Source organism: Poeciliopsis prolifica, unplaced genomic scaffold, assembly GCF_027474105.1.
Source record: "Poeciliopsis prolifica strain line A6 unplaced genomic scaffold, Auburn_PproV2 SCAFFOLD006, whole genome shotgun sequence".
Lineage (NCBI taxonomy): Eukaryota > Metazoa > Chordata > Actinopteri > Cyprinodontiformes > Poeciliidae > Poeciliopsis > Poeciliopsis prolifica.
In genome coordinates, this window is record NW_026562381.1 from 9,334,242 (window position 1) to 9,910,957 (window position 576,716).

Below are 576,716 nucleotides of genomic sequence, written 5' to 3' on the forward strand. Positions count from 1 at the left end.
AGAATTGTATTAAATTGCAAATATATCAAAGTATCAAAAATGTACAACATTTTTTGCCTGTACTTTGTTGAATGTGCTCACAGTGAGCAAGATTTGAATTACATTCACATTTTGAAATTAATGTAAAGAAATCTCTTTAGGTACATTTTCTGTACACACAGCAAACTCGTGTCATGACATACACACTGATAGATGAACAAAAAGTAAGTTAAGTCAGTAAGTAAATCATGTGGATAAGCACACCTGACACTCAACGCTCATTGTGCTGACGATCTGTAGAAGTGAAGTACAGTCACATTTATGTGTTAATTGACTGGTTCTGGATGTTAAGTGAAAGTGTGTTTGGAGTACACTGTGCAACCTAAACAAGTAGGCAAGTATGCTGGGGTAAAATAGGCTTTTTGCACATAAATGCAAAGTAAATTGAAGGGTTAATGGTGGAATATGATTACAGGTAAGTTTTGCTTTGTGTTTTAGTTCTGCCTCCCAGAACCAAAACGCAAAGCGATGTTTGTTTTACTACTTTGTAGGAAAACCCCAGTATGCCAAAGCTGCTTAGATGTTGCAGTGTTTGTTGAAAGATGGACTCAATAAAACTATTCTATAGTGTTGTGATGCAACCCGTTTAGGTATTGAAACATGGAATTCTGTTACAGGACACACACACAACATAGAAAGAATATGTTAGCTAATGTCAGAGTATTCCTGCCCTTTGTGTTTTGAACTGAGTCAAAGATGAAATAAGTCAAAGATACAGAGACATTTCAGGACAGAAGCTAATAAAAATCTGTGTTTTGGTGTCACACAATGAGAAGAAAAACTTGTTTCACACAGAATACAATTTCTTCAAATGTAAGCAAAATGACCAATTCAGCCTTCTCCTATTGAAGTTAATTGGAATTGAAGTTCAGCTATTGTTAAGCTATTGCACTAAGAAAATAACGGAACCATAATACTTTCAAACCTAGTGTATTCATTTTATGCAGAATACCCATGAGGGAAATATGAACAGAGACTGATTTACATTGCAATGGAGAACTACATTCAGCCTGGTCTGGTCAGATAATGAATAAAAAGATCCCATTAGAATAAAGGTATACATGTGTACTTTTTCCTGTTAGTCAATTAATTATAAATGTACTGCTATAAAAAGGAGGGATCAATGAAAGAAACCCCCAGAGAAACCAGAGTTTCACAGTGGAATATAAATGCTCTTTTTAACATTGAAGCCAAAATATTATGGGCTGTAAATGTTTGTCCTCAGTGGAAGTTTAAGAAGGCAACATACTTAAACAGCTTTGAAGAAGTATTTATTAAATTTGAGCTGTTTCATATATTGGCATGTTTTAACCATGAATCTTTAAACCAACAAAATGTAGTGCATTGTAAGAAAAAACTAGAAAGAAAAAACTAGTGTGGCATGTGGTCACATTCAGAATTACTTGAAAACAGAAGCTGCAACCAGACCAAGACATTTTGGTCCACCTTCACTGAAAAGTCAGACAAAGACAGTTACAATTAGAGAATGAAGCAGTGGGGAGCATTAGTTTTCTGGAGGTCAAGAGAAAATAGACTATACAGTCTGGTTTATCAGCAGAGAGGCAGGAAGCAAGAAGCTGTTGAAGTAAAGCTGGAGGAAGTCCCATTTGCAGCCTGCCACAAATCATGAATGATTCATCAAACATGTAAAACTAGTTGCATTAGCTACATGTTTTTTAGATCCTCATGGAAAATGTTATGTTGGCAGAAAACTATTATTACACATCACCCTGAACGCACTTCTTCCAAGGTTGAACATGGTGAATCCTAGACACCAACTACTTAGAGGTTACAAAAGATTTGTGACCTTCCAGCAGGACAACAGTGATAAAAAAAAACACACACAAAAAAAAAAAACGTCTGATAAAAAAGTTTGGATCAAAGGCTACACTAGTCAAACTATAAGTCTAAATCCAACTCAAAATGTGTTTCAAAATCCAGTCGATGTTCACAGAGATTCTCTATTTGTTTGCACATAAATAAATGGAAGAACTTTCAGTTGCCAGATGTTCAGAGCTAGTAACGACGTTATCAACTCAAGAAAGATGAATTTTGCTGATTTGTTATTGTCAAACAGGTAAATTTAGCATGGATTTATATATTTGGGGTAAAAGCTGGGTGAAGGTACTATTCAAGTTCTATTGTTAACTTCAAAATGATATTTTTCACTGTGCTTTAAAATTAATATTCTAATTCATAAGCTGCTTTTTCACTCATCCACAAATAGTCAACCTAGGATGATTAGTGGTTCCTTTATTTATGACATAAATGCTTCTCTTAATTAAAAAGCGGAAAAAAAATGCCACTTTTGTTTTTTTGCTTAAACAATATGTTTTGCAGTTGTTTGACAAATGTTTAAATTTTCCCTTTTGCTCCGAGACTGAAGGCAGAAATGACAACATTATAATGGAAACCGCACTGATTTTGTGATCAACAAAACAGCAAGAGTTTATTATTTCATCTCATTTTTGCTTCCTGAGCAACAAGAATTTTTCATTAATTTCAACAACACATCAATTGTTTTTACTTCCAAACAATCAGTGTGAAGTTCAGGGACTTTCCATCTGTCTCTGTGCCCTACATCCATTTATCCACGCTGACGTGAGTGAGTATGTGATGCTGTAGAATGGTAGAGCCGAGTGATATATATCAGCCCTTTCATTTCCATCAGACTAAAGGTTAACAGCTCATCATTCTTCCTCTACCTGAGGGAAAGGAGAGCTCAGGCACACAGACAGAGGGCTGGGCATGCTGATAGTAGTGGACCGACAATACAATTGGCCTCTGCAGATTCAATACTGTCAAGTGCAGAAGACAGACAACTATTATTTGTCTGACCTAAAGTCAACAACTGTAACCCATTACACACAAACAAGAGGAAAATGTGATCAGCAACATCAGTGATTTTGGCTACAAAAAGAAAGTCCAGAATAGGTGTTTTATTCAACTTTATGATTGTAGCGCTTAATTTTATCTAAACACGCGAGAAGGCTGAATTGAAAAAAAAAATGAAAGAAGACTGGATTGAGTTTCACTGCTTTCTCAAAGAGGTAGAGAAATAAAAATGACAAAATATAATATTTTTGATGGCAAAAAACAACTGCATTAAATGTGTCGTTTTAATGCAGCGCACACAGAACAATTAAATTACTCTAAACAATAACCATTACTAAAACATTGCTTAATCAAGAAATAGTATGTGCAAATTGTTTTGAATATTAGTGATACATGTTCTCTAATCTATTCAAGTATTCCTAAAAAACAAATAAATATTATTATTGTTACATTAATACAAATAAGCATATTATATTGCAAATGACATTCAGCTTCAAGAGTAAAAAAAAAAACTGAGACAAACCAACACTTTTTTATGCATCTTTCTTTAGATTTTCTTTTCTCTGTTTATGTAAAAAAAAAATTATCACACCATTTTTTTCTTTAAGTTTATTATGTCCCTGTTGATTACTATATTTTTGTTTGTTTACTTGTGTATTACTCTGGTGTCCAAAATAAATAAATGGAATTACTGTAGTGATATGTTATCCCAAAAACAATTTTTAAAAAATCAGACAGATAGCACTAATAAAATGTGTTGCATATTAAAAATAATTTAACTTTACTATGTTACATGTGTATTGCGCACACAAAAATGCATGTTTTTTTTTTTTATGAATTTGTATATCATGTGATGGGTTAGATATTCTGGGACCAGACAGTTATGAAGGTCAGGATCAACTTGATGATTGCTCTGTATTTCTGATCCAACAGGGACTGAAGCGGGAAAGACGACTCTCCTGTGGCTTTTTGACAATTCCTTCATATGATGGTGGCCAGGAACTTGACAGTTCCCATGATGGAAGCAGCAGAGGTACTGATGCTGTTCTGGGTGGAAGCAAGAATGTGCGTTGCACATAAAGTCAAATGCACATTGACTTTATGTGCATTTTGCAGTGGGTAGTTGTTTAAGCTCATGCTACAGGTGTCCACTTTTTATTTGTAAAAAGAGTTTTCAGTTGTGAAATCGGCCAGTAATGTGATCTGCCTAGAGATGCATCTGTTATGATGGAGACTTGGGGACATAAAAATGTGTATATAATTAGAAATCTGTATAATCAATAAAATGCTTTCTTAGTTGAACATTATGCTTTATTGAGTTGAGAAAGTGTCTTGATTATTTTTCTGCTGTAACCTTTCATGAAGCTTCGAGTTTCTTTTCAGCCTTATTTAATATTTATCAAAAAACAATCAGGTAATTTATTGCTATAAGGTCATACAGTCATCTTATAAAATATATGTCACTATGTCGACCCAGTTGTTATGTACAAAGTACTTCAAGCTTGGCTGACCTATTCATGCACATTCTGAACAGTTGAATTTGCTTTCCCATGGCCATAAAGCTCTGCTCTAAGCCTCCCATCAATCATCTGTCAAAATGAGAAAAAAAATACTGTATATTTTTTATTTAGGACAGAAAGGACTGGAAATGAAATTTTAAATAATGTGCCCAAGAGGACCTATCTTTTGGTTTTGTAGTTTTAGTGCTGAAGAGCCTGTAGCAAAGTTATTGTAAAACACATCAAATATTTTCATGTCTCTGTCCTACCCCATGTCATGGCTGTCTCTGGCAGGTGGCCCAAAAGCCCTCCTCTTCTGACCTTGGAAATGATGAAGGCATTAAAACTGGAACATGCTCATCGCCAACGCCTGCTCTCAGTCAGAGCCAGAGCACACACACAAATTCATGCACACCAATAAACACACGCAAAAAATGGAGGGCAGCAGCAAGGTTATACCTTGTCTGACTTTGCCTTGCAGTCAGCTAAAACAAGCTACTGTTTATTACATAATTTAGTATTAAATGACTGTGTCTAAGATAGATACTTAATGTGTTTTAAGAAAAATACGAGGAAAACAAGGTTAAATGTGGCTGGTGTCTTTATTTCCCAAATTGCTTTATACGGCTTTTAAAGATATACCTCATGAACCTTAGTGGAACGTTTTTTTCTCGTTTTAGATATGGACATGTAGACAGGATGGCTCTGCACTAAATGCATTAAATGGATGCAGATACATAAATGGTCATCAAGTGCAGCAGATAGGAAATACTTGTACTCATCAAGTTTCAAAGTTTTGCATTTTCACCCACAAACACAACAGATGCAGAAGTGATCAAACAGAAGAAGAAAATATTCACATTTTACATTTTGTATGATTATTTTATTTCACAGAATATCTGAGGTTGTTTAATGATTCATTCTTCAAAACTTTAATTACACCAACTGTCTGTGGATACTCGGTTTTGGAATGTTTCTCATGCACTCCTGACTGCAACATACAGAATAACAGACGGATGAATGATTTCTTCCTCCACATGTCACATTTGGAGATGGACTTTGTTGATTAAAATTCAAAATTTATCACAACAGTCATCCAGTAATAGACTGTACCAACTTTTAATTGCATCAGAATGAAGAGGAAACACTTCACAGTTACTCCCTGTAAATGTTTATGAACAAATGAAAATGGTTTTCAAATTCACCTCATTTGTCAAATAAAACCAGCCAAACTGAATAACCACAGACATGCTATTTGCTAGTGGTATCTCATATTTTATGACTTTGTCAGACTGATTGCCCAAAGCAGTAAAAATGGAAAGAAGCTGTGGAATATGACTTACAAATACAGGCATCTTTCCTCATCTGGAAATCATGGACAGCAGTTTTGAGGAATCATTGATATTTAAAAAGAATGGCTTTGTCTTCATACATTTTATTTGACACACCTGCATTTTGATTTGGTGTGCAGATCTACTCATTGTTGTACACGTCTGACATTTTGTAAAACAAACAATCCAGCTGATTTAAAAAAAAAAAAATTGGTTGTATTTTTTTTTTTTTTTGGATTGGCCACTGAAATTCACATTTTAAAAAAGTGGTTTGGAGAAGCTACTCATCTAAACAGTCAGAAAATAGTGAAAACAACTGGAACTGTGAGAAAGAAGGCTGGTTGAGGACCTGTGTTCATCTTGGCACAGCAAGTTATTTCTTAAGATTTTCTAAAAAACTTTTTCAGAGACGCCAGAACTTTTGGAGAGTGCTTTGCAATTAAATTCAGACTGGCTTCCTTTACACTAAAAAACGTAGAAATTGAAGACTATTAAATCTGAGTCATTGCAATTCTAAAGTTTGTATTTTGGTTTGATATGGGAACACCTGTTTTATGCTTCTAAGTTGAAAGACTGAAAGAATGTAATCCAGTTCATCAAACTTTCTTAATTACTTCTTCATTTCTAGTGTCAGGTAATTGAGATTTCTTACAGCTGTAATTTGGTGAAGGTCAACACTGTGGAGCCAATGATCGTCATCAAAGACGGGTCTTTCCACATGTTTCTGTGCGTTTGCCTCTATTGCATGCTAGATTTTGATCTTTAGGTTCTCTGGATTCTTCCCACTGTCCAGAAACTTTAATCTGTTTGCCGGAAACAACAGAATACATCATTGACTAACAAAACTGCTAATTTACTGTGATATTTTTGGCAGATTTTAAATATATTCTGATGCATTTGTGTTGCAAGTGAATAAATAAAATAGGATCTGAATTTACTAAGCAAGAAAGAAAGATTTTTATATGCCCTGATATAAAAATGTGTAAATAAACTATAAATGTACATGACATCTTTAGTGATACTGTGGTGGGGAATTATCTTTGGTTGAGACTTTGAGTCAAATGATAGACGTCAATTATCAGGCCGTGCTTTTTTTGTTAAATTTCTATCCTAAAACCGGCTATATATTTTTTGATTGAATTTTTTTTCTTTTTAGATGTCCGCCACTGTGAAATGTCTTTTTACTGGTTTCAAAGGACATTTTTGACAGCCTTGCGGTCTATAGTACAATGCAACAGCAGCATCACTCAGAGGAAAATAAAAGTGCTACTCTTTCATGTTTGGAGTAAATTGGCTTCCTTTGAAGTTAACTTTTCGACCCACTCTCATCAGTGTTACACACTTCCTTTAAAGGTGACATAAAGAGAGGGAAGAAGGAGGTAGGAGGAGATAGATGGCAATGCAAGAAAAGGTGAGAAGGAAGGAAATTGTGACAGGAAATATAGCAGAAGAGGAAATTGAGGGAGGAGAAAAACCCAGAGAATTCATCTCAGAACCTCTGAGATGTGTCGTAATAGATGCTTTCATGCAAGGTGCCTTACAACTGACACTGAATATATCTTTATCTATATATATATTTCAAAATGCATATTTTATACGAGGGTAAATACTGGAGTATAATCTTAAGGAGGTGAATCTGAATTGATGGAGTACACTCAAAACTCGTAGGCTCAGTTTTGTTTGAAGACAAAAAGGTTGAGAGTCTGGGAAATTTCAGTAACAGTCATACACTGTTCTTTATAAATCTGCAAAAGTGGAAGTCTAAAAAGTCTGAAGTTGCGTTTATAAAGCTTGTTTTCTGAATGTCGGAAGTAAACTTTAAGATGGTCATTTCAAAACCTTTTCAAACTCTGTGTGTCAATCAACCTGTAAACAAGTTTGTTTGAAAAATTTGTTAAAATAGGGGAAAACTAAACTAAAATAAAAATAAAAACTCTGGTGAAGCACATTGCATTTTACAACAAAAAAATTCAAACTAGAAAATGTGACAGACCGCTTCAGGTCTTTACCGTCTCTTCAATGGCTGTTTGAAGAATCCTGATGAACATTTAATTTTCTTTGTGATCAATAGAGTATTTTAAAACTGAAACAGGACATTTAATTACAATTGGTAAATGCGTTTTACCAGTTGAAATTAAATTCAAAGCCAAGCACTCAATGATTGGGATGATGTTCCCGATACATAAGTAAGTCCACAGACAGAAAATAGAAAAAATTAGCCTAAAATAAACTTTTATATATTTTTCTTAACCATGTTTAATGTAGTCTGAATGTAGGAAGTCGATGTAAGACAACATTTTAATGATTCTCCTGAAACTGAATCCGCCTGAACTCACACGGGTTTTAGCGAAATGGAAAAAAAAAAAATACTTTTCAATACATCCTCCAAGCTGCATTTTCTCCCCCATGCCAAAGTCACAGCCTTCAAAAGGTGAACATAAACCAGCTTAAAAAAAGAGCTGACGATATGTAAATTTTGCAATTAGTGCTGCAAGTTATAAAGAGCATAGTGTGGAGTTCCAGTTGAGATAATTACCACATTAGAGTGCTTGCTCTTTAATGAGCTGAAATAACAATAAATAAAGCAAATATATCAAAAGGATTCTCGATAGTATTAACCCTAACTTGTACATGTAACCTTGTCACTTGTAAAATATTTGCCATGTTTTGTTTTTAGGAAACAATTAAGCACAGAAATTGAAGCTTATTAAGTGCAGTTTGTACAGCATTAACCTCATAAGCATCAAGGCTTTTTAAATTTAATGAAAATAATTCAAATTTAGCAAGATGGAATTCTATTAAAGCTCTTGCTTAGAGCATATTGAGATATAGGCAAGTCATCTTTTAATGCTGTTTAGCCTTCCTAAAAAAAATACACCAGCATATGGCATTACCTCGTGCCTATTTAGGATTCATTTTGCCGCATGTAATTTAGGGCAATTTAATCAATTCAAGATCGATTTTACACACTTGAAATACAATTTTATTTTTTTCACTGGCACTGCTTTGCAGAACAAATAATGACAGCAACACGCAAGTAAACAAGCCCTAAAATAAAAATGTTTTCAAACATACAGCAGAATTACAGCGTTACCAGAACTTTTCCAAAGGGTGTTTCCTTGAATTTTTCATATGCTGGTTATGAAAAAAAAAAAAAGACTGATAACTTTTCAGCCTTCCAGGGTCTAAAACACAAGCCAAGGTTCTTGTGAATGACAGTCATGGTTTGAAACAGTTTTATATCCTGTATTGCAAAATTAGAAGATGGAAATCAAACACCAAATTTAGCAAATGTAAATTAATATCTTTTTACAAGGTGTATGCTACAAAAATTTGTTTGGAGCACAAATGACAAATATCTGAAAAGGAAATTGTTCCATGTTTGAGACCCACATCCCCAGTGCAACTGGCAGGAGATGCAGCTAATTTACCAGCCAGTCAACTTTATAACATAACTTCATATTGGGGAAAGCTTCTTCTTTCTCTTCATCAGCATTTCTTTAGCTGGAAAGATGACCCACAACCTTTTTTCTAAATGTGTAAAGAGATGCTGCATTCATGTCGATGAATCATAAATTCTTCAAAATCCAATGAGTGTTGCTTTTGCTTCTAATTTTTTTTAAAATGCCCTGAAAAAAATGTATCCAGAGTATTCTTGCATGTAACATTGATCCTTTTGACTTTTGGTTGAGACAAATGTATTAGTGTGTGATGTATTTTTATTGTATAATTTACAACTTGTTGTGGTGTCCTTTAGACAAGCTCTAGGTGTTGCAAAGCGAGTATAGCTCCTCGGGAGATATCACAGTCACTGTACTTAGTCCCATATTTATGCTTCTAGTTGTCATTTTCATGTAAAATGACTCATTAAGTTTATGTAAAACTCAATGAATGCCTTTCTGGTTTTGCAAGTTTGTTGCCCTTTAATTGTGAATCACCTGATTCATCCATTGTTTGCTGAAAGATGTGAAGAGTGTCTCTAAATTTTATATCTTCAGCAAAATAAGCAAACAAACAAAATAAACACACTTTCTAAAAATGGCAGCCAAGTTTTTTGCAGACAAAGCCAGTGAAAGGCCTTTAAAGGAGACAGAGCCTGGAAGACAGAGCTGCACGTTTGGTAATTATCTTAATTTGACCCTCAAAACACAAGGTGAAAGAAGACCATATGAAGTATGCAAAAGGAGATAAGCTAAAGGAGGTATTATTGTATAATAGAGCAGAGGGAGCAGGTGGAGCGAGATTAAGCAAAGATACCGAAATAAGAGAGTTTTAAGAGGATGGAATCTATCACCTCTATAGACTGACACGTTGAAGACAGCAGATCTGTTTTATGCGTTCACAGAGGTCATTCTTCCAATTAAGCATTCAGAGACATCACATAAGTGAATCTGCTCCTGCATGCATATACACTCCCTAACACTTCCTTTAATTTCCACCCCTCCCTTCTCTTCTTCCGTAAATGAGAATGCAAATCAGCTCCGCTCCGCTGGGCAGAGGTACCAAGAAGTATTAGAGGTGACATTAAGAAAGAATACTTACTTCCTCTTCATTGTTTCACAACATCAGGCTGAGTGGAGCATATGTGTCTCGCTCAAGCAAGTAGACAAGGACAGTGATAAACTATAGATGATATCTTCTATTGCTTTGATAAATAAAACATGTTCCAGGCTTACAGGAGGAGGGTCAGACAGCAGATTTTCTCAGATGCTTCTTTCTGCTCCTATAACTTTCAGGGATACTTATTCTGGTCGGGAGGAAAAGAGCGCAGCTCCTGCTTTGGATTACTTCCCTGATGCCTATCAGATCCTGTGAGTGGGTTGTGGACACCATGCCAAAACAGCATGCCGGGGGATTTATGGGGCCAATGCCAGTCATCAGCCGAAGATGGAGGTCAAAATGTGGGTGAGAATGCATAAGGAGTGAGGCAGCAGCTGGTTGAAAACCCATTACAGACACATTAAATCTTGAAGCATTCATTGCTAACCTTTACTGTGGCATCATCCTCAGACATGCTGGATGTTTTACGTTGCATTTTACATTAGGCTTCCCCTTCATGAATGCAGAACAACGTTTCTGTCAACAATGGTGATGCTCAGGCAGTTTATAAATAACGGGAAATATCAGACACTCATAAATAAATCATCAAGAAAAACATGAATATTTAAACTATTTTTATTTTGTGTCTTTTCAGCTTCTGATTTTCTCCCTCCTGCTGTTCATCTTTGTCTTTTGAAATGTCTCATTTTCTTTCGCACACACATGCAGACAAATAACTCTTCTACTCTTTGTCTTTCTCCCCCTCCTATCCTCTTTAGTCTGGTGACCTGTAGGATCACAAAGCAATTTCAGGAAACACAGACTGTGTATTCACAGGAACTGATTTAGACCGCACCTGGATCTGCACACACATGATCACACACACCCTCACAGCTTTTTTTTTACTTTCCCTTTTTTGAAATGGAAATAATTTCCCTCTCCCCTGGATCTCCTCTGCACCTGCAAACGACAGACAAAAAAGATTGTGATTTGTTGCATGCATCGCTGTGATTAACCATTTACCCTCTTAAAGATTTATTTTCTTTTTGCATAGGTGTTAAAACTAAGTCAGTCGGTTCCAAAAAACTTTTGATATTATCCAAAGATAACTTGAGAAACTAAATTGTGAAGATTTTATTTAGTTACTAAAGTTGTTCAAATATACCTGGCCCTATGTGAAAACATCTATTTATTCATAAGTAAGTGGATGCTTCTGAATAAAACGGCAAAAATGTCTCTTGTCTCCTCGTCATGACCCAAACATCGGTCTTGAGCCAGGTAAGACCGATGTTAGAGAAAGGTGATAATGAAAATTGCTCGGATGCCAGAACAATGAATGACTTTGTCTGGTGAGACAGAGGAGAGGAAGATGGATAATGCAAAGGAAGAGAAGCTCACGTTGCCAGAATGAAGCAGGAACAGGACGATAAAACTCATACAAAATGCCACCAGCTCTATTTTTTCACAAAAAAATCTATTTAAAAAAACTACAAATTATTGTCAAAACATATAGTAATTTTCTCATATTCTGTATCTTAGAGAACTACTTTAATATGAGAGTCCCGGTAAGAAAATACATAAATTTAAATAAATGAACAGTGTTAATTGAGTATTTCACTTTTTTATTCAGTTCCTTCTTCTCCTAAAGAATAGGACCATTCATCAATCCATGTTCCACTCCATTCAACCATCAAGAAAAAACTCGACACTTAAATCATTACATTTTCTGCACAGCAATGAGCATTTTGTTCATCTGACGTTAGTCGTTTTGTGTAAATAAGAGGTATAGTTAATTACATTAAAGGCTCTCTCCCAAAAGACAATTTGGTTAGTCCTATATTAAATATGAAATGTATTTATTTGGCAGGGAAAATGTACATTTATAGACATTATTGTAAATGCAACACAATTAGAAAATTCTAGTACATTTACACAATCAAAAGGTAGCCAATACAATAAGGACTCTTGAATACAGTCATCAGTTTAACATTACACAACATTTATCTATTGTTAGTTATATCTTCAGAATCTGAGTTAATTTTACAACACTTATGAGAATATATTCATATTTCTAATGAATTTTGTTTAACAGTCATGCAGAAGTATATTGAGGCGCTGAGAGGAACAGCAAAAAATGTACTTCAGGATATTGTTTTTACTGTCTTTCCTCCAAGGGATTCTGTGCTGCTCTGACTCTCTCAGAACTACACTAACAATTGCACTTCAGTCCAGAAGCCATGTTTTGTGTTTCTTCACTAACAGGGCGATGACCCAGTGTTGGAGTGGTTTCAGAGCAAAACGGGGTTTGTTGTGAGAAACTCCTTGGAGGCACCAAGATCACGAAAAGCGCCCTCAAACAAAAACATCAAGAGAAACCTTCTAGTTCCTCGTCCGCCCACACAAGTCCGCCAGTCTCTGCGCTGGCTCATCTCTGATCTCGTTCTCCCTCACTCACTGCTCGACTTTGGCTTTTAGTTAAAATACATCTCTCTGTGTGCTCTCTCCTTCCTAATTACCGTATGTGGTGTGGCTTGAAAGCATTTATGCATACAGTACCCTATGTTCAATGCTTGAATCTTTCCTGGAGGTTTGTTTATTTCAAGTGTGGTTCAACCAGGCTTCATTTGTAGAGCATAGAAATTAAAGCAGATTTCAAAAATTGTGGATTTGACTACAGCAAGCATCTAGTGATGACTGTATCCCTCCCTTTCCCTGTCTAGGCACAGCCTCTCCTCTTTCTTATTCATCAAATTGTGACTTTTACAGTAAATGTTCCCTTATGGCACAGTAAATGATGGCTGGAAGTTGCTGAGACAGGAGCAGTCACTGTGAGGGATGCTGGGTAATAGGGGTAGTATTTTCAGATCAGCAGAAAGACAGCACAAGCCTCAGAGATTTTGGTGTTTTTGCTTCTTTTGCCAAATGTGCCCCCATCTGCAACTGGGTTTTTATGTTAATCTCATTTGGATTCTGTCAGAAATTTATCAGTCGATATCAAGCCTTTCATTTTAATCCTTATTTTAATTAGAGAACTGGAAAACACATAGATCAATCTCTAAATTTCTAGATTACATGCCAATGTATATTTGTGTCCATCTATGTTTGTTACATGCATTCTGTAGCAAAAATCGTTTGAGTCAAGTGAGCCCAGAAAGACCACACAAGTCTGTCCTATCAAACCTTTTGGCCTTTAAAAGCCTTAGAAATACAAAAAGTACATACAAAAAAATAGGCAAAACACCACATTTCAAATGTATGTACTGTGTTTCTTAAATCAGTTAACATCACAAAATGTGGGACAGTTTGTGACACTTCATTTCTATGAAAAATGTAGAAAAAGTAAAGTAGACAGAGTTGGAAGAAAAATAAGTCATGAGAATTGTCTTTTCATATTTTTTTCCATCCAAATTTACATCAGTATTTGACAAATGAGAGGTAGTTGATCTTTACCTCAGCAACTGAAGCTTTTTTACTCACCTCGTCTTTAGATTTTCCTATTAACTTTAACATCAGTAATGCATTTTCATCCTCAACTCCTGCTCATTCAACACTTTTACTATTTCAAACCATAGACAATAAAGATTGCTGTGCATGGAAATACCAGTTGATTAGAAGATTGAGAAATTCTCTGACTAAACGTTTGACACAATCAACCAGGACATGTTTGAATTCACTTAAATCTCCTTTAATCTCTATTCTAATTTTCAGTTTGTACTTCAGTAAATTGTCTGAATGTTACACATTTAGCAACGTAAATTGCGAATAAAAAATTGTAAAGGTGACATATAATGTAAAATTATCCTTGTAGGTCTTTATAGCTTGTTATACTGTTATCCCCTCATCAAAAACATTCATGAAGTGTTGCTTTTATTCTTTCATGCATGTTGGATAAATTCTTAAATCTCTCATCGCAGCTATTGGGGGCCATTAAACTTGATTTCACAAAGCGCTGCCTATTTCCACAAAGCTCCTCCCTAGAGCTTCAGTCTTCATCTAAGTTTCGGCCTCACAGAGCACTGTTCATTCTCTTTGCTTCCTTACACGGCTCCACTAGACTAGCGGTAGCAGCAACTAGCAAACACCTGATAGAACTGCGAGTCTGACGAGTTTATAATACAAGCTACTTCTCAGTCCAACACTCCTAACAATAGTAATAAACAGAATAATGGAGAAACACTGAATCATTCTCTAAATGTCTGGATTACATACCAATGTGATCAAGACAGTAATGTAATCAGTCTTATAACAACTGCAGATATCAGTGGTTATAATGGCTCTATGTACCTGGAAAATACATAATACTTTTTCAAAATCATATGTTAAACAGAGTAAGAGACATAACACTGCCTGGAGAAACTATATAATGAGAATTTTGTAAGCCTGCAGATATCACAATGTTCCTTCAGTTATCTGTGATTTACATTCACACCGCTCTCTCATGAAAAATCCTATTTTCATTTACAGCATCATAGGCAGCAACACTTTCTTCTTCAAGAATAATTACTGTCTTTCCTTGTGACAAAAACGACTGTTTTTAAGACCTAACCATCCTTTATTAAGTGTGAAGTCAGCTTTTGTGTTTAAGTAACATTAAAACAAATAAGAAACACACTGACTAAATAAAGAAATAAAACACTTTACAATAAAACCATAAAACCAGAGTACAAAGCTTCAATTTTAAAGGGCTCCCACATATTTAATATAAAATATATCACTTTCATCACACAGTCACTGTTTAAGAGATTTCTCAGCAGCTGGTAGAGTGGCAACACCCCATGTGTAAAAGTTATAGAAGTGGTCTATGTTTTATGAAGGTAATGATTTATTAAAACCATCCTGTTTCATGACCTCATACTTATTAAGCTAAATATTTGAGTTCTATCGTCACTTGTCTTGAGGTGGAGTATTATGCAGAATGCAAGTCGTCAGGTTGTCAACATTCCTACCAGATTGTTAGTCCTGGCACAGCTGAATAGATGAAAACAAAAAACGAGGAATATATTGAGAGATAGTTTACCATTAGCCTTGGCTGAGAGAGAAAGATGCAGGAAAAGTCTTTCCAGCTTTTCCACAGTATTCTGCTGTGAACGCGGTGATATAACAGCTGCAACTCAATATTCCAATTACAATTGCAAAACAACAATCCACTATTACATCATCTCCATTCTCCAAGAACAACCATAATTTGTAAATATGTTCATGTATTGAAGAACTCAAATGTCATCCAGATTTTGTTGCCTGAATTCAGTGTAATTTTCAACTAACTAATAAAACAGCACAAAGGTCAAATAAGCCCCAAAGTATTTCTTTAAAAAGAAAAACTTTTGCTTAAATTTAGAAATGTCAAAAGATAAACAATAATATGCGTTTTTCAGGTCAAAGAAGGGAGACGTATGCCAAGTTTATCTCTCTTTCAAATAAAAAAAAAAACAAGACACCAGTTTCATAAGCCATGGTGGAGAGTCAATGGATAGCTGGATAGATGTTTAAACCATCTAGATTAGTTCAGAGACGATGAACCATAAATATCTGAGGGTGTGTGCATATTTTATAGCATGAGTAAAACATGATTTCTGCAGTGTGCCAGGGTGGAAGGTTCAGGAGGGAATACATGGCTGTGTGTGAATGTTTAGAATGGCTTGAGAGGGTTGTGAGATGCAGAGCAAACAGAGAAAATATGACCATGCATACCCAGCCAGTCTTCTGAAGCCGCGGGCGAAGTTCACTGAAGGTTGGGATTTCTGTTTCAGTACAAGGAGAGCAGCATCTGTGAATGTAAAGTCATAAATCAATACGTCAGCTTTAATTTGAATTATTTCTTCTCATAAATAATTAAAAGGGGATGCACAAAAACTGAATTTAAGAAAATTATGTGACAGGAGAAATTAAAATGTTACTTTCTGACACACAAAATACTAGGCTTTCCATCTAGTACTGGGAAAAGTACCACTTTATTTCCTCCAAGTAAAAAGATTATGTAACAATTTTGCTCTAATCCAAGACTTCATGTGAACAGCTTCTGAGAAAATGAGAACAGAAAAGATAAAAGCAGTATCTTTGTATCAAACTAAATCTTCTTAAATAATAACATTAATGAGGCCTTTGATTTGATTTACATAGATTACATATTCAGTACAATTTGTGTCAGGAAAAAAAAACATTACTGCTACTTCAACCAATTATCTGCAATATTTCAACTTTATTATTTTTTTTTTATCTCTCCAACATCTTCTCTTTAAATGATATTGAGGTTAGAAGGAGTACAGTCATTATTCTTTTGAGCTGTCAAAAAATAAAATTAAATGTTCTGGCAGAATAAACAAAAGCTGCTTTATAAATACAATTTCTAGCACTGCCAGCTATGACAATTGTATGCTATGTTGATCAGTTTAACCTGGGTTCATTGCTTGGGAATAGTTTGAGCACACCTTCTAATTAGCATATTATGTTTTAAGATTGTATTTTTGAGCATTTCAGGGAACATTTGGCATCATCTTAAGGAAAACTGAGGCAGGAAGCACAGGGTAAGGAAAGGATTAGGTTTCTGGGAAAGATTAAAAACACTGTTTCTTTTCATTACTTCAATGATTGTCTCACTATTTTCCCAAACAGGATTAAAGCTCCTTGTGGGGGAATAAGTGTGGACATCTTCTAATTGTGTTGGGAAACTAAGGAGAGGTAGAATTTTGGGGGGGTCAGAAGTCCAAGCGTGAAATGCACTTGCTAAACTTTCAGGAAGATGAAAAATAAAACGACGTGACTGGTCCAAACTTTAACAATGCCTTCTGTCTTTCTACTGCTGTATTAAGGAGAACAGTGGCAAGATGTGGGTTGAACTTATTTTATTTTGTCTGACAGATATCAAAAAGAAACAGCAGTGAGCTCCTGCTGGCCCAGAGCAGCATTGTTTTAATGTGTTTGGTCATATGCAAAAATGCAACATATTCACATTTAACAATGACATTCAGTCACCTTTGTTATAATGGAACAGTAAAAACAAAACAAACCAAGTCAATTGACAACATTCACAACATTATATACAACTGATACGTGTTTGGGATAAACAACACAAACAAACTGGTCCAAGACAACTCTCTTTGAAAAAACAGCATATAAAATTTAAAGAAAACATGGTGAAACCCCGGCACAACTGCTGAATTTCAGTGAACTAGCATTAGCTTCCTGAATAAAATCTAAATTGGACTCATATAGACCATATAATATTCCATGGCTAAACAAAATACATGTCCCTTCAAACACAAGTACAAATATAAAACTTATGAAATGTGAATTAACTAAGAAAAATGCTCAACTACTTAATCTGGACCGACAGCGTAGCACGTCTTACCTCCTGCTAGCCCAGCGCAGCATTTAGCCTCCACCTGCAGGCATCTGACGACGTCACGACGCTGCTTGAGGTGCGTTCAAGTGCAGTGGGAAATACTCGCTGCTCATTTCAAACAAGTGCAAACAAAAAGAAATAACTAATTTACAAAACAAATAATGACTGGTATTTTTAAAAAGTAATACAAACAGCCTTGACATTGACACTGTGTTCATAAGAAGCTAAGCCCAATACAAACTCTGAAACAGAAGTAAAAAAAAATAAAAATACTGAGGTTAAATGAGAAGCGTGTTGTCTTTTTGTCATGTTGGAAATTAATCTTTGCAATGTATTCAAAGTTGTGACTCAGAGTGCAAGTCGAACCCATGAAATCTGCTTACAAAACAACAGCTTAATTTGGCAGTGGTTTACAGTGGCTGACTCAGCTGTAATGAAACATTAATGAAGATGTTGGGTAATTTGGACTGGCAATACAGGAGGGAAGAGAGGGGGGCAGGCAAGAATAAGAGGAGGAAGAGGCAAAGGTAGTGAGACACCAGCTGCTCTTCCAGATGATCCATGAGGGGAGACACAGCTGTCCTCCTTACAACTCTCCTCCCTCTCCCTCTCCTCCCCCTCCCTTTTATGCAGCTCTACTCCAGCTCTCAGAAACATCTTCGGGAAAATGACTTTAATGAAGATTTATTGCCACAACTGACTTAATCCATTGTTGCCACACAGATCAAATCCCTTCACCTCCCCCACCTTGGTTTGGGTGGGAGTGTTTACCACCACCTCCATCATGCTGAGCAGCTCCCCACTTTGTCAGTAAATGTTTATGATAATTTTGAAAGGAAAGCTGGCAGAGTGTAGCACTAAATGCCATACACGAAGAGCAATAGGTGAAAACAGTCAACAACATTTGGCAATGTCTACACTCGTATATCGCACTAAGACATTTGCAGTATCAAGCAGTATAATGTTTGAAGTTCAAATAGAAAATGGCTTTTGAATCTTGAAAAAAAAAAAAAAACCTAGTTTGTGAGTCCATTTACCTTACAATTGTGGAAGCACAGGCAGTTTTGGATACTCTTTTCAAACTGTTTAAAATGAACTGCTCAGTCATTTCTTTTTAGACAACACTCTCTAGTTGACAGTGTCTTCTAATGTTGAAAGAAAAATCGTCTTCAAGTAAAAGGTTGTCTGTATTATTATATATTAATATATAATGTTCCAACCAAAACTTTTATGTAATGTTTAACCTTAGCTAACCTAAAGTATCTTCGTCATCCCCATTGGGGCTTAATTCAACGACTGTGACTCAAGGAATGCCTGGAAAAGGTCACCACTTGTACTGTAAACATTCTGAGCACCAGCTGCTCTTTGTGCACTCAGATGAGGATCACTTGTCCTGCCTTCAGGCCCACACAGGTATGAAGACTCATATTTTCTCATACAATATCATCCCCGAGGCATGCTTGGCATTTTCAAACCTTTATTTTGCCATAAAATAATTCAAAGTCCAACATTAATTATGACTGCTGAGGGGAGTCAGTAAAGAGGGATAGAGATTTCATACATTTGAACATATGTCAGAAAATTAAGTGAGTACAGCAGTCTAACGCTTATCGTCTTGCTCAAGGCATTTTGAGGGCAGTTGTCAGTCACTTGTTCATTTACATGCAATTTTTTTGGTTGATTTATTTTTCAGGTCAAAAATAAAACTGGTTCTGTAACCTTTGCTAGTTACCACGCCTTCCTTTAAACTTATAAAAACATGCAAGTTTCCCATATTTTTGTTATATCTGAAAAGAGCAGGGTCCTTTGGCCTGTTCCTTCCTAATGGGTGACAAAAAAGGGACAGTGTTATCAGCTAAAAATGAGAAACAAGTATTATTTGACCTCTTTAAAAATATATATTCAAAGATTAGCCACATATAAAAATGGCACGTCTCTCAATTCATTTAAATATTCCACCCTCCACACCCTCATTTTAAAGTGTTCCTGATACCATCCATGAAATTGCTGTTTTATTTTATATTTCAAAAGTCAAAAACTTTTATTGTTCCTTGAGATTATACACAATCTTAAGGAGAAACATAAGATTGTGTTCCAGCCACATGTGTAATACTCTTTGGAGGTATTATTAAACCCATCACAGGTAGACAACCACAATCTGGCTCGAATCATCCCCCCTTAATATGAGTAATACAACAACAACAACACACAAGCACCCTGCAGTCTTCAACAATGAGTCAAAGTGTTCAGAACATTCAGCCCAAAACACTTCAGCTGTAAAAGGGAACCAGTTTTTATCACTTTCCACAGAGTACTTGAATGTGAATCTGAAGATCCTGCAGCCTGCAGAGGTCTAAAGATAACCATGACATGGATTGTGAGCGTAATTGTACCACATGGGAGGGAAACTACAGTTGTTTTTACAAAGTATTGCAAACGTTTTAATACTCCTTCAACTTTTGTACATTTTCACAATTCTTTAGCATTACTTATAAAAAGTATTCTTAAGTATCTTTAATTTCAAATTATCAAATCAATGCCCCACCAAATCCTCTGGCCAATGGTTCTCTGTCAAGCATTTACTTCAGAAAAGTACACATATTCACCTCCTTAGAGAAATACACCCTGCAGTAAAGTCAACAGGCATGCATCATTCATCCACAAGGAGCTTATTCAAGCATTTAATTTCATACCTCTAAATACTCCTGCAACTCCCATTTGAGCTTGCACTCAGACCTGTAAATCACTGAGGTGAATGTTTTTATCTTCTTGAAAGACTGTAGCTGTAACTGTGGTAAAATAAATAAACAAATAAATAAATAAACTATCTTGCAAAGTACATCTGTGTGGTGGGAACAATTACAAAAGTTCCCTTCCAAACAAAGTGTGCCGGATATTTTTGAACAAACTTGTGAAAGCACTAAAAGTGTGGCTGAACTGAACTTTTGCATTTATTTTTCAGATTAAATATTTGTGTTAACATTACATTGTAACCATGACCACAGCATAAATAAAGTAATACATATTTTTACTTTCCTGTAACAAAAATAAATATATTTCCTGCTTATAGTATAAGCAGAAATCCAGTTCACATTTTTTATGCTTGTAACTTCTCTTCAAAAAGGGTAGCTGCAGATTTTCCATACAGTGACTAATAACATATACCTGCTTTTAGTGTTGTTTTTGTGATGTGCCTGCCAAAAGCTGCTTGCTGCTGCATTAGCTGTTCTGAATTTATAGCAGTGTGCTCGGAAGAGGTAAAAAATGTGAGCCGGGGAACAACAAAAAAATATAGTCTGTAACGTTAGCGCTGAAAATGTCAGTGTTGCTCTGAGCAACTACATCTCTATTAACAGCTGAAATATCCTGGTAAATTTCCCCATTCTGCCTTCTTTTACTTATAAATTCTACCGTGGCGTACGCTGCTTGACTGCTGAGAGTCTGACATTTTGGGGTTGATACACAAAGCTACTTCGCATCCAAACATTATGTAAGGAGTTACATTTAATCAAATGACCAGATCCTGTTGCTATAGTATTTTAATGGCTTAATCTTCAGCGTTTAATTGTCCTGCAGGAAGCTTTAAACTAGTGTCAGTATGGTTTTCCTTCATAAGTGGAGTCTTATGCAGATGATGGTGCAGGAAGTAAATTAATCACTGGTTCTTTGAAAAATAACCTGATTTATGGACAAATATGTTTTGATTTGTGTGTATTAAATATTTGGGTTGTTATTAACATCTGGTGTAGATTTCATATCAATAGCCCTATTAGAAATACATTTAATAAGAAAATGTGCAATGTTCTGTATTATCCCACTCCATATTGCTTTAGGGCAGATTTACAACAAGAGGGAAATTAAAAGTGTGTGAAAAAAATTAAATAACAATGTATATAATGATTGAGATAATGATTGGCAATGAAGCAGTGGCCAGAAACCAAGTTGGATCAGTGCCACGTAATAGTTTCTGCACTATTATTTCTTACATACAGTGATGGTATTATTATTTTTTCCCTGTAGTAGGCTACACGCTTCACTTTCCCACATGTTTTGAACACATCAGATTGTGGGCCAGCTCAGTGTGAGTCAGAGCAAGTGTGGTGTATTTGTGGGGGCTAGTACTACTTTGAATTACAAAAGAATGAAAAACATCGTTTTTTCATGAGGTGAAAATTAGTTGTTTCAAAAAAGGACCAGATTTTAAATGCAACAGTACTCTTGCACCTCTAAACCTTGATTTTTCCCCCCTCCCACTAACAGAATCAGTTGTTGACTAATGAGTCCAAAAAACTTTTTTAATGTCAACATTAATGTGTTAATTCATGCAATGAATCAAAACTGTTTAATATATATTTTTCCTTATTCAGTATTCAGGATAAGGAGCATCTTGAATGTATAGTCAAGACAACGTTCTTAAAAGGGACAGAGAATGCCCCTTATCAAAGACAAAGAGGGAGCCTTTGTCTTTGGTGTGTCTCCATAACACCTGCAGATAATGTTTAAGAGCTGGTCCAATAGTCCACTGCCAAACCCTTGAATGGGCTCCAATAATGCTCTCTAAGAAGTGTCTTATCTTTTTTGTACAAGATGTCAATGACTGCAAAACTGTTAAGATGGCAGGGTTTTCATTATTATTTAGGCTATATGACCAACATAACATTCTTATATTACACATCCATCATTATTGGTTTGGTAGTTTATCTAGACCTGAACATGTGTGGTATTTGCATGTGGAACATCTCGATGTTAATCCACAATGTGCAGTCACAGGAACTTATGCAAATGAAACAAGCTGGTCTGAAAAAAAAAAAAAAAAAAACAACAACAACAAAAAAAACATCAGAGGAACAGCAGGAACATTAGGAGCAACTGACATGTTTGACACCTCCAAAAAAAAAAAAAAAAAACTGAAGCGTAAAAGGCTTTCACATCTAAGGATGACAAGAGTGGTTTTGTTTCGTTCCTTATGGTGCTGCTTGTCACACTAGGGGTATTTTAGATTCAGAGTGCATCATCTGTCTATCTTTTTGTCTGTGATGTTAAAAGAAACACATGTATATTGTCATAAAAAAGCCTCTCTATTTCACTTCCTGAACATCCCATTACCTGTTCTAATTATATAAATAGTTTGAAGTTTGAAGAGGGTGATTAATCCTTAACATTGAATGGATTTTATGTAAGGTTGTCTTGAGCACCTGTCAGACATATTACTAATTTCCACTGTGTAGAGATGTGCCTACATCAGATTTGTAAGTCTGAGTATCAAACTTGAAAATTTGGTATTGTGACAACCCCAGGACAAATAGAATACCGGTGTCCTAAATGTAAACTCTTTTGTGAGCATAATAGATCAATGTACATTCAAGACAACATAAACAAGAAAGAAAAAGTTTTCACTAGTGATCAAATGTCAGAATGGTTGAATAAATAAATATTTTAACCTTCAAAATTTTTCCATCTTTCAGAAGGAACTTGCATCAGTAACATGCAAAACCTAGTCAAACAAATAAAACATAATATTAAACAATCCAGAATTAAACTTTGGGATTACGTCAGCGTTTCTATACACTTGGTCTATTTGAATCTGCTGGTTGTAATTTGATCTGTCATCTCTTGGCTTTTTATTTCATCATGCTTAAATCCTGCTCGCATCATCTTTCAGAAAACAAAGACAGCCACAATGAAATGCAAAAGCAGTTCACCCAAAGGGACACTTTTGGACTGTGAATCATTGAGTCTCATTAACATAGTCACAGTTAAAAGCCCTTTTTTTAGGGTGGTGATTCAAAAGGAAATTGCAACAACAAGTTCAAGGTTAAACAAAGTCTGGTGACTGCTGATCAAGAGTCAAACTCAATCTAAAAGAGACAACCAAGGCAACGTACATATGATGGGTCTCAGCTGGTTGCTACAGAGTTTGTTCAGTAGCTAATTCTACATATGGCACCATGCTGTTCCATTTGTGTGAGATATGAATGACTGATTCTATACTGAGCTATGAGTCAAAGTCTGAGCTGGGGAATCATTCTTCTCCAGAGATACAGTATGCATAAACAAAGAACTCACCATTTTAAAGTAAAACTTAGCTCTGCTTAGCCATAGCTTCTTCTGAGCAAAATGAGCTAACAGAAAATGTCAGTAGTAATAAAACATTATCTGTCTTAAACATAATCAGACTGTAATTTACCAGTCTTATGGACGCACACTTTCATAAAAAAAAACAAAAAAAACAACAAAAACTCATAAACTACCTACAAACAACTTTTGCCGATTTGCACTACTTCCTGAACAGTATCTTTACATATGAACAAAACAATGCTCACTTAAGTGCCGCAGCTAAAAACTGCAATACAGTCCCTTTAGAACAACTGTAGTTTGGACAACTTTATTTTTTTAAAGAAGGTGGCTAGCATCATCTGCAGTTATGCAGGCATTGCTTTATTCTGCAACACCTGTAATCAGCATGTGGTTTCAGTTTTAAGATATTTTATCAGACATAATGATAATTATTATAATTCTGTTTAGTAGGTTTGTCTGAACCGAAACAAGACTCTGAAAACTCTTTTGTAAAACATTGACTCGGCACCACTAACAGGCAGCTATGGCTTTGCCTACCCAAGATCAAAGAGCTTAATTCAATTCTGATTTTTATTTGTCAGGAAGTCACTACAAAGGCGCTTCACAAAACAATTGAATGTAACTTGAATTAGGTAAAAGAAAATAACTCTTCAAATAAAATGATGCAGTATCAATTGAAAACAGACAGTATTAATGACATTCTGGTGATGACGATAAACCAAAATGTAAGCTGCCATTTCTCAACTGCCACACCAGTGCAACACTTGGCCAAATAATACCAAGCTGAACAAATAGGGGTAAACATAGATAGTACAGAAAGCCCTCACACAAAATTAGAACATTTGGAAGTATTTGTAACTTATCAGCATTCATAACTTTGATTATGATAGCTACCTAGCTAGCTAGATGGACATATAGATAAATAATTTTATTCTAGTTTATTTGTATAATCTCATTTGAGGCTGTATCTCACCCGATGTCTCTATATTGCTGGATTTAAAGAAATAATGAAAATAATGACACAAACAATGAAATAATGTCATGCATTTTTTCAGATAACTATGAAGACTGAAGTGGAACAAGAACTGCTAGATGTTTTTCAAAACCATCAACAATAGAAGACCTTTAGTTGTGACTGTAGTGCGAAATCACTTCACGAAATTAGGCAGCGACAGTTCTTCATTGCCTCTTGTTTTAGTTTTTGTGATAATCTACATTTTCTTCTGTCAAAAATTGTAAAATGTCAACAGATGAACTGAGTTTGATTGTTTAGAGAGATCTTGAAGAGTCAGGTACTTCTAAAAGCTGCAGAAAAACAGAAAGCCATGACTGTGATTTTCTCTAAATTAACTACCCTTTTTTATTTATAAGCTCTTATTGACATTTGTAAACTTAAAGGAAATGAATTAGATTTAAAGAATAAGGTGTCTCAATAGATTTTCCATACAGTACATCTCAGAGTTATTTATACATAAGGGTAGTCTAGTTTCTGACAAAAGAGCAAAATGAATGTGTGAATGGAAACCTTTTTTAGCCTTCTGCAACACTCATGAGCTGGTGATCTGTAACGATTGATTTCTGACAAACCATTTCCTGCTCTTTTGGATTCCTGATTGGCCTTTGGCTTCACTAAATAGTTCCTCAGTGTGCTGGGCAAGTAGGAAATGGAGACATTTGAAGATTCTTTGCTATTTAAAAACCTCTAAGCTGAGACTGAACTATTTGTTAGACCATTTAAAAAGCAAGAGTAGTCAGACATGAAAATGGAAATGGATGTAAAGAAATGACCTTGAAGTAGAGGGTGGGATAACATGCAACATCACTTACTTTTAGTATCATGTATATGTTCATTCTTTATGAGTTGGCATGTATTTTTTTCTCAAAACAGAATCATTATGTGTCCTTATTCACTTGTAGCAAGCAAAAATGTCCTGCATCAGAGAATGACTTCTTAACCTGGTTTGTGCATGCATGTATATATTTCTGCTTAAGCACTCATCACAAAAATAGTGACCACATCAGCAGAAAAATTGCTTAATGTCACTGAAATTTGACAAGAGAGACTAAATTGTGGCCGTTTGATATTAGTTGTAGTGAGCAAGCAAACATGTCTCTGAAAGCCTTTGGATATGCTGCTTCTTTGTTTTAGGCAACAACGTTTGAATAATTTATGGTCTTTAAAGAAAAAAAATCTCAAATTGTGACTGAATATGTATTCTTTGTAATACATTTTGAGGAGGCTTAAGATTACCATGAGCGCAGTCAAAATATATGGCTCTTTAAAACCAATATTTATTTATTAAGTCAACAAATCTAAATTCAGTTTGTGGTCTCTAAACATCAATCCTGAACATTTTATTGAAATTCAAAACAATAATATCATGGGGCAAAAAGGCTAAAGACTTTAAATCTGGTGTGAGGGATCACCTTGAAGCAAAAACGCTTTGTTGACTGAAATTACTTTTGGCATATCCTGAATGATTTATTTCTATCTCAAAGAGGGTTTGTTTTATAAATCAAACCTGGTTTAAAGGTTCAAAAAAACAAAACAAAAAATCTCAGTGTAAGCAAGCAAAAAAAAAAAAACTGCTTGTTTGAAATAAAAAAAAATGCAGAAATTCGATGAGACATATTACCAATGGCAGCATCCTATAACTGTTATCATATGTTGACAATCAAGCATGTGTGGAATTAGTAAATTGTTGGGTTTATATATTTAATGACCTGTTTAGGCCATGTTTTAATCCTCTATTATGCATAAACTATACAAGAGTTAAAGTTATACACTGCCTTTTAATTTCATGACAAAACATATGCAAGTAACTGTAATGATATGCTACAGCGTATAACTGTAGGAGTTACAGCATATTTTGTCATATTAGGAGATTGGGGCTTGGTATATTGATGCATGGTTAGCTTTGCTAGACTCCTGACAAAGTACGTCATGACACGTTTGGTACTCCTTTTATTCTATTAAACATCAGTAATTATAATGATCGCATTAATATGAATCAGCTACACCGTATCAAAATTTGTATCAAATTTCCAGAAATGTCAGAAGTAAATAGACCAGCTTATCAATGTCGTCAAGCCAGATTTATTTGTGTAGCAAAGTTTAAAGAGCTTTACATGATGAAAACATAATACATGACAGATCATTCTGCTCTGATTTGACTTGTTACTGTAGTAATTAAATGTGCTGACATTTCAGGCACAAACCCAGATTTATTTTTAATTTTCTGCATGTGTGTCTGAAAGAGAGATGAAAGAAATTTAACCTCTTGTATTTAAGAAAGCTACCTACATTGCACCCCAACCACTCACTTTGCATGATGAGGCCTGAGAAGAAAAGCATTGATCTCTTCTGATCCTAACCGTTTAGGGTTAGCTGCCAGCAAATACATCTTCATCCCCTACAATTAATCTCATCAGCCTTTTTAAAAGCATCTGTTACTGCAAATGCATGATCGACTGGCAAGAGCAGAACAGTCACTGATGAATAATCAGATACAAGATAATACTGATTGCCCAGCAGATCCAAATATCTCTTGAGTCTGTTGAACTTGGAACCATTTATTATGTAATTTTCTAATTTCTGTCAGTCAAAGGTTTTCATGAACTGGAGATTAGAGTAATTTTTGACATGTGCATTTTGAGAAACAAAAAAACAGGTCTGTGCATAGTCAATTCCTGCCAATTAACAGCTGTTCACAGACTGTGGCAATTTAATTTCTCTGTGGCAGAAGTGAATTATGGGTGGGGAATCACATGCCAATGGCTGTAATTAGCATTGGAATCGCACAACACCACATCACCAATGTAGAGGAAAAAGCTGTCATTGCCTGGTTCTTTAGCAGAGTGAAAATGTATATTCACAGCGATAAATGTGTCATGAATGGTCACTCTGGTTCATTATTATGCAGCTCTGTGTAAACCTCCACCCACTACATAGAATTGTTGGCATGTTATATTTTTTTGAATGGAATGCTGTCAGACTGAGAACAAATAGAACATGAGACACAGACTCAAAAACGGTTTAGCTTTGTTATGTCAATCCAGAGATATGTTTTCTCGAATGGTTTTGCACAGTATTCAGATTTAATATTTTTTCCTGTTTGCCTAAAATACTTTTTAGTTGCATTTGGTGAGCAGTGTTTTTTGCCTTGAAAACTCTCCCACGAAAGTCACTTTTGCCCAGTCTCCTTCCTGTAATTCGGGCCTGCACAGCTTTTGTGACTGTACCTAAAATCTAGAACAAACTTACAGAAAACTGCAAAACAGCTGAAACACCAAGATCCTATAAATCAAGACTAAAAACCCAACAGTTTAGAGTTGCTTTTGAACCATAATAAATGGAACATCTTTCAACATATTTGATGTGTATTGATGATTTCATAAAATGGCACTTAACAAAATGAATTGTCTGTTACTGACTTTCAGTTGACTTTATATGTTTGATGCCTTTATGTTTTATTGTTGAAATGTGCTATATAAACAAACTTTATATAGCACAATATTTGATGGCTTCAGTGAACACTTAGAATAATTTTAGTTGGCAAATACTCTCTGAAGGTGATAAAAGAACCATGGCCACCAAAACCTCTAAATATAGCAGATACAAATTTGTTTTAGGATTAATATGACATTCCTGTAAACATCTGTGTTTTTTAGGATTGTTGTACCCTCTGAATATTTACTGTTTAAACAGTTTTCACTAGAAGTATGTCTTCTACTTTCCAAGAATCTTGTGTTCTGGGTTGCCTAGCCATTTAATTTGACAATATACTCTCCTCAGTCTGCTGTGTAGATTTTATAAATACATGACTTCATGGAGACAGTTCTGTGGAAAGGGTGATAACATGCTATGAGAAGAAATTGGGCTCACAGAACACATAACTTCAAGCTTTTTCTGTGTAGAGATTAGAAAAATGGATCTCTGAAATGAATGCAATTTCAGACTAATAGGAATAAATGTGCAAGGAAAAGCAAAAAACTTTTTACTATGACAGAGTGCTGGGATTTTTTGTGGAACAAGGCAGCAGAAGTGGCGTCGTACTCATGACATGGAGTCTGTGCACACTGATATCACTTAGTCATCAGGGTTTAATGGAGTCTGGCCTCATGCCCAGTCTATAACCTTAGCATGCCCACATTATGCTGGAAGCACTCCAACTCCAAGACACTGCAGCGCTTTATGCTGCGTGGCTGCTTTGCACATCTTTCATTTCTCTCCCTTGACTTTAGCCAAAAACATCACACCACATTCTCACAACACTCACCAGTGATTGTAGAAACAAATCCTTGTTAGGGTCAGATGTCTTGCACAAAGGAATCTGTGAGCTGCACTTGCTCCTGGAGTTGGCCTTACAGATAGAGAAATGGACATACATGTTATAGCCTCAGGTTAGTAAGAAGTTCAAAGAGTTTCTAAGCCTGCAGCCAGGATGTGCCTGTACATACCACACTGTCAAAGAAAACTCCTAGCAATATGTTGACTGAAGAGGGGGATAAATGGCTTAAAGCAGTGGTCCCTTACCCTGCTCCTCAGTGCCCGGCTGTCCTGGATATTTTAGATGTTTCCCTGTTTCAGCACAGCTGTCCTTAGCATGGTCCAGATTTCTACAGATGTCTGCTAAAAACTCATTCATTTAACCATAACCTTTACTTAAATAGGTTGTCCTGTTGCAATCTAAGGTCTTATGAACAAAAACATTGTGTATTTTTATTTATTTTTTTTTGATTGGACCCACCAAGATTTCCTGAGATATTTTTACAGAAAGTTTTTTCTTCATGCTGAAAAACGTTGATGGTGTTACTTCCACCACACTTGGGCTGAGTGTGATGGAGGCACAAGAACATCCCAAATATCTAGTGAACTCCAGAAGATCATAAGAGGGTCATAGAAACAACCTAATGCAAGTTTGATATGTGCCTCAAAAAGGAAGCGTAATAACGGACCACAGAACTGAATTTTAATATTCCACTGCTTGGCTTTATGTGACCCAGAAATTGTTCTGCATGTAAAAGTGCAGGTTATATTTAATGACACCATGACAACGCTGGAGACACACACCAATTTGATTATAGACTTATTCAACACACAAATTTCCTGCATGCTGCAGCAGATGCTTCAAATGCTGTGCTCAGAAATGAGCGGCGGGATATAAAGAGACCGTCTGACCCTGTTTCACCCACACCACTGACAACTCATCTGTCTCTCCATCAATTCAGGTTAAGCGTTTGGGTACCTAATCTTTTCAGACCCACATCAACAATGTCACCTGGTCCGCCTACTTCCACCTACATGATATTATCCTCCTCCGCCTGTCTCTCTCCTACCACCACTGCAGTGACGTGTGGTGATGTTTTGACAGTGGTGAGGCAGCGACTCCCCCAGAGTCAGACACACAAATCCCAAATCCAACAGAGTTTATATATTAGGTTTGACCATAACTGAATAAAGCTTTTAGGTATGCTTTAAGAAAAAAATATTTAAGAATATTTAAGGTCAAATTACATTATTTAAAATGTTATTTTCTTTGACTGACCTCTCTTCTTTGATTACAAGTGCAAACTGACTATGATCTGAAGTCCATGCACCAAACCTACTCCATGTACATGAAGGCAATGCATCAATTCAGCAATTTTATTTTACCATAAAAATGTTTATTACCAAAAAAAATACCTCTCATTGAAAATTAATGAGGAATAAGTTGTTTTTTTTTCTCTTCGTAGTTAACATCTGTTTTACTTCTTATGTACTCATTTCACTTGTCAAGCTTATAGGTGAGGCAACGTCTCACTTGATTCTCCTTTTTGCACGTCTCTGCACCAGTGCAGTCCTGCTCACCTCACCTGGATTACTGCAATTCTTTCCCTTTGGTATCCCAATAAATCCATTTATACATTCCAGCTGGTCCAGATCGCTGCTGCCCATCTGATTTCCAAATGATCCACCAATCACCTGAACTTGAACAGCTCCACTGGCTCCCAATCAAATACTGCTGGGAATTCAAAATCCTTCTTTATATAGTCAAGACATTCTATCATCTTGCTCCTTCCTGTTTGTCTGACCTCTTCCGCATTAACATTCCCTCTTGCTCTAGTAGGTCAGCCTTTTCCATCAGCCTCATTGAGCCACCTGTCCCTTTTTTAAGTCTTGGATTTTGGCATTTTCACTCTGACAAAAAGAGAAGTGTAGTGGGACATGCTGATTAACCTGGGTTATAGCTGTTATATGTTATGTATATATAAAACTATGTTAAAGTTTTTCTTGCTTTTTTTTTTGACAGATGACTTTGGGTGCTCTGAAAGGCACCTTTTAAATAAAATGTATTAATGTTATCAGACATTTCTTAGATATACAAAGTAAATTTATATTCAGATTACCACAGTTTATTTAGCAAACATTGCCACACGGTGGAAAACGAAATGTTGGCTTATGGTTTCCACTAGAACTGCATTCATCACTTGGACCCTGCTTCTCCAGGCTGCTTGTGTCAGAGCAGGTAAGGAACAACTAGAGGAGAGGTGTAATGAGGTGTGAGCGGGGCTGAGACGGAGTGCCGGCCGGATGAGAAAGGGGGTCGAGAGTCGGGCTTTTGACCCGGGCGCACCAGCAACAGGTTTGCGTCCTCATGAGAGGCGAGTTTTATTGTAGACACCTGTGGCTGTGCAGACAGCGGAGCGCTCTTCTGCCAGAGACGACAAGTGTGTTAAAGTGTTCTGTCTCAGTTTCCAAAAGCAAAGAAAAGAAAAGTCAGCTCAGAATGAGAACTAATTTAACATTTAAACAACATCAGGTGATTATGATAACTACAAAGTGACAGGCCTTCTACTCCAACTCTTGTTTTTATAACCAGGGTTCACCACTGCAGTTACTTCAGGAGCAGAACAATAAATGTGACTCGATAACAGATGCATCAATAAAATGCATCTGAATTTACACAGTAAATGTAAAATGATTAAAGATGACAGTCTAAGTTGTCCCTTCTGTGTTTGCTTTGTTAGACTGAATCGGGATGTTACTTAAGGGTTTGACATTGTGTGACATGAAGCAGTCAAAGAGTTCAGTGTCATTCTCTCTCTCTCAAAGGTCCGTCAGTCACAAACACAGTTTCTTTTTGTCGAGGGGATGTAGAAAACCTCAACACCATACAAAAAAAATTTAGTTTTAAGGAGCTGAATCAAACTTCTAAAAGCAACAAAAAATATAAAGTTCAAATAATAATGGGGAACCATCAGGAGAATAAAATAAAACCTGTCATGGAGGGCTGTCAGTCAAGTCAGCGCCTGAGAGAAAAAATACTAAGCTGCCAGATTGTCACTCAGAAACACAGCTATAGTGAAACAAAAGGACAAAAACACCAGTTGTTTCTGTGCAATGATGGAATCATAACAACATTGAAGGAGGTATGAATATTGTTCAAAAGGAAAGCTGTTTCATGTATTCTGAACTCCAAAAATGAAAGGAAAAACAATTCAAATCACAAACATGTTTTATAAGTGTCGCTCATTCTTGAATTAAATGACTTGAACTCTTTCTTAGAAAGAGAATAGAAATTTGGCAGCATTTTAAATAATGAAACAGTTGGAGAAAGTGTTGCAGATTTTCAAAAGGCTCCTTGTTGTTGTGATGCAAAATGTCAATTTATTTTTATCAACTGTCCAACTGTCTGTCTTCTATACCTGGTTGGCCTTTGTAGGGTTGTTGTTGCCTATTCAATGGTCAGAACCCAATATACAGAGTATAGAAAACTCCAAGGACATTGTAGAGCAGCACTGAGACAGCAGGAAACATTTAAAGTTCAAACCAGAAGGTTAGATAGATTGACTAAAAAGAGCCAGTGACTCTTGAGAAGAGGGACAGAACAGGTCCTATGGATGAAGCACAACATTTTAGAGATGAAGACCATGAAGACACAAGCAGATCCTGTTCTGTTCATATTTTTTCAAAGTACTTAATTTATATTGATTTTTGATATAAAATTAACCTCAGCCTCATCACAAAACTCTCCCCAATTTAAAAACCAACTCAATGGAATAGTTTTTGTCAACTTTTTAGATGCGTATATATAATTGGAAGTTTTTTTGTTTGTTTTATTTTATTTTTTTATTTATTTCATATCTGATGCATGTGATCTGTATTATTCCTGTTGTACAAATGTGCCTCTGGTCTAAATGGGCTTATGGTCACATAATGGTCTGAATTAATCAAAATGCATCACACTGATCAGTTAATGTCTTCTCTTTCAGCTAAGTGGGTGTCTGGAGAGAGAGGTAGCCACTGTGATGTGGGCGTCAGACAGAGATACTAATCTATACTCTCTTTGTTTCCCTCCCACCTGCTCCATTCTTCCTCTGCTTTTTGTCTTTCCCTCCCTCAGTGGTGTCCCTTTGAAGAAATGAAAATGCTCTCTTCAAAGTCATATGTTATTAGAGTCGAAAAAGGCCAGTGCTTTTAAAGTCAGGCAGTTATGGACCTTTTGCTCTTTTATTCTAAGAATAGACTGCAAGAATTATGTGCATGTACTGCACAGAAAAAACCTATACTGCATACCAAGCCAGTGTGATGTGATTATACAGCTCTCAATACTGCAAAACTTTTAGCAAGTGTATCACTACGCTGTAAGGAAGAGCCAAATCTCTCTGTCAGCGATCATCAAGATAAATTACTGTTATTATCTAGCTCCAGAAAAAATGCAGATGCAGTGACTGAGCAGCATTCATTGCCTTTTTTAATTCCCTCCTACAAATTACCTTTATTTAAACAACACACCTTTAACACAAAACCGCGCAGACCAGTGGAGCACACTGACTTAATAGGTTGAGGTCTTATTCACACCACGTCTGTGGTAAAAAATACCCGACAATAATAAAGAAAGCAAAGAGCTTTATTCAGACAAATGATATGAGAAACTATCCAGTTAATGTGGGATATGCTGGAGATTTAAGAGGAAAACTGAAACACCTAATCTATTTTTTACATATGTTAGGATCTCTGAGAAAATTATAGGATGTCCTTTGGCATTTATACTAGTGGGAACTTCTCAATCAATTATGTATGTGCACAAACTCCTTTTTAATTAAATGTGGCCAGCTTTAGGGGACAATGAAGACAATTCTTTACACCCACTCACAAAACACTGTGTGAAACTTTAAATTATTTAAATGAACTTTTCAGGTTAAGATTCACACTTTGCTTTAATAGTACAATAATGCAAAGAAAAACATATTTTACTCTTGCTATTTTCACAACAAAAAACAAATTTCATTTTAAAAGTATTTAATTACTGGAAATAAAGAACACCACATATCATGGATTAACGCAGTTTGTGCTGACAGGAATATTTTATGTCCATCATGGACTTTGGTCTTGTGCTTTGTTATATTTAGGTCTCATCATTCTTTTTATATTCTATTCATTACTAAGATTTTGTTGCTAGTCACTTTTTCTTGATAATTAGTTACCAATATCCTGTTTTTTGTCATCTTTGTGTGTGTGTTCCCAGATCTACCCAGCAGCTTCCATCTGTCTCAGCTGCCTGATCTTCCAAGTTGTCTCCCATCAAGTTGAACTACTTACCAAAATCTGGCAATTTTATCCATTTCTTTCTCACTTTCTGCAGAAGATGTCTCTGAACAATTTCTCTCAATGAAACTCACTGATGAAATAGTTAGTAGTTGTGCACAGGATTGAGCACCCAGGGGGTGTTTGTTATGTTTTTATGTAAATAAATGCTGTGAAACAATTGGAATCACAAAGATCATAGGAAAAATGTGGAATATTCTTTTCGGTGTTTGGTGCTCATTTTCCTCACTTAGTGTAACAGCAGCTATTACCGTATGGTGCAGCTTGAGCATTTGGTTGCGCCACCAACATCTGACTTTTTTGCATCAGGAAATACTTCAAGTGAACTGCTATGACGACCCCGACTCATTCTGTTGACAGGAGTTCTGGCTTCTGAGAAATTAAATTTACATTCTGAACAGCTGGTGGATTTTGCACTAATTAAATGCACTAGCTGTTGTGCAAATGTTAATAGTGATGTCAGAAATGCACCAAAACAATTTCGCATATGCTTGCTCAATAGTGAGGAAACGTGATAGAGCAAGTGTTCAACTCTGACAACTCCTGCTCTGCCAGAAATGTGTCAAACTTTGAGGTGCTTTTTCGGCTGTGTGAGGGCGCTAAAACAACGTTCCTGCTCTGACCACTGAAGCTCGGTTCTGTTCAAATATGAGACTGACACATAATTGAAAAGACCACAGGGAGACTGGAGATTCATTTCTTCCCCTAAAGAAAAAAACTGACTTTTAGATTGAATCTATATACATGATTGATCGACTTTTATTTTAAATATATTGTTAGTATGATTACTATATTTATCAGGAGTTTTGACTTTTATCAAGCTTGACTTTTCTTTGTGACCCTCGTGAGAGCCGAGAAAAGTTTACTAAACCTTTAAAAAAAAAAAAGGTTGTTTTGATTTTATTGTCTTTTGACTCTAGTGCTAATGTTGAAATTTAGTTTAAAAAAATCTTGTTTTGAGACAAAAATCTTTAGTAGTTTAACAATTGATCAGGTTCATGTCCTGTGCTGCAGTCAAAGCAAACAGAAAAATGATGGATTTCACTGACTAAATTTATTAATTATCACCATCTTGGTTATCAGGACTCCTGTCTGTTTTAAACTCAGTTTCATTCCTCACTGAGTTTATCTGGTTCTACCTCTGTTTGAAGACCAATACAACAAAGACTGTTGAAAGCCATTTCTAACTTTCAACTACACTCTAAATTACTTAACACACTAAATATGGGTATATGTATGGTACAGTATAATACTTGTTCAAACTTTGTTGCCTGAACTTGATGTATTTCATTAATACAAGATTCCTACATATTTTGGATCCAGTGAACAGCTTGACTCTGTCGGATGATGATGATAAATGATTGATTTTATGCTCAAGTCAAAGTTTTTTTAAATTTATATTTTATTTGTGTTTTAAAGAAGTTTATGTTCAAAGTGCATTTTTGCGACGTCAAAAGCTACTGACATGCTTTGGAAAGAATTTTTTCTTATCTGACTTTTATGTAAAAGTGATTCAAATCATTGTGGTTTTAATCAGCAACACAGGCAAAAACAGTATCTGCATTCCCACCTACTAATAATTTGACATTAACTGTGATGAATTACCAGTCTGATATTCTTTTCAGTTCAGAGCAATGTTGGTTCTAACACAGAACTCCAGCTAATGGTTGGAAAAATAGATCATCCATAATTTTAAAGCACTGGCTTGGGGAAGGCTCCACATAATATAAAAACAAACAACACATTGAGGCCATGTTTGCATCAGGGACTTTTTATGTTTATAAGTTCTGCTCTAGAGCTTTGGATTTAATCACCTAACCAGTGTTTCTTTTATTTTTATTCAAACTTTTAGCAGCAAAAGCTATTGGATAGGCACTGTACTTCGAGTGACTCTGCATTCTATCAATCCTTTTTATGTACACTCTTGTCCCTAGTGGGGTTGGGAGGGGTGCTGGTGCCCAACGTTTCAGGTGAGGTGCGGGGTACAACCATGCACACACACACACACACCTAGAGAGGATTTTGAGAACAGTCATGTTTTTGGCCTGTGGGAGGAAGTCAGAGTACCTGGAGAGAACCCGCGCATGCACAGGGAGAAGATGAGTTAACCGTTTAGCTCAGTTTGAGCTTTTTTATTTGGGTTTTTCTGTCATTTTCTCAGTTCAATCTTATTGGAAAAGCCATAATAGCCAAAGCCAAAATTTGAGAATTTTCACAGCATCAAAGAGGTCACATTATAGGTGTCCTGATGGCAGTCTTTATTTAAAAATAAATAAATACATTCAGCAAAAATGTATTCAACATTTTCCGAAAGCATAAAGAAAATGTGTTTTTGAATGATGAAGCTAGAACTTTGTGAACGTATCTCTAAAAGGTATGTTTCGAATAAAAACAGCACAAAAAGGATTTACCTTAAAATAAATCCAGAGTCAAGCTTTTGTTTAAATTTTAACTATCTATTTTAAAGTCCATAAAGTTTTACATATAAATTTGCAGTTTTTATATATTTGATCTTCCTCAGTATGATACCACTTCATTTGGCTACAATGGAAACATATACAAAGTCAGACGAAGTGTCTATACTTCACAATCTCTGATCTTTTAAATAATTCTCAGCGAGATCTAAAAAAACAAAACTATTGCTAAAAACAATTGACAGCCAATTTATTTACAAGGTCAATGGAATAAGAACAGATTTTCTTGCAAAGGTGGGAAATCACTAAATAAGTATGTTTATTTATGGTTCAGTGCTTGCTAAAATCTTGCTGTAAAAGTTCCTGCAGAGCACCCTCCTCCTTGAGTTATACTGTAGATATAAATAACAAAGCAAAGTGACAGACTTTGGGAGTAGAAAAGTTCAGAGTTCAGTTAAACTTTTGTGCAACTGGCAATTTTCACTTTAACTTCAACTTCTCGTGTTCTACTGTTTTTTTAACAGGCTGTGTCATTGAGTACAAACATCATCCTTCAGTGCAGCAAGCATGATTCAAGTGTTCAAAGTGTCACTGAGTAGAAATTTTGTTTTAGATGGGACGGAGAAAGGCTTGGAGTTGATTATGATGGCTTTGTGCTGAACAGCTGCAATACGTAATTTTCCAGCAGTATCTCTGGGGAAACAATGATAAAGTAAGTAATCTTTTATGAGGGCTGGAATGTGCACAGTAGTAGAATTTACATTGTTTTATTCCAACTTTTGGCTTGAAAACTCAGCTGAAATTAATGTAACATTGCTTCATCCAAGTTGAGACCAAAGGCTAATGATCTTGTTTCAGGTTTCAGAGGAAAAAAGGACGATACCTTGGAGATGTTAAATCTTCTGGGGTATTCTTTATCTTTTATTGCCAAACTTAAAGGTAAAGTCAATGACTGATGGTGAAAATGCGTGCAAGACCTTGTGAAAAGTTTTCAGTCTGTTTCCAATGCTTCACTGTGCAGCTTTACAAGGAATATATGTCTATTTGATCATACAGAGTATGTTTCTCTGGGGTTTTGTTCTCAGGAGTTTGCAGGGAGAAACGAAAACAGGCAAGAAAAATTAGATCCTGCCTTAGATATCGATTTTCTTCAACATTAGTCTACTAAAAGAGGCCTCGTGCTAAGAGCCCTGCATTTGTGTCAACACACAATGGGAGGGGCTCGGTGAGTATTCAATGAACTGCATGTCTCTGTAGTCACGTAAAACAAGTGAAAGATAGAGCCACTCATTTTATGGACACCTCCATCCGTTAGCACAGTGGGCTGCAAAGGGTGCTGCGGTGTAATGGATCTCTTTTTCACCTAATGGGTTCTCTGCAATCCATCTACCTACAAATGAAATTGCAACTCTTTCACAGGAACAATTAACTCATTATTTGGTCATCTACTCCAACTAATGAGAGGTCACAAAGTAAACCTCTGATGCAACCAAACAAAACAGATGTTTGAAAGGAATTTAAAACATATTAGGGGGCTTTTGTGTGATATCTTGTGAGTACAAATCAAACTCATGTTGTCTATTGCATTCTTAATTAAAGCACAGGAAGCTACCAATTAGAAAGTTTCACAATCTACCAGATCAGAAATTTTTTCTAAGGGTCATCTTTGTGATTTCTTGGGACTGACTTATTACAAACTGGTGTCTATTTGGATGTCATTTATTATGCCATGCATCTAGTGGCTAGTCCTGCTGTGTATTTGGATGTGTTTGAATTTTATATCTGAATTAAAACTCATGGCAAATAGAGATCCACACACACCTGCATGATTTTAAAAAAGTTCAGGTGGGTTTTGCTGATGTGTTTTCAGTCCCATTATGCAGGCCATGTAAAGCTTCCCAAGCATCTGAGGCATTTCATTATTAACATGCACCAGTCAGGAGAACAGACGATTATAAAAATACGTGCATAATCTCAGTGTAATTCTAGTGACAAACTGGTTACATGCCTAACATTTAGCTAGCATTGTACTTGCTAAATATAAGTAGTTAGATGTTCCAATTCAAAGATGCTGCATCTTTTGATTCTGAAAATTATATGTTCAATAGTCACTCTTGGATTTCTGGGCATTTTAAAAAAATAAGCCAACAACACTTACAGCACAGAGAAAACAAAACAAGAATGCAAAATATAAAGTTGCGTTAATCTACTTTTTATAATCTGAACAGAGGAGCAGGTAGTTCAACCTGTTGAGGAAAAAAAAACAAAGTCAGATGCAGAAGTTAATTAGCACACCACACTGCACAACTAATCTCCCCTGCTCCACTTCTATCAATCACATATCCTACAAGATTTGCATTTGACTCACACTGTGGTAACAACAAGCAACAAAATGGAGCTGAAAGATGCTAAGCAAAAGCTAAAAACAGAAGATGTTGTACTAAGTCAGCAGAGACCAAACTCTGAGATCAGGAAGCATCTCAAACTGGCCGCAGTTTAAAATGATATGTGTATTATGGGGTCAGGCCTCGAATTAGTGTTAATTAGTCATGTTGTATCGGGCTTGGATATAATGTCTGTTGGCTTGAGTTGGGTTTGGGTGGATTTTTTGGCTGCATCTAAACTCTACATAAGGCTTCAGAGCATCAAATTAAACCCAACTGTCCACAATAACGCATAAAACAGCACATGCCAAAATTATATCCCCCACTTTCTTGGGCTTGTACAGCAAAGCTCCTCGACTGGAACAAAAGCAGGACTATCTCTTCTTCAGCACAATGAAGAACTCTCCCCCGGTACATAAAACCCCCGGTATAAAAACCACCTGCTCTGTTTTGGCTATGGAGAGACAGGACTAGAATCTAGTCATTCTATATTTTGGAAAAGCTATAAGAAAAGCCTTGGAAAAACAAAACTGCCAAATGTTCGAAGCAGTCATATCAAAGCTTGTGACCCATTGCCTAAAAATTTGCAGCTCTGTAGGTCTTTTTTAAAAACCAACTACTATTAACGGCATTTGCCCTTACGCAAAAAGTTTCTTTTGAAGCAGCTCCTGAAGATTTCCATCACTCTTGCACGCTACATTGACACACCAAGGTTGGACAAAGAATGAGTGGCACTTTATGTTCCCTGAAGGTAAACTGCACACATGATCAGACAAGTGTTTATCACCCGAGACAGACATATGAGTGACTGTCATGTGCCATAAAACTTGACGGGGAAATTCTGCGCACTGACCAAGCCACACAAAGGTACATCATCATCGTCGTCCAAGAAAATATACAACGCAGGCGTAACCTCCAGGAGGTCCATTCATCTCACCGTTCTGTCATCAACTGTCAGGGGTGAGTGATACACTAGCAAGATGCTCCATGAGCTATGCAGCTATGGTCAGCTGCTTTATCCATTAAACCTGCCAGAATGAAGGTCACTGTTTTTGCTTGAATACTTAACCTTTTTCAGGTGGTGCAATGATTGACTGGAGCTTTGACTAAATACTTGCAGAGGTGACATGAGGAGAAAGAAATAAAGATGAAGTAGCAGGCAAAATGTCACAAGAATAAAAGACAAAGGGACACTAAACAGAATAAGGCAATGACTGGAAAATTATAGCCCTTGTTTCTTGCTACTGAAGTAAGGTTAAATGCACATAAAAGATGAAAGTGGGCTTTCTAGATGTGAAATTTCTGACTAAAAGTTTCATAAGTATGATGTAATATAATGAGTGAAGGAATGCCATAAATTATGTGTAATCATGAGGTACTATCAGTTCCATGTTTAGAGGGGGATAAGGAAAAATATTCAGGAATCAAATATTTGACTGGTATATCTTCAGAAATGAGAACTTTCTGCGACAAAGTCTGTTTTATGTTCACATGACTTTGGATAATAATGTGGACAATGTATTGCACAATAGGCTCAAAAGGTGGTTTTCATTAGTGATTTTTTAATACTTTCAAAGACCTATAAATAAAACAGTGCTGTTTACATGGGGTACTACATTAAACAACATTTCTGGCATTCAAAGATCTGTCACTCCTTTGTGCCAACACAACGCACAACTTTTCTTTCTCCAATAACATTTCACAAGGTCGGGGCATAGAAAGGGAGATAGTTTTGTGTCATCTGAATGAATTACAAATTTATTGAATTCAAATTCATTATATAAGAATTACAAATTCTTGTTTACTATTGTGATGAATCCAGGACAAATGAGATGTTTGATTGACATGTGTTCCAGGGCTGACATGCAAATAGCATATAATTTGAAAATCTAGAATATAAATTAAAAAAAAAATTGATTTATCAAAATTTTATAGAAACTGTTCAGAGGGTCAAAGAAGTAACTAGAAAATAATTTCAATTACTTCTCAGTGTGTGATATTTGTCCTTAATACATAATTGCAAATTGGACAAATTCTGATATTATCCTACCGCAATCAACAGATACATCTGTGTAAATGCTGTTAGCACATCCTTATTTAAGATGTCAATAAGCATGGACGGTGTGTAAAGATCACACTGATGAATCATGTCGGTGTGTATATGGAGAGCATGCTAACGTCTGCATTACATCTTGACTAGATCATGTTAAATCACTAGAAACAGCAGAGCAGTTAACTTACGAAGTGTGTAAAAATATATGTAAGCCACTGGTAATGTCACAGCTTTTGTAGTTTATGCAGCAGAACAGCCATACGAGTCTTGAGTAAAATTTGAAAAACTGTCAAAATGGGATTAGTACCACTTAGAGGAGTGGCATGTCTGGCTCCCTGCAGCTCAGACTTTAAACTAAATGAGCTGGTTTAAAAATCACTGAATGCATCAAATTGTGCCAATGTTCCAGATCACTCTGGTCTTTTGGTTCAAAACATCTCTTCTTATCCAGAATAAACATGGACTAAACACAGAGGAGCACCATTCCATGCTAATGCTACTACAATCTGGAGCAAACATTTAAAAAACTGCAAAACTACTGAAGCACTGAGTTTCTTTAAATTAAGACTGAAAGCCATTTGTTAAAGAGTTGACTTCAATTAATACCAACTGGAACATTGTATTCCAAAATTTTATTATTTTTCTTTATTTTGCCACTGCAATATAATGTAATTTGTTTGTTGTTCTGCGTTCATCACGGAAAGCACTTTGCCTTGTTGATGATGAGCTGCACAATTAAACTTTCTTTGTGCAGATCTTTCCCCGTCAGCTTCACATCGCCTTGTGCCAGTGCACTTACTCTGCACACGTGCATAAATTACCCTCTATTAAGGTTGGGGGATTGAATTAATTTATCGATTGTTGATGATAGGTTGAGCCCTTCAACTGTTGTTTTTTTAAGAATTTTTATTTTTATTGTTTGGCCTATGAGTTAATTAGGGTAATAATGCTTGATTGAAGCCAAAAAGCAGTTCACAGAAAAATCAACAACTAATGGCATTTTTAATGGTGCACACAAACTCCTTCCAGCTGCAAGCAAAGCTTTTACTTTCCCCACAGTGCCTCCAAATGCAGTGGTGATTTATTTACTAAAACTTAGAATAGAAAACCAGTGTCCTATGTTCAGAAAATAGTTATTTAATTATGTTGGGATTGAGACTGGCTGTTTCCTAAGTATAATTGTGAATTTAGCAGTGTGCACAATTAAGAATTTTAACAACTTTCTCAACGGTGCTAACGACGAGTTCCAAAAGTGTGCAAGTTCTAAATATACATGCCAGTTTATGTCTTCCTACCATTTGTGACGCCAGTGGGAACCATTTTTCTAACATTTTTATTTGTAAGATATTTAAATTGTGCATCTGGAACTGTCCTTTTCATATTGAAACATATTTCTGCTGCTGGAAAGCTTTTTCAGAGCTTGTTGATGGAGCTGCAGCACCTGGTGATAGCATAGCGTAATCAGCTGGATGGTGAACATGCCATGCTCATAAATATTTATTACGTTTGAGTCCTTTTGCTGAAACTGCACAAAATAACTTTGGTTGTGTCCTGTGGTTTACTTCTTCCCCCAATTTAAAGTTAAAGTAATCCCAAATAGGTGACTTTGCAAGTTTTGACAACCAATTCTTACATTTTTTGACTCTACTATTCTAAATTTGCATCTCAGTGGTTCATGTTTACATTGTTCTGCCCCCCAAAAAGTTCAAATGTTACCTGGGTGATTATTTTGTCCATAATAATTTTTTGGACAGAGAAATATTGGATAGGAAAATGTTGCATTTCTACCAACCTTACCCCCACAACAGCATGAATATTGGGAAACCACATTTATTTAACATTATCCTCATCACTGGTGACTCAACGTGCCCTGAGCCCACTCATCCAGCACCTTTAAATTAGCAGATTAAAACCGTCATAGGCCTGAAACATTCCGACACACATTGAACCAATCTAATAATTCCTGGCAAATTCAGTGATATACATGTTAATGTGGAACTTTGGGGTATGCATCAATCATATTTACACTTTTTAACTACCACCAGCGAGGAATTTGAAACATAACAATTTGTTGTATACGTTTTCTGTAGAATTTTAAAATCTCAGATATTATTTTGAAGTAAGCCATTTTTAAAGGGTGAGGCAGAGATGAAGGCAGGTGCAAAAGAAATCAAAGAACAGATACAGTGCCTGAAAAATCCATCACATATCTAAATCATCAAAATGTAGCCCCAAGGAAGGTATTGGGGCTTCCTTTAATAGAGGCCATTTTAGAGCTGAAACAAACTATTTCAAGTCGAATCAGGATTACTAAACCTAAAAAGGGAACCCTACTCTCTACCTTAATTTTATTGTGAATAACATTTACCGAATTATGCTTTATCTCAACATCAGAGAACATAGGCTTTGAGGATTTAATATTGTGCATAATGCAACAAATGTACTGAAAAATGCAAATGCACTGGCATACTCCCAGCAGAGTGAGGCACACAGCGGTAATGAGGAGGATTGAGAGAAAAAGTAGAACCATGGGCCAAGAGCCAGCTGCTAAACAACAATAAAAAGCACTTGTGTTTGATAGATCAAGCTGTGAGAAGAAGATGAAGGGCACACGGGGGTCAGATGGATAGAAAATCCTCTCTGATCTGTCCCATCTTTCACAAGGACCATCAGACATTACAATAGACACTGAGGGGAGAGAATAGCAGACAAGCAGCAAAGACACAGGAACAAGAGAAGGAAGACGTAGAAAAAAAATGGGGAAAAAAGGGGAAATAACAGGCCCCTTGGTGCAGACATATAAAACTTCCACCATCCCTTTCCGACAGAAGCAAGACAGGATCACTTAGATTAAAAGAGAGAAAAGAAACAAATGAGACTCTTTCAGCTGTAGCTTTTACTTCCTCTACGAACATCTGGGAGATGGTGTGTTGACCTCCAGAGACTCTGTGGCACAGTGTTTTCAGAACACATAGCATCCAACCCTTAAAACCGCTGAGAAAGAAGGCAGTGATTGTGCAAAATGGGAAGTGGAGTTCAGGACATGGGGAATGTGGCTGAAGCTCGAACTGAATTTTTCTCCCATTTATCATGTTCTACACAGAATGAACATGAGCAAATGGCCCGATCTGCTCTCTGCTGCATCTCGAGGATGATGGAATACAACAAACAAATAGGACGTTGTGAAAAAAAAAAAAGTCAGTAGGACTGGATGGTAAAAACAAAAGAAGCTCTTCAGAGGGAGACATGAGGGATTGTATTTCACACAAACCAACCACATGCTTTGAACTGTTTCACTTGTTTGCTGAAGCTTGCAGGCATCTGCCTCCTTCTAGAAATCAATTAAAGTACAGCTCTACGAAACGTTGCGAATGTGATGGCTGATGAGTATTTAAAAATCTTTCCATTTCTGTGTGTCTCCTCCGTTATGGATCAATAACTCTTTTATGTTGTGTGTAATTGAAATGCAGCGAGCCTGGGGTGGTTTAGTTGGCTTTAATTTCCTTGTTCGCCATAAATACCGATAAAAGCCCAAGGACATCAGATCTTCATCCATCTACAACTGCACACACACTTATTTTCATTTTAACTGGTGTAGGCTTCAGGAATACATTTCTATAATTAACAATTTATAGACTGAAAGAAAAATAAACATTTTTCTTTACATTAAAGTTTCTATGCATTTCATCTTCCAAAATATTTGGATTATTATAGGTTTTCTTCATATATGGAGAAAGTGAACAATCCGACCATTTCTTTGTGCATGAAACTGTACAAGTTTAATTAGGTTTGACAATTATTTTTGACTGTACTCATTTCTGCAGTAGCTTTTTGAAGGTTTGCACTCTTTAATACCAAAAAGATTATTCTATGTGTCCAGAAGGGGGTGATCTTTTTAAACAAGATGCACCAGAGCACAGAATATTTTATCAAACAATTTCCTTAAAACATTTCTCTTTGAAAATATGGCTCTGGGCCTACTACTTGGTCCCTGGAAAGAAAAGTGATCCCGTGAAATAAGGACAATTTAAATTACCGGTATCCCAAAAAAATTCATAAACCAAACATGCAATGTAAAAGAAAAACACTTAAAGCAATGGAACAAATTGTTGTCTAATTTCAGAGTCCTTTCAAAAGGGCCAGAGAAGTCATGCCCCAAGCAGGAGCAGGTTTAGTTGAGAGCGGCCCAAACAACCACCGGCAAGACAAGGCAGCAGAGCCTCCGAAGCGCTGCAACTCCAAAACAATCTTGTGCCCAAAACAGAAAACATATTAACCGGATTCAGGTAAGTAAATTCAAATCTAAAGGAGGGAGTGGATCAGCAGGTGAGGACTAGACGGAAGCCTCAACAACCTCTAGCTGCAGCCACCAACACCAGCAGAGCAACACTGCAGAAACGCACAGCAAGTAGAGCACCAAAACCCAACCACAATCCCAGCCAGATGGTACAAGCACACAAGTCACTCAGGCAGCCAACATGTAGCAGAGGAAACAAAGACGCACCTGCTCAGCTATAAAGCTATCTGCCCCGCCCACCAATCAACGGTGTGCTTCTTGCTGCACCTGGTGCACAGAGTGAGGAGGGTGGAACACCATCCCACCACATCTATGTTATTATATTTGCAATGATCAGATAGAAATACATAACATCAGCACAATCAACCATTTATAAAATATCATGCGTTCAGAACTTCTCCCCCTGCATCTTTCTTCACTATATTTAAAACATGCCAGTTAAATGACTGCAGTTTCCCAGCTGCAGTCTTTAGTTCATGCCAACTACTTTCATAGATGCAAAAGATCGATCAAAGTATACACATCTGGTGGATCCTCGCTGACAGCAGAATTATCACTGACTGTCACATAGACATCTGGTTTGGTCTCTGTGTTTAAAAGTTGTTGCAAAACTTGTCAAAGCTAATTAAAACATTAAATACACTTTTTAAATCTATTCTAGCTGAGAGTTTTTCCTGACAGCAACTGCTAACTTGTGCCTTTTGTTTCCTATAATTTCCCCAGATGCCAAATTCAAGTTCAGCTTTCTAGCCTGTTTGATTTTGGATTATCAAATCCACTAAACTATTGGATATGCAAAATTCACTTTTGGGTCCAACACATAAACCTTTTCAACCAAAACTCTCTCTGGTTTCACATTGTGCTTTCAGCAGCACATTGTCCACATAAAAGACCAAGTTTGTAAAGCTAAATCATTATTTTTAGACTCTGATGATCAGCTGGTTAATAATGCCTCAACACCTTTTGAAAGCCACCTTTAGAGTAGGTGGCTCAGTGGATCGGGGTTCTTACTGCACAACAGTACACAGTTATATTTAATGTTCTGACTGATCGGGAGAAACATTCTCATTCAACACCTCACCTCTACTCCAAGCAAATTCACATCCAGAACAATTTGTCTCCACGAAGCCCTAAAGCTGTTTGAGAAGTGTGCAGGTTTCTATTTATTAAAAGGTAACCACTTCCCCTTTCTTTTCAGCTTGTGTGAGACACCTGCATATTTTACCCCCGGAGAAAGGCGAAATTACGAAAGAGAGAAAAGTGGTGGCAGAGTGGATAAAATAGGAGGGGAAAGAGCTGAAGGAGTGGAGGACCTTGTTAAAAGCCTCTCTGTGACAGGCAAGTAAAGGCTGCAGCTTGGAGCCATTAAAAGTGGCTGTAGCTGTAAAGTCTGATTGAAAAAAAGGTGTATGGGCAGAAAGAAAAGGGTTTTTTATAGACACATGTCACACAATGAGAAGCAGAGTGGTAGTTTTGAGAAGATGGATCATGTAGCAGCTCACAAAGGTAAGCTTTCTGGGAAAGGTGTGGAAGCAAAGAAATCAGAAAACTAGAAAACTGACCATTCAAGTAAGAAATTGAGGCTGCTCCTATCTTTTACCACACATTGAAACTCAAGCCTCCATTATGGCTTCTTTAAAAGTGTTTTTTTTTTTTTTTTTTCATTTGTACTACCACTTGTCCCAACAATGAGAAATGTGTTTGAATTAAAAAGTTGCATTTAATTATTTTATTACATTTTGCATGCGTATCCTTATTATTTAAACCTCACAAACTATAATTTTATCCACAATCCACTACTTAAAAACACATTCCAGTGTTTTAGAGCAATGTTACCATCAAGACACTCAAAAATGAAATTTAACCAAATAATAGAAGTCCCATTTTTAGTCAGAAAATCCATATCTTCACATATGTAATGGTAGGAGAGGAGAGATATTTTTGCCATCCTCTTCAAACAGCTACAAAGATTATGGAGACTGTGACCAAAAGATGTCACTCCTGGCTGCTCTTTCTTTTCTATCTGCCTCCCTCTGTGAAGTTGAAATGTAAACATATAGTTCCTTCTCTATATTTTAAATAATGGCCAAACTCATCAAAATTAAGATATTGAATGACAAGTTTTTTGTTTTTTTTCTATGTTGAATAGTGGCAAATAAGGGGATTGTGTGTCATGTCATACTTATTAAAAAAATCTAAAGCATACAAATTCTAAGTCAAAACTAATGTCTCCATTATTTAAAATACAAAAGCTTACTAAAAAGACATTTAAACACTCTTAATATAATACCATTGATTTAAAACAGCGATGCCCAAAGCTGGTCCTCAGGGTAAAGGAAATCACTTATTAAGAGTGAAGAAATGGAAAAATAGCAAAAAAGGTGAAATGAAGGTAAGAAAAAAAAAAGATTATATGAAGTACAAAGGTCAATATGAATTAGAAATATTAATGAGAGAAACAGAAGGGAAGAAATAATAATGATCAGATTACGAATAGGTCATAATGACATTTTTTTATTTAATAGGGAGGAAAAATAATGATAAATGTGAAGAATGTGGAGAGAAAGTAAATGTAGAACACGTACTGACAAAATGTAAAACATATGAACCTGAAAGGGAGAAATTGAGAAGAATGGTTGGTAGGACAGGTCATGAATGGAGTCTTAAAGCAATATTGGGAAATGAAGGAAACATAATGCATACTTACAGATTAAGGAAAGCATTATTTATTTATCTTCAGTATACAAAATTTTAAAAATAGAATTTGATTGATGTAAAGCTACTCACTCTTGTACAGTAGGTGCCTTAAAGTTGCTTGTGATCTGCCATAATAGAAGAAGCAGAAGAAGAAGTCGGTCCTCGAGGGCCGACATCCTGCACGTTTTAGTTCTCTCCCTGGTGGTACCAGGAACCTTTTCAGCATGTCAATGTTCTTCTTAGGCATCTAATAAGCCATCATTTGATCCAGATGCATTAAACAAGAGAGAGAACTAAAAGATGCAGGATTCTGGCTCTTAAGGACCAACTTTGGGCACCCCTGGTTTAAAACATTAATTAAACCCAAAGCAACAATTTGTATATCGATGTTGCTCATTTAATCTAGTTATTAATCACAGTAGACAAAAATCTTAATTGAATAATCACAACTCACTATCCAGCTTGTTGTAAATGTGGCCCTGCTGATTTAAATTGCTGGGTCATTAGCAGGCTTTTGCTGATCTTATTGACATGCTGGGAAAGTAATTCAGTAATTTGCATCAGGTGTGTTGGAGCAGTGGCATATCTAATACATTCCGGACAGCATGAAGTGAAGTTTAGGGCTGGTAACCCGTATCTAGTAGATTTATGGACAGCGGACCCTGGAGAGACATCAAAAACTACCTATGTGAATGAATCTGCAAACATTCAGTTGTCAAATTCTCAGTCACATATATTGAGGCTCACAAATGGGGGAAATGAATAATTCAACATTTGCAGCAGCCCAGAGAAACAATCTCTTGTGTTGTTTGAAGGCTATCTCAGAAAGTGGTGTAAATCCATTAGTCACTAGACTTTTAATGAATGAGAAGCAAGATAAAGTAGCCTGTAGCAGCCTTTACATTTGCAAAAAATCTGTCTGATCTTTTAGATCTCCAGGCATTACTTAAGGTTTTAGGAACTGTCTGGCTGGATATTAATTCTGGAGAGTTGCCTGGATGGAATCAAGAGCAATTTTCACAGTTTAACTTATTAAAACTATTCCCCAGACAATACATTTTTTTGTCCAGCTGGCTTTTCCTGCACAGCTGAGAATGTGAGAATTCAGTTTTCTATTGTGGTTCAAATGTCTCAGATTAATCGTTTCTCCCATGTGACTTTTTCCCTGACATGTTTTTTTTTAACTCAGCTGCAGCCTGCCAAGTTAAGAGGAAAATATTTCAGGTTGCAGGAAGCATAAGCTGACTCAAAGATGTAATTGACTTTCCGTGTTCCTACTTATTCTTGACAATGTTAATAAAAAAAACTATACAGTTTCCACAGAGCCTCTTTCTAATCCTAAAAGCCTTACTTTTAACAAACGCTCAAGAAATAAAGAACAACTTTTAATCGGAGTACCCTGACAGATATGGTTGTTCTTACAAGGTTTTCATTGTTGCACTGTAGTTTTATCAAGATGAAAAATCAGAAACAAAAAATTTTTGAAAAAGAAAAAAAAAAAAAGAAAGAAAACTCTCCTTTGGCTATGGCTTACACCTCACAACTCATCTTGGCAAATATGTTAAATCCCTTTGATTTAGTATTCTTCAAGAGAAGCCCAATTTTATTAATTTGTTATGTTCAAAAGAAACCATACTTATTTTTGTGTAATATTTAATCTAACTATTAATATTTAATACAAACAACTGAACAAAACACAGCAACCAAATCTACTGAACAGAACAACTAAACTAGAACCAAAGTTACCAAACTGTCTTCTCCTCTGCTATCATCAATACCTTGAAACTGCAGCCAGATGCTGTTTATCAACAGTTTTAAAGCCTTGCTGTGTGAACCAGACATGAAGTCAAAGGTAAATTCTGAAAAATAGGAAAGCAGAAATTACACAAACGTGTATGAGAGAAGCTTAGAAGGATGCTTTATTAATATGTTCAATTCTTGCCTGAGGGTTTGAATATCCCAGGTTAAATTTGGAAAGATTAACAAAAGACAATTCTAGACATCAGAATTCTGAGTGGGAACGCTACTCGAAAACCAATTTGGTCATCTTATAACACATAATGATATTATATAATTTCCTGATCCAAGAGTTTCCCATGAGTGTAACTATTATCATCAGCGTCTCAAATCTACATAAAATTGCGAGAAACAAATTCAACCCAAATAAAGGGTGTTCCAAATCCAAATCTTACTACTGTACTGGATTTGTACAGGTTAAACATGAGCAGCCATCTTGCAAGAGTCGTCAGTGATACAGCGCATTACCATGTCCTCAAGCATTAAGAACAGCTCAAATTTCTAATTCATGCATCCAAGGTTAGAGCTTCCTGAACAGGGATGGAGGGAACAAGAAAGCAGTGGTCGATGAGAGGTGGAGGGAGTCAGAAGAGAAAACATGGGAGGTGTGAGGTAGTGATTCCTTCTCATTTTTTGATGAGCCTTTCATTGGCTCATAAAGAGGAGAAGGAGTGGGTTGTGGGATTTGGGGGGCTTGGCAGTGGAATCCCTATCTCACCCAAATTTCTTTTAAATATTTCATTAGAGCCAAGACACTCCGGTGAGCAGGAGCAGACTGGGATTAAAACCCTGCCCCAGACTTTCTGCTGAATAGACCCACCTTGTTGGAGCCAAACAGAGCTGCCCTCATGTCTCACATATCCTGTGCAAGGAGATCCTTTGTGCTCCTTTTTTCTTTGACTGACAAGCTTTCTATCATCATTTCACTGACAGTGCCTTGCCAAAGAGAAAAACTCTGAACTTTTTCACATTTTCTCACTTGACAACCACATAAATCAAGGTGTTTTATTGGGATTTTGTGACAGACCAACACATATATGTGAAATGGAACATTTTTTGCCAATAAAGATCAAAAGGTGTTCAGGTTCTGTGAGTCATCATTACTTTGTAAAATCACCATTAGAAGATATTTGGAGTACTTTTGAAATGTTGGCACTACAACAAACATTGTTAACTTGTACCGAACAATAACATAAAATCTTATCAAAAAGTGATTGCAACATGAGTAAATAAGGAAAAGTTCAAGAGGGTATTAACTTTGACATCCCTAAATAAGACAATATTGTTCAAAGAGTATTCAGAAACTTCCTGCAAAGGGCTGCATCTATACCTGTAGGATTATTGCTCTTGAGGTCATAACATTTCTTTGCAAAAAAATGTTTTTTTTTTGTTTGGTTTTATGTATGGTTTTCAGGAATGTGGAAGAAATACAAGATATCATTGTGTCTGTAAAGGAGATTTGTATTTTGAATTGAATTAGCAAAATCACTTCCATTCAGAAACACAAAAATAGTTCAAACCTTTCTCCTCATAGACAGGAATATTAAAAGCCTTTGTTTCCCTATGGAACAAAAGGATGATGTTGACTGCATACCTGTGTGTGTCGATTCCCACAATTCACTTGTCATTTAAAAGTTGTGAATTTTTCATTTTTCTGTTTTACAACTTTGAATCCACTGGCAGGTGAAACTGTACATGAAAGGAGTTTCAGACAGAAATACACCAGCAACTGTCAAAGAGGAACATGAATTATGCACAACTAAATAAAAATCAGTGGGTATGCAGCCCTTTGATTTGCATTTTTTTCCCCTTTGTGACAGTTAAAGCCATGGAGCCTGTTAAGGGTTAAAGGTTTTCAGAGCGATGAGGAAGGGAGATCACATGACCAAAGTGGAACAGGAAGAAAGACTGGGACAAGTTAAAGCTTCTCTGACAAGTTTCACTGAAGTCTTTATACATCAGGTAATGTTTTTGTTCACAAGTTTAAAGTCTTGTTTTATACTTATTTGTGGAGTTTTATATATGAACTCAGATGAAAATAAAATGTTATAAAACTTAATTCTCTTGTTTTCCTTCTAGAAATGGCTTCGGCCACAAGTCTAATGACTGATGATAATTTTTCTTGCTCTATCTGCCTGGATGTGTTCACAAAACCTGTGTCAATTCCTTGTGGACACACTTTTTGTCAAGACTGCATCACAAAACACTGGGAAACAGTAAATCGTCTTTTTGAATGCCCGCTGTGCAAAGAGACATATGTCACAAAGCCAATGCTCCGGGTGAATATTTTCATTGCTGACATGGCGGAAAGATTCAAAAAAGCAGTGAGAAGGAAGTCGTCTTCAATCCTTCAAGAAGAACCAGTTGGGAAAGTGCTGTGCAATCTGTGCATAGACCCTAAATCAGCTGCTGTGAAGTCTTGTTTAGTATGTTTTATGTCATTCTGCACAATACACCCGCAGCCTCATCAAACATTACCCAACTTACAGAGACACAAACTCATCCAGCCAGTCAATGACCTCCAGAACAGGTTATGCAAGACACACGGCGAACCTTTTGAGTTTTTTTGCAGGGAAGATCAAATGTTTCTCTGTTTGTCCTGCAAAGTCAAAGAACATAAAACGCATACGGTGGTGACTTTAGAAGAAGAGGCAAAAATAAGAAAAACTAAGCTGAGGAAAGAAAAGGAATGCACTGATCAAATTATCGAGACACGTCAGCAGATAATTCTTGACATTCAATCCTCGTTGGACAGGATCAGGAAAAATGCAGATCAAGCACTGTCATACAAAGACCATGTGATGGCTGTTGTTGTGGATTATATTCAGAGAAGCCAAATTGAGCTGACTGAGGTAATCAATACAAAGCTGCAACAGACTGAAAAAGAGGGGGTAGATTTCACTATGGAACTGGATGCAGAAATTTTGCAAATAAAAGAGAAAAGAGAACAACTTGATAAAATTTCTCTCGCAGATGATGACTTCACATTTCTCGAGAATGCCCTTTCTTTTACAGTATCTTCACCCAAGGTAAAGGACTGGCCCAATCTAAAACTTAACACTGCCAAATTTGCAATACAAGACGCCATGGAGGAGCTGCAGAAATCAGTGAAAAGTAAAATAAATATACTGTGTGATCCTACCTTTAGAGAGAAGCAGCAGTATGCTGTAGATGTGACATTCGATCCTGACACAGCACACCCTTTATTGAATGTTTCAGCTGATGGGAAGCAAGTTGCCACTGGATACCAAAAAAAGAATGTCGACAACAAACCACAGAGGTTTCAAAAGGTCCTCAATATTCTGGCAAAAGAAGGTTTCTCCTCTGGAAAGTTTTACTACGAGGTTCAGGTGAAAGGCAAAACTCAGTGGGATTTGGGAGTGGTGAGTGAGTCCATCAACAGGAAGGGGGATATCAGACTGAGTCCAAAGAATGGATACTGGACCATCTGGTTTAGAAATGGAGATGAGCTCACAGCCAATGCTTGCCCTGCTGTAAACCTGCCAGTGAGGCAGATACCTGAAAAGGTTGGAGTTTTTGTAGACTATGAAGAAGGACAAGTTTCCTTTTACGATGTGGACGCAAGGGCAGCCATCTTCTCCTTTATGGGAAACAGCTTCACCACGAAGCTTTTCCCTTTCTTCAGTCCCTGCATCAATGAGGGAGGAAAAAATTCAGCTGCCTTGATCATCACTCCTGTAATAACCAACCACTGAGAGATTGTTGAAGTTTCTGGGCAAGCATTGTAACACTACAATAGCACAACCCAATTTTCGCCCCACTAATCCATCAGTGGCAGTCTGTATGGTTTGATGTGAGTTTATTTTTCATGATATGCACTCCACAGGGTGAAAAAGGGAAAAAAGTTAAACTTGTTCTGATGTAAAAAAAAAATTCTGGTTTACATGTTTAACTGTAATGTTCAGCAAAACGGTGTTAGCATGTTAGTTTTAACCATTTGTGCAAGATGTGACTGATATACATTCAATGAAAGTTTTACTGTAGCAATAGTAAGTACAGTCAAAGGAAAATAATATTTAATTCAATTCCTCCATTATGTTCAGATTTGCTTATGAGTAATACCTTCTGAAATCTATTTATCAGGTTTAAACATTCACTTTGTTTTTGTTGGTCTTTTGTTCAGTGTTTTAGTTTTTAAATTATGTTTTTAAAAAACGCCAACTGTATATGTGGTGGCTACTTTAAAAGGACGAACCTGGGAAATTAAAAGAATCACTTCTGGATGACAAACCACTGATGTGTCGGCACATTTTATTAAATGTTGTATTTCATGTTTTGTGTTACTTGTTTGCTTACAGGCTGAAAGTATCAGCATTCTGGGAGTCAAAGTTTAGATGATTTTTTAAGAGGTTGGAAAGCATAAAATTATAACTGCACTCCTGTGGTTTTCCACTATTAGATAACACTGGTCAACTGCCAAAAATTGTCTGGGGATCGTCAACTGTCTTTTGATGTGCTAAATCCAAAAATCCCATTGGTTTTGCTCAATCAGGTCAACTTTCTGAACTATGGATGTAACAGGAACAACAAAATGCATGACTTGTTCTCACATATGGATCAGTTTTCTGACAATCTGGGACAATGAGTGATGAGCAGGAGGAAAAATGCCATCAGGTCATAAAAAAGATGGAGAATTTTGCACACTAAACATGTAATGTTCAATGTAAATGTACTTACCATTAAAAGTCTTTATTATTCAACCTGACCTAATTGAGAAAAATGGATGTCTTTTTGGGATTTAGCAATGCAAATTGTCCTACTTCAGTTGAAAAAACCTGTACAACTTCCAAAAAATATTTTATTTGTTGAATAAAAATCTTAACACATTTTTTTTTTTCTGTTTTTTAATATATCCAAAGATTTTTTTTCAATCCAATGAGAAACATTTTAGTAGCAAATATTTCTAATTGATTCTAAAGTTAATGAGCAGTAGATCTTCAAATTAAGGTGATGAGTCAATCACTTTCAAACTATGTTCAAAAGTTGTTCCAAATCAAAGAACATAATATGAACATGGAGGAAGTTGCATGTTTGTCCTCAATATTCTTTTTTTTTTACATGAATATTGATATATTGGGGACATCTATATACATCTATATATCTATATATAGATATAGGCATATATATCTATATATATAGAGAGATATATATTTATATATTTCTAAATTATGAATAGTTAAAATCACCTCAATTTGTGTCTGAAAAAAAGTTTTCAACAGATTCTCCATTTCTCCCTAGAGTCTAAAAATTTACTTTCCAAACATCTATATTTACACAGATAAATTATCCCTCAATAGACAGGTGAAGAGTATAAAGTACAAAGAACATCTAATTTTAGGAATGAGAAATGATGTGTCAAATAGTTTACCCAGCCAACATGTTTCTAATGACTTTTTTTCCTTGTGCTTCTTGTGACAGATTTATCAGTGTTAATTAAACAATAACTCTTAGTGTTACTTTGTAATGCTGGGCTTCATAAACAAGTTTAACTATCATTCAGTCTTACCGTGAAAAGCTTATTCATAGGTACCCACTGTGGCTGCATTGATCTAGGTCATTACACTGTCTTGATGAATGGCATTGTGAGAAGCAGCGTATTGTGTGTGTAGATGTGTTTCTGCAGGTGTGCATACCTTTTGTCCAACAGTATGTGCACCTAATGAGATGCCAAATGTAATGAGACAAATCTATCCATTAGAATCCCTTAACAAGAATGAATCCGCATAGCTGCTAATGATTCCGGGCTCCATCAGATTTGCCGAGCCAACAGACCCGACTCAGGCTGAAGATGACCCGAGGCCTGACAGAATCCAACCTTCTCGACCAGTAAATCCTCCAGCTCCAGCTGTTTTCCTCCTGGGAATGACTTCAAATTAGTAACCACCAACAACTCCTACAGACTCTATTCATAGCCAATGAAAAAAAAAAAAAAACTAATCATCTCTAATCATTGATCTGCCATTACTGGGCCATAGTCATTAGCCTGATGGAACAATTCTCTGATGAATTCACTTGTTAGTGGAACTAATTTTAACCTCCAGGCTGGAGCTGTGTTAAACAAGTGCCTCACATTTATGCATTAAACACAGTGCAGGAACTTGGAACTAATACGAAAACACAGGGCTGATATGTTTCTCCAAGATACTGGAGTTAAGTAATGTTTGACCCCTGTAGCTATGATATTATTTATTAAAGAGGTTCTTCAACAGCAGTTTCTTTCATAAAAAATGTGCTTAGTATGCGAGTAAAAATAGACAAAAATAAAACAAGAAAAAAATCAGTAGTAAACATATTTAGCACCTTGTTTATTTTGAAAAAATAAAACAACAAAAAATCAACAATAATAAAATACGAGAGCTGAATTGCTTCATATGCATTGTTTTATCGTAACATAAAATAGCAATAAAACTAAACAAAAATAAATCAAATTTGTAATAAAACAATGTGAAAGTATAAAACTGAAAAGCTGTGTATTCATCTCTTTGGTCTCATGCCAAAAAATAACAGATGATGTTCACAGATCTTGGGGAAAAGTACAACTAACAACAATGGAGCAAGTGGTTTCTGAAAAATAAGTCAACAACAAACACTTGTCTTTTCCAGCAGCCATTATACAGCACATACAAAAGTAAAACCAACTGACCAAACAGGTGATGGGCTAGGGCTGGAATTGATGGGTGGCTGGACGTTTCCCATTGATTGCAACTTAACAATCGTACATTTTTGGAAACTACTCTTTTTTCTGACACCAGAAAACTTTAACTTATTGCCAAAAAAGGCCTGGTGTTTTCTTTCAGGTACTTGGGCTGATTTTGGAGGCAGTTGAGAGCCAAATGGAAGTGTAAAAACATGTAATATTGCCATAAACAAGTCATTTTAAAAATTAGATGGAAGCTAAATGCCAGTTCGAATTAATCTATGATTGATATATTGATTGACAGAAAAAAAAAAAACTGTTATATTCCGAAGCTTATCTTCAAGGTAAGAAGAGGTATCGACATGTCAGTGATGCACTGACATTAGTAGCACATTCACAGTTGAATCAGAGTGTTTTTAATTTTACAAACTGATATAGTGAAAAACAATGGCTGTGTGACTTTGCTCTCTATCTCTGAGATGGAAGAGACAAAACTGTGCGGCGTTACCAGTGTCAGATAAGATTTGGGCTCTACAAAAGCTTTGATCTTAAGGCTTTCTGACAGGCTTTAATCTGAGCAGACCACACAAACACATACACATGCACGTTTTTCTCCTGGCAAGCCATAATACACAAAACAGACTTATTTCCAGCTGTCTGCTTGTTTATAGAAAACCCAGAGAATAGGTGGTTCTGCAGAAAACTTCAGCATTTGTTCAACACAAATGTTTTCTGTGCCTCTGTATCCTATCTGGACAGCTGTTGACGCATGAAACTGTTTTCAAATAACTTGCAATCAATGTGGGGTCATTGTTCGTGGTATAAGCCTCCATTAAATAAAATATACAGCCTCTGATAGCAATGCCATAAGGTTTTAGTTTATTGTAGCCACCCATGTGCCAAAGCGCATTTGGTCCTCTGCAATTGTATTGACGTCTTCTCAACCGTCGTGCTCATCCCAGTTCCACACCTTCTGGGTCAAGCAATTTGATTAAATTTGGATTTGTTGTGTCTTGTAACACCACAAATCCATGTTAACTGCAGAAATATGTAGCCACCAATAATGTTGCATTTGCTCATTAGCCATTAGTTGTTGTTGGACAAAGGCCAGCACTTCTTCAAGGTCGGTCTGATTCTTTCTTCTAAACAGCCCCAGTCTTCTGCAAATTCTTTTTGGAGTTCGATTACTTCATATAGTATGATGACTGTGCGCTAAAATATGAAGGATTTCTTTGTTACTTAAAGCCAGTCTGAAGTAACGCCTAATGTTATCATCCAAATCTGACATTTTCTTGCTTCTTTCACTTTAAGAAGGGAACAGTCTTTAGCAGAAGACCTTTTTTCCTTTTTGTTTTTTTCCTTTTTGCTTTAGCAGAAGCTGAAAACAGCAATTCCTCCACAATTTCCACAGTCAAACAGATGAAAAAGGACAATTATTTACACTACAAATCAACTGTATAGTTACCTTTTACATTGTACCCTTAGATCACTGCTTAAAGGATCTACTGTTTTGGGGAGGATTAAAATTTATTCCTATAACAGCGTAAGCTAACAAACATGCTAACAACTAGCCATAACCGTTAGGCTTTAGACACGAAAGACACCTTTTCTTCTTCCATTAGTGTGACGGAAGCTTCAGTTTGGCAACGCAAAAAGTCACTTAGATCAGACATCTTTCTCCAGAACCTCAGCTGTCCGCCACAACTCTCATCTGAAGCTTCTGGAGCTGGTTGCTTGCTGGAGCCCATCAGCCACAATTGAGATTAAAGTCAGAATTACGAGATTAATGTTAGAATTCTGAGATTAAAGTCAGATTATTTATTTTTTATTTTTTTCGGTGGGCTTAATCCTCTTCCGTACGCTCGTTGCACAGACTGAATTTTAACGAAAACAAAACCTAACATAAATCCTGCCACAAGGGGGTAGTAAAGTAACAGAAAATAGGATACTAATAAATCTTTTTAGTATTACAATACAAGTGTGTGTGGGCGTGTGTGTGTATGTGTTGGGGACTGGGCACCGCTCACTTTTTTCTGTAAGCTGAGAACTAGAACTGCTGTGTCACTCTAATTCTACCACCATTCATTTACCAAATGACACTGCTGTGACTTTTTACAGTTCTTTCCTCAGTATTTTGCTTCCACAGATGGCATCTGATTCAACAAGCTTATATTTTTAGAAAAAAAAAAATCTTTGAGCCATGAAAAAGGCAACACTTAATGGCATTTAAACTACAAAGAGAAAAGGGGTAAAAGCTGGAAAGAATATGATGTTATCCATCTCAAAGTACCTCTTTGACTTATCAGTGTGTGACAAAATGAAAGCTGCACCTGAATCAGAAGATTACAAGATGTTCCTGTAATCTGGAAAACAGCGATTATAGAGGAACACTTTTCATTCTCTGTAATTTGCACTGCAGCAGAAGAAAAAAAAATGCTCCATAAAACAAAAACAGCAAAGTGTATGAGATTTCCCTCTTGTAAAAACACTGGCACAGAAGCCAGTTTTAAAAGTCTACCTCATGTCAGGGGTGTGCAAGTCTATTCAGCAAATTATTATATCTGTCTCAATGAGACTAATTTTCAGCAGGTATTAAACATTCCTTATATTAAACCCACATCTAAAAAATGTCTAAAACAAATGTTGACTTTGATGTTATGTGTTAAATTCTGTAAATTAAAAAAAATAAATTGTAATTGTTTTATGAAAAAGCAAGGAGTACACAGCAGATTTTGGCACAAACCAATCTGAACTAGTTCAAACAATTGACCTCATTTCCAGTTTCCTCCATTGTTTCTCAAAATTGACAAGTCAAACTGAACAGTGACATCATTGCGTCATTCATTGGTTCTATTTTTTTTCTATATTTTTACTGGGGTTGTTTTTTAGGAGTGTATCATTTTTAAAAAAAAATCTTTTTCTTAGTACTTACTGTTTCTCATTGTTTGTGGCATTAGACAATGTAATCTCCTTAAAATTGAAGGTAATTATCCAGATTGTCTCCTTGGTGTAATTCAGAGCTGTGTACTGTAAATCAGAACACCAGGAAATTTGAAAGAAAATAGCATCTCGTCTCCTCATCTGAAGGACTCCTGCTTAACTTGGAAAAATAGTCTATTGCTATTTAAAGACACTTCGCCAAGCTAGAACATCATATTTTTCATCATTAAGAGGGTCGAATAAGAATAATGCTAGGTTTTTTTTGGGGAGGGGGTTGTGCAAAACTTACTCTGAGCAATTAATCCCCCCAACTCTGAGCCGTAATGACCTTATGCGATACTTCATAAATAATATTGATTCTGTGAAAAATAAGATTAAATGTGGTTACTTATGCCCCAGTTAGTGAACTTCAGAACTTGATGTGTGCTTGGACTGTTTTGAGTCAGTCAGGCATCCTGAGTTATGAAAATTATTAGCTTCTTCCAAACCTTCGATTTGCATGTTGGATTCTCTCCCATCCAAATTAGTTAAGGAAGTGTTCCCTTTGATTGCTGCACCCATTTTAGATGATTAATCTGTTCTTTGTAAACAGACGCATAGCAGACTTGTATTTTAGCTGTAATAAAATCTTTGCTTAAAGCTGCAGTATGTAACATTGATAAGAAATTATATATATATATATTTATTTATTTATTTTAACATATTTGTTAAAACTGTTTTTATGTAGCCTAATGACAGTATTTTATGAGATCTGTGGGGGAAAAAATTATAATTTTCTGCTTTTATCCCAGTGCTCCTATTTCCATCTACAGAAATATTCAACTTGGTCAGAAAATCAGATCCAGCGCTGCCAATCCTGAGAAGTTCATCAGGTAAGGGGGGGATCTTTGATGTCTGTTTTCTTACTAATCTTGTAATGTAGTGCTAACATTCAAATGGTAATCTGTTGTTCATTTCTTTTTTTTTTTTCTTTTTTTATTCCTATGTGTTTGACATCGTTAGAAAACTTGGAATCACACTTTCAGAATCTGTGAATAACTCAAAACTCTCCAGGGGAGAATTGTTCTGGATTTTTGTTTAATCTGTGTTAACCAACACGTTTTTTGCTCATTCTCTTTGGAAGTTATTATTTGATCCAATTAGTATTTTAAAATCCTAATAATATTTCTCACCGTTTTCATTGCTTTGTTAACAAGTTTGTTTTCCCAAATTCTCCGATATAAAAAGCAGCTTTCAAGCAAGTTTTGCCCCGTAGCATAAAAATCAGGCAATCCAGCTGAAAGAAAAAGCAAACAAACTAACATGTTTGGCTCAATATACAATGAATTGCTCTTGAATACATTAAATATGAAAGCTGACATATCTTTCAAGACTTCAACCTTTTCTCAGGATTAAAAAGAATGACCTTGCTTTCTTTTTCAGCTATTGGGAGGTGGCAGATTGTGGCAGGTTGCACACATAGCAGTAAATATAACATTAGAGAGGAGAGTTAAAGTAGATTCTGTTTGGAAGACTCTTTATCTGTAGAGGTCAGGGTTGTAGAGCTGGAGAAATTTGCCGCACTCACAATGTGTGTTTTGAGCTCTTATCATTCAGAGTGACAATGGCTCTACTCAGAAAACAGACTCTCCATACAAAGAATAGAGCATCTCTTTAAACACAATGAAATAAATGACTGATCACACAGACCTATGATAGCCTTTGTTAAAGATGTTAGTGAATCAAGGTGATTCACTATGGAGAAAACATTGTTGTGATGATGTGCTGAAGGCAGTGTCAGAGAGAGACAGAGGCCCGATTTCAAAGCATTAAATCCCAAAGTCAATTTTTTAAGACTTGTTTGATATATACACTGCATTGTTGTTGAAAAGGGAATACATCCATTTAACGATTTCCTTGTCCAGTAAAGTTTATCCAGTAAATAATTTTTCTATTCATAATGTCATTTGGACATTTTGACTTTGACAGAAACTAATGTGTGCAAACTGTCACTTTGTTAAACACATAATAAGATTTTGACCAATATTTTATACCTTTTCCTCTCATCTCCAAAATTGATCATCACACTACTCGTACATGAAAACCTGAAGACTTTAACTAGTTGGCAATGAACAGTAATCAGTTACAGTTGTCTATCAACATCAACCTTTTAAATATACTCACAAGCTTAGTGGTTCACACAGGGTCAACACTGTCATTTTCTCACTAGAAAAGGAAATGAAAGAAAGATTATGTGAAGATTTTTCCCTGGGATCCCACCTCATTTCCACCCCACTGAATTTCATATTGCCTTTTATGTTTCTGTTGACAACAATCTTTGGGAGGGAAATTGAACTCCTTAGCCTTGTACATGGCTCTGTAAAGTTCAACAGACATCAACAGTCTCTTGGATGTGCCTTGAAAACCCAAATGTTTAAATCCAGTATTACTATTATTGCTGTCACCCCAGCTGATTGTAGCATCTCCCTGTCTCTGAAATAACCTATTTTCACTCCTTCTTTCTCAATCAGCTAAAAGTCCACATGTGTCCACATACTATAACTAACTCAAAAAGACATGAAAGGGGACAGAAGGGCAGAAACTGTATATTTATGTAGGATAGACAAAGCAGCCAAAGACGCCAGTGGCTTTGATTTGCAGGAATCAAGCAGCTTCTTCTGACTTCTAAAATGTCCAGACAAACATAGCCACAGGCTGCAGAAAGTTAATCAAAAACAGCAAAGAGTAAACAAGGCCACCTCTTTCAGACTCTCTCAGAATAACAGAATAAGAGATTATCTCCCAGTAGCAGTTATTCAAGCAAGCCTTTAAATTACATTCGATCAGGAGAGATCGAGCCAAAAGAAGGAGCAAGACGGCCTTAAAGAGCAAAAGACATGATGGTTTATCAACATTTTTATGCAATCAGAGGAAAGTTTTCTTTGGTGATTATTATTAATATTATAAGGTGAAATATCAGTTTAATGGATGTTGTACATTGACAGCAATAATAGGAGTATTTGTCCACTCTGTCGCAGCAAAGAAAGAGATAAACATAATAGCTGGGCTCTAGTCTGTCTCCTTTATGCTCTTAGGATGCAGATCATGGCTGAAATAAAGCTAAATGCTTGTTCTCACAAAGCACTACCCACTCAACCATCTCTCCTCTTTGGAGCTGCAGCATATGCTTTCACCTCACCAAAAACCCCTCCCCTGCACCTTCCCCACTCAACTCCACCAGACACGGGGGGATCAGTAATTAGCAAATACCTGATGGTGTTGAGCTTATTATACAAACTACGTCTCAGTCCAATGCTTCGAAGAACTGGCATGATGACATTCTGAAGGCAGGGAGTATCCGAGTAGGAGCTTCTTAAAGATACAGAGGCAAGTTTCAAAGCATAACATTCCAATATAACATTTATTTACAGTTATTTGTGATTTATGCCACATTTTTATAAGACAAAGTAACATAGCTATTAGATAGTGCAATTATATAGCAGAATGTGCTTAGAAATGCACAATTTTGCCCTTAAAAATGCTATTCAAACATGCTGTGAGAATCTCTCGGTAGCCCACACATTTTCCTGAAGCTTTCTCTGTCATTCGGCCTCTGCAAATTGATCCAGGGATGGATGGATGGATGGATGGATGGATGGATGGATGGATGGATGGATGGATGGATGGATGGATGGATGGATGGATGGAAACGTAAGGCTTTTTGTGCTTTATCTGTCTGCATAGCAGAGGGTACTTTTTGTCAGTACTGTGCTGCATTGCTAAAAAATGTAATTTTATATTTTGTGTAAAATGCATTGGGTTTTACCACAGTGAGTTAAAGCAAGCTGTGCATTTGTGTGATGAATTAAAAGTAATCAAAAATCTCAGTCTGAGAGTTTAATTGGATTTTACATTGTCAAGGTCATACATGGACCAGAGTGCAATTTCCTTGTTTTTTGACACTTTAGTTTGTAAGTAGCTATCTTGATTAAAAATAAAATATCTGAAAATTATCCAACAAAACTACATTAAACACATGACACAGATATCCTGCCGATCCTCCCGAGCAATAGATCCTTTAAAAAAGAATTTAAAACTACATATTCAAAAGATGAGAAATTATGAATAATAAAAACAAATGCAGCAGCTGCAAATTGGTGTCAGCATCCAAATTAAATTCTGTCAAGATGGGGAACAAAGTATCTCCAGCTAGAATACACTATTAATATTAATATCTGTACATTAACTAAATGTAATGTGAGTAAAAATATTTTTTCTGGATTTCAGGGTGAATCATCCAAAGCAGCCAAATGGTTTTGAAGTTATACTGAGCACCATGAATGCTTCTTTTTCACTTGCCATTCATCTTTTCTGCCCCTTAAACAGCCTGACACACTTCAGAGTCATAAATGAAGTCCCATCTCTGAGTAATAGCAGCAGCAGTAATGCTAGAGTCATTCCCAAATCCCAGGGAATGACAAGCAAATGTGCTGTAATGCATCATCGAATTTTTTTCCGACTACCACAAAGATTTAGTGAACTATGTGCTTGCTTTTTGCTGCAGTAATTCTCAATAGGAGGTAGGAGATTTGGATAATCTTTTCTTTATTTTTTAATTCTTTTGTTTCAAGTGAATAAAACTGGGTGTTTGGGGCTGTGAGTAACAGCTGCTTTATCGAATAGTCTCTTTGATCAAATAGTAACAGAGAGATCTGAACGAATTTGAGTCATGAAACTGATAATTGAATGTTTTTACTTGAAAAAGTGCATTGTTTGTTTACATTCTCACTTCCCTGGTTGTTTAATGTAAGTTTGATACTTTCAGCTCTCACAAAATGAGCTACACTCAGAGTCTGATGCTTTTTGAATTAATTATATAAGCCCTGAATTGTGCATCCAACTTTGATCTCTGCCTTCAGGGAACTATTGTTTTCACATGTTTGGTTTTTGTGTAATTCTTTTTAAAAGTAGCTTCAGCTAGGGATTCAAATAAAACCTACACATACTATCAATGCTCATTAACAATTTTGTTTTTAAAACCTAATTTTCCAGTGACATGCTTACATAAAGATATTGAAAGATCCCTCCCCTCCCCCTAAACTTCTAATAAAATGATTATGCAGCAGGGCTGTTGTTTCATCTATATGAAAATATGTTGCCACAGAAACCACCAAGTGCCTCATGTACAAAGACTGTGCATCAAAACCTCATGGCATAATGTTTTACACACAACTTGGCACGTAGTCATTCAGTAGTATTTTACACAAGGAGCATGAAAGTCAATTTCTTTCCATAATTTTAACATTTTGATTAAACTAAACCACATTTAGCTTCATGTAAGTCAGAAAAAGAAAAAACTTCTTCCATTTTTGGCACATGTAGATGTAAACACACATCTGTTTGTGTGCTGATGCTCAGGAAATGCATGCATCTTATCTGAGGGGCACATTCTTTCCCAAAGACAAAGAAAACAAGGTTGGATCAACAGATTAACTTCAAACAGGTCAAGTTTGATCATTCTTGATGTGGACAAGAATGATGTCCACATCAAGGTCACACAGGTACATAAATAGATCCATAACAGTGTGTGTAATTAGGGAACAATGGCAGCTTTGGCACTACTGGAGGACATTGCCAATAGAAAGATTCAGAAATCACATTGACCTGAGTGGTTTATTAGCCACTTCAGGCTATGTGTGGGACGTGTACTTGCAGCTGTAAGTAATTTATTTTATTTTACAAGGGTTCAACATAAGCAGGAAGAAGGCAGCATGGTATTGCCATTTTTATGAGTTTTCCATTGAAAGTCTAATTTCTGTTAGACACAAAAGTACTGAAATAACAGAAGAAAACACTTTGACTGCCCATATGCTTGATTGCTTGCTCAGCCCATTTCTCAAGACAAAAAGAAGCAGGAATGACCACTGCAAACTTGCAAACTTGCAAACTTTGGCAACGCAGCATATAGATCATGTCAATACAAACTGTGGTAATATTTTCTTCCTTTCTATCCATGAATCTGTGAAACTTACGTGTAAATCCCCACAAGTTTTATTGAAATACTGCTACATTAAGACTGTTGTGATTGCAAATATTTTTGTAGTTGTTTGATACTGGAAAAGCATCTCTTTCACACTACCAGAATTTTTTGTTTTGATTTCTAAAGCCAGCAGTTTTAAAATGTCTCAGTTGAGACTACCTATTTTCACAAAACAAACTCTAAACGCAGTTTTTGATGAAGGTGTTGATTGAAAAAAATCAAACCTACAGGCCCATGTGAGAAAATGAATTTGAAAAATTCTTTGGCTTTTATTCTACACTCTTGAAACATATTTTTTCTTACATTCTTAGCATTTGAAAATTTTTTTCCTCTAACAGTTGCATTACTGATCTGCATCTTCCCTCAGTTCTTTATCTATTTCTTTTCTTTATCCAGTGCACTTTCCACACATCAGGATGCATAGAAAGTTGCCAGCAGATGCTGACATGAGATTGGCCTCATGCATTTATGGATACATCTCAGCATCTCCATTGCTGTTATGTCCTGGCTCTTCATATTGGACAAGACCAGACCTTTAATGTGTTTACAAGGAATTTTGGAAGCTACCTTTTTTTCAGCTGAGTCTCTTTTCCATTTGTTATTAGACAAGGACAGATGGAGCCCTTCTCTGCATGGTCTTTCACAATCTGTCTTGTGTTTCATTGTGTTTAGCAGACTTTATGTCTTTGACTTGTTTGTTACGTAGGTTCTTTCACATGCCAGCCTATTAGTCACACTTTTATTATTTCTGCAGCAATGAACAGCTGGATATTTCTTCAAGTGCTTACTGGAAGAACTTGATCTGATGACAGACTTCCTTTTATACAGTACAGTAGATGTTGGCAACAAACAGAAAATAAAAACCAACATTGTTGTCACTTATAACAATAAAGTAAAGAGTTACTGTAGCAGTCTAAACTTGGAGGGAGAACAGAAAACTAATGAAAACTATAAAGTGAAGTCTGAATAGCACAATAGCAGAGCAGATAAACAAAACTGATTAAATTGATACAATAAACTAATCTTATTAATCTTTTAAATTCCCATGCCCAGGGAACTAGTGGCCCCTATCTCCAGTCATTAGGTGTCACCACAGACAAGGTGCCAGTCAGTTAAAAGAAAACACTGAAACATCCACAACAGACAGCTATGAAGCCACATGCTTACACTTACAGACAACTTAGAGTTGCTATTTATCCTATTTTTAGAGAAAAATTCATAGTACATCGAGAGAAGACGTTCACATTGTAATATTCGGCTTGATTAAAGCAGAACTCACAAAGAAACACACAAGGGGGATCTTTTTCCAGGTAAAGGCTAAAAGTGTTACCAGGTCAATTTGATAAAAAACAAATGTTCACCCACTCAGTATGAAATTAATAGGTTTGCACCAGAAATAATTTATTCAGAAACCCAAAATTTGAATAATTAATCAACCTAAATCAACATCAAAACCCACCCAAAATATCAAGAGTCTGATTTGCCTTGTCAGGCTGATTCACAAACCACACTTAAAAAATTGAAATCCCAAAAGTCCTGTTCCTTTTATATTTTTGTCCATAAAGGAGTCCCATACATCCAAATCTAACCACGACCTGGAAGCGTCGCTCCGTATTAATCCCCGTCTTCTTCCCGAAGAAAAATACAAAACGTCAAAAAAAAAAAAAAAAAAAAAAAAGAAGATGAGAAAAAAAGAAGAGTGGTACCACCCAAAAAAAACCCCAAAAGAAAATAAAGTCCAGATCTCACCGGGAGCGTCCCTTTCCCCCCCCCGCCGGTGGCTTCCTCCATGGACTGTCGTCGTCCTTCTGCACCGGGCGGCGTTGGGACGAACCTTAATCGATGTTTTATCTTTTTGTTACTTTTCTTTGGTTTAAACAGACACCAAGGATAAGGCCAGAACTCCCGCTGCACAGATCGACACATGAGCGTCTTTCTTACAGATTGCGCCGCGTCTTCTGGCGCACACGCCCCCTTTTTATTTCTAATTCCCACACACCTGGCCCCAAACATGATTTACCCAAAATCAGTTTAACAGTGGAACTTCGACATTTTTTTTTTTTTTTAATGTTTTTATTTCGAATGAAATCCACAACTGTTCCACTAGACAGCTTGGCATTTTTAACATTTATTATATTTGCTGAGGAAAACAAAACATAGTGGTTATGTTACAACATAAATGGAGAATAATCAAAGTCCACGCTGAAAGACCAGATTCATTCCCAGAGCTTTCTTATTTGATGGTGGTAAAAACTTTGTGCCATCAAAATTGAAAGAAAAATTTACCCCTTCGATACAAAGTGTTGCAGGGCAAAGTTGCTTAACTCATTTTTTGTTTGTTTGTTTTAAGGAAAATAAATTCAATACCTGAAACTTTACTCAACTCAGTTTTCAAAGCACACACATACTACCAGGATGAAATGTGTATTTTACCTTTGTTGTATAGCTGATGCTGCCTTAGTTTTAAAATAAAAATGTTGAAAAAAGAGGGTTGTGCAATGGTTCAGGTGGCAGCAGTGTTTTTCTTACAGGAACAAGTTGTTGGGTTTGGTCCTTAAAGAATCAAACCCGTAGGCGAATAAAATTTTCAATGGTTGAAATAGTAAAGGTCAAGACAAAGCTTTAAGGTTTTTTTTGTTTTTTAATTTACTTTTCAATTGGATCAGTGTTGAAATCAGTGATACATGCTCAAATCAAATAAGACTTTTTGACATCTACGCAGAGGAAGATTTAGGTGCAGCTGATTTCATACCAAATTAAAGGGTCAACTGATTGAGTCATTAAATTAGGATGTCTCCATCTCCAGTTAAATCCTTTGCAAGACTTTTGTACAATCTTAAGGAACTCTAGTAAAAACTGAGTTAACCATAAAACATTTAATTGTTTATTTTTTATTATCATGTGCTCTCAAGAAAGGAAAGCACACCCAAAATGTTTAAATCTATTTTTACTATATTCATACTTTAAATATATTTGCTACCTTTTGTCACTAAAATTAACTGAATGTGCCATTTAAAGTCTTGATCTAAACTGCAGTGATGGAACAAAACATAACAAAACACATAAATCATCAAAAAAATTAATTTGGCTAAAGTAATAACAGACCGTGCGCCTGCAGTTGCATTTAACTGTGTGAACATTTGCATAGCTTGTGACACTAAAAGCCAGTTTATTCTGAAATTGATTACAACAAACTTAAAAGTCCCTAAGTAGTCTATAATGTGTAAGGAAAACAGAGGTATTATGGAATCCTTCTCTGACAGCTTGAGTGAAAAACTGTACAAGCATTTCTGCACAAAAAGTCCTCTCATCAAACAGAACACTACAGTGACTAGATCTGTCTTTCCTTAGATGCTGCAGCCCATCAATATCCATCTGTCTGGGATTTCTCCCCCTCTCTGTCTTTTGTCACATGATAGACGGAGAACAGTTTTAGTGTGTCTTTGCTTCCTGATTGGATATTTTTGTTGTCAAGTTATGAGCTGATATCTGACTACTTTTATCTAGGGCCATAAAACGCACAGAAGGAGAAAAACCAAGAGATTAGATGGTTTTTAAAGAGAATATGTGGGCAAAGTAGACACCATGCACAATGGTTCTCTCATCAATTCTGGGCTTCAAAACAGCATGCTACAATATAAACCTTACCATAAATGTGTCTAACATTGCTCAGAAACCATTCTTTGCATTGGCAACTGAAAACAACCCTAAGAAGTTGTCTATTTAAGCTATTTTTGCCAGTGTTTACATCCACAGCAAAAGAGGAAAACATTTTAAAAAATGAGAACATCTAAGCTGAACCTTAATTTTAAAGTTCTGGTTAACCTTTTCACTGCATTACAGCAACAGGAATTTTAATAAATATTTAGAAATCAAAGTTAACGTCTGTGAAAACTAAGATAGCAATTCTTTACTTGTCGTACAGAATGTACTACAAGTGTGTAATGTGCTTGAAGTACCTGTTTGATAAAACAGTGTGAAATCTGACCACAATCATCTTGCAAATGTTAAAAACCTGTTCTGAATAAGGCATAACCCTGAGCATTTCTTTTCCTTTTTAGTTTCTGTACTTTGATTAGATCAGTCTTGCCTTGTTTCTGTTTCCCTTTTGTTCAGTCCTCTTATTTATTTGTGTTTAATTATGTTGTGTTTATTTATTCTTTGTTACAATTAAATTCATTTTCTCAGTCCTCATGTTTGACCTGTTAGTCAATCAGCCCCAGTCTATCGTTCCAGGATTCACCCTGATAGTTTTTGTCCACCTCTTCTGCTTCCACTTCTCGCTGGTTCCTGTTACATCCCTTCATGTGCCTCCTTGTATGTGCTTCCTTTTTTTATTCCTGCTTTTTGTGTCCTTCCTAGTAAGTTTTTGTTAATTATCTTTTTTATTTTGGTTAAAAGATCGCCATCCACTCGACACCCATGTTTCTTTCCATGTGGCTCCACTTTAGTCCTCAACAAATCGTGACACAGTTATTTGTGTCATCTGCCTTTTGCTCAAAATTGATTTGTTTTTTGACATCTTGTAGTGTTAGTTTCATTAAACTAAACTGCCCCAAAAAGAAAATTGCACAGCCAATACATTTCCGATAAACAAAAGAAGGATGTTTTTACTGAAGTAAATACAATGCTAATTCTCAGGTGAACATTTTCGAGTGTTTTGTCTCTCACAAGCGTAGGAAGGTGAAGGTTTGTGGCACTTTGTAAAAGAAGCTGGCACGAATGTTTTGTTTTTTTTCCTCGTTAAAACACTTTTACATCCTTCTTCTTTTACCATCTTTTAGGAAGCAATTTTGAAAAATGACAAGTTATATTAAAAGACACCTGAACAACATGCTGAACATTGACATCCAGCCATAAGATACAATACAATAAAATAAAATAAATAAATAATATAATTCACAGTTATGAAACAGTTTTCTGCTATTCATTGTAGCAGGAAACTGTTGATCACATCAGGAGGGGGTTGACTGGAGGATCATTCAGCAGATTTGACATTTTCTTCCGTCTTTAGTCATAAGACCTTAATGACAAGAGGTGAGAGGCACTCATGACAAAAGGAAATAAAGCACTTGACAGTCTAGAACATTCAGCTACAAATTAATGTATGAGTCATTAGCTTCTTCACTTTATACGTCTTCCGACAGACTGAATCCAACACATTTAACCATAATTTAGGTAAGAACAGGAATTTTCTTCGAGTCAGTTTCAGAAAGAATAAGAAATGTGAAAGAGTAGCAATTAGTAGTTTCTTATTGTGTTGACACATCTTTAGCCTTAATAAATATTTGAGAACTTTTTTTTACAGCTGAAGCAGAAGCTCTTGGCACAAAATACCCAACCAGTTTTAATGTTGCTTATGTCTTGTAATGTTCTGACCGACATGAGAAATCACTTAACTCTGAACAAGAAAGCATTCTTCTTTCCGTTGAAATATACAGTACAAATAATATGTTTTAATAAACCAGCAGCCTTTCCAACTTTAACCCTTTCCATTTATTCAAACTTCAATTTACTGATGTCTTTTTTTATTTAGTTTTGCTTTTACAAAAGACGATTTACACCAATTCTGGTATTAAGGTTTTCAAAAGTTGGTGCTTTAAGCTTCCTGCATTTTAAGGTTGAAAACTTTAGAAACAGATAAGAGACCAACAACATCAAACATAGAAAATAACTAAATAAATAAAACAAATAAAACTTTATTATTACACCCAGTCAAAAAAAAAGCATGCTAGTAAAATCAAAAGAAAAATTTGAGGCTAAATGTGCGAGGGGCATTAATGATTTTGGGCTTATCTGTCAACAAAATCAATTTTCTTACATTAATATTTTAACAAAAGTCTGTTTATCAGTGTAGATTCAAACCTGACAAGCCACTTTCAGATCTTAATGTGATGCCTTGCTTCTTAAAAGAAAGTAAAACCTTTTTAAGGTTTACTGGAAACGTAACCACGCTGTCATGGTTTAAATAAATTGGTAACGCAGAGGTGGATACCCACAGTGACACCATAACCCATGGTGACAGATATCTCTTGGCAGTTGTATCAGCTGCCGTTGTTCAATTTGACTGTTTCCATGGAGAGCCTCATGCAGGAGCGCTGAGGATCTCAGCTGTGCCAGCTGTCAGCTCCAAGGTATCCACACAATAAGGCTGCAAGAGACATCACATACATCACCTCCCTCAAACAAAGAGACACACGCTTGAGCACGCAACCACACATGGTGAGCCACATAAGGGCACACAGCAGGCATGCATAAACACAAACTCGAGTGTGCTCTCAATTCCAGTTCTTCACATGCTGCTCTGTCAGGACCCCTTGGTGTTATATTGTGCTGCACTGTGTACCCTATTGTCTTTTTTTTCATAATGCAAAGAGAGAGAAGGTATTTTAAACAAATGCATGACCTCTTCTTAACTCCAGATTAATTATATTCTATAGGAGTATCACCTTGTGAAAGTTTCCTGCCAAATTCAAACCACTTTTGTTGCAGAAGATGTTTGTACTGCAAAATCCGACAGGGAATGGATGTAACTAACTAAAAACTTAAAACTGTACCCTGAAAGGTGGAAATTTGAAACAAAACCATACTGGTACACTCTTCTACTGCAACTGTTTCTATATTTATTCAAATTGTGTGAATCCTCTTTAAAGGTAGTGTTTGCACACTGTCTCATAATGCAGCCGTTGGTACTACATAGCCCCAATCCCAAAGGATTCCTTGAGGGTACGTCAGACACACTATCTACTACGACTAAACAGTTGTATTTGATACCTTGAGAAAACAAGAACAGTTTGCAAACACACGCCTACATGGTCTCTTTGTTTTTCTGTATCATACACGGACTTTCATTGCCAACACCGAATGAGCTCTTTGCCAAAACTAACAAACAACTTACCAAAGCCTTAAATTTCTAAAAGAAAAATGAAAGGTTTAAAAATGATTCATTGCACCGTTCATCTTAAAGCTGCCTGTTCTGACTTCCACTTGCAGATTTTTTGGTAAAAAAACAAAAACAAAATAAAACGGTGACATGGATTCTCCATCTCCAAATCACAAAACATGAACTTTCCACTTGTTTCAAAGAATGTTAATGGATACATGTTTATATATTTTTAGATTTGCATGACAAATAAAATTGTCCATTAACCCTAGAGCCTGTTCATATGTTACATCTGCACATTCGAGTTACAAAAAATCTGTAAAAATTGTTCTTGCTACATTTTGTGGTATTTAGCAAAACGAAAAAAAAAACATTGGTGATACTAACTACCCCAAAGTAAGCAAAGTTTTGTCTGAATTAAATCTTAAGTTTTGTTTGAAGGGTAATAGATTCCCATCTGATGAAGTGACATTAATAAACAGGACTAATAAAATATAATCCAAATAAAATTGTTGCATCCTCATTGACATTTTAATGTTTTTCAGGACTGCATGTGTAAGATGTTTCACATTACTAGACAAAGATTTGTTGGATTTCTTAGCTTCTTCACATGATATTGGTTAACTATGGTATGTATTCAGCAAAACTAAATCTCATAAGATCTCTTCTTAATGTAACAACTTTTCTTATAGTTAATTTTAAAGGAATATCTACATACACAGGTAGTACATGTGATGCATTTGAAGACAAATCAATACCATCGTGACAATATTATTCAAGTTTATTTTGGTAATTCTCCATCTCTCCCTAATCACTACGCAAGCTTCGCCATTCGGACAAATTCCTGTTTACCTAAAGGTTAAACACGATCAGTGAGAATTCGGGCCACAATCGTGTCATCAGTATTCATTACATTGGTGACAAGGAGAAAATTCTCCCCCAGCCTCCCCCTGTCATTCCCCCAGGCCTCTGGGAATCCACTGAAGGTTAATTTATTTAAATCCCCCATCCACTCATCTCTATTCCATTAAACTCCACTAATAAATCTTTGCTTTGCCATGTAATCTGTTTTCAACTGTCAAAGGCTCAAGCCTCGGCTTCATTTCCCACGTATGCTTGTGGATGTGCTCTCAACGATAATATGGCAACCAATAAGGTCATGTTAAATTCATTCGATGTCATGTGTTTAACTGCGTGTCGACGTCTGCCCTTTGAACACAACCAAAACGTCTGGAATAATTAACCGAAGTGCAGCTCATGTTGGGGGGGCAAAAAAATCCTTTAAGAGCCTTGTGCTGCTACGGTGTCCCAAAGGTCCTGTAAAAGCCTGAGCTTATGGCCTGAAACACAATTTCCCATCTGCCCTCTGCGGGGCTTTTATCTGGTCATACCTCTCTGGTCATGATAGTGATGATTAGTCTGAGCAACAAGGGGACCTTGACTATATGGAAAAGTGGTGTATCATTATTACAGCATGTCAAGTCAGCATTACACAGATGCTCCTATGATAATGACTGTTAAAAAGCTCAGCTGTTGGTTTAATAGTGGGTGAAGCAATTCACAGTCTGTTGGGGAGGATGTCTCACTGATGCCAACATGTTTTCTGACGTGTTTCTTTTTCTTTTTTTTTTCTTTTTTTTAAATTAAAACAGTCTTGGAGAAGCAGAAGAGAAATGGGCTTAAGGCATGTTCTCTAAGATGTCAACACAAGTGACCATCTGGTGAATTATCACAGAATAAGTCAGCAGACTTTCCCAGCAGTTTGCAATACTGTCCCAGATGAAGTCATTATACATTTCAGGAGACCTATAAGTTTTTTGGAAAGTAGATATGCTTCCAGTAGATCTTTGGTCTTGTCAGCAACTCTGTTTTGTTTTGTCCTCAGTGGAGATTTCACTGGGAACATTCAGGAAGTACCAAATTCCTCTACCTGCTTTTAAACACCTCTGTATTGTTGTTTTAGGTCATTTTAATACTCCAATCCAACTACAGCCAATTATCTAGCATGTTAATAAGGTAGGAAGGCGAACAGATAAATAATTTTGCAGCATTGTTTTCCTTTACATTTCAAACTCTATATCAGGAGTGTCCAAGGCCTTTCTACCAAAACAGGTAGAAAGTCAATGTTAGCCAGAGTTGGTGGCCAGTTGTTAACTGGATGTTTACAAGAACCGGTTTGCTTTTTTTTTTCAACTGAGTCATGTCAGAGTCATGTCATTTTGTAATCAAGAACTCATCATTTATTTATTGTTTGACCATCCACCTGTTTTATTCGGTGTTTCTATGAAGGGTCGCAACATGCACAAACATTTTGATCACATAAATAATATTTACCTATATGTTCATGGAAGCAGATGTTTTAAACCACTAGTTTTATGTTTTATTGCAAAGTTGTATAAAGCCAAGGAAACAGTCGAATTCTGGTTTCTGGTCTCACACACACAACTCTTGACTGTGTCCTAAGGGAAAATAAAAATGAAAAAAATCTGCTTTTATCTAACCCACACAAATATAACAATGAATGTCTGATAAGCTGAAACAAGTAAATATGCAATATTTTTATGTGTCCGCTGCAAGTATGTCTGGACAACCAAAGTGCACTTAGCACACTCATACAAATTAAAAACTGCAATATAACATGTTGCAGTGAGAAAGTCTGACAACTGTGAGAACTGAAGCCACTTCTACTTTCTGCTTTCAAATGAACTCTTTACCTGGGTGCCATAATATTCAAGTGCCTTTTTACATTCAACTTTTGTTTACAACAGCATATGATGTCAGTCAGCATAATGCTTGTAAGTCAAACAACCTCTAGGAGGGCAGCAAGATTTGCAGCGTGTATCTTTGGTCAACAATGTCTGTCCACTAGCCTACGCTAAAAGTCTCCATGGAAATCAGCTGTGATTTGCTGAAGTTTGCACCAATCCCAACACGACTTTCAATGTGATCTCAAATCATTTTGTTTCTTTCTTAAACATTGTATTTTGTAATTTCTTGTTTGGATACATGTTCCTCCCAGCTGCAGCCCCTGTGTGCCGACCACCTCTGAAACACCACCCACTGCTGCTGCAGTAGGACCACCTTGCTAGCATTCCTGTATTATTTAGCTTCTGCTGTTTAAATTTGTCCTCAAGACAGTCATAATCCCCCTCTGTTGCGTTTCTCTAACAACAAAGTCTCAATGGACTTTTCCATTAATCAGGCAGAAAGCAAAAAGAGCTTAACTTTTTTTTCTTCTTTAAAAGAAGCATGATGATTACATATGATGAAATCTGAATCAAGATGAATAACCTCAAAGCATGGACACAGGGGAGAGCTTCAGTGCCAAAAGCTGTCTTTTAAAAGAAAAGGCTTTCTCTTTTAGAGCTTTTCCAGTTTGCAGCTATTAAATAAGCTTAGGGAGAAAGGTAGCCAGATGGCTGCTTGTCATTCACTGGGTTATATAGCTTTCAGCCCTTCAAAGTGAAACAAAATCCTTTGGCATTTTGAGTTAAAATCTGCCAGAACTTTCACAACCATGTTTTTCAGAAATAAAGTAAAGATAATATGATAAAATAAATAACTTAATCAAGGTTTCATCATGGCAAAAATATATTTTAAAATACCACAGAACAATTTATACCACCTTTGTTTGTTGCATACTTATCAATATGTTTTGTTCAGACAATAGTGGAATTATTTCTAAATATATTATCATATTCATAATATTATTGCTATAATGTCTTAAGGAGTGTCAGTGTGCCCCTTTCTGAAGAGAAGCTTAAGATGCATATGCCTTTCCATAAAAAGAAAAATAATCTTTAAAACGATTAATGTTTTAATTGTTAATCAGAGTTTACTGGAGATTTAGTATTGATATATGAGAACAAATTCAACGCTTAAGGTTGGCTAATTTTGGATTCATAACATTGGCCTCTAATCACATTTTTTGTAAAACATGAACAGATGTAATATTTGCAGTTGAGGAGGTGGTTAGGTGTTTTGTGGTTGCATTTCTGGTGACAGTGTTGCACCTGCTGCAATCAGTACACCACTGCAGTATCACCGGCAACATGGCATCCCATTTGGTTTGTGTTTATTAAATTTCTAATTAGTTACTCAGCACGACTGTGAACAGGACGAAACATGCTTTCATGACTTCCAAGCTACGTAGGGAGTCTTTTAGTAGTCATGTCTAAATTCATAATGTGGTAAATTAAATTTTATATACAGAATCACAAAGTGCTTTCTATCAAAAATGCAAATTGATAGAACAAGAATGAAAGAGATGCAAAAGTCAGTATCTGACATAAATAAAGATCTAATGAAATCAGACACTAAAATACTCAAAGGAAAATCATAGAAGTACTCTGAGTCTCCTGATTATAAGCTCTTTAAAAGAGGCTTCTGTTTTGATTATCATGCATGAATCAGAATAAAAGTGCGTTGAATAAGCACAAATAATACAAAGATTTCATAAATTACACTTTCTCCTTCTGTCTGTGCTCATTGGTCCATGAAACCTTTGACTCTTCTGGGATTTGGGGACATGGTTTAGATTTTATTTATGTGGACTTGAAATGATAATCACCTGCTCTGTTCTAAACAAAAAAGCAGCTTGTTACCATGACATAACATAACTGTCAGAAATTGAGAGCAAAAATCGCTCCAGCTGCACAGCTTCCAAAACCAAAGAGAATAATTAACATGCGATGCTTCACTAAAAAAATATAAACAAACGTCCATAAAAAAAACTAATTAGAACTAACTAACAGAGCTACTCTACACGCTGCCACCATTGAACCTTTTTTAGTCTGTTTCTCTGATTGCTTGATTTAAACCATTTGATATTTTCTACAATGCATAAAATAGTCAGTGTAGTGCACAAATTGCATTTAATTGCAGGCAATTTTGCAATCACAAATTCCTGAAAAGAAGAATACTCAGTGACTGCAACTAAAGAAACATCAGCTAATATTTCAGGAGCATTATTTTAAGCTTTGTCATAGAACCAGCTGTTGTGCTTCCACTTGGCATATTTACTTTATTAACTCCTACAGAAGAAGTCTAACAATAAACAGAAATGCCCTGCCAAACTGATCATCCAGTCATGTCTTATAATCATTTTTCATCTCTCTGACAGAGAGCGTAGTTCAAGTTAAATATTCTCTGCAGGCCACAGTGTGTATGTAAATAGTTGACTCAGAAGTTTAAAGCGTGATAAGAAGTCTTGAATGTGAGGGTAATTCAGCAGTTCATGTTTATAAATTGGATGATGACATAATGGTGTAACACAGTAGTGAAGGAGGTGCTGGTTTTCACATATGGACTAACACATACGGGCAGTTCTTCAGTGGATTTATGTGCATGGATTAGATTTTAAGGATACATTTTAAGCTGCACAGTGACTCATTTCAATATACGAACAGAAGGCAAATTGAATTACGTTTAAAGCCATCCTGCAACAAAGAGAAATAAACCATGCGGTGTGTGGTACAGTGATTCAGAATGGCTGCAGGACAAACAGATGGCTTCCTTTCTAAAGGGTTGTCCTTTTTTCATATTTACTATAAAAAATTAAAAAAACATTCATATTTCTAACAGTGAAAAGGAGGTGCAAAAAGATTTCATAGTGTGTGTCTGTTGGGAATTCGGACAGAGAAAAGGGAAAACTAGCGCTACACTCAGTGAGTGAGTGATAGTGTAGTTTGTGTCCATTCAGGTCGCCTGAGCTCCTGTCGTTGAACTTCTGCTAAGAAAAAAGGAGAATAAGCTTCCCACATGTTTCTTGTTTTAGTACTTACCAATGTCATGGACATACATGTGTTACCTTCGTCAATCAGTCATGTATTCCCTTTAAGGAGATGACCTATAAATAAACAAATAATAAACATCCATGGTAGAAGACATAAAGAACAACAAAAAAATGATAAAAATGTTATCAATGCATGGAAATTGTGCAAATCTTATTTAAACCAAAGGAGAAAGAAACAAGTTTACCTTGCTTTCCTACCTGGAAAGCAGATTAATGTATCATTCAATTAAAGTAACATTTTCACAAACAGCTATGGAAAAAATTAAGAGACCACTGCACTGAACCTCACTGAAAACCTCATGGTTATTGCACCAACTATTGATCTCTGAACTCTTCCTGAGTTAAAACATTGGTATTGTTGTTTCTAAATGAATAAGAACTTGATTTATTTACATTATTTCAGGTCTGAAAGCACTACTTCTTTTTCATTATTTTGACCATTTCTTATTTTCTGCAAATGAATACTAATTTTTAGATTGAATTTTTGGAGACACGTTGTCAGTCGTTCATAGAATACAAGAAAAATGTTCATTTTACCCAAACAACTGAATTTTTCCACATAATGTCACATTGCAGTTGCTTGCATATTTATTGTCTGAATTTTGTGATGGACAAACACAAAGTAGTGTGACATTTTAACTCAAAGGAAGGCAGGTATCAAAAAATTTTAAATCTGAAAATTGTGGTGAACCTATTCCCAACCTGTTTTATTCTGATTAAAATCTAGTGCAATTAACTGAATTAATAAAGAGTTAATTGGTGTGATGTTCAATACGGACTTCAGAAGTTTGCTTGACAAAATTGCAATCTTTCTATATCTTACAATTTGGAACATATCATCTGAAACAAAGCTGGACAAAAAGTACACATGGCAAAGTACACATGAATGCCACAGTTTTCAGACAACAGCATGTGTTTAAAAGTTCAAGTAGTCCAATAACTGTTTAAGCACCCAATAAAATTAATTTGCAAAAAAAGGCCATAGAAAAAAAGAAGGGAGTCAGTTCTTCATTAGTTTGTTTGTCTTCAAAGAAAAATAAGCTCACAGTACAAAATGCCAGCAGAAAGAACAATTGCGGTGCACCGTTTATTATCAAGTTCAGTTAGATTCTTCCGGAAAGCCAGACACTCAGATGAGAAAGACTTAATTAGAATAATTTATTGGAATGTAGTTGGAGGGCTGAATGAATGTAAACAATCAGTGTATTAGAGAAAATCATCAATCACATCTTGTTAGAGTAGAAGTACCATGCACTGAGAAAACAAGAGAATCTACAAGAGAATAACACAGAAAATTTGGTAAACTTTTATTTATGCAAAATTTTAATCATCAATAATTTTCCTTACACTGATATTGCTCGATGTTGTTGTGTTGTATTACTTAAAGTCCTGATGAAATATCTTCAAGTCTGTGATGAAATCTTAAAATTCTGAAGGAGTATGAATATTTTATAAAGAACTGTAAACCTAAACTTAGATCACTAACTTAAATGCAACCAAATACTAATCTGATGGGGTTGAACATAAGCACTGAAAATACTGATTTGAATCAAAGGATGCTGCTCACTAGGCTGTATATGTAGATGGGAAAGTCATGGGTGTAACTCTCTGCATTGTTGTAGTGGGTGCACTAACAGGAGTAGCTGACTAAGCTTGTGTGTGAGAGTGCGTTTCTCTTTTGTGTCCCCCCAGGTATTACCAGCTGGAGTGGGGTCTTGTGTTCACTTGTCTCGTCTCATTAATCAGAGGTGGGAGCTCTAAAACAGAGGAGCTGCAACCTGTGCCAGCTGGCCATTCGACAGCATTAATGCTGGACATTAGAGGTTAGGAATGGTGTGCAAACAAACTTTATATACATATTTTCTCCTGTTAAGATTTACTGCTTTTATTCTCTGCTCCACTGGTCTATTATTGGAGAAAAGGAGAGTTTTTATCACTTTGATTTAATGGAGTTCCTATTGTAGATCACAAATCCTGTTGCACGGTGACAGAAAGCAAAAGTAAGATACACAACAGCAGCTGTAGTAAACCATAGTCTGTTTTTTCTAGCTTTATAGTCTTATTATTTATGTGAAATTATTATTTTTCATAGGATGAAAAGAGATTAACACAGAACAACTGGTTACAAAGTTTATGCTCCTGATATTTGAACCTTCCTTTAATTACAGATTTAAAGAATTTGCAATTAAATCCATCTAAACACTTTCTTTGTGTTTAGATGGATTTGTTATTTATTTTATTTTGAGCGACAACATAAAATCTAATCAAATTTGATAAAAGGATGGATGGAGCAAACTAAGCAATCTTGACAGACCTCCTGTTAGGAGCTCTGCTTATAACCAACCTCATCAAAATGCATTGAAGTTTGCACCTGTAAAAAGACGAAATACAAAAAAGATCAAAGGATGAGAAAACGGGTGACAAACTACAAAAAAATGTTCTTACTGAATATCTGTCCAAAATTACACAAGCCTTTTATTTTACAAAAATGGTAATGCCATATAGTTTGTTTCAAACCACTTCTTCTTGCACAGTGAGTAAATTCTGATATATTGTTGAGAGGAAGTTGAGGAGAAAGAAATCATAGATAAAGATGAACTCAAACTGTAGGTTTGGGGGAAGATTTTAATTTGGGTGGCTGCAGTTGAGAAAATATCTTGGTATAGTTATGTCAACTTATGAGCCTTTGACTGCACAAATATAGCACATGAACTGCAATGTATTGACTTTTTTATGATTGAAAAGTCCAAGAGGACTACAAATAACTTGAAAGCTCTCACAGAGCCATTAAAATATGAAGATGGACAAAAATGTTCTGACATTACAGACTTTTTCAGCACATAGCTTATACACCTGCGAATACATGGGATGAATAGAAGGGATGTGAGCAACATTTATAAAAGAAGGATAATCCTGCAAAGTTGCCAACTACCATAATAATGAAGACGACAGGCTTTCAGTTGCCTTTTTTCCTTTTTTGCAGTATCAAACTACTAAATGTTGCAGAACTGGATTTAATAGAAGCACTGAAAACTAGAGAGCTTCAATAGCAGATCTGTCACAGAACGACCGAATCCCCATTTGCTGAATCACTTCTGTGTCATGTAAAGTCCAATCCAATAACTCACTGCTGTTGACAAATTTAGCAAAGTGTTTTAGCTCAAATTAATCATGACCTGGAACGGGGTCATATTTTCTGACATTGCAAACATAATGCAATGTCAGAAAATATGATATTGTTTTTATAAAATGTACTACGTTTAAAAGTCATGACAATTACATGTTAATAAGAAAATCTACCTGAAAGTCACGGTGTGTTGGCTAAGGACTCTGGGTTGTACAGTTTTAGTTGTTTGTGGGATTTATTAGAGTCTGTTGTTCATCTCATCCAAATGATTATTGATATAAGCAGCTTAGCGTCTTTTCACTCAGGAAAGATCAGCATAGGGCATGAACCATGCAGGAAGGGTATTTGCAAAATAATCAAAACTGTCTAAAACATTGGTTGACTGTAAGGAAAATATAACAGCTGGTGTAAATATTCCATGAAAAACCTAAGCTGTGGATTTATTTATTTTTGAAGTGTTTCACTAAGAACTCCTACCGGGAATTGATTATCTGAACTGCGTTATAAAGCACCTTCTAGCACATCCCCTGTCGCCACTCTTTGAAATGGCTTCACAGGAGTTATGGTGGTCAATGCAAATTAATGTACCAGTGATTCATGAGAAAGGGTCCCGTTGATGCCCCTTCTGTCATTTTATGGCCATTATAAAGCATAGTCTCCAGTACATCAGTACAGGTTTTATGCCACAAAACCAGATGTGAAGTAGGGAATACAAATGAGAGCAGAAGGGAAAAAAGGCAGTAAAAAAACCCGCCAAAACGTCTCAGATTTAGCTACCAATCTTGACTGAGTTCCCATTTGGTGTTCACATGACAGCTCTGCCACCTGATCCCCATGTTATGCATCAATGGACTGCTGAAAAAGTAGTTGGCCTCATCTTTTGGTCACACTGAAATGTTTCAAACAATCAAGCAAAGAGAACTTGAAAAAACACTTTTTACATCGCTGTGGTGGAGTTTTGACCTATTTTTCTTTCAGGATTTTCAAGCAAGAACAACCTGTATAAGGTCATCAGTCAAATGAAGGAATTTAAATTTAATTGGTGTAGAATACATCCCTCCAAAATAAGGACGATGTACTGGTTTGCTTTGGATCATTTTCTGGGTGTCCCAGTAGGATTTTCTGCTAACGACCTTTCAATGTCAAGTTCCTGAAGCTTCACAAACATCTCAAAATCATTACTCTTTTAAATTTTCACAAATGTCTTGGTATCTGTAAGTTTTTTAGAAATTATAAGATGTGCCTTTGTAAGGTCTTTTTTTCTCTCTGCAGCAGTTTTGACCTTGAATACCATTTTGTGTTTTTCTTATTGATGAATCGTGAACACCGGTGTTAACTGGGCTATTTGATCTCCACCGTGCTTTTTATGCTGTTTTAGTTTCCTTGATGACCTGAATGAGACATCTATGCCATCACTTGACTACTTTTAGACCATTTGTTGACCCTAAGCTCTCATTTGTAGCTTAGAGTTATTCATTTGAGTCCCAAAGCCTAACAAATGGCTTTATGAGTCGTTCTAGTCTGATGGAAGTCAATGACCTTGTTTCTTATATATTCTGGGATAACTTTTAAATCCAGGCATGATGTATAGACTTTCATTTTATCTTTTAAAGGTTGTTTCATGGAGCCAGCAGCCTTCATTCAATGGTAGATTGACAAGAACAAGAGAAGAAGAACGGGAAGATGTGCAGCAAAAGGCACAGGACACTTGCTCTACTACTGAGCAACATAAACCCAAATTGTGTTGATTGTTCTAGATTTTAACTTAGTATCAGACAGGTTCTATTTAGGTGGTTTCTTTATTCTACATTTCTGAGAGTAATCAGCCAACTTTCAAAAATGTGGTTAATCATAGCTAAGTAAAGATCCTACATGATAACTCATTTTCTTAAAGCTGCAGTGGGTGTCATTTATAAAACCTGTGTTTTGTTTTTACATATTTGCCACTATGTCTTGACAGTGTAACTTGAGACAGATGATTTATTATAAATATCAGACTACCTTTACCTCCTCTGTGTAATCCTACTGTCATCTGCAGAAACATAGCACTCCCAGTCAGAAGCAACAATCAGAGCCAGGATGAGGGTCTTGGTGCTGTCAATCTTCCTTGTGTATGCGCTACAGCTCCTCCCCGTCAGTGGAGCTTGCAGTGAATGCTCAAATTAGAAGCATGGGCACTGAAGACAATGGTTTTCCTGTACTATTAGATTGTTTTTTGTCAGTGTACTGCATCTCTGCTAATGGCAATCTTGAGTTTTTATGGAGAGTGTAAGCAGCAAGTACACAAGGTGATTGGCATTGCCCTCCTCCTGGCTCTAATTTTTTGCTTCTGACACAGAGTGTTGTGTTTGTGCAGATGGCAGTGAAACCACAAAGAGGAGGCAGATTATCTGTTTCATATTACACTGTGATATGCCACTATGTCTTGACAGCCTTAACAACTATGTAAAATATATTTTTAAAAGTTTTCCACTACAGATTTTAAAAACTGAAATCATCATCTGCAGTTTGAATTTATTTTGCTCTGATATTAAAATTTGTAGAGAAACTGTAGAAACAAGCAAAAGGGGAAATACCTTTTCATAGCACTGTAACAGAAACCATGTCTGTAATCCAAACCCTGTGCATGAATGATTCTGGATTTTTAAAATGTTCTGGAAAAAAATGGTACAACTCTGATGCAATAAAAGACTGCAAGGCTTGAACAGATTAGCAAAGAGTCGGACCAAACACAATTTAAAACAAATGAAATGAAGAAGCTGGGAGCCAAAAGATTCATTGCATAGGCTAATGAAACAGATTTCCTCGCTCCAACAGCTTGACTATTTATTTTCATGTATTTAAAATGGTCAAAATGAAAAGGAGCGAACAAGCAAAAGACGTCTGCCAACGCACATGGCAAAGAGTCTGAGAAAAAGAAAAAAATCCTTCATGTGTCTAAATTGGTAACTTCTGTTTGTTCAAAATGTGAGTGAGAGAGAGAGAAAACAGCATCTTGTTGTTTCAGCTCCTCAGAGAAAGTCACAGTACATTGACCTGATTTTCACTGAAACTGTTCATTTGTGTAACCGCAATAGGGAAACGGAGCACTTTGGGCCCTTCAGGCTTTCATGAGCAAAGAATGGGAAAGCAGCGGTTGGCATCAAGCTCTCTCTTCTTTATTTTAGTTTCACACAGCAGCAAAAAAGCAGGATAATTATTAGTGACAAAAAGCCATCTAAATAAGGAAATGGCACAGAGCTCTGTCAGGTTTTACTCGCCTTCAAGACTCTTCTCCTCTCCAATCACACTTCTTCTCTTGATAAGCCATTCAAATAAAGCCAATGCCAAAGGCAGCTCAGTGCAAGCTCCTCTGACTTGTATAAACATAACGTATTTAAACTGAGTGGGAAAAAGGCAAATGTCTTGCCAATTAAACAAAGGACCGATGAGACAATGCTGCTAGGCACAGGCCTGCAACAGTGCAGAAAAGCCAATAAAGTGTCTCACACCATATTTATACCAGATGTACTGTTCAGATCCTAAGAAATGAGCAAAAGGATTTTCACTGTAAAGTTTCCAGTTTATTTGAAAGTAAGCAGACTTATTGGCATTGAAATGCATGTGCTTTGTCTCTCCAACAGCTGAAGCCATTTTTAGGCAATGGATTGGAAACTGAAGAAAGAAAGACTTTTACACAGATACTGTGTACATCATTACCCATTACTGGATTCTCCTAATTAAAATCTAATTTAATTCCTACTACATTATGTAGATATTTTGAAAATAATCTGCCTGCAAATGTAGGCAATTATTTAGCATTTCTTAGAATTGACCAGCTGCACTCAAATAGAAAATAATCTTAAGGTTGATTTAACATATATCAATTCTCTTAATTCCTACCCAACTTTCTACTAAGTTTTGCATTGCTTAGGCCTAATTTTCAACACAACTGTGTTTGCTTTAGGGATCATTTGAATGAAGAAATAACAAAGATTAGTTGAGAAAACATCACCGTTCCAAAATGATCACGTATAAGACCGATTAATCCCTAAAACAATGTTGCAACACTATAACTAGTGTTAGTAACTGTACAGTTTTATGTTTCACTTAAACTTTCTTTTCACCACAATAGACAAGCATCCACTGTACTGAATATAAAGTGGAAGCTGCATATCTCTCTCTTAATTTCTCTGGTTGAGGAAATTTCTGTCTCTTGACCCGAACTCAAATGGAGGAGTTGAGTTTGATAGTAGCATCTTGATTTTCCAATAAACCCTGAAGGCTGTGGATTGAACATACCAACAGAACCACATCAACTTCAAGAAGGAAAAATTGCACTTGGTCACTCTCTCTGAGGGAATGTTCTGCAACTTTTTGATGCTTCAACACACCAGAATCAAATAATTAGGCCATTAGCAGGACTCTGGAGAACTTGACCTCTCACTTAGGAGGTGATTCAGCCATTTTATTCAGGTCTGTGAAACAAGGGACACATCTAAAAGTTGCCTTTGACAACTGGAATTAAATACCCCTGGCCTATGTGCTTGGGAATTTTTTGACAGGGGCAGTTAATCTGCGAGGGTAAATTTGAACAAAGTCTTCTTCAGGAAGAAATCTGTATTGAGCATCTCTCTTACCTCCTGTCATAAAAAGAAACTATTTTCAAGCACTGTTCAGGTAAAATCACTCAATCAGGTTTATTCATGCATTGCGCTCAATACAGAACGCTCGTAGGACAATCAATAATCAAACCAATCTGGATGTAAAGCTTGCAAAGCTCTGCCAGGCAGAGACAACATGTACGTTTTATACAAGGATAAGGAATGAAAAACAAGAATGAAAAACAAGGGGCGAGACGGTCTGGTTCTGATGCAGCTGTGGATAGCAAACTTCCAAACTTGTACATGTAACCCAAATAGTTCTTTTGGTGAGAGATCACAAACATTTCATATGACATGACTAGCAGATGTGACCTTATTTATTACTCCACACTGGTCTATTTCCCTTTGGGAAATACTGAAAGCATTATGAAAACAAACTTGTTACCTGTCATAAATTTACAAATATCTTTATGACACAGACTGAAAATAAAACATAATTCCTGAGGGGACTTTTGATGGTTTTGCTTTGAATGTGTTTATACTGCATGAAGGATCAAGGTTAAAACGAGTTCTTCAAATCTACTCTTTATTATCCTCTTTTTTAAGTCCCTTTTCTCCAAAATGCTAATCAAACAACCCAATAATAGGAATTAACATCTCATTATACCTCTGTGACACTGTTAATCCAAGTGGACAACGGTTCTGTCGTGATACTGCTGCCCCTGGCCCTTAGTTTGTGATCGTTATTCGTCTCTAGAGCCCCGCATTTGACTACAAGAAACTCCTGACTGATGCCGCAGCCCCAAATGTCTGATAACCATGGTGATGGCCTGCCCTCGCTCACATCCTCATTAGGAAAGTACAGGACAAGGAGTAAGTTGGGTAAACAAGCTCCATCCATTCCATTAATGGCTGTGGGCTCTCCTGTCACAGCACTGTTAATTATCTGGTCTTACACACAGATTAGACAAGGGAGAAAACACCAAGCAGAGAGTGCCAGCATCTGCTGCTTGGAGGTTTGCTGACTTTTTAATTAGATGTACATTCCGTCATCAGGGCGACTCTCGAATAAGTTTTTTCATTCTCATCTGAAACATGTCGAGCTCTGATGGTGTGAAACATTCATTCTAACCAACATAAAGCAAATATTGTGTTGATCAAAACCCAACTTGAACTCCTAGAGGTGAGGGCGTTAAAAAACCACAAGGAGGGAAGGAGCAAAGTCACAAATTAAAACTCCTCACAGCTATGATCCTTGAAGAGGCACGCTGCTCAAGAATTATACATAAATTTAACTAAACATGGTGTCAAAATGAAACTGTGAGATTTAATAGACATTTCTCTGAGTGGAGGCCCTAACAGAGAGAGACTGTTAGCACGCTGTTCAGTTTGAGGCTTTTCCTGTTTTCCTTTACTTCACAGTCCACATTTGACCGGCTCACCAAGGCAGCCTCATCAAAGAAGTACTTGAAAGTTGCAATATCTGATGGAGACATGCCATGAGTATCAATACCCGCCCACAACCACCAACCACGAATCGCCGTCTTCCACATCCTGTGCAGATGAATATTCCTTTTTTGAACAGTTTTCCACAAAAAACCCAAAGGAAAAACCTTACTCACTGACATTTGCTTTTCAAGGTATTTCTTTCTGTATTTCAAAGAGCTACCCACCTGCAGGCACAACTCAAAACCCCATCTGTTGAAATATTAATAAAACCCATCATGGAATGCAAATGTTTATTTAACAGAGCATGGCACATGGCAAGCTGATCATGCCTTACAAAAGTTTTAGCTTTAACAACTGGAAATAGTTATTACATCCCTTTGAGGAACTATTGGCCCCCTCCTCTTTCTTGAATTGTTTTATTTCAACTATATTAGAAATTTCACTATAGTTTGTTAAAGGTCATTTCATAGACATCTCCATTGCATTTAGGTTCAGACTTTGACAAAAACCACTTTAAATCCTTCATTTCTTCAGAATTGGGTTTGCTGGAGTACTTCAGACCTTTGTCCTGCTGCTTACCTCAAGAATACTTGAGCTTAAGGTTACAGATGACCTGACATTTAGCTTTAGGATTTTTTGGGGCAGAAAGCAGAATTTCTAATTCAGTTAATTGTGGTAAGAAGTCCACGTCAGCGCAATACCATCACACCGAGTCCATCCTGAGCTGTCTCTGTCGGTATGCTGCCATAAGTTTGGGCTGCTGTAGGAAACAAACTGACCACTTCCTCTCACTCAATTACATTCTCCTCTTTCTTGCCTATTTTTCTCCTCTTTCTCACTTTTTACCTCATGTTCTCTCTGTTTTTCCTCTTCATTGAAGCTGGATTTGCTGATGGCTAGCTACTGCTACCAACAGCTTAATGTGCTCCTTCTGTAGATGATGCACTTGGCCCTCTCTTTCAGAGTTTGACCCTGTCTTTTTCCTAAACAAACCCGTTGGCTGAGATTTTGCTGCCATCACTAGTCTTAAAAACTGTCTCAGAGCTCATCAATTTAACATAGTTTCCCTCTTAGTTGAAGCCACTGAAGGTGCTACTACTGTCACTAACTTCTTACTTATCTATAACATAGAAAGTACTCCTGAATCTGTCTTTTTTTGTGTCTCTATTCTGTCTACTCCAGCACCCACTCAGTTGTGGGAGATAGCCACTCACAGTGAGCCAGGTCCTGCTGAAGGTTTCTTCCTGTTGTGGCAGAAGGGCGCTGTTATTTTGGGGATGGAAAAAATGTCAGAAATAAAACCAAATTTTGTTGTTTCAATTCAGCAATGCGGCCTATAAAACTTTATTTTCAAGCCAGGCTAGTTATTGCAGGGGTGAGCAGTGTGGTAAAATAAAATAGAAGATAGAAAGTTTGACAATAAATTTAATACAATGAAAATATAGAAGATGTCATAAAATGTCACCGCTTGTCAGCATTGATTCATTTGTACTGGAATGTATTGAATTTAAATTATTCTTTTTGTAACGTACCTTGAAATAATCTTTTTATTGGTTCCATAAAACTGAACTGAATCAGACTGGACTACCAATATGCTGTTCTTTACCTTAAATGCAATTTTTTTTTATTATTATTTTTTTTACAAAACATGACACAGGATCCACACCTGGCTAAAGAGAGACAGCTGCTTGTGTTCTTCTTGGTCATTGGTGATTTTCATCCCTCTCCCACGGAGGTTGTTTTTGTGCTGGGTGACTCATTCCTACTGAGGCCTACTTATGCTTGGCAAAGTATTTAGGGTAAGAGTCACCACAATTCAATGTGTTCTCCATTTTTGTGGTGTTGTTGAGTGACCATGTTGTTTAATTTCTATAGTTCAGACCATGTTGTTGTTTTGGTCTCAGCAATAATAAGATTAAAACTATTACTCTTTTGTGTATCCACCTTAAGCAGTACAATATCCTGTGTGGTTCAGGTAGTTATGAGTTTGTTTTTCATTGTCTTGTGAAAATAGTGGAACTCTTTTGTTTTTGCTGGGCACTTTACAAACAACAAAACTGTTATTTTGCCAAAGTATGTGGTTCAATTGGGAGAGGAAGGAAAAACAAAAATATACGTACTGAAGAAATTCTAGTTTGATACAAAAAAACTTGGAAAACATTGGAAATGCTTTTTCAACTATAAACATCCTGGTCTGGAGTCAGAGATGACAAAAACAGCACAAAATACCACACCGAGATTTAAGAAGTCAATCATATGCAACAGTGACATTTAAATGCATGGAAAGTGAAACAAAGCAGAGCACAGGAGAGGTCCTACAAGCAACATGGGAGGTCGTGCAGCAGCCTGAACCGATGGCAGCATAACTAACTGATGGCTGAGAGGTAGTGTCTCATTATGCTAACTTATGCTTTTCTTTCCTTTGGACTTCCAAAATCTGGAAATATCTCCCCTTTGTCTTCCCTGAGGGCATTCTGATCACTTGAAAGAACATTAGGAAGACAAAAATAAACAAAACCACTGAGAAAGATGAGGGGAAAGAAAACAAAGGTGTCTCCAATGTTGAAATCTTTAATCCTGCTCCTTTACACATTTTGCCATCACTAAAGATACAAAGGCGGATATCTCTCCTTGCTCTTTACCACCTCTGCCTTTGTTCTGCCCATTGCTTGTTTCTTCCATGTCCAAACTGGCACCAAAGCAGTCAGCAGAAATATAAAAATGAAAGAAATGCCTTGACTGCATGACGGCAAAGGGTCGCGGCTCGCCTTCAGGCATATTGCCACAGCATTAAAGCACAGACAGTCTCCTATATGTTGGTATGAGGGTGTCATCACACAGAGGCTGTGAAAACTCTTCATAGTCATCTTTCTTTACTGTCAGACATTCTGTGAAATGTCAGCATTTTTAACAAGCAACACAGTGAAACCATCAGCAAGTTCTTTATTTCTGATGCCTATAATCAATGTAAGTTGTACTACTGTTTTAAAACATAAGTGGTCCTTTTGACTTAAAGTAGAGGGGAGATAAAAGCACATATAAATTGTGTCATACTATAGATTTGTTGCTGAACAAATCTATAGTATGTTCTTTAATAAAATGAGCATTTTCTACTTAATATTGAATAAATAATCCATCCATTCATTGTCTACACCCACTTATCTTTACAGGCTTGCAGGGGGTCCAAAGCCTTCAGCAGTCACTGGGTGAAAAATGGGGAACCAGAAATGTATAATATTTTCTATAACTGTAAAAACATTCAGACAGCAAAAGGGTTAAAACTTTGATATCACAGAATGCCAAAATCCAGGCCATGCCGATATATGGTGAAAATGTTTGTGCAGACTCTTAAATCAGCCATGAGTAAAGGAATCGTAAAGATAGACTTCTGCAGGAGATGTTTTCAGGTTGAAATGAGAGACGTTTCTCTAATGAGGGCTTTGATGTAAAGGCTAAAGATGGTGTTGAAAGATGAGCTGAAGCGAAACAATCTGCTGCTTTAAATATTTTATTTATTGAGCATATGTGATAAGGCAGTGACTTATTTTTCAACTCATCTGATTAGGATTTTAACATATATTAAGTCAATAACTAACTAAATGTATGATTCCAAAGCTTTGAATTTTAAATTAAGGAGCAGAATTACTTCTGGCAAGGATACAAAAATAGCGATTATAGGATTTAAGTTCGTTCTTAATGCTCTTGTGGTATGAAACTGATGAATAAAATGAGCATGCAGAGATAAGTACGGATGAGGAGACTATGTTTGACTCAGTTTATGGAAGTAAACCGATTTTGCTTGGAGTGCAAATCCCTCTAGAAGCAGCGATGTGTCTGCTCTTTGTGTCTTGGCCCTCCTTCAATCAAACAGTCCTATGCAAACTTAGAATGACATCACCCGCATCCAAATATGCCATCAGTAACAGCAGATATCCTTCATGACCCTCATGAGTAACAAAACTCCTGCACTCATATTCAGTTTCGTCTCTAATAAATCACCCCTACTACTCCCACGTACTGCTGTGGCCTTCAGAGTGGGGATTTATCACTCAACTGTTGACCAAATCTGGCAGAGTCATGCTTGGCTGGCAACAACGGCAGAGGTTATGTACATACTGTTGATTCATTGGCATAATATACTGGACATAGCAAAATAAAATATGCTCCAGAGACATAAGCCATTAATCTTGGAGCTGTCACAAACCAATCTTCAGTGCAAGGACAAGCAGAAATTGAAGAAGCAAAAGCAACAGAAGCAAGTTGGCCAAGTAAGCAAAAACTAGGGCCTTAATGTATTGCAGCTCTGAAGCACACAAGCTTGTAGGAAAGAAGCAGTAAATTTTCACCGAATTCATCTTCAGTTTAAACTCAAAGATTATGAAAGATAATTCTTAAAAATACCTCAAAAAGGTCTGACTGACATTCAAGCACCAAAGGCTTTAGCTTTCTTCTCTCCAGCAGCAATAATCTCACTGTACTCTAACTCTTTAATAAGATGTTTCATTTGTCCATTAGGATTGAAAAAGAAGTCTGCTTTTGAGATAGAATCAGCTGGAAGGCTTTCTACAGCATGTTCCTCCGGACCTCCGAGTGCAACAAACACAAGAGAACCAGTCTGAAGGGAGAAACTGAACAGATTTCATCCAGCATATGGAATCTCAGTGGGGGCTTGATAAAGCAGGCCTCTGGCGTTGCCCTCTGTACCCAGAGAAAACAATTAATCCTCCTTCCTTCCTGCTTCAGTGGCTCGTGTTGGACCCACTGACAATGGCAACAGCGAAGTCAGACAAAGAAATCGGAGAGAAAACGTGAAAAGATTCAGCTGGACTCTACCTGTCTGATCCCAGCGTTTTCTGCTCCTCTGACCCAGGAGAGCCGGCGCGAGTGTTTCTCTGACAGCGAGAACATACTGCTCATCCTGCAGTAATACAGAGGACAAGACAGAGATGGAGTGAGAAAAGGGATATCTCATACTGCGCCATGCCACACAATCTGACCTTTCCATTCAGCTTAGATGGCCCTGCAGTTTATGATGTACAAGAAGTCTAAGGGTGACATTGATTTAATGCGGTTCAAACTCTCTCACTTTCAGTGGCGCCTGTTGCTTCCTGCGAGATGCAAATGAAAGAGGAAGTTTTGCTGCTTGTTTTGCAATTTCAGCAAAACAAATTAATCAATGTAAATGTAGACTTCAGTGGCCTTTGACAAAGGGGTATATGTTCAAAAGCCAAAACACTTAGTACGGTCTTTGCTTCAGACAGAAAGTCAAAGGTTTAGCTGCCTTCAGGGGGACATATCATCCTATTCAATGATGCGGGGTTTATGGTTCTTTGGGGCTGAGTGGAATCACAGTGAGTCATTGCTCACAAGTGCATTTTCTTCAGTAAAACCCCACAAAAGGCAAAAGAAATGATGCTTCCCTGCTGCTTTCTCCTCTCCCATTTCCTCTCCACATACAAACTACCTCTGACAAACTGCCCAGCAGCCGCTGAAATATGGCCCATAAAGCCCAATGCCACTATAAACCTAAAGCTGTCAGCTGATTTGTGAATCCAATTACCTCCCTCTCCGTAATGGGTGTGTTCCCTACAATGATGTATGTCAGAACCTGTTGACATCTGTCAACAAAGATCCAACTTTCACCGAGAGCAATGAGCGAGATCAGCTAAGCGTATTTCAGTGTATTTCATGCAGTATGTCGGTCATCAGTACTTTCTGTTTAAATAATTCATAAATCTATAACATTTCCACACTAATACCCACAATTAATGGGTATTAGCTGGAAGTGAAGACTTGTTCTTCTCATTGGACATCACAAGACCCCCACATTTAGAGGTCATTAAAATATTCACATTTGCGCTCTTGAGAGTGAGGGCTGCTATCGGCAGTGACTTTGGCATGTGATAATGTGCTAAAATCAGCAGCTCAAAAAAGTGGTGAGATGAGTGTTTGCTGACAGCCCTGTGGGAGTGCAAACTAAAGGTACACAACTGTTGGCAGCAGTTGACATCTGAGAGAGAGACAGACTGCTGACAGGGAGATTATCTCCACCGGAGCTGCAGCACTGTGGGAGCTGTCCTCTGCTGCTGTGACGCTCCTTAGGGAGCATGGACAAGGTCTGCTTGAAGACACTTTTCACTACAAAATTAGGCAGGAAATTGTAGTCTTGTATTCCAGTCACTAAAAGACGTACAGAGAGATGGAGAGCACATCCGTCAGAGAGCTGGAGGAATGATCCTGTATGCATGAATGAAACAGTGATGACTTGGGTCTTGTGGGTATCTTTAGCATGCCAGGTGCTATGCTGACAGTTTGAAGTTCAGTCCTTAATGTTGCTGCGGAGGAGGGTTATTTTTGCCATTTTTATCGTTTGTGCTCACCTCGCTCAGGCTTCCTGCAATTCATTGAAGTGCAATAGGTTGTTAACTCTTACTCAGTATATTTTGTGTAATTAAATCGGCAACAACATGCAATATTTATCCTATTTGCTGTTAAATTTGTATCTTTGAAGCTGGGTTTTGATATTCTGTTTTATTTATTTCACGTATGCTTACCAACAAAAGTTTCTATGGCAATAGTAAAAAAAAAAAAGGAATTTCATTCTGTCAGACTGTTTTTGTACCTATAGGATCAGAACCTAATCAGGGGGGCATCTGAACTGTTTGAGATCTGAATCCAGCAGCTTATAGAGGGATTCGGACTGGCCTGGCCCAAGTGACATTTCTCCTGAGCTCACAGTCGAGGCAAAATCGATGAATGACGCAAACCTCACTGAGTCGGTGTGTGGTTGCAAAACTATAAGTAGAAATGTAATGGGAATGAAGATTAGAATTCATTTGGTGAATAGATTGCACCTCTCCTTGGGCTGAACATGCCTTTCATTGAGGAAGCTGAGCGTGGGGATTCCGGGTTGGCCTCTCTGATCTCTAGTGCTGCGGTCTCTGAGGTGGTTAAAAAGCTCTTCGGTGACAGGGCCCTGGCGGTGGATGAGATTCGCCCGGAGTTCCTTAACACGACACTCCAATATTGCATGGACATCGGGGACAGTTCCCCTGCATTGGCAGACTGGGGTGGTGGTCCCCCTGTTCAAAAAGGGGGACTGGAGAGCGTCTCCAATTAGAGGTGGGTCACACTCTTAAGCCTCCATGGCAAGGTCTATTCAGGGACAGCTGTTTTACAACAGCAAATACTTTATTCAAAGGGAACTTTTATATATTCAATAGCCCATAAAACAACACAAAAATGTGCATGCATCCATTTGTTGTTAGAATATGGTTTAAGATTCCTTTGCAGAAGGCCATTCTGCAAATTACTCAAGGTGGCTGAACATGCTGCACTTTTTATATTTGGAAAAGCTAATGGAGAATTTATTTGTTGTTACTCTGCCACATTAAATTGTAACACAGTTCATTAAAGTGGTTGTAAGAGGACAAAATGTGGAAAAGTTAAATGGCTCTGAATACTTTTGCAAAGCACAGCAGTTTCAAACATCAAGACTTTGAATCATTGCAGTCTCTGTGTGGTAAACACACAGGTAAAAGGGGTTTCTGTTGAGACCTTAGAGTGTTTATTTCATTGCCTAACTTTAGACAGAACATCATCTGTGTTTACCAAGGGGGCTTGTACAGTGAAGGTCTTTATTTACAGTAAACTCAGAGGAAAAACCAGATGTCAAATTCCCCGAAGGTGGATGGAAAGTTACCAAGGTCATGTGGGACACTTTTTGTAATTCTAAAATAAATTGGTTTCTAATCACAGGAATAGCACAAGGAACTCATAAGTTATTAAGGAATATTTCCCCCAAGTTAATGAAAATGTGTATGGATGTTTATTCTTCAGTCTGCTACCACTTATGTTGGGTCAAAACCCAGCAACACGTCCCTCACCATCTGCTCTGGCGTTCAGTGCAGCAGGTATTTGTGTGTCAAACAACTGTCAGTGTCCTTCAGCTGCCATCAGTGGCCCTCAGGGCATCTTGTGTCTAATTCTGGGTACATGGCTGCTTTTAGTCAGTCTCAATGAAAGCTGCTTTTACTGCAACTAAACTATTAAGTGAGAGCCTCCTGCTTTGAAAGGCCAGCTCTATTAAAGATGGCTTTGTACTTGATGTAATGTCAGTTTTGACATTAATTTGCCACTGTGCACATTTTTAATAAAAGCATAGCAATTTAAATTATTAGCTGTTTTTGTCCCAGTGCAATGCTGATGCAACCCAGTACTCAGCCTCTTTTGTCTTCTGGTACATTTTGCACATGACTGCTTCAGAGAGCGAGATCAAAATGGCACAGACAAACAACACAACAAACAGTCAAATGGACATCTATTGCGGGAATTGCAGTTATTATTTCACATCATTCAATGTAAAAAAAAAAAGAGTTTTAACAGAAGATTGAGGGACATCACACACATACTAATTCAGATTTTTTTTTTTTTTTTTACAATGTCCCTGTCCCTTCTATTTGCCTAAATTTTAATTTTTCTTTTCAGTCAATTGCAAAAGTGTTCATGTCCCTTAAGGAGTGTAGAGTTGTGAAGTGGTAGAAAAGATCGCCTTCCAGCAAGATGCTAAAAGCAGAGCAAGAGCTGCAATGGAATGGTTTAGATTACAGCAAATTCATCTTTCAGAACAGCAAGATGCAGGGTGTGTCCAGATTCAGAGGCTGCGTCCTTGGAAGAACCCTACATCAACCGTGAAGACCAGAAGTGGACGTCTGTGAGTCCAGCCTTCGGATTTATCCCCGCCCTTATCTCTGTGTATGTCCTGTTGTCTAGCAACAAAGATGCGCACGAGCTGGCAAAATTTGAGCTACTATTTCTATTATTCATTTAATTCCTTTTAATTGATTTTATATTTCAACAAAATGATTTTGGAAAAACATGTCAAAATCTACACGATAGATACAAACAGCCAAAGTCTAACAATAAAACCGCTTTGAGCTTTTAATTTTTTACCATCTGCTTGTAATGCAGTTCAAAACGGTTCTCCTCTCACTTTGTCTGCCATTGTTATAAGAACAAAAATCTCCTTTTCGGGCCGCAATGTGAAGAGTACATCAAATTTGTCCTTTGAATCAAAAGCACAGGGTGAATTTGTGGGCCGCATTTGGAGGACAATTTTAATTTAAACAGCCGTCGCTGTAACATAATTAGCCTGTAAAAGCAGCCTTCAAAGTGTGAAGTCCCTGAATTTGGACACACACAATACAAGGCTTGAAACCTAACAAGCCAGTCTGACTGAGCTCTAGGTAATCTATAAAAATTGGACCAACATTTCAGTATGCTGATGCGTGAAGCTGGTGGAGGAACATTTTAGTAAATGGACTAAATTTATATGCAGGCCATTCAAAGCATTTCACACTGCAGCCACATTCACACAGCCACACTTATTAAACACAAATTCATACATCAATATGCAGATCAGTGGAAAACTTGGTACTAAATGCCTTTCACAAAGGTACATTGATATGTAAGCTGGAATTACAACCAACAACTTTTGGCTTGCAAAATGACTATTGTTTCTGTTGTGTCAGTTACCCCAAACTTTAGAAAAAAATGTACACCTTTCCTTGTTGTTTTAAAACATTTACGTTGTGTGAATGCTTATATATATTCCCAGAGTGGACTACTCTGCAACTTCTGTTACTTCTGTCTTATTTTTCTTGTTTATGTTAATGTGAAGCTAATATTACCTTGACAAAAGATCATTTTTACATTCAGAGTAGCATGAAAAATTTACCCTAAAGAGTTTAAGGGAAGTAACAGCCTATCCTCACCCGTTTCCTGCTGCTGTCTCAGTCCACTGCGAAGCTGCAGCGGCGGACACATTCTGATGTACTGCGCCTCATCCCCACGGTAATTCATCACTGCCTGTGTTGTGCTATTTTCAATTGTTTATTCCGGTATTGCTGCAGAAAGAAATATGCAGGAATCACAGTAAAATCTCAACCTCACTTTGCCTCTTGAGAGGTGGCTATGCAGTGAGCGAAATACTACTTTCATTGTTTCTGCTTCACAGCCTTCGCTGGATTTTTGCCACATCTCTTCTATTCGGGAAATCAAGAAATAAATAAATAACAAAAATTAATCTTTCCTGTATTGTTACCCGGATCTTCACATTTTTAAAACGGTTCGACAAACTCTGGAACGTGCTGTCTTACAAAAATATGTATATGAATTTCCCTCAGACAGAGTGTCTTAATTGAAATGTAAAAATAGAAAAGCTAAAATGTAAACAGCTATGAGTACATAGTTTCTTAATCTGAAATCATTTTATTATCTTCTAATAAGTGAACTCTTCTCGTCAATCTTGCTTTATTGTTGTCTTTAATCTAATTAGCAGCTATCACTTGCTTTCACATTTACAGATGTGCAGTTACTTATCATTTTAATTCACTGCAGTAACTCTGTGACTGAACTGAGAGCAGCTTTGCTAAAAGAGAACTGATTTAGATAACTCACTGCATAATACAGATTGCTCAGCTTAGCAAAGCCCCAAAAGGTCAGAAAGTCGAACTATCAGATCATCCTGAATTGGGTCTTTGAGAAGCAAACTGGAAAAATACCAGTGAATCCAAGATGTACATGGTCTTTTACACCAGGTTACATACTTAACTTCAACACAGAAATGATACAATAATTTTTCTCCACAAATGTATTACTTACAATGTTTGTCAAAAAAAAATCAATTTAAAGTTAACAGTTACCTGTTTTATATACATTTCTAAGGGTAAAACACTTTAAAGTCAAACCTTGCAAAATTACTATATCACTTTTAGCCGTACCAAAAGCAAACATGCAATTTTTTTGTTTGTTTGTTTGTTTGTTTTTGCTTGTAAGAACATATTTACTTAGTAATTAGGTGCTATTGTTAAGTCGTGCATTGACATTGGATGGTAAAAGCTTAACCATGAGAAGTTATGAAGGTTCTCATTTAAAGATGAGGTGAGAATTTTGTTCCTCTGGGAAAAATTGAGAGTAGAGTCACTGGTCCTAAAACACTGAAAGGTGTTGGTTGAGGTTATTCAGAGGAAAACCCAGGACTGGAGTGATTTTATTCCTCCGAAGGCCTGGGAGCTGGCACAAGCAGCGGAGGAGAGGGAAAGACTGGGCTGCTCTGCTTAGTCTGCTGCTTCCATGACCCAATTCCAATTCAAGAAGATGGATGGGTCGACAGATGGATGAACAATGAAATGTTCTTTCTTGACATTCTTTTCTTGCTGTCTTTGCAGCTTGCTGCTGACACTTGCACCATTCTGTGGAGAACTTTTCTTTTTCTTGCGTGGCATCTGGAAAATATTGTGATTGTTCAGTTATTACACTGACTGAGGCCTGTTCAAGGCAGTCGAGGCCGAAATGTCCCATTTCCGTTCTTTTCACCCAAAGAAACTCTGTTTTGTGCCACTTTTGCATGTGGTACTTAAAGGGATACTTATCTAAAAGTTTTCCGTTTTACATTGTTGGACTAAGACATGCGCCATAATTCTGCACCAAAAGAAGCCAGATACATTAAACCTCGACATAAACAATAGTTGAAGCAAACAGTTTCTTTTGTCTTGGATTCCTTTGCCTTGTCGAGATCTTGTGAATGCGGCATCACTTCTGGTGTCAGATTGCTAAATGGTTCTGGTCTATAGGCATCGCAAGACCTGGAATATTAGCATCTATTTAGTGGGTAAACTTATAAGTCTGCAAAGTGGAAAGAGGAAGAACAAAGTCTTTTAGGAACACATGGTGCTGACAAAATAATTTGTCAAAATTGCAAAGTATTTGAGAAGGACGACCTGTTTTGACACAGTCAGACAAAACTTTTTCAGGACAACAGTGAACAAGGTAATGGTTTTATGTTTTTGAGACCTTCAGATACCAAGTTGTGAATAAGAAGTTATTTTAAGTGGTTTGGCCCTGATCTAAAGAAAACACAGTCACAGTTTCAAAGTCTACATCAATGGAAACCTTTCTCATTCACTACCATTATTATTAAGAAAACCAGGTTATTTGAAAATAAAAGGCTGAAAAATTTGTTTTACAAGCCAGAAAAACTATCATAATCTCATATACTTATTCTTACAAGTGATAGAATAAATTCATAAAATGTTTTTGAGTTTAACAGAGCCCAGTTCCAAGGTTCACAGACACTTTCTCTAGGTTTCCTTTTACAGCTCAGTTTTTTTTTAATTGTGTCCTATTAGTAAAAAAATATGACAATCTTAAAGAAGATAATGAATGTAGTGGCTGTATCTGAGCTCAATTCTTATAATAAAATAAGAGTGGGGCCTGATTGTATTAGAAATGAGAATAACCATACAGTGTTAAAAAGTAAAAAATAACAGTTTCCATGTTTTGCATAAATGCAACCAAAACAGGCCAAAAAAGGGTGGAACCTTGATGACAAAAAAAATCAAAAACTGTTGTCCACCCACTCTTGTAGTCTTCAGTTGTTCCTGTGTTCCTTGCATGATACTTTATCTCAGAAGTGATTGGAGACAAACAGCTCCATCAACCAGGCTGTGGAGCCCAAAGAAGCAGACCTGATGTAAAAACCTCGAGAGGGTGCCAACCTTTTGCTGACACTAACAGCAAAAGGTTAGCACCTTTTGCTGTTTGTCTGCACAATGATTCATCAAGAAAATCCATTTTGTCGAGTATAAAAATGTCAGTCCCAGCTCAACATTTGGCCATCCACCAACAGCAATCAGGCAGATGTTTAGTCAGATAAAAGTAGAGCTTAAAACAGTGTTTATTCACTAAAAATGTGGAGAAGAGGGGAAATCATTTTATCATGATCACCTCTTCATGTCACATTTCAGAGATGAATTGATCACTTGTTTGTTGATCATTTCCAAAATGTCTGCGACATAAAGTTTTAATTTTTTTCCATTATGTTTCTAATTGTGTCTGGCAAGTTGCTAATGAATTGTTTCCCAAAGTATTTCCTGTTCTATTTCATGGCAGCAATCCATCTGTTGCTGTCTTTGTGTTTGACAGTGTTCTCAGGAGGAGGGCTTGCAATCATGATTTGTTTTGCCATAAGTAAACAGCATAAAGTGATTGCTCATCAGCATGACTTTTTTTTAACCTAAAACAGGTGTTGCAGTACTATTTACATACTGCTGTTCTTAGCTTGCTTCATTTGTTTTTTACAACACATAGAAAGCTGCCTCAGTTTCATTCAACTGATCCAACACACAAATTGATTACTGTCAGTTTATGTTACACCATGAGAGACACTTCAAAACTTGTTAAACATGTCACTCTAATTCTGAATTGAACAATTCATCTTTGGAGGATTCAGATAAGACGTGACGTCTGAAAGCAACTGATAATAACTGGGTGGGGAAGCCATTTTTCATTTCATTAAATGGGATGCCTGGAAACAAAACTTTACTTTCAACAGAAAAGAGGACTTTGGGCTCCTGATCAACAGTCCAGTTATTGCTTGACAAATGTCTCAAGACTGTTGCAAAGTTATGTTTTTTGATTGAGCTGTGCTTTATTTTCTTTCCAGTTATGTAAAGCACTTTGAATTGCCTTGCTGCTGAAAATGTGCTATACAAATAAAACCGCCTTGACTTGCTGACTGCCTGTTGTTGGTGCACATTTTCTCAATTTTTCTCCAACTTTTTATAAATGCTAGGATGCAACACTCTGTTAACATCCAGCTTCTTTAGCAATTATCTTTTTTGACTTACACTCTGCGGACCAAAACCATTTCAAGGTTCATAAAAGCTGGTCAGGTTGTGGCACCATGAGTTTCAATATATTACAAGTCAAAAAACTAAAGACTGAAAAAATTTCTAATCTTAGTTCTCACACTGAGGAAGTGTTAGATCAGTGGAATGATTATGGGTTGATCAATCAAAGCAGGGAGAAAAGAAAGACGATGGCAGAAGAACTTATATTCTCTTGGGATCATGACCAGTTTTAGCTTCTTTATGTTTAAAAACATGTTGTTGTTGTTGTCTTTTAAAAGTATAAATAAACTTTGCTCAAATTTGCTTCCATTTCTGCTTTTTGGAGTGCAGATTATTTTATTTCACTATTTCTCGCAAGCGAAAAGCTTTAGAAAAGATTTTATTATTGGGCACAGACACTGTGAAACAGCAAAAATACAGGTGTAGAAAACAATGAGGAAAAAGAATGTGTCAGACTTCCTTTGCATAAATAAGTGTATTAGTCAGTACACATCAAGTTCTTTCAGAAACAAAAAATATACATTTCAGTGAAAAGCTATTGAAGTGTGGTGCAGCAAATTACCATAACTTGAAGTCAGAGCCTTTGAAGGAGATATATTACTTAGCATATGATGTTAGAAAGCTAAGCAAATTAAAACAGTTTCTTTAAAAATGTACAAGCAGCAAGCATGTTACATACCAAACAAAAGAGCATCAATGTTTAGCAGGCTGGTGGGCATAATGCTACGCCTTACAAAAATGCTAATATTAGTTGTTGATGAAACACCAGTGCATCATCCTAAGATGCTGAAATACAACTGCAACTGAATTAAAATGACAAAAAGTCCTTTAAAAAACCATTAACATGCCTCACTGCCTCACCAAACAAATATATTCTCCCATCTGTGTCAGGATAAAGGCTCAGAAACGAGAAGTCTAATGAGCTCTTTGGTCAAATGTCACGGGGATTAGGTTCCCATCATGGCTACTTTAAAACTGAGAATTAACAAGATCAGAATCACTGTTTAGAGATTGAATTAAGCTTCTTGTCAGGTTGCATGCTCAAAGGAGACAAATGTCATTAACCAGATGCAAAGAGATTCAAACTTCATTAATCAAAGCTTCTTTCACATGAATAAAATGCTTTATTAAAATTAATCCTTAGGAAAAAAAATAATGGTGGCTCTGCTTTCTTTCTGAGTCTTTTTCTTTATCTCTGCAAAATTCCTTAGATGTTGCTTTGAATATCTACCCACCGTCTCAAGGCTAGAACTTGCTAAGAGTTAAGGGGAGTGACACTCAGTAAAACAGTAAAAGAAAGGTCAAGCGAGTTGTTTTCATTTATTAAACTAATTCATAAAACTATAGGGAAAAGCCTTATCCTGACCTCGCATGTGACAATGGCTATCCAGGACCCATAAAAGGTGTAATGTTAATGGAAATATTCAGAAAATTGTTAGTTTCAATTATCTCCAGATGATGTTTAGATTTATGTGTGACTGATATTTGCAGCTTTAAAGACTCTCTAGCTGTAGATGCATGCCAGCTGAAGACTATAATGACTGGTGTAATTTTGTGAGACTAACCAGGTGCTAATTCCCAATTATAATACATTTATTTGCTGATTTACCCATATATGAAGGAGCAAAAGCAACATAACCATTGCAACCGAATGCATGTCTGTCTACAATAATAATTTTCAAACTCACTTACTCACTCAGCTGCTGTAGGAATTTCAGAAACCGTGAATCCACTGGACTTTCACCCAAAACTCTTTCTCGAGAAAATATCCAGTAAGTAGCAGCTGTGTGGATGAAATTGATGTCAGAGGTCAGATTGGAATGAATAAACTTGTTTGAGATGATAGAAAAAGCAAACGTATATCAAAATACATTCGTTACAATCAAGGTATCTGGTATATCAGCTGTGACAAACCACACACTGTGTGAAGCAGATGGGCTACACTAGCAGACAACCACACCTGGTGCCACTCTTGTCAGCAAAGAAATGGAAACAGACGCCATCATTCATACAGGTTCACCAAAATTTCAAAAACGACGATGTTTTGAAATTTTGTCTTGACTTCTGTTTTGACATCTTGATCGTAATTTCAGAATTGGGTGTCCACTATATGGAACTATCTATCTATGCTTTTTTTTATATTAAGATGGTGGTGATGTAATGTGGGGAATAGTTTCCAATTGCACATTGTTTATTTGCTGTAACCTACTTGACAATTTGAATCCCTTTAAAAACACTGGGTATATTACCTTTTGATGGCTTTTTCCATGCACACAAAAATGCAAGATGTTACAAATCTCAAATGATTTCAAACTGGATTCTTTAACCTGACAATGATCTCTTTCTCTTCACATGAAACAGTGTCACTTGAGTATAAAGTTGCTTTATCTGCTCATCTGACACACAATTCAGAGCATATTTATTTTGGTATATCTCTTGTGACAAGATATGTTGGCAGCAGATTCTTTTTTACATTGAGTTAAGCTCAATGTAAAATTTATTTATGAAATAAATTTTCTTTATTTCATAGTGTGACGTTGTATTTAACTGACTTATGTGTGATGGTTTGCTTTTTTCTGATGTGCTTAGATTGTCCCCTTGTGCATTTTGCAATCTGGCCTTGTAGCCTGGCAGAATACATGAAAGGAGATAAAAAAATAAAAAATAATTAAAAAAAACAACAAAGGAAAATTCAGCATTAGTTTCAAATAATACTGGGTTTCTAAAAAACTTTTTTCCAGCGTTACAATTTTTGTCTTCGCCAGAAAGTGTACTTTAATGAAACCCCTTATCGTCACTTGTGTAAAGAAATCTGTCTCATGCTAATTGATCCCCCACTGGCATTGTTACCATGGCGAACGCACGTAATTTCAGCACATTACAATTCAGCACCACATAAAGTGGGTTTTGAGAGGTTTGGTTTCTGTCCTCCGTCTTCATCAAGTCATCTGTCTTTGTCCTTCCAATCTGTGTGAGATCTTCAAAAACAATTTATTACTGTCTTTTTGCTTCTGACTAAGTCTGTTTTAAGAAACAAACTTCCTACTGACAAATGACCAATAATTTTGAACCATTTTAATGAGGAACTTATACTCACTAAGTTGAAATTCAATCAATGTAGAATTATTTTTGTGCAATGCTATTTGAAAGGGCTCAATCAGTGAATCCACTTGCGCCTGCATGCCTTCATGCTTATAAAACTGTCCATTGACAACAAAAAGTTGACATCAGTATTTTTTATTTAGTTAAATAGCTATGTCTTGATTTTATTACGACAGTTTGTGGTGTTTCTCAGAGTATAAGAATTAGATCTGAAATTTCTTAAGACAAGGCTATGCACTATTTGCAGAACCATTCGAAATCTACCAGTAAGTTACACATTATTGTATTTACCGGTAAATACAGTCATTTCACAGCATGGACTTGTGTCTCCATGCATTAATTTTTGCTGTGCTTTCCCTTCCAGTTAATCAAGGTGTTAAAAGTTCAGCTGCTTGCACTTTAACCAAAACTTGGAAATATGAGCGCATTACTCCAGTACTGACATCTCTTCACTGGTTGTCTTGTCAGGTTCGAGCAGATTTTAAGGTCTTGCTGTTCACCTACAAGGCTCTAAATGGTCTGGCGCCTTCATATCTCTCTGACCTTTTGCACCTGTATGTTCCACCCTGTGCTCTTCAATCTCAGGGCACTGGCCTTCTGAAAGTTCCCAGAGCTAGAAAAATAAATCTGTTGGGGAGAATGATTTTCTCTTTCTGCCACGCCTTTATAGAACTAGGAGGAGGAACCTACCGTAGATTTCAATCCTGGCCGTGGTTGTTTCTGCATGGGATTTGCCTGTTCCCTTTGTGCATGCAGGCATTCTCTTTAGATAGATCGGCCTTTTACGCTTGATAAAATGTTCTTCACTTCCGTAATAAGGAGTCAGCTCTGCACAATCCTTTTCCACCTGTGCAATCTGTGAAATGCAAACAGCTAATATCTTATAATATTCTAATAACTATAATTTGGAAAACTATGCATTAAAAATTCAATAGTGCTTAAAAAAAATCAGCCTTTGCATGTAGTTCAATAATTAGAACATGCAAATATGCCAATTGCAGAAATGAAGCCTGGAGTTTAACTTTGTCCAAAGAAAAAGCAATTCTCAGTCCTGTAATCGCTATCACACAGTCCAATATAAGTTGAGTTGTACTTTAATACAGCTGAAGCAGCACAAATATCCTGAAGCAAATGTACTCAACAGAAACCCATATCAGTTGTTTCTGTCTCCGGCTTTTTCAATCTCTGCTTTTTACTCACTGTATTTCTGTCAACCGTTGCTGACAGCCCCTCCCTCCTGAAGGCAATCCAACAATGACTTGCTCATTGATCAGAGAGGAACCCGGCACAGTGTGGAGGTAAATGGCTGTCACAGGGGATGATAGACCTTAACTCAAGCATGGTTGCTCCAGAGTCCACTCAACCTCCACTTAAAGTGATGGATGCAAGGATGCGGCCCATCACATTCTTGAGTATGGGAAAGAGTTTGTTGCATTTAAACAAGAGTCTTGAGACATTAAGATTCGAGAGCGTAATGAGAAACTGCTACATTTGCTTTGTCCTTAAGTCCACTGATGTCTTGGCTGAACCATAATAAGTTCTGGGCAGTAGGAGCGCAGACATGCTGACGAGTCCAAAATTGATTTTTAATTGTAATATTTATTTGTTCACACACTTCCTACCTGGTAAATGTTTTTCAAACAAGCTCAATTAACAGTAAATCAATGAAAGAGGAGAAAAATCACTGTATTTATTTTAAAAATGATCACCATCAATGAGCTATCACTGTTCCTGATGGTTCTTTCACTTAATCACTATTCATTCCCTGTTTAAAACTGTTCTTTGTGGCCATGATATTGTTCAGGCTTTTTGGAGGTTTTATTCTCAATGTCATTCCAAAATATAGTTTTAAAAATCGGAAAGCATCTTAGACATAAACAATGGTATTAAATATTTTGGGGGAAAGCAGTAATCATTTGAAATGCCTCAAGAAAACACCTTAGTACTTAAATAATGTTTTTTTATTTTGAGGATGTGTCTAATAACAACCTTTAATGTTAATTCAGTAATTATTTTCTTTATTTTCTATATTTAAACATTTTGAAGTATAATTAGAATTGGTCAAAGTAATTCTTTCAGGGAAATCTGGCCAATAAAAAACTAAAATAAAAAAGTTATGTGATAGCAAGATCTGCATTATTTGAAACTAATAATTTATAACAGCGTAATTAATACATTACATCAACTACAAATTGATTTGCAGAGTCTAATCAATGTCACATAAAAATTCTTCCTGTCACATCATCAAAATGGTTCCCTGAGAGGTATTAGCTTTGTTTTCATCTGTCAGTTTCACCCATCAGTTTTTTTTAATTCTGCCTCGGGGTTATGGTGATGTTGGTGAGAGTGATGTTACTTGTCAGAGTATCAATTCATCACCAGATTTGAAAATGTCAATCACATGACTGAGTGTGCTGTCTGTTATAAGTTTCCATCCAAGTCCAACTGATTTTTGTACGCTGGCTTCACACTTCGTCTTTGTTGAGTGGATTGAAAGAAGGATAAACAATATTTGAAAGTGAAATGAGAACGATGCATTTAATTAACAACAGAGATGAACTTCGTCTCTAAAGCTTAGAGGAACAGAATCTTTTTAAACACTTGTGTGTGTTGTTTTTTTTTTTAGATGTTTGATTAGTTCTGGGTGAGCTTAACATAATCTCTGTCAAAAACAGATTTTGTGTTGCAGACATTTTTGTTGGGTTTTGCATAGCGAGACTCAAATATGAGATAAACAGTAATGGAGTAAATATTTGGCAAACAAAAAAATACACTGCCAATTCTCTTCTGTTTATTCAATGCATATCCCATTTTTCAAATAAAGATAATTTCATGCATTAAAGTAAGAGCACTGTAAAAACATGTCTTCTAGCTAGCCTGGTAAAAACCAGCTCATTGTTCTACATATTCTGGATCCTCAGCTTTTGAGTTGCGAGCAACTCTACTGAAGTTTCAAATTTTACCTAAGCTCTAACATTTGGCTATGAACATATGCAATGCTCAATAAAGCATTACCAGAAATTGCGTGCCCTGTCAACAACCCTTAGGGAGTAGATTCACAACAGCAATAAAATGAAAAAAATAGCAGAGTATAAAAACATGGTTGGATGAATGCAACGATAAAATAAAAATGAACAGCTTGGATCAAACTAAAAGAAAACGCTTTACAAGTGAGAGGCGACAACAGGGACTGAAAATAAGCTGACAATTTGACAAAGTGAGTGAAAAAGGGGAATATTTATACTTTGGATGGTGATATTTGGATGGGAAACAGGTAAAAAAATTATTTCAAACTCTAAGAACCACTGAAAACTAAACCATTCAAAGAGTGACAAGGAATTGGGTTTAAAGTGCAAATATAGAACTCCTACCAACAAAACTAAGATTAAGTAAAATCTTCAACACAAAAACAACAAAACCTACATAACATGCAGTAAATTATACCTCTCTTTTCATTCCAAGAAAATTGTTTGCTCAGCATCTCCATGGTTTTGATTTCCACAGCCTCCATAGTCATCAGATGCTGCTCAAAGCCCCGACACAGCACCATCCAGTGTCTTGCTGGATCTTTGCCTATAAACCCAAAGCCGTTTTCTAAGATGGGAAACTGTTCTCCAGGCACCAGAGCAACACATGTAAACCAAACAGATTATTTCCTCCTGAGTTTGCTTTTTATTCTTTGGCATCTGAGGTTGATTTCATGGGATGCAAGTTTACTCAATCTGCACCGTTAGTAGTGGGAGGGAAATAAGAGAAGATTTCACAAAGACATTTGCTGTGATTCTTGTTTTAGCAAAGAACAATGGAAGAAGAGAAAAAGAAAACAGTCACAGCTGCATGCTTAGATGCTTTCAGTGTTAATATGCACTATTTGTCATATTTGTAGCTTGGAAACCTTGCCAAAGACGACAGGCAATTATCTTTGACAAGAACAATTCTTCAGACATTTTGACAGGGAAGATTGTTTTGCATCCTTCAATATTTCTGATCCAAGCAGAGAGGTTGCAGTGGCTGATTTTGCACTTTAACAAAAAAACTGAATTTTACTTCATGCAAAACCAATGCTTGTGGTATAGAAAAATTAACAGCCCTTCAATAGTCAGTCAATAGCTGGACAAATAGTTGTGCTGCAGTTACAAGTTGACTCAAACATCTCCTTAAACAATTATTTACAAATTCTCATTTCAGATTTTGAAATAGGCTCAATTGGGAATCGACTCCCATATTGCCACAAAGAGTGACCTTATAGCAGCTATAACAAATCTGGTTTAATTATAAAAAAATGACACAAAAAAGTTTTTGATGAAAGGCATTTTTGATTGGATTTCATTGTTTATAGATTGCATGCAGAGCTGATTATATCTAAAAGCAGCACAAGCCCGGATAAAAATAAAAATAAATTAAAATTCAGCATGCGATCCAACTATGTTCATTTAAAAAGCAAAAATTTTTCTTGGGGAAACAGCAGTTCAAAACATTTGCTTTCTAATGCAATGTGTAAAGGGCAAATTGCATAAAAGAAATCAAACTGAACTTTAAGCTGCTTTACCATGTCTCACTCAGTCTTTCAAATTTAAACTAATTAGCTGACCATATTAATTTGAGTCTCTTGTGGCATCATATAGCCAATCAAAGACACTTGAAAGTTGCTATTGTATTTATACACCTGAAGATAAGAAGCACTACTCAAGAAGCACACCTAATTAAATGTAGTCAGCAGTTAGCCCACAAGCTGATTAAGTATGTTTGCAGTCACTGCTTATGCTCTGCTTATTAACCAGAGCAACAGGATATTAAATGATTTGAAATAAATCAGACATCACATGCATTTTATGTCTATATAAGCATCAAGTATCCAGTTTGAGATATTCAGATCGCTGAAATGAAAGAGAATTCACCAGGAATATTTGCAGACAAAAGTCTGTGTTATACACACAATGCTCCATTTTATCATTGCAGGGAGTCCATGCATTGTACTCTGATGCTTTTCTTCATTCTAAGCACCATTAATTTCTATGGCCCAGGTGAGGATTATGTTGACATACATTAAAAAATATATTTTTTTTATTTCACAACTGTAAATTGCTGTCACAATGTTTCTAAAACTTTCTGGTCAACCCTAAATTTGTGTGTATCAATCATTTAGTGGGCTCTATTCCACTCATACTCCAGTTTAGGTTAGCTGAGGCAAAGCTTTCTCTGCATGGTCATTTAATTGGTCTGCAGTCATTTGACTCTTTCAGAAAAGCCATGTGTAGGTGGATTAAGGGTGATACCCCTGCTGTCTCCTCTCAAGCAAACCATCTGTGTTGTTCTTCTGCTTCTCTTCTGCCTGGATTTGTTTGTGTATGCGTGTTTCGGATGGATATCCAGGTGCACATATAGTCTGTTTGCAGAGCCCTGGTGGCAAAAACTTTTAGACAGCAAACATCTGGTGTTGAGCCACAAAAATAAAAAATAAAAAAACTTTGGTAGCACAGGTGTTGTATATGAACAAACGCTGCACTATGATTTCATCTTAAGGGATTCAGGTCGGGATTTTTTGTAGACAAGTCCAACATACTAATACTGTTTGCGCTTAAATTTTCTCCCAAACACTTTTGTGTTGTATTTTATTCTTCCATCTTGTTGAAATAGCATATACTGTCCAAGACATTCTTCATTCTAAACTGTAGACACTTTTAGGGTGTTTTTTCATCCTGAGACATTATTTATGAAATCATTTGTTATCTGTTTTGAATTAACTCAGAGGTGTAGTGTTTATTAGTTAAAGATTTTACTGTGATTTAATTGAACTTGGTACAAGTTTGTAATACTTAAGAGAAATACTAGCAAGTTTTATGTAAACGTAATATAGTATCTAATACTTATTTCTAACTTCAATTATTCTAGTTCAGTTATGGTTTATTATTATGCTTCCTTTTTATAGCTTTCAGCTTGTCCTTTAATCCATATCTTCAACACGTCGGTAAAACTCATTTAAAATATGAATGTTTGTGACAAAACACAACACTCTAGTATTCTGTGAATTGTGAGATTTTTATTTTACTACTTCAGAGGGAAAAACCTTTTTAAATGAGTGGTTTTGATCCAGCCTCAGTGGCTCCAGTGTTTACTCTAAAACATTTACTGCGCAGCTCCGTTTACAGAAGCTACACTGTTTCAGCAGTTTCAATATTTATTTGGGTAAAGATTGTTGAGTTGACAAGCAGGTAAAAAAAAATGTGTTTGCTTGGTCAGCAAAGCAAATAACAGAAGCCTCATTTAAGGATGGTCCTGTGTCTCAAATATGACTGCTTGCAGTTTTAGCTTGTTTTCTTTCTTAAAATTTTAACAAAATAATCCAAAGAAAGCTTTGAATGGCCTCAGCTCCCCAGCTACAGTAAATTAAAATAATAAATGCAAATATAATGTGAATATTCAACAATACACACCAGTTTTCAGCTGAACTAAAGCTCTTTCCTGTGATTTGAGAGCTTCTTTCAGATGCACAAAAAATGAAAACACTTAAAAAAAACCTAAAAAAAACAGCTTCTCATCCTTATATTCTTTTCTATTTTCTGTTTTGAATCCAAAAGGCTCTATTTTTATACAAAATGAGCAGGAAAGAAGATTTGAAATCCCCCACTGTGTCCCCAAGCTGTGCTCATGAGGTGGCTGTATTGGCCTATACTAGTTGTGCAGAAATATACTGGAAAGTGGGGTTTCTTTTTTCTCTGTTTATGTTTCCACCAAAGAAAGGAAGTCATAAATAATCTTAATGGTTTCCAGACTGAATTCAATTACTTCTGTCACCCAATAGAAATGAATAAAAGGCTGTGTGCTGCTATTCAGTATGCATGTCCCTGGGGGATGATGTTTACATTTCTTCAATTTCCAGAATGTGGCCCTGCTCTCTGTGGCTTGCTCAGTTAGAATAGTTTATAATCAATTGTTAATTTGGTATAATAACAAACAATTGCAGGAGACCTTCTGCGGCTTTCACAGATAGCATCGCATGACAAAACACAGCCAACTGAACTGGAGCTTTTGAAAGGGGAGTGTAATAAATCAGAGCACCCAGAACATTTTTACCTCCTTGAGAAAAAGGAAGAATTTGTAATGTCATCAAATGCAGAAAGGACAATTTCTTTTAGCTAACCAGTCTGATTGTTCATAAATTTCCAACAAAATTTTATGAGAGCACAAAAAACTTTGACAAAGCACCACCTACACCACTATTTCTCAAATAATGGGCCAAAGTGTCTGAGGGGGCCTGAGAGGCAGGAAGTCTTAATAGTATTAGTATTAATGTCTTTTATTTTTGCTTGAACAATAAACTAGCTGACCTCCAGTCACTAGTTGGTAGCACCATTGAAGCAGGATGCCTGTTCAACAAGAGAAGTAGCCTACTCAGGGCACAGAAAAGGTTCTGGGTACAGACTGCGTAATGGGGTGGGATTGCATAGTGGGCGAGATTAGATGCCTGACTCCACCCTCAAAACATAGTCATTGGATAATCTTTTTTCTTCTCCACACATGTCTGATTTTTCTCACATTGCAGGTAAAAGACAGGCGACCATGTCTCTAAAATCACTTCACTTCACTCAAGTCCATGGAGTTCAAAGTTCAAGGGCATAAATATTTTTGTACATAAATTTAAATACACTGTAAGAACACATGGAAAAAAATATTATCAGTGTTCACATCCTTTTCTAACAAAGTTGAAAAAGCATAGCTTATAGTAATTGGCCAATTATATGTATTCTGATATATCAAATATTACTGTTTAGGACTTAGCCTGGAGGATATTCAGAAACTTGCTAATGGAAGATGTTCTCCTGAGGAAGAACATGGTGCTGATCTAATATTACAAATCCACATCATTCTTAAGCTCAAGACAGAAATTAAAACATGTATAGGACCAAAGGATATATTGGTTTAAATGTTTTATTACTCTACGCCTTCTTTGTTCTCATCAAATCATGTCACGCACATGAATCACAACGTCACAACTGCAAACAGAGTAGGCAGAGATTTACGTATGCTAATATATTCTCAACCCTCACGCCTCAATTAGACAGAGATGGAACGAGGAGAAAGATACAGCTCCTCATGAATCCGCAACACTTTATAGCTGCAGATTTGAAGATATTATGCAGAACTGCACACCAGGAGCTTGAGATATAATTCAGTATGTAGAACTGGAACATATTTATATGTGGAAAATATCTTTTTCATCTGTTTCTGAGATTTAGATAAGAAGATTATTATTTCTGGGATCAGTCTTTAGTTTGGCGTACAAAGTAGTTACACAAACTTTCCCTAAGCAAGTACTGCAAATGAAAAGCTGCTGCTTTGTTGCAGAAAACCTTGAGGCAGCAACACGACTTCTCATCATCCAACAAAACTCACAGGCTATTAAATGTTGGACAACAGACCTGTTAGGAGTTTCTGTATGAAAATCAGCAATTTTCTCTCTTGTCCGATAAAGATGCACAGTGTCACAGTAATTAATGTGTTCAAACTGTTGCTCAAACTCCCAGCAATATAATGCAGGAACTTTCACAGAGTCACAACTAGATACTGTCGGTGCAAAGAAGACGGTCTGGTAGAATACAACAACTTCTAACAGAGAAGGCAAAAGCCACTAAAGCATGTGAAAGTTTTATAGTTAAAAGTTGTTGTGGATGGAGCAAGATTTGCATGAATAAAGTACTTGAGTTGCTTAATGGCTATATGTCCGCCCCTCTGAAATCTATCTGCCTATGGGAAAAATACAACCCTGTTGTTTTCCTTCAGTTATAAACCTGCAAAGAAAATTGTCAGACTAACCTTGAGGTTTGTTTTTGAGTCCAGTGCTGTGTACAAGGGTTTACACCGCTTGAATTTTTCATTTTGCAAATGCAAACATTTTGCTAACTTGCAAAGTGTGATGTGCATGTAGACATGTCTTTCCTCTTTCAGCAGGACATTAAAGACCTTTGATGAAATGGTGTGTTCTGTGCTCATATGAATTTGAGTGAAACCCGGAGTGTTTCGCAAAAATAAAATAAAAGCAACATTTATTTTAAAAAAAACCATTTTAAGCACTGTACTTCTGAATATGGTATTTTATTGTACTTTTGCAAAATGCATGTGCTAAAAGCAAGTTTTTTTTTTCTTTAGGAACAGAGGTGATGCACGTAACCAAAAAGCAAATCTTTTGTTTTGCATGACTTTTAAATGTGCAGATCGTATTTGTTAGAAGTGTAGACCAACAAATCAAACTTCGTCCATCCAAACTCGAGCCCCCAACTAATTCATCCATTTTCAAATCAATAAATCTTACTTTACATCTCAGCCAGGATACTGAAAATGCCAAATCTGAAAGCTGAAGACATCTCATTAATCCCAATGTCCTCTCTTCAGTGAAAGGAAGCTGAGCTGACAGATGCGAATTCTAGCCACTTGTGTCTTGCTTTCCCATGTTCTCCCTTCATATCTCCGTTTTCTCCTGTCTCACTTTCGTTTCGTTTCATTTTGTCCTTCACCACGTATCATTGTTAACTTTCATTACTTCCTGTCATCTGTTCTGATTTCCTTCCATACTCTTTTCTTGCTTGTGATTAGCGAATGATCATTTGTACCTGGGCAGATGAGGTGATTCTCTTGCCCATCAGCTCGATCTCATTAAATAGGCTTCCAGTGAACAACCTGGCATATCATTTTCTGAGTCATGTAATGCACTATGGAGAATATAATAAATGTCTTATCAATGTTTCATGGTCCAGAAACTGTGTGTTGAGGTTGCTTTATTAAAGAGTTAGAGAAAATAGATTGGTGTTTTGTCATGGTATGATTCTGTAAATTGGATTAAATCCACACAAAGGCTATTTAGTCTCTGGAGTCCTCTATCATCATGAATATTGATGTAAGTATTACACACAGCACAAACTAAGAGCCCTTAACCTCCCTTTATCTCACAGTCCTTATCAACAACAAGGGCATTAGACTATCACCGAGGTCAGTAACATAAATCCAGATCAATGTAGCAATGAGGGCAGGCAAATTCATTTGTTTACATCTCGAGGGAGACCCGGTTCCTGTTAAAATGCCTCAGGGATTCTGCTCTGCAACACAACAGGACCAAGACAGTGAGTGGGCACTCTAATGCATTTTGGCAGTTGTGTAATGCAGCTTGCTGGTCATGATATCCTGGCATCAAGTGTGCCATCTGTGCAGATAAGCATCACATGCATTGGCCCAGAGACAAAGTTAGCACAAGGCTGACAGACCCAGTGTGTACTGTGTTAAGGAGGAGGCTGATTACAACAATAACACCAGGAGAGTAGTAAAATGAGGAAATGATTATTGTGTTTATTGGGCCCAACTTTGCTGTTTTGGCAGTAACTCAATATATGATTCCAGATTTGTATGAAAGTGGATAATTACATTCCTTCTTGGGAATAAAGCTTCTAAAACCCTATATGAATAGCAGCTGGCTCTGACAGAACTGGTTAGGATAGTAAATTGTTCTTACTAAATGTATGGCTTCTTAGTTTTGTCCTTTTCCATATTTTTTATCCATTTTCATAAGTTTGACAGATTTGTTTTTTATTCCCAGCTCAAAATGTTCAACCCCAGCTCTCTCTGCTTTCACCAAAAATTAGTCAGATTGTTTTCAACACAGTCTGCCATTCGGATTTTTAGTATTGACCTCAGCTGAACCAATTAACCTGAATGACGACGGTGAAAAAGAGCAACTAACTATTAAATTCATAATCAATCCATTTTAGCAATTACAATTAATTTCTCTAAAAAAAGCTAAACTGAAACCTTTACAATACCTCTTTTTTAAAAATTATCCTGATTAGGATTAAGGTATTTTTAAAAGCTTGTTTCCAAAATTCAAACTTGAAACTGACTCTCGATCTCTACTGGTATTTTACTGCAGGAGCGCCCACATTTCAAGCAAAATGTAATAATACAAATAAAGAACAATCTTGATGAGTAAAAACATTTTCTAATAAAATTTCAGCTTGTAAATGAAATAAAATAAGTATCTATAAGGTTGTTTTGAGTCTTGGATTCTAGTTTCATTATTTTTCTGTGTTCCTTAGTTTCTTATTTTGATAAGATCACCTTTTGTTTCACCTAAGTTCATTATTTTTTGTTTATAATTTTGTTCTTTATGTCTAGTTATTTGTTCGTGTCTTATTCGCCTTCATAGTTTCCATGTTAATGTATTTTCTCTCGTCCTCTGCGCCATTTTCTCTCTCTCCTCAACCTGCTTCCTGTTCTCTCCCCTCACACCTGAAACCTTTTACCTAATCAGCCATGGTACTTCTTTCCAACATTCCCTCATAGTATTGAAATTGCAAAAGAACTATGTCAATAAATGTACAAAAATAAAACTTGAAACTTTTTTATTTTTGCTATGCATGCTCAGAAGGCACACTCCAGTTCACATTTTTTCCATCTTCAACATTTAACTTCTATCCACAACTGAGACAAAACCACAGAATTATCCAAAAATCACTGCAGCCCTTTGCACTGCCCTCCACCTCTCACTCTCACCAATTAAAAGGGTGTGGTTAGCAAACTCTGGACTTGACACATCCTGTCTTTCTGCATTAATTATGTGCGCCTCCCTGAAGGCCACAAAGAGGACAGAGTCCAATTAGTTCACAGAAGAAGAGGGCAGTGGATGACGTCATACGCTGACCTGAATGAATGTGTGAAAGAGGGTCCAAAAGAGCAGTGCTGCCCGTGAGCAAGTGAGGATTAAAGGAGGAAGGATGAATCACAAGAAAGAGCATGGAGGAATTTAGAGGTAAGAAAAAAAAGAGACTTCCCTGTTTGTTCAAATTAGTACCACGGAAAATTAATTGCATTAAGTTTAGTTTTCTATCTTTAGTGCAACGAAGTCTTTAAAATAGTTCTTTTTGTCCAGGTTTATCACACAAACTCCTTCCTAAAAGTAATTTAGAGAAGTCAAGTTATCTAGCCAGCATGTTTAGACTGTTGGAGGAGGGCAGAGTACCCAGAGAGAACACGCACAGAAATGGGGAGAACATTTATGCAAAATTTATCATGCAAAATGATACCAGACTGGGATTAAAACCCAGGACTTTCTTGCTGTAAGATGTGAGGCAACTGTCCTACCAACTAAGTCACCTTGGGTCAGTTTTCAGTGTAAATAAAACACTTCTACATGACGTATAATTTTGAAACCGTGTGTCAGCTTGTGTGGTTGCTTTTTGAACTCTGCCATGAATACCTTCAAACAAACTCCCCTTGTAATTGAATAGCTATCTTGACAGAAATAAAAACAGACATTACTTTGGTGAGATTTGAGACTCAGGGGAAGCGGAGGATAAACATTTAGCTATCTGATGCTGCATGCTGTTATGCTTTGATAGGCTCACATCTGCTGCTTCTTTCTGGTACAACAAAAGGCGAAAACAACAACGGGAACAAAAAAAGGTAGAATAGAAAGTACAGCAGGTGCTTGGGATGTGTGCACAGAAAACTGATTAAAGTCCTGGAAGATCCTGACAGGGAAGTGCAGCAGAACTAGGGAAAGATGGAGCTCTGGGTGTTGAGTCAGATGAGAGGGAGCCCTCCTTAGATCTAAGGTTAGGCGTTCTCTATGGGGGACCATGACACCGTTATCAGTTGTGAAGCAGAAACGCAGACTGCAAAATCCTCTTTATGTTGTAAAACCTGGACAATCCACCTGTCGACGGAGAAGTCCCTTCTGGTAAGGGGCTTTCTTCCCTTTTGAAGTGTTAAACACAAATAAAGACACACATATATCCGCACACAATCCTTCTTTTTGAATTTCTCCAGCTGCCTCTTAAATATAGAAAATCTATGAACTCAGGAGCACCAATTTATTTGCACTGGCACCAGTTCAAGGACATTGTGACAAGTGGTTAATGAGGATGGCGGTTTGGTCTTAAACACAAAGAAAGAAAAACTAAATATATATATATATATATATATATATATATATATATATATATATATGCTGCACCAAGAATAACCTTCCCTGCTGAATACAACAGAAACTCAGAGTCAGCTTCAAGGCTCAGAGGGGACAGAGCAGCTTTATCATTAACTCTAAAATGAAGAAGAAATTAAATGGAAGAAAAGCAAAAAGCTGCTGTACAGAGGCAGGCTGGGAGGAGAGAACAATTAGCCAAAAGAGCCCAAAAGGTCTTTTGATGAATTGTTGGATTTTCACAGTCATTATAATGGTGATCATTAATTCACTCTTAACATATTCTAGCACACAATCAAAAGGTCACAAAGCACCTTTTACTGTCATCATTACAGTTTAGTGTTTCCCTTTGTAAATCACACTGCAATCTCTCTCTCCCTCTCGTTTAACAGCTCAAGAAAGCTGAGACGACAGTTTCAAATACAATAGTTGATTTTTGTCTGTAGAAATAAAACGTATCCGTCCTGTGGCTTCATAACAAAAACCAAAACACACAAAAATGGAATTGTGAATGTTTCAACTCTGTATGAATAATTATATTAATTTTGGTGTTGGAAGATATATTTTGGTCAAGACTGAAAAATTAGTGAGTGATTATCAAAGCTCAAGTAACCATGAAAGGAGACAGTTGTGTTATCAATGATTTGACAGATTTCCAAATATCTTTTTGACAGAAACTGATCACAAGCATCTTCAAATAAGAAGATTTAAAGGGTGAGAATATTCTGGGATAAAAATGAACTCTTTAGGAAGTGAGCCTGAGGCATGAACATACTGGTCGTTCATGCTCAAAAACGCATAAATGGCCAGGATTCAATATTTCAGAACTGAAAGAAAAGAAAGTTGCTTTCCTTCACAGTGATGTAAAAGACTTTTAGCAGAATTTGTTAATTAAAACATGTAAACTGCTGAGAAGAAATCCCCAAAAAACTTGATACCCTCTCTAATTTAATTTTCCTTTGGGATTAATAAAATATCTTTGATTTTGAACATTTATGAATGCATATTTTAATAATTTAAAAAGAAAACGTACCTTAAAATTCCTTGGTGTATTGCCGCAGAAGCTAAACTTGTGGCCTTCTTTTCCATCGCTCTTGACGGTATAAATAATGTGAACACAAACTGAACCATTTTGTCACAAATGGCAGCAAATATTGTCATCATTCATTATAGCTAGGTATTTTAGCTTCTAAAGCTGCATTTGTTTTATGTTTTATACATGCTTTAAGAAGAGATCCACAAATTGGTAAAGATTCAAAGAATAATTTTTAGTTTTCCACTGAAAAATTCACAAATATGGAACTGAATAGATGAGGTTCAACTGTAAAGCTGGTGATCATATGTGCTGATCAGCATGAAAACAAGGACAAAATGTAAAGCTGTTTTGCTTTTTTTGTTTGTTTGTTTTTTGACGTCTTTTTCACGTCTGTCTTTTTAAATCATGTTTTGCATCTGCTGACTAATGCATCGTTCCTATCAATCTTATTATGTACTTCGGGTATCTATTGTCTCCATAGCATGCAATCCGTTACTTCAGGAAGAGATCTAAAAGTTGCAGGACAACAGCAAATGAGATCTGCAGCTTCAGTTTCTTTGTATCGTCTCCTTCAGCCTAAGAACCTCAGCAATCACAGCTGGTGCATAATAGAAATCCAGGTGAGGGGGTAATTGTTTAAGACCTTTGATCAATAACCTGTCTTTATCTTCAAATGGGACAGGCCTAAATTCTCTTTAGCACAGGACCAGAGTTGTTCATTACACACAGCTTACTTGTCACTGTGAATAATGACCCAACAGGACAGGAACACCAGCCGCGTTGTACTGCTGACTCCAAACAGCGTTCATTAATGTGAAGACTGCTCAGACAACCCAGGCATGATTTTTGCATAACCTCTCATCTATTCTGGGTTATGGAGAAACTGTTTAACTTTGACAGTAGCTCCGTGAGACATGTTGTAACAGAACTCATTTTAATTTAGGAAAGAATAAACTGAAACAAATACAATTGTGCTGAGCTATTGTTCCTAGAGCTTTCAATTAATATTTAAAAACGTAAAATTTTTATGATGATAAATGTTTAAAGATAGAGTAAGTACCATTTCAGTAGGAAAAGTTTTTTAAATTGTTTCAAAAAACAAATATTCCAAATTAACTTTATTACAAGCACCATTGATTCATTAATCTGTTATTTAGCCCACTTGTTGCTTTCAACTGAAATGTTAAATTGGAAAAGAAAATACTAATTCTATTAAGAAGTTTACATTAATTTATTTCACCCTTTTAAAGTTTTTGTCCATGTTTTCCAGGGTGAAATTAATATAAAGAATTACTAGAAAAAGAATTAAGCATTTAACTTTGAATTTTCTGCAGTTTAGTTTTCTTTAATCCATTCAAGGTAGAGACTACACATCCTGTACAGACTCAAATATACACATGCATATATTTGCACATATATTGCAAGCAGTAGTGAAACAATAATTGGTTTTGACTTCTGTTGTCAGATCTCATTTAATTCAACTTTATTACTCTACTGGCACACATAGGCTTTAAAGTATTGTCCATAGATTTTCCAATAGGGTATAGAGATCAAAGCTGCCCTTGAATCTTTGTTTCTAGTGAAATAACCACTTTAAATAATTTTACCATTTGAACCACCAACTGTGCATAAGTTTTGAACAGTTCATCATTTCTGTGAGATTGAACGGGAAATTTGTGGGTTTGGCTCCATCTTTATTATTTCTTTCAAATGTTAGAAACTGCTTTGTCTTCTACTTCATTTTGTAAAATATTGGCATTAAAATCCAGAGGTGGATAATGTTTGTTGTTGCAAAAAAAAAAATTAAAACATCATCAGTAGATGCAGCTGTCAGTTGATGGTTGAACTTTACACAAACTGATTACATAAACTTGTGAAAGCAAACGGCAATCAAAGTTTCTACATTATCAAATTGCAGCAATTAAACATCAGCATGTGGTTAGCAGAACATAAAAGTCTCACTACAAAATTTTGAATTTTTAGGTGAGGGCTGATGGAACTTCATGCAGTGTGTTTTTAACAAGTTGTCTTCTGTTTTCAGGTTTAATATTTGTGTTATTCACTTTTCTTTGAGGACACTTAATCAATTAATTGTACTTATAAAGCTACAACATACAGCTAACTTTCCCCCATTATTTAATGAAAACACTGTGCCTTGTTAAACAACACAGCTCACTTTTCTTTCACAGAAAATGTTCTGGGTTGATTGTCAAATGTTGCATTGCCTAATCTTGTCTGCACTGATGAAGATTCACTTTGCTGTGAAGTGTTTACAACAACAGAGTGGCCTGACCTATTTTCAGTTTCATTTAGTTTTCTTTGTTTTATTTGATTAGTTGGCATTGCTCACATTATGTAAAATGCATTGAATTTTGTTCCCCAAATGGTTAGGTGAGCAATCAACATGGAGAATAAAACAACAGTCCAAAAAGTCCTGATGAAGCAGCATACCAAACATCATAGACTCTTTATTCTGATAAACAAATACTTGACAAAACTCTATTTTTCTTATATTTTACAGGATTTTACATTTCTAAAACTACATTTTAAGTGTGTGCCCTAGTCTAGTGTCTTTCTATGTGTAATACAGTTCATGTAAAATCACTGGCAATGACATATCTGGTAATTAGCTGGTATACAAACAAACTTATTCCAGCATAGTGTCTTTAATATGCTGATGGAGAAATGGTTCTGGAAGTAGACAGCACTTCAGTTGCATGGTGATGGATTTTATTTCAAACTGGAACAATGATCAGAACAACTAATTCATGAGGAAACCTTAGCCTGATTGTTAAAAATCCCTGTTGATCTTTAGACACAGTCTCCTTTATGATCCTCTACACAACACAGTCGCACTGCCATATCTGCCATTCCCCATCTCGCAGGTCTAAAAGTTTGTTTCCACATGTACAGTTCCCATATTTGGCTCAGAATATTTTTCAAGTACACCAAGAGGCCTCATGCACTGGAGAATAGCTTGTCTTTTGTTCTCCTGGATTACCTCCTTTTACATATGTCAAGTGAAGTTTTTGTTTTTTCAATTTATTTTTGTTCTTCACCTGACATCTGTTAACATGTCTTTGTGTGGATCCTGCAACTATGCACCTGACAGGCATTCAAATGCGAATTATTGCTATCAAAGGCATCGGAAGAAATGAAAAAAGACCTGACATAATTTTTACTTGTCGTGTTTACAAATATAATGCTACTTATAGCTCATCGGATCTAAATTCGGACAACAGGAGTGCAGCGAATTTGCCTGAATAAACAAGCCTCTCACAAATGTCTATATTTTGACTCTACATAATTTAATAGTCAATTTTTCACAACAGCAAAAAAGGTTTTTTCTACTTGATAAAACTAACATTGTCAGATTTTTGGAACAGCAAAAAATTTTAAAAATAGATGTTTACCATTTATTTGAAAAAATTCCTCCACTAAGAAAGTATTAAATTTTTTTTTATTACAAAATCATAAATTCAAACAATTTCTGTAATTTTTTTTCTCCAATTCTGCTTAATTCGCCCAGTAAATAAAACCCCAAACATGCAGAATGTATACTGAACTTTTGCCACAAAACCTTGAATCTATGAAGTTCTATTGAAGAAAAGTTGTCCAGATGCTCTTTCACACGCACGCACACACACACACGCACGCACACACACACACACACACAGTTTAGTGAAAATGGAAAGAAATGTGTAGTTTTGGCAGATGACACGTCTTACTTCGTATTCATTTGCTTTTATTCTCATTTACACGTTTCAGACAACGACACGTTGTCACCGGAGGTGTAAACACATCTCAGAGGCAAATCATATGAGCCGTGACATCTGCTCTATTGCAGTAAAAGACTCTCTCACAAGGTGTTCTTTAGGAGTGTACATGCTGATTAATTTAAGACATACCTATTCACACCTAGCTTTATGTGGAGAAAAAAAGGAAATAGAGCTACATAAAAGTATTTCTCCAAACTAGACAAATGCAAGAGACAAAATTTCAAGACAGCATTTTCAACTCAAACTGAAAAGTTGAGGCGAAACGATCCTCTTATGTAGGATGTTTAATGTTACTTCTGTAAAAATTCTCATACCCATGTTGAGTCACACTGTACACAAAAAAAAAAACCTTGGCGTTTTTATTAGAATGTTCTTGCAGTAGATTAACAAAAAGTAGCATGAAGTTGTGACAGAAGGAAATGAAATGAGACATGGTTTTCAAAACATGATCAATAGATATTACATCTGACAGAAAGGTTAATCAATAATTTTTCTGAACTCAATCACAGAACTGCACAGCATTCTAGGATGTGGGTAAAGGAAAGACTTTAGTCTCTCAACCTCTCATCACTAAGAACCTAAGCCAGGTTGGCGTCATCAACTAACTCACTCACTCGTTGGTTGCCCAGCAATAATCTGTTACATAACTTGTGCAGCAGCAGATTGTTGCTTAAAACCAAAAAACGTTGTGGAGAGAAAGGACCAAATGAATACAGGAGCTCAAGAGGAAACTGTGAACATAACCAGAGGTGTAAACATAAGGTGAGATCATCAGTTTGGCAGGATTTCAAGTATTCAAGAAAAAATCTATCTATACTTAACAATATCGGCTGATATGAAACCTTTATGATATGTCAATATCCTATATGTGCTATAGTTATAAGTTTTTGCTCATTGTGTCCTTCCCTCCATTATTCTCTTGCGCAAATCTTTCCATTCTTTCTTTGTGTCGTTCTTTGTGTTGCTCCGTGATATATTATTTTCATGTGTCTTGAATTTACTTGCCTTTCTGTTCTGGTATCCTTCTCATTGTTCTTCTTTTATGCATCTCAGTTGTTCCTTTCACTTTTGCGTCCTTCCTTTCGTTCCTCAGTTTCCATAATCATTTCTCTAAACCCTTCAATCCTTCCCTTGTCCATGTGCCTCCTACGGTCTGTCCTTCTTTGTGTCCTCCTGCCCTCCATTTGTTCTGTTCTTGTTCACTTCCTTTCTTTCGCATGTCCTTCATTTGTTAAACTGAATGTGAATGAGACTTCTGAAAAGTCTCGTTGTGTTTAATGTCAACCAATAGATTACTCGCATATAAAGCATGAATGCCAAGCACATGGGTCACGCAGTTTGCAACTCCTATCTATCCAAGGACCCCCTTCATCGACAGAAAATTACCAATTAAAGGCAGAGTCTATTCATCTCTCTTGGATGCAGAGCAGCCAAGTTGTGGTCTTCTTTGCAGCTTGTATAAATCCTACCAGATTTATTACAACTAATCTATACCTCAAAATCAACTCACTCGGTTCCTGTCCATTGCTGACGATAAGCCTCAGTGGGTTTTCTTATCTGTCTGAGAAAGTACTTTATTCTTTGGAAACATTGAGCTTCTTATTTACTTCCAACAAATCTCAGAAGGCCTTTATATATTCGATAGTAAAAATCGTGATTGAACAAAATGTTCATTTCAGATTGCTTCCTTATATCCCTAAGTGTTTCTTCTAAAGAGAAATGAAACTCATGCAGAGAAGACTGCGGCTGGGTATGAGAGGGTCCAATCTAGAGGGGAAAAAAGCCATTTCTTGATTGAGCATTTTTGTACATTTTCAAACAATGTTAAAAGCTGAACAGAGAGCCAAGATGAGCAGCCTCCTGGGGGTGTAAGGGAGAGGCATGCTTGTTTTCTATAAATTACCACTGGGAGCTCAAAAATAAATTTTGTGAGATACTTACTAGGACTACACATTTAAACAGACCAGAATGCAGCATATGTGATTTGCAAAAGAGAAAGTCCTGATCAGGGACATTTTTATTTTCAATGAAATGTTATCAAAAAGGGAAAGTGTATCTCTTCCTAATTGCATTACTTTAGCTGAGGTCAATACATAATATCTATTCTTCCAGCAAAAAGTACCTTTATAAAGCAAAGATCATATTAACATAGAGTAGAAAGGCTCAATACAGGACTCCAAAAGTAACGTGTAGATTAGGACTAAACCATTGGTCTGCAATGCTGACTCTGCAATTTGGAGTCCTCCTGGGTCTTACTAAAAAACTTAATAAAGTATATGAATGAAGTATTCATTTCTGTTCTCATATGAACATCAATCAGGAATACAACCTGCACTAAAACAATTTTAAAAAAAGACAGACGTTTATTGTTAGTCATATCAGGCCAATTACCACTAGACTTTTCAGCAGTGGTGTGGTTCTTGTGACACAAACTCCACCATAAAAACATACATGTTTCCGGTTCATACTAAGGCAAATGGGGCCTAAATCTGGTTTTTTGGAGTCAAATGATGACGTCAGAGTTTGTAGAATAAGTGTGAACACTCAGATCTGCGTCATATTAGATTTTTTTGTTGTTGTTGTTGTCATGTTTGAGTCATTTCAATGTGTTTTCCTGACTTCACTTCACATCCAATCTTGTTGAATGTAATTCCGGTGGGATCCACCAAAGCGTTTGTGATCTGACTTTGACATTACAGATTGTGTTAGAGGTTTCATAGCAGTCATTAAACGTGGTGCTCTGTGCTACTTTGACCTAAGGAAACTTTTGATCTGCTTTCCTTGCATCATGTTTGAGTTATGTTACTAAAGAGGACATTGACTCTTCTCTATTTGATCTAATGTTTGGTCAACCTCTGCATGTCTCTGAACAGTTTTTGCCTGAGGTTCCCTCACCACATTTTACTCCACATGTCCAGCATATTGTACCTTAGGGGGGCTCTTTACATTCCCAGTACTGTACACCAGTGTTTGTCCAGTCATTTGTCCCAAAAAGCTCACAGACTTTTAAAATGTTTTGTTCAGGCAGCGCTAAAATATGCAGAACACATATCCTTTTTGGCACTTTACATTACTCTTATCTATTAATCTCAGTTGAAGTTGAGTCAAGGAGGTGATCAAACAATTTGTCTTTGTTCTTACTCGTCTACAATTTATTTAAGATATGGTATGTCATATCAGTCCATCTCATCATCCCATTTCAGGAACATACCATCTTTGATGTTACTGCACAACTGTTGCAGTTACAGCTGATTTACAGCTTGATGCAGCCTGCAGGCTCAAACGAAAAACAAGCAGCACTAAACATAGATCTGTTGTAAAATTTAATATTGCTATCGTAGTGTTATATTCTGCTAATATAAACAACTAAAAACATGTTGGTTCACCAACTAGCTTTTTAGCTGTTATCCTCTGAAGGCATATTTCCTTTCCAAAAGGTTCACAGAGATGTAGCATTTGCCTGGCACAGATAAGAGACCTATTAGAGAGGAAGTGATTCCTGAAAACCTTACTCCCAAAAATCCATCCTGTCTCTTTAATCTCGGATGCCTTTTGTCTTATAAATTAAGAGCAAACTATTTGTTATTGTGCTGACTCTTCTAATGGATATTTAAAGAGTCTTTTTGTCTGCACCTCTCTCTCTGTTTTTCTCGCTGTCTAATTAAAGGTAATATCTGAATAGTTTTTGTTTTTTTTCCAGATAATTATTGCTAACCAGATTATTATTATGAAATAGAACATTTTTTGGAAGTATGTTTTCTAGGATTCTGAAGCAGTTATCAAACAATTCAACACAATGAACAATTTTGCCTAAAAGTGACAGATTAAAGTTAAAAGAAAATATGAAATGTCCTTTCTTTTGTAATCTCTTCATTCTAGCAGTTGTTGTTCTGGGATTAAAATCTCTGCAAATCAGAGCAGCTTTGAGCCAGGACATACTCAGCTACTTCAGTACACGCAATGTAGCAACACAGACTTTGCTTTGGTCACAGAATAATGACAGCAGAGCATCCATCCTGCAATGTGTGTTTGATAATGTTTGCTTGAAGACATTTTGGGAAAAAATGGCAGACTGAAAAAAAAAAACAGCACAGAAAATCAACATCAAAACTCAAAATCAATTTTAATGAGAACAATTTTAGTTTGAGCACTGAAGGGACATGAGAACAGCATAAATTGCACAGGAGGGCAATGGCCAGGCTACATTTAAACACATTTCAAAGTGTTTTTAGTGACACTATTTTTCAGTTGTTTATCTTTTGTTTACTGAAGCTGGAACTCTAACTGGACTGTGGGTCGAAGGCACAGATTTGTTTTGTTAATGAGTCCCCGCTGATGCATTTAAGACATGACAGGCACTGTCATGCTTTCAGTCACACGAGGAGCCAACAGCTCGGTGCCAGAAGCAGACGACTGCCTGAAAGCTGGCAGAGGCTCCAGGTTGCAAAGCAGATGCCTGGAGATAACAAACGGATCCCATCAAAATCAGAATAACAAGACCTGAAATAGCTGGAGGAATAATTTCAGTGCAGTTTCTGCGATTAATGAGTTGAAATAACTGTGTAAGTATAAACACTTTGGTACACAGGTTTTGGTCATGTTTGTCCAGTTCTCTCATTACATTTGCTAATTAGTGTTTTTTTTTTCTTCTTCTTTTGCTGTGCTCCTGTCTTGCCTTTGGTTTTCTGTTTCATTCTGTTTTACTTAGATGTATCCACTTAAATTACATCAAACTACAAAACTAGTCATTTTTCACAGTAAAATACAGTTTATTGGCTGTCTTTGTCCTCACTTCTGGTGTTTCACACTACCAGATATGTCTGATCTCTGTCCACTGCTTTTAGGTTTTTTCCTCCCTTTTTTGTTGGATTTTTGTTTAACTCCTGCTCTTCTGAATTTACTTCTTTTCTGTGCCCTGTTCTGTGTATTGACATAAAGGTATTTCAGTGTATTGAGTTCTGACTTTCTCATGATAGAAAGCAAATATTTTGATTGCATTTTCAGTATTTGCTACCATTTCCTAGTTAGAATATTTCTTAAGTCTTTCTAGCTCCCCCCATAGTGTTTCTAGTTCTCTTATTTTGTCACTTAAGGTTTAGTTAGTCTGAATTTATGTCCATCTTTCTTTAGTGATTCTAGTTTAGTTATGTCTTTGTTTAGTTCTTCTAGTTACTCTAGCTCTATGTTCCTTAGTTCTGTCATGTTGAATGGGTTCTCTGAGTGAAATCAACTCTGCCACGTGATTGTTCAAGATTGATCCAGTGTGACTCCACACAGTCAGCTGGGTTTCCTTAGATAACTAGTTCCATAATAAACAACTTGATTGCATTGTATTATAGGATGAAATTAGAATGGATGAGGTTAAAGCTGCCTATTATCATGAGTTTAATTAAAGTTTCTGTATATAAATTGGACCTGTCTTTCTTGTAATATGACTTGAGATTGCATTTATTGTGAATTGCATTGTTCCTCTACATCGTTGTGTTACTTTACTCCCTTTTAAAGTTTCTGTGTCATGGTGCAGTGAATGTTTATTCTGCAGTTTTATTCCATGCATGTGCTGGTAAATTAGACCTAATTTCAGACAGCATTGTGTTGCTTCTCCTATCAGTTAGCGCCACTTTTGCTGTATTTAAAAACCTTTCAAAATTAGGGAACACAACAAGCCCTGCACAATGTAAGTCACTGAGGCTAACTGAAGCAAGCATAAGTCTGCATTAGCTCTCATGTAATCCATACATTTTTGCATTTGCATCATATTTCTGCATTTCTTCACTCTTGGTAAACATACCTCGTAAATAAAGATTTAACTGTTGCTTCTTCTTCCTCATTGTTGTCAGAGATCAACATTTGAGCACAAACAGAGGAATTAAGAGAAGTTCTTCTAAAGAAGAAATCATAATGACCTTAGGTGGGCCGTCCCAAAAGATTGGATTTCAGCTATATATTCAAATTTCAACTCAGTCAAACAACCATGTTACTGCGGGTGATTACATGTGCTGAGGCAGATGGTTGTATCAGTCTCACTCCACTGAGATAAGTCATTCTATTATTATTTCTTAAATAAAAGGATCAGAAATACATGATGGAAAAGGCTCTTTCTCAGGAGATAATATATCTTAAAGTCACAGAGGAATAACTGCTGGATAAAGAAAATGAGCAGAGCTGAAAAGGGACAATGTCTGTCCAAAGAAAGTATAATATACCAGGTGGTGAATATGTGATTAAACCATTCATTTTCAAGCACGTCTCCAAAGCTACTGCTGCCATGAGTCAAACTTTGAAAGAACATATCACAGTGGGGATGCTGCCAATTAAATGTGACTTTATCTCTTAAAAATTAGAGTTACTTACCCTCCTCTACTCTATTTATAATAATTTTATATTTCTATTCATCCAACTTCAGATTGACCCAATCAAAAGGTCAAGGGTAGGGAGTCTGACAAAGAGTGCTTTATGAAAACCATTAAAACTATTATTTGGCCTGTAATTTTGTATCACAGGCCAGAATGTGGGGCCAGATGACACAAACATCTGTAACTGTTAAAGGCATATCCAAAAAGAGCTGGAAACAGTGAAATGTGGTCCTACATATTATTCAATAGGCTTAAAAATGAACAAATGTACCCTATTTATTAGTGAAATAAATTTTTAAAGCTAGAGGTTTCTAATTTAGATTTGTTTTTATTTTTGTTTATTTGTAAAATAATAATTTTTCTTCCACTTCACAATTTTAATTCATATCACAAATTCTTTTGGAATATCACTTAATATCCATAATGAATCACATTAGCTACTATAAAGTTGTATGTTAAATTGGATATATTGATAACTTAAAAATAATGTCTGTAATCACATCAGTTTTCCAGCACACTGATGCAATTACTCCAGCTCAGTAGGCGGCAGTAATGCACCTGAAATGTGTTTGCCTTCTGCAAAGACGATGCACATGCAGAACTATTGTACTTTTACAATATTCTACAAATATTTTATCCCTTCACAGCAAATATGCACCTCCAAACATGGACGAGACATTACCTACTACAGTCTTGGCACAGTTTCACAGCCAAAACATGTAAGTCTACATCTAATGTGTGTGTGTTTACATCAACATCTGTTTATTCTGTGTTTCAGTTCCCTGCAAAAATTTATCTAAATTAAAAGAAAAAAACTATTTCTACTGCACCACCTATTGGTATTTGATAAAACTGAAATAAGAATGAACTATTTCATTACAAAATCTGTGAATAATTTTTGTTTTGTTTTTGCCATAATTGTTTTGCATGCCTTAAATCCACTCATGGATTTAAACCATGCAAAACTAAGTCATATTAGCTATTAGTCTTAAAAATATACATGTGAAACTTATTTGCTGTGTTTGCAGTAGACTGAGAGCTATTTAAGCAAACATCTTTGAAATATTGAGAGGACATGCATGCTTTATGTGGAAACCCAGTTCCAGTTAATATGAGTGAATGGGAAAAAAAAATCTAACATAATGTAAAGCTACTATTGTTACACAAAGAGTCTGTTCTGGATGCACAGCAAAGAGCCCAAGACTGAACAGTTTCCCGTAAGTCACACTTTGAAAGGAGCTTCCTGCCAGTAATACATGAGAGGGAGTGCAAAGAGCCACTTCAACTTGTTTAAAAGCCAGTGGCTACTTGTGATTTTCACATCCATTCTTTTCATATTTTTACCGCCATAAACATTCAGAGAATTGAAGTGAATTGAAGAAAGACTTCACCTGATGGAATTTTTCACACAAAAGAAGTACAAAAACACGTTTCATCAACTTAAAACGAAAAGCAAAAAGGTGAAAAGTTTAAGTCAATTCTGACAACAGGGCTAAAAAAAGAGGAAGATGGAAAAATCTTAAAAAGTGAAGGGATGTTAAAAAGCTTTACTTGACAGCTTTAGTTTCACAATTGTCTGTAAATCTGAAGGGAAACAATTTCAAATTCTCTAAAATTCAATCTACATTTCTTTGCAGTAAGTTTATCTATATATTGCATTATTTAAGTACTAGAGCAACATTTCTTACAGTAAGTGCTGAGAGTAATTTGTCCTGATACACATTACATTTTTTCTTCAGTCACTTCTGAACATGTTTTTTTATTTCAATTTGAGCTCTGGACTGAAAACCATTGTGTTAACTTGAGAAGCAATTAGCCTTCCTTGACACTTGTTATTCTTAACAATAAATCACTGCTTCTGTCGTTAAATGTAAAAAGCTTCCATGTAACTGCTGTTGCAGACCCATAATATTGTTGAAAGAAAGTGCATGAGGAGCTGCTACAACTTTAATGAATCAGAATGACAAGTGAGCAATTGCTTGCATGAATTCCAGGACAACAGATCCCACATCGGGTAGAGAAAGCTTGCTGGTGTATCCAGCTCACACCTGCGCATACCAATTATTCCACAGATTTTGGCACTGACTGAATAGCACAGCCCAGGACCAAAAAAGCAACAAGAAGATTTGGGACTATTCTAGAAAACAAAGGAGAAAAAAAAAAAAAATCTTTTTCCATTTGAACTGAGTATGCTCTGTGAGATCTTCATGAACAAATTAAGTTAAACTTTCACAAATTCCTACCAAAAATTTGTGGTACAGTTGATGACAAGGGACCAAAATGCAGCAAACGAATAAGACCAAAATTGAGGGTCTGCATCCTTTGAAGGCCACATTGGAGGGTGATTACGTCACAGCGTTGGTTTGAAAGCCAACTAAATTGGAAGGCTCCTCCAACTGCAACCCACAAATGTATCCTCCTTCTTTTCCCCAGATTTGTGGAGCTGGTTTGGTGCATCCTTTGCAGTCTGTCCTATGCAAAGATTTATTCCAGGCTGAATTGTAGGCTACAGCTAAAGTAAGTATATTAAAATCTGGGGGTTGTTAAAAGCTTAAAACGGTTACAGTGTTTGGCTCCTGTCTTTGTCTCAAGAGTAAACGTGAACCTTCAAAGGCAATCAAGCTTGACATTATGGGTATTAGGTTTTTGATGCTTCTCAATATTGTATTTTTGGTTTAGAGATGATCAAGAAAATCACTCACCGGCACGTCTTGTTGTCCTAATGTCCTAATCTGGTCTGTCTGAACAGTAACACAGCTGACTCATTCCCATTACTGATGGTAAAAATGCTGCCATGAGAAGAGGAGATAAAAAAGAGAAATCACCTCTAAAATTCTTGTTTTCCCTCTCACCACTCTCCCTGCAGCAGTCATTCTGTCCCACAGCCGCCCAGAAGCAGCTTTAAGCCAACCATAAATAATTAATCACCTAAAATGGACACAATGAATACCAATTCTTTCATATTGCCTCGCACCATCATCAAGGCTGCTCAACCTGAGGTCACTGCTGTTCTTGGGTGCGATATGCCTGCAATATTAAGCGGTCACTGTGGACACCAAGACTTGCAGGAAACTTCTTGAAAATGCTTTTTTCACATTAAGTGACCCCTGTTTGAGAATTCTGTAACAAGTCTGTAACAGGTCATTACTGGTACAAACGGAAAATCTGAATTATGCCACTGCAAAAATATACCCAACATGTGCAACTGGATGTCATTGTTAAGCCTATTAGGACTTTTGTGTGTGTTTGAACACTAGCAAACAGCATAAGGGACGCCCAAGGCAAAGAAAAATGCTGGAAATTCCCAAGAGCTGCTGGAGGGGTTTAACCAAACCTCTGTGTATTTGTTTGTGAGTTTCATCCACAAACTATTGTAGATTTTACACAAGACTGTTTAAACAAAACAACAGGGAACAAAGTGAAACATTGTCTTAATTATGTCTTTTTGCAACTCTGAAACAAGAACAACTTGATTCGTTTGAATAAAAACAAGAAAAACAATGATGAGAATGCTGCTTTCTCTAATTAGTAATGCCAATGGTTTGCATAATATGAAATAACCATGTCTCAGGCCGATAAGAAGTCAACAGACTCATGAAGCACCATATTACTTTGTTTTTCTAACACCTCTTCACATTATTTTAGTAATATTTCTTTTATTTCCACAAAGTCAGAATTCCCTGGTAATGTTTCATGCATGTTTTCTCAGATTGGAGAACCAGGGGAAACCCTCACTGATAGTTATATTATGAGGCTGACCTTGCTGCAGAGAGCACCACTGCTTGCTCTCTGAGAGAGGCGAGAGGAAACGCTGGGAGCACCATGGCAGCTTCCAATATAAAGCCTACTTTTTAAATAAAACATTGCTTTTTAAATATTTACAACAGTCAAATCCCTTTGCAATGCCAGATGCATTTTTCAATATGCAACTTGCCAGGGATAATTAGATAGCAGCTTTAGGGCTCCTTTTTGTATAGTGTGAACAGGAAAATATAAGAATTTATTTTAGCCAGATTGGATTTAGTTCATTCACAGGTGAATTATTTGCAAGACAAAATATGACTTTTGGCAAATTAAGTTCTGATGATTTAAAAGAAAATGATCAAGAAAAAAGTTTAGTGACCAATTTATGTCTGCTGTTGAGAATAAAATAGTTTGTCAACACATTCCCTTTCCTCCTGTAAACCCTTAACATCTCACATTAATGCTCTGGTTTTGACCAAGTGTAAATTTCTGACAAATTTATTTCAGGGTTTTTCTTTCCTACAAATAAGATATTGCTCATTTTCTTCACAGATGCTCTGATAATTTCTTTTGGAGACAATGTGTTCAATATCCAAGAGACTGAAAATCAATGCCTGTCAACCCTTGGTAACCAAAAATAAGTTTGGTGCAGTAGAACAAACACATAACAACAATATTATCCCCTGAGTCCCAAGTAGTGGACACTGTTGTCGTTTTTTTTTTTTTTGTTTTTTTTTACATTTTTACATTTTATACTCTACTCTGTGCAGATAAGTACAGAGTCTTGGCCCTGTATCAAGTTGCCTCACCGGGGAGAGGAGGAATGTGTCAACAAGGATACCTATAAAAACAAAAGTCATTTGGTCATTTGCTGTTTATATGGTTGCAGATTGTCCTCAGTGACAATATTTCTGTATGCAGTTCCTGATGTCTTTACACTAGTCAGTTTTTCATGACTCCACCACCTTCAAATTCTGTTTCACATTCAGATAGATTCAAAGCGTCCCCAGCCTCGCAGAGGGAAACTTTGTTTTTATAGTGGTAGTTTAATAAAACCAGAAAAGAAACAGAAATAAAAACCAGCACATTATCAGATGTATAAACCTTGACATGGAAAACCAAACTTCTGTGAAACAAAATAACTTGACCCTGATTGCTCCCTAAACTCATTAACTATTTTTGCCCCTGTTAGTGGCAACAACTGCCTTCAAATGTTTGTTGACTGGTAATGAGTCCTTTACTTCACTGTGGAGGAATTTTGGCCCACTTATTCTACGCAGAATCGTTTTATTTTATCTTCACTTGGGGGGCTTTTCAGCATGAAGACCCTGTTTAAAGTCATGCCACATCATTTTAATTGAATTTCACTCTGGACTACAATATGGCATTATACTGCTTTCAAACCGAGTTTGGTTTTATTAGTTATTTACAGACATGTTGCTTTTTATCTTCAGTATTACTAAGGAGATTTATTGAAGCAACACCACTCTTTCAATTACTGTGTTTATAGACCTTTATTGTCAGTACAAGCTGTTTTCACTGACATTAACTTGTTTCCATACTTAAATGCATACCTTTCTCTTGTTCTCCATTAATTCAAAAGGTCAACCTAATTATCACCATGACGAACAGTGAGGTATGCCTTCCCTGACTTATTTTGTTCCAGTAGTATTATTGGAAGTTGCAGGAAGTCAAAGCTGGGTTACAAATGGGTCTTCAAAACTGATAGTGACTCCCATCCCACCAAATTACTAGGAAAATGATTTAAGGAGAATAAAAAAATATCTCTGTTAGATTTTTGCTTTTATATTGCTTTGATATTGTATGTAAACAGATGTCAATAATGGCTGCTATTTGATTAATCTGTAAGAAGATGTGTTTTGAGCAGAACGTTCTTTTTTTTCTGACACTAGTATCTTTTTCTTCTCTGAGACTCACCTGTAAGCCGTTCTCACATTGTTTCTTATCCTCCCACCAGTAGTAAACCATGGCTCAGTTGCCAATACTCTCTGACCCTCTCCTCTTATATGCAAGCCCAAATATTCAAATGAAAAATAAAGCTGGCATTTCTGGGGGTATTCTTCTTGGATCGGGTGTGAGAAGTACCGGGTTCAAATTCTGAATGAGCCCACAATTTTTTTTTGGGACTGGTTTTAGGTCATGACAAAAACGGGAGCTCATGCTGTGATTAAAGTGCAGAAAAATTTATGTTGATTAACAAAAACTACAATGATTGTGGATATCAGTCACAGTGGCGGTTAAGAAATTGTAACCATTTCTAGTAAACTATTGCACTCAGGAACTATTGGTCTAACACATAGTGAAGCCAGGAACAGAATACAAAATATAGTACACAAAAAGAAATTGAACAAACAAGTCACAAACTTTGATTTTAAACAAACAGTGGCAGCTTGACTGAATATCAGAATATAAATGCTGTCTTTATATTCCACAAACATGTAAGATAGACAAGCTACTCATTCCTAAAATAGAAAATTTTCATTTAAGTTCACCTCGTTCCCATTATAAAACAAACTATCCTTTTGAACACACTGAAGTATAAAGAAAATGTATTTCTCTCTAAATTGCTTCTGTTTTATTCTCACTTTTTCCCGTGACCTTTAACATTCACCTATAGTGCTATAATCCTCTTTTTATCTTTCCCTTTCTGTCAGATTTCTTTCCACTAGGCTATATCAGTTATACATGCTCTTAGGTTTGTAGAAAATCTAAAAGTTGGGCCAAGGTAAATGGAAAGTCAGACAAACAGAACAACATCAATGTCCTTCAAAACTCTCTTTCTGGTATAAGATTTGCTTGCCTGAAAACAGTAACTCGCATAGGAACAGATTTTGCAACACTTGCAGGAAGAGTTACATTTCCTGCGACACTTTCCGCTCTGCTAACCATCAATACAACATATCATCTTCACTTGGTCAGCATATAAATGGCCCCTCTTTGATATTTGAATCCTAAATGAAGCATAAACCACAGAATCTAAGGAAAAAGTTTCAATTTGCAGCATCATACAATTGACCAAAGCCAAAGATTTGATTGATACCTTCACTTGGGAATGTCGACATTTGACACCTGATAAAAGAAGGGACAGAATTGTTTTTCTAATGCTTTTTAGAAAGCCTTTTATTCGTGAAGGCTTTAAAGTTCCTCTCCAATAATCTGTAAAATACTGGAAAAAATCTTTAGCCTGACAAGACTTGACAGGTGGTCCTGTTTCCTGCCAGTGCAGAGACACAAAGCTTGATTCAAACTGAATCTAATATTGACTTGGATTCTGAGCATCTTCTGTTGTTATTTTGACTTTGTTTTCCTGGAGACAATTTTTTGTTGCTTTTCTCTGAGTGCAATCCAAGTCATGAACAGCATTAACATCTGACTAATTGCAACAGACTATCTATGGAGAGTATTTTTCCTTGTAAAAGCAGAGAAAATGGCTCTGGCAGGAAAACGCCTTTAGTTTTCAGCTGCACAAGGTAATCACATTCCCCTTTAGTGACTAACTCAGTTTCCATGCTATACCTCTAGTTTACTTGTGTTCTCTGTGTGTCTTTTGGGTTTGTTGGACTTTATCCTGCTGCTGTTTCTCAACGTTTTGTGTGTATGTTGGACTTTTTGTTCTATTGTTCTCAATAAGGTTGAGTTCAGAGGAGGGAAGATGGTGACGACACCATGAGTTTCTCCCCTTTTCTGCCCATAGCAGCCAATGACAAAGTGATATTCCTTGCAGCATGAGATGGTGCATTGTCACGTATGAGGATGATTTTGCTACTGAAGGTGCAGCTCTTATTTTTGAATTATGAAAGAAAGTGTCCAGTCACCTTGAGGTTCCAGAGCCACCAGCAGCTTCAAATAACTGTTTGCTGCTTTGTAATTGCATTTTGACAGCTGCTCTCTTAATCCGATGAATTTGTCTAACAGAAACATTCCTCATTAAGCCTTTATCTGAACCCATCTTTGTTCTGAATCAGCCACAAATAGCTTCACAGTACAATGATAACACTTCGGTTTTTGTTAAATATCCAATGTTTTCTTATCTTGTCATACGGCACTACACTATCTGATGATTTTCGTCAGTGGGGATCCTTTCTATTTCCCATAGTGCTTGAAACCTGTGGCCTGCTTAATAATGTGGAACATCTTTCTTAAGTAAATGTCCTTTGATTGAGCTCACCAGACAAACTGATCAACCCAGCTCTCTGAAATTATAGTGATTCAAAGAGCCCTGTCACACAATACCATCTATAAATTTAATAACACAACAAAATAAATTATCTTTATGACACTTAAATCCAATTTAGATAATAATTTGGAACATGGTGTACAACCTTAACAATAGAAGAAATGTTCATCAATGCCTACATCCATCTATTTTTGTATGTGTTTACCAAGGCTGGGGTCGGGCAGTGGTCATTGTGCAGGAGGGGTTTAAACCCTGGTCAGGTGAACACAAGGTCCATCACAGGGCAACACAGACACGCAGGGCAAACTACAATGCAAAGGGCAATATATAGAGACTGAATAATATTGCACATTATTATTATTATAATTATTTGTACTGCTGGAAGAAACCCGAGTCAGAGGAAGCATATTGGTCAAATTAAAAAAAACACTTAACATGCCAGGAGTGTGAATAATTTCTCGCTTAACTGTGTGTTTACAACATACTGACATGACAGACATTACCCAGAACCAATACGATGCAGTAACACAGACCAGACTCTCCCTTGTGGGATACAAATTTTTTCGTGCATCAGCACAAAAGACTCAAAAAGACACACGCATATATCCAGAGTAACTGTATATAAACCAGTATTGGCAGTAGCTGTGTCAGCAGAAGAAACAACAGGTGAACATGAATGTCCCAGCTCTGCTGTGATTCCCAGAACCGCTGAGTTTAGTTGGTCAAAGTCAGCATTCTACATCATATTCTGTGTCGTACAGAGTACTTTTAAAATACTAAAAGTCTCAAAAAAGTTTTTCAGAATTATTCCTAGTAATCATTTAATAAATGCAAACTATAAGAAATGTATTACATGCCATGATGCTTCTCAACAAAACAAAAAATTTTTCACAAAGTGCTGTCCTGTTATTGTTTGCATGTGATTTTGTTAAGAAGCTATTAACCTAATAAAAAACATTGCAAATTCCTTAATTGATTAAAATCACTGATTCCCTAATTGTGTGAATGAAATACAAAAATACTCTCATTCCATAAAAAAATTTATGTTTATAAAGATAATACAGTGGTCCATAAATGTTTGTATCTATATTATTTACCTACCATTAAAATAATTTATATCAAGTAACTTCAGTCAATCATACTGATTATCCCAAAAGCAAATATATTGACATGTTGCAGAATTATATATGGCATCCATTTTTAATCCAATCACAGACCCAGTCAATAAATTAGGATATTATTTAAAAAACTAGTTATTTCAGGTACTTTGTTACTTATTGAAACGGGTTGTATAGTTAAGTTTGAAAGCCTTTATTTCTATGATTTTTTTACTTAGACTTAATTAAAATGTAAAATTTAAAGTTTGAGTATTGAATCAGATAAAGAAAAACTACTTTTAAAAGCAGAAATTCTGTATTATTGGAAAGTATGTTTTATATCACAACAAAGGTTGTTATTGTCAAAATGTAGCTTTGATCTGACAAATGAGAATCATTGCTTCATATTCACTAAATTGTATTCGCCTTGTGTTGGAAGGTTGCTGCATAAAGTTGCCTTTTCTTGCCTTGACAAGAGAGGAAGGGATTCTTTGGTATTTACAAGTTGTCTGGACTTTTGCTTTGGCCAGCAGGACCAGAACTCCCTGTGGACTGAAGAACATGTGCTACCTGCAATGCAGTTTGGTGAAAAGAGGATAAAAGATTCCTCCCTTGTCCTGTTCCACTGTTCAATCTTAGGAATCAAATTTTGGATGAGAGGTGGGAGACTGAAAGACCTGGACTTGTGATGAGGCCAAGACGATTGTTTCCTCCCAGCCATTGGTTCTGAGGATGAGCAGTCCGCTCATCTCCGTCTGGCCTTGTTGACTGATAGATTTCCAAACTCTGCATCAGCCAAAGCTATTAAGTGGTCTGCTGGAGCGAAATGGCTTTACCGTTGTTGAGGTGAAGCAATTGGCTCAGCGATTCCTGCTCGCTATTGTTTCAGACCTCTGTGACTAAGTTAATTTCTTGCCAGACAAGCGCAGCCACAAATATGCTGACACAACAAATAGCAGGCAAGGAATGCAGCAAATCTCATTCCCAGCAACCTCGTTTGTTCCGCTACATAATCAGCAGAGAATTATGAAAGAGGTGACCCAAATCAGATGAATTTCTCTCTGAAGACCTTTCTTCAGCCCTTCCCTCCCTGTGTAATGCATGCTCTAACAATAACTTTCCTCCTAAATCGTCCAACTGCCTCTAAAATGGGTATTTCCAAATTACTGTATTGATTAATTTTTTCTTATTGCTCTGGTTTAACAGCCATAAATCAGATCTGACAGTTCTGTGGCACAGAGTCTCTGACTTAATTTTACAGAGATATGAGACATATGAAACTGCTCTGATCTCCCATCAGTGCTTGTTTTACCTCCTTCTACATTATTCATGGTCATATTTAAGTCTGAAGAGATAAAGCCTGGTTTTACATTTATGGTGACGGGCTGGAAAGTGCCCGGTGGAATTCAGGTCCTGTGTGATTTAAGAGCCTGACATGGTTGGTCAGACACACAACTGGATTTCTGGATTTGCAGAACAAACTGGATGCAGTTATTTCCCATAAGGGTTTGTACACACGCAAGAGACCTGGAGCAACAGTGAGTCTAAAGAACAAATCAGGAAAGACAGGAAACGTCCCCTTTTTTTTGTTTAAAACTTAATGTTCAGCAAGATCATTTTCCGTCTCCAGAATAGCTATGCTAAAATATTGAACATGACTCTATTTGATGTATTAAAATGGTTTTTGCTCTTATCTCAAGACAATAACTCTGTAATTCTAAATACAGACAAGAAAAAGGGTTGAATGTGAAAGGATGCTTCTCATGGAAACAAGAAACTAAACTTAGCTATTGAGATATAGAGAGCAAAGTCTGTTTGGCACTTTTTCAAATATATCAAATATGACATTTAATCAAAAAAAGCAGTGCAAGGTGTCTTACATCATGAAAGTTTGAAACTGTCATTAACACAAAAACCTCCATATTCTATGATTATAGAGAATTCATAGTCATGCATAAAAAAAATGCAAATAGATCCCATTTTCATCAGGTTTGACCAAAAAAAAAAAGAAATAAAATCCACAGATCTATGTCTTAAACTGACTGCAACTATGTTTTCTTAGGAAAACAAAAGATTATTAAGCTCATTCTTCTAGATTTTTTGTGCTCTCTGTGGGTCCACCAGTCTTTGGGGGGAAAAAAAGTTTTAAAAAATATGAGCTGAAAATTTGTGTCCTCTTCTGCATTATTCAATAATAAGAAGCAGCTCTGCTATATAGCTCAGGTCTTTTGGGAAATTAAAACAGGTTTTGCAGTTAGTTGAGATGAAGGGGTAATAGTCAAAGCAGTTGATCATGTGCTGTCTTTGGTTTGCCTGATCCATTGTCGTAAGTGGGGTCGAGTCGGAAGTGTTGCTCAGACTGGAGGTCTTATCTAGCTGTAGAGCAATGAGCTCTGTGCTGCAGTCTCCATAGGTATGGTGAAAGAGGGTTAAGGCCTGTCTTCCCAGATAAACCCTCCCTCTGTTCTTCCACCAGCCTGTCAGGCATCCTGTTTTCTGCAGGCGTTGAGGGGAGAGAAATGCTCCCCAAACCATTAGACATCAACATGTCTGCTGGCGACAAGCTGGCCTCCAGGTATGGTGAAGATAAAGGATGTGGAAGGAGGAAAAATGGAAGGTAGCAGAACATAAACAGGAATACAGATGGCAGCATGGGAGGGAGCAATGATGAGGGAATGGGAAACTGATGAAACCAGGATGAAAACTATTAATTTTTCCAAGTAATTTAAAGATGCCATTAGCAGTAGCAAGTAAATCTTTCTTGACAATGTAAGAAAAAAAAACTTTTTCTACACTTCTCACTCTGACCATGTTATCAGATTGCTCTTGAACTTCAGTCACATTGAACTCAGTCACCTGAATTATGTAGGAATATGTCCCATCTGTTTCAGTAGCTTATTAAAGTCTTCACAAACTTTGAACTTTTCATGTTACTGTCATGTTACAGCCACAGACTCACGTGTGTTTAACTGGGATCATGTGAAAGACCAAACCAGGGTAACATACAATTTTGAAGTGGAAAGAAAGTGTTTTGCACATTTGCATTCATCAGTCTGATTTTCTGCTTTTTTCTGCCAGCAAAATTTTAAATATAAATATACCTTTCGCTGCAGTTGTGACTCGTTTTGGACAAGAGAGAGAAAACTTCAAAGTAACAACAGAAAGCCTTATTACCTTTATTTACAACTCTTATACAACTGAAAGTATTTTGGATCATGATAACTTTACACATTTAAAACTTTTTACCCATTCTTCTTTGCAAACATGTTAAACTCTGTCAAACTGGTGAGGAGATCATCAATTTTCAAGTCTTGTAAAGACTTGTTGTCCTGTAGGGGAAAAAAGCCTAAGAGATTTTCTTCCATTGTTGTCCTGCGTTCATCTCTCACTGACCAGCTTCCCTGGAGAAGAAAAGCATCAACACGTCATGATGCATTGATGCATCATGATATGATGCATCTCTGCATTAATGAATTGCATATTTTATGGTAATGTGCATTGTTTATTTTGCTCCACATACAGACTTTTCCAAAAGTTGACCTTTGGTTTCACCTGTTCACGTTGCCTTCAGTCACATGTTTGGTGTGACTCTGTTTGAAGAAAACTGCAAACAGGACTTCTTGTTAATAGCAGCAGTTTGGTTCTGGTCATTGTTCCATTTCAGAAGAAATGTCTCCTGATATTTCTTCTGACTTTGAAGAAATATTAGCATTATAATTTAATGTTACAATAACCTTTCACATCTCTGAGTTTGAGTTGTTTTTAAAGACAAAATCCTTCTCCTATCTGTCTATTTTCAAGTAAAACAGTGGAGAATCTGTGCTTGTGAAATCCCATTGCCTAACATGATTGACATGCAGACTTCCCTGGTTTAGAGGAATGCATCCCATGGGAATTGGCATAATGCAATCTCATCTCTAAAGAGGTCCCCCTGCCCACACTCCTGCATTGTAAATGTCCCTCCTAAACCCTGCTTGGTCCAAACCATCCAGGAATTAAAAATATAATTTAGCACACCTTTCAACTTTAAAGGCACAGCTGTGATGTGGGCATGACATCACCTACAACTTGGCTCTGTTTAGTTCGTCAGTGCTTAATAGGACAGTTTCCATCTACTTTAATGCTCTCGCAAGGCCTTGTGTCCTGACTCTGTCACTCCAGTCGTCAATAGATAATCGACTATTCACCCCTACGCCGCGCTCGGGACAATCCAGATTCTTTTATTCACTACCGAAGAGGAGCAATGCACTCTTTCTGCACTTCCCTCCATCCTGCACTCTATTTGTGCAGCACCCTTGTCACATCTGCCAGACCCTGACAAGAGGACTTCCCTCTAAGAAGCTTATTGTAAGCTTTGATTTTGACCAAATTGTTTTATCAAGATATGTAGCTGACTTTGGGTAAAAACATCTACCATATGCATAAATATAAACACATATTGTTCAGGATAATTTGACAACTTTAATATAATACAAACTTACATACTTTCAAATAAATAGTTGTTGCAGTTAACACCAAGGTTAATACTTGAATTTTCCCTGCATTGGTCAGAAGGGATTTTCTTTTCCAAATTAGGTGTTGGTTTGTCACTGTTAGGTTTGTAGCTTGCTCCACTTCCTTAAAGCGAATAAGAATGTCTTAACAGACCACCTAAATTTTGTTTACTGTATGAAATTCATATTTGACCCAATGCATGTGCACTGCAGGAATGAACTATTTGCAGAAAAGCATACAGAAAGGACAGATACTGAAATTATAACCTCGGGAAGTAAAAATAGATCTGCAGACCTGAGGAATCTAGGCCAAGAAGGAATCAAACTTTTCTGCCATAGTAACAATTTGTGTTGGTTTTTTCTGCACACTGAATGAATCTGAATCAGTTGCTCCTGCTTGTTCATTTGGCTGGCTCTAAAAGGCAAAGATTATGTAAAGTATAGGTGCTTTAGAGATGATGTTCCAAGCACAGCCCCAAACAAATACTGCTGTAAGTGAGTGTTTTTCAAGTGACCCTTGAACAATGGAATGGTTTTACTCCAACACTTCTCTCTCTGAAGAGTGATATCACTGGACGTGTCGAGCTGCAGTCAGTCAGCTAGAAATCATCTCTCATTTGTCACTCTAAAAATTTCTTCATTTTTGGATGTTGAGGTTTCACAGTGAGTTCAGTCAGGTCACCAGATGCAAGATGTATTTGATCACTCATACAATTATTGAAAGGTTCATTTGTTTCAGCAACAATTTAATAAGCTACATACAGATTGATGTTTTTTAGGCCTTTATTTGTTTTAATCATAATGATTTTACACTTACATCTAATGAATAGAATATTGCATTGGGCCAATAAAAAACATAATACAGATATGTGGGCTTAATAAATATGTTTAATACTTGCATAAAGGTTCTTTTTTTAAGGTACTTTTATTCTAACAAACATTCTAATTCATTGATTATTCTAATAAAAAACATTACAACAGAAAAGGTTTTGGCTGAATAGAGTCAGACAGTGACTATATATATATATATATATATATATATATATATATATATATATATATATATATATATATATATATATATATATATATATAGAAGAGTATATATATATATATACTCTTCTATATATTATATATATATATATATATATATATATATATATATATATATATATATATATATATATTACATTTGCTGGTTTCTTGTCATGTAATTTAGTGATTTAGTTACCAGCAGCTTCTTTGCATTTGTCTGACTTACTTCAATCATCAAAGACATGACTTGTGAAAATAGACACAACAATATGTCTGTAAATGCACTGTTTGATTTTACACTGGTAACTAACATCCTACAGGATGCAACAGACTCCTCATTGCACAACACCCCATTGTTTTCACCAACTAAGTACCATTATGCCCCCACACATTCTACTAGAGCAAAAAGCTGGGCATTGCAGGTAATTTCTCATCCCACATTCATGACCTTTTTAAATTTGGTTATGAGTATAATCATGAGGATAATCAATGAAAAGGTCAAGGTTGCAGAAACAATCATCTTTGACTTGAATGAGCCAAGTTGCTGTAGCTTAGCAACACACATGCACTTTAGTTTCATTATGCATTTAAATAAATACAGCCAGAGGGAACCATTGAATGTGGTAGCTATATGTTTTTAAAAGGAGATGTTTTTTGGAGATACTATAGTCAGTTATTTTTCAAAAGAGCAGTTTCGTTACAATTTGCCAGGGAAATGTGCCATCTGCGGACAAACTAAGGTCACTGTGAATGTGGGGTAAACATCCACTTCAGAGCCTCAGCACCATGCCAGGCAGCAAGCAGGACAGCGAACAGGCAGATTATACCACCTGGCCCTGCCAGGCTGTCAGCCTATTTATACCCTGGGTGGCAATTTGCACAGGACTCCTCACCACCACTGACAAGGAGATCCACAGAGGGGGAGACTCTTTGTGAAGTTATCATGGAGGAGAAACGAGTGATCTAATATAGATTCTGATGACCTTCTGCCATCTTGTCCCTATGATCCTTTCCCAGAGGAAAAAAAAGAAACAAAAACTGCCTTCCCCACTGCCAGCTGTCACCCCATTCACCAGAGGAGAGACATTAATGATCTGCAGAGAAATATTGGCTGAAAATTTACTCATACTCTTCTAAGACATCATTCACAGTGGAAAAAGAAACAGTACTTACTAATCACATAACTTTTTTTTTTAGAGTTATGCACTGAAGCTTTGGGTGGAATCAAGGGCCTAAAACAAAATAAATGTGTTTAGTATTCAATACTTATCTTTAAAAATATGAACTACTATGTATGTAGTAAAATTATTCCACTTTTTCTTCATGCGTCTGCTACTCTAAAAACCATAAGTCAAATGTAGTTTTTTATTTGAAGTTTTATGTAAATAAAATTTTATATTCAAAGTGAGGTTGCCCTTCTATTTATCAAATGTTTTTATTATGATTTTTTAATATCCAGTCACATATTTTATACCTGCATTGGATTACTAAAACTTTAACACTGGTCAAATTTTCATTGTGGAAAATCAAATTCTTCACATTTTGCTGAAAAGAAAAGGTGGGAAACTTTATTCTATGGATCCATCTGCACTGTTCATATTTCACTCTGGGGTTAATAAATACATGTTGATTTGCCAAAAGGAAATTATTGGTGTTAAAATACATTCAGTGAAACTGTTCCCTCAGTTATAAAAAGGACTGACTATAAAAATGTGGGTTAATTTATTCTCTGCCCTGGTAAAGATGTATAAAAAGTCTTGTAATGTATTCTTCTTTTGCATTTCTTAACCTATGATTTATTATTTTTTTAAGAGTATCATACTCTCTTGGAACTTTTCATTAATAATCCATCAATTCCTGTTCCCTTGAAATGACTATGAAATGAACCAGAGACCTATTTCTTTCAGCCACTGACCCTGAAACTGGATGATGATCCATGTTCATCCAGCAACCATTACTATTGTAAACATGTGAAGCTTGCTAAGCTCTATGGTATTTAAAATGGACCCATGCATGTTGATAAGAGAAATTAATCATCTTTTTTGTCATCAAATGCTTTTCATTGCGTCTTTCAGCAAGATCAACAAATCAACACCGTGGCAGATGGAAACTCAACCAAAGAAATCAAACTTTATTCTCATCTCTGAAACTGGTAGAAAACCTGTTAATTGAGCTGAAATGAAAGGACTACAATGGAGGATCTGGGCCTTTGGATGCTCTGTAGATACTGAGTAAAGGGGAATGGACAAAGATTCCTCTCTGTATCTTGAAGCATTGTCATACATTATAGAAAGTTGTCTTGTTTGCAAATTGGCTCTGTGACAAAAGCAAGTTAACCAACATTTATATTAATTTTGTTGAACCACACAAGTTTATTCCCCAAAAAACTAACGTACTTCAAAGTTTATATTTTTCACCAACACTCAGTGTGAGGATATTACCCTCCAATTAAAGATGGGTTAACATAAAGGCTTTTTTGGCATCTTAACCAGAATTAACAAAAAAAATTTGAAATAAGGACACAGATTTTTAGCTTTGGAGTCAATATAAGAATTAAATTGGGAATAATACAGAACAACCTTTTTAATTAGTTTACATCCTTTATTTTGGCTCCCCTTTGAACAGAGGTGACAAGGAGGCAGACAAGGCTGAAGATATTGTAATTAGTTATTGAGTGGGGTGGTTGAGTGCTGCAGCGGACAGTGTCAGCCAGCATAACATGAAAGATTCAGTAGATTGGTGACAGAAGTCTATTTGCTTTCTGTCACCTCCGCAGACGCATAATGGCAGCTTCAGATAGTGTCAAGCTGTCCAGATTCGCATGTCCATCAATCGCATGCTCAAGTCCAATACAACAATAGAGTCAGTATTAGAGTATTTGAATCCTTATGAGGAGGAAAATGTTCTGCTTGTAAAAGAAAAATCCCCAAAAGTCTGAAGTAGTTGATATAAAAGTGATCTAGATAATATAAAACATTTGTTCAGCTGAATTAATCTAGATGCATGTATTTAGTGAAGCAATAATCCAACAATTGGGACAATCTGACTAGCATGTCAGCTAGAGACAGGAAACGGCAGCTCTGGTGTAGAGCTGTGAAAACAGGTGGAGGGTTGTGTGCATTTGTGCATGGACACATAGACGCAGGATTACACTCCCAGATTGTGCATTTGTGCATGTAGATTCACTCACTTGTCTGTGGGCCCTGGAGACTCACAGTTGCGAATTGAAGAGTTATTCAGTGTTGGCAAACTGGATGTGAGCAAAGCCTGATATTTTGGAAACTCGTGCAATCTCTATTTTTCTGTTGGCTCCTTGCTGAGTAGTGATCACAAGAAGAAAACTGGAACGGATCCAAAGCAGATGAAAATAAAGACTCAAGAGGCAAGTCTGCAAGCATCCTCTGGTTATGACAAAAGATTTAAAGTTTTATATAAAAAGCTGATCTGATTCACAAATCTGGACACATCTTCATTCTTTAAATGAGACAAAGTATTATATGTGAGGCTTCACATATTAGGAGATAGGCTCACTCGGTTTCTGGCAGGTTGTTAAATGGGAACACTGATACATCTCTTATGTATTTGAATTAACCATGAAGCTGCAGCCAGCACCTTGTTAGCTTATGAAAACAAGCAAAGCAGCAGGTTTGGCTCCGTTGAGTGGTTTGAAACCCTCACAAACACTTGATACTGACTCTGTTTAGTTTTTAGTTTTAATAGTAATATCTGTTCTCAATGGTCTAATTTGCAGTCATTTACAATTACAATACCTGAGATCCCAAGGAGAAATTCATGTAGCATTGCAGTAGCAGCTTAGGCTTTTGTCCAAATCACTGGACGAATGACAATCAACACAGCATTCATTTGCTTTCTAAAATTAGACATATTTTCAGATTTTATGAAAATGGAGGAGAACTACTCCCTGGACATATCACCTATCCTTCACCGAACCGACGCAGACAAACAACCCTATAGGCGTTCCCTCAGCCTGAGGTCAATTTAGAATCACTAATTAGCGCCGCATGTATTGTGTTTGGCCTGTGGGAGGAAAATGGAGACTGTGGAGGAAAATCCACCCCAGCCCGAGGTGAGCTTGTGAACTTGCCATAGAAAAAGCTCCAGGCGGGGTTGAAACTAGACTTTTCTTTTTGTGAGGTGACAAGTTTAAATATCACTTACAGAAGCTATAAATACATCAGTCTGATCAGTAAACATGTTTGGACTGATTGTGTTGAGCATGTTTAATAATGCCACCCTCAGAATGCGGTAATTCAATGACATCAAAAGTTATGTCAAACATTTTGAAATCAAATAACAAAATGATAGTTGCAGGTACTTTCTTTAGGCAATGTTCCTGATATTGCTTTTACAGAGATAAATTTCTGTAAAAGTAAACATATGTTTGAAAGTAACTTGAATCTTATCCTCACCCTTATCCCAGAATTGTAAGGCATACAAAACAGTGCAGCAGTAATATACTCTTATATACAATGTTTTCTTTTTATGTTTTGTCTATTTTTTATGGCTGCAGCCATCAATAGTATTGATATTTTTTGAGATTCACGTCACATTACACCAGAATGCATAAAACAAATATTTATGCTATATTTTTGCAGTAGCAGCATTCAGAATCGGAATGCTTTTGTTATTGCACAGAAGCACAACACAATTTTGTTTTTGAATGTTTTAATTGCTATTTTTATGATTGTTACTGTCATGATTCCAGTTTTGATTTGCAATTTTGAGTCTTCATATTTCTATTAACTTTTTGTAGTTTTAGTGTCTTACTAATTTTCAGTGTTCCTTTGTACTAGTTTTTAATTTTTTTACTGCTTCTCTCATCCTGCTCTCCGTACAGTTACAGGAAATTTCACTTATCATCCTCCCAGTGATTTAAGCTCCTCTGTTCAGTCATTCCTTTGTCAGATCTCCCTGACATGTTTCTTGCCAGTTTGCTCCTGGTTATTTGTGGTTTGTGTTTTCCTCTTGCAATTTTTGTTATTTTACCTTTTCTGCCAATCCTCCATCATGATTCTGCCTTCCTGTTGGCTGTTTTTTATGTCCATCTGAGAGACTGAAGATTGATATTGGAGACAAACATTACATTTTGTAATCCAATAAATTGTTTCTGTGACTTTGGAATATTTAAAATATTAAAATATAGTCCTTCTTTGTAACAAAAGTAACTGGGGAAAAGGGTATTTTTTGCAGATTTTGTGTTAAATACAATTAAACAACATAATCAGAATAGATTCATATTAAACTATCTTTTACAAGGCAGCTAAAAATATCCATGAAGTTGTTTTGATCAAACATTACATTTAACAAAACATACAGGTTTCTTTAACAGCCTGGTCGTTAGAGCCTAATGGTAAAAATCAAGGTGAAATATTTTTCTGGTGATGAAATTTACAGAGAGATCTGCCTTTTTTTCCCAAGGAAATGAATTAGACAGTTGAGGGGAAAATCTGAAAATAATGTCACTTCTTAAATAATCCTTGGTTCAAAACTTTGAACCCTATCCTTGATCGAGTTGCAGTTCCTCCAAATCCCGATCACCAAACACCCCGGAAAGACTAGGGAGGATCTCTTTCAAATCTCAAGTCAATAAGAGGAACTCTAATTGAAAGGAATCGAAAGACTTGGCTGAGCGGAGAGGTGTTATTAACTGATCTGTTGATAGACTTGTTGGCTTCTAAATTGAGAGGGAAAAAGCAGCAGACCTGTTGCTGGGTAATCCCTCCTCCCACAACCAAACACAGAAAGTGTTTTTAGACACAGCTCTGACTGTTAGACACTACCTGCACACAGGATATAAACAGGATGAAAAAGATATCAGGTGAACAAAGTAGTGAAGACATGCTCTAAAGGACATGTCAAACATTAACACCCAGCTTCAATAGATCCAACAGATTCAAAACTCAAGGCAGGTTATGTACTAAAATAATTGTAGCTGGAGTGGCTGCTGATATATTGTTTATATCTGTTCTGTTAGTTTAAAGATTTTTAATCATCTTGAAGAATATGCATAAATATGCAATGTGACATAAGGACAAGAGACAGGAAGTGGGGCTTAGAGTCCCTTTCATGCTGAAGAAGGAAAAGAAAAAATAAACTCACAGACATCTACAGCTTGATCTTGTGCAACTTTAATTTCACTCCTTGCAACACAATAAGCAGAGGACATCACAATGTTGTCGATATATTTCTCAAATGTATCCAAGGTAGAATTAGGGGGCTGAATTAATCAGTAACAAGCCAATATGTAGGTCCCTGATTCTATTTTCTGTACATAAGGCAGCATAAATCATTGCGAACCTCATTAAATACCCAGCAAGCTTGAGGTAATTTCCCTGGGAGGATGCTTGGCTCAAAGCCCTCAAATCCACACGGCTGTCTCTGGCCTCAGCAGGACCTGGCAGTGCAGAGGAAATGAGAGAGAGGCCAAATCAGACAGAGAGGCAGATATAGACAGAATCTGATAGAGGACTGGCAGGAGAGAGAAATGGATGACTTGTCAAAGCCTTATGTGCGAAAGACTTGCAGTGCCAGAAATATGGGTGGAACAACAGAACCTCCAGTAATACAGATATTTGTACTTATTTTTTGGAAGACTTGCACATTTCTGAACTTATGCTGACAGAGATATTATTCCAAATTGTTATATTTTAATCCCTCCTCCAAACACGTTTGAAGTCCAAGTACAGAAGAAATAAAATACACATAAGGGGCAATTCATGAAGCACTTTGAAGGTGCTGATTGTTTGCAAACCTGAGTTTGGACGTCCTTCTAAAGCTGAGAGGCAAAGCAGATCTGCTCCTACATTGATGATACCAATCAAGTGACACCTTTTTGCACTTTGCTAATAGTAATATGAGGCATTGCGTATCAAAAGCCTGCTGATATATATATAATACTTCTCATTCTGAAAGATAAAATTTGTTTGCATTATGCAGATTGCAGAGATAAAATACCATATCCTAAAAGCGCATGGAGGTGAAACAACATAATCTGATAGACTGACAAAAAAGTATAGCTCATTCTCTCTTTTGCTAAAATGATTGCTTTTTCAAAGTATTTTCTAATAAAATAGATTGTCTGAATTGTGCTTAAATTTGTTTATCTAAGTTTTGTTTGTGAGCTAACAGGTTAAGGAAGGGAACGCAGGTCTTTCTTTCTCCAGATACGTTCTGGGGGAGTCCAAAGGGAAACCCCAGGCCAGAAGGGAAACATATTCCCTGCTGTGTCTTCTGGATCTGCCTAGGGTCTCATCCCAGTGAGTTATAGGGAAAAGGGGGGTGTCCAGCTGGTATCGTAATCAGATTAACATTTCAGAGCTTAAAACTGTAAAACCGAGGAAACAACACTCACAAGCACCATGTCTCGCTGACGCTCTGTATGAACCATGAGCTCGCGTTATGGGGAAGGTAAAGAGCAGAGTGACTGTGACACATAAAATGTAATCATTAGTGCAAAACCGAAAGTCCTGTTTAGGTTAAAACATGCAGCTGCCTAATTAAGCAGCTTTTAGCACAGCTTCCTGAAGCAATGAGGCTCTGGGTTTGAATTTCTGCAAGAAGTCCAAAGATTAACCAGGGACACAAAGTAAATAAACTGTTTAAAATTTAATTGTGAGATGCTTCTTGCAGGTTCTGTGACATTTTTTTTTTTTTTTTTTTTTTTGTAATATTTTTCTGGATGGTATTTCTGGCAAGGCCATATTTGTTCTTACATCATTGAACAGGGAACAAAAACAAAAATTCCTGCCTTCTGTACAACCTTCACCTGCCCAACTTCAGTACATTCCCTCAGTTTGTACTTCATTTTTCTAACTTTGAAAAAATACAAAGTGTTTCTTAACCAGTTTGATACAGGAAGAGGATCTGGGGAATTCCTCTCCAGGATAAGTTGATGTCTGGCCAACAAGGCAACAACCTTCCTCCGCGTGAAGCTTATGATTGACTCGACTGGGTCCAAAAAAATAGCACTTAATGGGCAGGACTCTCAATTAGTTATTGAGAGTGTGAAATTTTCTCGAAACGAGAGATACTAACACATAACTGCGTTACTAAAATTAGTCTTGAATAGTGTTATCATCAGGATTTCTTGTTAAAGCGCATGACTTTCTCAGTCTCAGCTGGTGAGAAGCCCATGGCCTGACACTTCTTGCCCGCTGAGTGTCCCTTTTCAGTCACTTTCTATGTGCAGAGCAGTGACCGCATAAAGTATGGTGCTTGTTGACAGTTGTCAACACACGCAACAGTTGGCATTTATAGTGGCTCTGAAGGAATTTAAACCTGAACTTTTTCCCAGGAGACTGGACTGTGAGTGAAATATTACAGCCTGAGGTGACATTTATCAAATTTTAGGAGCTATTTTTAAGCTTTGGTGGTTATTTTCTCTGTTTAGTAAATCACATAGCTATTATGTCAGAAAATGGATGTTGTTCTGCTAAAGATATAATACTTCATTACATAATATTTGATTGAAAACATTCTGCTTAGATTGAAATAAGGATAAATTTTATCATTAGGACAACATGAAAAAGGCACAATAAGAAAACATAGGAGAGACACTTGTACAGAAACTAGTGGAAGCTATTGACTTTTTGGAAAGTTGAGTGAAAAAATAAAAGTAGAACAGAAATAAAAAAAAAAAAGACCATTAAACATCACAAACTAATCCATGTTTCACCAGATACAGACTGTAGTGTTTACATCTGTGACAAATCCATAATCCTGTTTTTCATTACTGTGTAAATCTTGATTTTTTTTAATTTATTTATTTATTTTAGTGTTTTTAATCTGAAAATGTTTTTTACCCCCCTTGCTTAATCCTGTTTTGTTGCTCTGCAGCCCTGATGTGAAATTTGTCTTGAACAGCTGGATATCCCTCAGTGACATGTGTTCAGATGAACAAGTTTAACAATTTACAGTCTTTAATCAACCGTTTCTTATTATTACGCTTCAGTATAGCTATTACCCTGGTTTGCCAATGCTGTCAGAAACAACAAAAAAGGCTCTCAGGGTCTGGATATCTTACACTAATCACACAAATGTATGCCAGTGCCGAAACTAATTTGAAAAAAAAGATGTTTGTTTACAGTTTAGCTGATATCACACAATAATACAAGACAAACTGCCTCTGGGAATCATTTCAATTGGACTTTCAGTTTTGTAGTCAGCCAAGCGAGAACCTCAATCTGCTTTTTTGCGTGCGTGAGTGTGTGTGTGTGTGTGTTTTTAACTACAGTCTTTGTGATTTCTTAAGTAGTTAAAGCCAGACATGTTGGTGTTCACCCATAGGGAAACCCTTTAAGAGTTGATTATTACTTTAAAGCAAACTGAACTCTTTTTACATTTTTTTTTCTTTTTTATCTGTTTACCTTTCTTTATCAAAGCTTTATCAAAACAGCAGTAACAGAGGCATGAAATCAAATTTCCAGAGTTTAACAGCTGGTCATTAAAATAAGGAGCACATGCTTCTGTATGTAACATGAGAGTGGCTTTTTTGGTGTGGTTAGTGATGAGCTGCAGAGAAAAAATTAAATGTAATTTTAGGTTTTCATTAGTTTACTTCCTACTTTCTGCAGCAGAACCAAACTCTACTCAAACCTGAGAAATTTCAGAATCAGTTCAGTTACCAGTTAATAATTTCATCTTTGTTTAGGAAACTGAAGAAATGTGAGCGGTCCGAAGCCACACAGAATTTGAAAACTTTACTAGAACAGGTGTCCAATTTTCATATAAAGATAGAATTCGCTCCTTTTGCTGTTAGCTTGAATGCTTTGAGCTTCACACAGACTCAAAACGAGCTGTTGACTGGTGTGAAAGGTGACATTTGACTGTCCTAAATAATATACAAACAATGAAATTTCACCTCTTCCTGTTGAGCAATATTTTCTGTGAAAAATATCTTGAAATGTTCAACTTAATCCACCTACTTGGTGCAACTGAGAACAAACTACAGTTGCTGACTCAAGTCAATAACTCATCTCATCTAAAAAACATAAAGTACTTTGCCGATGATGGAGCACATTGTGTCACTTCCTAAACGAATAAACAAAAGCTCTACGCTGCTAAAGTGCTTTAATTTATTTCCACAAAGTGCCTGGATTGTCAGATGAAGTTTCTTAATTGATTTTCATGCAATAAATCATTTTTTAGGACTGTGTCACTTTCAATTTTCTGGCTGTGGATATTTGACACCGGAGTACACTTGTCAACTCTAAATTGGTTTGTTTTGACTGACAAGAGATATTGGCCAACAGCAGAGAACAGGAGGGTTGCTCAGAAATTGACCTCTGCTAGATTGCAGCCTGTCCAGCGAGGTAGCGATGGGAGTGGAGGGGGTGGGGGGGTGATGACAATGCATCATATACTCTGCTTTGGTAGCCACCAGCATCTCTTTCATCACCGAGACTCTTATTCGTCTTCGTCATCTCAGCTGCTGCAGTAAGCAGCTGAAATGGGAGATGGGCGGATGTTAAAAGAAAGATGAGTGGTGGGTTCATTTTGGAAAAAGTCCCAGCCTGCTTGTCTTCAGATCCTTCAGCACCACAAGCTCAAACATCACAAAGATATTTTATGCTGCAAAAATGTACTTTTGAGAGATAAACATGTTTTTGGAAATATACGTTTATGTACATGTTTGGACATGAAGAAGACAGACCATAGAATTCATCGATGTCTCTTAGACTTTTAGGTCAAATTCTGGCTTAGGTTGCTAAACAATGTCCCAAACTTTGATCGTTCAAAAATAAAAAGACTTTTGCAACACCTGCTTTTCTAAACTGGGTAAGAAGAGAATTATTTTAAGAAAAAGATATTGTTGACAAAAGAAAGCCGCAAGAAGTCCTATCTAAGTTTACCACAAGACATGGAAGGGGCAGCATGAAAGAAGTGAGTCAGAAACTAACACCAAAAGTGGATCTGAAGTTGAGAGCAAACCAAATTACCATTTGAAAGTCCAGTGAGTTAAAAATGTTAATTATATTTTGATTTTTCTTGTGTTTTCATAAAAGGCATAAATGAAATGACAGGCATAACAGTGGAAAAATCGTTTAATGAGATTACATGCATGGTTGTTACCAACACTCTTTCAAATGTAAAAATATTAACACATTTTGATTGGCAGAAAAAAGTCTAGTCTTTTTTCTGTCTCTGTATCATTTTCTTCTTATGTTTATTTTCAATTAACAAGACCTTAATGTAAAAGTACGAAACAGAATTGGGATTACTGAAACAGAAAAGAAATCTGATTTTAATTTCAGATTTCTGATTTCCTCTCATAAAAAAATCCCTGAAATGCAACATGTTCTTTCACGAAGGTTAGTTCTGTTTTTGTCTGTTGTCTGTTGTTGAAGCTGGCTGCAGGTACCCATCTGTAATAAAGTCAGAGGTTATTGAAAAAAGCCTAAATTCTGAGATTAAAGTATTATTTTTCAGTGGCCCTAATCTTCTGTACAAAACAGAGGTGGTTGAAAATCAAATTTTATTAAATCAGGAACGCTAAGACTCTGTTTCTTCTGTGTTCACCAAAATTACAGAGCCTCCTTACTCATTCTTTCGTTATGTACTCTGCTGACTTTTGCAACTCTCTCATGTCTTTTTTCACTGTCAAAATCTCTGATAGCCACCGACAACTTAGCCCTGTAGGAGCTACTAACTCTGAGGTTGACCTCCTGTCAGTTATTTTCAAGTTTCACTGTCCCTTCCATAATTGATGTATCACATATCGTTAAAAAAAAAAAAACTTCCACCTGCCAGCGAGATCCTCTCCTCACAATGTTGGTTGAAGCTTGTTTCCCCTCATTGGCTCCTCTCATAACCACTATCACCGACTAAGCACTGCAATTGTTCATTCACTTCATTTCTCTTGTTCAATAATCAATCTCCTCAGCCTATATGCAACTCATTCTCAGTTACTCCTTCCTGGTTCCTTCTGTTTAATGACACTTTCAGATCTTAATCATTTATGAAAATATTCAACCAATATCTAGTCTTCCTTTGATCTCAGTGCAGCTTAATATCTTTCTGCACAGCTTATCATCTATAGGCAAGTCATATTCATCTTGCCTGGTTTACCTCATATCTTTCAGGCCTTTCTCAGTTTCTCCAGCTTAAATCCCATTCTTCAATGTTGGTTCTCATTTCTGCAGGTGTGCCCCAAGGATGTGTATTAGGGGCCTTTTTATTCATTATTTAATGCTCCCCCTTGGCCACACATTTCACAAATAAATACATTTTTATTGATGACATTCATTCATTTACTTTTCCAATTCCACCTACGGTAGTGTCGGACTGTCTTATGGAGATTAGATCCTGGTTGTCCTCTAATTTCTTCAAGTAAACAGTTTTACTGATTACACAGCCTCCATTTTTACCAAGCCTCAGTTTTTCTTGATAATATTCAGAACTCCCATGTTCATCCTTCCCCTCAGGTAAAGAGTCTGGGTGTCATGCTTGACATTACCTTATTTCAGTCTCATTTTAATTATATTATACAGTTTGTATTCTTTCACTTACACAACAACAACCGACTCTATTCTTTCCTTCCTATGACGCTGCCACCCTATGACCTTATCACGTCTCAAATCGATTATCGCAGCTCTCTTCCTTTTAGTCTCCCAAACAAGTCCCTTCATAAACTTAAACTTCTTCAGGATTCTGCCAGTACACTATCCCAGGTCTGCAACAGCCTCACTGGCTCATCCTAGTAAAAACTAGGATGAAATTAAAAAATTGAATTCTCAAGTCCAAGTACATCCACAACCTTGTCCCTCTTTATTTGTTTGAGCTGCTTAACATCACTACTGCTTCCCACTGTCTAAGATCCTCTTGTGCACTCATCTTATTGTTCCTTCTGCCCCATCATGGGGAACAGAGCCTCCAGCTCTGCAACACTCTTCCTTCTGTCATCAGGACTTCTGACTCTCTTTCCTCTCACAACCGAAAACAGTCATTTTTTTTGTCAACTTTTTTGAGCTTTACATGATGGTGTAATGTTATTCCACATCAAAAACATACTTGGAGTGCTGCTGTGATTCTTTCATGCTTGTTTGAGAAATCCTGTACTCTCCCGTGGCAACCATTCAGCTGTGCAAAACATCAGAGTGGACCAACCTCCGCCTCAGCTCCCTCCGACTAGTCAGCGGCTATTAGCAAACACCTGGTGGAACTGTGCATCTGCTGAGGTCATTATGCGAGCTACTTCTCAGTGCAGTGCTGGTCAAAACATTGCAAAGGCGTTAATGAAGGAGCGAGTGGGTGGCGTTTTAGATAGAGCAGTTTTTAAAAAGACAGAGGCCCACTTTTATGGTGCTGAATTCCAAAGTCAAATTTCTTAAGTCATATTTGCTATACATTATTTTTATTGCAAGTGAAGGTACCAGAGCTAAAATGCCATCATGTGGCTGGAAAACATAATACTGTCCCTTAATCTGTTGTTGTACCTTGTTTACTGACTTTCCTTTTAGATAGTTTGATTTTTTTTCCATTCATTTGTTCCTTTTTGAAAGGTAACCTTGTACTTTAGAAAACCACCCTCAAATAAAATGTGCTATTGTTATTATTAACAACTAGGTGTTGGTTCCCACATTAATATATTTTGTCTTTATTTTGTGTAGGGTTGTTTTTTTTTCACTTCAGTCCCAATAAGATTTACATATAATTATACTCAAGAAGATGAACTTCACTGAAGAATGTTAGGTATCATTTAAGAGAGATTTTTATACACAACATATTCACAAGACCGAACACCAATCACTGAACAGACCCAACATGAAGTGAACCTGATATAATTGTGAAAAGATCATATTCAAGGTTGTACAAACTGCATTATTTGTATGGCCAAGTTAATGAATAAATTACTGATTTTCAATAGGCTCCATATCACGACAAAGGTCATTAGCCCACACATAAGCATCCATCAGTACTGAGTTGAATTATCAGCTTATTGATGTGGGGATAGCATAATGAGCACAAGTCCTTGTGGAAAACTGAGGAGCCAACATCTGCAGCTAATAATAGAGCACAAAGACAGCCACACAGTATCAGTGGAAATTTTAAAAAAGGACTTAGTTTTTAGCCAATAAAAATGCAGATTTCCAAAAACAATAGGGTTGGTGTGGGATCCATTAGTATTCAAAAATGGGTCCATGAAATGTTCCTGCAGATGATTTGAAAGATACAGCTGAATTTAAGGACACTACCATAGCTGGTGTGACTTGCTGGATGCTCCACAGACACAAGGGAAATTAGTGGAGACGGCGCTGCCCGAGTTTCATCTGAATCACAGTGAAAACACATCTCAATTACAGCAGCCCCACGGTCAATTGTGATGACTTATGTACTTAATGATACCCTGCGAGTAAAGCAATGGTAGCATTTGAAAAGTTATCAATGATGAGAAATATTTTGGGAGATGAAAAAAACATGTATTTAGCTATAACACTATTTTATTTTAAAACAGTATCATTAGCTTTTAAATCATAAAGCTAAAAAGACAACTTCAAACTTTATTTTGTCACTCCTGACTTAAAGTATTGTTTTGTACCTAAGAACAAGAGAAGAAAAAAATGTTTCTCTTGTTTTGCTTTGCTCTAAATTAAATGTATTCTTTCACTCCAGAGGAGTAGCCTTCTTTCCAACAGGGAGACTGGATTCAATGACTGTGAACGTCTGCATGTGGGAAATGCGTGACAGAGTCAAAGAGTAGGGAATGATAGCACCAGGATTATAAGAAGCTGGCAAAGGCGGCAGTGATTGGTCCAAAATCCAGCAGCATGCGATGATCTGCTGAGTCGCTGGCAAAGCCCTAAATGATTTCTCTTGAGGAGATGATCTCCAGCTGCAGAAGGCAGAGTGACTAAAAAAAGAAATTACACCCTGACTGTATTAATTAAACTCCTTTCCTCACCTTTTTTGCTCAGCTCAGCTGTCCTGCTTCCCTCAGATTACACTCACCTGATTTGAATCACCATGGTTTTTATGGTTCTTTGCTGGTTTCTTCTATTTTACTATCCAGCTCTCCTTGTGCCTCAACTGTAAGTGTTTCTTGTTTTATTATAATTAAACTCATTTCACTGTCTTGTCTGCTAGTAAAATCATCTCCAGAACAAACTGTGCAATGTTTAAAGAAATTGCAAAAAATACCAAGAGCTCTATCTGAGACTCTCTCCTCCTTCAGATTTTATGTTAAAAATTTAAGTTTATGACAGAAAAAGCTAAAGATGTTTCTCTTAAAATGCCAGGAGAATGTTGCCATTTCTTGAACCATAAAATGGCAACATGATAGAGGTTTTCAACGCTGCATTTAAATGTGCCATAAGGATTCAGGAGGAATGTCCTTTGGGCAGAGGAGAATAAAATTGTTTTCTACAATGGATAGGGCCAAATTTGAAAAATAAAAGCCATATCCATGTGTAAAGTTAAATTCAGTGGTGAAGGGTTGATGATTTGGGCTTGTTTTAATGCCATGAAACCTCAGCACATAGATCAAGTCAATTGCAGATCTTGCATAACTCAAGCTTGTGCAAAATTGACTTGTGCAAAAAGACAGTGATCCCAAACACAGCCGGAAATCTCAAACAGAATGACTGAAAAAGACAAGTGTCACTGTGTAAGAATGTCCACACATCAAAGTTTTACTTTGAACCCAGTTGTAGGACTTTAGAGGGTCAAAATGTATTTGTAACAATGTTCCGAACACTCCGTCAGATAAAAAAAAAATATCTACTTCAAGTTGTTGGTCCTATAAGCTTCTAAAAATGTACGTTAGATACTGAAGCTTTTCACTCAACTTTTTCACTTGTAGAAAAAAAATAAATCCCTGTAGATAGTATTAAATTTTCGGCTTAATCCCCAAACTGGATAAAAAAAAAACATTAACAGGAAGTTTGCTAGAAGAAAATTTAAGCTGGGTGACTATTTTCCTCAGCAATATGTATTTGAACAGTAAACAGAAAACCGGTTTAAACCAAAGCTTACTCTAAACATTTTCAAGTAGGACATTTTTGAGCTTCATCTTAAAAGCTGAAAAGATTTTGCATTTTGGACCATTGCAGGAAGGTGAGTCCACAACTGATAAATCTGAAAGCTGCTTAGCAATCTGCTATCAAATACTCTAGCAATTATAAGTAAACTTGCCAAGTGAATAGCAAAGAGTTCTGTTAAGATCTTTAAAATAATCTGAAACTTGATTATTAACAGCTTTACATGCAGACAAAAGAAGTGTTGATCAAATCCTACAATTTACAATGTGCCCATGAAAATAACATGAAGTGAAAGAAATATTTTATTTTTCTGATCATAACTCTTGCTGTCATATTTTAGATCAGGTAAAAAGAAATTATATATTTTAGATAACTTAATTATAGACTAGTACAATTTGGCATCTTCTCTGTAACCTATGTGGATTGTTTCACTCGCAGGATTGTGTAAAAAGGACGACTTCCTATGTTGGAAACGTGAAATGCTGATGTCACGGACTGAGAAAACTCCAGCAGTGAGGTAAGTCAATGTAAACACACTGACTTTTTCACAATCCAGAACTCAATGGCCACTGAAAGCAGATATGGCAGCACAGATGCAGAATCTGTACATGAAATGAGATTCAGAGCCAAAATCAAGGTAGCTCACAGTGTAGATGGGAAGCAGGCGATAGATAAGTCGCACAATTAAGGAGTTGGACCCTTATAACTCTGTGACAAGGACAATGAAACAATCTGCAGTGCATCAGAGCAGAGCAGGAGTTTGTGAAGGCAGCAACATAGGTGAGAGCAATCAGCAGCCAGCAGGAGAGGAAGGGGCAGAGCAGGGAAACACAGAAGTCATGCGAGAAAGAAAATAATGCAACAAAAAAAGTTTAAACTTGCTGTACATATACATTCAGTTCCTATTATTCTGATACGCTTAAATTTCATTATTTGTAAACAATTGCTTTCAGGACTCACATAATAGTGTTTAATTAAAATCTCAGCATAAAAACACCATTTCTGTGAAAGCCTCAAAGCTTTGTAGCAGAACATTAGTTAGTAAACAGCATCATAAAGACCAAGGAACAATAAAATGCATTAAAATGTTTGGTTGTTAGGCGACCAAACTTGGAACCACTTAAGGGGTTTTTAATACTTCTACCAGACTTTGTAAGTTAGAACATTCAACTGTTTCTGCCAGCATTACAAGCTGACTTTATTCATATACAACAAAAGTAAAATGTAACATTTAGGACAGAAAATCGCATCAAAGACAAGAAGAATGACAGACACATATCAGGACATGGTGGCAGACGGGTAAAGAGAGGGTTCTGCAACTTTGAAAAAGAGCATTTCCTCCCCACATGATCCTGTTACAAAGCAAAGAGCAGCATGACGTGCATCAATCAACCAAAGCCCTGCAGCAACAATGTCACTCATCTGCACTGTGCAACTGTTTCGTTGCCAAATGGTGCTGCAGCCTCCACACCAGGATGCCTTTGTAATCCCAGTTCTCAGCACTGATACATGCAAGTTTGAATTATTCTCTCTTAACAATAACAAAGTAGCTATGTGCCCAGAAAGTAACTGCACTCCACTCTGGTCACTAATTACAGCCAAAGGGGGAAATGGGACAGGAGGATGGAGAAGGTGACACTCAGTTTCCAAGATGAAAAATGCAGGCCTATTTATTACAATAAGTATAAGAAAGAACAGCAGCACATTACAAATCACTGCAGGGGAAATTTCTTTCAGTGGATTAAAAAGAGGGTGCAGCTCGTTTCATTTTCCTTTTAGTTACTGTATCATATTGGCCACATCTCTGTGGAGAAAGCTGAGGGATTTGTTTGGATAATGATACAAATATGCAAATCCAGTCAGCATGCTCATTATTCTGACCACGGTGACAGACGGCACACACTTGGCATCTTTTCTGTAACCTCTGTGGAAGTGTCCAGAGGCATGGTACGCTGCATTAATACATATTACTTTACACTAAGGAGTCATGCTGCTTTTAACACGGCGGTTTAGCTCACGACATCAGGATCTTCTGCACCCATCAGGCTTCACAGTCCTGCCAAGTGATTCTGCACCAAAACTGCAGTTTAACCTGGACACCTCGGACCACTATTTATGTGGATGTAAGAGGAATTTATAGTAAACCCATGAAGCATCTGCAGGTACTCCAGCTGTGAAGGAAAAGCACAGGTCTGCTGTCTGACAGCCCTAAGTGACATGCATTGATCAGAGAGTCACATCAGATGGGATTCAAGTGTGCAATTCACCATGCCACTCTGTGTTTTTACTTCAGCAGCTGTCAGTTATGCTGCAGGGGGTTTGACACAGGAGAAAACAGGGAGGTTTTCTCAGCAAATATTTATGTTGTTGTTGAAAAGGGGCCGGGTGAATGGAAAGACTACAGAGTTTCATATTGAAAGAGAACAACAGAAAAAGCTGAAACAACTCAAAAAATGTATTTTTCCTTTCCATCTTGTTGAATTCTGATTCATTAAGATTGTGGAGGTGAAAATCCAAGAAGGAAGCCTCAGCATGTCCAGCAACAATCTCTACAGTTTGTTTAGAGCAGTGAAAGGTGTAAGGTATTTTAAAGTAGTTTTTATTTATTTTTAATAAATAAATAAATAAATAAATAAAACATAATTGTGAAGTGAACAGAAACTGATGCAGGGTATATCTTTTTTTTTTTTTTTTTTTTTTTTTTTTTTACAAAATAATCTCTGAAAAGTGCACCATAGGTTTATGTTTATCTCTCCTGAGTCAATACTACAGGAGCCACTTTTTACTGTAATTACGTGAGCAAAACCTTTGGAGAAAGTGGCATATATAAATCCTTAAAACAATAAATATATACCATTTTAAGAGAATACTTTTAAATTGTTTTTCTGTTTATGCACATTATTAACCTCTCCTGGAGTTTCCCGATTAAATGCCTGAACTCTTTCAGCTGATTTCCTTCAATGCAGAGGAGCAGCAGCTCTCCTTGTAGCTCCCTCAAGATCCCAGACTAATTAGAAAGTAGATTATTTCACATAATCTCTTTTAATTTTTGTCCTCAAAACATACACTTTTGTATAATGCAACTTCATGCATTTTTCTGTTCAATAAACTCAAACCATGCAGCACATGTGGACACCCCCATTACAATAATGCTCTATATTCATGATGTTAATTTTTTTTGTTGAAATTAATAGAGCAATCCTGACTTCATTCCAACAAAAAAATTTAATCTTATCTGAACTTCTAGGAAAATCGTTTGCAACAACCCCACCCATCCCATTGATATTCTCTCTGCTGCCTTCAAGGTATATTTCTAGAATGCATAATTCTTATTTCTCATGTCTTGCAAATGTAATATCTTTTCTTGAACCAGGCCTGCATTAATGGGCTATTAAAATCTGAACAAAACACTTTTTTATATATATATATTTTTTTTTCATCCAATTTAGAAAATGGAGTCTGTTCATTAATTTGTTGATCGCTCTTGAACCTTCGCTCCATAAAAACGTGCTCCTGTCAGATGTCTGTGTGATGATCTCCATGACAGCTCTTTTAAGCTGTGGAAGTACAGCAGGAATGTTGTCAAGTTGAGTCTTTTCTAGCTGAGTGTGATTACCAAAATGAGATTCAAAGATGTGAGAGAAATTATTCGGGTTTTTTTTTTATCTTTTGACATTTAGAGGATGGAATCTTTCAACTGGCATGAAGAAGCATCTGCACATAACTCGGCCTTTCCATGTCGATTTCCAGATAAATTTGAAGATTTCACTGCTCACTTTTGAAGTGTTAAATTGATTGGTGACTTCTGACTTCACATGTTTTCCGTAGATTCACACTGCAGCAAAATCACTGATATTAACTAACCAGTTGCTTCTCTGTAAATCATGGAGGAGTTGAGGCATTTCTTCTGATGACATAAACAGGCTGTGATTTAAATATGAATGAAGAATGGAAGGGTGAGGCAGTGGAAAGTAAAGGTTTTATGAGAGGGGAAAAAAAGTCGCACAATTTTTATATATGCAAATATCTGTAAAAACCAACATTTCTGCTCACACTAATAAGGTTATCGGATAAGATTGAAAGTTCGGTTTTGAATTCACAGATGTATAAAACTAACAAGAAGCTCGAGATACATTCAGCACAAATGTGCTACAAACTCAAATGAAAACAAATACAGATATTTGTTACAATTAAGCTGCAAGGGACTGGCGATCTGTCTGCGGTATAACAGTCTTTTTGATGGCACTCTGAGTTGCTTGTTTCCAATCTTTTCACCCATTTGCGGCACTTCCATATGTGAGACTGAATCTGGAAGGTGAAACATTAATTAGATTCAGATCACAAAATCTGACTGTGAAAGAATATACATGTTCAATTATAATAAACAAAGAAATAACAACAAACAAATAAAACAATGAAAGCAGAAAACCAACAAAGAAATTATCAAAACAGAAACCCAAATGAAATTCAAATTTCTAACACCTATGGATCACAACAAATTCAGGTTTCTTAATCTCCAGCCACCATAAGAGCATATATCCCCATCCCACTGTCACTGCCACGGTGTGCGACTTAAGACTGAAAGAGCTGCTATGTTGTTCACCACTTGGGACTAAATATAAAGACCCATTTCAAGCAACAAAACTGCCACCCTAATCATTGTAAACAGCTTATGGGTCATGTTTAACAAAGGATTGTTGGCCCAAGCAGCAGCAGGGGGCACAGATTAGCAAGAAGACATTTCTATGAAGAAAATCACAGAGCAAATTAATCATGGCTCACTCACTCTGCTTGGTGAAGATCTGCTAAACAGAGCAAACAAGACATCTGTAGAGACTAATTTGAGTTTTTTTCTGATCCAAAGAATCCAAATGTTACTGAACATTAAAGTATGAGGGCATCCAGCTAAGCAGTCAGTGTCAAAGTGTTTACATGAACAGAAGAAAGCACCTGGAGTCACATTGGCTACACATTTCTCATTTTCTTCATTCTTAATTTCATCCCTTTTTAACTTCAACAACAAAATCAAATTCTTCCACACACTACTCTATCTCATTTTCATCCTTTGACATTCTTTTAACCCTTCTCTGTGTCATCAGAGTCCTGCTGAGTGAAACAAGGATAAAAAAGATTGAAAATTCAGATGCTTCACTGTATTGTCAGCATTCACAATACAAAACAAATACAAGATTTTTCAGATCTAATCATCATTTGCATATTTTAACATGCATGCTAAATTTTAGAGTTAGCAATAGAAATAAAAATATAATAAGAAACCCTATCAAAAGCTAAAAGAGACTTCAAACAATAGCAGAAGTTAGCCATTCATCAGGACAATCATTTTAAAATATGGATTCAGAGCTGCATGGAGTGCTTTTAAATTCTATTTACATGTATTAGATTGGCTTAGTCAAAGTCCAGCCTTAAATCCGATTTGAGCAGGAGCTAATTTGCAAAGAAGGAACAAAAATATCTGTGCAAATCCAGTGAAGATATGACCATAAAGACTGGTAACAAATAGTAATTGAGTTGTTCTACTAAATATCAATAGAGCAGGGCTGAAAATAAATACACACCAAACATTTGTAATTGGTATACCTTTTAATGTTTGCATTGTCACATAAGCTCCCAAAAAGCACATCAAAGTTGGTTGCTGAAATGTGAGAAAATGCAGAAAATGTCCCAAGATGTGAATACTTTTGCAAAAGCACTTTATAGACTTCACTAATCAATAAGTTATTACCATGCTATGTTTAAATAAACACTGGACATTCAGGTTCTACTTTAAGACAATTTAAAATGAATGTTGTACTGAATCGCCAGATATTTGTATTTATTTTTTTTTAATTTCATAATTAATGCCAGTCTGTGTTGTGTGACTGTAAGCAGATTACAGTGCCTGAGCCTTGGAGGAATTTCCGACTATATGATAAACGGTAACATGAGTTATAATGAACAGAAAATGGAAAGCAGTTGTGATGACTAATTAAATGTAGCCAGAGGCTTTTATGATGTTTATCAAACCCCTTCTCTCTTGAACAATTTAATTCTTAAGCTCATCTGATGAATAGCCAGGCATTCCTAAATAAACCATAACTTAATGATACAGTCACATCACAGTGATTACTGTTTGTTAATGGGATGCGCTTAAAAGCCAAACTGATTTCAAAAGTTTCTTGATATAATTCTGTAAGTAGGTTGATTAAAGTTATGCAACTTCATAATAGAAAACATATTAGGAGTATTCTGTGAAGTTATTGCATACAAATTATGAAAAACAATGAATGAAGTGAGTTTAATTTAATTCACAATCACACAAAAACAAAGAGAGCATAGGTGCAGATTTAACAGCTTTATTGGGATTTCACCTCTGGGACCTCCTCAGTTACTGGCTTCATGAAGCTGTTCTCTTAATGGATATGTTGAAAAGAAATAAATAAAAAAAATTGTATTATCCATTTTCCTAATTTATCATATAATTACAAAATAATCCAATTCAGGACTACAGGCAGGCCCCCAGAGTCATCCTTAACCTGTGCACACCTGATTGTCCAGTTAATTCTCTTTCATTTCATATCAGCTGATAACTCAGTCGACACTTTTCTAATCATCTCATTTCCAAATTATAAACAGGTCATCATGAATAAACTGCTGTGGCTTGGCTGCCTGCCCTGCTGTATCAGCCTTACTGCACTGCTATTATCCTGCTTTCCTTTATTAGGCTTTCTAGCTGGAAGGACACAGACGACCAGAACATAATAGTTGTATTACAATCCATAAATGTTTCCAGTTATTCATTTCTGTGTTGTTTGTTTTCTTAAATCTTGAAATTTTAGCTAGTTCCATTGCTCTTATTACTTGTCTCATTAGATTAGTATTTCGACTTGCTGTTTATTTTAGGTTCAGGTTCTTTCCCACTTCTTCTTCTCTTGGCTTTTTTTTTTTTCCTTCATTCTCAGGCGACCTGCACCTTTTCCCAGCTGTTAATCATTTCCTTATTTGCTGCTTCCTGCTGCTTTCCCCAGTTGCCCCCACTCACCTGTATTTATCTCTTTTGGTTTCTCTGTCATTTTCACTCGCTCTCCAGTAACATTGCTATCCACAGCCTCTTTCAGTCATTCCCATGGTTCCTTGTATTTTCCCTCCAGCTCCTCCAGAATCATCTTCTGTACGTTTCTCATTTTTATTAAAAAGATCTATTAGTCCACACTTTTCAGCACTTGGCTCTTCCATAAAGCGTTCAAACATGACAAGTTGAGTTTTTAACTATAGGATTCATGCCTGAGAACACAGCAGAGGTGTTTATCAATAAATATGCTAAAAATCATTCGGTTGATGGATTTAACTGAAGAAAAACAAAAGGTTGTGCCAAAATCATAAGGATTATGAAGAAGGTTTAGCATCCACCTTTGAATGCTTTAACATTTGCCTCCAAACAAACTTTGATGCAATGTCTTTGGATTTCTGTGATAGAAGAACTATTTGTGATTTCGATCATTTTCTTTAACAGATAAAAATGAAAAAGTGTATTCACTCCTTCGTGGAAGCTGATTTTATTACTATTATAGCTGTAAGTCTTTGAGGCACTTCCACAAACTTTGCACATGTATAAACTAAACCCTCTGCTTCTCAGCTCATGCTGAGTTTGATTGGATTGGGAATGTCTGTACATGATGCTTTAAGTCTTCAGAAGATCATCCTCTATGCTGTTAGTGAATATACTTTGATCTAAACATTGTAGCTCTGGCTGTATGTTCAAGGTTGTTGCTCTGCTGGAGGATGAACTTCTGCCCCAGTCTCAAGCCATTTTCAGCCTCTTCTTCCATTACTATGCTATATTCAGCTCTGTCTGTCTTCCCATCACCTCTGACCAGCTTCTCTGTCCCTGCTGAGAAAAGGCATCAACACAGCATGACACACTCATCACCGTACCTCCCCATGGGGATGGTGTGTTCAGAGTGATGTGCAGTATTAGTTTCCCATCACATATGGTGTTTTGCATGTAGGCCAAAAAGTTTCATTTTGGTCTCATCTGACCCAAACAGTTTCTGCCATATGTTTGCTGCGTCCTGTGGCGGGTGGTGCCCAACAAATAGGGCATTTTGTGGCTTTCTTTCTCCAAAGTCTAAAGTATGAATGAGATTGAAAATTAGTTTTCAAAAACTGAAATAGTAGAACAGACTTTTTGCTGAAAGAGTTCTTATAATTAATGACTAACAGTCAGACTTTTGCTTGCCTATAGATCTCAGAGCAGATCATAAGAGTGGACACCCGGTTTTGAGGGAGTTATGGATTCGAGCAAATAGCTAAAGTCTGCAAGTACATGAGACCACCTTTAAAAGTCCTTATTTCATTAAGTTCAAATATCAATATTAACTAGTTTTACCACAATATTTTGTGTCGCCATTGTGATAATAACAACTATTTATTACCCTTTTTTAGGTAACTGTGGCAGGACCTTCTGGCACAATAATCATAGCCCCACAAGCTGAAATAATGCACTTGACAAACACACCAATTTGTTGTATGCTTTTTTAGAACACCAGCCATATAAAAAAGTGTTATTTGTATCACTAAAGTGGACACACTATATCTGTTTAATCACATTTTCAAATATATTGATTTTTATTGATACACCTTTACTGAAGAATAGATAATCTCGACAGTACTGTCAGTTTTAAGGGTTTTTAAACATCATTTATTGGATTTTATCATGACATGGACAAATCATATTCTTATAATCATTAGAAAATTATCTTGATAAATAATAAACAATACAATAAATGCCCGCCAATACACCAAGTATATCTTAAATCCATTAATGCGCAGAGTGAAAACATGACCGCCAAAGTGAACATCTACAGCCTTCCTTATTTCCATCTTTGAGGGACAGCCAATCAGCAACAAGAAATATAAATGGTCCTCCTGGATTTTCTGCATTACAAATGTGTTTCAGCTTCCAAAGCTGCTTTTTCTTCAAGTACTTTAAATATGATATATGCAAAAATTATTCTGGAATTATATTACTCAAAAAAACTCTAACAATAAATTGTGAAGAGGCGGTGGTCCACTGCACATTATGTCAGCGTCAGTGTTGGCTAAATAAACGATTCAACAACCTTTCTAAAACAGAACAAGCAACACAAGTTTAATTTGGATGACTTGAAGACTCGGATTGTGATCAGGTCTGAAAACTGTGACAAATCCCCTCCTGTGTGACAAAAAATCTAACTCCCATTAGCCGGAACTCAGAGGATGCACTTCAGGTTATTTACGACCGGCACAGGTGACTGAGGTAAAACACGGTAATGATCTCTGTGTCACTTTTACTAGTTTATATCAAACAGCTCGTATTTCATCACTGCCGGCTACTGATGGCTCAATTCCAGCAGCAAAAAATACAATCAGAGCCAACATTGACCAGCTGTCTGAGTGAAAAATATGGTGTTTATGAGACGGAGGCCATGAGGTTCTAGGGCGATGCTGAGGAGTAACTCAGTCAAAGAATTTACAGAATTTCCATCAAGAGCAGAAAGTCGTTAAAGTGAAAAAGATAAACGCATAACGTTGCAGCTTGTGAACTTCCCCCAACCCCCTGAATGCAAACCTGCCTGGGGTTTTGTGTGACACCACAACACGCCTTTTTCTGCTGAACAGGATCTGCATGGCATAGTTGCCCGCCCGTCAACCCCAATCAGAGTGACTGTTCAGTCAGAACTGAGTTTTCAGGCTTACTGGTGTATAAAATTCATTTACTTCACACCTCTTTCCAGACTTCATCTTAAATCAGTGGCCATTCAGCACTGATCAGAGGACTCCTGACATGCAGTCGCCTGCAGCACGTTCAACATAAAACTCGGCGCTCAAGAGAAAAATATTGGCAGGATTAAATGTAGGTTTAGTAGAACGAGGTGTACCTCGACTGTTATCTTTGGAAGAGATCTGCACGATGGCACAAGTGTTTGTGTGTCTGTGCTGCAGCAGGGAGTTGTGAAAGAAAAGACTGTTTTTAGCTTGTGCACATAAAACCATACAATGATCTACTTATTCATTTCTGTTTAGGTTTACTTATTTGCATTTGGGCTGTACAGTGATTGAATCTGTAATGATCTGTGCAAACTATTTGGAGCTTTTTCTTGAAAATGTATTTTATGGTTCCCTCTTAGGTAAGCAATGCATGACAACTAGGCAGCATTAGAGACTGATTTCCAAAACTTGGAAAGACAGCACCTGTTGTGCTTCATACATAAAGCTTTTTCAGAGTGACAAGTCAGAGAAACAAGCTTCTTCCAGAAACAAATTGCCATCATTTTGTCCAGGCAGGATGTTAAAAAGATCCTCCATACCTTTCTTACTTCGCACTCTAATTATTGTAATTCGTTGTATTTCAGGAAGAGATAGGCTCCTATCTTTCACCTTCTGTTGGGCCAAAATGCAGCTGCTCATCTTCAAATTCACACAGACAAGAAAACATCACATCCGTACAGATTACTTTTCACCTGATCCTTGTGTGCTCCAGATTTGATTAGATTTTTTTTAAGTTTTAATTTGTTTTTAAACTTGCCTGTTTCGCCCTCTGCAGTTAAGTTGATTTGCCCAGACTCTCCTATGGTCTCTAAGATCAGCATCATATCTATCTTCTACTAAATCCTTTTTCGAAACATATTTGTTCCCCCTGATTTTAAAGAACAGTTTGCTGTTTTTATTTTTTTGTTCATTTGAATGAGGTGTTGTGTTGCCTAGTATTGTTTTATCTATTTCAGCTACTATTTTTGCTTCTTTTCTTGATGTGCTCAACTTTGATCAACCATTTGTTGTTTTAAAACACTGACAACAGTGGTATGATAACTTGAAGATATTTGAAGATATAGTTATAAAACAAAGAAAAAAGGCAAGTAAAAATCTACAAGGAAAGCAAAATAATTGTGAATGTGTTTTTGTCATTTCATATTTTAGTAATAAATATGCTTTGTAGAGGGCTTGATATGAGATAGTCTGAACTGTGGTGACTTTCAGAAATAAAAGAGACATTCTCAGGTGGACTTTTTTTTAAGTTTATACTGCCAAATATGTAAGATCTGGTGAATTCTGTCAGCAAACTGAAAACAGGTAATTAATGGGTTTTACAACAAAAGCCTATTCCATTCAGCTTAGTCCATTTGTATAAAATTCACCGCATGTCATACCAAGATACCAAGATACTTTACAAAAGAAAAAATCAATCCCGTTATGTATCCATTCAACTGATTGTAGAAATCAAACAACGTAGTCAAAATAGTTAACAAGACATAAAATCAGCCTGCTTCCCAGCAGTATTAGTCCTCAGACCTAAATCTTATTGTAAACCTGTGCAGTACGCTAAAGAGACGTGAGTAAAGGAGGCAATGTAGAACTTTTTTTCAATCTACAGAGATTTTGTGAAGAGGAATAATCAAATATTTGTCTCTCATTAGGGCTCAACCTTGTGAAATGTTACAAGACAAGAATCGGCGCTGTGCAATTAGCAAAAGAGAAGTTATATAAAGTATTGACAACAGTGTCATGATGAATGGGTCTTCGAGTTTATTTTGGTTGTGAGTTATTCCTTCCTTTTGTTATTTAGCTCTCTGGGTTTCTTTGATTAACAAGGAAACAAGAATACAATGAAGAATAGTTATTTTCCCTTTGTGGTGTCTTCCTGGTTTCTCAGTCAGCCTTACTCAGTTGCTCCAGTTCAGGCTCTCCCTCAGCTGCAGCACATTCAGTTAATTAGACTCAGTTTCTTGTTCCACTAATTACTCCTCCCAGTATATACCCTCTCTATGACTCTTCTTGGCTTTTTCCTTTTTTCATCATGGATTTTGTTGTCTCTCTCGCTCTAGATTTTTCTGTGAGTCGCCCCATTACCATTAGTTTGTTTTCCTGAGATACTTCCTGCTGGATTCTTCTGTTATTCACACAAACGTCCTTTTGTCTCCTTGTTATTTCTGCTTTCAATCAGTTTATCTCTTTAACAGTCATCTCATTATGATCATGCCTGCAATTGGGACCAATCCAACAACAAACCTTGGGGACTGAGTGGACCTGTTATTGCCAGCAGTTATTAGATTGGATTGTTTAACTCACACTGAATAAATGTTCATAAATGAAAGTTTTTTTCAAGATGTTCTAATGTGAGATCATACAACTGTTATAAAAGATAAATTCTCAATTTTCGAGCCTTTGCAACGATCCATAATGACAGTTGCCATCAAATTTTGATGACATTTAGTCTTGTTAAAGCCTGTTGCAGTGACAAAATTGATAAGACAGAAATTGAGTAGATGACATAGAGGAAAGTAAGTCTACTAATGTGCACAAGCAACGTCCTGCAGTCGATCTTAGCATACAGAGCTTGAATTTTGATGGTATCCCATCAAGCCTACCAGTCTTCCTCTCTCCTCTTCTCTCTTTTTAATACTTTACCTCTTACAAAGAGTCAGAAGTACACTTTTTTGTGTCAAATAGCTCAGCTTTGTTGATCATGATTCTATTTTTGCAAAAGCGAAGTGTAAAACATCCAAAGAGGTGAACACTTTTTATGGGCACTGTATTCATGCAATAAATTTATATATTTAATTGGGGTTGGGGAGCCAAATTTCACTTATCCATTCCTCAAAACTCTTCGTTAGACCATAAAAAAATTACAGCTGTGCCTGGGCATAAAACTTTATTTATAACACAATTAGACACCCACACATGTTCTGACAGACATGAATGATTCTCCGACCGCTTTTGTTTTAAAATGTTTCAAACAAAAGCCCAAAATGCCTTCATCAGTGTTTTTTTTTTCATTTCAATACTTATTTCACTGTTTCATCAAGGAATCGTTGATTTAGCCTAAGTTGCAATATGCAGTGATCCAGTATCAGCTAATATAAATGTTTGTTTTACATTATACAACATACTGTATAAGACTAGTCTTGCCAAATTGCCAGATGCAGGCTTTTGTAAAAATGTACCTGTCATTCTATTATCAAAAGGACAAAAAGCATTAAAACATTAGTGCTGTATAGTTGAACCCAAATTCAAACTCAATGGAAAAATACTGGTAAATATGCTGACACAGGGAAACGTGTCAGAAAAATTACAGAACCACATCTTTAGTAAAACAGGCTCAGATGTTTTTTAGTTTAGTTATGACAATTGTCTGTGAACACAACAACTCCTCAGCATCTTCAGAGTTATAGTCTAAGCCATAAAATACAGCCTCTGTCTTCAGCAAACATTTCTAATTAAAACACTATCAGAGGAGTTCTTTCCACCATCTGTCTGTGGGGTTATTTACTAGATTTGTTGCAGGTCAGATTGTCTCACTGGCTTTTGTAATGTGATTTGCTATCTTTTAGTTTCAGAATTGATGATATCTATTAATGGTCTTAATACTTCACTGCAGATAACGTAATCCCTTATAAAGCAGCTTAGTTATTTTACTTCAGCACGGCTGCTTTGTGCAGCTGCAAGGTCTGTTGAAGCAGTGACCAAGAATTTACATCTAAGAAGGTTTTCAACCAAAACCTAGTGGTTAAGTGCCTTTCCTCTGGCCATCTTTCATGTTTCTATTTCCAAATACAGCAAGGTCAAATAGATGTGAATCTATTTTTTCTTATTTGCTGAACAAAGTTTAAAAAAACAACAATATCTCAGAACAGAGATTGAAGGATTATGTCTTTATTGTTTTACATGTTTTGCACTGGAGATTAACTCTGCAGCTAAAAAAAAGTACATTTACTTATTTATAATCATCTAATAACAGGAATAGCAAGGGAGATTTTCAGACTCTTTCACTATAGTTACTGTAGACACTTTATTAATGATAGGTCAAAACACATATTTCTATTGGGCAACACAAATTTTGCAAGGTGGTGCCAGATTATTTTTGTCTTGTTTTTAATTGGAAATTTTGTTTGTTTTGTTTTTCAGATCAGAGATATATTTTTTTGCAATAAGAAACATCTGTCTGACCTTGAACTTGTATATTTCCAAAATGTTCGGAAAGTTTTGCCCCCTATTTAAGTCAAAAGCAGAAGGTGCTGATTGAGTCGGTCAGAGGAAAGTTGACTGACAGATGGCTCTCCTACAAGTGCAGCTTGTGCACATCCATGACTTCAAGGAGCAGTTGCAAAGCCCTATGGGATTTGCAGTGTGATAGACTGAGAGCGTTTCAACCAGGTGGTGGGGCTTTTCCCTTCCACAAAACCTTCCAATAATTTGTTTGGATAAACATCTATGTATAGATTGTCAGTGAATGGCTGTCGATTGAGGTTTTGTAAAACCATTTTCCTTTATTGTGTAGGTCAAAGCACAACATTTCTGGGGTGAGAATTATTTCTTGTGTTGATATTATGAAATATTTGTACTTTTTGTGAAACTAGACTTCTATTTTCAGTAGATGCAAGCTATAAACATCAAAATGATCAGAAAAAAATGACCAATATCACTGTATGAGTCTGTGTGGGATTTTGACTCTTTGTCAAAACCTATCAAGGTTTGATTTTCATTTCTTCCAAAAAATATTTGCTTACAAATCTTGACACACTTGGGTCTCTTGCTTTGCTCAAAAGGCTCAGAGCACTAACTCCCTGACAATTAGTCTGGCAACACTCCATAATCCAATCAAAAGGCATCCGTAATAACCTGTGGGATGCTAATTACGGTGACGCATATCACCAACACCAAAGTTTCCCTCTTGTCTACTCAGGTTCATTAATGGAGCACAGTGGTTGCCACAGACAAATATGTTTCAAACTGAAATGGGACACTGTTAAAAATGATCAAACAACTCCTTCAGGAACTGAAATGAAAACTCATGTTATGAACAGAAACAGAAAAAACTTCCTGAGCTCTGATCCACTTATAACACTCCATGATTCAGCCGCTAGTGTTGTGCAGAGGGGAAGGCCGCCTCTGTTGTTCCTCTGACAGAGACGTACGGTCTATAAAAAGCATATTGATTGAACAGAATAAAACCTCCTTACATCTGTATCACTCCTCATCATGCCACTGCCCTTGAGGGTCAGTGTCTTTGGTAATTGAAGGTGCCTGCCAAACACTTACTGTGAAGGACAAAACCTATTTGGCCAAGATGGCTGATAAATGCACCTAATGTCTTTGCTATTCAGATACGGTCTGCAGGACTGAGGTTTGTGTACAAAGCCTAAGGCAACGGAAATGTTGGTCTTCTCAGGTCAGCTCTGACAAATCTCTGAACCCAGGCGGGTTCAAACTTAGAGGAAAAATGAAATAGCGAGCAGCAAATGTGGAGAAAGGAACAATGAAAATAACCCATTTCAATAACTTTGACTGAGATGATGTCTCAGTCAAAGACATCATCTCAAATGAAAAGAAGCATTTGACAAAGGTTTTTTTTTACTCCTAAAGCATGGCCAGATATCTAAATAACTGCAGAGACACTTAATGTTCCCTTTTTTTTTTTTTTTTACTTGTTTTTCTTTTAGCTGGAGTAATAAATATAAAGAAGTGGGGAAAGCTGCTGGTGTAGCTATATACTATGTGATCTCTTGGGAATGTTTGAGTTATTACTGCTGTTTAAAAAGTCCAAAAGTACATCTGAAAGTAATGAAAACTTTCGCCATCAGCGGTACAATGCAAAATGACAGTGCCTTTCTTAAATATTAATACTCCTTTTGCCTTTCCTTCACATTTTGTCATATGACAACCATAAACTTTAATATTTTACTTTGGGATTTTGACCAGTAAATACAAAGTAAATTGTAGAACCACCCTTTTTCACAATAGGAGTTACAGGCATTTTGTGGTTTTGTGGTTACAGGCTGAATGCTGAAAGTTTTCTCCAAATTTTTTTGGCAATCTAGGGCAACCTCAGTCAGATTGGATCAGAAACATCTACTACCCAAAAAATGTTAAAGCCTTCTTTAAACTCTGTTAGGTTTTTAAGCTCATAAACTATATTACCTGAATATGGTTTGACCTAAACTCTCTGAGGTCCAAGAGCTCTTTGTGTGTGTGTGCTAAAGAAGGCTGTATGTGCGGAAAACAGAAGTGCAGTACTAGCAGATGATATTGCATAGATTTTTTTTTTTCACTGAAAACTTCTCGTTTACCCTAGTGGTCATTCTTTCTAATATCACTATTTTGCTACTTTGTGTTATCTATCACAGAAAGTCACCCTAAATATCTTAAAGTTTTTGGTTATGTGACAGAACGTGAAAAATATCAGTACTTTAGGAAAGCAGTGCACATCTATTTTATACAAACTGCTCAGAAAGTGCCTAACTGTGTCACATTGTTATCATTGTTCTGCACTTCAATATCTTCATGAAACCTGCTTGGCTGGACCTTCCAAATAAAGTTATCGTGTTCAATAATCAGTTCACTTGCTCCTCCATTTTTATCAGTATGTAGTATTATTTCAAGATCACAAGGCTTAATAAATGAGAGAGGGTTTTATCTGTAATCCAGAGGCAGTGATTGTAAGATTAGATTGTTTATTCGGTTTCACAGTGTAGGCTTAGAGCTGGTCTCGCAAGGGAAATGATCTTTGTAATATGAAATAAAAAGAGTTCTCAACTTTGAATGAAAATTTTCATCAATGCAAATGAAATAGGCCAAGCAACGGTAGGTTATTTCTACCACCGAGGCCTGCTATCAATATTTAATAAGCTGTTGAGTGAAGAGATTAAAGAGAAGGACATAATCAGATAATGATGGACTTGTGAAATTGAGAAATAATTTATTCGTTTCTGACAATTTCAGAATTCACACAGGAAAATATTATAAATGTCTTCTGAAAATTTGTTATTAACATACCTTTTAGATAATTGAAATTGTCAAAGGACTCGGGGACTGAAATGTTTGCTGAATGTTAGTGAAAAAGGGGGGATGAGGTGATGATATGACTGACTCACCTGCAGTGAGGTTCTAGAGCCAGCAGGATCAGTCAAGAAGGTTAATGATATGCAGAGATGCTGACATGACATAACTAGAAGTCTTGTGGAGCAGCTGGCATGAACCTACCCAATCTAAATTATTTAATGTATGAATTTGTGCATTTTCAGAACCTCTAAAACTTGAAAACATCTCTGACTTTGCCAGGTGTGTTCACATTTACGGTTCGAAAAACAAAAACAAACTTTTTGCTGCCTTATTTATGACCGCTGGGCTCAAAATGAAATGTTAATATTCCTTAGTTCTTTTTTGGCACAGCATGGATAATGGAGAAAGCACATTTCAGTTCACGTTTCAGGTCTTTGTAACCTAAGATGTTCAATAAGTCCAAGTTGAGCTTACAATGGATCCAAAAAGCATTTTCAGTGCTTCTCTTGGCCCACACTTTGCTATGTTACAGCCTATTTCCAAATTGTTTTAAATTAGTATCTTTCCTCAAAAATCTGCACAGAAATACTTCTCTATGACAATGTGGAAGAAAGTTTTTGAGAGTTTTGCAAATGTATTAAAAACAAAAAATTACATTTAAGTAAGTATTCTTTGATTAATATCCACCTTTGGCAGCAATTACACCCACAGGTCTTTCTGAATAGAATGCCATAAGCACAGTACACCTGTCTTTGGGTAGTTTCTCTCATTCTTCTTTGTACTATTTCTGAAGCTCCATCAGATTGAATGGGAGATTTAGATATTTCCAAATCAATCCCTAAAATCAGATGAGGTGAGATAAATAAGCAGTTTGCAGCAAGTTGGCCATGCCTTCCAGCACAGATCCTCTATTCAAGGAAAGATGTTTCACATGCAAAATTTCCTGGAGTGGGTGTTAAGTTTGTTTCACATACAAACAAACACCCACAGTGCAGATTGGAACAGGAACATGGAGGGTTTCAACTGTGCCAGTGATGTAGAAAACACCATATTGAGGTTCCTTCAGGAGTAGAAGACCTAAAACTGTGTGGAAACAGCAAGGCATATAGAATGAACAGCAAAGCTACGGACATCTAGCCTCTTACTGTCTATGTTTTATGCTAGCGGCGACAATTGTTGTCATACTTACATGCACTGTTCTTATGATCAGAAGATGAATGAAAGTTTATAGTTTTCTTTATATATCAGTAGAAGACACTCGGAAAAAAACATATGTTCGAAATATTTTATTTGTGTTTGTTTATTTATTTGTTTTACTGACTTCCTATTGTACAGGCTTATGACAGACATTTCTCTCCGGTGTTACATTCAAGAAGTAAAGAGGTCTGGTCATGTGACCTTTCACACTAGATACATAAAATTGATATTGCTTAGAGTAGACACATCGTTATTTTATTTTAAAACTTCAATTAGCTGCCAAAAGTCAAAACAATTCTTCTAGAGCTTCCAGAAGTTACAAAAAAATGTCTGGCAACAATTGTTGCCGGTGGGATTAAATAAGTTAATTTACAAAGTAATATGAAAGACTGAAATGCTTTTGCATTGAGATGCCTCAATAAAGACCAAGAAAACCAGAAAACAAGTTTACCAATATCTTTTGTTCTACAGTGATATCTAATACAGGGTGTGAGCAGGAAACTATAATCAGATTTCCTCTGTCTGTCAGGAATGAACATATTTCTCAAAGTGATTTGTGAGAGACACTTTTCAATTTCATTGCATTCTGTGCAGCAGCATCTCCCAGAGGCGGATTTTCCAGAGACAATTATTTGCTGCTATAGAGCTGTTTGCTCGCTTGCAAACGTGATGCGACCCGGTGGCGACGATTCTGCTCTACAGGAAAGTATTAAGTGTGAAATGTGATGTCTGGTACAGTAATATGGATTCACTGTCTTACTGCAAAATCTCATACCCTGAGATAAGCTGTGGTTGTTTGTTTTCATCAAGTTTCAAGTTGCTACAAGGATAACTATACATAAGAGAAGACCCTGCAAAGATTAATATTCTGTAATTAATATGGTAGTAAGACTCTCTGTTGTAGTATTGTACATGTCAACTTCCACCGAAGCTAATTATCACCAATGTGATGAAAAGGGGAAGTATCTGATAGATTATAGGGACATGTTAGTCCTCATTATAGGATAATCCATGTTCCTTTTTTTGTTATTTTATTGAACTGAGTCAAACCTGAGAACCAAAGCAAAGCCAGGAAGTATTTGTATACTTACACTAATGAATTAATTGTTTTTTCTTTTAGCGTTTTTACTGACTGAGAAAGCAATTAGCACACTTAGCTTCCAAAAAATAAATTTTTCCAGATATATTCTAAAGTGCTAATTTACTTTCTAAAGTGCTAATTTACTTGGTTGTTTCATAAACCTTTAGCTGAACAATGTTCGACATTTTTGTTGAAATTTCCGTTATCTACAATTGTTAAGAATTGTTCAACTTAGATGTTTATATTTGTGCTCTTATTTTGATAAGTGAGTGAAGTTTTGCTGTAGTTTTCTGTTTCTTCTCATATTCTTTCTCTCTCTTTTTGCCAAATACAAAGGAACAAAACAAAATATGAACAGTAGAGAACAAGATATAAACATAAATATTTACAGGACAAGAGAACAAGTAACTTATTACGTTAAAATTAAATTAAACAAAGACAAGAACTGTTGTCTTTCAAGGGCAAATATAATTTGAATAGAAGTTAGCATTTAGCATTAGCAGCACTGATGTTTATGATTAAGGCTTTAGGGTTTGTGCAACTAAGTGGTAAGCTGATACGTTGGTCAGTGTACATGTGCTTTATGGCTGTGAAAAGCACAGCCATAAAGCTTTGTTTTTTGTTGTTTTTTTTCTGGTATGGCAAAATCAAATGCTGTCGCCACAGAAAGTCATGTTGTTGTCTCTCCTCTAGTATGTCAAAGCTAAGATTAAAAGCAAAACTCTCAATTTCCTGATCTATGTCCTCCTCAAACCTCACCTGTGGTCATGAGATATGAATCGTGACTGAACGATTGATTTTCTGCAAACAACTGAAATGAGCTTCCTCCATAGCGTTGCTGAACCCTGCCTTGGAGAAACATGGAGGAGTGAAACCGCTGCGCTGCTGCATTGAAAGGAGCGAAATGTGGTGTGAATGTCTGATCCAAGGTGCCTTCTGGAAGCCTTCCTTTGGAGCTTTTCTGGGCCGTTTCCAAAACTTGCAGGGACTATGTACTTTCTCAACTGGAAATGTTTTAAAGCAGGAAGAGTGTAGCCAAGGCTTTCCTTTTCCAACTGACATTACAATGACCTAAATTCAAACAAATGAAAGATAAATGATGGGTAATTATGATATGGGACAGTGAAGTCATGTGGTGATAACTATGAGCTACTGAAATAATGAAACGATTCATTTTACCATTATTATAAAGGAAGAAATAACTTGTCAGATAGATATAGTAAATTCAGGGAGACTAATATAAATTCTGAGGTATTTAGCGAGTACAGGTGAAAAAAAAAACTGTATTTTATTTCAAAAAGTGAAGTTGTAATAAACCATCTGTACGCCAGATCTCATTTCTTCTGCTCTGGGGATGTGTCCTAGCCTTGAATTTAATATAACACTGTGATTTGTCATGTCTCCTGGCTTTGGTGTCCTTATCATCGGCTTATCTTTCAGCCATTTTAGGACTTCCATTGTAAGAACTTCTCTCTCCTCCAAGTCTCATGAGAACATGTGAAATAATCATGAAGCAGAAATCTGTGAATCTTCAGACAAACTGACCTTAAATTTGTTATGCTCACTGTTTAAAAGTATTTCTTTTAGCTGCATGGTTTGCTCATTTGTTCATTTCACCAAGATGTTCTGTGTCAGCAATCCAAACGGGAGATTTGATGCACTAAAGTGCATGTTCTAAGAGTGGCTATGATGTTTTTATAATCTTAGGCAAATGCTCGTGGTGCGCCAGCTGAATTGGGACATTCAGCGTTAAATGTTTAATTTCTAGATTCACCTTGCCTGGGTTCAAGTCAGAATCTATGGCATTTCTGCTGAACATTTTTCACTTCCAGCACATATAGATGATTATATAGGACTATTGTGAAACAATACCTTTAAAATATATAACAGATTATTTTTTAACTAAACTTTGGCCGTTTACTGGATTCTCATTTGTGTTTTTTAATTGCACAACCAATGTTTTTAACACTTGGATAATCAAACTTTTAGCCATATATAGCTCACACACAATCTGGTAAATTAGTGCAATTTCTCAGAATTTTGCCTTCTGAGGAAGACTTTAATTGCTGTGGAATCCTTTATTATTAGCCCTTATTTTTGTACAATAATTAAAATAAGAATAAAAGCTATTGTTTTTTTTACTGTTTAAAAAATTCTTGCAACTTCTAAATTCAGAATAAATCCTCATGTGGATCAGTTGTGACTATTTAAAGAATGTTGTGACAGCACCATATTTTTGATGAACATATAACAATAGACTTGTCTGCAGACAGAAACTTTTGGTTGGTTTTCAGTTTTCTTTTGACAGCCAATGTTATTTTTCCCCCTCTTTCTTTTCTCATCAGCAGTATGTTTACAATTGACTATAAAGCTTGTGGACCCAGATGAATTCAGAAATCTTTTGAGATTTCAGTGGAATATTCTTTGATACTATGAAACATCTGTTATATTGGTGCAAGTCATCCTTTTTGGAAAAAAAATAAAAAGACTGATTTATTGTTTTAGCACCACTGCTTTTTCAGTGTGCTGAGGATTTACATGACATTATATCATAAATTGTGGGCAAACACAATTTCTCTCCAGAAATTAAGTAAGTTTTCCCCAGAGGGAATTTTCAAATAGCAATGTTTGAAAAGGCATTCAGGCACCATTTCTAAGAAAGAAATTTAACTTTTTAGTGTGTACAAATATATGATTTCAGCTGTGAGTGGGTGGCAGAAAATTATTATAATTCTCAAAACCATAATTTGCAGTGTTTTCTATCTTCAATATATAGAAAACTGCAACAGTGCAAGGAAAGACAGAGGGATTGATGGGTGGATGGATGGTTGTAGCTTTTAGGGCCAATCTTTTTGAAATAAGGTTATTTTCTCTTACAATTGTTTCCTGGTGCATCTTTCAAATAGATTCTTGTCTTGCTGAGAGTTGTGTTCAGTATCAAATCAGGAATGTTAGTTGAGGGTTACTGATACTTGATTCAAATTAAAAATACTTAAAATGAGCTTTTAGTCTCACATTTTAATTTATTAACATAATTTGTAGACTGATAGATCATTAAAACCCTTTGTGAAGCATTGATAGAAACACAAATTTGGTTAAGTACTTGATTGCTCATTCTTTTTTTTTTCTTTAGTCTTCATGAACTAATTATTCCTTCACCTCATATTGTTTTCAGACAAGGTTGTGGAAAAGAACCTTAGAAAAAGGATGTTATATGGTCCTATATTTGTATCATATATTATTTTAGCACTTTTAATATACATTGACATGTTTTAATATCATAAACCAAATGGTAAAATTGCAGCTCTTTAAGTTCAATGTGTTGAAATTTAGTTTCACAATGATTGTGGCAAATGTATTTTTACAGAAAATATCACAGGAGCAAAGGGTACATTTTAATTACTAAGTCAAACCTGTAATTACTAAGTCAAACGTTAGATTCTGTTTCTTTTTGTATTTGTCTATTTCACCCTGCAGAAATTAAACAACGAAAATGGGGACTTTCATCTCGGCATCAAAAAAATATATATGTTCTTAGTTTTATTGCTTTGTTAGTAAAGGTGAGAAGCATTTTCTTTTAGCAGAAGAAAAACATCAAATATAGCTTCAAAGAAGGAAGCAGCAGAGCACGAGTGTGGAATGACTGAATAGCAAATTCAAAACCACTTTACTTTAAAAACACGTTACCTGTTGTTGCTGACACATGTCTATTTGAAGCTTTTTCCATAAAAGTAATTCTATAATCAAATAGGTAGCATTTATATAGAGGCACTAAACAAAGTCAATTTCCGACTTGGAGGGTGCATACAGACAAGGACTGAAGATATTGCCAAATGGTGGAAAAATAACACTTTAAGGATCTTCTCATTGTTCATCCTCCATGTATGAAGCAGAGTTTGGGGAAAGTTCAGGAAAAACAGTCTGAACTCCATTATACAGAGTTCAAGTGTCTTATTCTTGACAGATGGAGCAGGAAAATGGAGAGACAGATTGGGGCATCATCTGCACTAATAAGGATGGTGGTCCAGAGTGTAATGGTGAAGAAAATGCAATTCACTATCAGTTTACCATTATGTCTAGGCAGGGGGATACAAGCTACTTTACTTATAGGGTGGTGTAGGTCACCTGTAGAGGTAGGAGGAACTCAGAGTCAAAGTAGTTAAAACATCTGAAATGGATGGCTCATTGGCCCCTCCCTTTGGTCATTTTTCATTAATGTCAATCCAGCAAGCTATAACTTGCTGGATTTTCTATAAATCCTCTCCTTTGCCAAGAATGCCTTGGAATATAAAGTTTGTTGTAACTTCAGTAAACATGGCATTAGCTTCCTCTGCATTTTCTTGTCTGAAAGAGGTTCACGTCTCCACCAGAAAGCTTAGAGAGTGATAAATTCAGAGGACTCCCAAATGCCATGAAATCATTCTTCCTCCTCACACTGGTAATCAAGGCACAATCAGCTGCAGAGACACATGATGAAATCTATCCATGACTGTGACCCCTCAGTATGAAAGACAGGCAGATGGCTTAATTTAGCAATCACCACACGGCTCAGATATATGATTGGGTCCATTTTGTCCACGTTCGTGTACAAATGGTCAGTCTGTAAGAACGGGGCTACAAACACTTCAGCTTTCAATCAAGAGAAGAAAACCCGTTATTACTCTGGTTTGTGATAAACTGCTGTGACAGAGTACAACAAGTCTCTGATTTCTTATAAACACATACCAATTTGTTTATAAAAAGGCATGCCCAGGGGCTGTAGAGCACACTAGAGATGGCTCTTGGCAATGTCCAATCAAAGGCAGCTTTTATTGGATGTTGCTAGGATACAAAACTTTTTATACGCAAATCACCTCAAACATGATGAGAATTGTTCAGGCACGACACTTGAATGAGTTGCATCATTCAAGGTATTATGTACTTCAAAAACTACTTGGAATGCATAGAAGTGGGAAAACTAATGAGAAAAGCCGAGGAGAGATGTGAAGGGACTGCAGCCCGAAAGCAGATTGGGCAGCATGCTCAGGAGGTACTGATTACTGAATTCAGTTCAGACTGTGGAAATGATGTGACATGTTGTCTCTTCTCAAACGCAAAAGATGCTGCGATGATAATCCTTTTTTTTATGTCTGCTGGGATGTTTCGGATAAGCTCAGAAGAATGGCAGGAAAATCTTCTTGAATCAAGATCTGACAACTGGCTTCACATTTTCAACCGTATATCCATCACTGAAATAACCAGTCTAAATAAACAAGGAAATCTTCATAAAGTAATCTTAATTGCCTCGGTACTGAGGAGAACATAATTCCCTTGTACTTTTGCTATAAACCCTTTTGAATGAACATTTCCTATGTGTTTCAGAAAGTATTTCATTTAGACAAAATGAAAGACTGAGGTATGTTTGTTTTTCTTTTTGCCTTTAATTTCTTTACTGATCAAACAAGCGTATGCTTCTCAACATTCCCCAAAATATGAAAAGCTCTCAGAAATGTTGACCATGCACTCACAAAGCACATGATAGTATTACAAATTAACTAAAGAAATTGCTTTAACTGAAGAAGAATATCTGCAACAGTTCTATAAATAAATAAATGCTCTGGTCAGAAGTTTACATACACTGTCATTGGTCTCACTGTCAATTTAAGCTGGGGCTTTTATTATTTTTGTATTTTTTTTTAGCTTTCCCATTATTTATGTGAATTGATCAGAACACACACAACTGCAATAATTTTTAAGGCCAAGAATTTGTGATTAGTTTGAATTTATTATGGATTTTATGTCATCTGAAACTTTTTAAATTTGGGAATACAGGGTCAGGTACATTTAAACATCTTAACTAGTATCTCTTGACAAGTTTCAGAGAACCCACTTTTCATCTTTTTCCCAATGAGGTTTTGGTAAATTACCTGTCTGAAAGAGGACAGAGCTTTAATAATGTCTACAATGGTGCAAACTGCAATCTGCATTTAAGAAAATATGTTTGAGTTTGTATAAAGCAATCGGAACAGTTTCTGCCCAACTTTTAAAGAGAGTTTCAACTGCATGTTTAAAAAAAAAAAAAAAAAAAAAAAACAGAAGAAGAAGAAGAAAAAATAAAACAGCTTTGTGCTTGGAAGCTGAGAAGTCTGCATTTATGAAAGCTACATGCTGGGAACCAGCACATTTCTCCAGCTGAGAGTGACATCCTAACTGGGACTGCCACTCACTTGGGACTATTATTGGATCAGCAAACATTAATAGGAATCTCAGAGAAGGATTTGCACTTCACCAGATTCTCTCTTTCAAATCGACCACACGTGACACAGAGAAATTTAGTTATGTCTAGTCACACTACAGAAACAGAGCTGAGCTACAGAGTAAACACTGATTACTTGGCAGAGCACTCAAATGCAAACAAATCAAGTGAGATAAATGTGTGTAAACTGACAGAACATGTTAAATATCATTTTGAATGTGGGAAGAAGACAAGTGGCAAAACTAGAAATCACCATTGGAATATTTGATGCTGAACATTCAGTTAATGATGTTGGTGCGTGATACATATGATAATACTTACATTTCATTGACCTTTCACATGCATGTCCCCAGCCTGTCCCCCATCAACAATAACAATAAGAAAAGAATCGAGAGTCATGCAAACTAAAGCACAAAAAATAATTGAAACACTTCATTAAAATAAGAATTTGTCACATTAGATGGGCCTGAAAAGAAATGGAAACCATGTTTTCAGTGTAATGATGATTAAAATGTGACATTTATGGGTTAACACTTCACTTCTGCTTGAAAGAGCATTTTAAGTGGTGTGGAAGTATGACAAATCATCCTAATGAATTGTCGGTCTTGGTTGTTAAGCATTGGGAAAAAGTCAAAATACAACTCAGACCAATGCAAAACAAAGACAATATGAAGTGCACAAGTTGTATAACAAAGGAAAGGAAAAAACTTCTTTGAAGCAAAAATCACAGTTACCACAGTAATAAAAAAATCTTAGTAGTCTGTTCATTTAGATGAACAACAATTACTGGAACTGGAAATATAAAAAAAAAAAAAAAAAATCCAACATCCACAATCATAGAAACATGAAGATGAGTAGCAATATCCTGAAATCACTTCTTAGCCATGTTCAAGATATAAAGGAATGTTTGTCCATAGAGGTTACTGTTACTGAAATCCTTTTTATTTTATATCTGAAAGATGGTGATATAAATATAAATAAAAATGCAGGATTTTCATCAATACTTAAAGAAGTCTGTTTTTAATTTTGCATCATCTTGTACTTAAGAGTTTTTCACTGAACTAAAAATTGGAAAGTTGTTTAGTTTTGGTAACAGGTAAATGTAATTGCTACAAAAAACAAATGTATTGACCTTTTAGTTATTTTTTATGTTGTACATTTAGCTTCACCAAATTCACATAGAGTTACATTAACATATCTTTATTTCAAAACATGTGACTGACAGATTTCTTTTGAAGCTTTATTAAAATCTTCCCATCAGTTTCAATTTCATGTTCTATCATAGTCTATCTGTCTATTCATTTTGAATAAAATTTAGAGTTAATCTAACAAAGCACAGCACATAGTGGATGAAAGGCACTGACTCACACAAAGCATAAGCACAAATTAGAAAGCTATTTGAAAAAACACATATTTTGATTAAATAAATAAATAAATCAGTCTAAGAATTGTCCCAATGGACATAATATGGGAACGTCATCTGATTCCAACAATCTTAATCACTGAGATTTTATATGACCTGAGAAAGTAAAGCTCATCAAAAAGCTTAGTTCACCTTAAATGGAATCAAAGTACTATGATGCCTGTTATTATGTCAGAGTTCTCTGATTCATTTACAAAGAAACAAAACTATTTTTACACATTTTTAAGGCACCAATCACTTTTTCAATTGCTACTTACTTTGGTACATGACTGACAAACATAGGTCTCTAAAACGTTCTTCCCTTATTGTTAATGTGCATACAGATAAGTCTTAAGTATAAACAACGTTATAATGCATTAGCTAACCTGTAATGCATGGACCTTTGAAGATAAAAATGCTAAAATTAAACAAACAAACAAAATACTTCACTCATAGCATATTATATAATGAATAAAATTGTTATTCTCATAATATTGGCTCTGCATTTATTAGATAAAGGGTTTTTTGGTTATATTTACACAAAGCTTAATATTTAAAACTAGATATTTATTGAGCAACAAATTTGTTTTATTGAGCCGCTGAACTTTAATCTGACCAAGATGTTTGTTTCCTGTTTGAAGGAAGTTAGTTTTAAATGCTTTATATGTGTTAATGTGGCCCAATAAATCCATCCTAATTTTGAAAGTGCCTATTACTTCAAAGAACTAATCATAAATTAAAGCTGCAAGCAGCCTCGAACGGCCCTCGCAGCCAAGCGCGCTCCGGCCTATTGCCACCGCGGGGTACGAGCAACCGCCGCCTCACGCCAGCCACCACAGAAGCTCTCACGCAGTTTTCAGCGCCTCCGCCCGCGCGGAAGCTGTTGCTCAGTTTAAACTTCTCTCCAACTCCAGTCCAACAGAGCCTTCTTGCTCAAAAGCGTGGTTCGGATTAGCAACTCCAAAATCCAAGCAAAAATGTTGAGCGTAGTCCAGTTCTGTGGCTCCAAAAAGCAGGCAAAATGTTCAGGAAAACTTCGCAGCTCCAGCTGTCGCCGGCTGACTGTTATTACGTAGCGTCGATCTGTTTTCTCATTGATGGAGTACCACTGCCTCCTGCTGGGGCAATACTGGTATTGCACTAGCAGTACCAGTATATCGCCACAAGGTGCCAGTGGTACTCCATCAACACTGACCCCAGTGTGTTCTTACTTCGCTGTGTCATAAATTTTGCTGAATGACTTTGTTTGTATTATTTCTAGCAAAAATGAATGAATGTTTGTACTTTAACCCACAAAATAAAATATATATATATAAAAAGTTATAATAATGTATATTTAAATAATTAATAACAACATAACCTATGGGCTGCTGTTTTCTAGGGGGCGCTATAGAGAAATTAGGCCACGCCCTCCAAATATTGTGATGGATTCCTGTCGGGGACTTGATGGCGATCCATCCTTGTGAGTTTGGAGCAGCTGTGCCCAAAAATGTGGAATTGAGAGCCAAACGTATGGCGATGGCGTTACAGGTCACTTACCACGCCGCCACGCCCACCTGCTCCATCGTAGCTGGTCGGGATTAGAATCCTCAACACACCAACATGTCTTCTGTCTGGGCACAGTTTCATGTTGATGAGGTCAAAGGGGTCAGATAGCGACCATTGACAGTAAAACATTACACTTCCTGTTCTCAGGGGGCGTGGCCTAAGTGATGTCATCATTCGACCATAGGGTATTGTCGGGCAGCCGATGATGATCAATCACAGTAACTTTGGTGCCTCTGTGAATTTGTGTGTAGGAAATATAGCAGTTCATGTTTTTATGGCGTGTAGGTGAACTTTGACCCCTGCTAACCCCCCTTCAGCATTCTCAAAAAACTCACCGTTTTGATAACTTTAGATGGGACATGCCTTATGAAACAGACTGACCGAGTTTCAAGCCGATAAATCGAAATCCCTAGGAGGAGTTCGATCAAATACCAAGGCTGTAAATGGCAAAAATGGGGTCAAAATTTGAACTTCAATCTAAAATGGCCGACTCCTGTGGGTTTCGACCATGGCTCCAAGAGACTTTTTTGTAAGTCCTGACAAGGTACACATGTGTACAAAGTTTCGTAATTGTAGGTTAAAGCATGGCTTGGGGCTGATCATTTAAAGTTTCTAGGGGCGCTAGAGAAATTAGGCCACACCCACCAAATATTATGATGGATTCCTGTCGGGAGTTGATGGGGATCCATCCTTGTGAGTTTGGAGCAGCTGGGCCTCAAAATGTGGAATTGAGAGCCAAACGTATATGGCGATGGCGTTAGAGGTCACTTCGCCACGCCGCCACGCCCACCTGCTCCATCAAAGCAGGTCGGGGTTGGAATCCTCAACACCAACATGTCTTCTGTCTTGGGCACAGTTTCATGTTGATGAGGTCAAAGGGGTCAGATAGTGAAAGTTCACAGTAAAACAGTACACTCCTGTTCTCGGGGCGTGGCCCTAAGTGATCTCATCACATCGACCATAGGATATTGTAGGAGACCCGATGATGATCAATCACAGAAACTTTGGTGCCTCTGTGAGTTTCTGTGTAGGAGATATAGCAGTTTAATTTTTTTATGGCGAGTAGGGTGAACTTTGACCCCTGCTAACCCCCCTTCAGCATACTCAAAAACTCACGTTTTGATAACTTTAGATGGGACATGCCTTATGAACAGACTGACCGAGTTTGAAGCCGATCAATCGAAATCCTAGGAGGAGTTCGATCAAATACGGAGGCTGTAAATGGCAAAAATGGCCTCAAAATTGGACCTTCAATCCAAAATGGGCTGACTTCCTGTGATACTTGCACTATGACATTAATTGTAAATTTGAGTATCTTGGGGAGCTCTACAAGTGTACCAAATTTCATGTCTCTAGGATAAGTAAAGTGAATAGCAAAGGTCCTTTGAAAATTTCTAGGTGGCGCTATGAGCCATTTCTTGTGGGATTTTGTGATGACCTTAAAATCAAAATTTTAAACAGGCTTAAGGCCTCCGCCAAGTTGGTGAGTTTTCCAATATGATAAGGCCCCAAAAAGCCCCCAAAGAGGTGGGAAGAAAAATAATAATAATTAAAGCTGCAAGCAGCCTCGAACGGCCCTCGCAGCCAAGCGCCGCTCCGGCCTATTGCCCACCGCGGGGTACGAGCAACCGCCGCCTCACGCCAGCCACCACAGAAGCTCTCACGCAGTTTTCAGCGCCTCCGCCGCACCGCGGAAGCTGTTGCTCAGTTTTCCATCAACGCTGCCCACGTACTAAGACAGATGTTGTTGCGCAGTTTCCGCGACCGTCCACCAGGCGGTACGCATCTGTGCGTTCGGCGGCGATCCTTCACGAAATGTGAAGGATCGCAATGTGGTATAGATTCATTGGTTTAGCGAGGAAATATAGTTGGCGGATTAATGTAGGGGCGCAGTGGAGCCAAAATACATTTCAATGCTGTTTTGCTCTTTAGAGGTCAACAAAGTTCATACGTATTCAATTTGGCGCCAGTCCGATGATCCACGTGTCATTTAGAGCCGATCATATGCACATGGCGAAGTAATGCATTTCATCATTTCTACACCCCAATGCGGTTCGGTCAGCAGCCAGCATTCATAGAGTTCATCATGTTATCGTTTAGTCAGTATTCACATGATGAAACCCATATAAATTATAGAATAACAGTAAAACATACAGCAGAAAAAACATGTGACTGCCTCTTAAAAGTGGGCGGGGCTACAGTGAGGTCATCAAGTGACCATGGAAATGTGTTCAGGGCTTCTCTAGAAAGACAGAGGAAGTGTGATGATGCAGCTGTGATCTTGCATTTGGAAGTCATTTAATGTTGATGTTTCATGGTAAATAGTGAAAGTTTTACACTAAGCCACACCCACATGCTTGATGTGAACTACAACTGAGATCTAAATGCAGTGCAACTTTAACGTTATCGTGAAATGAGTCAGGAAAATGGTGAAGGTTAAGATGTATCAGTTTAATAAACCGCACTGTTCAGTAATAAACCAAGGGCAATGCACATTAAGAGAGCACAGTTAACTTTCAGCACATTAGAACAATAGCACAGGCTGAATCACATCCATTAATTAGGTATTAATCACAGGAAGTGCTGCAACTAAATATTACAACCCCAATGGATCGGTAAAAGATACTTAGCATTTTGTCAGAGCTCTTTGAAACGACATTTTAAACATCTTCTATACATAATAACAAACAACTCTGAATTTATGAAACTGGATGTATCACACACACACTATTCAGTTTATTGAATTAGTAAAGCGCTTCGTTAGCATTAAAAACGTTGCAGGCCTCAGGCATTGGGTTAGCATCCTCCTCAGAATAACTGTTCCAAACATGACGGCTTCCAGAACCAGCAGGAAGGAATAAATTACTCACCGCACCGCGAGTTACGACTGTTTAAACGAACAGCAATGGGCTCTTTGCACCTGCCGCGCTGACGTCACAACTGTATACCCGAATGCGGCTCTTTATTCCACTTTCAGAAACTATGACTGCTATAAAAGACAAAGTCGTACTTAAGACACAAATAAAACAATACTATGTACTTTGTTTAAGTTTTCATGGATTTCCAAGCCATCCTCAATTAAGACAGCTTGTAAATATTCGTTGCTACAAGTTAAAGCTACCACTTGAAGCTAACGCCGTACACACCGCTCTAAACACTGTCTTAATGAGCCATTCACAACAAGCATGCAAAAGTAATAAAACGAAATAACACAGAAATCTTAAGCAACACGGCCATATTTTTCTAAAAGTAATAACTCTGAATCTGAAGTCAGCTGAACTAGAACTCCGATACCAGAGTAAGCTCTGTGCTCGTTTTTGTTCTTCATACTTCAAGCAAAAACTCTGAACTGTAATCTGCCCCCCCCCTGCCCGCTGCTTTATTGTCGTTAACAATAAACACACGTAATATGCTTGAAAATAAGGCACAAACAGTGTCCGTTAGAATGGCTGAGAAATCTTTAGATAATTAAATAGCAGATTTTTACTAGAAAGCTAGCAGGCTTGTGCTAGCAGTTTAAAGAAAATAAAACTCACCTTCATATCTGTGAATGTATAACGAGGCGAACATCTTAAAACCTTTCTTTGCCTTACTTGTTGGGGTTTGGGATCGATGTACATTATTAATTGTTACCTTGGAAAAACATTTCAGCCGTTTTTTCCGAACGTGTAAGCTGAGGTGCAAATAGCCCATTAAACTTCTCCAACTCCGGTCCAACAGAGCCTTCTTGCTCCAAAGTGTGGTTCGTATTTGCAACTCCAAAATCCAAGCAAAATGACCAGTTCTGTGGCTCCAAAAAGCAAGCAAAATGTTCAGGAAAACTTTGCAGCTCCAGCTGTCGCCAGCTGACTGTTATTACGTAGCGTCGATCTGTTTTCTCATGGAGTACCACTGCCTCCTGCTGTCGCAATACTGGTATTGCACTAGCAGTACCAGTATTTCTCCACAAGGTGCCAGTAGTACTCCATCAACACTGACCAGTGTGTTCTTACTTCGCTGTGTCATAAGTTTTGCTGAATGACTTTGTTTGTATTATTTCTAGCAAAAATGAATGAATGTTTGTACTTTAACCCACAAAATAAACTTATATATATATAAAAAGTTATAATAATGTATATTTAAATAATTAATAACAACATAACCTATGGGCTGCTGTTTTCTAGGGGGCGCTATAGAGAAATTAGGCCACGCCCTACAAATATTGTGATGGATTCCAGTCGGGGAGTGGATAAATATTCATCCTTGTGAGTTTGCAGCAGCTGAGCCCGAAAATGTGGTATTGAGAGCCAAAACGTATGGCGATGGCGTTACAGGTAACTTCGCCACGCCGCCATGCCCACCTGCTCTATCGTAGCTGGTCGGGGTTGGAATCCTCAATACACCAACATGTGTTCTGTGTCTTGGCAGTTTCATGTTGATGAGGTCAAAGGGGTCGGATAGCGAACGTTCACAGTAAAACATTACACTTCCTGTTCTCAGGGGGCGTGGCCTAAGTGATGTCATCATTCGACCATAGGGTAATGTAGGAGACCCGATGATGATCAATCACAGAAACTTTGATGCTTCTGTGAGTTTCTGTGTAAGAGATATAGCAGTTTATTTTTTTATGGCGAGTAGGTGAACTTTGACCCCTGCTAACCCCCCTTCAGCATACTCAAAAACTCACCGTTTAGATAACTTTAGATGGGACATGCCTTATGAACAGACTGACCGAGTTTGAAGTCGATCAATCAAAATCCCTAGGAGGAGATAGATCAAATACAAAGGCTGTAAACGGCAAAAATCGGCAAAAATGGGGTCAAAATGGGAACTTCAATCAAAAATGGCTGACTTCCTGTGATACTTGCACTATGACATTAATTGTAAATTTTGAGCGTCTTGGGGAGTTCTACAAGTGTACCAAATTTCATGTGTCTATAAAGTAAGTGAATAGCAGAGGGTAAAAAAGGGTGTTTTTCCAATTTCTAGGTGGCGCCGTAGAGACATTTCTGTTGCAATTTTTGCTACGACTTTAAAATACGTAAATTTTAAACAGGTTTAAGGCCTCCGCCAAGTTTGGTGAGTTTTTGAATATGATAAAGCCCCAAAAAGCCAATTCATTTGGGTGGAAGAATAATAATAATAATAATTAAAGCTGCAAGCAGCCTCGAACGGCCCTCGCAGCCAAGCGCCGCTCCGGCCTATTGCCACCGCGGGGTACGAGCAACCGCCGCCTCACGCCAGCCACCACAGAACCTCTCACGCAGTTTTCAGCGCCTCCGCCCGCACCGCGGAAGCTGTTGCTCAGTTTAAACTTCTCCAACTCCGGTCCAACAGAGCCTTCTTGCTCAAAAGCGTGGTTCGTATTTGCAACTCCAAAATCCAAGCAAAATGTTGAGCGTAGTCCAGTTCTGTGGCTCCAAAAAGCAGGCAAAATGTTCAGGAAAACTTCGCAGCTCCAGCTGTCGCCGGCTGACTGTTATTACGTAGCGTCGATCTGTTTTCTCATTGATGGTGTACCACTGCCTCCTGCTGGGGCAATACTGGTATTGCACTAGCAGTACCAGTATATCGCCACAAGGTGCCAGTGGTACTCCATCAACACTGACCCCAGTGTGTTCTTACTTCGCTGTGTCATAAGTTTTGCTGAATGACTTTGTTTGTATTATTTCTAGCAAAAATGAATGAATGTTTGTACTTTAACCCACAAAATAAACTTATATATATATAAAAAGTTATAATAATGTATATTTAAATAATTAATAACAACATAACCTATGGACTGCTGTTTTCTAGGGGGCGCTATAGAGAAATTAGGCCACGCCCTACAAATATTGTGATGGATTCTAGTCGGGGAGTGGATAAATATTCATCCTTGTGAGTTTGCAGCAGCTGAGCCCGAAAATGTGGTATTGAGAGCCAAACGTATGGCGATGGCGTTACAGGTCACTTCGCCACGCCGCCATGCCCACCTGCTCTATCGAAGCTGGTCGGGGTTGGAATCCTCAATACACCAACATGTCTTCTGTGTCTGGGCACAGTTTCATGTTGATGAGGTCAAAGGGGTCAGATAGCGAACGTTCACAGTAAAACATTACACTTCCTGTTCTCAGGGGGCGTGGCCTAAGTGATGTCATCATTCGACCATAGGGTATTCTAGGAGACCGATGATGATCAATCACTCAAACTTTGGTTCCTCTGTGAGTTTCTGTGTAGGAGATATAGCAGTTTATTTTTTATGGGGAGTAGGTGAACTTTGACCCCTGCTAACCCCCCTTCAGCATACTCAAAAACTCACCGTTTTGATAACTTTAGATGGGACATGCCTTATGAACAGACTGACGGAGTTTGAAGCCGATCAATGAAAATCCCTAGGAGGAGTTCGATCAAATAGGAAGGCTGTAAACGGCAAAAATGGGTCAAAATCCAAACTTCAATCGAAAATGGCTGACTTCCTGTGGGGTTTAGACCATGGCTCCAAGAGACTTTTTTGTAAGTCCTGACAAGGTACACACGTGTACAAAGTTTCGTAATTGTAGGTTAAAGCATGGCTTGGGGCTGATCATTTAAAGTGTTCTAGGGGGCGCTAAAGAGAAATTAGGCCACACCCACCAAATATTGTGATGGATTCCTGTCGGGGAGAGAGAGGGTCCATCTTTGTGAAATTGGAGCAGCTGGGCCCAAAAATGTGGAATTGAGAGCCAAACGTATGGCGATGGCGTTACAGGTCACTTCGCCACGCCGCCACGCCCACCTGCTCCATCGAAGCTGGTCGGGGTTGGAATCCTCAATACACCAACATGTTTTCTGTGTCTGGGCACAGTTTCATGTTGATGAGGTCAAAGGGGTCAGATAGCGACAGTTCACAGTAAAACATTACACTTCCTGTTCTCAGGGGGCGTGGCCTAAGTGATGTCATCATTCGACCATAGGGTATTGTAGGGCAGCCGATGATGATCAATCACAGTAACTTTGGTGCCTCTGTGAGTTTCTGTGTAGGAGATATAGCAGTTTATTTTTTTAAGGCGAGTAGGTGAACTTTGACCCCTGCTAACCCCCCTTCAGCATACTCAAAAAACTCACCGTTTTGATAACTTTAGATGGGACATGCCTTATGAACAGACTGACCGAGTTTGAAGCCGATCAATCGAAATCCCTAGGAGGAGTTCGATCAAATACGAAGGCTGTAAACGGCAAAAATGGGGTGAAAATTTGACCTTCAATCCAAAATGGCTGACTTCCTGTGATACTTGCACTATGACATTAATTGTAAATTTTGAGCATCTTGGGGAGCTCTACAAGTGTACCAAATTTCATGTCTCTACGATGAAGTAAGTGAATAGCAAAGGGTCCTTTGAAAATTTCTAGGTGGCGCTATTGAGCCATTTCTTGTGGAATTTTTGCGACGACTTTAAAATACGTAAATTTGAAAACAGGCTTAAGGCCTCCGCCAAGTTTGGTGAGTTTTTGAATATGATAAAGCCCCCAAAAAGCCAATTCATTTGGAGGGAGAATCGTAATAATAATAAGAAACAGTACAAAACAATAGGCCTTCGCAGCGCTTAGCTGCTCGGGCCTAATAATAAACAATAGGAAAACAATAGGCCTTCGCAGCGCTTAGCTGCTCGGGCCTAATAATAAACAATAGGAAAACAATAGGCCTTCGCAGCGCTTAGCTGCTCGGGTAAAAAACGCGATTACCAGTTATTAATTACGCAAAGTGTAGGACTGGGACATATGCTTTTATTTTGAAAGTACCTTTTACTGATATGACGTATACAAAAACAAACCAACCAAAACACAACGTCATCGAAAAGCACGTGTGGACCTTCCGCTTCCCGTACTTCGCTCCTGTCACAGCTCCGCCATTGTTTGACGTTTCTCGTTGCTAACAGAGACGTTACCTAGTAACTCGGCGAATAAATGAAATAGAAACTTCACATTAAGACATGCGTTTGTAGGAAACCAAGCTCAGAGGGCATGAGAGAGGACACAAGCCTCGGAGAGGTACTTTTTTTTCTCTTCGCTTTCTTATGTCACTTCCTTGGCGTTACCGTTGAGTTTGAATACATAAATACATGCACAAATTTTCTCTTTTATGGAGTTTTGTGACCACAAATTGTCTTCAAACTTCTTTTATATAACTTTTAAGTTAACTAAGTGGAGTCGCTGTTATGCTTTTCTGTCGTAGGTCCTGTTTTAGAATAAATATCAGGGCATCTGCTAAGTTTTTAGAGTATACTTTTTGCATAATAAATGAATGCTGGGCGAGAAAGCTGTTTTTGAAGGCTAACAGCTAAATGCTGCAGGTGTTCAGAAAGTAGGAACATAGATGGCATAATAGTGATGGGAAACTAGATGGATGCAATTTTTTCCCATCGTTTTCAACTTTTACTTTTCACAATACATGGGAGATGCAACTTTTGAAATGATTGAAGGCAAGACATTTAGAACAGTTTCTTTTTTTCTGATTGTGAACAACTCGTGAATACAGCCCAAGATCTGTAAATTACAGCTGTGAGTTAGGAGTGCTTGTCAAAAGCTTTGGCTAAAATTGAAGAACCGCATTATGCTATGCGTCTGCTACCACAGAAACTAATATTTACATCTTCTTCATTTCCACTTTTGGAGTTACAGCCAATAAAAATAAAATGTTATTTTCCTTGACACTGATTGGAAAATACAATGCATTTACCCTTAATTGGCTGCTTTCCAAAGCCAATACCATGTTGAGTATTATTGGACCTAGGTATTTCAGCTTCCAAAACTCTGTATTCTTGCAAATATTTCAGATATGTGCTTTGAAAAAATCTATGAAAAAGCAGGTTTTCTGCGAATAATCGAGGTGGGTGTCTGCGTTATCTATCAGCAACATATTTCTGTTTGTGAAAGTGATGATTTTACCTCTAAGTGCAAAATTTTCTAAAATTACCTTGTGGAAGGATGGTGCTACACTTGCCCTATTTTGACTAATCCTGGAAGAAATGACATGAGAGTGGTATGCAGGTTAACATTCTAGCAGGAGAATAACCCTAAATATACCAGAAAAACTAGAATTTAAAGTATATTCATTTTGACACATTGGCACTACAAGAGCACAGACCTAAATTACATAGGTCTTCAAATCCAGACCTTGAGGTTTGGTGTCCTGCAACTTTTAGTTATTGCAGTTTTGACAGTAGAAGATGTCCAGGCCTAATTTTAGAGTCTGGATCAATGTCGGCATTCAGCCAAAATCACTAATAATAAACATACGGCCTAAGACGGAGCTCAGAGACTAATGCTCTCTTTCTCAGTTATGTCTTTTCTACAGCTATAGTGAATACCCTCCCTGACTGTAAAGGACTACACTGTGATCCAGCAATGAAAAATTGCTTGTTTGACGTATCCCTTCTGTGAGCTTTATTACTTTATAGGATCTTTTTCTGCCAGTAAAATAGAAATGTATTGGAATATTTTTATTATTTTCCAGAAAACAAACTGTTGTTTAGTGAAACAAAAAGTTTTTTGTTATATAAGTAGTATTAGAGCATAAATAGTTAGCTTAAAGAATTAATTATATATGTCGACAAGATTTATGCAACATGGTTTACTTCAGTCATGCCAAGACAAATGCAGAAAGAAAACTTTGCCTAATGGAAAAATGTTTTCAGTTACATTTTTTAACCAAATACCTAATCTTAGGAGATAGGAATGGCAGTCTTAGTGAAAAAAAATATATTTTAGTGCATTCAAATCCTCATTCCACTGTGGCTCTTTTCAGTGTCTGTTTCTATTGTTCAGTGAAAGGAAAATATATAAAATATATAAGTGCTGGCTTGAATTTGTGAGACACACATTATGTATTGAGGAAGTGTGATGAGTTCTTTAATGGCAATATGGAAATAATAACAACCATTATTGCACTTATCTCAGTGTTTAGAAGATCAGGCTGTGCACAGAAGAGTGACGAAGCTGTTTCTAAAAATATGGAGGATCATAATTGTAGACACCTCTTCAAAAACACTCATTCCCAGAAAGGCTCATGATGAGCTGCATTTCCTTGGGGAGATTTGAAGGATTACCGAGTCATTAATGGTAACTTAATGCCGCTGATTTATGGCGTGTCATCCAGGTCTGAAGATCTTAGCCCAGTAATGAGCTGAAACACATCTTCCCAGGTATAATCCTTGCTCTCAACTCCATGCTTAGGATAGAGAGGCATCGTTGATAGAAAAAGGTTAATCCTCACATTGATTAAAGGAGGATGCCAATTGTTCTGAGCCTGCTATCAGAAATGCAACCAGAATCTGAGGTAGAGGTGGGAAAATCCTTGCAATTTGCTCTAAATCTGAATAAACAGGTTTACTTGGGTAAAATCATGGACCTGCACAAGTTATTTTTATTTTACAGATTTGTCGCCATATATTTAAGACTTACATCTTGGATTACATCTTGGATGTAAGTCTTAAATATTTTACAATCCCGAACAATGCAGCAAAACTGCTTCTTGCAAACGGAAATCAGTTGTATTAGCACACTGTGCTGCACAAGCTTAAACACACATCAGTTTTGTTTAACTTGAAATCCAAGATGAAGTGAGGCTCTCTGGATTTGTGGAAGGATTCCCATCATTCCTGTCTGTTCCCTTTAGCAATCCTGTGTGTCAGTGTAAACCTAAAAACAAATATTTGGTGTAGAAAGACTCTTGAGTTCAGTTGTGGATAATTTTTTGCTGCCCTTTTGGGTTGCTTGGTTTACTTCCATTCTTTTCAGATGACCTAATGTTGGACCTTTGGTTCTAATTTATTTTATGTATTAAATAGAAAATGCATTTAGGTTCTAATGGATTAGATAAATCGGGTGGTAAATTCTAATGAAGGACACAGAAGTTGACCACTAAATTCAAATAAAGAATAAAGGTCAAGTACAGTGCTGTGCAATACTTTTTAGATCATTAAAATAAATTTCATTGTGATTCTAATATTTGGGAAATGTCACACACCACCCCCCTGTTAAACATAGTGATGGCAGCATCATACTGTGGGTATGTTTGTATGAGCTGTTTGATGGAATTATATAATCCTTGAAGAAAACTGCAAGTCTTGAAACTGAGACCAAGGTCAGGTATAGCATGACAAAATCCAGAAAGGTTTAGATCAGTTGATGGTTTAGAATGGAAACTCCAAAGCAAAATGCAACTTAAGAGTTTGTTGCAAGACTTCCAAAAAATGGATGTTCAGAGCTGTTCTCCATCCAATCTATCTGAATGTAAGGTACTTTGCCCTGAAGGAGTACATTTCTTGTTAGACTTTCAGCCAGGGTCATCGGAAGCATTTCTGATTTGGGGGACCTAATGCATGGAGCTTTTCTCTCTCCTATTTGGCTCTGACACAAGACCTCTGTTAGGTTCTCATTTTAATTTCTATTGTGGAGTATTTCATTTTGAAATTTCTCTTATTTTGAAAATTATCAACTTCGGCCTCTGTTTTTCCAGCAAAAACTTTTCACACACGTCAGTAGTTCAGTCCTAAATGGAATTTACTGTTTTCAACAGCCTGCACTAGTGATTCACTTTGTTTATGCTTTCAGCATTTAGTGAGTAGATATAGGTAATTAGGAAAACCTGTAGTGGAGTTTTAGTGGTATATTTTCTCTTATCAATCAAGTGTAATGGATTATTTTATGAAGCAATGGAAACAGCACTGGGGGAAATAATATTTTACTGCTAATTAGCATTTATAGATCAACTTTAATTAGAATTTATTTATTTTGTTAGTTTAGTGTGTGATAGACCTTAAATGAAGTATCTTTTATTTCTTTGATTCTTTTTTTATGGCTCATTTGAAGATAATCTATACATAAATAAAAACAGGGGCCATCAAGAAAAAATGAACAGAATCAAGTTGAGAATTAATAACCAAAACGATTGCAGTAGGTTTTTATTTTAGGAATACTGAATAAAAAAATCACAGAAAAAATATATCTCAAAGAAAAATGAGATTGAATGAGCTTCATGAACTGTCAGTTAAAAATAAGGGAACAGGTGAAAGACGAGATGTACAGCACTCTGGAAATGAAAGTAAAGAAGCTGTTTCCAAGGCACTGCTGAACATTTCAGTCTTTTAAGCAGATACAAAGCAATGCTTTTATTCTAAAATACTCACATAAGGTAAATTTAGTTTTTCTGATTAATGTTAAAAGCATAAGCTATTCTTTCCTTTTGCTTTTCTGCACATTATGTTTGATATTTTGACTAGATACACTTAGCAGACATAGATAATAAGCATTTATTCTTTAAATAGTAGGAGTCATCTACTTTATTGGGTTATAATGGGGAGAATGATTCCTAATTCTGCTAAGAAAGAGGTGTAATTTTGTCAGAAGTTACCATTTTTTTAAATCAAAATCCTAATTTTATTTGTTCCACATGTGCTTCATTTTTTTATCCTTTATAAAATGAAGAATGAGGTTCAGAAGTTTACCCGTCTACTCTCACGTTGGACTTATTTAAGCCCTGTTGAGGACAGAAGGACCCAGATGTAACAGGATTGTCAATATTCCTCATGTCAGCATGTAGTGCTTCATTAATCTGTCTGATTGATCCTGCATCAGTGTGTAGTTCAGTGACCTTGCTTTGCACCAAAAGGAGCTGCACCCAGGCCAGTGTTACCCAGTGTGTTGCTCTTCTGATGGATCTGGGCTTGACGTACTGAAAGCTTGGGACAGAGAAGAACGAGGGCACCTCACCTATGAGTTCTGAGTGGATTGTAATGAACATCAGAGGAGGTGGCTTATCCTTTCATGTCATGAACTGTTGCAGAGGCATGAAGTCATTAGCTGTCCACATCCATTTTCCAGGCCAGTTTAAAGTGAGAGTTTTGTCATGGAAATGGGGATAAAAACTGAACCAGTACCTGATAGACCTATTTTATTGGGCCTGGAATGTAACTAATGTTTGCATATTTCCACATCTGTTCTGAATCACTGTATAACTAACTTTAGTTATTTTTTATTAAAAACTTATTAAATGTATTTAATAAGTTCTTGATCAGTTTTATCTCCCTCTGAAATATACTTCACAAAAATGCCGCTGCTTTAAATGATTCATATTAATGACATTTTTCAACTTCAGATTTTCAGAACCACCAAAAGAAGCCATCTCTTTATTGATGTATTTGGTCACTGAAAATGCCATTTCTCTCTGTTGTATTTTTTAACTGCATGGGGCTGGTTTAACAAACCAGAAGGCAGTCATCTGATCTGCAACAGGTTCATTTCACATTTTCATTATTGTGGGTGAACATGCAGAGTTTAAAGCATCCTTCGTTTAGCAGCTGATGACATTTCGTGTTGCTAAACAAATTAACGGTACTGCTGCCTTTTGTGGCAAAGCTTTTACTTCATGTTTTTCAGATAAACACATTTGTTTCCCTTTGGGAAATCTGAACCACCACCTGATAGTAAATATGATAATGTTTTTAAGGCATATCATTATTCTCTTCTTCAGTTAGTGTCTCTGCAATGCTTAACTTGTTTAAGTGTTCACGCTTTCCTTTCTTTGTGTTTCTTCTCTCTCTTGTTGATACATAAATGCCAAAGGCAGCAAATGACTGAAGTATCTATTTTACAACTTTTTCTTAATGCCTGTGGCACACACATTGTTGTAATTTGACATGAAAAGAACTTGCAGTATGTTGAGAGAGGGACAATCTGATCAATATTAGGGATACGCTTTGCTTATGCTGTAAAAGTGCAGAGCTTTGTTTGGGAAACGTGCACACAAGTTGACAAATAGATGTTATTTTTCTGCTTTCTATCTTACCAGACCCATTATACCCGACATGTCGCAATAGCCCATATCTGCAACAATTTCTTAGCTGGAGAGCCAAGTGCCTTGAAAAACAGCTCAGTGAGCACAACAATTTAAATCACTAACCCCATAGTTAAATAGGTAAGAGAAAAAAGTGCAGGAAAAGCATCAAATTTGGCACTTATTTTTTATTATCAACAAATCCAATACATATAAAATGGATCCCAGCCTGTCTGTGGTTCTTTATTGACGGATTGACCTATTCACGGATTTTCAGTGAAATGTAACTCCAAAATATTTGCCAAAAATTTGCCTATTGTCAGCAGTGTTCAAAATAAAAGATAGCTTGTAAAGATGAAATATATAGGAGCTACATGAGATGCTACTAGCTTGTGTTTGCAAAGCAGCCAGACCATGAGTGCCATTATTTTCCCTTGGCACTGATTGGCTGCACCTTCAAGATTGTAGATGTTATCTCATATGGTAGCACTAATCCAGTTTCCACGGTGTGTATTAATGTATGTTAAGATGTATTTGTATTTGGTGTATGAAGTACAAAAATTTTCAGTTATAAGCATTTTTTGAGGGAAGATCAAATATTCACTGATCTTAGCTATAATTCAATATTCTTGTAATCAAATTGGATAAATTCAGTATTCATCACAAAGAATTATATTGGCAGTAAGCCAATGTTACTGCTTGCTTGTATAAATTTTTCCCAATACCTGTTAAGGCTGTCTTAACACTGGTAGGGAAACGTATTGTCTATTCTACAATATATTGTATTTTTAGTCTGTTTTACTCCCAACCAAAATAAAATATTCCGACCCATATCTTATTGTTGTTTTACTGGCTTACACAGTATTTCTTAAAAAAAAGAAAAAAGAGGTATCTCTATTTGCATTTAGTTCACTTGTAATATTACATTAGGAAACAAGAATAAAGTTAGATTCTAACACAGTTTTAGTCAAATATTTTTTGTCATAATCTGAGCCTGGGAAGAGTGTAAAGCTGAACAGCTACAGAATATATGGTAATGTCCAGCCAGTTGATAATTTTATATTGTTTTATTATCTTTTGTTAGATGTCTGTCTTCTTTTCTATCAGAAAAAATTAACAGTTTTAAATGTGAGGCCTATGGCTATTTTGCCCTCAATTTTAATTATAGTACAATTAAAGTAAATAGACATCTCATAGTAGATAAATGAACAAAAGTGAATAACACATTACTTTACCAGAGTTTCACTGTCAGTTTTCTGAATTATTAGATGAGTTGTATTGGCAGGATGTATATTTGCTCTATATGAGGTGTTTGTTGCAGTTATTCACACAATCAGTTAGAAATTACACATATAACTAGTACATCAACTGACAACAAATTGCTGCCAATAGAAACCACTGAAGAAAACCCAGTGAAGCTTAACATGTTCATCCTTGCTTAGAATATATATTTAGTTAGTTACTGATGTTTACCAGCTAAAGTTGGATTCACAGCAATTAAGGCTTATTAATGGATATCCACCTGTGTATGCAGAGAAGCAATTTATATATGTGAAATGATCGATGTTGACCATGTTTCATATGTGAAAAACAATTTCCTTCTGCATCTTAAAGCAGTTCATTAAAATGCATTAACATAACAGGACGCCCACATTTCACCATATGGTCAGTATTTCACCATTTGACAACGAGAGTGTGTGGACTGTGTTTTATGCTCAGAACCCATATCCAGGATATTGTGTCATTGTGCGTCACTGGGATGACTGAATTTTCTTCAAGAATAAATTAAGTGTACAGGTTTATATTATTCTGGGATACATTGTTGAAGCAGTTTGCAGAAAATATTAAGTACTAAAGTTTTACAGAAATTTTTCTATTGACTTCAAACATTATCAAAAACTATTCTTTTTTCAAATGAGATCAGACTTGGTTAATAGCATTTTCCTCATAATAACAGTTATTAATTTTATCTTGCATGAAGTTTATGTTTGTGATGGGTACTCATTGTGCTCTTTTTCTCCGCCCAACATAGATTAGCGATCATTACCATGTTTTTCAAGAGAAACATATTTTCTGCTTCTGTATCAGGTCTTTAATTGATACAATATTTCATTTTAGAGCAAATTAAGATGTTTTCCCCTCTTTTCCTTTTATTTAAGGCCTTCTGTCTCAAGGGCAATTGGCTATTTCTCCCTTTTCCACTTTGTACATTTATAGTTTTGTTCATTTTATACAGGACTTTTGGGAGTGTGAAATCTAGCCTTTTGCCACATGCATTTTGTATCAACCATAAGCTGATTTGTACCTGCTTTGATAATTCAATTCAGTTTATTTATGCAGCACTATTTCTCAATACTAAAGGTATTTTAGAAAAAAAAGTTGTTTCAATTCAGCATCACATCAAATTGTACATTATGTAAGCTCAACCCATTCTGTAAATTAGTTTTTAATGTTTTCTGTCCAAGCAAACTCAGCAGAATTCATCAAGTCACTGATTTGCAGCATTTACCCCTGGATGAGCATAAAGCGATAGTAGACAATCGCTTGTGTTGTCGTTGACTTCATAGCAGTTCCTCATTTCAAGGATGCATTTCACAAAACCTTCTCTTAAAGAAAGTTTCTTTCTTTAAGAGATAGAAACCTCCAGCATAACCTGGCTCAGTACAATGTCAGGAAAACTGTCATAGTGATACTTTTTATACATAACTACTCCCCTTTGATATCTTAGGTTCAGGAAACCATTATGCTGCCATGTTGATTACAGTGTTTTTTTCTCCCTAAGCTTCGATCAATGCACCTGCCTCTGTGACCTTAGGTGACTCTTCAGCTTTTTCTATTAGGAAGTTAGATTTTTATATCTTATATACCAGCATAGTGATGAGATGAGACCTTTAAGTCATAACAAGGAATTAAATAAAATTACCTTGATACTAGATAGGGATTTTAAAAATTGTAAAATAATTGTGTAGATTTAGCTTTATCCTTGGATTAAATTATTATAGTTGTGTAAATCACAAAATTTAGTTTGCATAGTAGCATAATTTATTGTGCTTCCTCATAGTGGTTTTTGTTTAACTTCTGTTTCCTTATTAATTAATTAAAATTCATCTGAAAGACTTAATTCTGTGAACCCTGCAGTTACAACAAAATCACAAAAACCGGCTTAGACAAAAGTCTAGAAGCATATTCTTCATTCTTGTCTGGAGACTTGGAAAAACAAAAAGCAACAAACTAACTACGTCTGCCACTTTGAAGATTAAAATGAGATATTAAATTTTCAAATGTCCTTGCAGTGCACTCACAGTAAATAGATGTAAATGTGCTTCATTGTTTTCACTATGAGGGCATAGCTGTGGGCTTTTTATGGGTTCCCTTTAATTTTAAACACTGACCTGAAGTACAGCACCAATTTTGGCCTCAGGCAATTTGAATTACTGTTGAAAATTGTCTGTACAATAGAATTCATCGCTCCCATTGGTCAGGCATTTTAGTCTAGTTCGATTGCTGCTTTAGGCTAAATCTCTTCATCAGATCTCAATGAACGCTGATTTTGTGTGAAGTCTGCAAAAGGTGTGAAGTAAATTAATTTCATACCTGAATGATTCTGGAGACTGCAATGACATTGATGGGTGGAGAGGTGCTGGATGCGTCTGAAGTTAATTCAGCGCTGGAAGTGGTGTTGTGTTGATAATGCCAAACAGATTTCAGACATGCTTGACCTTTTCAAATACATGAGCTGATCAACATTATGAACTGTTCCCTGGTTTTGTACAAAAGAACCAGTCATCTAAGGTTCCTAAATCCCTTTGGACAGGGCAGTTGTTTTACTAAAAGCCATATTTTTGAAAAAGATAAATGCTACAGTTATTTATAGGGCATCGATGGCAGGTTTTAATCCTATTAATTACGCTAAATACTTAGTTGTGATTAATTTTGCAAGGCTACTATGGCAAGAAGGTGCTTACTCCATTGTTGGATAATATTTCCATTTAAAATTTTTCTTTTATAAAAATATTTTTATCTTTGTTGTTCAGCTTGCGCGTCTATCTCTTTTACTCCCAGTGGTAAATCCCTTGCTGGCCGTCAGCCAGCTCTTCCCCAAACAATAAAAGTTTAAATCACTAGTTCAACAGAAATGCCATGTTATCCTCTTAGATTTCGTTGACAGACTCTCATCTGTCACTGCAGTTTTTTGATGAAAAATTGCTCCTTAGCGGCAAAAACAATCTGAAACGACATCAGCTGGAAAGCCAGGATACAATTCTGGCAGAGCTTTGTCTGACAAAGCCAAGCATTTAGAGCTAAAGGAGCTTACTTGTTTCTGCCCTTAAGAGCAGGTTTTTAAATCAAATATTTGAATTACACTGTAAATCAGTTGTTATCCCTTTCCATTTAGGCCTTTAAAAAAAAATAAAATAAAAAAATTATTTAAAACAAAAATATGTGTCATTTTTTCTATAATTGTGTTTTGATACTAAACACACTAATTAATACTGTAATTCAGTTAATTCTGAATCGTTGTGGTGAACCACTTTGAGATATCTCCTGGCATGTTTTTAATGCATCTACAGTACCTTCCCTTTTCACATTTTCCACAAACTGGATTGTATTTGTAGGGACTAACAGAGAGCAGCACATAATCCTTAGATGGAAGGGATCTGATTCTTGCTTTTCAGGGTTTATTTTACATTTGAACGTAATTTGCTTTGCAGTTGTATTCAACAATTGAATGAGTGAAAAATTCTTTTTGTATAATTTAGAGACATAATATTTTCCTCTATTTGACTTCATTCTGTTTGGATGAAGAGAATCTGTAAACGTCAGTTTTCAATTGTTGCTACAGATTCTCAATTTGATTGTTGTCCTTTTTGAAGGTGAACCTCAATCTCAAGCATTTTTTAGTCGATAGCAGCAGTCGTCTCCATTGAAGAGATTTGGTCTATCAGTGGAAAACCAACATGACTTTAATGAGAGTCTTAAAATTAGAGATACATGATATATTGGCATTAACGTTAGCATTGGCTGATGTTTATGTTTAACATTGGAGCTTAAGTAAAAGTGGACAGACCTGACCAACTTTATGTGTGTTTCAGTCTTCGTGAATGTGTTTCGGAAAGGTTGGCTGTGTAGTAATTATTCGGGCATGTGTTAACTGAAGCAAAGGATGTATTCTTTTCCTTTTTCGAAAAAAAAAGAGAAATATAGAGCCACATATAATATTGGTAATCATTATATGGCACCAGATTTTCATATTAGTGCATCCAAACATGAAATAACGTACAGAGTAAGGAGAGTACGCTGCTCTTGAACCTACTGTAGCAATAGAAGGAAAATAGTGGAGGATTATAGGTTATGCTTCATTTGCTTAGAGTGTGTTGTGCTTTTGCTCAATTCAGAGATTGACTTTTAATTTCTTCCTCTTATGATCCAGGCAGTTTTCCTTCTGAGTCTTAACCTTTAACACTTTGTGAAACAGGTGATGCTGACCTCAGTTTACCTGGAAGATAACTGACAGCTGTTGAGAACGAGGAATAACACAGACTATTAAGAGGTTGGACATTGCTTGGCCTGACCTTCTGATCAATGCACTGCCTTTTAGAGCAGGCAGAACGGAGAGCAGCACTCACTTTTTCCCTCACTAATAAAGATGGCTCAGAGAGTAGCTCCTGCGCTGGACTGCCAATACTTTTAACACCCCCATTGATTCTCATTACTGGTAATGGTTTCTTTGCTAGTCTGAGGCGGACTTTGAAGAGAGTGTGGGTGGAAAGGGGTGTAGTTAAGAGTTTTGGTCAGGAGTTGAGTTATTTTATGACCTCAGTCAGTTGAATTTGCTGAAAAGATCTCAGGTGTCAAAGTGTTGATTCTTCCTGTTATTTTAATATCCAAAGGATGTTTGGGACATTGTTTAGAATTTCATTAACTTAACAAGAAAATCAGTATTTCAGATTTGTCCAATCCTTCCAATGCATTTTTTACACTCCTGAACAGCAGTCATGCCTAATAACTTCACAAGTCTTGTGAAGCAGCTTCACAAGACAATGGACAGATCTACAGTAGCAGGTTGAGTGAATAAAGTGAAAAAGAATTGTTCTAGTTGGAATTCAGAAAAATAAAAATGAGAACACAACAAAAGTCTTATTAAAAAAGAAGAAAAAACATTCCTCTCTTGCTGTTGGTACTTGAGTAGTACATATGTATTTATCTTGAGAAACAGCTGAGTTGTGAGACTTTCTAGAAGAATCATTTTCTCAATTTTTTCTTCTTGCTACAGTATTTTTAATGCCATCTGCTGTGACTGCTTTAGGTCTGGCAGCAAGGGTTACACAAGGTTAGTGTAAGTCCTATTCCTTCAGCAATATAACAGCTGGACCATGTATTGTTATTTTAAGAAGAGTGAAGAACAGCATAGGGCTTTTCTTGGTGCAAAACATGTTTGTTTTTAAATGTTAATAGACATTGACCGCTCACTGGTACCAAGGTACCAAGTTTTTTTTTTAAACTTATAGTTTTAAAACTTGTAAAAAAAATTCCATCAGGGCATTCCAACTGCTTCAGGTTCTTCTAATGAGATGCCAGAGAAAGTACAGACTTTTTCTGTGAGTTTACACAGTAATGCAGAGCTGCCTCTTGACAATCTTTTGCTTTGAACTACTAGTTGGTTGAGCTAAAGAAGATGCTCACACTTTTTCTTAGGTTCATGAAATACAAATTGAACTGGTTGGAAATATTTATATTTGCCAGAAAGAAGAGTAATTGAGTGCCTCCAATCACTCTTCTTTAGGTAAAGCTGTTTAATGATACAATTTTACCCTAGTTGTGAAGCAGCTGACTGATGGCTGGCTACTGGAGCAGATAGTCTGACTAATTAGAAAGCTAAGAAAGGATATTAAATATGCAATGTACACTTTTACCTAAGAACTGACAACACATTTTGTGTTTATTAAAAAACACAAGCTAAGTCAAATTAATACTTTTATTATATTTCAGAGTCTTGTCCTGTAGATTACCTGGGTTTTGGGATTCTTGCATAAAAGCAACTAGGTCATGCTTTTTTCTAAAACAAAAAAGATCTAATCGAATCTAAGTACTTTGATTCTTCTGCGAATGCCTGAAAATTAGCTTTTTTACTGACATTTTTTGCAGAGTATATCTAAGCTATCTGTAAGAAAATGCAGATTTCAGCTGGTTGCATTTAACATTACATGTGTGCTATTACATCAAGCTTTATTAGGTTATTTGACTGAAAGGAATGACTCTTCATAAGGTTTTGTGATTCCTGTAAGCCAGTCTGTTGGTATCAAGGGAACATTGGCTCTAATCATGAAGAAAACTTGACAATATTGTTATTTTGAGAATTCATGATTTGCCTCATTTTGCCTCAGTGAATTTACTGTGCTGCAACACACTGCCTGTGGGATTTTTTTCTCTTCACTCAAATAATCAGGGATTAAGAAGACATCATATTGTCCTCATTTCTGTGGTGCATTAGAGGATTTATTAATGACAATAGCACATAAAAAATATTGCAAATCATTATGTAAGTGGTGGTGTGCTGATGATAAATGCATGTAAGGAAGATGTCCACAAACTGAGCATGTAATGTCCTTGTAACTCCAAGAAGATTCATTGTACTGCAGTTATTTATAGGAGAAATAATTGTTCCTGTGATAGCCTCTTTGACTTAGACTTAGACTTGACTTTATTGATCCCTTGGGAAAACTCCCTCAGGAAATTATAGTTACCAGCAGCTCACAGGCAAAAATGTGGCACATTTTTGCTGAGCAGGTGAGCCACAGGTTATTCTGACAGATCTCAACCTTCCTCAGTTTGCATGCTTGTTGCTCATTGAGCAAGGTGATTCATAACCAGTTTGGAAATGAAGATGACGTTTGTTGCCTTCTTTGGCTCAATAATCTATAGAAATGAGTCTCGAAGCTGATGAAGTACCATATGTGTGTGAAACTGTTTGTGCTGTGTGTTATTGTCTTCCAAAGCAAAATGTTCTTTGTCTAAATGTAGTTCTAACTGCTTTGGTCTCGTCACTCAAATGCTGGGTTGAAGATTTTTGAACTCACAGAAAAAGTCTGTACTTTCTCTGGCATCTCATTAGAAGAACTTCAAAAATCTTATATATTTTAAATATCATCTTTGAATTACAGGGTGAATTTGTTTTGCACATATGAGAAGCTTTTCTATGGCTATCATCTCCATGGCAAGCAAAATCTGTGCTCTTCAAAGCTGAATAATGTTATTTCTTATGGTTCATTAGAGTTGTGTGATATTTTTGCCTGCCATGACCCTGCCTTCTCCTTGTATCTTCCTTTTTTCGTAGTAAGCTGATTTGTTTGAGACATTTTTTTCTGCTGCTGCCCTTGGCCAATGGGTCTGTATTCATAATGAATGATGCAGCTCGTGTACAAGGACCATAAAAGCTCAAGCTAGTTCAAATTATGATGTTTTCCTTCTTCTCTGGTGTCTAAATGTACACTTTCTGCTGTTTTGGATTTCTTATTCTTGGTATAAAACTCTTATGTTGTCTGAGCCTACCTTGACACTACTCTGAGTCTTACTTGAAGCTTTAATCTGAGCTGTTCATGATGTTCTTGTGGTTTTGATTGTGTGGCTCTTATGTCATGCACATAATATGGTACTAAATAAACCTGACTGAGTGATTTTCACCTAATAGTGCCTGACAAGAATGTGCAATATTGCAAATGCTTTCTTTACGTGATGTTTCAGGAGTCTTACATTCAAAGTCTGCTTAAAGATATTCACTTTGGCTGGTTTTTATTACTCTTGATATAGAGCTAAGTGACCAAGATGCTAATGATATATAACAAAGATGTGGCTTTTGAGGAAACCCCAGATTTCTTAAATTATATCCATAAATCCAGTCTTCCAAATTTAATAGTTGATATTTTATTTTGGATTATTGTTTATATCTCATTTCAATTCTGTAAGCCAGAGTACTACTTTTGTTCCCTCTGGACATGGGCAGTCTCAGTAACTTTAAACATTTTCAGTTGAGTTTATTCTGCTTTGTGCTGCGTCTTCAGAAATGGTTCCTCTCATCACAGAGTATAAGGAAATCAGGATGCTTGAGATTAACTTAATGAGCAATTAATGTTGCATTTTATTCAGAACAAATTTCCATATGATTCTCTGTCGACAAAATTACATCCGACTTTAAGTTTGATTTAAGAGATAGGAAGACACACAAAATAAAACCCTTCCATATGTTATTTTCTTTTCAATACACACAGTAGCCATGAGCTATTTTGTGTCCTTGAGACTGAAAACTAACAATTCCTTTACTGCCAATTTCTTTCATAAGTAAATGTCAACAGTGAAAAGAAACTTTCTGAAAAGCACACATTGCTGTCGGGCTGTTTTCTCTTTTGTAGACCCTGATTTACCTCTGTCTTCATGCTGACAATTGTGTACACCTGTTTATTTGAGTTGCTTGACTTGGAAGCCTCCAACTACCTGTTAACCTCATGTGAGTGAGTGTTTCCAGCTTGTCATCTTGGCTAAAGCATGTTCAATAATTACATAAAAATGACAAAAGTCCATTCTATAAGTGTTTATATCTGCAAACTTGGTACTTTGAATATTACATACCACTACGGCTACATGATATCAGAAAAACATGCTTATTTGATCATATTCATGAAAGCAATATGACTCAACATTCATAGACCCCAGAAAATGAATAGTCCATCCAGCTACAGGAAGAAAAATGTAATGTTTTGTTACAGTTTGTACAGTTTTATCACAAAAAAAAGTACTTTATTTTAAAAAGTAACTTCTTATCATCTGCTGCTTTGCCTTTGAAGCAACATATTTGTAGTTACCTAGTGACTTGACAAGCTTATCATCTCCTTACCATTTGAAATCCTTAAAACAATTGCATATATATATATATAATATATATATATATGTGTGTGTGTGTGTGTGTGTGTGTGTGTGTGTGTGTGTGTGTGTGTGTGTGTGTGTGTGTGTGTATGTGTATATTTTATAATTTGGTGCTATATAAATAAAAGAATGAAGACTGTCCTTTTGTTTTCTATGGATTATTTTCTATTCCAGTCTGATCATGACATCCCTTTCATTTCAAATTTAATGAAGAAATGAATGCTGCAGAATTCAATGAAAGATCAAGCTTTCTCATGAGGGGCATATACCTGAGGTTTAAAACTTATTTCAAATTAGCAGTAACATACTTCACTGTTTTCTACCATTAAAGCAACTCCACAAAGCCTCTCTCTCCTGATGAGAGAAAAGGAGAAAAAGAAATCATGTTCAATAAAATGTGTGGGTGTTGGAAATAGAGCATTGAAGTATGTGTAGGTGCTTTAAAAGCTGTTCCAGCCTACCAGTAATTCAACCCCCAGACTTCTCTTTAAAAATACAAAAGGCTGGAGGCAGACATGAGTTCAAGATTTTATAATTACTAACAACTGTCAACAAACTGCTGCTCTGGAAATGGTTGGGGATAAAAAATGAGTGAGTCTAATGATTTGTTTATTGACCTTAGTAGTAACAATAATACTGCTCAGAATACATAACTTTAGAAAATAAGAAGCAGATGCACAAAGATGCTTACAGGTCCTAAATGTTTATAAACCCAAGTTTCCTAGTGCTTCTGAATCGGAAACAAGGCTCAAAGACAGGTCTGCTCCCAAATGAGAACTCAAGGAAGCAGTGTTACTATGTGATAACACGCTTTACCTACATGATATGTTTTATGCAAATTATGAAGAAAAAGGGGGTGTACAAAGCTGGAGGTAGTTCAGGCAGGTAAAAAGACAAAATGCTCCTGGTATTATTAGAAAAAAGAGGTCAAGAAGTCAATCCTGTCTGCAAATTATTTTTGCCTGATGTTTTTTACAAACAACTTTTTGATTAAATTAAATTAGAGGAATCTCTAATTTTGTTCAGGTAATTTTAAAATATTTTAAAATATTTATTATACAGAGTTATTATATAGTTGTTGAAGTGGCGAATAACAAAAAATCCCATTTACCATCATACATGAGCACAAATTTAAAGATTCCTTGCATACATATTTCTCTAATAGCACCACAAAATCAGTGGTTTGATTGCAAAGTTAATAATAATAAAACAATGAAATCACAAAAACAATTGTGCAATCCTCGAGGGAATGATTTATGATGTCCTTGGAACTGTCAAAACTTTGAGCTCTCATACAAGAGAAAAATATAATGTTAGTAAGTGAACAAAAACAGCCCAAAGTTTCAGGAATGTAACACTAATTTACATTACTCAGCAGAAAGAGACACTTATTTCTGACTGTCATGAAACAGAGAGGATAATACCAAACTTGCATGAAATTGAGCTTCCCTAATCTGTAGGCTTTACATTGACATGTCTTTAACTGGATTATTGCTTAATAATGTATTTCTGAGGTTACCAACTAAAAATATGAAATATTAACCAACAAATGGGTTACAAATACTTACAAATCATAGTAAGCTCAGTGCAATATTTATAACACACTAATAAGGCATGCTGTGGAAAAACTCTAAGGAGACGTTCTTGTCTTTTTATGTCATTATGAAAGAACGTTTGTTCTTCAAAGTGTTAAAAAGTATCAGTAGAAACTAAAGCAAGAAAAGGTAATAAAATAAATACAATTCTGAAAATAAAATCTGTGAGTTCAGGAGGCTGCACAAGGTCTAGGGACTTGGAAAGATGAAAAGGAGTTTACTCTTTATGGGTCAACAATAGCATCCCGTGAAGAGAACCAAATACTCAGGAGAAATGCTCACTGTTTTATGTTACAACTGGTTGCACATTCAGGTCACTTCTAATTCAAAATACATGTGATATATATATACATTCTTATGCTCATATAAAGAAACAAGTCAACATTATTTTTAAGAAGGAAATAGCAGTAACAGTCTATATAACTGGAAAAAAAAAATATTACAAAGAGGAAAGTGGTTAGTTGCATTTAGAACTTTGGAAGTACTCCAAAGAAGCCTGTAGATTGACCTTATTTCACGCAGATGCCATCTGATCCTGTCGTGGTGGCATCTAGTCACTCTGTACTCCAATTGAGCATCTTTGTTTTTTGTTTGCTTTTCCTCTGCCAATCACAGCAATCTTCGTGGCTTTACTGCTGCTGGAGGCAGCGACTGTCAAACAGTGCTGTTCCCATATGGGGAGTTTAAATGGTCCGTAAAATGTTTAGGTGGGTTGTTAAGTGTCAATGTGACATCCAAGTGAATGTCAGCACACAGGTGTTCCCTGAATAGCACATTTGTTGAAAGACAGGGCTGCCTATTTTCTCTTTCTGTCTTCACAATGCTAAGTATGGCTAATTAGAGTTGACTATATGTACATATGTTGCATTTTTCAATTTCAATAGATTTATCTCATAAAATGATACTTGAGCAGTGAAACATCAAGAAAAAATTATTGTTACAGAGGACACTGTCATTAATTGCCTTTCCATAGGAAACTTTGCACTGGCCCTTTTGATCCTCATCTCTCTGCCTCTGGGCACAGGGTGTAAATTATTGTCCTATAAATAGGTTTCCAGTCTGGTTACACCAGGTGGTCTAATCTGCTAGTTCCACGTCTTGCTCCTTGCTCAGGAAGGTGGTGAAGTGATTATTTGTCTACATTAACACTGGCTCCAGTTCCACAGATGGGCATGTTGTTTCACATTGACAAAGGTGACAACCTAGTTTATTTTTACATTTCACACCACCATAAAAGGAAAGGTGTCAAACAGGGCTCCCATTCATTCTTGAAAAGGCAAAGAAGTTCTGAAATTAGTTTTTTTGTTTTTTGTTCCAGCTCTGGATAGACTTATGGCCAAGGAAATGTATTTTTCTGAAATAAAAGTCTTAATCTTCAAATTAATTATTTTAATTATTTGCAGTCAAATGTCTTTTGACACATGCACTGCTTATTAATATAACCTTTTGTATGAACACAAAGTTTAGCTATCTTGCTTATTATTCATTAAATAGGATTGCATAATGTAACTGCCAATATAACAATATTTGCAAAATATAAACTTGTATTTTCCTTGCAAATATAATGTTTAGCCCATTGGACTGTATTTTCAGCAAATATTTACACTGGGGTGATGCTGTAAATTGCTTTACATTTTCAGAAAATGTATTGTTTGATGCCTGAAAATTTCTCCAAGATTTCAGGCATTGAAACAAAAGCTCATTTTGTTATATCTCCTTTGTTTATTTTTTTATTTTTATTTTTTTCAATAATTTAACAAAATAATTTAATGGTCCCTGTATATTTAGGTTTTGCAGTTTTATTATTGGGTTAGGATAATTGAAATATTCTTTTAGAGGAGGTTTTAACTATATATATAATCCTAAAAAAGCAAACTTTCATGCAGTTACTTTTTGTATATAAATAGTGTTTTTGCTAGTTTGCCATCACAGTCTAAATCATCCCACTCATTCTGTCGAGTTGTGTGTGTGGGGTCTGTCTACCTCGCAGCTACTCCCATCATCGCTTTTCTCCCTGTCTTCAGTTATTTCCTATCAGAGATGCCAACGTGTCACCAGGAGCACTAAAGTCTAATGGCTATGGAAACATTTTCTGGGACACCTGCAGCAGACCTGAAGCCTGCAAGTCTGCTGAGAGAACAGAGGGAGGTTTATCTGGGCTGGCAGGCCTCGCCTTCAATGCCTTGCCAATAGAAACAGTTGCACATAACTTGGTGCTTCACAGCCAGATAAGGCCTGCAGACAAAGAAGCACTGCTGCTAAGCTGTGCTCAATACGACTGAGGGAGAAAATAAGATATATGCCTAATAACTCATTTCACTTTGTTCTAGTTACATGTTTCACTTTCTGGCTTTAAGTTGAGAGCTTTTATCTTGTGTGAATGACAAGGGTCAAAGTGCAAGTAATTCAGGGCAAAAAATTTAAGTAAGTCAGGAAAGCTGGTTTGAATTGTCACTTTTTACTAAACTTGGACTGTGGAAAAATAGAGCAGAGAAGAAAACGTTGGACCTAGAACTAGATGACAGTGATATAGTATAATAGACAAAAATGAAATATGTCCTCAAACCCTCCAGTTTCAATGCATATGTTTTAGCTCTGTTGAACATTTTTCCAAGTTTTTCTGGTGCAGGTTTTAGTTTTCCTCCTAGAAAACTTGACTAACACTGAAATAATATATTTTACTTTTTTGTTTGTTACTTGTAAAGTGGTGTCTTGTTATAATTAGATAATACTATTTTTTTTCATGAGTGTTGTCATCCTTTGGCAGGCCAAAAGGTGGAGAATTGTTGTAGTCTACTCTGCAAAATATAAAAGCAAGTCTTAAAATTGTTATAAGTTGGATAATCACAGTCAATCTCTGACAATGTCTTTTATATGATTAAGTTAATTCTTGGTGACATTTTAATGTTTTTTGAAAAGTAAAAGTACATTTTCATTTATTTAACACTAAAGTCTTTATGTGTTTGGCATACTTATTTGACTCAGAATTAAGGCAGCTGTCTTTTGTTGCCCACAAAAAACATCCAAAGACAAAGGAAAACCTAACATACCCCCATGGAGACTTGGCCAAAACTGTTCGATAGATTGCCAATATGTACACAGAGTTGTTGTCTGGTACTAGTACCAAATTAAAATAGTAAGAACATGACAGTAGTGGGAACTAAAAAGTTAGAAGGCAGACTTTCAGTTCCTGTAATTGCCAATAAATTTTTAACATCTTTGCTTTGCATAGACTATGACACTTTCTTTTGATTGCTTTTTTTGGAGTTTATTAGGTTTTTCTTTGTGTTTTTGGCATTATGATTTTAGATTATAAAATCAGTGTTGTTTCATTACCTACATTGAATCACACTCTATCATAACATGCCCGGGCCACACAGTCTGTCACCAATACTAATAAAAATGGATGGCTACACTAACACCCATATTTGAGAATGATGAGAATAACCTGAGATAGAAGAGGTCCATCCTGTTTGTCAAAGTTTCTTATGTTTACATGTTTTGATCTTCTGCTTTTCTCTGTAGATTGTGTTCTATTTTTCATGGCTAATAAATTTAAGTAATGATTATAAATTGAGTGTTTTTACATCTGAGCATGATGTTTATCTAACCAAACACCTTCTGGATTATATTTAACTTTAATGGATAGAGACAGTGTTAATTATCTACCGTATATAGTAACACAGGAGCTTCAGCTTTATTAGACTGTGAGGTTTTTTAAAGCTTAAGCACACAAAGAGCCAGCAATTTACTCAGATACCTTAAAGGAAACTCATTTGGCACGCATCATCTAATGCGACTAAAGTATTTGCCTAGAGCAGTTGGAGGGAATAAAAGCATTCAGATGATTCAGTTTTTTTATTTGTTATTTATTGTGTGTGTTGGCATAAACGTTTCTGCTTGTTTGGCAAGAAATTAACTTTGTCACAGTGGCCCTACACACAAAAGGCAAGCAGGAACTGCTGAGCTTAATGTTACGCTGTAGGGACAGTGAAGTTATTTTGCTTCGTTAGAAAACTTGACAGTTTTGGCTGATCCAGAGTTCAGAAACCTATCAATCAATAGGGCCAAACAGAGATAAAGAGTCAAATAATATGTTACACTGCCTAGCAGTAAAAAAACTAATCATGCTCATTCATTTGAAGAACAATAATTATATAACTTTAGGATATTGATGTTGCTATTTCAGTTGCAGTAGTTCAGTAGACATACATGAGAGCGGGTGTAAAACTGATGCATCAATTTGCATGTGGAACACAGACGGTCTTACACTCCACTTGTCTGCAAAGTTAGTAGCCAACTTCTTCGGTCTGACTTCTGAACATATCTAATGGAAAATTTACAAATCTATTAAAGTATTCACACAATTATAGTTTTAAAGCGTTCACCTTCAATTACTTCTCCGTAGTCTACTTTTACTTGACTTTCTACATAACTAGCTGTAACAATTCACTATTTATTTTTATTTATAAGAATATCTGACTCTAAACAAAGTAAAACATTTAAAATTGCAGAGGAAAATCTCACACTGAAAAATTGTGTTTCTTGGCAGAAGTACTGCCTGACAAAGTCAGTTCCTTTTTGCCAATGACCATCAGGATGGATACGGACCTAAATTTAATTCACTTTCATACAGAGTGAGGATGTTTAGGGAATTATGTTCAATGGTCCTTTTCCACTAGCACCAGCGTGGCTCAATTTGCCTCGTCTCAAAATTGTTCAGCTGGTTTTCTATTTCATCTTAGTAACATCTCTAATGGGTGGAGTTGTAGTTACAGAGCTACACCAGAGTCCACAAAGTAGCAAAACATGGTCTGTGTTTGCATTCTAGAGAAGTGCAAGAGAGTCTAATGCAACCAGTGACACCTTTCTATCGCTAACTGCGACCGCAGATCTTACATCTCGTTTTTCAGTCGTACTTGACATTTTTTGAGATTCTGCAAAGTAAGTTCTGAAAAGGGGCCTGGTAGCATGTAAACTTTATAACAGGGTAATGCTGAGTCAAGTCGTGCTGAATAGGCACTAATGGAAAAAGGCCATTACTGGCGCAGGACTGCAGAAAGGGCCATCTTTGGGTCAACAAGTCTCTGTAACAACCATTCAATGATCTCTGCATGCCAACTGGCTGCTTGAAAGTGATGCCAGAGAACCGTAAAAAAGACGTAATTATGTCAAGTTTACTAATTGCTTTTATGGCCGTATCTTAGCTTTTCAGGCAATATACACACCCTGGTTAGGAGAAACAAAGACTCAATATGAGCAGAAGCATCTCGTCCCTGCTGCTAATTTAGTGGGCATAAATGGGGGATCTGTGTTTCTCTCCTCAAGGCCTTGTGAACCTTCTTGAAGTACTCAAGTATCACGCTTGAGCCTTTTAATCTGAGTTAATTTCCTCAAACAATCTGGTTCCTTTGGACTGAAAGCTCATCTACACTACTATGATCACAAAAACCCAACTCTGGTTCAGCTAAGCAGTTGTGTGTCTTTTCTCTTGGGCACTAACTGTCTTCTGTTCTGAGTGGGAAAGAAAACAGGCTTTCCAGCAATCCACAGAGAGGAACTGATGTCTCCTATATGTATGATTTATGGACATACAGTACATTTGATCTTTTCTCAGTGTCTATGTAACCTTCAGCAGTATGGTGGTCTCTTTCCCTGTATTTCTTTTTTTTCCTGTTATTCTGGATTTGGTTCATATATAATTAGCAACACACTGATGACTCACTGTGTATGTATATTCAATGTGTATGTAATATTTAATGTACAAAGAGTATATTTAAGCCATAAATTCATAATCAATTGTCTTGTAAAAAAAAAATCAACTAATTTAAGCATTCTTCCTAAGACTAATGTCATGTTTTATCCATTAATGTGTATTAGGTCTATTGCATTGATCCAGAAATATGTTTTTTTTTCTTACCTCGAGTATCTAGACTCGAGGTAAGAAAGGCAGTTCTTTGATTAAATATTAATAGGACTTGCCATATACCCTTGCTGCTCATTTACACCCTTTCTGCTGATTTTGGGCAGCTTGATTTGATAGTCCTCCAAATGAGCTGCTATTGTAACTGCACAATTATTTTCCAGCCAGTTTAGTTTGATTTTGAAAGAGCAGCGTAAAAGTGAGGGAAAGAAAATACAGTGAAATATTTCAGCATTCACTGGCCAATCAATCCTCGCCCCCCACGAATATAGCATAACCTGGTGGGAAATCAAATATGTCAGACGTACTCTCTAAAAATACAAATCAGTGAATTGGTGGGTTTTTCGCAAAAAATAATCAGCAAACAAGTGAATCTGAACTTTAAATAGAGTCCATTGTAATCCGAGGTCTTCCGTCATAAAATAAAATTTAATGAGATATTCTCACTGGCCTCTCTGGGTAATTTATTGTAATTTTTTACTAGAAGAGTATAGATAAACAGCTGAGTGATTTTGAAAATTAACTTATTGAAATGTTTGGGTTCTTAGCAACATTCAGAGACCTGGTAAAAGTAGAAGTCTCACCATATGATTAAGAGTGAAAACATTTAGCTGTTTAGTCTCTCTGCTGGCAAAAATACATGCAGGATTTACAAAAAGGATTTACAACTGGCAGCTACAACAAACCACCTTCAAATTTTTCAGCAACGACAGGTTCATTAATATCTTTGCTGTAGGGAAATATGGTACTCCATTATGAAACTCAGGTCTCTGTGGATCTATGAATACCTAAAAGAGACTCTTTGCTGCACTGGTTTTTACTAAATCTGCATAAGTCAACCTTATATATATGCATTTACTATTTTTAGAATTACAGCAGTCTAACTAACAAGGCAGTGCATTATTACTGACTTTAATGGTTTAAGATCAGTGGATAAGCTTTTGAACGTAACCTCATTTTCAACACAATTACCTGACTGGTCAAGATTGCAGACGCATTGCTTATAATGAAGTGCATAACCTTATGTAACTTAATCAACCATGATGATACTAAGTGGAATATGTGGGAATTAGTATTCACTGTGTGTCAATATGAATTATTTATACTTTCCTTTCAAGGTAAAGTAAGCATTAATGCATGACTACCTTCCTTTTCAAACACCTTTAGAATATTAATAAGCAAAAACTGGTAATTTTGATGTATTTAACGCCTAATGAGTGAGAGAGATCTGGTTTAGCCTCTATGGCAGAATATCAGATTAGTAAACAAAAAGAAAAACAAACTATAAAGCTCTGTTTTTATTAACAGAGTCCATTTTATTAACAGCTCTTCTTTCTATTAAAAACGCAGTTGGCTATTCCTTTTTTTTTAACTCACATCTGACCATAAACACTCTTCGTCCACAAAAACCAAATGACTTTAGAAAAGAAAAGTTCTCATTGTTTTATTGTTGTTTGAAGCTAACCGATACTTCCAGTTCAGGCAGGAATATATCAGTGCTCCAGCCTCGCAGTGCACTCAGTAGATGTGCCTCCTACATTTTGGCCCTGACTTAATACTTTGTGACAAGGAGAGCCGAGTCCCATCTTCCTTTCACATCATCCAGCTCTGCCTTTTTAAACCTGTATTTGCTATACTTCTTGTAACTCAGCACTCTGTTTTTTCTATTTTGTTTTGTTTTTTGCAGCTGTTGCCAGTGACCTAGGTTGCCTATGTTTAAACTGAGAAATTTTTATGTGTTTTTGATTAAAAACAAGTTTATGTAGTATTTATGAAGGGTGATTTTTGAAGCCACCAAAGATTTCACAGGATGTAAATTTGAGATAATTAGGAAGACCTTAAAAAATACACAATTATGCTCCTCCTCATATATTTCTAATGTTCAGTCATTTACTCTTATTATCATCAATATCCTAGTTTGGCAAACTTAATTAACATGATACCCTTGTATTATCTGCTTCTGGTTGCCCTTAAACTTTGTTCTCAAAGGAAAATGAGTCATGTGAAAGAAAGTTCAGTCCGAATTTAGCTAGCTAAACATTTTTCTCTGACTCTTGTCTTTAATATTAAATCTTGAGTAGTTTCCTTTTTTTCAACAAAATTCAGTCATTAACAAATGATATCCCAAACCAAAGCTCACAAGAACTGTGAACAAGTGGGAAAAATAATGTCCCCAACTTCCTCGGTTGGCCATGAATGCAAAGACGGCACGTGTCTACTGCTGCTGAACAGCACTCACTGGCTTCCAGCCCACTCATAAATTACAAAGCAAAGTCTCTTCCAAGACCGCCTTCAGTGAAACAGTTCATTGAGTAAGGCTGGTTCCTTTGTGCACACCAGCTGCCAGTTAATAAACTTTTTTGATCAAGACTTTGTTTTGAAAGTAAGATTTAAAAATTAGACTTTTTGGATAGACAGAGTAGGTGCAAAATGGATGAAAAGAAAATGAGTCAGAGATGGGGATCAAGTTTAACGATGCCTACAGCATTGCAAAAGAAGAACTTCCCTTCATTAAGTTCAAATCTGAAATAATTCTTTAAAAAATAGCTTGGGCATAGTGAAATGTTCAGTTTGGTATTTTCATGAGATGAAAAACCCTTAAAACATTTGCTCTTATAATTTGGTTTTCTTTTATCTCACCATTCCATTTGTTTATTTTATTTCAAGGATTTTTACATGTAAACAATTCATATATATATATATATATATATATATATATATATATATATATATATATATATATATATATATATATATATATATATATATATATATATATATATATATATATATACTTTCAAAAAAGTATGTATGTATCAAAATGAGAAAGAAGACAGTTTGATGAGGAACATTTAATAATCATTCTAAACCCATTTTTATCATAAGTTGTTTTTGAATCATTCTGAAAATTTAAGATACTAAAAATGCTTTTTAGTTGATCCATAATTGAGCCACCCTTAGAGTGAAGTGTAGTGGGATTCAGTTTGTCCTCCATGCGTTTGCCCGGTTCTTATTACAGCTGCTGAAGGTAAATGAGCCATTAACTCAGAAGTAAGTAAGCATACCCAAATCACTGGAAAAAGCTGCTATTGCCATCCTTGCATCTCCTTTACTGCTTGTGGTAAGAAATGCAGACTTTACTCGATTTGGAAGAGCGAAAAAATCGTATTGAAAAAAATTATAGAGACACAGTCAGGCCTTTTCAACAATTTCTTACACTTACAAACTGTAATAGGTGACCAAACATATCTGATATATTAGAAAAAAGTGGCAATAACACAGCAGTGGTTTTTTATTCCTTTTACTATCAGTGGGAAAGCTGTTAGGACCTGAATTACTTCCCTTGTGGCCTTTCCTCTGGAATGTGGCATTGCATCAATATTTTGTTTGCTACCAGCCAGAAAAAAGTTTTCACTATTGAATCAGTAACTTGCAGCACTGGCCTGTTTTACGTTATATACAATTCACTCTTTAGGACATTGTAAAGGAAAAGAAGAAAATAGAAATATATATATTTGTTTGGGAATTTAGGTGTGCCTGCATCAAAGTGAAAGGTACACAGAATAATTTATATTCATGCTGAAGTAGGAAGGATCTCTTTTCTCCACCATGGGTGCCATAGTCTGTCGCTGAAGGAGTGGTCTGCTCTGACCCTTCCTGGAAAGCACATCAGTATAGTGAGTCCAGTCAATTGAGAAAATGTTAGCATCCTTTTCAGACTTACCAAATATAAACAAGTAGCTGTCTGTACTTGTCTTACAAACTCTGTTGGAATGTTTTTAATTTGGACATTTCTACAAGCCAATCTCAAATTTAGAAATCTCACATTTTACAATTTTTTTATTTTATAATTGTTGTTTACAATATACACACACTGTTAGACATTTTTTGAAATATCCTATCATTATCTGTCCCTAATTCTACAGTTAGAACAGTTTTGTAAAATAAATGAAACTTTACACTGTACCTGCATGCTTAAACATATTAGTCAGTTCATCCTGCTTATTCATGTCAAATCAATGCATATCTTGCACAATAGCAAATTTTACACAGTAACAAATTTTGCTTGATGATAAATTGTTTGAGAAGTTAATGTGATAAACAATAATATTGTTGCTTTGAGTCTAGTTTTAAGTAATATAATGGCATAGGCAAAATAATAATGCAAGAACACATTCTAAAAGATCCCTAAACATTACATTTTAATGAACACTTAACACTGACATACTTTTTTAAATATCCAAAATAAATAAACAACACAACAAATAAAATTAATTTAGAAGTCTTTGTAAATAAAATTGTCCTTCAAAAAAGGGCTAGTTGAAACCAAAGCACCAAATCATCCAACTTTTGGTAGAAAGAGAGACACAAAAAGACATAAACGATACATCATTCCAGTGGAAATTATTGACTCTTTTAATTTATCATGCAATTAATTCATTTATTGATTATTGGGACAGATATTGAACATTAGTTCATTTTTCTTGGTTGTTTAGACTTTCTGATGTACTGCAGTGTTGAGTAATAAATGCAAAATCTCATGCAAATGTCATTATTACTGTGATTTCTAAAGACTCAAATTACACAATACTGTGCTTCCGTTGACTGGTTGTGATTAAAATTTTTAATAAGCATACTCTTATGAAATATAAAAGATTAAGTTATACTTATATTCTTGCACACACAAGCTTATATTTGCCAATTAAAAACAGTAAAATTGTTAATGGTTTTATTTCTGAATCCATAGTGCAACAATTGTTTCATGTTAGGCATTCATATCTTGGTTGTTCTGCACATAAATTTTTCTTTTTTCCTGTCTCTGGATGATAAAAATTGGGACTGTGTTGCTCCTCTGGCTATGTCTGTTAACATTGTGGAAAATTGTTTTCTTGCACAGCATCAGGGTTTTCAGTGTGAGACATGTCTAAGTGATGGGAGGGATGAATCCCACTTGTAACCAGCTATTTCTCTTTGATCATTATTTGCCAGAAAACTGTCTTCTTCGCTCTTTCTGCCCTCTCGTTGCCCTATCTTTGCCCTGTGGCTGTTTTGTATTGCTCAAGTTTTCTAACTCCTTATTTCTAACATTGTCAGTTGTGAAATTAGCTTTTATATAGAGTATATAATTTTAACACAATTGCTCAAGTGGCCAGTCTGAAGTCTGAAATGGTATAAAAATAATTCATAGACACTTGTTTTGTTGTTGTTTTAGTCAGCCAAAGAGGAATGGAGAGAACATCATCAGGTTCTAGTTGACATATAATAATTTGAGCATTTATGACAAAGAGAGCACTAACAGGACCGTGAGGAAGTGCAACCAGCAGCCACAGATGAACGCTTAATGACCGAAAACAAGTAATGTGTTTCTGTGCAATGATTTAAAAAAAAAAAGGGTTTAATTACTTCTACATAATATCCTCACACATTGATGCGCAGTGGTGCCGCCCTCTCTTCAGTATGTTGTTTCCCTGTGTGTAGGAAGATTTGACAGATTGTCATTTCTCCAACATGTCAGCAGAGGCTCATTAACGAACATATTGTGCCACGAGATAATGTGTTTGTGGCGTGGGAGCATATTTGCCTGCCTTTTTGTAAGGATACTGTGCGGTTTTAAGCAGTAAATGATTTAAATAGGCTGATCCAGCTTGCTGGTGTTGCAATAAGTTAAACAGAATATCCCAGATACAGACATGTAATGTTGTTTTTGTGCAGTAAAACGTGCAGAGGTTTCACCTCAGTCTAACTCAGTATAGCCTGTAGGACTTTGTAACCAATCAATGAGTTTTAACTACACAAATGTCTAAATCAAGCTTTTTTCCCCTTTCTATCCAAGTTAAGCTTGATATAAGTCATAATCTGATACTTAGAAGTAAGTTAATGTGAATAAAATTAATGTGTTTTTGTTGCCTTGAATATATGTACTTTGTACTTTGATGGTGTTGCTGCAAAAAAGACTTCCGGACCGTTTCTCAGTTGTGCAAAACGGTCTGCTCAGAACCCCGTGTCCTTCACTTTCCCTTCATATTCTTTGCATTATCACTCAGATTTACGTGGGCGAGCCTCTTGTCTGTTTCCCATACATTAAAGTCTGACTGATGTGCTTTGATGTGTTAAATCTACTGATCCTCTTCGAAAAGCACTGAACTCAGTATGCAGTGTGGCTAACCAATGATATCAACCAAAAATTACAATTCTAAGTGAAGTTAATTGTACTATCATATGAAATGGCTCACAAATTGCAGACAATTTTACTCTATAAAGGTAGAATATTTTCATTTTGATTGAAATGAGTTTTATAACACTTGCAATTTTTGTTCTTCCAGAAAAATTATTTTCTTTTCAGATGTTTTTCAATTCTAGCCAAGTGCTTAAACTGCAGAGACATATTTAAATTCACAGCCTAAGATGAAGCTGTCACAAAGGCTTTACAAATAGCTTGTATTGCAGATATTAAAACTATCTATGCATAAAACCTTTGTTCATATTAAAGCAGTACGGCAGCCAGTTGGAAAAGATTGAAGTTCTGCCTTTAATCAGTGACCCTGATACTGAGCAAAAAAAGGCCTTGGTCATAACTCTTGAGACTGGAAAACCTCACCAGGCTCTATTGTTTCATCATTTCCCTTATCACAGCTTTTTTAAGCAGACGTATCAGTAGGATTAACAATGCTGTAAAGGCTTCTTTCATGAATGCATGTTGACTGTGAGTTATACGTCATATGGTGTGTTTTACTGTATATATTAATATAATAAAAACATCTCAAGACTCATAAGTCTGCCTGTATGTTCAAATAAAATGCATATCTGGGCAGAAAATACCCATTAAAGACTGGATGGGGTCTTGAAACTGGTCTTGTGCTGTTTTTTCCTGGTCTTGACCTTTCCGGATCCAGCCGAATAAGAATTATTAATTTAATACCAAGAAGTAGTAGTAGTAGTTTTAGATCAAAAATTATTTTTTTCCATTAATTATTGCATTTTATGGCGTACAAAAGACCCAATGTGCTGAAATATTAGCCAAACTTTAAACATCCTGCCTTGGTCTTGGTCTTCATGCCTGGCAAAGACTTAAGAAGATTGAAAGATGTGAATCTTTGCTGATTCACAAATTAAGTATTGCTTCTGACAGGTCATGGTTGGTCAGTTAACTCACTCATTGATTTACTGGAGATAGCAACCTTGTACAATACAAAGATGGAGGTGTGCAGGTGATGGATGGATACCTGCACAAAGTGCCAGTTCCTAACACCATTCTTGGTCAAAATGCGCAGGACATTTCAGATGTTAACACTGTTATTGCCTTCATGGATAAAATTCTTCATTTGAAAATCTGAGTGCAAACAATCCACCCTCATTCTAATAGAGGGCTGCTTAATCTGAATCTCTGGGTGACACACTGCAGCCAGAGTCGTATCCCTTACCATAGGGCATCCACCTGGGAAACCTCCATCTTTTCCTTAATGAGACAAGAACGCAATAGGTAAGCCCTCTCTTACTTCTTTCCCCTAACTAAAGACTTCATCAGAGTGTGAAAAAGTCTAGTCGCTCTCTACAAAAATAGCTTCAGAGCCAATTAGGTGGATTGAATTGAATTCTTACAGAAAATTGCATTCCTGCTTTATGTGCAAGAAACAATGGTGCTGCAGGGCTTAATTTCTATGTATGGAATCTTGGATTTGATATACAGTTAAGCCACAACTATTCATATGCTTGGCATATTTAGATTTAAAGTAATATTTTAATTTACCAACAATAATCAAAACTTGAATCCAAGAGTCGGTGGGAAGAGCTGAAGATTATGGAGATGATAAAGAGGCCGTCCAGTGTCAAATAGTTGGAGCTCATAAACAATAATATATTGTCAAAACACCAGAAGGAATAAGCAAACTGGTCTTCAGTTGGGTTTGATTTCTGTAATACTAATAAAGATGTTAGAATTTTAATTAGAAAAAGGCTTCTTTTATATTTTATAATAATTTATAAGATGTTTGTCTCTTTTTTATCATAAATAATTTTTTTCTTGAATAAAAAACATCTTAATCGGAATCGTTTACACACATAATTTTTCTATGAAGACCCCAGCTGTCTGAACTTTTTGCACAAGCTTGTGTTGTTACGTCTTCCTTAAGTCAGCTGGTTTTCTGCCTTAAACTGCTGATAAATGAACCATGAACTGGTCCTTTCATCTACCTAACACAGGTTGCACACAGGAAGAGGTTGGTGCTCTTATGCAGTTTGGTCACAGTGCATGAGGAAATTACGAGGATCTTGTCCAGTCTCCATGGTAAGGCCCCATTATCCCTGAAAAGATTACTCACTTCCTTGGACCTACAGTCATGTAGACAGATAATAAATCATTTAAAGCATGTGCCTTCAAGACTCTACTAAAGACAAACAGGTCCAGAAAAAATATAGCTTCTGAGATTTTGAGGATGCACAAACCTTGCGCCAAGATAAGCTGAGAATTTCTCTTGGTGGCGTCTGTAAGTTCCTCCTGATAAATACCTCTGCATAATGCCTTAAGATGAATTAATTTCTGTACACATGTAGTTGACAAATTTGGACGATTTGTCAAAAGTAGTATCCTAATCCCCCCATTTTGTTTCCCATGATCTGAAAAAAAAAAAAGCCCGTAGGCTGAGGGATGGAAACAGGAAATTAAAGACATCAGTGAACTGCTTGTGAAATACTGATTACGGTAGTCTTTGTGATGTCACTCTGATAACTTAGAGACAACAAATTGTTTCACAGGACAGTTTAGTTTCTTCCATTCCAGCTTGCCAATTCTGTGTAATAGAGACAAAAGATGAATTAACCCTTTGAGACTTTTATATGGCCTTCTCTGACTCTCCATCACTTTAGTGGCCAGTTAATTCTAGTAATCCTTTTCACTGAGGGAATCCTCAAATCCTGGTCTGACATATCTTATCTTAATCATTTATCATGCAAAAGATCATACGTTCTAGATAAGTAGCCATGCCAGATGAGATGATGTTGACAACTAAAATGTTTTGTCATGCATATTCAACAATTCTTCTTGCATCTACTTTATTTGTAAAATGTAATTTTGCATCTCTGCAACAAAGAACATGTTGATTTTCCTCTTTGAAAGGTCTCTCCTTTTAACGCCATAAACATTCATACAGGCAGTTGTTCCCATTAGTAGTCTACTTCTAGTGCTTTGCTTATTCGTTTGATTTACATCGTTGGACTAATAACACAAGTCTTTGTGAAACTTCCCAGCTGCTTCAGTCATAATCATTAGTGTACACATTTGGTCAAGTCTGCAACTAAAGCTTCTTCTGAACTGCAGGAACGTATTCTTCAAGTGAGTGAGTGAAAATGAAAAATGCTGGTAATAAATATAATGGTGGGAAGTGTGTGCCTAGAGAATGATTATTGCCATTTGGTTTTTGTGCACACAAAATACTTTGAAATCAGATTTTCTTTGCACCCCTCCCATTAAGCAAAAATCTGTTTTCCCAAATTAAAATAGCTGTCATTATTCTCCACAAATTTTATTCTCATGTCATCCAAATTGTGTCATAGCAGCCACATTTCCAGTTTTCACACATGGGAAAGTGTGCTTTAGTTTTGTCTTCTGACTGTTGCCAGTCCTTAGAATGGTTTGTTTGTGTTTTTGGCCATTTGGCTGCTTTTTATTAAACCACCTAAATGACCACATTTCTGTCTGCAATTACAGCATTACACAAGGTTATAGGAAGAACTATTTATTTACACAAACAGCATAGTGACAAAGCATATTTTAATTTTCTTTACTGGAGATCTTGGCCATCTAGATTTTGTAGTTGTACTTAAATGGTCTAACCTGACAAATAAATGACTGATATCTCATTATTTTTGTTTCTGTTGTCCTTAGTTGTCTTTATTCCATTTTTTTTTTCATAATTTTTTTAGTTTTATAATGGATGGTTAAAATTGCTGTGTTGGGTCTTTGAGGTTGGAAAACCTCCTCGCTATCACCCATAATCTTTAGATTTTTTTCTATTGGCTGGAAGTCTTAGCATTTGATGGGCCACTCTAATACGTTAATATATTTGTCGGCCAACCATGCATTCTCCACTTAACTTGTGTGTTTTGTTAAATTTCCATGCTGAAACGTTAAGCCTGATGATGTTCTGAATCTTGCCATTTACGTTTTCACCACAAAGCACCATGATGACCATGCCTGATTATGGGAACGGTGTTGTTGAGGTGGAAAACTTCTTCCCCTTTCTTTACATTGAACAGAGGCTACATTATTGTAGCAAAGCAGTTTTTTTTTTCTGACCAAAAAACCCAAGTATCTGTTTCTGACCAGTTCCTTTTTTATGCTAAGCATATTTTCCTTTTTATATATTTATAATTTTTTTTTGTATTCCCAACTCAGAAAACAGTGGAAGAGTAATGCAACCCTGACGATCGCTGGTTCAAATATGCAAACATGGCTAATTATCTACCAAAACAAGGGCATAATGGCAACGCAAACAACTTCAACCTCTAGATTGTTGTTATTAATTTATGACCTCAGCTTGTTTTCTCTCTTTTATAGAAATTCAGACAAAAATATATTCTCATCAATGATTTCTTTAAATGAAATCCTCTGCAGACACTTCACAGAGTGCTTAAGTTATCCAGTGCTCAGTCCCATTTTCTAATACTGGCCTTGGAGTTTTCAGTCTTAACCATGTTTTTTTTTTTAAACATCTCACAGATCGAAGTCAGCTCAGTCACAAGCAAAGATATTAAAAAGTAGATGAAAAATGTCTTGCCATGCAGGTCCTCGAACTGAAGGTAAAATTCATGAGAATGGTTCAGTAATGTCCTCCTCTCAGAATTCAGAGGCTGCTGTCAGCTGTGCGGATTGAGGTTTGGGGATCACTGTGACCTTCTTCGTGGTCTAAGAGTGTGTTGGCAAGGCATGACTGATGCAGATTATCATAGCTGGAGAAAGCCAATTATGGTGGTCATCACTGCTCCCTGAGGGTGTCTCTTGGTGGAGTGAAATGCATTACAAAATTCTCTGTGCACCCATCTGGCAGCGTTTTGTATTTCTTCGCTGATCCTCCCAGCCTGAGTGTTAATAGTGCAGTCAATGGGACCCACCCGAGCCTCGGAGCCCTCTCTGGCTCCAGCGAGCTTCTGCTCCACAAAGCAGGGAGGTCGTGCCTTTTCGAGAAGCAGATGAATTATAGTCTCCCGTGTTTGTCTTCTGTCTTTGTTCAAGACAAAGCCTTCTTTTATTCTGGTTCCTTCTTAAAGCTCATCTCACTCAGTGTCCTTGAACGAGTGCCGGATGAATAAGTCGTGTTGCGAAGTTGTGGCATAGGAGACTGTGCTGTTGAGATTTATAAACAAATGCTGGCTAATCAGAAATTTGTTCTGCTTGGTTTTGTTTCCCAAAACAGATTTGCTACAAGACCAGAAAAGCTGAGATCACAGTCTGCAACGCTGCATCCATAGGATGTATAAAGACTACAGACCAGGTCGAGTCACAGGTGAGATGCCTTTTTTTAACCTCTGCACACATTATTGTATTGAAGATCTCCTGCAGAGCTTTTAACTGCTGAAATTTCAACTCTGAATTTGTATGTCTGATCTTTCTTTTAAGCATGGAACATGTGAAACAATCTTGTACAGGTATTTTATCCTATCCATCTTGTACCTCACTTATCGGTTACAAATCTTTCCCTCTAACTATGTTTTTTCTACATATTTTACTTTTCAGTATACCCCTCCATTTCCCACTTCCTGTCATTAGAATTGAAAAATGTTCCTTAGTCAATCAAGAGGCTTCTAATTTCTGATAATTATTCTGACTGGATGTCAGACTATTGTTCTGGGCAGAAAAACTGCATTTCTGATGACTTCATGCAGAGACCCAGCTATTAGGCATAATCACAAAGTTTCAATGCGGTTAAACTTGGTACCATTAGCCTTCTGTATCTATTCTAGAATGAGTGTTGGAGTTGTTTTTGGAACATTGGGCTGCTGGAACGAACACCCACTACGTCCAAATTTTAACCCCCTCTGACCTAAAACCAAGCGTAAAGGGATTTCTTTTCTTGGAAGTAAAGAAACAAAAATGTCACAGTTTGAACAGGAACAAAGATACCACCCTTAAGGACCGATTTATATAGTTCCTCTGCAAAAATAGTGGTGGTAGCACCAAGTGTTGGCATTGTTCTGTCAGTACTTTAGGAAGAAGACTAAAGCAGGATTAACCAGTAAGGTCTTCTTTGTACAGAAGAGGACTATGGTCAGTGGAAAAAGGGAATCGTGTCTTTAAAAAAAGTCTGAATTCTGAGATTGATTTAATAATTTTGAGAATAAAATAATTTAGAGCCACTGCAAAAAAAAAGTTTCTGACTTATTTTTCTTTTCATGGGTCAGAATTCTTTAGTTTTTAGTCGCCCTCATCCTCTTATGCATCATTACTAATCAAATATGACTCAAAGTTAAACATTGTTGGTTGTTCCTGCAGAAAAATGTTTCCAAACCCAAATCAGATCTGGTTTTGGAAATGATAATAGCAGGATAATACAAACGTTTGGCAATATCCCAGGCTTCTGCTCTGTGCCTTCACATTATGATTAGGTGACCAACTGCTGACTTTTACTTTTCTTTGACAGCAATTGAGGCATTTCAAAAGAGACAACATCTCAAGAATGCAGCAAGATACTTTCACAAAACAAATATGTTTTTTCATCTAAAGAGAATAAAATTGTGAAAATTCCATTCTGAGAACAGAAATTGCTTCTGCATTTGCAGAAATCATTTTTCTATACTCAACAAATAATCACAGCATTTCAAAATGTCAGCTCAAACTTGAATGTACCACCATCACTGGTGTTTCATCAGGTTACAAAAAAGGTGGTCCTTAATTGCTTAAATACATTTCGTACATAGAAATACTCAACAATCTACATCATAATTTTATTTTTGGTGGCATGTTCACATAAGGTCCAGAGCACCGCTGTCTCTGGCTCTCGACATCTTAGGCTGCTCTCAGCTCAGTCACCTCATTATAATGCCTCCATGTAAGCGGTAAATGTGAATCAGGACTATGTCTTTTTTTTTTCCTGCCATTGCACATAGCCTAACACAACGAGTGCTCAACACAGGAGAAAAGATAATGATTTCCATTAAACGCATAATTAGCTTTTATACAACCCTGCTATTCGTTGTGTGTGACATTAGGCATGATATTGCTATATTTCACTAAGTATCTGTTATTGTAATTTTGGAAACAATGGGATCCTGCAGTGCATTGTGTGAAAGTAGAAAGTGGCCGATTACTTTGGAGGAAAGAAGCAGAAAGGGGATAAAAAGATGTTTTTTGATGCTAAGCTTTGGCCAGTGAGTGTGTCCTCCCCCATTACTCTAACACAGTGCAATATGCAGGTCAGTTAGGTGGTAATGAATGCTGGGTCTGATACTCAGCCTTTCCCTCTAGCATGTCTGCTTGGCTCTCTCGGTTACATCCTCTCAATTTCTGCACTCTTATGTTAGCGAGTTGGACTTCAGTCGGTTTAATTATCTGGCCTCATCTGTTCAGGAGAGTCTCACAATAGAACTGTGTGTAAAAAGTCGGGAAGGGAGCCAATGAAATCAAGCCTTGTCTTATTGTTAATTTAAAAAATCTCCAGTAATCTTGGTGTGAAATCAGGTTTCGTCAAGTTTAAATGTGATAAGAACAACGTCTGGTAGGCATATGAATCTTTCCCTGTTTTCCGTAGCACAAAGTAACAATGTTCTCAAAATGCATGAGCGTCGATTAGGTCCCTCTTTTTTGTTCAATTTCACAATCCTTTTCTTTGTCTTTTCTGTGTTTTTACCCTTGTACAGCACAAGTAACACCACCAGCAATCAAACATAGCTTAAAAATGACCCACTGAAAATATGTACGTGTCATTTGTATTTCCACAACTTCTTTTTGGAACCAGTTGTTTCTGAAAGTTAGGTGCATTATTTAAACTCTGCAGGTTGTGCTGAACAAAATGCAACGACATTCAAAGTGCAGGACATTTCAAAGCGTATTGTCAAGGTTTAAAAATTAAGGCCGCTTTAAAATTTAAGGCCGCAGTGGTCAGCGCAATCTGGATTATGTCTTCTGTCTGTGGACAGATGTTAAGAGTTGGTCTTTTAAATTAGAAAAAGGTTCCAATAGATTCTGCTTGTTGGATGTGCACATTTGATCTGGTATCACATTTAATTTGAAATAGTTTCAGACTTCACTATTGTTACGCTCTCAGCAGTATATTTGATTTAAAGTAAATGGTTGTGACTGCATTTTTTTCTTTGTTCTACAAAGTTTTCTTTAGTCTTGTGGAGATAAAAGAAAAAAAAATAATTTGAAATTTCCATCAAGATTTCTTGATTAATTTCACTTATTCACCACTACTAATATTATGATCGCTATTTTTTTCTGTTTTTTTTTTACATCTCTCCAATGAACCAGGACTCTGCATCTTTAATAAAACTTGAATTGAATTCTACAAAGAACTTGAGTATTCTCTGATGTCTGTAACAAAACATTAGTTTTCTTGACTAAAGTCATAAATTTATTAACATGAAGATATTCTATGACACTGAGAAGTCAGGAATTTGCATGAAGAAGACCTCCGGTTTTCTGAGATCATAAAAGTAGGCATTTTTGACAAAAAAGTGACAGAAGATTGAGTAGCTTAGTTTCCCAAACAGTTTATGCTATTTTTTCTTTGGCGTTTGCGATCAGATTCCTTCAGTAGTCTCTGACCTTTCAGCCATGCTCTAGATTCTCCACTCTAAGTGGCTGTAGACTATGTGACTAAATTGCCTGTATTTAGGTTTCAGCACTGTTAGTTGCTCTTTAGCAGAAACTTCTTAGTGAAAACTTTCTCCCATAAACTGATTTTGCTCTCATGGGAAATTTTTTGCCACATTCCAGTGTAGTGTGGTACATTTGTAAAAGTAACAAGCCAAATGTTTAATTTCCTGTACTTGAAACTATTTTGTGGGTGTAGTTTTCAAAATGACTGATTGTCTGGCCTGGTGGGATGGTAGAGCACTGCTAACATTTCACCAGAGCAGAGGGGTTAACGCTTGTTTTGCACTCTGTGTGAGACCCATTTCCATCAATATTCATGGATTTCTCCAGAGGAAATCCTGGCCTCTTTTCGGCTTTAGCCTAATCCTGTTCTCGGAACAGATTCGACTGTCACCAGGACACCTGTAGTAGTTTCCTCTACTGCTATTGCAACGAACACTGAGGCAAATAAAGTTTTCCCTGTCAAAACATTTTGAATAAACTTACTTTATTACTTATTGGAAACTCATTTCACTTATCCTCCTGGGAAAATAGCTATGTTATACTATGAAATCCACCTGGGGAGTAACCTCTACCTTTCTTTTCTGGATCATCACCTGCTAGCCATCAGTCAGGCTGCAGGGATGTGAGATGAGAAGAGGCAGAAGGAAGAGCTGAAGGTTTGTAATTAGAAAGAGAAGGAATGAGAAAGAGAAGGTCAAAGACAAACTTATGAGAAGCGTCTGAGACAGAGACGTCTTCCCTAACCTGGGGGATTTCTGCATTGACTCTTGGTTCATTCTGTGCAGTGAAGTAAATGACATTTATTATGAACCTGTTATTTGTTGATCTCTCAATGGAACCAGAGCAAATACAAACTCTTTAAGCTGCTGACCTGGCCCTGCGCAAAAACATTTCCACCTGAATCTTGTAATTTTGGAGAGAAAATCTACATTTTTTTAATGATTAGATATCAGTATAGAGTCATACCAAGAGTTTTTTTTTATTTGTATTTAAAATTTGCAAAAATTTCCTGTGATGGAAATTTTTTTGTTTAGATGATGAGGATGCTGATTTGCTCTCTTCAACACGAGCTTATTAGTTTCACTCTCCTCCCCAAATTTGATCTTGCTATTGTGAAATGTTTTTTACAGATTTTGATTGTAAAGGTTTCTCCAGCTGTTCATGTCACTGAAAAACAGCACTCCCTGTCTGCCACCTGTCTGTCTGCTGGGTGATAGAAAACGAAACACTTTCCCCCTCACACAGCAAAAGAATCGGACTTTGACTGTTTAGAAATATTTCCAATAACAAATAACATTGACTGTCATGTCAGAGTGGACTTTAATCTTTTTCACAATATTTTTGTTTTATTTATTGTGACAACAATAAAAGCAGTGATCAAAACATGGAAGTGAGTTTGATCATTTCCATTCTGATAATTATTTTTAAAAGGTAATTTTCTTTACAGATACATCACCATCCATTTTTTTGTATAGGTTTTGTTGTGAGTGGTTTTTATTTCTGTTTTGTTTATTGGTTTTGGTTGTTGTCTTTTGTTTTGGATATGTAAAATATCTTCCATTTCAGTGATAAAGGCTCTTCACAAAATTAAAATGTACTGGTCTGATACCAATACATTGAGAGGATGACCTTGCATTTTTATTCCTTTGTCAATATATACTTGAAAGAGGTCATAAAACGACAATATTATTGATTATTTCAATAATTACGTTGACAATTTATACAACAAAAGTTATTGTGACCGGCCCAATGCTATTTTTTTGAAGTATATCCATCACTGCCTACAGTCAAAGCCTCACAAACCCAAAAATAACTTTACAGCATACAATCTATTTTAAAGGCTAGATTGAGTGCTCAGGATATTAATTAGTGCAGTTTTACCTTTATGGTCTCTAATACTTGCAGCCATATTTGCAAACATATTTCAAAATATTAATTAGCATTAATTATCAAGATATTTCAACAAAAAACCTGATTACCTTCAGTTGATACACACCTCAGCAACAAAACATGAATTCATATTAAACTGTAATGACTAGTATTTTACTTTAGGGACAATATGAATAAAAGTTGGCTTCAATTCTAATCAAATCATATTGGCCATTTGTGTTTTTATTTGCTGTTTAAACCAGTTTTTACACAGGTTGTCACGCTGTCATAATTTCATACTGGGTCCATGTGGCTCTTAAAGAGGGAAAAGCATTACTGTGGGATTTGGCAAGAAACTCCAAAAAGTCAGCAAACATTGTGAACATCCCCAGAGAGAAGCAGTCATAAATATGTAGTGAAGAGGCAAATATTGAAGGCTAGGAAGGCTTGACAAGACAAGAGAAAGGCTTTGCCTCCCCAAGCCCTTGTTAAACTTTTATTGTTATTGTTGGTTAGATGCAGCTTTAATTTAATATGCACTAATTAAATTTGAATTATTCATTGTATATGATCTTCCTTTTAACTAACTAAATGTGTTCCATATGAAATTTAGTTTAAATGGGATTTCTGTGTTTTCGCTTTATTACATGAAACTAATATGACTGGGCTGATTGGAGTAATGATAAACACATCGTAAGTTTAATATCCAGCCTTTCATTGGACTCAACAAAACTCGGATGTCACCAAAAGCATTTGCTCCTCTGACTGTAAAAGCAAGCAAAGGCAGCTTTCATCTTTTGCAGCACAGAGACTGAAATTAGCGTTTCATTTGAATGTTTTGCTATACAAAGCTGGCCACGGAAATAACATTGTTGTGAAAATAAAATAAAAAAAAATAAAGAATCAAGACATCAGACAAACATCGTTCCCCACGGATACCAAAATTGAATGAGAGCATGCACTGGCTGTTACTCATTATGACGGGCTGACAGGGGTAATTGAATTTGCCTGGAAAACATTCACTTTATTTTCTGACAAACCTTTTTGGGTTTTTGAAAAAGAGCAACAAGATTTGAGTTGGTTGTGTTGCGTTTTTCACTACCCTGAATACTAAATGAAACATTTAAAAGCCGTGGCTGATAGGAAACCGTGTCTTCTGATGCCTTGTTGTATAATTTGTCCAAATTTTCTGTACATTATGTTCTGTATGTTATTTTTCCTGACCTATTTCAGCTTGTGAAGCTGTTAGTTTAATCATCCAATATTTTTCAAAGCCTAGGATGCAGTCCAAATGTTTGAGGAACACAGGTGCCCATATTTCAGCATAAACTTTCTGAGGTGTTTCCAAATATAGATATCATGGTACTGGGTTGCCTGCCTCTAAATGCTGCAGCTTCGCCTCCATTAGTCTTCTGGAAACTATCAAGTTTGATTTTTGAGCTTTAGGATTTGTGTAAAAGCTGGCAAGATTTCTGAAACAATGGTGGGTGCAATAACAAATTAAGTCAGGGGAAAAGATTGTTTTCTTTTTTTTTTTCTCATCTGCTGCCTGTCGTTGAGATTCTTGTTAAATTGTTCCAAAACAGGTTTGCTGACAGGCAGCAGTGTATTTTATTGTGATATTCTTGAACTGCATACACTGGGAATCTTAATCGCTCTAATGGAAATCTCATGAAGCGTTCTTTAATCCATCATCTGATAATATAAAGAATATGGCACAACTACACACCTTCCCAGACATGACTGTCTACCTAAGCTCAGATCCCAGTCAAAATAGAGCGATATTAACAGAACCAAGCAGGAGGCCCAGGTAACTTAGGTAGAGCTACCAAAGCCTAAATTGAAGAATGGCAAGAAAAAAAAAAACGGTCACCAGTCCATCACATGGCAACACAGAGACAAACAGGAGAAGAAAAAAATGCACACACACTTTTAGAGAGGGCAGTCATGTTTCTGATCTGTGAGAGAAGCACAGGGAGAACATGCTCCTTGAAGAATGACCACAGGAACCCAGGATATGTTTGGTGCAAAGCAACAGTGCTACCAACAGCAGCCATGACATGTTAAGCCATACTTCCAAAACGAGTTCTTTATATTAGGGAAATATCAGCAAAAAGAACTAAGTTGTAATTTCTATGAATGTTGGAAACCATTGTCAGTGCTTCACACAGCAGCTCAGGAACCAGTGACACCGCAGAGAGGAAAATTGACTGAAAAGGCTTAATATTCATGAAATTTAAACAAACTATTTTGTTTGAAGTCGGGGAAATTTGACACACATTTAATGGACAAACCACACGTTGAGAACACATTAAAATCACATGAAAAGTCACTTGTTTTTGACGCCTCTGGCTTTCCGTACTGGAGTGCGTGTACCCGAAGTGCTGCATCGTCTACAGGGACGCCAGAGGTTATTTACTGGGAGTAAAGGGAAGAGAGAGTCGTGTTCTAAAAAACAACTTAACAATCCCTCAATTTTTAAACAACGACATTGTGAGACAGATGGAGTGTAAACTACAGTGTCAGGATTCTTCACAGCTAAATCCTGTTGCAAAAAATATAAATATAATATTTGCTCCTGCTGCTAATTTACCAACACTATGTTGTGACTCCTTGTACATAAGTTTGAATAGATTGTTTTCCTTTCACATCATAATAACATGGCTGCGCAAAAACCTTTAGGGTTTTCTTCAGTCTTTGAAGATCTAGTCAGAGATGCATAAGCTTGAAGTGGTTGATGCAGTAATCACTTTACTTCTTAAATACCGCAGCTGACAAAATACCAGGTGGGAATAGAAGAAATGCATTCTGATTAAACTTGCTATGGATTCTAAAACAACTACACAATCTGCATCATCTTTGAAAGGTGTATCAATAAAATAAACTGCTAAAAACGTGCTGTTTGCTGGGAACACACGAAAATACAAGAAATGTGAAACATCAGAAGTAGGTGAAATAAGCAGGAGTCTGCTACCTCCTTACAGATTTAATGTGTTTTAAATTACACTCTTCCACTGCAGTGCTTTCAAGCAGCCAACTGAAGAATTACAACCACCATCTGTTCGTGTTGATGTACATTAATTCACATTTTCTCTTTCACATTTTTGGCAATTTGCATTAAAACTCACTCTTGTGTTTCTAAATGTGGTCAATTTACCTTTGGGTCTGCTTCAGTTCATGTAGTGTCATGTTATTGTTGCATAAAGTAATTTTAAGTCTGAATTTGTGTATTCGCAGATGGAAATGATCACTTTACAGGGCTTTTCTCAATGCAGACAAGTGCTGGTGTTATGTCGCTGACCATAGCTTGAACACACAAGGTATTTTGGATTTTCAGAATGTTTTAATACAACAGCACTGTTTTTTTAAATAAAATATTGTTGAACTAAGTGTCAAAATGACTAAAATGAGCGAGTTGTAAACTTATTTGACATTCTTTTGACATTAAATATTTTATGAATTATTCATATTAAGAAGTCATTGTCTCTCCACAAGCAGTTTTTGAGGCAAGAATAAAGGAGCCAGCTGACCGCCATGCTGATACACGAGATAATGTTCCCATTGATAGTTTGCATGTCTCAGTACACAGCTAGGGCCTAATTATGGAAGCATAATAGCGTTTGCTCTGCTGTTTTTCTTGTGTAATTAATCTTTTGACTGAGTGTTGATGAAGCCCTGTTCATTTTGCTTTTATCTAATGTGTTGCTCGCAGTATGAAAACAGCATAGCATAGTGAGGAAGATATTAATGCTCAAAGAAACACATTTGATGTAAAATTAGAAATGGCTGAATGTAGGTTTTATTATTAGATCATTACAAGAGGCAAGACTGCTGACTTAATCCATAGGAGGAAATTTTCTTATCAGGTACTCTAATTCACTCATACAGATGTTTATATTGAATGTTGTAGGTGTGGTACTACAAGCTAAATTTTCACTGCTGATTTGACATTTTGCTAGTATTTGCACCATTTTACCTGAAGATGAGAACAATTTATTTTATTAAAACAGCCTAATTGTCCATCCTCAAGCGTCTCACAATAGTTTGCTGGATGTTTGACCCATTTCTCCAGACAGAACTGGCAAATAATTGGATGGTAGAGTTATTTATGTGGAAGGCCCAATGTGCCCAACCTTTACCACCTTTAGTAAAGTCTTGAGATTTTACTTCAATATTTTCACATTTTTTTGTTAACATTGCCAGCAATATTAAAAAATGAACCAGTTCTTCCTGCAGCAAACTTCAACAGGACATGATGCTGCCACCCCTTAGTTCACAGTTAAACAATTAAGATGGTGTTCTCAGAGTTAGAACCTTTCTCCTTTGTCCTCCAAATGTCAAGGCAGTCATGATGGTGAACATTTCAAATTTAATGTGAACATTTCAAATTTAATATGATCAAATGAATGTCATTCTTTTTTTTACTCAGTGCATTTGTAGAATAACATCATCTGACTTTTATATTGCTTTTGTTGAAATGGCTTCTTCTTTTCTGAATGGTCATTCAGCCCATGTCAGTTGAGGGATTGCTTCACTGAGAATAAATGCGCTCTCTCTTGCCAGTACAAGTCAACATCTGACAAGGCCTTTTTTTGTTTTGGGTTTGCTTCACACATTTTGCACCAAAACACATTCATATCTTGGACACCGTGTATTCCCTGATGGGGCCGATGGTTCCACATTTTCATCATATTTATACTCGGACATAATTGTGTGACCAGATGACAGCGGCACCTGGAAATTGTACCCAAGGATGAATCAGACTTGTGGAGCTGCACACTTCCCTTCCTGCTATTTTGCTGGATTTTTTAATTTTATTTTTGCAAGATTTTTTTTTTTTTTGAACCTAACTCTACACTGTCTTTTTTGTGTGTGTGTGTCATGATATAGTATTGTCCATTAAGAATTTTAAGACCCAAACCAGTTTTAATCACAACTTTTTTTGGTGAATTGAGGGCTACAATATAAAAAAGTAATTTAATTGACTATTTTTAAAAGCCACAAAAATGCATGTCCTCCACCAAAGAACATTTAAAGAACATCATGCACTTTAGACTTCCTGAGTGACCAGAGCCATCTTCTCTTTGCTCATTTGTGTCAGGAATGCACACTTTTTCCTTTCACCAAACTTTATTGCTTTGCTTGGATACAAGACTGCAACAAGCCATCTTCTTTAGCAATGACCTAACAATTACTGCTGAACAACTGTCAAGTCAACAGTCTTCCCCATAAGATTACAACGTGTGATAAATCTGATTTTGGTTGGTTTAAAATCACATTTAAATGATAAACTACCTATTGTCATAAACATCACCAAGGACTTGATATTTTTGAGAGGGTCTTTTAATGCCTTTTCAAATGAAACTTTGTCTTTTGTTATTTTTTGCTTACACAGTTCAGTGTGTAGATCATGGTTCAGAAATAAGAGAAAAGTTTTTTTGTTGTTTTTTTTTTTTACCACTGTCTGCACGTTCAGCATTTTACACTGAAACGTTGATTTCTATGCTTCTCCTCCTCCAACTGGCAAACTCTTGAATGACACCCTTCACAGAGAAGCTGCCATAAGTTTTGGACACATAACTGACAGTTATTTGTCTCATTTTATACAAACACCGCTTGACAAAAATTCCTACTATTCCGAAAAGCCTGTCGGGGCTGCGCTAAATGAACTGGGTTTGCCTGCGGAGGAGAATAATGAAGCTTGGAAGCAGCATTATTCCTTTGCTCTTCACTAACGCATGAACGCGCCTCGTTATCGCAAGGTGTAAAAGATTTAAGAGCAAAGCGTTTTTCAGCAGGAGGAACATCGGAACAGCGTCGCCCGCTCGCTGTTCGCGCGCGCCTAGCGAACTGTTCGGCTCCATCCGGCGAACCGGGCTCGTCCAGAGGGCGGGCTTCGCCTGCCGTAGTCAAAAAGGGTCCCACTTCGACTGGCTGCTCTCATTGCAGTTCAGTCTGCCGAGCGGAGCACAGAGGAGCGGACTGACAGAGACACCAGCCCCGGCTCCATTCAAGGATTTTTTTAAACCTCCTGCAGTTCGTCCTACAGCACAGGACCGATAAGGACTCTCAGCTCGCCTTCCGTGGAAAATGTTCCTCTTGCAGTACACGGGTACATTATTTTCCAAGTTTCATCCGACTCTCGCTGGCTGTTTTCCTTCGGCGTCCTCTTCCCGTGTTGTGTTGATAACGGGGGTGTTGTTGTCACTGCTGCAGGCGACAGCGTGCGTCTCTGCACGGCTCTTTCTGCAGCGTCTCGGGACATTTATGTGCGCATCTTTGTTATTTTGCTGTAAGTTCCAACTGGGAGCCGGAGGATTCACTTACCCGAAGTGGTCGGGCGTTTTCCAGCTGTTGAGACCGCAATGCAAGAGAGCAGAGCAGAGCAGCCTCTCGGTCTCTGTGTGGCTGCGCTGTTATTTCTCTTCTCTTTGGGGCTTTTTGATGTGGAATGATCAGATTTATGGTGGTAGATGATCATAAAAAAAAAAAAAAAGATCCCCACTCGCATTATCTCACTCGTCTCCAGATGCTGGTTTTGAATGGAAGTTTGAGGAAATGACGCCTGGTCTCTGCTGTAAGATGTTGCATATTTCTCAGCTCCCGTGGGGATCCTGTTTCTCAGAGGCTGCATTAGTACATCCTGATCGACCTCGGTTAGGCACATTAAAGTAGACAGGCCCATCTTGCAGGGAGTTCTTTGCTTCATAAATACAAAGACTTTGGTTGTTGTTGTTGTGGGATTTCCATGTCATTTATTCCTGAATCACCACAGCTCCATAAGTAGCTCCCTTTAAAAAAAAAAAAAAATGGGTCATTTTCTCTGGACTCCCAGGATCTAATTAAGCGAGGATGATGTTTTTGAACTCTGGCATTAACCTGCTTACTCTGCTTAATTCTGGCACCCTGTTCTTCAGCTTACTCTGTTTGTGGTCATGGTAAATTTAACTCAGATGTCCCACCGCTTTTCTTTATTACAATGTTGTTTATTTATTTGGCTGTTGTTTGTTCGTAGTGTAATTACTGCCTTCTTTAAGCTCATAAAAGCAAAGCCTTGTCAAAGAAAAGTCTCAAGGCTAAAATTTCCTACTTGTTTCAATGCACCACTAATTAGTCCTTATATATTATCATCCTTTTGAGCAATTTAGGAATTTACTTCTCATCTCTCTGCCAAGAGCAACAATCAATTCAAACCACCTACAGTAAAAATATAAATGAACAGTCATGTAAGTGTTTGCATTCAATCATTTTTGCACTGGAGGTATTTTATGCTAAATGTCAAGGTATTTTTGCAACTCAAGCAACTTGATTAATTGGAGAGTTTTGGATCGAACTTGGTCGTTGATCTTTTAAGGGCTTGAGACTTGTGGTCAAGCACTACCAAGGTTAAACCAGGAAATCCTTTTAATGAGAGGCAGGGAAAGTGCTGGGCAGTTGCTCCGTTCTGCTATTTGCTTTGGCTGAAAGAAATCAGTATATTCTTATGAAAACGTAGAATTTAGATCTTTAGAAAGTCTTTCTTAGTCAGGATGTGGGAACAAAAGAAGTGCTCCTTACCACTCTTATTAAGACAAGCAACAAGAAGGTATTTTAAAGAGAAGATTGAAAACTGGCAACTAAAGCAGATAGCCTGACTACTCACTTCTACAAATGTCAAAAATATAAAAAGGGATCAGACGCTTTTGAATTAACATCAAAACAAGAAAGGATCAATATCTTTATAAACGTACCAAATATTATGGGATATCTGCAACAGTCTAGATAAGTGTTGCTCTTTTGTTTTAAGTGAAAGCAGAGTATAACATCTGCCTGCGATGCTGTTTTTATTTTTTAAAAATTGTTATTTTAGGTAAACCAGTGAAAATGTGGTATTTTAACTCAACGTTATCACAGTGTGAAAATATAATATTATTTCATGCCTGCTTGTGAGTTTTCTTGTTCTCTGTTTGGATGCTTTTCATTTTTCCCCTCATATGTGTTGCTAATGGTGCACAGACAGAGCTTGGTTTCCTCCCATCCAGAGGCGCAAACACGCTTCGAATCAAATTGCGTGAACGGAGGTCGAGTGCCTCCCCGTGACCACTGGGAGGGAAAAGGTCCATCAGGCCTGGTGACAGTAATTTGCCTCCACACGGCTGCAGTTCCCTCTGATCAACTGGCGCAGCATCTTTAGATTGCCTTTAATGCGGTGAGGGGAGGAAAGCTCTTTGCTTAGATCTGTCAGCGAGATGAGATTTTAAGGTTTTACATGCAACGGTTGAGTAGAAGCTTAAATTTTTCAGCTCTGCTTTGGCATTGAAAGGAGGTGCTGCAGAGCAAATTTAGATTTTATGTAGAGTAATACTTTATAATACACAGAGAGATGTGGAAACTTTAAGGAAAGTTTTAATTGGCCGTTACTTGACTATTTGAGGTTATCGAGTGGGATTCTCACTGCAGAAGTGGTTTAAGGGAAGACTGAAGAGAAGTGGACAACTTAATAGAAATAAGACTCACCAACTGCTCTCTAATTTCTGTTTTCTTCAATCAAGCTATGTCAGTGGCAGTCCATGATAATGCTTGTAATTGACCACTGCTCTGCCTTTTTGGGATTGCTGAATGGATTTTGAAAGCCTAAACAGGAGCAGCTCTAATGTCATCTTGGATAAACAAGCTATAATCTTAGTGTTTTTATGAACGTGAAGCTGAAAGTAATGCACTCTTGCCTGTCAGAAGCATTTTTTTCTGATTTGTTGAGTTTTTCTGGTTTTTGCAAAAAGCAAATGTGCCAGCAGACTGCAGACCAGCATGATTTATTCATCTGTGTCACAAATAGAAGCTATTTACTGACTGCCTGCCCATCGCTATTCTGCTTGGCTGTTGTCACCTGAATGCTCAGAACCGAGGTGACAGATAGGTAGGAGACACTTTAGATTTCTTATGAGACAATTTCTGCATTCAAACAAATGCCATCTACTTTGAAAGCTTTGGCAGAGTTGTTTGTAGCTAGTCATACCAAACTAGTCAGGGCAAACCATTTCATACTGGCAAAAAAAAAAAAAAATTTGGAAGGTATGTGGATTTGTCTTTATTTTTTTTGGCATGCAACATGTTGACAAATCTTTTCAACAGCTTGAATATTTTTTTTAATAAATGGATCTTAGTCAGTCTCTCGTAGTGCACAGACTGTCTCTGCATTCAGAATGAGTTTCATGAAGTATTTACTTCAGCAGAAAAAAATGTAATAGCAATTGCAATAAAAATATAATTAAAGTACAAATTTGGAGAAAGTTTTGCTTCTGAAAACATTTCGATAGGATGTCTTTCTGTTGACTCGATAGCAAAGATATATGGAGTAGATTTAAGTGTTTTTTTTTAATCCATCTGCAACTAAGTTAATTTCGATTTGGTTATATTACCATTTAAAGTCTTGCAAACTTTAAGCCTCTCCTGGACCAAACATACTAAGGGATGTTTGGCCCAGAAATCTTTATCCAATTTAAATGATGCCACTAAAGTTTAGAAATGCAGCAGAATTTAACCAAAACCTGTATCTTTGGATTCATGCTGTTGTAGATGGTGCAGATCCGTTTTAAAAAACACAACTCTGCTGCTATTTGACAATAGATCTCTGGGTGGTTGAATCCAACTTTAATTCTTCACAGAAGTAAGCTGAAGCTCTGAACAACAACCAGATGCTTGTCATTCTGTCTATCTCTTCACTATTTCTGCACAGGGTTGGTTGATGGGAGTATTTCTGACTAATACTGTTTGAGATTTCTCCACATTGCTGGACTGTTTAGTGGCAAAAGTTTTCTCCCAAGTCTATGTGTTGTTAGCAATTGCTGCTAATCCACCTCAGTTGCCTTCGCTGCTCTTCTTAAAACCTCTGCTTGTTCATATGGTTAGAAAGCTGGGCAGAGACAGTGGAGACTACAATCTTCTCTTTAACATCCCTCTTCTGTCTTGCCTATAATGATCAATAGAAGAGATGGTCTTAGCTTTCTCTTTCTGCTCTCTGGTTCTGTTCTGCAACCATGAAGCCTCCTTTTCAACTCCTCTGGGATTTGGGTTTGTAGTTCCGGTACTATTTGAGCTTAAGATGCTAATCAGCTGCTCTGGCTTGAAAATCCCCTACCACAAATATCGTGTTGCCACGGTTATGCACGGTTATGAATAAAAAAAAAAAACAGTTAGAGCAAAAATTGCTTTGTGGCTCAGCATCAAAACCAGATGGAATAATTGTCCAAAGAAGCAATGCCCCTAACCAAAATAACAAAAAGAAAAATCTACAAAAAGAACAAATCCTACAAGTCCTAAAACTCGTCAACTATAAACATTGGAAGACACAACAACCTCGTAAAGACGAGTGGACAAGAAAACTCCAAAACTAATAGTCTTTGTCATGACTATCAGCTCATAAATAACCTTGCAATCAAAGAAAGTTATCCCTTTCTTGGTGTTTTAGCATGTGAACACAACGAAACATTAACGTTTGCAAAAAGTTACAGTTGGATGTGTGTGAGAAGTGAGCTATTAGGCCACGCACCACAAGAAACTAACATCACAGTAATCAAGAACACACACAGACTTGGGAGAAAACTTTTGCCACTAAACAGTCCAGCAATGTGGAGAAATCTCAAACAGTATTAGTCACAAAACCCTGTGCAGAAATAGTGAAGAGATAGACAGAATGACAAGCATCTGGTTGTTGTTCAGAGCTTCAGCTTACTTCTGTGAAGAATTAAAGTTGGATTCAACCACCCAGAAATCTATTGTCAAATAGCAGTAGAGTTGTGTTTTTTAAATGTATCTGCACTGAAAGGAGTTATGACAATATTTACTGTTGAATAGTATCATTTTCAATACACTCATCACCTTGAAAAATGAGTTTAACATTTTAACTAATATTATTTTAGTGATTGAATTAGTGATTGAGAGCCACCAAGTACTAAATGTGCTCTCAAAATTACAAAAGGGAAATTTTTCTGCTTTCTTGTTTATGTGGCAGAAAATACAGCATTGAAACAGTTTTGTCCTTTTTTTTTATTTTTTAGAAAAGATAAAGAATTAAACATCAAAAACTGTGCATTAAAGAACTTGTGTTTAATCCTGTTTTGACAAATTTAAGCACGATAGATTCTGAGAAAGAACCACAGTGGTTTATATGTGCGGAAAAGCTGTGAAATAGCTCTAAATTGGAAGCCAGCTTGAGCTTTTCATTGTTGCTTGTAAATTTGCGACTGTTGAAGTACTGTCAAAGTAAATGGTTTCTGCTTGGATCTCCATAAATTTGGAAAGATTTCAAGAAAACTCTAAAAGGACAAGATGTGTAAGAACCCTGGAGGGAAGATGATTTAGTTTTTTCTTCCCCTTTATTCCTGATTGTTTGCATCCTAAATCTCAAACTCTTTTGCTGTACTTTGAGGCTTACGCTGCCATTTCATCCTACAAGAAAATATCTTTATTTCTCAATTGAAAACTTTCTTTTATCAGAAACAAAATGTTGCTGTGGGTGCTATTGCGCTGCCAAGGAGGAAAAAAAATCCATATTTGGACTCTTTATATCAAGAAACATTTAAATTCCTTTCTTAGAGATAGTTTGTACATTTCTAAACCAGAAATAAAATATTTCTGTCATCTTTCCAAAGATAATTGGGAGCTGTTGTTATTTTTTTTGTAAAGAAAAGAAAAAACTCATCCCATATGTTGTGTTTCTGATTAATTTGACTGGCTTCTTGTTGGTTCTAGATTTGTGTCAATAATTGTCAGGGTTGTAACTTAGTTCCTGTGTAACGTTCACCTGCAGTCATCTGCAGAGGTATTCACAGTCCACACCTTTTTAGCTTTGGTTTATGTTTATGTTATGTTTTAGATATTTTTATTGAGGACCCTTGAAATTACAGCAACAACCCTCTTGTCGGTGACAACTTCATACATATTGAAAACTACATTTCAGCCTTTTTTTCTTCTCAAAGCAACTCGAGCTCAGTCAGGTTGGATAAATATGAAGTCTTTCCACATATTCTTGATGGGTTTTAGGTCTTGCTACCTGTAACGCATCACCTTGGGTTAGTTTTCTGCTTATGGTGCTTTGCATGTCGGTCAGCTGTGGGTCAGCATGTTCAGTATTGGTCTCAGTTCTTCTCCTCCTGAGCTCAGTGTCAGTGTTTAATGAGATGTCCAAATCTTGGGATACTGTTTTGTCTTATTTAGGTGTGTCAGAGTAAATGGGGACTGATGTACAAGAATCCGACAATATGACTTTCCCTCCTCCTCATAGTGTCAGTAGGTATGAATGTCTCCTTAAGTACCTTCTGGCTTGGTTAAAATTGTCCATTGTTAAAGAGCATCTGTATTCTTAAAGGGAATCTAAAACTTTCCGAGGTTAAAGAAATCTATGGTAGCTGGTGTAGAAGATCCCTGGGAGCAGCAATAATGCTTGCAGCAGCACCACTTGAACCTGCCATCTGGTATTGAGTCTCTAAGAGCAGGAGAGCTCAGCAGCCTAGAGGCAACCGATTCTCAGGCTCCAACCATATCAGCGGGGAGAGCTCTTCATTTCTAATCACTTTCATGATAAGCAACCACGCAGAGAACCTTGAAATTGGAGGTAAGGAATTTGAAAAGCAAGGTTTTAGCCACATGAAAGATGAAGTGAGCCATTACAGCCTTATTCTGCATTTGCTTTATTTGAGCGTGTGTGCAAGGATGGATTTCAACTGCAGTGCAGCTGTGTTTAAACCCAGCTAATGGTCCATTTCAGTGGTGGAGAAAGGAGACACAGTTTGAAGAAGCTGGATTATGCTGATCAAATGAAGTTGCTGTGCAAGTGTCTATTTTCATAATTTATCTCAAAAGTACATAATTACTGTTTTTCTTTTATCAACAACAATGACATTGGCTTCAATTCAGTGAGGGTTTTGAGTATTAAAATCTGACGGAACTATTTGAGAGATTATATTTTTGGAAATTAAATGGGACTTTGTAACATATTTGTTTCTCATTTTTATTACTTATTAGCACTGATCACAAATTCCAATGTTACCTTAATAAGTTAAGGCTTCTTTTGTGATGATCTGACTGCCAATAGCGTTTTCTGGAAGATTTACAAATTTTCTTTTGGGAGAAGTTTAAGAATAGCACTCAAAATATTATTTTTCACAAGTAAGAAGTTATTGCTCATTTATATGAGGATAAGGGGCAACATCCCAGCATTAATGTAAGAGGATTTTGCTGTTAAAACAAAATGACTAGAGTTAACATTTTAAACTGCTTTCAAGACATCGTGATCACAGCGGTGCCTGGGTCATGATGTCTTGATCTAACGATATACGTAGATCCTTACTTTGACTTTAAGATTTCCAAAAGGCTGGCAGAACCCAGTTTGGCCAATGATCAGCCTCTTTGTTTTCTGCTGAAAGTCTTACTCTCTTTCTCAGCCTGAATGAAACACAGATTTGTTGTAGAAAATACAGTTTACTTATAAACTTAAAAGCTTCTTACACCTGTGGTCCTTGTAATTTACTTTTTAACAAAGCTGAGTTTAACATTTAGGATGGCAAAATATACTGAAATGTGATAATCACTGCGGATGTTCATTAAGTATGCCTGATTATGTAGAGGCTATAATACTGTGTCTGACTAAATGTTATAATTACATTTAAAATGCAAGTTCACAGCACTTCAAATAAACAAGCCAATAATTATTCCACCTCAGTTTTTTGCAATATATTGTGCAGCCTTATCCCTAACATGGTTCAACTTCAAACAAAGTTTGAGTCTTCTTCTCAAAGACTCAAACTTTAGGGTTAATTGGGTTCATACTAAAGAGTGTGAGGACAAAGAAGGGCAAGCAGAAAATCAGCCAAATTGAATCCTTAGCCAAAGACCTGGTGCATTTCCAATTTACGAGGAAAATTTCTGTTCTTATTATTTGTTACAGTTTCCATGGTTTAAAGTAGAAGAAGAATACAATTTTACTTGCCAAAGTATTTATTTGGTAATTTTCTGTGTTGTTAGCAGATAAATGACTGAACTTTAATTCAGATACTTTTTAAAACCGAATAGAAAACTTTTCAACTTTAAGGTGGACCTTGGATGATCTTTTTGTTTTTTGTTTGTTTTAAGCAGATATTTTTTCTGTCAAAATGTGTGTGAGCAGAAACCCTGTTTGGCTGTCAAGCCCTTGGAACACAAATATTTGGTGACAGCGTTCCAGTCAGTCTTCAAAAATTGTGCTAAGGCATGTGTTTTTCTAGTGAGACAATCCAGAGTGCAGGTACAGCTGTCACTGTACTGTTCTGGGCACATGTTAGTGTGTCCCCTGGGATGTCCCACTTCAGTGTGTTTCTAGATAGGAGAGGGTAACTGTGGTTGAAACAAGACAAAACTGTTGTACTTGTCTAGTAAGAAGGCAGTCTTAAAGACAGAAACCTGCCTTTTTCTATTATTATTTTCTTGCTTTTTTTGTCCTTATTCAGCAGTTTCAAGTGAGACGTGTTACTTTAGAAAATACATCAGATGATGGATCACCAGATACATAGAGGACAGAGCTAAATACTTTTTTTGGAGTTCTTTCCAATGTTTCTTAGGAGACAGCATGTTATTGTTTTCTTGTCTTTCTGTCTTGTATTTTGTAAGGATTATCTCCCTTAAATTTGCAGTTTAGGGATATTTTTGATATACTGTGGGTTCAATTGAGAGAGACCAGAATGTATTACCAAGAAATCTCTTGACATTTATTACCCCTTTGCTGATAACTTATGAGTATGAGTTGCTTCAGAGTTGACCCTCTTAGCCAAAGTTGTTTCATGCGCTGATGTTGAACATTCCTCCCTCATACCTGAGAGCTTGGTTTAGTGGCTCAGATCAGAGAAAGAGGGGTGTCCAGAGATTGCCTGTCTGGAAAGCAGCCATCACTCCACTGTAATAGAGACTGAGAGGCCAGATTTATGTGCCTGTTACTTTAGGAAGAACGAATGGCTTAAGGGGCGAAGGAGCAAAATGGTACCAAAATGGATGGACAGAATGTAACCAAGAATGCATTATTAAAAAGGCACCAGAGGTTCTTTGTATTCTCTCTGTCTTGTGGAGACATTTTGCTGTTCAGTGGAAGTTCAAATGAGAACAGGGGCTGCTTTCATGGGATGGCGAGTTGAGTTGGTCTGCTGGGCTATTAACTTCATATTCTGTTTCCTGTTTACATGATAGCTCAGCTCTCTGTGGGAATGAGGTTGCAACATTATGGCTAACCCAGGAATGTTCCATTTGCAGGACAGTTTTTTGTGGTGACTTTGATTTCTTCTTTCTTTTTAATTTGCATCAAGAAATGTAAAGTTTCTCACTGTGCAGCTCTTTTTCACAAAATGTCGCCAGAGCAGCTCTGAAAGGTTTGGTGTTTTGAGCTCAAAGGAAGCCCTGTACTTGCATGTGTACGGCAGTGAGCCTGGCTGGAGTCAGATCCCTGCTGTTGGATAAATGCAGGCTTTTTTCTGCTCTCAGCATATCTTACTGCCCAGTCGCAGGTCGGTCTGTAGCCTTATTTTCAGCCTCTTTCTGAGGAATGAGAGGTCAGCATTTAGAGGAGGATGATACAACACTGCTGTAACATTTTTACCAGGGGATGGGGTGTAGCTTTCGAGATGGGTTCTTCAAATTATAGCCTTGTCTATTTTTGAAACACTGGAATGCCTCTTGAGGTCAGCTTTTGCATGAAATGAACATGATGACAAGAGCAGATTTGAAGATTTAGTCAGATTTTCACTGTCTCTCAATGTGTTTTCAGGGAATAAATGTCCAACAGTCCCTGTGTAAAAGGACTATAGTCTACATCCCAAATTATTATCATTCCTGAAACCAAAACCCCCATCTGTCAGATTTACTGAATGTAATATTTCAGTTCACAGTTGGCCTTGTTTACCTTAAAGACCGAGGAACAGTCATATTCATTCACGCTTGTTTAGAAAAGTAGTCCTGGCTGAAGCTCAAATTACGCTCAGGAGAGTGTCAGCAGAATCTCTGAACATAATTTCAGACAGGACGATGCAGGAGGGAGGAGCACCTGTTCTCCTGCTTGTGTGGTATATGAGCCTAAAGTTATAATTCAAAAGAAAATATGTGACATGGAAAACAGCACCATTTAATATTCTAGATGAGGAGTAATTTTCTGCTCATTTAGTCTGTACAGTTGTTTTATTGTCCCTGAGCTTGTTGCCATTTTGTCAACTCTTATAGTATAAATATATTTCGGAGGGAAAGACCAACTCAAAGTAGCACATAATTAGAAAATATCAGGACATGAATAAGAGTTCATGTTTTTTTATAAACTGTTACAACAAAATCTCCAAAGAGAAGCAAGCAAATACATTTTTATTTGCATGATGTCATTATATCTCTGACGTTCTCTAACAGGTCTTCAAAGATCAGTCAGATTTATATTGAGATCAGAAATTCACAAAGGTGGGCTTTAATTGGATAATTGAATTTTTGGGGGGAGCTTAACAGAAGTGAAAGTGGCTGAACATAAATTCATGCTATCATTTTCAGATTACAGCATGAAATTGCATGTACCATTGATCATTTTCATTCCACTTCACAATTGTGTTCTTCTTTGTTTCAAGTAATACTTCTGCGTTCTCGGAGTCAAAACATGCAAGAGAAAACAAACCTACTCTATTCTCCTGTATAATATCCTGCACTGCACTACACCAGGTTAGTTGTTTCATAGATCAGTGATGGCGAGTATCTTTCAAATTGAATGCTGGGACCTTAAGGACATATGCTGACAATAGCTGACTGAACATTATGGAAGTGAACACAGCCATTACAGACGGGACATAATTGGATTCACAAATCAGCCATGGCTCCAGGTTTATGGTGGCACTGGCCTTTATGGGTCATATTTCAGAAGCTGCTCGGCAGTTCATTATAGGAGACTTGGTGCAAACAAGAAATGCTGAATAAGACTGTGAGAGGAGCATCTAAACTTGCTCTTTGTTGTTAAAGATAAGTCAGACGTCGGTAATTGTCATGTCGTTTTACTCCTGTGATACTTCCTGTATAGTTTACAGGTCCACTTTGTGCATATTGTAAAACCTGCTGCTTTAAACCAGCCCTTATGTACTTATCCATTATTTATTGTTCAGTTGTTGTCTCTGTTGACAAATAAAATGCTGTGTAACAAGGAGGCTGATGATATATGTATATGATGCATAAATATTTGTAGGATTGTGAGACTGTGTGGGAGGAATAGGTAAGGCGAGTCTTTTCGCCGCCTCGCGTTCGGTGAGCTGGAACACAGTGGAGGTTCTCCGTCATGCTCCCCATGCTTGTCCCAACAGAAGTCAGAGTGGTGGATCGATATGAAGATTAATTATTGTGTCCACATTGAGGGCTGCACCCAGAAAGTGCATTTTTCAGCCCTCTGGTGAGAGGCCAAATGCTCGCCCTGACGAGTGTGGAGCTGTAGCTTGTTAGTGTGGTCTGTGGACCGAAGCTGCCCTGAGAGTAAATTGGACTAAGCTCCAGGGGCAACGCAGTGAGGCTGAAGCTCAGCTTAGCAGCACCGGCCAGCCTACCGGAGGTCCCACGGCGTTTTTCTCAGCCTAATATAACCACCTGGATATTAAGTATTAGGTTAACACTTCTCTGAGGAATTGAAGGCTGAAGGATATCCAGTCAACTCTGCTGGAATGAAAAGTTTCTCCTGAGCTGCTGGTCTTAAAATGAAACATTTCTTTATTTTAACTGCATAACTTGTAAATCTCATTTTACAGGCTTCCTATCCAGTCTGCATGAAGCTATGGAGTTTTACTTGAGTTTTGTCCACGTTTGGATAATTCTGAGGAAAAAAAAGAAAAGTAAGGGCTTGTGATAATGTCTACATTTTGAGATGCAGTTCACTGGAAGAATAGTATTCTTCCTTCCATCCTTCCTCTCTTGTGACCTTTCTTTGTCATACCCCTTTCATTTCTCTCTTTTCACACTTGCTTAATAGCGTATCCTCCTTTATTTCATTTCCTGCAACTTTCTTTACTTTGTCTTTCCTTGTGATCTTCCTTCTTTTCTGATCTTACTTCATGGTGTCCTTTTTGTATTTCTATCTTTCAGCCTATCTTTCCTTGTGACCTCCTTCTTTTCATAGTTGTGTTCTCTGGTTTGTCCAGGTTGCATATTTAAAGATTGCCTGTTGCAGAATTATTGACTCTAAAGTCACGGTGAGCTGGAGTGTTTTTAAATGAACACAAAGGACTGAAAACTCTGGAAAGTTGTCTGGTAAAATCTTAAATTTTTTAATAAAAAATCTGTCGAAGCCTGGATTTTTAGAAAACAGTCTCTTGTTATGGACACATAAACAGACAAGAACGCTTGCTACAGTATATATGTTTAACCAGCCTGTCCCGCATTGAGATTATTTAGTGTTTGCACAGTTTATCAATGTGTCTCTGTTGAAGCATATTGATATATTGTGTCTTAAAATGTCCAGCGTGTCACACCGATAAATCAGCAGCATGTGTTTAGGTGCAGGGCCGAGCTGCAGAGGCAGGGAAAAAATGGCCAACAGCAGAATGATAAATTTCCCTCCTGAAGGCCACTAGAGGATTTTAGTTTGTTGAAGACTTGTCGAAATCATGAACAGAACTTGAATCACTCACTATTGCTGGCAGATGCTAGGGTGATTACAATAGTCTAAGTCCTTGATTTGATCTAAGACTGTCAAAGCAGCATGAATTTGTCCTCTTGGTCCCTCTTAACAGATGTCTCTGAATAAATTTAAATTGGTCTAAGTCAAATTTTCTGAAATTGGTCATTTTAGGAAATTTGACTTACATCTACCACATATAACTTTTTCAAATCATTTTCTATCATAACAGTATCCCCACCTTTTTTTCTGAGCTTTAATATTTCGGCCACTAAAAATACACAAACATCAAGTGTGTATTGAGGACAGTGAAGGCTCATCCAACAGGCCAGATATATCATTGGCACTTGAAGTGTAATGTCATACCAAATATTGCACTGAAATGAAAATCTGGGCCAATAGCAACATCCAATAGCAACATTGCTATTATATCTCCCAATAATATAATATATATATATATATATATATATATATAGTTAGCTCCCCTTACAACCTGTTCTTCACTTACATCCCCCTTAATCCTGCTGTGCATCACAATCTTTGTTACATGCCCAAACAAATATTGCATGGCAAAACCCCTCTCAAAATGAAAACACACACAAATCAGCAATCGATAATTAAATGGCATGGGGGGGAAAGGAGAATAAACTGAAATCTTTTAAAAATAATTCACCAAACTTTGTTTTCATGTTGAGGCATAATTCCAAAATACAAAATTACTTGGAGTTCTTTTTGCTCTTCCTCGTACTGTTGCTTTAATTATGTTCTCATATGACTCATTTACAGTGAAAAATATTCCAAGCAACTACGGCCTTTGGTATATTAAGTGTAAATATCACTGCACAAATACAAATCATGCAGTACAGATTCATCACATATTAAGTAATCAATCTTTGCCATCTTGTGCTTGTCACAGCGTTTGTTGTCTCGTTTCCATTCTCATCACCTTGCATGTTAATTACAGAACCAGTACAGTTCCCAGTTTGTCTGGTCTGACATGTGATTGATGCATAGCTATAACTAGGATAGACAGAAGAGAACATGAAAAGCTCATGGGAGAGGATCGGCCAAATCATAGCAGCTGGGCCTACCCAGTTACATAATCTATGGCGTTTCATTTGGTTGTTCTGTCTTGGTAATTAAACAAGGGGAGACCCACGCAGTGGTCTCTGGCTGATTGCTTCGTTTCTCTCCCCTAATCTTCCCATAAGACCACATAATTAATGGCGGAACGACAGGAGAGCCCCCAGCCCTTCTGTTAATTGAAGGGATTCATCTTGTTTACTCAACTTTCTCCGTGTTTCTTTATTTTGGGCTCGGCCTAGGTGTCAACGGCACGATTGTCAAAGTTGTGGAGATTTGGCATTGGTCCGGATGTGCTGTGGCAGATGATGTCGTGACAAGTTTTGGCTCAGATGGAAATATTGGAATCTTAAATTTTTGCTCCGTTTTTCTGACTTGATGCCCATTGTTTCAGACACACTGAGATGAAATTATTTCTTTTGTTTGGTCCCACATAGTTGAGTCAACTCACACTTAATCACAAGCTGTGAGGCGATGGCATGTTTATGTGCAGGATGTCACTGAAGACAGGTCCATGGAGATAGAAAGGGGCTTTTAAACATTAACAACACAAGAAAGATAAGATCTTTTCATGAGAAGGAAAAACACTAGAAGGTGCCATTTGAAGCAGTTAAACCCGTTTTATTGTACTACAGACTGCCCTCTTTTTGATTTAACTTTCCTGTGCTCCTTTTCACTGTAGATATTAAAGCATTTTATCTGTTTTCTCTCCCTGCTATTGACAAGTGTCGGCCTGAATGGGGTCTGTCGTGAGCACTCTGTAGACATGCAGCCTGCAGGTAAACAACTCTGGGGAAATGAGACCTGTGCTCATTGTAGAAATGCTCCTGTGGGCAAAGAGCTGCTCAAGCAATATTTTGACAAAGACTTGTCAGCATCTGCCTCCTGCCCAGACCTTCACAGGCCCACACTGTCAGCATGTGATATAGGTACAGATCCACCGTTTAATTTTTAAGTGAAACACTTGATTTCATATAAAAAGATGCTACAATACTTCAAGTTTCGTTCTGAACATGTCGAATGATGATGCATGCAAAGATTGACATTGACATTCCGAAGTAGAAACGATCCTTGAGAGCTGCATTCACACCAGCTCTGCTTATTCCACTTTTAATTGATCTCTAGTTTCTTTGCCTAGAAGGTTTGGTGCATTTGAGTGATGTTGTGCTGCCAGACGTGAGGAGGTAAGCAGGCTTTTTAAAGGTTTTGGTTCGTTTCACACTGTGCAGTGTGAAAGTGAACTGCGTCGGCTGAAAATGTTTAATTTTTTTGTCCACAATCGAGTCTACCAGACTATCACATGAAAACACCACAAATGTAAAAATATGGATGCAATTTAAGACTTGTCTTTGTTTTTCTGTGTGTGGTTTTTATTTCAAGCACATTGTTCAAAGTATCTTTCTTTGTTTTTCTTTTTTTTTTTTTTTGACCAAAAAAAATGAGTGCAAAGTTCTGAATCTAAAGAAAAAAAAAGACATCTGGTGTTAAACATTATTACAATCTAAATTGGAAAAGTATGATTTTGTTTTTAGCCCCACTGACTTAATATTTTGGAAGTACAGCACAGTGTGTGAGTATGTATGAGAAACATTTTTGCTCATTACTTTTTTTGTATAATGGCTCAAGCTCAGTCAAGAATATGCTTTGCTCTATACTCACATTTTAGCCAACAATTAACTTCTAGCATGATAACGATTAGTGTTGTTATTCTGGAAGGCGACTTTCTACTTGTCTCATGACTCTAAGAAATTTTCCTCCAGGATTGCCCTAAATTTAGCTCCATCCATCTTCCACTCAACCCTGTGACTAGCTTTGTTTTTTTCTGGTGCTGATGGAAGAACCTCCCCACAGCATGGAGCTTCACCCTGGGCAGTGGTCCCGACCATCCTGCCCCACTTAAACGCCTGCATAATCCAAAACATTCGTCACACCCTGTGGTAAATTTGAGATATCACGAATGTCTTGCATCATATGAAGAAGTAATGAACTGGTGTGTGGGTGAGGGCAGCATATATCAAGTGGATATCCACAACAGTAACAGGCTTTGTTTGGGACCACACGCTGGTCTCCTGCTCCCTACCAGGTGTAAGTTTTCATATCTGCCAAGCATACAACAAGTAGACGGATGGCTCTACTTTTTCAAAATGAAATATTTCTGGCATTTTGATACTAGTGACAGTGATGCTTGGTGACCCCTAACCTTTGAGATAATGCTTGAGTGGATGCAGAATTACTTTTCCACCACATGTAGCATTTTGAATGGCATGTGGCAAACAGCCAAGTTGACTTTGTATCGCTACTACGGGCCTGCTTCTCTGTTTAATGTTCTCTGTGCTGTAACTGTCAGTCGAGTTGAATGGCTATATTTTTATAGGTAACAGATCTGACAAACTCTTCACTTATGGATGATGGATTGAGGAGTGCTGTGTGAGACTTTAAAACGTTGGGAGTATTGGTTTATATCATAACCTTATTGTAAATGTCTTCTGTGTTCCTTGGTCTGCACAAAGCCTTTTGTTCATTAATATTCTTTTAACAGTGCAGTTGCACACACTGACTTTTACTGGACTAGTGACCAGTGAATTTCACTACAGGGTATCAGAGTGTAGGAGATTGTACAGAGATTTTTATTTGAGTGACGTAAAACATTAAAAACATATATATATTTTTTTACTTGACAGTTGAGCTCCACTTATCTTGGTGTACTCCATCAAATCCCGATAAAATGCCTGAATGATGAAATATTCTGGGGGTGGGAATACTTTTTGGGCTGACATGCTCAAATCATACATTGTCCCCTTGACCCTAGAAAGTTTCCTGCAAGACATTAAAATCTCATGTTTATTATATTTAAACACAGATAAATACTGAACACAATGCACATCTGCCAACACATTCAATTCAAATATAAGGTACCATCTTAGTTATTGTCACCGTTTATTTCAAAAGCCAAATGTAACCTTTCAGAAGAGTCTGGTCTCAGTAACGTGAGGCTGGCTTGCATCACCCTAAAATGTTGCACTCAAGGATGGCCTCGTGCCTTAGTAACGGGCAGCTGTTGGTGGGCTTTAGGTTATTTTGAGTTCTGTCTGTGCTGGAAAAGAAAAGTCAGCTGTAATCTGTTTAATTTTTCCACAAATCAACAGTGTATCAAATAGATTATTGTTTCGATCCCTTAAAATCCACTGAAAGAATTCAGTTTTGACATTCTGTGCTGCCATTTCAATAGGCTCAGACAGCTGCACTTGTTCAGTTGGTTGCAAGCAATTTAAGCTGAAGATTGAACACAACTAATATTAATACAATAAATATTATCTCTTCTTGTTTTAAAATCTTACAAACCTGGTTGGATCGTAGAAATCAAACTTTTTTTGACAACTGAAGAACTTACATTGATAGTATGATGCACTGCTTTTTTGGTGTTATGTGATGTCATGAGGTTTACCGTATTTTTCAAACAATAAGCCGCTACTTTTTTTCCCAGTGCTTTGAACCATGCAGCTTGTAGCACGGTGTGGCTTTTCTGTAGATTTTTCTTTTTAGCAGGAAGTAAATCATTGAAAGTCAAAATTGGAAATCAAAGAAGAAAGTGCTAATTTTCATTTAGAACAATCACCTGGTTGTTCTAAATCCAGCAGGTTAAGACGCTGCCCTCTGCTGCAGAAAACCGATAGTGGCAGAGATACCAGTGGCTTATAACCCAATGAGGCTTATATATGTACGTTTTCATTTTTCTTTTCTTTTTTTTTTCAAAAAGTTGGTAGGTGTGCCTTATAGTATGGTGCGCTCTATAGTCTGGAAAATATGGTAATTTGTTTCATTTTAGAACATGCAGTTATTTTTTACCAATTCTTAGAGTTAATACAGAATTGACTAAATTTTAACATGATTAGATCAAGAAATGCAGACCTTTTTACCATCCCTCAAATCCAAGAAGGCATCCTATTGCTAATATATTTGCTCAGTGCATTAGATGTGTTAATGTATCCATCCTTCAGCTGGAAGTGGGACGCATTATTCATTTGTTGGTTGAGCATCCTCTGCTGTGCTTGGCTTCCTCCTCTAGAGCCGCATAAGTGTGATCTATAAAGTGCCTAATTGCTTTTGTCCTGATCCCCTCCTTGACCAGGCCATTTACTGTCTGCAAAGATCATTTCCTGCTCTCTTTCTGCAGTGCTCAGGCGCTGTGAAGTGAAATACTGTGGATGACATTATTGCAGTATTATTGTTTGGTTTATCTGTCAAATTATCGAAAGCTCATCCCTGGAGAGGCGGCGCGGAATGAGCAAACAGCTGGAAATGTCCAGCTGATGGTTGTCTGAGCACATCTTTCATCGAAGATGAATGGCACAATTTCTTACAAATCAGTTCCTGTTGAAGGTCAGGCTGAGATGAGCGTCGTAGATTAGTGTTGCAAATCTTTGTTTGTGTAGAGCTGAGAGGAAATAAGGAGCTGGGACTAATCCCTTTGTTTGCAGTGTCAGTTTTCTTCATTGGATTTTGACTTCAGCTCTTCAGCTACATTCCAAAGAATGACACATCCAGTGGTAACTATTATTTTGTTGACTACAAAGTGTGTTTTTAGCTTGTTTGTCTTCAGCCACGATGAACACCTCAAATCTCTCCAGAGAGTCTAAACTGAATTGAAAAATAACTTATTAGAAAAAACAGAAAGTGTGTTTTTAATGCTTAATTCAAAACAACTGAAATTCCTGCGGGGTGGGGGCTATAATGAAGAAAAACATCAAATATTTACAAGAACGGATTTGAGGTTTATGGAAAAATTGTTTTGCAGCCTCATAAAAAATATAAGGCAACAGTAGAACTACTTATTGCATCAGTAGGAGGACTGAGCTGTAGAAAAATTAAAATATTGCATAAAAATAGTGTTTTTAAAGAGCTTTCTATATGGACTGAAAAAAATATTGTTCTTTTCAGTTCAGATCAATGTTTGACCCCACGCAGACCCCTGGATTAGCCAAGCAATGTCAAACTGATGTGAGCCATATATATCAGCTTTTATGTCATAATTTAAGTATAATAAATCCTCATTTTAATAAATGTGTAAAATGTATTTTCTGCTTTTAAATTTGTAATGGAAATTGCTCAGAAGGAGGGAAAATACATGCTTCACAATTTATTTTTGATTATAAAGTTTAGACAATTAAAATGTACAAAAATAAAGTATAATTAATCAGGATGTTACAATTACTGGGATTTAAATCTTATGATTGCAAGTTCACACAGCAGAACTGCGAGAAATATTTCCTAAAGAAACAAATCAAATAAAGTAATAAATCAAAACACCCAATTTTACGGGAAAATTAACCAGATCTTGTCTTAACAGCTTGTCAGTCAAGCTAGTCATGCCAACATAATTTTCAGGAGCTAATTTCTGCATAGTCAATTTCTTAGTCCTTATTCTCACAAGGACTATTAACACATGGATCAGTAGGTGTAAAATTATCTAACACTGCCACATCAACTGTGAAGAAAAATTAATTGACTGACTTTCCTATGAGAGCGATTGCCCCGGTCTAATCGGGTGTTTGGCAACATCCTAATTTCTTTTGAGACTAAACAACTACATCAACCTTTTATTCTTAGTTTGCATGTAAATAGCCACTCTTTTTTCACATTTAAAACTCTTTGATACATAATAAATGGTGAATGTACATTCAAAGAAATATAGAGCATAAAAACCTCCTGGATAAAGCATTAAAGACATCTTAGCTGCACAGACATCATTCATAAAATGTGTATTTTTTGTTTTTACTTTGTACACCACAGAAGGCAAATTGTGAGAAAAGAAATTTCCCAATATGAGTGTCAGTGAGAATGTGTGAGCACAGCTTCTTGGGTTGTAACCTGCTGATCCTTATTCTGTCTGATGGATTTTAAATTAGATTCATATAAAAGATTTTTGATGAAGAATGCACACTTTTGTAAATACATTTGTTTGTATGGGAAGCTCAGAAAGGAGACAATTTTCCACTCAAACCTGCACAGTTTTCACATTGAGTCACTTTCATTGCCTAGAACAGTCTGGTAAGAAAAAAAAAAAACGCTACAGTCATTCTGACTAATATAAAAATATAGATACTGTAAGGAGAAGCAGCAAAAACCTAAAAGCCATTTTTATTATTTATCTTAATCATTAAAACCATTTATCATATTTCCATAATCCTCAATTTAACCTTTATTTACAAGGTAAGTAAACCAAAGTAACTTAAACACTTAATCTTAATTTAGATGTTTCTTGTCATTTTTACTCTGTTGGTTCTGTTTATGTAAATAATGTTTACTGACCATAAACTTTATTTTCTTCTGCAGCCTACTGCATGCAGGATATTACTGTCAAAAGTCTATGGATATTATTGACAATAAAACTATAATCATTCCTTTGCAGCAGCTTCACTCAAACTTGTGTGTCAAACTTAATGAGTTTCAAAGACTTTCTTTCTTCTCCTTTTGTTCATGTTAAAGGGGTATAGTATGTATTTTTGAGGCATAGGGCCACAATCAAGTAATTGTTGCTTTCAGTTGTTAAGATATAAAGTTAAAAAAAGGCAATTTTGCATTTTATTCCCCTTAATCAGCTGCATTCCTGAGCTGTTGTGTGTTTTATTTGGGCCTCAGAACATAAACACTTTAAAAATACTTTCGCATAAACCTCTAAAATCCTACTTTAATTGAAGGAGTTGCTCTGTCTGACTCCATAGACAGCCAAAAGCAAAAGTCAATTATTTAATATATGTAATAGTTAGCAGAAAATATAAACTATGGAAAAGTTCAAGCTGCAATTGTTCTGACAGAATGTGCTGAGAATATTCTGCCATTCTCTAATACTTCCCTCCACTAAACCGCCCTTTCGCAAAGTTCTTTTACAGACTGAAAATAAAGAAATACTGATGAAAATGTGAAGGTTAAATGTTCAAAGATTATTGATTTCTCAGTGATACTCTTGTTTTAAAAAAACATGCTTGCTTCAGTTGGTAAAAGTATAAATATCTGTTATGCTTAATGTTTGGGTATTCCATCAACGAACTGGACTGACGTGTTCATGTTACTGGACGTTGAAATAGAGCCAATGCGAGAAATATCCAGCGGATCAACATTTTCTCCTTCTAAATGTGTGAAGCCAAAGAAATAACTTTATCTGCTGGCTGCAGTGCCTGGAAGTATATCTACATTAATCCGGCTATTATTGATGCTTCAAAAATTTTCCGTCTGCATTTTGATGAATAATGCACTCAGCTGCCATTTTGGCTTAGTGTTGTGGATATAAATTGTTGCTGTTCTTTCCACGATGGTTTACTTTGCTAGTAAAGTTTCTAAAAAAGATGATTCACCTCGGCCTTTGTCACACCGCTTCTCCCTTTAAATGAGTCAGACCTCATCCTTAGCATGCATGAGTGAAAACCCAAGGCATTTGAATAAATCAAATAAATCAGTGCTCCTAAGTGGGTGTTTACTTGACTGAGTGCAGCCTGTTGTGACCCCAACCGCTTCCAGCCTCCCCAAAGTATAACAAAGATGTTTTGCACTCTTGTGCCCCACTTGGCTATTTTCTTTATTTATGAGTTGAATTTCAGTGTGGCAGCTTTTGGAATGGATTCTCCCTGACTTGTACCCTGGTCATTACAGAAAAAAAACTTTCTCTTGCTTCACTGAATAATTCCTTTTGGCACACTAAAACCCTGTTTTCCACAAACACCTTCCCTACCATTTTCCTCTGATAAAACAACAAGGGACTTCAGACAACTAGTGCTGACTTTTTTTTTGCTATAGGGCCCATTAGCACTCTCATGTGTGACGAAACATTGTTTTTTGTATGGTTTTTAGTGAAGGCAAAACACAGAAAGCACTTGTCAGAGTGGAAGGCTAAAAGCTTAGATGCAGGAAGAGCTATTCTTAATAAATGTGTTGGGACTTGCATCAAAATTGTAGATGAAATGTTCTGTATTAAAGAATAGCAACAAAATATTTAATGTAGTTTCACTTACCATGACATTTGTTTTAATGTTTTTGTCTCTTTAAATCAAAAAAGCCACTTTTTTATGGAACAAAATTGAAACACTGCATTTAAAATGCAATATAAATAAATTAGTTTACAGAGAGAAGATGGTGTTCTGCTAAATGCCGAGATGGCAGAATTCCTAAATACTGTTTTATCGGTTATGTAAATGCCTCTGATATCAAAAATGTTCTGAGTGTGGAAAGTTAAAGCTTTATTATTCATATTTATGTTGACATTTATTTCTGATGCGACTTCAAATACAAAACAGTAAACACCAACTAAGCTTTTATTGAATGGATTGAATGCTACACCTTTTTCACATTCTGTCTCTCGCTCATTAATTAGCCAGGCTGTCTGCTCAGGTTGCTAACCTGCAGTTAGCTGTTTAACGTACTTAGCTGATTGTAGTGAGCTACAATCAGTGAACTCCATTCCCACAGTGAAAGTGGTATCATTAAAATTACCTAAATGGTTGCAGAAAAGTGTAATTGCTGTGTTCTATTCTACACAAAGGATTATCTAAAGTGTGAAAATACTCAAACGTGTGGGACTCCTTGGTTGTGTCTCTTCTTGAGCCAGCATAGTCTCTTTTTTTCATTTATTTAAAAAGAGAAAATTAACAGAAGTACTTCATAATTATTTATCCATTAATGTTAATATTCATCTGTTCTCCCTCACAAGTAGATTGTTTAAAGCAAAACTACTACAGAAAGTCTCAGTAATTATCTTTTGACCTGAAGTCTAATCTACTTCTGTTGGAGTAGATTAGAGTTTTTGGATGTTTTTACAACACACTTAATAGTTTTAGACCATGTTCCAAATTATTAGGAAAATTGAATTTAAGTGTCATAAAGATTAAATTTTTTGTTGATGGTATTGTGTCAGGGCTCTTTGAATCACTATAATTTCAGAGAGCTGGGTTGATCAGTTTTTCTGGTGAGCTCAATCAAAGAACATTTACTCAAGAAGGATGTTCCACATTATTAAGCAGGCCACAGGTTTCAAACAATATGGGAACGAGAAAGGATCTCTCTGCTGACAAAAATCATCAGATAGTGTAGTGCCGAATGACAAGGTATGAAAACATTGGATATTTAACAAAAACTGAAGTGTTATCATTGTACTATGAAGAGATTTGTGGTTGATTCAGAACAAAGATGGGTTTGTACAGATAAAGGCATAATGAGGAAGGTTTCTGTTTGACAAATTCATCGGATTAAGAGAGCAGGTGTTAAAATGCGATTACAAAGCAGCAAACAGTTATTTGAAGCTGCTAGTGCCTCTAGAACCTCAAAGAATTATACTGACCATCATTTGCATTGACCATTTAAGAAAATATGAGAAAATATCACTTGCATAACAATTTGGGACACGGTGTATTTCCAGGATGGAAGAATGTTAGCCATCACCACTGCTTGTTTCTTAAAACATGGCAATTTCTCTCTTCCTGTTCAGTCTTAAGCTTCCTCAGTAGGACGCCAAACAACTTCTCCTCTATAAGAGAGCATCTATTATCTTCCAAATTTCATTTAAAGTTGTTCTGTTGTTCTTTGAAAATGTTGATATTACCTCTGTCCTGTAGCACCAGGACAGAGGTGATTTGTTCAGAGATCAGTTATATACTTGCATAAATGTAGAATAAATACATAAAATGTAGTTTTAACAACCTAGATAAAAATAAAATGTGAGAGTGCTAACTTTGCTTCAAGTCTTGAGAAAAACCAAGATTGCATTAATTGTCATTTTGAAGTCAAAAGTTGCAAAAACTGATATTTAGACAGGACAGAAAGCCTGGTGGCATAGAAAAATTAATGAAAACATGAACCACATGAACTTCAAAAGTAATTTTACCAGAAGGCATTATAATACTGATGGAAAAAAATCAAACAAGGAATGACTTCAGACGTGAATGAATATGCACCATCAAGTCAGTACAGCTTTTTTATTCTTTGAACCTATTTTTAGCGAGAAATGCACACTTTTTTTTTTTAAACTCACCAATAAATAGTTCCATGTTCTGTACTGGCATGAAGCCGGTACAGAACATGTTGGGAGGGCTGGTGTCTATCATGGTGGAAGGAAGTGCAGTGCTTCGTAGACAGGTCATCTAGTTAGCAATGGACAGACAACAGTGTATGAAAACACACCAAGTCCTACAGCTTGCCATGCTTTCAGCCAGTGGGAAAAAGCTGGCATACCCCAGACCTGACTGGAATTTGTACCAACGTCCTTCTTGCTTCGAGGCAACAGTGCAAACAACTGCAAGTGTATAACAATAAGTGAATAAAAACTCGACTTTCTGAGTGCTCTAAATGTAGCTGTTTAAGTTATTTGCTCATCAATCAGTCATGTTAAAAAGTCTGTTAGATGATGATCTGAAGTCTTGAGCATACTACTTTGACTTCTGGAGAATTACAAGTAGCCATCTGGTTATTGTTCACTCCAGACCTGCATGGGAGCTTCAGCCTGAAATAGCATCAAAGGCGAAGAGATGTCTTTTGAAAATGGGCCGCTGTATCGAGAGCTAAAGAGATCTCAATTGAGTTGTCACTCAGGGGTGTCTGTTACATTTGGATACAGATGCAGTCACGCTCATTTCCCTTTTCATTGAGGGGAAGAGAGGTGAAGCCGCATTCATAAGACAAACACAAACAACGAAGGAGCACTTTTTTACGAGTATTAATTGACACACAAGGGAATAAGGTCTCTTATCTGCTCTCCTTGAAACTAAGTACAGCCTCTGGGATGTTTTGAAGTGCACTGACAAGGTGTGGGTGTGCTTTTCAAATCGAATCTCAACTATATTTGAGATTGGAGGAATCGGTAAAGTTTTGACAGTCTTACGGGTTTGGTAGATTGATGTGATCCAATGATGCTTATCTCCTGGTTCCACGGACCCAATTTTACTTGGTTTCTATTGACTTGTCTTTTCTAAAGTGACATGTGACAATTGGTTATCTATATCATCTATTACATATATCAAAGAAAGGAACTGAGAATTACCTAGACAGCTTTAGGAGGTCATTTCAGGTATGATGCTATTGTAATAACTAAATTTGAAGAAAAAGCAGATCTACTACAGTGAAATTATTGCCTAAATATAGCTAGGAACATAATTGACATTTGAAAAGTTAAATACATTCGTATAAAAACATATTTTTGTTTGGAAATATTTTTTTTTTCAATTAAGTTTTTCATTAAAAACACTGAAAGTGCTTCATTGTGAGTGACCCTTGCAACAGTATGGTTATGTTTGTATAATGTACATATTTTTATAAAGCAGTAATTCAAACAGCCGTATCTTAAGAAGTATCAAAAGCTTGATTTCATAATGTTAGCTATTCATCATCAATCTCCTAAGCCCTTTTACTTCAGTCCATTACTTCACAAGTGTAAAGCATTGATGGTCTGAAACAAATTACGGAGCAACTGAGACTTCAGAGCGGTCAGGAATTAAAAACTAAGAAGTGGTTGGCTGCCAAGTACTTGAAAGACTAGAAAGGCATAATTAAGCAACGACAGCAGATATTTTGAGTTTATTTTGTCCATTAAATGACAAGTATATTGACAAGAAGGCTTTAGTGGGTATGGGATTCTAACTGCTTCGTTACCATCAGTCAATGTACAAAAGAATCATCCAATACATTTATAGAATAACAGAGTATAAGAAACAAAAATGATCTGGTTACTTGAAGTAGATGAGCCATACTACAGGATGCTGGATGGTTGAAGTTGAAAGTGCAACTGACAGCTTAACCTACATTTTGGTGCAAGTTTAGCTTGGACCTTTTTTATATATATATAAAAAGAAACACACACACAAGGGAGCTTTCTTTCAGGCAACTGATCAACAGTGAGAAGCAATCTGAGGGAGGGGGCATTACTTATCGCTGAATACATTTGGACAAAACTACATCTCATTGAGAGGACTTTTATCCTTAACAAAGGTTTATTGAAATGTTTTGATTGCTGTTTTCAAAACATTGGTATAACTTGCATTTAAATCTACTAAAAGGGTGTATCCCGTTTCTTGCCTATTAACTACTGGATATTGGCACCACCCATCACCCAGAAAATTTAATCAGTAAGATAAATGCTGTTTCCTCCCATTTTAATTGGCTGTCAAGTGATTTTGTTTCTTCAAATCACATGTTTTAGTGTCAGTGGGAGTTAAAACTCAGATAAAAAAGTCATTATCTGGACAGTTTAGACGGAAAGTGATTGTAAGCATTTGCTCATTTGGTAGAGAAAACGGGATGTAAAACTGTCGCACTGAGAACAGACAAGAGTGTGCTTGGAAGAGCAGCAGGCCTCAAGAAGGACATGTTCATTTTGAAGCTTGTGAAATGCATGTTTGAGAATAAAAAACTATAATTTAAAATCAGATGTGCCAGATTCTACCAATGATTGAACCACACCCCAGAGCCAAGCGCTCTTTAAAGGCAGCCATTCACAGCTGTTTCTGTCGGCACTGTGACACACACTCCCAACATCTCTCAGTGTGCCGTTGTTGAAGTTCATTGGAGCCAGTGAATGTCTCATTAGCCAGGTCTCTGGAGCACAAAACCACATCAACATAGGCTGGATGTTTTTCTGACAGACTGCAAATAGCTTCAGCCACTATTTAAGGGAACGATGAGCTTTTCCAAAGTCATTAGCATGGGAACACCGGTGCCAATCATCACAAATGCTACGCCTGTAATAATGTTGCAGGACTTACTCACATAGCCAATATATCCCTAGTATTACAGCTCAACTGTTGAAGGCTTGATCTGACCAAACCCTACTTGCATTGTAGCGTCCTGTCATTCAAACGATAGAACAGATGGTGAAAGCTTAGACTTTACTGTGTCCTTGAGGGTAGTAGAAACTGTATGTCTTATGGGGGAAAACTTAGTGCCTTTACTGCCTGCCATGAGTGGTTTATAGAATTATTGGTTCAATGTTATGCGCTTCTCTCCAAGGACTCCCCACATGCATGTGTAAGTGAACATGACCTTATCAACGGCTGGGCTGCCTTACAGACACACAGTTGTTCACTCACTGTATGGCAAAAAGGGCAGGGCCCTTTGACTGCAGAAAGAGGATTAGACTGCAAACCAAAGATTCTTAGTCAATTTAATGGAATAGATATGAGTGGATGGGAGATTTAAATAAATTAACCTTCAGTGAATTCCCAAAGGCTTGAAGGAATGATGAAGGGGGCCTGAAGAAGAATATTTTCACTGTCAATAATGCCATGAATAGTCATGCCATTCTTATACAAGGTAACTTCTGATTGTGTTCAAAGCATGACTTGCATGTGGATCACGTATTAACAAACAAGAGACATTTATTCCCATCTTTGTCTCATCTATTTCATGGAAGGATTTTTCCATTGTCTACCATCGCTACATGTCTCCGTATTGGCTGAGTTAATGAGACATGCAGAGCCACGTGAATTCATAAATGTACAGTGATATACTCTGATGCATACATCATTTCAAAATGCCAACACAACATCAGGGAATAGATTAACCTTTACCAAACTCCCAACTGTAAGGAGCTAATTCTTCCTCCTCAATTATTGACACTAACTGTCATTGTTTTTCTTAACACCTAAAAATACAAAACTTTGAATATTCTAGATATCCTTACAGCAGTTGAGGTGATAACACATGGCTTACACTCAATTTGTTTATTAATTATCTCAATTTTGTTTGCTGTTATTAATGCCAAACACTCCAGAAAAAGTTTTTCACTATATTCATGAAACAAATATTTAGCAAATCTGATCAGTCTTTAACCTACTTAGATGTAATGTACGATACTGTATGGACATAAACCTCCCAAGTTTAGAGATTCCCTTGTGTCTGAACGGATTAAATCCTTGGAATGTTCTTTTTTCCACTTTACAGTTGCTTTAGTGATTAATATTCATAGCTTCAGTGTTTTGATCCTTCCCACTCTGTAATTCTTCACATTTCTGTTTCACTTTGCAGACATTACATTGAAAATTGTGAAATATTGATTTGTTACACATGGATTAATGGAATGATTTTCCATTTTAACTTATGGCCTCAAAGGAGTGCACTGTGCTTTGCAAAAGTATTCACACCATAGACTTTTTTCCACATTCAGTCAACCACAAATGTCATTGTGCTTTCAGTGTGCTGTGCATTTCCATGTGGATCATCGTATTGTGATGTATTAAACAAAAATCAAAAATATCTGTAGTTGTAGCTGCAGCAGTCCAAGAACGGAATGCAAATTCACACGTTTTTCTGCTTCTGTTTTTTGTTTGTTTTGCAAATGGAACCCCGCCCCCCCCTCCTCCCCCCCCGTAAAATACAGTAAATCTTGAGGTTTCAACATGACAAAATGCAAAATGGCTGAATGCTTTTTGCAAGCCGCAGTGTACAAGTTGAGCCCTGCCTTGCAGCCAGAAAATCTCTTTGGAGTTTGCATGTTTCCCCTGTGCCTGTATGCTTCTCCTTTGGGTATACTGACTTCCTTTCTAGTTTCATCCCTGTTCATTATTGAATTGAACTAAGCGAAGGTCTCAAATCTTTCTCTATTTCACTGATCTCCCGGGAAAGGCTCAAACTCAACGTGCTCATCTTGTTCCACCTCTGGGTGAGGACTGTGTCATTGTGCCCTTGGAAAGCAGTAGAATCAGCTCTAGTAAAGTTCTGTTTCTAGTTTTTGATTAAAAATGTTTACGTTTACTTCAATGACACCTGTCATTTCTGAATAGGAGAAAGGACAAGCACGTAAAGCCATCATCTTTAATTACTTATTAAGTATCTTGTAATTTCATCAAAACCTTACAAACTTATTCACAGTTTATGACTAAATGGGGATATAACCAGAATTTAAAACACTGGTTGTTTCCTCTTTGAATATGTAATGTGAATCACTGGCAGCCAAAGACAATAAACTATTAATGTGATGCCTTGTTCTGTGGAAAGGCATTAGAAAAATACTCAGGATGATCCCAGTTATTACTTTTATTAAGATGAGCCTATTGTGCCAGATGATGGAGCTTCTCAGAAACTGATCCCATCTACTCTCAGTTGTTTGGAGAGCCTGTGTTTCTAATAGCTCTTTGTCTTTGCTATAACTGGAGGTGAAAAGCTTTGCTAATAGTCTCTAGAGAATACCGCTGCTGCTCGGCATGCTTTGCCATCCATTGCTAAGCCGCGTCAGTAAGACACCTTGTTTATGCATCTGCTGAGGGCACTCATGACTTCACAGTCACCTACCTTTTTAGGAAGGTGTGATCTCACGCCAACATTCCTGGGTGAAAGTGCGCTCTGACGTTCTAAAGGACACTGCGGGCTATAACTGGTGTGACAACTCAATTTATTCTGAGGAATGATGTGCACCGAAACTTTTTTAGCAAGCTATAATGGTGGTCTTGTCTTTATGATGTCTGTAACCTTTCAGGTTATTGAAGGCTAATTTTGGAAGCTGTTTGTTGACTTGGCAGCTGCCAACAAATAGTTTAGTCTGTGACTGTAACAAAAAGTGTCAAGCTTTGATGTTAACTGAATTTTGAGTACAAAATCAGACATTGCTCTCAGGTTTTTGCTTCGTCACAAATTAAATATGATATTTTAGAAAATGGGGATGTGGATTGGGACTTGAGCTTGCTTTTAGAGAAAGGAATGATCATTTAAGGACTGCTGTAAAAGGACTGCTGTAAATCAATACTTCAGTGCAAATCAGTAATAAGCTGCTACTACTCCAGTCTTTTTCATGGTGTGAATTATGTGCACAATTATTAGGCATACTTTAACTCCAGGATGGATAAACATGAATGCTTAATGGATTGTGTATTTGTATCTATGTCAGAAATTTATTGGAAAGTTTCGAGTTGTTTTATAATTCTCACCTAGAGATTAAAATACAAGTGAGATGTGAAAATGTTTGTTTCATTTATTTGCATAATAATTCTGCACAATAACAATTATTTCAGCTTTCCTGGGAGAATATCTGTGATTAGCACATTAGTGTGACTAGTATTGCTAAGACAAATGTTTGTCGTTCCGTCGAGAACATATTTCCTAAGCTTAGCTATTCTAGAAGAAAAAGTACCAGATCCCTGACATTCATTGGGATTATGGACCTCAGGTGCTTAGTAATAATACTACAAACTGTTCTAAAAATGTCTTTAACTTATAAAATTAAACCTATTTTCATAGTTTAAACACCAAACATACCTTAATATGCTTTAATGCACACAGCGCACACAACCTCTGCAATACCGCAGAAGCTAACATTTATGGTTTTTCTTATTTTTGCTCTTTGAACGGGTACAGCCTATAAGCACCAATGAAAATAAATGGCCCACCTGGATTGGCTACTTTGTAAACACCATCTTGACATTGCATGTCAAGAAGCATTGTGCTTGTAGGCATTTCAGGTTTCCAAACTGCATTTTCTTTAAAATGACTTGCATATGTTCTGTAAAAGAGTCAAAAAATGATATGGAATTCATTTGGAGTCACATTCTACAATAAAAAAATTCAGCAAACATATGAAGCTGTGAATTCTGACCCACAAATAGCAGAGGACCACACATTACCAAGCACACTTACACTCAAATCTAAAAAATATGAAGACATATGCAACAAAACAAAAAAAAGGATAATAAAGGCGAGTGAGGAAGTTATGTCATCTTTGTAAAAGGAGTGGCCCTGGGAATTGTTTTGTTTGACTTCTGTTAATGAATATCATGAATAATAAACTTTAGTTTCTTTAACACTAATTAAAAAGAAGCTGAGAGTTCACAGTTTTAAACTTTGAAAGCAGTATATGTAACAGTTTCACAATTATCCTCCTGTGCATATCTCTCTTCACTTTACAAATTGCAATGGTGAAATAAATTGAGAGGAAGTTTTCATACCTGTTGAAAACTGTGAATAGTATCCAAGTGTCGTTTTAAGCTGTCGTCAGTCAGCTGTGATAACAGCCTTTTGAAACTGCAAGATCACAATGAAGGAAGATAAATTTAACCGTTTAAACTTTCACAATCTTTGGTTATTTTCAGGACACAGAATTTTAAAAACTTTGGTCTCATTATGGTCCTCAACCCAATCGTTCCATCTGCTTAGTATGGAAAGTCGGTCCTCACCTTTCTACATGACAGGTGTGTTTTCTCGACCACTTTGCCTGTTTGAGGATATAAGTTAGTGAAGCAGAAAGGCAGTTTGATAGACAGAAAAGGTTTACTAATGAAGTGGAAAAGTCAGGGAAGCTAATATTTCTGCGGTTGAAAACATGTTATGTTAATGCTGTATGCCACCATCTGGCCCCTTGTCTTGCTCTGGTTATATAAACACAGCAGTCTGCATGGTCAGTAAGTTTCTGAGTTCTACATTAGGTTAACAGTCTGCTGCTTCGGGTGTTCCCCCACCGATGCCCTTCCTCTCCGCATTGAGCTGATGTACAATTCCTTATGCAATGCATTATTCATCCTTTACCGTTGAGTTATTAGCTGATAGGAATTAGATGAGGCATTACAGGAGAATTATACAAATGTGCTGCTAAGAAAATTAGTGCAGCTCAGTGCTATGCTCTCTGACTGAAAGATCATAAGTTCAAATCCTGAACCTGCCAAAAACCCTTGATGCATTATTAAAGACTAATTATATCAACATTATTTAATGGATCCTATTATGAAATTGAGTGTTGGAGCAAACATGATTATACCTTTCAAAAATAGGGGATTGGCGTGTGGGATAGAATTCATTTTATATTGTTTGGGATATCATATGGTACACTCTCATTGAGATGACACACTGCATTTGCTGTACATTTTTCTCTTCCTATGCCCTTAAAAATGAACCATAATTTATCGAAATGCCTCATTTACATGTTTCAATCTTTTGCCTCCCTCAAAATTAGGTCATAAAAGGATATTAAGATAAGTTGTGAAGTTTGTTGACAGAGTTATAACCCTCCATTTCAGCCTCAAAATGCATCAAAAAGGATTCTTTTTTTGTGTGTTCTTCCACCGTTCCTGCTGGGAAATATGCCACAGCTGACGTTGCAAAATAAAATCTATTCCAATTTTATCCTGTTTCTAGGCTAATGGACATGGAGTTACAAATATCTGATTGCGTTTCTGTGTGTAGGTACACCTGAAGGGAACAAAATGCAACTTGGTGCGCCATCAGTGTACCTTAACAATAAAATGCATTAAATTGGAACATCACATTGTCCCTCATTCTGCGAGGGAATACACAGTACAGACTCTGATTGAACTCCAAGGTGGTCATATGCCGAGTTAATGACCCACTGACTTTTACCGTGTATTTTAATGTGCCTGTGCTCGCCTGGCTCTCCATCATTAGCGCTGCATGTTATTAATGTGTCCTTGATATGAGTGGGTCACAATAATTTGCCACGTTTCTGTGATTGCATTTTCACCACATAAAGTTTGTGTCTCCATTTAGCAGTTTCATTGCCTTAATTTATTCTGCAGCCACTCTGTTCGGGCTCCTCCTGTCTCCACCCAGCCTCCTGGTATTTATGTTCTTCCTCCCCCGGGGAGTGATACTCTCTGACATTGCTCCTCCCTCCTGGCCAGATGTTGAAATTTAAACAGGCCATTCATCAGCCAGCAGATACATGAGTAGCAGCAGAGACGGGGGCAATGACCCTGCAAAGACGTTGTTAATATGCAGGTTTACATGCCTGTGCTGAAAGCGTTCTGTTCTAAAGACACGTATGGGGCAGGAATGGACGCTCGGTTCAGCTGAAACTCGCAGAACTGAGCGTCAGGCTGATGATTAAAATGTTTAATTTTCTCTGTGTCCAATCTTCACATTGAATTACTGTGGTTACTTAAGAGCCAGATGAGATCTTGGATTTCACTCAAGATTTTCTGGTTGCATAAAATCAAGTAGATTTAGTTTTAAATTACAGCAAAATGTCTTTCTTGATTCTTTATACAACCTTGGTACCACATTCATAAAGTTATATTCCTAAGGGAGAAAAATCCATAACATTTTTGGATATGGCTACCAGTGGGAGCAGAAGTGAACATTTTGTCCTTCATGACCTGTAATAGGACATTATCCCCTGAAGCTGAGTGGTATTTCCCTACCAGCTGTTCAGTGTTGTCTCAATCTTTCCACTGCTTCTCTTCGCCGCTTTTCCTGGGAACTTCTTCCTGCCTTTAGTGACTGAGAGCTGTCTCCTTTAATGTAAGCCGTATCTGTTTATTGGTAACAGAGTTAACATTGCCTGAGTAATGGATTTGTTTCACTCTAGAGGATTGACGGTCATCTGTAAATAAGTGTGACAGATGGATTTTCGGTAGAGATCGACTGGAGAGGTGTGTGAGAGCCCAGACAGGAGATCCATTTAAACTGAGTATGCAGCAAATGCAGAACCCACAGAACTGCCACCCACACATTCAGAGTGTTTGAATCCCTTATGTCTCATGTTCTTATCACTATAAGCAAGCAAATCTTCAGCTTCTCCCATAAGGTGACTGTGAGGCAAAATGGTAACCAAAGTATTCATACCCACTGAATCATTCCACATTCTTCTATGTTGCAACCACAAATTGTCATGTAATTTATTATAAATGCAACGTGGGAATGGTTTCAAACATTTATAGATACAAAAATTAGAATATTGTGGCAAGCCCTCTTGTTCAGCCCCCTTTACTCTGATGCCCATGAATAAAATGCAGTTAAATACAACACTAATAGATTGCTCACCAGAAGAAGAAGGCAAGGAAACTCAAAACTTATGAAACTCTTAAAAAAAAAAAGGAATCCCAAAACACTGAGGAGACAGTCTGAAACCTAAGCAGCTGCAGAAAACAATATCTTACGTTGGGTGTGTAGCTCCGACATGTTCCTTTGGTTAAAGTTCATAAGAGGCTGTAAAAAAGACATGACATAACATGACCATCAGATTATTAGTCATAATATAATTGAAAAAATTTGACTGCACAGTGATTACAGAAAATCATTTTGTTCGCTTCACTAGTGGGCAAATTTGTTTTTGTTTTACATGATTTCAACATTTTCAAAGTCAAAATCACTTAACTTTTAAAATGAATTTAAGCATTGTCTGTTGAAAGGTAAGGAGTCTGAAGCGAATCAGTGCAGTTCTGTGCCTTACCTCTGGAGGCGATGTGTCACAGTGAAGAAAGCAGGCAAATAGCTGCCATTGCTCCTATTTTTATTGCTGTCTTTCTTTGTTAATTACAATGATAACAAATACAAGATAATCCTGAAAGGAAACTTTTAGAAGCTGGTGAAGTCTTAAGACGCGTGCGAAGGTTCATGTTTCAGCAGGACAATGACCCTTAACATGCAACCAGAGCTTGTATCAAAGCAACTGTCTGTTGAAACGCCTGTCATTAAATATCTTGAAGTCTTTGGTTCTAATATCACAAAGTTTGGAAAGTTCAAGGAATATAAATAATTCTGCAAGTTTCAGTAAAGCTTTAAGTAAAACTAAATAAATATGAACACACGAGAATATATTTGTTGACAGCAGCTTGAAAGTTTGATAACATTTGAAATAGAAACTTAATAGTTTGCAGCTTCATTTCTTGTTTTATTTTCTTTCTGCAACTTATCTGTTAGTCAGTCTTGCTTCTGGCTGATTGAAGTCATGAAAAGTAAAGACGGACGCCACCGTCTCATTTGGGCTGTTGCTACATGTAAACTGCATTAATTTGGCTATTTTTAGAGCTCTGCTGAAGCTGCAGGAGACTGGATCTCCTGCTCAGTTGTGCCACAGAGGGAAAATAAATTTGAGCACAAAGAAATGTAATAAATTTTTCATGAATGTAAACAGAATCTTTCCAGGATTCTGCTCTGCTCTGACAGGAAAAAGTGAGACGTTAAACAGAAAACACAATTTAACTAGAAAAATAGGGAATTAGGAAAGTTCACTTTATTTATTGTCTGCTCATTGTCTTATGTTTGTATTTTGGGCAGTGTGAAAAATATTAGTTTATACTTTATGCTAAAACATCTTTTAGCCTTTGCACAGTTTACAGTTGAATGAACAAGAAATTTTGGTTTTATGAAAGTGAAATTTCTGTATACAATAGATTATTCGAATTTCAGCGTGTTTTTAAATACCCACACTGCCAACTTTATCCAAAAATGTTTAAGAGAGTCAATAAGGCCTGTTCCTTACTGACCTGAGTCATGATCTTTTTAATGGATTTCTGCTTATAAAAGATAAATTATTGCTGTGCTGGAACTTATATTTTTCTAAGAGGCCTCATATGTAAGTGATTCCCAAATTTGGTCCTGAAATCCTGCCGTCCTTCATGTTTTAGCTGTTTCCCCGTGGCCACACACCTCATTTAAATAAACGGGCCATTAACGGTCTGCTGTAGAACTTCATTGCATGGAGAGGGGGAAGAACAGTTATTAGAATCGGGTGTGCTGGAGCGAAGAAACATCTAAAACATCCCAGATAATGGACCATGAGGACCAGGATTTAGGACCTCCTAAAAGAATAACTTCTTTCTGCCCATTTTATAGTTGCTGGTTATTTTATTCTTTTGTACAGTTTCGGTCCTTTTGAGCCTGACTTCAAGGTTTCATAAAGGAAGATTTCTTGAGATGTTTTGTGTTGACAATAGCTGTTTTTTTATTCATTACAAATGTGTCCAAAGCCGTGTCGATATTCTGGAAAAAAACACAAATTTGCAATTGTGTTGTTTCCATCTAATAAGAAACACAATTAAAATCACACAGTATTGAGTTTGTTCACGCAATAATTCACTAGAAAACACGCCACGCCATCATCATCCTATCTCTTTTTGTTGTTTTATTTATCTTTTCTGCCTGTAGTAACATCTGGTTTTTGATCATGTGACTGGTGTGATGCAAAATAACTGTTTTCATTGCGGTTTTTAGAAATACACTAATTTCATTACAGACTCGGATCAATTTACATTTATTTATATAGAACATTTCAGCAAAAAAAAAACAAACAAAAAACAATTATTAACCAAAAGCAGCTTTTAACAAATGGGTTTTTAGTTTTGATTTAAAGGAACATGCATTTTCAGCAGTTTTGTTTTCTGAAGATTTTTTTCGGATTAGTGGAGCTAAAAATAAAACGGAATGCTCTCTCTTCATATTTAGTTCTGATTCTGGAAATGCAGAGTCGACTAGAACCAGTAGATTGGACTAAGCCTTTTGCAATAAGTAATTAATAAATTATTATTTTCTTCTTGTCTGTCTTTCAGGACTCAACGCTCTGCCCTTTGATCCAGCAACCAACAACGATCCTCTTCAGTTCAACGGTTCTAGTGGTCCACTTGGGACTGAGTGCGCTCCCTTGGATAACACTGCTGAAAACGGCAAAAAGAGAAAGAGAGCCAGCCTCCCTCCAGGTACCGACTACTCCCTCTCAAGTATTCCTCTACAGCAGCAGGATTACAGCATGATCTTAAATCCTCATCATTTTGTCCTAAGCCATGTCGAATTTCAACCCAAGTGTCTAAAAGCTCATCTGGAGGACTTTTCTGTTCACTCACGAGAGCTTTTTACCTCAGCTAGCTTTCATACCTTGCTATTTTGTACCTTCTTTTCTACAAACATTCAATAGCTTAAATGAGAATTGTGGCATAATCCTATTATTGGGTGGCAGTATGGACAAAAAGTGGCTTATTTTTTAGTCTGCTTTTTCCTATTACCTTGCCATGTCCTGAGGCTCCAGTTGTCTGGCCTGTTTAGGGGTCATGCAGCTGCTGCAGGAAAACTGCTCCTTTGAGATTATGTGTGTGTACGCGGGTATTTTTGTCTGGATGTCTGTTACCGTGACAACTCTACCTGGCAATCACAAGCTCCTGCACGCCTTCAGTTCTCCCACACAAAACACTCGACTCGTCACCCAGGGAGTGGCGCACCGAGAAGATGTATGTGTCCGTGTGTTTATGCGAGTTCGCTATAATTAAACAGTCATTTGAGTAAGTGGCTGGTCGCATGGTAATGTGTCAAATTAAAGAAGGACTTTCTAATTAAAGAATTAAAGAAGTTCTGACTAATTAATTGCTTCATAAGTAGACAGAAGAAAGCCCCTCAGACAGGGAGGTGGCTTGCCATGTTCTCTGCTTCTGGTCTGGCTTAATAACGTACAATAAAAAATGAAAATAAAAATAATAACTTTTTATCATTTCTTTTCATCTTTACTTGGATAAGTTCATAAATTGATGACTATTTGGTTTTAATTCACTAATACAGGTTTAATGTAACTATTTATCATGGCTGATTGTCAAACTAGTAATTACAGTTGGAACAAATGATGCTCATGTGTACCGCAGCTTTTCTGTGTATGCGCTGTTTGTTAGGAATATGACTTTTTTTTTTTCATTAGAAATATGCCATGCCCATCAAACGTATCATAGTTAGTTATGTTGCAGCCACAGACGTCAGTGTCTTCATCTGGATTTTATTGCATAACTGTGAAGTGAAATGAAAAAAGATTTTTTCAAATACAAATATGTGAATGATGGCATTTGTTTGCATTTGTTTTTAACATTTGAGGCAATGTAGCAATGGCTCCTCTTTAGAGTTAAAGTTGTATGTTTCAGCCAGTTCTAGTACATTTGTAGACCAAGAGTGCTTGAGTTTCATCAGATTGTGTCTGTATGTTTGGGGTCTTTGTCCTGCTGGAAGGCGAACCTTCACAGCTGTCTCAACTCTTTTGTAGCCTCTAACAGGGTTTCTACCAGGATTACCTGTCTTTAGCGCCATCCGTCTTCCCAACAACTCTGTCCACTTTCCCTGTTCCTGCTGATAACAAAATGCTTGCTGTCCCCCCTGCAAATGGCTCCTATCAAAGGACAAACAGGATTTTTTTTGTGGCTTTCTTGCAATAGTAGTTTTCTTGTTTTCAATCTTGTTTAAAGGTCAGATTTGTGGAGTGCAAGACTAAAAGACGGCAGATTGCCCCACCAGAGCTTCGGATCGCTGCAGCTCCTACAAGGTTACCATGGTGAATCTTGTCTGCTTCTCTGGATAATGTTCTCCTTGCTTGGTCTGTCACAGCTTGAGACATTGTTTCGCTACTCACCCTTCCTTAACCTCTCCAAAACATTACCTTTGACTTGTTTGCCGTGTTCATTGACCTTTATGGTGCTGTTTGTTCATTAATATTCTCTATACAACCTCTGAGTCCCCCACAGAAGAGATGTATTCATAATGGGACTAAATTACACACAATTAAACTCTGTATTAATAATTACGTGACTTCTAAAACCAAGTAGAGAAGTTCTTCCAGAGGAAACAGGATTGAATACTTTTGCAAGACTTTTTAACTAAATGGCAAAGAAAAGATTAGATGTAGGACAATAGATTATGATGGACATAAATTAAATGTCTGATCATAAGATTGTTTTTTTTTTATAAAATGACTCAGTCTTATAAAAAAAACATGTATTTGATGAGCTTCATGGAAAATAACTTGAAGTGCCTGCTGTGTTTCATAAAAAAGAAAACATAATTGTAACCACTATAGATACATTTTGTGAAGAGACAGATCAGTTTAAGTGTAGGGAATTATGGTCTCCATTCAATGCTGTGATTTATATATGAGGAATTGCCCTCTGTGGCTCTGACAGCCTGCTATCACATCATTAGTCTGACTCTAAATGACTCTGTCAGTGCCACCAGTGCAGGATTTTCTCTGCCATTGTTGTTGCTGAAATTGAGAATATTTTTGCTTTCTTCTGCTGTGATGGGGTACCGTGTGACGCCTGTGAGAATATCCAAAATGCTAATAAGACTGTAAACCAGTTTGTAGAATTCCCACCTTTAGATTGGAGATTAAACTGTACCAGAGGACGCATGTAACCAGCCAAACACAGTGTAGTCCTTCAGAAAGTAACACTTTGGAGTTATTGACCATCACAGCCATGCTTTTCTAATTTTGTGTCTTTTAAAAGCAGTGTATAGACAATATCAGTTTTAGGCTCATTTTTGACCAGAGTAAAGGAGCTCCTAATCACATTCTGCTGCGAGGAAAACCTGAGGCTGACCTAGAATGCTGTTAAGAAAATGGACGTTTGTTCCCCTCCTGGGATGGATGGATGGATGGATGGATGGACGGACGGACGGACGGACGGAGAAAAAAAGGGACAGATGGATGGAAGGGATGCAGAGCTACAACTATCCATCATTGTAGTTATTGATTATTCAGATGGTTAATCAATTAATCAGATATAATCACATTCTGCATATTTCTCATTTTACCACGTCTTTTTTGACAATATTAGAAATACATTAAAAAATACATTAAAAAATACAAGTAAATAAATGATTCAATTCACATTTAAAATAAGAAAATAAGCTTGCCTAAAATGCCACAACAGCATTCTGATTGTAAACACCTGGTTATTTGCAGATTAATCCATTTTTGGATTAAGTGATTAACAATTAGAATGCAAAGGTGCTTAATCTGAAATTGTCTTTGTACAGAATCTGAACCAGGTGAAGTTAAAAGTGCCACTTGAGGAGTTGTGGGTCGAATAGATCTAAAAAAAAGTTTTATTTTTCAAAATGTTCATTTTTTTGTACAGTTTTATCTTTATTGCTGTACTTCAGTTAACAATTAATCAATTATTAAATTGGTTGGTGATTATTTCAGTGATTGATTCATCATGATAAATCTGATTAATTATTCAAGCCATACTGGAATAAAAAAATGGATACGAAGATAAATGGGTGGATGGTGTTAAAATGGGACTGATGCATGGATTGATAGATGCATGGATGAATAGATAGATTCGGTTCTCTAGTTCTGTCTCTATTTTTACCAGGTCAGTGGTCAATTGCATGAATAAGAGACAATTATTGTAATTATTTCCTCTTTCACAGTGAAGATGTAGAGGTCAATCAGGAATGTCAGATCTTTGCTAGAGTTGTGTTAGACAGCAATTTATTTCTGCTTCCTTTAATTTTCTCATTTTGATGTAATTATTGTGTTAAAAGGTCAGAAGCAGTTTAACAAAACAATACTTGCAGCGCCCAAGCCTGTGGTGTCATATTTATTATTATAGTCCTCTTTACGAATTTCTGCTTAAATGGCAGTCTGTGACATATATGTGACGTCTCTGTGGTGAAGTTCAATTACAGATTTCTTTGACTTGACCTGCCATAATCAGAGGGTTTGTTGACGCTTCCTTGAAACCTTTGAAGAACTGCAAGGTTAGTTGAGGTCTAAAGCAAATCAATGTGAGGACTTTACTCTCTTACACTTTTAGATTCTGTCGAGCTCCTGATTGTCTTTGGTCTTGGTCAGGTTCTTCAACCTCTCAATGAGGCACCAATTCATTAACAACCTGATTGACTAAGTGCCATTAAGGAACAGTTATAGATTGTTTTAGTTTTTCTCTCTTCTCTCTTTGCTGCATCTATTAATCTTTTGTGCATATTTACAGCCACTGAGAGTCCATTTTCTCCAAGTAACTCATTTAAGAGATTTAAAAAACAAACTAATATGAACTTCAAAAGTTGAATTTCATCCTTTTTGCCTGGTTATTTATAGATGTCCACCAATGTCTTTACTGACAAAGCAGCATAAAGCTGGAAGCAAAGTTTACACACAAGTTTTACTTTTTTTTTTTTTTTAAGAAAATAGCTTTATTGTCAAAATAAACCTTTTATGCATTTATGTAGTTTGCAACAAGGAAACAAGACAAACATGTAGCCTCTGGGTAAAATTTACTCACAGAATCTTGTTCTCGCAAGACAAAGTGGCTAGATTAATTATAATCATGTGTTAAAAATTAAGCAGTAAAGTTGAGACCAAATTGTATGGAAAGTTTTTTGGCAAGACTTGAAAATATGTGTGTGTGGCAATTCTCCATCTTATGTGACAGAGGTTCTGAGTTTTACAAAGAAGTGACAGATTTGAGTCCCTGGAGGTGCAAAGCTGATAGAAACGCACTTCAAAAGACTTCCAGCTTGAGGAATCATGTAGACCATGAGTTATTCTCCTCTAACTTCACAAATATGCACTACTATGGGCTTGTATTTCACATAAAGAATGAAAAAAAATATAAAATACACAAAAGTTTTTGGATCTGATATGACAAAATCAAAAAGCTCACTGGGTATAATCATTTTTGTTCGACACTCTATGAAATGATGAGCTGTCACCTGCTGTAAACTAACAAAACGGCTCAAACGTTTGAAGCAGTGTCTTAAAATAGACACTCACTCGACACTCTGTAACTAATTATACTTTAAGTTCAGGGTAAAAAAAAATGTTCCTGAGAATTTAAGTGATTGCAAGACTGGAAGGGCTGTGCTTAACTGTCTCAGTCCTTTAATTCATGAATATTAACACTTTCTTTTAATCAAGCGTTACGTTTTTACGCAGTTTTTTCCCTCTAAAGAAAGAGGCGAGGTACTTGACCACCATCTTTGCCCTTTATCCTCTCTGTCCTCTCTTCTGTTTGTGGACACTCAGTGTGCCGCTGTGTGCTTGTCTTTTCTTAATTCATAATAAGTGGGGCTTTGGGGCTGCAGAGATTTCCCTACTCTGCTCCCTGTTATTTTTGTTAGTTTCTCAATGCAGCCAGAGATGGCCACTTCCTGCTGTGTTTGAGCTGCAGGCGGTAAACGGAATGAGATTTTGAAATGATGCACAATTTTTTAAAGAGGCAGTATCTTTCTCCCCCACCCCCTGCCTTCAATGAATAGAAACATTAAATTGGCAGGATCCTTGCAAGCCGGATTTCGTCATTCCACACCAATCTTCACTTTTGCCTTTATAAACAAAGTTTACATCCAGGGAACTGTGAGGCAGAAATTAAAACGAACATTTCTGAAGTTATAACTTGTTATGAAATAAGTTGCTTGGATTGAAGAGTGGTATTTATTTTTCAGGTGAGGGCAAGGAGAGTCCGAAGCTCTGGGAGGTTCTGTCAACTACAGTAATGAAGTGTTTTTACTCACTGCACATAAACCTTGCCTGCAGCCCTTGTCTGCTAACTTTCTGTATCCATGCAGCCCTTGATAGGTCAAAGAGAGTGCAAACACATTTCCTTTTGGGGGTGCGAGGGGGATTGGATGTGGACAGACGGCTGCAATATACCCTGTATATTACATTTATTGACACCCCGGGTAAAGATGTGTCAAAAGTTTCAAAGTACTTTATATTTTGTATTTATTTTTTTATCTTTTTTTTGTTGCAGTTTTAGAATATCACAGTGAAAGTTTGAGAAGAATCCAACCATTAATTTGAGAACATGTTCCCGAAAGGCAAAAAAATATCACATTAAAAAAAAATAATTATTTTTTCATCAAAGGTGATACAGTTTTGGACACCCCTGCTTCATGCTGTAAGTTTGCCAGTAAGTCAGTGTAGTCTTCTGCTTTAACTTTTCAGAAAGTTAGTGATTGCAGACAGAAAGATTTTTGACCATCTGTCACCACATATTCCTCCTAAATCATCCTGGAAGCCTGGTGGCCTTGGTAGCCTTTGTGTTTGGTGAATTTTGTCTGTGTTGATTTCTTTTTTCCAGCGGTTTTCTTGTCATAAAAATCAATTTTATCAAAGGCACCAAGAAGGTTTTCAGACCTTTTCCACCACCGTAGGAGCATTCACCTTCTAAATGTATGTATCAGGTTAAGAAGCTAATTTTTAGAGTTAAACTTTTACTGGGTGACTCCACATTTTAATGTTTTTGGCATTTGGAGAAACCTATTTTACTACCCACATCATTTCCAGACAGCTACTTGGTATATAGATCTTTTTAAATAGAAACCTGGTGAATCCCAGATAAATATAGATCCACATCCAGCCTACTGATCCACATCAGTAGTGTGAAAGTCACAAATTAATAAAGTTTTTCAAAGCTCTTAACTTTAGAAGATGTAAATACTAAATTGTAAAATGTTTCAGTTGCTGTTTTATTTAAAGCATTTACCTTCATGTGGGATTTATCTTAATGGGAGTTTTTGTCACTGATGGAATTTTATAAAATTACTGTATGAAGTTTATTCATTTTACAATGAATAAACTATTAAATAATTATTTAAATGTGGTATTTAAAAAAATTGGAAATAAAAGAATAATTTATTAACATAGAATTGATTATATGTGCCTTAATTAAACATCAATTAAAACCATTGACTCAGAGTCATAGCAAACTTGGAAGAAGCCAATCAGATGCCAGGGTCTCGATATTAGCTGTCTTAGATCCGCCCACTGAGTTTGATCAGTCAAGTTGAAAATTTGAATTTATTTATGTGCTTCAGCAATGCAACATGTACATAATGGTATCTAATTTATAAAATAAAATCAATATATTAATTCTATATGAAAATTATTTCTGCATTAATTTTCATCTTCTTAAATAAATTGATACATGTAAATAACCACATTCTAAGTTTTTTGCTTATTGTAATTTGACAGGCATCATATATATATGTGTGTGTGTGTGTGTGTGTGTGTGTGTGTGTGTGTGTGTGTGTGTGTGTGTGTGTGTGTGTGTGTGTGTGTGTGTGTGTGTGTGTGTGTGGGTGGGTGCGTGTGTGTGTGTGATGTTCCACATAAAGACTGCTGCCACTGAAGTCTGGCTCCATTTCTGTGCCGTAACAAATAACTGTGTGATAAAGCTTCACCAAGCAGAACATTTGGCCTTTTCTTGAATGGGTTTCATCTAACAAGGTTGTTAGACGGGAAGAAAAAGTGCTGAGTAGTGATCAGAGCAGAGGTGTATTTTCGAACCTGAGGCCTGTTGTATGGATTCATCCAGAGCATTTTTAATACCGACATTGCGTTGATCAAAATCGATCAAACTTTTAACACAAATGCCAATTCACAGGCAATAAGAGAATTGTGCTCTCACCAATCAAATCGCTGATGCATTAACCTTTCCTGGGAGCCAAGTGAGGGGGGATTGAATAAAAATGCTATTGATTCTTCAGGCGAAAGGTTAATGTCATTGAGCTGAGGAAAATAAGGATGCTAGTTGTGTTGGTTGGCTGTTTTAATACTTACCAGACAGCTGCTACAGCATTATATCACATGTAGCAGGCATTGTGATTCAGTGTGTATTTGTAATTGATATGCTGAGTTTTTCTGCGGTACAAAACATTTTCAGAGTTTGGACGTCAAGGCAGGCATTAGTCCTGTGAGGGAGAGAGAATGCTTTCCTCTTTCTGATTTACTGGTAGTTGTTGTGCTGCTGCAGGTGGCTCTGGCAAAGAAACAATGCCAGACTGTCCAGCTGAAAAGGTAAACCTGGCTCAGTGGAACAGTGTCTGAAATGATGCCAAACATACACATTCAGGTTTCTCTGTAAGATTACGGTGTTGCACAAGAAGGGCAGTTTTACTCCTGATTGTCGTTACCACTGGAACAACAGTGACTTGTTGTTGTAAACCATTCTGTTATGCTGTGACATCTGCTGGAGGTATTTTAAAGGCGAGACCTATGAGGGAAATCTGTTCTCAGGGTTCGTATTAGAAATTGTCAAAGCTATTTTGTCAGTACAAGGTCTGTGAAACCGTGCAGTTTATACCTGATCTCTTTCCCTCTCTGGCCTTCTTGTGATAAATGGTTTTCAGCTTCACTGAGTTTCTCTTGTGTGGAGCACCAAACACCAGAAAGATGCACTTCGCTAAACTGAATGTCGGCTCATGTTCTCCTAGAGTGCAGTAAAAAAGTTTCTGGCATTATGTGCTCCAGGACTTTTAAATTTTTTTTTTTTCAGTGATTTCTTTTTGTTAGATGATAAATTAAAGCCTAAAACAATGTAGTGTGGTGTAATTCATAGTCAAGCAGCAGTTAAACAGTAGAAGATAAATAATTCAGCAAGATGTTAAAACTGTCACAGATGACAGTCATGATGTATGACCAGGTTGGTGTCTCAAAGAGTTCTGTGTGAAATGAGAATTACTCTGCTTTTTTTTCATGCTGTGGTGGAAGTATTTAATTTCTACTGCAAAGTCCCTCAGTTAAAAGAAACCATATAGCACCATTTATACACGGTAATTCAAATAGCTTTGAAGAAACAAAGGAAGAGAGATAACACATTAGAAACGCAACGTTTGCATTGAAAGCACAACACAGTTGTACTAAACAGAAATGTGTTTGAGCTGTAGAAGATAGAAACTAAAGGCTAACCCTCCCTTGTTCAGTTCAGAAACGGAGTGAGCATGTCTTTGATGTCTATTTAAGCAAGACCTTTCAGTGCTTTATAGATCATTGAGAAAACATTAAACACTGTCCTACTGCTAACAGCAGCAGTAGGATAGGTAGCCTTTATGCTCAGTCACTTTCCTCTCTATGTTCTCCTTTCAACTAAATTTTCATTGATAAGCTCCAAAGTTTTTAAAAGTATCCTGTAGACTGATAACCCCGGTCTTGTAAATGTATATATAAAAAAAACACCAAGCCTACTGTGAAACATGGAGGGGGCTGCTTTGCTGCATTTGACACAGAGAACTTTGAGTCTGTCCGGTGAAGTCTCAAGCATCCTGGAGTAAAACACACCGCTCAGTTCTAGGGTTAAAAATGGGGGGAAAGGTGTTCAAGAATAACTCTAGCAAAACAAAAAACATTAGACTATTCCTAAAAGTCTGAGATCAGATTTAATCTTTTTGAACATTGTTAGACATATCTAAACATTTCAAGACACCATGTTTCACTAAGCCCAGCTACTATTTGTAAATGCAGGAAACAGATGGTTCTCTGATCAGATTCTATTGCTATACAGTATCTAATTAAAGAGAAATATGTCTTTCTAATTCATTTTATTTGCTTAACTATTCAATATTCAATTTAATCAAAAATGACACAGTAGTGGGTCATATTCGGTCAGTCAAACACACGGCAAACAACCCCGCTACATTCACACCTACGGGTGTTTTAGAGTGTGCAGGTAACCTAATAATCATGCTTTTGGACTGTGGGAGGAAGCCAGAGTACCTGGAGAGAACCCACACTTGGATGGGGAAACCATGCAAACAGGAAGCCTGAATTAAAATGTGTGAAACATGTCAGTTGTTTATGTCATTCCAGATGTATTTATTCATACCGTGCCTCTATAAAGGTTTATTCTGTTAGTCTTACTCTGTACTGCTTAAGTGTAAATTATGTAATCTGAATTTACAGAAATTCAGATTACATAGGACTTTCTTGTTGCAAGGAAACAGTGCTACCAACTCCTTCCCTCCTCTTATCCAGCATGGGTTACTTTCTCTCTCTTACAAGAGTTCAATTGTTTCCACGGCTGCTCTGGGACAGATAAAGTCAGTGCAGAATCTGTGTGTGTGTCTCCACGAACAATGTGTCCTCCTCGATGAAATTGTTCAGCTCATAGAAGGATCCTTTGATCCGAGTTGGAGCAGAGTTATCTGATCCTATAGTCTTGATCTCTTCTCCTGATGATCATCAAGGAAGGAAATTAAATCCCCATTCATCTTTTGTCTTGTTACTGATCTCCAGTATGTATTTTCTTTTTTAATTGTGTGGCCAAGCTCTCCACCACTTTCCTGCATGCTTCAGTGGTCTGGGATTTTAACGCTACATCTCCTCAACTGGCAAAGCCTACAAATGTGAGTGCTAAATAATTTAAGGCGAAAGGGCACTCTGGTTGTCTGTAGACTCCAGCTGAAACTCTCTAAAGATCCAAATATATGGCCTCTTTGTTTGTTGCATTTTATTTATTTATCGTCTTTCATGATGAAAAGAAAAAAGATTAGAGATGTGCACGGCCTACTTGGATTTACTCAAAGTATCCAACCATATGGGAAAAATATAATGCCTCATGAATTACTCTTTCTTCCTGATGATGACAATCTGGTTGTTTTGAGGGTTCTAGGATTTCAAGGGTCGTACTGATTTATTGGTCAGTGACTGAACTTTTAACAGTTTCCAGCATTCAAAAATAAAACCTGTGTTTTCAGGCAAGTGAAAACAATATTCCTGCATCAGAGCAGCAAGTTTGTATTGATGGAGAAACTCCTAAACATTTACAGTGCGTCTCAACATTGTCAGAACAAGTTCAGTCGTGAGGATTAATCCATTTTTAGCTGTTCGAAAAATAATCAATTTGTTTTCGGATTAAGTCTTCCAGATGGAAAACTATTGTCATCTATTGCTGTGTGTTTGTGAGGGTGGAGAGATGAGGGAGTAACTACCGTGGTAACAGTAAACGCAATCTGAAAAAACTGTAGCTGTGGTTGAGGAATAATCTGGAAAACATTTTTCTGCCCCTTGTTAGAGGCTGATGTTGCATGCCAAAATTTTCAAGTTTATCTAAGGATTTTTATTTTTATAGAGTATGAGTTTCTTGCTAATTCATTTTTTTGTGTGTCATGACTTTTCACTCAGTATCTTGAATCTGGTAGAAGGCTGCAAGTTTTTGTTCTCATTTGTTTAATTTAGACGTTTTCTCAAATTTTGCCATCTTTAAACTGGTGACGAGATTTTTTTTTCTTGTTTTGCAAAATAGAAAACCTAGATATTTTTTAATATATTATTTCTTCATCTAATATTTGCCAGTTCATAGAAATCTTAAACAATAGCATCTCAGATGAATGGCACTTGCATGCTTAGGTGCCTATACATGTGTAATGAAGGGCTCTAATCTTGTGTTTTTCTTTAAACCACTCCACCCTCTGTTGAAATAAATATGCCATTTCCTCTTGAGTGCATGTTCTCCAGAGGAAACGGCTGGACCAAGATTCAAGGGCTCAGATGGTTCAATTACAAATGTAAGAGCTATTGAGAGGTTTTATCTACAATGTTTCATCAAGCCACCAGCGACTCTCAGATCTCTACAAGTCTGAGGTGGCCCTAAAACACCAAAGCAGAAACACTCACCCAGATAGGTTGAATTACTTGATGAATTATTTATCATGTTGATGCAGATAAGCTTTGTTTCTACCACTAATGGAGCAAAATTTTGCTTCTGCTAGCATTTGTAGATGTTTGAACTGGACTGTTTAGTCCAACCAGACAAGGTTTTTCTTTCAATCTTAGAAATCAAAAGCAACTTTGGCCATTTGTGTTTAAGTAGGAGTTTAAATTAAGTTTTCAAGTGGAATCTAAATGACACAAAAAGGAACCTGAGCATGGAAAAGAGTAGAATCTGCAGGGATCTCCTTTTATTTCTTTTCTGACTGGCACTGCGCTCTCAGCAGCGTATTCATCACCGTCACCCTGCAGCTCTACTCCCCTTCGATCAACACCTCTCCTTCTCCTTCTCCGTCTGTCTTCCCTTCGAGCCTCCAGCGGGGTTAACTGATCCATACCAGCTGCTTCTCACTGCAAGACATTAAGACTACAACCAGTTTAATGAGCATGTCTGGTTCCCCTCCGATGTCATCCTGTTCTCTTTTATTACCGGTCTGTGCACATGTGCTTTTTCTATAGAGGTTTCTACAGCCAGGTGGAATGTCATATTTTAGATATATTCTTCAGCTGTACAGTGTGAAATCAGAGCTAGAACTTGTTTGTTTTTCTCGGGAAGGCAGCGCTCCACCCCTGCAGTTTTTTGGCCTACTCCCCAATGGTCGTGTGGAGCATTGTTTGTCAGAAAAGTTGTTTGTGCTTGCTTTACAGCTGCACTTCATCAAATATTTCAGCAGTTGTCTTATAAAGAAGAAACTGCAGAGATGAGAAAAAACAGGAGAGGTTGTGACGCATATGTGCATCGCTAAATGAACTGCTGTGGATTAGCTTTTGAGCTGGATTGGGAAGTGTCGTTGCTATATTGAATCTGAATTGTTTCATTTGTATGTTTTTATAACAGAAGATTTTTAACAGTTGCTTTTGAATGCTTGCTTCACATTAGGCTGTCCTCAACATAAATTGAGTCAAACTAAACAATGTCTAAGAATGGTGCTGACTACTCTGACCAAAAGACGTCAAGAAATGCAAAAAGTATGGTGGAGAACCTGTGATAATGAAGACCCCATTTCTCTCCAAAAACCTAAGGTTGGTGTATGGCATGAATGTAAATAATGATAATTTAAATACATAATAATTTAAATAATGAATTTGAGCCTCCTTTGGGTCTTTTGGTAGGGTAGTGGCCCATAATAAAAGGCAAAATCAACACACGATTCACCAAACAGTGTGTCAATCTTTTTCCAAAGTTGTTCCCAGATCTAAATCCCCCCTGTCCATTAAGATGAAGTGAAGAGATGAATAATTTTCAATTTTTACACATTTTCCCTAAACTTCCAGCAAGTGTTCCCAGATCCTTTAAATTCAACTTTACTTTTTGCAGTAGTTAAAATTTACTTAAAAATTGGATCTTCCTACTAAACTGTTGCATTAATCTTATGATGCGACAGCTCCCTTACGGTATTCAAGTGTCAACAAAGCAGCAGCAGCTCTGCTAACTGCCTCCTGACCTTCCCTTGGTCTGTGTTGCCCCTCAGCTGTTTGGATTGTATAAGTAGAGATAATTAGTTTCATCTGAACTTGATAAGGTTTAAAATTTCATAAGTGGTTTTTGTGTAATAAAATGGAAAATTAAATAATAGTGGTAATTCTAGATGAATGCTGTTGAACTTGATAAGTATTTGTTACACGGTTCAATCAAATAAGTTGGGAACATTTTTATATTTTATGCAATATTTAGCACATTAATTTCCTCATCAGTCCATTTAATTATTCCTATATTGGTTACTAATTTTGGCAGGATCTGTTTTCCGTACATTACAGGCGGTGTGAGTCTGTGCTGGTGTGGGATGTGACACAGGGTTGCAGGAAAGTCTTTGCTGCAGGCTCATTGTCATTCCAAGCCAAGTGACGAGACTGTTCATCTGGAATCTGACGCATTTCTATACCTGAGGGTTCTGTGCTATTCATGCACTTATAGCTTCAGTCAATCACGGTGCCTTAAAGGAAAAAATGAACCAGTAAAATAACCTCAGCTTCTTCCCATTCATTGAGAGTTAACAGAAAAAGATTCCCAGGAACAAAACCCATTTCATTTATTCAACATTTCCTGAGTCAGAGGAGGTCACTGTCTGCTTGAACACTGCATATGATCATAAGTGTCAGTCCGTTCTATATGTACGTTCTTTTTCCCCATTAAATTTTATGAACAATCATGATGGAAACTAAATCTGCCTGTTTGCACCTCATACCTTTACACTGAGTGTAAAGGCATTACGTGATAGCATTCTCTCTCATTTGTCTAAACTATCGCTCAATATTGAGGTCAAAATTTTATATCAGTATTACAGCCGGCATTGAATATAGTTTGATATTATCGAGATTCTGATATATAGATCACTCAGTAATAAAAATAACAATTAGTGGTGCTATTAACTGTGCCAAGAACAACTCATGTGGTAAGAAGGTATAGCAAAGCAGCTATAGGCAGAACTTTAGTAAAAATGACTTAGACCAGGCAACAAAATTTATTATTGATATTTGTGACAAACTAACTCAGAAGGATATAGCATTTATAGAAACACAGATTATCATTGTAATTGTTCTGGTAATAGGACCTAGCCTGTGATTCTGGATCATGTTTTTATTCATAGAGAGATAATTCAGCTTCAAGTATTTTTGTAAGCAAGGATATTCATGTAAAGATGCTGCAAGGGAACAGAAAAGGGTGTGGGTCATGTCAGAGGAGCAGCAGCCCCTGTTATCATCCAGGAAATTTAATTGAAAAGAAAACATTTAAAAGGAGATTTATCTTCTTTTTTTTCAATATATAATTGACATAAACATATTACTAATAATGGTCAGGTTGCAGTTGTTGAAACTTTTTAATCTTCCTAAATAAGTGTCTCGGTTTTCTGCTGTTTTCTCTGCTGCACTGCAGAAATGTGTCCCCATGTGTACTTTTACATGTCTAGTTTTAACATCTTTTATAACCTTTGCTGTTCAGTCTAGACACACACCCGGCTGAGGTTGAAAATGAAAGAATTTCTTTGCTTTTTAGTCGTCAGCTGTCAAAAAGCTGCTAAAATTTTGGCAGCTCTCAGGAAGTGTGGAGTCTTTCTGGGAGGCTTGCTCTTTAGAGACCCGGTTATTCCTTCAGCCCTTCTTGTCACAACATTGCTCTGGCAGTCATTACTGCCATGACATACTCAAAGAAAGCTGCCTGGATGAAGAGGCGTGGCCCGATAAGAACCCTGGCAAGTTCACTGAGCTGTTGACATTTTCTCGCTGCTACTCCCCTGGTTCTAATTGGCTGCCGCTGATAAGATTCCCACGTTGTAATTTGCAGCTCCTGATAAGATGCTGTCACCTGCTGCAGATGACAACGGCTCAGCCGTCACAGGGCGGACAGGGCCAAATCCAGGCCCTGCACCTCATTTTCCAGAGACTCTCTTGCAGCGGGGGAATATAGAGTAGATGCAATCAGCTTGTTTGTTAATACGATTGAAAATTTTATTTCATGCCTATTTTTCACCGCCTTCAACATGTGCTGCTTTAACACTCTCCCTGTCAATCTTTGCTTAGAGTTAGAACTACATTAATTTGTGAAAATGAGTCTTGTAATTCTCTGTTCCAGTGGAAATTGAAAATGATTTAAATTAAATTGATAAATTAACACAAACTGTAAAGGTGGGTTAAGAGTTTTGTCTAAATAATTGTTAGTCAGGACCTTAAACTGTAGCTGCATTAAACTTTTAATAAGGGATCATCATATGCATATGTGCTTTACTTTTCTATACAGCAGTGCTTTTTAGCAAAGTACTGAATTCTTAAAAAAAAACATCCTTATTGAAAGATTTAGTTAATAAAGTAAACAAATCCAAAAGATTATGAAGTTTACACTGATATGTTTAAATTAATTTTCCTACAGTAAGACTTAAAAATAACATAATTATAGTTCTTAAACTCAACCTTAGATGCTTTTTTCAAACAACTATGGAAAATGTTTGCGCCATGTCATTATATTTGGCTGTATTTGCTCAGTTGAGGTCAGCAGATATTTTTCAGCGATAAAAAAATCTGTTCCTGTGTCGACAGCTTTTGAAGATACGGTAATGAGTATTGCTAGGGGAAAATAAACAAAAAAACATGAACAGGCGTGAATCTATGTGTGTAGTAGATGTGTTGTGGCTGAAGAATTCAATTCATTTTACTTCCAGTTAAATCCTAAATTTATTCACAAATATAGATACAAAATGTTCATTCACCCATTTCTGATGGGAAAGTAATGCAAAACATCAGACGATAATAAAATTATACAAAAGAACTATCATTCTTGAAAAGGTTTTCAATTTATATTTTGTTAAAAAATGTCAGAGATTAATCTGAGACATCAGTGGTAAAAAAAAACAAATCAAACAACAAATCATAAGCAGCTTTCTGCATGTTTCTGCTGATATTTTGACAAGTTATCTTTGATAATGAGCTTCAAGTCTTTTAAAGTGCAAATAGTTTTTGCCATCACTTTCATTTTTGTTTCAATTTTCCTTTTTTGACTAAAGCTGAATATTTTCTAAAGATTGTTTGACAATTTTGTGAGTTTAGGTTCAGTTTTAAAACTTTATCTGCTTTTTTTGTTTCTGTTTTCTTCTACTTTGATAAAACATCTTGTCTCATAATTTAAATCAGTTTGTTATTTAGTCAACGGATATGTTTTTCTTAAACTTATGATGAAGTGTGACAAGAAACAGCTATTTTATTGTCATAAACATACAAATTAAAAGTGAAAATCACTTTTTTTTCTGCTCACTTTATCGTCTTTGGATTGGTTGAGCAGCTTAGTGGTTGTCCTGGGGACAGAGTACCCATTGGTTTCTTCAGGCACCAAGAAGAAACAGAGACTTAAAAGAATGGTTGATATATCCATATATGCTGATGTGTCATATGTTTTGATGATGGACCTGTTCTTTTAATAACTACGCAGATGTTTGCAGCTTTGTGGTATTTGTCACGTCACATGAAGAAACTAGGACATTTTTTCCTTCTTTACTGAGGAAATCCACTCCATCTGATCTTGTTTTTAGGCCGAACTTGAACATTTTGCAGATGTTTTTTGCCGGCAGAAGTAGCCCATAGTCTCGTGGGTAAAAGCAAAAACCGCTGATGAAGACATTTTTTGCTCTATTGTCTCCTTATCCTTAAAGTCGACACAATTAATATACTCAACGGTCGCCCTAAAAGTTTTATCTTCTCTCTTACCTTATCTCGTCTCTGCCCACCTTAAGCTGCATTCTGCATGTGTCTGTATCATTTTTTTATAGATCTCAAGGAAGTAATTAGGCTTCTGTTTTTAGTTAATGGAATCCACAGAAAGCCTTGTCTGGCAGGCAAACTACTTGATGTGAAATTTGCTCCGGTCCCCAGAGCTTGTGTAATGGAAGGGCATGTGGGTGTGTGCGAGTTGGATGAAGAGGATATGAGACAAACGCCTTTGCCCACAGTTAGTGCTGGGAGTCAGGGAGGCAGACCCGTCTCTGGAGTTTCAGCGTGAAGCGCTCACCAGCAGCATGCCGGCTCATTCAACTGCAATAACGTAATAAGTTGCGACTTTGAAGCCGGCAGATGTATTTATAGTGTCCTCAGTGATCTTAAACAGTGTTTGTCAAAGTTTTTGATGATTTTCTTTTTCCATTGGTCTTTGTCTGCCTTTTTGCTCATTTTCAGATTTCCATCTCTCCACTTTGAGAACTATATGTAACTATGATCATCATTCAGGCATAAAATCCACTTAAAATTGAGGGATGAACTAGTTTTGACAACTTAGCAAAGAAGCTTTTCAAATTAGGCACCAAAATGATCATCCTTTCGTTTAAGAGATTCATTTAAAATATCGTATGTGACTTATCACAACATTGAAAATGGCTAAAGCATAATGACACAAAATAAATATCATTGTTGAGTTTTGCAACTCATAGGCTGTCCTGGAGCAAATATAGTTTGCAAAGGAGTCCCAGTATTTCTAGGTTTAGGAACCACAACTGGAGATGAATAGTAAAAATCTGTGATTATTTGTGACACTTACAGCTGCTTATATTAATAGTTATATACCTTATTATGCTTTAATACACATTGAAAACTGTATTAGTTCTATCCAGAAGCTAAAATCTACAGTCTTCCTTATTTCCGTTCTTGGCAGTACTCCAATCAGGGCCAAAAAGGTCAGGCAATATTGTGTCAAGTAGCATTTCGCTAAGGTATTTCAGCTTCCAAAGCTGCATTTGCTCAGCTAAATATTTTAGATTTGCTCTGCAACAAAAATCCACAAACAGAATTTGGAGCTACAACACACAGAAAAATATGTAAATATTGAACCAAATATGGGTCACCAAATACTGACCCATAAGTGGTCCACTGTTGTAATGATTACATCAACATCCTCAGCTGAAACCCCTGATGCATTTCGATACCAGTGAAGTCGTAAAGTCAAATGCACAGTTTACTAAACCAAGAGAATGGATTTCACATACGTATATATTTAGTTTATATTGGCCAATTAGTTGCCATGGTTGGGGCTGGACTGGAAATGAACAAAAGGGAAAAGCTGAAAAGAAAAAAATGAGAAAAATGTTGAAAAGGCAACCGAAACAAAGGGAAATAAACTTTATTTATAACCTCTTTTATGTCAACACAGAAATGTCATTAAAATGTTTGTTGGTTTCTACATTTATGTCTGGAATGAAATTCCCTTATATTGAACCACAAGTTTAAATTTTTGTTTAAAAATGACTCATTGGGCATTCCTTTTATTTGCAAGGAGACTCCGCTATGATGGTGTTTTTCTGTTTTAATACTTAGACAGTTTGCTTTGGGCCATTTTCAGCTGTTCATTAACCATGACCACCAAAGACTCCCCCATATTTCCCACACCTCTCTAAAGCAATCCATCTCCACCCACCAAACAACACTAAGCCTACAAACTAACAGTCCTCCGAAAGCTTTGACTAGCATGAACACTGACAGTCCCACAACTTTTTTTCCCCCGTTTGGGGACATATAGTCTCCACTCCTGACAGATCAAACTTCAAAGCAGACAGAAAACAGACCTAAAGAAACGTTGCAGCTTGTTTTTTTTTCCCTCTTAGGTTGTCAAACTGTCCTTCAGGCGTCAATAAACACGTTCAATTTATGTCTCTTGTACTGAGCAACGATTTGCCTTTGTAGTGACTGCCTGTTAAACACCAAACTCCTTCAAGGCTAGTAACCAGATCCAGGCTCCTATGAGAAACTCACACTTTATGCAGTCGAGCGATGCTTACAGATCCGGGTTAAAATATTAACCATCCATGCGATCTTCAGCCTAAACACGTGAGATTTATGTTTTCTTTCTGCTATTTTCTTTAATTTCCTCTTATTTAATATTTTTATTATATCTTTGCTGCTTTATGCTCTCCTGACACACCGAGGAGAAAAATTAATCAGCTCTTCCGAATTTAACTCTTGGTCACTCAGGAGATTTCTGCCCGTTAACCGTAAGATGGTTAATTTCTCCAATGCTCTGTTTCTTTTACTGCTTTGCCGCCACTCGTAAAATAATTAATCTCAAAAGCTGGGGATTTGCCTTCAAGCTCCTGTCTCAATAATGATGCTAAAACTGAAGGCAAATTAATGTTGGAGAGGGTAAACAAAGCAGAACGTGTATAGTAAACAAACACTGAGAATGTTTATGGTATGTACTATAGGATTATCTAGACCATAACAGAAAAAGGAGAACAATCTAGAGATTTGAAGGTTTATGCAAGGATGTTAAGTCACAAAGAGAAATGGTTGCAACGTTTTTCACACCTAACTTTAAGGAATTTTAAGTTGTGATTTTATATTTTAGCACATCTGCTGAAGTTAATGAAGGTCAAAAACAGATGAAAGCTGCACTAGCAAGCTGTAGGAGATCCCAATCCTTAATCTCCTCACAGAGACAGAAGTATCAAACAACACATCAGTGGGCTAAACGTTAAATCCAAGAAGGCTAATCTCTCCTGGCCCTGCTGTTCTGAAGAGTACTAAGCACTTACAGAAACTTTGCTCAAAAAAGACTTTTTTTTTCTCTTTTTTTCGTCTTTGAATTGCATTACATGTGGGATCAATTAAACTGCACAGCTGTTAAGATTCCCCATTAGGTTTAGAAATCTCTGAAGTGCAAATCATATTTTGGTTTATACCTCATGCACTGTTTTTCACCTAAAACACTTGGATTTTTTTATTTATTTTGACCGGCAAAGCTTGACTCATTTTATTGATCTTTTTTCTGTGCTTCGAGTTTCTGTATTGGAGGCTTTTTCCCCCAGATATATTGTTGAAGGCTGTGCCAACTCAGAAAGCACAAACAGCACTTGTTATTCGTTTTTGTCATAGTTCAGGACTGAAAGCAGTCTCGTACTTATGGCTATTTGGAGGCATTATAAAGTATCAAAATATGAGAAAAATCAAAGGTACAATGGCACCTATTTGTACTGACAACATTTGCACCAACTCTCTGCAGAGTGGCTTTCATGCCTCAAAAGCTCTTTGGATTACAGTTCAGACAGATGGTTACTGGAAATATGGGAGATGGGAAAATCTCCAGCAAGTGATTAGCTTCCACTTAGAAGAATGGATTGTTGCCTCAAGATCAGGGAAAATGTAAACGTAAACATTATTTGCATTGCTTTAAACTAGAGGAGAAATTTAATCTATACTTGTTTATATGTATTATTATAAGATCTTGAACATTATTTTAATTAATCTGCTGTAATATGTCTACTGACGACTGGGATATACAGCGCTGAGCACAGAAAAGCAGATGTCAAGTTCTAACAATATCAATGCTTGAATGACCTTACAGCCTCAGTTTCCCTGTCATTATGAATCTCAGTAAATTAGACAGAAAAGTTCAGAACCCTGTCAGTTTTTTGCAGGTTGCTGCCACTCAGCTAAATAATTATTAATTCTAGCTTTCCCCATGATATGTTTCCACACACTTCCAGTTGCTTGATTGTATCAATATTTGGACTTGTTATAATCTGAGAAGGAGCATGGTGCAATAAGTAAGCTAAAAATAATAATTACTGATCGCAATCATAATATCTGGTGTGAAATGATGGAAAGATGACATGTAATCTAAAAATCATGACATATGTTTTTTGTTGTCTGCTTTAACTGAACACATTTGATCATAGTTAATTTTTTACGCCATATAGACACTTCAGTTTGTCTCCCAGATAGAAGCGTGAAGCTATGCAGCATTTTTATTTGTTTTTCTAAATAAACTGTTAGAACTCTATGATTCTTTTCTAAAATAGTTCACATTACTCTTGACAGACAAAGAGCAAACACAAAAAAGTGGGAATCCTCAAGGCTCTCTTCTCGAGCCACTTTTATTCAATATCTACAGACGACAGGGATTTTTCCATAGAGCATATCTAAAATTTCTGAAAGAAAATGGGTTGTTGAATACTGAGGGTTCACTGTATATGGTTATGGAGTGCTATAACATATTTTAGCATATGTATTATGTTTGCTAATGACACATACGTTTTTATTTGTGTCCACAGTCACTAAATAAGTTAATTTTGATATCAGTTTAGTTCAGATTCTCTCAACTAGACCAAACAATTGTTAACGTCACAAAGCTTGCTAGAAACAAGGTGTCTGTTTGAACTCCAGCATTTGTTTTAGTTTTCAAATAAAGTTTATTTCTACATAAACTAATTCCAGGAAGGACCAGAGATTGTTGGTTTTTCATTTTGTGCTTTTCCCCTTTCTTGGTCATTTGTAAACTAAACCTTGAAAGATGAATCAAAAACATAACTATTAATGAATTTTACTCTATGTTCCCTCTATGTTCCCACCATATGTTTACTACACTTATGATTAAACCCTGATAGTGTAGCATTGCACCTTGTTTGCATTGCTGCACTATTTCATGTATCTGTGCTGTAGCTTCGTCAATATAAATGCTGATGAGATGCTGCAGCCAATTTCAGATTGGTCTCTGCAAGCTGTCTAATAAAACGGAGAGCATTCTTTATTGAAGCCTTGTTACATGTGCTTTAAATGCATGCAGAATTAGATGTACTTCATCAGGTTTGTTTTTAAGCTCTTAACTATTGCATAAATTGTTGGCTCAGGTCCCTCAGGACTCATGGCGGGTTTTATCTTCTCCTTCTGCACAGCTTGAAATAATCAAATAGCCTATTGCGTCTGTCCCATTTTTTTAGATTGATGCGCTAGTAATGGTCTACCTCTCTACATCTGTACCATCAAATTGACTTCTCACAAATCACTATTTAATGATGTGACATCTTGGCTACTTTTAAGAAATATGTCAGAATCTGTCTCCCTGCTTCTCATCTTCTCTCCAACAGAACAGTCAAATAGGTGCTTTCCATCCTTTGCAAATTAAAATGAGACAATTTCCCTTCTGCTCTGTAATGAGATCACCAGGTCTTTGTGTCTTTAACCCCTTTGGTGTCAGTGTGAGCTGGGTATTTTGAATTAAATGTGCATTGACAATGTGCAGCATAATTTGCTTCATCAAGCTTGATAAACCTGCTCTGGTTCATTATGTGCATATTAAATTAATAAGACAGCAGTTTCATGTCATGGGTTAGGGGTTTGACTGATAAGTTAGCAGCTGATAAAGAGACACATCTACTCCAATGTATGTTCTCCACATGTCCCCGCTGTGTTGTACTTTTCTCGCAGATGTCGCAAAACTGCAGAACAATAATCAGTCTCTTGGTGATTGGCTGAATCTTCATTGCTGTCAGTGAATACAGAAGGATGTCAGCCACATCCGCGAACATGTTCGTCTCAGAGCTCATCATTCCTACAGATCAGCAGCAGATGTTTCGTGACAAGATATGGTCAATCAGCTGGCTACTACATCCTGTCAGACTGCCAGTGCCTTCGTTAGCGCCACTTTCAGGTGTAAAAACATTCACATCTTTTTTTTTTTTGTCATTATGTGGAAAATTATAGTGCTGAAAATGTCTGTTTTGTTTTGTCAGAAGTAAGCTTGTTTCTGAAGTCTTAAAACAATGGCTGCTGTCACATTTATTTAGTTTCAACAAAATTTAAGTTTCAAACCATTTGCATACAGAGAACTTGATGGTGCAGCAGCTCAAGCAGAACCAGAGAAGTTAAACACCCATCTGCACATATATGAGAAGCTGCATCCCTTTAAGTCCTGTGCAAACACTCAAATTCTCCCCTCTTTTCTTTTTACTTCGCTTCAAAGCAGCAAGACTTTGATGTGTGCTTTAAAGTTGTCTTGATGAATATTTCCTCAGCGTCCTGAACGTCTTTTAGAGCTTTTCTTTGGACTCTGGCTTCTGTAGCTGTAACATCCTAGAAAAAAATTTATAAAATGTAGTTCTAAATATAGTTTTCAAGATGGTTCAAATTTTTTTTATTTGTTTTAATTTATTTAACATATTGTTTTATTTGTTCTGACTGGAGACAAACAAATCAGAGTTTTACAGCCTATTGCAATCTGGTGTTAATATTTACACTAGAATAAGTAATTTGTGAGTTTCTGAGCAGCTCGTTACTATTCAGAACCATTGAAACAATTAGGATCTTATGCAGTTTCAAATATAGAGGAATTTAATGACTAAAACGAATTTTATGCTCCATCTTGAGCCTGAGTTTGCTGGGTTTAGTCAGAGGCAGACTGCTGCTGATACTTGGACCTCACAGTTCAGCCACTATCTGCATGACTCAAACATCAACTTTTCAGAACTGCCTTTGGTTTTTTTCTGTTAAAACTCTCTTTTTCCACACATGGAGCGATACAAAATCTTGTATTACAGCCTCTATTCAGAACCTCACATCATTATCATAACACATTATTCAGAGAGCTTTGATAGCCTTGATGTGGGGACTTTACAGCCCTGTTTGTAAGCTTTTTCTCTTTTTCGTGTGGTTTTATCTCTCATTCCTTTTCTCATCCCAAGATATCTGAGTAATCTGTTCATGTCCGTCTCTTCTCTCGGTCCGATAAGGCGCGGAAGAGCTTTCGCCTTTTCAGGAGCAGATGTTCCTCCTTGACAGCATTGACACAAACACAAGGGCCTTTGCTCTGTTTGTATAAAATGCCTCCTGATAAGGCAGCTGAAATTGAGGTTGTTTACTACAAGTAATCTGCCTATTATGAGGGTTTGTAGTCTTCTAGACTCCTTCTTCGTGAGATTCATGTAAATGTTGAATGTCAATAGGACTTTTTCTTTGGCTGGTTGTCATTTCAGAAATAAACAGCTGCTCAGCATCATATGTATGCACAAGCCTAGTACACATTCTTAGATAAAAAAGGCCTTAGAAGATGATTTTATCATTTTATTGTGACAAATGTAGCTAGCAGAGCTGCTTTTGTTGAACCCAAAACTAATTCAATTCAAATGTAATTTATCTTTCCCAAATGGAGATTAAATATTGCTGTATCTCAAGATACTTTGTGCATCGAAGTGTCTTGAGAGAATCATTGTGGATGGAGATGCTGTCATTCTGACAACGTATCTAAAGATGCCTCTGACTGAAGACAGTTGTATGATGCTCTCACAGATCGGATCTTACTTATTTTCATAGTTAGGAAAATCCTGTTTAAATGGTAAACATTGTTTATGCACCATTTTTAGCAAATGAAAAACAAATTTATTAGATATGTATATTTCTGTATAACTGGAAGAAAAATGTATCTGGTCAAAAATATTTGTTGTGAATTGTTGTTATATAAATGAATTTAATATAACTGTTTTGAATCCATCCATGCAATCTCATTCCATTTGTTTTTTTGTTATTGTTTTTTTTCTGCCAATTTTATGTTCTAAAAAAATTATTTTTGATGTGTCTAAGTGATTGATGTAGGTTCTATTGGACTGTTTGGCTTCCTATCAGACTCTCATCTTCTCTGATTTGGTGCATGGGCTCATAAACTCCTAATAAATGTTTTAAACTACTTTTGTGACGCACATAAACAGATCACATTCTGATGAGGATCTCTGTGGGTCATGGGTGTGAAATTGTGAATTATTTCACTTCTCCAGGAAAGGTTTGTTTTGATGCCCTTGGACTTTGATTGACTGTTGCAGTCAATTGAATAGCATTAAATATGCATTAGTCCTGGACTAAGGAATTGACAGTTCACCTTTGCTGAGGATTGGGTTCATGTTGGCTTTTGCAGTCCTAATTTTGTAGCCTGTCATTTAACCTTTGGAACCATCAAATGGGCTTGGTGTCTACAGCAACCAAATTGTGAAACACTGAATATGATTTGCTTTCTTAAAAGTTTCTTTGTTGCAAATTTCCCTTAAATTCACTTTAAAAACTGCAGAAAACTCATGCAGGATGTCATTTATTTGGTCATTTAGTTTCTGGATTGAGGCAAGTTTCGAACAGTTTCCACTGAAACAAACATGCAACGATTTAAGACAAACAGCTGATTAAATATTACCGTACTAATTTCCTAACGTACCTGAATCTCATTATTTCAGAGCCAGTCTGGCTGAAGTGAACTTGTCAACTTTGCTTTTCCTTTTTATTAGCAGAACATTTTATTTAAAAGAATGAAACAGAAAAGTATGCATCAAACTCTAAAATCTGCATAATGTAGTTATTTCTCCGTTTTGGACAATTTTTTCCAGTTTTTAGTCGCTGTAATGAGTTGAGGCAATTAAAAAAATAACAGCAGAGGGAGATCCTCTCCAAGTTTATTCCCTCCTTGAGGTCAGACTGTCTTCTGGCTTCTTCTGTCCTCCTTACATCCTCACGTTATTGTCACCGGTGTATTATAACATTCAGGGGGCTCCTCACTGTGCTACCACTAATCATCAGACCCCTAGCAGCTTCATCTTAATTAACAGATCAAAGAACTGGAGAAAAGGGCAGTCATACATTATTAAACAGACACTGAAAATGTGTACCTTAATAAAAAAAAATGGATCTACTTTGAAAGTGTTTCCATAAATAATCAGAGATTCTTATGAAAATGCATGGAGGTTTTCTTTTTTCTCTTTCTCACCACCTCTGATACTCACAAACACAAACACGCAGACTTGCATTCAGGAGAAGATTAAGGTCAAAAAAGGTTAGCGAGGCTTTCTGTTTGTGTGCATAAGTATGCAGACTTCACACAGTCTTTCAAATGGAAAATGCCAGACTTCATCTTTAATACTATGTGGAAGGCTCAGGAGTCAACGGCAAATATTCAGAGATTTATTCATTCTTCTTTGGTTCAGGGGCAGGTAGGGAAATTTAATAAAGTTAATCTGTTTTCTCAATATTGAATTTTGATCATTTCACAGCACAAGATCTAATAATGCTCTAGATGCAAAAAAGAAGAAAAAAAACTGGAGAAACCCACAAAGTCGACAAATAATCAGGATTAAGACAAAGACAAAAATACTGCTATAGTAATCTTAATTAGATTAATAAGACGCATGAGACGGATCGTTGTCTGCTAAAATAGAGAACCAAGTGAGGGTCTCAGTTAAATCCGGTGAAATATGTTGCAAAATATTGAACAAGCACCAGTTAAATGTAATGGTTGCTGTAAATATGCTTGTTCTATTTAGTGTTTGCTGTCATTATGAGTTTGATAAGCTAATGATGAGTGGTTAATCCTAAACAGGTCCTGTTAAGCTCTATATTTCACTGCTAAGAAATGAATATTAATATTGTTTCCACTTTTTTACATGTGCTACAGCCTGAGAGGTTAATATCATATTATCTGTATATTTTGGGGTGGTTAACTTTTTAAATTGAGAAATAAAACTAAAATCATATCCAATAAAATACATTTAATGGAGTATTTTATTGCTTTGATTAATATTAGGTCCTGAAATGGGTCACTGCAGTAACATTGATTTTAATACTGTCTGGAAGGTGTTTTGAAAAACAAGAAGTGGTTGTTAAATATGATAATAATAATAACATATTTTTTCTTTTCCATCCTTGCAATTACCTCCCTTGTCTGGAGCTTCGCCATCCTGGTCATTAATGTCTAAATTAGGCGTTGGCATGGGTTCCTGATTATATTGTTTACTTGGAAAACACACATTTCTCCCACAGCCATGCCCAGCCAGCCACCACATTGTTAGCCACAAAACAAAAGGAATACAAAAGCAATCTCTGATGTATATTTCAATTCACCTATTGTCTTCCTATTAATTCAGGGTTTGGTTACAAGGGCAACAGCCTAAGCAAGGAGACCCATACTTCCCTCTTCCCTACCATTTGGCCCAGTTCCTCTAGGGAATGCCAACACGTTCCCATTCCAGCTGAGAAATATAGTCCTCCGGGTTTCCTCACAGTGGATTGTTACTGGAACACCTCATCAAAGAGGCATCCTAACCAGAGGCTCTTCTGGCTCCTCTCGATGCAGAGGAGTCGCTAAGGGAGAGTACAGATACCTGTGGAAGAAACTCTTTTCTTCTGCTTCAGCCCTCTATCTTGTTCTTTTGGTCACCACTCAGACCAAAGATGAGGGAGGGAATATAGTTTGACCAGTAAATTCATCTTTCAGCTCTGCTTTCTCTTCACAGAACAGTGCAGACATTGCCCCAATCCACCTCTAACTCCCGTTTTTCCCTCATTCATGAAAAAGATTCTGATAGACATAAACTTCTTCACTTGGGGAAGGACCCCGTCCCTGACCCAGAGCGGGCACTCACCCCTTCTGTACAGCGACCATTGAAAACAATGGTCGCTGTATTAGGCTTTCAAACCACTCATCTGAACCTTTAATATAATATATAATGATAATAGGTATATAATAATAGTGGTCAGCTGGTTTTGCTTCTGTATGCACTGTACAATGATGCTTTAATTGCCATGGGCAATATTCTAGAAAAGACAAAGGTGTTGTTATTGACTTAAAGAAACCATTTGGTGCATTCTGGTTGGTTGTGCAGGAGGCTCCACTTCTGCTTTTCAAAGATATAAGGCTTTATGTGCCATTTCAAGAATAATGGCACATCCTTTTGCAGGCGTTTTCACATGTGAGTTAGGGGATGTGGCCAGCAGCAGTTTATTTGGATTTAAAGCGACAAAATCAGTTCATTCTGAGATGAATTCAAAGCAGTCAGAACTGACCAGACTAAAATAAGAACAATTTTGTGCAGAAAAATTTAAAGAACATGTTTTGCATTGCCCAAAGACTTATCTTAACCTGTTGAAGAAAGCATAATAGGTCACCACTACAGAGTTTTTATGTAGAAAGTTTGGTGTTTCTGAGTGGTGAGGAGTAACGACAGATATCTCTGTGTAGAGAGAGAACAGGATACATGAGCACTGGCCACTATTAATGAGCTGACAGAAGTAACAGTCACTCATTTAAAGCTCCCTGAACTTAGACATGTTGTTGCTGCTTTTTATTGCTCTGAATAAATGCTTGATTAAATGTTTAGACAAGAATCTGGGCTGATGTTTTTTTTTCCACTAATGATGTGCCTGTCTGTGTTAAAATGCTGACTTATTCAGCTGACCGTGTTCATTTTCCAGTTTTAGGAAAGCAGAAACCAGTCAATACTCTTCTTCTTGTTTTGTTTTTTTTAACCAAAACTTAAAGACTGACTGAATAAAATAGTTGCTGTTTTTAAGGCTGGTCTTCTGCATTTCATCAGCTGTTGCTGTGTATGAACGTGAGCTCGAAATGCTTCCATCATTTCACCTGCTTCCTTTGTCATTCTCTTACATCAGCATCGCAACCCCCCCCATTAAAGGCAACGTTTTCTTTCTCATTTTATCTCCATCCCTAATCTCTTTCGGTCCCCCTTGAATTTACTCTCCAGGGACCATCATAAATCTCTGGTTAGCTGTTAAAACCATGCACATTTTAGACTAAATGGCCCCCAGCGTCTTTCTCTCTCTGCCTGCTGTTGGGGCTTACGGCCAATGGGCCTTTAAATGACTTAATTTCCTATCTACCTCCTGGGGGAATTTTAGGGAAGCTAAAAGCTGGTCACAGCCTGCAGAGAATGAGTATCAGGAAAGCTTTGGGCTGGATGGGCCCGAGCTGAATGGAAATCACTATTGCTTTAATTGCCATGGGCAATATCCTGAATGCAAACAATATACTCTGGTGGTAAAGGTTGCTTTCATACAGGTGGCCTGTGTTATTCTCCGAACGTAGTTTGACTTATAAAATCTCTTTATATAAACATTTTAATCTCAGTAAATTTGAAACGTTAATTTAGTTTAGCCAGCTTCTTTAGCTGTTTTGTCTTTTTGACTCTAAAAATATTGACTCTGAGTCAATATGAACCAAAATAAATGCTTAGGTACATCACTGTGTTTGAATAAATCTGTGCATTTCACTTTTTAGTTAAATTACTAAAATAAAATGAATTTGTCTAATATTTGGTTTTTAAAATCTCAAAAGGGATTATCCAGATCACTTTTTAATGTGCTAAAATATGTAGCCTAATGAAAGCAAGACACATATTATTATCCTGTTCATTTTACTGTATTTCGAAGCTTTGCATTTTGAAATGGTGTCAGCCCATCCCATGAGAAAAGGGGGAAGTATGACCTCTGCACCTCTATTTAAATGCAGCCAAGCTTGACCAGATTGACTTATTAAGTTCCAGTCTTCAGAGCTCCACATTTAGATCTCAGTGTCAGGAGGTCTTGGGCTACACATGCTAAGTTTGTTCCAATTGTGTTATTAGATTTGGCATTTGCATGAAACAGTCATTTCAGCTAACAGCCGAAAATCTTTTTTTTTTTTATTATAATTATTATTTCTATTGATTCTTCTTCTATCTTTCATTTACCCTTGCTCTGAGCTCTTCAGCTGGATGTGCATGTTAATGGCTTAGCTAAGACCTCATCTTCACGTTTCATTGTTGGATATTTACTGACATTGATTTCCTTATTGACAGCTTTTGCTGCTGGTTCTCCTTTCCGCCAAGGTGAACCTGTGTGCGTCTATCTGTGTTTTCATGCATTTGCAGCCCCTGTGTGTCCGCAGCTGTTTGCTATTCCTTACTGGACTCCACATATCAATCCATGAGTGTCACATGGCACGTTTAGGGGACTAAACTGTTGCCCTCAAGGGCATGTTGTCATATCAAAAGTACTGAGGGGTGAACATGCACAGGTTCACCTCCCAGAATACAATATGATCAAATAAATGAGATTATTGTGAAAATAGGAGAGTGGATTGACCACTGATGTGTGATTCTGTGTGGTGAAAACAAATTGGAGTGGAAAATGAGAGACCTAAATGAATGTGTACTGCAGTAGACACATGAATTGTGGGATGAATGGCTCCAATGGAGACTTTGTCAGCAGGGTCAAGAGGCTAGCATAGTGGAGATAACTTGACCTCCACTTCAAGAACACTTGAACATTTCTGACTGAATCGATTAAGTGCGTGGGACTTTAATTTGAGCTGCACAATCAATATGTACTCTATATGTCTGGTGAGGAACTAAAATGGATTCTGCTTCTGTTTTTATCTAGCAACCTATTAGATAAAATAATAAGTGGGATTTATTATATTTTTAGCTTGCATTTTGAGAACAGATGAGCAGAATGTTTTGCAGCAATTATTGGTGTTTAGTGTTTCACTGGCTTTCAGACAAATGGTTTGAAAAATTCAAGCAATATTAAAAATTATTATTTATGTCAAGCTGTTTGCTTGTTCGTTCCAAGCTGTTCCAGAAGTCACACATGATGACTTGTTTTAATAAAATATGCTTAAGGAAAAAGAAACAACTTCAAAAAACCCTCAAATGCAGGATTTTATCTGCCTATCCATTCAGCTGTTCATCATCCATCAATTTTTGTCATCCATCCATTTGTTCACCAATCCATTTATTGGTTTATCCATCCATCTTCATCAATCAATTTGTTATCCATTTACCATCTATCAGTAATGTGTATTTCATCATCCAGCCATCATCCATTCATTGATCATCCAGCCATCATCCATCCACTTATTCTTCATCCAATCATCCATATATTATCTATAATTCATCATCCATTCATCTGTCAATCATCATTCATCAATTTGTCAATCATCTCTCCATCTTCTTTCTCTTCATCATTCATTCATCCATCATCAGTCTGTAAATTATTCATATTATGGACACAATTTATTCTAATTTAGCTTTTAGGGAAACTAAAGGACTTCTCTAACCAGAAGACATCACCTGTCCAACTGGGAGTGAGTGTACTCACAAGCTCTCTGGAGAGTCTGGTTAATGTACTGTAAAACTGTAATAAAACAGCTATAAAATAGCTCCTCAGTGCTCCTCTCCTCCTTCATTTTAACTCCTGGAAAAGTGTCCCCAGTTAATAGGGCTGCGTTCGTTAACAAGCCTGTGAAGTCCTCGTCAGCAGCATTATCACAGCGACACACAGGCATGCTTGGTTTTATCAGGCCTCTCTGTGGCAGCGACAGCAGACAGCTCTGCAATTAGTGACTCAGAGAGAAGGCAAAGAGGCAGACAGCATTATTACACATTGCCAGCTGTGTCTCAACACCGAGAATACCAATATATTGGCTTGTGTTCAGACAGAAGCACATACATTCATACCTGTTGGCTCTAAGGTGTGCTCTGCCTGAGACCTTCTGTAGAGTAAAGTGTGTGCAGAGTGCAGCTCTTCTCATTATTAACAGTTGTGCTTGCTTTGGCATTGTAGAAGAGGGCAGTCTGCCTTGGCCAGCAGTCACAGCAATTTACAGGTCTGTCAGAGAGAAAGAGGTCGACTAGAGGAGAGAATTAAAGAGCATTTAGAGCTGTGAAATAGACTGCAGACAAGAAGAATGAGCTGCCAGTTGACATATGATGTGTACATGTTGACCTTCTTGCAGGGGTTTTATTGTGCAGTCCTGAATGCATTTGCTTTATTATGAAGCACTCGAATGCACAAACTCTGGTGGCTGTTGGTTTGGCAAGATGTGTGCATAATGTAGAAGATAAATAGAAGATTTATCAACATTTTAGTTACAGACTGTCTGAGGAGTAACTAATGGCATCAGGAGTTATGCTTAGCACCATAATAATCTAGTTTTAGACATTATTTTCTGTGGCCTGCAAAGAAAAGCAGAGCAGAGGATGCACTGCTGTTCATTTCTATGTTATTACTAATCTAATCCCATTCGTCAACCTTTACTTGTCCAAAGAACATTTTGAAATTGAGTTGAAGCTATTCCTCTGTGATACAGTATAATTTCCAGTGGGCTCTCAGTGCTAGTCACTGAGACAGGAAGTGTCAAAAGGCCGGCCAGCTGAAGCTACCAAACAAACAGCAGCACTCAGATTCTCCGTGACAGTACTGTTGAAATCAGTGTTCAGAGACTGACTGCAAACTAGCGGTGGCCTCCTCTCCCCTCAGAGAACAGACAAAGCAACAATTGTGGGCTGAAAACTGACTTTAAAACACTGTCACTTCAGCTTTACACTAACATATAAATTCTGAAAAGTCATTTTTACGCTGTTTAATTTAGGCTTCTCAGGTCTTTCTTAAAAGTATGGAACTTTATATTTTTTTTCCAAGAAGGATATTAGTGCTTTATGTGGTAGCTGATTGCTAGATTAACTATTCATCTCAATAACTCTCTCATTTAATCTTGATGCTAGATTTTCACTTTATGGTAAACTTTAGTAAAACTACCTTTTTACTTTTTGGTATTTCCACAAAATCTGATCTGATTGTATTTTTGGAAACAGGAAAGCAATAATTTCATCTCCTTTGTTGGTAAATATCTCCACTATGACATTGGTCATATTTACATAAATCACACATGTGATTTTGGTAAATACATATTTGAAGATTCACTTAATAATTTAAATTCATTATCAAAAATCATAGCAAGCTGGTATTAGCTGATTAAGTAGTCAGGCTGTTTGCTCATGTAAGCAATCTCTAGCTGTTTTTCACAACCAGAAATATTTCAAAATGGAAAAATTATGTTTTCTTGTAAGCCATTGAATTTGTAGTTGCTTTCTCTCAGCCACTTGACCATTAGTGAGCAGCAACACACTGGGGTTGTGCAGAATCTCATTTTTCTGTGCTCCAGAAGAGAAAACATTCTTCCCTGGCATTTTATTAAACTTTAAACCTTAAGAGCTGCATGCCTGAGGGGTTTTAGTGTTTTTTTTTTTGTTTGTTTTTTTGAGCCGTAAGATTTTAAACCTCAGTGTACCTTGACACCAGTAATATGGCCATACCTTACTGTTACTGTTATGATTAACTTAATGAGGGTTTGGCCCCCGTACAGGATCATATTTTGTCTATATAACATCAAGTTTTTTTGATGTGATGAAATGATGCACATTATTAGGGTTTAAAGGCTTTGCATAGGAATAAGTCATAAAATGAGGTGAATACTCTCCTATTGAAGTCATACAGTCATTGGTGATTCAGGCTGTTTGCTCGTTTGACGAAAAAAAAATATATTTTTTTGTTTTCTCTGCAGAAGGGATCTGTAACATGACGATGGACTCCAACTCGATGACGATGCCCATGTCTGACCCCAACCCCTGGGCAGCTGCTATGAACAACATGGGGATGCCTCCTATAGGAATGACAGGACAGCCACTTCTACCAGGTACAACTCATTTCGTTCCCATAGTAAATGTCCACAATTCAAATGTGAACATCATTTGGGTTTAGAGTATTTTCAGACGATAGATTTTTATCAAATATCCAAATTTGTGAATTAATAATCTGATTAGTAACCCGTTCAAAAAGTGGAATAATAATGGAACTGTGCAACTGTGTTCATGTGATACATTCAATAATTATCTAAATAAAAGCCCCAGTATTTTCTTTCTTAATTTTCATCTAAAAACATTGCTTAATTTCCAAAAAAACTATTTAAACTATGCAATGGTTAGTTGTTTTTAATCTCATTTGGTTCGTCTAATGGAAATATTGGATTTTCATACCAGCTGAAGCGGGGGTTTCTCAGTATACACCACTGTCTATGCTTTGTTCTCTGACATCTCCTGTGGTTTTGCATTAGACGGTGGGGGAAGCACTCTCTCTCTCTCTCTTGTGTCTGTGCTACTCGTATAAAATAAATATGCTGGAATAAGCAGGATGAGCTGAGTCATCAACGTGGAATTGCAAGCTGGTAATCAGTTATGCTGGCACATGCAGGCAAGCGCTGACTGACGGAGGTTGATGTGACTCAATTGACGCTGGATCAGAAAAAAGAAGCAGGACTTTGCTCTTTACAACTATTACCATGCAGGGCCCACACAGGGCAAGCAAACTGTTTTATTTGCTTTCCCTTGCATACAGACCTATTCAATAGATTCAAATATTATTGAAAAACATTTTTTTTTCAGAAACTTTATAAACTAACACACAGACAGATGTTTGAAAGTCTTTATTTCTGATGAGGATTTTCCACGAAGTTATTTATAAAACACTTTGCACTTAGACAGTGCAGGTCAAAGAGCAAAGATGAAACATGAAATCAAATTGTATGCAGACATCCAAGACAGAATTGTCTGGAGGCACAAATGTCAGTCCAAAATAATTTAGTTCATGTTTTAACTAAATTATTAGGTGAAAAGAAAAGTTTTTCTTTTTGAGCTGGAGCTGTTTTAATGTGGTTCAGATGCATGAAAAACGCTAAACTTGCCCTTTATAGCGTCTTCAGATATCAAATAAAGGTTTCACAGATCTCACACAGAATTTTAAATATCCTGAAAATGTTATTGAATAATCTAATCCAAGTACAAAGTGCCTGAGATTCATAGTTCTTAGACTAGAGCTGATTAAAGATGCTCTGGGTAGTGAAAAATAAGGCGGAATTGCCCTTTAGCCATTTCTCGAATTGGAAGATGCAATCAGAGACCAACTTCCTCTGTGTGGCATTCAATCAATTCTTCAACTTCATCCACAGCATGGCCTGGATGACTCTCCTGCTTTCATGTTGTCTCATTGTAAAATTCCACCAATGAACACACAGAAAGTTTCCAGAACTTTCCAGAGAATTAAAGATTTTCAAAGAATCAAGCTAAGCTAATGAAGTTCAATAGATCGTGTTGGCCCCGCTGGAAGGACGAGTTTGACAAAATGGTGACATTGTATGAGCACGGATCATACAATGGTGTGGTATTAGAGTGTCTAAGTGTCACTAAGTGTCAATATTTAGTGACACTTAGACCTTTAAGTGTCACTAAATATTGAGTAAGGAACATCCACATTAGGCTGCCACACCACGTTAGCTATAAACACAAGAAACGCATTTAACTAATTATAAACTCTAATAACTTTTATTTTAATGATTTCATGATTTATTCATTTGTCCTGTACATACATTTTTACATAATTCCTGAGCACATCATCCTTTAAGAATCATATTGTTGTTTTAACCCAAACTCTGAAGTCACTCGGATGTAGCGGTTAAAATATTTCTCGGGTTAGTCAATATATCTTCCTCTCAGAGGGTGTGAGCCTCTGTATTCTTATCTTACCCGCACAATATCCAGTCCAACCGATTGCAATGCTATCTATAACATTAGGTTCAGCTTCACCCTCCCACTCTCCCTTTCTGAAGAGGCATTCTGCTGCATCTTTTCTCTCTCCTCAGTAGAAGCCTTTCCCTGAAATGCACTTTCATATTTGAAACACGCCAGCCTTGTGTGTCTGCGTGTGCAGATTCATGCGTGTGTCCGCGAGCACGCGGAGACGAACGGCCTTCCAAATGCACTCCTCAATAAAGAGTAAGGCTAACATACTTTCATGCTCTCACACACATAAACGTAAGCATGATATATTTGAAACATGGTAAATAAAAGCCTTTCAACCAAAGAAGGAGCAGCGTTTCATAAAAGCGGAAAGCGACAACATTTTTTAGACTGTAAGTGGGTTTTCAGGGTTATGTCAGCCTTTAAATATCTGAACAAGACAGTTTACTTTAACGGCTCATTTTCTTTTTCACACAGTCAACCTAAACGCCACACTGCATGAAATGTTGGCTTTAGACTTGCGTGTTTGTGGTGAAAGTAAACCTCTAGAAGAAATACTCAAAAATGACAAAAGATGATTATTATCAGGAGTCCAACAAACTTTGTTATTGCAGGGGTTGCTCTAATAAGTTTAGCATCTAAAAATATTTTTGATCTCCTGTTACAAAAATAATCCTTAGTTTTAGCTCTTAGATTTGTGGAAAAGAAATCAAATCAGCAAGGAAACAACCCAAACTAAACGTCATAGGTCAAAAAATTTGTTAAAAGGAGAAAATGTAGCTGGAGCCTAGTGAGCGAACATAAACACATCTTACCTAGAGTCGACATTACAGATGAAATGTCTTTTATAGAGGCTGATGAACCCCCACTGACATCCTTGCTTTGAACTTTATTTGCAGCGGTTTGAGTCCTTTTACAGCAGCCATTTAACTCCCTAGCAGGAAAAGCTCTCCTGTAACTAAAATCACTAATGGAGGCTATGCCAGTGATGCAATGTCAGAACTGTGAAGCTTGCAACCATAAAGGAAACGCAGTAATTAGCGATGTTATAAAGCTGCACCTGTGTTTAAGTTGAAATACCTGCTGCGAGTTAAGTTAATGAAACGGCTCTTACACTTAATCAAGTCTTCTGACAGTTTTTTCTAAAACAACCAGCTGAAATAACTAGTTGTCTTTGGTCTCTTTCACAGTATGTGATGTGAAAAAAAAAGCTCAGTAATAGACCTTAATGTTGGAGAGGAGCGCTCAGAGGATTTGCACTCACACAGGTGGTTGCACTCTTTAGACCTTTTTTATGTCACACATCATTTATTGGAAATAGATTTTCATTCTGCAATTTCAAATTCACAGGATTTACGCTACTGTGTCCCGATTTGAACCAGTTTTATTATTAAAGTTATGTCAATCTATCACAGTGTAAACCACTTTATTATACATGTGAAAAAGATAGCAATATGATTAAAAATTAAAAATAATTAAAAACTGATATGAAAATAGAAAAACAACCAAATGACTCATCCACATCCACCAGGAGAAACAAAGATCGGCCCAAAACATTAGTTTTACTCCCTTAGACCTCTAAGTGTCACTAAATATTGAGTAAGGAACATCCACATTAGGCTGCCACACCACGTCAGCTATAAACACAAGAAAATAACAAAGGCAAACAAAGTGCAAGTGGCTTTTTGCAGCTGTGACTGCGTCTCCAACTGGATTGAATTTTGACCAAGAATACAGCAATTTGACGAGAATGTTGCGAGTGAGACAGAAAGTGAGACCTTGGTTTAGGGTCAGGTAAAGCACATCCACTTTGGGAAAAATGCAAATATTTATCCATGGTGAAAAAAACACACACACACACAAAAAAAACATTTAGTCCAATTGTTGCAGCTTGGGTTGCAAGGGTCTTTTTAATTTGACAAATCTATCTGTAATTAGTATTTAGTGCAAAGCAATTCTTTATTTACAGTGAATAAAGAATGAGGCTTACATATGAGGCTTACATGCTTTTTAGGAATGTTTTGGGGGATTCTCAGTGCTTATCTAACCAAGATAAGCATTGAAACATTAGTCTGTAATTTGCCACTAAGTTACAGACGATGTTTGATGCCTCAGTTGGCGTCACAACTTGGACGTCAAAATGAGTGCTATTCACAAGTGGAAAACTGCTTATTGCAGGGTCCTCAACCCAATGCTCATCATTCTTCTCCTTTCTGGTTAATTAAAGAATGCAAATGTGATTACTTTATCTGATTAGAAAACAGAGTTTAAAGAGAGTGCAATCCAGAAACACCAAATCTACAATCAACTAGAAGAAGAATAATTACTTCTTACCTTAACAGTGAGGAAGGTTGATGCTGGGTGTTGATAGCGAGCTTTAAATTAATCAGGACTTATGACACATTAGACACTAAAGGTTTAGCTACAAGGTAGATGAAGAGGAAGTTAGAAGTATTGGTGTTAAAAATAACAACTATTCTTGTCTATTTCATTCCAGAATCCATTTTCTTCCCATTTTTTTCTTACATCAACTAAGAACCACAATAGAATTGCTGCTATTTATCTCCTCCCCTCACTGCAGAGCTCAATCAGACCATCTATTACACTGTATAGATGCCCAACTGAGAAACAACTAACAAGTACTTTCAATGCTCCACATTCATTAAGTTTCTGTTCCTCAAACAAACTTTAACAAAATAATTTTGATAAATGGACTTCAAAACCGTTCTTCTTTGCTGTGCATCACATATATGTCTGTAGTTCTCACACTTTTCTAAATCGCCCACGCCGAGAAAGCTTTCCTAGTGAGCCGCAGGAGAAATGTGAAAACGTTCTCGCTCTTCTCTTTCCACAGTTTACAATAACGTTTAACGGCAAGGTACCTCAAAGTTGGCTTCTAGAGCAAAACCTCAACTGTCAGGTTGTCTTTTATCAAATAAGTTTTGTATTAAAACAGGCCAGAGGCCTTTAAACAACCAGCCAAGTTTTATCATGAAGTCTTTCTCTTTTTTTGAAGAAAAGTTTGAACACAAAGCTTTCAGCACGTTCAAACAATGTCACAAAGTCTTACTCTTGCCTGTCAGGCTATATATTTTCCCAAAGCACCTTCAGCTTTGAAGTAATCCAGGTAGATTAGCTATTGACTCTCTATCATGACAGTACATCATCTCTTTCTTTTCGTTCACCTTTTAACTATAGGGAAGGATTCACCATCACTTCCTTTATCCTTACCTTGTGATGTTTTGTTTTTGTTTTTATTAAAATGATTTCAGCTTTATGATGGAGGGTTGTGTGAGTTTTAGGCACTTTCAGTTAGTCTGTTGGGTCTCTCATGGCTTTCATGCCACATTCAAGTTTGCCTCCGTTTCATCCACAGTTAGTCGTGATTTCACTTCTGTTTTTTCCCCCACAGCTGAGTCTTTTCCTGCCTTCAGCCAGGTGGATTTATCCAGGCAGACAGCTGGATAAACGGACTGCTCTTGGCAGAAACGTCAACACTGCAGCCTGACAAAACCCAGCATACATCAACTGTGATGACAGCTTTGTTTCTGCAGATGCGCAGAGCTTAGCTGTTTATTAGAAAGTTGTTGTTTTTTATATTTGTGTTAGGGAAATATTTGGGTTTTTAGTGAGCGATACGTTTCAGGCTACAGGCAGGACAAAGGATTGTGTACGCTTTGTGATTTATGTTGTTGTACTTGAGGTTATTGTGGTGTGTATCCAAGCATCAGTCATAATGGTACCTCGAGTTGTACCTAAATGTAAATTTGCACCGATGCGCTAAGTTTTTTGGGTTATTATTCTGAAATATAAATTTTAATATTTGCCCATAGCATTTTTTACCAGTTCAGGAACTGTTCACATTTGCTGTTGGTTTTAGTCTTGAAAGTTAATAAGATTAAACCATAAAAGCGCTGTCAGCTATACAGCACTTTGTACCTGCACAATAAGCAGCATAATTAACTTTTTTTTCCCAATAATACCAGATCCAAACTATATACTGAAACAGGATTAGTGTAACTGATTTGCTAAAAATAAAAAAGCTAGGTGTAAAATATTCTGAAATGTCAACATATTCAGAGATAAAATCTCTTAGCAATGCCAGACTTGAACGGGTCTTTTTATTGTGAATGTTTAATGATTATTCATAAGTGGAGATATTCCATGATAGGCTTAAATAATAAAATGAATCAATTTCCGATGACTTCAGTCCAGTCAGCCTCCCCAATCTTTCTTCAGCATGTGGTTGCTTCATCTTGAGTACCATTTGTAATAACTGCTTAATGATAACACCTAGTTTTGTACTTTCATTTGGGTCTACTGGTTCTAGATGTAGTGAAAGCCCTAAAAGAAGTCATTCAGCTGTTTTCTGGCATTTTGTTAATGGATTCTTGGTGTCTGGAAAACAAGCTATTTCAAAAACCTTCCATTTATTAAGCCTCAATCAGTGGACAGCATGGAGAGCCTGCAGTTGCAGTAACGTGTTTACAAGGCCAAGCTTCTGCAATCAATGAGACCCAAATCATTTGAGAAGACGCCACTGAGGGACAAACTGCGTCTCAGCTGGGAACCAATATCCCAACACAATATTGATCTACCGGCCAGACGTCAGGACATTTTACTGTAAGGAATCAGGGAAGGAGGGGTTCATTGTATCTCTGGCAAAAAAAAAACAAAAAAACAATTGATCTGGTGTTCAGCTCTGGTTATAGCTGCAGTTGGATTTTACACTTCTTAACCTTTAACATGATTGATTTGTATCTTTAGATTGTGCTGGTGTACGGTTTTCGTTCTGTTATGTTTTAGACATTAAGTCGGTGGCGACTATGGAATAGCACATTTGGTTTTCTGGAAGTCAGTCATTTTCTTCTCTGGCTAAACAAGGTACCAGAAATAAGTCAAGGATTCATTTCGTGGCTACAGTGGATGTGAAGTTTATTCTGAGTAATTATGACCCCTCGCTTTGATTCTGACATCATGGTGTCTGCGGTTTGGTGAGTAAAATCCCTGATACGCTGTGGAATCAGTAGGAGTCAGCATCTGGTTTTAACATGTTGGACATCTGACACAGGGAACAAAAACTCCTCCTCTAGCGGAGTTCATTACACATTATGTTTCCCCAGCGTTTATCAGTGTTTTCCCTTCTTCAAAGCAGAACCAGATGTAAAGCTCTAGCGTTCTTCTACATCCATCTCCAAATACAGACCTCCCAACCTGGTCTTTATTATTTGACATGGCATATTTTATGTTACTGGTTTCTTGAATGTACACAGCACTTCATTGGAGTTAGTCTGACGTATATTCCGCACAAGTCGATTCCTTCTGTTTATGGCTTTAAAATCTTTAATGTTCGTACTTTGAATCATAACACTCAGTAACATTTGTTTGCTATTTAATGGCTTTGTAATTTTTTGGCTCTAGTTAACATGAACGCTACCCAGCAGGAGCTGTTTGATGCTATAAAACCAAAAATATGGCACAAAAGTTCAAGTTAAAAGCAATTGTTTAATTACAAACTTTGCTACAGCAGTTGGAAAATGATTTATGCTTTCCAGATTCAGTTAGTTAAGGGGTTTTCTGAAAAGTTCACATATTTTTACTTCGCTATGAACATCCCACTATAAGTATTCACACAAAGTCTTAGATTGCTACATTACATCTTTTATGAAACCTTATCATAGCTTCTGTCTATCTCAAAAACGGTCATGCCAACGTGATGCCAGAAAAAATAAATTAGCTGGCTTTGCAAAAGCCGTCATAAGACTGATGCAGAAACTCAGCACTTTTTAACAGCGCCTAAGCAGAACGGAGAGAAAGTGAAATGTGCTGAACTATGTTTCACATGTCATTTTGACTTGGTCCTCCACTTAAACACCATCTCATGAAAAGCCACCACCTTCTTCGTATGAAGGCTGAAAATAGCTCTGCTTTGTCTTCTGCTGATGCCCATTTTTCTATTTATGTCCATTTAAATAGAAAATTTAAATGGTTGAAAGTACAAAGTTATGTCATCATGTAAACACAGCTGAGGGAAGAATGACTACACCAAAATAAGTGAGAAACCCCTTTATCTAAAAGTGCATGAAATATATTTGCTAACCTCTAATCCACCCTCTAATTAGTTTGAGTTTTGTATGAATGTTAATTATAACAGCTTTGAAAATGTATTTAAATATTACCCCAAATGTATTGAAACACACTCCATAGATTCAATTTAATTGGCTAACCTGGAAAAGCTAAGAGTGAAAAACAAAAACTCCCCCGGTGATTCTGTGGCTGGTGAAGCCATAATTTGTCGGGCTCACGTTGTGCATCTTTTTTATATAATGTTTACGTTAACTGAGACTTACTCAACTGTCTTAAGGTCCTACCACAATAGTTTGTGGCTGGGGTCTTGGATGGCTCATTGAAACCCTTTGCTTTGGTTTCTTTCTCAGCCATTGTCAAGGTTTTCTGCTCTGTTTGGGATCACTGTCACGACACGGCTTGGGTCACATTTGATATAAATTAGATCTGAACTTTTTAGATTTTGCATTTCCTTTGACCTTCATGTCATTTTGATGGGAAATCCAGTCCAATATTCTTCATCACTGTGGAATGAATGACTTTATTTCAGAAATGGCCATTTAACCATTCCCAGGTTTAACTATTTCTTTTATGAAGTAATTTTGCTTTGTGGTAACACAAATTTTCATGCTTTTATGGAGATAGTCTGCTGATAATGATGCATTTTATTTGCATTACCAGAGTTACTTTTCTATGGAAGCACCTTGGGTTTGATTCGACTTCCATGTTTCATTTGATTTTCTTTTAGCTCAAGTTAGATTTAACCTGCCAAACCTATATTGTGATGTTCGTAATTCAATATAACTCAAAGAGGATTTGTTGTCTTCTCTTAATAAATGAAAAACATCAAACTTTGGATGGTAAAAATCAAGCTCGATTTAGTAACATCCTTTTAAGCAAAAAGAGGCTCAGCAGGAGTGTTAGCCTTAGATATAACAGTTTTACTTGAATCATACCTCTTATTTGAGTGTATGGCTTTCTTCCTCTTTAAACCTGCTCTCCAGTGAAATTATTAAAGTGTCGGCTGTCACAGTCACACTCCACCACGAGGAAAGCACTCAGCTCTTCACACATGTATTTTGAAGTTATCAGAATTAATTTAGATACATGGACACACACATGCTCAGATACTCTGGAGAATAGATAAGCAGCTTCCAGGGGCTGTCAACTGTTCACTGAATAAACAAGTATCCCTTTTGTCTGTTACATCCCACTCACCCTCATCTGTGCCTCACAGTCGCTGCAAACCCCAAAGCTCGATACACAGGGAAATATGTGGAAAGTTAATGTCATGCATCATTAGCTACTCATTGATAAAGTCCCTTATATGTTATTTTAAGACTAGTGGATTATTCCCACATGTGTGTTTACCTGGATTGGCATCAGGAAATGAAGGCAGATCTCCATAAATTAGAATATAATCAAAATTGTAATTTACTTAAGTAATTTCAGTTTTAATGAAACTAAAACTGAAATTACTGATATGTGCTGTAGATATGTTCTACACATATCACTGGAAGGTTAAATGGAAGGAAAAACTGTTGGAAAAGGACGCGCATGCGATGTGGATTACGATAGACCAGTGGAGATTTTGAAGTAAAGTTCATTCGGTTGTTTTAAGATGGAGAAGGCGTGGCCTACAGCTTCATTCAGTGCAGTATTTTCTCAGTGTGGTTCAAAATCCTCCTTTTCAGATGAAATTACACTACACTCTGTTTGTTCACTTGGATTTAGCTGTTCGAGACCAAGACTGACCCAGAAAAGCTAAAATCTGTGAATACTTTAGACTCCATCTAAAAACACTCATAAGTGGCTATTTTAATAGTTCAAACACCAAATGTACCTTACAATGCATTCATATATAAAGTGGAAAAAGCCAAGGGGGAAAAAGCAATAGCTGTTTCAGGTAGCATTGCATCAACCATCAGCTTCTCAAGCATTTTCTATTGAATATTTTTTATATACTCTTCAAAAAAAGTCTAGGAAAAGCCTTTTTTTCACAAATAATTTGGACTCAATAGCAAAATCAAACAATTGGTAAATTTTCTAATATTGTATCATGAATAGGGGCGTGTACTGTACTTGTTTGTTTGAAAACAAGGTCTGATAGTTTGGAGAAGGAGTGGACAAGGACAGAATCCAAATTGCTGGAGATGCAGGGTAAAACTTCCACAGTCATGACTTTGGGGAGCCATGTTTTCTGCTGGTGAAGGTCAAAGGTCACATTGCAGCAGTCTAGATGTTACAACTCTTCATGCTTTCCTCTCCCGACAGTCATTATGGAGATGCTGATTCCATTTCCTAGCAGGATGTGAAATGAATCACACTGTGTGCAATAGTTCTATGTAAAGTAAGAGTTTGTTTTTGAATTAGGTTGCTGAAATAAAATAACTTCTCCATAGTGTTTAAATTTATTGAAATGCATTAGCTAAGTGTATGATGGTTGTGGCTGTATGTAGGTGAAAGATCTCCTTACCTCAGGCTTGCAATATGTCAGAAAGAAACGGAGCTGCAGCTTTACTGCTATTGAAATGGGACTTTTCAGAGCGTACTTCTCCATTTACGACAGCCATGTTTCCCCATTGATGGCTGGGTATAGTTAAAGGCTTATGTGGCAGACATAGAATAAAGGTTCCATGGGGAGATATAAAGAGGTTGATTATTATTTAGATGTTATAAATTCAGACAATGGTGTAACTTTTTTGACAGAAGGAAAGTTTTTCTCTTTGGCCCCTGGGCAACGGCACCCAATAGGTTGCAGTAAAAAGAAATCAAGCTGGAGATGTTCGGATAAAAAAGCAGAGATGGTGACTCCTGGCAAAGATTGTGAAAGGCTTCAGCTGGCAGGGTTCCAGGTGGCATGGCTATCTCGCCTCATTAGAGAATATTATTCAGAAACGCTTGCAGCAATTGCCTGTCGTCCCTTCAACCTCCCACCCACTGCAGAGAGCTAGAAGGGACGTTTACCCTGGAAATCAAGAGGAGGGGAAAAGGGAGGAGTGAAGACGATGACATTAATAGCTAAGGGCTTAACACAATCAAGTCGTCTTCTTTTTTTTTCCAATAATTTGACTTTTTTTCTGTCTTCACATTCTGATTTACAGGGTACTCAAAATGCAATTACTTTGAACAGACCTCCAGGACAGAGTTTAACATCAAAAGGACATGATCAAAAGGAACAAGAAGGAAAAAGAATGAGTGTAATAATCTCAGAGGCAGTTACACATGTGTCCGTTAGCACATTTCAGAGCAAGAAGACGCATTTGCGAGTTTCAGTTCTCCAACATGACAGAAAATACAAAGCAAAGCTCATTGACAAGCTTGGTAAAAAGGATCAGACGGATGCGTGGCCACGTGTGGGTGGAACCGGCCCCAGGTTTCTTTTATTGTTCTTCTTCAAGAGAAGCTCTGTGCTCTTTACCTCTCTGCGGAGATTCTACAAAAGCGGACTCATACATCCCTCCTCCATCACTATAAATGCACAAAATGATGGCTAACAGTTCAGCTTATACCTAAAGTGAATTATTCAATAGGCATCAATTATTAAACCATGTCTGTATTGATTAATTCACTGATGAGTCTCTTTACAGATGAAACCTTTGGCTCTTATAGTCCTAAGACTTTGACATTTGATGTTTATCCTTAGCTAAAGGTAAAGCCAACAAGCAGACCATTTAGCCTTCAAAAGGCAAAATTATTTTTCTCTACTTTAAATACAGCACATTTTTCCAAGAACATTTTGTTCCAAAGGCTTTGGCTACTACGTTTGTGAGAAATCTAGTCATTACAGAGTCTGCTTTTGGCTGCAGTCATTGTATCATGTGGTAAAAGTGTGAAACATTTTGTTTCTGTTCTACTACAATGCTTCATCGAGGATTTTGGATTTTCTTTACTTTTGTTTAGTTGTTGATCTGTTCTCTTAAAATTTTTGCCAGGAATGCCTCCAGCTGCCTATTTATGTGCAGTGGTAGATGTTGCTTATTAACTTCATTCATCTTCCGCACTATCAGTACTAAATCTAGTTACAACATTGATTAATCAATTTTAAAGCCTTATTGATCTGCTGTAATGCAGTTTGTGTCAGGGGGTTTACTCTATTAAAGGGAAACAGTAAATGATGACAGCCAATAAATGAGCTAGGTAAAATATCATCCAAGACATTGCTATTACATGAGTGAGCTTGGCTAAGAAAAGCAATATAGTCATTCCAACCACTTACAGAAGAAACCCGTAAAAGAAAATTGGCAATAAAAGTTCATTTATGTTCTGTCAATGCTTAGTGTTTGAACTTTGAACTCATCTGTTGCAGAAATAATTTCTGATACCGCTACTTGACTCACCACCTTTTTAGTTTATCACCAACTGAGGTGTTAAAGGGATCCCTGACGAGTTGAAAATGTTGGCCTTAATATGTTGCAATTTTTCTATTAGCCTAAAAGTTGTTTGTGATGCATTAAAAAAAATCAGAATTTCTTCAAAAATCGTATATCTTTATTATGTTTTTCACCCACGTAAGTCACTATTTCTTTACCTGCAACGTGTGGTGGGGGATGGAGGAATGCCAGTAGCAGGAGCTAATGTGAAAAACCAAACTGGAAGATAATAAATGGATGTTTTCTGAAAGGAAAACACCACAAGTTCTCTCGTGTTACTTATTTTGTTGGCGCACTTCTCTTTACATATAGACAAAGGGTATCGTTACGCTTTCCATTCTTCTGTTTCACACATCCTACTCTTGTGTAGCATTGATAATGTTGGTGTCATAAACTGAGTTGCAAATCTTAGTTTTACAGTAACAGTGTATCAGGGCAGTTTGCAGGTTTCTAATTAATAATGGTCTTAACTATTTTTTATATTTTATTCTGAAAATATCTGTTGTAAGACCCATTGTTTTGGCTGACATTCAAATGTTAGTTTTCACTATTAGAGTTCTCACAGCTGGTGTGATTATGGATGCTAAGGAAAGAAAAAAAAACTCCTTATAAATCAGTAGTTTGTTGAAGCTTTTGAGTCACTTTAAGTATTCATTTTGTGCACACCTTCATTATCCTTTCATATTCTTGTGGATGAATTTTGCTCCATTGTTCTTCACAACAAGATTTGAATTTATTTCTGCACAGACATTTCTTCTTCAGTCTCATTTGCACAAAGGGCATTTTTCCAGGACTTTTGTTTCACTGAGTTGAAACTTTCACTCGCAAATTTAATTTATGAATTCAGAATGATTCACATTGAAAGCCATTCCCTATTGACTCTCTTTTCTTCAAACACTATGACATTAAGTACTTCAGTATGAACAGCATATGAAGCAATGCTTTGAGTTTATGAAGGAGAAGAACATATTTGTGTCTGTACAGGAAGAACCAGAAAGAACAGAGAGAAATATCACGAGCAGAATAAAGAGGGAGAAAATCGCTGACTATCTATGCAAAGATTTGCAAAAAATTGATGTGCTTTTACTAAGACTTTTTAAAGCTGTTTCATAAAGCCACCCAGCCATCCATAGACGTTAATCCTTGCAGAGTTATGGGTGGGGTCTCTGGGTACACCCTGGACAGATCACCAGTTCATCGCAGAGCAACACAGACACACACAGAACAAACAACCTTAATGGATCACAGAAAATGTCTGTCAAAACATCCAGAAAAATCATCATTGAGCGAGTTAAATGGAGCAGAGTGACAATGCTACAAAAAAAGACAGTCACAGGAAAATGTAATCTTTAAAGATCTTTCTTAACAAATTGCATTTTAATCCCAATACATTCAGGTTGTTTTTCTTTAAACTGTTGAAATTGCATGCCACATTTAGATGCTTCAAATTAATCTACTTACATATACAAAATAAAAATGGAACATGGGGAGAAATTAAACTCATTTTGTACAGCACCGTAAGTCAGACTTGCAGTCCGGCACATTCCTCGTTGGTTATTTTTGTAAGTTCTCTCAGGATCGCCCTGTTCAAAGTTTGTGAGGATGTCCATCCCTGGGAAGTTTGGAAGCATCTTAGAAGTTAACCACTTTTTTTTCTCAATCTAGTACAATGCAATTGAAATAGTTTAAAAATATGCTTAAAGTCCCTGTTTTTTTGGGAGGATTTTTTCTTTCTCTTCTGCGACCGAGCATGCATTACTGAGAGTAGTGGTGTCCATTGAGGACAACCCAAACTGTATGGAAGAAATGAAAACAGCTCATTCTCACGCTGCCGTCCAAACCGTAAAACGTTTCCAAATTCAAATCCGGATCACAACAGCAAATCCCAACAGTAAGAGCAGCTATTTATGCAGAAAACTACATGCTCATCTGTGTCCACTTACTGCTTGCATTATAATGAGTTGTAGCTGAAGAAGAGAGAAATAATGGATTGTCAGTGATGAAACGTGTCCTCGAGCTATTTTGTTCAAAATGGAGATGAGAGAACTGTGGTGAGGCTGGAAATCCTGAGGAAGAAGTAAATAATCTCCTTTATTACACACAGCTCTGCTACATTTTGGCTTCAGGTCCCAAGCTTTTAATGGCCAGGGATAAATACACAGGCGAACACGCACACACCAGCACTCAAACACTCTCTTTAGTGGTGAAATGAGCAGCACCACAGTGAAATAGCACCCTGATGTAACCAGATCGTTTTCTCCATGTGCTCTGAAATCTAGTTTGCTTTCCATCGATGTAGGAACTCATAAGCATATCTCCTCTTTATACCACTGGAGAATTGGTCTGTCAGACAATAAAGCGTGTCTTCCAAGGTCCATGTACATTGTTTTCTTTGGGTAATCTCCCATAACACTTCTTTTGGTGTTGATATTCTTTATTTTGGGGCTTTTTTTCAGTTTTTTTTACAGATATTGCAGCTTTGTCAATCAACCACCTCTTATCTTCTCTCCTGTTCTCCATCTTTATTCTTCTTTCTACTACAACAAGAAAAAGCAATCAATCGCCTAGCAACAAAGATACTTATCCCAGTTCCTCTCACACCTGGTTAGAGACTGATGCTGAGGTCATCAGTAGATACAGAGTTTTCATTCATTTTCTTTTAATCTTACTTGATGGGCTCATTTTTCCCTCTCTCAGCTTTGTCCTTCAGCCGGTTTTATCTGTCTTAATATATTTATTTCATCCGGTCCTTTTCCAGGCACACTAATCTGTGTCTTTAGGAGTGTGCATATTTCTTTATTCGCCCTCACTCTCTGTCATTTAATTCATCAATTTATTTCTATTGCTGTGTGCTTAAAGGAAATTGGTTTCCAGGGAATGTTTCTGGATCCATTTAAGCCAAGTAGATATGAAGGAAGTATTTTCTTTGACTTTACTGTCACTGAAGAGCCAAAAGATAGATGTGTGCACCCTGGCTTGAGACAAAGTTATGCATTTTTTGTGTTGTACTACACTGTGTGCATAATTATTATTGTATGTTAATTATTGAGGATTATCTTTGCTGAATCACCAACTACATTGTGGTTTATCCCAAATGTTAGTAAACCCCAAACATGAATGATTAAGAAGATAAGAGGGAGTTTTGGGCTTTCTTAAGAGAATATCAATATGTGTAGTTATTGGTCAGCTATTGTTCTGCAGAGTTATTACACAACTAAATGAAAAACACACATTTTCCCTTTTCACTTTTATATTTTCATTTGTTTAAGTGAAACGAATAGCTCAATGGTTGCCCATAAACATGTCTGACATTTCTTTTAAAAATGGTGATCAACATAGCCACCATAACTGTGATCAGTCTTCCAGTCATGGAATCTATCAATTTCTTAATCAGTTTGATTATCAATGTTTTGTGCAGCAGTAACCACAGCCAGTTTAGTTTGTTTTCCGTCACTGAAAATCCTGTTTAAGAACTGTCCACATGTTCTCAATCCAGTTCTGATCAGAGGAGGAAGGGTCTCTTTACTGGCTACTTAGGTAGTACTTGAATGCTTGTGATGAAGCGTTGTCCTCCATTAACATTATTGTCTTTTTGGGAGAGACAAGAAACTTCCTCCTGCATCACTGCTTAAATAAAGTCTTCCTGTCTAACAACTGGAAAAATTAGTTGATTTTGAGCCCATCTTTACAACGTTCCAACCGACTCATCTTCAATATTATCTGGTCCATACCAGTACCCCACCTCCACCTTCCTGGTGTCTGAAAATTGAGCTCTCTAGCTGTTATTGATCCAGCCACAGCAAGAGTATCTTATTTCATTGACAAAACCCTTAAAAAATCTGTCTTCAGACAATTCTTGGACCCGTTTAGACGCTTCAACTTGTAAGTCTTGTTCAGTGGTGGTCGGGTTTCAGCCTCTCTGACCCTGACAATGTTTCTGGGACCTGAACGTTGTTTTACTTCTTGATGCTCCAGGAAGGTTGCAGTTATGGAATATGACTGAACAGGGTGATAATGGATTCCTGGTGACTTCACACCTGAGTCTTCTGAAATCGTTGATGGTTAATTTGCAGCTTTCTTTGCTCAGCACATTTTTTTGCAGCCCCGTTGAGTATGTGCAGCAAATTGTCTGATGGTTTTATGATCGAGCCTCAATGTCATTACAGTCCTTCTAAAAGACTTTTTGACTTCAGAGTCAGTTAAATATATATATTTGACAATAAAATAATCTGCCTAATAATTATGCACACCTTGATGTTGACCTCATCAGGCCCACTTTCTAATTACACAGCTACACATTACCTGCTCTGCTTAAATCCATTAAGCATGTCGAGCTTGAAGTAAAGATATGTGAATAAAAATATGGTCATAAAAAGTGTGCACGCATTGTAGAACATAAAATCCAAAACAAAAATACACTGGATTTTGTGGTAGTACCCTTGAGGGAGTCTTTATAACTTCATGGCCTCCATTAGTTTGTTTGTTTTGGACTTTGTGCTTTGATCCAAATCAAGCCCTGAAGGGACACTACAAAGAAAAAAAACAGCAATAATGAAAATCTTCAAACACATCTTTAAAACAAAGTGAGAATTGTTGAGTTGCCATTAAGGTTTTCATGGTACGTTATGCTGTATTGGTAAACAGGGAGCGTTTTTCTACCATACCACACAGGCACTGACATGTATGCTGTTGCAGTTGAAAAGTAGTAATTACGACTTTACCGTGTAATTAGTGGGTGAAGTACAGCAGAATGGTTACTGCAGAATACTTTACTGAATGTTATTTTAACATACCACAAACGTAAGAAAACATCACCAATACAAATGATGCTAAGGCAAGCAGAAAATGGGCTCTGAAGCACGTCAGCATTTGTCTCAATAACAATTATTTTATGTCATTTTAAATAGTTATGATTCTTTTTGGATTGAACTGCAGTTTCATTCTTGTTATCTGATTCTATTTTGTACACAGTTTAGTTGTTGTATGTAACCTGTTTCAGTGTTATTTAGAATTAGTCTAACCTTAAAGTAGCGAGGGTCTCATCTCTGCTGTTTCTGCTTTTGATGAAACAACCCGCATAGGCGTTTTTACGTCCACGCTAAAATAAATCATTTGAGGACTCGTGTTTTGATACGTCGAATCCATCATGTTGGTTTTTATTTATGCACATCATGATACCGATTCCGTCGACTCTCACTTGCAGTCAGCAAATACCACATTCTGTAAAGTAGTTTTTCCCCCTTTCCTCATATCTAGGATATTGCAGCGTGCACATAATTTTTGGTGAAGGATTTGTTTTAGTGAGCAGTGCTCCTGCATGCTCACACGTAGGTGCATGCGCATTAAGCAACCTGCCGTATAAATGTCAGCTCCAAATCCTCTGCAGGTGAAGCCGAGGCTCATAGTCAGGATGCAGAGATTTGCATTTCACAACATTCCTCACAGGCACACAAATACACTTAAAAAGCCGGTGTGGCAGCTTCGGATGCCACCGTTGTTTATATGCATGTGCTTGTGTCCATGTAGTCACGCCCCACTGTGTAAATCAATATTGCAAATAAATCTTGTCTGTGATGTAGGTTTCAGAGCCAACTACATTATCTGTGAGTTCATCATTCAAACAGCTGGGGTGACAGAGAAGGAGTGACTCAGTGAAAACGTCTTAAAATATGCATGTTGTTTAACAGATGATTTATTCATGAGGGGTCTGTGTTTGCCATTAAATGTAGGCTGCTGCTAAGTCACTGATGTTGATTCACAGAGGGGGGAAAAGTACACAGTTTGGAATGCAATGCAATAGATTCTCTTTGTGTTTAATCGATATTGGACCAGAGTTCTGGGTTGAGTTAGAACATTTCTGTGTCTGTCTTGCTTCCAGATTTTGATCCTAACCTTGGCATGATGGCTGGAATCACCCCCATAAACCCCATGATGCCCGGCCTCGGCATGGTGCCCTCACCCGTCTCCCAGGACGTTCCAGTCGTGAAGGAGATCATCCACTGCAAGAGCTGCACCCTTTTTCCCCCCAACCCTAGTAAGTCACAATACCAAACTAATCCTACTTTAGGCCGTTTCCACATGTGAAGCGTTAAACACACTAAGACACTGCGGGGCAGCAGCCAAAAGGAAGAAGAAAAGGGATCTTTATGAGGTCATCCTCTGTTGACAAAGGCAGAATAAATTGAGAGAAACATGAGAGGCTTGTATTATCTAACAGTTTTTGTAATATGAAAAATTTGGTGTTCATTTCCTTTTGCTTTTTAGACTCAACGTTTGCCATGAAATTGTTGGAACTTTACTTCAAGATCAGAGCAGGTCTAATCTTGGTTCTGCACATTATCACAATGAGTTTTACATAAAACAACACAGATGGATGAAGCTCAGATTTCCAGCTTTAATTCAGAGGAGGAACAAAAACATTGCATAAAAATGTGAGGAACTAACACATTTTTTTATTTTTTATTTTCAGGGCCTCAAAAGCAATTGAATGATTTAAAAACTGAAAACACACAATGTTCATTCAGAATACATGGTTGAAAAGCCTTTGCTCATAGACATCTCTAGATGTTGGGTTTCCTCATTTTTAAAGCTCCATCAGGCCTTTGCTGTTTGTGGGCCTTTCTGTCCGAAGTTTAATCCTCAATAAGTGAAATTCCCAGTTGGAATCATGTCGGGTTTCTTACCCGGTCATTCAAGGATTTTCCACTTTCGTAATCTCCTGATTACTTTGACATACAGTGGTTTTGGATCATTGGATCATTAATATAATCTTATCAAATTGACTCTATTTAGTTGGATCTAAGCAGACTGCATGTCTGTGGCTATCTTCCAACCAACTAAATGACAGTATGTAGCAACATGTGGGGGAGGGGTATCACTGCTTTGCATATTTCACCCGCTACCTGACTGAATTACAGAACTTTTTCAGCGGATTGAAAACTTTAACTTTTTGAAGTTTTATGCATAAAAGATCCGTCTCTGAATTTTACAATAAAAGAAGATCAAATTTTTTCTTTGCTAATCATATAAAGAGACACATTGTGGAAATTTTTTAGGTCAGAGTGCCTGAATACAATTTGTTTAGAGATGTGTGACTTAGTCTGTCATTTATGAGTGATTGTTGGCACCTTTTGCTTTTGAATTTTATTGTCTTGCCAACAAACGTGTATTTTTTTAAAGTAAATATCTAAATCTTGGAGTGTTTTCATTTTTGCACAGACAGAATATTAGTTCTATATCTCTAGCTTGTATTTTCACTTCAATAAGCCCTTTGAAGCATATACAACAGCCAAAACAAGTTAATTAAAATTTTACTTCAGCTGCAAATATTTTTTCTTATTCACCTCTCAAGAGTAGGAAGAGAAATGAACAGTTTCAGGAGAACTTGCAGACCCTAAGGTTAAATAAAGGATCAGCTTGCCTAGAAAATCCCCAGAACTTTAAGTCCTGTCACAATCAATCTCTTAAACAAGTGAAACTTTTTTCCCATGTTGCTGCTGCCGTGACACGCATACATGAGTGGAAAAGTCAATGAGATTTCTCAATTTGTTTTAGACTTATCTTGATGTCATTGACTTTTTTTAGCGTATATCTTTTTGCTGTGGGGTTCAATCTTTAGTCCAGCTTTCCTTTCCCACCTTTTGTTTTTCCGCCATCATTTTATCTTTCCACTCCTCTGTTTCTTTTTGTCCAACCTGCTCTTTGTTCCTTGTTTTGATCCCCATCTCTGCATAAGATCCTTGGTCTTGCCTTCTTTTCCTTTTAAAAAAGAAACGGCTAATCTTAAGGCCCAGTATTTTCATCAGCCGGGCAAAACCGCCTGAACTTGATTCCCCTCATGAAAATCTACTAACTCAACAGGCAGACACCCGGCATGTGAGACACCCAGAGGGAACCGCCTTCTATTACGATGGTGGTGGATTGATAGTGCAGCCCTGCAACCCTCGGAGACGTGCTGCCAGCGTCTGCAGAACCTCATGGTGTCTCTTCGAACAAATTAGTCTTGAAAAGGGCCAGGAGAAAAGCAGCTCATGTGTTGGTCTGTAATACTCACATCCATAAGTAGATAGAATAGGTTTTTTCAGCATGCAGACATCACAATCACCAACCAATTAAGATTGGTGTAACAAAATAAATACTTCTGATAAATATCACTACCATAGAAAGGCATCCCAATCAGCATACTTTGAGAACCGATATGATGCAGGTAACCCAAAGACTTGTCTTTAATTTATGGCCACAGTAGTATTTCTGTTGATACCTCAGTTGATCATTTGTCCTTGAATCATTTCAACAGTAAAAATTAGATATAAAGAAATAAGAGTGCAACACCTTATGTTAGAAATCCCCGACATGAAAACCTAATTAGTCAAGCTTTTGTCTTTTTTAAATTAAAGGAGTACAGAATTGAGCATCTTTAGTGGATGTCTCGAAATGAAGGTATTTTCTCTGAAAAAGTCAACAAATGCATTTGTTTAGCTTAGAATTTTGTTTTGGCAGGATTTTCTTATATACTGGCATTTAAGGACGCTGCATCAGCCTCATGCAGTGTTCACTAAACATACTCCCTATAGAATTACCGTCTTTATCTTGAATCGACCAACGTTTTCTAAACCAGCCTGTTCTAAGACAGCAATTTTTCCCTATTCATCCTTTTTGATATGAGCTGAAAGTTTTGCTCTCACTCTCGCACAGCTTTTCCATTAACCATCTAGTTGTGCACACTGAAATTATGAACATAAATTTGCTCAGTGGATAAATGGCAATTTTGAAAAAAAAAAAAACAAACACTTTTTTTCAATAGAAAGTTTATGGGTTAGGATGACATAGTTTTTCAGCCATTTTGAAATAGATCTATTTCACACCACTTCAAAGGAAACATGTTTTTTTTTTTTCTTATCACATGATAAGAAAAACACCAGTCACACATGACTGGTGAAAACAACAAGACATGTAGCTGGCTCACAGTATTTATACACTTCTTTACTGTTTAAAATTTTTGAAATGTTTTTTTTTTTTTTTTATGTCTGTTAAAAGGACAGCTGCTTTCAGCAGGAACTGTGGCTTATGCACCCATGAATAAGCAGGTCTCTGATTCATTCTATTTTTATAGTATTAGACATCAAAATTTCATCTCTTAATTCATTTCAGTCCTATGATCAAAGGTCACTGGGACATACCCAGAAATTGCAGAGCAGATTAAATGACCGAGCTGGACCGAAAATATTTCATACTCTGACATCAACTCTTAGCAGCAACACTAAGAGAGGAGAAAATTAGATTTGATTACCTTATTGAGTATTTTTAGGACTGTTTTTGTCCTATAATCTTTCCTGGTTTTAAAGTTGGCTGTCTGCACAAAGAGGCAGCAGTTTTCACATGGGAAGAAGTAAAATGTGGATGGTATATTAGTTTAATTTCTGAGGATTTTAAGTTTTAGTGTCTGTTTCACTGAAGCTCTGGTTTCTCCCAGTGGGACACAGCAGACAGGTGCAATATTCTAGTGGCATGTCATTATTTCAGACCGCATGCTGTCAAACATTCTTTCAGATGTGAAGTTGGGATTTTAAAGGAGAATCTATCAAGAAAGTGAAGTTTTTGGCGCATGAAGATGTAAAAAAATTTAAACTTAGAAGCTATTTTAATTTTTTTGGGCTCAAGAATCTTTTATTTAAACAGATACTTTTGAATAAAAAAGTTTCTGCTTTGATTATCCCCCTTTTCTATATTGTTTGTGGAGTACCAATCTGCCTGTTTAGCTGCCCATTCAACCTGATTCTAAACTAATTTAAAGCCTGGGAGGCCACCTGTTGGAAGCAGGGAAGCGGCTCTCAGTCAGTGCTGCAGATTAGCTGCTTTAAGGCTTTCAGCAAACATCAGAAGGAAAAGCACTTATGTCTTGACGGCCAGGTTGCACATATGGTGTCCATCACAAGTAGTCGTTGCCCTCTGGCTGCATGCTCTCAAGCTGGCACTACGTGCAGCATCCTTGCTCACTGACCTTTTAGTGGAGAAACAACAGCCCCCTTCAGTTCTCCTCCCTCTCCTCCTAATTCCTCTTCTTTTCATCCTGTCAGTGTGCATCACCTTTAACATGTTTGAGATTTACATCCTCGAGAAGTTAGTTTTTCTTTGTACTGTTCACTTTAACTTTTCGCCAGGCGTTCACCCTGTCTATTTCCACTTCTGCTTTCTGATAAAGCACTTTTGTTGCTTTTTCTAAATCCTTTGTGAACTTTTTTTTTTACTTGACTTTAGATCTGTGGAATCAATTAGATTTTGTTTGCTTATCTTTTTCATTCGAAGCTCCCTGGGTACTCCATGGGAGGTTTTTATATTCTGCAGATGATAAAATCGATTTTTTACACACTCTGTTTACCTGTCACAGGAAAAACAAAACACTGGTTATTTGTCTCTGTGGAAATTGTTAGGAGTTAAATGTGAAGCTCATGGGATTAGAAATAATAGATTTTTTTTCTATGCACATAAAAAGAGATTGCAGATGTTACAATATTCATGACTCATCTTATTGCTGTTCAGTCAACTGTGTGCTAAATGGCTTTAAAAATAGACAATCTAAAAACAACAAAACGAGGAGAATTGTCAGAACATCCACAATTGGCTCAAGCTTGTGGTGCTAAAAACCCCGATGCATTCATATCACTGCCTGCTGTTTGTTCTAAGATGACATAAATGAACTTAACATGTTTACTTGAGTGTGTCTAAGAGTCGTTTCTGTTAGCTCTATAATGGCTGACGCCTCCCTGCTGGGGCATCGCCTCGCTCCAGGAGTGGGTGTTTATCGAGTCAGGCTGATGGATGGTGATCACCTTTCCTCAGTGAAGCGGTGGCCACATATACCAGCTGGCTCCTCGGGCAGCATTGAGCTACGAATGAGCAGACTTGTTTGCTTTCATCAACATCCATGCAGTGGCAAGGGAACAACTTTGGGAGTGTGTTTAGGGTCGTCCTGTAGGAAGGGGAACTTTCACCCCAGGCTCTAGTCTTTAGTTTGTTTCTATTTCCAGCTATCTTCTCATCAACTCAGGTTAGCTTCCTAATCCTCAACGACAACAAAAAAAACATTTCCACACCATGATAATGACACCACCATGTTTCACAATAGAGATGGTGTGTTCAAGGTAACATGTGGTGCTAGTTTCTTTTGCATGAAGGTAGTTCTGTTGTTTATCATTTATCATAAATAACATTTTGATTTATTGTTAAGTTAAATTCCCATTAGTGATGTTTAATATCTCCAAAAGCTGTTCATACTGTTGAGATTAAGTTTTACTATTTTGTCCATTAATTGTTTCTTCAGACTATCAATAAATATCAATCGGCTTGGAAGTATGATTAAAAAATATGCAATTTATAGATGCAAATCACATTTCTTTTTGTGAAATCCAAAAGAGGCACAGTGTCATGGAGTCACAGCCATGTAGTTACCCAAAAAGAAATAATAAATAGTTCTCATTATTTTTATCATTTTCATGATAATACCACAAAATGTCAAAATAAAACTTTATCACCCAGACCTACTTGCAAGACCATGTTCTTCTGTGTGTTGCATGGACCCCTACACTTCAATGCTTTTCTTTCAATAATGGCTTTCTTCTCTGTGCAGCTCTCACAAAGTTACCTCTTGGCTGCTTCTCTGATTTTATCCTCCAGGCTCTTCAGTTTAGGTGAATGATCATGTCTTAGTAGGTTTGTAGTCAGGCCAATAAAACTGACTACAAAGTTTTATTGGTGCGTCATGATATTTTACAAACTAGAGGTGTTTTTTTTTTCTAACCTACCCCTGCTTTAAACTTTAAACATCGTTCTCTGTGACTTGTCTGGTGTGTTTCATGGTCTGTGTGATTTTGTTTGCTTACTTTTTTTTTTTTAGAAACCTTTAAAAACACCTGGATTTATCTAGAGATTACATAACACAATGGGTGTTTGTCATGTTACCTCTGCCAACTTCCTCTCCACCACCAGGAACGGAGCGATAACTACCGCAACTGGAATGTTTGTAAAAGTTTCTTATATATATATAAAATAATTTCTGTGCTCTTGCAAACTGAGGCAATCAGAGACACAGATGAGAAAAACATCAGATTTTTTATTATTCAAAAGTCTTGATGACTATGAAATAAATTATCTAGACAAAAACAATCTGGTTGTCATTTTATAAATTGAAAGGATAAGTGTATTTAATATTTTTGATGCAAGAGGTCTATTTTGACATCATCAGGACATCATAGTATATGGCAACCAATGATGGATAGGTGAGTCAATGACTATTTCTAAATTGCTTGAAGATATTGCCTTGGGCCACGTTATTAATTTTGAAAAAAAAACTATATATATATATATATATATATATATATATATATATATATAAACAGTAATTGTCAACTTGCTGGTTTTTAATTGTTGATTTACAAATGAAAAGCTCATGGACTTAGCAATTGCTGAAGAAAGAAGCACTAATTCAAAGTTTTAATGTCTCTTATCTAACATGGTTCTGGTCCAGGGGTTTGAGACCTGCAGCTGCAGAACCGCTTGTGGCTCTTAAGCATTTTTGGCCAAAGCTTTTACGAGCCACAATTGAGGGCCTAAAATGTAAAGGTAATAAATTCTAGCTTTAGTAGTTTTTCCTATGCATTTTCATGCAACATATGTAAAGAGTTTCCACATAGAAAGGCACTAATAGTTCAAAGCATGTTCCTTTTTTTTGTAAAACCTTTTTTTTTGTCTTTTAGTTGCTAGTTACATGCATTTGTGACATTTTGTATAAAAATTAAGAATATGTTTTCATTCTCTTTACATAGATGTGGTGATTTTCTTTATTTTCAATCACAAAAACAAATATTGATTAGTTATTCAATTTAAAAATGGATATTTTATAAAAATTTGTTTCAAGTAGCAAAAATATCAACTGCTGTTGTTTTAATACTTTCTTCAATATTCCTGAATTTGTTGCTATGGTTATGCTTGTTTTCTCCCGATATTGCCAAGAGATACTTTGTCACCTCACTGCAAACATCTAAAAAAAAAAACAAAAAAATGGTAATTAATACAAATACACACCTTTTTTTTTTGGAGATTTATAAAAAATCTTTGTTGAAAACCATAAAATTCCTCCAAAAAACATGTCTGTGGCTTCAATGTGGTGAAGTCATGTAGTCAGAGAAGCTGATCATCACATTATAGCCTCCTGCAAACTACAACTATTTCTTCATGTTAATAACATTTCTTTAAAATATGGGTGTTTTTATGCCTTTCCTGCGAAATCGATTTTTTTTTCAATCTTTTCCTATTTTATTCAAATAAACTGAACACAATGTAATATTAGGTGTACTTTAAAACATCTCAGCTCAGGGCTATGCATCTTTGTTTTCCTCCTGTCTCACCTTTTTCTCTGTTGTTTCGTCTTGGCAGCAGATATTAGCAGATATAATTTCCACAGTGAATGCTGGGAGGGGGAAAAATGCTTTCCGCTTGCTCTTCCTCTCCTTCGTTCCCTCAGGTTCCAGCTGCTTATTATTTTGCCATGCAAATGCAATCACTTGGAACACTCACCCATGTTTTTATAGTTATTATGATATAATGTATTTATTGTAATCTGGAAATCATGAATAGTTCATCCGGATCTTGTTTGTGGTGCATTTGCATAAAATCGTCTTTTGCCATAACAGTGGGAGTCGACGCAGCGGGGAGCCGAAGGGATTGCGAAATGATCCCACTCTGACTTTTTAATGGTTACCAATTAATTACCAGACAAAATAACAAGAAGTTTTCTCTGCCAAAGAAAAAAAAAAAGGAAAAATGTTTGTATTTAATTTGCAGCTTGGCACATTTGGACGTTGCTGCAGAGCATCTGTTTCCCCTCTCTTCGTCCTCGCTGCTTTATCAGCCACTCGTGGACCGAAAAGGTCACTTAATTTGGAACTCTTTGTTGAATCTGCCAGCAAAGCTGTTTCCTACCATCACAAGCGTTTTCTAAACCACATTTTTCTTCTCCTTTTTTTTTCTGCCCGTCTCGACTCAAAACTCGTTTAATCTGCCAGCTCCGGAGGTCAAGGAATGACACCTCTGTGAAGATTTTGCTACCACAGTCACATTTTAAGAAAAGAAGAAGAGAGAAGACGGATGGTATTTTGTTAGTGTGTGAAAGTGTGAAAGATACAAAGATGAAATCTTTGTAAAGATTTTGTAGAATCTGAGAACTGTACATAAGTAAAAAGTAGTTCTTACTACAGAGGCTGCGTTGATGATAAGCAATGATAAGTCTCGTTAGCTAAATAACAAGTTATGTACGCTAGTGTGTCTTTTCTGAAATTGTAGCTGGGGATTTAAACCTTAAGCTGGACAGAGTTTCAACATAGTTTGAAAAGTATTTACGTGTTTTATATGTCTGGAGGTTTTATTTTAAAAATGTTAAATATGTAAAGTTTGTCAAAATCACCAACTTAATTTCCTCTTTTGTTAGAATGAATGCAATGAACCTGACTGTATCTGTCTTGAAGTCAACCTCCTGTGTCTGAGATAAACAAAGAATGGTTACATATTTACCCATCAATCCACCTGTTTGTGTTTCCATCAGAATTGCAAAAGTTAAAAGACTTCAGACGAGACATCAGAGTAGTTTATTGCAAGACAAAAGACTTCAGACTTTTAAAAAAAAGGACTTGTCAGCATCTCTTTAATACATCCATCTAGTACATTTTTTAGTTTTCCATACCATAAAATGACAATTTTGAATTGATATTCTTAAAACCTGTTTTGTTGTCTGGCTTTTAAATAAATGTGTCTCCAATCCAGACAATGTCAGCTGAAAGATACCTTGCAATGCGTACTGACTCCTAAGATCCTTATTTTGTTTTGCAGAATTGGATCAGCCACCCTGTTGAGAAATCCCTCCAGGTTGTTTTCATTCACCCTGTTGTTACTCAGATCTCTTTGCTGTAGATGAGGGTTAGACTGAAGATAAGGCTGTCACTTTATTTGTGTAGACTTGCTGTTTGTGCAGCTGTGAATTGCACAAAAACAAAAGTGTGACCTGCGTCTGTAAAGAAGAAAACATCAAGAATGGAACGGTTTGAATGAGTTAAAACACTTGTTGTGACCCAGTTTAACAGTTTAAAAGAGAAAATGCAGCAGCTGCAGTCAGTGTACCTAACAGATTCTCAGCTTTTAAATCATGTTGGCCACAGTTAACATATCTAAATGAATCAACATTACCCCACTCACTTCTCATCTCCGCTACACGACACATGGGATATTGAGCCAAAGTCAACCCATTTCGGCTCAGAGTATTGATATTTGCTGGGATGGATACAGCAGTGTGCGAGGCCTTTTTAGCAGATATCTAGAAATACAGCATCCTCAGCGTTCCACTGATTATTCGGTTCACTCCTCATAGACCCCACTAATCACATTCATCATGGATGAGAAGCCTGATCTATTGGAGATTAGATCAGTCAACACTCATCTGTGTTGAATAAGTGATTTCTGCAGTGCATGGATCCTTTCACATGAGAGGATTCACAATCACATTGTTGCCAAAAGGATTTCATTTCCATGCTTCGGATGGTTTGATTTTAGCATTTATCTAACAAAAACTGATCTGAACATGTTGCTCCAAGTTATCATTATGCACGCTTTAATCTTTGTAATTTTTTAGGTCATAAGTGTTATGTTTTAAATGTGACTTAATTGAAATTTGCAGCTTCATCCTTCAGAATTTGGCTGTTTAAAAGGTCTTTTTTTTCCATGTTATGCTGATTTAATTTTTCAACTGTAAACACTGTTGAGGAGTGACCTAAGTTATATTTACTCAGAATTTTTGGAAATAAGGCTTTTTTTTTACACACAGTGAAAGTAGTAAATTTTTAAAAGCATCCTAAAGGGAATGTAATAATTTATACATCCGTCCAGTTGTGTTCAGATTTGCAGCTCAGAAAAGTTGTATTCCTTTTCAAGTCTCAAAGTCAAGAAATGTGTAAAACCGAGTGAACAAAAGTAAGAACAAATGACCAACACAACATCTCATGTTTCTGTGCAGACCCATATATTGTGAGTTGATTAAACATTCAGAGAGATTTTAATGACTGATAAATAGACAGCAGCAGACAAAAACTTTATGCTCACAAACACCTACTGTCATTTTATAGTCACTGGGGTCGTGCAAAAATAGAAAAAGAGAAGAAAACATTGAACGTTAGGGAAAACCTTTATGTTGAAACAACAACATTTTACAGACATATCAAATATTTTGAACTAATTCATGTTCAAGGCTACTCCATCTAATCAATAAATTTGATTTATTTATTCATTCACTTTTAAAGTGAATGAATAAAGCACGTTGTGGCTCTGTGGATTTTCTTCTATTCATTGAGAATAAAAGCACAATTATTTCCTACTGAGGTAAAAAAAAAATTTCAATGTGGCACCCTGTCTATTGGCAAAATAAGTAATGAAAACGATTGCTGCCATGGTGCATATTGTTTTCAGCTTCTTGAAGAGCATAACTCATTCAAAATTAGATTTCACTTTTGCTGAAACAGCTTCAGTTTATGTATTTCATTTTATTATCTCTACATGAATGTCAATGGGCAGCATTACATTAGTTTGTTTATTTATTCTAACGTTACGTTTGTTTATTTCTGTGTGATTCTCCCTCCGTGGCTGTGCACGTTGGATTTGTCTTTAAATTCAACTTCCTGAAAAAAAGACTTGAGGAAGTTGCATAGAAATGCTCAAGTCTCACTCCAGGAGCCACGCACTGAAGAAATCCAGCATAAATTACATTTTCCACATTCACTGACTTTGTATTCAATTTGAACAGACCTACCTCCTCCTGCCACAAGAGAACGCCCTCCAGGCTGCAAGACTGTGTTTGTCGGCGGCTTGCCAGAGAACGCCACAGAGCAGCTCATCATGGAGGTCTTTGGACAGTGTGGCGATATCACAGCGATTCGCAAAAGCAAGAAGAATTTCTGCCACATCCGATTTGCAGAGGAGTCCACAGTGGACAAGGCTCTGTTTTTGTCTGGTAAGCTCTCAGCTAAAAAGTGATCATAAATATTTTAAACTCTTGTGACTTTTGTTTGGAGTTGTGAAGGTTTGTCTGATTCATCTCAAATTAACATAAAAACGGACTTTTCTAAGATGTAATGAGTGAAATTAACAGTTACTTTGTAGAGACAAATACTTAGCCATGTATGTCATATTGCACAGATTAATATAGGTTCACTCTGGAATAAAAATGAAATCACATTTGAAATAACTTTCAACAAGTGAGAGAAAGCAGAGTTTCATGAGAAAAAATACAATTCTTTAGTTTTAAAAAAAGCATCCATTCCAACTATCTGGCTGCTGCACCTTGTATTTTTATCTCATCTTCATTTTCAGCCTGAACAGAGCAGAGATCCTCAATCTCTCTGTGCAAACTGATGACCACTCGCCCCGGCTTCAAAAAAAAGCCCACTCGGATGAGCCGCCCTCTCAGAAACATTCCCAGCATTATTGCGTGCGTCCACAAACACATGAGAGATAGTGAGTTTGAATGAGAGATCCCTTGATTTCAACAGCCTCTCTTCTTACAGTGAGGTGTGGGTGCAGAGGTCCATATATTAGAGCGATGACAGAGCTGTGTAGTTTCCCCATAAATAATCCCCCACCCACACACACTCAAGGAGAGCCTGTGCAAACAACAATACCCAGCAATGACACACACTCCGGCAGCTCCAGCACACCAGCATCTCCTCATATGAAATATTGAAGCAGGGATAGATTAAGAGTCTGAGGCAGAGAGAGCAGACTGGAGGAGAAACTCCAGGCTTTTTCGCTCTTTGCTTTTTCTGGTTTGTGTTGGTAAGCTGTGTCATAAAACACACTTGGATCATTTAAGCCAATTAGATCACAAAATGGAGCAAAGTTTCACTTCAGTCCACAACCGGTCATTAGTGAAAATTGAGAAAGGGGGATAAAGTAGATATAGGAGGAAAGTTAAGAGGAAAAGAGGGGTTAATGAGGAATACTGAGCCTGTAGAGAAGTAATTGGCCTCTGAGTTTCTCTTATGTATTGAACATTGATGATACAGTTTCAATTAATCTTTTCAAAAAGAACAATTAGGCATTAACAGCAAATGGCCGCTCAAACTCGGTCGGTTTCGATGTTTCTGCCTGAAATGAGTAATTTCTCTTCACTGTCGCCACCTGCTTGCTCAGGAAAAAAGGTTATCAGCAACTTTTCAACTGAGCTGACTTGGATAAATAACTGCTTACCAATAGACATTATGAACTAAAGTTGACTAGACTGTATTTTAACTGGGTTCAAATAGCACTTAATGTTCAATTTCAATTGCTCTTGGGCTCCATTTTTCTGCTTTTTGTCATATATTTCTTCATTATTGTGTACAAATTTGATCTGTTTTTTATCAATTAACCTTTATATATTTTTACTTTAATTAGGTTTTTACCTCATAAAGGTGTTAACATGATTTACTTTTGGTATAAAAGCATCAAAAGTTTGAAGATTTCCAAGAATGAAATAAACTTTGGATTTATTTTAATCAGATGGTAATTTTTCTCTATCAATCAAATCTATTAACAATACTTACAATTATTCTGAGTGCTTTTGTATGTTGTCTCTGATTTAGAGGTTTGCTTTTTGCTTTTTTGTTTTAAAAAGTTTGTATTTTGCTCTGAGCTCAAAAAGTTAATTTTATGGACTTTCTAGTAATTGTGACTGAACTCCAGTCTGCATGTTGGGTTTTCGGGCATTTTATGGAGATGCACTTTCCAGCTAAGCTTTAAATATAAACCGTAGAAATGTTGGAATGTAGTGTGGAGAAATTTTAACTTATTGCTCCACACAGCTCAACCCTCACAGGTTCAGAACATGATAAATGCACTACCTCCCCACCAGGTCTCTTTCCTTCAACCCTAGTAATCTGTTTCTACATTGATAGATGTGGTGGAAATGTAAGAGGTGTAAAGAATGGTCCTCTGCATTCCACTATCATCTCCTTCTCTTGTTTTTCTGGTTTTTAAATCAAACTCATATGTTTCCTAGGATATCGAATCCGTTTGGGCTCAAGCACAGACAAAAAGGACACTGGGCGGCTCCATGTTGACTTCGCTCAGGCCAGAGACGACCTGTACGAGTGGGAATGCCGCCAGCGCATGTTGGCCCGAGAGGAGCGTCACAGGCGCAAGTTGGAGGAGGACCGCCTGAGGCCGCCGTCCCCTCCTCCCATCGTCCACTATTCAGAGCACGAGTGCAGCCAGCTGGGAGACAAAATCAAAGGTACCTGGACATGGATGCTGGCAACTGCTGGGACCTCAGCTGTGAAATATTAGAGAACAAACACTGGAAACTGAGAATCACAGGGGGGGGAAATGCTTATGGTTTAACCTGACGAGACAACAGGGTTTCTACACAATCTGGAAAAGAATAGAATCTGGTTTAGATATTTAAGAAGTCTGGACGAGTATGGAAAAAGAAAAAGGAGAATTGGGAAATGTGTCTATGTGAGACAATTTTTCCTATTCCTTTGTCTTTATGTTGTGTCCTGTTCTTCCTGTCTATCTTCTTTGTATTATTCCTTCTTTCCTCCTTTCCTACTCTGCCATTTCTTTCTTCTTCCCTTGTTTGTGTCCTTCCTTTTCCCTCGTATTCTCCCTTCTCTCCTTTTGTTCTTTCTTTCTTTCTTCATGTACTTCATTCTTTCTTTCCTTTCATTATTCTTTGCATCCGTATGCTCCTTATTTGTCTCCTTTCTTGTGCTCTTCCTTTCAACTTCATTTTATTTTTTCTTTCCGCCATTTCTTCTTTGTGACCTTCCTTTATTTTTTCCTTGCATTCATTCTTCATGGCCATCCATGTACGAACCTTCATCTATGGTCACAAGCTTTGGGTATTGACCAAAAGAACAAGATTACGGATATAAGCCGTTAACATAAGTTTCCTCTGCAGGGCGTTTGGTTCTCCCTTCGAAACGAGGTGAGAAACTCGGACGGAAAATAATGGATGACTGTACAACATTCTTTGCAAAATGGATATCTCATGGGAGGAAACCTTGAGTCCAACAAAGCATTCCCGGCTCTAACAGTCTGTGAATTTGTCATAACAGATTCTGTTAAACGCCGTACGAGTGGATCCCAACAACATGCTCCTGGGTTATCTCGTCCGCCGCTCGTCATTTTTCAGTCTTCTCTCCTTAACTTTCCTTTCTGCCTCTTTACAGCTTTCTGTCTACTTTCCGCCTGAATAAACTTGTTTCTCTAATGAGCAGTGGCACTTCCAGGTCTCAGTCACAGTGGCCTGATAACTCGGCTGTGACTTTCCGCTTCTCTGCTATCTGCATGTGTCTTTTCCAGCTCTCCGCCGCCTGTCCTTAGCAGAAACAAGGAGTAAACTCAGACGCTGTGCTGTTTCAGCCAAGAATGTGTTTGTGATCTCTCCAGGCTGCTGTTGGGAGCAACACAGTCAATTGCTGTAGATTTTTCTTTTTTTTTACCCAGAGGGGGAAAGAGATCTTGCTGTTTTTACTGCCAGTTTGTATTACTGTACTCCAAACTCAGTTACACTCTATGATGATAGACCACCTCTAGTAGAAATGGGTTTTATAGCCTATTTTGCCTGCAAGTTATAATTTTATTCCACGATGTTGTTTTGTTAGCAAAATATATAGCTGAAATTATCATTTTCTTTTTGTGGTACAACGGAGCTGTAATTTTAGGTTTTTTGCCATCTTTTTTGTATTCTTTCACTCAACTCATAATTTTGTCCAAAGAGCTTGAAAAGCAGCGTTTTATGCCTAATAACCATCATTTTTCCACAAAGGCAGGAGTCCGGTAAAGCCTTGTAGATTATGTCCAAAATGAACTTCTTACTTCCATTTCATCCCCCTTTTTTTTTCCTCCCAGACGACGGTAAGTTTCCAGAGGCCGTCCGCGTACTCCTGACCTGGCTGGAGCGGGCGAAGTCAACCGCAGGAACGCCAACAACTTCTACTCCATGATCCAGTCCTCCAACAGCCACATCCGCCGGCTGATCGGCGAGAAGAGTCAACACGAGAAGGAGATGGAAGAGGCCAAGGACAAGTTCAAGTCGGCGCTGGCTGGCATCGTGGCTCAATGTGAGTCTTCATCGTCATTCTTACCACTTACTGCATCGCTTTGGCCCTTTAACTTTTTCACTGTTTGTCATGTTTCGATTTGAGGCTTCAGTGTGGTTTATGGGGATTTTATGTGATAGTACGCACAGTAATCCATAAATTTGAAGGGAAGGGGAAATTATTCATGGTTTTAATTATTTTTTCCTCACATACACAGCATTTGGAAATCTGCATTTGCATTTTTTTTCTTATTTATTTTTTTTTACCCCCCCCCAGCATGATTCATTGTGCAACCGCCTTTCACTATGAGGTTTGGGGTTAGTTAGGAGTATGACTCCGACCAGCTTTCCTTGTGTGGAAGCTGAAACACAACCCATTCATCATTGGAAAATACTTAAACTAAGTCCTTTTGGGTGGCGGGTATCTGCAAACATCAGCTCTTTTGATTCTTCCCAGTTATATTCCAGTTTGGCCTGTGACTACACCATTCTAATCCTTTCATATGCTAAACCAGCTCTGCAGCTCCTGCTGGAGGACATAGTCTCTCCCTAGTTTCAAGTCTTTTGCACTCTTCCTGACAACTCTAATCAGAGTCCATTTCTCTGCTGAAAAGTATAATACCACCATAATATTTCATCACAGAGATGACATGTTGATTGTCAGACCAGACTACCATCTACCTCCATGTTTTACTTTGAAAATCCTTTGGGTTTCTTTAATCAATTGTTTTTCTTGGCCAGATTTGTGTTTGAGTTGTTTGGACAGATTCTCCCACCTCAGCTGAGGATCAGATACGCCTCCACCCTGGTCGTCTCATAGGTTTCCTTACAGGATTTTCTTCTTTTTATCTTTAATTTTCTTCCCATCAACTCTGATTAGCTCCCAAGTTCCTGACAAAGAAAATTATCCCCACAAGAAGATATGTATTAATCAGAGATTAAATTAAACAAACAGTATTTATGCACTAAACAAGAAGCATCTAAAGTGAACTGATTGACTTTTGTTTATTTAGACCAAAGCAGCTTGAATACAAATACACCCCACACTTTTCACTTTTCTATTCATAAAAACATTTGGAAACTGGGGTTTTTCAGAGATATTATTGATTAATCATTTTTAGGGATGTAACTTAAGCATCTTGGGGTTCAAAGCCATCATCCTGCTGGAAGTCAGTTCATCAAGACAAAACTCTCATTTACTGGCCTCTTTCTTTTCTTCTTTAGCAATCTGAGGTTGGACCTCCAGTTTGACGTCAGTTATCCTCTGCTCTGTGTTGATCTATCACATAAAATCTAAATAAAACACACTGAGTTTTTTTTTGGCTGTGAAACGACAACATGTGAAGCCCAGAGAGTGAAAATACTGCGTGTGCAGTAGATATCCAGGTCAGATAAATGTTTTTTTTATTTTTTGCTTGCTCTGTGTCATTTTAAAATCCAAATCAGGACTTTTATGCCCAGAGTGCTGAAATCCACAGAAAAAGTAAGTATTACATTGTTCATAGCCTGACACTGAGGGTATATGTGCTAACATTTATAGTTACATTCATTGTATTCTTCCTTAAACGAGCTACCACAAACTTAATAGCTGATTAAAGAATGGTAAGTTAAATTCATGTCTCCCTCAGATGGTCCTGAATGTTTTTGATACCTTCGACTTTCAAAATGCAAAAAAAATATTAGACGTCATTTTATTATTCATGTAAGACGCCAGGAGTCGATTGTTAAGGTTCCCTTCAGATGAAAGAAGTAAGTGGCCTCAAACATTTTTTTTCTGGAGTACAATGAAGACTAAACACAAACATTTACTACATGCTCAGTTCTTTTACACACTTATAGGGTTAAAAAATAAGCCATGCTTGTGCAGCTGCTAGTTTACTCCACAGCCTGCGGCGCTCAGTCTCCACTCATCCCTCCACATGTATGTTATATAAAATGTAAACATCCAGACAATCTTCTGTTGTTGTTGACGATGTTTCATGCATTATTAGTCAAAATAAGCCGTGAAGAGGCAGAGTGTGTTTTAACCATATTCGATTATTTCTACCAGTAGAAACGCATTCCCATTCACGATGTTGCCTTCCCTTCGGTGTGTTTCTGTTCTTTTTCATTATAAATCTGAGCCGGCCTGCTGGATCTAGTTTACAGGTTTGGAAAGGGTAAAGCTCTCTTCGTTTTGGTTCTGGTCTTCTTATGGGATACAATTTTTAAAAAGTAGTTGCAGAGCTGTAAAGAAATCATTCACTGTAATTTGAAGAACCAACAATTCAACTGACCTTGGCTGCAGGGTAATTGGAACCAGCTAGTCCACTTTGAGTAGTTTAAAAAATAAAATATATGAAGGTTTTGGAGTGGCCTAGTCAAAAGCCAACGTTAAATTCTTGCTTAAAATATGAAAACACTTGATGGTTGTTGTTTTTGCTCACAGTGCCAGGAAGAGCTTTTTTTTCCTCAATAATAAAGTCTTGATTTAAACACAGTTTTTGTTTGACGATCCAGACTGTTTAAATGTAACAGTTAAAAGCAAAAACATTTTAAATCTGCAAGAGGGGATATTATTTTAAACAATATGAATAATATTTGCTATAACAAGTGAGAAAAAAATACACTTCTAATATTTTCTACGTTGAATTAAAAAGAATTTCTATTTTAGCACTTAAAAAATGCTGCCTCACCATATTTGTAGCTGCATAGGAGCTCACACTCCTGAAAGATTTTTTTTTTTTTTTTTGTGCTCAGTGTCTCTCTTTGCCTTCATCATCACTCTGTTCATCAAATTACAGGGTGCTGGGAAGATGCTATTGATTCCTGGGCTGTTCTGTCTCTCAGCACCCTGCAAACACACGTATTCATACAGAACCAGTTTTATTGATTCGTGTGTGTATATTTGAACCTCAGAAATGCACAGACCTCCCATCCAGTTCTCTGCCACCACTTTAAACAGAGCTATAAGCTGATAGGAGGAAGAGTCAATACTATGCTGCAAATCATCGCACAGGTAGGCTCTGCAGTGACCCTAGTTGATGTTTCTCTCTCATTCAGTTCTATCCCAAACAACTCTTCTAGCTGAGTCAAAGCTTAATTCTCTACACTATCTGTAGAGCTGCAGCTTGTCTGATGTGCTCTTACCCTTTTGTAAAAAAGAAAAGGGTCCTCTGCAGAGGGATATGTAATCAGGAAGACTGTAATGCGGCAGTAAGAAGGCGTCCTTGGGTAAGGTTCTTAAGAGACCTGTTCTGCAGAGGAGCTGCACTGTGGTCAATGCTGGCAGAAGAACAGTGGGTTATTTTTGGCCACCGGCAGTCTCTGAGCAAATCTAATAACAAACTCACAGTGAAAAGGTTCAGGCGTATCCTCATAGCTTATGCTATGAAGGATCTAAAGGCAGTTTGCCAGAATTTGATACACTCTTATATGGACTCGGTGTCCTGTAATAAAACAACTGGCAGCAGTTTTTGTAAGCTTTGTTCTTATGTGTACCTGTCATGCTGGCATGTTTGCAGTAATTAATTCATTTAATATTGCATACCTTTTTTTGTTTGTCAGGAAGTTCCTATTTAGCAGTTTCACAGTTATTTTTCCCACAAAATAAAACATTCTGGCCGTGGTGACCCTATATTCCTCAGGAAACAGTACTTGGCACTGATCCCATTCCACACTGTGTAGATCATAAGACCATCTGTCTGTGAGACTCATCGTTTTGGCATCACCTGTGGGTTTTTGCTTTTTTTTAATGTATAATTGCTGAAACATTTCAGTTTTACAGTTGAGAAGCAAATGTAGCGCAAACATAATAAAAGTTAACAGTTGGGATGTGAAATACTGTGCAGAAATTTCAAACTACCACCTAATTTCTTTATTTTTTGCTTCTGGAGAGCCCATCTAGTATTATTATCTTTTAAATTGTAAATAGTTGTCCAGATTTTTCCGATTACATTTTATTACATTTAAAATGGAGAATAATCATAAAACTGATTTAATTTCAGTGCATTATGTTGTAAAGATTTTTATTACACCACTTTTCCATTTAGTCTGGTTCTGGCCCACATTCAAAGTCTAACATTGGCTTCTCAGTGACATCCCTTCAGTGCATTTTTACTCCGACTTTATAACTATTGAGATTCATTGGATTCACATTTTTACACAGTTATTTTAGCAGCAGTCTTTTCAAGCAGACCTCTGTACTTTGACTGGTGTCATATGAGAGAGGAAAAGGAAAATAATCAATTCAGTTTGTTTATTTAGTGCCAATTCACAAATTCACATGCGTGTTAAAGTCCCCTTGCAAACCAAACTGATGCAATTTATCTCCAGAAATATTGAGTCATTTCAGTTCTACTTACAAAACAATGCAATGAAGTTTAGTGTATTACGTTGTCTTTCAGGAAGTGATTCTTTGCAACAGACCTTTCTCTCATAATCTCAGTTTATGTTGTGTATTGCTAACACTGTTGCTGATTTTGCCTGACTGACTTCAGTCAAAAAGCACATTTCCTTTAGAATTGGTAACCAAAACCAACGCAGAAGTCAAACTTTATTCAACTTTTATGAAACTGCCAAGTAAATTATCTCTTGAGACTTTATCTGGAAAAAAAATCATTTGGGGAAGCTAAGTGCGGCGATGTTTTCAAAGTCTGCAAAAACACTATATATATTGTCAAAAAGCAGTCCTAAGACATGAATGGTTGGTATGAAATGACGCATGGTCTACTAGAAACATCAGGCAGCATCTTTTTCTATCCAAAGTATTTGTGTAAAAATAGAAAACACACATTTATAAAACATCCCTTCAGTTTAGCAGCCTTTTTTATGTCCAAATGATTTATAAGTCATGCTCTAACAAAGCAAATGTGAAAAAAATCCTCTGAAAATGGTCAGATAGTTGACTAAAAATGAGCTAAAAGGCAGCTGAAAACCAAAGACTAAGAAAATCTGAAACAATTTCACATTAATTTGTGTGATTACTCAAATTTGTCAAATGTGACTTGGAACAGGCCTTCATAAGGCGATGCTATGGCATCAGTCGGTATGTATAACACACACAAACATGCTCACACAGAGTACTGATGCCTAGTTGACTCCACTTTCTCACTCCTCTGCTCCCTCCCAACTGCCCTCTGTCTTTCTCTGTCTCTGTCTCTGGGTGGTCTCTGCTCCTTCCCTGCATCCCGCCACAGTTGAACAGATTGTGTCTGTATTCCAAGCTGCTTCCAAACAAAAGGCATGGGACCATTTCTCCAAAGCTCAGCGCAAGAACTTGGACATGTGGCGCAAACAAGTCGAGGTTGGTACACTTTGGTTTCATTCTGTTGTGCGTGTAAAACGTGTAAAAGTAGACGTTCTGCTTTTCTGTTTCATGCTTCATTGACAACTTTATTATGTTTTAACTAGTCCCACGTTATGGCATGGAAAAGGAAATCTTTATTAACATGTTTTAAGAAGAAATACAGAAAAACTGTGATATAGTAAGTACTTTTAACCAAGTAAGGCAGCAGAACAGGTGTCTGCTCACTGCAGAGGTCCAGACATCTCCCCCCATCCTCTTCCTCTCTTCTCACCTCTCTCCACCTCCACTCTGAAGGAATACAAGCTGCTGGGTGAGTTTGTTTCTATCTCTGATAGCATCCTGCACGCAGGTAAATATATAGAAGCTCTTTTCCCTGTACCAGAGGATGCCAGGATTACAGGAAAATGTCAGGAAAAGCATCTTGAGAACTGAAAGTGTGTTGAATTTTCTTATTCAAGCAGCATTTTCTTTGTAATTTGCTGTGTGCTTGCCATATTCTTACTCTCCCAAATAGAACATTAATTGGCATGATGAGGGTTTGTATGTAATGGAGGGTCTGGAGTGTGTTGCAGCCCGGGGTCTAATGGACCATTTATGATCATATTTCAATTGGTAAGTTTCTTTGAACTTCAGCACAACAAACAGATTCAAGCTGTAATTTAGGGGCACATTAAGTCGTGCACGCAGAATAATAACAGAATCTGACATGGCAGAAGCAGCAATCATCCTGCACTAAAACCTCTCTTTATAAGGTAGGTGATGAAAAGCAGAACCGTTGATGTAATTCTCAGAAGTATCAAAACAGTCGACCTGAAATTTTATCTTCCATCTGTTGCTGAATGGTAGAAGCTTGTGTGAAAGTCGGTTTGCACACATGGTGGGAGGATGAGTGATGAATGTTGAGTATGTCTTCTATACTCTTTATGTTCAATTTTAGATCAACACAAAGTAGCTTATGTTTGCTTTGTAGAATGAAAATACATGTTATTTTCTTCAATTTATTACAAATGACATTTTTAGTTGATCGTTTGGACCATTCTTCTTTGAGCTAAACCTCAGACAAATTGTATGCAAAATGACAATGACTAGGTCTGGACTTTGACTGGGCCATTATAACATAAATAGCAGCTTTAGATGTACGTTTAGGGCCATTTTCCTTCTGTATGGCAAACATCTACAACAGTCTCAAGTCTTTTGTCGCTTTTAATAGGTTTTCTTTCAGGATTATATTATAAAATGTTGCCACTTTTACTGTACTATTCTGAAAAAATAAAGAATACGTTTTTGTATATGTAATTGTGGCCTGTCTGAAGACTGACAATCTTTAGGAAAATGGCAATAACTTGCTTTGAAAGAGACTGAATTAAAAACAGACAAGCAGTAGCAATATAAACACTACACTAAGGGAATGTGTTACCAACTGCATTTGGAAAGAAATATGAGTAAGCCACTAAATCTAAAATGTACACCACACTTTCAATATGTTTATCTATAGAATAAAAAACTAATTAAAAAAAGCAGGATTTTTGTGTTCTATCACATCAAATCTCTGTAAAGTACAAAGAAGTTTTCAGTCATAACATAAAAAAGTGTGAATACTTTTGCCAGGTTCTGTGTGCTGATATTTATTTGCCCTCCTGCTGTATTTTGGTTTGCACCATCTTATTACAAGCCTTCTATATCTAGGTCTCACCAGAGCTCGAATTTCCTCAGCAGCTACTTTACTTCTGCTCTCTGTCATTTATTTCTGAGCACTCAGCCTCCTCACAACTGAAAGCCAGTGGTTAAATATGAGGAAGTAATACAGGAAGAGCTGCAAGATGCAACCATACATTCGTGTGAAGGTCAGAAAACCGTAGCAATTGGTTTAAGGTGTGAAAAAGCTACACGTGGCCTCACATGCGTGTTAAATCACAACAAATTACTCCTTAACTTGCAAAATATGGCCTGATGCAACCCTGTGTCCACAGTAAATCAGACTTGGAGGCTCCAATACTGGAAGCCTTTGGTCAGAGCGAAGGCATGCCACGACAGGAAGTGTGTTACTTCATTCAGATTCTGTGGCAGGGAGGAAGAAAAGGCAGCAGAGTTAAATCGATTCAGCTCTGCTCCTCAGTCAGACAACAGCTGCGGCCTCCTGTCAGCGGGCTTCATGCCCACCAGTAGGTTGTTTTCGTCATGTGCTGGTGTGTGTGGAGTTACCTGTGTGACTTCTTCCAGGAGCTTTGGTTGGTGACGTCAGCTGACAGATGGTTGAGATGCTCTCTGCTACCTTTAGCAAAAACTATGATAGTTTTGTTTCAATTTCATTTCTCACAGATTTAACTTGAGGCTTTTCAACATCTGATTTTTTGTTCTTTTTCTTTTTGGGAATTATAGCAGAGCGCTGCATAAAAATCTGCAATGGCAGGACAGTTTGCGTAAACACAACTGTTTAAAAATAATCTTTTTTTGAGTCATTTTGTGGAAAAACTAGTTAATTTCTAGGATGAAAACAAGTCAGTTTTCACCATTTTAAAGAGCTTTCAGAAGTAGCTACTGGTTACTTGCACAATTTTCACTGCTGATGAATCGCAGAGGATTTTTTTTATCACCATCATCTAAAATAACTTTATTTGATCAGCTTGTTCTTGTTACATTTCAACAAAAATGCTTTGTTAAATCTTTGTAGCTTTAGTTTTGATGGCTGCTCTGAATAAATTACTTTGTCTCTTGACTTGTTCTTTTTTTCACAGCAGTGTGGTTTCAATCAGTTTAAGTAGGAGACTCTCTTATCCGTATCAAACTTTTGCGATTTCTGTCACAATGCAGTCACAGGCTTTAATGTATTTTATTCAGATTGTATTTAATTGATCAACACAAAATGGTGCATAATAGTGCTGGAGGAATAGGAATATGTGTTATTGTTATTGTTATTTACTAATTAAAATCTATAAAGTGTTCCATATTAATCCACTTTTATTGTTCAATATGCCCAAAATAAAATCCAGCTGCCCTCAGAAGATTTCTATTTACTTAATTAAGTGAATCTATGCACAATTTCATCTCAGTACAAATCCAGATGTTTTGCGAAGGCCTCAGATGTTTGTTAGAGAACATTAGTGAACAGACGTCATAATGAGCCAAGTAACACAGCAGACTGGTTGTAGAGATGTTTAAAACTGAGTTTTAGCTTTTGAAGCCTAAACTTTGAACATCTCGCAGAGCTCTGTTCAATCCACCATCTGAAAGGTTTTCACAGCAAACTTCCTTATTTAATAGGGCAGGCATTAAAATTGGGCAGCTCTAACTCTGCAGAAACTTCAGAGATCTACAGATTGTCTTTATGCAAAAGTGGCAAGAAGAAGCTCTAAGAGGTTATGTTTAAAGTTTGCCACAAACCAAGCAGGGGACACAACACACTTATCAAAGAATGTGCTCTAAACATATGCAAAAACTTGTTTGACAGAAAAATAAACACTTTGCATCACCCTGAAGGCGTCATCACTGTTGTGTATTGTGGTGGTGGCAGCAGGATGCTTTGGAGATGCTTTGAGCAAAGTTATGCTGAGGGAAACCCAGTTTGATGCTTTAAAAGACTTAAAACTAAAGACCGATCACCTAAATCCAAACTCTATTTATGCAAAAGACAAAATTTGTCTCAATGAAATATTTTTACAGCCGGTTAAATAGAAATGCATGCCACACATTTTGATCTTAAATGTAAAAATGTTTTAAATCCATGTATCATTTTCCGCCCCCTTCCCGAAAACGTATTCCTAAAAGAGTATATTGAACTTTCAGGCTCCAGCTGGTCATAAAGTTTAAACCTATATTGTCTCATTTGCAGTCTGAGCTGTAAAAAGAGAAGGAGCTCCTTAGTTTTGAAGCGTTTCATCTCCATTCAACTTCATCCTCCTTCATCCTACTCTGATGCGTTAAAGTGTTCCTCATAACTTATGCTTCACATTAACTATAGAAGAGGACTCTTTCCTGATGATTGCACCCGGTCAAGTTCAGCACCTCCTTAAAAATCCTCATGAGTCTTGGCAGTTCTCACCCACCGCTCCTTTCGCTGTGTTTCACAGGAGATCAGAAACATGCACAACGAGCAGCTGATGGGCATCAGGCGAGAAGAGGAGATGGAAATGTCTGATGATGATATGGAGGACGTCCCTGACAGCAAAGACTCTGAGGACTCAGGTATGCATATGCATGCGCGTTTCTGCAGCTCAGCACTGTTGTCATCTTGACAGGAAAGCTACCGATCGAGATCTCCTGAGGATGAACGCATTGATTGTTAAATAACTGAGGGAGACGGTTGTGTTTGACTGGAATGACAGTGATCATCCTCTAAACATCTGACAGCCTTCCTACAGCTCCACACGAATGAAGAAACAGGTGCAAAGTACATCACGCCTCACTCCAGCAGAAATATACACAGCGATATTTCAGATTATAAGGGAGATAATAATCCAGGTTTTTTCAACCTCAGAGGAGTCTATTTGTGTGTGCTGAAGCAACTAAAGCTAATGGTGTTGCTTATCTCTCAAGCCCCATAACAATAACCTGACAGTAGTCACCAGGGCAGCATGGAGAAACCACTCACCGCCACGTGTAAACTCAGTCAGCTGTTCCTTCTGTTCTCCTTCATATACTCTTCATCCCTGTTCATCATTCGGATCTCTGCCATTTGCCAATATGACAGCATCTCTAATTACCATGCAAATAAATGTAAACGCTGCAGTCGGCTCATTTGCAACCTTTCTATTTAGCTATCAGCGATTAGTGCTGCTGTCAAAGTCTTGTCATTTCGCTCGATTCCTCAGGATCGGTGGAGGTGACTGGTGTTAATGTGACACGTTCCGATATTTGTGTTAACAGGTTGAAGTGTTAAGCCCCTTTTTTCCTCTCTAACCTTTAAAAATGAATGTTTACACGTCAACAAGCCCTGCTGGAAACACCGGTGTTATGACTGCAGCCTCTTCAAAGCGAATCGAAGCTTTGCGTCTGAGCCATGTGCGGAATAGAAAGACGGACCGCCGGTTATTGTTGGCGGATGTGCGCCCGGAGGCGTGTGCATGCATTCTTGCGGGTCGATAGCACTGCTGGTTATGTAACCGAATCTGGCCACGCGGTTGACATCTCCTCTCGCCAAGCTGATGAGGCTCTCAGATCAATACCCTTTTCACCTCAAACCTTCATTTTGCTGGAAGAGAAGCACACACAAGCTCCATCTCAACACACACACTCGCCCAGCAAGAGTTCATTAACACCGCCAATGGTCCTTGATGATAGACTGCTGGCAGCTCTCATGAACACCGGCACAAACCCTAATAAGATACCCTTTTATATACACACACAGCGATAGAATGAGGATTATCTCCTGTTCAGACCGTGAATTAGCTTTTTTTCTCTTTTTTTAAAGCTTCTTTTTTAAAGAAGGAGAGCGAGCTGATAGTGCTGGACGTCTCTGGTGCCGGGCAGGTCTCATAATAATGATGCCTCCCTCTGTCTGCCTCGTCTGCTCTACAGGTCAGGTCAAATATCCAACAGAGAGTTATTGGACAGAACATTCTGGGATTATTGCACTTTCCAGTCATTGTCAACACGCTCCTGGTGTTTGATTTATCAGATACGGCGTGAATCCAGACTCCACTAAAGACTTCTAATGAGGGAACTTGTACTGGGAGATTAGGAACACAGATATTTTGCATGCAAATGTCACTTTTTGAGATAACAAGGTTTATTTTCTTCAAAGAACAATCCAGTCTGCAACTGCAGACCAAGAGTGCTTCTGCTTTGCAGCTTTAGGACGCCTCCCTGCTATAACACACCTGAATAAAATCAATAATTAATTAATCAATTGATCTATTTTTCTTATTATATTGGGAACTATGCCTTTTTCAAATAGTCTTCCACAGATGTCAGTCCTGTAAAAGTTTTAATTTATTTAAAATCTAAATATAAGTATAAAATTGTGTTGTTTTCTTTAAATGGCAGCAAATTTTCTATTATAAATTACGCAAATGAAAGATGTCTTTTTCAGTTCTTCATTTTATTTAGCTGGACTGAGGGCAAAAGGAGACTTTGGAACGTTGAGATTGTGGACATTAATAAATTAAATGCATTTTGACATATGTGAAGCACATTTCTTATCTATTGTGCTTGTTTGCTTAATCAGACGTTTGAGTGGCATTAGAAGTTTAAATGAATTTCAACTTTATGAAAACCTTTAACAGCTTTTATTGAAAGTGAACAGCTGCTGCATGTGAGCTTCTATATTTTATATACAGAAAAAGGTCATCAGTATTTTCCTGCCAATGAAGAATCCATATGTCTACTGTCCAGTGTTTCTCACATTAAAATGCATCTCATGTAAGCATGAGGAATAGAAAGTCAAGTTTCATTGCTTTGACAGAAATTTGAGCTTTTGAGCTTTGAGTCAGTACTTGTTAAAGGATAAATTAATGCTAAGCTGCTGTTTAGAACTCAAGAATCGTTTGTTTTCACCCAATAATCCTCTCATGATCATGATTTCTTGAGTGCGCCAATATTCCGACTGAACAAGAGCCCAAATTCTCAGGATAATGGAAATAGACCAACTCTGGTGTGTTGACGTGAAAATCATGCAAGGTAGCAAATGAAAGAAATCACGTATACAACATTAATTGCAGATATAGCTGTCCTTGGCTTGTGTACAAACTTCATCAGGATTTTATTTGACAGATGTTTTGTCTCAGAGAAATAAGTCACTTACCTGAAAACTGAAACAAGCATGTGAGTTTATTTTTGTCTTAATTGATCCATGGATAAAGAATTCATGTTCTTTTTTTTTTTTTTACGTATTTTATGATACAAAATACCAGTTGTGGTGTGAGGCAGAGTTTATATGTTGAATCTTTCATTTGCATGTTTTGTTCATGTGCTGTTGAAACTGGAGGAATACATACACTGGATAAAAAAATAATAATTCTCACCATCTGAAGTTAAATTTCCTGCTTTAGGTAAGTTAGAATTATCTAAATTATTTATATTTGATGAATATCACAATAACAAGAGCACGAAAAAATCCGTGGCATATTTATACACCTTTACCTTAATACTTTACCTCAGTATTTTGTAGCAACGCCTTTAAACTTTATGATGTGGGTCAAATCTTCTGGGTTTACTTTTACAGGCTTCTCAGTAGTTTGCTTGTGTTTAAAAGTGCACCAGTTCTTCCTGCAGCACAACACACTCACAAAATGATGCTGCCACCCCCATACTTCACATTTAGGATGGTACAAGCATCTCAGCTCTTCCTCCAAATGTAACAATGGTCAATATGATCAAACACTTCCACTTCGGTTTCATTAAACCACACTCCAAAAAAGAAGCTCTTTGTCTTCAATGTTTTACTGGACTAATGGATTACTCATTTAGCCCATGCCACTATGTGTCTTCTTTATTCAGTATATAGAAAATTCTGGTTTCAACTGTATGTTTTAGTTCAGTTAACGACAGGAACATTTAACATTTGAAAACATGACTTTTGACACAATGAAAGTCATGATCTTGGTTTAAAATGTCAAATGTTTGATCTAGATTCAGATAAAATTGTTTTTTTCCCGCCATAAGGTTCACATGCTAGAATGTTTGTTGCAAGTTCTTTTTTTTTGACATGCTTATTTGTCAGTCTTTTGTCATTTTAATTCAGTTGGGAAAATGTCCGTCTGATCCCAATGAAAGGTGCGTTGTAGCAGTAACTTACACTGTGTCGTCTTTAGGGACGACACAAAAGAATTAAGTGGAAAAACGCTGTTAGAAGTTTTCTGGTTCCTCAGTGAAACCGGTTTTATAAATAAACACAAGATCTTTTTCTGACTCTGTCTGCACTTTGGGAATAAGCTGAGAGGCTTTTATTAGCAAGCATCTATCAAATAGATTTGCTGTTATTCTGTCTTTCAGGACATACTGTCATAAAATATTGTCTCACCTTCTATACCTGCAAACACCCAAGAGAATAAAGGAATTTACTGTGAATGTTACTATCCAAGTTTCAGGTTTTTAGTTTTTATTTATAGTGCAAAGTCTAAAAACCATTAAAAGTTGTTTATCTACACTGTAACCAAATTGATTAGTCCCATAACACTCAGCACGTTTGGAAAATATGTGTTGTGTGTCTTTCTGTCTCTAGGTGTTTCCCAAGTAGAAGCCTTAAAGGAGGAGAACGACTCGCTACGCTGCCAGCTGGACGCCTACAGGAACGAAGTGGAGCTGCTCAAACAGGAGCAGGGAAAGAACCAGCCAGTCCGCAGCGAGGAGGACAGCACTCATTCACAGCAGCTCAGCTTCCTGCAGCAGGCTCTGCAAGGCATGCAAAAGGTAATCCTTCATAAACTAACCATCCTGGTGTCCAACAATGATTTAAACCCACTTTTAAATTACCACTTTATGACCAAGGACTTTGTTGTTGCTTGTTTTTTTTTTCTGATTGAAGACAATTTGATGAGTGTTAGGTGGGTGCTGCTATTTTAAAAGGCTTACATAGACATCCATAGTGAAAACCTTGCAAATATTCAGTGTCAATCGGTCAATTTTTGATTCTTTTCCTTTTTTAAAAATGTTTTGAATCTCGTCTTTTAAGCGCTGTACCACATTCTAATGAAGAGCTTCTTCATTCTTTCATTTTTCAAATTACAGCCCCATTTAAGCCGTTATTATAACCTTTGAAAAATCCATTAAATACAAAAGGATTCAATGCTGAAGGTTTTTCCTGCTGTCTTCCCTAATGTTTAGAAATCGAACAACCTGTAAGAAAAAAGCACATCACTAGATTAGACAGGCAGGGGAAACGGGAAGCAAAATAATTACAGGAGGCATTCAGCAGATCCATAGATGGAGTGAAAATGTAAACGAGATGAATTTGATGTGTGCAGATTACCGGAAAATCGATGCCTTGCAAAAATATTCATTCCTCACATTTCTGTATATTTTATGAGAATATAATTTGAAAGACCCACAGAGGATTGCATAACTTTGAAGTCTTTGTAATAGGATTTTAATTCCTACAAATACAATTTTGAAATGACTGTATTGTTTTTCATCCACCTACCTAATTCCGAATTGATACATTTGACATATCCCTCTCTGTATTCTCATTAAGACATTTTATTAACTTTTGCAAAATATCTCATACCAATATAATGAAACTGCCACCATGTTCACTGTTAGAATGATGGATTACTAATTTAACGAACCATAAAAACAAGTTCTCCAACCTGAGTTGTGGATCTCTGTACTCCTCCGGAGTTATTATTCACAAAAAAAGTTGTTTATCAATAATCAAGGCCTGAAATCTGGGTGTAAACCAAACCCAAACCTGAACCTTGACAGTTACAAAGTCGGCCTTCTACCACCTAGAGAGCTTTTCTAGGAGTAAAGACTCATATCTCAGTAAGATCTAGAGAAATTCCCTCGTGTTTATCTTTAGTTGCATTGATTACTGCTACAAGATCTTGACATTGCTGCCAAGAAAGTCAACCAGACACAATGCTGCTGCGCACATTCTGACTAAAACCATGAAGTTGAAGATCATCACACCAGTTTTAACGTCCCTACCTGGGCTTCCTGTAGATCAGGGAGCAGACTTTAAAATACTGTTGTTAGTTTATAAATCACTGAATGGCTTAGCACCACAATACATTAAAGATCTGCTGTTGTTGTATCAACTTTCCACTTTTCTCAGGTCTTCTAGTTCTTATTCTGCATCCCCAGAACCAGCGCCAAACATGGAGAAGCAGCATTTAGTTTATATGTGGAACATTTATTCATTTTAGTCTGTATGCCAACCTTTCTTTTATTTTTCCACTGCAATGTTTCTTGCTTGTTTTATTTTTTTCATCATGTAAGGCTCTTTGAATTGCCCCTTTGCTGCCATGAGCGCTACCAATAAATTTAGATTGCATTGCTTTTTAAATTCCACTTTTTTATTAGATTTTTAAAACCATTGGATTATTTGTTTGTGTAGGTCTACATAAAATGTTGGGGTTTTTTTTATGTAGACCTACAGTGGAGCAGCTGTCAGCAACATTGCCTTGCAACAAGAAAGTCCTGAGCTGATTCCCATTCATGACTTTACATGTTCTCTCTGTTTATGCAGCTTCTCACTGATAACAACTAATAACAATAGGGAATATTTTATCTAACATTTTGGAAAAACTGCAGATATTTCTCATTCATTTGCTTTTTCAAATTTATTCTTTAAAACAACATATACCGTCTTGTCACCATTTCATAGATGCTCTAAAAAGTTCAGAAGTAATTTTATAATTTGAACTTTGGCATCTGAAAAGAAACTGAAAGCCTCTCCAGTTCACATAATGAAGCCACCAGTTCTACTTCTGTATCTTATAGAATAATAAGCATTACTTTTCCTACAGAACAGGTTTCTGTTACATTTAGATTTGATAAAAGTAAAGTGGCACTAAATCGACTGTAGTGTTTATCAGATGTCCTCTCTCAGCTGTCTTTCTTTAGTAATGGAACTTATGATCGACTGGCGTTTAGAAGAAGAGAATCCATTAAGGCAGCACAGTTCCTTTCTGCTTCCAGAGTAATTACCTTTCCAACATGCATCTCTCTCTCTCTCTCTCTCCTTGTGTATTTATGAAGAAAAGGAGGCGAGCGGATTAAATGAGCTCGAATGCACTGAAATTGGATACCTCGACCTGGCCGGGTCCACCAGGTGTTTCGCCGCAGTCTCCTGGATTTGCAATAAAACTTTATCAGCACCTATTGACAGCTTGTTACCCTCTCTCATCAGCCGTGGTGTATCTGGCAGTATAAGCACTCGGTTTCTGATTGTACAAACAGTATTATCACCACAGGAGACTGATCGTTTCATCTGTGCTCAACAGATAACTTTGGAGGCTGTTGTCTCTTAAAACTTTCTTAAATCCCGTTCTCATATTTCATCCTAAAGCACGTCCTAATTTTCTTAATCTTTGTCCAAAATAAATGTGAAGGTTTTGAAGATTTGGCAATATTTTAGATATGCAATGTCCTTCACATGTAATTTAGACAAATTGGCCTTTATTTCAAAGGCATCTGTTTAGAGAAAAAAAGTCCCAAGTTAGGAATTTTTGAATTCATTTTTTAAGAAGTCACGTAATTATTATTACCCATATCAATCTCTTCAAAATAAATTTAGCTTGAAGATTTTTTATTTGGACTTTCACTTTTTTAATTGAGCAGTGTGTCCTGGAACTTTTAATTAGCAGTCCAGACTCTTTATTTTCTCCTGGAAAAAATATGTCATCCAGGGCTCCTACTCAAATTAGTGGAAAGCAAAAAAGTTTTCTTTAATTATTTTTCATGTCTGGAAAGGTTTAGAAAAATGTCTCAATTTTAAGCCTCTTTTTTTCCTCTTCCATTTTCTGAACTACAAAACTCTGAGAATGCAGAACTGATTGTAGTCCAAATTGACAGGTTTTATCTTTCATTTGCAACAACACGCCTTGATTCGAGTGCTTTATTAATCATCACTATTTTGTTTTGAACTTGCTGACTGCATGTGGATTTATTTAAAAATGAAGTTTGAGTAAATTTACTACCGTTTGGTTTCTAGACCTGTAGTTTTTAACCTGAATCTAGCACTAAAACTGTTATTCTTTGGATGTACTACAAAGCAAATTTGGATATTTCTGTTCAAAATTTTGCTTTTTTTTAATTTGACCAGTGTAAGACTAATAGATCTAGAAATTTGACTTATCTTGTTTAGTCAAAATACAACAAAACCAGTAGAAGAAAAAACAAAAAGATAAAAAGCAGAAGTGAACGCAATTTTAATTAAGGAGATGGAAATAAAAAAATGCTGAGTATATTGGAAAAACGAAAAGAATTTAAAAATGTAAAATAATGAAGGGAAATGTGATCCTGGAAAAATATTCTGAAATGACAACTGTGTAGGAAACCTGAATATAATGTATATAATTTAAATAATTTCAAACTAATGGTCATTTCATTGTCCCAATACAAAGTGAGGTGAATGGTAATGGAGGTGGAATGAAACCTCTAATGTTCCCAGTTAGAAACCAGACAACCATTAAACATGTCATCTGGTTGTTATGAAGTGAAACTTTTTCTTTCCGACTGTCACAAACATTTATGGTGAATTTGATTAAGATTGTGACATTAACAAAAACTCAGTGGGTTTGGAAATAATGAAACAAAATACGTGCAAAATACGTGCTTCCTTCCTGTGAGTTCTGTAGGGTTGAACAATAGTTTATTTAGGAATCAAGAGCCAACAAATCCAACATTAAATCCAGACCTGAAAGGCACAAAAGAGTCATTTCAAATATCTCCAGAACCAGAAACAAATTAAGGTCTCACATTACCTCGAGGAGCAGAGAGGTCATTCATTATTTAATTTATTGCATTTTAAGATTGATGTAATACATTTTTACCCATGCAAAGTTTCCCTGATAAACAATAATATGTAAAATGTGATGATTTAATTTTTTCATTCCACATCCTGGTGTTTTTACGGCTGGTCAGTTCTCAGCAACATTAGTGTCTTAATGTCTGTTTTCACAGCAACTGTTAAAAATGAGGGACGAACTGAAGCAGCGGGAGGCGGAGCTGGAAAAGAGTCTGGAGGACAAACAGCAGCTGAAGTTTGAAGTCCAGAATCTGAAGGAAGGCCTCCAGAAGTTGCAGAGCACACACACAATGCAGGTCAGTGTGACAGATGACATCCCTCACTCTGCTGGCTTTCACCTGAGCCGACATGGAGCGTTTACTTAGCGGGCTTCACAGCAGGACTCGTCTGTGGGTTGCTACTGTCTTTGTTCTTTGCAGTCTGCGATTTCATGAGAGAGAGGTTAGCTGAGGACATCCAGGATTATGCAAATCCTGATAGAAAGTAAAGGAATAAATCACTAGTGAATCAAAGTGATGATACTTACTTTAACCATTTTTCTAAGCTTCTAAGAAATCTGCAAATACATTCTGTGCATATTTCTGTCTCTGAAACTGAAGGAAAGCGCTGACAACAGTGTCATTGATTATCAGGCTTCATTGAGTGTTCATTTTTACCTTAATTCATACTTGTATCTTTTTTTCATGTAAATTGCATTCAGCTCAAATTTATTATTCAATCTTTCTAAATTAAAGTGTCTCATTCTTTATAAGACGCCTCAGTTTAACTGTTCTTACTTCATACCGATAAAAAGCCCAATTAACACACACTAAACACGAACCTGTTCTGTGATTGCCTACTTTCACATATTTGCATATAATATTTTTCTCTTTATGTTAACATATTAATCAGTCTTTAAATAGCCAAAACAGTGGGTTTTGGATTACAAATTAATTGTTGAATTGCTAGGATCCTCTTCTAGTCACTCTAGAAGAGGATCTATCTGATGATCTGTCATGTGGTGAAGCTTTATCACTTTGGGTACAAACACAGAGATTTGTTTTTAAGCATCCAAAACTGAGGAAAAAAAAATCCCATACTTCTTTTTAATTTGCTTCTGAGAAGCCAGACTTTTTTAAAATCTTTAAAATTCATTTGATCCAATGCACGAAAGGAACCAATTATTAAAAACAATTTATCTGAGTGGAAATGTTACATAAAATGCTGTTACTTGCAGTTGTAGAGGTATTCAGAGGCAAAAGGTGCAAACACTCACCTCAAAACCCCCTTTTTTATAATTTCAACTGATAATTTACATAATTTGTGTTACAGTATATAATTTAAAGTAATCAAAGCAATAATTAATGTTTTGCATGTCCAATTTTGTGCTTGTAAATAAGTCGCTGCTGCCTCTGAGACTGCGTGTGTGGTTCATGGTCCTCTGGGATGCACCATGCAGAGTTTTATCTCGTAAGATCTGTTCAAATTATAAACTTCCACTGACTTTGAAGTCGTTTGGACTCTACCAGAGGATTTTACAAAATAGAAGTGGTTGAAACCTGCACAGAAAAATACTGCTATGTGTGTATCTGTACTGATGACATCACAAGAGTAGTGAATTTGATTGAAACTAGGGTTGGCACATTAACAACACAATTTCAATTAGTTAATTACATAGATTTTAATGCATTGAAGATTTGAACACAATTAATATTTGGAATTGATATAATTCATACATTCGGAACTTTTTTATTCCAAATTATTTTATGTGTTTCTGGTAGGCCTGTAAAACTGACACAGAAGAATCCTTCATAATTGACAGAAATCGACAGAAAAGCCGATTCTCTTGGTCCACTGGGGGATAATTTTTGCTTCAAAAACCAAACACGATGTGTCCAAGTTGTGCTATAAGTTGTACTAAAAGGAATTCATCTGTCAGCAAAGCTATTCAAGCCTAAAGTAATATTTCAGCTTGAAGCATGTTGCAGCAATTTAAAGGGATTTTGATTTGTAAATGTTCCTTAGTTTGTCAATATATAGTTTTAAATTAAAATGGGATTAATGGCAATCAATGAATTAATTACAGAACCTGCAAATAACTCCCAACACTAGTTAAAACATGCAAAAAATACAAATAGGCCCACTCAAAAAAACATGATTACATTATGCCTCATGTGATGTCATCAAGCATCTGTGTGTTTTGCAAAAGCTTTTTATTGGAGGGTAGATCATATTGTACGGAGATAACATGACAACAAAATAATAAAACAAAACATGACCTGACCACGGTGTCAAACTATCCAAAGTGAACTTCACTTGTTTTCACAGAAGAGTCCGGTGTGCAGCTTTAAAACTGTCTCACAGTTGTAGCTGGTCTTTGCAACATCCAGAAGAGCTCACTTTAAATTAAACCAGAGCTGTTTCAGGAGCCGGAATCATTACTTACAGACACTCCTGCTTCATTATTTATTCACTGGATGTGTTGCTTATGTTAAGATGCTCATTTGCCAGCAAAACTGAGCCTAATACTAATTAATGCCTGGTTGTTTAACAACCAAACTGCAATGCTAAATACCCGGTCTTAAAAACATTTTCAAGTGTCAGGGGTCATTTTTCTCCGGTAGCCCCATCATGTTTACTAATGTTTCAGGTGTTGTCTGCTATCCCCGGTGGTCTGCTATTTGTTTGTTAATGTTCCCTCCAGCTCTGTTTAATGAGAGCAATGGCTGTCGTTATAATGAGCCTCAGTTAAATCACCTCTTAAACTGATAATACAAACTAAGGGCTCTCACAGCTCATGAGGATTCCCCTCCATGAGATCGCCGGCGGGTTTCTTTTAACCTAGAGCTGAATCAGGAACGTGTTGGCAGTCCCCTTTAGCAGAGGGACGCTTGTCAATAGCTTGTTAATCTTGATGAGTTTGATAAGAAATGTGTCCCCACGCCTGTGAGCTGAAGGGAAATATGCTAATTAAAATTCCTGCATGCTGGCAAACTTGAATCATGAAAGACAGTCTCATTACAGGCTAAAAGAGAAATCAATTTTAGGGTTTGGGTTTCACTGAAGATTAGCAGACACTGTGGGACGATTTGTCATGTTGAGGATATTTCTTTACGGCCTCAATTCTCTTTCATCGGTGCAGTGTCCCTGCTGTCCCCAAGCTGTCACCACACATTACTCCTGCGACTCGACTGCAGGTCATTGCAGAGATTAACCTTCTTATTATTACGATCAAAACAAACTTTTTCATCAGTTTTTATCACATTTTACTGCTGCTATTGACGGATTCATGTTTGATTTATTTGTTGATTTGTTCGTTGTAATTAGATGAGCACTTCATACACTTTTTGATTTAATTCTGCCGAGTTGAACGTCTCCAGTCTCACACATTGAAGGATGTCGCTTTTAAGATTTCTGCCTCTTTACTTTGAGGTAAACGTTTTAGTTCTGATTCTTTTAAAAGATTAAGGGAGAAACCTGCAGCCTTGTACTGCTAATAAAATTTACGTGGCGACTTCCACATCATAAAATCAGTTTTCTGCTCTGGAACAAATGCATATATATGTATATATGTCAGTATTTATGGATTTTTCTGTGGAACATAACTTCAAATTATTCACAGAAATCCCATCTATTCACTGATTTCTTTTTATAGAGCTTTTCTAAGACATTAGAAAGAAAATGCAGCTTTGGGAATTGAAACACCAATAGGCACTGTGCTATTGGCTGGTGTTGTTTAAAGCAGCCAATCCAGGACTTTCTATCTTAGATAACTACCGATCAGGTAATTTGATGTCGATTAATTTGGTTGGATTTCTTAGAGAGCAGCCATTCAGGAAAATCAGGACACAATCTGTTGTATGTTCATCAGATGATTCATTTGTTCCAGTTTTGACTCAGATTAGTTAAATGTCTCCATATGGGGTCCAGTAATTCAGCTTTACTTGTTTGTTTGAAATCCACAATTTTCATAGTAAACAATGCTTGATTGGACACGGCTGAACTCTTCATTGCTGTGTCGTTCCTCATGTGCTGCAGCTGGAGATGTCAAACCCGGCCGATGGAGGCAAAGACGACAGCAACAACAAGACTGTTGTAAGTGGAAAACTTAAAGCCCTTCCAACCCCATTATGATTTTTATGTTTTTCATCTTTCTCCTTATCTCCTTTTCCTTCCCTTCCTCCACTGACATAACAGATCATTGTAGCCTAAAGTGGCTTAACGTCCTGTTACTGCATTTGTCATTGAATTAATCACCCAGACTCAGCCGAGATTGGAAATAAAGCAGCTGTAAACACTAAAATGCCTTCCACATGTGTGTACGTCTACACTCCCACACACTGGTATATCCAAACGGGGTGTGATGAATAGATTAAAAACTGAAAATGGCCACCAGGCATCTCACAGCATGAGTGGAAACATTACACACAGTAATATGTTGGACAATAAAAACTCCTCTGCTTTTTCTCTGCCACCTGTCAGAGATCTGGAGCAAACTGTTTAATTATTTACCTTCTAAGTCTCTTCCCTCTGCCTCTCTCTGCTTCCTTAAAGCTCATCTCATTTTGTGACGTTATGTGCGTGGATGTGTGTGTGTGTGTTTGACAAGTATCACTTTGTTAGAAATATAGCTGATGTCTAAATTGAAATCTGAGCTTCATCCGTAACCGATTTATTGTTTCTCTGGACAGACGTGGTGAAACCTTCTGATGTTCTCATATATTTATCACAGAAATTAATGCATTAAACTTTTACAAATTTAAGCCTTTTTTTTTCAGGCTGAAATTATTAAACATCAAAAAATCAAGATGAGGGTGCCCAAGTTTGAATTTATTATGAGATTTCATAAATCAAATGTATTTGATTTATAAATGCAATCATAAATTCTCCAGATGTCTCTAGACTAAACTCAAATTTTAGCGCAACAATTCGAAAATGAATGTTTGGGACAACAACCTCAGCCCATCACCCAATAAAAGCTACCAAAACCACAGTGAAACATGGAGGTGGCAGTATCACAGTGTGGGATTATTTTATTTGGATGCTCCTGGATTTTCTTTTTGTAGTGAATGTATAGATGAATTGTTCTAAATAGATGTCAATTTTGGCCAAAATTGTGAAAATTGTTTGCTAGTAGGATAAAAAAAAAATTAAGTCATGTTTAATTTCTCAGCATCAGTGTGAGTCCAGTTTTGCATCCAAGTCAGATGAAGAAAGATCCAATTAAAAATTAAAGTTTTGGGATGGCATAGCCCGAGTCCAGAAATTGGATAGAAAATCTGTGGTCCTGTAGAGGGCAGCATACAACTGACTACGTTCCAATCTCATAGATTACAAGAACCTTTACGAGTTGGAATGGACATATTTTGTCAAATGAAGTTGTGGGATGCTGTCAAAGAGGACAATATGGTAAAAGTGTCTCATTGTTTAATTTAAGGGTTAATAATCTTGTGCATGGTGGTTAGATTTTCTATTTTGCTTGAATTGTACATTATAAATGTTTGGTTATATGTGGGAAATGTTTAGAAATGATATTGGGGGACTATTGCTGTAGAACATAAACTTGGCTCTTCTGTCCCACTACTTATGTTTATTTGATTATCTCAATGTGTGGATAAGAAAAAATATATTTGACTTGTGCAACACCCTAAAAAATACTTCCTTAAATAAAACATGAAAAATTAAATGCATATGATATTCATGATGAGTGAATGTAAACTGCAGCCAGCTCTGAGTTTCCATATGATTCTGAAGCCCTAATTCTATTTTAATTTGTTTACATCAGCGACTGATGTCTGATTTATTCATTGGTTCTGTTTGTGTGTTTTCATGTTTGCAGGAAGCCACACTTTCAGCAGTGGTGTCCTGCAGTCAGGAGAAAAGAGGTCCCACAGAGAAAAACTCAACAAGTCCTATTCACTCAGAGAGGGAAGCCCTGCTAGTTGGTAAGCTGCCGCCACTTTCGCATCAATGTCTTCATTCAGGCTCAATGTTCTGTGCAAACTGAAGCTCTGTGGGGTCTTTTTCACTCTCATTATTTTACAGAGACTTGTTTAAGCAGATTCAGTTTATTTGCTCCTTCAGTTGACCAAACAAATCTCAAAATTAAGGTCACTTATTCATCCATCCTTTTTTCTCAAGGAAAAAACACTAAGACCGCTTTCAGTTCAGCTGAAACGTATTAAATTAATATGTATTGGAGCTATTATCATTGTAGGCTTTCCTATAATCGAGATTATTATCAAATAATACTTCCATGCCCAGTCGTCTGTCCTGTTGGTGAGCGAATGCTTCTCTTTGTTCCACTCAGTTTAATCATCTCTAATCGATAGAGTGTCACTCTGATGGTCATTATTTCATCATGCTTGTTTATTTACCCAAAAAATTATATCTGTTAGTTAGTAAATGTTTTGCTCTGCCCCCAAATCTATAAAGTCTGCTTTTCACAAATGTCTTTTTGAATGAGACAAGATGCAGATGAAACCAGACGTTTACAAACACTGGATAAAAAGACACTATCTGCGTTTCCAATAGAAATTTCTGCAGAACTTTGTTGTAAAGTTTGGTCTGATTTAACATCATAAAAAACAGTGAGAAAAAAAAGTCCTGCAACTAGCTAAGTATTTCATTAATGCTTTTCACCTGGATCTGTGTTATTGCCATGTTCAAATCTATGCATCCCTTAAGCTTTTCCAAAACACACATAATGGAATGGTTTCGATCAACATATGTTCATGAATTACAAAGGCATTTTCACAATCCACACCTAAATTCAATTAAGCGTTTACAAGAATTAAACATTGATATTCACAGATTCACCCTGTCTAATCCAACTGAGTTATTTTGCTAAGAAGAACGGTCAATATTTGTCACATTGTAGCAGTGGAAAGCTGCTGGAGACATACTCTGTGAAACCTGCAGCTTTTTCTGAAAGGTATTGGCTCAGGGGAGCTGTGCACATTTACATTTTTTGTTATTTATTAATGAAACCAAGGTAACATTTTTGTTTCACTTCACAATTAGGCAGTTTTATGTCTAACACATAAATTCCCAATAAAGTTGTTTGACAGTCCATTAAAATATCTTCTGATGTTTCACTGGCAGCCCTTGTAGCTTAGTTTAACTCTGGCATGCAGAAGTGACTGTGACACATTAGACAGATGTGTGGCGTCCTAATTAAGTTCATTAAATTAATTGAGCCATGCACAGATCAAGGACAAGTAGAATTAACAGCCACTGTCTAAACACATTTGTAAATTAGATACTTACATGTATTATTGTTAATAAGGCAATTTGTGGAGGAAAATTGAGCTTTGAGGGAAAATAAAAACAAGCAGAGGGGAATAAAAACGTTGTTTATGCCTTTCAGAGAACATGCATTATCACCGCTTCACGTTCCTACCACTCCACAAGTGTTAAAGTTTTGCACTTGGAATAATTCTTGTCTATGCTGCAGGCTTTGTGGTGTTTGTTGACAGAAAGCATGGTGTCAGAGTGTAAGCTGCAGATGCTCCATGCCTGGTTGAGTTTGCAGACTACAGGAACTGAAGGACGAAAAGAAGGAGGAACACCTGCAGTTTTTGTTCATTTATGAAAAAGGAAACCAAGAATTATTCATATTTAAATGCACCGACTTGAAGGGAGGATAAATCCCAGCATGTAACTCACACAAACTAGAAGCTTTGTACAGTTGGAGAACATTTTTCTTTATTGGCTTTTTCATGGCATACATGCAGAGCAAAGTTTTTTTGTTTGTTTTGTTTTTTTGGGGGGACGGGGGGGTAAATTCAGACGAATAACTCAGAGAGACTTGGACTTGTTGTTCTATCTGAGTGCTCCATTAAACTCCCATTCAGCTGAGCAGCTCCAGACAGGCGCGTTGTTTGTACTCGAGCATTGATTGACCTCCTGCAGGTGACAAAAATGAAGTCTTGGTGCAGCATTATGCCTCTTTGAAGCTTCAAGCGACGGTTGTGTTTCTGCTCAGCCAGAAGCTGTGCGTACTGAAGTGTGTTGCGGCTACGTCGGTGGTTAGTGAGCACAGACAGAGAGCTGGCTCTCCTCTGGTCTTCCTCTGCGAGCTGATGGCAGATGGTTTGTTTGTGCTGGGGGAGAGTGTGGCTTTGATCAGAGACAACAGCATCAAAGGCATCATTAAACTCTCTTTCTAATCTGGAGCGACAACATACAAGAGGCTTTTAACAGTAATGGGACTCGGGGAAGAAGTCGGTTAAAGCCGCTCCTCCACTGAGCCCAAGGAGACGATGAAGAGTGGAGAAAAAAAGAATGAAAAAAAACCGGTTGCTCCAGACGTCCTCTGGTAATTTGTCAATGTTTAATGGTTGAGTGAAGCTGGAAGTTAAGAGCTTTGCATGACTTATTATTTTTCTCTCCTAAGGGATCATCTCAACCTTCCTGCACGTCCACCCGTTCGGAGCCAGCATCGAGTACATCTGTTCCTACCTCCAGCGTTTGGACACCAAGGTAATGCTTTGAATCAAAGCTTCCACTGAGGAGCGCTGGAACGCTGCTGCCATTTGGTATAAATCTACATTACATGCATTTATACAGACGGCGTGTTGGTCCGTACTGCTGGGCTGACATATGGGCTTGGATATTCACTCAAACTTAATCCAAGTGGACCTCCCTAACGCTTTTAGCAGGCTGTTCCACAGAGGTGGATGGATTTACTAGAACAAAATCACTTTAAAGGACAGTTTGACGTCCTCACAGATGCACTCGCTTGGCCCCCCGCTGGGAGGTAAATGAGGGGACAACAAAAAAATAGCACACATCATTAAATATTTAGTCCTTCATTGAGAAATGTTCCTATGTTGATGTGATTTTTTTTTTTCCTGGAAATGAAAGGATTTAATCACAGTCAACAACATTGAGCTAATCATTTTGTTAAAGTTAGAACGCCCTTAAGAGCTGATGGTTTAAACAATTTAGTGGGAATAAAGTCATGAGATGTTTCTTGTGGCCATCTGCAATCTAATGAAGGTCTGCCCCATTCCTCACTCGCTCCTGCATGTGCAGTCTGCTTCAAAACACCCCTAAGCATTACAGTCAAGTTACAGCTGCTGAAATAATCCTCCTGATTCTCAGATTTGTTCAGAACCTGAAAATCACAGGAATGTACCTTCTCTCATGCCGTAGCATGAATGTCAGCTTGATGCAAAATCAAAAAGTTTAGTCCACTTATACGGATTTGGAGACACAGCTGATCAGGCTGATTGAGATTCAACAAACATAACTGTACTGTAAAACAGCAACAAACCATAAGGTTTCTTCTGAAAATGCAAACGTTTAATATCGGTTGCTATAGCGTTGCAGCCCACTTTATGTGAGGATTTTCAGTTTTAAATGTTTTAAATGGTTAAAATCATCATAAACATGCATCAGTCTGGATGTTATAACTCCACTGCTGAGGATTTATTTACTTTTCTGCAATCTGACAGTAATATGACTGTAGCTGAAGGTGCTGTTACTTCACAGAACCTCAATTCAACAAAAATCTGCAACTTTTTCTGATGTGTACAGCCTGTTCCACATCTGGCTTTAATAAATGATTTTTTTACGTAATTAGAAGCCTCTTAAAGATGGTGAATATTAACATAAAATAATTAAGGGTAGGAATTTGCAGCTCTGTAAAAAAACAGCGTTTGCCTCCATGGAGCCGAACTTTAATGAAATGTTTACAGTCATCTGGATCAGTATCTCTCCAGGCGTTCTGAAAGTCTGTCAAAGTATTTCTTAAAACTTTTCTTTTAAACCAGCACCTGGACTTTTTTTTTCTTTCTTGAAGCAACTCGACTTGTATTTTTCTCAAAGGGAAAATGGGTTTTCAGCAAGTCAAATCCAGACATTCATAACACAAGTTATACTAAATCCACCAACTTCAGAATCCAACAACTTTCTGTTTTCTGATACTTTGATTGCACCAACCAAAGCCAAGACAGCTCCTCATAATAAATAAGCATTGAGTCAGGGCCATCTTGGATTTAGCAGAGAAGTGGTAAACACAATTTATTTCAACTTGTTTAATTAAGAAGTACAAAAGTCCTATTTCTTAAAAGTCATGCTGTTTAGGTACTGCTTAAGCTAAAAATCTGTTCTTTTGTTCTTATTATACCCACTTGTAATATTTTTACTTGTTTTATTTTATATTTTGGCATATGTTACACCTCACTTTGTAATGGTCAGGCAAGAAAAGTCCAATCTGTGGTCAAAGGACCAGTCCCTGAATCTGGACACACCCACTATTTAAATCTATTCTGAGCAGCAAGAACAGAAAATGTCTCACCCTTGGTTCCAAGCTGCTTATTGTTTAGTGAAAGTCTATACGTCTGTGGTTACAATTTACTGTTAACTGAATGCAAGAAACTTTATTTATAACAGATGCAGATTGTATGCTGTGCTTCACATTTTCCATTTGCAATTAATTGTCAGTAAAAGTTTCTCGCTGAAAAACAAAAACAAAACCCTGTCTGTCTAAATTTTGACAGACAGTTGTTGGTTGAATAAAATCAATGCAAGGCTTCAAAATGACCTGTAAGCTTTTTGCTTTGTTTTCAAATGATTGTGTTTAACTTGAATACAATCCCAAATACTTTTTGTTCTGTAGTTGAGGAGAATTTACCTTTTGAGGACTTTGTTTCTGACTTTAAAAATATTTAACACTTTTCCATGACGTTGTTGTGGGAGTTCTCCTCATGCCAGACTATATTAAAACCGATCCATCAGTCTGTCAGTTGAAGCCGAGCACCATCTCAGTTTCTGACATTCGTTTTTGATGAAGTTCAGCCACATCATCTCGTCTTTCTGATGAGGCATTTCACTCCCATTATGACTCCTCTCTGGCACTTAGATTGAGGCTTTCAAATCACCACCTTTTAGCATCGCCTCCAAAGAGTAGGACTAACATTAGTTTCCATCTGTGACGACAAAAGTATTATTTACCTCATCACTTCGATATTCAATTTGTCATCTTTAGAAACTTTTTCTTGTCTACTAGAGAAGTTGTTCTTTTCATCACCGCCTTGACTCATTCTCACGTATACAGTGAGTGTGACGGTCCTCTCGTGCATATTTTTGTTATTATTATTCCTCTACTTTATGTTCATGTGTTGGCTTGTGCACCCGCCCACGCTTTTCTGTCTGCGTGCGTCTGATTTCTTTTTTTTTTTTCTTGTGCATCTGTTGTTCCCACGCTGACTCTCCACCACACACACCGTGTAGCCCACAGAGTTTTGTCAATATCATTGGCTAGACTCCCCAACTACAAGCTCAGTCCTCTACACTTATCTACTGGCTCCACACACACCGCTTCATTGTAAAATGGCAATCTCTTTTGCATGGCGGACCTTCATGTGTCACAGTATGAACACTCACAGATTAATTCAATACACCGCAGGTTGATCGTAGATCCTCAAACTGTTCATTTCGACGTGATCATGTGGGATTTCAATTGGCCGGCTGATCCTCACCCCACTCATGTCAGAGGAGGGTTTATAAGAGCTGATGTGCCGAAATCAGAGAAGAACGCATGTACGTAGGAGCTGCTCAATGGATGACACATAGAGGTGAAAAGTTTTATTTCACAGTAGTTTAATCATTTTCTCGACAGAAAATGTTTCTGGGTGATAAATTTAGAGGGTTTTCTGAAAACACAGTGGCGTTATCACACTACTAAAATGTCAAAACAAATATTGACAAAAATACTTGATCACAGCAACATTTAAGTTTAGAGCAAAATATATGATAAGTTACACAAAAAAAGTTGGGGAACACTTCAGCCCTTGTTTATAAAATATGATTTAAAAATGTCACTTCCTTGTTTGATTAAACAGTGGACAAGCTAACACAGTTATTAGCACCAATGTTAATAACTTTCCAGTAATATTTTTTATATCATAAATGTGGCCCTTACTGTAGTGCACCACTGCTGATACAGAAGATTTACTGACCTTTTTCAGCTGCTCTCTAACATTAGTGTAACATGTAGTGTTAGCATGTAGCAGTAGCACAGCTAGTATGTGGCTTCATTCCACATCCCCTTATTTCTTGTCTTATTGCCTCAGAGAAAAATGGATGACACCTCTCAACGCTGTTGTGTTTATGTTGGAACTTGTGGAACTTGTACTTTTTCTATCAATATTAAGGGATTATGGGCTTAAAACAAGATGCTATCGCACTGAAAAGTTACTCGCTAGTTGGCCTTTTTTTTCTTTAGATGCACTAGAAATTAGACTAAAAATACTTGTTCATGTTTTGTTCATGTTAGGCAGAAAGCAACCCTTGACATGTGAACTTGTCTGTCTGTCTGCAGATTAACCCCAGTGAGGTGGAGGCTCTCCTTTCCCGGCTGCCCTGCACCTTCAGGCAGGAGCTGACTGGCGTTGGAGCGAGTTTGGAGAAACGCTGGAACTTCTGCGGCTTTGAGGGCATAAAGAGCACTTAGGCTCCACAGGTGACACTTCTGGGACTTCAAGAAGACGACAGGCAACACAGACTTTGTAGCAATGTGAAAGATACAGTATCTAGCTCACAAGTATCAAAGACTCTGTACTGAATCCTGACTGTACAAGGGACACAGAGGACTGATCTCAGATCAAGCGGGAATGTTACATGAGCACTTCAGGGACTGTGTAGGTGGCAGAGACTTTAAACATCATCGCTGTGGAGACCAAGCACCCACGATGGAGTCCTCAGAAGCTTGATCTCCGAGTTCCTGTGCATCTGCAAAATATTTTTAGACATGATGACTCCCTGGGAGTCACAGAGGAGCACCAGTTTCTACCGTCACTGGATCATCGCGTAGTTTTGCCCACAGGAGCAGAGCGTGGTGCGTTTGGAGTCAACACGTGGATCTGTCTGGTATCAGGTCTACAGGGCTAATCCAGGAGGAGATGAGGGTGTGTCCTCCCAACCCGTCGACCTCCTTCTCTTCTCTTTTTGCTGTTGCCGGTTTGTAACATAGATCAAAAACGAATATATTTCTTCATTTTCTGTAAAGGCTGTCAGCAGTTGCATAGACTCATTTGTTGTAATACACTGTAAATGCTTGGATGATATTTTTGAATATAAAAGACATTTGAATATAAAGAAAACAGCAAAGTGTCTGTATTTTTGTGCATCTGAGGAGCAGGTAGAGGGGTTTGTGTGACTGATATGCACAAGACAAGTAGGCTACCTCTACGTTTGTGCTCATTCTTGCTTGAAGAGCCGTGTTTTTTTTTCTCGTTTCCTTTATCTATCAGGAGCTGTACTCAGAGCTGGGTTTAGAAGCTTACATAAGGGCATTTGTGTCTTTCAGAAGCCAATTAAGCCCGTCTGTCAGCCTGGCGAAAGGCAGAACGTTCGCATCACACTTAAGTGGGAAGCACACCTAGGGGATCGTGTTAATGATGTTTAATTGGAGAGGCAGTTGGTGTGTGTGCTTTCTGGCACCGAGTGAACAGCAAACTGTATTGTTTGTGTACTGTGCCTGCATCCGTGTATTAAATGGTTCTGTAGCTCTTTATGGAGTGGGGGAAGTCATCTGCTGCACCTCCTGCAGATAGAGAGCTCACCAGCACCAGGGCCGGAGGTTCCCCCCATCACCGAAAACCCAGTCGAGCATTCTTAATGCGCCGCCACTGGGCCGTGGGGCAGCATGCTCTCTTCCCCGATTGCTCTGAGAAACAGATTTATTATAATGTGTGATTTGCTCTCATTTAGCCTCCTCAGACTCATGCAGTCACTGCTTTTGAAAAATTAGCGCCTCTGCATACTATTCTTCTAGCTCAATGTAATGTTTTAAAAAAAAGGCCATAACTTGCCATTTGGACAAGCTATTGTTTAATTGTTTAGGATGCCCAGCTGCTCTTCCTGGTGTCCATTAAAAACACACAACACAGAGTAGAAATCTTTCAATAACAGATTTAACATGTATATCTGTCAATTTAACCATTCCAATTAAAAGTATGTTGCTCCTAGAAAGCTTTTCAGCTACTTTTTAACTGCGTGACCATTGCATCATGTTATGATGTTACTCCCTTATCAAAAACATACCTGGAATGTTGCCTTGATTCCTTCATGCATGTTTGAGAATTTTTTTAATTTTGTCACAGCAATCATTCAGCTGTGCACAATGCCTGGTTGGACCTAGCACGGACGCAGCTACTCATAGCTGCAATTTCAGTTCCTCCAGACTAGCCAGCAGCAATTAGCAAACATCTTGTGCAACTACCAATCTTATGAGTTCATTATACAGATTACAAAACATTGTTAGAGGGTGACTAGAGGAGTGATGTTTTGAATTCTTAAAGTGGGTGTTTTAGAAAAAGCAGGAGCTCTTAAAGAGACAGAGGCCCAATTTCCAGGCATTCAATTACAAAGTAAAATTTCCTTAAAGTCATATTTTATATAACATTTTTATAATGACTGTGATATGAACTTCGTTTTATCACAATAATTTGAGGTGCTATTGTGGTAACAATAAAAGTGGTTGTAAAAACTATAAAAATTTTTAGGTACCTGTGTGACAAACAAACATTCCTATTTACAACATGTTTCTTTAAGAAATGAGTCATGTAAGGATGTGTTGTTTGTGTCACTATACTGAACATAACTACATTTAAAAATAACAATCCTGACAAAAAAGACCTTTTTATAAAAAAATGTACATTTATTGTGAAAACAATAATTAAAAATGATCATAAGAAATATGTCACAATAAATTATACTCGATACAATAAACGCCCACCCTAATCAGCTCATGTGGGAGAATATATAGGAATGGACAACTATTATGCATGCACTCAATAAATCTGGACTTTATGAAGGAGTAGAAATACAAAAACCCACTTTTGAATCTGAGGCTTAAGGAGCCATGTTGAATATTTTTTCATATAGCCTAACATGTAGGGGACACGGCATCTACATAGAGGCCAAAAATTGTTAGTTGGTTCTGGGTTTGAAGTCGTTCTGCATAGAGTCAACATGTCCCGAGTTTTCTCTGTATTCCTCCCATGGTCCAATATACTGTATGCAACGATTGCCCTCATGTATGAAGTTATAGGTGGATGGTTTCCTCCATGTTACTCTGTGATGGACTGGTGACCTGTCCAGGTTTTTCACCCTGTTAGCCAACCAGCCACTCCCCAAGCTAAAACATTCAAAAAACCTTGACAATTACTCATCTCTGAAATCCCAGTGAGAGACACTTAAGTTTATGGTTGAGTCATGTTAAAAGTAAAAGATATGAATGCTTTTACATGGCACAGTATGAGCAAAAAGACTCCCACTTTCTCTTTTTTATGTAACCCGTGCTGCAGTTATTTGTGGTTGTAATGATGTTACTGAAGGATGTGGAGGTTTATGTCCACATTTTTCCCGTTTCTGTCGGCCTGACAGAGCACTTGGGATTGTTGCGAGATGTTGCCTGTGCACCGCGACGCTTCCTCTCCACGCTGTGTGAGCCGAGCTCAGCAGAACATCCCCCAATGACAAACTCCAGCACACCTCACACCGACCTCTTCCTTCCCCAACGCGCTTTACCTTCCTGCACTCACTGACACAAACAAAACACCTATACGGCGCTTTTGTGTTTTTCAAAAGCTGCTTTTCTGTGTAGAGTTTCCTCCCAACTGAGCTGCCATCCCCACGCGCTGATAGACTCGGGGCGTTCACAGTTTATCTCCTTTACAGCTGTCTGTGACGGGGAGGATGAAGACACAAACATGCTTGTGATCGTGCTTTAGGTTCTCCGGCATCACATGAGGAGGTAAACAAAGACTAATTAAATCCATCGGCAGTCCCCGGTGAGCGCCCCTCTCCATTTGCTGTTGCCTTCTCATTACTGTGACACAGTCAGGAGTCTCCTCGTTAATTCAATTCAAGGTGTATGCAAGCAAAAGGAGGCAGATCACCTCCCCAGCAGTGATTATGCCAGAGGACTCTTTCCTTGTAAAAGTGCTGTGAGCGATATCAGAGGATGTCCTCAGGCATTTGTTGATGTTAAACTCGAATAACCTCTGCTCCCCAAACCCTACATTTCAGGTTGTTGTCTCAGACGCAGATTTCCAGGAGTTTTTGCTACTTTTTTTCCACATTTGTCACGTTACAACCACAAACTTATATGTATTTTGGTGAACTTTTAGGTGATGGACCTTAATAAAGTTAATTACTGTGAAGTGATACTTGCTTGTTCACTTTGTTTTTGTGAATGTAAATCTAAAAATATAAACTGTGCCCTGAAGTTGTACGTTTCAGTTCCCTAAGCTCTTCTTTAGAACATCCTGTCTCTGCAAACGCAGATGCAGGTCATTTGGGGTATTTCTGTTCCACCATTACACATCGGTAAAGGTGTGTAATCTCTGTATTTGCTCCCTAACTCAGATTGTTTGATCTAAACCACTTCCCAAAATTTGATTCAAAAATACTTTGTTTATCCCAAAGGGAAAGTAAATGATGTCATAACTCATATCATCCAAGCAGCTTCAAAGAGTCATTGTATGTGGTGATCTCCAGTAACAGTCAGTCTTGTAATGAATCAGAAGAGGCCTCTGACTGAAGCCTGTTGCTGTATGACAGTTTCATGACTTTAATGACGTGCTAACAACGCAATATCAGGACAGCAGACAAGACTTCTTTCATGCCCCTTTTGTTCCATAAAGCCCGGCTTTGTCACCTGCATTCCTATCTTCTGTCGAGTTCACAGTTACATGCTATTTTATGTTGGTTACCACATAAAATCCCAGTGTGAAAAAGTTATGCTTGCTTCATGTTGCGGACAGATTGAATTGGATGTATGATAGGTCCACTTGGCTGAGATCTTATTACTCCAGCTATACTTAATTACTTTTTTTCTGCTCACGACGGAGACTTAATTATGTTCACGGCGCCTCTTGAGTGAGCAGATGAGATGGGACGCCATCTTTGTATTCACCATGCGGCCCAGAACACGATAAACAAAGACCCCTGGAAGAGGATTAAGAGAACATAGAGGGGCTTCACCTCTAAGCTTGTCCACATTAAATTCACAGGCCCACAGGTTCACAGTTGAGGAGTTTGAACACATTAAGCACCATCTCCCTGCCCACTCTGCTGCTGCTGCTTTGGCTGTCAACAGATAAATCAATGAAAGTGGCTCAAAGCGCTCTGTGACAGGAAGTGATGAGTCAACAGCTCCTCCTGTTGAGCTCAACAGCAACTACACTCACTTCTGAGCTGTTTCAGACCAGGACCAGGTATGATTCACACTGAGAGGAGGGCTGTCCCAAGCATGTTAATTCAGGTTCCTTATACATTTTATTATCCCACAAGCTGTTAAAACTCATCATATTTCCACCTCCACAGCCACTCGAAGCAACATCTGATCTGTCTTTTCTATACATATTGTTCCGATATGGCCAAAAACCTGTCAAGTTTTAGCTCAAATATATGTGGATGGTGTGAGAGTAACCGCTCTAGACTGTTCTCCAGGGTGTCTGGGGTTTTAAGCTGCAGATTTCAGTGGAGCATGTCGTGCTATGCATCCTTTATTTCTCTGTCTGCCTCCTTCCTTTCCTCCCACTGTAACCTAAATGGATCCCCATACAAAGCAGGCAGGAGCTGAAAGCACGCCGTGAATGCCCATAAGGTATTTGCACCCGCTTAGCAGGCTCCCTGTAACATTAAATGCCTCCCTGCAGGTGAGAAGAATTGTACGAGTTAAGTAACATTTGCCAGAAAATCTTCCATTATACATCAATACTTTCATTGAATTCCTCCAGAAACGGTCTATGATTTAAACAGCAAGGTCCTTCACTTACTGAAGCTGGTGGGTTTGATTGGTGCTTGATCTGAATGTCAGCGCGGTGTGACTCATGCCAGCCTAGGTGGGAAAGGGCCTGTTGCTCCTAACGAGCGTCACGCTGTTGTGAACGGAGAGGACCTTTAGCAGAAAGGAACTGACACCAATTATCTGCACAGGTAAAGGTTCATTTATATTTGTGTGTCTAGAATTGCCAATCAAGCAGGTGTGGACAGTTTGGTACTTTCACATAGCTGAAGAAGAAGAACTCCTCTAACCTGAGAAACATTTAAATGTAGAAATTAAATGCGTTATCTTGCTCCGTTGACATTTCTACTGACATACAGGAAGCATCTTTCGTTTAGCAAGAATAAAATGCGTTGATGGGGTGAAGTGGTTGTGAGATTTTCAACAAGCTTTTGTGCAACAGCAAACAAGAAGCAGCTTTCTGATTCACCAGGTGTGTTTAGGTTGATGGCACCAAACAGCAGCTGGTAGATTTCAGTGTCTTTCATTCTTATAAAAGCAGGTTACGCCTTCCAGATATATACAGAAAGATCTCAGTGTGTCTTGCAATGACAGCTTTAAGAATGTTCTCCTGTTACAACCTCTGTAATCTCTGTTTTTAGTATTTTATGTGGCAGACCGAAGTTGAAGAATGGTTTTCAATATATTTTACACATGAAAATATATTGTGGTGCATATTTCTATTCAGCCCCGTTTACTGTGGTAATTTAAAATAAAATCAATACATTTATTTCCTTTCAGCATTTACCTAATTAGTGAGTATAGTACCCTGGTGTGCATTCCACACTTTCCAGATGTTCACTATAAATTCAGAAGCTCTGTGAAGGCTGTAGGAAACGTACCAGACAGGTCAGGTGATAAACTTCTGGAGAAGTTCAAAATAACACTTAAACATTTCATATTTCTCCTCATGTTTCAAATATGTCATGATGATATCAAAATTCAAAAGAACATTCAGTGTCCAAATCTGGAAGAGACATACATTTAAATATTTGCTTCTGTAGTTGCAATAAAAGATGCTTCTAGGAAGTTGAGATTTTGCAAGCTGATGTGAAACCTTTAGCACTGCTGTCTTATAATCTTTTGTAGATGGCAAGATAAAAAATAAAATAAAAAAAGATACAATTGAACACAACTATTAAATGCTTGTATTATTTTATATGTTTAAATAAAGCATGCAGAAATAAAGACTGACCATAAGCCTGTGAGACATTTTCTTCAGGACATCAGGTCATGCTTAGTGTGTTCGGTATTCTCTCTTTCTGAGGATATGAGGGATATTTGAAAGCCTGAATCTCTTCCCAGTAGTGCTGATGATTGCTGGGGGTGAGAAGCAGGTTAGGCACGTCTGCATGACACTAAAAATGACAAGTGAAGCACGCCGGAGAGGAAGCACTTTTCTCCCTGCTGTTTGGATTAATTACATCATATCTGTGATGTATGAGTGCCTTTCGTCAGTCAAACCTATTGAGATTTGTTAAGGCGTTGTTGCATTTATCATACATTAAACCTCTGTAAGGATCTAATTATCTTTCATTGTAAATATGAAGGTGTTTTTTTGTCTCTGAAAGTAGGTGCAAACACCTGTAAGGCAGTGAAGGCTGCAAACTGAATTAATCGATACATTAGGAGTCCTGTCTGGAATATAAATAACGTACTTCAAATATTATTCAACTGAGGAGACATTATTTTAGGGATTGAGGTCAGAAAAACACCAAATACACTGGGTTTCTTTGTTAGGGAAAGGAGATTAAATTGTATCCCTGTGATTCACATTTTAAAGTTAATCATAAATCATTCATCTTTTTTCAGAAAGTTCCTCTCCACTGGAGTTGCTGACATAATGACCTAATATTAAATATGGAATTACCATATTATGCCCTTTTGAATCGTCTAATTTGAATCTCATGCAGAATGTTTTTAAAGCAAGTCCCAGATTGCCAGCTGAGCTGCAGCTGCTGTCCACATTTGTTTTTTCTGTTCTCTGTTCAGTGTCACATTCAGAATCACATTGCGATCATGCTGCTGTACGCCTCCTCAAATCGGCAAGGTCTTTTCTGAGATATGAAATGTCATTTCCTAATTATTCCATTTTTTCATACTCTTGTGTCTAAATGGATTTATTTGTTTTCGTGACCTTTTAAACATCCGGATCTAATCAGATAATCCTCAGTATTTAGTTGGTGTTTAATAGAAAGAAAATCTCAGTAAATATTCAAACAGGCGTGAGGGAGTGATGTGGCTGAAGTAAAAAAAAAAGCTGTACTTTGTTGTCTAGTAATTAAAAAAAGAAAGAACTCATTATGCTGTTAATGTTTATGAAATAAATGATAAATACAGCATAAAATTAAGAGAATATAAAATTCTACACAAATTATATATTATTGAAAATGATGGATAAATAGAATTTAGCGTGACGTTAGCCACAGTGGTAGCTCAAATATGCCAACACTATATATTTCATGCTGATTTATTAATTTTCTGTTACTTTAGATTGGAAAAATGCAACAACAGCTCATAAATTAAAGTTCTTTTTTGATAGATTTCAGAGTCACATTTCAGCAAAACCTGAAATAGAGTGAAAAAGACTTCAAGCTACACTAATTATTTTAGACAGCCAGACTTTTTGGATAGCTAGATAGATACCGTACTCCTTTTGATTCTTCAACAGTTATATGTTAAATAATTGGGCTTCATTCTGGCTCTGGCATCATCAGCGATTGTGAACATGAACCCGTCCCGTGAGGGAATGGTAAGACATTCTTTGTTGTGAACCTTTAATCAGTGCCAGTGGATGTGAAGTTTGACGCTCCCTGGAAGCCGATTTGCCACTTTCACAATCAAAAACGACCTTTGGCAAAAATTAAACTATCTGACATTTTCTGGGAAATTTGTGCAAAGTGACTACTGCTGCAAGAGACAACCGACTGTCCTCTTCTGACCAGCCTGAAATACTTTCACAGCCGTTTCCTTTTCCTCTTCCTCCTTCCCCTTTTTCTCTCTCTGAGTCTGACTCTAGTGATGATAACGGGAACAATTTGTTTTTATTCACTGATATTTCTCATGACTTGATTCAACTGCAGCAGTAAATCATGCTCTCTGACCTTTTCTTGTCCACAGAGGTAACTATCAAAACTTTGTAATAATGCCGTGGCACCATGTGAGACATCCCGCAGAACTTTGAAATAACATGGATTTTTTTTCATAATTTTTATTGTTAATGGTTCTGGATTAAGGTCTTTTCTTAGCCTATGTGAGACCCTGACTAGGAAGACAGTAATAAATCTCTTACTCCTAATTTGTAAGTAACAATCCCCTCCAAATGTGCATCATAAATTTGAGCAAAGACTTTACAGAGCACATTGTTTCTATTTCTGTCTTCATGAAAAGCACAGAGACCCAGACAATTTTAAACTGAGCTATTTTTACAATAAGAACCTCCATTAAAGTTCTGCTGAATGTTCAGGTCGGCCCCTTTGACTGAAATATCAGTAGCCGTATGATATCGTCAGTATATTCATTAACATGTTCATTTTAGGTTCTTTTTTCAGTGTGATCTCTTTTATGAAAGAGATGAAAGACCCTCTTCCAGTGGTTTTATTTATAGCCATTTGTGCTGATTTTTTTCTTTCAGAACTATAAGCTGCTTTATTTGATTTTTTTATGGTTGCTACAGACATTTAGAGTTGCCAGGTAACATGTGAATCTTGTCAGTGCGCCTGTCTAGTGGCCTTTTACGTTTCAAACAACTTCAAATATTTGAGTTTCTCTAACATTTTGTTTTACAACCACCTGCAGAACTGCTTCCCATCTGCCTTTTCTCAATATTAGCTTTGCTTTGTCTTGCATTAACCAGTGCTCCAACTAAATGTACTTTCCATTCAACTGCCTGCCAGACAAACTTTAAGGAACATTTCAGGATGTTTGAAACAAGTAATATCAAAGCTTGTTTTTCTATTTTTCTTTCTGTCACCATTAAGTTCTAACTTTTAGTGTCTGACAAAGATTATCTAAATAAATGAAAACAACACAATCCAAACTGACTTTATGTGAAAAACTAATTGGCCAAATGAGTAGTTGTGCATCCATTGGTTAGAAGAAATGTCAATAACTCTTTTATATTATTGTGGAGGAATTTTGGCCCATTCATCTTTGCAGAATTGTTTGTTTCTGCCCCATTTGAAGAAATGTATTGTCTCTTTAAGCTCATGTCACATTGTTGCAAATGGATATTGCATTTATTTTTAATTTATCACTGTCCAGCAGAAAAATGCAAATGTCTTAAGGTCACCAACCGATAGCCAAACTTTCTTCTTCAAGATTTTTGAAATCAAGAGAAGTCTCTTGAGTCTTCCTGGTCTTGAATCAGCCAAAGAGCCTTCAAGCATCATACCACTTTCCTTGACTAGATGGCAATTTATTTGGTTGAAGTACTATTGTCTCTAAGCCAGATGTTGCAAACTCTCAGTGTTTGACCAACTAAAACCTTTGACTAATTGAAGAAGTCTACTATTAACTGTTTCAAATGCAACTTTTCATCTAAGCGCACATTCAAAAATCCTGAAAAACCAGGCAAATGCTGCTACTATTGCATAATTTGCATATATCTGTCTCTTACCACTATGCAAAAATACTGATTGCTTTCCGTTAAGATTGAGCTACTTTAGCATTTTCAGAAATTTTGCAAATTTATTTCAACTAGAGCTTTGTTTGTTGTCATTAAAAGTCCCTAGCTTTTCTGTCAGTCTTTAGTCAGCTTGCTCAGGATCTCATGTACACATTTAAGCAAAAAATCAACAATGACATGCAGAGAGCTTTCACTCTGAACCTTCACTGACCTTGCAAGCTACTTCTAAAGTTACCACCAGATGTTTCGCAAAATCCACCAGCACTTCCAACTACACACAATTAAACTCAGTAACTCGGAAATTATGCATTCATAGGGAAAAAAAAAATTAAATCATTGAGGGAAAGAAGTCTCTGAACAGGTGATACATACAGAGTATAAGAAAAATGTTTTCCCAACCATCACCTTGTGGATTGAAACAGTGAAATCCCTCCCTAATTAAATATATGCTTCCTTGCACCTAAGATGGCAACGCTTGCACCAGCTGCACAACGTAAACACACCAAGGTCGAGTAATTGAAATGTGCAGTGCTGCATTATAGAACGTGAGTTTTAATATTAATGCATATCGGCAGCTCAACAAATCAAGCTGTCTTATGTATTTATCTACTCAGAACATGATAGTATCGTAAGGAAAAAGACTCTCTACTCTCTTTTCAAATGCTGTTAAAAAAATTTTACTTCTTCTTAAATTTTGCATTCACAATTACCTTGTCATTGCCAAAAACATCAGACTTACAGCAATGATTAAAAAATGGGACATTCCCATTTGTAGATGGTTGCCCTGAACGGAAAGGCCATATTAGAAGAGAAAGTTTAATAACTTTCAGTAGCTCCTAGACTTAGATAGAAAAATGTTATACACCTTAAATCCACTTATAAAAGATTCAGTACCCTTCATTCATCGAACATATCCATCAGCCACAGCCCAGTTCTCCCCTAAATCATGAAGCAGAGGCAGAAAAGCAGAAATAGAGGGACTTGTGCTGTGCTCTCGCCTGAACCGTGGCTTAGCTTTTATCTTAAGTGTCTCAGGGGGTTGATAACACAGACTGCATTCAGAGCATTGATTGCAGAAGTTCTGCAAATTTCCCAGCTCAGTAAAGTGAGACTCTATCGATGGTTTTCTTCGCAATTCCAACTATTGCTTTTTTTTGCTGGTCATGCAGGGACAGCTGGTAGCAAGTTTGCCACATTACACCTTAAAGATGTTGAAGGATGAAAATCTAAAAACGGTTTATGTTACACAAATTTTAATATGTGTAACTTGGTCCTTTTTCCTCACAGATGGAACAAAAGGGCACCCTCAATGACATATGTACTTTTTTTTCTCACTCTTTGATATTTGGTCTGACAGCTTTAAATTAATTGGACTCTTTGTTGAGAAAAAGAAAGTTTCACTTTTTTCCCTGTGTCAATTTCAGGCAAATGTGAGGATAAACGTAGAGAATCATTTGCAGAAGAAGTAGATTATTTATTTTATGTACAAACAAAGGTCTCAATACAAATTGCATTATAAAATTTCTTTAAAATATCAAAAGTTTTGGGCCTGATGACCTTCTGTGCTCACTGAATAAACATCTTCATATATAAGGGGTGAATTGTTTGATGTGTTTATGAGCAGAGAATATATTTGGCCCCCTTCAGTTCAAGGTTAAGTCAACATTTTCATCCTTCTTGTGATTCAACAATGGTGGGACCACTTTTGCAAATAGTGGAGCCAACTTTTTGTTTAGCACGTTTGCTTTCTACATTCAGTGTACTTTCTTAGATCTTAAACACACTCATATGGAACTTATAGGGAACCTTTTCAGAACATTCAGGTATTTTCCTGGATAGTGCAGGATGCTTTCCTCATATGGATGACCTTCCTGAAACATACATGGTCCTTTCAAATACTTTCACAGCTCTTATAAGATACTTACTGAATCATACAATGTACTTTCCTTCATGATTCCTTACATTTTTAACATGCTTTTCCAGTTTTTCCAGTGTACTTTCCTGGATCCTGAACTTATAGGTCCAGTACTTATTCAGTCAATGTATGCTGTGTCCATGTGGTAAAACCCCTGCCTGTACATTTATTATTAATGTGAGATGCCTTTAAATTACAGCAGCCGTATGAATACTCTAAAATGTTTATGGAAGATATCGTCATGTAAAGTAGGCAATTACAATGTCAGGTCAATGCAGCTTCCTGGAAGATGTTATTGTCCATTCTCCAGATGGACTCATCAGGGTCTATGGTTACTGTATCCAGTGCAGTCCAGACATGGCCATTAAAAACTGCTAGACATATTCTATTTCCAATCTCATCACCAGTAAGGCGTCATGTTCTTTTTAATGTTAATAGATTATCTGACCAACACACCTATTCCCTCAGTAGGAACTTCTCAGTCTGCTGTCTGAGAAGTTCCTACTACTGGTAGGTATTTACTTAAGAGGTAGCTGCTGTATATGACTGGGCAACAGAAGAGAAAAAAATTCTATACTTTCATCCTTCCAAGAATAAAAAAGTATATATTTTTTTCTTTGCACAGCTTCTTGAAAACTTCCATGAATGAAAATGCCAGGGTATTTAAATATTATTTAAAAGAAGTAGTTCCTGGGAAGGAGTAGTTAACAAAGCACAGTGAGGAAAGTTGCCCTGTCAGAAACAGTGTATTTATATTGTTTAATATTTGAATGTGTCTTGAACATCAAAAGGCTCTCTGCAGGCTTTGGAGTCGCTGATTCCTTTTTTTGTTTTGAGCCTTGAAATGTTTTTTGACATATCCTGTCCTTAGACAGGATATGTCTAACAATTGTTAATGTAATCCTCAATTTATGGTATGAATTTTAACTATGTGCCCAAAACACTGCTTTTTGAGTTTGTGTACAGCACCATAGAAACAACAAACATCTTAATTCTGTTAACTGGTAATATGTCTGTTTGGCTGTTCAGTGAAGGCTTCAGATGTTTGTTAGAAAACAGCAGAAAACAAACAGCTCTATGAAGACCAATGAGACGCCAGAGGGATCAAGGATAATGTTCTACAGAAGTTTTAAAGCAAGGTTATGTGTAAGGAAAGTTTCTTTAAAAATTAAGTCAATAAAAATCTGAAACTGTTTTGAATGCACACAGTGTCTATTTAACCTTTGTTGGTGAATATTTTGTAGAGCCTTCTTTTGCTTTTGTTGCAATAGCATGTTTTTAGACGTCGCTGCAGTTTTTCAGATCTACAGTCTTGTAAGTAAAATAGGGCAACCTCAGTGTAAGTGGATGAAGAGTGTCTGTGAACGCTCTCCATCTGCTGCAGATGAAAATTCCTCTGCATAAAGCAGATACCACCGGCATGAATAGTGTACTTCATTCAGTTCTTTGAGAAATGTTCAAAGATTGGAATATTGTTTTATCATCTAACCACCTTTGGAAAGCACAAATATGCTTCTCTGTTTTTAAAACACATACAAGTTATCTGATTTTAGATAAGTAAGAACAAAACAGCAGTCGAGTAAAATTTGTAACCTTTAAAAACATTCAGTTATGATTTTAAAGTCAGCCCTTCCTACTTTTAAGATCTGTCAAATTTTATTTATTTATTATTTTATTTATCTATTTATTTATTTATGCATGCATGCATGCATGCTTTATTGTTAATAATAACATTTGGTTGAGAGTGTGATTACTGTGTACAAACGCTATTCAAAACGGTGTATTGTTCTCCCACAGTGTTAATTTGATTTTTGAGAGCAATTCAGATTTTCTAAATACAATAATTTGAAGTCAACGGGAGTTTATTGCGTGTGTGTGTGTGTGCGTGTGCGTGCGTGTGTGTGTTGGGGGTCGTGTGCATGTGTGGAATCAAGTGATATCAGCAAAAATTCCCTGAACTTTGAAAGAATACTCGAAACTCTACTTGGTCTAAATCCTTCATGTTCAAACAAATGCGTTGAAGCATTACTTCTAAAGCATTTTTCAAATTTGCTTGGATGATTAATTTATTCAGTACTTGTAGCTTTTTTCAATATTTGCATTTAATGAGTTTTCAAAGAAAAAAAAACAACTATAAAACCAAAGGGTTTATGCAAAGTGTTGTCCTTTTCATTTCGTCTGCTCTTCCTAGACACACAAATACCCGTTAATTCAGAGGATAGCCAATCACATCTATTGTTTTCCTTAACGACGTCAGGGAGTAACCAATCAGATTCCCTGTCACGTTCTCTGCTCCGCCCATTGTTTTCCTTTCCGTTACCAGGGGTGACCGCTCAGCAGAGTTACCGGTTGGCGGAGCCGCTGTTACATCAGAGTGAAGCCGGGATTTCCTCTCCCCCTGCCGGGCTGTGTGACCGCCTGAGGTCGTTATGTGACGGAGGAGCAGAGCCGTGGACACCGCTGGGAGGAAGCAGCACGCACTACATACACGTGAGGCGGAAAGTTTGCCATGTTCAGAGCCAGTGTTTTCATCTGAGGACCCGCGGCGGCTGTGAAGGGAGATGTGTCCGCACGCCGTCGGAAAAGTTTGAAAAGCTAACAGAGGAGGCGTCATGATCATCTTCCTCCGCTGCTTTTCTTGATTTTAAGCACGCTTCACATCTGAACTTCTACCAAAGCGACCCGCGACTGGCGGAACTAAACGTAAGTGATAACAAGTGGAAATGTACAGCACTCCAAACAACGATGCCAGTTGTAATTTCTCGACTTTATTCCATAAAGAGCTCGTTGTAAAAGTGTTGATGAAGTGATCTCTGGAGCCTTTAAGTTGGACTTTTTGAGTGCCTTGGTTATTATACCTGATCATGACAGGGCTGAAGACTGTTGACACGGTTTCTACACAGTTTCATGTTTAAAGTTTCTAGAGTTTTTAGTGCATTTTGCCTGGCCCAGTGTCAATAAAATAACTTAATATAAGTTTATTGTACTTAATATAATGAAGCAACAGGTTGAATGGATAGATGGACAAGCAGTTTTAATGGATGGATGGATGAATAGATGGATGGACAAGCAAGTTATTTAAATGGATGCATATCAAGTCATTTTAATGGATGTATAATTACACCCATTAAATCAGTTTTATTGGATGGATGGAAAGACGGATAGGCCTGAAATGGAGAAAACAAAGGCATATTTCAGATTAAGAGCTTTCTAGTTGTTTCCAGACAGTACAGGAACTCTGTGTTCAGTGTGTACTTCTAAGGTAAACAGTATAGAAAATACTTTTTTTTTTTTTTTTGCTGAACACAATCCAGCCAGGACCTGACATAAGTCCTTGGAAATACCTGCTTCTTTGGCTGAGTATCTGTGTTGTGTTTTCAGCTAACAGTCTTTTGAATGTCACTGTTTTCCATCTAAATGCTACTTCTACCTGTCAAACTGTTTTCAGTGTTGTCTTTCTCTCATGTTGTGTGGTTCTTCAGTTGAGTAAAAATACAGTGGTGCTAAACTAAAACGTCAATAAAACTAAAAATAAACAATTATTCCTGTTGCCAAAATTATGAATATTATTACAACTAGGATAAGGTATAAGAGTGCTATTCCAATTTTTCTGTGTTGACTTGCAAAAATTTGCAGTGACACTTGAACTGTATCCAAACATTCCAGTGCTTTCGTTGAAGAACTTTAAACTCCAGAGGTGCAATGAAAAAATTGAAGTGTTTTTGAAATCATACTCTTGTCCTTAAAATAGAACATGTCCCATCCTTAGTTGAAGTTATAGAAATGGAAACGGATATACTAGATACCCTTTAAAATTGGTTGTTTGATAAATCTTCTGTGTATATGCATAGGCACGTTGATTACTCAATGGAACAGAAATATTTTTGCTTAAAGTGATGCTGGACAGACGCAGCCAAACTTCAAAAACTTGCAAAAAGCAACATTTAATCAGAAAAACTTTAAACGCCTGACTGCTTAAAGTCAACATATAAAAACATAAGAAAGATCAGATCAGACAACTAAATTAACCCAACTAACATTCTTACCATGTAGGAATTCTGTACAACATTCTTAAGTGTTTCTCCCCGTCGGTTTTTCAATGTTTGTTTTGGCACACTGTTCACAAGACAGTAGTCAAGATAGTCCGGTATCTTGAACCTGAGGAACCTGCACTGTCTGGTTTATGGCCAAACTTGGCTAACAGGTAAGATCGTCTTTTAGATTATTTGCTCTGTTTAAAACACTGTTGAGCAACGCATGAAAGCAAACTTTAACATCAAGTCGTCGCCGCTCTGAGTCACAACCATTAGAGAAACCTCATACACAAAAGCTGTGGATTTGTGCTTTCCCCTAACCTCTTAAGTTTTGTTCTTGCTGCATCAACAGTGACTGTATTTCTGCATATTTCCCAACACTACTTCTGGTATCAGTTTCTGTTTTGCCCCAGTTGACTGTCAGTATTGAATCTCCTCGCCGACTGCTTTCCCAGGACAGTATTGTGGCCCACGGCAGGCCCAGCTGACCTTGTAATGGAGCTTTGCTACAGAAGGGATCAGTGACGGTGTACGGGACGCGCTGGCACAGCTCAGACACCTGCTTCTGAGCACTCGCAGCGGCTGGCAAGCCGTTTTTAAATAGATAAGCGCTGTATGCCAGAGAGAGGTGCTGACCTGTGAGCAAGGTGCTGTTTTTTAAAAAAGACTATCTGCATCGCAGAGGGTGATTCAGCAAAACACTGCTCTTCTGTAATAGCTCTTAGGGTTAAAGGAAGACAGAACAAGTGTTTTATCTATTCCCACTGAGAGTTTGGCTGAAAATGTCAGCTTAGGAGTGATTAAAAAAAAAAAAGCGCATACCATAGCATTTCAGACCAAGATAACCTGTTGCCTGTTAGAAAACACATCAGTCTGTTAGATGTGTGCATTTCTGTGAAGCTTTCACAGCTTTCAGCTCATCATATGTTAAAATGTCTACAGGCAAAACAAATCTTTTAAAGCTGGGTTTTTCATTTGGCATAGAAGCACTTTGGCATTATTGCTGTAGTATAAGCTTGCACAATCAATGATGAGAGAGTTGGACCACATCATCACAGTTTGTGTCTGTACATCCTAAAGATTCTCAAAAGATTTCTTACGGCAAGTCAGATTTGTACGTTTTTTGTTTTGTCTTAAAGCATTTAAGCTGCAACTGGAGTTATTTCAAAGATTATTAATCATCACATTCCTCTTAATATATTTGATTTGCACCCTTATTGTAACTGTCTTCTGAAGCGAACATAACATTTCATGCTTAAAAGATGATGAGAAGTTTTTCAATATTGTTATTTTCACTAAATACCTTTCAATTTTTGTAAAAGTAATGCAAATTTGATTATGAGTTTCAGAGTTTCCAGCTTACACATATCAATTACTGTTTGCTCCATGGCATGTAGCGTATAAATGTTGACATATTGAAGAATTTTAATAAAAACTTGTCATTCTACACACAAAGCTCATGCCATGATCCAAGCGCAGTCAGTTTTTAAAATTGACTAAAATCTTTTTTATGTCAGTAGCTGATATAAAACACTTGATTGATTTTTTTTTAGTCAGTCTTCTTTTTTTAAAATCTGCAGAGGTCCTGCCATGTTCCCTGATGCCCTGGATGCAGCCGGCCGGGTGGAAGGCCTTTCGCTGTCCTCTCCACAGCCGCTGCCCCACCTGGATGAGGAGGACGAGAGCGAAACTTCACCAGAGAGGGGGCCGAAGAGACGAGGCCGCTACCGCAAAAGCCTGCAGCTTTTAAAGCCCTTCAGGATAACACACAAGTCAGTCATTTATTTAATATTTTTTCTTTTAATGTAAGCGACAGAAGACTGAAACTGAAATGCACATACATGAATCATGAGCATCAATTTCACATTAATGTTGGGCTGCAAAGCTTCTGGCATATTTTGAACCACCAATTTGACCAACCTTCTTGGCAGAATCGCTGCAATTTCTTGAAATTGCTTTATGACCTGGCAGTGACCCAGCTTTGAAGCATAGTCCCCCAAATTCTCTGAATATTTGAGGTCAGGACTGTGCAAAAGCTGGGCTTACTGTTCTGCTGGAACACTGAATACTGCCTGAATTTTGACAGTTTCACCCAAATTATGAAGCTCAGACTGAATAGGACTGGTTATAATATCCAGAAACAATCAAAGAAACAATGAAATATCTTTCAGTCATAAACTGAAAGATATTTAAACATCACTGTAACAGTTTCCAGGGAATAACTTCTGCATCAACAGGGGCTGAAAACATAAAAACCAAGAAGGAAGTTTCAGTTAGGCTTGTTACAATTACAAGATTTACTATATGATTTTATTTTCAAATTTTACAAGAAATTATTGTGATAAACAATAACAATGCTGTTGTGAGAGCATTTTCAAGCAATATAATAATTATAATGGCATGAGAATGCAAGCTTGCCCTCTTAATGAATAACACATTTGAATTTTGTAAATAATTATTTTGGATATTCTTAATATCCAAACTAATTAACAAATAAACAAAGCAACAAAAACAATACATAAAGCAGAAATAAGAACCACACACAACTGTAAGCATAAATGAAATGGATTATAAAGTCCTGGTAAACATAATTGCCCTTCCCAAAAAAAATTTAATTATTAGAACAGAAATTATAGAGCTAATTTTAATTTGTCTTGCGATTAGAAGATTTATTGCTATTGCGACAGGCTTTGTTCCAGTTTAAAACTCCTTCGGTTTTCACTAATGTATAAAAACTGCCTGCTTAGACAAGCCCAATACTTTATGGAGAAGGTTTTAAGGTCAGAGAAGCTAAAACTGAACTAATTTGTTCCTCAATAGCAAGTACAGTGTTTGGTAAAGTCAAAGGAAAGCCTTCAAACTATAGAAAACTCTAACAACAGCCAGCTATGCTGGTGGCAGCATCATGCACTGGGATTGTGGAAATGGAAGACTGTCTCTAAATTTGTCAATATTACTATGAAGTATCAGCTTTGTGGGTTTAAATATGACAGAACTGCGTTCCAACAGGACAATGAATCCAAACACACCAGCAGCCTGGATTTGGAATGCATAAAGCAGCTAACATTAAGCTTTTTAAGTCTTGACCTCCAGTATAATGCTGACTGCTGGTGGCTAGAACAAAGCTTTTAAAGAAATAAAGCTTTTTCATGGGATTTAAATCCCCACGTTATGATTATTTTGATGATGGCAAAATGTATAGTTTGTTACTGTCTATTGTTTTTATGACTTTTCATTTTGTGATCTTAGAATGTAAACTACTTTGAACTGCCTTGTGGCTGAAACGTGCTATACAAATAAATATAATGGACTGATTGATTGATTGATTGATTCATTGATTCATTGATTGATCAAACCAAATATTGATAGGGAAGCTTTAAACTTTTGATCCTGTGGATTTAAGAGAAAGAACACTAAGTTCAAACATTTAATGTCAATGCTTCTCTGTATGGCACCATGTATGACACCATGTGACATAGATGGTGTCATACATATGATACCATGTGACATACATGGTGTGTGCACTTCACTCAGTAGTTTTCTGCTGACTGTTGGGGTGTAGCAGGAGGCCCTGATAAGGCATGGGAACTTATCCCTCGGTGACACACAGCACCATGTTTGAGCATGTCTCACCTGATAAACCCCTCCTGCCCTGCTGTTTTTCACTGCTTTCTCAGATTTCTGTGAAGAATGTGCAAATTGCTGTCCAAACACTGCTGGCAGGGTTCTCCCATTTCTGACTCTGGCCATCAAAGTCACCTTTTCCATGAGAAATAACATAACATCTGTGTCAGCTCTGCACTTTTAGGGCTCTCACAAATTTCCACATCTTCTGCTCTATTCCAGGCATCAGCACCCAGTTGATAACGCCGGCCTCTTCTCTTTTATGACTCTGCAATGGCTCTCCCCTCTGGCACTGAAGGCCTACAAGCAGTCCAGCTTGTCTTTAGATGATGTGTGGGGATTGTCATGCCATGAAGAATCAGGGGTCAACTCTCAAAGGTGAGATTGTCCTCTTGAAAGCGACCAGAGGTGTAAAAAGACAGATCATTCCTGAAATACTGGCGACTTTGAATAGATGGAACTGAAAAAATGTGAAAAATGTTCAGTTTTCTTTTGCTAAAGAAAGTACTACAAGGTCTGATGCCATCTAATTTAGTTTCAGACTTTAACCTCAATATTTGCGATATTTCCCAAAAGGCCCAAACCTACTGGGATTTTTCTACTTTGAGTGCTCATTCTGTCATCTTAGCCTGGAAAAAGGGGAAAAAGAAAAATTAGCAAGAGAAAAAATAATGAACACTAGTTTGTGTCGTTCGAACACATAATATCCCAACAGAATGTAGAAACGTTTGTCTGGACCAGAAATTGTTGAAATATTATCAACCTTTTTCCAATTATTTTAGACAATAAAACATAAAACAAAGTATGAAGGTAGGCCTTATAAATTATTTACACATCATCCTTAGCTTAAAATTCTTCTGGGAAAGATGGCCACCTTTAACTCGCAACTTGAGGTGCTGTACTGTTTGTTGTTGTTTGTGAGAGTCTGCTCCATGAGACCTTAGTGGTGATCAGCCTGTCTCTCCTTTACACTGATGCAGGAACACTGTGTTGGGGTCGGGATGGGGCGTCTAACTATAGCAGGGATTAGAGATTACAGTGAGAGTTGTTGCCTGACTTGTGTGCTTATGTCACTCCTCCACCTGAGTCTCAGACTCCCTGACTGTCACTATAATTAGCTGTCACTGACTGTCTCTGTTTGGCTGCCAAAGCACGGCTTAAGAAATTGTGATGCTTAAATTTACTGAATGAACCATCAAGACTAGAAATAAGCGCATTAGAGGGCATTTAGACCCTCACTGAAAACGAAATGCCTTTTCTTCATTGCTCTTGCGCTGTCACATCTCCATGCATGACTTGGCAATAGAGATTCAGGAGAACTTTTAAGGAAGTTCTCCTGAATCTGGTGACAACTGCGTGACTTGCTCTGCAGCAAGATTGTGGTTCAGTGTCTGGTGGTGCATTTCTTCCTCTTCTATGACTACTCTAAAGAAGCATTTGTGAACCACTATGCTGCCTCTCTGCTGTTTTTGTATGCTTTATGTTATGTCATACATAGCGGGAATGGTTATGCAATCTTTGCAGAAATGATAGAAAATTTGGAGGAAAAAAAGAAAGCAAACCCTGGGAGAGTTGACACTTGTTGGTGCTCGGTGAGGTGCAAACCTTTATCGCGATGTCCCAGCCAACATTTTCTTGAAACATCAGCAATGCTTGCCATCTTGCTGGTGGCTGCTAGGAACATTTCATTCCTGCTTAAAAAGCAAACAGTCCCGCTTTCGGAGCACACGTTGTCAGCACAATGTGTGCTGTTTCCTGTATTCAGAAATACTTCAGTGATTCAGAGATTGAATTAAAAACATCTGTGTATTTTCTGGTTTTGTAATCAAGTCTTTGTGCACCCAATTTTGGCCAATGAAGAGGTTTGGTCTTTAACAAAACATCATCATGAACAAAAGTGAACAGACCAGACAGGTCAGGAATGAATTTGTTGAGAACATCAAATCATTCTGAGGTTGGAAACAGTAGCCCAAGATTTCCCTGAAGACGTTTCAAAACATCATCCAAAAACACAAAATTTTATGAAGTATTTCTGTCTAGTTTTTGGTGCAAATATCTTGGGACGCTTGAAATAAGACAAAATTAATTAACAAGTAACTTTTCAGCTAAATATATGAGCTTGTTTTGAAGTCAATAATTCCTTTGTACTTTTTTAAAAATGTTCCCACTTATAACACTGGAAAAATGTCTTGTTATTTTACTTTTTGTTTCGCTCTGTGCCAAGATGGGAGCATGTTTAAACAGTGTGGCACTCTAAATCATATTTTGTCATGTATTTTTTCAAAGTATTACAGTAGGTTTTGATTTTTGTCTTATTATTTAAAAGTTTTTGTGTTCTTTCAGAAACTTTTTAATCACTCATATGTTAAAATTGAGCTAAACTAGATTCTCAATATTTCTTCCTGCAGATGACATTTCTGCCTATTTTTAATAGAGTATGAGGCATTGCATCTCTAATTGTCTCTCACACACTCATTTTAGCTAATTCAAGCTGGGTGTGTACTGCTTTTGGCTGCTGTTTAATTGTAATTTCCTACATTCAGCACCATTTGACTTAGAATAGTAATTATCAGGCATCGTGAACGTGTAGCTGGCTTAATGCTCTGTCTATCTCTGATACGTTTTTAATAAAGTCGTTTGGGGCATAAATTACTTTCTGCAGCTGCTCCGTTGCTGCTTTATAGACTCATTAGCTGTGAAGCATTTGGCCAACAAGATATTTATCTACTTCAAGCCACATTCTGCAGCCATTGAGGTACTTTAGAGCATCTTTAACATGTTACCTACCTTTCTTAGGCTAATTATGTGATGCATCATTCATGATTCTATATTATAGGTCACCTTTTTTATTATCACCACTAGCTGCTTGTCTCTTGTGATTTTTATATAGAATTACTGCCTGCCAGGTTGTTTATCCCCTCTGGGGGATTCTTGCCATTATGCCTGTACATAATTTAAGACAAAAGAGCAATATATAGAATACTCTCATTTACTCAATATGATCTTGACCTCTCTAAAGGCCAAACTTGCATGCTTTAATGTGGCAATAGCAATGAATCTTTCTCTTTTTTTTATTTTTATTTCAGACTCGAGTTTTTGTGGCATAATGAGCTGAAAATGCGTGGACGAGAGGGGGCATCGCTGAAAAGAGTTTTCTGGAGGTTCTGCCAAACCCGGATGCTGGTGGCGATCTTCTCTCTCCTCCTCACAATGGTAGCAGGCTTCGTTGGACCTGTGAGTACCATACAAATTCTCTTTCTGTTCATGTTCCTTTGAGAATAAACCCTCACCTGAGCGGTCCTTATTTGTACTTTAAATCTCTTCATTCACTTTCTTGCTAGACTTGCTATTTTAAAGCAAAACAAAGCCTTTGATGGTGATGGAGAAACTCAAATTAATATGTACTTTTTTCTCTTTTTTTGCCTATTTACCCTCAGAGAAAATAGGTGCATATTTCTCGGCTTTCTATATCAGATATTTGAAATAACTTCAAACCTTGTTTCAAGTTCAAATTTACTTCTTATCTAAATTCTCTTGCATTGTTCCTCTTTACCCTAAGCAGTTTATTTTTAATGCTGTGGTATGTTTGCCTTGTTTCATCAGTGCTGCCAACATTTAATAGCATTAACTGGATTCAGTTTTTGGTCAGTGATGCATTTCTCTGCCATTGCTTTCTAAACTATTTGCTGCACATGATCACACAACAGCATTGTGTGGAGTTTTTCCTGTAGTTTAAGATGTGAGAAAGAAATTTAAGTGGTCCTGGATTTTATATGCATCACTGGCCACATTTATTTGCACCCACTTCTAAAGTTATGCAGAAGGTCTTTAAATTAAATGTAAATACATTCAAGCAAAGCGTGATACCTGACAGAGGACTTATATTATCATACTGAATATTTAAACATTTGTTTAAATGTTATATGTTCCTTTTCTTTAGTTGACCAAAGTTTCTAGAGATTTCTAGTTCACATCTAATCAGTAACCCATGGCGTTCCCTGGGTTATAAATGTTAAATGACACTGAGTCCAGTTCTTTTAGCCTCTGGCCACTAGGCTGAATGAGGATCCATATTTATAGAGACATCTTTGTGAGCAGGGTAGTAAGGATTGCAGAAAAAAATGTTTTAACTACATTAGAAAAGTGCTCCATTGTAGCATTTTGGGTGTTGCCAATGGTTTTTATAATAGGCATTAGACACCATCTGCAGGCTAACCAGTTGTTTGTACTTTTTGGACAGAAAAGGATTTTCTGAGTGTCCCTGACAAATTTAGACATGTGGAGTTTGTTGAGCTCTACTAGGACTTTAATTGTAGTTCTGTTCTTCAATCAGGTGAGAATAGGGCTAGTTTTTTTATGGCTTTATAGATCCATCCATCATTATTCTGCTTAATCTGGGGTTGGGTCACAAGGACCAGAGCTTAAGCAGGGAGACCCAGGCTTCCCTCTCCCCAGACTCTTGGACCTGACCCGGAAAGGACACTCTGTCCTTATACCATGGTCTTGAATTTGGAGGTGCTGATTTTTATCTAGGCCGCTTCACACAGGTATCTGCAGAAAGCAGACACCTGATTCTAAGGTTAACAAAACGGATCTATTATCACTTGACTGCTCCTACAAACTCCAGGGGGCTGAGAGCGGGCCTGGAATCAAACCCAGCACCTCAGGGTTGAATTGTTGGGTGAAAAACACTCAAGGCGCATCTGGTGTGAAATGAAAACACACCTCATACTCTGTGGACCTATTTCACTTCGAAAACCCTAGAGGAGCTTGTTACAGTGTGTCATGGCATCATTGATGTTTTAAATGATAAATTTAATGGAAGGTAAACTGGAAATGTGTTAAAAAGTAAAATACGGGTTGCATATGGACAAAAAAATCAGATTCGGGTCCCATTTGTCTGTTCTGTGACTATGTAGCCTAAAAGTAGTTGGTATTAAATTAACTATTTTACTTTGGAGCTTCTATTTCTCATCTTATTTCCCTTTATGTTTTCTAAACTATACAGTTTTTCTTTCAAGTCTTTCTTTTTGTGCTGCTACATTTACCCTCCCCGTTTCTGTCCACACTTAGGCTCTGCTGGTCCGAGCTCTCCTGGAATATGCCCAGAGCTCCCAGATTTCCGTGCAGTACGGCCTGGCTCTGGTAGTCGGGATCTTCCTCATGGAGCTGATGCGCTCCTGGTCTCTGGCGCTCATGTGGGCTGTAAACTACCGCACCGCTGCGCGCCTCCGTGGGGCAGCACTCACGTTTGCTTTCCAGAAGATCCTCCGCCTGCGCAACACTAAAGACATCACCCCAGGCGAGGTAGGTGGCATTTGTGGGAATAGAGTCACATCTTGATGGTTGAGATGGTTGACCAGTACACCAATCCTGATCATTTACTTACCAGTCTCACATTTTTAGAGAAATATTGACTGAAATTAGTCACACAACTTAAATCAATAAACACAAGGAATTGTCTTTGCTTTCCCTGCCCAGCTGATCAATATCTGCTCCAGTGATGGCCAGCGGCTGTATGAAGCGGTGTCAGTGGGCTGTCTGCTGGCTGGAGGGCCCTTGGTGGGAATACTAGGCCTTTCTTACACTACATACTTCCTGGGCCCCACAGCTCTGCTGGGATCAGCCATTTTCATTGTCTTCTACCCAACTATGGTATGATTTCTTGTTCAGACATTGTGTGTCAGTCACCGTCTATCAGAGTCCCTTACAAAAATCATGTTTTGTGTTAAACTTCAAACTTCATGGAATACAATGGTGTTCTATTTGATAGAGTGACAAAGTAGTAATTTATAGACTACTTTGTGTTGATCTGTCACATAAAATTCCTGTGAATTATATTTAAATTTCTACTTGTAATGTGAGAAAATGTTAAACAGTTCAAGGGAAACAAAGAGAAAATTTCAAAAGACTGAAAAAAACAAACTCTGCTGCTGACTATATCTTTTCTGCAATAGTTTCTACAGACTTTTCAAGAACCCCACCAGCACTCTTAATAGCATCATAACTATGTGACCATAAATCTCCCATCACCTTTTGAGCTGTTAATGTCAAATTACACCAATTACACCTCAGGCACAGCCAAAGACTTCGGTGTTCATGTGAAGGGCGTTTATCACTCTGGTATCCCAGAGAGGCCCCACAGCTCAGCTAATACAAGTATGCCTGCTTTCATTTCCTCTCTTGCCACTTATTCTGTCATCGTTTTTTTTTCCCCCCCATTGCCGTCTGGACAGATGCTCGCATCGAGGCTGACAGCGTATTTCCGCAGGAAGTGCGTGGCGGTCACTGACCGCCGAGTGAGGCTCATGAACGAGATCCTGGGCTGCATAAAGTTCATCAAGATGTACTGCTGGGAAGACGCGTTCTCGCAGAACGTTCACAGTGAGTGCCCGTTGACTTCCTGCATGACTCAGCGTTTACATGCAAGGGCCTGTTTCCTGTTTTTTGTGCTTCCCTGAAGAATCCAGAGCTGCTTTGTTCTTCTGTGGGTTTCTCTTCACTTTATTTTTAATATTAGTCACCTGCAAATGACAGGAAATTTCTCCATCACCCCAAATCCGATTTACTTTAAGTGCTTCTCAGCGTCTTTCTAAGATGTTTTCTACCTCTATGTAGGTGTTTGGAAAATCTGGATTGTTTTTTTTTCACTAACGCACTTCTGTTTTTTCCATAGTTCAGAGCAATTTTAACCCACTCAGGAATTATCCTCTATCTTTGACCAATATGTTTTGCTAAGGAACTCAAAGAGCAGACTAAAACCTCATCATCTAAGAATATTTTTGAACAAAACATGTAATAAACATGTTCTGTACAGCCCATAGATCTATTGTAACCTGTTCAAGGAAGGATACTAGGACACCTTTAAGGACAAAGTGGGGAAAAAATTTTAAAATCGGAAATCGGGTTTGGTCTAAAAAAAAAAAAATCTGAGATTTTATTCTTAAACAATTTTACCCAGTCTTTCTCTCCATGTCGTGGTATGTTTACAGATAAAGATCTTTTCCTCCCTTTTTAATCGTTCTCCAAATTAATCAAATGGGACTCAGTTTTACTGCTGTTCTGTGACCTATTACAGTGATAAATAATTGGTATTCAGTTTAATTACCTATGAGCCTTAAGGGTTACAGACCCATTCCTTTCAATTAGTATCACCATTACATGGATGATCAGGGTTTTTGGCCTGGGTGTGTGACTCATTCTCTACTGCTCACACAGAAATTCATCTAAAGGGAATCCAAACGGGAAATAAGATGTTCTGGGAGGAGTCGGAGGAGGGAATTCTCATATTTCACACACTGTACTGCTGGAGCCTAAGATGCTGAAGCGTTTTGTTCCTGTGTTGGCGCCCAGTGCGCCTGGGTAACAAAGCAGCCAGCGTATGCATTCAGTAGATACAAACATGGAGGAAGGGGTCAGTTTTTGGGCTTCAGGCCCGGAGTGTTATCAAGCCTCAGCAGGTTTTTAAGCTCCTCCAAGAGAGAGGTTCATGTAGTCCCTCTTGGATCTGTTTTTCCATGCATGTTGTGCTGGTTAGTGACTCTCGGGGTGCTGTTGATTAAATGTTCATTGGCGGACCCTTTGGTAGCCCCTATTTTACTTAGTTTTTTTCTCTGTCCTCTTAGTCATCTCTCTTTTTCATGTCTGTTCCACAGAAGTGCGATCAGAAGAGAGGGGGATACTGGAGAGAGCCGGGGTTGTCCAGAGTCTCACAGTGGGAGTGGCTCCTATAGTCGTTGTGATAGCAAGTGTGTGCACTTTCACCCTACATATGGCCTTGGGCTATGACCTCACTGCAGCTGAGGTATTCATACCATAACTGTACATTGTCAGCTTTGCACGTGGTTTGTTTTTTAACTGTTTTTAAACAGCATCTCTGTCAATGCCTGATGAATCCATTCAAATTGCTTTGTTGTGTTGGCTTCATAACTGAGAAAAAGATGTTGCAAGTCACTTTTTTTTCTGTTGTTCATAAGGCTTTCACTGTTGTTGCTGTTTTCAACTCCATGACCTTTGCCCTGAAAGTCACACCTCTGGCTGTGAGATCCCTGTCGGAGGGGGCTGTCGCTGTCAGTAGATTTCAGGTGAGAAAGATAGAAACGTCTAAAGAAAATATACGATGCCTGCGTATGGGGTTTATTATGGTAGACTAACCTTTAATCTAAAAGGAATCAAGCATAACTACTGGAGCACACCAGACAGATCAGAGATAACGTGATGGAGAAGTTTAAATCAGAGTTAAGTTACAGACACAGCTCAGGTGGGAGAATCTGTTGACAAGACAGGATTCTGTTGGTGGATCAAATATGATTTCATTCTCCAACAGAATGCTTATACAGCATTTTATTTAATTCCAGATATAAATTATCTGCTTAAGAATTGCATAAGAAGTGTGGGGGACTTCTGAAGGGGTCTCTAACCTTTTCAAATCAATGTAATGATTCTAATGCAAGCACAGTCGTGTGCCATTTTATACATGTTTTTATCTGCATCCTATTCTGCCAAGCAAACGTTTCCTATCAGATGGACTCTAGAAACTGAAGCGGTGTGCCTGCTCTTGCTGCACTAACCACAGAAGCCTATGGTTTCTGCCGATGTCTTCATTTTGTATTATATCCCTGTGTCACATAGTGTGACACAGGGATGGATTAGGGATTGAGTATTGGTAGAATGACAAATTTCCAATTCTCTATCTGGACCTTACAGGTGTTTCCAGTGATAGAGAAAACATGGATTACTAACTACAAACTACAAATCAGGTCTTTATATGAGAGTGGCGTTGTTAAAAGAAAACCATAAGAATTGCATTTTAAAATGTTGTGGGATATTTTAAAATGTGGAAAGTTTTAAAAGCCTTTTTTGTGGATGAAAATCTAAAATAAACTTAGAATTTTGACATTGTGTGAGAATCAGCAAGTGGCCTCTACCTAGAACAAGTGAAAAGGTGATCCTGTTGCTACAGACCTTTCCACCTGACCCGCATACTGATGCTTTGATATCATGTTTCCCAACACACGGTGAAAGTCACACGTTGGTGAGAGAGGTTTCCCAGAGCCAGCTGGGGTTAAGTAAGCAGACATTTCTGCCAAAGATGCATCAAAGAGTCCAAGCTCCTTTCTAAATTCACTCCAAAGCATGAATTATAAAGTGCTGAAGAGCTTAATGACAGGCCAGACTGTACTTAAAAGCACTAAGCTCTGTAATGCAGTGATCAGTGTGCAAGTCCATCAGTATGTAACAGAAATAATGATAAATCTCATGTGAAAAAACTTTAAGGCAACCATAAAAGTGAAACTGCGATAAATTCTACTTTTGCTTAACCTCACAGAGGCTCTTTATGATGGAGGACAGAGAGATGATTTTAGCCAAAACAGAGGATCCAAACAACACAGTAGAGTTTCTGGACGCCACTCTGGCCTGGGAGAAGGCGAGGCCCCCTGTTAGAAAATCAAATCCGCCTCCCAAGAAGCACAGTGGGATACAGCGAGTGCTGCGCAGGGAGAAACTCAGCCTCTACATTTCCACGGACAACAACAAGGCAAGTCAAGATGCTCCCAATGAGCAAAGTCTCCTCACAAACATGGAGCAGGAGAGCCCGCAAAGCACCATCTCCTCCACCCAGAGCATACGGCCGCCGCTGCACAAGACCCTGCACCGCATTAATCTGCGAGTCAAAACGGTAACTCTACAAATAATCCCAGGGCATTTGTAGATTTTTTCAGCAGCTCAACAAACCCTAATCTAAAGTTTTCTAATTGAAGGGATCCCTGGTTGGAATCTGTGGAAGTGTCGGGAGTGGGAAGAGCTCACTTCTGTCAGCTTTACTTGGACAGGTTTGATTCAGTGGTTTTCTTTAATAAGCACAATAATCCCAGAAAAACCTGGAAATTTATCATTTACTATTTTCTTTGCTTCTATTTTTCTTTTTTTGTACAACAGATGACTCTGGTAGAAGGTAGAGTTGCTGCAAGCGGTGGCTTCGCTTACGTTTCCCAGCATGCCTGGATCCTCAACGACTCTCTAAAGGAGAACATTTTGTTTGGAAATGAGTTTGACTCAGATAGGTAAAAATCTCATTTTAAGTTACAATAAAACAAATCCTAAGATTAAATTTGTACCATTTGAGGGATTTTTTTGCATTTGTTTCCACTACAGATACAATACCGTGCTGGAAGCATGTTGTCTTCTCCCAGATCTCGCTGAGCTCCCATATGGAGATATGACTGAGGTTTGTGTATTTTCTCACTTACAGGGCACCTCGTATTTTATTCACTAAATATCACATGCAGCTTAGTTTGATATTTCTCATGCAGATTGGCGAACAAGGCGCTAACCTGAGTGGTGGGCAGCGGCAGAGGTTGAGCCTGGCTCGTGCTCTCTATAGTGAGAGGCCCGTACTCCTCCTGGACGACCCACTCAGTGCAGTCGATGCCTGCGTGGGATCACACATCTTCAGCAGGGCCATTCGCGGGGCGGCCAAAGGGAAAACGATTCTGTTTGTAACACACCAGCTGCAGGTCAGAACCATCTGTCAACTTGAGTGCATATTTGTAACATAGTACAGTCTTCCATTACACTTAGAGAAAAGTCTGAGATCAATGTCCGTATCCGCTACACAACTGATGTACAGTTTTCCATTTTTAGTTATGTGATTTGGCAGAACAGTGCCAGTCTGAACCTTTATTACTGCAGTTTTTGCCAGAAGTCTCTCTTTCTGGCTGCCAAGCGATGTTTTTTTTTTTTCTTCTCCTTCTCCTTCCTGTGGCATTAACTCAAATGATGGTAAATTCAAAGGCTGGACTCCAGGTGAATGACTGGAGTCTGATAGGATTTGACTAATTTTTTGTCTACCCGGTGATCATTTTCAGCAGGCACAGCAGTCGATGTTCGACTGGAACTTTAAAATCATTGAATGCATCTTATCAGAATACAAGTAAATTATTGAAGCGTGACACAAAATTGTCTCCATTCATCTTTGATGATGAAATGTTGCCATCTTACTCTATCCTAGTCCTATTTCCATGTGTTTTTATTGCATTCAAGGTAAAAAGTGCCACAATTCAATGCTTTAAGAATCCCTTAAGTAAATATTTATACATGTGGTCATTTAAATACAATAGTAAATCTGTTCATTAATGAATTAATAATTTAGGTAAGTAAAATAATTAAGAATTGCATTAATTCAATTGATAAAATAAAGAAAATTATGGATTAAAATGAGCTTTTATCATAAGTTAAATGTATATAAAATTAATCAACTATCTAATGTTTAACTGTTCTGTATTTCTGTGTTGCATCACATTATAAATTATTTTAAAATTTAGCGTCAACTTTCAAAGTCAGTGGACTGAGCTAAGCCTGCTACAGTCTATAGTTGTGTTGCTATGCAGGTTAAGGAACCATTTTTCTGTTTCATAAAACTTAATGACAGTTTAAATAAAATCTGAAGGGATTGATTTTGAAGGTAAATTGATTTTGAATCTGAAGGGAATAACTTTAAAAAATACAAAATTTAGCCCAAATGAATCAAATTTTAATTATTGTTTCATCATTTCACTAACTTTCTATTTATGTGCACAAACATGTATTAAATAACTCTAGATTTTAGTTTATTTATTTATATTTGATTACTTTATTAATAAAATGTATGTATTTTGTTTATTTTACAGCATTTACTTACTTATTATGGCTGCCAAATTCTTCAAGTGTTCGCACATACATTTTGCAGCAATCCTGCAGAATAAAACTAAGCAGCACATTTAGAAGAAAGAATTTAATTAATACAGGAAACAAAAACAATCAGTGACAAAACAACTGATCAGTTTTGGCCTTATGTGACGTCGTCAGTCGTATGCGTGCGGGAAAGTTTGTTTTTCGATGAGCAGATTTTGTCTTGATTAAATATCGACTTGTGACAAAACAGCAAGAGAAATAGAAAAACTGACCATGACATGTTGTTCTTTTTAAGATGAATGGCATCTAAAGTCAGTGCCATTGATTTTATAGAAAAGTCTGGCCTAGTAGCTTTGAAATGTTCTTTTACAACCCGTTTTACCAGTCATACTAAAGCAACCATGAACCATTAGAATTTAAGTCTTCCTGTTTTATGACTGATTTACATGTCTCTAAACAGCTGCAGCCCTTTTACCTTTTTATTTGTTTCTTTCTCAGTATCTACCCGAGTGTGATGATGTCATCCTGATGAAGGACGGGCAAATTGTTGAGCATGGCAACCATGCACAGCTAATGAGTAAAGAGCGTGACTACGCTACCTTATTCAACAGCATGCAACAGGAGGTGAGGCCAGGACCACGCACGCGACAAAGCCTGCTCCTTTGAATAAAGGATCTCTGCTCCTCGATGCACATCAATACAGAACATTACAAGCTGAATAATGCATGAGTACAGATAGTCGGGCCCAATAGCAGAGACATTTTTATGTATATAAGGTCTTTTATTATTTATGTTGAATCGTTTCACTGGTGAGCTGTAAAAAGGCCGTGTCACTTATATCTCTGTTTAAATTCAGGGTATGCCACAAAGCTGATTTGTTTCTTGTTTTTGTTTTTTTTGGGAGGGCTCAAATCTGAGCTTTCATTTTCATATTTGTCTTTCAGAATGTTGTGAAGGAGAATTTAAAGAATAAACGGTGGAAGGAAGCTGTGAAAACAGCTGACAGCGCTGGTGAAGTTGCCAAGGTTGAGCCAAAGGTGGAAAGCAAGAGCGGAGGTGAAAGACGCTGTCTATTCCTGTTACATGTGAGGTTAAAGCTGAATGTTGATATGTATTAAATAATTCTTTGATATTTGGTCTTTTGTTTCAGAGCGCCTGATGAAAGCAGAAGAAAAAGGCTCTGGTGCAGTCGCCTGGTCGGTTTATGGAGCATATATTAAAGCTGCAGGTGGACCACTGGTCTTCGTCATCAACATCATCTTCTTCCTTTCCACAACCGGCAGCATAGCCTTTAGCAACTGGTGGCTGAGCCACTGGATCAGACAGGGCAGCGGGGTAAGTTAGGAGGCTGTTTTTTATAAAACAAAAATTTAGTTTAATATGCCATTTATGTTATAATTTATTTCCTCATCAACAATAAATTTGATGAGGAAATAAATTTGAATGAGTGTTTTGGCTCATTCATGCATGTTTGAGTAATCCTTGAATTTTGGGACATTTTAATGCTCATACAAAGCGACATCGATTCAGTCCCCAGGCAAGCTCCAAATAATGTCAGTTTGTTTATATTTTTAACAGCATTGATTAAAATTTATCAAGACAATTCTTGTCATAATAACACATTTTCATAATAAATGATAAATGAATTGGTTAATTGATTTCACTGCATTTATCCATGGGTATTGCAGTAAAAGGAGCTGAATAAAAATGTAGCCCACACTTTTTAGATTGCAATGCTATGTCACAAAAACCACATTAAAATACATTGAAGTTTGTGTTTGTATTATAGCAAATGTTTAACCAGAGGTATTAACCTGCAACTCTCTTTGACGAGCCAATCACACACACAGGTGTGCTTGAGAAGGGAGGCATCTAAAAATTTCAGTTTAGTTCCTCTGTAGGACTGGATTTGGCCTCTGTTGGTGTAGAGGGTGGGAATACTTTTGCAGAGGGATTGCAGACACATCTCTTTAGTGTGTGTTTGGCTCCCAGAGGAAAACTAACTACTCTGCTTCAGTGAGTTGTGGCAACAGGCTGAGAATTAATCTGAATGTGCGTGATTAAAAAAGTAACGGCACCTCAGTAAACTTAATTAAAAACAAGCACGAGCAGTTGAGAAACAGATGTGCAGCAAAGCAAGGAGTCGACGCCGTGGAAGGGATGTGCTTCAAATAGTAAATGTCACCAGGCCGGCTGGATTTGATGTACTTTTTAGAAAGCCAAACTGTGCTTTTCTCAATTTCATTAGGGAGCCAAACGGGGAATTTTTCTTTTTTCTTTCTGTGTTTGTAATTTGTTGCTCCATCTGCCCTCAGAACACATCATTAATCTCTGCAAATGAAACGATGGAGAGCAACAGCATGAGGCTCAACCCCCATATTCAGTATTACTCCACTGTTTATGTCGTCTCCATGGGAGCAGCGTTATTTCTGAAGACTGTGAGGGGGTTGGTGTTTGTCAAGGTAAGCATCTTTAAATCATTCTCTTTCTTTTTGAACACTGGAGATGAACTTTAATTTAAAATCTTCACGTGATTAGTGTTTTACAGTTTTATGCTCCTCTATAATTGTGATTTTTTCATGCTCGCATGGGTGCAGCACCATAATGGAAAGTAGCTGCAGGCCAAATCCATTTAGCATTTGTCCACTGCGGCTTTTCACAGCTTTGTGAAGGCGGTGCGTGTCTGTCTGGGATTGAATTAAAAAACAGAAATCAACAAAAGAGTTTGTGCTTATGTCAGTGCCCCCCTCGGGTGCGTGTCCGCTTTTTCACGCTAACCCATCCTGACACAACATCGTGGAGGTTACTCCCCCCCACGTTAATGCGTGCCACTTGAAATTGCTAATTTTTCAAAGATGGATGATCTTTTTTTACCTCTAGCTGCGATGAGATCTTTCTGAGTGTTAAATATTCCATTAATAGAATTAATTTGTTCTTTGCTGCCACATGTAATTTCTGTCCAATCGGTGAAATGTCTTTTGCGAATTGGGTCACAACCTTTATATAGGACTCCCAGAAAGTCATTATAAATTGGGATTTGACAGCTGAAGGAAAACAGCCACCCAGCTCCTCACACATGCTCAGCATATGGACTGCTGGTGTTGGTAACATGTGGCTGCAGCTGGATTGAGCGACTTGATCGCTGAGTGATTTCTCCCCCCAACCTATGATTGCTGCCGTCTGCTTGTTCAAGTTGTTTGTTTACACGTCAGGTCTCATGTTCAAACATGACTTCTCGTCTGCGTTGACAGTGTACCATGAAGGCCGCCTCTGCTCTCCATGACAAGCTGTTCCACAGGCTCCTTCTCAGCCCGATGCGGTTCTTCGACACGACGCCTCTGGGTCGCATCCTGACCCGCTTCTCCAGGGACATGGACGAGGGTGAGGCTTGATTTACCTTGACTGAGAACCTCTCCCCTAGGAGGGCTCTCAGTCAGTGAAGTCACCGTGGTTGACAAGGTGTAGTGCAGAGAAATTGTGTGATTTGGCAGTGTGTTTCCCTTGCGAGTTGCTCTCTGTTATCCACTCCACTTGTCTTTTCTTTGTGCTTCAAGTTTTTTTGTTTGCATTTTTGGCTTTTGTTCAAAACCTGCAACGTTCTTTTACTTTTTTTATTGAAAAGGTTTATATATAAAAGCATTTGAGCTTCATGTAAAATTCAGTAAAAGTGCAAATGCAAACCTTTTAACACTGGAACTCCAAAGGCATCTTTTAGTAAAAAATATTTGGAAATTCTAACTTTTTTAGTCTTAGTCAAGTTGCCTGATCATTGCCAACAACTTTTTCACCCACATTAAACATCAGTATACTTAAACGTGCAGATTAAGGCACTGCAGAGCAAATGCGTTTGATGAAATGGTCAACATCAGTCAGTCCTCTACTGCAAAAAGCAGGACTTTTGTCAGCATGCAAGTCTTGAACTTGACAAATTGCCAAAGGAGCAAAGACATCAGCAATCTGTTGATACCCATTGACCTGGGACAAATATGGCATTTGATTCAGAGAAGAAACGAGGCCTTCAAAGTCTGAGATGAACATTTGGTCATTTCTGAGCAAAATGAAGTTGGAAATCTAGAAGAAAACTCCAAAATATTCGTCTCAGACTCTGTAACCCTCAGCTGACATGTTAAATATTGAAGTTCATTCTCCAAAAAGATTGTAAATGCCATGTTTGGCCATTATAGAACCCAAAAGATTAGGACAAACCCCTCATATCATCAGTCAAGCACGGTGGTGGTGGCTCGCCAGATTATCGTTTGACTCTATTCGCTAGAGTCAAACGTAAGACTGTCTGACTTGTAAGCAGAATGACTGGAAAAGAAAACAACAAGTGTTACAATGGTCCTATTAAAGTTCACACCTCAGCAAAAACAAATAGTGTGGTGGTCATTTAAGATGAAACTGCATCAGCAATGTCCACATGATTTAATCAACTGAAGCGATGGTAAAAGGGAAAAAATGGCGGCAAAATTATTCTACAACAATCTGACGACTACTGCCATGAAGGAAACAATAACTTTACCGAAGCAGCTACTGTTGCTGCTTAAATTGATTCTAAACGCTTTTCAGTTAAATTAAATGAATGTGTTTATACTAAATGGCACATAAGAAAGCACAAAGTAATTTTCAAGAGACCTATAACTGCCTGAAAAGGTTTTAATAGTTCATATAAACACAAATCATCCATTATTTAACAGAGGAGCTTTTCTTTTCCCATGACTTAAATTTGATAATCCTACACTACTACTGTAGTTGGTCAAAGTGCCTCAAAACATGTCCATGACTAAGAACCAAACTGGTCTTCAGTTGTACAGACTGCCTCTAAACATCTGGCACCACACCGGGGCTCTGATGTGGTTTCTTTCTCATCTTCACAGTGGATGTGCGTCTGACCATGCAAGCCGAAATGCTGCTGCAGAACCTGACTCTGGTGCTGTTTTGCCTGGGGATGGTGGGCATGGTCTTCCCCTGGTTCTTGATCTCCATCTTACCCCTGGGTGCCTTCCTCTATGTCATCAATCGTATCTCCAGGTCAGACTCTCCTCTCTCCAGTTCTTGGAAAGGTTGTCTGGGAATTTTCCTCACTGACAGCTGAGCGATTTTTTTTTATTTTTATTCCTTATGAAGCTCATGGCTGTGAGGGACAAACAAACATTTAAAACTCAAAAAAAAAATTCCATAACTGAGAGTTAAATGTTTTATCTTTCAGATTCCATCAACCACAAACAGTTTATTTGTATTAGAATTTAATGTGGTGGACCACATAAAAGTAGTGCATAATTGTGGAGTATTTATTTTATCTTTACAAAATAAAGCTTAAAACCTGAGGCAGCTTTCCTCTTCTTAATGCTGAAAAGCATGATGCTGCCACCACTTTTTGTGATATGTAGTGTTCAGTTTCAGCAGCTTTATTTAGTGAGACTGAATTACACTTGACTTTTTTATTGTCTTTTGAAGGCAGTACTTTATTGCGACTTAGTGTGCAATTAATAAATAAAGCTCTTTCATTGTTGTAAAATTTAGCAAATACTATTTTTCCTTCTAAATGTCTTATAAGAAGTGAAGTTTGTTCAGACTTAACTTCAAATGGTGAAAAATAATGTGTGTCTTTTTATTCTGTGTATGTAAACTTCTGGCTTCAGCTGCCAAAATGAAAACTACTATAAGGCATTGCATTTTCTCTTCTGTCCATATGTTTCATTTAATACCTGAATTTCAGTATTTCTTTAATCAAGTCTGACTCCAGCTGGCCACTTCAGAAATCACTTTAATTAAAAACATCTTCATTTGGAGACATTTAATTGGTGTAAAATGCAAGAGGAATTAAATATAAGCTGTAATAAACAGCAGACTTAAGCTGACTCGTAGTGGTTTATAGAAAGTAGCGATGACCCTCGGCATCGTTGTTTGAAATGGACCATCTTACAAAGTTGCCACATCCCAGGCAGGATATAGATTGCTGTTACGTAAAAGTGAATCTTCCATTGAAATTACCCACTTTTAAAAATGCTTTATTTCTGGGATTTCTGAAGTTAAACTGCCCAGGGCATAAACAAGTTTGTGTGCGTGGCAGCCTGGAAGGGAACATGTGTCATGTTCTTTCCTCGTCTCCTCAGCAGCTTTTAGGAGGAAGCCAAAGGATTCATGAGAGACTTATAATTCCCAAACTCTCCTTTTCTGTCTTGGCAGCCAAAAGTAGACAGAACTCTACCTTTCTCAGTAAACCTCTTCTCCTCGCACTTCTGCGTCAAAAACTCTCGTCTACAAAGAGTGTGCCTCACCGCTGCGCGCTTTGCAATCGTCAGTGTTGAGAAAGAACCAATCAGGAAAACAAATGCTGTGTTGTGGGGTGCATCACGTCTCATCATAACCTGTCTGCTGCACCATCATTCAAGCTTAAGCATTTTCCTCTCCTTTATTCACCAATTTTCCTTCGCTTCCCTCCTCAGCTGTATTTCTGTGTTAATATGACAACGTGCCTTTTGGGGTTTTAGAAAACTTCCCATATCAGGTCAATTGAAATTAATCATGCATTAGTTTTTAAAGTGGTTTGACTCACCGTCGCAAAGCTTCATGTTTCATTCAGGTTTCAAGCTTCCCTCTGCACTTTGGTTTCCATGATTCACCCTTCATATTATTTAGGGTATTTTCAACCCTTTTCACATTCCCACTATAAATTTTATTGGGTTTTAGTGGAGGACCTTATTTGTCCTCCACTAAAACCACAGGATAGAACCACACAAAGAAGTAAATATTTACAAACACCGAATAAAAAGATTTTTTTTTTCTCACTGTCTGAATTTAAATCAAACCAAGCATTTCTTGTTTAAGATAAGTTATTTCTATTTCTAAGTTAATTATTTCTATTCGCTAAATGCAAGAAAACCTGTATTTTTTGTAGCTGTACTTCAATTCAGAAGTTTACAGAGTTGGTCTGTATCGGGGATAATTGTCTTTTAGACTGTTTGACTTGGAACAATCCCTCTAGCTGTTCTTTCTTCAGTCAGCACTGGGAGAAATGATATTCAAAGTTGATGGAAAGATGAATGGAAGTAAATATTGGGGACATCGTAGAAAAAAACATGCTACACAAAAATTATTCTGGATCAGAAGTTCACTTTTCAGCTGGACAATAAACCTTAAACATCCAGCCAGAACAACAGTGGAATCGTTTAGATCAAAGCATATTTATGTTTTAAAATGGCCTAGCCCAAGTCCATAGAGAATCTATGCTAAAACCTGGATATCAATTCTTATAAACACTCCAACTAATGTATCGGAGACAAAGAAGTATGGCGAACAGTTTCCTCTAACAGATTATTTCCTGGCAAAAAACCTCTCAAAATTCAATGACGCTCTATTTTCTTTTAGCTGTTTGTGTGCCTCTTTGTTTTAGTTTATCACTTAAAATGCAAATAGATTAAAACTTTAAACTTTCCCAAACTTGAATGTAATTTAATTATTTACACATTAATCAGATATTTTTCCTCCAAGCGATACCAGCGGTTCTGGTGTGTTTTCGGACCTGATGATGATTGAAGTGAATGTCCATGGGAATTCAGGGAAACAAATCCAAGCAGAATAATGATTTCATGCTCCTCTGGAGTTTTAATCAGCGTGATTTCAGCTACATGCTTTACCAAAAATGATTAGTTTATTACAAGTTGAAATTAAAACAGCGTCCTTGTCTGCTCTCAGGGTTTTCATTCGCGAGCTGAAGCGCCTGGAGAACATCAGCCAGTCACCGTTCACCTCTCATATAACCAGCAGTCTGCAGGGACTTTCCACCATACATGCGTATGGAAGAGGGCACAGCTTTCTCGACAGGTGAAGTCAAGGCTATTTGTTCTCGACAGACGTCATTAAACTTTAACTTCACATTATCTCCTCTTGTAGTTTCTCTCTTTGCTCTTCTCCCTATAAATTTATTAAACCGCATGCTAGAAGTTTTGCCCTCAGCAAGCACTGCAGTGCAGAGCCATGCTTGCTGAAATAGATTTACAATCAGTGTCTTTTTTTTCTCTCTCTCTCTCTCTACAGATACCAGGAGCTGCTGGACACCAACCAGGCCACCAACTACCTCTTTAGCTGTGCTATGCGCTGGCTGGCTGTTCGCCTGGACCTCATCAGCATCTCCCTTATCACTGCTGTTGCACTTCTGATTGTCTTCATGCAGAGTCAGATACCTCCAGCCTGCGCAGGCCTGGCTATCTCATATGCAGTGCAGGTCAGTGAACAAATATGGAGAAATATAAGCCTCAAATATGTCTACCGTGCCTTGCAAAACCATCTGTTAAATGACAAAGTTTTTTACATTTTGTCACTTTTGTGACCACAAACTTTAAATTAATCTTTTTTTTGGTAAGAAGGAAAATCATAAATGTTTTCTGGACACTTTACATATAAAAACTGTAAGTGTGTTGTGCATTTGTATTCACTCACTCAAGTGTAAAGTGTTGATATCCAATTCATTATAAATTGCATTCAGAAGTAATGTGGCCTACAGTTGGGATGTCTGGGCGTCCCTAAAATGTCTTAAATTTATTTTTTTTAAATGTAATTTGGCATTAAATTTGTTAATCTCAAGTCTGAAGTTTTGTCATGGAAGAACTATTTAATCTAGTATATTCTATGGAGCTTGCATTTCTTTTCTTGAAGGGCTTTTCTGCTTTTCTGGTTTGAGTGTGAATTTTGCAGCATTTTATCACATGTTCTAATCAACACGATCAGTGCAGATAATTGAGATCAATTAGCGAGGCTGTGAAGGAGGTATCACCATCATCTCTGCTTATGATGCCTAAACAGGCAGTGCTTTAAGGTAATTGGTGTGACAGCGATAATTATTAACCTTTTAACTCTCTGTTTGTGATTCACCTCCAGCTGACCGGCCTTTTCCAGTTCACTGTGCGGCTGCTCTCCGAGACCGAAGCTCGCTTCACATCCGTTGAAAGGATAAATCATTATATAAAGGTAAAGGAGTGTTAGTCTATAAGATCACAGCAGGTAGGGCTGGGCGATGTGGCTTAAAAATAGAATCCCTTTTTTTCATATCAGATCTGATTTCCAGTTTACTTTTTTTTATTTGCTTGATTTCTTTTATAAAAATATTTTCAAAAAATGGCTTTTATTTCAACCATCCATTCTGTAAGTTCTACTACAGAACTTATATGGCCAATCTACACAAATTTTTGCTTCGTGACAAGAATTTAATCATAATATTAGCAAAAATTTCACTGGAAAAACAACTTAGAAGCTTTTTAATTATAAAAAATGCTTCTAGAGTTATCAGAATCTGTTGTTTTTAAGTCTTGGTGCTGATAATAATAACAATAATATAATAGTTTTATGCTAATATTTTAAAATATGAAAATGGGCATCTATAAAACTTATACCAAAGTATAACTCAACATTTCACACTTAAATGTTTTATTTTCCATGTTGGATTTCTCATAAAATAATTTTATTCTCAAATATTACGACTTCAGTCTTGTACTATTATGACTATAGCCTTGTAATAATAAATAAAATAAAAAATAAAATCTTAGCCTGGCTCTAAGACTTTGTCGCAGAGTTGAGCTGAATTCAAAGTCCAAATGAACTGACATGACTCTGAACTATGGACAAAGGAGTGCATTGGTAAAAAAAAAAAAAAAAAAATCCACATTTTCCAAAAATTATATCTTCAGAAACCAAAAACTTGATTAATCGATGAAATCGATTTATCGCCCAGCCCTGACAGCAGGTAACCAGAATGAAGTAGCAGATTTCATCAGGGCAGCTGCTGAGTTTTGCTCATGTTTTTGTGTTGTGTGCATGTGAGCTCTACACACTCCATAGCACATGACAGAGCTTGTCACGCAAACCACAACTTCTTCCCCTTTAGTGCAAAGAGGGGGAAAAAAGCTTACAGAGCAAAAATCAGTACAGATCAGTGGGGGGGCCCCGCTCCTCTTCAGGAACTCAGTGATTCATAGCAGATACCATCGCCTCTCCTTATCTCAGAGTCTTGACAGTGAGGCGCCCAGACAGAGTCCTGAGGCAGCTGCTCCTGCCCCCTCCTGGCCTCAGCAGGGGAAGATCAGCTTCCAGGATGTGGACATGCGCTATCGGGATCATCTGCCACTGGTGCTTAAGAACCTATCTTTTACCATTCTCCCCGAAGAGACCGTCGGCATCGTAGGCCGCACAGGATCAGGTACAGCTGACCCCTTCTCTGTTCCTCAGCCAGCAGCGTTTCCAGCTCACATTTAAGTCTCTGTTTCAACATGTCCACATTTGTCGGCACAGCATCTTTTTTCGTGTGTGTTTGTAGGGAAGTCCTCTCTGGCTGTGGCTTTGTTCAGGCTTGTGGAGCTCAGCGCAGGCTCTATAGTCATTGACGGGATCGATATTGCACAAATTGGCCTGGATGACCTACGGAGCAAGCTGGCCATCATTCCCCAGGAGCCAGTGCTGTTTATAGGGACCGTCAGGTAACCCAGTCACTATTACTTTATCACCAGTAGCTGGGACTCTGTGATGTAAAATTAATTTTGAACAAAAATACCTTACAAAAAACAATTACTTCTAATTAGGTCTGAAGCGACGAATCAGATTAATTGTGAATTGAATTAATAGTTAATTAATTTAGTAATCGATTAATTCTTAACTGGCGCATACAGACTAAAAAAAATGTCAGTTGCTGAAGGAACAATATCCTCAGAGCTATAATTAAACCAAAAATGTACAAAAATATATACCTTCTGGTAAAAAAGAAAAAGAAAAAACTTTGTTTGTAAGTGCATTTTACCCACAACTCCTCAGGTGGCTATCAAATAATTATTCGGTTCATCCAAAATTAATCTACAGATTATCCCTAAACTGTATTAATTTTAAGTCAAACAGAAAGGCAGAGCTTTTCACATGTTGCCCATAACTTTTAATGAAATGTCATTTTCCATGCTCATCTTTCTGATTGGCTGCTAGTCAAAATGATCAAACTACTTTGCTTCTCAGGCTAGTTTTTGTGTTGTTTGCATGTGAGCTGTATAACAAGCACAAAATAGAAAAGTTTCTGACAGGAAAAGATTGAAGTGGAGGAGAAAACCCTAAAAATTCAAGGCCAACTAGAAAATGAAAGCAGTATTTATTCTAGATGAATGCAGTAATTATTGAATATTGAATAAAAGTCAGAGAAAAAAGCATTTTTTGCAAACTTTTTGGAATTGTTTTCGGAATTGTCTGTGCTCCAGTACATTACATTTTAATGATTGCATCATCTCAGCAGGCCATTAAGTGCTGCAGAGAGTCACCATTAGTTAAAGCAGTGCTTCTCAATTATTTTCCGTTACGCCCCCCTAGCAAGAAGAAAACTATTCGCGCCCCCCATTCCCCACTGTGACTATCCATCTCTGCATAACATTTTTTCCTTATTAACATTTTTTTCGCTGAAAAAACTCTAGCGGCTTACCGGCGTGATTGGGATGTAACGTATTTAAGTGACGCGCTAATTTATTTGGCTTCATGCTGTCCGCTGCGAGCATTTTTAGACACAGCAAACACAGCGGTCTTTCCTCTTCTCCAACTGTAGTCACAGTGAAGCCAAGCGCTAAATACGCTTCGTCGTATTTCCTCTTCTTAGCTTTCGGTTGACTTTCTGTTGTCTCATTATCTTTGTCTCTCTCCGCTTTTCTTTTCATCCCTGTGAAAAACTTTTTCATGTTGGGGGTTGTTGAATAACGGAGGCCATAGACAGAACGCAGTCGGAGCTTTTTGTTGACTTAACACTGCTAACCAAGGCAAACCTGTTGTCTTGTAAGTCGTAAAATGTTGCACTGTCGCAAACGTGACAGAAGTAACAATGAGAGCGCCACTGCCGCCTACTGTGCGCAATTACACTTTATACTAGTACGGCCAAAAAAAAGACTGTTCCCCAGGATCACACGCCCCCCCAGGTATCGCACCGCGCCCCCCAAAGGGGGCCCGCCCCACTATTTGAGAAGCACTGAGTTAAAGTCAGGTGTGGCAGCAGGGAAGCAACTAAAACATGCAGGACATTTTTGAGGAACTAATTTATTTATTTATTTATTTTAATTTACCTTGAAGTCAAAACAAACAGAAATAAATGCTTGACATATTTTACTCTAAATCTAATGAAACCATTTATAAAGTATGTGTCTCACGTCCCAATTTAATTTACTGAAATAAATTAAATTTTAAAAGTTATTCTAATTTATTGAGAAGCACCTCAATATGCAGAATATAAACATGATTGATCATTTGTAATACTCGCAGAGTCTGACCTTTAAGCTGAAAACTGGTTAAAACGGCAGTGCAAGGAAAGAGAAACGCAAGAACAGAAACCTGCAGCGTGTTTGTTGGATGTTTCTGGATGAGTAAACATTTGGGAGGGCAGGTGGGATGAGTAAAAACTATTTCAGGTAATGGCAGACATAAGATCTGCCTGCTGCTGTTTATAGGCCTCCTAACACTTCTGAATTTACAGCCTGTGAATAATTACTCTGTAAAATGTATGTCAGCAGTAACTTGGAAAAATATTCATTAAAATTGGTGCAAAGGGAATCCAATTAAGCTGCAAACCTGGGTGGAGATTCATGTCACTTAAAAATGCATTCGCAAACAGGAAGCAATAAACTTTGTTCTCCTTTATATACAAAATACAGGATCATTATTATGCGTAAACATCTTTCTATTTAGTTATGTCAATTTCAGATGCTAAAAGGCCTTTTGAATGAATTTGTTGCATTAATGTGAAGTTTTTTTCATCTTTGATATGATTTTTCTCCTCCCAGGAGCAATTTAGACCCGTGGGATCAATTCTCTGATTTGGAGATCTGGGACGCTCTTGAGAAAACCCACATTAAAGAAATGGTAAGTTATTTGATCAACAGGTTGTAGATTGCATGCAAAGCCTGTCCTCACAGTTTGGTTCCTGTGACCCTCCACAGGTCTGCCAGCTGCCTCATTCCCTCCACTCGGAGGTGACGGAGAATGGAGAGAACTTCTCGGTGGGAGAACGGCAGCTCCTCTGTGTAGCCAGGGCCCTCCTGAGGAACAGCAAGGTGCCAATTGCGTTGTCCTGCCATCTTTTATTTACATCCTCAGCTTTTCTCTGGATGAGCAATGATCTCCTCAGTTTCAATTAATGGGAAAATAAGAGCCTCCTTTCATCTAGTTTTCAATGGGATACCAGTGCCACCTAGTGTTGGCCACCTTAATTGCATCATTAACTATGTATGAAGGCACAGGTAACTGCTTAAAGCTGAACTTTTCATTGTTTCTCTCTCCGAAACTGTTTTTAGATTCTCATTCTGGACGAGGCTACGGCGGCCATCGACACGGAGACTGATCGTCTGATCCAGGAGACGATTCGCACTGCGTTCAACCGCTGCACAACTCTCATCATCGCACATCGACTCAACACAGTGATGAGCTGCAGCAGGGTCATGGTCCTGGACAACGGCCAGGTGGGTAGAAAAGCGAAGCACATTTACAAACTGAAGCAGCACTTTGACTTAGAAAGAAAGTTGTTTCTTTTTCTGCTTGAAAACAACCTGAGAAGCGTTTAGAGAACATGAAATGTCCAAATGTGATTACTGGTTTATTGAGAACATAATTTTTGGTACAAAGTGGAATATATTTTTGATATTTTACTATTTCTAAATGGCTTTTAATGATTAACTAGACAAAACTTTCACAGAAACATAAAGAACTGATTTAGACTGTGTATTTGCAAAAAATTATTTGGGAGTTTAGTCACTATTTAAAGAGGAGCAGCAAAAATAAATGAGGCGATTAGCTGAGCTTTCCAACAATCCATGGAGTCATCTAGGCCATGCTACTGTGAAATATCTGCTGCCGTGCCTGGATTTTGAGCTGTTAGCATGTCATGGCAGACTGTCATACAAAAACAGGGTTCAGTCAGAGGCCTTTTCAGATGTGTTGCAACACTTTCTGCTACCAAAGATTCTGCTGCCAGAGTTGTGGATGTTGATGCCACAACCTTAACTGTCTCCACCTTAACTGCATCATTAAGTCATATTATACCTGGATAATATGAGTTACTTTTAATTTCTTAAGTTCTTGTTTATAATATTCATATTGAAGAATAGTCCAAATAATTAAAAGCCCAAATTGTCAGGGATTCCTTTTAGTACTCTGCTTCTTACAAGGTTTCAATGACGTGTCTAGATGTAATTCACTTATATCGAGCGTGCCTTATCTGCTTCCTGCTCACAGATTCTAGAGTTCGACTCACCGGCAGCCTTGCTCGCAAATGAAAACTCAAGATTTCGAGGCATGATAGAGGCGTCAGAAAGCAGCCAAAGCAGATGAAATAAAACACTCTGAAGACGACAGCCGTGATCCTGAAAATATATGCAAATACATAATTTACATGATACACACACACAATCATAATGTGAAGAAAAATAATGGGTTGATATCAGTTCTCTGAATAACACTCAGAGACTCAGGGACTATACTTAAACCTTAAACTTATCAAGTATTGGTATACAAATTAGGATTCAGCTAATTCTAGCTGTTTGTTGCTGTCAAGGCCAAATAATTAACTCAGACAATAGCACTTTATGTTTAATGTGATGCTTCCTGTTTCTTTAGAGGTCAGTTAATCAGTTAAAAAAAAATTGTTTGTTACTCAAACCTCAAAGAGCAGGAATGTACACATTGATCAGAGAAAAACGTAATGTTTCATGTTTCGTATTGTTTGTTTTCCAGGAATGTATTAGTGTGTTTAATATTTAAGACCATGTTTCAACAAAAATCACCTGTTCATTTCCTTCAGGTACTGTTTGCTAAAAGTAGGAACCTTTTTTGGTGTAATTTTAGTTTGTTTTTTTTAGCCTTGTGCTGATAACACTTTCAGGTTTTATGAAGGAGTCAGCCATGTCGGGACGCTTTTTATGACTACTTTCATGTACAGTACTGTGATTTGAACTGAGCTAATGTTTCCAAATGCTGGAGTTTAAAATCTGCACCTTTTTATTGCGTTTGCTGTAGTCTGGAGGGACAGTATGTAATGTTTTCACAAGCCGGAGGATTTTAGACATTTGCCTTACAGTAAAGTACATGCTGAACAATCAAGAGGAGTGCAATAATACTTTTTCAAGATTGCCTTTATACACTTGAGATTGTAATGCTGCAGTAATTTTGTTAAATGTCTGATTTTTATGTTTTTTTTAATAAAATGTTTACTTAAATGAGTGTCCACTGTTTTTTGTTATTGTTTTTTACAGTCCCTGTTTATTATAATCCTGGGTGTAATTTTATGTCTGTACAAATACATTTTATAATATAATGTTAAAAATATCAAAAAAGAGTTCAGTTTCTGATTTAAAATCTTCATTTTTAAACCCCAAATTAATAAGTTAACATTTTTCCTTTTTCAACCAACAGAACCTTTAAATGGTTCTCAGGCCCTCTGGGACAGGAATAGGTGCTAGTAAAGTAATCTGTGCAAAACATGCAACAATACATTTTAAAGCAATCTTTTTAGTTAATCCATTGCCATTGGATTGTTGACTTTACTCAACAATCCATTAATTTCCTTTTTGTTCAAAGCACAAGCCTTAATCAGCACCAGCTGAGAAGAAGCTGTTAAATGAACAGCCACAATAACATTCATCCTTCTCTGATTCTCAATGTCTTGAGCTAGATGCAAAATACTGTGCAGCAGAAAACTAACACTCCATGGCCCAAACACACCATCCTCACAGTGAAACATGCCAGTATGATGCTCTTCAGCAGGAACAGAGACCCTGAAAACTAAAGACATATTGGAGGTTAAAGACTTTAGGGTGGAGATTCAGCTCTGGTTTGAGGACGGGCGTTCGGCATGTGTCAAACATGTTTTCTATTTTTATTTTTTATTAAAGGAGACCATGTATCATTTTCCTTCCCCTTCACAATTATGCACTAAAATACATTGGCTTTCTGTGGTTTTATTGTGATTTTTTTTTTTAAACAAAACTATCCTTTTTTTAAAAAAACAATATAAGGTTGTACCTGTGGGTAAGAAAAGATAAATGGGTGAAGAGCTCATATTCATCTCAATAGGTAACCTACACTCAGAGAAGTTAATGGTCAGACACCACCTTTTAACAAGGAAGATAACTGAAGGAATAAACAAAAACTTCACAGTCTGAGTGCCAGGACAGAGCTAACACTAACAAGAGCAACACGATCAGAAACTTGTAGCAGTCAAGTCAAAAAGTGTAAAATTCTTGTCTTCAGGTGACTGACAAGGGTCTGTTCACATCCTGCTCAGTACTGCTAAACCAAGAAATCCACTTGTTCAGCCTTTGAGATCAACACCAGACAACATGACCTGTCTGACTTGAAGTCCTTTCCTGCTGTAAAAAAACATCCAACATTGTGATTTAAAACATTAGTGGCTTTTGAATAGGTTTGGGAAATGGTCAAAGTCCAGAATTTCCTGAAACTCTTTAACCTCACAGACCATTTCATTCATTGTTTAGTGAACCACCTATTCCTGGCATTGCAAGCAAAAGCAGGAAATGTGAACACAAGTCATGGAGGATTCATTTACATGGTGCATTTAAAACAAATGTTGCTGAACTAAGCTGTGGATATAAGAATAAAATAGAACTGCCTTTATTGTCCTGCAAAGGGGAACTTCTGGTGTTACAGCATTGTCAGGTATAAAGGTCCACAGAAAGTTTGAAACATAATATAAAAAGCATTATCAACAATATCAATGATAATAGCAATAACAATCACATACTGAAAATACTGTGCATTTGTTAGAAATAAAAATATCCAACTTATGATCCACTGGATGATCAATTCAGTCAGATCACTTTTCCAACAATGTTCATAGTATGCATGTGTATTGAATATTAAAAAAGAACTATTTACAGTTTACAATAACGTTCATTAAAGCAGAAATTCAGATGTACAACAATAGCAGAAATGATATTTAAAAATGAGTAAGAACAGTATAGGTCATTGTGCAAATGCCAGCATCGATGTAAAATATATATTGGTTTTGTTGGGAGCAGTAATGGTTGCAGTCTGACAGCTGCTGGGAGGAAGGATCTCCTCTAATACTCCTTTTTGCACTCAGTTAATCACTGAAAAAGCTCTCCAGATCAGCAACAGCTCCATGCATGTTTAAGGAAGAAGATGAGATAAAATACACAGAAGATGATAGAAAAAATATGTTTTAAACAGATTTAAAAAAAATAAAACTCTATAAAACAGGGGCATTTACATGCCCTGCTTGTGTTGTAATCTGCATAAGTTTTATAATTTCCATGCCTTGAAAGCTTTGATACCTGTGTACCTGCCTAGACCTCATGCTTAACATCTGAGATGTTTATTCTCTCTTCTTAAAAATAAATTTTGGATCTCAGCACCAAGCAATAATTTCTGTCAATCCTTTGCATAAAGTCATAAAAAATACATGAAACTCTGTGGTTGTATTTAAGAGGAGTCAATGGCTTTGTAAAGCACTTTATGTAATCTGGCAGCCTCAGCACGTAAGGCTCAAAGAATAAACAAGGTGATAGGAGCCTCTGTATTGCAGGGATCAGTTATTTGATAAAAATCAACACAAGCAAACAGAGCCAGTGAAGCAGAAAATGAATTGGAAAGAGGTACTCTTGCTTTGCTGTGTGTGTTTAAAAGACAAAGTGCAGCACTCTGAAGCTATACTGATGACAGCTAAATATGACATGAAAAAAAATACATTTGACGAAGGTAAAAGTAAGTTTTTGTACTTTCTGAAACTTTACTTCTAATTTACTGCCAAATTTTACACGCAAAAGTCTCTTCTGTGTATTTTATGTGATACACCTCATTTGTATCGTAAGTGAAACTGCTGCAGATGTTCAAGACAAATCAGAAACACAGTGCAGTTTCCAGAGAAACGGCTGTGGTTTTGCTGGGACTGTCCACAGTTTACATCTTGTTAAACATTTCAAGTTTACTCAAAGCTGAAGAGGGTGGAAACAGACCAGAGATATGAGTAGTTGTCACCAAGAAACATCAGCTGTGACTAAATATAAGTCTCTTTGAAATGACCACATTGATTTATAAATATTTAAAGCAAGATAACACAAGAGCGTGAGACTCGGTTTCTTCTGCTACTCTGAATAATCTTCAAACCTTTGCACATCCTTTAGGGGATGTTCCTTATGAAGGATTTTTTTGAGGCCAATCCTTGAACAATTCCCTCTGGCTGTTCCAGGATTTTTAAAAATTATCTTTCAGCAACCTTGGCAAAGTTGCCTGAAGGTCCTCTAAATGTTTCACAGAATACACAAAAGGTAACGTTCTATATGGCTTCTCCACAGTCTAGTAAGGGATAAACGTGGGATTCCCAGTAAGTGGGAATCCCAAAAAAGTGTAAGTGGGCTCTTTAAAGACAACATGTTGCTGTTATAATTTCTGTTCATGTCCTTACAACAGGACATGAATGGTTTACACATTTTACGCAACTGAATTTGCATTTCTTTTTTCAGTTTCCCTCTTTCAGATTTTGGAGTGTGAGCCTCTTTGAGATTGATAGTCAAAAGGTTTAGAGCAATCAGAAATACATTACAGTTAAACCACATAAAAAGATTTTAAATCTTAAATCAAGATAGATCAACATAAAATGGAGTGCAATTATGAAGTGAAAGAAAAACAATTCCTAGTTTTTCAAAGCTTTCTGATATAAGGGTTTTTAGACCCCTTTATTTTGACACTCTAAATAAAATCTTGTGGTGCCTAATTAGTAAATGGAGACTGTTTGTGTGTAATTTACATCAGTTCTGTAAAGGCCTCGAAGATTTGCTTGAGAACTTGAGTGAACAAACATCAACATGAAGACCAAAAAGAAGCAGACAAGGCAGGGAAAAAAATGTTGCAAAAAAGGTTATAAAACAAGATCCCAATTCTTGAACATCAGAACACTAGTCTGTCATCTGAGAATAAAAAAATTGTTGCAAACCTACCAAAATATGACCAGTAAGGAAAGCATCAATCAAAGAAACAGCCAAGAAGTCAATGGTAACTCTGGATCGCCTGCAGACATCCACAAACTGGGTGGAAGAGAATTATAAATCATGCGCTCCACAAATCACTGTGGCTTGTGACAAGCTGGCTACAAATGAGACTTTTGTAGTTCCTGCCTTCAACAACAGCTCTCCTCATACTGTGTTTTTATTGGTAGATTGCATAACCAATAATGATCCTGTCAAAAGACTCTTCTTTCTCCTACAGGATTGCCATGGGGCTCTTGGCCACTTCTCTGATTGCTGTTCTTTTTGCTCAGCCTGTCGGACTATCCTGGGAGCGATGTCTTATCTTGTTGGTTTGCAGTTAAGGTGCTCTTTGCTTTTGCAGATGATGGATTGAGGACTGCTCCGTGATGTGTTCAAAGGAGAAACATATTGTTTAATAATCTGACTCTGCGCAGGGATAAAGTGCTCACAACTCTTAGCTTTCTCTAACAAATCTATACAGTGCCTTCACAGAACACCTACATTTAGAATAGAATTAAATGAAACGCAGATTCACTTTATTTGCTAGTGAGATGTTTTCTGAAGACAAGTGAATGCACTAGATTGTATTTAGGGGCATTGGGGGAAAACTGAATGCACATTTAATTTCCCTTTGGGATTAGTATTTTTTAATTAATCTTTCTCAATTTAATGTCAGATTAATAGTCTACCCAACTACATAAATCTGGAAAAAAAATCATTCCGTGAGACGTAGTTATTTGCAGATCCCTGCTGGAAGTGCCCATTTATGTGCTTTTATTTTGAAGTTGGCGTTTGAACGCATCCCGGAAGCTCGGTAGCTTGTTGTCGCCCGGCGCTCAGGCTGCTGCTGCTGCTGCTGGGGAGGTGGAAAGCCCTGGCTGTGATGCCGCTGGATGATGGCTGCTTTCGGGATCTTAAGTTACGAACACCGGCCTTTAAAGCGGCCCCGCCTCGGCCCTCCAGACGTCTATCCCCAGGATCCAAAACAAAAAGAGGTAAAGACCGCTGCTTTGTGGAATATAGAAGCCCAGGGTCAATGTTTTAGTGGAATAAAATGCCCTAATAGAGCAGCGGAGCTAGCTAGCAGCTGCTAGCCTGTTTAGCAGCCCTGCAGACGCTTCGGGCCTCGCAGTAACAATGAGCTGCAGCAGCTCCTGGTTGGCAGCTTGTTAACCAGCTCTGTCCGGCTTAACTTTGGAAAAACAACCCGCTGCTGTCACGACCAGTCCAGCTGGGCTAGCTCCTCAGCTAACAGATATGCGTATAATCTGCTACATCTCTTCTGTTTCGTGGAACAAAACAAAAAACGTCGGATATTTAAATTCTGCCTGACTTGTTTGTTTGGGTTATTTAACTGGTTGCTACACAATGACGTTAGCTGAACTTGCTAATCTAATCCTTTTAAAATATTCAGAGCATGTTTAAAATAAGTGGTCGAGTTTAATTGATTCTCTGGGACGCTGAGTATCGTGTATTAATCTGACATTAAGCTGATACAATTCAACTCCAAAATACTTCACTAATCCCAAAGGGAATTGGAAATGTAGCAACAGAGTATACAGAAATTGCACCCAAATTAAGAGTAACACTAATTCAACATATATCATATGATAGTAAAAAAAAAAAAAAATTAAATATATTACTCTGAAGTAAACAAGTACTAACTGATCAGAAATCTGACTTAATACTTAATGATGGCATTAGAGCGACAAAAACATAAAGTTATTTACAGATTGTGGTATTTTAAATGTCAAGATGAAAACAAATCATGTAATTACAGAATAACTGATTCGGACAGAAGGAATTTTTTTCTAAATCAATATTTTAAAATATAAACCTACTAAATTCATACTTCATCGTAGGTGTTGTGGGCATGTTGGAACCCATTTTTCAGTGACAGTACACTGTTTAGTATAACTTCTTAGCCTGCAAATAGTGCAAAAGGTTCTGTATAAATTTATGTTCTAGATTTAGAACATAAAAGGTTTTATGATCTTACGTTTTTAGAACATAAAAGATTGAAACAAACAGTAGCTCTCAAATTAATGTACATTGTAGGTGTGTGTCTGACTCTAGTGTATGTTTATTTTGAATAATTTTGCTTTACTTACCAATGGGTGGAGTGTCCAGAAATTTTACTTAAGTGATACTTTGTGACAATATTTCTCAAGTAAAAGTAAAAAGTATGGTTTAGTAAAATATTCATTAGAGTATTTTTTCCCCCATAAAGTTACTCATGAGTATTCAACTAGTTAGAATTAATCTCTGGTTTTAACTTATACTATTTAAGGTTCTTCATAGAGTTGTTGTCAATGCTGTTGGCTGTGTGAAGAAAGGATCTCCTGTAGCTGCCCGTATTGCAGCAACTTTGAAGAAGCCTCTGATTAAAGACACTTTGTTGTTGTATAACAGTCTCATGTAGAGAATACTCTATAATTTACATGATTTTATGACAAATCCTTCTTTGAATTATAATCTCCAGAGGTCGCACAGTCGTCCACATAACAGAACCGGCTTTCTTTATCGGGTTGCTGAGCCTTTTTAAATCCCTGGCTCTGATGCTGCTATCTCAACAGAAGAGATGACTCTCTCACAACAGATTTGAGATATGTGGCATCCTGCTGCATACTGACATACCGGAGGTGTTCCTCGTTGTAGATGCCGTCACTACAAGAATCCATATGTGCATGTAGACTGAGTTTATGGATCTCTACTTAACAATTTACTGACTTTCTAGTGTTTGTTATTATTGATTTGTGGTTTTGGCAAAACACATCACCTTATTGTTTGGAGTTTAAAGCCTCCCAATAATTCTTCTTGAGCAGCGGTGGTTTTTTGCAGACACACAGCCTGGTTCACCCTCATAAACTGGAAAGTTGAACAAATACATTTGTATTTGTAATATTATATTTTAATAAATGTTATTATATTTTAATAAATGGACCAACTACTTTTTACATAAAGAAAGGTTATCATGAATAGAGAATTCCTTAATAAATGAAACCATAAAACAAAAGCATTTAAGTGCTTGTTTCAGTTTTTAGGCATCTCTCTGTCTTCGATGTGCTTACTTGTTAAAACACTATAGGGAGTGTGCTTCTTGTGTTTATACAAGCAAAATCAAGTTTCATAAATTAAATATTGTGTATATAAAGACATCCAGTTCAGGTTTTATCTGTATTTTAGTTTTTGAGCTTATGGTTGAATGTAATCCACACATTGCAACCTTTAATATCCCTTTAAAGTTGCAATAAAGGGAAACTGAATCAAACAATGACTTCAACAAATGATATCTATAATTTTTCTAACCAAGTGGAGGAAAAGCTCTGCAACTATGAACTAGAATTATCACAATAAATCATAGTTAGAGGAGTTTGCACCTTGCCTAATTTTGCAAATAATATAAGTAATCCAATGTTTTGGTTTGGAGAGCTTTTGTACTGTTGGCAGGTCACATCCTTAAGCTGGACTGCTTTTCTCAAAGAGAGACTTAGACTTAGACTTAGACTTAGACTTGACTTTATTGATCCGTTGGGAAGACTCCCTCAGGAAATTATAGTTACCAGCAGCTCACAGGCAAAAATGTGGCACACAGTAAGCATACTGTTTAGTTTTTTTTTGTCACCAAAAATAAGAAAAGGATCTTGAAATTTCAGTGTCTGTGCATTTACTGTCAATGTAGTGCCATTTATTCTGGACATTTACTTGAATCAGACAATAATCCATTTAATTGTTTCCTGTGGATCAGATTTTTGGAAAAATGTCCCTTTCCTTTTTTCACCATTAAGACTAACAAAATGAGAAGATGGAACATTTCAGTCTGAACCCATCTTTGTGTTAAAATCTTGTTTCTATTAATGGAAAATTCACTTATTCAGGTCACTGTGACCTTCTTCTCCATGTGATTTAACTGTCCTTTCTTCTGCCCTAATCATCCGTCTGTCTGTCTGGTGATCTGACCTGCCAGCCCACAAAACTGTTCTGCGTTTTTCAATTTTAATCAAATTTCCGTGTTAACCACAACCACTCTGAAGGGCTAGTTTGAGCTCTGGTTTTGGAGTTTATAATGAATTATTTTTAGGTAATTGATTGCATGATGAATTAAAATGAGCTCAAAACTCAGAAACAGTATTTCTGTGTTTAGTATTTTTGGAAAGGGAACTTTGTTTACAGGGACATTATAACCCGTTTTATTAATGGTTTTGGTTAGAAGAGTTTTTTTTGTTTCTGTTTTATTTATTCTTTATGGGGTTTTTTTGGGATATTTAAAATATCTTCCAATTCTTAACATTTTAATAACATTTGGAAATGGTCTCAAAATAACGTTTTATCATTTACCGCAATAATTACTCGTACAATTTATAGTCCAGCAAACAATAATTACTCCAGTTTACCTTTTTAGAGAACATTCGTAATCCTTTCTGTTTCACCTGACAGATGTCTTGTGCCTGTTTCCTGTTATTCAGTCAGGTGCAACAGCTCGTGAAGGACTGATTCTCTTTAATCTGGAGACTCATTTACGTGGCTTTGTGTGTGCATGGATTTGTTTTAGAAATTTTGAGTTAAGAGTGAGCCATGTTTCTTTTTTCTCAACACGGTCCAAGACTAACATAGTGTCATTTAGTAGTCCATCGGGTAGCTTACAAAGCCAGAATACTAATTTAATGTTATTTCTTGACTTTATTTATGTCTAGTACAAATTAAAATCTTTTAAAAGTGGGCATTCCATTCTAATGTTTGGATTTTTGTGCAGTTGACACAAATTTACACATGTTTTTACATTTTCTGTTTATTTACATGTGAACCTGTTTCTGTGTTTCAGGATGAGTTGACTGCTTTGAATGTAAAGCAAGGCTTTAACAACCAGCCTGCTGTGTCTGGAGACGAACATGGCAGCGCCAAAAATGTCAACTTTAACCCCTCAAAGGTGATTATGAATCATTTCAGCCAAAATAATACACCTGAGTGATTTAATGATTTGACGTTAATTGTGTCATTTCTTCGCTGCTCTACAGATCAGCTCAAACTTCAGCAGCATCATCGCAGAGAAGCTGCGCTGCAACACGTTTGCAGATACAGGGAAACGTAAACCACAGGTCAATCAGAAGGACAATTTCTGGCTCGTCACAGCGAGGTCACAGAGCTCCATCAACAACTGGTTCACAGATTTAGCTGGAACTAAACCACTCACACAGCTGGCTAAGAAGGTTAGAAGCTGAAGAACATCTTCTCTTCTAGCTTAATTTATTGGCGGTTTCTGTCTTATAAGAAGTATTTGTAGCAAAGTTAAGCATCTTCCTTTTTTGTCCTTTGTGCATGACATTTATCTAAACTGAACAACCCAGAATGCTCCCAAGCGATTCTACTTTTAAGCCAATTAAACCCGAGTCTAAATATAGATAAAATAGTTTGACAGAGCAGGATGAGATGGAAAAGAAAAGCTAATGAAGTCTGACAGAGCAGTCTCGTGGCTGCATAATTTGACCTGCTTTACAGAGTAAATTTAAAATTTTATGTTTTTGGCCCATTTGCTACATTGATATGCGATCGTATTTTTAAAAATCCTCCTTTTTCCTTTTATTCTATAAGCATTAAAATTACTGAATAGAAACATTTCCAGTGTTTCTTTTCCAGGAATATTGAATTGGATGCTGAATTAGTCCTGGTGAAGCACAACCGACTTTCCAAAAATAGAAAATATGTAATAGATTGTAAATAAAGTCATATTACAATGGTTCGCAACTCATTCACAATTTATTACAGCAGTCACAGTTTTATACTGAACAGCTGCATCCAAATGCATACATTTCTATTAGAAGAAAATCTTTTATTGCTACTCTGACAAATGGTTTCCTTTAATTGGAATGGATGTGATTCAAGAAAAAATGCCTTTAACTGAGGTTTATTTACCTTAATTTTTATTTTATTTTACAAAAACAGAAATCTAAGTAATGCTTTGTTTTTATTCGATTTTGTTTACAAGGCAAGTCTTTGGCCCGTTTTGTTGTATGTTCTCAAAACACAATAACTGTCATTGTTTGTCGAAGGCAACAGCTTTTATTGTTATTTTTTTTATTACTTTGTGATGTCTTTTCTTCATTATGTGTTCTCACAAATAGCCAGTAAATGTTTAGTTTTTGCTAACATGCATTGTTTTCTTTCTCTCGTCTTTGCTTCACTTGAGCTGTGCAAACATGTTTCTTTGTTTGTTTATAGTGCAATACATTAAGCTTTAACAATGAAGAATACAAATAAAATGTTCTATGATTTTTCTGGTAAAACCAATCGGTTGCATAGAAAAATGATAACACAATCTTTTGAAAGCAAGCAAAGTCATTTATGGATTCAGGATTTCTGTTTTGTAATGATGAATGTTTATTATTTTCTCTGTTGCTAATGCACATATAATTTCTCTGTTCCAGGTACCAATCTTTAGCAAAAAGGAGGAAGTTTTTGGATATCTGGCAAAGTACTCTGTCCCTGTCATGCGTTCAGCTTGGATGATAAAGATGACATGTGCATATCATGCAGCTATAACAGATAATAAAGTCAGGAAGAGGCATGTTATTGATCCTTGTATTGGTAAGAGATAAAATAATGTTTAGATTTTTTTTCTTCTTTTTTGTTTTACCTTTCAGTTGATTTTATGACATTTGATCTAAAGCGTGTGTCTTTGAATAAAATGTTCTTGTCCTTGTGTTTGTAGAGTGGAACCAGATCATCACTAAATATCTGTTGGAGCAGCTTCAGAAGATCGCGGAGTTTTACCGCCAGTGTCCCAGTCAGGGCTGCAGCTCCCCCGTTCCAGCCATGCCTGCGGACGTGGAAACCGCCATGAAGCAGTGGGAATACAACGAGAAGCTTGCCATGTTTATGTTTCAGGTGAGCTGAAACACTCTGAGCTATTTTTTTAGCATTATTATAGATTAATAAATGAACTAAATTATTTGTAATGATTATGCTAACGTCAACAATTTTTTTTTAACTTCATTTACGCTTATGACCTGGCAGAAAATGCTGATGTATTTTGTTTTTGTGTCCAGGATGGCATGTTGGACAGACATGAGTTCCTGACCTGGGTGCTGGAGTGTTTCGAGAAAGTTCGTCCAGGTGAAGACGAGCTTCTCAGACTTCTGCTGCCGCTCTTACTACAGGTAAAAACACCTGCAGTCGCATCCACACATGTAGGAGGCACACAGTGCCCCTTAAACCTGTTCAGATTTTTAAAACGTTTTTTATATTTGAGTGCATTTAATTGGTAATTTTGTAATGAATCAAATCCAAGTATTGCATAATTTTGAATTCAAACTTAGATTCAAGGATTCCAAATAATGCTAAACATGTTTAGCATACGTATTGGTTGCAGTTTCAGTCTCTTGTCTGGGTTTCTGCCTCATTATTTTTAAGTTTTGTCTGATTGTTGGAGAGCCTTGCTGGAGTTTCTCAATTGTATTTAAGCCTGGACCGTGACTTGGTCATCCTTGTACACGAACATACTTTGATTTATAGTATAAGACAAAGCTAACTTACAAGTAACTTTAGCAAAATTATTTTGTGTTTATTTGAAAGCTTATTTGTGTTAATGGACACTGAGTGGCCATGGCTAATGCTGCAAATCTCTCCTATGCGCCTCAGTACTCAGGAGAATTTGTGCAGTCTGCTTATTTATCACGAAGATTGGCTTACTTCTGCACACGTCGCCTCAACCTGTTGCTAAGCGACGGCAGCCTGGGCACCGGCGCAGGGGGTCACGCGGCACACGGCATCCTCACGCAGCAAGGCAACGCTCTGCCTACCACCCCGACCTCCCAGCCGGCAGGAGGAAACCAGGCCCAGACGCCGTTCACAGATTTCTACGTTTGCCCACAGCACCGGCCGCTGGTTTTTGGTCTCAGCTGCATGTTGCAGGTGCTTCATCTCACTTCACCTGCTATTTCACTGCGATATTATGTCAGATTTTACATTTGTGTGTTTGTTTGGAACTACATTTTCTTTCCACTTCTGTTTGTCCCTTCAGAGCATCGTTCTGTGCTGCCCCAGTGCTTTGGTGTGGCATTATTCTTTAACAGACAGCAGAAATAAGACTGGATCACCGCTGGACCTGCTGCCTATCGCCCCCTCCAGCCTGCCAATGCCAGGAGGAAACACTGCCTTCACACAACAGGTACTTCCACTAGTAGTCTAGTTAACACTTTTTTTTTTTTTTACAATGGATTGATGGAGCACAAGAGAAACAGGAATAATGCAGCATTTGAGAAAAATATGACAACCTTTCACTCTCAACAATTCTCGTAGAAAGAAATGTTCTGTATGCCTGTTCGTCTCTGGCATGTTTTAATCTGCGTCCACTTTGCAGGTTCGAGCAAAGCTGCGAGAAATCGAGGAGCAAGTAAAGGAGCGCGGCCAGGCTGTGGAGTTCAGATGGTCGTTTGATAAATGTCAGGAGACAACAGCAGGTATGTTGGATGCACTCCTTTATCCTCGCAGACCTGTTTTATCTCTGGACTTGTGAGAACAGGCTGATGTCAGACAATTTTTTTATTGTTTTTTTTTTCAGGTTTTACTATTGGTAGAGTTCTCCACACCCTGGAGGTTTTGGATAACCACAGCTTTGAGAAATCAGACTTTAACAACTCTCTGGATTCACTGTACAACAGGATATTTGGTTCCGGCCAGAGTAAAGATGGCCACGAGGTACGAACAGATTCCCTTCATGAACTTCTCATTATGCACGTAATAAAACTAGAAATCTCTTCAGAGGGGTTTAGACTAATGGGAAATATATGGCCAGTTTTAAAACTCACTTCATTATTTCTGAATGAACTAAAAAGCGATTAAATGAGTTTTCCGGCTAGATCCTCTGATGGAGTAACTAAGTGAAAATATTCTTATCTGTTCTTGCTTTTAACTCCGGATTGTGTCCAGATGTCGCCTGATGACGACGCCGTGGTGACCTTGCTATGTGAATGGGCGGTGTGCTGTAAGCGCTCAGGCAGACACAGAGCCATGGTGGTCGCCAAGCTGCTGGAGAAGAGGCAGGCTGAGATAGAGGCAGAGGTATGAGGCACAGCGGCCTCCACAAAGCTAAATATAAACATCAAATAAATACAGAGCTATTCTGCAAGAAAAGCTTTTATTAATCTAATGTGACAGACTGTTCAATTGGAGTCCAAAATTGCAACATTTGTTACATATTCAGCTGGTGTGGTTCACTTTCACACTGCACTGTGTCAAGTGAAGCAAACCCTATTGATGGCGCTGCACCAAGAACGACAGAAGGAAACGACACAAAAAAGAAGAAACTGAGCACAACTTCCTTCTTCACTAAAACAAACTAGAAACAAAATAAGAATGTAAATAAGATTTCTCTTTTGTCATTGGCAAAATATTATGACCCATATCTCCTGCTGGCAGTACACATATGGGTTTGTTTAGGTTGAATTTAGAAACGTCACTGAAAAGATCGGTTAGAGTGGTGAAAAATGCTTTACTGGGGATTTGAATCTAAACGTATAAGGAATTAAATCAGCATAACTCTTAAGTTGAAATCTTCCCAAATTAGATAAGAAAATATGTTGGTTCTCAGATTAAAATTAGTTTAGGAAAAAGGGAGATTTAAATGAATAATTTCTTCTAATTGGCTTGGATTTTTTAGTTTTTTTGAGAGATATATACAAGGTCATTAAGTCTAAAATGGATTTAGACTTCCAATGATTTTAAGATAATTGTGAGCTTATGCAGGGAATGTGAGCACAGGGATGTTTTATTCTGTTTTTGACTCTAAAATCATGTTGTTGTGTTGTTTTGCAGAGGTGTGGGGAATCGGAGGTGGTGGACGAGAAAGGTTCTGTGTCGTCCGGCTCGCTCTCAGCTGCGACCCTCCCCGTCTTTCAGGACGTGCTGCTGCAGTTCCTCGACACGCAGGCCCCCACGCTTAGTGAGTCTCTTTTTATTCCCGTTCAGTTTGCTTCCGACTGCTTTTAGTCTATATTACATCACATTTGATTCTTGCATAAGATTTGAAGAAACGCAATATCCTTTTGCCTGTTTAAGGATTTTATAATCGCCAGAGTATTTATTCGTAATGTTTCAGCAGGAGAGAGTCAATATTAAATTATTCAAATGCTCTTCTCTCCGTTTGCAGCGGAGCCGGGGAACGAGAGCGAGCGAGTGGAGTTTTCCAACCTGGTCCTTCTGTTCTGTGAGCTCATCCGACACGATGTCTTCTCCCACAACATCTACATGTGCACGCTGATTTCCCGTGGCGACCTGGCGTCTGACTCCCACCTGCCGCGTCCCCGCTCCCCCAGCGACGAGCCCTCCGATGATTCAGAGCGCAAAGAGCGAGATGCTGGTAGCAGTGTCAAGATGGAGGTGAGTTACAGGCATCTGTTGTGTCCGGAAGGTGCTAATTTATCCAGACTGTCTTTGTCCCACAGGATACGGGTCTGTCTGAGTCCATGGAGACGGATCACAACTCCAGTGCAAACTTTGATGAGGTAAATGATGTGTATTTCACCATAATCAGCAAACCTCGTTGGATGAGATTGAGTTGGGTAATTTTAGGTTCTTGTCTCCTGTAGATGTTCTCCCCTCCGATGCATTGCGAGTCCAAAGGGAGTCCGTCCCCTGAGAAGCCTCCGCAGGAGCAGGACAGTAAGAGCAGCTGCAAGGACAAAGGCATGGACCCCGCCTTCCCTCAGCTGTACGAGCAACCGCGCCACATTCAGTACGCCACCCACTTCCCCATTCCACAGGTGAGGACACTTGCTGTCTGTTCTTTAAAAAAATATAAAAAAAAGGAACAAGATTCCTTAACTTAATGTTAGGCATTTCATTACAAATATGTATCAACTTTAATTTTTATACTAGTGTAGTTGTAAAAATTTAAGATATTAAGCAGAAAAGTGAGCTTCCTACAATGCCTAAGAAGGAAATATAGAATAATAGAAGATGGAAAAAGAGCAACATGATTCATCTTCTTTCTTTAGATCATCTACAAAGTAAAACATCAGAATAAGCAGGTAAAATCTTTGCTAATGTTAAACTTCACAATCATTCTAGAAAGCTGTGATTAAGAAACATATCAACTCTCTTTGATGCATACTTGGTATAAATTGTGTTTTTGTTAAAGTGTAAAAAACCCAATGTGAAAGCATAACCAGACAAATTATGAATGTTTCCATCAGTGGGTGGAGCCAATAAACATGGAGGGGCGTGGCCGTGTCTGAGGACTCTGTTAAAGCAGGGATGTGGTCAGGATGAGGGAAAGCATTGTAGTCAACTTAGCAACTTTATTACTATATTGTGTGACTTTTCAGACTCTTGTTAAATTTTTTGAAAAAGTAACCAGCGTTGTTTTTCTTTGTTATTGGAGACTTTTACAATAACATGTGAAGCACCAGTTGCTTGGTTAATATCTGAAAGCGAGGTTGTGACGTAGAAATCGACCAAGTTGTATCGTTGTGACCAACAGGAAAAACTGACTGCAGTAACCACAGTTTAACCCAAAGAGTGCAGGACTGAGACAGATATTTCAGAATTCAAAAGGTTTTTCCAAAAAGACAGCAACACTAAGAACCTATTTATTCAGTTTAACTCAAAAAGGAGTTGATCTGGATTTAGTTACTCTTTTGAAGTGCATTTCGAAGCAGAAAAAATGCTCTTATTTTTAAAACAATATAAATGCAAGACATTTGTAAAGTTATCCCCTGCACCCTGCCAGCTCTGCTTTTGTTGGAAGACAATTTAATGTGCTGCTGCTGAGTTACTAATGCATCCATTGCGGTTGGATCTTTGTTTTGTTTTTGTCTGTAGGAGGAAAGTGCCAGTCATGAATGCAACCAGCGTTTAGTCGTCCTCTACGGTGTGGGCAAACTGAGAGATGAGGCGCGACACACCATCAAGAAAATTACCAAAGACATCTTGAAGGTGCTCAATCGCAAAAGCACAGCAGAAACAGGTAATGGTGAAACCCGGGTCTGTTTGCGTTTGACGCATTTGTCGGTTTCCACTTCATTTGTGTTTTTACAGCTTGTACTTCTTCTTTTATGAATATGTTTTGGCAATATTTGATTTACTTTTTGAGGATCAGATTTAATGAGAACATTAAAACTTCGTCTTGACTCTCCTTTAACAGTATGGATTATTTTGTTTTGCAGATTAATTTGTTTTTTAGAGAAATTGTCCAAATAACACATCCTGAGGAAAACGCGTGTTTTACTTTAATGTTTGTAAACTGTGCAAAAATTCAAGCTAGTTTGCCACAATATTGCTCCATTGGCAGTTTTCTGGTCTATTGTTTATCATCAGAGAAAGAGGGATTGTGTCTTTCTGTCTTCATCCCACCCAAACAATTTTCATTCTTGGCCACATCATCTTAGGTACAAGAGACCATTTTAAAGGCAATTTATTTTAAGAGTTAAGATGTTAGTGTTTTTTATATAAAAAACACTAAAAAAAGTGCAACTTTTTTGTGATCTGTATTTCAGTGGGTTTCTTTCTTGTGGGTTTTGTGGCCTGAAAATAAGCCTCTTTTAGCTCATCTTGTCCTTTTTTTTACTGTGAGTACAGGTGGGGAGGAAGGACAAAAGAGGAAGAGAAGTAAGCCTGAAGCCTTTCCGACTGCTGAAGATATTTTTTCCAAATTTCAGCACCTCTCCCACTTTGACCAGCATCAGGTCACCTCCCAGGTAGAGAAAAACAGAGTCTGTCACAACATGCTATTAAAAATTTGAAATAGAAATACTATGAAAACTACCAAACTAATTCTGGATGTGTAAACTGTTTTGTATGACCTATGTTTTATGGATATTGACAGCAAATTGTTGCAGTCAGGGAGGTTGAATGAAGATACATGTTGGAGTTCACAGAGCAGGAGTTTGCTAATTAAATGAATTTTGAAGGAAACTGGTGACCAAACATTTTATTTAGGGGTGTCTGCGTTTTCAATCAGAGGCCTCTTCAGATTTGTTGCTCACAGTATCACAAACCACGCCGACTCTTGGATGATATGAGCTACAACGAGATTTAATTTCGTTTTAGGATAGATGAAATACTTTAGAATTTTGAATTGAAATAGCCACAAAGCATATTTAACTTTGTGGTTTCAACCTGACAAAATGTGACCAGAAAAAGGGGTATAAATAGTTTTATACATTCAGCTTGCTAAAGAGAACACGCTGTGATTGATACAAGCCCATGAATTTTGAAAAGGCTCTGGCTGTTTATGTAAAGGTGCCACTGATCCCAGAATCACAGCGTCTCTTGTGGCCAAAAGCTGCTTCTTTGCTGTTTTGAGTTTAAAATTCATTAATAACCTTCCAGGTGCAGCTGAGCTGTGGCTCTTTTCATATTAAACACATATTTGGATATTTCTGGATGCTTAGCTGTTTGTTTTTTTGCAGAATGTGCAAGAAGTTGATGCGTTTTGGTTTTTGTTTTGTTTTGTTTAAGCTTCACAGTATTTTCCAAGCAGACAGGTTTTCGGTTTCTTTAGTCATTCAGCTTCATACTTGACAAATCAAGCTCAAGATATTTTTACATTTATTACTAACTTATCAAACTCTTTTATCAAATTATAGTTCTGTTGTTAAATGAATGTTTTTTTCTGGCTGTTTTGTGCCAGGTGTCCAGAAACGTTTTGGAGCAGATCACCAGCTTTGCCTTAGGGATGTCGTATCATTTGCCCCTCGTCCAGCACATTCAATTCATCTTTGACCTCATGGAGTATTCCCTCAACATCAGTGGCCTCATCGACTTCGCTATTCAGGTAACAATATTTGTAAAGGCAAATTTGATGAAATCCAGAAAAGCTCCTTTTTGTTTGTTTTGTTTTTGAAACTTTTACAGTCACAAAAGTTTCAAAAACAAACAAAAAGGAACTTTTCTGGATTTGCAGCTTCTGAATGAGTTAAGTCTGGTGGAGGCAGAGCTGCTGCTGAAGTCGTCCAGCCTGGTGGGCAGCTACACCACCAGCCTGTGTCTCTGCATCGTAGCTGTGCTGAGGAGATACCACTCTTGTCTCATCCTCAACCCGGAGCAGACGGCTCAGGTTTTTGATGGGTGCGTCACTCATAAGTCTCAAACATTTGCATTTATTTTTAAGACTGACTTTGATTTATTTGCGGTTTTTAATGTTGCTTACATTAAAGTAGAAATAATGTATTTTTACATGCGTATTAGTGAAGATTAGAGCTGCTATTTAACTTTTAAAAGAAGCTGAAAGGATGTTTAGAGTTGCAGCAGGGTACTGATAAATAATTACTCCTTTGCACAAACACATTCTGATAACTTATTAATTTTATATAATGTTTGCAAGTGTAGATAATTAATTTTTCCTGCATTGCTGAAATAGAAGAGCGGCCTCCTGAAAATAAGCAGAAAATAGTTTAAGTATTTTCATTAGTTAGCTTCAGAAGTGGTGGATGGTAGAAACTATTACCTTTAGAACAGAGGATGCACTAGACATTTTTGTTCTCAGTCATTTTGACTGACAGCTTCAAAAATATTCCATCATATTCTATTTTTATCCATCATTTGTTAAATAAGATTGACATGGACTATTATGGTGCACTTAATTTTTTTGCTGTTTAATTCATGTTCAACAACTTGATCAGAGAATCCAGATCCCGTCACACATTAATCAAGCAGATGAACACAACTTTTTCTCTGCAAAATTAAGCAACTCCACTTGACTATGAGTGTTTCACCTGTTGGGATCTCCTGGTTCGAATCTGGAGGAGAAATCTGTGCTAAAGTTTAAATGAGACCAAAAAAATCCAACCCGACCTGGACCGAGTCCATAGGCATTGTCTCTGAACCTTATCCAACCCAAGTAATTAATTTTAATTAGAGGCTCGAGCCTTAAGCAAACCCAAAATATTATTTTAATTAAGATTTTACTGCTTTCATTTTTCAGAGCAACATTTGAGTAAGCAAGTTTTGATAGTGTAGAAATTTAAATCCAGGCAAAATGCAGAATTTATCTTTTTTAATATTTGTTTAAATTCAGTTTCTTCAATTCTACTGAAGTTACATTTCTGAGAATGTATACATGAAGCTTTGGTCAAACAACAGTGTTTTATTTATTTGGGTGAAGAAACAGTGTTGATTCCTTTATGCAAACCTTTGACTAGGCTGCGGATCGTGGTGAAGTCAGGCGTGAACCCGGCCGACTGTTCCTCTGCAGAGCGCTGCATCCTGGCCTACTTGTACGACCTCTACACCTCCTGCAGTCACCTCAAGAACAAATTTGGAGAGATATTCAGGCAAGTCAGACAATTTCCTATAAAAGTTGTATTTATCTTGGCAGTGGAGCATCATTTCAGCAGTTATTTTCTTTTCGAGCCGGGTCATTTCTGAACATCCCCGCCGTACTTTCACAGCGAGTTCTGCTCCAAGGTGAAAAACTCCATCTACTGCAACATTGACCCATCGGACTCCAACATGCTATGGGATCCTGGATTTATGATGGAGACAATCAGCAACCCTTCAGCCAACAACAACCACTCCATGGTGGGCAAAATCCTCAATGACAGCCCGGCTAACCGCTACAGCTTCGTGTGCAACGTGCTCATGGAGGTTTGTGTGGACCACAGAGACCCAGAGAGGTGAGTGATGATTATATTCTGCACATCCTTGTTTACTGGGATGTGTTTTTTTTTTTCATCCGTTGCTTTTGTGATTTCAGGGTGAATGATATTGGGATCCTGTGTGCAGAGCTGACAGCTTATTGTCGCTCTCTGAGCGCAGAGTGGCTCGGCATTCTCAAAGCTCTTTGCTGCTCCTCGAACAACGGCAACTGCGGCTTCAACGATTTGCTTTGTAATGCTGACGTAAGTCCTGCTTACCTCTTCATGCCACTGTGTGTTACATGATGATGCATCAGGTAGTTGTCACCTGATTGTTACATTGTTACCATTGATTGTTGCTCTTTTTTCTCTCAGGTTAGTGATTTGTCCTTCCATGATTCGCTGGCGACCTTCGTGGCTATTCTGATTGCGAGGCAGTGTTTGCTCTTAGAGGACCTGGTCCGCTGTGTGGCCATCCCCTCCCTCCTTAATGCAGGTAAATACACATGCTGACCATCAAAGTGTTTGTTTGTTTGTTTTTTGCTGATTAGGGGTGTCAAACTAATCCAACCTTTGACAAACTCCATCCATCAATGCATTTTCTGCTCACCCTTGTCCCCAGTGGGGTCGGGAGGTGCTGGTGCCTATCTCCAGCTACGTTCTGGGCGAGAGGCAGGATACCTTCGACAAAATCAGTACCAAAAAAAAAAAAGATGTATCGAAATTTGAATGGATGAATGTATGTCAAAATCTGACCCATTCTTATTTGTCCAAATTGTGGCACTTCCTCCATCAACTGTACTACAATAATAGAGCTACTGAAAGTACAGCCAGAAAAAAACAACAGCATGTGACCACATGTGGTCATGTCAACATGTTGCCAAGACAGGCAAACAGAATAATGTTGTTCAGAGACACTTCTCTTATCTGCTCTAATGCTATAAACTAATGATAAATGTATTTTGTTGTTGGCTCTGTCTTTTTGTAGTTTATTCTTTTTGTTTCTTCCCACTAACCTCGCTATGAACCTCGTTCAGCCATGCTGTTTTGTTGTTATATTGTTGCTACACCTTGTAAATGCCAGGCGCTGTCACTTTTTGTAAATATTTTCTTCTCGCTGCTTTTACATCAACCCCAATGAATAAAACATGTTTTCTTGGAGGGCAAGGTTTGAAGTTAACAGGATACACTTTTAAGTCAGTTCACTGTGCAGCTGATCTACACATACTATAAAGGAAACTCAGTTCTAATGAGTCCATCTCTACCCCAGCGTGCAGCGAGCAAGACTCTGAGCCAGGAGCTCGACTCACATGCAGGATCCTGCTGCACTTGTTCAAGACGCCACAGCGTAACCCTGTCCCCCAAGATGGCATCAAGTCAGGTACCCAACTCAAACTCCAAGACCAACACATTCTTGTTTTTCAGCTGCGATTATTTATTGATGGATTGGTGTGACTGTTGAACTTTACAGACAAATCTTCAGTTGGTATCCGGTCGTCTTGTGATCGTCACCTTCTCGCTGCTTCGCAGAACAGCATCGTTGTTGGAGCGGTTTTTGCTGTTCTTAAAGCTGTTTTCATGCTGGGTAGGAATCTCTGCAGTACTACTATCTAGTTCATACATCTGTGTGTGCACCCATCATATGCCTGTCCATTCAGCCATCTGTCCATCTAATCCCCTTGTTTAGACGTCCCTTTGTTTGTGCATCCTTCTTTGCCCATCCACTGTATCGACCGTCCACCCATCCATTAATCGTCTGTCCACTGTAGAAATGCCATAACCTCACTGCCAGCTATGTGTTCAAATACATATATTTGTTTATTTTTATAAAACTTGCTGTAAAGAAGTTTAAGTCTGGATGAAAATCTTGAAATTGTGAAATTTCTTTTTTTGTACCATCTTCTGTTATATTTGAAGTAGATTATTGATCAGTGTTACTGCTTCTGCTGTAGAGATTTACTTGTTTTTAATGTTTCCCCAGGCGATGCAGAGCTGAGAGGTTCAGGTTTGTCGCATCCCGCCGCCCTCGACGACATATCCGACGGGCGCAATGTTTCCATAGAAACGGCCAGCTTGGATGTGTACGCAAAGTACGTCCTGAAGACTATCTGCCAGCAGGTGAGAACATGAAACTATGAGCTGCCATTGGTTGAATCTGCATGGAATGTGCAGGAAAAACAAAATATTTAATCCTGTGAAACTTGTTAACTTTTCTTTTGTTTCCCAAGTGGCTGTTTCATGTTTTTCCTTCTTTCCCGACTGCCTTCCTTGTCGTGTTCTTGCAGGAATGGGTCGGAGAACGCTGCCTGAAGTCTCTCTCTGAAGACAGCAGTGCCCTCCAGGACCCGGTGCTGGTAAACATTCAAGCCCAGCGACTCCTGCAGCTCATCTGCTACCCGCACCGCCAGCTGGACAGCGACGATGGCGACAACCCTCAGAGGCAGCGAATCAAACGCATCCTTCAGGTACAGAAAATATATTAATTCTAAATCATATGCATTTTCAATCTATTTAGTTGTTTTTACTTCAATACTTTTACTTGAATAAATTTTGTTTAATTGCAAAAGTGAAGTTTTGCTGCCCTCTGCTGGCTAATTGTATGAATTCATGCAGTTGAAGTCCATAACTGCCTAGGTTGGAACTATAATAAAACTAATAATAACTCTGTCTCTTTTACAGAATATGGACCAATGGACAATGAGACAGTCGTCTCTGGAGCTGCAGCTCATGATCAAGCAGAGCACAAACAATGTAAACCCAACTTCAGGGGTTATATCTGTATTTAAAGAAAAAAACACCTGCAAGATACAACAATATTTTCCTTTCTGTGATGTAGGAGCTTTGCTCTCTCCTGGAGAACATAGCAAAGGCAACAATTGAGGTTTTCCAGAAATCAGCAGAGATGAACTCCAGTAACCCCTCAGGAAATGGAGCTGCAGTCCAAGGAGGCTCTGCAACCAATAGCAACAGCACTACAAGCAAGATGAAACCTATTTTAAGGTATGTCAGTTGGCTGATCGTATTATTTATTTATTTTTATTTTTTTACCTGCTTTTGCAAAGTTTTCTAACAAATTAGTTCCAAGTATTGTGACAAAAAAAGCATTGCAAGTCTTTTTTAAAGGTTTCAAAATTGATTACATCTTAATTTGAGGTCTAAAAGATCTAACTGTGTCCACATTTGTCATTGTAGGCATTAAATCTCGTAAGTATAGAAGGGAACTGCTTCTTCAATTTTTCTTTATCTGCTGGCAGCAAGCATTTATTTTGTATGTTGTTGTTCTGAACCAGGAAGTAGATTGACCTCAGGAAATTATTGTGTAACTTTCAGCCTTTTTAAAAAACCCACTGAGAATTTTTCACACTGGCTTATTTTTGATGATTTTTAATTACTTATCACTTGAACCAGCTTGTTCACGACAAAATCTACTTCAAGCAAACATCAGAAAATCAGCCACTGTCTCTCATCTGACAGAGAACTGACTGACCGGCTCACCAGGTCAAGCTGACATGTTTGTTATTTCCAATAGCTCGTCAGAGAGGTCGGGCGTTTGGCTGGTCGCCCCGTTGATCGCCAAGCTGCCCACTTCAGTTCAGGGTCACGTCCTGAAGGCAGCCGGAGAGGAGCTGGAGAAAGGTCAACACCTCGGCTCTTCCTCACGCAAAGAGCGAGACCGGCAGAAACAGAAAAGGTCGGCCGCAGATTTAATGTCTTTCAGCTCAGAACACTTATGTTTATAATATTTACTGATATCCATGTTTCTCCGCTTGCAGCATGTCTCTGCTGAGCCAGCAGCCCTTCCTGTCTTTGGTCCTGACCTGCTTAAAAGGACAGGATGAGCAGAGGGAAGGCCTCCTCACCTCCCTGTACAACCAGGTCCAGCAGATCGTCACTAACTGGAGGGAAGACCAGTACCAGGACGACTGCAAGGCCAAGCAGATGATGCACGAGGCACTTAAGCTACGGCTGAATCTTGTAAGCATCTTTTTTTAAATCACTTTACAAAAGCAAATTAATATGCCTACTCATGCACATATATACAAATATACCCTCAGACAAAAAAAAAGAACACATACAGGGAAGAGAAAGAGAGGAAAAAAGTAAACAGACCAACATAAAGACCAGTTTATCTTGTGTTAACCTTATGACCTTGTGTCAAGTTTTCTTTATAACACTTTGAGTTGGATATTATTTTGGACTAAAAAAAGACAGACCAGGTCTCCCCAGCGTTTATCAATAATGAAATACCTGATCTTCTTAAGGGTAAAGTTAAAAAGTCATCTCTTTGATCCATTGTGAAATTGCGCATAATGTCTCTTTCTTTCATAAGCACAGACTTCCAGAAAAGCAAACATTAATTAAGGATGTTAAATTGTTTGAGATATTTAAAATGCACATTTTAGGATTTGAAAGAACCTCTTTACCAATCATCTGACTGATCACAGTTAACAGCCTTCCAAAAAGATAACGTCCGAGGTAAAACACTCCTTTTTGATTGTTTTGCTCTGAACAGCATTCATGTAAGCTGTGTTTTCCTGTCTTCGTAAGGTTGGTGGCATGTTCGACACAGTGCAACGGAGCACCCAGCAGACCACAGAGTGGGCGGTTCTGCTGCTCGATATCATCAGCAGCGGCACCGTGGACATGCAGTCCAATAAGTGAGTTCATGTGATTTATTTAGCTGCACATTTTTTGCAACTTCTCAGGCTGCCTGGCTCTTACTTTGGTCTCTCTGTCCCAGTGAGCTCTTCACCACCGTGCTGGACATGCTGAGCGTGCTGATAAACGGCACGCTGGCTGCTGACATGTCCAGCATCTCTCAGGGCGGCATGGAGGAGAACAAGAGGGCATACATGAACCTGGTTAAGAAGCTCAGGGTAAGACGGACACATCTGTGTCTCCTATGCATTTGGTTTTAAAGATTCTCATATTCGCTCCCATGTGGAGATACAAGCCTGAATCAGGTTGAAAAAATACTAAAATACTTTAGAAGGTTGAACTTGGCTAGAAAATATGATTTTATCCCATGTAAGTGACTCTTTTAACCTTCTGTCTTTCTGTTTTTTTTTATTCTTGCAGAAAGAGCTCGGAGACCGGCAGTCAGAGAGTCTGGAGAAGGTTCGCCAGCTGCTGCCGCTGCCGAAGCAAACCCGTGATGTCATCACCTGTGAGCCTCAGGGCTCGCTAATCGACACCAAGGGCAATAAGATCGCAGGCTTTGAAAAAGAGGTAACACAGCATTCAGGCCTGCTCTGTTTTCTGCGTCTGGATGAATATAGAAAGAAGAGTATCAGAAAAATATTTTTATTTTTCAGACTTTATTCCCTCTCAAATTCTCTTCATGTTCTTCCTTTCTAACCTTTGTGCTCCTTCCCTCCCTTCCTTAAGCCAATCCTTCTTCTCTTGGGTTATTGTTTCTTTCCTTTTTTATGTTCTGAGTTTTTTTCTTCCTCTCCCTTCTTTTAGTTCTTATTTCTACCTCCTGTCCTACCTTTGCCCCATCTTCCTTCCTCTTTCTTGTCTTACCTCTCTTCTTTCTGTCACTGCTCATGTGTTTCTTTCTTCCTTGTGTTTTAGCTGCCATCCCCCTTTTCCCTGTATTTATTGTCCTTCTTTCATTGTCTTCTGTTCTTTCTTCATATCCTCCCTTCTTTGCATCCTATCTCCATCCCTTACTAGTGTACTTATTCTTTCTCGATTTTCTTTCTTTTTTTTCCCCTTTTATTCTTTCTGCCTCGTGCTTTGTTTAAACCCATGTAACTGAATCTCTCAAAAGCACATTTTGTAATTATTGAAGCTGTTCTCTGATTGGCTCAGGGTCTTCAAGTCTCAACCAAGCAGAAGATTTCTCCCTGGGACGTGTTCGAGGGTCTGAAGCACTCGGCGCCGCTCTCCTGGGGCTGGTTCGGAACGGTTCGCGTGGACCGCAAGATCGCCAAGTTCGAGGAGCAGCAGCGCTTCCTACTCTATCACACCCACCTGAAGCCCAAGCCACGCAGCTACTACCTGGAGCCGCTGCCCCTTCCACCGGAGGAGGAGGAGCCTCTGACGCCCATCTCCCAGGAGCCGGAGAAGAAGATGATGGAAGTTGTGAAAGCGGACAAGAGCGTAGCTGCTGTTGCCTCGGAGTCCAGCAAGAAGAAACCAAAGAAGAAGAAGAATCAACCCAAGGAAGGAGTCAGTGATCTATGAAGCTTAAATATACTTTTAGATGATTTTGACGCTATGATTTCTAAATATAACTATTTTATTTTCCTTTGGTAGGAGTTTTTGAACCGCACACAGCCCAACATGACCTACGTCCACAACGTGCCAACAGAGTCGGTGCAGACCAACCTGTATAATCGGATTCCCTACGGTCAGCCGTCCATGGGCGTTTTCCCCCAGAATCAGCCCCTGCCTCCAGGTCAGCCCACAGAATACTTTCATCCCAATCGTACGTCCCATTCTGGCTCTCAGCAGCAATCCTCCCCCTCTGAAACCGCAACACACTCAACGTCCTTTGACGTCCCGGCCCTTTGTTTCCTACAGGTGGTCCGGGTTTGGAGCCCCCATACAGGCCAACCCGCAACACACCGATGCCCAAGATGATAACCACTCGACCCAACTACCCACCCATGGACAAGCTCTACCCAATTCCTTACAAGCCTCAACCCAACGTGCCTCCGAACCTGCGGCAGCAGTTAGTGGTCCGACTGGTGAGTTAGGGACGTGAATCATGTTTGATCAACAAAAATAAATGTTTAATACGATGGAAAAAATCCCAAGTGCTCTGTCTAGAAACTAGAAAACCAGAAATATTTTTACAAATCAGATTTTATTTTAAGTATTACTAATGAATCCTGTTATAACAAGTAAGCCAAAAATATTTCACACCAGCTTAATAGTTATTAACAATACTTAAACCACAGGAACAGTATGGCAGAATACAATTTTTTTTTATTCTGTTTGAATCATTTTTATACCTTGATGCTGTAACCAGCTCAGGCCTATTTTGGGTTTTGTCAAACTCGATACATATTTTTGGACTTTTCATGTTTTAATTCGTCTCATCATTTCTATTAGCAAAGTCAAAATACCATAGGACCACAGATGAGGCAGATGACACCGAACCAACCATATCCCCAAATGCAATCATCGCAGGTGCGTTTGATTGGTGGCTTTTCTTTTTTGGTTCCCAATTGTTGGAATTATCTGCACACGCAGAGTCACAATTTGGTTTATATTTATATGTTGTCAGGGCTATACCACATATGCAACGCATATGGGCATGCAGCAGCATCCTTCTCAAGGTGGCGGTATAGCTCCTTCCTCCTACGTAGCCCAGAACTTCCCTGGCGCTCATCCAGGAGCCAACCCAGGTGTGGTGGAGCCACTGAGACAGATGCAACAGAGGTCCAGCGGTTACGTTCACCAGCAAGCGCCGGGGTATCCACACAATATGCAGAACACACCCAGGTTGGTAAACACTCCGCTTTATTAGAATATCAGCAAGACCAAAATATCCAAACAACAAAAAAAATATACATTTTTGTTATGTTGTTTCAGGCAATAAACAAATTTTGACAATGATGACTTTCAAAAAGATCTTTATCGATCTACTTATAACTGCTAACATCAAACAATTGGTAGTTGCTTCAAAGCGGCTATCAGTACTTTTTGATAAAATTAACAGAGTTAGGGTTAAAAAAAAAGTTTAAAAAAAAAAAGTCAGGACACCACTTATTGATCAGGAATCATTAGTGAAACAAAAGTAATCAGTAAACAATCTATTATAATAAACACAAACATATCAGAAGCGATTCAACCAAAGACTGGAATATTTCTCAGTAGTCCACTTTTTTTTATATGAAAGTAAAATTTAAGGTTTTTATAGCACCATATTTCATGATTTCATCTGCAAGTAAAGCGTATTTTCTTTGTATGTGGCCAGTTTTCCAGTAAAAACATTTGTCTTCATCACTGCCTGTGTCATCTTTCTTCTTCTAATCATCAGATTTCCCCACCAGCCCATCCAACAAAGTTCTGTCATGCACAGCCTGGGTCCTGTGGGAGCGCAGGGGATGTATACAAACCTTCGGCCCAATCAGATGCTGACAGAGCAGCAACAAGCAGCACAGCAGCAGCAAGCAGCGCAGCAACAACAGCATTCATTCCTCAGACAGCAAGCACTCAGAGTATGTCACAGACTTGGCTTTTATACAAGCAATACCCTCATTCATATTTAATCTGCCGGTTTAAATGCGTGTCCTTCTGACTCATGCGTCCTACTCTGGTTTGTTTTGTTTCAAGCAACAGGCTCAAGCTCAGCAGCAGCAACAGCAGCAGCAGCAGCAACAACAGCAGCAGCAGCAGCAACCGCAGCAGCAGCAGGTTCAGCCTCAGCAGGTTCCTCCACAGCAGCAGGTGCCTCAGCAGCAACAGCAGCAGGTGTCGGCTGTTCCCCCTCCGGGCCAGACGCAAAACCAGGGCCTGGGCATGCAGCCACTGCCTCCCCAGCAGCCCATGGTGAGACCAGAGAGAGGATAAAACAGTCTGGGTTTCTACCTAGGCTTTAAAAAGCTTGAGAAGATTGGACATTTCATGGTTTTTCACATTTAATTTCCTGTATCCCATTTACTAAAGTTGAATTTCTTTAAATAAATTACCTAAAAAGCAAAAGATGCCCTTAAAAATGATTAAATATAAAATAAATTGGTCCATAAAGCGTTCTCTGGATAATATGGAGCCCACGCTTGCTGATTCTGCCAAATAAGCAATCCTAAAACTGAAAGTGCTTTTTCATTTAACTTTCTCTTTGGCTTTTCCTTTATGGGATGTTAGCAGGATTAATCATCCAGACAACTCATAAATCAGGATCACCATAAATACACCTGTCTATAAAAAAGCTACAAAAACACTCATAAAAATATGAATTATCTATTTAATGTTTTGATGATTTTTCAGACCATAAAATCTTTTTAAAAATTTATTTAAAAAAAATATTGATGGGTTTTTTGTCTCTTTTTCCACTTGGGTGTTTTGATTGAGTGTGAAATCATTGTATTAAAAGTAGTTCCTGTTTATGTGAAACTCTTATTTTATTTGACTCTGATGCATCCTAAAAGCAACAACTTTAGGTTTAGTTCTTAAGCTATGACAAATAATTGAAACCGTAAATGTAGACTATTATTCTTGAACTATTCAAAATAAGTTTGATCACACAATGACAGTTTTGGAATCATTTTAAACTTTTCCAGTGTTTTGTGTTTGATTATCCACTGTGTCCTGGCTGTGCTTGCAGTATGAAACGTACAAAACAAACAGCCTGTAGGATAAACTTGTGCACATCTGTTGCAGTTTCCTCGACCAGGAATGCAGCAGACCCAACAGCAGCAGCAGACTGCAGCACTGGTTCGGCAGCTGCAGCAACAACTCTCAAGTAAGTCAAAACCTTCGTCTGACATCTTGCTTGTTTTTCAACCCTGTACATAAGAGTATCAGGGGCTGTAAAATACACTCCAAAGCATGGTTTTATCCCAAAAGCATAAGAGTTCATTAAATCTTATTTTAAAATAGTCTTCTTGACTCCATTGTTGATGCTTTTTTTCCACTTTTTCATTTTTTTTTTAACTATGTGGGGTCAGAGTTCAAGTATTTGGGCTTTTGAGATGCTAATCGGATGCACCTAGTTGCAAAAACAACACCTTGTCTCTGTGGTTACGTGTCTTAATAGTCCAAAAGTTGTTTTAAAAAAGAAAGTAGGAGCAAAAATTCTTCCAGCTGCACAGCATTCAAAACCAGAGGGAATAATTGGCCCAACATGCAGCGCCTCAACCAGAATAATGAGCTGAAGTCTAGAGAAAGAGCAAAACAGAATGTGTATCACAATTACATCATTTTTTGTATCGTAATTTCAGCAACTGTAACAATAAATAAATTTTAAAAAACTCACGGTGACCCTAATTCTCCTCCATAGGTTTTGAACTTCAAACATTTAGCTGATGTTTTTCTCTCGTTTCAGATACACAGCCAGGACAAGGCACCAGTTCCTACTATTAATCATGCTCATCTATAGTCTTGTTGGGGGTAAATTCTTGTTTTTTGAACAAAGATCTGTTTGGTAAGTTAGTTAATTGAAAGAATCAGGAAGCAAAGACTGGGAAGGACCATTAAATGATCATGATGAACAAAAACCAAAACCGGCTACAAGATTTCAGTTGTAAAATTATGAAGTTTCAGAAGAGGGAACCTGATATAACATGTTTAATGACTAAAGAGTCTATGTAAAAAAAATACAATTAAAATAATGCTTTTTTTTATTTTATTTCAATTTGTACAATTTTCATTTCCAGTTTTGTGTATTTCTCATTAAAAAAATCATGTCAGTTTTTATGTCTTGTACTTGTGTTGGCTGTCATAGAGCATCTTTTTTGGGCGGGGAGAGATCAATCCTAGAGGATGCATAGTGACAAAGATTATTATATCAGGAGATCTTCATGCCATTTTAAAGTCTTATAAAAATCCTGATATACATAAACAGAATTTAGGTATTTTATCTACAGAAATACATATATAGTTAGAAAGCTTATTTATTCCAGTAATTTAATTAAGCTTGTAAAAATTCACTGAGACACAATGAAGCGTTAAGCAGAATATTTTCAAAGTTTAATGGTTAAAATAGCACAAAATATAATATATGGTAAAGTTAAGTGGTGTAAAATAGGGAAGGAACTCAAGGTGAATGCCCTCAGCATTCACACCAATAAGCTCTTGATACATTTCACTCTGTATTTTACTTTTTTGCTGTCACTAATTTTGAGATTCACCTTTTACTATAGCTTTTATATTGCCATAATAAGTAGTTTAACATGTAAAGTAGAAAAGGGTTCTGACAATGTTGTAGTTTAAGTCAGGATATTTTATTGTAACAGCTTGAATGTATATTTTTGTGTTCCAAGATTATTTGATATCAGCTAAAATGAAAATACTGCATGAAACCAGTCACCTCTTCTGTGCAGGTTTTTTACTTTTCATTGTTTTTTGTTTTGCTCCACTCTGAGTTTCCAGTCTGCTAAAAAGCAACCCACAGTTTGACCCCAATGGCCTCCCTTCAAACGAACAGTCTGTTCCGAAATATCTCCCCAAAAAATTCAGATCTTTCCAGCTTCTCTCTTGTGATTGCACACCGAGTCTAGTTAGCAGCCTGTCTGAAATCTCCGGCACCACCGGCTGGAGGAGAGTCCCATAAACCCTCAAGCATTCGAGAGTCAAGTGGATGATTGTGTCTAACCAGCGGCCATCTTTGCTGTCGCTCCTGTCCAGTTTCCAAGGTGTGTGACGCTGAACAAAACCGTTCGTCTGTTTCACGCATGCACTGATGGCTTCCAAAGCTTTATACACCTGCATGCCCTCGTAGTGCTTCTCTACCACAGTGGATAGACTTCTTACAGTTTCCACCATGTGGTAATCTTCCTCCACCGCTCTGCCACGCCGGTCTCTGGGGAAGGAATGACTGCAGAAAGCAGGGTAGACCTGAGCTGGGTTGAGGGTTGGAGCTGTGATGCGGTTCAGCAGACCACCTAAAGAGTCTGCGAGCTCCGCATTGAGAAGTTTTTGCACTTTGTCATGAGTGTAGTTGCAGTCTGTGTCTGGGACTCCCTGACGCAACAGGAAGTACCTCATGCCGTCATTAGTAAACATCTGAGAATGCTCAAAAGGATCCACAACGTTACCCAAACTTTTCGACATCTTCCTCCCTCCGACAGTCCAGTGCGAGTGAACATGGATGACCTGCGGCAGAGGCAGCCCTGCTCCTAGAAGGAAAGCAGGCCAGTAGATGGCGTGGAACTTCAGGATGTCCTTTCCTATAACGTGGTGGGCAACGTGCCACCACCGCTCATGTTTGTCTGGGTAACCAACAACCGTGAGGTAATTCACCAGAGCGTCCAGCCATACGTAGATGGTTTGTTCAGGATCTCCTGGGACCGGTATGCCCCACTGAAGACGACTCCTCTGACGAGACACGGAGAGGTCCGGAAGGTCTTCCTGCAGCCACTGCAGAACGGCCTGATGGAAGCGCTCCGGCTGGACGGCACCGGGATTTTTCACAAGCCAGTCAAGGAGAAGAGATCGAAAAGAGGATAGACGGAACATATAGTTCTCCTCTTTCATCCACTCCACCTGTAAAACAGTAACATCATTTATGAAACCTCAGTAATGGAGTACTAGTATAGAAGACTGATTGCCAAAATTTGCTAAGAATAAATGAGGAAATAAATTAATTTTAAAAAATTGGTAAAATTAGGAAATTAATAAATGAAACTAAATAAATATATAAAGTTGAACAAAAATGCAATTAGATAATTCCAACATATTCCCAAATTTCTTTTGAATTTAATTTTCTTACATACAATTTGCATTTTTATGTTCACATTTATTTATTTGTCAATTTTGGCAGCATGAGCCCTCCACATTCACATTTACCTTATGTCCACTCTCGAGTGACACTTTGACCTCCTTCCCCGATGGGTCCAGAGCATCACCGACCTGCGATGGCACCAGGAAGCTTTCATCTTGTGTGGAGTACCAGCCCTCATAGATTCCTTTGTAGATGAGCCCTTTGTTCCAGAGCACTGACCAGAAATGCTCCACGGCCAGACGGTGTCTCTGCTCTGTGGTTCTGATGTAGTCGGTGAAGGAAACGCTGCAGCTGCTGAAGAGCGTTTCAAAACGCTGAGACACTTCAGTACAGAAAGTCAGAGGATCTTTTCCTGCAGCTTCAGCCGCTTGCTGGATTTTCAGGCCATGCTCATCTGTTCCTGTGGTTGAAAAATATACATTTATCTTCTATTTAATTCCCTAATTTATTCGATTTTGTTTCCTCTTTACTATCAATTTCCTCTAATTTATCCAATATTTCTCAGCGTTTTGAAAATGCCCGATCTAAAATCGGGCAAGTTTGTCTTGGGCCGATTATCGCAGCCTGCGTGGTTTTTCCCTGCGTGGGAGCCAGAACTCAACCTGTTGAATGTGACCGGGAGCCAATCAGAAAGCGCGGTGACGTAAGAGCGGAGGGGAATCCCAAAAAGTTGATATGGCAACCAAAATCCGGTGGACGTCGGAGGTGATGTGTGGAAATGTTTATTATTATATGAAAAAGACATTTTTATATGTTTATTGTATGTGGTTATGTTTATTCAGTTAAAAATGTTAACTATGAAAAAACATAACTCACCTGCAGCAAATAGAGCGACTGCTCTCCTTTTATCAAACGCCTTTTCTTTTATCAAACTGTTACCACTGTTTCTACATCGTCATCCATGTTTGATTATTCTAAATTCACGTATGGTATGTTGGGGGTGGTTTTACTGGATTTTCTTCTGGAACCGGGATGTTCGTGAGTGGAATCGGTTCTTGTGGCGCGTTGCTCCTGCCGTGTGGCTGGACGCACGAACCGACCGAACCTGTTGGACTTTTATCGGCTCTGTGGTCACAGAGGTTTGGAAAATCGTCCCTTAAATCGTTGAGTGAACCAGACCTAAAACTCACAAGCTCTTCTCTTCTCGACCACTGCCCTAACACGCTCCGACTCTGGTCGCTAATGGTGTAACGTTTACGCATTCCTTCAAAATAAGACACAAATGCGGCACGAAAACGAACGTTTTACTTTCGTGAACATGTTAACTCAGGATAACGACTAATGGGAGCCCAGAGCTCGTTTCTCTGCAACGAGACGGTCCCATCCGGGAGTGATGGGAGACAATGAAGTGTTGTTGATGCACAGGCTGCCTGGTTTCTACGTGGAGAAGCAGTTTGCAGCGTCATTCCCTCATTAACAGTCGGTGACGTGTCATGCAGAGCAGCTTGGAATGTGGGAACAAACAAATCCATCCTCCTGTCTCTTCTCTCGCCTTTCCCCTTTGCAAAGAAACTTCCCAAAGACATCTCATCTGTTTCTTATGAACCCTAACCCGCGCAAGACGTAACCGAGAGAATCCGGTTAAAGGATTTTCAAAATAAAAGATCCTTCAGATTCAAAATAATACATAAAACGTAAATATTTAATTATTTCTTGCGCGGCCCGGTACCAATTGGTCCGCGGCCCGGGAGTTGGGGACCACTGCTCTACATAAAAATGTCATCATACGGTTTGTCATATGTGTCAAATAGGCCCTTTAACCATTTTCAAGTAGATGTAATTACTGTAAAACGTTTTTATATTGCATTTTTCTGATTTTTAGAAATAAGTCTGAAACACGTTTTTTTTTTTTCAACACCCAACTATGCAACTATTTTGTGCTGGTTTATCACATTCGATCCAAGTCAAATACTTTGACTTTTTCAGGAAGTAGGATTTACCTGTGGCAAATCTTGACTCAAAACCCTGCAGGAGTTTCCACCTGTGTAGGCAGTCAGCAATCACGGCTGAGTAAAGGTGGCCGAGATGAGGAGCAGCGTTCACATAGAAGATCGGGGTTGTTATGTAGAAACACTTTTCTTTGCTCAGCTGACTGCTGCTCCTGCTGCATTTCAAAGCTGAGCTCCACAGTCTCTGGTCTGCTGACAAAAGTCCTCTTTGCAGGAATCCATAGAAAGTCTTCCAGCCGCTGGTGACTGTAAGAAAAGGAAACCTCATCGTTGCATCTCAGACGACTCCAACAAGACGAGGAAACTCAAACCAGGGAGTGAAGAGCTGAAAGCGGCTAAGAACAAGTAGCCTACATGGCAGACATGACAATATTCGTGGTGAAATGCTTCAGTTAAAGAGGTTTTAGTCATTTAAAAAAATTCATTTGCGTGAGCTTACTGTGCATGTGGCTAGCCTGCTGCTCAAGGTTAGCGCTACTTCCGGTAACTGTCAATGAAAATCCGCAATCCAATCAGAACGCTGAAAGAACTACACCACCAATCAGATTAAAGAATTCTTGTTTACATTTTTTTCAATAACTTTATTGGCAAAATAAAAAAATATTGTTAAAGTTTTAGAAAACATCTATGTTGTTTAGAATCAAAGTTATACTATTTTATTTCTATACTATTAAACATTTTGTTGAACCTTTTTGTGTTAATTAGAAGTTAAGTTCAGAAACTCCTAGTAAATTTTTGTTATTATATTCATATCAGCCAATATTTTTTACAATTTTCAAATAAAAAAAATAAAAAGTAAATTAAATTAATAATACAAATGATGAGAATATGTAAATACATTATTACATTAAACTGTAAATATATAAATATATTTGAAAATAGTTTTTTTTAATTAATTTAATTATTCATTCTGTGCCGATTTTATTTATTGTGTGTGCTGCTTGCATCGCGAGCTGCACACAGGCTTCTTATCTTTTCGTTTCAAAGCAAACACCAGGAAGTAGCGCAGTGAAACCCAGCCTTTCTCGGCCAATCGGGTGCTTCACTTCCTGTTGTCACCTAAATGAAGCCAAGTCGACAATCGAGGTAAAACATTTTAATAACAGTTTCACTTTTCGGTTGGAAAATGATGTTTTCAGCGTAATGTGATTAGGAATGTATTTTTTTTCATCGCACAGCGACTTTAATTTGTTATAGAAGTTGGCTGAACTAGTCGGGGGATGTCATCTAATCATGTGATATCCACACATGATATCTGCTGCTTGACTTTCATATTCGTTTATATATTTACTTTTTTATCCAGTTGTAACTCGAGTTTTGGTGGGTTTTACAGATGGAAGTGAACCGCTTGGACTTCTACATCGGTCTCTCTCTGGCTGTGAGCTCCAGTATTTTTATCGGGTCAAGTTTCATCTTGAAAAAGAAAGGCCTGCTGCGATTGGCCAGCAAGGGCACAACTCGAGCAGGTAGTGGCAGTCCACGATAAAGGTCGAAGTGCTTGAAGTAATTAAACAAAACCTTAAAATGCACTAAAACTTTTAAGCAGTGGATTATGACCACTGCTTAAAAGAAGACTTCTGACTTTCATGCTCCTCCAGGAGAAAAACCTTCTCATGTTGGATTTAAATGATTTTTGTATGTGGCCTATTAAAGTCTAAGAATTCCAAGAAAAAAAAAGAAAAAGTTTGTTCATTCTTTTACATGTATGCTTAAAGTCAGTAACCTATAAAGTTTAAACAGTTATAAGTATTGCACTTAGTGAGGATTTCATTAACAAAAGTTTCCAACGAAATACAAGATTACAGATTTTATTTAGTAGACAACAATAGTTAAGGGCACCATATATCGATTTAAAATGTTAAGCTGTTTTGATAAAAAAAAATATATATATATTTTTTTACATTTTTCTGTACAAGACAAAATTACAAGCCACATTAGTATGTGTGAGAATATAAACCCACTGTGGATTAGGTATGTTCTAGTGCACCACTGCTTCTCACTTCATGATAAAAATTGGCGCTAGAACTTTTTATTATTGAAATGAAGAATTTTTCAACCAGTACCATGACTCTGCTGCTTTTATGTCACAGGTCAGGGAGGCTACGCCTATCTGAAAGAATGGCTGTGGTGGGCTGGGCTCATTTCAAGTAAGAACATGACTTACTGTGGTCCAGCTATGTTTCTCCACTCTGTGTGTGTGTTTGTTGTATTTATATTCCCCTAAATAGCACATTTACACATGTATTTCTCAGAATTAATTTTGAGAACTATAGATACACCTGAGAATCTAATGGTGTATCTGATTTGCTGTAGTGGGAGTAGGAGAAGGCGCCAACTTCGCTGCATATGCGTTTGCACCTGCCACACTGGTAACCCCGCTCGGAGCGCTCAGCGTGCTTGTCAGGTAACCATATCTCAAATTACTCACAGTTAGGTTATGTGTTTGGTTGATTTAATTTAGAATTATTAAGGTGAAGGAGGCTTAAAAAGATTCCTGCCACACTTTGTAGAGCATTTTGCAAACCATAAATCATGCTCTTCTGTTTTATAGTTATCTGAAACTTTATGTTGTTTGTGTGTCAGTTCAAATCTAACTATTTCCATATGGAGAACTGATTTGGCCAAAATTGTCAATATCTATAAATTTGTAAATAAATAAATAAATGAAGAAACCAAACTGAAAATTAAAAAAAATACAGAAATGAATAATTACAATTATTTCCAAATATATTTATTTATTTAACATTTTATTAAATTGTATATTTGGCCTCATAAATATAAATATTTATTTTCTCATATTTTAATTTACAGTTTCAGTTTCCCACTTACTTATTAACAGTTTTGGCAGGATCAGTCCTCCATACATTTGTAAAAGGAATATGAGCAGATAATTAAAAATACCTTCTGACCTTTACCTGAAACTGAGAAAAACTAATAGAATATTTGTTCATTTTATTTTGGATTTCATAAAAATGCTTTGACACATTTGTGCAAAAGTTTAACAAACAATACCTGAACTTTCCCAGTGCTGTGCTCTCGTCATATTTTCTAAATGAGCGGCTGAATATTCACGGGAAGATTGGTTGCCTGCTTTCCATCTTGGGTTCCACGGTGATGGTGATCCATGCGCCGCAAGAAGAGGAAGTTGCCTCGCTCAGCGCCATGGCTGAGAAACTGAAGGACCCAGGTAGTCTCATGTCTTTATCTGTGACTGTGGAGTCTTTCGACAACTTGTAGACTTTTTTACAAATTGGCCTGAAATCACCATACAGCTAAGGTGTTGTATATTTACCACAAATACCTGTTGATGGTTATATTACACAAAGCTTGTGATTTAGACTTTGATGCCAACTAGGGACCAGTTACTCCCAGTTGGGCCTAAATGTGCTACTTTCCATACGCAGTAGCTAAATGCCACAATAACAAATTTTGCTGGATGATAAATTGTCCCAGAAGTTACTGTGATAAATGTAACTAAAAAAAGTTACTTTTAATATATCTTAGTTACTTTCCAAATCAAGTAATCAGTAATCTAAGTTAATTCAGTTAAAGTTAGTTTTTCAAAGTAACTATGCCATCACTGAATAGTAGTGGCATAGTGATGCAAGTACACCCTCTCAAAGATCAATAAGCTTTAATTTATAATAAACATTGTTATAAATTAACATTGTAAATGTCTTCCAGTTAACATTGTAACTGGAAGACATTTACAATGGACTCTAAAATCTCTGTAAACAAAATTGTCCTTCAAAAACGGGACCAAAGCACCAGACTGAGGCCTTTATCATTCAGTCAGGTAGAAAAAAAACAAAAACACAAGAAATACAATCATGTAAGTAAAAATGATGAAGCTTGTTTTAATTTATCATGTGATTGATTTAATACTTATTGCGACAGGCTTACCTAAAAATGTATGTTTTTTTGACCTGTGATCAAATTACCCAAGTACCTCATTTTGGATCTGTGGATCTTTATCTCTAGGTTTTTCTAAAGTTTCCCTCTGAAATATTCCCACCAGGCTTCATCGTTTTTGCCGTGTGTGTTGTTGGAAGCAGCCTGGTCCTGATCTTTGCCGTGGCTCCTCGCTTCGGACAGAAGAATGTCCTGGTCTACATCCTGATCTGCTCTGTGATCGGCTCCCTCTCCGTCTCTTGTGTCAAGGGTCTTGGCATTGGTATCAAAGAGCTGTTTTCAGGGACGGCGGTGCTGAAGGACCCCCTGTTCTGGGCGTTGCTCGTCAGCCTGGCGATCTGCGTCAGCATTCAGATCAGCTACCTGAACAAAGCGCTCGACATCTACAACACCTCCATTGTCACGCCAATTTACTACGTCTTCTTCACCACGTCCGTCATGGCTTGCTCAGCCATCTTATTCAAGGAGTGGTTAAAAATGACTTTTGATGGTGCAGTGGGGACAATCAGTGGCTTCCTCACCATCATTTTAGGGATTTTTCTCCTTCATGCCTTTAAAGACATTACGTTTAGTCTGGACTCCCTCCCTTTATACTTGAGGAAAACCCCTTATTTGCTAATTGAAGGCCAATATCCATCGGCTCTTCCTGTTGATAACTTGCGAGCAGATAATGACATTGATGGTGACTAGAAAGGAGCCTTGTGAATAAAAAAAGCACCAGTATACTCATCCTTACCTCTCAAGACTTTTACAATGTTTTTCAAGCAAAGCATGATACATTTGCTTTACCATAGCAATATCTCTGTAATAGATCTCATTTATAACCTTAGACACTTTTAATTTTGGTTCCAAACAAAATGGGACAAACTATTTTTAACATCATTTATTTTTGTTCATGGGTACCTTTGATATTTGTTTTTTAAGTGTTTTGCTTTGTTCATGAAAGCTTCAACATACAGAAGGTAAAACATTGAACACATCACAATTTTTTATTGAACATATTTCTGAAGCTATTGAGATGTAATTTTCACCATATGTTGGTAGCAACCCAAGAAATCCATACATAGAAACCAAAACAAATAAGTTATTTTGATGTGTTCAATATTTCTTTTATTCACTGTATATAGTTTAGCACTTTTTACTATAATTAGGAAACTTAAGACTTATTGGAGCAAACATTTGCTCTTGAAAACATTGGTGAGCTACAGTATTACCTCAGCATTATGTTAAAAATCTAAACCAAAGAACATAATATGTGCCAAGCTGTATATTTAGTTTAAAGTCAAGTCTCATTAAAACAAAGCGCTTACAGTGGATGAAAGTAGTCTGCATATATCTCTTAAAATGCCAGGTTTTGTGATGTAAAAAGAATAAATTATTTCACAACTCTCAACCACATTTTACTATGTGAAACACATCAAGAAGAAAACTGGTCAGGAGCAGCATCTAACAGGTTGCAGAAATTTCCGGTAATCACCACTGTTTTCCATTTGATTGGGTGGAAGACAAAATCCTTTTTGAATAAAGAGAAATATCTAAAACAAGCACAGTGACTCAGTTGGTAGCACTGTTGCCTTGCAACAAGAAAGTCTGGGGTTCGATTCCCAGCCCGGGATGTTTGCATGTTCTCCCTGTGCATATGTGGGTTCTTTCTGAGTACTTTGGCTGCCTCTCACAGTCCAAAAACATGACTGTCAGGTTAATTGGTTTCTCTAAATTCTCCCAAGGTGTGTGTGCATGGTTGTTTGTCCTGTCTGTCTCTGCGTTGCCCTGCGACAGACTGGCGACCTGTACAGGGTGGATATAGGCACCAGCACCTCCCGACCCCACTAGGGACCAGGGTATTAGAAAATGGATGGATGGATCTAAAAAACAAAAAAAACATCTCACAGACTTTTACAAAATACTTATTGTTGCAAACATTCCCAAAGCAGCATGTGAGAAAATATGATGAAACTAAAGTTGGTCCAACAAATGAATTTGATGTACATCACCAAAACCCAGTGAAGCATGGTGGTGGCAGCATCATTATTTGGGAGTGGAACTAGCAGAAAATAAGGGGAGCTTCAATTATAATCGATGTTGACACAAAAGCTTCAGGCTTCAGTAAGAAAGTGGAAGAAGAACTTCATCTTTTAGAATAATAATAATGAAAAAAATCACCTAGACAAATCAACAAAAAACTGTGGCTTTACCAGATAAAGATTAGCTTTGAAATGATCTCTCTTACATCACAAAAAAATAGGAAATTTAGACAAGATGTGCAGACTTCTTACATACATTGTTCAAGCATTTTAAAAAGGATGCACATACTTATTTGGCATTTTGTTTATTGCATATTTACAGTCCAGTCTTTTGAGTACTGATCTTCGGTCAAGAAGTTGTTACAAAAATCCATGTTCTGAAAAATCCATGTTTTTCAGATAGAGATTTTTGGTCCATGTATCTGAAAAACATCTCATCATAATCAAACGTCACCATCTGAACATGAATTCAAAAAGCTGACAGTCAGCAACAAACCACCACCTCAACACTCGTCTTCCTGTAGTCACAAAACACAACCCTAAACTTTTACCCAGGTCTGTACATGGTTTAGACGTCAGGCACTTATTTTCAAGGTAACACTTGTTGTGGTTGTTTCCCAGTTGACTGGACTCTTCAGCTTACTGTACAGACTGCTGTATTTGGACCAAACAGCATGAGCATGTTTTTTTGTTTGTTTGATTGATTTTTTTAAACTTTTTTTTTCTATAAAACTTCCAGTTACAGTTTTTAATCCAACATCGTCTCAGAGAATCCTCCCCTGCTCTTCTGAGTCTGTTCCAATCTGTTCAGGATGAACTGGCTGGTGTCTATAAATCGCTCCACGCAGTTAACGAAACAGACTTCAGTCCTGGAATCCAGCTTGGGTCCCGGTTTATCCATGCACTTTTCCTAAAGACACACACACAAACTATGAGAAGAAACATTTTCGAGACTGATTTACATCAAACATACAGAGGGAAATACTTCACTATTCTATTTTACTACAGGAAAACCTAGTTTAGATTAAAGAGACAAGATGCATGCACACACACAGATTTTACATACTGTTTAAGCCAGGAATCTCCCTTGTAAAGCTCTCAATTTAGAAAAAATAAAACTTTTGGAGATGCAAATGTTACAAGACCATCCAGAAAAAAATACTTGTAATCTTTCATAAGTATCTAATGTGTTGTTATTTGTACAGAATGTTTACTTCTACTTTATTTCTGAAAGAGAGAAAAAAATGAAACATTCACAAAAAGTGGAAGTATACATATTTAGAAAAGCACAAAGGTTCCAACTTAGTAAGACAAATGGACTGAAAAACATTACTGATACTTTTTAGCCTCATTCTGTTTTGTTAAATTATTAATAATAAAAAAACACACTTGTTATATCAATATTTGAAGATTTTTTGTGTTTTTTATTATTTTCATTCAATCTTATTAGGAGTCATTGGAGAGCATAAAGAGCCACTTGTGGTGTCAGAGTCACGTTTATGAATAGATTTTTATCTTTTTAAATAATTTAAGCACAAGCATAAAACAATCTAATGAGAAATAAATGGACAGATATTCAAAATCTTTTGTACCTAAATTAGTTTGATAAACTGCAAAAGGTTTGATCAGCTTTATATTAACATATGTACTATACGGAGTACTATGTACTACCAGCAAAGCATGTTAAATTTCATTCCAGATGCAGATTACTAAAAATAAGCCAAAACTCAAATAATACTTTCACATAAAAAATGAATGCAATAAAAGTATTTGTGCTTCACAGATATTTGATTTTATTACAACTACAAAACTATTTGAGTTTAAATAAAAGCTAGTTCTGGAGTTTAAGACAACTTAGCTCAATATTTTAAACCACACAAACAGAAAAACAAAAAGTGGTGCAGATGAAACTTTGTATCCCTTTCACTGCCACCCAGAGGCCTACACGTGTAATTACAACACATCAGTCAGTCAGTTAAAGGAAAGCCAATAATGCTGTTCACTTTTCTTATCTTCTATTTATCCCTAGTACAAAGCACAAGCTTTTAGATGATTTTTTGTTCCTCATTAGTGAGAAGGATTGTTAAAAGAACATAAATTAAGTGGATTTTTTTCAGTTTGGGTAGATATTATTAGTGGTGCTTTACCATTCAGATCACCATGGTAAATCTCAGTAATAAAATCTCAATAATGTGACTATTATGCAGGAGGCAACAATACTAAGAAGCAATCATAAAATAAATTAATAAGGGGGTAAAAATGTAAAGCAAAACGATCAATAAAAAAAAGTTTCTTAGTATTGTATGTTAGCATTAATATTTCTAAAGGGTGTTGTAAACAAATATTTTAGCAATCAAGCAATCAATCAATTATTTTTACAATTAATCTGCAGATTAAAAACTTAAAATTAATGTCAACATTAATGTCTAATGTCTGTGTGTATAAGAGTTATTTAAAGTTTTTTTAAAAGATGGTGGGGGAGTTGAGGGGGGCAATGAACGAACGTAAGATGGAGGTTGATGGGGGTGGAGAAAATAATAAAACATTAATGAAGGAAGCTTCGAGACAGGCAAGTTTTCCTCGAGGAATTTTAATAATCGAGGTACTCTAATCATTACAGGAATTGTTCCAGCCCTAATATTTATATTGTATTAGTATTTTTCTAAATATTGCTTATACACAATATATACACAAAATTACAAACCAAACAAAAAGTCTCATATCACAAAGACCTGGCTGGCTGCAGCAAGAGTTTTCACACATGAACAAAATGCAGAAACTCCATTAAAAAGCTAATAAACATAAGAGACTAAATTATAGCTCATAAAAGTGCTTCAAATATCGATTCTTTATAATAATAATAAAAATCAAGAAAATTTTGGGCAACCCCTTTATGATTCTGCTCTACAACAGCACAGTATCGTCAGTCAGAGGCTTCTTTAAATACGCTGTAGCACAGTTTGCTACAGGAGATTGTTCCTAACTACAGCCATCAGTCTCTAAACCGACTCTGGAACCTTGGGTGATATAAGTTTCAACATTTAATTTCCATTTGGTATTAATAAAGTATTACTGAATTGAATTGAAGCTTAAAACAGCTCGTGGCACTGGTTGTGACGTAATGTGACGTTTCGAATAAGCATTTAGGTCCAGCGGCGTTTTATACTTTTTATTATACTTGCAGGTTGCGTCGAGAAAACCATATGTTGTCATTTATAAGCAAAACATTTACTTATATTATGTTCAATCAAAAAGTTTTGTATTTACGCTGTTTTTTTGTTTGTTTTTAGTCAGCCGAGTTAGCGCCCTAAATTTATTTTACAGTGGGAAAATAAATATAGACAATCTTCTTAATTAAGGTCCATGCAGCGCAGACGGAAAGTAATTACGTGAAAATAAAATTAAGCTGAGAAGCGGCGTCTAAGTTTCACAAATGTCTATAATGAACAATTTGTCCAGCCATCAGTTTATTAGGAAATTTACTGAAGGAAATTATTGCATGTTTACAACAAGCGCACCATCTGTCTATAGCTGCAGCAACTGCACAAGTCCCTATCGTAAAGAAGTTGATTAAAAAAAATCAACATGCTGAACTGTGCTCCTCTCTTACCCAGCAAACCTCAGTCATCTGATGCACCAGCTGCTGAAATCTCTGTTTCTGAGACTCAATTTCGATGAAATGTTGAAGCTGAGGGTCCGCTGAAGCTCCTTGGCCGTCCATGTCGGCAAAAAACGTCGAAGTTCCGATATTTATTCTAATTATAAACGCGGAGAGGCTGTTTTTTGCTGACCTTCACGTGTGGATATGAACAACGGGAAGCCGGAAGTCGTTCAGCCAATCACGAAGCGCGTTTTTGTAGCAGAAGGTCACGTATACGTAACTTCATGAAGCCCCATAAGTATATTATATTATATTATATATATTATATTATATTATATTATATATATTATTTATATTATATTATATTATATTATATATTATATATTATATTATTATATATTATATTATATTATATTTATAAAAGACGTTCAGTATGTTTTTATAAACCTTTCTTAGCTTGAAATTACAACCACAGGTAGATAGTAATTTGATACATTTGCTTGAGTAAATTTTTTGAAAAAAGGAGTAGTTTTAATACATTGCTTTTTACTTTCACTTTACTCTCTCTTAACAGGGTAAAGTAGAACACAGTGTTAATATTAACTTAATGCTGTAAGTATTAATTTCATATATTCTATTTTGAAGTAAATTGACTTAGAAAGTTGCCACCTTTTAATTTTTGTGATTTTGTCATTAAGTTTTTTATTTCTGTTAAATTTTTCATTCTAGTCTTTAAATGATTAGAATTTGCACATAAATTGATATTTTTCTGTTTGTCTGATGACATTATTTTATATTACGTGAGATATTATGATCAGTTAATTACTTATATCTTACAAGCTACGTTATAGATTAATGTATAGAATACTGAATATATCATTGCTGTTAAAAATATTTATAAACTTTGTCTTTGTTTAAGAAACATAAAGTATGTATTAATTATACCATTTACTGTATGGTATTTGAATATTTATGCTTTTTGTGGTATTTTATTAGCTTTATTGGAGGAAAGCAATGGATGGATAAAGGAGGAATGTTTTTAAGACCAGTAATGCTTCCAGATATTTTTCTATAAAAACATCTGCTTTGTTTAAAAATGCTTGTGCAAATAGATTGAATATAAACTGAAAATTGCTGATATTTGTATTTCATACATTTGCAAGCCCTTCTTACTTGGTGTTTATTTGTGCAACACATATTAGCTTACAAAGGTTATTTTCACATACAAAGGTGTTTGCAATGATTTCAGAGTACAAGAAACAAAAATATCATGCTTTAATTGAGCAACCTTCAGTATAATATAAAAAAAATCTAAATAGGATTCATAGGATTGCATTTTTATTAATGTGATGAGAAAGCTAGTGACTAAAAGTGACATTTGCATTAAACCTATTCACATTCTAGATAAGCCTTAAAATGCTGCTCACTCCCACATTGAAGGTTTCAATTGTATTAACGATGCTTTGTCTTCAGGGATCCATGAGGAGCTTTTCTACGGGGATCAGAGAAGTTTTTTTGTGTTACATAAATTATTCTCTGGTCTATTGGAGTTCATACAGCAAATCCTGAACAGTCAGTGCCAGCTCCTGAAAGGTGGGTCTCTCATCTGCTTTCTGTACAACAAAGGCAAACATTGATTGTTAACGCTTTTCATGTCAGTATTTTCTGAATGTGAGAGGAAAAGAGCTTACATCAGACCAACAGCTTGTCATGATGCTGTAGACCTTTTCATTGGCCAGCTGTGGACGGAAAAGGCGCAGGCCTCGGGACACCTGATCCACTATTTCCGTGTTGTTGAGGCGTTCATATGGAAGCTTCCCCAGAGTGTACACCTCCCACATTAAAACGCCTGATGAAGAACAAAGAAATGTTTAAAGAGCTGAAACCACTCAGAAAAGATGCTTTGCATAAGTCTTGAGTCATTATCATTTATCACCTCTTTCCAGGCTTTCTGAATGTCCACTAAAGTTTGTTGTCTGCTTAGTACCTGACAGTTTTCAGAATTTTTTTGTCTGTGGTTGTAAAATTGCTTAATTCAAATGGAAAACTAGCATATTGGCCTTGGTGTTTTATGTTTAAACACTGCACCAGATACTGTCATAATCAGACACAAAGTCCATAAAGTTTGCAAAATTTATAAACAGATAAAGTTCACCTTTAAAGTTTAAAACTACCATTCTTGTAATTTCATTGGCAGTAAATAAGAAGAAATAAACAGCTGCATTTCCTCACCGTAGGCCCAGATGTCAGACTTGCTGCTGAATTTGCAGTAAAGCAGTACTTCTGGAGGTGACCAGCGAACTGGGAACTTTGAGCCTGCTGAGCTTGTGTACTCATCATCCAAAACATATCTAGGGGCATGGGAAAGGATTTTTAACACAGCATTGTACACTCACATGCCTATTTTATTTTTTTCAATTTTGTTACACATTAAACGCTTTACCTTGACAGACCAAAGTCAGTCACTTTGACTGTGCCATTAGCATCTACTAGACAGTTCCTGGCAGCCTAAAGATAAAACAAACAACACATTGTGGATCAAGCATAATCATTAAACTTCTAGCCTTATCATGTAATACCAAACCAGAGGTTATCCAGTCCCTAATTGGAATTGATTGAGATTTTTTGCTACTGTTTATTAATAGGATGTCCTTGTTGCTCACCAGGTCTCTGTGGATGTACTGCTGTACTTCAAGATAGGCCATGCCCTCTGATACGTCTTTACACATCTCAAGAAGCTGGACGGTTGTTGGATGCTGCTTCAGGCCTTCTTTTAGGTATGTCAGAAGGCAGCCATTTGCAAGGAACTCAGTCACAATATAAATAGGTCTTTGTTTGGTGCAGACGCCATACAGCTGCACCAAATTCTCATGGCGAAGCTTCCTTATTTGAGAAAAATTAGAAGAAAGTTAAGTAGTTTTTTTTTCGTTTTTTTTTCAATGCATTTATGCTTTCCTCATTTGACACATAAGTTCTGTAGCCTTACATCATGATTTTGGCTTCTTCTATAAAATCATCCTCAGACATGGAGCCCTCTTTAATCATCTTAATGGCCACATCATGCTGGCCCTGCCACTTCCCATACTTCACCACTCCAAACTGGCCATTTCCCAGCTCTTTGATGAATGTTAGATCACGAGGGTCGATCTCCCAAACACCTGAAGAAAGTAAGATGCATTTCAGTGCTTGAAACTTGGAAGCAGAAGTTAAGAAGTAAATTTGACAAGCTTTATAGCTCCCTTGCAGAATTGTGTGAAAACAATGAGTCAGCTTGACCAAAAGATGTAAGATTAAACAGCTAATTGGCATAAAGACAGTAGCTATAACTCCATTTAAAATATTTTCAATTTTTCTCTTTTTATTTCATGACAAACTAATACTGTAATATTAAACTCCCCCACATTTACTACCATTAAATGCATACACATTCTTATTTTGTGAACTTGGAAAATCCAAACTCTGAATAAAATGTGGATACACTGTGAGACAATTAACTTAAAAACAAACAAATTATTCTGTAGAGAATAACTTAAGCAAGTATGAAAGGTATAGACTGTTCCCTTAAAGTTTGGACATTACTGTTTTTTGGTTATTTCAGAATGCCCAGTTTGTCTTTGGCTTCAGTTTTTTAAGACAATCTTATACTTAAAATTGCACAAAATACAAGCCTTTAAGTGCAACACAAAGAGAAGGAAGTTTAGTCTTGTCAAAAGTTTCTCATATCACACAGTGCCCCAGTGGCATCAGCCATTTTCACGCAAGACTAATTTAGGAAACTCTATTATAAGGCTCCTAAATATGTCTTGTGTCTTATAAAAGTGCTTCAGAAGTGTTTATTTTTATTTTTAGAATACACAGCAGATTTAATTTCAACACTTTTCAATTAGAAAAAAAATGTGTCGTCATACCTTCAGCTTTAACAAATTAATTAGGGGAACTGTTATGTCTTGATAGAGAACAACAATATTTGAAAGTTTGATTGACTGTAGTTCAAATATGCTCTTACCGTAACCCAATCCTGCTGTGGATGGAGGTCGTGCCCGATTGGATACAATGTGCTTCAGCCTGCTGACCATACCTGGTGATTGGAAAAAAACAAAACCACATTGGCAAGTCAAAAAGAGGTGCATATAAGTGTGCGTAAAGTCTGCTGATTTTCCTGTACAGCTTATCTTGAATCAGCATTTTTTTTATTTTCTGTATCTTAAACTATCCCCATTATCGGACCTGAACATTGGCTGTGACCTACAGTATATAAATAAATTAAACTGAAATATAGAGAGTCTTTTTTGGCTAAAAAAAACATATCATCCTATGTATGTCAGTATCTAGTAAGAGTAATAAGCTTTAGCAAATTAAACCTGCAGCTGCACCGAGAGGGACTTTGCAACCGAGTTATCGAGGTAAACAAATATGTTTGTATGAACATGCAGAATCATAGGAGAGACATGTTTTATGGTCATGTCAGCTTCCTGATTCTGCTGCCCAGTTCTAGTCTCAGTAATACTGACTATATTTTAGATGTATAGCAAAAATGTATAGCAAATTTAAAACTTATTTATAATTTCTGCAATGATTTGCAGAAATTAATGTAGTTCAACATTTTGAACTACATTAATATATTATACAGCCAAAACTGATGGTTTTCTTCCTTCCTCACATATCTTGTTTATCTACTTTAGACACTTGTGCCTTTTTAGGTTCAAGTACATTCTGTCAAATAAGATCTGACAAAATAATGTCATAGTAACACATTATATGACCTTGAGCCTTTCTACAGAAGAAAAATAAAAATAAGAAATGTAATAAACTTAACAAGAATTAAATTTAGAGAATTATAAAACTACTATATGTTTGATTCTCAAGACAGATGGAAAAGGGCATCGCAGTTCTCAACAAATGTTTGGAGGCAAGTGAAACAATCCAGTTCTAGAGTTCCTTCTATCAAACATACTGTAGAATTGGCCTATTTTCTCCTTATTGATTTCATAATTGTAGGTTAGTGGATCAAATACTAAAAAAATCTTGTTTGTCTAATTTCTAGACAATCCTGCAAATTTTGTTTATAAATAAACCAACCAAGACCATATATGGTTGCACTCTGTTGGAGTTATGGCATTAAACGTATGCCTTGTGTTGCATAAATGAGGAATGTCTTGTAATTCCTCCATTTGCTGTTACAATCAAAACTGCTTCCACGTTCAGATTTTTGTAGCACATTTTTAAAACTGTGCTTGTTTGATTGTAATGAGAACCAACAGGTAAGGCCACAAAAAAAATAAATAACCTGAAATTAATCAGGAAAATATTAATATTTTTTTTCTTTTTGCAATAAATGTCAGGTAAGGATATTTGCAGCTTGTAAAAGGAGTTATGTTGGCTGTCACAGTGACCAGATGTAGTATTGACCTGCTGCGTTGTGCTGGTGATAGTTGATCAGCTCTGGGATAGTATTGAAATGATGCTTTTCTGCCAGGTAAAACTGGCCCTGCGGGGTTGTGCAGATGTTATAATGTCTGCAGCTTCCACCTGTTTCCCTGTAGAGAAAAAGAGAATATCACATGAAGCCAGGCATGTCTTATTTATGGCTGTGCAGTTAATATCTCCTCACTGTTATCCACAGTTGGCTTCAGAGTGAGATTAACAAAAAAATAATAATTCTGGACATAGATTAGCCCAAGTTTTGCATGAATAATTTACATCTCCGTCCCTCTGTGGTCTGCAGTTTCCGCTTTCAGTATGCACAGTTCTTCTTTTCATAAGTTCATGCATGAGTGGAGCCAGGAGATGAACTACATAAATGGCAGTAGTGTTTAACCCAGTGAGGTTACTTACACGCCACCTTTGGTGAGCAGAGACACAGTGTATTTCCCGGCTTTGCTTGAGTCTCGTATGAGGAAACCTCCATCTTTGTTCTGGGAAGGGAAACCCATTTCATAATTTTAAAACTTCTTACAGTTTGTCATTTCAGTTTACAGGGAGGACAGATAAATCAAGCAGTATTGTGTTTACCTCAGATTTTTTAAAAGCTGCTCTGCTTGACTCCGATTCATGTTTTTGCAGTACCAGCTGTGAAAATAAACACTTTACTCTACTAGAAGAATGGACTATAAGCGATGAAGTTGCACAATAAAATTAAGATAATTCAAATAATTAAAATGACTCTCTAATAAAATAGAGTCATGTACAATATCAAACACCAATTTGTGGGCAGAACAGTATTTTTGAACTCACTCAAATCTTTCAAGCCCTTTTTCTGATTCCACCACATAATTACTTGGTATGTAGCCTTCTTTCCTGCAGAAAAAAGATGTCCAGAAAAGTGTCAAATCATCAAAAAATATATCTTTGGAAGCATAATGCATTTTATTTTTAAAGTTCAAAGGATTCAGATATTTTGAGGTTGTTCCTTTTTCTTTTTCACTCATCGTGGTGCAAAGGGTTCCTATTTCATATTCTTATGACCCAAAGAATGAAAACACTTAGGATTAATATATTTTTGTGTAAATCCATTACTGCAAATCTGTATTGTTTTGCTTTGCTGTATTAAAGCTGTCTCACCCGTATTTGTCTCTGGCTTTCCACCAGTTGGGGTCGGACCTCTCCAGGATGGTGTACTCCTCGTCCTTCCTCAACTCCAGGTCCTGGGGAGTCATTGGTGTGTAATCGTACTCAGCTACTACAGTCATGCTTGCAGACTGTGCTGGAGGCTCAGGTGGTTCTGGAGGCAAAGGGCGACCATGTTTTTCCTGAAACAATTTTAGGTGTTTGGTAAATTCAGAACAAACGGGTCTATAATATGAATCTAAATGAACTGGCCATACTTCTGTTGGGGTTGGAGGAAGTGGTTTTCTGGACATTCGTCGACTCGGTGAAGATTTAAAACCTGTTGTTAATGAATGCATCAATGATTTAAAACTTCAAAAATCCATGTTTTGATTCAACTTCATATTCAACCTGACATAAGTGTCGTTCTTACCATTTTTAGCAGAACTTTCCAGAACTTTGCAGCCCATAGCTTGTTTAACTTCCTGCTGGCAGCAAAGCCACACCCCATCCACCCAGAAACAGGGATGATACTTCTGCATCAGATCTTTGTTGAAGCGGACCACTATGAGCAACATTAGGACGCATGAATTCATGCACAGCACATTTACATCAAATCAGCATTTGCATGGACATCCAACTTCTCTGTCACACAAGATGTTGAGATAAATACACCAAAGTTTATGAGATGAACGCAACATTGAAGTCTAAATCTGTTTTACTCACATTCTTTTAGCCTCTTTATCCATGATGCTCGGATGTCGTCAGTTTTTGCGAAGATGTACAACGGCCCTTCATCATAAATGATCTGTGGAAAAAGACAGAATCAATTAAGAGTACTGCTCTCAAAATCTGCCTCCAGTACCAATAGCAGAACTTTGGAATGTTTTTAAAACTACCCTGATAAAACAGGATATTCATAAATTTGAAAGGTTTAAAAAACTGCTTTGGATGTCATTGGATAAATATATGCTGGTGCCTATTTGTACTGGGTACCATTTACATCTCATGTAATTCTAATTATCTTCCAGTGACAGGTTCAAAAAGCAGTAGTGCAACCCTTTTCAGGCTGATATGTGTCATAATCTTTGTTTCTCAGCTGGTTTTTTTAGATAGGAACATGATGTCTTGCTTTTTTGACCCACTTCCTTTTGTCAGAGAAATTTCTGTTAAGTGAACAGTAATCATTCTGAATGTGACTTGTGAATTTGATGGCAGCTCTCCAAACAGGTTGCCAATCACATTTTTATTCCTAATCTAACAAGGGGAACAATTATATTTTCACATACAGTCAGGTTGGTTTGGATAACTGCTTCCCTTAATAGATGTAATTATTATTTATTCAGTTTGATAAGGTGTCATAATAAGAGTCAAGTGGTGCAACCTGGATCAGAACCAAAAGAGTGTAATATAGATTATTTACATTTGTTACATTATATGTTTGATTCGAGCATTTTTTGATATTGCGATGAAAATCATAAAATCAATAGCTACAATGAAAGTAATTTCTAATGGCATTAGCATGGATATGAACTGGTTTGGTTATGGATATGAAATGGAAGTAGGAAATTGATAAAATAGTGGTGATTGGGCACAAAAGAGTGGCAAAACCTGTAGAGACACGTTTATTGAAAAAAGTTTGGTACGCTGGACTGATTTAATGAGATGCATAGAAACATGTAATTCTTTTATAAATATCACAATGTTTAATATTAAGGCAGCCATCTTGGATTTTGGTGTCCTAGGTCCTAGATTAAATTTTAAACTTCTACGGATTTGTCGGTACCTTTTTCCAGCTTCAAAACAGAAATTTTTTTCGTGTGAGAAAATATAAAACAAACTGATTACTTTTTTCTTAATGAAAACAATTTGTCAGTTAAATTAAACTAAAAGAAGATAAGAATAGGACATTTAAAACAGAAATTGTGAATAATTTTTTTGGAGAATATTTCTAATGTGCTTTACTTATCATGTGAGATATTAAAGGCATGAACTTTTTGATTTCCTTGATGGCTTATATCATCAAGGATATATTACTTTCATTACTTAACAAACAGTGGCACCTGGACTGCTTCTGAAATCCCCATGTTATCTGAAACAGTTTCACTTCTTAAGAATGGACTTTCACAAAATCAGACATTTGCAGTTTTAGTTTGGAAAGAAAAAAAACAAATTAAAATTGTTGTGATGCATTGTGAATGCAGGTGATTATAACTTGATAATCCAACAGTTTTAAGCTGTTGAATTAAAGAAGTTAGAAATTAAACCCAGTGAACTTTATATTTGAGCTTATTTCTGAAGAGTATGTTGAGAAAAGATCTACCTGGAAAGCGTACATGCGCTCCAGTGGGGCATTGGGTTCTGGTTGGACCGTCTCCACACACTTAATCTTCTCTAGGTCCACTGCCCCTTTTAAACCTTTCCGCTTCTGCTCAACAAATAGAAGACAAAAAAAAAAAAATGCAGATTTAAGGTTACCACCCAAAATAATGTTAAATGTAGCTCAGTTTGTCTTTAGGTACACACCCCTTTTTCAGAGTCAAAGTCATAGTAGGCTATTTTTTCCTGGGTGAGAATGAACCACCTCTCCTTGTAGTTTAGGGGAGAGGTCTTTTTCTTCTGCTGAGATCGTTTGATGAAGATTTCTTCCATTAGATTGTCTGACATGATTCAGTTTCGCTTGATCTGCAAAGAGACAAGTGATCGATGGTTAATCATTTTATGGTAGCAGAACGGAGTGAAACAGCAACTTGACTCTTTGACCGCGGTCTCTTTTTGTGTTATAAGTCATACCCTTCACCACTGGGTCTTATGTTACTAATACATTTGTTCCAGTTCCTCCCACTAAATGTTTGAGTACCTGCTCTTTTTTCACAGTCAAAGCAATGCTGCTGTAACAGATGACAGACCATAGATCTGCAAAGCAAGAAAGAGTCTTTTGTCATGACTGCATATCAGTGACTGATTAAAAGTTTGTTTGCATAAACTCTGCATTTCGTGCAAGCAGCTCCCTTTGTTTCCAGCATTTCCCCCTTTGGCATATCTGTTTTCCTCAGCTGTGACAATGTGGCAGAGATGTAAAATATGACTAGCTGTGGGAATTTGCAATCTAACCCCCCCAAATAAATGTACCATGGTTGCTTTAGTAATTTTCCAGATAACAGTTTGCGCTAGTCAACCGTATACTTCCCGTCGTGACATCAATGCCTATATTAGGGAGGAAGGTTTTGGGGTTTTTTAATTCGAAGTCATCGTGATTTTAGAAATGTTCTTGTTCACCTTTGTTGATTTTGTGGCAAAAACCAACGTGAGACAGCATGTTTGAGGTGCATAGAAGTGCATAGAAGATTTTCTCATTAGAAAGCAGTAATACAAAGCACTGTTGTCTTACATTAAGAAGGTCCAGGGTTTTATGGACTTTCTGCATGTATTTTCCTCATACATGCCTGGGTTTTCTTTGGATCTTCCTCCAAAAAACATGACTGTCAGGTTAATTCGTCTCTCTAAATTGCCCTTAGGTATGAGAATGAGTGTGGTTGTCGGTCCTGTTTGACTCCGTGTTGTCCTGTGATGGTTTGGACAAACTTAAAATTTAAAGTAATACAAGCATTTTATAACTAATACACACACAAAACTGGCCTGTTTTCTCATATTCTGCCACCATCCACCCTTCAGTTGAGCATTTTTGACAGAATGGGTTAAACAAATAGAACAGGGGAAAAAATGGCTTTGACAGTCACAAAAGGCGATGGTTGATAGGAATTAGATAAAGAAATGGGTCATTTGGTACTTTTCTTATTTGTTCGCAATCTTTTTGATTTGTTTGCTTCTCACCACTGGTCCTTTGTTAAGCATTTTGAATTACCCAGAGGGGAAACGATGTTAAATAAGTAAACTTCCCTTATGTTTCCGTGTTATTTTTAAATATGATAAGAAAATCATACCAAATTTAAATGTCTGCTTATCTGTTTTTCACAAGAAAAACTAACAAACACCCCCCTCACCCCCCCAAACAAACAAATGAGCTTCAAATTAGGAACATAAGACTCAAAGATCCAGAACTTTATCTCAATAAAGTTCTCGAAATTTGGAGAAGTATGAAACGTGTTCACCTGGATTACCTCGTATAAAGTATCCCAAAGCGACCTTTCTCTGCCACACATTTACTGTGTGTCAGAGAAACAGATTAAAGATACACAGGCAAATTAACCAGAGTGTCATTTCAGTTTATGGCAGCTGTTGTTTGTTTTTTGCCACCTTGTAACACAGAAACTGAAAGTTTCACCTCCAAAACTAGAAATGCTAACTTGTTATTTTAGCATTTCAAAAGCTCTTGGTATATACTTTGTACGAAGAGCTCAGAGAAATAACACTTTTATATTATAGAAAATATAAGATGTTGTTTTATGTAATCTAAATTTGGGTTACTTGTTATAGAATTGTAGAAAAAAATTAGTTGTTACTTGATAATTGATCAAAATGTAATAAATGTTCTGCTAAAGGCTGAGTCTGTGTGTTGTAAAGATTGCTTTGGATGAAATTGTTGCAGAACCAGAGGTGGTACCGCATCCATAGACCCCTTTTTTTCTTGAAACACAGTTAGTGTCACCAGTGCCAGCCTCAGGTTTTCATCACACAGCTGAAAGCTCACAGTGAGTGAGTCTCTGTCAGATGTGTTTGCAGTTCAGTCTAAACCTATTTTGGGCCTGTGAGCACTTCCTTTTATCATCTGAACTGGAACAGTAACTCTACAAGAAGCTTCAGTCGCTCCCTGCTATCACTAGAACGGTGACATTTCTTAACACAACAGCGACAACACTCGTTAGCCTTGTTTGTGCCGTCATAGTCGGAGAGCGATGTTCCCCATTCTGAGAAACATTGTTACCCATTCCTCATTCGCCACCACCATTGTTTTTTCACATCTCTTAGCTGGGAGCTCAGATAATCTGATTCTGGTCCATGTTCCCTGTAACATTTTAACATTTTAAACTATAAGTTAGAATTTGATATGCACTATTGCTACCAAAAAAAAAGGGGCTTATTTTTGTCTTTTTTAAAGAGAGTAGACTCATGGTGGCTGACACAGGCAAACTAAAGAGGGAAGTTGCATCAGGGTTACACTGAAATATGAAGGGAGAAGAAACCCGATACCCTGCAGCACTTCTACCTGGCATTGCTGTAAAAACGGTAATTTGCATAATTTAAATGCACAATGTGAGCCTTAGACCTTGACAGAGTAAATAAATATCCATATATGCTCACATTCTTTTCAAATAAAACACATAGCATTGGCAGTTTTAGCTCAACGTCCATCAAGTTTTGGTCACGAGGAATTAAACTGTAGGAAACAATCAGTTTGAAAGTTTTAAATAAATAATAATAAATGCCAGAAAACAGAGCCAAAGCTTAAAACACTTTGTTAAACAGGAATGTCCCAAGATGCCCTTTTCCCTGGTGTTTCCTCATAGATAATCCTTACTGGGAATTTTAGAAAAAAAAAATTCCAGTGAGCAAATATAGACGAGACAAAATGCTTTCAGTCACCAGTTTGAGTTGATCTGTGAAATGTCTACAAATGTTACTCTTGGCAGAATTTAGCTTAAGTCTCTAACCACATGAAACTATCTGATCAACTTAATCTCTTTATTCATCAGCAGATGTAGCTGCATGAACATACATTTCACAAACATAAGAATAATTATCATAATTAATCTGGAATGTGCTTCAGCAGTTCTAATGCGATCAATTTTAAAATTTGCATATATACGTACGAGTTTCAGGGCTAGTTAAGCACACGACCAGCTCTATCTTCAGACCTCTTGAGAATTCACACCTTTTCAAAGTAGAAATGGCTGAAAATACAGACTGATCTCACAGCGCAGTGTTTTAATCAGTGTGGTCACTTACCCCTGCACCTGAAAACAGCAAAGCATCAGACAAACACAGCGCACCTAAAAACTGACATGAAGCTTCTGCTTGCTCTTCATAAAATGTGTGATAGTCTGTGATGCAAGAAGTTAAAACACACCCACAGAGAGGAATCGGCTCCGCTTACTTCCTCTTTTTCTTCCTGCTCATTTTTATATCAACCTTCTGGACAGTTTTGGTGATAAGTTTGAGGCGGGTTAAACATTATTCAGAGCCCCATATTTAGCTGCAGCATGCAGTAGCACTTTTGGCTGACAAGTTTTCTTGTTCAGTCCAATGACAATTTGAAACTGTTTAGAGAGGAAGAAATAAAAACTTAATAATGATCACTTTTACTGTCCACATAGAGTGGTTAGTAAAAGTGATCATTATTAAGTTTTTAATAAACTTAATAATGACCACATAGAGTGGTTAGTAAAAGTGATGTAGTTTACTTGTATTAAATGAAAAGGATGGAGCAAAACCATTTTAGTATAACTAACAGTTTGCCTGGAGAGACATTCATAAAACAAACTGGTTATGGTGGCTATAACAATTATTCACCCTCTTGGATGTTTTACCCTTTTTATTGCTTTCACCTGTCAATCATATTCAACAAAATTAGGCTTATTTTGACAAAAAAAGTGAAAACATGCTCATGGATTTACTGTATACAAATTGTATTGTGTTGTAATTTCTTTACCCTTTGTGGACTTTTGCTGTTTTATTAACATTTACAATTTTATTTTTTCTTACTATTCAACAGCTTGCTCAATTTTACAGAACTGCATAGTTGATGTCTCACAGCAAGAACGTCCTAAGTTTTAAATTATTACTTCATTCATTAAGAGAAATTACCACTGAGTCGTAATACTGAGAAAGACGACTCAAGAACCAAACACAGCCCTTGCTTATAACAACTATAATTTCAAATATGCAGCTCACTTTGAGATATACAATTGATGGACAGATCTTTCAAAAGTAGTGAAATCTAATCAATAAAATAAAATTCAATTCAGTTCAGTTATCTTTGTAAAACCAAATTTCAGCAATATGTAATTTCAAGATACATTGCAAACAAGCCCTATTCTGATAGGGTCACACTGAATCCGAATTATGACACGCAACACCGCTAGGGGGCAGAACACGCCGCTATTCTCCGCTGAGATCGACTTCAACAACCGCTTCCGGCCTCGTCCTTCCTCTTTTTCCTCCTCATCGGGTCGCAACCATGGTATGAAACGACTACACCAATACATTTAATAAAATCAACATCAATCCTGCTATTTAAAGCATCACGTCGTACTTTCTTTAGTTCAAATGTGGTTACAGTTTTTCGATAAATGTTATAGTGGCTGTATTGGCAGTTTTGTTTCGGATTTATGTTGTTATATTGAGATAAATAGGAACGTTACTGTTAGCAATGAAGAGCCGCTGTTAGCTTCTTCCATTCTCCTCAAATGTTGAACTTAGTGTGGGTGAATATGGTGTAGCTGAAATATTCATTCAAAACGGCATTGTGTCACGTTTACAGGAACTGAACCGCACATGTTTGCGATGTTTTAATATCCCAAAGCAACCATGCTATCAGAGCTAACAGCTAGCTTGATTAGCACAGTATGTCCAACAAGGAAAGTGTTTTTTTTAAGGCTTTAGTTTCACGTTGTTTACATAATTATATCGTTATTCAGTTGTCAATTAACGTCAAGGCTAACTATGTGGCTTTCAAGGCTATAATTTGTCTCAGACTTGAAGTATGTTACCTAATACATGCTCTGTGTTGCCATTTAGGTGAACGTCCCGAAGACCCGCAGGACTTACTGCAAAAAGTGCAAAAAGCACCAACCCCACAAGGTGACCCAGTACAAGAAGGGAAAGGATTCCCTCTATGCGCAGGGTAAATAATTTCTCCACATAGATCTGATGCAGTTCTTTGTATAAAATATTCACAGTCCTTGAACCTTTTCATGTTTGGTCATAAAAGAACAACATAAGCGTATTTTGCTGGAAATGTATGTAATGCATTGTAATAGTAAAAAGATTAACAAAACGAAAGTCATTTGTATTTGACTAGTTTGCTCTGATGTTCCCAAGTAAAGTTACCATATTAGTTTAAAAATTAACATGTCACTTCATATGAACTAGTTTCGAATGAAAAGGTGTGGAAGGAAGAAAAGTTTTACATAAGCTCCTACTCCTCTACTCCTTTTTTAACACAAAACAGGCAATAATCTAAGAAAGATTCCTATGTGGTGATGCAGCACTAAAGTGAGTGAAAATATTCTACATCTTGATAGCACTGGATTTTCTACTCGCCTGTGTTTCTTTTGACAGATTATTCCACAGATTTAATCCGTTAACAAATTAAATGCTCCATTTTTTATTTTTATGCAAATTTGGAATTTAAGCAAAACTAAACTAACAGTTCAAGTTGTGAAATTTAATCTAATTTGATCTCATTTTATGCTAATTTATGCTAATTATTCACTGCTGTTTTGTGAACAGTAACTATGGAGCTGCAGAGATTTAAAACTGAGCTTTTATATAAGAATTTACCTGTGGGAACTTGGGAAAATTCTCTGTTCAGGTAAGACCAAAACTAGGTGAACTGACATGCAAACAGTCGTAGCTAACGCTGTAAAAGACATTGACTGGGATGGATGTTCACCTTGCTACAGAACAACAATTTAAAACAACCAACCAGATCTAAAGTGGAATATTTGATAGTATCTTTGTAGATTAAAACGGTCCACAGAAAGTTTAATTCGATTGAGCATCTGTGGGAAGATTTGAAAGCAGAGCGTTTGTAGATTTACTCGAGACTGCAGTTCCAGCAAAATGAGGTTCCACAATTGATTGAATACAAATGTGAATAAGTTTAAGCTGTGTGGATACTTTTATAGATTGTTTTATATTGTAACTGTTGTGCTTTCCCTGAACTCTCAAACTGTTCTGCAGGTAAGAGGAGATACGACAGAAAGCAGAGCGGGTACGGTGGGCAAACAAAGCCGATTTTCCGTAAAAAGGTAACGCCAACCTTCCCTTGTAATTTTATTTAAAGGGCTAAATACATGTGAAAGCTGTGACTGAACTACAATACCTCTTTCAGGCTAAAACGACAAAGAAGATCGTATTGAGGCTTGAGTGCGTGGAGCCCAACTGCAGATCCAAGAGAATGCTCGCCATCAAGAGATGCAAGCACTTCGAGTTGGGTGGTGACAAGAAGAGAAAGGTACGAAGCAACTATCATTGAGTTTTTTGCTACAATTCAATGCAAGACATAAGAGTTTGCCAGTAACTGTTCCTCAGTACAGTGTCTCTAGGGATAAGAGTATTAATTCATGAAAATGTTAGAAGTTGATGAAATATCCTAATATAATAGATTATTAAATTTGTGCTGCATTGCTTAACTTAATTACTCCAGTTAGACACGCCATTCTGTTGTAGTCATAATGCTAGAATGACATATTTAACACAAATTTCTTGGTTATCGAGCATAATTTATTTTGAGTGGGTATTATAGAAAAAAATTATGGCATTTAACGTGTGTAGAGTGTGAATGTTGGTAGAAAAATTCACAAGGCTTGAGTGCTGCATTTAGCTTTCAGTCTCAAATTGCAGCATCAACTATCGGGTCAAAAAAGTTGTAGTTGCAGATTCGTTCTAACATTAAAAAGCCTGAAAATGTCTGGAAGTGTTGACTTTGTATTAATGGGTGAAGTGTAATCCTACTGATAGAAGTGTGTGGGACTTAAACCCTTAGTGGACTGAATTTTATGTAGCTATTAACCAGAAAGAAGCATTTATCTTGAAGCATCATTTTCACTCAGATTTTCCTCCGTTTCCTTTTACAGGGCCAGGTCATCCAGTTTTAAGCTGTGGTCCATTCCTCTGGATGAAGTTGTCACTATTTTCAATAAATTTGTTGAAACATACTTTTATTTTGTGCTTTCTTTTCATGCTTTGAGAACTATAGATGTGAAGAATGAAATTTTTGTATAAACATGTTAAAAAGAAAAAAAATTGAAACTTTTCATAAAATCAGTTCAGATTTCTGTATCTGGAGATCTTCATGCAGTTTGATACAGAACATTAATGGACACACCTTTGAGAATCACATTTATTCTATTAAATAGAATTTGTTAAAAAAAAAAAAAAACATCACAAACTGAGTTTAAAAGTTTACCCATAATTGCTTTTAGTTTCAAAAGTTGCTATGAGAGTCTGCAGAAATCCACCATGATTTTTAACAAAAGTCATTGCAAAGGTTTGTCGGTCTCTAGAAAATAAAAACAAACAAAAATTGGCTTCAAATAACCTGTTAAGTGTAAAAACAATAAAACTGAGCTGATTTAAGTTGATCCGGATGCAGGAAAAGCCCTTTACCAATACAGCGAATCACAAATGGTCATGTATTAAAGTGTCAAGAATGGTTTAAAACCTTTAGAGCAAAAATCTAGAAAAAATATTTTTAGAAACTTGATTAAACCTGAGATTTAGAGTAACAATTTGACGTTCTTTAGTTGGTGTTCTTCCAGTGAAGCTTGCCAAAGTCATTGCTGATTGGCGTGACTGTCAGCAGAGCTGTTCCAGAAGGGTTTACTTTTAAGATGAGTTTGCTCTCTTTAGTCTGCACTCCCATCTCTTTATATTGGGGGAGGATTAGAGTGACGTTGCACTGGGGGTCACAGACCTTCCAGCCAGGGACGCTGCTCATGCTTAACCCCCGAGGACCACCGATCTCCTGCAGGTTGAGGACGGCGACAGCCAGGCGGTTTTTAGATAGAGGTCTCTCCCAAACTTCAAAACTATTTCCCTGCAAAACAAGCCAGATTTATTGGCCTTCAAGAGATAATTTCATGTCTAAAACTGTTCAGAGAATGAGTAGATGAAGCTGAAATCTGTGTTTTCTGTCAGTTTTACTCCCACCTTGGCAGAGCGGTGTCCCTGCTTGCCCAGCGGGTCCTGGCTGATTTCTATGATTCGTCTGTTCTGCAGCAGCTCCTTGGATCGAGGACAGATGTCCCGCAGATCATTAGACATGAGCAGAGGGGCGGCCATGATGGCCCATAACGCCATCTGAGACTCCTGCTGGTCATGACTCAGTCCAAAGTTCCCAATTACAAGCTGGAGAAATGGATCAGTATCATAAATATGCAAACTTACAAAAGCACGAACAAGCTTATTCTCTGATATGAACAAGCCCAATATTGTTGTTTTATAAGTGATGTATTATACACCCTTGAACAAACTAGGACAGGCCTATGGGTTAGACAAAGCATGTACATTACATTTTTTGCACAAAATCATTCTTAGAGAATGACATTTTAGTTTCCTCACTTATGCCTATTTTAAGCTCCTTTCAGAATGAACTGTTTTCGTACAAAATGTACAAAAAAGTTAATTTTGAATAACAGAAGTAGAAAAGTTCTGATACAGAGAAACTTCTTGGTATTTGAATGTTTTGGGATCAAATTGAAAGATGTGTTGAGTACCATGTCGGGGTCATTCCAGCCCCCGGGCCCAGCTGAGGGGACAATGATGTCCTGATGAGAAGCAGTCCAGTCCAGGATAGATTTGATCGAATTCCACGAGTCAAACACGTCGTTGAAGTTGCGCCAGTGGTTGCAGGTCTCACGGATAGCGGTGTAGTTTGGCTGGAGGCAGAGAAAAACTAGTATATTTTAAAACACCTTAAAAAGGATATGAAAGATGAATTTTCCTCACCTTCTGGAAAGGCCATTCATACAAAGGCCACTCACAGGAGTATAGGATACTTCTTCCAGTTTTGTTCAAAGCTTTTGACATCTTTATGTAGCCTAAACCCAAAAATTAAGCAAGAAGAGAACAGAATGACCTGATAGAAATAGACACAATCTCCTTATATTTTTAAATAATGGAGTGGATGGGCATGCATGCTTTGGCAACACAGCTTACAATTTAAATGAACATTAACTTAAATCCTGAAATTAATTCTTACCCTCTCCGAGCAAAGTCCATTTCAAGTTACACCCATCAAATTTAAGCAGGTCCACATCCCAGTCTGCGAATGTCTGAGCATCAGTCTCATAATAACCCAAACTGCCAGGGTATCCAGCGCAGGTTTTTTCTCCCACATCTGCATAAATACCCAACTTCAGGCCTTTCGAGTGGACCTGAATGAGGGAAAACATAATGAGATGTTCAAACCAGCAGGTGGCAGTGTTGCGCAGCTTAAAACTCAAAAAGCCTTTGCTGTCCCTTCCAGCTAAATGAAGAGTGAAGGGATACGAAAGCTGATCAGAGCTCAGTCGAAGGTGAATGGAACTAAAATTGGGACAATACTGTAAGAAAAGCACACATTTTGAGACTGAGGCAAAGATTCACCTCCCAAAGCACAAAAATACTAGACTTACTAAACATATACTTACTGTTTTTAAATAGTAAGTTCAGTACAGATCAACACACATGCCCCAGGCAAAGGCCAGAGCTATATCCAAACTGACATTTACTGAGAGGAATGGGCAAAAACATCTGAAATTTATAAAACCAAGAGAAAAATATAATGTATAACACCTGCAGTTGTACAAAGAATGATACTACAAAGTATTGACTTAGGAAGGACAAATACATCCATCCATCCATTTTCTAACACCCTGGTCCCAAGTGGGATCAGGAGGGGTGCTGGTGCCTATCTCCAGCTAACGTTCTGGGCGAGAGGCAGGGTTCACCCTGGACAGGTCGCCTGTCTGTCGCAGGGCAACACAGAGACAGACAGGACAAACAACCATGCACACACACTCACACCTAGGGAGAATTTATAGAGACCAATTACTCTATGAAGAGAAAACTTCATGTTACAAAAACTCCAATGAAAGAAACAAAAATTTATGGTGGTAGCATAAAATGCAGAAATATTTCAAGATATAAAAATACTTTTTAAAAGGATTGTGACATGCTTCTCAATCACAAACTTACATGGTGGTCATTCTGCAGCCCAAATCTATTAAACATCCCATTATTTTCACTTTGTGGTTTATTTATCATAGCAGTAACTCACATAGTCGGCTAACTTTTTAATGCCTCCCGGGAATCTTTTGGGGTCCGCCTGCAGACGGCCTTGCGCGTCTCGCTGGTGGGACGGCCAACAGTCGTCGATACAAACGTACTCATAACCGGCCTCTTTCCAGCCATCCTTCACCATCATGTCCGCCATCTGCATGTACAGACGCTCACTGCCAAGGCATCGGGAGGATATAGGCAGGGCTGTCAGTTAGGATTCAGGTGCTGAGAGGTATTGGGATGAAAACATGTCTCCAAAACAAAAACACATTGTATATATAACAGTGTATCTGGATGCTGCCACATATGAAGTAACACAGTTATCAAGATTCAAGGCACTGACATTTAGGGCCTTGCTTCCTGAATAAAAATGTGGCAATATTTATTTATATTTGAGCTACAAAAAGGAAAGATGAGTAAATATATGAAATGAAATAGAATTGATAGTCATGACAAAAATATAGAGAGAATAATGTGTTTGATAGATTAGATAATATAATGAATAAAATGATATTAAAAGTGGAAACTTCAGATAGTTTCTATGTTCAAAATCCAGTTGAAACTTGAATGTGAATAACTGCTTTTTATTTTTATTTAACCATTTTTCAGAAACTTTTAGCCTAGTCTAAGTATTTACATTTTAAATGTCAACCATCCTGTTGATCCAATCAAATCAGTGTGGGGAAATATAACCACCATGAGGAAACTTTATTATGTTTGAATCGTTCAAATTAATCTATAATCTAATTAAAGGAACAAGTAGTTGCTTCCTCGTTCCTACCTGATGCAGTTGTCGGGGTCTGTGTCACAGTCCGTGTTACACATGAACCTCTCCCAGTGCAACCAGCCCATGGTGGGTTTCAGAGCCAGCCCGTTGTCCAGCGCTTCTGCTGCGGGACTCAGGAAACTCAAAAGTACGAGGAGCAACAACATTTTGCTCATTTTCACCCAGAAAGGCAGCTTTTAGCAGCGACACCGCTTACTGGAAGGTGCTTTTGTTATTTCCTCGTTCGGAACGCAGTTGTCCCGCCTCCTTTTCTTGATTGATAGTCAGACAGACCAATAGGATCAAAATGCGCCTTCAGTGGGCCAATAACGTTTCGCTACAAATGAGGAAGAGCTCTCTGTTAAAGTCAGGAAAGGTGAGAAGTCAGGTGACATGACTTGTGATTGCTATAAATGATAAAAAATAACAAAAAGGACAAAATCAGGTGTAACTGCAATAACTATCTGGGGTATTTTCAGAAGCTAACTTCATACTCACACAATACAAAACCACATTTTAAAAAAACTTTACCTTAGGTAAGGTTGAATTAATATCATCAGATAAAACTATATAGATAAAAAGCTCCAGATTTAAAGCAAAACAAAACATATTTGTTGTGTAATACAAACTGTATTTTGAAAAAGAAGAAACAGGACATGCAACTTTCCTTTCTTCAGAGATTTTAAGAGCTCACTGTATTTCAGTCTTTTACTATTGAATAAAAGAGCCTTCATTCCTGCTTTTTATGTATTTTACTCTAACTAATTTTAAGTAAAATTTGAGACATAGTAAAAAAATAAATATCAGAACCATATAAAAGTCTGTGTGTAAAGCAAAGGACTTATTGAAGGAGTCTTAATCATAAGACAAATTTTGTGCTACTTTGAATCTCTTCCCCTGCACAGAACTCTGAAAAACAAAGCAGGTCTGAAGGGAAGATGGATGGATGGACGATTCCTAGAAACCTGACAAACAGAAACCAGTTGCTGGGAATTATCAGATCAAATAAATTGACTGAAATCAGGGGAGAAGCGGCTGTTGTTTTAAAAAAAATCTCTAAAAAACCTTCAGTAGACATTGGCGTAATTTCCCAGAACTTCTTCAAAAACCTGGTTTATTGGAAGTAAAATAATGGTCAGACTCAGAGTGCTTTATGCTTTACTTTAATTGAAAATTGCTTTGATCTTGCAAAGGTTCTTTACAAATATTTGTAATGTTAAAACCAAACCCTCCACACCGATATTGACCCCCAGCTTTGTCCAGTTAGAAACTTTGATGTTTACCCAATTTTCTTTGCTAAATGACTCAAAGCATCTGTGATTAGAAGTTTTCAACTTTTGCCATTTATTCCCCAAACTGAATTCAAATCTGGACCTTCAATAAACTGTTCTGTTGTAGCTCTGGCTTGATGTTTAGTTATTATCTTGATGGAAGGTGAACCTCTGCCAAACTCTCAAGTCTTTTATAGATTTTAGCATTTACGATGACAAGCATCCCTGTAGCATGATGCTGCCGCCACCATGTTTCCATGTGGAGGTGGTTAGCCAGAGTTGAAGCTTTTACTTTTCTACTTTTTCCACTCTTCCTTACAAGCCGAATTTAATTTAATCTTCAGTGTTTGGGGTCACTGTGGTAACCCAGTGTTGTTAAAAACCCTATTTTATTTTTGTTTTTTAGTTGGATTCACAGCATTTTTCATGTAAGCAGTCAGCTCTCACATTGCACCCAAACAAAATAACGTTTTCCTACAATCCACAAGTGTAAAAGAAGAATTTGTGTTGACACCCTGGGTGTTTATTTGTGTTTGTCTTACAGCAGGCAGCAGGACTGACTGAAAATGGTCCAATTTATCCCGCTGGTCCCCGAGGAGCCCAGATAATAAAACTGCCACACACACTGCTTGTAATAACATACATATCGAAGCTGCTTTGGACTGTTTAATAGCTTGCAATGGAAAGCAATCATTTTTCCTGTATTGATGTAAAAAAAATTATAGATCTGTTTCTTAATTCAGCAGTAAAATAGACACCCTGCTACTGAATGAAATTAATCCTGGACATTTCCATTTGTGAAGTTGTCACAGATCTTCTCACGCAGAGAGAATGATGAGCTTCGTAGTTATTGCTCTACCTTGCTCTTTTTACAAGTAAAGCTGCTGACGTTTTATTTGCAGATGAACTTTTTGGGGTTTTGCCACGCTAACAAACTAGCTACAGGTTTTAATCAAACCTCGGATCAACTTGACAGCCTATCATTGATAAGAGTGGTTAGTGGTTGCTAAATGTAAAGTTTACAGCAAAACATTTGTTCTACAGGTATTCAGTTAGTGTTGTCAGGAATTTACTGTGAAATGTAGCCATTCAAAATAAAATGTTTTAGTGTTTTTTTAACATAGATTTTAATAAGGTGATGTTATTATTGATTAGTTTAGTTTTATTATCATATTTATGTTGGTTTATAAGTTATATAACCCTTTACTGTTCAATTAACAACACATTACCATTAAAGGACTATATTTTGCCTTTTTTACAGCAATTTTTTTTAAAGAAGCTACAGATTTTTTATTTTTTATAAGTTATTAAAAATTTATTTCAAAATATTAATATTTAATAATGAAGCATGTTTTTCTACAATAGTTTTCAGTGATAAAATATGTTTTTTACAGTACAATTTAAGGTTACCAAACCAATATACTGTTCTGGAAGGTATATTCATTTGGTACATTCCTGGCAACCTCAGCTGCTGATATTTTATCACAATTTCAACATTTACAGTATGCTTCCTTCAGTAAAAAAAACAAAAAAACATTTTATTTAATTTACTTTGATAATTTGTCATTTTTCCACAATGAGAAAAATTAACTAAAAACAACATAAAATTAACATAAAACAAAACTAACTAAAAAAGTGTAGGATAAAGCAATGCCTTTTCTCTTAATTCTTAGAAAAATCAAATAATGAAATAAACTAATACGCTGAAAGTTTACACCTTGCATTAAGAAGGATTTCCTTTTGAATCTCAACAAGGTTTTGCATGTTTTTAATAAGGAAAAAAAAGGGTGCTCATTAAACTGATGTAAGATCTTGACTGCGCTTCTCAAACCCCACAGCTGGCTGTATGTAAAAGAGGGCAGTAATGAACACAAAACATGACCTTTCCTCAAAATGTCAAGGGTGCCCATTTCATCTCTAAACATTATCAGAGGCTTCACCTAGGGACAAGCCTGATACAAACAATTTGTCACATGCTGCAGTTCACATCAGAGCCAGTGAGAGAAGCCTTTGAGGCTCTAAATGTCAGATTTCAATTTGACTCTGCCCTCCTTCGCTGATGGATGGGCCAATACGGCTCATCTAAATACTCTGTTTTCTTCTTGTAAAAATAAAATGCTGCCCACTGTTGAGATAGACACCCTTGTTCTTGTTATATAAAAGAGCGGGGTGCCTGTATCTTTACAGCAGTTAATTGAGATTGTTGACAGATGGGCAGCCCCTGCGCGTTGTCTTGCTTATATGGTCCTCTGGGGATTTGACACCAATCCATCATGCTTCTTTCTTCCCCACTGTCACATAATTGAAGAGACTGTCATGGCTGACTTATGTGAGCATCTCTGTTATGAAGTGTAGTTGGGTGAAGTAAAAGGGAGAGCGTTGTTGTTGTGTGTCTTTCTTGCTGAGAAGTTTCATTATTGTATGGATCTATGGAGACAGATAGCAGTGCGAGTAAATATCATCAAAAAGTTATGCTTCCATGAATTTAATCCCCACTCCATGGCTCACGTAATCTTAGTGGGAAAATCATTTATTGTCATGTAATTTAGCTACTTAAGTTGTTTATTTGAACATCTCCAGGGAGGGAACCCACATTTACTGATGCTGCCACTTTAATTAGGCCACTGTTGGCTTGACAAATCTTTAGAAGCAATTTGAGTTGTTGAGTCCTCATTGCTCACAATAGTTTTCTATTCTAATTTTTGGTTGTGTTTTAATATCAAATGTAGGCATTGTTTTATCCATTTTACTTACAGGTGTTTAATTTCAGACTGAGGCTTACATGGACATCGCCAGACTTAAGAATAGAGTTTTCTGAGCCAGCAGTAACTTAAAAAAAAAACTGACATTTGACTTAGGTGGAGATGCTATCAAACATATTTTAGCTCTAAAACCATTTAAACATAAAATAATTACTTGCTGTCACTTTTTCATATTAATGCCCTTACCATTTTAGTGCAGGTAGTTTTTTTGCTGAAAGAAAACAGTACTTTTTGTAGAGTGTGATTTCTAATTTTCAGTATTGACGTTGTTTATATTGGCAATTTACAACTGTCAAATCAAAAACTTGTTTGCAAACTCTTACACGTCTGGCGTGCGTCTTAATGCTTCTCTATTTCTTACTCTAATTAGTTTTGACAGGTGACAACCATTTTGGAAAATAAGTATTACAGTGAGTATGTTCATTAGATGATTTTACTGAGGATATTGCTTTCTTGTTGCCAATTATCAGCTGCCATACTGAAAGCTTTTCCTGCAGTGAGTGACGCAGGTAAAATTTCCCCTGGTTATTTTACCTCTTCACCACTGTTTATTTTCTTCCTAGTTAGGTCATTTAAAAAATAGATAAATATAAATTAATAAATGTTAAATCTAACATAATCTAATAAATTTTATTGTATTTTTACTCACACCTTATCTTTTCCCATATAGGCAATTTTACTGCTGTGGCAGCAACTTCATTTACTAGTCATTCCTTTACATATGGTATGCTTATAAATAGATTACAGTAGTCAACTTTATATTGTAAAAATCTATTTACAGAAAACTGGCCAGCCTTTCCTGCCACTGAAGTGTGAGGGCAATGAAGTATTTAGCACATTACCAGAGTTCATACTACTTTAAACCAATAATTCAAATCGGCAGGATTATGCAAAACGTTAACAAAAAGTATTTATAAGAATCACATTGCTTTTTATTCTGTTAATTTAGAAACTCTGAAAAATCTCCAGCCTGACAGAAATCTTTTAAAAACATTACTTGAAAAGAGTTGAAGTCCAAAGTTGGGTAAATATTACCCAAATTTTCATCATATGATATATATGATGAAATATATTTTTATTGAAGATTCAGGGGCTTTTTAATTAAAGAGAGCCCTTAAGTATATTGTGATTAGAAGAAAAGACTCAATGCTTTATGTGAGTCTCCAAACTGTGCAGTAGATATTTTAATTAGCTTGGTGGTGCTTTATTCTTCTAGGAGAAAGTGTAATTAAAACTCATACAGTAGATGTAACATCTTAAAACACATTCACAGTAAAACACAAGCACAACCTCCTTTAATTCCTAAGTTTTATTGTTAATAAAAATAAATCTATTTATTATTGCAAACCTTTTGTAACCTGTCCTTTCATATGCTTTTTACTCTTATAGCCCTGGGCTATGTAGAAGTTCTTCATTATGACAGATTGAGCCAAAATGATCTTTTTCTTTTTGTGTTTCAAATGAGAGTTACATAATATATTGCAACTTAATGTCAGCAATTTTATTCTCCTAGTTTTGAGCTCAGTAGGCATTTGAAATTAACCTATTTTAATCTGAGAGTGGTCGTAAACATTACATAGTGATTCAGCCCATGCTTTCCAATAGTTTCATCCATCACTGTTTAGAGGAGGGATGTCCAAAGTGCGGTCAGGGGGCCATTTACAGTCCTCTGGAGGATTTTGGTTGTCCCCTCTGAGAAATCTTTAAAGTCAAATTAAATCTTAAAAATTTTTTTTAGCAAGTCAGCTGTTAACACAGGAGAAAGACTAATTAAACAGCTGTGTGTTGTTTGTAAGAGTTTTAAAGTTGCTTCTGAAGAAACAAAAATACCTCTGGAATAATGTGCTGTGACAAAACGAGACAAAAAATAGAGACATTTGTCTAGAATACAAAACCTGCGTGTCAAAAAGCCAAGTTTTGAGGAAAGATGATTATTTGGGCTTGTTCTGCAGCCACAGGAGCTGGACTCCATGCAGTCAGTGTGTCGACTCTGAGCTCTGCTGAACACCAAACCCTTAAATGTGACGCCATCTGTCCGATTGAAGCTGAGGCCAGGTCAAAACTGGGTCATTGGGACAAAAATCCAAAGCACAGCAGTAAATCTATAAGAGAAAGGCTGAAAAGCAAAAAGACCAGCATGCTGCAATGGACCATTCAAAATCCAAATGTCAACAAAACTGAAATGCTTTGGCAGAGCCTTCACAAGGACAAATATCAGTATTCTTTTCTTCATAAAAATGAAGAAAGGAAGAAACTAAATACAGACAAAATATAGTAAATATACCCTGAACTGATGCAACAAGTAACTTCTAATTTCTTAAACAACTATGTGTGGAAATATTGATAACTCTATTAATCTTCTGTAACAGATTAATGGAGTTAATCACACAAAAGATCATAATCAATTACATTTTGTTGCTGATGTTCGATATTTTTTGTGCAGTCATTAAATGCGACCCCAGTCACACTTTTGTGTCAACCGTTTACGGATGCAAAGTGACCCCCGTGCACAGGAGAACGTAGACGTCACACACTGGTTACAGAGGTAATAGTGGATGCAGCCGTCTGTGGATCAATTTTAAAGTTATTCAACAATGAGAGCGTAGAGCATTGACACAAGATCATAATAAGACAAAAACAAATAAAAAAAAAGAAAGTCAAAACTAATAGACTGGCCTTTTGTGGACCAATGATGGCAACCTCTGTAGGAAAGTCCAAACCAATATGGGTTTGTGATGTGATGCACTTCAATGACACAGACATCTTTCATAAGTTTGTAATTTTCATAATTATAATTTTCAGTCATTGTTTACATCCTGATTTAGTGAATCTGCCTTCCTCTGGTGCAGAATTATGATGCATGTGTCAACTTAATGACACAAAAATCAGATAAAATGCGACAGCAAATGTTTTGAAAATTATTAGATACATATCCAATTTAGTCCCACTTGTAGATGTGGCACAAATCCTATTTTCAGTGGATGAAAAGATTGGAATTGGGTCATTCAGACCGCCGTGAAAATCTCGGATGTGGGTTGCATTTGCCTGCTGCCTGAACATAGCCATCGAAATGAGCGAGAGAAGGATTTGTTCTGACTCTCCCATCCTCTCCACGACTAAGTGGAAACTTTCTTAGCACCACCTCAAAATCTAGCATCTACAGTTTTCCTTATCCCCATTCATGAGGGTACAGCCAATTAGTGAAATAGAAAACAAACATCTAGCATTGCGCTTGGGTATTTCAGCTTCCCAAGGTGCATTTTTTTTTTGTTGAATATTTTAGATATGCTCCATAAAAGAAATCTGCGAGTAGACAGATTTTCATTGAGTTGATTGCCATTGTGGTGCTGCTAGAGATAGTCACCTGCTCGCTGCGATCCTCTAAGCTATGAATGTGCAGGAAAAAGGTTCATGCATGTGTGTAGACCTAATCTTTTGCTTGATGTTCATTCAATTAATGATCTCTACATGTTTGTGTAAGATAAAAATATGCAAAGTCAATGAAAGCAAGTATTCAACTTTTTCCTTTTATTAATTTATAATCTGTTGTTGATTATTTAGATTCTTAGTATTTCTACATACTATTATAAAATTATAATGTTATTCAGTTATTTTTAAGCATCACTGTGGGAAGTGTGGTCATTATTTCTGTATATTTCCTCCAATTCCCCTGCAGAGATTTAGAAACAGTTCTCGGGGCAAGTTTTTCTTTTCATTAGACCTTCGTAATAAATTATTTACCAAATGCATTATTTACTACCTCATAGCTGAAGGGTTTTATCAGAAGAAGCTCATCTTTTGCTGTTCAAATATTTTGAGATATTCTTTCTTTGGTGTTTTTGTTTTTCAGAAAATCTCAAATGACTCGTATCAGACAATAACTGACAATTATCTGACTTTTGCAAACGCATGCAAAAAGATGCACAACAATAATCTCACTGTGATTACGTCTTAAATGTCATTTACAATGATGTTAGAGGCAGGCACAGCAGCCGACTCAGCGCAGGCTGCTACAGTACATTTTGAGAAAATCCATTTTAATACCAAAATCAATAAATGACTCAGTCTGAAGTCCTTAAAAACTTCAAGAGTACACAACTACTGACCTTTAAAGCTGTCTGGTTTGGCTGGAGCACCGAGGATCTGCCAAGACTAATCCAGGCCTTAAGGAGCCTCGATGATGCTCATTTTTACAGTAATCAGATGGAGCTGTCTGTTGTGTTATGTAGCTGGCGAACAAAGTGCTCTGAAAAATCTATAACCAGCAAAGAGACTATGTGTGTTTCTGTCAAAATCACTGATTTGTTCAGCCTTACCTTGTATAGATCTGATATTCATTCTGATCGTGAATGAAGGACTCTTGCAGAATCAGTAAAAGGTGTCTGAGCTGGACGGAGTTCTCCATATTTGGATTAGATAATTTCATTTCATTTGGTTGTTTAATATAAAATAGGTGATAATACATTTTCTGTATCGGTGAGTGTTGTTATTATTATTTTTAAACTCTCTCTGAGATCCAACAGATAACCATAAAGAAGGTCTAAGATGTTTATCTTTTCCAATGACAACTACCAACCATTTAGATACTATTTCCCTTATCCAGAAGAGCAGAAAAGATGTAAATATCTTACATATTTAATATTTTACTGTGAGTAATGTTATTCTTACTGAACTATTTAAAAGTGCATGTGCAAAATTCTTTACTAGATTAAAACTTGATTTAAATTGATGCTCTTTATGTAAAGCAACAAACAACTAATCATGTTAAACAACAACAACAACCAACATTTGAATTCAGTCCTTTTATCTTTCAGTGGACTTGTCAATATAATAAATCTGGGTGCTTGGCTTTTCAGCCTGAACCCAAAACTAACCTGCCAACTGAAAGCTCTGCTGTCAGTTTTATATTTGAAAGAACTGTAAACAAAAATAAAACAAAAAGTCTCTGGTGAAGCGCTCGTTTTGACACGTTGTTGAGTTTTCTGACGACCGACTACATGTATCAAGAATGACTTTAACCACTTACTGTCTGAATTTATTTGCAATTATTTAAGAAAAATAAATTATTTGTATTTTTGCTGTAAAATAGACACTCTGATAAGTTTACACTCCAATACATGATCAACTTGAGCACAATAAACAAATAGGAATGCATATAAAATAAATGGATAAACGTAAAACAAAACAACCATAATATTACATCAGTAATAGATTAAAGGTCTCAAGGTTCAAGGATGCTTAATATGAGCTAAAGATGGGCTCATTTATGTGAACATGACCCGTTCAGCAAATCAATTCAGTGAGATCAATAAAAAAGCTCTGACAGAAATCATCTGACATCTAATAAACTGAAATAAATTAGCATGTTATTTGCTCTGACACATCATTGTTTTGTATTTCATTGTAGGTTTCCTTTGTGTTGATGTTTTCATGTATTTAATTAAAGTAGAAATGGATGGAAGGAGATGTATTTCAACTGAGCTGCCAAGAAAAAATGTTTTCATTTCCAATGAGCTTTAATTAGATGATAAAACTTTTGGTACGTTGTTTTACTTTTGGTGTAATATGTGCAGCATGTTTTTTAAAGATTTGCTCGAAGACCTCAGAGGGATTTAGTATAGATCAATCATTTTCCTGCACAGCAGCACTGAGAGCCAAAGGACGTTTTTCAGGCCTCCGTCTGTGCCACTCGTGCTTTTTTCAGACAGTGACCTTTTATTTGGGTGTTTTCTTGTTTATGAAAAAAAAAACATCTGCAGGATATTTAAGATTGAAAGGAAGAGCGAAACAACAAAAACCTTTTGGTGGATGAAATGTGAATGAAACAACCTTTTTATCAGTTAAAGATCTTTTTTAGTGCATTACATGTAACATATTTGCAATGGAGGAAATACTGGTATTATCTTATTATTTAGTATAAACCAGAATAGCCTGAGAAAAGCCAGAATATGGCAGAATTAAAAACCATTCATATCTTCATTTTCACAGATTCTTAAATGTGGCTTTAGTTTCTTTGAGCTGAAATTTCTCCTAAATTTTTCATTTATTGTTAAAAAATTCAGCCTGAGTCTTCTTGGAGACTCAGCTTTTGTATTACCCGAGAAATTCTTCTGTAGCTGCAGGAGTTCACAAAGTCTCAGGTTACCATGAACCTGCAAATTGATTTCTCTGGGTTAGTTTGGAGCCGCAGAGCACATTTTTTATTCTCTTTGCTTCAGAAAGAAAAATAAATATTGTCACGCACATCATTCCGTACCAAAGGAAGAGCTTAACAATTAAACTTTATGCAACCCTTGTCATCAAATTAATGATAAGGAATTAAAACAGCAAAAGCTGATGTCTTCTTGTTCTCTCTAAAGCATCACAGGACATTTATAAATACTGTGGAAAAATATACACCGTGTTCCAAATTATTATGCAAATTGGATATTTTGTTATGCTATTAAATTTATAGATGGTATTATGTGTCAGGGCTCTTTGAATCACTATAATTAATTTCAGAGATCTGGGTTGATTAGTTTGTCTGGTGAGCTTAATTAAAGGAAATCTACTTAAGAAGGATGTTCCACATTATTAAGCAGGCCACAGGTTTCTAGCAGTATGGGAAAGAGAAAGAATCTCTGCTGACGAAAATCATCAGATGGTGTAGAGACGTAAGACAAGATAAGAAAACATTAGATATTTAGCAAAAACTGAACTGATTTTTGACTGATCTAGAACAAAGATGGATTCAGATAAAGGCATAATGAGGAAGGTTTCTTTTAGACAAATTCATTGGATTAAGAGAGCAGCTGTTAAAATGCCCTTACAAGCTTGAGGTGTTCGAGTAGCACATGCTATTTGTATTTTTCACTCAGAGTAGTAAAATCTCAACCTAAAATTGTTGAATTTTGAAAAAAGTATAAAAAACATTGTATTTCAAGGAGAACTGAAACATTCATAGAACCAACTCAAGGATTTCTCAAACATGAATGAGATTCATAATCGTGAAGGATATTACATCCATTTTGTTAGTTTTATAAATGTGCAATATAGTTCCAGATATAGTTCTTCCCCATTAATTAATGTTTTAATTTCTTTCAGTTAACGGAAATATTTGCTCAGTTTCAGTTTTTATTTCGTTAGTTTAGTTTACTATAATAACCTTGCCCGTTGACTGGTTTTTGTAAATGGTGACAGATAAATCTGAAGTGGTCTGTAGGGAAACAGGCTCCAGCTTGAGTGACCGTTTTCCCTTTGTAGTGCTTGACCAGTATCCATTTAATGTTGGGTAATGTTGCGTTTATGGATGATTAAAACTGCGGTTTGAAATATTACTGGGGACGTTTTGAAAGGCTTCCTATGTTACCTCATTACACTTGAGTGGAAAACTCTGCAACACTTGAATCAAGTGGCAAAGGCATAATTGGGTTTAAATGAATTTTTAACCTGTTGGAATGGGTTTTGTGTATTGAAAGGTGCTAAGACTTTAATAGGCCTGTTAATATACCAAGCGTTAATGAGGAATTAGTGTGTTACTGCAAAGCCTTTTCACAGCACCTTAATTATCTGACATTGAGATTAAAGGTTGCAGCTTATTTTAATTGTGTTTGCATTTCTGAGTTTCTGAACCTTCTGTAAAGGTTTGCTGTTAAAGGTTCGATTGTTTGAAGACGACAATTCATCTGAAGTAATAAAATAAAGCAGATGTGTTGAGCTTGAATCACTCCAGCAACAAAACTTTGATATTGAAAACAGACGCTCAAATAAATCAGTTTTCTTCATTTAGTTAGTCACAAGGCCTTTAAACAAAAGCTTCAGGGTCTTTTTGTAATAACTTGAGTTATTCAAGTTGAGACAAAGTTTTTGGATCAAGACAAAAGAAATTATTGATGGTAAAAAGGAAGGGAGAAGAACAATTGTTTTTTAATAAGCATGCCACTTCAAATACATATTAATATAAATTTATATAAAGAAGTGCAAGTATTCACACAAAATTCACTATTAATTGTGAATAGGAGTCAAAACACTCTAAAATAGGAGAAATGACCTGGCTGTGATTTATTTACATGATTACATTTAGTATGTAATGGATTTTATGAACTAAAGATGTAATCAGAGTAAGAAATGAGACAGATTTAATGGTTGGAAGGCTTGCATTCATGTATGTTAATGTCCTGTTTATTTATTATGTTAATCAGTGCAAATAAATTGTCAAACAAGTTCTACATTATAAAGAACCTTCATCTCCAAGCCATTCTGCTACTAATATACGACCCAATATTAATAATTTTCTGTACAATGAGCTTGAAATGATTACTTATCTTTACATCGAGTATATTTTCTTTAATTACAGATAAAATATTGCAATTCCTGAGCATAAAAGTCTTCAAAAGCATATAGTCACTGTGGACCTTGTAAATTGCAGTAATAAAAATAGTGCGGTACAAAATATCGCAGGTATTTTAGAATTAGTTTTGTTTTTATTATTAAAGCCTTCCCAAATCTCTCTGATGGATGGAAAGCTGAAGGGTAAATGTGTAGTAAATATGTAATTGTTGGGTTACAGCAAAGGCTCTTTGAACATCCAACCTGTGAGATTAAAAGTTGTTACTTCTTTTGCTTTCTGAAAAGTATGTTTCCTAAAATAGCGCCTATGTGTGTTTGCATGTGTTTTCTTCCTTGACATTGTTAATATATGAACTGTTGTTTTCATGGCCACCTGGTGATTATAACTGTATTACTGTTTTTAGATCTGCTTTAGGTCTTGCTCTTCAAAATAATAAAAACTGCCTCATTTGCAGGTGAACTGAAATAGGCAAGTCACTATTCTACATCTGCTCAGTAGTTATTCTCATTTAGTTAAATCACAGTTTGTTTACTTTTGTATTTTTGGAAGTGATTGTGTCTTCCTTCCCCTATTTCAGCTGACGAGGTCCTTTAGTTTTTAAGCAGATCTCAATATGCTTGAACACCTAAAAAATGTCTTAGAAGAGGATTTTTTTAATGAGATTGAGCAACTCATTTATTATCCACGACTTCTATCACAGACCATCGCAGTTGCAAAAAAAAAGTGGAATACATACAGCATTTTTTAAGGTTATCGAGTGACACACTGGATTTAGAAAGTGTCTGTGTGCGTGCTTAAGCTTGTGTGTGCGTGCGTGCCAGCGTGAGTGTGTGGCTGGAGGTTTCTGCCTGCTGCAGACCATTACTCAACAGAAATAGGACGGTAAATAAAAGGGATGTTGAAGAACCTGCTGAATGTTCTCCCCTGAGTATCACTGGGTTTCATTTTAGAGTGGGATGTGCTGTAATGTAAAGCTTCACACTGGGGTGATACAGAGTGATCCCTCGGTTTATTTTTGACACTCCAGCAGTGAGTGCCCGCAGCAGTCATGTTAACAGGAAACAAAACTTTAGGGTTAGAAATACAGACTCAGATAATAGATCAGAAATTATGCTGCGCCTGTTACAATCATGTCATGTTAGAATATCCAACTTCAGTGTATTTTACTGCGGTTTTCTGTAATAGACAAACACAAAGTGACACATAATTGCTAAAAGGAATGGAAATTCACTGCAAATAAAATAACTTTTTTAAAAAAACAGATACTGATAGTTTTCTCATTCCGAAGGCCAATGACTGGTAAAAATTGATAAATGATAACATACCTGGAAATAAGAAAGGTAACAAAGCAGTTCAGATTAATATATTTATTTATAAGAGTGGTCTAGTCAATGTCTAGATCTAAACTCAATTAATTAGTAGTGCAATCTTAAAGTTAAAAACCATCTTATGTATCGATACCAAAGTAGAATATTGTCATTAACTAAGGCCCAGCTTTCTTTCTGTTGCGCTTTATTTCTTGCGACAGCCCTGCATCGTTTTGTTTGCAGAGGGGCAAACTGTCCTTGATCAATCAAAATGACAACAAACTACACTTAAATTACTAAACTTAAATTAAATTAATCATGGGTCACAACAGTGATTTCCTGGAATTTGAGATTTCTCATCTGGGAACTGATAAAATACCTGTAAATCAGCTCATTATTGAAAATACTTTGAATGTTCATTTCTTTTTCGAGGCATTCTTCCTTAGTATTGACTACATTATTAAAGCTTTAAATATAGTCTAGACTCAGTCTTTTGAAGCATTCATTCTCAGTCTGGTTCTCAGGGGAAAAAAACACTGACCTCACTAACCTGGAATGAAAAATTGTGGCCAATTTTGTCAAAAAGAAACGCTTTAGATTTTAACCTCTGAGACATTGTAGACATTGTAGTTATTTTCTGATTAGGTGGAGAAGAAAAGTGCATTATCTCCCAGAAATAAGAATAAACTCTTCTTTATTGCTTCATGTAGTCAATACCATGTATTGATCATGCTTAACACAGCACTGTTTTGGGTAAAAAGCCCTCTGTATGCACATTATTTGCTGCTATGCACCTTTCATGCACATGGCAGTAATGAGTACTGGAACCAAAGCGACTCTTCTCCATAAAAAGCCTTGATTAATGGGAGTCATCCAAATGAGAAGACAGGGCAGGGAAAAAATGTCACATCATTCCTCCGTTTTCTGAGAACCTGGCTATTTTATTACTGATAATGGTGGACTCAGCTTGAGTCTTTTCTGTGAAACATTGCTCACTCTGTCAGAAACTCTGTTACCAACTCAGAACTCTTCCTCAGCTGTCCAGTGTGAGGGGAAACTTTCAGAGCTTTGCTTTGCATGACTCTGTCAACTACGATGTCAAATGAGGATGGTTCACCTCCTCTGCATCCCTCATGTGTATTTCAGGTGGCACCTTGTTGTAAGTGGCAGACTCCCACCAACACATCCGGTCTGCTTATCCCTGACTTCTGGTGTTACAACACCGGAGACAAGAAGCTGAGGTGTGGGTTCAATGCAAGAAAAGAAAACAAAACAAAAAAAACTTACCAAACATGCCACAGTCTTGAAGGTGTTTACTGTCACTCCGAGTTGTTTTGTTCATCATTTATGTGCCCAACTCAATACTGCACTTGTTCATGAATTACTGTGTAAGACCAGTAAAACCTATTTATTAACATAGCTAATAAATTCAGGTCAATTTGTCATCATTATAAACAATAAATATTTATATAAATACTAGATGTATTTGCATAAAATTTGAGTTATGCTACCCCCGAAATGCTATTAACACAATATTTAGAGGAATCTAAAGCTAAAGCACTGACTTTAATTCAAATTTATCTGCCTTTGAAAGACTACAGGAGCAGGAGTTTAATGTTGACATTATCATTTACATAATGCCCGTTGATGTTTATACCTACTGTTTTATTTTGGTCTTGTATCTTTCTTAATTAAAAGAATGTGAGGAGAAAAAAACAGAACTCATGCATAAACAATTTTCACCAACTTCAAAATAAAAGCATGAATATAAACGTCTAACTTTTTGATGAATTCTTGACCTCAACACTTAATGTCAAATTTTGTTCAACTGAAGATTTATTAAACAACCAAGTACGTTAGTCTGTTAGAAATAAACATAGGAGAAGCTAAATGTTTTAAAAGTTACCAAAAAACAAAAAATGCTGTTAGCAAACTAATTTTATTAGAAAATTAAAAACATATTGAAGAGTAACATGCATTCAACAACATTCCACCCCTTCTCTGAATTAAATACAATGAATCCAAAAATGTATCATCTTTATTATCTTATGTAATATGCATGAGTCATCAGAAATGTTTCTCTGATTTGATTTATGATTTGTCTTTTTTAATGCTGTTAACATATTTCCTGAGCTTGCAAATTCAGGATTGAAAATATCAAATAATCATATTTAGTCCTTGAATAATGCACATTATTAAATATATGCAATGTTAAGTTATCCAGGGTTAATCAGTTCTTCTTTTTATAGATATTTGTAGGATGTGGATTAAATTAAAAAATAAAACCTACATTTTTAAAAAATCCATTCTTTGAAGACAGGGAGGAAAAGAAGTCCACAGTGATCATAAATACCATGACCTTTATGCAGGACAGTGCTTCTCTGCTTTTCCAGCCAAAAGAAAGCCAAAGGTAAATGAAAATGATCTCCCATCTTTCTCATCTGGGTTGAATCCCATTGAGAACATGAACTTTTCTCAAACAGTACAGACAATGCACTGCCTTGCAAAAAGGGTTTATAATTCACATTTTCTCACATTATAACCACAGACCTTAAATGTGATATGAGTGTGGGTTATACACAGCAGACTAACGCAAAATGGTGCAAGAAAAAAAAAACATGATTCTCAGTTTGTTGCTAGTAAAAGTTTGTGGTGTGTATTTTTATTCAAGCCCTTTCTGAGCAATTTCTAAATCATCTTTAGGACTGAAGTTTTTACACATTTGACTTTGAAAAATAGTTCAAGATCAGCCAAATTAAATGGAAAGCATCTGTAAACAGCAATTTTGGAGTTGTGCTACAAATTCTCCATAATATTCACTTCTGAATTTGATGGAAACCATTCTGTTTGCTATTTAGTGTCCCTGTTATGACATCCAGATTTCTGAATGACCAATAGACATTAGGTGACTTCTGAAGAAAACTGGTTTGAGTTGTGCTGCTGTATTTTGCGTATTGGAGTAAATGGGGGTTAATACATAAGCATGCCAAAGATCATAGACGAAGAAATGGTTTCTCTTCTCGCAGGATCCATGTTTAATAATATGGATTATCTGAGAGTCGTATTTTTTCTTTATTTTATACCCAAACTTCCTGTGTTCACATTAGGTTTAAAGTTATTGAGAATTAGAAACAAAATATTGTCTGCTTGATGAGCATTTCAGTGTTCAGTTCCCTCCAAACAACATTCTCTGAAGAGTTTGGCTCAGTCTGCAGTCCAGTAAGCCAGATGTGTGTTTCTAGTACAGTTGGCCAGGCTGTGCCAAACCTGTAATCGCTCTGCTGCACCCTAAACTGCTTCTGATGTCTGAGTAAATACACCACATGATGAGTTGAATCCAGGTGCACACATAGTAACTTTAGCACATGCTGCTTATGCACTTTTACTTCAAGCACACAAAAGATAACTTCCATTATAGTTGAAGGTCTATTTTAACCTGAATGCAGCAGTTTTTATAAACATCTTGTCCAAGTGGAGTTTGAGAAAGTGAGTAGTAGCTAAAGGGCTTTTTATTTTTTTCCTACAAAGAAACCACAGGGTGCTGTATTTTCAGAGCACATGAATACAAAACTGGGTTGTGTTTTTGTTTCTTTTGTTTGTTTGCCTGCAACACTTTTTTTAGGTACTAACTCCCTAGGCACACAAAGCATAAGTCAAGAGTCTTTCACTTGGATTTGGCAGACAAAGAAGGATGGTGCTGATCTATCAGCATCTGAATCCCCACCTCAGCACTAAGGAGACATGCTAACACTGAAGAATTAGACATTAGAGCAACAGGCCAACCCTTGAGGGACATGCACTCAATAATCTCATGACTGCAGGGGTTCAGACTTCTAAAATGCTTCAAGTGTTTCTGTCACCTTAGTGCAGATCAGTCACAGATGGAATAAAAGCATTGCCAGAGGGTTTTTTTCAGCATGGATCGCAGTGTTTAATATAGTGAGAGAGTTTATTTCTTTGTGCCTTTTAGATCGGAAGGCGTTGGAAAGTTTTTTAAGTCCAGCATAATGGAAAAATGTAGGTCAAAACAATACAGGCTTAGCTGTATTGTTGTATTATTCTGAAACCTGAATCAAACAAAAAATGCATCTCCCTTACGGTTTGGAGCATTAATGTGTTTCCGTTGTTTATGCCTGAAGAGTCTGCAGACTGACAACATCCTGAAGACTCAGCACTAGTTGGGCCTGGTTCTGAAAGAGAGTACGGTTAAAACGGAAAGGGCAATCTGAAGGAGCATCACAGACATTCATTATCATTCTCCATAGCATTCCTGGTGATATTTAACAAAGGGACTTTTATTTGTCTGCCTCTAATGAGCCTGGAAAAACTAACCTTTCCGAATTGTCAGGACCAGTGTCACCTTTCAGAGGAGATGGGAGCAAATTTATTTTTGGTTATGCTACATACATTTATACCTATAACAGTTTGTTTGGATCTTGGAATCAAATCTACTGAAGTACTGACAATACTTTCATCTTACTGCTTTAAAAATACATGTTTTCAGTCAAGATTGAAAAATATTACGATTATAAGAAAGTATCCATACGAACAGTATAGCTTTCCTACAGTGAGATTATTTCAATCCACAAAGTTGAAGGGAAGTCAATAGTAAAAGTAAGTGTGGCTTACATTATGCTAATTATTTGGGGACCTATATGATAAACTTATTTCAATGTTACTATGCCCCTAAATGGCTGCTACACACATAAAATATATTGAAAGTTAATTAAACAAACAGTTCATTTGGACTTGGGTTGCCACACATACATATATTCATAAACATTTCTAGTGAAGAAATTGGATGCACTGTTGTGCCTAGTGTTGCTAGCAGCAATAAGCTCCATTACAATTAACAAATAACCTACTAGTGGTTTTCAAACTTGCAGCTTGAACTGCGTGCAAATCTAAACATACCATGACTATGATATTAATGTCATGCACGGTCTTGTGCAAAACAAAAGGTTTTTCAAGCCTCCTGTGTACAAGGGGTCTGCAATAATGCTCATAATGTCCAATATAAAGTAAGCAGACTCTATAATCATAGCTTTTAGCATGTAACTCCTCAATTTTCTTGCCTGCTATTTTGAATATACAGATGCAGCAGCATTCACTCTACAAAACGTATCTGAGAATCTCTGTTACAGAACCACTAAGGTTTAAAACCAAAACCAAAAATATAACCATTAAACCTCTATGCTGGTTACTTTGCTGTCTGCAACTGTGAATCATTATACTGCACTCCAGGGCTAAAAGAACAGCTCAGCAAAATTATGAAATAATCAGGAGTAAAATTGAAAGCCCTGCCAAAAATAGAAATTATTGTAACTGGTATTAAGTGCACTGCAAAAAGATGCAAATGACATCTGTATTAAAAATATGCAAATTTCCCCTGATGATTTTGCAGAGAAAACAGCTTTTCTCTCTAGTTTATAATGAGCATTTCCAGGCTGGACAATGACATTTAAATCTGATGAGTCTGAATTATGAGGACAGCAGTACAAGAGACTCAGCTAAAAAGACAGTGAAGTATTTAAACAGCAACAACAGACAATATCTATTTAAACAATATAACTGCAACATCCAAATAGGAGATAATCAACAGTAACCCTAATCATAAAAATCCCGATCTCAGTCCTGCTGGTTTGTAGTTTGTAGCAGTAAGTCATCCGATGCAAAACATAGTGAGGCTCTACAATAGAAAATAAGCCAACTACTTTAAAATTGTAATATATTCTTTGGTAATGACACATGATCAATATTAAACACCCAGACTGCTTAAACATGAAATGCCTTGGCATTATTATTCTGCGTGATTACACGCTGAACAGCCAAAACATTGACATCACAGACAGATTAAGTGGGAAACACAGAGCATCTCATTACAACGGCTGTCAGGAGGTTTTGTGAAGGTTAGTGCTGAAACCGGATCAACACAGGAGACGCTCAGGAGGCTTTAGATGTTTCTCACAACAGCCACTTACTTGGCTGAAGAAAATAGGGCAAAAACAGGAAGAATCATCAGGAATGGGAAAGTGGAAAGAAAAATCTGTGTTGCTGCAGATTAGTCTCAGAAAGTCATCTATAAGCACATTTCTCCCTCTTTAAAAGCACTAAATGTCAAATCAAACTGTAGGATTTTGAAAATTTCTATAGCTTACAAAATCATATGGAATAGATTCAAAGAGAACAGAAATCTTCTAAAAAGAGGAAAGAATGGTGGGTTACTTATTGTACTCTCCAGAAGGTGAAACAATTCAAAAGCTATTCTAAACTCATTTAAGAGTTATTGCAACACATGTTGCTGATTCTGATTCACGCCTACCAGCCTAATTTCTTTCTCCTTTTCTCTTCAGAAAGTCTTTTATTCTTTGTGGCATAAATTCATGTCCAAACTAAAAGGTGCAAATGAGCTGCTTCTAAAAACTCCCAAATATTCGTCACAATCAACTTCCTCTGGGCCGTTACCAAGCACCGCCAGCTGAGCTCAGCCCGTCACCTAGCAACCCAAGCAGAGTTCCAGCACGTTTAGTCAGCCGGTTTTACTGCTGTATGCACTGTGAAATGGCTGCAGGAAAGGACGACTGCTTTGTTATTGACTTGCCACTGAGAAATTACATGTTCAGTTTTCAAAATTGGTTGTATAATTGCGCATCTGTTTTGCAGCCATTTTCACATGTGAGTGTAAACGTTGAGTTGGGGGATGGATGTGATCAGTAGCAGCTTCTCTGGAGCTGTTTCACAGACAAGAGGCCTTGAAATGGCTCATTATGAAAAGATATCAAAGTAGGCAGAACTGCCCAGACTAAAATCTCATTATCTAAGACTGACATTGTTAATTTGTTCAACATAACTAACTAGAGTGGCATCAGGTTGTTTTGTGCTGCTTCAAGGTTTGACTTGTTCTGCATTCACACCCTGGTTGTACTAAGTCACTGTAGGAGCTATTGTTGCCCTTTTGTAATTTCAGTCTCTTTTTCTTCTCTGGAGATTTTCTCTTTTTCGAGCAAATCTTTGTGACGCAACGTCAAACTGTTTCTCCTCTTGAAAAGCCATCAATGAAGACCTGCATCAGAAGTGGACGACAGAGCAACGGACATAGACGGTGTATTAAACTGATAAAACAAAACAAAAAAAAGATGCTTTCTTCTCCATGGCTGTTTGTACTGATATTGAAGAAGGGTTTGTGAAGAACTCTGCCCAGGCAACAGATCTTCAGAAAGGAGAAAAATATTTTAAAGCTGTACTCGGAAAGAAAAAGAAGAACAAAGAAAGACATATTGTTGGGTGATGTGTGTAGTAGTGCTTCAGAAACTTGAAAAGATGTTCTCCAAACATCACATCCTGCTGCACTTCAAATCCAACAACAGTCTCAGACAGAAAAGTTATTCACTCCAAGGATAAAAGACTCAAACACATGTTGAACAAAGTGCTTCATGCAGTTCAGCTCAGTCAGAATTGCTTAGATCTTTCTATGGGAGAAACTAAATTCTTCGCTGCCCCTCCAGACAAAGATCAGCTGTCCACTTAACTTCTGAAAGATTAAGCTGTTTTTTAAGGACAGGAACACATGTCTTGGGTTGAGTAAATAAATAAAAGACAAAGATAACAAAACAAAACAAAAAGGGCAATTTGTGTTTGGTTTCATGAATCAAACTTACTGTTCCTACTTATTAGTAGAGGCCATTCAAGATGTTTTGTTCAATTCAATTCAGTTGATTTATACAGCGCTTCAATACATTCCAACTGATCCTAGTTATAAAACAGTGCATTAAGCTCAGTTTGTGTAAAGCTTTCTATATAAAGTCCCAATAAAATACACTTAAGCCTGGGTTGGACCATGATGTAAGGAATTATAGCTTTTGCAAGGCACTGTAAGCTGACAGGTTTGTGAGGAGACAAATGTGAAGTATTTTAAAGGAAACCTTTAAAATAAACATCTGACTGCAAAGTTTTCATGTTTTCAGAATTTTGCTTGCATTGCAAACATTTCTGATATGATATGATCCAAAGGAAAAAGTCCCAGAGTTCAGTTGTTTCCTAAAATTATCTGAGAGACCTCAAGGTTAAATTTTATGCTTGTTTTCCTGGAAAAAAAAATATTTCAAAGAAATTTCACCAAAACATTTGAAAAACAATGTGAAAGGCAAGCAGAAAACTGATGTCAGCAGAGCAGTTCTGCAGGAATATCCTGTACGTCTTCTGCTTCACACAAAAAGAATAAATAAGAAATGTTACCAAGCAGAATCCAAGTATAAAAGAAAACTGGGATGCTGTCAGCAGAGTTTACACACCATGTTTCTTTTTTTCCTTGAGCAAAGAAATTCACATGTCTTTGCATAAAAGAGAAAACTCCCTAGCGTGTGGACATGTATGGATTGTCTTCTTGGAAAATATATCTTCTTGTGATCAACCTGCAACACTAAAACAGCTAATAAAATTGCAACTTGTCTCCGGGGTAATTGTAATAATGACGACTGTGTCTCATGGATGGGCCTGAAAATGGTAGAGAAAATTCTCAGTTCACTGAAACTGCAGAATGAGAGGGAAAGTGGAGACAGTGACACTCTGTCTCCTACTTACATGTCAGTGTGCAGGTGGGAGGTGAATGACTGAGAGCTTTTAATGCATTTTATCTAAGAGGAATATTTTATCTAATTTTCCACTTTTCCAAAGAGGAATATTAGACGGAGTGGACAGGATGCTTGAAAAATACTTCTTAAAATTTCACACCCTGTAGTGAAGCATGGTTTTACAATTTTGCTTAACCATGAGAGTCAAAAAAACAGAAGACATTTTTGAGTTTCTTAGAAAATTTTCTTTCTAGTTTTTACACAATAATAAATGTTTAAGCATTTAATTCTGGTCTCAGCTTTTCTTCCACATATTTGCTGTTTTGTGGCAAACTGGAAAAGGAATTTCTTTGGGTTTCTCTTTAATACTGTTTTTTTTCTTTACCATTTGTTCATAGTTGAATGATTTATGGAGTGCACTACAAGATGTGGATCTGTCAACCAATTGTCCTTCTGTATGCACAGCTACTGTCAAAATAAAATAAACTTGTAATATTTTGCACAACTTTGTTAAAAAAAACAGAGATAAAATCATATTTGTGACTAATTGAAATAAGCTCTGATTTATTCATCTTACAGAAACTTTTTACTATAATTTTCAGTGAAAGCATGTGTCTGACTCCATTATGGAATCAGATTTAGCTCTGGAAGGACAGGATGTTGAATCAAACCCCTGCAGCACCCACACAGATGAAACATCTTTAGAAACCAGCGGGCAAAAGAAGCACATCCTGTACACAGCTATGCCTTTCAATGTTCTGGGTGACATTCACAAGGTGCATAAACCACTCGGGGCAAGTAATTTCCTGTGTTTACACTTACATTTAAAGGTGACATGTGCTGCATTGTCCCTCAATAAATCACTGTCAAAAGAAACCAATATTTTCTTCCAATGCTTTTCTTTTTTTGCTACCTCCAGTTGGAAATTTACAGTAACATGACAGGTTTTTGACTCAGGAGCTTCTGGTACAATGCTTATATTTCTGTACCTGTCAAGTTGAAGTTAAAGTTACTGTAGAGAAGTCCAAATAATAGTCAAAGAAGCATCTCTTGCAAAGCAAATAAAAACGTAACCATTGTGATTCAGCAGGAGCTGGAGAGCATGATGGTTATTCCTGAGTTAGACAGGAAGAAAATATCTTGGGATATAATGGTTAGTTGTTCAATGAAAGCTCTCTATGGAGAAGGTTTTTTTTTTTTACACAATTGTTTGTCTTAAAAATACATCTGAGTCATCACTATCGTTGTGCATTCCTTTGAGGTTGTCTTCAAACAAGCAGCTATGAACAAAGAAACACTGGAGGCATCTAAGACCTGCTGGAACAATGAATATTTCATGTCTTCATTTTGCCCAGTGCTTCTGCAAGGACCAGTTTATAAATCACTGATAGCTCTGTTTTCATTTTGATGTCCTCTGTTGCAAGTCTTAACTCATAATGGTGGTCAATATATGTCTGTTCAAGTTACTTCCCTCTTGGGATTTGTGTCAGGTATTTTCATGCATGCATCTGCACACAAAGATTAGGAGTCCAATTTTACTGATGTTTACAAAAAAGTCTTCTTATCAAAGGAGAGAAGACTTTGACAATAAGAAGTAAAAAAAAAAAAAAAAACCAAACCTCAGAGAGAGATACATTTTTTTTTTTTACAAATTGATTTGGAGAGTTTTGTTGGTGCAAAAAGGGGAGAAAACAATTCAGGCTGAGCATCAGATGTAATACTGATGTAATTTAAATGTAATGACAATGTACATGTTTGTTAGAAACATTTCATTTAACAAGCTTGCCATTTCTTAGACTACAAAATCCAGAGGAAATCTGCTTTTGACTTGACCCCACCTTGACCAACATTCAGCTCATTTGTCTGGTAGGAATCAAAGTTTATTCCAAACAGTTACAGAGTTATTAATTATGTTCATGTTTCTTTGTTGTTTGGCATAAATAAGTTAGTCAGGGCAGTTTTAAAAACAGCCAAGATTAGAACAATGCTGTGATTCTTTGTTACCTATAGAAGGTAAGAAATTAAGCCTTTTCTCCTAACTTTGATCTATTGCCTTGAGTCGGGGATTAAAATGTGGGGGAACACTAATGTTCTCTAAAAACCCTCTGAGGCCTTCACGGACCTTTTTATTTGTAAAAATCCACATGTAATTTTCATTAAGCTTCAAACTGGTCTGATTTGTGTAGATCCATCACATAAAATCCCAAATTAATTATCAGAGAGAGAATTCACACTTGCATTAGCAGAATCAGGGATTTTAGTAGAATGTAAAAATGAAGTATGAGCTCTCAACACACTAAACATATACATGTGGAGTGACAGATTCAAACACTCTTTCTCATTGACAGGGGACCCAAACAATACAGAGGAGTTGATTAGGGCTGCAGAGAAAAGGACAGTCAGCGCCAGCTGCCTCTCTCAATTCATTGTCATTAGCAGTGGAACACCAAGCCCTTTTCAAACTCATTAGTTGATAAAACAACCCTCTGATTTCCCATTAAAAACCCATTGGTCCTCCCTCCCTACCCTCCCCACCTCACCTTTGCATTCCCACACCCTCAAATCCTCCCCTGACACTGGAAAATAAACATATCCCATCCATCCCATGTATCAAGAGCTTTGTTGCATATAAATTGTACACACAAATTTCTGAGCTGCAGATTTGAACGGACTACCTGTTTTCTGTAATATTTGCATTTCAGGATTTAGTTTCTGCTTATACTTTAAGCTATGTGCCCTCTTGGGAATTTTGAGCTGATGGGAGCTATTAGTGGGCTGAAATAGGAAAGTAATTGTGCGTCACGCAGTCAGGATGTGACTGAGTTTCTAATGCACACTTCTTTTTTTTAAGTAATCGCCTGAATATTTTGATTAAAGAGAAGTGAAATCTTATCTTGTTTCCTGGCAGAATAACAATTTATTTACATTTTGACAAAAGGAAATACATATTTGTGCTTTGAGCAGTTGGACAGCTTTGTTTATATACATTTTAATACACTGTCTTACATACAGACATACATACATACATAATCTACTGATCACATACTTAAAATTGATTTACTGATTCACTAACTGAATATTGATAAATATCAAAGTCCCCATAACCCATATACCAATGTGATAATCTAAAGTTGTAAAAAATTTTCCTTTAACTTTTTATTGTCAAAAACATTCATTTAAAGCTGCGTAGTGTCAAAATTCAAGTCAGCATGTCTCATTCAGCTAGGATCAACTTTTCTAAATTCTTGAACCATCATCTGAAATAAAACCCACAGCTGTTAGCGCCATTTTGATTGATCCAAGCAACTCAAACAAACACACGTACGAGAAGGTGACCGGTAACACCAGCGAGAAGCCACTCCTTCCTTTTCACGTCTGAGATCCTGAAGACGCACCTGAGCACAACATTTTTGTAATTTCTAGTTCTGGCTTTGAGAAGCCGTGATGCTTCTTCATACTTCTTTTTTCTTTTTACTCACTGTAATGGGTCAAACAGGCAGTTTTGGTTTTGAGAAAAACATTAACATAATGTCAGCAGAAAGCATTTTACAAGTTTGCATGGATGTCCTCGTGTCGCAGCACTTTGTAGGTGATCCAGTAGAAGATGTTGAATATGAGAAAGCTCAAGGGAAAGACGGCTCTGGATATGGTGTCGATCCGTTTGGCCCGGTCAACGAAACGCTTGTGAAGAACTTCACCATCATACATAGTGACCGGGGGCAAAGGGGAGAACACCGTGGGCCCTTCCACTGCAGTCCCATCTTTGGTTTGCAGGCAGTGACCAAGTCCATAACCACGGAAGTAAAATCCTCGGCTCTCCCGCATGAGTTCCTCCTCCTGTCGGAGCAAACACAGGAGAAAACGTTTTTTTAGTGGCTTTTCTCTCTGTGTTTTTAACTCAGGGATTACCAGATGTATCTGGTGACAAGTTGCTCAAAACTAGCAGTAAAAATAGGCGTGAAAGCATTTTCTGAAAATAAAAAAAACAAAAACAAACTCTCAATATAAACGGTTTAACAATTCAAATACGCAAAAAGAAAAACGCAGATGCCGCACAGTAATTTTAAAGTTGTTGAACGAGAATAGACAGTATTGTTGCAAAGGAAGCTAAGAAAAAATAAAAGTTGCTTTCTTCAACTATTGTTTATGTTTGAATTGACCATGTCTGGCTTCTTCCTGTGCAGAATTATGGTGCGTTCACACCAAACAAGATTTGCGTGTCTAGCTTACATTCAAAGTCTATGTGGAGGTACATTGCGGTGCATTTCTTGCATCTAGCATGGTGCAATTTTAAACAGTGGCTAGAGCGATTTTAATGCATCTTATGTGCCCTCGAAGCACCAAATATAGACTGAATGTAAATCAGGTGCACAAAACACTAGGTGTAGACCAAAATGTCAAGTGAACTTGAAGCATCGGACATGTTTTTGACGCACAAAACGTATTTGGTATCTAACATAAATTATGCAAAAGCCAAATAAAATGTGACATGACCGTTCTGACTGCAAGTACTTTGAAAACTATTGAATGCCACATATGGGAGTCGTACAAATCGGATATTTTTGGAGGTCAAAGGATCAGATTTGGGCCGTTGAGATTGCCATATCAAAGTCGGATATGGATCACATTTACTTGCTGTGTGAAAATAGTCTTAGATCAAAGTTCACTTTAAATGACAGAGTGGTCTTTGTCGCAGTAACCTCCCTATTCTACAACAAAAGGTCACTTGATAAGACAGGCTCCACTTAGTCAAACTTTTTTTTTTTAATTTTGAGTTCAGTTTGCCCAGCTAATCTGTGGCATCTTCTTGTTTCAGCACATTTTTTATTGGATTTGTCTGGTTATGTAATTAAGTGTATTAATTGATGGATTGTTTTTATATATGCTAGAGGAAAAAACTGACAACAAAAACATTGCCAAATGTGTGTGAGGTATGACATTTTAATTAGAAACACAATATTTAAAGCTCATCTTCATCAATATCCCATGCAGATGTTTACAAAATCTACTAATCTTATAAATGTTTTAGAAAGCACAAAGCAATGATTCCACTTTTGGCTTCATGCTTTTTTTTAAATAAAGACGGATATTTTTACAGTGAATGAAACATTGCTTCTGCCCTTTGAAGTGAATATTTATAGACACGCAGCTTAACTCTGACAGCCTCTCTGACACTTGCGGAGATTCAGTTTAACGGGAGGAAGTGAAGATGTGTGATCTAAATTGGATGATTAGCAGTCAGTGTGAAGACCTCTGAAAGCTCTGATCCGACCGTTTCAACTCTTCATTTCTCTCTCACCAACACTGACAGCTGCCAAATTCTGGACATACTCGGAACAGAGACACTGAAAGCTCCCGTCAGATATTATGCTACTAATGTGAATGAGAACTGGCTCTAAATTTGTCTTTAAGTCAATTTCCCTATAACTGACCGCTCCGATCTCTAGAGTTTAGACAAATCTGCTAATTTAACTTCATATAGAGATCATTCTATCACAGTAGAGTTGTTATGAAGTACTTTATGGTTGCTGTTTGACATCCAAAAGACAAATTGCACCACACAGCCAAGCTATAGGGAGTTGTTGCTCCTGTAGCACAGCTTAATTATTCCTCGTACTCGTTCTTAAATGATACAGTATGTCATGTGCTAGGATCTAAAAGTACGGTCCTCCAAAGATAATTATTGCTCCTAATCTGAGCTCCGTTCTCACAGCAGCAACAACACCAACATATTTTCCTCTCTGGGAACCAGATGCTATTTCTTTCCGGAACATGTTGATGCACATCACCATTGGAAAAGTGCAGGCGGCACCTTTAGGCTCCTGGAAATTACACTGAAGGATGAAACAGACTTCTGGAGGTCCACCACTTTTCCCCCAATATCCTAGCTTATTTCTTTTGGAGCTTTTGTTATGTCACACAGGGAAGACGTGTTCTCATGGCTGACATAATTAATCAAATTAATCATATTAATTGATTATTGGAAGAATTTAGTGATCGATTAATCTTTACCTGGAGTTTACAGACTTAGCAAATGACCATTTGCTGAAAGAACAACACAGTCAGAGCAGCAATTTAACTTAAACTGTACAAAAATTACAAATATTCATTTTAAATACATTTTGCATTTGAAATGAAAGACCTTCTTTATTTGTAAATATGTTCAACTCAGAACTCTTCAAGTGGCATTTTTAGCTTCACCTGGTTCAGATTCTGTAATAAAATAAAAACAAAAACTCCTTTCTGCCATCCATTTATTAATACAAAAAAGTAGACAGCGTTTTGACGCATCATTGGCAAGAAATTATCAAATGTACACTAAAATTTTGTTATTCCATTTCTGGAATAAATGGAATAACATATTTTCTCATTTAAAATAGGAATTAAATTATTTGCTTATATGCATGTTTTAATGCATTTAAATATTGTGTAAACCACAACAAGTCCACATCAGCTAGCAATGGACAGCTGTGAGACACAAAATGCACCAAATTCAGAGAATTACCCAATTATGTTACATACAGTAATACAGAAATACAGTCCTAATTTAAGCTTTTTATGTTTTCAGTATGGAGATAAAACAAAAACAGCAAACAAGCAAGAGAAACAGCTGTCTCAGTTAATGCCACAATTCTTTGAAAGGTTTAAGAAAAATAAGAAAGAGAGCAAAAAGAAGTCTAAACTATTTCAACAAGCAACACAACAGGGACAATAAAGGGCAGAAATTTGAAGTTAGTAAAATACTGGTATGAAGGATCGGGAGGTGAGCAGCAAAGGTTTCATGAAAACGGACGTGGGTTTGGCTGTGAGAAATACAGCAGGATAAATTCACATTTGAGGTAAAACTTTCACAACACAATCAATTTGGGTGGCTGGAGGCACAGACAGAAATTGGGTTGGAAGGTCAGGGTTGACATGGACTTCATTCGTTTTTTTTTTTTTTTACCCTTGCACAGGCGCTGCAATGCTGACTCAGATTTCTGTAGGCTGAGTTGTTACCAGGAATGTCATTGGGTTTCCGCAAAGACTCAACGCTTGCAGCTCGACTGCCAGTCGCCTTCATCGAAAAGGATAAAAGGGGGGGGGGAACGTTAGTGCTTTGACTTGAACTTTAATTTAGTTATTCAGGATTCTGGTTTGAAAATTTCAAATCAAAACAGCAGATACAAAAGAGGTGATGATTCAGTATAATAGCTGAGGCTTTGTACACACTTAACCAGGTATTTATAACAACTAATATTTCCACCGCATTGTTAAAAAATGTATTAGATTTTCATCCACATGAACCTGCACAAATCAGGGTTCAGAGTGTTGTTTTAAACATGCCAAACCCACAGGGGGCAGTGTAGCACAATGCTAAAACCTGTCAACGAATTGGATTGCTTAAAAAAAGAAAAAAAAAACTGGACTTCCTGTTAGGAATTAAACATGACGCAAGGAGTTACTTTTATGGTGATACATATTTGGGTTAAACTATGTAGATTAATTCTATATAACAATATAGAATTAATCAAACACAAGCCTATGTTGACTGGGAATGGTGTTAAAGTGACTATGTGGATATGATACATTTTTCACAAATCTCCACTTTGGTCAGAGTTTTTGTAAATAATTGTTTTTAATAGTATTAAATGCAATTTTGATGTGGATGAAAGCAAAAGCCCATAAAAATTGATTTGTTTTCCCAGATATTTGGCTACATGTGGACTATGCCTGAGATTAAGAAAAAAGTTTCTAGAGCGAAATTGATACTCTTCGTGCAGTAAATTCAAACCGTTTTAAGAAAGACTATACATGGAAGTAAAGATGAAATATTTGACTTATTTCTAAAGATCAAGGCAAGACATAATCTTTCGTTAACCCTATGTTTGTCTGGTTTTGTAGTCTCCACTTAACTCACAACTTCTGTCTAGTGAAATTAATCGGGTCACGTGGTAATACCTCTCAGATGGATAGTTTGTGACCTCAAACATCTCTGGGGGAGTAAATCTGCTACTGATGTGAACATCAAACATCTTTTTCCCTGAAAGACCATTACTTTCTCTCCTCTGTATTGATGGCGGATGGCAGACTGCCCAGTAAACTCTTCTACATTTACAGAGAACACGTCTGAGGCTGCCCACTCTCTAAGGCATTTAATGGGATTGTCAAGATGTCTTGTCTATGGAAAAATAACTGTTACTTGTCTGTCTTTAAGCTGAATCCACTGTGGTAGGCGTATTGTTGTGTGAAAAGTGTTCCTTATCAAAACTAAAACATTTACTGGAAATGTTACGCCGAATGTCTACAACTATAACTACTTGGTGTTTCATCAACATTTAAAGCATAAACTAAGAGCATGAAGAAACTTAACTAATTTAAAAGCAAAACAAATAAAACAAGATGAAAGTAACACAACAACAAAAGAGGGGAAGAAAGATGATGAACATATACTCAAATCTTAAGTTGCACCAAATGTATAAAGTGGATATAGATGCACCAATTGGAGATTTATGGCTGAGTTATGCTGTTTTTCTTTTTTTACATTGACCCACCAATCAATTTAAGTCAATTTTCAAGCCATTCTAAGAACTGTTTTTTAATCTTGTGGCCATTAAGTTACGAATGTTACAAATAAGTGTAAACTTTTTAACACAGGGCTTTTCTACCCTGATTTAACATTATGTTTGTGCTTCTTGATACAAAAAGAGCCACAAAAGTCTGACATTCAATACTGCAAATAAGATATTAACTGCTTACTAATATCCAATATTTAAACGTATAAAAGCTGTGTAATGGAACCACTGCATCCCAGTTTCTACAGTCATGGAAAGGTTGTTTCTCTGTATCAAATGGTGTGACAAAAATAAAGATTCTCGAAGGTCCTCACAGGTCAGTGCTCAACATGAAAATGAGCCGCGCTGAGATGAGCACATCTTCCTCATCTAACTTGACAGCCAGCTGTAGCGTGTTGATGTTGTCAGGTCCAGGATACGTAGCACGCCACAATAACAAGAGGCATAAGTCAACATTATAGGAGCTGACAAGGTGTTGTGCTGCTGAATGTGTGCGGTTTATCTTGGGCCTACTTTTTAGGAATCAACTGCATCTTGTGATGGCTGAATGTTTTATTTCCTGGAGACATCCTTCAGCTGTGTGGGTGCCTGCACAATTTACACTTACTATTCTCTGCTGCCGTTGCTTTTTCCTCAGCCTGATGAACTCCTTGTGTTGCCTCGAGACAAAGTTGACGGCTGCATACTCCAGCAAGGCGGCAAACACAAACAGAAGGCACACCGCCATCCATATGTCAATGGCCTTCACATAGGACACCTGAGAACAGGAAACATGACAGGGTAATCAAAAGCCAATCAATAAGGCTGAAGGAAAATTTGTGGGTGGTTCACACTCCACCCGTTTTTCTGCTGTGGGTTTCACCGAATCTCATGTCTGGGATGACCTAGAATTGAAATGAGTCAGTGAGTTGTAGGCAGCTGAAACGTAGCGATCAGACAGGTCACGACCAAGACTCGGGGAGTGCCCCAGCTGTGTCATTCATAAAAGACGACATGTCAAAGCACATCAGTGATACTGGAGCAAAGCATAGAGACTTCACTTAATTAGGCAGCAATTTACTGGCTGTTAAAGAAGCAAGCACTGGAACAGAGAAAAGGGAAATTCTGCATCCATTATAGTTTTCTGTCATCATCTCTTAACAGGATCTAAATTATACAAAATTATGACCAAATCCTTCAAAGTCTGTCACGCCAAAGTAAATCTTTCCCTGAATGATTTAACAACGTAGTTTTGTTTCTTAAATCAAAAGTGCAGCTACTTTTACATGTATGTAGCTGAGATTAAGTTTCTGCTGCCTTCACTGTTTCTGGTATAATCAGGAAATAATAGAACCAAACCAAATGCTATGCCAAATAGATTATTTTGAAGTACTGGCAGAAGTTTTACTTCCTCTCCTCATATTGTCTCCCCTTCATCCCCTCCAAAAACATCTTTGTTTCAAATCAGAAATACAGAAACAAAATAAAACATGGATTGTAGCAAACAAGACAAACATAAATACAACATCATTATGTAATATGTAAATTGACTTTTGAATGCAGCAGAGTTGTGTTGCTTTTGTCTGCACTACTGTGATTCTATCTAAGTTTGTCTTGATATCTCAGGCTACTTTCGTGTATTTTAACCAGAAAACAGTAGAAATATAGCCAGTCTTGCAGGCTTACCTTCGGCAGAGAAGCTCTAGAACCAGAGCTCTGCGTGGTCATCGTCAGCACTGTGGTGATACCCAGACCAACTCTGGCCGGCGCAGCGTCCATGTTTATCCAAAAGGAAACCCAGGAGAGGATAACGATGAGGAGCGAAGGGATGTACATCTGGATCAGGTAGTAACCCATCTGCCGTTCCAGGTGGAACTTCACCTCAATGCAGGTGAATTTACCTGATGGAACAGCATGAAATATTAAACTCAGACTCATGGCTCTTCTTTGTGTTTGTTTGTTTTTTAATGAAAAATATAAATCTCCTATTGTCAATGTAACTATATCAAAGCAGAAAGTTTGAAAAGAGATGCACACTATGTACTGGCTGTTATTGGGTCATTGCTTTTTTAAGACTTTAAGTGGAATTCATTCATTCACCTGTGTTGTAGTGCTTTGTGCAGTAGCCCAAGTCCTTTTCTTCTTTCAGCACAAACTGTGGGAGTGTGAGATCATCAGCCACTTGAACAGGGTTGTCAGACAGCCACTCAAAGATCAGGTCATTCATGGTGTAACCGACTGTGAAAGAGGAAAATAGGACATGAAGAAACAGACGATATTCAGTCCAGAGATAAATGATTTCCTCTTTATGAGGAAATAAACATGTCCATGTTTTTTAAGTAAGTGCACCTACTAAAGCAACACAGCTCAACATTGTCCATCCTCCTTCTGACAGTTCTGGTTATATAACTAGACACAACTCAGTAAGCAGAGCCGACAGACAAGAGAAGGGATGCTGTCTTGCAGACTGTGCTGCCCCATGATTTTCCATTACTACTGGATTTTCCAAGGTCTGGAGAGACAACCGGAGACCCTCTGACATTGAAAATTAAAGTTTTTTTGCCAGGTTTGACCTCTGGTACTAATGATGGCCATATTAAAAGAAGAGATGGTTGCAATAACCATCTCTTTATCTGCATTTCTGACAGTTTATATCTCTTAATTAGCTGCAGAAATCCTCCCCAACCACCGTTAATGACCTTGTTGCTACATGGGCTGCAGAGTTGTAGAGGTCCACAAATGAACTGTCATTTAATTCAGGTGTGTTGACCACCACTGTTCAAAAATTACAAATAGGTTAAAGTGATCTCCAAGAACAACTGCACTGATTTAGAGAGAAATGTAGGAGAACAAGTAGATTTAATATAAAAATAGTTCCTGTGAAATATTGAAATTGAGCTGTTAGCAGGTCATGACCTCAATAAGAGTGACACACAGTAATAATCTTCTGCCAGAAGCTGCTTCAGATTTCCTTTAAAACTAACTGTTGAGTGAATTAGTGCTTCAGAATTTATCTGGAAGCATTAATCTGGTAGAAGATAAGTGTGTTAAACATTTTCAAAATTAGCTAAAGTGCTTAGTAAAAGATTAAGATTTTTAAAGTGCATTAAAAATCTTAATATTACTTCCAAAATAAGAATACATTTGTTGATAAATCAAACTACTCCAAACCAAAATTTGTCAGAAGTATGAATACTTTTCAGCTCAAATAGATAAATATTGTATTTGCAACAACATACAAATTAACACTTCAATATTAAGTCCAAGAAGTTATTTGTAATTCATTTAAAGGAATTATTAGTCAGTTTTATGAATCAAAACAAAGATTCAATAGAAATATGTAACATTTTTGGTATTTCATTATTTCTTAAATATACATTAGTTTATGGAAAAAAAATGGAACCAACAAATTATTATATAGTTTTGCTTTAAATGTCCACTTAAAATTTCACCTTGCATGTTTAAACAATAAAATGATTAATTTTGAGGTTCTTATGCAGAACACTGAGGGAAAAAAAATGACATATCCTTGCACAAAATGCAAGGATATGTGGTACTTGTTGATATGCATTTATTTAAGATGTTATGTGTTTTCAGAAATGTGCAGTTTTTGTTGTGGCAAAAATACATGCAGCATGAAACACCGCAAATCTCCTTGAGCATCTGAACAATGCTTACATCTACTGGGAACCTTCAGGGCCTGAGCTGCAAAGACATCAATTATTCAAGACGCTACATCCAGCGCTGTACCTCACGTTAGAGAAACACTTCCACAAAAACACACTTATTTTGTTCTTGAGAAGAACTGTCACTCACACATCCTCCCACAATAACCGAGGAGAATGCCAATGCCTTCCTAAGACAATACAACGGTCTGCTTTGCTTCTGTCAATTACAACTATTGACAGAAGGTTTGGCAAACATGACCGACTCATGTAGCAGACAAAAAAAAATTCCTGAGCCAGATTGTCTGGGATTGTGAAGCGAGGTCCATTCGTCACATGTGATCCACTTCCTTATGTTTAAAAGCCATTCATCAAGTGAAATGCTTCACAGCCACCGTCTCAGTCTCTCTTCCATTCTTTTCATCGATCATTGAAGATAGAAAGTAGGTTTAAGATTACTGAACGCTGACAACGCAAGGTAGGAGAACATCTTATAAGCTGTGTATTTGGAGCTCTGATGTGTCAGAATAGAAAAAAATCCCATGCTTGGAGCTTTTTATATAACTAAATAAGCCAGTGGCATGAAAAGGCCAAGCAGAAGATTGGCCCTGGATCCTGAAGTCTGGACGATTACACCTGTTTTTTCCTCTCTAACAGATGGTGTAGGCACATTTTCAGTAGTGACAGTAAAACCTATAATGTCCTCTCAATGTTAGGCTCCAGCCAAGGTGATTGCACCCTTGGGTGGTATACTAGCACTTGTCAACACAAGGCCAAGTATTCTCACTGGGCTTTTAATCAGAAATGATTACCTCTCCTCTAATGGCAGCGGAAAGTGATACAGTAACTCAAACCAAAACACACTCACACACCTTTAAAGTCCACAATTCTCCCTTTAGTTTTTACACTTGGAGGACAAAATATTTCACCTTTTGTTTTTGTTTATTTACATTGTTAAGCTGCAGTTTCATCAATCTATTTAAATCTGTTTCAAGCATTAAAACATTCTCGCTCTAAAGCTAAAACAGACACAAGGAGATGTTATATTCAGCACAATTTGGACTTTAGTGGAGATGAGCTTTAATCACCATAAAAAATCTGACAAGAACTTGGAGTCATTAGTATTAGAACTCAAATACCAGTTAATCAATATATTTTCCCTACTGATTAACTAAAACCAAAGGAACAAAATTAATATAAGCAACTAAAGTAAAACAAGAACAAACAACACTAAATACTCACACTGTTGTAAATGAATACAAATGAGTAAAACTGCAAGATTTACTATGGGATTATCTGAATTTTATGGACCAATTTAAAAATTTTACTTAAATATAAAAAGGCTAATAAGTGAAACTCTCCTCTAAGAAGCTGACTGCTCAATAGTTTCCCTCATTATATTCAAATATTAGCCTTGAAATAAAATAATGTTTAATAAATATATAGAGACCAACAGAAAAAATGATGGTAATTAAAGAACAAAAATAAAATCTACTTTAAATATATAATACAATTCGTTTATTATGTATTGCTAATACTATGCTTATGAGAATATACTTCTAAAATAGCAAGCTTCATGAAACAAATATCTTCAAACAATTAAATGATACTGTAGTACATACATTTTCTACAGTTAGTACATTATTTTGGTAAAACAAGAATAGATAAATTAGACATCACAGTTTTTCAAATTTTTCTGAACTAATATTATATTTGTAAAATATTTGTAACATAGATTAGCAGCTCCTGCAACTTGGTTTTTAATAGAGCCATTAAAACGCCTGAGTTTTCCAGACCTAGAACATCACAACCCTTACAAAGACGAGTTGAGAAATGGATGGAATGGGAGTCCGACCAGAAAAATTATAGAGTCCTCTTATGAAAGAGTTTAATTTGACCAAGTCATAACAACAGCTTTACAGGATAAAGTTAATATCTGTTGTGCTATTTTTGTTTTGAATTGTTTGTCCTTGTGTTAATTACAGAAATAAATCAAGTTGCTTATTGGAGACCATGGAGGATAGTTTCACAAACACCGAAACAAATTGTTATTGGATCAGATAAAAATATAAGAAACACCACCAGCTTTCCTTATTTGTGGAACATCCTTCTGCAGAGATTACTTTATGACACAGGTTCTTTGTCTGTTTCACCCTTTGGTAAGCTTAAATTCCCTGTGATAAAGAACTAAATCACCTCTGGGCACAGCGGTGACTCACATAATAATAAAAGGGACACTGAAATAAAGTTTTATTATTTATATCCTGGAAATTGGTTTCATAAGGGCAGATCTTATCTCTGCTAAAGGTAAGGAGCGACTAAAAAGAGAGAATAACATTTATTCCATTTCATTCATTGCAGTAACCTTTGAAAATGTTTCCAGTGTATAAATTATCCCACATTTAAGCATTCCAGTTGTGTGTGAAATAGTATGAAAACATCATTAATCATTCATTTTTCCCTTGTCTAACCATGTTTGTAACAGTAATTAAGTATTTTCCTGCTGCCATTTGCTAAGGCAGCATGTATCTGCCTTATATGAATGGTGTTTGATGTTTCCCATTTTGAAGAATGCCTGAAAGAAATGGGTTTGCGTGTCCCGCCGTATTTTTAATCCAGAACTCATCTTCAGTTTCTTTGATTTTATAGGAACTGTAAAGAGTGTCAGAACTATAAGTGTGGAGTTTGAAGTAGGAGACAAATATATCTTTTTTGTAAGACGTCCTGCTATGAATAATATATATGCTCCTCTATCTCCTTCGTCTTATGGGATTTTAAGTGCCTAATCAGAGGATTTTAGTGACTACATACACTAGAGTACCTTAAAAAAATAACTTCCAGTAACTTTTATAGGACCTTACTTTTTAATTTTATTTGAATATATAGCTTAAAATAATTTTGAAGTCACACAACTCTTACTTTTGTAACAAGATGACTGGTTCTTCTCACTCTTCATTGCATTGTTGACTTAAGTTAACCTCCATATGTGCTTTCATTCTGTTTTTTAATTCTCACTTTCAAGTCTAAAATACTAAACTTCCTTACAAATATTTGGTAGATATTTTTACTTAATCCATATGGAAAATCTAAAAACAGAAATTAAGGAAGGAAGGAAGGAAAGAAGAAAAGAAGGAAGGAAGAGCAAACTTGAGTAGTTTGTTCTTCTTTCAAAGAAGAACAAACTTTTGTTGTCCTTCAAAAGAAAGACAAGAAAGGAAATCCAGAAGGGAAGACAAAAGTAAGAAATTACAGAATAAAATCAGAAAGAAAAGAAACAAAGGAAGGACAAAAGGAAGGAGGGCTTCGAGATGCGAAGAAAGAACAAAAGGTAAACAAAGGAAGTACACAAAGTAAAACAATACAATGTAGAAAGAAAATGGGATGAGAAAGGAAGTAAATCAGGAATGAAGAAGAATAGAGAAGCTATGAAGAACATGAAAGAAAGGTGGCAGAGAAAGAAGAAATGATATAGAGAAAGGAGGTGGGACAATATTAAAGTCTAGAAACAAATATTTTTCCAGACTGCCTGGGACTCATGTAGCTAAAAACTCTGCTACTCTCCTTTTGGACAGATTTTTAACGTGCATTATTCTTTAAGAAACAGTGAACCCGTTTGGACATGGTGCTTGTTTCCAAAAATATGTGGAAACAATTGAGCTTTTATTTTTGCAATCAAATTTGTACTATGGTAACTTGTGAAACGAGGTACACTGGAACAACACCACTGTCATACAGAGTTAGTATTCCTTGGATTACAGCCATGTAAAGCAAGGCAAAGACTGGAACACAAAAGAGATTAAAAAAAATATGTAAGAGAATAAAGGAAGAGGAAGAAATGAAAACTCACAGCTTTCAAGCTGCATGGTGCAGGTCTGAATGTCCATTGGGAAATTCTTCAAGTCCATAGGGCAGGACAGGATTAGAGTCAACCTGAGACAGAAACAGATTGGAAAAAAAGATGTGGAGCCATAGGGAATATGAGAAGGCCTTAAAGAGGTCAGGGAAATGATTCCAGACATAGGGAGACATAGTAAGATTACAGATTGACATAACAGTCAATTTTATAAGCACAAATGTACTTTGCTTACCACTTTACAGAATGCAAATGTCTATAAAGTCTTAATAAAGAAAGGGCACAAGAGGTAAACTTCCCTCAATGACAGAAGATTGAAAAACATCTTGAGTTACCATTTGTTCAGTCATTGCACCACAAGTAAATGAGAAGTAATTGTTGTAGGCATCCTGACTTCATTTGTTGTGCAGTTGAAGCTTTATGGCTCCAATGATTCTCAGAGAGGAAAGATGGAGAAAGCTATTTAAGAGTCTGACTGAAGGAAAGCTGTGTAATTACCCGCTGTAATGCATTGCCCAGAGGCGAGACAAGAGCCTCCAGCAATAAACACACTCACATCCATCTGATAATGTGCTATGATGATACAATATTATTTCCTACAGAAGAAGAACAAACTACAAATACCCCACTGATTGAATTCTCACACACAGCTTAAACAGTGTCATGTATTTCAGGTTGATTTGATTCATAATTACCAAACGCAGCTAGGAAGCAAATCAGCTACGTGACAGCTCAGTCGCTCGGTGGATTGGAAACGTTGATCTGAGTGATGCTGACACAAATGTTTTGTCTCTCTTCAGCTTTCAAATCAGTGCATTTGTGAGTGTCATTATTTCTAAACCCTAGATTATGCTTAAACCTGGTGTACTTAAATTGAGAATGGCTCATTTTGGTGACATTAAGGAGTGTTTTATCCAGGAATAACCACCTGCTTTAAACTGAAAGATCTTTTTACAGTGGGGAAGATATTTTTGAGTTTCTTCTTTAAAAGGAATGAACGTTTTTGCATTTTTTGTCCACAAACGTGAGAGAAAAAAAGCTAAATGAAATTGTTTGATTTTTAAATAATAAATTAGCATTTTATTGTACAAAATAAGTTTTTAATCATCAACCAACCAGCAACAATCCTGCCTCTCATAGACCTGTTTGTTCATCTGTAAGAAGCTCTCCAATCCTCCACTAAGTTCATGTGTTAAGTGAACTTGTTTGAATTTGTTACCTGTGTAAAAACACCTGTCCACATACTTAATCAAAGTCCTATCTCTCCAGTTGACTCGGGACATCAGGGACAAAACTGTAGAGCTACACAAGGTTGGGATAAACAAACAAGTTGGTGAGTGAGCAACAGTTGTTGGCGAAATTACTCAAAAATGGAAGAAATTCAAGATGCCTGTCAATTCCTCTTTGATTCTATTTGTATAGAAATAATAAAATTAAATAATATTTCTAAATTTTAGGCCAGTAGAAATCAGTTTTCTCTTTAGTAACTTTGGTATGACCTTTTTGCACTTTGTAAAAAGCAGGTTTAGTGTTTATACCTTACTTAAAACTGTACTTAATAAAAAAAAATGACTTTATGGTTACATAATTTTATTTAAATTCCCATTAATACTTTGTAGATGTGTTTTTATTGTTTCCTCATACTGCTGTCAGTCAAACCTCTTGATAAATCTGGCTGGGACTGTCTGTGGAAGAAACTGTTAAATCTGCTCCCATTTAGAAGGGGATACATTTTACTATGGCAACTCATGTCCAGGCCCTTCTGAAATTTGCAAGTGACTATCTGGATGATTCAGAGGGTGCATCAAAGCAAGGCATGTCAGATGAGATCGAAACCATAAAACATTGTGGTAAGCATCATAGTGCTTTCCTCCATATTGGAGCAACGTATCGAGAGATTTCCTTATTCCCCCAGTAAGAGAACTGAATATGGGTCAATGCTGGATCTTTCTGCAGGACAATGAGGCAAAACAAACAGCCAGGGCATCTAAGGCTGTTTACATAGTGACTCCATAAGAAGCATTTGAAGGTTCTGATCGAGCCAAGCTAGTTTGGAGGAAACTGTTTCCTACCAACAGCCCTGAAACCTGAAAAATCCCTGAGGGATCTAAACCGCCTGATGCAGTGTGTGAAAACCTGGTCAAGAACTACAGGAATCTCCATGATTGTAATCAGATATTTACTGTTTTTTTGCCTTGTCAATAGTATTTTTAGATAACTTTACATATTTTTAATTTGTAGTGCTGCTGCAATGTTAGTGGGTGAAAAATCAGAAGAATAGCGGTAAAATTCGCAATGCATTTACATATTTATTGTGAACTTTACATTTCATCTTGTACTTATATGTGTGGCTTAACCCCTTGGGAATCATTACATTTAGCCAATAATATTTACCTTTTGAAAACAAGGAAGCTATAATGTTTTGAATCTGAAATGTGATGCTGGAGTATCAGGAGTGCTTTTTTTTTGTCCAGTAGGAACCAGAACAATATCCATCTGCCACTCAACATTAAACAGAACAAAATGGTTATGGAAAATAGAAAAAAGATTTAACTGTGACATCCATGTCATGACTAGAAATAAGATCCTCTTCTCTGGTGCTACGCTTAAATCGGTAAGATTTCCTTTCCCCAGTGCAGAGTGTCATTTAAAAACTTCCATCAAAGCCTGTCACACGCTTTCTGTTTGGCATTTTCATTAAATCTTTTTCACCATGCTCCCTCCATCCCTTTTGATGAGTGGACAGATGCAGAGGGTGCTTGTCTTTGGAAATTTGGCAATCCACAGAAGTCGAGATGTTCTGCATGATGGGATTTCTTTGCTGTCTGCCTCTCTTGGACCGTACTGAGAGACATTTTTGATTTGAGCTGTTTTTCCACATGACACTTAGTGGGATTCAATCAACTCAGAGTTGACTTTGGTTACTTAGTACATGTTTGTGAAGGGAAAGGATACGACTAAGGCAGTCCAACTGGAATGCGGAATCAAAAAAGGACAAATAAATAACCTACATTCGATTTTTAGACAACTAGAAGTTAATTTGGTTTCTAATTACCCATCCACATCCAATGGTTTTGCTGTCCATGTTTTGACTTCACTCACCTGATGCTGTAAAGAACATTCCCATCTTGGAAAATCCGCAGCAGCTTATTATCTGTCGTGACCTCATGGAAATTGGCTCCCTTCTCATTTGCAAAGAACAGATCAGGTTTCCAGATCGAATCCAGCATGGAAGGATCCAGGTCCAGGGAGTCGTCTGGGTATTCGTTGTACGCCAACCGAGGGTCGTTCCATATTTGCCGTAGAAACACGTTGAGTCGGTAGTCCTGTGGAAGAACTCAAGGTAGTTATGGAAAACATACAACAAACAGAGATGGATTTTTCTGCTAATTTTAAAGATGTAAGGATGACAGATACTATGTTGCTTGTTATAAACATATTAGACTTAGCTATCGATTAAAATTATTTTAAAAATGTAAAATATGTCTGGCATTGTCAAGAAAAACTGAACGCAATGAACAAATGGCAGCAGTTGTAAACATCACTTGCATCAAAGGATTTATGACTTTCATTTGATTCTATAATTCAGGAACATTTTAAATTTAACTGGAATGTGAAAATGGGGCAGAGCTATATCAAAAAGAAACATCAATTTGTAAGATATTCCTCTTTTTTAATAATAATAAAAAAATCAGGTCACTGCATAATTAAGTTCAAAATTTTTCATACTCGTGGGAGATTTCAAACTGCCTTTTAATTTTACCAACACTGGCAGTAATATCAATAACTTGGAGTCCCTGTAGTATTAGGGAATATTGCTTTGTTTCATTCATTGAAAACAGTGTGATTTCTGCCTCTGCAGGGATTTTGTATGAAATAGTGAATGACTGTAAGGCAGCTAATGTTGGATTAGCAATATGGATTTGGAACCAGAGGTTATGGGTAATTGGCTTGGGTTAGACAGGGAAGCACTTATTTATAATTTGATTATTATTTATTTGACTTGAATTTGACAGAAAATGTATGAAAGGAGCTAAATAAATGAGGGTGATCGCCAGTAGGTTTTCCAACCTCAAATCTTAGGAGCCATTCACCAAAAAGAAATTATCAAAATAACAGATTAGAAATGCAAAAAGCGGATCATCAGTTAGAAGAGGGCTTGCAATAGTTATATTTTCTATTGATAAATGAGGAGGATATACATTGATAAAATGTAAATTAAACCAGACTTTCTTTTTCCAAAATTGAGACTCATCGTCTTTTGAGAAACACTCGTCTCATTTTCTATAAGAAAAAAGAAAAGTCTCAGTTGAAGGAAAATAGTCATAACTCTAAATCCTGTAGAGTTATGAATTATTCTGGGTTTAACTACATATTTTTATATCTGACCAAATATGTGTGGCTGGATGCCCCGTCATGAACTGGCGTGACCCCACAGGGATTAGCAGGTATGCACAGTGGATGGATGGATGGAATATTTTCAACCAAGTATTGCATGTGTTGCAGTAAGTAATATTTATAACACTGCATCCATGGCTCATTAGAATATTAAAATATAAAGAACTGTGCAAAAGTTTTGATTCATCCTCTAGTTTATATATTCTAATAGTTCAAACTGGGCTACATTGTTATTTCTTTAAGCTTTCTGCAGGTTTTTACTGACTTTGGTTCAGCAGCACATTGTAATCGCGAGTGCCGTCGTTCTGGTTGTAACCGGGGAGGACTGCTCCTCTGGAACTCCCTCAGATCCCCTTAAACAGTTCACGACTGTATTGCGCTGACCCAGCAGCAATAACACTATCAATGCAGACCTCTTCACTCCCCTCTCTCTTTCATTTCAGTTTTTCAATTTTTCATTTTAATTGCTGAGTGGACAGTTCATTATCAGCATGTCAGTGACCCGTTGGTCTCTGAAGGTTGCGCTGCTGTGCTCCAGGAAACAGAAATGAGAGGCTCCAGCAGTATGGGGATTAATAAGCAAGAAGATCAAGGAAGAGAAAAGAACTGGTTGAGAGTTGCTTTGTATTAACTAGGGAGATGGTAGAGCGACGGTTAATATAGATATCTTAAAACTAATATATAGGAATCTATTTCAATCAATTTTTATTCTGAAAAAGTAAAAGTTGTTGACTTACCATAGTAGTTTCTGTAATAGACCCAAAGCTGTTGATGAAAATATTGCAGGTGACATTCACAGGAGGGCCTGAGGGAAGAAACAACAGACTGAATGTACACATCGCTCCCATAAGTTGGGATTTATGAGATTAAACCGCTGCACACGTTAAAGCTACCCATTATACTGTACATCTCCTGAGGCTTCTGAAAAATGTCAGCAGTTTCTTCATTACTTTTAATCTTCGTGCATTGATTGCAGCTGAGAATGTTACAGGAAATCAAGTGATTGCTGCTCTACCTTTGATTTGGAAGAAACTGGAACTTTATTTCTGTCCGAGTGGAAAAGGTAAGCGGAGTGTTGAATTAGAAAACAGAAATGTTGGGACTGTTTAAACAACTGAAGCACTAATCAATCAGGTAGTGACTGAAATTGCTAAACTTTGGCTCCAACTTGTTGTCAGCCAATAAGATAATTTTTCGAACATCGAAAGAAAGTTGCTATGATCATTCTTGATGGAAAATATTGTGAAACAAAAGATGTGCTTTCACTGCAGAGTGTTTGCAGGCATTTATCTTGTTTCCATGTGTCTGTTTTGGGATTTTATTGATGGTAGTTGTGATAATATGCTGGTGCATACAACGCACCTTTGAAGTTGGGTCTGATGCGTGCATCGTATCCTGACGTTCTCCCCATGAGTTTGTCCAGGAAGTCAGAAGGTGAAAGCTGTGGTCCGACCCGCCCCGGGGGCTTTGTCTCCTCCTTACAGGAGCTCAGTCTGAAACCCCAAAAGACAAGGAACAAGCAAAGCATGAGTGATTTAAAAACCGTACAGAGTAAGTGTTTTAAGTGCTTTGAACTTCTTCTTCTTTTTTGTCGGGGTTCAAGTGCAAATTTCTAAACTTATATATTATATATTCTAATAAATTATTGCAAATGCATCTCCAATCTGCTTCAACACACCTAAATCAGATTATCGCAGGATTCTGACTTGTGCTGCACAACATACATGGTGGTTTTGCAGTGTTTATATTTCAAAGAACAACCCCAAAAAGCGCACTTTGCATCCCTCACCAGACCCTGTTCAGTTCAAAAATAGCTCCACCATCTTTGTTTCTGTGTCAATGACTCTGCTCAAGGATGCAGCAGTGCCCTCTTCTGGATGGAGGTTTTTCTACAGCATTAAAATAATTTAAAAGCAGAGGTCATTAATTAATTGATTGGAACTCATTTTGATCTAATTAACCATTGATCCATAATGAATCAATAGTCAATTATTTGTTTAAAATAGAAAATAGAATCGAACAAATCAGCAAGTCTGCTAACAAAATAATCCAGAGAGAAATGAGAATGAAAATTAGATCAAATGAGTTGGTAAAGAACGATTCAACTCTTTTGCATGTTGTCTGTGTCTCATTGCACTTGTTAGGCTACGAATGCAGAGAAGGAACAGAGAAGTTGAGGTAAACTTGTCCCTTTCCTGTGATTCCCACTGCTGCTGCCTTAGCAGGGGTAAGTCTGACAGAATGATGGCTCAATTGGAATGCTATGAACGTCACACAGGGGAGAGGAACGAGTTGATTGGAGCTCCAGAGAGGCTCAAACAACCACTGACAGGAATTACCAACAGGCAGGAGTCAAATTGAGAAGAGGAAGGAAGTGGAAGAAAAATGTTTAAAGGTAAAGGTAAAGATAAAAAAACGAAATCCTGGATCATAATGGATCAGAGTTCAGTTTGGCCCCTGCTATAGCTCAGCATGTTGCACCGCGTGATTTTGATACAACTGTAAATAGTTCACGATCTGTCTTGATCTAAAGCTCTGTAGTAGAGATGGCAGGTTCAATCCCGAGGCAGCTTTGCTGATGTACCGTGTTCCTGGGAGTGTGTGTGGAGCCAGTTTCTGATCCATCAATCTTAGAACCTCTTAGCTCTATCTACAGTCACATAAACTGCACAGTCAGGGACTGCAGGCTGGAGGTCTTTGTGGAGAACATTTCAGGTCACAGAGATGCTGGATTGACATTGTGATATATTTGTGCCTTGTAGTTTAGGCTGCAAATAGAAATTCAAACTCAGGTTGTGTCTCATTATCTCATCATTCCTAACCGGCTTGTTTATTTCACTCCGCACATTATTGGTGAGGATTTACTGTCACTATAGTGGAAATAGAATAAATGCCAATTCCACCACTTTGCAAGTGGAGCTGTCAGTAGTTTAGTCTTTTTAAAAAAAACAAAAAAACAATGCAGATATTTGTGTAAAAATAGCAAACAGTTTCACAACAAAAACACTGCAATTAACAGAGTCAAAGAACAAGTCTTAGACATTGCAGACAGCAAAACAAGTCATTATCCCCCCATTTTCTTTAAATTGGGATAATTATACAAGCACAATTTCAAGAACAGAAGAGATGTTTTCAGAGGTACTGAAAAAAGCAGCATTCAATTCATTTTTTAATTATTTTCATATAGATTTTTGTTGTTTTCTAACAAACCAACTTTACAGCCTTGCAAAAATGTTAATATCCCTGAAACTGTTTCACATTTTCCCATATTACAACCACAAACTTCAGTTAATCTTAATGATATTTTATGCTATACAAGAAAAAGTGGAATAGTTTCTTCCTTTGTCACAATGAAAGCTGCTAAGAATCCAAATACAGATAAATGAATGCGGGAGGACGGTGAACGCAACCTACAATTTCCAAAAAGGATTTGTAAATTCAGATTTGCACGCAATTCATTCAAACACATCCTTAGCAAGAGCTTCAATTCTGGATACACTTTATCATCTCTGACACGGGACCAGATAGTATTTTGCAAGCTGAGTCAAGGAGAGAACAGATCATTCAGTTGTTATTCAGGTTTATTCTATTTCTCTATCTAAAATTATATCACGGCTGCAGAGATCCATTGAGTTTTGATTGTGATTCTTCATCCTAGATTAAAAGTTTCAAATGTTCAGTGATATCTGATGTGAATATTTGCACTGATGATATTTTATCTCTGGTGTTTTTTATTTTTTTTATTTTGTTATATTAATGAGCTCTCTAGTTCTCTTTGTAGATTTAATGTTGTGTTTTGTACCTATAGGGACTTAATGCTGGTCATGGCTCATTATTTCACTTTCTTCCTGACATGAGGAGGCAATTTATCACATTTGACAGCTTGTTACTACCTTTCGTAAACAAAGTTTTCTGTTGACCAGTCATTTGCTTTTCTGTTATCCATTCTTTATTCAGTAATGTTTTACAAATCCACAGCTGGTTCACAAAACACTTTCCAGTCTCGCTCACCGGTATTTATTGTCAGTATTCAGCATGCGTACCAAGAGAGGGAAGTACATTTCTTGATCTTTGAGGAAAAACTGCTTCAGTTTTGTGCATGGAAACATCTACAAACAAATTTAAACAGGGTCATTGTAAAGAAAACAAATTGGTTCAGTTTTAGGGTTTTACTAAAAATGATAAAAATGTTCTGTTCCCTTCATTCACTGTAAAATGATGAACATAGAATAGTTTGGAATAGTTTGGTTATCTGAGACAGGTTCTTTAAGATTGCTCATGTTTTTATGTCTTTTTAATGTTTTTGAGTTGAGACAACCCTGCATACCTCACAGCAACAAAATGACAAAACTGGATTTCATGGAGGTGCTCCCACTAATCCAGGGGTCAGGGGTCAGCGACCCGCGGCTACAGAGCCACATGCGGCTCTTTAGCGCTGCCCTAGTGGCTCTAATTTAATTTTATATACTTTACATTTTCAAAAGGCTGCTGTTTTATTACACTCTGTTTGTTGTTTTTTTGATCACACACTTAACGGTGATTATTTACAAAGAGAGATCGTCGTTATGCAAACTGCATTTGGGGGCAGATTTTCCGAGTTAAACTTCAAGCACCATCGTGCAACAGAAGAGTCACGTGGCGCGTCATTCCTTCCAGGATGCACTGCAGGGAAAATAAACATTTAATCATGAATACTACTTATATATATATACACTTAGTCGTTTTGATAATACGCTAATATAAACACCCAGAGCCTGTTTTGCCTTCTTTATAAGCCTTATATAAGGCTTTTACTTTTTTTGCGGTTCCAAACAGATTTGTTTTTTGGGTCCAATATGGCTCTTTCAACATGTTGGGTTGCCAACCTCTGCACTAATCACTGTCAATTAGTTAATGCATTTTATTAATTGGACTGCCTAATACTTTTTATTGTCCTCTTTTGCAAAATGCTTTTTAACTGAAAGGTGTCTTACTATATGAAGTTATGTCTCTGCAAATTCAAACACTAACAGAAATTGTAAACATCAGATTATCTGCTACTAATTTTAATCTGCTTTGTAGCCTTTTATTCATGCTTTTATTTCTCACACATGCTCTCGTACAAACAAAGTTGCACGGGAAGATGGAGTGATATGGAAACCCTCAGTGGCAGTATACCATTTATTAAACTCTTCTGGGCTGAAAAATAGTGAATATTAAAGCATTTTGTTGGCTCTCCACTTCTCTAAAAATACCCTTCTGATCTTTTGTTAATGGAAACTGCCAGCCTATATTAACAAGTTATAAATGTGTGAGCTGCAGTGTAAAATCAGACTTATCTGAACATCAGCTTGAAACATGACTGTCAAATAACAGAGAAAATGTGTTGAAAATGTAACAGAAATTGGTGACTAGGGATGTCATAACGGATTTGTAAAAATGTCACTCTGGGCTGCATGGTGGAGGTGTGGATGGCATGAGAAAGTTTGGCTTGGAAACCTGGCCTGTTTCTTTCTGAATGGAGTTTGCTTGTTAAACATATGATTTGTCTCCGGGTACTCTGGCAGTCCAAAAACACAATCACACACACATTAAATATTAGTGGGCATGTGCCTGGTTGTTTGTCCATTGTCTCTTTATGTTGTACTGCGATGAACCATTCAGTTAGCGCTGGAGATAAGCGAGACTACAGTGAATGATTTCTACTTTTAAGAAGCAATAAAGACTATTTTTGCAAAACTATTCAGGGATTAATGATGCGAAACTTTTCCTGTTGAGTTCAACAGCTGAACTTCTCACCCCCAGCAGGAAAAGATTTCCTTTTTTCTTTGCTTTCTCACTTGGACCATTTCGCCTCTCCAAACAGCATCTTGCATTTCTAATAGGACTGCTTTCATGTTGGTGACATAGTGAGAATATCTTCTGTGTAGTCTTTCTTCTTTGTAGCAAAACTGTCCAGCTCATTCTAAGACATATTATGGTCCCTACAGCAGATTCTCGGTGGGACCTGGAGTTTCTTCATATTAGTAGATGCTGAAAATCTCTGAAGAGAAGATGCCCAATTCAACTAACAGCGGCTTAACAGCTGGAGTGGCGGGCACCAATGAACTTTAGGCATCAGCTCCTTCATGTTCTTTATACAAAGCAGTCACTGGATCCAACTCACCAGCAGATTATAGTCAGTGGATAAGGTGACCTGATATAAGGTACACTTATGAAAAGCAGTTATTCCCGATGTTAAGCTACAAAGTTATCTGCAATAGGTTTTTCAGTACACTCTATAAGTGTGTTTATTGGTCCTTTGTTTGAAGGATTCATTTAGTAAGATGTTCTCTGCTGATATTTAATTAGCCTGACCTTTTGCTTCCCCTGCATTCCTTTTTATTTGAGCGTTGCCACCAGACTGCCGGTTAGAATGTGCAACTAATTTCTTTCCATCCATTTTATGGCAAGTTTAAAACTGTCACAGCCTCGTTAGTGAGCGAATGTACCGGGTTACAAAAGCAAAGCTGGATCAAAGGTGAAACACAACTGCATATGGATGCAAGAAAATTTCTACTTTCAACACAATATTATGGGTGACTGTGTCAATATGAGCCTGGAAAAATATCTTGTTATTAAAAAAACACCCTGGTTAGAGTGCTCAACCTTATTCATTGTGAGGAAACTTAAGTCCTTTCTTCTTGAAGATTTAAAATTTGTTTTTATGACTGATGTGATGCCGACACCCCCCCCCCCCGACACACACACACCTTCAGAGACCTTCTGCCCCACAATGCCATTAAATTACATTGAAATAATACAGTTTAGAGGTGCTCAAACTTTTATGATTTTCCACAGTACCAGTTATGAAAAGTTTGTTCTTTTAAACAGAAACAGACGCCATATATCTGTTTCATGCCATGTTTATTATTTATAGGCTCAATCACACACAAACTAAAAGAAAACAAGGCAAAATTATTTTGTAATACTTACAGTGGTAAACAAGCATAAACTTTAAGATCTGCAAACTGCTCAGTGGGGATTTCATGCATCTTCTCACTTATTATATCACATCCTTTAGATGCCTAATTGGACTGAAATTTTTAAGACCTGTAGGCAACAATAATACCTAAAACTACTTGTGCACCATTCCTGAATCATTTTTTGCTTCCTTTCACCTCCTTTATTCAGCCAGAAGAGGCCACCTGGAGGACATGACCTTATGTTTCTCAGCAGAAATTATAATTCCTCTTGCAGCCCTCAACGTGATGTAAAAGAAAAATGATTCGTAAGACTGTACTACATTCTTTCATGGCTTTGTAATTCAGTTCTGACGCTCATATTCCCATTGCTGGAGATGTAGCTCAAATTGCTAAAAAATGTATCAGAATCGATGGTGGTTCGGACTGAAAGAAGTGGTGGGTTCTGCTTACTAAAACGTTATTTTTGCTAACCTTTGAAGCTCTAATTATAACAACTATGGCATCAATATCAGATATCTTGGATCTTGAAAAAAGCAACTCCTAAACATGTACAAGTGAAATATAATCAAGGATTAAATAAGACTACGCATAGAGAAAAAAACAAACCTACAATGAAAAGTAAATTAGTAACTGAAATAGTAAAAAAAAAAAAACAAAAACAAAAACAAACAAACAAACACTAGGGATTTTTTTCCCAACAGTTTCAGTGAGTTTATCATATCTTGTAGTTTGTCCTTGAATTTTACAGATAAGAAGTGGGGAAAGATAGCTTACTTTTCAATTTTAATACTTCCCTGTAATGATTGTGCAATTCAATAGCCTTTCAAGTTACATTTCTTTTTCAGGGTCAAATTATGTGCAAAGATTGATCCACTTCTAACTTTTATGTAATGGCAGAGCCACAAGGGAGTGTTGTGTGGGCTGTGGTTATGCTTGTTGATTAATCTCCCGTATAATAAAACTTGCAGGTGAAAGGAGGAAAGTTTTACATGCATTTTTTCTCGATCGTATTTAAAGTTGACTACACCTAAATTTGAAAATATTTTATTTGGAATATTAAAAAATATATATCTTAAAAATGACCAAAGCAAATAATTTTTTATGGTACCGTTCAGGCTGTTAAATTTAATAACTTGTAGCAAAAAAGATAGAACATAAACAGCCACTTAAAAATAAAAGCATGTGTATAATCATCCAACTACTTGATGAATTCGGAGTTGATAACCGAAACATCAACACAGATGTTGAATTATATTAAACTGAAAGTTTACAAAACAACTAATTAAATTATCATTCATCTGGAAAAATTAATTTAGAGGAAGTTAAAGTTAGCTAAACAAAAAATGAGCTCAGCTCACATTAGAGAGGTGTCATGCTGATCTGTGTCCACTGCTAAAAAAAACCAACAAATGCATCTGAACATCAGAACTGGAGCATGAAGCACAGTGGCTTACCCTCAGCTGCATAACCATTTTCCCATTCTCATTACGCTCAATATTCTTTGCACTAAACAATAATTACTCCACCCATGAACTTTCGTTGACTTTGAGGCACAACTCTTTTCAAATCGCTCTGTTTTGAACACTCGAGTGTCATGATTTTTATTAATCCACTGTGAATAACAACTCTGTGCCGTCGCTCATGTGAACTAATTTGCACTGCAATCTTTAATCTTGTGACTGAGCTTTGACATCTGCAGAGAACGTAACAAACGGATGTTTCCAGGCTTGTGCCACGGTGATAACCGGGGCACCGCGCGCTGTGGCTTGATGACAGAATTATGCTCCTGTTTCTCTGACTCTGAACTCCAACTACCACCCCAGGCTGTTCCAATGCAGCCTTAACTAATCTTTAGCACTCTCATCAATTCTGGTCTAGTGAGCTGAAATCCATATTTGTGTGAAATATAATATCCTTCTGTTTATGATTTAATTCATTTATCTGTCCGTATCCCACTGTGTTTAATCTGAAGAAAGTGGATCAGCAGTTTCTCCAACCTCTCGTTGCTGTCACAATGTCACAACAGAATAAAATCTTCCACCCACACACTTTACAAAGTTTTGTGCTTTGAGTTCATCTCAGAAAAAAGTTCTTGCTTTTGATTTGAGAAACCTAATCTCCTCTATGGACGAGTATAAATCTTGAGCAGTCAAGTTCAAATGGGCCAATCTTAGACTAAACTTCTTGAAGACACTAAATCATACATTTTCAGATGTACTTTGATCTGGTACAGCAACAAACTAATAACTCCATGAAGAAGAAACTATCTCTTCAAAAGTAAGAAAGGGGATGAAGTTACACATCAGGCTCAATGCAAGTTTTTCTCTTAAAGTCAATGAAAGTGATCAATTGCTCATATTCTAGGGCAATGTTGTCTACCATAATTCTTGTGAAGCAACATATTTTTAATTATTCTCTTTTGTGCAATAGTTTCTTCTTTCTTGTTACCATTTTTGTCTGTTCCCCTTCTCAAAAATATTCTGTCAGTCAAAGCAGAGAAGAAATGTTATTCTTCAAAGTACTTTTATGCATAATTTGGTGTTTTTTCCAGAATATATTTTTTTCTTCGTAGCAAAAGTTGTACAGTGTATCTCAGATAAGGCACCTCTGACAAAGTTTGATGGATATATAATTGGCTTCCCAAGAAACTAACCACTATTTTCAAAACTTAAAGTGTTGCATTTAATCTTGTAGTACACATTTTCCCTACTTTTCAGCAACTTTATATTTGACCAGTGTGAACAGCAGCAATACCAGTTCAAATGCTAGGATTTTTTATTTTTCATAGCTAATTGTTTTTATGTAGCTAAACATAAGAAACTATTTTGGAGATCATCAAAATTGCTTAAAATAATGTTTGACTGAGTTTAAGTAAACTTTCATGCTCCAAAACAATATATTTTATGCATCATAAGTAGTATTTGCCACCATTACTGATTGTGACTAAATTTGCAAGAAAAAATGACTTGTAAATTTAATTGTGCATGCCTGAAAATGTGTTAAAGTGAAATAGATATTATGAAAAAAAGACCCTAAACACATTAAGTCCATAACAATCCTTCAATTTGTGTGTGTGAAGTGGAGGAAAATAAACGCTTTTCATCCATTCTCATAACTTCATACTTCAGCAATTTCAGTTTCTAAATCTTGAACGGTAGACTGATTAGCATTGAAATTGAACATAATTGTATGTAAGATTTGTTTTCTATTTGCTCTCCTGAAAGCGATGGATCACTAACTGAAGCTTTCCGACAGAGGAAGCTGCAGCGGTAGTTTGTGATCACCCTGAGGAACTGACCTTTACCCCCATGTGAGATGAATCTAACAGAGCCTCCTCTCACCTAGCCATCCTCACAGACTTCACTTGAAGCCGCTCTGTATTCAGGCCATCGTTTTCACTTCTAAGATCTGGTATCAGCGCTGACTGCCGCCTGTCAGTCTGTGAAACAGAGCCAGCAGGCTTTCTGATAGAGGAGAGAAGATACTGACAGCAAAAGATTGCTTTAATGTGGCTGCTTGGATGGGACTGCAGCTTCATCCTCAAATAAAGGCAACTGAAAACTTTTACAAATATTGCAAAAGTACAGTAATTACTGGACAGCTGTACTTGTAGTTGGTACAAGTATTAATTGAAAAAGCTGCAGCTTTCCAGTGCATAAATGTTGTTTTGATGTAGCCCAGAGAAGTGTGTGCACGTTTTTTGTGTGTCAAGCATTTTGTCAGCTTGGTGTGGCACCACATGGTTTTCTCAGCATTGCCTCACACCCCACCGATCTTCCTCCAGAAACAAAGGCCACAGGGAAATCTCTGCATCTGGCTTCTTACCGAGTCAGACTACTGTCTAATACTATACACTGAAAATGTAATTAGAAGGTTAGGGGAGATGATGATTTATGTTTTCAATTTGCTACAAGCACATATAGGGAATGTTTTCTCCTTTTACTCACCATATAAATCAAGTAATCTATCTGATGTACAGTGCCTTTAAAAAGCATTTGGCCCCTTACATCAGATAACCCAAATAAATACAAAAGATACTTTTGTTCACAAAAAAATTTCAAAGGTTGTTTATACACCTGTTCTGTTCAGTCCTTTTAAAGGGGACCTACTATGCAAAATTTACATTTTGCAAATTTTTATACTTTCTTTTGGGATCTTAAATGCTTCTAAAAACATCCAAAGCACTTAAAAAAAAACATCCAGCTGTTTTCTGGCAGTTTTTTTGGTGTCAAAAACGTTGACTTAATGAGTCACATTTAAGGGGCAATGAGCCGTTACCCAGCTACCCCGGGTGAGCCCAGCCCATCACCTAACAACCCATGCAGAGCTCCGGCACATTTGGTCAGCTGGTTTTACTGCTGAGTACAATGGCTGTTGGAAAAGACAAGTGTTGTGTTGTGGACTTACCACCCAGAAACCACTTGTTGCTTTCTTTTTGGTTGTGCAGAACTTTCTACTAATGCTTCTTAAAGAAGCACATCTGTTTGGAGCCATTTTCACATGCTTGTGTGAACGCTGAGTTGGGGGGCATGGCCAGCTGCAGCATGATTTTGTGCAAAAATTGTGAGAAATATATTTTGTACCTATCCTGTTAAAGGAGGCATAATAGGTCACCTTTAAAAAGAAAATCCATTTACTTGTCTCCCTCAGAGACATTTGGAACCATTTATCCAACTCTAACAAAAACTGACAGAATGTCCAAGGTTATAGTACTAAAATGGGAGACAGCCATTTTATATAATTTGTAATTGATAATATTTCCTATGACTATGTATTAAAAGCTTCAATAGACAACTGTCCTTTTGTGCATCCTTTTAAACAGTAATACTGCTTTGCTATTTTTCATTCTTGGCTTTAAAGAGTGAAGTTTGAAGTGGCCAAGAACCTCCATGCCCTCACTAAGTGCCTACTCAGCAATGTGGGAAGATCTACTTGAACCTGACTTATGTAAAATGCTTCAAAATGCTCACAGCGTTGGCAGCTTTGCTTGCATTTCACACAATTTTTAGAGTTATGTATTTTTATTTTATGCCATAAAAAAAATACTGCGAACTCCAAGTTTAATCTAAACCTTCACAGTGAGTAAAAGAAAATTAAAAAAATGTTCTGACTCAGAGATTTTGTAGAAGTTAAAGAACAAATCTTATTTTGACATCTGTACTATAGTTTTGGGGGAGCTGAAGGATTTTCTTTTTGCAAGGTTTAAGCTTAAATTCATAAAGAAAAAAACAGTATTCTAGGTGAAATGAATTACATTCAGTTATATTATTAAAAATTATTGAGAAGTTAATTTATTTCACCAACTATTTACTAATTGAAACACAATATATAATATACCGTAAAAACTTGACAACTAACGTTTTCAAGTTTGGGTGTGTTAATTTTGATGATATTCCACATAGTCAACCAAAACCTTTAAGATTATAATATATCAGATTAATAAAACAGCTTAATACAAAACTGTGGCTTAGTGAAAAGTGTGTTTAATACCCGATTAAATGTTATTTTCAGAAAGTACATTGAAACAAATGATAAAATTTATTGTATTTTACTGTATTTTTCCCCAATTTGGATCATATTGGAAGCCCGTGCTAAGCAGCTGAGATTGTATAAACACACTGCCATGCCTTTGGCATAAATGTACCCAACATGGCACTTTAAAGTTAATAAAGCTTTCACATATTCAAAGCTCTTATCACCCCATTGACACTAAAAGAAAAGAAAAACCAAAGAAAACCAAACCTCTGATTATTATTCAAGACAATGAAGTTAGTCCAATGAGTCTGACAGGCTGTTATCAACCTAAACAAACAAACCAGACAGTTCTGAAGAGGGCAAACATCCAGTTTAATGTTTAGTTACTTAGCATTACCATTCTTCAGCTTGCAGTGTGTTTTCTTTTGTGTGTGTGTGCGTGTGTCCATGTCCACAGCTCTTAGGATGGAATTGAGAGTTTATTGCCATTAAATCTAAAAATTAATCAGTAAACTGTCATCCCTCATTTGGGGGAGAATGTCACAAGCCATTTCACCCCTGCAACGTCAAAGTTAATTGATGAAGCTGAAGAAAGAGAAAGAAAATGAGCGAGGGCGTAGTACTGTAATGCATAGACAATCCGGCAATCTTGTTGTTTTGGCATTTTGTGCATGCATTTTTCCCCACCTTTATTTCAATTAACTTTAATATAAATTTAAGAGTAGCTTCAATTTCTAATAGCTATTTTTTTTCTAAAAATTATGAAAAACATTCAATTTATATAATTATATTTATTACATAACTTCTCTTGGGCTAGTGTAGAGTGGAGTCAGATATTATCTTGGACAGAATGTGAATAATTGATTGTGATAACACAAGTCTTGGTGTATCAAAGCACAGCTCAAACGCCCACTGCCCCACATGGAGATCCTGCACTCTACATGACCTATATTTTGGACATGCAACAAAGAGGAAGGAGGTTGCAGGCATAACCACTGGCCTGTTTCGCTCGATCAAGCTGCTGGCACCAACCAGCAGCATCATCACAGAGCCACCATGGAGTTGGTTCTTCCAGGGGGTTTCTGAGGCAGACCCGTTAAAGAGACACCCTGCCACTGCTTTCACAAAGACTTTTTTTGGCACATTTTTTCTGCCAGTTTTTTTTTTTTTTTGGAGAAAAAGCAGCTGAAATTGTAATGTTAATTTCTGTGGGGTTTTTGGTTGTTTGTTTTCACTTCTGCAAACATACATTCGACATTAAATCACACTAAACTTGGGCCATTTGTAAGTTGAAATATTTTTTTTATATATTTGAATATCAGAACTAATAAATAGGAAGAGAGAACTTTTTCATTTTAGTATTTGTTAAAACTGTATTACACAAGAAAGTAATGTGTTTTTGGTGTTGCCATGAAATGTACCAGTATTTGTGCTTCTATTTCACTCAGATATTGTGAGTTGCCCAAACAGAAGTGACCAAAGTAATGGCGTCATCCTCAAGGTTTTCCTAAATTGCAGAGTAATTTGGGAAAACCCAAATTTCAGAGGAGGTAAATGTGTAAATGTGAAGAAAGAGAAAGGGATGAAAATTGTCAGGAGAGCAGAAAAAGGAACCAGACTACCATAATAAAAGAGGAACTAATGTCCAAGAAAAAAACTAAATACTAAACCTCTAAATCAAACACAAGACTTGAAGTATTGCAAAATAAGATAACATTTTATATAAGAGTCGTTTCTCCAGCCTGGTTTGACACATTTTCAGTTGTTTTGAGTTTTTAATTGCTGCTCAGAATATTATTGTGAAGACAAAACACGCAGCTGCTTTGCTTGAAGGGCATGGTTTTTGTCTCTCATTTTGAAGAGTGACTAAAAATTACCCTCCCTGTAAATTCATAATTATACTTCAGTGAAACAGGAAAGAATGGATTGCACAGTAAAAGCTTTTAGATATACTAATCAAATTAAAAAGGTAAAAAGAAGTTTGTTTCACACTTTAATAGGTGTGGAGTGCACTGCCTGTTGACACTGTCATTCAAGAAACATTAAAATTAAGCACCAGCAATTAGATCCATATCATTGCTAGAGTCCTATTAGAGAAACCCGTGCAGATTAAATTGAGATTATCCAAAATTATAATCGACTCAATTAGCAGTTGACTTTCCATGAAAGGACAGAAAAACCTTTATATAGGATCATATCATTCCCTTTTAAAAGCACAAAGAAAACCAAGCCCTTAAAATAATAACCCAATTTAAACTTAATTCAGGGCTTAAATAAATTGAAAAAAAAAAAGATCTAAAATAATTTTCATCCAATCGTTACAGAGGTAAACTCCAAAAAGCTGAGAATGAAGGAAATGAAAGAAAGAGGAACAATTAAAAAGTTTTGAAAGTGGCAGACTTTCAATGCATTTAAAGTTTACTATTTATAGTGGAAAAAACAGGAGTCAAGAAAGTAATCTCAAGGTTCATTACTTTGTGAATCTGAGAATTTTATGTAATATAAACTTTCATTACGCCTGAAAGCTCTGTGCCACTCACAAGTTAAAAATCAATAAAAACGGCCTGAGAATGTATATCTTTTTGAACGTAAAACATTTAATGTGTGTCAGTGAACACCTTGAGTCAAAAGACTCCCCAAGTTTGTTTATAGTGAGACTCATACAGTGCTGACGCCTTTCAATGCATCCCGAGCTGACAAGTTTGGATAGTGTCAACCCCCAAATCACAGATTATGTCCCAGTAAACAAGTCTGTGACAGCACAAAGCTGATGGCAGGTAAAAAATGGCCTGATGTTTTCATCCTCGGAGATGTGGAAAACCCGCAGGCGAGACAGACTGGCTGGCTGAGATTTCCTACGAGGCCTGAGCCCAGGAGACAACTCGGGCACCGCTCCATTTGCTTTGTGCACTTTTTTTTCCAGGGTGATGTCTTATTCACAAGAGCCTCTTGGGGTGCTGGACACGCATTGCATGTCTTGCAGTTTTTCCAAAGAACAAAGGCAGGCGGTTATGGTAATTCTTTAGCCTGTTAGGGGAAAAAAAAAAACAAGTGCAGGAGGACGACAAACTAATCCTGTTTGACATACACTCTCGTCCTTTTATTTTTTACTTTCTCAACAACTATAGAGAGAAAAGCAAACATAGTTTTTTTGAGTTTAGCTCATTAAAAAGAAATATATTGCATGAATCAATGCCTGCTATCACAAATTGACAGCTTAGCACAATAAAAAGGCATTTCCAGCCGTCATCCTGACTTGTTAGGATCTTGATTTGAGGCTGTTGCTGAGAGAACATATCGAAGAGATGGTCACGCATCATTAGTAAAGTGTGGGTGAAGTCATGCTTTCAAAACCAAGCCAACCTTGAAAGTTATGACCCTGAAAAAAGCCATATATTACCAAAATATATTTTTCTCAACTGCGACAAACCCCCACATCTCAATACGCCCTCTCAATGTGACGTCATGAAAGCTTCAAATTATTGACTGTCTGACCTTGAAATCACCACTGAGCAAAGCACATAATTAAATTTTACTGCTGTCTCAAGGTGATTTTGTTCGTGCTTGTGAAATTTCCTTTGTTATTTGACATTGTAGATGTAACACGAAGGTTTAATTTCACATTGGATACATCTTAAAATGTTCTAATACAAAAGACCTACATCCTCATGATAACATTTTATTTCATTTTTTTGTGTCAGTGCAAAACATCAATTGATGTCTGTGACTCATTTTATTAAATAAGAGATTACCCATTCTCTGCGAATCTTCCAGCATGGTTTTTAACCAAAGATAATTAGCAATACCAATAACCTTTACTTCCTGAATGTTTCAGAGCAAAATTGAGGCGATAAAACATTACTGGAGCTCCCATCTGAGAATCTTAACTTTCCTTTTATCCACAACACGTGTACAATTATATTTAAGTGACTACATGGAGACACAATTACATTTTGGGGGAAAATGAAGATGAAATGCGAGAGTTTGAGTAGTGTGACCATGACTTTGGAGATCATTTTGATCAGATCTTGGTACTCAAACACAATTTTTTTGCTGAAATCAAATTTTTTTGCATCGTTGATCATGCTACTAATAACGTCCAACTGAAATCAGATTTCTGTTTTAGGGGTTTACGACAACTAAAAATAAATAATGGATGCAACTATCTATGGACCGACTTTAAAGTTGAGCAATGGAAACAGACAGTACTGTCAAAAGATCATAAGACGAAGGAAGCTAATAAAAAAGAAAACACCCACATTTATTCAGTGTATTAAAATCAAAATGAGTTAAACACAGATGATGTTGAAAATAGCAAGACTTTCACTACCAGATTATGTCTATCGACATTAGGTTAACATGTGAAGAAAGGCACAGAGAGAGGAAAGGTATGCATCAAATGGCTTGGGGTCGAAGTCTAACCCTCTTCATCTGGTGCCACAGAGTTTTATTTGTGAACCTCTGGGGTTTATAAACGTATCATTTCTGGTTGCAACATGATCAATTATGTAAAAGTTCAAAGGTTATAAGAAATAATGTAATAAGACCCTGTGTGCATTAGGGGAATGCTGTCATAAATAATACTCAGCCAACATTGCATTCTGATATTCTTTGAGAGCAGATCCCATTTTTCTTGCTCAAATGATGAGCAGTGTGCTAAAAATGAGAGAGAATACCAAATGCCTTAGGATTTCGCCAAAATTACTCCACAAGACTTCTGCGGGAATTATTTTAAGAAACCTCACTCGGTGAAAGCTGGGTTATTTAAAAAAAAATAAAATAAAATCCTTCACTTCAACTTAGAGCATCCTTAGGGATTAGCAACAACACGTCTCCAAGTTCACACTGATGTGTTCTCCTTCAGCAAACTTTTTATAAACTTAAGCATATTATAGTTTGATACTGCTTCACCAGCCAAGGACAACAAGTCATCCCGCTAATGTGGGGAGAAAAGAGTGTGCCAGTGAGGCAGAGGTCAGAGCGGGGATTTGTGGAAATACATGATCTGCAGTGTTTTACCCTTGAAGCAGCTTGGCACTCTATAGAAAGAGTCAAATATTCACCACTTATACTAAAGAGTCTCAGATAATGCCCACCTACAGGATGTCCAACTAGCAATCAGCAGAGCACTCATGAAACGTCTCAAAGCTTTATGCTTTCTTTCTATACACTTCTGTGAAGTGTGAGATTTAAGGTGAATGTAAAATGTGACTCTTTGCGTAGAAAGGACGTACACATTTTGACCGCCCTCCTTTGACACCACTGAAGGAGGAGAAACCCTCTCGACCAACATGTTATCGGACAAACACAGCTATAATCCCTCTTCAACACCACTCCCAGCCCCCTTTAACCACACGATGCATTCTGCTTTGCTGCTCATGCGTAACTTCGGCTGAGGTAAAATACAGGATGTGGAACAATTTGTTGTTTAGGATTTTATTTTCTGACAGGAGCAAGTCCTCTGTTTCCTCTGTGCGAGTGAGCAGAATGTTGAAAAGTGGCATGTTTGAGGGATCACGGTTTTTACATGAGTCACAGAGGCTTTTTTTTATAGCTCTCACTGGGTTTACTAGACTGCAATTCCTGTCATAATTTAATATCCCTAGCACAAGCAGATAGAAAATAAAACTTTTTTACCAAAGAGCTAAGACGTTTTTACAAACATATATTTGGATTTATGACAAAACCAAAACAGTAAACTAACCCTAACTTGAGCTAGTCTAATACATACAAGCTGCTGTATTAATCACTTTTTTCTCTTTCAATTTAGCTCTGACCGCACAAAATGTGTAACACTTTATTTACCATGTGAGCATAAGACTGACATGACACTGTCATTAACATGAACATGAAGAAGTCTATAAATGTTTACAACTGTTGTCATGAAGAGTCATTCGGTAAATAGTGACACTTTTAAGGCAATTTTTAATAGAACTTTGCACTAAAAGGGTCCTTGTCGACCGAATAATGCAAAGTTTACACTTTTAATGGACATTTAATGCAATGTATAGTGCAAATGAAACGTTATCGGATAATCTTTTGGATAAACCAAGGGTGTTATGCAAATATCAACTTGTTTGAGCTTCTGTTGTGTTGTAATGTTATTCCCTCATCAAAAACAAACTTGTAATGTTGAGCTTAAACAATCAATTTGATAAATCGTGATGAATTGATTGCTGAAGTAGTCGTCAACCAATTCAGTTAAAGATTAATCATTTATTGAAACAACAATATTCTCAGAAATGAAATTAAGCAAAAACTATACAAAACAATATATACATTTAGCATTTAATACCATGGAAAATGACTAATATGTATTACATACATATTACGTATGTAGAGGCGTCAAATTTAATAAACTAACAAATTCTTACTTGGTGATTGATAAACAGCTGGGATAGTTAAACTTTAAAGTAATTTAAAGTTTCTAATTTGTTTCATAAGTTTAAAATTACGGAGGAAATTGCTACGTTTCTGTCACCACTTGCCTCCAACATTTGGCAAATAAACCACGGAGATAGAAAATTACTTACTGATTATTGAGCAGTCATTCACTGGCTCGGTTGATGGTGTTTTTATCCAGTTAGAGCAGACCTCCTGTTGACTACAAGTCAAATTTTCTTCTCATCCAACTGTTTATTGGCTTTCAGAGCGAACATTTTTTCTGCCTTCTGAAAGTGAAGTTTCATCAACATGGGCCCTTTGGGGAGAAATAATGACATGATGGAGAGTTTCATAATGGTTCCCCACTTCTGGCCTCTAATTGTAGGTTGTGAACCTCAGAGCTAAAGTGCTGCTCTAGTCAATCAGTGGCCATTTTAATCTGCAAGCGCCAGAGAACAAGAGTGGAGAGGTCAATTTAATTGCATTACCTTTCTACTGTGTCACATATTTTGTATCCTGGATATAGAGGAGGCTTACCAAGTGATACATTGTTTTGGTTTTACACAAAGTTGTACTTCTGCATAAATGCATCATACATATTCATCACAAGAACCACCTACCCCTGGCTTTCTATATGTTTTTTTTCCTTTTAGTATTTTTTGGGGGTTGCACAACTTGCAAAAAATTTATCATGAGAAATGTAGTCTGCACAGTTAAATTAAAATACTCCACATTACTGCAGTGGCGGCACAAATAGAATAAAAATATCCTTTATTGTCCCTTAGTGGGAAAATTCAGGTGTACCAACAGCAAAATGAAGAGGAAATGGAAGCATGCAGATTAAAGGTAAATAATTCAAACAGAAAATTAGAAGAGAATGTAGAGTAGAAGAAAGTTTACAAGATAAAAAACACTGTAAGGGTTTTAAAAAATAGCATATTCAGATTCAAAGAAATGTGTTAGAGGAGAATAATTTAGAAAATTTACAAAATGTGATTGTATTTAGAAACTCTGAACATTTAAGCCATGCACAGCTCTGTTCCTCCTTCATTCATTGAAACATTCCTACTTTTTGAGCACGAGCAAAAAGTTCAAAAATAAGCAGAAACAACAAATGGCTTGTACTTTTATTCCAGAGGACTCTAATGTGCTTTACACTACTTTCAGTCAATTATCCATTCAAGAACACAGTAACTCAGTGATCACTGTGTGGCTACTACATTGTAGCCACAGCTGCCCTGACCACCATAAATTCGGGCAGCAAAGTTAGCTTTTATGCTTTTAATACCTTCTGTCAAGAAAGTTAAAAAGTATTTTAAGGTTAAGAAATGATTCTCTATAACTTAACTTACAGATTGTTATACTATTTGTAAGTAATGGTAAGAAATTCTGACAAATGTTGCTTACGTTAATACTTGGCATTTGTTTTAACTATTCCTGTTTTAACTATTCCTGGCAAAGACTGGATGCATTGGTCTGAACACAATGCTACCGTCAAAGACACAGAGACACAAAGACAGGACAAACAGGAAACAATTTTAAAACATGTTCTAAAACAACTTTATCCAACGTGAAAGACAAATTTCCTTCTTTACCAGCTTGATTTATTCTCTGTGACTGGAAAAAGCCACGCCTCATGAGAGAAAGAGACCAACGTCCATGACCAAAAATAATGTGAAATGGGCTAAATAAAGCCAGACAAGGCCAATTCAAAGTGTTAAGGCCGATTTTGTCTGCTGGATACATAGAAATTAAATGTCTGCATTTCCTTGTTTCTTTTCATCTTATCGTGAGAGAAGGGATCCTAATCCTTCTCATCATACCAACCATCGTAGTCTAATTTCTCATTAGTGCTGGGGAGGTAGCAGATCTAATGTGGGGTTTATCAGAGCTCTTTAACTCTAATTGAGATCTGAGATAAAACCAAAACAATGAAGTTTAATCCTCCCAAAGGAGAACTATAAAATTTAGTGATCTTCTTAAACTGATTCAGGCAAAAATAAATTATTTTAAACATTGGAGTTATACATTTTAATCATATAACTTGGGTATTTGTAAGTACCTTTGCACCAATTTTCCGTTTTGTGCTCATTACTGTTTTAATATGCGTCGATGTGATCTCCAAGCAAATGCACGTCATTTACAACGCAGCATGTCAGAGCTTTCTGTTATAATAGCAGCAGCTTGTGGAAAGAACATATATAGACAATACAATGCATTTTTCCCAACAAAGGATTTACCTGTGTGTAAGAAAATATAAATCTAAGCTTATATGTAGAAAATCAAGGGAGAGAAACAACTCCCTTCAGGTAACTGAATCAGAAACTATGGACTGACAAATGATAGTAAGAAAACCAGACAGTATTTATGTAGAACAAAGATAATCACTGATCAGGTGCAGGTGAGGTAATTACAGCAACCTAGGAACAGGTGTGCAGGAGGTTTCAGAGAGCAGAATGAAGAGAAGAAAAAGAATCATATAAATGCAGAACATGTGATAAGTAAGAAAAAAACATGAAATTAAAACACACAGACCATCATGTTGAAAGGACTTAGTATGTGTGTGTGTGTGTGAGTGTTAAAGTATATGTTTTATATAGTTGTTCTTAAGGTTAGCAGATATATAGGATAAAAAAAAATGTCTGAATTACATTCATTCATGACATATCTTGGAAGTGAGTGTGTGTTGTAGGATTAATGGTGTGAAATTCACAGTCTCCTGCTGCATCAGGATTGGGAACATCACTTTTGAAAATGTTAGAGGAAGACAATATTGGAGAATAATTTTATCTTTGTAGGTCGTTGAAGGAAAAGAGAAACAGTATGATGAAAATTTTGCCACACAAAATAGCAAAACTGGGTGACGGATTACGTGCTAAGAAACTACTTCACCCTTTTTTTTAGAAATATGGGTCTGAAATACCTAAAAAGAACAGCCTGAGCTTGATTATTTTACATTGAATTGAGAGAAATTACATTATGGGATGTTCAAATAGCTTTCTGGGGATTTTTCTTTCCTCCCTTTGATGGAACCCAACTTGAAAAAGCAACATTTAGAGAAATCAAATCTTTACTAAAATATTTCACACTGTGTACAGCTAATTTAAAATGCAGTTTGTGATTTGTAAAACTGTAAAGGTGCAAAATCTATTTGTGAAAAAATTGGGATGCTTAGCTTTCTGTAAAATATTTGTAATATTTTGTCTTGTCAAATTATGAGCTTGTGTTTTCTTTCATCCTTAAATATAAGTAAATAAAATCAATTTGCTGGTATTTGACACTTGAGAAGGTTATTTTTTCAAAGCAGTAAATGACAAAAAGCAGGACAAGAATGTTCTCCGTGGTTTTGGAAACTAACATGATGTAAGTCAGCTGCCGTGTGTTAAGATCAACTGTAGGTTCACAAAAATGTCTGTTCATGTACGAAAAGTAAAGGAAAATCATATTTGGCAGAAAACAATCACTCATGGTTCTTAGCCTGAAATGTCAGCCTAAGACCAAACAGCACCCTGTCATCTCCACTACAAAACCAATCACTAATATTTTGTAAATGAAGCAAAGGGCCGATCTGTGTCAGGCACTTTGATCATTAAGATAATTCTTGGAGTAAATAGGTTTAGCTTCCTTTTTACTAAATCCTTTTTGCTGCAAAACCAAGAATGTAGGTTAGTTTAAATGAAAGATGCAATGACTTATTTTGAGTACAAACTCTTACAATGCAAAATTAAAGGACTTTTGATAAATATAAATGAGCAGACGACACGATAAGGTTAACTGTTTTTTAAGAAAGTGGAGACAATTAGATCTTGCACATTTCCTCAGTGGATTTTAAAGCTAAGAAGCAGAAACAGACCAAGTTGTTCTTTATCTTTTGATGAATCTTCTTCGTGTCTCTCATCGTCATAGTTCATTGATAAGTACACCAGGGCTGCTCGTAGCTGTGCTGGCTGTGGAGAGCAAACCGTCTGTTCGACTCCCCTCGTCCTACTTGGCTCATTTTTTAGTCATTAACTCACGTAAACATCCCATCTGCTCCTCTTCTACACTTTCCTTGTTCACGCAATCCTTGCTGTGTATCAACAGAGTGTGTGGGGAGTTTCCTGCATTTTAGTAAAAAATGTCTGAGTGCAACTCAAGGAGAAATCACTGAGTGGTATTCCTGTTTTCTCTGACAAAAACAACATAATAGACATTCTGTTTAAAGCTTTAGTTGTTTTAGATATGCAAAGGTTTGCACGTTGAAAATAAATGTTTTGTTTTTTTTTTTAAATACAAGCCGGTGAACATGTTTCCCCCCCCCCTTTTTTTGCACAACTCTGAATAGTATGAGTAGTTCAAAACAAATATTCTGCAAAGCGGCTCTTTTTATGTTTATTTGCCTCCAGATATCACGTTACAGAGCAGATGCTACTACACCAGCTGGGACAACCATCTACATTTAATTAAACCCAAAAAAATTTTACACATTGGCTGAATTGTGTTTACTTCCTTCCAGGATGTTTTCTGTGAGAAACTATGTTTTTCTCTGCGGTTTAGCAGGTGTTTCAGAGGCTCTTCACAGGAATTTAGGGCTGTGGGCTATGCTGTGTATAGATTTAACATTTCAGGCACATACTCTATTTTTAATTTACGAACAGACTTATTTTGATGTGCTAGAAGTCCAGAAGGAATTTAAGTTTCAGCAAGCAAACAATATTTTGCTCATTAAAGCTGGATAAAACAAAAATGTTTTTCTCTCACAACACAAAAGCTTCATTATAGATGGAGGAAGGAAGAAATCTTCTTCAATCTCTAAGTGAAAGCTGCTGGCAAAAAAGATTTTCTGGTTCTTTCGCAAGAAGAACTACAGATGCACTGATTTCTGATCTCCAGTTTTTGTGAAGCTTTGACCTGCTCATATTGTCAATATTGTAGCCGATTCAGATTTTTCTTTGAGATATTTAATCTATCATATGGGATGGAAAAAAAACTTGAGTGACGTAGAGTTGGAATTTATCGTATATCTTCAAAATAAAAGCACTATTAAAATCAAGCTTATTTCAGCTGTTTTTAAATCAAGACACTCTAAAAAGTGTTTTTATCTGTAAGTACTTTGCTCGTTTAGTCCATTTGTGTTACTGATGATCTCTAAAGATCTCTGCAATATAATTGAGGCAATCCTGTCCGAGGCGATATTTCATGAAAATATGATGACGTTGGGTTTATAATCAGTGGGAAAGCATTTAAAATATTTAGAGTTAAGAGGAAAAGCCTTCCCCAGGACAACGTTTCTCTGAAGGGAGCATCAGGCTCAGGAGTTCCCAGCTCAATGGGACGATAAACCCATTTCAGATGTGAAACGTGATCTTTTGCTGGCTAGAGGCAAGGACAGCCTGCCTGTTGAGATTATCTGTCTCTCGTTCCAAGGCAAATCACTGCTTCACTCTGCAATTCACCAATGAAGAGATACATATCTGATAACCAGGAAGCGTGGAAGCATTTCCACAATTTATCCTTCTTCTGTTGTGAAGTTCACATACTTATGAAATGAGTAAAAATGAAAGTTTTGGACCGGTACTATTTTTTATTAAGCACCCCACACTGCAGGAGGATGTGCAACTTGAGTAATTTAATTTTATGTAAAGGTGCAAAATTTCAAATGTAACCACATGTGGCCCATTCAAGTGCTTTTCAGCTAATGCTAAATCACTAAAGTATAAATTATATCTTCCCTTGAAATACTACAAACCTCAATAACCAGTTTAATCTTGACAATATACAGGATCTGTGATGTCCTTATGTTTACACTTATATCGTTTTCACTGCTGTCCAGGGGAAAAAAGACACGTGAAGAAACAGAACATTACAGTAAAAAGTATTCACTTTCTTCAAATTAAGAATCCTTAACAGTTGATAACCAAAACTTCAACTTTATTTATTTAATGTTAAAGCAGAAAACTTCAGTTTAAAGTCAAAACTGATAGATATTTGGAACCATATTTTAAAAAAAGGGAAATTGATGCTGCCACCACCTGTTTGGTGTCCTTTGGTGAACCAGTTTCTGCCCCACTTTTAAAATAATTTTGAAGAAACGCCCAAGCTCTGTAATGGTCACATTTTCTTCATTTATTGATAACTGTCACCTTGAGACAATGTATTTATGCGTTATGTAAAAATACACTATTGGTACAATCATATTTTCATGCCTAAAAGCCACTTTATTTAATGTTGAGTGAGGAAAAAGTGACTATACCAGGAAATTACAGATAATTTAACGTGTTAACACTTTTCTGCTCTATAATAATTCTAAAATATTCTTAAAGTGCCTCAAATTTTTGATTGAACCTACGATTCTCCTCCAAAAAATCAACCGAGTGGCCGAAAAAACTAAGGAAGTCAGACAGATTCAGCTTTTCCCGTTCAGCTGGCACTGAATTTAAACCGACATGAAGTGCAAGGTGCAACACTGTCTCTTTGTACACACACACACAGATTGATGCATGCAGTCTGCATTCGCAACCCTTTCAGACTGCATACTTTAACTTTGATGCAACCTGTAATATTCATTGCATTCTTTGTCCCCGTTTCCTCCTGTTGACAGGCAAGCAACATTTCTACGTCCTTCCAGTCTGCGAGCTCTGCTTTGTGCATTCAGAAATGGCAGAGAGCTTCTTATTTTGGATCTCTTCTTCCGCCTCCAGTTGCTCACATTGTCTCCGTTTCCCAGCCTGTGCCACATTTCTCCATCTCCAAGCCCCATTCTAACTGCTGCCTGCAGCAAAACATGCCAAACTCTCAGCTTTGTCTTCGCATACATCTCGGCACGGTTCTTTCTCAACCTTTTCCCATTCCCCATCTCTGTCTGATTCTGCCTCTTTTACACCTGCCCTCGTTCCTTAATCTTTCCTCTTTTCCTGCTTGCCTCAATGTGGCTTCCTCCACCCCCTCATGTAGTGAGCAGGAAGGCCAGTAAGAGAGCATATAATTTCTCAGAGGAGGTGCTGTCAGTTGACTGCCTCTCCAGGCTGAGAGCTGCTCCCCTCGCCCCTGGGTTCACAGAGTCACGGCTCTGTTCCGCTCCGGGATTATGCAGATCTTAATTCCCTTCCGTTCACACCTGAGGGTGGCAGGGCATGAAATAAGGAAAGTGTTCAGTGTGAACAAAAAAGTTTTTTGGCACTGAGTGGGGAAAAGAAAGAAGCTACGGAAGTTTGGAAAGCAGGAAAGGAGAATAAGCTAAGACAAGTGAAAATTAATGATGAAAAGAAAATCAAGATATATTTCTGCTTCTGGAACCAGAAATACTGAACGCACCTTGACTGATGCATTCTCTTATTGCCTCCAGAAGCAAAGCCACACTGATCCCAACCTGTAAGCAATGTTTGCAGCTGTGTAACAAAATTTAATTCAAGCACAACAGGTTGATAAATGCACCAGTTGCACACATATAGAGAAAAACATAAATGGCCAAGGTTCAACTTTTATCTGCAGGATTTTCTGAAAAAAAGAAGTACTGCTAATCATATTAGATTGTCCAAAAGAGAGTAAAGCACTTTGCTGCAATGAGACAGTCACCTAACAAAAAAAACCTTTTCAACTAGTTTAGCTAGAAGGAGGTATTGATCTTAAGCCATTCCTGAAGCCCTGTCTCTAGCTGTTGCCTCTTCACAATCTGCAGTCATCACTAATGTTTGTCTACCTTTTAAACCATACACTTTGTTCTTCCACTAAGCCATTTATTACTATACTTAGATGCAGCGCTCTTTGACTGGCAAATTTTTGTACTAAAACCTCCTAGTGGACTGTATTATTACCGATCCACAATAAAAACAAAACCACAAAAGCCCCATCATTGGTTTGTTTGCAAATGCATTTTAGCAAAAGTATCCACAGATCCTGTGTAGAAGAGTGCTGTGCAACATCCTCACCAAATTATTTGCAAAATATTCTGCTGATCAATGTCTTATTTAGTTTATTCAGTGCTTTTCCAATGTGTGCTGTCTTTTGTATATCACTTACCCGATCTTGAACTATAGTGTTTGTGAAAATATTATCAACGTACAGACAAAGAAAAAATTAATCTTCGGACATGTTGACCGGTCTGCTTCTCCACTAACCTGGCAAAATATATCAACCTTAAAGAAAACATTTGAAAACCATTAACTGCAAATTGTTGACAAGTTGCACAGACATTTTTATCAATGTTATATAAGAGATTATCACTGATTGGCTGGCTGCTGTAGCGCATTCTTTCGAGGATTTTGATTGGTTTATGAAGGTGTAGCATTAAGAATGTTATCTAATTCAAACCAGAGGTAAAGATAATTTCTTTCAGAATATTTTCAGATGTTTTCCCATTTTTTTGAAGATTTCCAGTGTTCCAGGGACATTCCTTATAAATACATGACAATCCCAAATAATCTTCTGATAAATTCAGTTGGTTTATTGTATTTTTGTGAGCAGAATGGCTGTCCAAACCTCATGGCAGAAAATGTTTTGCATTTTCCAAAAACTCGTAGTCTATTTTGTAATTATTGCAACAAAAAGATTCAAATCTGAGGCACGAGAGAAAATTCTGTGATTCAGAAATGTCCTGCCTGAGACTCGCTCATGTCTCCCAGTTTGGCAGGCATAGCTAAAACTAATAGGTTTTTGTGAACACTGGTACATCCAATTTCTATGCACCACAAATCTGGAACAAACTTCCAGAAAATGTCAAAACAGCTGAAACACTGAGTTCTTTGAAATCAAGGCTAAAACCCCACTTGTTTTGAGTTGCTTTTGAGCCGCAATCACTAGAATATCTATCAATATATTCGGTGTGTATTGATTATTTTTATGATGACATCGACAAACTGTAATGTAGGTTTCTTAATTGCTGATTGTAAGATGTTTTTATGACTTATTTTTATGTTTTTATGCTGTTAAGCACTTTGAACTACCTTGTTGCTGAAATGTGCTATGCAGTTAAACTTGATTGATTGACAAATGGTATGGGGATCAATTTTCAAATTTAATTCATTAAATAAATTGTCTTTACATTATTGAGACACAATTATCAAGACAAGTTAAATTTAAATTTGGGTTTAAAGTTCATTAATCTTCAGATCTTGTACCCCAGTTTGACTTTCTGTCTTGCAAAGCTCTTTATGTATCCCAATATTTTGGGTCTGTGCATGTTTTAGTAATTGGATGTTCTCATGAGAAACAAAAAAACAAAAGTGGTATTGTGATTTCTCTTTTTAAAAAGTGAAAATATTAAATTGAAATACAAAATATCTTTACATTTTTTTAAAAGTCAAAGGCATGTAGGAATGAAAGAAACATGAAAAGACTGAACTTCTTTTCATGTTTCAAATTGATAAAGAATAAGACAGGCATAGCTTATAGTTAGAAATATTTTTGGGATATTTCTAAGCAGGCACCTGATTCTGCAACCATTACACATTGAGACTGTAGGAGGCACTGTTTCTTCTGTGCACCCTAAAGGTGTCATTATTTTTTGCCACATGAAAGTGCATATAGGCAAAATTATCCACCCATTGTTTATACCACCTTATTCTCACCCCAAGTCCATCACATGGAACACAATCATACACTCCTAATGGTAATATTGGACAGAATTACTGTAACATTATGGACTGTGGGAGGAAGCCGGAGTACCCGAAGAGAACCCACGCATGCACAGGGAGACAATCTATTGCAGAAAGATTTCATACAGGCTCGGATTGAAACCCAGGACTTTGTTGCTGCAAAGCAACAACAGCACAGAACAGCCCTGAACATCAGCATAGTAAAAGCTACATAAAGAAATAAAAAAATATGTTTGAAGAGTTAGATAAAAAAATCTGTTCTTACCGCCATCTCTCTCTCTCTCTCTCTCTCTCTCTCTCTCTCTCTCTCTCTCTTTCTATATATATATATATATATATATATATATATATATATATATATATATATATATATATATATATGGGCAGTGACGTCATTGTTATTCAAGCATACACTTTGCCAGACTTATGTTATTTTAAGAAAATACATTAAAGTTTTTGTTTATCCGTTTTTTATTGTACACACACAAAAGAAAAATAATATTTGTATTTTTAAACAAAAACAGCACTTTTTAAATTTTACTTTATTTTATTCTGTCGGAAGTAATTGTTTTGCCAGTTAACATATTACTCAACCATAATAAGTAATATTATATCTAAGTTTCTTTACGCTTCGAATAAGTGGATTTTTGAAGCTGTGTGATTTCTGTGTGCGTAAAAACCTGGGAGAAAGAAAATGCGCTCAACATGGTTCCAGGTTATCAAAATAATAAACCTAAATTCGGTTTTTCCTCTTGGTATCTTATTGAATCCACGAATGATCTCTGTTTATAAGTTATAACATTTTTAATAGCGCACAATTAATGTCCAAAAAAGTTTGTGCCAATCAAATCCCCCCATCACCCCCCCCCCCTCCCAAAAAAAGGAAGAAAACTCGCATCGCTTAAAAATGCTGAATCTTCTTACCTGATGAAGCCTCCTTGGAAGACGCAAAAAGACAAGACATACAAAATCCGAAAGACTTGTGGGAGCATCCTCTAGCTCAGAATCTCTCCTTGTCCCCGCTGAATAACTTGGAAAAATAAGAAATTAAAAAAAATAATAATAAAACAAAAATCAGCAAATCCACAGAACCACCTGTGAGACCCGTCTAAAGGAAGAAGGCATCGTCTCTCAGCTGGATCCAGATTCGTCTTTGGGGAAACTTCTCCCCCTTCCACACAACCAGGGGGGTCTTCCACGCATCCACGCAGCGGCTGAACGGGAGCTGGTCAGTCTGTTACAGTGTTGCTGCTGATGTTAAAGGGGAGTGTCGGCTCGCCACTGCCTGTATGAATGTGTTTTAACATTGCTTGGTTTCCCTTGTCTCCGTATTTCCCTCCCTCGCTCCAAAAAAATTAAACGTGGAGAAGATTTAAAGGAACAGACCCGCATTTCTCCTCCCGCCCCCCTGTTTTTATTAAGCCTGATTCGTTTTTTAATTACGGTTAATACTGAGGAATAGTTGGGGTGAGATTATTCGCTGTTTTGCTGATTTGAATCTAAGATAATGAAAAAAATAAAAAACAGTAGTGGTTGTAGATTATGTTGAAATTTGTTTTTGTGAATCAAGACTTGCTTTAACTGCTTGATGACTTTTAAGGATATCCTCTTAAAAAATCTACACTCACTGGCCACTTTATTAGGTACACACCCATCCATCAGTTCTCTGGTGATTCTGAATTGATAAGTGTGGAGACAATGGATGGATGGGTGGATGTAATTGCTTTGAGAAGATGGTGGCCCACTTTTTTCTTGGCTATAGCCTTTTGGCTCGGCTAATCTGAATTCATGCAAACATGCAGATGCAAAGGCAGTTCACTGAAACCTTTTAAATGAATCTCTAGATGAGTCATCAGTAAAATATTTACTGATTCTTTTTTGTGTCGAATTTTGTTTCAGAATTCAGGTGAAATGAAAAAGTAGCATTGAAATTGCATCCATCACTACAAAAGCTGCTGTTGAAATCACTTCATTTTTTGTCAGGGCTTTCTGACCTCTCATTCTGGTAAGATTAGAGTTAAAATTATGCATGTGAAGCATTTTCCAGCCTGATGACCGACCCAGACCGACCCAGACCAACATATGTCAGGTTTACAGTGGACATTGTTGCGTTTCTTATATGCACCGATGTGCCAAATATTTAACACTGAAACTGCAGGAATGGTAGAAACAGTCAGGAAATTTAAAAAGATATAATACAAAGTAGTATCGAAGTCCAAAGCTTAATAAAAATGCTGAAATTTTCAAAGTTCATTGAAAGCAAAAAAAAGCCACTTAGTAAATTAACAAATAGACTTCTATGACCTCAGTTAGGTTTTCAAAAACAAATCAACTATGCTCTGATCTTCCCCAGTTTACAGCTTAACTTTAGAGATTTTATTTCTAATAAAATGTTTAAAAATGACACATCTTAGTAAAAGTTCAGAAGTTGAAAATTCTTCAACCAGTGCTATTGTTACTACTTGGCCATTAATGAGGAAGCTTTTTAAAAAGTTTTTACTGTAATTTCTCCTTAGATATAATTTTCCTAGCTACTTTTTTTTTCTTCGAATTTCTGTGGAGTGAGCTTCTTTTAAGTGATACCAGAAATAGGAAAATGAACTCTGTCAGCAATATGGGACAAGAAGCAAGATTTTAGTCTAGAGCACATCAGTCAAACTCAAGGCCCACAGGCCAAATCCAGCTGCCATAAGTTTTCAAGTGACCCTTTATACTCATCATGCTTAGATGTCATTTTATCAATCAAATCACAGCAGTTTTTATTTGCATAGGGCCAAATGTGAAAAGAATTTCAATATTATGTAATTTCAAGAAGTACTCATTGAAAGGAGAGATATTTATAAACTTTAACATTTTGTTAATGGATGGTTTTATCAACATGTTCTGCCATAACCAGTTCTTTAAGAAAATTTATTATGTTGATGTGACTCAAAATTAAATGCAAAACAAAAACAAAAAAATAGAGTTTTATCTACTGTTCTTTTTTTCAACAGAGGGAAGTTAAGCTCAAAATATGAAATATGGCATCTGGAGCAAGAAAGTATGTTGCTTACAGCAGGCCGCTGTCACCCACAAGGTTTCCAGGAAGGACAGCAGCGCTGACAATGTGGGAATGACTATTAAACCCCGTTCAAACTCGTCTTCCTTTTCATTACTCCGAGGGTGCCCAAGCGTTTCTGCTTCATGTCTCCAGTCACCATTCTGTAGAGTTGCAAGCACAATCATATTTTATCTTGTAATATTTAGGTTTCAGCTTGAACATGTATGAACTGCATGTTCTCATACCATCTGTTTAAATAAACTACTTTTAGTGACAACCAGAAAATAACCTAAATGGAGCTTTGATTTTATTTATGTTGCACTTTCCCAGCAATAATACATTTTAAAGTGCTTAACAATTTCAAAAATAGACATAACAGATCAACAAAAGCACAAATTATAAAATGAGACATAAAATAGTAAAAATAATGCACTCTGATTGCAAGGTTTTAAAATGCTGAACACAAACTGAAGCAGTGTGTGATAAACCAAGTGAAATATATTTAAAAGCCAAATCAGTGATCTGATTTGTCTTTTGTCACCACTATGTATGGAGACAAAGAGGGATGGAGAGTCTAGTTCTGACCTTTGAAGACAAACAAGACAATTTATTAATTTATCTGTATTAAAAGTACACTGCAGCAGATGCTTTGCAGCATTGAGTTTGTACTTACAATGTGAAGGTAGGTTAACATTTTTCTCACCCCATCAACCACGGTCATAAAACGTTTCCGTTATTTTCTCAAGCAAGGAGCACTCAAGTTGCTTCAGGTCACTGTGAGATTACTAGAAGAACTAGTTCCACAGGGACAGTTTTCAACTTGTAAAATGGAAAAAATGTCTTGTTAACAGTGAGACATTCTGCCAGTATAACCAGTAATTATTTTCAAAATTAATATTAAGGAGTTATTGACTGAAAACAAGCTCCTATATGCTGCTGAAAGGTTACTTGTCAGCTCGTTTTGTCTTATTTCAAGATGCCACAGGAACTAGACGAAAAAAATACTTGGTAAGATTTTGTGTTTTTGCAGCGTGAAAGCTGTACTTCTAGCATTGTGCTTTGCTAAAACTTAGAAGAATGTGTGCCACAATGACAAAAAGAAAATACTTCAAGAGTTAGAGAAGCAGTTGCCAAAAAAGGCCAAAAAACATTTATCTTTTTAACTGATACTGAGAGTGAACAGGCATTGCTAGTTTGGCAGGGCTTCCAGAAAAAAGATAATTCTTCAACCTTTATTTAACCTTGAAATCAAATATGTCTTTTACCAGAGGTATTGGTATAAATCCATTAGACCAGTGAGACAGAAGTGAAGCTTATCAGCACCTTTTACCAACAGCAACACAACGGAGGTAATTTGTTTTTCAACCACAGCACCAGAACACATCGCAGTAACAAATTCACCCGGCATCTCCTCTGTATTCCAAAGTGTGACTCAAACTGAGTCATCAGGACAGTGGATGCCAAACACAGCAACAAATATGCCACAGGATGCCTGAAAAAGAAAAGAATCAAGGTTTCAGTGGCAGGTAGGACAATGATGAAACCCAGAGAAAGTTGAGCATAAATGAGAAACAGAACTTTGAAAGACTGCGGGCCAAAACCTGGCTCAGCTGTGACAAAAACACTTATATGTCTGCTTGAAGACATGCAAACGGTACGATCCATTATTCATTAATGGCTGCATACCATTTGTGACTTAAATGGCATTTGACACGACTCTAATGTGCCAAGGTGACACTGCTTAAAATCAAGGAGAGAAAAAATTATTCCAAAATTAATATTCTATGAATCCTTTTTTGTATATCAAGCTGCCAATATTTCCAGCCATTGTTTGCGAACAAGCACAACAATGTAGGCTATATCTCCAAGGGTTCTTCTACCCTTAGCCCCTGAAAAATGGCTGCTTAGCCCAGCACAAAATCTCTAATTCTCTCCCTTAGGGACAGACCTGTGGTTAGAGTACACAGTTTCTGGCCCCAACCTCGTCTTTATCCCCAGCTGCACAGTAAAGACACATCCTGCACAGCTGTTGGTTTTGAGGGAATAAAAAAAGCTATGTGCAGTGGTCCATGCTGTTAATAGCCTAAAGAGATGATTATACTAAAAATGTTCTGAGCAACTTACATAGAGGAGAGAGTTAAGGTGCTGCCGCCTGAATTTAAAATCTTTTCCTATTTGTTCGCAACAGCCATGTCCTATTTATTTTTGAAATTCAGGTTGCAGCCGTTTGTGTGAAAATTAATTATTTTTGTTTTTATATTCACAAGGTCAAAGTTTCTGCCTTCTGGGTAAAGGGGTTCATGTAAAGTTGAGAAAAATACTCAGTTTTTACCCAGTAGATGAACATGTTCAGGTGACAATGGGCTTAAATGTCATTTAAATTTTGAGGAGAATTAAATTAAATATATATTTTAGTGATAAGTATCCATGCAAATTACTAACAAACATTTGGTTAAAGATACTTTACCAAGTTGTTGTGCAACTTAATGCCATTTGTGGGATCAATAAACTTTTGGCATAATAGTGGCCAGTATTTCACGTGTTAAAAAAAAAACAAACTGTTTCTCTGTTTTAAATATAAATGTATGCAAAGCTTTTTCAACATTCTGCCAGTATAAAAAAATAAATAAATTGTGTTGTTTCCATTCAATAAGAAATGCAATTAAAATCACATGTTAGAAAGTCTATTTGTGAAATAAGTCATTATAAATCATAGCAGCTATGGATGTAAACACTTCTATGTAAGTGTTTTCATTTTGAAATTTGAAGACGTTTCCATCAGCACTTAACTCTCAAATAAAAATAGTTCAAATGTATTTTTTCAAGCCCCTGATTGATATAACATTCAAGTGAATGCATTTAAGCATCTTGGGAATTGTGAATAACTTTTGATATTATCAGAAGCATGTTTTTATTCAGTGTTGATACAGGAATATCATTGTATGAAGGATAAATGAATAAATTGAGGTATTTTTGATTTGGATTTCTCAGGTTTCAGAATGAACCTCTTCAAGAACTATCCACCATTAAATGAGGAGCGTGTTTGGTCATATCTTACCCCTTCTCATACATAAATATCCCCCTAAACCCATTTAAACCTAATCCTTTTGGCCTTCACTGTTTACTTAGGCAGACGTTTTGCTCTACAAACTTGATCTCAAACTTTGTTTAAGAGCAAAGTGTTATTTGAGTCACATTTCTTAAATGCAAATGCAGGACAAAAGACATCCTTTTCTCCAAGTATGTACAGATTTAAAAAGTGAAGGGAAAGACATTGTCTGTCTGCATAAGTGAAGCATTCATTCAGTTCAAACTACCACCAGGAAACCAGACAGTCAAACCAGAAGAAAGAGAGCTGATGTCTATGACACACAGACACGGCCGCCACAACGTAAATGACGAGGCAATTCTGAGTCAGTGAGAATCAGTCAGGCAAATTATTGGAAGGTTATGATGTCAAACCAAGTTTAACACAATATGGACTCTTCATTTTATTCATTGAAGTTGTAGTCAAAGGTTCTATTATGAATCCCAATCACATATTTCTCTTCAGCCATGTGTTTAAACATGGTCTACCTTAACAGACAGTTTAAATTTAAATAATATGCCATTTGATGGCTCATATAAGAAGATTAAAGCTGACCTATTATGCTTCCTTTAAAAGGTTAGGGTAGTCTCCGGGCTATACAAAACATGTTCTTCCCATTTTTATTTTTTTGCAGAAAATCATTCTTATATAAATCCAAATAATTTCCTAAAAACTTTGAAACATATAACAACCATAATCAGCATTACCTTTTAGCAAGGAATAGAAATGTGCTGCCATGTTTAGATGAGTGTGTTTGCCTAGCATTTCACTATCTGGAAATCTTGCAGTAATCAGGACAGAATGTACTTTTGGATTAAAAAAAAAAAAAGAAAGAAAACCTTTAAACTGGTGTACTAAATTGATGTGCAGTTAATTATTGGCAACACATAATTTAATACAGAAAATATATTAATTAATGCCAGTAGAATAGACAGGCACAAACCAAAAACAGTCTTTGTACTGGGCTGATTATGAAATTTTGGATTTTAGAGAAGAAGCAACCAAAGATTGAGAGGACATAGATTACGTAGACAGTCAACAACATAAAGTTTATATTTGACACCTAACAAATGGCCCAAATGTCTTGATTTTGGTAAGCCAAGGCACAGAGCTGGATAAAACCTGGGTGGCATCTGGTATGAGAGGGAAAGGTGAGATTGTGACATGAATCTGATGGATGTCCTGCCAGCTTGATTGAAAAGATTATACATCACCTGTCAATGCTGTTCGTTTTTCAGGCCATGTAAAGCCACTTATTCTAATGCTGCAGCACCTTGATTCAAGCAGACACTGATACTGTAGTTTTACACTCAGTAGTGGAGTAAAGATAAGAGCTTCAGCCCTGAGCAAACTCGCCGCTGTCAGTTCAGACACAGCTGTGCTCTTATTTCCAAACTGAAGAGTCTGTCTTAGCCTCAGATAACACAACCAGACTTGGGGCAGAGCTGAATTACGCTACTGGACACCATGTACTTTCTTTAAAATGGCAACTTCTGTTCACCTCGTCTTGCTTTTTTTTTTTTTTTTTCTTTTTTTTTTTTTTGAAAAGAGTAATGCAACCTGAAAATGGGTCTGGGTTGAGTCTATTCTAAAAAGAATAAATAGTTTCAAAATATCCTTGATTACATGTGTTTCACAACAATATAATTTGTGACTGCAATTTTTCTTTATACCAAAATGGGCCCTTACTTTTAGTGTTTTATAATTCCACAATATCCAACAAATCTGTTGGATACAAAATGAAGAACTTTTTTATAGCGATACATAAAACTAACTCAAACTGACGAGAAACTTTCTCCTTGTAAAATATAAAATGAGAAATTTCCTCGTAATACCTATTAAAATGAAAAACTTCAGCATAAGCTTAGATTAAAAACTCTAAAAACAACTTATAGGGGATAAAACTTGAACTGATTTGCTATTTGTTAATAACAAATTCTTTTAAATTTGCTTTTGATTTGTAAATTTGTTTCCAAAGGAAGAAAGGGCTCATCCAGAGTAACATTAATGTTGCAACCAGCCACGATTGACAGTTACTACACTGTTCTTAGGTTTGAATTGTGTCTGTATTACAACACAAATATTTGTGTTGTAATTGCCAAATAATTCAACCTAACTATTACATATCTCAGCAGATATGCCCTCTGAGCACAGCAACAGTGCTCTCCTGCTTTTTCCTTTTCAAACATTGTTGTGAATGTTGGTAAGTTCAGTGACAGGTCTCAAGCAAATTCTTTTTTTATGGCAGAAAACAGAAACGACCGGCTCCACTCAGTCATGATTACTAAAGATAAGTTGATACACATTTACTTTGTCAAGTTCAAAGACATTACTGAATCAATAGTGGAGTTATTAAAATATTTAGGTGGATTTTTATTTCAATGAATCATTAAATTTGTTGATTGTTCCACCCTGGAAAATATTATGAGACGAATTCAAACGATGAGTGTTTTTAGACGACTGACCAAAGCTGCAGGTTTCCTCCGAATTTGCAAAAGCAATCAAAGTCTTTCAGCTGATACTCACAGTTCTGTTTATTATTGTTATACAAACTCAGAGAGTCATCCCGAATCTCCAGAGATCAGTTGCGCTGATTTGTTTATTGACTAGATTAGAATCAGTACGCTTTGAGTTGTGTCACAGCCACATCACGCTGGGTTCTAATTGCTGTATCCTCATGATATAAGCCAAAGTATCCAAGAATTATAATGATGAAATGTAACTCTGGCTGTGCTGATTTGAATGTGCAACTGCACAGCATCTTTATGTCTCAGGAGCATGCGGCGCCCATAAATAAGGTGCTTCTATATTGTTTTTGTTTCCTCTGACTCATGCAGTGGAAAACTGTTTTTAATTGGCCAAGAATTATGCTTGCATCTCATGTCTGTGTTTAATAAAAGAGATGTTTGAGGAGAGCAGTCTTTCTGTGACTCATTACAGATTGAGAGGAATTTGAAGGAGCGTTCAACCGCTGTCCTATTTTCCACGTAGCGCCTGGGACGTGCAGTGGTAGAAACGGTGAGAGATGCCCCGTGGCCTCTTTTATGTTGCTGTTGTGAGTTTTGTGGTAGGAATGAAAGGAATACTGAGCAATGTGGTAAAGCATAAAATTTTAATTAGCCAACAGAAACAGCAGGGGCTCTTGTGGACTTTACATTCATTTTCTGCAAACATCTTGAAGATTTGTGTTTTAAAGCTGCTTACTTGATTTGTGTATAATTAATGGTGGATGCACTAAATATATATTTAGTCTCTGAAGTCTAATTACAATTGTGGTCTCACAGAATCTGTCTTCAAAAACAAGTTTTAGACACAAGAATGTTGTAACTGTAGTGAAAGTTTTTCATATTTATATATATATACATATATATATATATACCTTTAACAATCCACTCAGTGTTTGTCATCAAGTATTTAGAGGGGATTTTTGTACATTTATAAGCCTTAATTTTATGTACAATCAATGAAATAATAGTTTTAGTGAAGGTAAAATTTTAGTTTATCCTTAATCCAACACAAAACATGGGATAATACACAAATTTGAGTTTACAAACTACAACACCAAAAGTAGAGAACTGAATATTTAAATATTGTAATCAAACTAAATAAAGATTCAAAATTTATCAAGTGGTTAATTAGTCTCTTAAGAGTCTAAGGAAACAGTTTGCAGCCAAGTTCTGACTAAGAATGTCTACTCTAATTCTAGGAGGGATTAGAAGGACAAATTCAAAGAGTTTCAGTACCAGAACCGTCACTAAAGAAGGAATGAGTGCTTTAGCAGACTGAAATCAGGCTGCTATCTTTCTCAGAGAGTTAACTTGGACTTTAGCTGTAAGGTAAGACTGGCAGCTGCCAATTCTGACTCAAGCCATTGGAGGCAGTTTTTCAGTTTGGATTAAGAACCAGTTTGAATATGAAGGAAAACGCTACTTAAAAGATGGTAGGAGTTGATAATGAGCACACATCCAACATGTTGAAGAGAAATTAAAAATAACCTCAGTGGAACTTTACACTACAAATAAACAGTCAGAAGCTTCTCCCACATACATCTCCCCTTAAAGTCTGCATTGTACACTTTAGACCAAAGCCTCAACATCCACTCCAAACTGTGTACCACTATAGTAGGGAGCTATATTTAAAACAAAATACTTTTATGTGCAATAATACACCGCTCTTTAATTATTAATGCCTGTGAGATGCATCCCATAGATACAGGAACCACATTCATACATGGAGCTTCTGCTGCTGCATGTTTTCTCCATTCAACCTTCAAATCAGTGAATCATAAATGCTAGAAAATATTTCACCTTTACCAGCTAAAACCTTTTTTAAAAGTCTTCACATTCAACCCCTCTCATTCTTCCAAGGACACGGTTTCACATTTAGGGTTTATGACTTTAAGCAAAATTTAAAGTTATAACTAATTATGTAATTATTATTAACAATAATAAGGTCATTGATATTTGAAGGACTTTAACATTATGTTAAGTTTTCTTTTGAGCACGAACTTGTTGAGATCTTAAAAATATTAATATTTTGGAGATTCTGGGAGGCCACCTGCAGAGTATACGTATTTCGCTTGGCTAAGAGGGGCATTGTGTGTGTGTATGTGTGTGTCTGTATTAATAAAGGGAATAATCTGGCTTGGTCTGACTGAGAGGCAGCCTCGGATGGGAAGTGGGCTGTGGTGTTTGGAGATGAATAATGGTTCTCTTTGGCCATGCAAACCTGCACCGATGCTGCAGCACGCACCACCAGACCGAATGCACCTGAAATTGGTTTAGCTCCATCCTCTCTCTTCAGACTGATGAGCAAAGTAAATGTATTAAATCTGGCTCATTGCTTTCTTTTCCAGGCACCAGAGCACAATGAAAAAACAGGTACGTTTGAAATTAGCATGTCTATTTATTTGTGAATTATTCATTTTAATTAATCAATTTTGAGTGCATGGTTTCTAAAAACAATTTCATAATTGATCACTGATTTTTTTTGCAATACATATTAGGATGAAACCCGTTCAGGTTGAAAATAGAATAAGTTAGGATGCAGTTGACTGAAGGTTTGTGGGCAAGTAACTGTTTTTCAGAAACAGATGATTTATCTTTCCCTCATTTCTTACTGGTGCAGCTTTAGCTCTGGAGAAAAAAAATAAGAGATCGCAACCCTTTTCTCAAAAATCAGGTGGTCTACAGGTATGCAGCCATTTTATTTGAGTTTCTGTCGAATTGCAAAACCACTCAGTGATCATCTGAACCCAACCTTATTTACTGAGGAAAGCAATAAAACACAAGTTTTGTACCAGGTCCAGCTAGATGGCAATGCAGGGCTAGCTAGTATAACCTGGAAAGGAACAGGAAACAAAATTATTTCTACTCAAGAGTTGAAAGCTTTTGCAAAAGAATAAGAAGGGTTTAAAAGAGAACTCAAAAGTGCTTTTAAGCTAACTTCAGATAAAAAGAAATCATAAAATATGCTTATTGTTCATTTTTAAAAGAAAAATTCTTAATACTGAATGACGTGACCACAATCAGACTGTGGTGACAAATTATTTTAGAATTGCATAACTTATTATTTTCATGCATGGTTTACGTGCAGAATTATTATGTATGTCTCATGCCAATGACGTAAAAGTCTGATGAAATGTGACATGATCGTTCAAACTGCACACACTTTGAAAAAAAATAAAAATAAATCCTGCTTCCTTCTGCTGTGACAATGTTTCTTCATTCTGGGAATTGTACTTTCCCCGCAGCAGGACAATGCTTGATGCCGGACAGCTAGGTCAGTCAAGATGTGGCCGAAACTTCATCAGCTCAATACTCAGTCATGGGCAGGCCGATCATCAGATTTGATCCCACTGAAAGCATCTGGAATGTGAGAACATGGAAGATTTGTTGCCATCAAACATAGCAGAAGCTCCAAGTTTCTTTAGTGAGGGAGAACATGCCTAGATGCATAAGCTATCATGACAAGTTTAGGTTTACTCCAAAGAAATAAAAAAAAGTTCCTTCTTGAGCTGCAGGAGGTTTGCAGACAGTGTAGAACCTTCAGGGTTCAACAAGAGATTTGTCAGACATACATTCTGATGCAATCAGGAGCAAGTGCATCTTTTCTTTTTTATTTATTTTCTGTTTTGTGCAGTGGAAAGATTTGACATTGTTGTCTCACATGCATACTGTAGAGATTTAGTTTTCTAAAATATTTTCCAGTCATTATGGTGTCTGCCTACACCTACTTCTTTGCTGCTAAGTAGTCTTGTAAACGAGGACACTATTTCCAATTGTGTTCATAGATGGAGAGGAAACAGAGGATAGTGAATCAGAAGAGAGTGATTTGTGATGCAGCATCAAGAATCTGCTTACGCTTGGTGTTATGGGAGCCACCAGACCCTCATTGAAGGTTGCTGAAATACAGAAAGTATGATTTATATGTATGTGTACGCTAAGATGATTAATCATGTTTCACTTGGCTGTCCGTGGGGTTAGTTCGACATGCTCTTGTGTAAACATAGGAAGTTTGAATAATTTCTGTATCCCAAACTTCAAATATCTGTAGATCTAACTGCTCTGTCAACACACCAGAGGCACTTTCTTGTTATGGTGTTTACTTTTCTTACTGTGATAAAGTTTGAAGTTAAACAATACACAATCCCAAATTGGATCTTTCTTCAAAGATAAGAAATCTGAGGAGTAAAAAGCGAAAACAAAACCTTAGTTTATTGTCTTGGACTTTGGACAAGATAAGGTTTTTTATTTTTACGTGAGCAATACCAGGCACTTCACAGTGATATATTGCCCTCATGTTTAGCACATAGAGAGGTCTGAAGTAACAAATTCTTTTGTATGATTCATACTTAGATGATTAAGTTTTGTTGTGTCTATAATTTATTACTCTTCTGAGCAAATTATGGTTTGTCAAGTAGATTCACAGTTTTGTTGAATCATAAAGAGAATACTATAAACCTTTCTAATTTACAGTTTTTTTTTTAAGTGATTGCCACCTGTATCTTTCCCCTGCATTCTTGACTTGAATTTGTCATTCTCTGTTTTTGCATCTGCTGACATGGAATCAAACAAAACTATGATGAGTGTGAGGATTTAGTTTTCTGTGTTGTTTTTTGGCTAATTTAGGCTTGTGTCTATTTGTTTTAAACTTGATTTTTTCCAGCTGGATCTCGTTTGCCCTGATTACCCTCTGCGTATTTTACCTCACCTGTGGCACCTGCTTGCTGTTCATCTCAGTCGTTTGTCGTATGACTATGTCCTGTAATCCCAGCGCTACATGTGTCAGTGTTTCCTGTATTTGCCATTAAGCCATAATTTTGACTACTACCTGGTCTACCTCCTCACCAACAATCCACCCACTTCATAACAGTGGGTGGATTGTTCTGTTGTGTATCAGCTTGAACACAACAGAAAAAAAGTTATGCGTTAAAAGTTGTTAAAATTCTAATCTTTGCAAAGTAAATACTTAAATCCTTAAAACTGATCCTGGAAGATTTAAAGTTTTTCTGTAACCAGTTTCAAGGCTGCCAGCAGAAGTTTATTAAAAATCCCTTTCATATCAATAGTTAAGGCATTTATTTCTTCCCTATTGAGAAGCTGAACCCCAGGCTAATTTTTACTAATTTGTCTCTTTTTATTTCTTTTGAGTTCATTAGGTCTAACTGAGAGCCTGTACAAATGCTCAGAGGTTTTACTGCTCAGCCCTCACGGCATATTTTATTTAGCAAAAAGGAGCTACGGTTAATATTTGTGAGTTTTCTGCCCTTGTACTGCACACTTTGCGATTCTGGTTTATTTTTTTAGGAGTGTGTGATTCTTTGCTCTCCTCTTCAATTTTGTTTCCTCTCTGGTTTATATTTAAAACTGGTTCAGATCAGCAACCGGGAGAAAACTGTAAACTGAAAGAGAACAAGAGAATGGACGTGAAAACAAAGGTTAAGAGAACCAAGGACAAATTGAATTTAAAGGAAGTGACACATTTGGGTGGTAATATTTGGGTCGATGGCCACATTCTTCTGTTGGCATTGGGCAACAGGAGGCAGATATGACATGTTCTCAAGAGAATGTAAATTGGTTCAATAGGTCACCCAAATGCAGAAACTCAGCACACTGCTGACCAGCTGCTCCCAAACACGCTTTAAGAGTCTTTCGCATACGACTTCAAACAACCCTACAACATAATCTAATAGCTCTTTAATTTTAATGTAAATGTTCAGGTGTTGCCAATGAGTAAAGCTGTGCCGAACAATAAAATACCTTGTATTTTTTTATTGTCAAATTGTTATTGGGAAACAGATCCGTCTATTTCTAGAGACACAGAGAGGTTGAAAGCATTCATTTACACGAATCGCTGTATTTATTTGTTCAACCTCTAGTTGTTTGATTGTGTGTTGTATTTGTCTGTACACCTCAATCATTTGTTTGTTCTTGCCATTTGTTCAATAATAAATAAAGTTAATATTTACAAAAACAAGAGACCAAGAGGAGAGAAGACAGAAATGCTGCATAAATTATTTCAAAATAAGAGTATGGATATAACTATAGCTAACTGCTTGAAGAATTATTAACCGTCAATAAACAAAACTTCAACATAAATGTTGAAGTTTATTCAACTTAAAGTTAGAATTTATCCAGGAAGGAATATTTAGGAGAAATTAAGTCCACTACATATTTCCAAAGTTAGCAAAACGCTAAATGAAAAATTAAATGCTTAATGGTGGTACATGGTATAGCTCTTCATGGAGATTATATTCCATGATTGCCGCTCTGCTGAACTGCTAAAGATGATGAATAATGCTCTGGGTATAATTGGCCTCTACACTCTCCATGTCTTAACTCAGTCAGTCATTTGTAGGCTGGGCTAAAAAATATTTCATGGACACTCGAATGATATTATGTAAAGTTTAAGATGGAAATCTAATGAAAGTTGGAAACTAATTATCCAGCAGGAAATCCACAAAATCCTGGTTCTTAGCTCCAGTCAGCAGACTGTGATTGACCTGGACAGCTGGAACAATGATAACTGGCTATTCGTTGAACGATGAACTGACCATCACCTCCTTCTTCACACTGCAGCATTTTTGACTGCAGCATCTTGAAATAATGTAGGCAGAAGCTCCTATTTCTTCTCCCACTTGGTGCCGAGGAGCTGCAGGGCTGTGGATGGTAATTGGTTGGATTGGAGGTTCAGTCATCTGGAGGAAGAGGGTTTGCCGGTAGTAATAACTGCATCGCTCCCTTGCAACTCAGCCTGCATACATCACAGAGTCAAATTTAAATAATTCATCAGTATGTTGTGGGTTTATTTTGTCAAAGCATCCAAAGACAGGATGAAGGGAAGGGTTTGAGGGTGAAGGAAAAAAAAGAAAGCAATAAACTCTTGGGGAAAGATCAACTAATACTGGTTGTCAGAAACTTGTCCAACATCCATCACGGGTAATTAGGTTTATGACACACAGACGGCACAACATGGTGTTCTGGAAATTAATAGGAAGAGAATCTAAATATAGAGCAGTGTCTGAAAATGACATGTTTTTTTTTTTTCTGGTGAATTTCCAAATCAACACATTCTTATTTTCTTTTCGAACTTCTATGGCTGCTCTACCTTGTTGTGTAAGATGCATTTCAAACATGGAGGATCTTCTTTTTCTTGATGTATTTACTTACAGAAAAGATGCTCAGTATGAATCCTTTTAATCACTGAGTCTGTACGTGAACATTTAGGTCAGCCCCTCTTTAGTTAGGACGGCTTCAATGCCCTGCAGCCACCATCTCTATTGAAAGACGCACCACCCACTCGAGAGGGCTACAAAAAATGGGAACATTTTGCTTCACTCTTTTTTTTTTTACAGTTTATTTGAATTCAAAAGGATTCTCACTTGTACTTTTGCTTTCTAGCATATTTTTTTTCCCATTAATGACAATCAAACCCTCCTGGAAGCTATGCTTTTATCTTCTTTACAGTGAACTCTGTTCTACTTTAAAATATCTTATTATAAAGCTTCTTGGATCCAAACCTGCTTTGTGTTTTTTTATATATATGACAGCCACCCTCTGGGATTTGTCTCATACTCTTCATCAAATCTGCAAAACACTTCCTACTTTTGAAGATCCAAAAAGTCTTTGTCTCAGCTGCAGATAGAAATTTATTGAGCTTAAAGTGATTTATTTTTTTTTAAAAACTCTAATTTTAACTTTATACTCACAAAAGCCCGACATCATCTGATCGCAAACATGCATGGTATTCTATCTAGATATGGTTTTCTGCTGCTTTGTGCTTTTTATGTCTTGGAGGCCTTCTTTTAGCAGAATCCTGCTGAGACAGCCACTGGATTGTCTTTTTCAGAGAAGCTGACATTCAGTCATGTCTTGCAGGCTCATGGCTACATCTCCAGGGAGGCTGAGAGAAACAAAAGCCCAGTGCAGTATGGATCCTAACAAAACAGCCTCCACGGATCGGTTCTGGCCTCCCTGCTGCGATACACTGACATGCCTATGGAGCTGACTGACAGCCTCCTCTTCCTTACCACTAGTAAGGTGAAAGGATCATATTCTCATAGAGCACATAATATAATCGATTTACCAATCTATCGTAACATGTCGTAAAAAAAAATCTGGATGTTATGAAAATTTTGAAATTCAAAACGGTAAAGATTTGCAATACAGAGTGAATTATTTAAAGGCTTAATTTCCTGTAATTTTTATGATAATTGTATCCCTCAAATAATAAAATAAACTCACATCTAACCATTATTTAGATAGTCAAAAGGTAACATTAGCAAATGCTGACTTCATGCAACACATCGTCATAAGTGAGTTGTGAGTTTACTAAATAATATCTTGACCAAATGACAGCAAAGTTTCTTGTAAAACAGCCAATATACTTTTTTTTAGATTATCTTTGTTTATTTAGTTTTTAGTTCTGCATAATTGCTCTGCAGTAATAAATGCCTTCCCTTCTTTAATTCACATAAACAGATATGTGAACAGAGAAGTGATTTTTAGCATTTATAGCTGTCATAAAGTGTGGTGGTGGAGGTGGTGAGTCAGGCGCTGGAGACCCAGGTAAGGTGAATAATGAAATTTAATGAAGAATATCAGTTCAAAAAAACACAGTCAATAAAGTTGTCCGCGGCTAGGCAGCACGGCTGAGCGGAAGCCAGGGCTCACACCGGTAGCATCTAGTCATGCAGGCGGCAAACAAAGACAAAAGAACGACGATTGACAATATGACAAGGACCCGACGAGGAACAGAGGACACAGGAGGGACTAAATACAGAGGGTAATCAAGGGAATAAGACACACCTGGGAACAATCAAGGGGAAGACAGGACAACGAGGAGACTCAGGACACAGAAACTCAGAATTAAACACAGAAAAACACAGAACCTGACAGTACCCCCCCCCTTAAAGGGCGCTACCAGACGCCCAAAAACAAAATTCAAAACCCAAAAACCAGGGTGGGCGGAGGGGCGACGGAATGAGGGCCAGAGTCCAGAAAACAAAACTACCCACAAAGGTGGGCGGAAACACAAGGAGGGGCCAAGAGTCCAAAACTAAACAGAAAGAGGGCAGAGGCGTCGAGGGGGGTCCGGTGGGCGTCCTCGGCGCCCGCGGCAGACCCCACAGGGGAGGTCCGGAGGGCGTCCTCGGCGCCAAGGGACACTAGGGGGCTCTGGAGGGGCGCTAGGGGGCACGGGAGGAGCACTAGGGGACTCGGGAGGAGCACTAGGGGACTCGGGAGGAGCACTAGGGGACTCGGGAGGAGCACTAGGGGACTCGGGAGGAGCACTAGGGGACTCGGGAGGAGCACTAGGGGACTCGGGAGGAGCACTAGGGATCTCGGGAGGAGCACTAGGGATCTCGGGAGGAGCACTAGGGATCTCGGGAGGAGCACTAGGGATCTCGGGAGGAGCACTAGGGATCTCGGGAGGAGCACTAGGGATCTCGGGAGGAGCACTAGGGATAGAGGCTGCCGGAGCAGCCGCACGAGGAGCAGAGTCCACGGAGGCCGGAGCGGAATCCGGCGGAGCAGGAGCCGGAGCCGGAGCGGAATCCGGCGGAGCAGGAGCCGGAGCCGGAGCGGAATCCGGCGGAGCAGGAGCCGGAGCGGAATCCGGCGGAGCAGGAGCCGGAGCGGAATCCGGCGGAGCAGGAGCCGGAGCCGGAGCGGAATCCGGCGGAGCAGGAGCCGGAGCGGAATCCGGCGGAGCAGGAGCCGGAGCGGAATCCGGCGGAGCAGGAGCCGGAGCCGGAGCGGAATCCGGCGGAGCAGGAGCCGGAGCCGGAGCGGAATCCGGCGGAGCAGGAGCCGGAGCCGGAGCGGAATCCGGCGGAGCAGGAGCCGGAGCCGGAGCGGAATCCGGCGGAGCAGGAGCCGGAGCCGGAGCGGAATCCGGCGGAGCAGGAGCAGGAGCCGGAGCGGAATCCGGCGGAGCAGGAGCAGGAGCCGGAGCGGAATCCGGCGGAGCAGGAGCCGGAGCGGAATCCGGCGGAGCAGGAGCCGGAGCGGAATCCGGCGGAGCAGGAGCCGGAGCGGAATCCGGCGGAGCAGGAGCCGGAGCGGAATCCGGCGGAGCAGGAGCCGGAGCCGGAGCGGAATCCGGCGGAGCAGGAGCCGGAGCCGGAGCGGAATCCGGCGGAGCAGGAGCCGGAGCCGGAGCGGGGTCCGGCGGGGCAGGAGCCGGAGCCGGAGCGGGGTCCGGCGGGGCAGGAGCGGCAGCCGGAGCGGGGTCCGGCGGGGCAGGAGCGGCAGCCGGAGCGGAATCCGGCGGAGCAGGAGCCGGAGCCGGAGCGGAATCCGGCGGAGCAGGAGCCGGAGCCGGAGCGGAATCCGGCGGAGCAGGAGCCGGAGCCGGAGCGGAATCCGGCGGAGCAGGAGCCGGAGCCGGAGCGGAATCCGGCGGAGCAGGAGCCGGAGCCGGAGCGGGATCCGGCGGAGCAGGAGCCGGAGCCGGAGCGGGGTCCGGCGGGGCAGGAGCCGAAGCCGGAGCGGGGTCCGGCGGGGCAGGAGCCGAAGCCGGAGCGGGGTCCGGCGGGGCAGGAGCGGCAGCCGGAGCGGGGTCCGGCGGAGCAGGAGCGGCAGCCGGAGCGGGGTCCGGCGGAGCAGGAGCGGCAGCCGGAGCGGGGTCCGGCGGAGCAGGAGCGGCAGCCGGAGCGGGGTCCGGCGGAGCAGGAGCGGCAGCCGGAGCGGGGTCCGGCGGAGCAGGAACGGCAGCCGGAGCGGGGTCCGGCGGAGCAGGAACGGCAGCCGGAGCGGGGTCCGGCGGAGCAGGACGAGGAGCAGAGGCTGGAGCTGGGGCTGGGCTGGCGGAGCGGATGTCTGGCCTGGGAGGCAGAGGTTTAGCGTCCCAGGCCGCAAAGGCTGTCCGGCGTATCTCCTCTGCCTCCCGCTGCAGCTCCACCAGCGCGGGGTGCGGGAGACGAGGAACCCAATAGTCCAATAGCAGGCCCAGGCGTATCGCGAACCCTGGCCGTCTCAGGGCGAACGTGGACGTGCTCTTTGACTCCTCGTACTCACGGATGGTTCGGAGTAGCTCCTCTAAACCCTCTGGGTCCATGATCAGATTCAGCGAGCCTCACCGTATTTCTTGGTCGGGTCCTTCTGTCATGAAGTGTTGAAGGTGGAGGTGGTGAGGCAGGCGCTGGAGACCCAGGTAGGTGAATAATGAAATTTAATGAAGAATATCAGTTAAAAAAAAACACAGTCAATAAAGTTGTCCGCGGCTAGGCAGCACGGCTGAGCGGAAGCCAGGGCTCACACCGGTAGCATCTAGTCATGCAGGCGGCAAACAAAGACAAAAGAACGACGATTGACAATATGACAAGGACCCGACGAGGAACAGAGGACACAGGAGGGACTAAATACACAGAGGGTAATCAAGGGAATAAGACACACCTGGGAACAATCAAGGGGAAGACAGGACAACGAGGAGACTCAGGACACAGAAACTCAGAATTAAACACAGAAAAACACAGAACCTGACAATAGCACTGTCTAATGTAACTCAAATCTAAAAACATAACCCGTAGGTGACAAATTAAATTTTCTGTTACTTGAACAAAAACCCATGTTGCTGTTGGTCTTTTTGCAAACGGCATGTGAGATTTAACATTTTCATAACCATTTTTTATTTTGCTATACAAAAGAATTGGCACAAATTTCCAGAATAACCTGCGTCACAATGACTAAAAAGCATCCTGCAACATTCAGATGCAAAGAAATCAATAATCAGGAATAATACAAATGTTTCTGCAAACTGTATGAACAATGTCTTACAGTCCTGTCTGAAAGAGGAACAGTCAATATCATTTAGTCTGTAATGCACATAATAAATCTGATCAATAGTCCAACTGAGGTACTTTTACTTTAAATGGGATTGCTTTGCACTGACTCTCTGTTTGACCTGTAATGAATACAAACCCTTAAGTAAAATTAAATAAAACAAACACAAAAGTCAATAAAAGGAAACAAATGAGGCTTTCCTCAACTGTATTAAATCCCTTTATTAGTCCTGCATGTTCAATATGTGTGTGAGAGATTGCTGTATGGAGAGGTTTTTAATTGACGTTGACAAACATGTTTGCTGGTTTATTGTTTCAAAATTTAAAAAGATCTAGCTGATTATCAGAGCAGTCAATTTGCATTTATCAATATGGTCTGTTGCATTTGGATTATGCTATTTGTGGCCTGCAGGGAAAACATTTGTATTTCTCTTTTTAATTATTACGCTTTATAAGGTTCCCATAAATGCTCCGAAGTTTTGAATGCTTTTTACCTAATCACTACACCCTCCAGACCTTCAGGGTGTTGAGAGGAAAAGTTACATAATGAGTTTCATGTTTGCTTGTTGCAATACAATGAAAGCTTGAGACACTAATGGAATAATGGCAAATGACACCAGCGGATTGCAATATCGCTCCTCCTGTGACACCAGTGAGGAATCGCACCAATAAAATATGGTTAATGGGTGCACAGGTTGGAACTGTGAGTGCACACAACACGGAGCTGTGTGTCCATCCATAAAACACAGAAATTGGTGAAAGTTGTTGGCTCTCACTAGGACGTGACTCCAAGGATGTTTGAACAAGCAGACAACAACGGAGGGAGCAATAACTGCACAAACACGAGCGATTACTCCTCCTGGTCTCTATGGCAACCACGGGTTTCACAAAAATACTAAGTGGAAACACAAATGCATTGACTAGAGCTGGGTTTTTTATATAAACAAGGAGTTTTAGGTTAAATTTTTTTTATGGAGAAAAAAGTACAAAACAGATTGTTTTATAAATAAAACATATAAAAGTAAAATACAGGCATCAAAAGAAATAACAGACTTCCATTCAATAGTTCGAAGAAAGAGCATAAGAACAGTGTTTCTTCTTCTCTCATTTATTTATATATATGTGCTTTTTTTTTTTACACAACTCTAATTTACATTTATTGATATGCAGACTAGCATCTTCCACTAAAGTCAAATGTATCTTGTCTAATATTTTATCCAAATAAAAACTTTCAAGTAATTCTGTCCTTTAAAAAAATGTATTAGCTGTATTAGCAAATATAAAACTAAATTGTTGACTAGGGTATCTTGTGTGAATCAATTCTGAAATTTAAACGCAGAAGAATGTGAAGTCCACATCAAATATTCTGAAGAATTACAGAGAGAGGTGTGTGAAAAATGAGGATAATGGAAACTAACTACAAGGATGTTCACCAAACCTTTTGCCTTGCTGGAAATGAAAATGTGTGAACTCCCACGGAGACCTGCAGTTTGTCACTATATGAGCTACTAATACATTTCAGAGAGGATGTGTGATGAAACTGGCTTCCGGA

At 37.1% G+C, this 576,716-nt stretch overlaps 11 protein-coding genes and 1 long non-coding RNA gene across 14 annotated transcripts; 6 read left to right on the forward strand and 6 right to left on the reverse strand.

Moving 5' to 3' along the window:
* Positions 1-10,894: 10,894 nt before the first annotated feature.
* Positions 10,895-17,643, reverse strand: LOC129360635 (uncharacterized). Its single transcript, XR_008606076.1, has 3 exons — positions 17,592-17,643; positions 15,935-16,010; positions 10,895-11,203 (listed from the first exon to the last, which is right to left on the reverse strand). It is a non-coding gene; the product is annotated as an uncharacterized LOC129360635 (long non-coding RNA).
* Positions 17,644-51,786: 34,143 nt separating this feature from the next.
* LOC129360276 (E3 ubiquitin-protein ligase TRIM21-like) lies at positions 51,787-54,689 on the forward strand. The gene is made up of 2 exons (XM_055030378.1): positions 51,787-51,858; positions 51,976-54,689. The coding sequence occupies exon 2, from the start codon at positions 51,978-51,980 to the stop codon at positions 53,610-53,612; it is 1,635 nt and encodes a 544-aa protein (XP_054886353.1). The 5' UTR covers positions 51,787-51,858; positions 51,976-51,977; the 3' UTR covers positions 53,613-54,689.
* Positions 54,690-194,942: 140,253 nt separating this feature from the next.
* LOC129360431 (ecto-NOX disulfide-thiol exchanger 2-like) lies at positions 194,943-374,401 on the forward strand. Its single transcript, XM_055030644.1, is given in 17 exon segments — positions 194,943-195,106; positions 229,736-229,825; positions 276,958-277,104; positions 310,045-310,176; positions 328,370-328,525; positions 339,332-339,538; positions 341,564-341,797; positions 343,420-343,467; positions 343,470-343,631; positions 348,787-348,893; positions 352,964-353,078; positions 357,055-357,242; positions 361,458-361,598; positions 365,320-365,376; positions 367,121-367,226; positions 369,680-369,765; positions 373,613-374,401. Coding segments are annotated over 16 exon segments (2,052 nt in total). The 5' UTR covers positions 194,943-195,106; positions 229,736-229,791; the 3' UTR covers positions 373,745-374,401.
* A 13,553-nt stretch (positions 374,402-387,954) lies between these two features.
* Positions 387,955-419,315, forward strand: LOC129360544 (ATP-binding cassette sub-family C member 5-like). The gene is made up of 29 exons (XM_055030853.1): positions 387,955-388,332; positions 391,244-391,435; positions 393,510-393,665; positions 396,374-396,521; positions 398,361-398,594; positions 398,769-398,942; positions 399,524-399,671; positions 400,943-401,091; positions 401,264-401,371; positions 402,616-402,966; positions 403,049-403,120; positions 403,227-403,351; positions 403,443-403,515; positions 403,601-403,804; positions 405,459-405,584; positions 405,905-406,016; positions 406,111-406,295; positions 407,276-407,422; positions 408,212-408,341; positions 409,838-409,991; positions 412,659-412,787; positions 413,001-413,187; positions 413,841-413,930; positions 414,963-415,155; positions 415,273-415,432; positions 417,752-417,830; positions 417,908-418,021; positions 418,262-418,426; positions 419,199-419,315. The coding sequence occupies exons 2-29, from the start codon at positions 391,254-391,256 to the stop codon at positions 419,292-419,294; spliced, it is 4,191 nt and encodes a 1,396-aa protein (XP_054886828.1). The 5' UTR covers positions 387,955-388,332; positions 391,244-391,253; the 3' UTR covers positions 419,295-419,315.
* A 5,494-nt stretch (positions 419,316-424,809) lies between these two features.
* Positions 424,810-449,913, forward strand: LOC129360335 (mediator of RNA polymerase II transcription subunit 12-like). Its single transcript, XM_055030503.1, has 43 exons — positions 424,810-424,962; positions 428,790-428,894; positions 428,983-429,174; positions 430,390-430,549; positions 430,674-430,849; positions 431,011-431,121; positions 431,603-431,875; positions 431,985-432,131; positions 432,324-432,423; positions 432,525-432,661; positions 432,893-433,024; positions 433,778-433,904; positions 434,112-434,341; positions 434,407-434,466; positions 434,551-434,724; positions 435,785-435,929; positions 436,541-436,659; positions 437,595-437,738; positions 437,868-438,031; positions 439,105-439,236; positions 439,354-439,578; positions 439,659-439,803; positions 439,915-440,035; positions 440,810-440,920; positions 441,011-441,124; positions 441,521-441,657; positions 441,825-442,004; positions 442,219-442,290; positions 442,376-442,539; positions 443,069-443,230; positions 443,313-443,514; positions 444,088-444,197; positions 444,281-444,416; positions 444,619-444,768; positions 445,357-445,716; positions 445,804-445,975; positions 446,071-446,237; positions 446,605-446,682; positions 446,780-446,997; positions 447,536-447,716; positions 447,832-448,047; positions 448,879-448,960; positions 449,543-449,913. The coding sequence occupies exons 1-43, from the start codon at positions 424,861-424,863 to the stop codon at positions 449,578-449,580; spliced, it is 6,471 nt and encodes a 2,156-aa protein (XP_054886478.1). The 5' UTR covers positions 424,810-424,860; the 3' UTR covers positions 449,581-449,913.
* Positions 449,914-450,033: 120 nt separating this feature from the next.
* On the reverse strand, positions 450,034-454,170 carry LOC129360332 (methionine--tRNA ligase, mitochondrial-like). The gene is made up of 3 exons (XM_055030499.1): positions 453,880-454,170; positions 452,005-452,339; positions 450,034-451,701 (listed from the first exon to the last, which is right to left on the reverse strand). The coding sequence occupies exons 1-3, from the start codon at positions 454,154-454,156 to the stop codon at positions 450,523-450,525; spliced, it is 1,791 nt and encodes a 596-aa protein (XP_054886474.1). The 5' UTR covers positions 454,157-454,170; the 3' UTR covers positions 450,034-450,522.
* Positions 452,367-459,193, forward strand: LOC129360333 (magnesium transporter NIPA2-like). 2 transcript variants are annotated; one of them, XM_055030501.1, is made up of 8 exons: positions 452,367-452,644; positions 454,103-454,233; positions 454,876-454,974; positions 455,222-455,354; positions 455,979-456,035; positions 456,202-456,292; positions 456,915-457,075; positions 457,907-459,193. In XM_055030501.1, exons 4-8 carry the CDS (start codon positions 455,222-455,224, stop codon positions 458,488-458,490), a joined length of 1,026 nt encoding a protein of 341 aa, XP_054886476.1. In that variant the 5' UTR covers positions 452,367-452,644; positions 454,103-454,233; positions 454,876-454,974; the 3' UTR covers positions 458,491-459,193. The 2 variants fall into 2 exon arrangements, with proteins under 2 accessions (XP_054886476.1, XP_054886475.1); XM_055030500.1 differs by lacking the exon at positions 452,367-452,644 and having other exon boundaries at positions 454,199-454,288.
* Positions 459,194-460,113: 920 nt separating this feature from the next.
* LOC129360334 (mitochondrial import inner membrane translocase subunit Tim8 A) lies at positions 460,114-463,636 on the reverse strand. Its single transcript, XM_055030502.1, has 2 exons — positions 463,435-463,636; positions 460,114-460,734 (listed from the first exon to the last, which is right to left on the reverse strand). Exons 1-2 carry the CDS (start codon positions 463,543-463,545, stop codon positions 460,573-460,575), a joined length of 273 nt encoding a protein of 90 aa, XP_054886477.1. The 5' UTR covers positions 463,546-463,636; the 3' UTR covers positions 460,114-460,572.
* Positions 463,637-464,589: 953 nt separating this feature from the next.
* On the reverse strand, positions 464,590-475,953 carry LOC129360810 (tyrosine-protein kinase BTK-like). The gene is made up of 18 exons (XM_055031244.1): positions 475,879-475,953; positions 472,498-472,656; positions 472,295-472,399; positions 470,698-470,779; positions 470,405-470,536; positions 470,250-470,311; positions 469,987-470,174; positions 469,660-469,722; positions 469,446-469,494; positions 469,261-469,346; positions 468,835-468,962; positions 467,432-467,503; positions 466,412-466,583; positions 466,089-466,308; positions 465,869-465,933; positions 465,658-465,776; positions 465,117-465,274; positions 464,590-465,038 (listed from the first exon to the last, which is right to left on the reverse strand). Exons 2-18 carry the CDS (start codon positions 472,636-472,638, stop codon positions 464,967-464,969), a joined length of 1,914 nt encoding a protein of 637 aa, XP_054887219.1. The 5' UTR covers positions 472,639-472,656; positions 475,879-475,953; the 3' UTR covers positions 464,590-464,966.
* Positions 475,954-477,013: 1,060 nt separating this feature from the next.
* LOC129360715 (60S ribosomal protein L36a) lies at positions 477,014-479,813 on the forward strand. The gene is made up of 5 exons (XM_055031091.1): positions 477,014-477,112; positions 477,670-477,775; positions 478,837-478,904; positions 478,988-479,110; positions 479,733-479,813. Exons 1-5 carry the CDS (start codon positions 477,110-477,112, stop codon positions 479,751-479,753), a joined length of 321 nt encoding a protein of 106 aa, XP_054887066.1. The 5' UTR covers positions 477,014-477,109; the 3' UTR covers positions 479,754-479,813.
* A 50-nt stretch (positions 479,814-479,863) lies between these two features.
* On the reverse strand, positions 479,864-483,941 carry LOC129360714 (alpha-galactosidase A-like). Its single transcript, XM_055031090.1, has 7 exons — positions 483,701-483,941; positions 482,918-483,092; positions 481,859-482,033; positions 481,606-481,697; positions 481,374-481,535; positions 480,808-481,005; positions 479,864-480,694 (listed from the first exon to the last, which is right to left on the reverse strand). The coding sequence occupies exons 1-7, from the start codon at positions 483,859-483,861 to the stop codon at positions 480,398-480,400; spliced, it is 1,260 nt and encodes a 419-aa protein (XP_054887065.1). The 5' UTR covers positions 483,862-483,941; the 3' UTR covers positions 479,864-480,397.
* A 24,892-nt stretch (positions 483,942-508,833) lies between these two features.
* Positions 508,834-556,021, reverse strand: LOC129360769 (glycine receptor subunit alpha-4-like). Of its 2 annotated transcripts, XM_055031171.1 has the most exons (10): positions 555,674-556,021; positions 527,737-527,867; positions 527,112-527,179; positions 525,079-525,302; positions 521,971-522,053; positions 516,559-516,696; positions 516,145-516,359; positions 515,087-515,236; positions 512,871-512,981; positions 508,834-509,761 (listed from the first exon to the last, which is right to left on the reverse strand). In XM_055031171.1, exons 1-10 carry the CDS (start codon positions 555,739-555,741, stop codon positions 509,471-509,473), a joined length of 1,479 nt encoding a protein of 492 aa, XP_054887146.1. In that variant the 5' UTR covers positions 555,742-556,021; the 3' UTR covers positions 508,834-509,470. The 2 variants fall into 2 exon arrangements, with proteins under 2 accessions (XP_054887146.1, XP_054887147.1); XM_055031172.1 differs by lacking the exon at positions 512,871-512,981.
* Positions 556,022-576,716: the final 20,695 nt, after the last annotated feature.

Excerpts from the sequence above, each read along its gene's own strand:
- LOC129360276 (XM_055030378.1), top strand. The coding sequence starts at position 51,978 with ATGGCTTCGGCCACAAGTCTAATGACTGATGATAATTTTTCTTGCTCT.
- LOC129360544 (XM_055030853.1), top strand. The coding sequence starts at position 391,254 with ATGTTCCCTGATGCCCTGGATGCAGCCGGCCGGGTGGAAGGCCTTTCG. Across the intron at positions 393,666-396,373 it reads TCAGGGGTCAACTCTCAAAG|ACTCGAGTTTTTGTGGCATA; the intron begins GTGAGATTGTCC and ends TTTTTATTTCAG. Across the intron at positions 417,831-417,907 it reads AAACCCACATTAAAGAAATG|GTCTGCCAGCTGCCTCATTC; the intron begins GTAAGTTATTTG and ends GACCCTCCACAG.
- LOC129360335 (XM_055030503.1), top strand. The coding sequence starts at position 424,861 with ATGATGGCTGCTTTCGGGATCTTAAGTTACGAACACCGGCCTTTAAAG. Across the intron at positions 442,005-442,218 it reads GAATCAAACGCATCCTTCAG|AATATGGACCAATGGACAAT; the intron begins GTACAGAAAATA and ends TCTCTTTTACAG. Across the intron at positions 445,717-445,803 it reads AGAATCAACCCAAGGAAGGA|GAGTTTTTGAACCGCACACA; the intron begins GTCAGTGATCTA and ends TTCCTTTGGTAG.
- LOC129360332 (XM_055030499.1), bottom strand. The coding sequence starts at position 454,156 with ATGAGGTTTCCTTTTCTTACAGTCACCAGCGGCTGGAAGACTTTCTAT. Across the intron at positions 452,340-453,879 it reads TGAGTCAAGATTTGCCACAG|GAACAGATGAGCATGGCCTG; the intron begins GTAAATCCTACT and ends TTTCAACCACAG. Across the intron at positions 451,702-452,004 it reads CACTCGAGAGTGGACATAAG|GTGGAGTGGATGAAAGAGGA; the intron begins GTAAATGTGAAT and ends ACTGTTTTACAG.
- LOC129360333 (XM_055030501.1), top strand. The coding sequence starts at position 455,222 with ATGGAAGTGAACCGCTTGGACTTCTACATCGGTCTCTCTCTGGCTGTG. Across the intron at positions 456,036-456,201 it reads GTGGGCTGGGCTCATTTCAA|TGGGAGTAGGAGAAGGCGCC; the intron begins GTAAGAACATGA and ends GATTTGCTGTAG. Across the intron at positions 456,293-456,914 it reads GCGCTCAGCGTGCTTGTCAG|TGCTGTGCTCTCGTCATATT; the intron begins GTAACCATATCT and ends GAACTTTCCCAG.
- LOC129360334 (XM_055030502.1), bottom strand. The coding sequence starts at position 463,545 with ATGGACGGCCAAGGAGCTTCAGCGGACCCTCAGCTTCAACATTTCATC. Across the intron at positions 460,735-463,434 it reads AGATGACTGAGGTTTGCTGG|GAAAAGTGCATGGATAAACC; the intron begins GTAAGAGAGGAG and ends GTGTGTCTTTAG.
- LOC129360810 (XM_055031244.1), bottom strand. The coding sequence starts at position 472,638 with ATGTCAGACAATCTAATGGAAGAAATCTTCATCAAACGATCTCAGCAG. Across the intron at positions 470,175-470,249 it reads TTCCTCCAACCCCAACAGAA|GAAAAACATGGTCGCCCTTT; the intron begins GTATGGCCAGTT and ends AAATTGTTTCAG. Across the intron at positions 468,963-469,260 it reads CTGCTCACCAAAGGTGGCGT|GGAAACAGGTGGAAGCTGCA; the intron begins GTAAGTAACCTC and ends TTTTCTCTACAG.
- LOC129360715 (XM_055031091.1), top strand. Across the intron at positions 478,905-478,987 it reads AGCCGATTTTCCGTAAAAAG|GCTAAAACGACAAAGAAGAT; the intron begins GTAACGCCAACC and ends TACCTCTTTCAG. Across the intron at positions 479,111-479,732 it reads GTGGTGACAAGAAGAGAAAG|GGCCAGGTCATCCAGTTTTA; the intron begins GTACGAAGCAAC and ends TTCCTTTTACAG.
- LOC129360714 (XM_055031090.1), bottom strand. The coding sequence starts at position 483,861 with ATGAGCAAAATGTTGTTGCTCCTCGTACTTTTGAGTTTCCTGAGTCCC. Across the intron at positions 481,698-481,858 it reads ATGGACTTTGCTCGGAGAGG|GCTACATAAAGATGTCAAAA; the intron begins GTAAGAATTAAT and ends TTTTGGGTTTAG. Across the intron at positions 481,536-481,605 it reads ATGAATGGCCTTTCCAGAAG|CCAAACTACACCGCTATCCG; the intron begins GTGAGGAAAATT and ends CTCTGCCTCCAG.
- LOC129360769 (XM_055031171.1), bottom strand. The coding sequence starts at position 555,741 with ATGCTCCCACAAGTCTTTCGGATTTTGTATGTCTTGTCTTTTTGCGTC. Across the intron at positions 516,697-521,970 it reads CACCATGCAGCTTGAAAGCT|TCGGTTACACCATGAATGAC; the intron begins GTGAGTTTTCAT and ends CCTCTTTCACAG. Across the intron at positions 516,360-516,558 it reads CACAAAGCACTACAACACAG|GTAAATTCACCTGCATTGAG; the intron begins GTGAATGAATGA and ends CTGTTCCATCAG.